This window comes from Vipera berus (assembly GCF_964194415.1).
Source record: "Vipera berus genome assembly, chromosome: 2".
NCBI lineage: Eukaryota > Metazoa > Chordata > Lepidosauria > Squamata > Viperidae > Vipera > Vipera berus.
Window position 1 is genome coordinate 82,094,291 of NC_138203.1, and position 576,716 is coordinate 82,671,006.

General features: G+C 41.3%; 1 protein-coding gene across 1 annotated transcript; it reads left to right on the plus strand.

The window, feature by feature from the left end:
- Positions 1–154,350: 154,350 nt before the first annotated feature.
- On the plus strand, positions 154,351–158,188 carry DMRTA1 (DMRT like family A1; the record flags this gene model as incomplete). Its single annotated transcript, XM_081318893.1, has 2 exons — positions 154,351–154,945; positions 157,332–158,188. The coding sequence occupies 2 exons, from the start codon at positions 154,351–154,353 to the stop codon at positions 158,186–158,188; spliced, it is 1,452 nt and encodes a 483-aa protein (XP_081175019.1).
- Positions 158,189–576,716: the final 418,528 nt, after the last annotated feature.

The following is a 576,716-nucleotide window of genomic DNA, read 5'->3' on the forward strand; positions in this document are numbered from 1 at the left end:
ACTCCTTTGCAGATTAGCAGAACTTTCATGCCTCAAGGTAATATTCCTTTTGAGAAAAGTCTGCATATTGCAGAAAAAGTGTGTGTGTGTGTGTGTGTGTGTGTGTGTGTATGCACGTGCACGGTTTTTTTTTTAAAATACAGTACCAAGGACAGCTCCATTCTATGCAGTCTTAAAATTTAGTGCATCAGAGGAATTTTTCAGCGGGAATCAGCTAAATGAATGGTTACAATGCCTCTTGTTCCTCTGTAGTTTATGGAATGGATGAGGTAATATTTCCTGGACAGGCTGTAAAAATACATTTGAAGGAGAAGAATATTCATCAGTAGCTTGATTCACACGTTAAACCAAAAGGTGCTTGTCGTTTGTAAGCCTGGTTTATGACAGTGCAGCTTTCTTAATCCTGGGTGCTCTCTGGAGATCTGGATGTCAACTCCCACTATTTGTAGTCCAGCCTCAATATTGCTGAGGATTCTGGAGCTGGTTCATACATCTGAAGGATGCCAAGATTAGGGAAGAATGGCATTGTGTTTTGAAAACACCTAGCCAATGGTGTTTATTTATTTATTTAACAAACCGTTGTTAAGTTAAACATGTCTTGGCATTATATCTGATTCCAGGCAATTTGAAAGAATGGAGCAGATTCCAATGTGACACCCTGGACAATTAGATGCTACATTTGGTTGAGTTCAGGTTACTTGTCTGTGTAGCCCAATATTATCTATGCTGGCTTTAGGCAGGTCCTTTCTGGAAATAATGGAGCTAACTGCATGCGATGTTCAGATGTTCCTCTCCAGAGCTACTACTCATTCTGATGTAATGATGACAGGTGAAGATTTTGGAGATTCAGGTTCAAATAACTGCACTGCTACAAAGCTTGCTTGGGAATCTTGAGCCAAGCAGGATCTCTTGGTGTATTTCCTTTAAGGATGGTTATGCAGATAAAACACATTTCTTTGAAAGAGGAATAATGGAATAATAAATATATAATGATGTGTGAAACAAGATGAAATCTAATTTACAAATTGAGTTGAAGGATTTTTTTTGGGGGGGGAGAGGAGGCGTTCTATAGAAGTATACATTTCAGCTGATTGCTGTTTTATCTGAAACAGAGAAGTTGTGAATGTCAAATGTAGCATCACATTATTCTACAGCTGCAATCCAAGGCAGGCCTAAATGGGAACTAGGGCAGTGCAACAATTCTAAGTGAACATGCTTAGATATTTAGTAAATCTGGGTTGATCTGAAAAAAGCTAAATAGGTCAGATATGGCTACTGTTATAATGAAAGATCACCAGGTCACCAAGCTGCCAGGGTTGAAAAACAGCATTGTAGCTCAGATCAAAGGTGCTTAGAAAGGTAAGGAGAGGGTTTTTAACAATGTCTAAATAATATAGAGAGGAGAGCATTTTGATGTGATTAAAAGCCTTCCCCCCATGGGCATAGCACAATAATAATAATAACAATAATAATAAAGTTGGAAGGGACCTCGGAGGTCATCTAGTCCAACCCCCTGCTCAGGCAGGAAACCCTATACCATTTCAGACAAATAGCTGTCCAGTCTCTTCTTAAAAACTTCCAGTGTTGGAGCATTCACCACCTCTGGAAGCAGGTTGTTCCACTGGTTAATTGTATCGACTGTCAGGAAGTTTCTCCTTAGTTCTAGGTTGCTTCTCTCCTTGATTAGTTTCCATCCCTTGCTTCTTGTCCTGCCTTCGGGCGCTTTGGAGAATAGCTTGACTCCATCTTCTTTGTGGCAGCCCCTGAGATATTGGAACACTGCTATCATGTCACCCCTCGCCCTTCTCTTCATTAAACTACACATACCCAATTCCAGCAACCGTTCCCTATATGTTTTAGCCTCCAGTCCCCCAATCATCTTTGTTGCTCTTCTCTGTACTCTTTCTAGATTCTCAACATCTTTTTTACATCGTGGTGACCAAAACTGGATGCAGTATTCCAGGTGTGGCCTTACCAAGGCATTGTAAAGTGGTATTAATACTTCATGTGATCTTGATTCTATCCCTCTGTTAATGCAGCCTAGCACTGTGTTTGCTTTTTTGGCAGCTGCAGCACACTGCTGGCTCATATTTAAGTGATTGTCCACTAGGACTCCGAGATCCCTCTCACAGTTACTACTATTGAGCAAGGTACCACCTATACTATACCTGTGCATTTGGTTTTTCCTGCCTAAATGTAGAACCTTACTTTTTTCACCATTGAATTTCATTTTGTTAGATAGTGCCCAGTGTTCGCGTCTGTCCAGATCCTCCTGTATCTTAAGCCTATCTTCTGGAGTATTGGCTATCCTTGCCAGCTTGGTGTCGTCTGCAAATTTGATGAGTTCCCTATCTATCCCCTCGTCCAAATCGTTAATGAAGATGTTGAAGAGCACTGGGCCCAGAACAGAGCCCTGGGGCACCCCACTACACACTTCCCTCCATGTAGATGCGGTTCCATTGAGGACCACATGCTGAGTACCACACAATGGTAGGCTACCACATAGTGGTAGGCTGAAGTGGAAAATTAATGGGAAAAAACTGAGAATGCTATTTTTTTTTTTCTCTCTCTGGCAAGGCCTAAGTTTCTTCTAAGAGAAAAATCTGGCATGGCAAACAAGGGACCAAAATGTACAAGAAACATTCATATATTTTTCTATTTTCCCTTTCTGGGAAGTGAGAGAGAGAAAGAAGTGATAGAACAGAGTATGATAGAATGAGTTCAGGCCATAAGAAATTAGGTAAAGGTAAAGGTAAAGGACTAGCACGCATGTGCGGGGGAACCTTTACCTTTACCTAAAGGTTCCCCCGCACATGCATGCTAGTCGTTTCCAACTCTAGGGGCCGGTGCTCATCTCCGTTTCAAAGCCGAAGAGCCAGCGCTTGTCCGAGGACGTCTCCGTGGTCATGTGGCCGGCATGACTAGACGCCAAAGGCTCACGGAACGCTGTTACCTTCCCACCATAGTGGTCCCTATTTTTCTACTTGCATTTTTACGTGCTTTCGAAGTGCTAGGTTGGCAGAAGCTGGGACGAGTAACAGGCGCTCACTCTGTTACGCGGCACTCGGGATTCGACCCGCCAAACTGCCGACCATCTGATCGACAAGCTCAGCATCCTAACCCAATGAGCCACCTGTATTCAAAACTGGAACAAGGCTAGGAGCCATTTTTTTCGCCTTTTCAGCTATTGCCAGCAATGAGGCCAAATGTGCTGGACATTGGTTCCTGAATCTTCTTAAACATCACTGTCATATTATCAGAACATTGTCATGCCCCCTCCCCTTTTTTTTCTTCTGTTCAATTGTGTCTGATTCTCAGAGACTGCTTGGACAAGTCCCTGCAGTTTTCTTGGCAAGCTTTTTCAGAAGTGGTTTGCGATTGTCTCCTTCCTAGGGCTGAGAGAAAGTGACTGGCCCAAGGTCACCACCACCCACTCCGGCTTTATGCCTAAGACAAGACTAGAACTCACCGTCTCCCAGTTTCTAGTCTGATGCCTTAACCACTACACCAAACTGACTCTTGTTATGTCCTATTAAGAAAAGAATACAACCATAAAAACACCATGAAGATTGCAGTTCTGCCTTTGGTGTAAATTATTTCTGGGCAACAAACCATATATTAGACAAGGTACCTGCAGTAAGACCTACATGATGAAGAGATGGCACTGCAGCTAACAACACTGTGATGATTAGTGGTGCCCGTCCCCCACCTTTTGCCCCATGCCATACTCATGTAAAGCATAGTGACCCCACTGTGTTTTTTTTAGGAGTAAATTCTGGTACATTCTGTGAATCAGAGATTTGAAAGGCTGCAATTAGACAATCTAATTAGAAAATTAGAGACTGTTGCCCAATTTATCTTTGCATCTGTGCAGTTGCAAACACAGATATCTATAATAATGCAAAGTGCAGAAGAAATGGAGCCCTTAGGGTTATAACTCTTCCTGAAGTCATCACATAATTGATTTTTGATCACTGAGCCTCTGCAGCAGAGGATAATAATATGCATGATAGGGAATCTGCCACTCCTTCTATCCAATAGCAGAAGGATCACTGAGCCTATTTCTGCTGTTCAGACTTGGGGAAAAATTGAGAGTACACGGTGTTATGTATGGGGATAATAAAATATAGCAGCAGCTCAGTGTGACCATCAGGTGGCGCTGTATGGTATCTGGATTGGCTGGTAGCGCTCGGCGGGAAAACCTAAATAAGGGATTGGCTGTCAGTGCACCTGGCCAAGTATATAAGGGGGTACAGGTAACCACTTTGTTCGCTTCGGTACTGCTACCAATAAAAACCTGCCATGCTGGATCCTTTGTCTGTTGTTTGACCATGCGGCCAAGAACCCACTACACAATACACATTAATTCAAGTACTATGCACCAATGTAGTAAAATGCTTCATGGGCCCATAATCCTGCCTCTTCCATGGTTCAACAAGCCTTTTGAATCCACTTCCTCACTTGGCAACCCCGAAGACCTTCTTGTCTGTGCCTTCTAGGATTCGTCCTAGGATTCGTCCTGTTTCCTTGTGTTCCTTTTCAAATTCCCTTCATGTCACCAGCTAAGCCTATTAGGACGGAACAGGAGATGCTGATCGAAGGCACCAGTGCTCATGCTTACATGTCACACTTTTCCAAAAACTTGCTGGTATGTTGTGCAAAGCTTGCTCTAGTGCTTAGTTGATGAACTCTGTGGTTCAAATTTAGAATATTGGTTGGCTTTTATATAAGGAATGATTTGTTTAACTGTGTTAAATGTGCAAACTGAGCCATTGTGAAGTAACAATTCTTGATTGGCAACTGGCCTGAGGAAAAAAAAAACGAAAAGAAAAAAAAAACCCTCCCACCTGGGTGGATTTGTCAACCAGTTCCCTTTATCTTTTAGGCGGTGCCTTCTTGTCATCTGGGAAGTAGGTATTATGTTTTCTGGCAACAGAACTATTACCAAACAAAAAAAAAGAGAGAGACCATTTGTTTAACTATCTGGCATGAGGTACGCAAAAGTGCTGAGTATACCTGGCAGACAGATGCATTCTGGTCTGCATTTCCATCTGAGGGATTTGGTCTCCCTTCCGATTTGTATAAACAGGACTCAACTTGGATTCTGCAAGGGAAAAATCCTGCAGACTATCGGATCAACAGAGAGATAGAATCAAACTTGTGTATCACCCTTTTGTTTATCTGTGCTCTGATTCAAAGCTGTAATTCAGAAAAACAAATAGTAGGTAGCAGCTGGAAGATGAAGTCCCTGAACATTGACACACACCGGTGAGTGTGTGTATTTGTGAGCAATGTGGGAGAAAAAGAGCTTGCTGAATGCTTTCATCTATTGACCAATGATTAAGCTATAATTTCTTGCAGCTCCAGCCAACATAACTAAGAATTGTGCACCAGAAATATCTACAGACCAGGATGTTTGTTCTGCTGCCTGCTTATATAACCCCTCAGTTCTGTGACTATATTCATACCTGCAATCTTAGGAAAGGCAGGTTTACAAAAGAACACTTTGTATAGAATTGACTAGTTTGATTTTTGAATCTGGCTCTTATTGTCTAAGGCAAAAATATTAATGCTTGACTAGCATCTGCAATAGTTGGAGCAATGTTTCCTGTTTGGGGAATTGTGGGAGTTGAAGTTCATACAACTTAAAGTTACCAAAGCTGAGAAACACTGAACTGAAGTCAAGACTTCCCCCCATATGTACACATCTTGAGTGATGATTGTTATTGAATTTGTGTCATAGCATGAGGTAGCAGAGCAGAGAGAGAGAGAGAGAGAGAGAGAGAGAGAGAGAGAGAGAGAGAGAGAGAGAGAGATTTGATAACCTTCATTTTTTACTGTGGGCACAATGGCACACATTAAAAATGAAATTTAGTTGCTTGCTCTCAAAGTGTATACATACATAACACACATTTAAACATACTATATACAACATATGTATAGGTAAAGGTAAAGGTTCCCCCGCACATGCGTGCTAGTCGTTTCCGACTGTAGGGGCCGGTGCTCATCTCCGTTTCAAAGCCGAAGAGCCAGCGCTTGTCCAAGGACGTCTCTGTAGTCATGTGGCCGGCATGACTAGACGCCAAAGGCGCACGAAATGCTGTTACCTTCCCACCATAGTGGTCCCTATTTTTCTACTTGCATTTTTATGTGCTTTCGAACTGCTAGGTTGGCAGAAGCTGGGACGAGTAACAGGCGCTCACTCTGTTACGCGGCACTCGGGATTTGACCTGCCAAACTGCCGACCTTCTGATCGACAAGCTCAGCATCCTAACCCACTGAGCCACATATAACTAACATATAAATATTAATCACTGTCCATCTTGAATACTTAACGGAAGGATGAAGCTTTAGAGTTCGCAAGGTTAATACTGTCTGGCACAAAACTGTGACTGAATCTGGATGTTCTGCTACGGATACTACGGAGCCTCCTCCCAGAAGGTAACAAGGAAAATGGGTCATGAAGAGGCTGTATAGTGTCCCAGACAATCTTACGGACCCTGTTCAAACAACGCTTCTGTGCTATGTCCTGGATGGGAGGGAGGGAACTGCCAATGATCTTTTCAGCCATCCTCACCACTCTCTGCACCGCCTTCCTGTCTGAAGCAGTGATGCTTCCAAACTAGACTGTGATGCTGTATGACGGGATGCTCTCAATCGTCCCCCTGTAGAAAGTGGTCAAGACAAGGGAAGGAAGATGAGCTTTTCTCATGCGACGCAGAAAGTGCAGGTGCTGCTGTGCCCGCTTCACCAGTTTCTCACTGTTGAGCGACCAAGCCAGCCTACTTGTTAGCTGCACACCCAGGAATTTGATGCTGGTAACCATCTTCGTAGGTGAATCATTAATGCACAGAGATGTGTGACTGTTCCCGTCTTTTCTGAAATCAACAGTGATCTCTCTGGTTTTTCCAGTATTTAAAACTAGGCTCTTTTCCTTACATCAAAGTTCACAGATGTGTTTTATACTTCAGTGAATTAAGTATCTTGGCTATAAATACAAGTGAATGCAAATGACATTTCCTAGAAAACTTAATTAAGCTACATTAAAGTAGGTAGCCTGTGGCTTTCTAGGAAAAAATAAATAACTGCGATACTGAGAAATACAGTTCTTAGAATGAATGAATCATTTTCATTCTTAGAAATCTACTTTTCCTTTTGTTTGTGTGCTAGCTACTTAAGTACAAAAGAAATTATTTAATTTCATAAGTTTGAAAATCTAGGCCACTCTTCCCCCAACCTTGCTCATTTGAGACATATTTGAACAACAAATGCCAGAATTTCCCATGCAGCAGAAGAGCCATCAACCCTAACCCCACCCAACCCACAGAGGTTGCCCTCAACTTAACAACAGTTTCTTTAGTGACTGTTCAAAGATACACCACCACTGAAAAAGTGACTTATGACCATTTTACCCACTTACCACCATTGCAGCATCTTCATGGTCACATGATCAAAATTCAGACGCTTGGTAACTGACTCGTATCTATCACGTTGCAATGTCCTGAGGTCATGTGATCAACTTTTGTGGCCTTTTGTCAAGCAAAATCAATGGGGAATCAGATTCACTTAACAGCCATGCTGCTAATTTAAATAGCCTCAGTCGTTCACTTCAGAGTTGTGGTAAGAAAGGCAGCAAAATGGGGCAAAACTCACTTAACAACCATCTTGCTTAGCAACAGAAATTTTGGGCTGAATTGTGGTTGTAAGTCAAGGACTACCTATAGCTTTGGAGTATGTGGATAGAGAACTGCAGTCCCATTTCCTTTTGAGGAGTTGAAAATAAAAGGATAATTGCAATTACAATTTAAATAAGAATGTTATTAAAACTAAAAAAAAGGTAATGATAGCAGTATTCCAGTATCTGAGGGGCTGCCACAAGGCAGAGGGGGCCAGGTTGTTCACCAAAGCACCAGAGGGCAGGACAAGAAACAATGGTTGGAAACTGATGAAAGAGAGAAGCAACTTGGAATTAAGGAGAAACTTCCTGACAGTGAGGACAATTGGCCAGTGGAACAGCTTGCCTTCAGAAATCGTGTGCGCTCCATCACTGGAGGTTTTTAAGCAGAGACTAGACTGAGATGGTGAAGGTCAGTGGTGGCGAACCTATGGCACGCGTGCTAGAGGCGGCACTCAGAGCCCTCTCCGTGGGCATGCATGCTGTCGCCCCAGCCTCCCCTCCCCCTGTGGCCCCCTCCTCCCCAGCAACTCCCCTGGAAGAGAGTCGCCCCTGGGCACGGCCCACGCAGAGCAGCACAGCCAATGACATGGCAGCGGGGCAGTGGGGACAAGACTCTGTCCTCGCACCCCGTCGTGTGCAGATGATGTTGCGGGGCACGGGCGGAGGCCGTGGCCATCATGACGCTGCTGGGCCGCCTGGGTGATCTGCTGTGGCGGGCTGTGGAGGCAGTGGGTGGCCCTATGGGTGGGCGAGGCAGGATGGGGCAAGGCAGTTTTGGGGCCCTCGGTCTCTAAAAGGTTTGCCATCACTGGTATAGGTTCTTCTGCTTAAGCAGGGGCTGGACTAGAAGACCTCCAAGGTCTCTTCCAGCTTCTGTTCTGTTCTGTTCTGTTCCACTCCATTCTGTTCCACTCCATTCCATTCCATTCCATTCTATGTAAAAAAAAATAAGAAAATTAAATGCCCACATAGTGGGAGGGAAACACAATTAGTATCTCAAAAAACATTCTCTTGGGGAGAATGGGCCCAGATCTTCATGGAAGGGAGCTGAAACAGCTTAAGATAGCAGCAAACATATAGACGGGTTAGTACAAAGGACATTAAAATTGCTGATACAGAAAATGGAGGCAAATACTTTGAAGCAGTTAGCAGAAATTTTCCAAACATAGTCCATAAAGGAGACTAGAGGGTCTGAAAATAAATAAATTGAACCCAGATTCTGAACCCAAATTCATCCTTTGTTAAAGAGGAGGGATTAGCTTCATGTACTTGTCCAGCTAGCTAGTCCTGACTACTGTACACCTTGACTCTCCTAGTTTACAGTGGCAATAGAAGATTTAGAATAGGTTCTTTTTAGCTTCTGTTGACTCACAAAAGCAATGTTTCTCAACTTTGGCAACTTTAAGATGTGTGGATTTCAACTTCCAAAATTCCCCAGCCAGCACGCTGGGGAAATACTTCCCTAGAGACTTAATAGATCACGAGTTCATGTTTGTTTTTCATTTTCCTACTGTACTAGGAAATTCAGCTGGTTTGCACCACTTTGGCAGAACCAGTAGCTAATTTTTTATTGCCCAGGCCCAGAATGGACTTCCAGAAGTGGCATCCACACAGAGAACTGGTTGTTCACGTATTTGAATCCCACCACTGCGTATTAGAATTCCAGGCATGCAACTCTGCCCACCTAGAGTTTCTGCTCCATCTTAAACAGACATTATGCTCTGCTTCCTGAAGATTTTCTTGGCTTTTGGCCACAGCCCTTCTCACCTCTCTTGCACTGGAGTTTTGCTTCTACCAGGTTCTTTCTACTTGATCTTTGCTTAGTACTCTGCTTCTCTTGTTTCCAACCTCCATCTTGCTTTTCCAGTTGTCTGGCTTTCTCCTCCTTCCAACTGTTGTTTGTCCTTGGATCTTTTCCAGGTAATTTCCCAGCTGTTCTGTTCCTTTTGCTTTAGCACAAAGGTTTTAATTCTCTCAAGGGTGGGACCAGAAGAAGCTTCTTCTTCTTCTACTTCCCCCACCATCTGGGTTTTTCAATTGACCCAGAATCCTGTTTTCTTCCTTTTTTGGGGTGGGGGGGTTTCCTTCTGCAGGTTTTAAAGTTCTCAGTGAATTCTTCTACCTGAAGACCTGCTTGTATTTGAAGCTGTATTAAATTCTGCTACCTGTTTTCTCAAGCTTCTGGAATATGTGTTTGTCTAGTGAATGAGACCTGTGAATGAGAACTTGCCCACCCACTGCAATCTGAACCTCTGTAGCCTGAGGAAGACTAATTTTCAAGCTTTATTAGTTCAAAATTCCTCCTCCTCCTCCTCCTCCTCCTCCTCCTCGCCATCTGGCTCTGCACATCTGGTTGACAGCAATCAATGAAATTATATTAAAATACAAAACATAAAATATATATACTGTATATAAAAAATGGTAAGCACGATAGATCTGATGGAATGAAGCAAGGGGTTTCACCTCCCTCATAGATAGAACAAGAATTGTGCACTTTTCCTATGTGGCATCCATACACGTAAATGAGAAAGTTACCCATTGCATCTGGCAGTGTTCAGAAGCCACAACTGCTTGAAAGAAGCCTTATATTAGCAATCGGGTTGCTAATATAAAAAACCTCCCACAGTCGTTGAAGGGAAATTACGTTAGGAAGGTTGATTGGAGTAGATGTCACAGAATCTAAGACGAGGTGATGTGTTCGCTAACAAGATATAAGCTGCAAGTAGATCTGTGTAATACTAATGGATTTGACATACAGAGTTGTATCAGTCCTTTGAAGTAGTCAGACAGGAAGCCAAAACCATGAGTACTAACACTAGCTTATTGTAAATTTACAATAACAGAATCTTGCAAGTGGAGCAATTCTCCCTTCCTTTACTTTTATTTCCCAGAAAACTGATCGGGATCCTTTCTGCCATGCTTCATATGCCCCTTTTCCTTTGTGAGCCAAGACTTCTTTTGTTGAGGCTGTGGCTCCTCTTCCTCCTGTCTCCCAATATTATTTTCACAGCCCATGACGTGTTGTGAGATTTTGGTTGTTTAATTTCCAGCATTGCCAGTGGAAGCTGGGTTGAACAAATGGCCCAAGCTTGAAGAAACAGGGTGCTGGGCTGGGGTTCCCAAAACTCAAGAAAGTGGTCACAGCATGGTGTTGAAAACCTCATCCTTTTGTATCTGCATGCAACATTGCCACTTGTAGAAACGGAGTGAGGCTTCAATCACACCAGTATGACTGCTTTCTTTTCTTTCCTGCCTCTCTCCCCATGGCTGCTGCTGAAAAGAAATCCAGATTCACAAGGTAGTCTAAGATAGCAGTCTGAGCTTGACTGGCTGGTGTCACCATTGCGTTTTTCACTGCTAGAGAGAGAGAAGTCATTTTAAAGATGCCCTTATGGAAATGGCATTAGGTAAAGGTAAAGGTTTCCCTCTCCAGTCATGTCCTTGGTGGAGCAGTGGGCGAATGCCTCCTTAAGTAACACCAGCTGCCTGCAATTAGTGCAGGTTCGCATCCCACCAGGCTCAAGGTTGACTCAGCCTTCCATCCTTCCGAGGTAGGTAAAATGAGGACCCAGATTGTTGGGGGCAATTAAGCTGACTTTGTAATAATGCCGCTTAGGGGGTGTGTCAAAGCCCTAATAAGCAGGCATATACATAGAATGAAGGCTACTGCTAAGCTTGTAAGCCACCCTGAGTCTTCGGAGAAGGGCGGGATATAAATGGAATTAAAATAAAAAATAAATAAAATAAATGTCCGAAGACTTTTTCGATAGTCTTGTGGCCAACATAGATATACGTCAAAAGCGCACAGAATGTTGTTACCTTCCCACCCAAGTGGTACATATTAACCTACTCGCATTTGCATGCTTTCGAACTGTTGGACGGGCAAGAACACACAGAGTATTTTCTCAAATGGGTGGACTCTTACAGCCACAGCTAAGAAATAATTGGTCAACGGATCAGTTTCCAGGTACTGAACTACCATGAAGTTTCCACTCTGTATCAGCCTCATCCTTGGATGTGTCACAGAAAGGGAAAGCTGCATTTGCACACCAGATTTCAAAACAGATGTAGATCTGTACATGGACTTTTGTCATTCACGGAGGCATGGAAGTGGAAGGAAGTGATCAGATTGTTCTCGCACACTCAGGATCTTTAATACACATTGATATTTCTGCAGTTATACTGTATATGTCCAAAAGTTGGTTGTCGCATATGAGGTCAGTGCTTTTTCTGGCTTGTGCATCATATAAATATTACATAGCGGGGGAAAAATATTGAAGGTGACAGTTGAATATAGTGGAAGAGTCCACTCAGCTGAAATGGAGGTTTTCTTGAATTGTTTTGTGAAATAGCTAAAAGGAGTAATTTAGTAAAACCCAAATATTCGAAACTTTTCAAATATAGGGAGGGACATGAGGTTTGCTAGGATTGGGTTGAACAGTGTAAGTTTCAGCTCTTACTGGTTTACAAAGTTGACATTACAGTTTACAAAGTTGATATTTCTTCATCAGCTTGCTTCTTGTCCTGGATCCACAGCTCTGGGGGGAAACAATGTGATGCTACTGTGGGTTGCTGTAACAGTAGGATAATAAAGCAATATCCCTTTGACATAGATTTGGACACTTATGACCTATATTAACTGATGGAATTGGAGCACAGAGTAATATGGGACTGCACTTTTTTTTTAAAAAAATGAACTTTTGGTTTAGCAATTTGATTTGCAAACTCAAGCACAACCATATTTCATAAAATGGAAATATTTGAATATTCCATCTGTACCCAAGATAAACCTAGCAGCTGGAAAAATTGCTGAATTACCAGTGATGTACAAATATAGGACTTAGTTTTGATGCACAGATGGGTTCTTCAGCTGTGGTTTTCTTTTCATTGGAAAGGAAGGCCAAACCCCGGATAACAACACAGTTCTCTGGAATAATTGATTCAGTTCCAAAACATTAAGCTTAAGAAGCCATGAAATGGATACAGTAGTACTTATTGTGGCATTTAATCAATGAATTCTCATCTGTATGTGTGAATTACATTTCATTTTTTTGCTTCGCAGGAGATAAAAGTTCCCAGGTTTTCAAGGAAAAAAATAATAGAGGGGGGATTCCTTGTAATTTTCTCAGGATTGATGTGAATATCTGAAAGTAAGCAAATGTGGTGTCTGTTCAGATTTGTTTGCAGACTTGATATTAATGCAAGGAAGTTGTACTGGAAAGCCGGTATGGCTGGAAACGAGAACATGTGCTTCTGTTTTTTTAATCTATATGTAGTTACTTAACTCAATACTGTGAGTTAAGAAGGAGGTGGGTGGAGGAGGAAAGTAGCTGAGCCCCTGCTGATTGGACCTCCATTGCATTTAAACTGCCAGAGGTTGCTGGGAAAAGCTACAATACTGTCAGTTAGGTTTAGGTTTAGGTTTTATTAAATTTTTATACCGCCCTTCTCCCGAAGGACTCAGGGCGGTGAACAGGGCATATCATAAAACTACAAAAATACAAAAGTTAAAAAAGAATTAAATTATTGCCCACAGTAAAAACAATAGAAAATATATATAAATATTAAAACCCTAAGTAACTCCCCATCAGGCCAGGCCAGCTTGTTCAAATAAATGGGTCTTTAACCCGCGCCGGAAGGAGCGGAGATCCGGTGCCATCCGGAGCTCAACCGGCAGCTGATTCCACAAAGCCGGAGCGCCCACAGAGAAGGCCCTCCCCCTGAGGGCCACCAGCCGACATTCTCTGACTGGAGGCACCCTGAGGAGGCCCTCTCTGTGGGAACGCACAGGGCGGAGGGGAGTCGACGCCGGCAGCAGGTGGTCCCCGAGGTATTCCGGACCCATGCCATGTAAGGACTTAAAAACCATCACTAAGACTTTGAACCTCACCCGGAAGACAACTGGTAACCAATGCAGCTCGCGGAGCAAAGGTGTAACATGGGAGTACCGGGAAACTCCCAAGACAACTCTCGCGGCCGCATTCTGTACCAGTTGGAGCCTCCGAGTGGTCTTCAAGGGAAGCCCCATGTAGAGAGCATTGCAATAGTCAAGACGAGAGGTCACGAGCGCATGAGTGACCATACACAGGGCATCCCAGTCTAGATAGGGCCGCAACTGACGCACCAGGCGAACCTGTGCGAAAGCCCCCCTAGTCACGGCTACTACATGATCTTCTAAGGTAAGCCGTGCATCTAGGAGGACTCCCAAGTTGCGAGCCCTATCTACGGGGGGTAAAGACTCACCCCCCATAGAAAGTGATGGAACATTTTGAATGTCCCGGGATGCCGGAATGTACAGCCACTCAGTCTTGTCAGGGTTGAGTTGAAGTCTGTTCCTCCCCATCCAGACCCGAACCGCCTCCAGGCAACGGGACATCACAGCGAGGGCATCACTGGGGTGGTTTGGGGTCGAAATGAAAAGTTGGGTAAAGTTAAGAAGGAGGTGGGTGGAGGAGGGAAGTAGCTGAGCCCCTGCTGATTGGACCTCCATTGCATTTAAACTGCCAGAGGTTGCTGGGAAAAGCTACAATACTGTCAGTTAAGAAGGAGGTGGGTGGAGGAGGGAAGTAGCTGAGCCCCTGCTGATTGGACCTCCATTGCATTTAAACTTCTAGAGGTTGCTGGGAAAAGCTACAATACTGTCAGTTAAGAAGGAGGTGGGTGGAGGAGGAAAGTAGCTGAGCCCCTGCTGATTGGACCTCCATTGCATTTAAACTGCCAGAGGTTGCTGGGAAAAGCTACAATACTGTCAGTTAAGAAGGAGGTGGGTGGAGGAGGGAAGTAGCTGAGCCCCTGCTCATGAAGAGCTTGAGCAAGATGTAGTGGAGACTTCAGTTAATGATTTCAATTATACATCAAAGCATAGTCAAGTAAACATAAACGAATAGCAACATAAAATTCACTGGGATTTCTTGGAGTACTGCTATAATCCTGTGACATACTTCTTTCGTCTGCAATTCCTTCTGAATTTTACAAACAATAGTTCCTTGTATTTTAAATATAAGCAAATATGTCCTCTTTGTAGAACCATTTTATTTGCATAGTTTTATTTACTTGCAGGTCAGTACAGTAAAGAGTCTCAAAGATATAGATGGAAGTCCATTTTATATATAACTTAAAACGTCTCTGTGAAAGTAGGCTATTGTTTTTGTTTGTTTGTGTTTATTTTCTATATTTTATTTTTTTCAGTGTTGTTTTAATTTTTACTTGTAGTGTCATCTATGACTGAAAGGACCAACAAGCCTAAATAGGAAAATAAATAACAATTATGTCACCATACATATAAGTAACCATGTTGTTCTGTTCAGAACTTCTTTTTCAGGTAAAATTATGCTGATTTTACAAGACAGAAATATTAAAAAGCCTGCTAAGTCAGGGACACATCACAATTAATGCTGAAAACATATGATGTTGCCAGTAAATATAACCCAATATTCCTAACCTATACTTTTGGTGTACAAAATTGGTGTACAAAAAAGAGAATATATACACTCTTCTTTTGTACATCATTTTTTTTCTTTTTTTTGTTGTCGTTAGTGCTGGACGTATGTTTTTGTTTTGTTTTGTTTGTTTGCTTTTCTGTTTTGTATTTTACCTTTTATGATAAAACGAAATAAATATACTTAAAGAAATTGAGTTACTTTTAAAAAATTGATGTTGAAATAGAGGTCAATCCTACAGACAAAATACAAACTATGTGATATAATACAGACTTCTCTGTTTGGTCAATCAATTTACATGGGGCTTCCCTTGAAGACCACTCGGAGGCTCCAACTGGTACAGAATGCGGCCGCGAGAGTTGTCTTGGGAGTTTCCCGGTACTCCCATGTTACACCTTTGCTCCGTGAGCTACATTGGTTACCAGTTGTCTTCCGGGTGAGGTTCAAGGTTTTGGTTATGATCTTCAAGTCCTTACATGGCATGGGTCCGGGGTACCTCGAGGACTACCTGCTGCCAGCGTCAACTCCCCTCCGCCCTGTGCGTGCCCACAGAGAGGGCCTCCTCAGGGTGCCTCCGGTCAGGGAATGTCGACTGGTGGCCCCCAGGGGGAGGGCCTTCTCTGTGGGCGCTCCAGCGCTATGGAACCAACTGCCGGTTGAGCTCCGGATGGCACCGGACCTCCGCTCCTTCCGACGCGGTCTGAAGACCCACTTATTTGAATCATCTGGTCTGGCCTGATGGGGAACGTTAGGGTTTTTAATGGGTCTTTTATTGCTATTGTAATTTTTAATTGGGCATTTGTTTAATTCCTTTTTAATTTTTGTATTGTTATTTATATATGCCCTGTTAACCGCCCTGAGTCCTTCGGGAGAAGGGCGGTATACAAATTTAATAAATAGAAATAGAAATAGAAATTATCCTGAAATACATAAAATCACATCATCTAAAGCAGAGAAGTTCAAATATGAGTTTTTCAGAGCCTATCTATTCTCCAAATAGCTGCTAAAGAGCTTGATCTATAGAAGAAAATAATGGGCCTAAAAGGCAAAGGAAAGAACAGGTGGATCGAAGTATTGATTTACAACTTTTCTAGGTTCTAAGTCTTTTTTATTAAAAATTATACCAAAGTGGGAAACTTTGTGACACTAGTATGGAAGTTGTATCAGAACTTCTTTTGAGGGAGGGATCTGTAGATATGTTTAATGGCTTGCACCTTCTCTGAAGCTGTAGAAAAGCATTAACAAGTTTTACATATGTGTAGATAGAAAACAATTTCTGAATGTTGGATTCTCTGTGTTGTATCTAAATTACATAAATGGATGGGCATCACTCTAAAAAAAAGTATTAGCTATCTTGGGGAAAAACAACTAGAAAAACATTTTCAGAGGTTGATGTTTTGTTTTGTTTTTTTAAAAAAAATCAGGATATTTCACTCCCTACCCAATGATGGAGCTGGATCTCAGGGCAGCTCATTGAGAAGTAAGCAGGACTTCCTAGGGCCATTGGCAAAATATAGATACAGATGGTCTTTGACTCACCACCATTTGTTTAGTGACTATTGAAGTTAGAATGGCATTGAAAAAAGTGACTTACAACCAGTCCTTGCGCTTATGACTGTGACAGCATTCCCACATTCTGATGATCAACATTTGGGTGCTTGCAACCAACATGTATTTATGACAGCTGCCTAGTCCCAGGATCATATGATCACCATTTGTGACTTCCCAGCTGGCTTCCAACAAGCAAAGTCAATGGGGAAGCTGGATTTGCTTAATGACTGCATGATTCACTTAACTGCAATGATTCACTTAACAACCAGGGCAATATATATATATATATATATAAGGTAAAGGTAAAGGTTCCCCCGCACATGTGTGCTAGTCGTTTCCGACTCTAGGGGCCGGTGCTCATCTCCGTTTCAAAGCCGAAGAGGACTTGTCTGAGGACATCTCCGTGGTCATGTGGCCGGCATGACTAGACACCAAAGGCGCACGGAACGCTGTTACCTTCCCACCGTAGTGGTCCCTATTTTTCTACTTGCATTTTTTACATGCTTTCGAACTGCTAGGTTGGCAGAAGCTGGGACGAGTAACAGGCGCTCACTCTGTTACGCGGCACTCGGGATTCGACCCGCCAAACTGCCGACCTTCTGATCGACAAGCTCAGCGTCCTAACCCACTGAGCCACCGCGTCCATATATATATATATATATATATATATATATATATATATATATATATATATATATATATATATATATATATATATATATATATATATATATATATATATATATATATATATATATATAATAAAATCGTGCTTAACATTTAATAGCCTTACTTAGCAATGGAAATTCTGGCCCCAATTTTGATCGTAGGTTGAGGTAGACTTCAACTTAGGACCACAGTAAAGAGAGTGGCTAAGAATGGAATGGGATGGACCATTGGAGATATTATAATTTGTTCCATTGTCAGAACAGAACAGACTAACAGAGCTGGAAGGGACCTTGGAGGTCTTCTAGTCCAACCCCCTGCTCAAGCAGGAGACCCTGTACCAGGGGTCTGCAACCTTGACAACTTTAAGACTTGTGGACTTCAGTTCCCAGAATTCCTCAGCCAGCATAGCCTGAAGTCCACAAGTCTTAAAGTTGTGAAGGTTGAAGACCTCTGCCCTATACCATTTCAGACAAATGGTTGTCCAATCTCTTCTTAAAAACTTCCAGTGTTGGAGCGTTCACAGCTTCTGGAGGCAGGTTGTTCCACTGATTAATTGTTCTAACTGTCAGGAAATTTCTCCTTAGTTCTAGATTGCTTCTCTCCTTGACAAGTTTCCATCCATTGCTTCTCGTCCTGCCTTCAGGTGCTTTGGAAAAGAGTTTATTTATTTATTTATTAATTTAATTTGTATACCGCCCTTCTCCCGAAGGACTCAGGGCGGTGAACAGGGCAATACATAATAAAAAACAAGATACAAAAATTAAAAAGTAATTAAACAACAATGCCCGTAATAAATTAATACAGATTAAAAAGTTAAGATCAATTTATAACCCCCCCTCGACTTTGTAGGAGCCCCTCAAATATTGGAACACTGCTATCGTGTCACTCCGAGTCCTTATTTTCTTTAAACTAGACATAACCAATTCCTGCAATCTTTCTTCATATGTTTTAACCTCCAGCCCCCTAATCATCTTTCTTATTCTCCTCTGCACTTTTTCCAGAATCTCAATATCTTTTTATAAAGAACTTCAGTAGCACGTGAACTTCAGTAGCGCGTGGCAGCATTTTTTTAAATCCCATTTTTTAAAAAATCCCATTTATATCCCGCCTTCTCCGAAGACTCAGGGCAGCTTACAATTTAAAGCACAAATCAATGTGCTTAGCAATTTCAAAATGGTTCCGAAATGCTGTATTTTTGGTGGTCTCCCAGAGGCCATGCTAAAGATAAATTCTCACATGCAACATTTATTTTGCTCAGATGTGACTAGAAAAGCTGGTCACAAGGGGTGGGGGTGGGGGGGGGTGAGGCCTGGGGAAAGATCCTGAGGATATCAGCCAGAACAGCAACAATGCTAGCAGGGGAATGACAACATTGGCACGACCATCGGACATTCCCATGGCACGAAAATGCCATGTTTGCTATGTCTAGCAAACAAATGTACTTTGCTAGGACCCCTGGCATACTCAAATGGAATACTGAAGGGTTTTTTTTAATGTTCCCTTTGACACACAGCTGTAGCCAAACATGCATAATATATTCTCTTGCTTTGACTGGCAGGGGTGCAGCTGCTGACCAGGCTAAAGTGGAATGTAACCTTTTCTCTTAAGAATTGGCAGTGACGAGATACATCTCCTACTGCAGTAGTTTAAATTTAGACATGAGTACTTCTCCAGTATTTACAAAATTCCTATGGTCTCCTCGTGAATATTTGTTTCATAGATATACAAACATATTTGTGTGTTTGTTCTCATTGTGTCGAGTGCAATTCCTCACATTCTGTAAAAGCAGATACCATGCACAAGAGTGTTTGGACGGAATTATTCTGCTCTTGGGAAGCCTTCACAATCTTCAGACTGCAAAATGTAACAGAAGCAGAGTCCTAACCCTCCACTCTTTTGCAGGGAGGAATCTCAAAGCATGCTTGATTTCCACCACAAAAAGGAGCCTTGGTGGAGCAGTGGGCTAATGCCTCCTTAAGTAACACCAGCTGCCTGCAATTAGTGCAGGTTCACATCCCACCAGGCTCAAGGTTGACTCAGCCTTCCATCCTTCCGAGGTAGGTAAAATGAGGACCCAGATTGTTGGGGGCAATAAGCTGACTTTGTAATAATGCCGCTGGGGGCGGCGGCGAAAGCCCTAATAAGCAGGCATATACATAGAATGAAGGCTATTGCTAAGCACATTGGTTTGTGCTTAAATTGTAAGCCGCCCTGAGTCTTCGGAGAAGGGCGGGATATAAATGGGATTAAAATAAAAAAATAAATAAAAATAGACTTCCAAACTATGCGGTCTGTACGCCTTGTGTGGGTGGCAGGCAGCAAAAAACGGAAGGTAAGTAACAGAATGGGTTTGCTGGAATGGCAGCTGAGCTTCCAACGTTGCTCAGAAAGAAAGAAAGACATTCTGGCTGTGGTCTAAATCAGTGGCCCCCAACCTTTTGGGCACCAGGGACCAGTTTTGTGGAGACAGGCTTTTCGCAGTCAGCGGGAGCATAGTCCAAGATGCTGCCTGCCTGCCTGCCTGCTTCCCGTGGCTGGACCTTTACCTGTTTGCACGGCAGACCACAGACCTGGGATTGGGATTATTAAACCCAGAACTTTGCACTCAGTAACCTGTCATAGCAAAAGAACCACATGAACCTGTTTTCTTTTCCTGGCTGATCTCGTCAGATAGTCATGAACACGACTGTGCTTTAAACACTTGTCACTTTCAGGCTTTAATTAGCTTTACTTGGTGGAACAATTACGTTTTGTGTGTGTGTGCTGTCTGTTGTGGAGTCTCGTACAATTCTTAAGGTATAGTGATTTAGCCAGAATTTTTGAATAGCCAAGGAGAATACAAATGGGTAAAAAATGGGCACTTTGCATTTTTCCAGCCTGACATGATTTCTAGAAAGCTACTGCCCTCTGCTGAGTCACAGAAAATACGACTGGACAAGGCCTGATCAGACCAGCCTTTTCCTCCAATCAGGCATGATCTTAGCAATCAGCCCAGCTATAGTAGTTACCCTTCCAGACCCATTTGTTCTGCCAGGTAGATAGGTGTGTTAAAATCAGAAATGTGATAGATAGATAGATAGATAGATAGATAGATAGATAGATAGGTAGGTAGGTAGATAGATAGATAGATAGATAGATAGATAGATAGATAGATAGATAGATAGATAGATAGGTTTTATTTTTTTGTAACTTGCTGAAGTTCACTTGCTGAAGTTTTCTTTGTGTGAAAGAACAACGAGTAATACGGTTCACGTTTCTCTCAAAGCGTTCGCTCTTTAAAATTGGTAGAAAATTTAATCCTGGGGACTTTCATATCATCCCTAATTAAAAGTAGATTTTGACAATAGAGCCAGAAAGGAGCAATTTTTTAAAAAAGGCAAAGTTGAAAAATAATGTTGAATTAATATATCTTATGCACATGTGTATAACTTTAAAATTTATGGACTTCAACTCCCAGAATTCCCCAGCCAGCATGGCTGGCTGAGGAATTCTAAAGCCTTAAAGTTGCCAAATTTGGAGACCTCAGGTCAGTGGTGGGATTCAGCCAGTTCGCACCAGTTCAGCAGAACCGGTAGCTACTAATTTTTTGTTGCCCAGGCCCAGAACGGACTTCTGGAAGCGGCATCCCACACAGAGAACCGGTTGTTCACATATTTGAATCCCACCACTGGCCCAGGTATAGAACATTAACCATTTTCATTTTTGTTTATTTTTCTTTTGTTGATTTCCATTCCCTCCTTTTCATTGCTTTGTTAATTTACCATGTCTCCTGCTGCGATCTGCCTGCTGAACAGAAAAAAAGAATACCACAAGAGAACTTCTTGTTACAATCTTAATTCTTTCCCTGAAAATAAACTGCTATCTATTTGACGGTGGTTAATGGCGAGTGGATTTTAATGTGAAGAAATTGTAAGCTTGCAGGAAGAATGTCAAAACAACCACACCCTGTTTTAATGGAACCCACAGAAGAATAAGGGGCATTCATTTCTCTGTACTCTGAAAATCCCCTTATGCTACTGTTGCAGCCACTGCCTATTAAACAAGCCCACCACAGCTGCTGATTGCCACTCAATCCAGTCACAATTATTAATGCTAATTTGCTCAAGAACCTAATTTTTTTTCATTAAAAAATAAGTCTCCTGTTTTTAGTCAAAGGAAGCCTTTTCAGGACTGTTATGTACTGGGCTTGTGGTGATACACCTCGTGCGTTGCTGGAGGAACCAACGGCTCTCCAGCAACTCAGACTGGCTGTTTCCGGTCCTGCAATTGGCTAGCCCCAGGCGGCAAGAGTGGGTTCAAACCCATTGGCTGCCGCCTAGGGGCTAGACTATATATTGTGGCTGGTTGCAGCCCAAGTTTCAGTACAGTTCCAGCAAGAATAAAGTATGAGTTATCCTGTACTCAGCCTCATGTCGTCATTCCTACACCCAAGAGCCCACGACTTAACAAGGACGTTTTCAGTTACTGAAGGTCTAATAAAACAACATAACTAGCTTTATAAACCAACCTATAATTTAAAACTATATTAGCTAATTTGCCCTTTACGGTCTGGAATTTTCACTGGAGATGTTGCATATTTTTAAATGCTAGGTTAGGACATGAGGCACATTCTACATACATATAATACAGCTCACTACAAAGCACTATATATTTATAGCTCATTCACACTCAGTTGAATATGAAAGTCATGAAAAAAATATTTAGGCTTGCACAGGCTCAGCATTATATTTAAAAATTAGGACACTAGAACCAACAAGAATAACATCTTAGATGAGAGTACCAGGCCATCTTCTTTGTCTCTTGATAAACCTATATGCGGGTCAAGAAGCAACAGTGAAAACTGGACATGGAACCACTGATTGGTTCAAAATTGGGAAAGGAGTCCGCCAAGGCTGTATACTGTCGCCCTGCCTGTTTAACTTATATGCAGAGCACATCATGAGAAAGGCAGGGCTAGATGAATTAAAAGTTGGAATTAAGATTGCTGGGAGAAATATCAACAACCTAAGATATGCAGATGATACCACTCTAATGGCAGAAAGTGAAGAGGAACTAAAGAGCCTCTTGTGGCGGGTGAAGAAGGAGAGTGCAAAAGTGGGCTTGAAACTCAACGTTAAGAAAACCAAGATCATGGCATCTGGCCCTCTCAATTCCTGGCAAATAGATGGGGAAGAAATGGAGGTAGTGACAGATTTTATTTGCCTGGGCTCCAAGATCACCGCAGACGGGGACTGCAGCCAAGAAATTAAAAGATGCTTGCTTCTGGGGAGGAAAGCCATAGCAAATCTAGACAGCACACTAAAAAGCAGAGACATCACCCTGCCAACAAAAGTGTGTATAGTTAAGGCCATGGTTTTCCCAGTTGCAATGTATGGCTGTGAAAGCTGGACCATAAGAAAGGCTGAGCGCCAAAGAATTGAGGCCTTTGAACTATGGTGCTGGAGAAGACTCCTGTGAGTCCCTTGGACTGCAAGGCGTTCAAACTGGTCAGTCCTAGAGGAGATCAATCCTGACTGCTCTTTAGAAGGACAGATCCTGAAGTTGAAACTCAAATACTTTGGCCACCTAATTAGAAGGAAGGACTCACTGGAGAAGAGCCTAATGCTGGGAAAGGTTGAGGGCAAGAGAAGAAGGGGATGACAGAGAATGAGGTGGCTGGATGGAGTCACTGAAGCAGTAGGCGTGAGCTTAAATGGACTCCAGAAGATGGTAGAGGACAGGAAGGCCTGGAGGAACGTTGTCCATGGGGTCGCAATGGGTCAGACACAATTTCGCAACTAACAACAAGAAGTTGTAATTTACTTTAAATTACAATACTAACCAATTAACAACAAGAACATCCCAAGTATTTTGAATTCTTAATTATCTGTTTCTTTACTAGTATGAGCATCCATCTGTGGTTAAATGTTTCATTTCTTACTTTACTGTAATTTCCCCCCTCCCAAGGCTTGCACTCTTATCACATTTTGAAATTTAATTTCACAACTTTTTTTTCCTAACCACGAATCATTGCTTTTCTCAAAAATGTTTTGAACCCTGGAACAGAAAGTTGCACTATAAAATAGCCCTCGACTCATGCACACACAACTGAGCCCAAAATTTATGTTGCTAAGTGAGACATTTGTTAAGTGAGTTTAGCCCCCTTTTAACCACCTTTCTTGACAAACGTGTTAAGTGAATGGGTGCAGTTGTTAAGTTAGTAACACAGTTGTTCAGTGAATCTGCCTTCCCCATTGACTTTGCTTGTCAGAAGGTTGCAAAAGCAGATCACATGACCCCACAACACTGCAACCATCATAAACAGGAGTAAGTTGCCAGGTATCTGAATTTTGATCATGTGACCATGGGGCATGCCGCAACAGTCATAAGTCACTTTTTCAGTGCCATTGTAACTTAGAACAGTCACTAAATGAACTGTTGTAAGTCGAGGACTACCTGTATTCTCACCTAATGTGGTGAGAGCATTTCCAGTGACCATTCTAATTCTCATCCCCCATTTTTCCCCCCAGTTGCTTGTGAACTTTTTCTTGCTAATGAGCAGGATCAGTTGTCATTGGGAAGGTTTGCCCAGTAGCTGGCAAATACTATCTCCTGCCTGCTTTGTTTCTGTTTCTAGTCAATTTGAGGAAAGAGAATTTGCCCTACCGAATTTCAGTAACATTCAGTAAAATTCTTTAATTGTGGAGAGTTCAAGAAGCTATTCTCCAAAGCACCTGAAGGCAGGACAAGAAGCAATGGATGGAAACTAACCAAGGAGAGAAGCAATCTAGAACTAAGGAGAAATTTCCTGACAGTGAGAACAATTAACCAGTGGAACAACCTGCCTCCAGAAGTGGTGAATGCCCCAACACTGGAAGTTTTTAAGAGGAGACTGGACAGCCATTTGCCTGAAATGGTGTAGGGTTTCCTGCCTGAACAGGGGGTTGGACTAGATGACCTCCAAGGTCCCATCCAACATTATTATTGTTGTTGTTGTTTTGTTACTACTACTACTACTACTACTACTACTACTACTACTATAAATGGTCTTTCCCACCGGCACTAGCGCCACGCTGAGCATCCCGTCGGTGTTAGCACCGCCGTGCCCCAGAGTATCCCACCGACACTAGTGCCTCCCATAATGTCCCACCAGTGCTAGCACTGCCTCATTTGCAGCACTTGCGCCTGTGCAGTCCTGTTTGCATGTGCTCAATCACTCATGTGCAGCCATTTGTGTGCGTGGGCGCACGGGGCTTATTTTTGCGCATGCATGCAGGTGGCCCATTTTGCACACATGCACGTAGCAGTGCCTGCTTCCCTTTCTGGGCCGCCAAATCAAAAAGGTTGGAGACCTCTGTTCTAAAGGTTACAGAGGATGTGAGCTACTAATGTCCTGACTACACTGGGAATACGTGGAGCCACAATTCTGGCCTGATTCGAGAGGTGTATGTGGATTAGAGCCTTGGTGGAGCAGTGGGCTAATGCCTCCTTAAGTAACACCAGCTGCCTGCAATTAGTGCAGGTTCGAGTCCCACCAGGCTCAAGGTTGACTCAGCCTTCCATCCTTCCGAGGTAGGTAAAATGAGGACCCAGATTGTTGGGGGCAATTAAGCTGGCTTGGGGTGTGTGTGAAAGCCCTAATAAGCAGGCATATACATAGAATGAAGGCTACTGGTAAGCTTGTAAGCCGCCCTGAGTCTTCGGAGAAGGGCGGGATATAAATGGAATTAAAATAAAATAAAAATAAAAAAAATATTGGCCATGGTTTTTACTCTCCTACTAGATAAACCTTAAGAAAGACTGGCTCTAAGCAGCATTCCAGTTATATGTAGATACAAAAACTAAGAGGCAGAATGGTAAGAAAGGAAAGGAAGTAGATTTTTTTTTAAGTTTCTTTTTTGAATTTCTCTTCCCCTCCCCTCTCTCGGCAAGAAACATGCCAGTACTTCTTTCTCCTTCTACCTGCCCCATAACAACTACCCCGTGAAGTGGATTGGGCTGAGAAAGAGTGACTGGTGCAGAGTTACTCAGCTGGCTTTCATACTGGGACTAGAATTCACAGTCGCTTGGTTTCTAGACCAGCACTTTCACCACTACACCAAACTGGCTCTCAATCTTGTTTTATTTTTCCCAAAGAAGGATTTAAGGAAAAAGAAAGGGGAAAAAACTATTTAGAATGTTACCGGCAGCCTATACTCTTAAACTTAATACAGCATTAGAAAAGTGGAATGCAGAAATGTTTATTTTTCCAGTGATATCAGATCTGAAATCGCCCTCCATCTCCAATATTTGAACTTACTCATTCAGGGGAAGACTATTCGCTCCAGTGCTGTCTTCACCCAAATGCAGTATCCACCAATGGAATTCCCATTTTTTGTGGACTGGATTTTGGGGCAGCTTATTGGTCCTCATACACTCAATGATCGCCCTAGGCACTGATTCAAGTTCAACCATGAGTTGGTATCCATTCCCCAGCAATGTAATCATTTTTCCTCCACAGGAAAAAAACAACAACCATCCCAGAACATGGAAGATAAGATGTGAAGGATTTGCAGAACAGTGTTTCCTTCAGGTTTGGACCTGTAATATTCCTACATACAATAAGTGACTGGTGGAATTTGGCTATATATCATAGCACCTGTGTCGCTGGGCCAAGCAATACTACTATTAGGAATTGGTCTCAGGGCAAATATAGCATCCTCACTGCGCAATATTCTCAGCCTCCACTGCAGGATATTGGCAGTATAAAAACAGCAGCCAAAAGAGCATAATTTCTCTGTTCTTTAAACGTCCCTTTAAAAAAAAAAGAATTGTGGAAAAATAGAAGTGGGTATAATGCAAACTGCTACACCAAGTTTGTATGCCAAGATAGGTAACAAAATCATACATAGTACCATATTCCTTTTTCATGGTAGAAAGTACCTATGAGAAAAATGTTTAGAAAAGCAACAAGAACATGGACTTTTGATCTCACCACCTTGAGCAAGGTGCCGCTCACCTGACAGATATTTTTAACGAAACCAGGAAACATACTGGAATAAAAAAAAAAGTTCCGTGACGTTACATGATGTTACATAACATGCAAAAACATCTTTAATTGCTTACTAAAGTGCTTATCTTTTATTACTTACTAGAATTTTGAATGTTTGGGTTTATAACATTCCTGGTGCAAATGTCAAAGTACTTACCTTTGATCCCTCACCTGCAACTCAACTATCCTTAGCCTATTGCCCTGTGTTACACTCCTTCTCTGAGAATTACTAGCCAGCAATTCTGGTGGGTGTTTTAAAAAATGGTTAACCTGCTTGGGCACAAAGCAGAGAGAAAAGAAGGTGTGGTGAATTTTTATCAATCCGATTAACATTTATTTTTGGGTCCTTGCCCACATCCAGGCACATGGAAACACTTCATAACAAAGCACTTGGTCGGACCCAACCACCATTTTGAATTTCACAAAATCAGTTGAATTTATGTATGTAAGTATGTATAATATCTATTACATGATTTAGAAGCTGCTTCCCTCTAAACATCTCTGGGCAGGTTACATTTTAAAAAACAGGAAACAAAACAAATATATACTGTAGATCATATGTCCAGAATACAAACCATGCATAACAAGTAAAACATCCTACAGAGACTCAACTACCACCTTACCCCAGGAATGGGAGAGAAATTTGGTTTTCAATAACTCTTCGAATATAATCAGGGTGGAAGCCATAATCTACCATATGAATTAGAAAGAAAAATAATTTGGCATCATAATTAAGGCAACATGCTAGAAACTGGGAGACTATAAATTCTAACCCTATTTTAGGCTCAAGGTCAACTGGAAAACCACTTCTGAAAATCTTTCCAAGAAAACTGCAGTAGTTCCAGGAGTCAGTGCTGACTGGAAGGCAAACATATCTATGTATCTATATATTTAGATATAATTTTGTCCAGCCCACTCCTCAGTAAGAATCCACTAAATCAGTGTTTCTCAATCTTGGGAACTTTAGGAAGTATGGACTTCAACTCCCAGAATTCCACAACCAGCACAAATACTGAGAATTCTGAGAGGTGAAATCCACATCTTAAAAGTTCCCAAGATTGAGAAACACCACACTCTTTTAATCCAAAGAATGTATGAATTGAACGAGTTATAAGAATGCCTCCAGGATCAGAAGATTTCTTGTATATTCAGAACTCCAGAGGCAGGAGTTTTGCTATCATACTATTATTTGCTATCATACTATTATGGGGGTGGTGCTTGTTGGTGTTAAAAGTCAGGTGGGACCAAAGAATATAGCAGGCTCAAGAAAGATTCTGCAACAGTTGCTATTCATGAACTTAATACTGCCTTTTATGTTCAGTGCACCAATCCATAGTTTTCTTTGATCATTACATGTAATCTCTTTGTGTGGAAGTAATAGGCAGATTAGGTTTCTCAAATCAAAATAAAATCACTTCCAGTGGTTATCTAGAATGATTAAAAAAGCTGACACCCATGCAATCAGACTATCTGACTGAGAGCCATTTTTAGTCTCTATTACTCATCACTTGCTAATTACGGTACCTCTCAGTAGTTCACATGTGTACAAATGCATCATCAAGATTCAGTGAAATTGCCACCATTCTTAATATTGTATTGCCCATTGCCAATGGGAATGCAAAAACTAAATACTATCCTGCATAAAACCTGCTCAGATTAATTGATCGGCAGCAAAACATGGAATATTGTGCTTTTCAGTTGAGCTACTTTAAATAGTCACCTGAGCATTATCAGCTCAAATAATCAGAACAAATCCTGGCCATGCATAAAAATATTTAACATTTGTCTAACCCTTTCCAAGGGTTTCATAACACTATCTAGTGCAGCTGTTATTGTGACGACCCTGGAAGGTAAGGCAATACAGTATAATAATACAATCATTGATTCAATTGATTTTACCTCTGTAAGGCGTGAGGATGCAAGAGATAGTAGGGAGTTGCCTTAGATCAGGCATGTCAAACTGCCGGCCCACGGGCTGGATGCATCATAATAAAACCGCGCCCACCCATTGCCAGCAATGGGGAAAAAGTCACGATACGTTGCGCGACATCACGTGACATCGCGAATTTGACATGCCTGCCTTAGATAATCTATAAAGGTAAAGGTTCCCCCGCACATGCATGCCAGTCGTTTCCGACTCTAGGGTCCGGTGCTCATCTCTGTTTCAAAGCCGAAGAGCCAGCACTTGTCCGAGGACATCTCCGTGGTCATGTGGCCGGCATGACTAGACACCAAAGGCGCACGGAACTCTGTTACCTTCCCACCGTAGTGGTCCCTATTTTTCTACTTGCATTTTTATGTGCTTTCGAACTGCTAGGTTGGCAGAAGCTGGGATGAGTAAAAGGCGCTCACTCTGCTACATGGCACTCAGGATTCGACCCGCCAAACTGCCGACCATCTGGTCGACAAGCTCAGCGTCCTAACCCACTGAGCCATCACATCCCTTAGATAATCTATAGGTAAAGGTTTCCTTGCACATGCGTGCTAGTCGTTTCCGACTCTAGGGGCCGGTGCTCATCAGTGTTTCAAAGCCGAAGAGTCAGCGCTTGTCCAAGGACATCTCCATGGTCATGTGGCCGGCATGACTAGACGCCAAAGGCGCACGGAACGCTGTTACCTTCCCACCGTAGTGGTCCCTATTTTTCTACTTGCATTTTTACGTGCTTTCGAACTGCTAGGTTGGCAGAAGCTGGGACAAGTAACAGGCGCTCACTCTGTTACCCGGCACTGGGGATTCGACCCGCCAAACTGCCGACCATCTGGTCGACAAGCTCAGCATCCTAACCCACTGAGCCATCGCATCTTTTAGATAATCTATAGGTAAAGGTAAAGGTTTCCCTGCACATGCGTGCTAGTCGTTTCCGACTCTAGGGGCCGGTGCTCATCAGTGTTTCAAAGCCGAAGAGCCAGCGCTTGTCCAAGGACGTCTCCGTGGTCATGTGGCCGGCATGACTAGACGCCAAAGGCGCACGGAACGCTGTTACCTTCCCACCGTAGTGGTCCCTATTTTTCTACTTGCATTTTTACGTGCTTTCGAACTGCTAGGTTGGCAGAAGCTGGGACAAGTAACAGGCGCTCACTCTGTTACCCGGCACTGGGGATTCGACCCGCCAAACTGCCAACCTTCTGATCGACAAGCTCAGCGTCCTAACCCACTGAGCCACTGTGTCCCTAGATAATCTATACCTGTATGTTAATTGAATCAGGATGAAATTAAATCACTGCTAAAATTGAGAACAACTAATAAATATCCCTGGGGGTAGAAGGGGGTCTGTTAGCTCCAATAGATAGGCCAGACCAAGAAATCAACTCCACAGAAAGGCTAAAACTATTTTTATTGACTTTGGTATAATAGTATCTTGCAAGCTTGGTTTCAGGGTGCATCCTCTTTCTTGTAGTTCAGTGACTTAAGGAATCTGCCTGAGTCACTTTGCAACATTATCTGGATGTTATGGATGTACAAAATTCTTTATTCCCTTTTGCCTAGATAATTATTTCCACAAGGACAGCTTTCTTACTTCCTAACAGCTCATGGGCTGCCCAATTTCATTTATTAAATGTTTTGATATATTGCAAAGGAAGTTTCTAGTTTCCAGCATTTTTATTTTTACAATATTTGGACCTAACATAAGATCATTAGGACAATAAGTCGGGGTGAAGGAAAGCTATCTATCACCAATGGCAAATGATGTTTGGTCACACCCACCATGGTAGCCATTTTGTGAATTGACCAAGAGCCCCATGGCAGACATTTTGAGAGAGTGTCCACAACATTATAAATAAACACACAAAATGCTGATTATGTTTGCTATGTTCTGTCTGGTAGGTAGGAACAAGAGAGAGAAAAAAACCTTGTCAGTTTCAAGTCACAGGCAAATGTCTTTTTGAACTGAAAAGCAGGATCTTAGTCAGGAGCAGAAGCATATCCTATCACAAAACAGAAAAGGAGAGATAATGTTTATACAATGTTTAGTGTTGGATGAGTTAATCAAACATGTGAACGTTCAAATAAAGCTGATTGTATATCATTATGAAGGTGAATACAGGTAGTCCTCGACTTAAGACCACAATTGAGCTTATATTGCTAAGTGAGAAATTTGTTAAGTGAGTTTTGTCCCATTTTACGACTTTTCTTGCCACATTTGTTAAGTGAATCACTGCAGTTGTTAAATTAGTAACATAGTTATTAAATAAATCTGGCTTCCCCAATTGAGTTTGCCTGTCAGAAGGTTACAAAAGATGGTCACAAGACCCCAGGACACTGCAACCATCATAAATATGAACCAGTTGTCAGGCATCTGAATGTAAATCACATGACCATGGGGATGCTGCAACGGCCATAAGTGTGAGAAATGGTCATAAGTCACTTTTTTCAGTGGTGTTGTAACTTTGAACAATCACAAAGTGAACTGTTGTAAGTCGAGGACTGCCTGCCTATTGGACCAATATTTTCTACCACTAGAAGAAACTTTGTGCTCTCTGACAATCCTAATTAGGGATAAAGACAGTAAAGTCTGGTGTGCTTTACTGTTCACAGTTTTTTTTAAGCTTAATTATGTCGATAACAGGAATGTGGGGGTTTTTGCAAGGTGAAAAAAATAAATTCTCAGATCAGACTGGACACCTCTTTCTTACATTCGTGGGGGCTGAAGAATAATTTGCAGCTTTTGTTTGCCACTAATATCCCAACCCGACTGTCTCAGCAGCAGGTCTGAGTTACTGCAGGTAGAGAAGTTTTGTTTGTTTTTCCACTAGCTTTGCATAACGTGATTATTGCAGGCATCTGCTGAGAAATGGAGGCTTTTTTTTCTCGTTTTGCTTGCAAGAACTCTATCGCTGCTGCTTGGCATGCTCTAAACGTTTTGAAACTTAAAAAAGAAGTGGGGAGTGGAACAATCCTTCATTCAGGGCATACACTGGGAAAAAGTAAATAGAGAGTTCCAGCCACACACACACACTTTTCTTTGCTGGGAAAAATCAGTCTCTATCAGACTTTACAATCAGCGCTTTTTTTGGGAGGGGGGGGGAAAGGTGCCAGAACTCACACACATCATACAACCCGCCTTGCCTACCCTACTAGGTTCCATCCAAAAAAGGTGCCGGAACTCCGTTCTGGGTGTTCTATGACAAAAAAAAAAGCCATGGTTACAATTGTAGTGAATGACATGTGGCAAATTTTCCTAGTTAGTAGTTATTGCATTCAGTATCAGAAGATAGTGTATGTGTTTGGGAAAATGAGATGACTTTGTCAAAACGATTTTGCCTCCAACAGGTAAATTGAGATGGAGGCCTGAATTGGATTGAGAAAGTGCCTGTCAATAGCAGATAAGCCATCTTCTTTAGGAATGTATAGGTATACACACTTCTGTTTTTTTCATGCTAACATTTGGACTATGATCGCAAGAAAAGACTAATCAGATCATTCCCTTCCACCCACACCCACAGTGACCTCTTCGTCATCCATTTACTATCACTTCCTTTTTCACTCCCCATTGGCTTCATTAGCAAAGTGAAATTATGTCAAAATGTCACCTCTTGGGACATCACAATGGAGATCCCGCCTTTATGTATTTCCATCCCAACATCTGATGCAAGCAGTAAATTATAGTCCTTGTGTCATGAGGTATATTTGGTTCTTGTCTCCCATCGATGTCAATTCCTGCAAAATCCCTTCCTTTCAATTGATGCCCCTTCCAAAAGATCACTTCTTTCTAAAAAAAGTGAACACAGTCAATGGAAGAAATTTGTTTAACACACAGGCAAATATTTACATGACTTTTGGCTTCCTGTAGAAGGCCTTTTCTGCTTGCTCATTATGTTCATGTTTCAGGAGCTAGTACATTGTATTATATGGAATTAAAAAAGCTCTTTTATGAAAATTCTCAGAATTGGCGCCCTTCCAGAGAACAATGACATTATGAAGCAGACAGGATACCATGTGGGAATAAGATCACTATTTGAGTAGTGTGTTTGTTCTGTTGGGTGTTACCCATGCATATAGTTGCTGAGTGATCATAATTATAAATTTGTGGTGAACATTGCCTAAATGACTGGAGCCAAATAGACATCAGACAATGCAAAGAGTATTAAATAAATATTCTCATGATCATTTGCTGGACTGGACTATTTGTTGTCTTCTCCAGATATAAAAAATCCGCCCAGGTTTTGGTGGGAGTTGCCTGATACAATATACTCAAGCAGATTTCTTCATGGCACAAAGTCTGTTATTGTTAAGTCGTGAGCTCTTTGGTGCAGGAAGGAAGACACGAGGCTGAGTACAAGATAACTCATTCTTTATTCTTGCTAGAACTGTACTGAAGCTTGGGCTGCAACCAGCCACAATATATAGTCTAGCCCGTAGGCGGCAGCCAATAGGTTTGAACCCACTCTTGCTGCCTGGGGCTAGCCAATTACAGGACCAGAGACAGCTAGTCTAGGTTACTGGGAAGCCGTTAGCCGCTCCAGCAACGCACGTGGTGTAACACCACAAGCCCAGTACATAACACCCCTCCCCCCTTAGATCAGACTATGGCAACCGTGATTTAGTCTTGACAGCTGTCAAGACTTATTAATCAACTCACATACAACTGTAGTGATAATAAAATAATAATAAAAATAATAAATAATAAGTTCACTGTGGCTACAATGAGATTAAACAATGTCTCATCAACAGGCTTACATTGCAGTAATGGCAGTTTCACAATGCACAAGTTTCTGTAGTTAGTGGTACAGTTTTACAACACTATGCATCACTTTATTTTACAATGGAATCTGTGAGGTACGCAGGAGCCTTGTGTGGCCTAGAGGAATGTCTTGGAGTTCCTATCACTTTGTGGTCTACCAGCTTACCCAGTGGGCTGGGTAGACCCATGTCCCTTTGTGCTCCAGTGTCAAGGGGAATCGAAACGCTCTGGCTGGCCTCACCAGGTTGGCCCACCCCAGAGTCAGTTTGTTCTGCAGAGTAGGCACAGCGGTTGCTGAGGTTTGGCTGGCTCGCTTTGTCAGGGGTTCCATGTTGCAGTCCCTTGCTACCCGGTTCTTCCTCAGATTCCATCTCTGCTGAGAAGGAAAAACCCTGGTGGTTCAAGTGAGGGCTGGCTTGGCTGCAAGTTTGAGGACCTTGGGAGGGACTTATGACGCGGTCCTCACTTAGTGGCCATTCTGGAAACCTTTTCCTGAGTTGATCAATGTGTCTTCTGACAACTCGCCCTCCCTCTAACCCCACTTCATAAGATAGGGGTCCGGATGCCTTGGTTATCTGACCAGGAACCCATAAATTCCCTTGACCATAGTTCCTGGCCCAAACCCAATCGCCCATGTGCAGCCCCCTCGGAGGCTTTGGTCGAGAGGCTTCTGCTGCCACTCTGTCTGGATGCAACCTGTCCAGTTTAGTAATCAAACACCTCCCCCAACGTAGTTCTGCAGGACTTTTACCTGTGGCTGTGCAGGGTGTAGAATGCTGGCAGAGTAAAAAATCTGCCAATCTGTGATGCCAGTCATCTGTAACAATGTGCTTGAGTGCCTCCTTCGTTGTCCTCACCATGCATTCAGCTTGACTATTAGAAGATGGATAAAAAGGTGCAGACGTTGCATGTCTGATGAGATTAGCTCTAAGGAAAGCCTGAAATTCAGCAGCAGTGAATTGGGCCCCATTGTCAGAAACTAAGACATCAGGCAATCCATGTGTTGCAAAGAGTTTTCTCAGCACCTGGATGGTCCTAGCAGTGGTCATGTTAGGAACTGGAATTACTTCCAGCCATTTTGAGTGGCTATCCACTACTATCAGGAAAAGCTGCCCCTGAAAAGGCCCAGTGTAGTCTATGTGAATCCTAGACCAGGGAGTGTGCGTTTCCTCCCACCTGTGAACTGGGGCCTGTGGCATTTCAGGCCTCAATTGCTGGCATGTATAACAACCATGGAGTTGACCCTCAATGGCCTTATCAAGGCCAGGCCACCAAAGGTAGCTTCTAGCTAAAGTTTTCATTCTGACAATACCTGGATGGCCTTCATGTAAGGAGTGTAAGACTCTGTCTCTAAGGGAAGTGGGAATTATGACTCTGTTCCCCCATAAAATGCACCCTTTATGTGCAGACAACTCATGTCTCCTGACAAAAAAACTTTGAAATTCAGAGCCTGGACTTTTTTCCAACCAGCGTATACCCATGACAACACTCTACTAAGTATTTTATCTGTGGCAGTTTCAGCAGCAATGTCCCCTGCATGGAGGGGAAACTCAGATATGTCCTGTATGGACAGTATTCTAGCAGCAGGAGCTGGATCTGGATCCATTAGTGGCAGTGGTAGTCTGCTGAGGCCATCAGCATGGCCCATTTCCTTTCCTGGTTTGTGAATTAGTTTAAAATTGTATGCAGACAAGAAAATAGACCATCTCAACATTCTTGGAGATAGTATGCGGGGGGTTTGTTTGTCTGTTGTGAACAGTCCCAATAGAGGTTTGTGGTCAGTGTAGACAGTGAAATCCCTGCCATATAAGTAATCATGAATTTTTTTAATTCCAGCAACTATGGCCAGGGCCTCTTTGTCAATCTGGGCATAGTTGCACTCAGCAGAGGACAAGGTCCTTGAGTAAAATGCTATAGGAACCTGTTTCCCATTTTTTTCTATGTGGCTTGCCCCCACACCATAGGGCAGGGGTCGGCAACCTAAAAAAGGTAAAGAGCCACTGGGAACCGGTTCCATGACACATAAAAGAAAGTGGGAGCCGCATGCGTGCGTCCATGCATGTGCATGCGCAAAAAAACGTTTTGCGCATGTGCAAAACGGGTTTTTCTTGTGCATGCGAGGACGCGCGCGGTTGCCATTTTTTTTAATGTGTGATGGTTTGCTGATGACGGACATGGATGCAGGAGCCGGAGGGAAAGGAATGCAAAATTGCACAGAGGGGCGCAAGGGGTGGAAGATGCCGGGATGGGGAGAGGAAGAGGCAGGGTGAGTGGCTCCGAAGGACTCACGGTCAAGCCGGTGCCCAGCACGATCACGTCGTAGGCCTCGTCCATGGTGCCGGCTACACAGCCGCCTCCCCCCTCCCCGAGAGGAGCCAAGATGGACTGCGGGTTCAAGAATCCTGTTCAAGAATCTCTCCGCTGTGGGGAACCGCCCCAGCTAACTTCGCTTTTCCTATGTATGCCGTAGCAGACGCCAATGGGAGGCGTGGCGGGAGACGAGAAAGACGCGTGCGTTACTTTTCCCAGATTGGTGCCTACGCTTAGAAGCAAGAAAAAGAAGTCCCGAAGCCACTTTCCCGGGGCTGCTCGTTTGGGTGGGGAAGGGGGGGTTGTAAATCGCGAGGGCCCTGCCCCTCCTGCTGTCATGGCAACGGCGGTGGCACCACTGATCCGGTGCTGGAAGTAAATGGATCCGTAATTCTGAATAAAGGAGAAAATAATTCCCAACACCCCAGGTGTAGTTCCTCTCCCCATCCCCACTCTCAAGCCTCTGTCAGAAACATCTTAAAAAGATTTGCTGCTTGCAGCGACTCCCAAGATAACTCCGCCAAGGAAAAGAGATCCGCGATACGGGGTGGGGAGAGGGGGAAGGGCAGTAGTTGCACCCACACTGGTTGCATGTTAATAGTGTCGGGGACTGCAGTTCACGGCGCTTCGGTTACTGGGGAATATTTTTGTCAGTTGCAAAGCTGCTTTCCACGCTCCAGCTGCGTTCCCGCTCGTCGCCAGCCATAAAATGGTTGATAGGGCTTTGGGTCGACTGAGCAATGTAGGACCGCAGCCTTTATGATCTCCTGCTTCCCCTTGATTGCGTTATGGGGTTGAGGGAGCCGAGCTGTCAGCTTTGGACCGGCCTCACCGTCCTGAGGCCGCGTCGGGTTTGTTTGTTTTTTTTTGCCCGCCTCGAACGACTCGTGTGTAATTGCGTCCTGATGATAAAGGATTCACGCAAGAGGGAGGGGAGAGAGCGTCCCCCGATATACTCGGTGAGGCTGAGACCGCTTTAAAGCTGGGCTTGAGGAACGCGTGTCTTTTAAAAGGCAAATCGTTTCAACTTTTTGGGACTTTTTTGGTTTTCTATCCCGTTTTGACGAGGTTCTGATTTGGCTCTGTTTGGTTTCTTTGGCGTGCCCGGGGGAGGGTCGGTGGAAGAAGAGAGATTCAGGGATTTCGAAACGGCGAAGATGAGAATACAGCATGCTTTCTTTCGTCTGCCCTCTCACCGCTTAACAGCGGCGCCGCTGCCCGTTCGCGCGGAGGTCCGCGCGCACCTCTCCAAAGGTTTGGGGAGGTGCGCGCGCACCTCCGCTCGTTTGGAGAGGTGCGCACGCACCTCTCGGAATGGGCAGCGGCGCTGCTTGTTGGGAAAGCTGCCACGGCCCGTTTGCAGAGCTGCCGCTTTCGGCAGCCTGCAAACGGGCCGCGGCAGCTTTCTGAACGAGCGGCACCGCTGCCCGTTCGCGCGGAGGTCCACGCACACCTCTCCAAAGGTTTGGGGAGGTGTGCACGCACCTCCGCCCATTCGGAGAGGTGCGCACGCACCTCTTGGAAAGGGCAGCGGCGCTGCTTGTTGGGAAAGCTGCCACGGCCCGTTTGCAGAGCTGCCGCTTTCGGCAGCCTGCAAACGGGCCGCGGCAGCTTTCCCAACGAGCGGCACCGCTGCCCGTTCGCGCAGAGGTCCGCGCGCACCTCTCCAAAGGTTTGGGGAGGTGCGCGCGCACCTCCGCCCATTTGGAGAGGTGCGCACGCACCTCTCCAAACGGGCGGTGCCACTCTCCATTTGGAGAGGTGCGCGCGCACCACTGCCCGTTCGAAGAGGTGCGCACGCACCAGGCGGCTGGGAGCCGCAGGAGACGGCTCAAAGAGCCGCATGCGGCTCCGGAGCCGCGGGTTGCCGACCCGTGCCATAGGGAGATGCATCACATGCAAGACATACAGGTTTAGACTCTACAGTATGTAATGAGTTACAGTGGAGTTTTCAGACAGTAGTGTTTTTAAGTCCTGGAAACTTTTTTCATGTAAATTAGTCCATTTCCAAGGAGCTTTTTTGTCAAGTAGCCTGTGGAGGGGCTCTGCTATTGCTGCCTTATGCGGTAGGCATGTATGATAAAAATTTAGGAGACCCAAAAATTCTTGAAGCTCTCCTTTTGATTTGGGCCTAGGAGCCATCTTAATGGCCTTCACTTTAGAATCAGTGGGGTGAATGCTGTTAGCATCAATTCGGAACCCCAAGAATTCTGTTGATGAAACCCCAATACTACACTTGTTCTTTTTTAATTTGAGGCCTGCTTCATGAAGCCTCTGCAAAACAGCCCTGAGCCTTCTGGCCAACACTTCTGGGGATTCCCCTGCAATAAGAACATCATCAAAATAAGGGCAGATGCCCTGGATGCCTTTAAGTGTACGTTTCATAATCCCTTGGAAAATACCTAGTGCAACACTCACTCCAAACTGTAAGCATTTAACTTTGAATGTCCCTCTGTGAGTCACGATCGTTTGAGCCACGGCTGTGGCCTCATCAACTGGCAATTGCTGATAGGCCTGTGCTAAATCAAGTTTAGCAAAAATGGTTCCCCCTTGCAAGGAGGCTAAAATATGGTTGACTAAAGGAACCGGGTAAGTGTGTTGCTTGAGGGCCTTATTTAATGTGCATTTATAATCAGCGCAAATGCGAACTTCCCCGTTGGACTTCAGTGGGGTGACAATAGGAGTTTCCCACTCCCCCCCATCGACAGGCTATAACACGCCCTGTTCTACAAGCTTATCGATTTCTGAATCAATTTTGTGTTTTAAGGCAAAGGGGACCCTGCAAAGTTTAACCCTAATTGGAACAACGGTAGGATCTAACTTAAAAGAAATAGGCGGGCCTCTGTATGTCCCCAGGGTTGAATCAAAAACATTCACGTATTCTTCGCACATTGACATGAGGTCTGCAGTTTGTGTCTGCTTTATGCCAGTAATCTGAATACCTAAGGCATCAAACCAATTAAGTCCAATAAGACTCATTCTTGGGCCCCCTACTACTATTACATCCAGGTGCCCCCAAAACCCTTTAAATTTTACCAATAACGTGGCTTCACCCTTAACTTTAACGTGAGCATTCTGAAAATCTGTTAAAATGATATCTGAGGGTCTTAGTTTAGCCCAATTGTTACTGCGCCTACACACGAAGTCAAATGTGTCTTGCGAAATGATTGAGACTGCAGAGCCGGAGTCTAATTCCATCTTACATGGAACTCCTTGTAGCTCTACCAAGAGCTTAAGTTTGGGTTTGAGGGGGTGTCAAGCCCCGGTGTGGCATACGCTTCTATGGCTTCTGCAGAATCCCACACTAACTGGACCCTGGGCCCCAGTACCTCTCCTAGTCGGTTCTCCCGACTGGCGTTTTGGTGGCTGGTCTCTCTGGCGGGCTCTGTAAACCACCGCAATGTGGCCTGTTCTTCCGCAAGCTGTACACGTGGCTGAGCGAAATCTGCAATTGGCCTCCGCATCCCTTACATCTTGGTAAGAGAACTGCCTTGTAACCATCCTCTCGCTGGTGGTTGCTATGGTTTTGTGCATTGGATTGCCTTTGAAGTCTGTTGATCTCGGGTTCTTCTTCTTCTGACGATTCTCCGGCACATTTGGCGACCTCTAGATGGACCGAATCTTCAACTTTTGAAGGTTTGGTAGGCTGAACTGTCTGCACCACGCCCCCAGTGGCTTCATCGGTCATCACCTCGTCCTGTGCCTCAGAAAACGTTAAGTTGGGTCTAGCAAACAGTCTCTGCTGAAGTGTTTTGTCCCGAAGGCCACAGACGAGCCGGTCTCTTAGTCGTTCTTCTAAGCTTGAGAACTTGCAAAGGCGTGCGGTCTGTCTTAGGCCCGCAATGAACTCCGAAGCTGTCTCCCCGGGTAACTGCACTCTTTGGTCAAATTTATATCGCCACACCATCTCCAACGTCTTGGGCTGGAAGTGCCCGGTTAGCTTCTTTTTAAGGTCTGAGTATGAGACTGCTTCGATGGGCGTCAGCGCGAAAAGATTCTCTGCCAGGTCAAAAGTTGCTGGGTCACACACGCAAAGCAACGTGGCGGCCTTCAGGTCTTCATCTGCGATCTGATTTGCTCTCAGATAGTTTTCTACTTGTGAAAGGTAAGATGGCCATTCTTCCGGATGCTTCACATCAAATTCTCTTAATTTGCTGACCTTTGGCATTCTTCCTTCAGCTTCCTGCGATCTTCAAATCCTGCTTCTAGGCTCAGGGAATGCATCTGCTGAGTGCAAGGCCACTAGTGTGGCTTACTAGCCGGCCTAGGGGGGGGAATGCCTCTTTCCTCCGGCGTGTGCTGCTGACCCCTTGTTGGCTTCAGCTCTTAATTGGCGAAGCAGGATCCCACCCTCGTTGCCACTGTTAAGTTGTGAGCTCTTTGGTGCAGGAAGGAAGACACGAGGCTGAGTACAAGATAACTCATTCTTTGTTCTTGCTAGAACTGTACTGAAGCTTGGGCTGCAACCAGCCACAATATATAGTCTAGCCCCTAGGCGGCAGCCAATAGGTTTGAACCCACTCTTGCCGCTTGGGGCTAGCCAATTACAGGACCGGAGACAGCTAGTCTAGGTTACTGGGGAGCCGTTAGCCGCTCCAGCAACGCACGTGGTGTAACACCACAAGCCCAGTACATAACAGTTATTATCTCTTATTTGGCACTTAGCAATTCATAGAAATGAGAATATAATTGGGAAAGATACACCAAAGAAAGTACATTCATATTGGGAACAATGCATGAATTAAAATGGATATTAGAGGCTTGTTGCATGGGCCAGAAGAATTGGATGAACTTTGGGAATGATCCAAAATGTGGACTGAAACTTTCATAGTTATCTTGAACTGGACTGAGATTTATTGTAAAAGAACTTACTTTGTTCCCTTGTTTAGTATGAAAGTTGTACAACTGATATGTTTTGTGATTTGTTTTTTTTTTAGCAGAATTAAATACAATTTGCAGGGAATTAAGTTTTATGTGAGGTTGAGAATTTCATAGCAGCTCATAAAAGAGAGATCTAAGCTGTTATTTTTATGTATTTTTTTAGAAAACAAAATTTTCAGTGACACTAGTAGTTATAATGAGGCACACCTGTGCTAAATTTCAGGGGAGGATTTTTGTGCAAAGGGAAGGAGCATTCATAAGGAATGGCACTAGTTAATTACTGTCTGAGACAGAAGTGTAAGAGATAGTGATTATAGAGCTGTGATCTTGATAGAGGTATCCCCAAAATTTCTTAAGTAGAGCAATGCAGTAAAGTTACTCAACTAAAACCATCTTTTCATAGTAACACCGTGGTTATCTGTAACCAAAAAGCATGTTGAGAGAGAGGGGGGACAGGGAGAGAAGGAAAACAGAATAATGAAAACTTTAATAACAAGAAGAATAAACCCTATATAAACAAAGGAAAAGGAAGAAATAATACTGGCTAATAGTTGGAAGAGAAGATAAGTTCCAAAACAGACTATTCTATGAAGCTTACATCAGTGTGAAAATAATTTGATTTTTGTTGCTGTTGAATTCAAGAGAGGAAATAGTTCAAGGCTCAGAAAGGAAAACTAACTGAAAAGGGAAAAAAAGGTGTATTAAATTGAGGAAAGGAAAGGAAACACATTAGGACTAGGATTGATTGATTAGGGGTCATCAAGTTGACATCATCTCTGAACAACTACATAGAGGGGGATCTATTTCCAACCTGGTTTTACATGCATTGCTGTAATTGACTCCATCTATCTTAGACTCCATCCTGTTCTCTTTCCTTCCACCCATCCCTTCAATAAGGCCTTCTCTAGAAAGCCAGGTTTTCACCTAATATATCCAAAGTAATCTGACTCTGATCTTTTATACTTTGAGTGGGAACTCTGCATTTGACTCTGTATTCATGTGCTTGGTAATGCATGATTTTCTCTAATGCCAAAGTTCAAAAGCATCACTGCTCTTTCTATATTTTTTTCAAACCCTAATGTTGCATGTAAGACCTCATAAATGATGGAATGTTGTGAACAAGAGAAACACCTGAATTTTTCAGAGATTTTATTTAAAATATATATATGAAAAAATAAGTGAAAATCTGTAATACTGATATGATCTTGATATAAAACAATTCTCACATTTCTAGTTCCTTGAACAGTTCTTTTTTCTATTGAAAGTTAGACTGCCCTTTCTTGTAAATGCCATCCTGTTTATTAGCATTTGGATATAACAGTTAATTTGGATAATGGAATGCTTGGGAACATTCTGTGTCATCTATGTTTCAGGAAGTATGAATGGCATTTCAATCTGCATTAAGAGAGAAAGAATATTAGATTTCAAGTTTAAAATCTGAGTTTAGTTTGGTAAATCTTAAAGACAAAGAAACGTTTCTAAATTCATTTTTGTAATTAAACAAAATATGAGATTGCCATTAAAATCTCTATTGCTCTCATTTTTACTCAGTCACAGTTACACACCAGCTACACTATTACATCAGTGTCAAATATTTTTCAACGAGTATAGGCAGAATGGGAAAATAATTTACAAAAAATAAATGTAGGTTGCTATGTGAATGCATTTATGCATGGTCTAGTTTTTGTATTCCAAGCAAGACTTAACACCCACACAAACATTTTTACCTTTTATGGTAAATATGAAACTAGTGTATATGACAAAGATGCTCAGAAAAGGTCAGGTTTAAGCCTAAACAGATATTATCTGGAAGAAGAAATTATTTCTCCTTTAATCTCTAGCAAATAAATGAGCTAAAATGAAGTGCATGTTTTTACTTCCTGAACATTTCAGGATAAGCAAAAAAAAAAAAAGAAAAAAAAAAGAAAAAGAAAAAGAACAGAAGGACACAGATTAAACCAAATGATCTACTGTTATTCTTGTGTCTGTCTCTGGTGCTTCCTTTTGTAATGCAGCTGTTCAGATATTGTCAGCATATGAATTACAGTAATGTATGTAACAGTAGATGGTTGTTACCGATTTTTTTTTAAAGTGGAAATCTGTGGCATCTGGACATCGACGTATCTATTATAGCTCCAAGAATTCTTGGTTAAATCATAGTCCAGATGTTATTGACATTTACATTATGGCTTATAATAAGCGCTTTTGTTCTTTTGTCTTAAGATCTGAAATATTTGCCTTTATTGTGATTACCTTAGCCATCTCTCCCTAATCAGGTTTATTACTGAGGTTGGTCCTTGAACAAAATCTCTGTCTCTTAAAGTTTCATCCTGACAGAAAGAATGTGAACCCACTTAAGATTTGTATGTTTGCTTACTATGACAATTCAAATAATTTTGGAGACCCACAACTGAATGCATATCATTCTACTAATTGTAGCTCAGAGATGCTTCAATAAACATTCTTTAAGGATGTACTTTATTTTCATGGCACAGCTGTGAAAAGATTATGAAGAACATGGCTGAAGGATCTGACCTCTCTTATACAGATTGAGAGTTGGATTGCCTGAGTGTAAAACCAACGTGCTCAATTGGAAGCTCTTAGAGTAGGGATGTCAAACTGCCGGCCCACAGGCCGGATGCATCATGGCGAAACTGCGCCCACCCCATTGCTGGCAATGGGGAAAAAAAGTCATGATACTTTGCGACACATCACGTGACGTTGCGAGTTTGACAACCCTGTCTTAGAGCACAACAACATGCTGTGTGAATATGGAGAGATGCCGAGTCTGGGCCTATCTGCTGTATGTCAGCTACTACCAGAAACATATACCAGTAATGACTTATTTTTGGCCAAAGAGAAAGCCAAGAAAGTGGCTTCGCTCTGGCAATTTAAAGTTTGATCTAGACACCGAAGAAGAAATGCCATGTTTTGGGCAGCAGGGGGAGTTCAGCCACTAGGTGCCTCCATCTCCCTATGCCACAGGTCTGCAACCTACGGCTCCGGAGCCGCATGCGGCTCTTTCAGCCATCTCCTGCGGCTCCCAGTCCTCTGCCATGTGCAGTCCAAAAAAAAAAGTGGGACTAAAAAAGTTCAACCAATCAATTCAAATATGCAGGGTAGGTGCATATCTCGCCTTGGCTCCACTCTTCAGTCAAACCCTGTTCTGCGCATGCACGCATGTACATGCATGTGCACACATTTTTTGCGGCTCCCAGTTTTTCCTTTTGTGAGGGAACCAGTTCCGAGTGGCTCTTTCACTGTTTCAGGGTGCTGACCCCTGCCCTATGCCCATGAGAGAGACACTGCAGATCTATGGGATAGTAAAAGCATCCAGGCATACCTCCTTTATCTGATATACGTATATAGGCTGACTAAGCAGGCTCCTACTTTGCCAGGCAGCCTTTTTCACTTTGCCCCTGTGGATCAGGAAATCTGTGCAGTGAGTAGGGACTTGGCAAGATCGTGGTTTGACAGATGGTCAAGCCCATGAATGTAGCCATCTGTCAAAATTTGCCTACTTCTACAGTCCCAATCCATGTTGCTGTTAATATTTTATTAAAGTTCATTTGCCACCCAACTTCAGTGGACTTTGGGTAGCTCCAATGTACTCTGGGTGGCATTAAATCACAGGAAAGGGCTGAGGGTCAGAGGGAGCTACGAAGGAACTGAGCCAAAACAAGTAAACAATAGAGCGAATTGCATGAAGTTAAAAATAAAATACTTAAAGGATTTAGAAACGGAAGTTGAAACTTTCTTAGGTTTGACTGATCTACTATCATATAAAAGTCTACTATTGGATGTTCATCTGAGTAAAAGGATTGTGTGTAGATAGTGGATCAGTTGTCAGATCAACTAGACTGAATATAGTTGAGTGGCACCAGTCTTTCACTGTCTACATAATCGGGCAAAAGCAAGTCTAAGCACGTATACAGGTAGTCCTCTAATTATGACGGTTCACCTAGTGGCTGTTCAAAGTTACTGAAACAAGGGACTGAGGACCATTTTTCACACTGTTGCAGCATCCCTATTGTCACCTGATAAAAATTCAAACAGTTGGCAACTGACTTCATTTATGAGGATTGCATTGTCCTGGGATCATGTCATCACCTTTTGCTACTTTCTGATAAGCAAAGTCAATGGGTTGACCAGATTCACTTAACAGACATGTGACTAACTTAACAACTGCAACGATTCACTTAAGAGCTGTGTCAAGAAAGGTCATAAAAAGGGGCAAGGCAAATGTCAATCTTAGCAACATAAATTTTGGACTCAGTTGTGATCGTAAGTCAAGGACTTCCTGTGGAGAGCCAGTTTGGTTAGTGGCTAAAGCACCTGTTTAGAAACTGGGAGATGGTGAGTTCTAGTCCTGCCTTAGCCATGGAAAACAGCTGGGTGACCTTGGGCCAGTTACACTCTTTCAGCCTAATTTGTCTCACAGATTTGTTATTGTGGGGAAAATAGGAGGAAAAAGAAGTATTCAGTCCCTTGAACTGGTGAATAAAGATGGTATATAAATAATAAATAAATAAGGTACATGTTAGAGGTGGAAATACCAAATAAGGTAGAGCTAAATTCTGTAAGGTGGAAATACAGATAGTCCTTGAGTTATGACCACAACTGAGCCCAAAATTTATGTTGCTAAGTGAAACATTTGTTAAGTAGGTTTGCCCCATTTTACAACTTTTCTTGCCCCAGTTGTTAAGTGAATCATTGCATTTGTTAAGTTAATAACATGGCTGTTAAGTGAATCTGGATTCCCCGTTGACTTTGCTTGTCAGAAAGTCTCAAAAGCTGATCACGCGGCCCTTGGACACTGCAACCGTCATAAATATGAAGGACTTGCCAAGCATCTGAATTTTGATCGTGTGACCATGGGGATGCTGCGACGGTTGTAAGTGTGAAAAACGGCCATGTCACTTTTTTCCAGTGCCGTTGTAACTTTGAACGGCCACTAAAGGAACTGTTGTAAGTTGGGGGCTACCTGTAGCGTTAAGTGTTAAATCACTTATTTTGCATACAGATGGTCTGTAGCATCCAGGTCAAACCTTCTTCCATATTGTGTGGACTGGTTCCTGAAGTATGTTCTTCCAAATGTGATAAAACCTTTCCTCCTGTCAGACCTAGTTGGTGTGCTCAGCGTGAAAGAGCGTGCAGTCTAATACACAACATCTGAAGGCCTACATTGTTCAACACCTGCACTTAAAAAGCATGTCTAAAAATAGCTTTGCATCCCTCAGTCCTTTTCGTTTGTTTCATGCGTTCTGGAAGTCGGTTAGTGTAATTATCAAAACCATAGCAATATACTAAGAGCTCTCTATGCTGCTCTTTCTAGGCTTGTAGGGAGGACTCGAACTTCCTCCATCTAAAAACCGCTTAAAAGACAATGCTATATGTACGTCTTCAGAGTTCGTTTCCAGAAAGTAGGACTTATTTCCAGAGAAGAGGGATTAGGAATGCTGTTTCATTTCAATTTAAAATCCAGGTCATAAAGAGCAACAAATACCTATGTATCAAACTGGTTTCTGTTCATTGAAATGGGCAATGATTTTTTTTATTTTTATTTAAGGAGGTTTGTTTTGGGGAAAGGAGAGGAACAGTTTCTTTTCTTTTCTTTCAAATGACCTGACTTTTGGAAGACTGGAAAGTATTAGAACTTAATTAATTATCCTTCAATTATAACTGTATGCTGCGATAATTGGAAGACTACGCAGGAGGGAACACAATGTTAAAATGAGGGAGGAACTGGAATTCAAGAATGTTTTGAAGACAAACATGGACAGAAGACGAGGTTCACAGAGGCGCCACACGGTGACTGCCTATTTAGAAGACAGGTTTCAAACAAAGTCTTTCAATCTTCACTTTTAGCTTATACAGTACAACGTGGAAAATTCCTTTGCCTTCTTCATATTACTCAATGTCTTAGAAGACCAAAGTGAGACCTACGGTTAATTATTCTTCAGCAATATCTGAAGTGCTGTTATTCACCGCCTCTGCGTTCTATGAATATCTGACATGTCACTTGTCTTTGAACTAGATGCCAGTCACACTCAATCGGAGAAAATCTACTTTCAATCTTAGAAAGGTCCAATTTTTGAGAACTTTCGAGCAAACCCGCTCCCTTTCAGACTTCTTGAATCCATGCTTTTCTCCCATTTCTTCTTGATTGTGTGTGCACGTTTTCCTTAAAAGAAATTTGTTTCCATTGAAAGCAAGTTGGAGAGAGTTTTTTTTATACAGTAGCTCCAGGACTGATACTGATATCTTTCTTTCTTTCTTTCTTTCTTTCTTTCTTTCTTTCTTTCTTTCTTTCTTTCTTTCTTTCTTTCTTTCTTTCTTTCTTTCTTTCTTTCTTGTGTTCGATTTTGCAAAGTCAGAAGGAAAGAGATGAGTAGATTGGCAGAACAGGTTGATGCTTTTATCCTAGCCTCAGAAGGGGAAATTCAAATAGCTCTGTGCTTCCTGAGACACCCTCCCGAAGACCATTGTAGCTTAATTGTCACAGTCTACCAAAATAACATCATAGTGGGAAAATGAAAATGATCCAAAATAAGTTGCATCAGTAATTCGCATTGTGGAATAAATCAAGATTCTACACAGCAGTGCACAATTCCTATCCTCAAAATCTTGTGGTAGCTGTCTCAAGGTACTGGTATATTGACAAATAACTCATTCATTGTCCACAGAATAACTTCTCATAGGACCACGGAAGTCACTGTCTACGTAAGAAAATGTTTTGATAATATTCCCATGATACTCTGAAGACTTATTTAGCTTACGGCATATCATACATAGACTAACAATATATATTAACATTTGATCTAGCTTGATAAAACACAATAAAATATAAATGTTAAAAAGATCTCTGTTGAAATGTTAATGTCTAGGCCAGGGGTCGGCAACCTCGGCTCTTTTATGACTCATGGACTTCAACTCCCAGAATTCCTGAGTCAGCATAGCTGACTCAGGAATTCTGGGAGTTGAAGTCCATGAGTCATAAAAGAGCCGACGTTGCCTACCCCTGGTCTAGGCCATCTAATCATCGAAGTGCAGCATCGTTTATATTTTTTAAAAAATCACATGCTGTCACACTGAGGAGAGGATACTATGCCCCGTTTATACAAGGAGTCCCCTGCAGATGCTGTGTGAGGTGTGAATCCCAATCCTAATCCCTGAAGAATAACAGAAAGAGACAATCATATTTATGCTTAATGTGTTGTGCAAATTCTGCCCAAGTGGTGAGTTTAATTTAACAGGTCATATGAGCCCAGATAATGAGTTAATTGAATACATCTAGTCAAATATGAGTAAATGTATCATAAGCAGTGTTCTGTGCGCCTTTGGCGTCTAGTCATGCCGGCCACATGACCACGGAGATGTCCTCGGACAAGCGCTGGCTCTTCGGCTTTGAAACGGAGATGAGCACCGGCCCCTAGAGTTGGAAACGACTAGCACGCATGTGTGGGGGAACCTTTACCTTTACCTTTTATCATAAGATACATTTGTCCTTGTCTCTTCACCCCAGTGTTCTTTGCTTTGACTGGCAACAAAACTGTAGTGTTTAAACTACAATCATTTTATGTTATCTGGTACCCTGTCTTATGTATGTTGAATATGAGAATGAAGAGCTGGAAGAAGCGCATGCTAAGAAATGTCCTCGGTTGTTTCTTTTTTCACACTTGAAGATGAATACCTTTTTGAGGAGACTGAAAAATGAGTGAAACAGGGAAATCACGCATTGAATGCTTAAGAAATCTGCTTTTTCTCTTTTTTAAAAAACAAAACAAAACAGCAAGACAACACACCACTGAAAGTTGACAATTTACTACCAAAATTGAGGTTCTGAAACATGGAATCCCACTGGATGATGTATACTCAGTTTACCAGGTATTTTTGGTTTGAAGTTAAATGGCGAATTTTAGAATCTCCTTTAAAAAGGGATGTCATATATTGTTTGTTACAAGTTCATAAATAACTAAAGATATATTGGGAAACATTTTAGATTCCATGTTTATTTACTGGTATTTTTCTAACCAATTGTACTCTTCTAATCTTTTCACATGCTTTTCATTTTTCATAGTTTATATTTTCCAAAATGTATAATAAAAAAATAAAGTCTTTGAAGTCTCTAAAAATGGAACGTCATCTGAACTGTGGCAATGAGATACCTGTTTTCTCTACTGTGGATTATTTTAGTTATATTAATACTATGGATTTACCTCATTATTCAATATTTTAATAATAATTTTCCTCATTTGAAGAATAACACAGTGGCTAATAGCAACCAAAAATATAGACCTAGTTTAATTGATTGGGTCTACAAATTACTTTGCACATTTTAGATTTTTGTAATTTCAAGGACTCAAAGTAAATCCTTGAAGTCAGTAATATATTGAAACATATTTAAATACAATTGTTTTTCCAAACACACTTAATTTGGATAATTAATCTAAATTATTCTGTTATATTTTAGACAATGAGTTTCAATCAGCTAGGGATTTTTATTTTATTGTACATATTTTACATCAATCCTTTTGGAATTCCCTGCTTGAAATCTGGAAGACTTTTAAAATTAGTTTTCACCTCTGACGCATATCTGACCATGGAATGTCACTTATCACTTGGAAATAATCTAATGAATGCAGCACAACTATCCACCCTGTTTACAGATTATTTTAAAAGATGTATTTCTTTGGAATGGAATGTACTAGCCCTTGTACATAATCGTATATTACATTCTGAATTACAGAGATTATTGTTTAGTCTTTGTTGTGTGTTTTATTCTTTCCCCAGGAAGAGAAAAATAACAACCCCCCTTGATCCATGGAAGTAAAAATAAAACTAGGCTAAATTTGAAGCTACAGTTTATATAATTGCCAAGGTGGCTTGTCAAATAAGCTGATTCCCCGACATGCGATGAATTGGTCCTCAATAAGGAACCACTAATATATTGATGGTACTTTATTTTAAGGCAGAGTTACTGTGCACACTGTATCCTGCAGGGGATACAAAAATACACACAGAGTTACTATTCAGTAAAAACAGAGTTACATGCAGTACTGTACAGAGTTACATATAGAGTTACATACAGGCTGTATCCCACAGCCTCTCAAAAACTTAGATATTGCTCCTTACCTGCTCCAAAGCTGATCTAACTGAAATAAGTATGTGGTGTTCATATTGGGATTCAAATAAATTCAGACTGTTAAGCACTATTTTTTGAAAAAAGAGGTGCAGCTGGCTATTTAGTGGCATGTCAAAAGATACACTTCAAACATTACTGGGCCTGGACAAAAATAACCTCTAAATATAGTTGTTTTCCATGTAATTAATAATTTTCTCCTTCTGTTATACATTAGAAAAAATTAAGTGCAAGTTTGGGGCAGGCTGTAGGGACCACATTCAAGTATATTAAAAGCTGCAGTATATGCCATTCTCTGTCTTGAGATAAGTGCACAAAGTCATCTGGGTCGACTTGAGCCAGTCACTCTCTCTCAGCCCTAGGAAAAACGCAATGGCAAGCCACTTCTGAAAAACCCTGCAAAGAAAATTGTAAGGACTAGTCCAGGCAGTTGTCAGGAGTCAACACTGACTCGAGGGGATAAAAAAATGGTAAGGAAAGATCTGACATGAACGTCAGGGTAGATAAACATTTATGGTTATATAGCCACATGCTTAGCATCAGAAATATCAGGCAGTTTCTTTTATTCAATGCACAAATGCAAAGAAATTCAATTTCTAAACTGACATTTAAAAAATCCTAATTCCATCCCAAATGTTTCAATCGATGTCCCGTATAAATGACTTTATAGTGATAGCGGCCTGGGGTAAGAAATTGATATTGAAAGTTGATCTTCTGTGCTTACAGAAGTCATTGCCCACCTACTTTGTTCTCAACTAAAAGGTCTGAAATTGATCCAAATTTATGTATGGAGAAGAGGGGGATTTAACTATGTGAACATGTAAACAGATATTCTGTTATTGAACACTGGAAGTTTTTAAGAAGAGATTGGACAGCCATTTGTCTGAAATGGTATAGGGTTTCCTGCCTGAGCAGGAGTTGGACTAGATGACCTCCAAGGTCCCTTCCAACTTTATTATTATTATTATAAAATACGATGTATAAATACAAAGAAGAGAGAACAAATTGAAATTCTTGGAATGTGACATTGCTGCATCTAGCAGCATATTCTGTTTATCCTGTGCTCCATAAATTGCAAATTCCATCCTGCCCCACTTGCATCTAGCAGCAGCTATGAAACTTAAATAAAATGGGGATTAAATATTTATGTGCCTTTTTCCCCATTAAGCCAAAACACAATAGGGGATGCCATTTATCTATCAGTGCAGTGAATGGGCTAAGGGTGTAATACTCAAGCTGAACTGCATTTTTGTGGTTTCACTTATTGCAGAGAATTTAATCCACTGTATGAAAGCCAAATATAGAGAAGGCCTTCTAGAACTGGTCCAGTTGCAAATGGATTTGCACCCCTAGTTTAAACATGATCCACAGAAGAATTACTTTATTTTTTTTATACCGCTGTTTGAGCATACTGTGCTTAAATTAAAATATTTAATCTAGCCCAGCCCAGAAATGAATTGATCTCATTAATAAATTAAAGGGATATAATATTTGTTGCAGCATGTTTATCTTATTAAACTATTAAACTAGCATGGGCTCCTAAAGATGCTTAATATAAAATCAATAACAAATGGAACATTGTTGTAAAAAACAAGATGCAAATGTGAAAGGGACAGGGAGGGAAAAAGGGATGAAAACTAACACAAGCCCTATTATTTTAAAAGTTGTACAGTTTTTATAATGCCTAAAATGAAGGCACATCAGAATGAAGAGAATGTCTGCCTGTCTGTTTGTCTGCCTGCCTGCCTACCTACCTACCTACCTACCTACCTACCTACCTACCTATCTATCTATCTATCTATCTATCTATCTATCTATCTATCTATCTATCTATCTATCTATCTATCTATCTATCTATCTATCTATCTATCTATCTATCTATCTATCCTCAAGTTATGACCACAATTGAGCTCAGAATTTATTTTGTTAAGTGAGGAATTCGTTAACTGAGTTTTGCCCCATTTTACGATCTTTCTTTGCCACAGTTGTTAAGTGAATCATTGCAGTTGTTCAGTTAATAGCACAGTTGTTAAATGAATCCAGCTTCCCCATTGATTTTGCTTGTCGGAAGGCTGCAAAAGGGGATCGCATGACCCTAGGATGCTGCAACCATCATAAATGTGAACCAGTTGTCAAGCCTCTGAATTTTGATCACTTGACCATGGGGATGCTGCAATGGTCATAAATGTGGAAAACAGTCATAAGTCACTTTTTTCCGTGCTGTTGTATCTTTGAATGGTCACTAAATGAACTGTTGTAAGTCGAGGACTGCCTGTATATCTATATCTAAATAAAGGTAGTCCCTTTAGCCCAACAGATAAAGTGAAGCTGTAATTCCTGCCATCTCAATAGGGTACAGTGGATAGGGGGATGGTGTTCCATTAGTCTCCCAAAATATAGGTAGTCCTCAATTTATGACCACAGTTGGGACTGGAACTTCCGTTGCTAATGATGCAATTGTTAAGTGAGTCATTGAGTGATCATTCCTGATTTTATAATCTTTTTTTGCCATATTTGTTAACTGAATTCGGTTTCCCTGATTCACTTGTTGGAAGCTGCCTGGGACAGTTGCAAAAAGGCAATCCCGTGACTGCAGTAATGCGACGACTGGCTTTATGATACTTTTTTCAGTGTTACCTTAACTTTGAATGATAGCTAAATAAATCGTCATAAGTCAAGGACTACCTTTAATATGTAGCTTAAGATATGAGATTGCAGCTTAATATTCTTTCTTTGGTGTCACCCTGCCTTTTACACTTATTTTGTATACTAACCATTCTGTATTCAGAGCTGGGTCCTCAGGGCAATATAGCAAAATGCCAGGATAAAGTGTATTCTGATGTTTTTAGAGGAGCCTTTCGTAACATAGGTGTCACCAGGTTTTAGCTCTACAACTGCATCAGAGTCTGTCCTGAACTTGGACTCTACTTTTGACTGCAGTTAGGGCATGTTGGAAGGGTTGTGGACATTGACACTTCTGTCCAAAAAAGAACACAGCATTAAAAAGGAAGCTGATTTTTTTTCTTTCTGAGATGCTAATTTTGCATTGCAGAGCACTTTGAATTTATTCAGTTTGAAGGGATATCTTTGGACATAACCCTTTTTGCAGCTAGCAGCTCGAACACCTGAAAACAAAACAAAACAAAAAAAGTCTTTTTTTCTTCTTCTCCTTCTTGGTGCAGAAAAGTTAAATGGATTCTGAAATATAGTAGGTAGAAATAAGACCTCCAGTTTATTTTAGGCCTGATTGAGAAATAATCGTGCTATTGTACTGTTATCTTTCTTGTGAATTTTTCAGAGACATCTGGTTGATTAATGTGGTAACAAAATGCTGAACTGGATTGGTCTTTGTTAAATTTCAGATCTTGTGTTTGGAAAATTACAGCTATGTTTGTTTGAATTAAGAGCTTCTTTGAGTTGTGGTTATGAGTCAAATGTGCAAGAGTTACGCATTTTCTATGGGCTGCCCATGCTTTTGAGAAACTCTGAAGATAAAATGTTCTTCAAAATGTATCTCACAAGCCCTGCAACATAATCAATGCTGGGATGCTAAAATGGGTTTACGGCTAGTCCCAGTTCAATCTACCTTTCAGAGATGTTGAGAAGATGAAACTGGGTAACATATACAGTTAGAACAATTAATCAGTGGAACAACCTGCCTCTGTAAGTTGTGAATGCTCCAATACTGGAAGTTTTTAAGAAGAGACTGGACAACCATTTGTCTAAGCAGGGGGTTGGACGAGAAGATCTCCAAGGTCCCTTCCAACATTATTATTGATCATCACATAGTCAGCCAGATGTTCAGACTTGATTTAGCATTTTTGTCTACCTATCAAGTCTTTACCAAGGACCTGGGATAGGCAGATGTGAATGTTTGATGGTATTACAAATATTGTCACAGGATGAAAGCAGTTCCTAGTAAGGCTGCCTTTTGCAATTGACTAATAGCGAATTTTCAATGCCAATGGTGTTCAGTTGTTTTGGGATTGTTGTTTTGGGATTGTACCCAAGGCGCCTATTACTATTGGTACTTGCTTGCCTTTGCCACAGTCTTTCTATTTCTATTTGTAGGTCTTTGTATTTTGTTATCTTCTCCAGTTCTTTCTTTTCTATTCTGCTGTCTCCACGCACTGCCATGTCCACTATTCAGACTTTTTTGTCTTTCTTATCGACAGTGGTTAAGTCCGGGGTGTTATGTTGCAGGTACTTGTCTGTTTGAATTCTGAAGTCCCAGAGCAGTTTAACTTTATTATTTTCTATGACTTTCTCTATTTTATGATCCCACCAATTCTTGCTTACAGGCAAATGATATTTCTTGCAGATCTTCCAATGCACCATTGTTGCTACTTTGTCATGCCGCTGCATGTAGTCAGTCTGTGTGATCTTCTTTCAGCAGCTTACCAGGTGGTCCACTGTTTCTTCAGCTTCTTTGCATAGGCGGCACTTACTGTCTGTTGCAGTCTTCTCAATTTTGACTTTGTATGCATTTGTCCTTAAGGCTTGGTCTTGTACAGCTAGAATTAGTCCCTCGGTCTCTTTCTTCAACTTTCCTGCTCTTAGCTATTACCAGGTCTTGTTATTATCTGCTTTCCCAGCTATTTTTTTTAAATGTACTGGCCATGTAGTGTTTTGTCTTCCCATGCCTCTATTCTGTTCTTCATTTGGTCTTTCTTGTAGGCCAGTTTGGTCTCTCCAGTAGTCAGTAAGCCTTCCTGATATACTAATTTCAGCGCATCTTCATCATTGTCCTTCAGATATTCTTCCAAAGCCATTTTTTCTTCTTCAACCATCTGATGTACTTGCAGCATTCCATGTCCACCTATTTGCCTTGGTAGATAGAGTCTATCAATGTCACTGCGTGGATGAAGGGCATGATTCATTGTCATTATTTTTCTGGTCTTCCTATCCATTGCTTTTAGTTCTGCTTGAGTCCAGTCCACTATTCCAGCTGTGTATCTAATGACTAGAATTGCCCAGGTGTTGATTGTCTTCACAGTATTTCCTCCATTGAGTTTGGACTTTAAGATCTTCTTCACTCTCTTGATATATTCACCTCTAATCTTTTTCTTGACTTCAGTGTACTTGATGTTGTCAGCTTGAAAGATACCCAAGTATTTGTAGTAATCTTCCTCATCCAGACTCTTAATGTTATTTTCATGGGGCATCTTGATTCCTTCAGTTTTCACTATTTTTCCTTGTTTAAGAGTAAGTGTGGCACAAGCCAAACTCCATTGCAATATCTTGTCTATATATACGGACAGTGTTCAGCAGCGATTCTATTTCAGATGATGTTTTTCCATACAGCTTCAGATCATCCATGTAAAGGAGGTGGGATAGTCTGGCAGATGTTTTTGATGTTTGATAGCCATGTCCTGAGTTATTCAGTATTGTTGACAGAGGAAACAGTGCAATAACAAATAGTAGTGGTGATAATGAATCTCCTTGAAATATTCATCTCTTGATATTAACCTCTCCCAGTCTTTCACCATTGACCTGCAACTGTGTCTTCCATTGTGCCATCGATCTTTGCACAAATTTTCTGATGTTTCTACTGACTCCTGTTATTTCTAGGCACTTGATTATCCAGTCATGTGGCGGAGAGTCAAATGCCTTTTTGTAGTCAATCCATGCCACATTCAGGTTGGTCTTCATTTTCTTGCAGTTTTCCAAGATCATTTTGTCTATTAGGAGTTGAACTTTTGTTCCTCTGCTATTGGGGCGGTTTCCTTTCTGCCCGGAACTAAAGAGATTGGTTTCAACTAGATGCTGTTGTACTGCATCAGCTACCACACCAGTTAGCAATTTGAAAGTTGTTGGTAAGCAGGTAATTATTATTATTATTATTATTATTATTATTATTATTATTATTATTATTATTATTATTATTATTATTATTATTATTATTATTATTATTATTATTTGTATACCGCCCTTCTCCCAGAGGACTCACCTGTAGTTGCCTGGTGTTGCCCCTTTTGCTGGGTTTTTCATTATTAGGTAGGTTTTCCCAGTTGTTAGTCACTTTTCAATTTCTCCACCTTGTAGTATATTGTTGAACTGCTTGGCAATGAGTGGGTATATAACAGTTAGATGTTTCAACCAAAACCCATGCAGTTCATCTTCACCTGGTGCTGACCAATTTTTGATCTTCCTTGCTCTTTTTTCTACCATTTTTGTTGTTATTACTAGTTCTTTCATTTCAACTTCTGTTTTATTTGCATCCACCTCTTTTAACCAAGCCGCATCCTTGTTGTGTTTCTTTGGGTTATCCCATATCTGCTTCCAGAACTGCACTGTTTCTTCCTTGTCAGGTACTGACTGATTTATTGCAGTTTCTCCACTGATGGATTGGTAGAAAGGTTTCTGATTGGATTGAAATTGGAGGTTCTGCCTATAATTTGCAATTTGAGCTTCATATCTACTGATTTTCCTGGCTATAGCTGTTATTTGCTGCTTTATTATTTCCAGTGCTTCCTTGATCTTCCTTGTTTCTAAGTGGTATTTGTTGATTAGATATTCTTTGGTCTTCTTGTTCTTCAGCTTCTTTTCTTTCATCTGTTCTAGCTTGCTTGCATGTGATCTTAACTTGCTGATCTTATTTTCTAGTTTAACCTTCCATTTTTGTGGTGCACTGTTTGTTTGTTTTTCTTCTTTGTTGATTTTGCATCCCAGGTATAACTGCAGCTGTGCTGTACATTAGTTGGTTTGTTTTTTGCAGTGAATTGGTGCTTATACTTGATATTGCAGTATTTGCATCTTTTAATGCTTCTGCTAGCTGTTTCTTTGTAACAAGCTTCAATGTGGGCAGCCTTATTCTGTTGGTTTTGTGCTGTTGTAGATGCTCAATTATTCTTTGTTTCAATTCTTTTATTTCTTTAGTTAGAGGGCTTTGTTCTTCCTGAGGAAGAGGTGCCTGGTTTCCAAATGAGAACAGTTGTATATCTCTGCTGGATTCCTTCACTGCCAACTCCCCCTGGCTTGCCTCTACATTCTGAATTACTTCTGGCAAGGCTTTGATTTCTTTGCCCTGGGTAAACCTTTGCAGTTCGTCTAATTCTGTTTCTGTGAATACTTTATTTCGTATTATAAATTGGCATTGATCTGCTAGTCTCTGTTCTGTTATTTCTGATTCTGGATGTTGTTCTTTCCAGAACTGGTGCGTTCGTTTTAGATACCCTCTTCTTGTTGGACTTGATCTGTAATAACAGATCATTATTTCTTTGTTTTCAATCACTGTGTATTTGCAATAGGTAAACACCTTTTCTTCCAGTAGTTCTGCAGCTGCTGGCCCTGGTTGCTCAGCCAATAGTCCTGAGTCCTGTAACCCATTTTTCACCAGATATCCAGGAACTCTAGTGCGGACTTTGTTAACCCGGGCGACATCCAAGCCGGTATGGCATTCTGAAATTTATGTCTCACCATATTTTTTTATGGGAGAGACACTCTTTGTCTGACTCATCTGATGGGAACTGTCCAGTATGGTTGAACCTCTGGCATAGCTCTCATCTTCCTCAGAGTACACAAGCCCACAACCATGTCAAGGTAGTGCCTCACTGGAGGATTATTATTATTATTATTATTATTATTATTATTATTATTATTATTATTATTATTATTATTATTATTATTATTATTATTTACTGTTTTGAGTTCTCGCTTGAAAGCTAGGGTATATGTACATGCACTCACCATTTACATACTGCATGGAAGTGAGAGATGTACCTTTCAAGAATGAACTTTTAATACATTTTAAATGCTTGGAACATTTTTCATTAAAAACCAAAGAGGTCACAGCAACTTATTCTAGAAGCCAAATTGGCATTATATAACATTACTTGCCTCTTCCTAGAATAAAGTGTTAAGAAGCAATTATTGCAAGCTCTGGTTGACATTCTAAACCACGGCTGCTTTAACCTGAAGTTATGATTAGACATTTTTTTCATGACAACCGATTCCAGTTCAAAAGAAACTTTTCTAGGCCACCCCAAAATCTTTACTGTTACTTTTAGAGCCTACTTTGCTTTTTTTAATGATGTTTGGAATATTGTTTTACGTGCTAGACAAAATTTGGGATGTTAGAGACACAACTGGATGATTATAATGAGAGACTAAACTGCAATGATTTGTGGAGTAGGAGAATGAAACTGTTAGGCAGGGCTGGAGATGAAGAAGGAAGGAAACTGTATGAAACCACAGGTGGAAACCCCCTAGAAAACAATGAGGGAGGTGAGATGATTCATAGGGTGACCAATGAATGAACCAGAAAAAGAGGGGACCATGTATATGTGTTTTGGAAGCGGGGTGTCTGAATAAAATTTATTGTTTGAAGGAATAATCCGCAAAGACAGAAGGAAATGAGTAATTCAAGTAATTGCATCTTGTGTTCTGGGCATATCGGAAAGTTGAATCTTATGGGATGGTTAGATCTTATGTGTCAGGACTGTGCTTTGACCTGCATATTATATTGCCTCCCCTCTCTTGGAAACAGATATGAAATCATGATCATGATCATGATCATGATCACAGAATGACAGAATAACAGAGTTGGAAGGGACCTTGAAGGTTTACTAATCCAATTCTTTGCTCAAGTAGGAAACCCTATACCATTTCAGGCAAATTGTTGTCCAATCTCTTCTTTAAAACCTCCAGTGTTGGAGCACCCATACCTTATGGAGGCAAGCTGTTCCCCTGATTAATTGTTCTAACTATCAGGAAATTTCTCCTTATTTCTAAGATTTCGGAGTTCTCCTTGATTAGTTTCCATCCATGGCTTCTTGTCCCGCCTTCAGGTGCTTTGGAGAATAGCTTGACTCCATCTTCTTTGTGGCAGCCCCTGAGATATTGGAACACTGCTATCATGTTCCTCCAGTCCTTCTTTTCATTAAACTAGACATACCCATTTTCTGCAACCATTCTTCATATGTTTTAGCCTTTAGCCCTAATCATCTTTATTGCTCTTCTCTGCACTCTCTGTAGAGTCTCAACATCTCTTTTATATCATGGCGACCCAAACTGGATGCAGTATTCCAAGTGTGGTCTTACCAAGGCATTATAAAGTAGTACTAACTCTTTATGTGATCTTGATTCTGTCCCTCCGTTAATGCAGCCTAGGGATAGAATCATCATCATCATCATCATTTTGGTAATTGACCAACAGCTAAAACAATTGTGCCAGTAGTTAATCAACATATTATAAGAATAGCTAAATATTTAAATATCTTAAATAAATAAACATAGTCTTAACCCTAAATTTATAAATATGATTAGGATTACAGTCTCTCTCTGTCTTTCCCTCAGCCCTAGGAAGAAGCTAAGGGCAAACCACTTCTGGAAAACCTTGCCAAGAAAACTGAAGGGACTAGTCCAGGTTTCAAGAGACTAGTCCAATCACCAAAAGTCAAAAGCTGACTTGATGACATAAAAAAAGTGATTGGTAAATCTGATTAATTTGGCTCATGGATGCAGACATTCCATTTTATGAAATATGGGGCTTTGCCTGGAGAATTAGGGAAATATGATTCTAATGGAGGTTTTGGCTTTTTCTGTATCTTGGCATTCTAAGTCCTATATAGACAACGCACCTGGTTGGTTTAGCTTCCTTGAGAATGGATGTCCTTGAATTTTTGCCTTGTTCCAGATGTGTTTTTTTTTGGGAATTAAGCGAATCATAAAAATAGATTGAAATGGTAAACATTGTTCCAATTTATTTCTAATATATTCCACTGTTTGTTACAATTTGAAAGTGATAGAACTGTCCTTCTCCGCACATACTTCTAGCCATTTTTTGACAGGAGTGGAGTTTTCCATCAATTGCCAAAAAACAGACAAAGTCACTTATTCACTAGCATATGGGAGAAACTGTCTGGGGAAGATGGCCTTACAGATACCATCTTTAGGATCTCCAATGGTGTACAATTCTGCAGTGAAGTATAGGGTTATTGTCTGATTAGGCACACCTATGATTATGTTATTAAGAATATTACTTAGATAAACTGCCCTGTGCTTCAGGGAAGGCAGTTGTGTGGGTCCTAATGGCTTTTATTTAACAGCTCATTATGTAGGGCAGGATCACTTGGCAAGCGGGTATCCTATTGTCATCTGCAGGGACATTTTATTATACTTTTACGTGTAATTGGAAATTGGAGTAAATAAGAGATAAATTTTCCCTATTGGATAGATCAATTGGATATTTGCAGACAGTGATAAATTATCAGTTGGCAAACATGCAAGCATTTCCCCCCAGAAAATTAGGTTAAAAAGAGAGCTTTCGTTTAATGAAGTCTGGAGAAAAGGAATATTTTCTGAAATTGCTAACAAACAGGATTTTCAAAAACAACAAAGGCAAATGCACATATTTCTTATTGTAGATATTCATCCCCAAGTAAGCAGTTATGCTGAAAAATATCATACCAATTACCTACATTCTCTTAAAAATGAGATGTCCCATGTTTTATATTTTATTTTTCAATAGTTCTCCTGCTTCTAATTTACATTATTTGGCTCATTTGTGCTTCATTAACTTGTTTCCTCTCTTTTTAAATATATGCTGACCTATTTCTTTCTTCCTAGTTTTTTTTTAAATGAAACTTTCCAGAGTTAGAAGTCATAGCCTCATAATAATGAAATGAAGCGGAAGCATCACCCATGTACAGTTACTTGTGGTTAGAGTTACTATATCTGGACTGAATCTTGCATCCTGAATTCTCCTCTAAATCTTCATCTTAGTCAACAGGACTGTTGCAGTGGGGATTTGGGTGACTGTGGCAATGGGTTGATTAAATGTGCACATAATCCATATTGCTAAGATAAGTTTTAAAAAATCAAACATCATATTTAAAATATATGTCTTCAGCCTTCTGGTTTTCATTTTCTTCTGTGTGTTTGTTAATCACATACATTGGGCTAACACATTTTGTTAAGCCATATTAAGTTTACAGGTAGTCCTCAAGTTATGACCACAACTGAGCCCAAAATTTTTGCTTCTAGATAGTTGTTAAGTGAATGTTGTCCCATTTTATGACCTTTCTTGCCATGGTTGTTAAGTGAATCGCTGCAATTGTTCAGTTAGTAACACGGTTGTTAAGTGAATCTGGCTTCCCCATTGACTTTGCTTGTCAGAAGGTCGCAAATAGAGGATCACAAGACCCTGGGACATTGAAACTGTCCTAAATATCGCCAAGTTGCCCAAATTTTGATCACATGATCATGGGGATGCTTCAAAGGTTGTAAGTGTGAAAGTGATAAGTCACTGTTTTTAGTGCCATTGTAACTTCAAATGGTCAGTAAATGAACTGTTGTAAATATACTTGTATTTAACCTTGTTTTAGGATGGTGAATTACAGTTTATTCAAGACTTTCCGCAATCATGCACATGGGTTCACATGTCATGCTAAGCCATGGCTTGTTTAACCAGGGTTTATACCTGTGGTCACAACTTTTTGGAGCTGGTGGACATGTTTGGAATTTTGAGAATGTCATGGGCTGTCATGTAGGAGTAGACAGTTACAAAATCCATTGAAATTGTTTGTCTTAATCTTTTCATGCCTCCCAGGATGAATTACACCTGGTCATATCACCTTTGTCCTCTTTCTGGGCAAATGAGCACACTTTCAGGAAGACACCAGGTATAGCTACCTACTATTTTGTTTCCTAAGAATGCCTCTGAAATTATGTGGGCACTGTTTGGAATAACAATTATGCCTGGGACTGGGACTTTGCTTTGCAATATACTAGCTCCGTCCATCCACCCATCCATCCATCCATCCATCCATCCATCCATCCATCATTTCTCTCTCCATCTGCCAGCTGTGAAATGGAGACTAGCTGGAACCAAGGGAGATAGTGCTGGATACATATGTGCCATGAGCACTATATTGAGAATCCAGTGTTGAACAAATTAAAATTGGCTGGGTTCAGTGTGTTAATCCAAAAGAAATTTGTTATGTGTCTTAAGAATGTTTAAAAAAAATGTTTCCACTTCATATTTATTTCCATTCTCACATCATAAAAAATGGAATTATAAGTGAAAAGTGTACCTTTTGGGAATGCTCATCCATCTTGACCCATGACTTTATTGAAAAACCTTTGATAAGGTTCCAAGGAAATAATTGCCTAATATAGTTCTCAGTTATAGCTTGACATAAGTGGATTTCAATTATGTTGTAGATTCTGAGTAAGCAATACATGGCCCTCCAAAGTTGTTATATCTTTCCAACTGACTTCTTTTCTGACGAAGACAGAATTAGCTTGAATTGGGAGAGCATGAGAAGCAGCCCAAGGCCAATTAAAAGTATGTAATTTCCTATAGAAATGGATAAAGAAAATGGAATCTTCTCAGTAAAAATAAATGGGCTGAATTCTCCAATTAAAAGAAATAAGATTTTTAGGAAATTACGGAAATTTAATTTGGATATAATTTGTTTATAAGAAACACACATAAAAGTACAGCATCATAAATTATTGGAATATCCAAAAATTGGGAAACTTTATTATGCATCAGCACAACAGAAAAAAAAGAGGAGTCACTTTATATATTAAAGAGACAATAGATTCTAAAATGGTATATTCAGATGAAGAAGGAAGAATTTTAATGGTAGAAATTTATCTGCATCAAAAGCAAATATTATTAGTGGCAATTTATGCACCAAATAACAATCAAGAAAATTTTTACAAAAACTTACATAGAAAAATAATAGAAATGGAGTATCAAAATGTTTGCTTACTAGGAGATTTCAACGCAATAATAGATGGAAAAATTGATTATAAAAGTAACAAAACAGGGAAAAATGGAAGAGGAAGATTACCTAAGACATTTTTTGATATGGCGGAGGAAATTGGAATTCAAGATGTTTGGAGGGAAGTGAATCCACAAAAATTGCAATATACTTTTTATTTAAATAGCCAGAAATCCTGGTCAAGGATTGATATTATTTGGATGACTGCCGATCTGAGAATGAATGTACAGGACATTGAAATAGAAACAGGCATATGGACAAATCATAATCCCTTGAAAATGACCTGGAAAGGAATACAAAAAGGGCCAAGATGGCCTTAAAATCGTTCCATATTAAAGGAAAAAGAATTTATAGAGTTAACAAAAAAAGAAATGGAATTCTTCTTCAAAGAAAATAAAAAAGAAGATACTGCAGTACAAAATCTATGGGATACAGCTAAAGCGTATTTTAGAGGTATAGCTATAACGTATAAGGCAAAGAAAAATAAACAGAGAAAACAGCAATATGTATTATTAAAAGAAGAATTTGGAAAGTTAGAATCAGAATTGCAAAGAAATCCACAAAAAAAGACTTTAAAAAGAGAAATGGACATAATAAAACATAAATTAAATTTGTTAGACTCAGAAAAAGTGGCAGAACAGATAAAAAGAGCGAAACAATTTTTTTTTGAAAATGCCAATAAGCCAGGAAGATGGCTAGCTTATAAACTTAAAAAAAGGGAAAAAAAGATACATAATTTACTTGATGGGAAAGGTTATTTACAATATAAAAATGAATAAATAAAAAAGATAGTTAAAGAATTCTATAAGGAATTGTACGATAAAGAGGAGACTTCAAGAGTGAAAACTGTAAAATACTTGGAAGAAAGTAATCTTCCAAAGATTTCAGAGACATTTAAAAATATGTTAGATGAAGGGGTTACAATGATGGAAATAACAGAGGCCATAAAGAGACAAAAAAATGGGAAAACTCCTGGTCCAGATGGACTTCCGGCAGAGTTATATAAGAACTTACAAGAGATATTAAGCGAACCATTGAAAGATGTTTGTAATGGACTTTTATTAGAAGCTAAAATGCCAATGACGTGGATTGAAGCAAATATTACTTTAATACCAAAAGAAGATTCAGTTTTGACTCAGATTAAGAACTATAGACCGATTTCATTGCTAAATGTGGGTTATAAAATTTTTACTTTGATAATGGTGGAGAGATTGAAAAAATACTTGCTTGAATTTATACACCCGGATCAAAATGGCTTTTTACCAAAGAGACAAATTAAAAATAACTTAAGAGTGATAATAGATGTATTGGAATACTATGAGCTACATCCAGGGAAACAAATGGCATTAATATTTTTAGACGCTCAAAAGGCATTTGATAATCTTTCATGGCAATTTATGATTCATCAATTACAAATAATGGACTTTGGACAGAATTTTATAAATATGGTAAAAACAATATATAATAAACAAACAGCCAAAGTGATTGTGAATGGAGATTGTACTGAGAGCTTTGAAATAAGGAAAGGCACAAGGCAAGGATGCCCTCTATCCCCTCTGCTATTCATTTTCACTTTGGAAATTTTAAATCGAAATATAAGACAAGATACAGAAATTAGAGGGCTGGGGATAAAGGGTGAAACATATAAACTACAAGCATTTGCTGATGATTTAGTATTTATTTTGGAAGAACCCTTGGAGATGATCCCAAAATTGTGGGGGAAAATAGAACAATATGGTGAAATAGCGGGACTAAAAATAAATAAAGAAAAAACTAAGAATCTTATGGATAAGCAAAAAAGCCGAATGTTAGAAGTAATAGAGGTACAGATAGTGAAAAAGGTAAAATATTTGGGTATATATTTATCAGCTAAGTGCTCAACAATAAAAGAAGATAATTACACAAGGTTATTGAAACAAATAAAGCTAGACTTTGAAAAGTGGAAAAAATTCAAATTGTCATTATTAGGGAAAATTGCTACAGTTAAAATGAATATATTGCCTATGATTTTATTTTTGTTTCAAACAATTCTGATAAAACTTGTGAATTTTTTTTTCCAAGAGTTGAATTCATTAATTTTGAAGTTTGTATGGCAAAGAAAGAAAGCTAGAATAAAGATGAAAACCTTGCGAGATACTAAGGAAAATGGAGGCTTTGGCCTACCTGAGTGGACTTTGTATTATCAAGCATCTGTATTAACATGGGTGAAAGAATGGATAACGCTTAGGAACAAAAGGTTGTTATACTTAGAGGGACATGACTTACAATTGGGGTGGCACGCTTTTTTGTGGTATGGGAAAAAACAAAATCCATAAGTATTTTCAAAATCACTGTATTAGAAATGCTTTAATAACAGTATGGGAAAAAATTAAAACGAAAATATATGTAAAAATTCCAGGGTGGTTATCAACAATTGAAGCTTTTTCACACACAAATTTGTTAGATTTTGAAAAAACTTGGGCATATAGAGATATTTTAAATACTGATGGGACATTAAAATCGAAACAAGAGCTGGAAAATCAGGGTATCAACATGTCATGGTGGATACGCTTACAAATACAAAATAGATATGAAAAAGATATGAAACTGTATGGATTCTATAAAGAACAAACTGTATTTGATAAGATATTATTAACTTCTGATGAGAAATTAATTAAGAAAATGTATTTTTTTGTTAATTTTAGAGATGGAAAGTGAACAAACTAAAGAGACAATGATAAGGTTGGCTAAAAACTTTGGTTATAGTATAGAATTAGAAAAATGGCAAAAATTATGGGAGAGAAATTATAAATTGACAATGTCAACTGTGTATAAAGAAAGTCTGTATAAAATGTTTTATAGATGGCACTTGCCTCCAGCAAGATTAGCAAAAATGTTTAAAAATGTATCAGGTAAATCTTGGAAATGTAAACATAATTTAGGTACGTATTATCATATCTGGTGGACATGTGACAAAGTAAAGGACTATTAGGGACGCGGTGGCTCAGTGGGTTAGGACGCTGAGCTTGTCGATCAGAAGGTCGGCAGTTTGGCGGGTCGAATCCCGAGTGCCGCGTAACAGAGTGAGCGCCTGTTACTCATCCCAGCTTCTGCCAACCTAGCAGTTCGAAAGCACGTAAAAATGCAAGTAGAAAAATAGGGACCACTACGGTGGGAAGGTAACAGCGTTCCGTGCGCCTTTGGCGTCTAGTCATGCCGGCCACATGACCACGGAGACATCCTCGGACAAGTGCTGGCTCTTCGGCTTTGAAACGGAGATGAGCACCGGCCCCTAGAGTCGGAAACGACTAGCACGCATGTGCGGGGGAACCTTTACCTTTACCTTTTTAAAGGACTATTGGGGAAAAAATACATGCTTGGCTAGAAAAAATATTAGGAGAACATGTAATATTTAGTCCTGATTTTTTTTTAATTAGGTATAGTACCAGAAAAGATTAATAAGGAAAACTTATATTTGGCTTTACATATTATAACCGCAGCAAGAATAAGTTATGCTCAATGCTGGAAGAATGAACGAATACCTTCAGAAGAAGAAGTAATAAAAAAGATACTGGAATGCGCGGAGATGGACAGATTAACTATGAGGCTGAAAGATAAAGAAGAAACAGAATACTACCAAAGCTGGAATCTATTCTACAAATGGCTAGAAGAGAGAATCAAAGAGTAGGACTTGATTATGTATTAGCGTTTTATGAACCCAGATCACACGCTGTTTGAAAAACTAACATATGTATGTAGAGGGGGAAAAACAATAAAAAGCTTATAAAAAATAAAATAAAAGTATGTAATTTCCTAACCTTGTGGTATGAGGAACCTATCTCTGATGCAAACAAGAGTTCTAGATAATTTCTTAGTCCAAGAGATGCTACTGAATGAGATCATGCAGCTGTCCTTTAATGTAAGACTGTAAACAATAGTGGATTCCCTGCACATTAGCTGGCTAGCAACCCTGCTCAGGGTAACGATTTCTTGATGAGGAGGGAAGGTTGCAGTAACATCTTCTGGGCTGTTGTGAGGGTTACTCATGCTATTTGGTTGATAAAGTTTGTCAGGGTATTGTGCAGCCAGTGTCCAAATGGAGTCAGAGATGCTGACACGAACTTGAAGTTTTATATAAAAAATATATTTACAGTAAATAAGATGGGCAAACAGGAGCATGGTCAGGTACGTAAATCAGCACAGCAGGAACATCATGAGGTAAAACACGCACACAGAGGAAAAGGCGGGAAACAAGGAGACTCCCTCTTTTCCCACTCAGAGCAACCAATCACAACTTAGATTGCCTCATGCAATGGTCAGCTCTCTTCTACGAAGTAGCGATAACTGTGTGTTCTTACTCATTGTCCAACCCTTCACTGCTCCAGCTATTAAGTATTAAATATCTTAACAAAAGTTTCTCAGATCTGCTGCGATGTAGACTCCAGCTAGGTAGCTCCAAATGAGATGCTTGGAGGATACTCTTGTGCAATTATCTGAACTGAATTTCTGATTCCTGAGAAAGAGAAAAAGGTCTTCTAAACTGTGAATTGGCTTCCTATTTATTAGTTCCAGGCCTTCACTGGGTTGTGAAGATGGCTTAGGAGATTATCTGGGTCCATGTGATGGTAACTGTAATATATGTTGTTAAAGGCATTTAATAGTTATAACATAATTTCGCAGGTTTGACAGTTCTTTGACAGCTGACAGCTCCACACGCGGCTACCGCTGACAGCTACCGATAACAGCTGTGACCTGACAGCTCCACACGTGGTCTGCAGGGATTGGTCGAGCGAAAGCAGCGGGAGAAGCCCTGAACAGGGATTGGCCAGGAGTCTGCCAGCGGGACTATATAAGGGGGTTTAAAACGCGCTAGGGTTGTTCCTGAGGAGACGAATAAACAGCTGATCTCACTCAAGCCTGCTGTCCTTTTTTCGACCGGGAACCCGCCGCAACAATACAGTAACAGTCCCATCAAGGGAAGGACTGGTTCCTCCAGGCTTAAAAGCCTTCTCAAGGAGCCATAGCTGGATCCAACTTTTTTCCAGCTATCCTCTCTAAAAATTTCAAGGTTGTTGAGAAGGTAGTCAAACAACAGTTCCAGGGGCTCTTAGCAGAAACCAATGATCTGGCCATATTTAAGTCAGGTTTTAAATTAAGACACAGGAGACAACATTGGTTGCAGTTGTCAATGAATTTTGACAGCTTTTCATACTGTCAACCATGATGTTCTTCTGGTCAACTGTGGGGCCTGGGAGTGGGAGGTGGTTGGGGTTGTTTCCCTCCTTTCTCTATGGTTGGTTCCAGTTAGATTAGGGGAGAGAGGGGAGAAGTCATATCCCCTGCCCTTTATTTGTGGATACCTTGGGGTATAACACCCCCACTTGTCCTGTTCAACATTTAAATTGCTGGATGAGGTCATCTATAGATCCTATCCTGATACCCTCAATGGGGAGATGGTATCGAATTGTATACCTTGACTCTTAAGACTCAGGCTGCTATCAATATCCTACCCAAGTCTCTGGGTGCTGTCATTTCTAGATGGGAAGTAACAGATTTAGGTTCAATCCTGCCAAAACGAAGCAGCTATTCCTGTAGATTTTTTCCCCCACCTTTGATCTTGGATGGGGTAACAGTTCCCTATATGAGATTAGTGTACAACTTGAGGGCACTCCTGAACTCACAACACCTGCTCAAAAAGCAGGCGGCAGCTATGGCCACAAAGATTTCGCACAAGTCTACCTTGTGCACCAATTGTGATCATTCCTGACAGTCCCCCATGCATTAATCACCTCATGGCTGGCCTACTGCAACATGGGTAGGCCTTTACATGGGGCACACTTGAAGGTCATCCAGAAGCTACAGCTTCCCCAAAGTGTAGTATCACGGGAAGCGATTGGTGCATCTCACTATGTCTATGTGTCATCAATGCTTCATGAGCTGCTTTGGTTGCCCTTTTGCTACCAGGTTCAATTCAAAGTGCTGGTTGTCACCTAAAACAGGGCTTTTCAACTTTTTCACCCATTATACCACTTTTAGGATATGGCAACATCCAAGTACCACCAGTCGCCTAGCAAAGTGTCAAAAACTTGATGACCAAACAAAAGGAAAAAAGTGATGAAGTACAGGTAGTCCTTGACTTACACCAGTTCACTTAGTGACTGTTCGAAGTTACAATGGCACTGAAAAAAGTGCCCCCCAAGCTATAGCCGAGTAAGACACCTGCCTGCCCGCCCGGTGGTGCTCTTCCTCCTGTCCGAGGTTTTCATTGCTGTGAGCATTTCTGTTGAGGATTGGCAGCGGGGGGGGTGGGGTGGGTGTTTGGTTTTTATTCCCCCCCCCCTCTGCTGGGTGGTTGCAGCAAGGGTTGATCACTTCACATGACCCTGGGACACACTGACCATCATAAATATGAATCCGTTGCCAAACATCTGAATGTAAATCACAAGACCTTGGAGATGCTGCAACATTCCAGCTGATCGATGTTTCTTCTGGGCTCAGAAGTGCCAGGATCAGTGCCGAGCTCCAGCTGGAGCCTGGTGCTGTTCCTGGCACTTCCGCTGAGCCCTGACAGCCCTGCAGCTCCAGCCAACTCTCGCTCCGGCTTGTGCGGTGCTGCCACTGGTTCAGCTCATTCCTCTCCCCTGCTACCACTTTTCTAGGATGGTCACGTACCACCTGCCAGGTGCCAATGTACCACAGGTGGTACCTGTACCACTGGTTGAAAAGCCCTGACCTAAAAAGCTCTTCATGGCATAGAACCTGAACATTTGAGGGATTGCCAGTTTTCAGTGGTTTCTACAAAACCAAGCAGAGTTGGGGTGGGGGGGCTCTAGGTCCTTTCTATCAAGCACGATCCTCTCTACTGCATCACAGAAGCATACATTTTTCTGCCCTCTAGATGTTTGCTCAGCTCCCATCCTACAAGAGTTCTACAAGTTGTGGAAAACATGATTGTGCTCCTAGGCTTGGAGTTGGGTCAGGTTGTTGAGCCCCTAAAGGATGTTTTTGTAATGCAGTGTATGTTTGGTCTGGGCATGCATACTCTTTTCTTTTCATTTTCTCTTTGTAAGCCTCCCAGAATCATTTGGGAGTCGGGTGGCTTTAATTAAAATAAAGTACAATAATCAGTTGGATAAAAAAAATTGCACTTTCATTGTCTAATCCTCTTCCTCTAACTAAGGAAACCCATTAGACCTCATGACATAAAGACAAATGTTACTCATTATTTGATAAAATTACTGTTTTAAAAAGGCTAAAAAATGTATATATATATATTAATGACAGCTGACATTTAGCAGTCTTAACCACTTCAGGCTTAGAAAGATCCAAGAGAGAGAGGGGGATGTAGACTGAATAGACTTAGGTCAAGTTTAAGAACAGTAGTGGGAGTGAATTTAAAATTGTTTAAAGGAGTTTGCTATAAGAAAGCATTGTTTCCTCATTCTACAGCAGCTAAACTTGTAATTTCCTAGTTATTCCTAAAATGCAGGCTTATTTTGTTTCTCTAAAACTCTTTTTAACTGAATAGGTGAAAAATAAACTCAGAGTGCCAATAAATACTGTTTGAAAATATATACACTTTGCTAAAAATAAACAGGGGAAGAAATGCACAGATTGAAAATCTTACAGTAGATTTAGATTTATATCCCAATTTTAGTTCTAAGGTGGTGCATATAATGGTTTTGTCTCCTATTTTCCCCACAACAACAACCCAGTGAGGTGAGCTGGGCTAAGAGAAAGTGACTGACTCAAGGCCACTCAGATAGCTTTTGTGCCTAAGGGAGGCCTAAAATGGCTACAATCCAGTCTTGCGGTTTCTACTCCAGCATCTTCACCACTGCACCAAATGGCTGTCGGTTGTTAATAAACATATACATACACACAGTACACAGACATTGATGCCTATTTATCCCATCCCATCTAATGGCCTTTCCCCATCACTGAAATGAAGTGCTAGCCTCTTATCCTTGAACTGGCAGAAAAACATATCCACATATATTTGCTGTCCCTCTGGTTGACCTGTCCTCTTCTATGGTCTGTTTCAAGCTGTTGGTGATGGGTAACAACCCCTAAAGACATCATAACCCTTCAGGTTTTCATTGGGCTGTGATGGGGAAACATTGTTCTATATTGGTATGGATGTGTGTTCGTACAATGGCTCAGTGGTTTGTCAGCTGGAAAGCTGATGGTCTGGGTTCAAGACCCGAGCGCCATGTAAGAGGGTGAGGGCCCATTATCTGCTCCAGTTCCTGCCAATCTAGCAGTTTGAACGTATGCAAAAGTAAGTAGATAAATAGGTACTACTTTGGTGGGAAAATAATTGCATTCCATGTGCCTCAGTGTATAGTCATGCTGGCCATATGACCACGGAAATGTCTTCAGATAACGCCCTTGGCCAAGACACAGAGATGACCACTGGCTCCTAGAGCCGAACATGACTGCACAGGGGAAACTTTTACCTTTACTTTGCTTATATTTATAGCTCAGTGTCTCATAGTCATGGGAATGGGTATGAGATGAAGGCCACGTCATGAGGGCGTAGCAAAAAAAAAGTGACCTTGGCATGCTTATCCTGTTGAGGTGAAAGGAGGGAAAGCCCCCGAAACTAGTTAAACAAAACAATTCAGATTATAATGTAATTGTAGTATCGAAGAAAGGAATGTCACATGACTCCAAATGAATCACTAAAGGAAGACCAAGTAAGCAAACATCACATTTATACAACTATAACCGTTAACACATTAAAAATTACACAGCAGTTACAGTAATAAAAAGTAAACTACATCCAACCATGATGAAAATAACAGAATCAAAATATTTCTGATATGATTCATTTTGCAGAAACTTTCAAATGTCTCCACAGAGTGTGGACAGTTTTCACATTTTCTGGAATGATTTTTCATTAGGCTTGATAGGAGGGAAGGAAGGAAGGAAGGAAGGAAGGAAGGAAGGAAGGAAGGAAGGAAGGAAGGAAGGAAGGAAGGAAGGAAGGAAGGAAGGAAGGAAGGAAGACTATATTTGTGTTGTGAGTTCCTCTAGGCCTAGAGGCAGACTGGGCCTTTATTTCAGACAGGAAAGTTTTAAGTTTCATCTTATATTTGCAGTCACTAATTTATTCACTCCACAGCCTCCATCTAAAAATTCAGGCTAGTAAAGATAAACCTTCTGGCCAAATTAACTGCTTTCATTTTTATAGTCTACCCCCTCCCATTAATAATCTTTAATAAAAAAATACTGTCCAACAGTTGACTTTAGACTCTATCTGACATACAGCAATACCAAACAAAGCTTATGCATTGCTGCCCAATGCCAACTAAGACCTCTTTAGAGAATTTCCCTATTACTGAATAGTCACTTTGAATAGTCACTAAATGAAGGCTTAAATTGAAGGCTTACCTGCTGCTCTGCTCCCACTCTCCACTGGACTCTAATCTTTTCTCTGGAATAATGGAGTTCACAGACTTCGTGGTGCTCGGTGGTGCCATCAAAGTTAGGGAGGAAAACTCTGTGTTGACACTGATGGTTTAAGGTTCCTTTCCTTCATGGTCTGGGAAGGGGATGAAGGCATAGGAACATGGCAGAAAACAGGGCATTCATCTCTTAAACCATGACGATGGAGGGATTGCAATGCTTTTACAATGCCTTGGTAAGGCCACACCTGGAATACTGCATCCAGTTTTGGTCACCACGATGTAAAAAAGACATCGAGACTCTAGAAAGAGTACAGAGAAGAGCAACAAAGATGATTGGGGAACTGGAGGCTAAAACATATAGGGAACGGTTGCTGGAATTGGGTATGTGTAGTTTAATGAAGAGAAGGGTGAGGGGTGACATGATAGTAGTGTTCCAATATCTCAGGGGCTGCCACAAAGAAGGGGGAGCCAAGCTATTCTCCAAAGCACCTGAAAGCAGGACAAGAAGCAATGGATGGAAACTAGTCAAGGAGAGAAGCAACCTAGAACTAAGGAGAAACTTCCTGACAGTTAGAACAACTAACCAGTGGAACAACCTGCCTCCAGAAGTGGTGAATGCTCCAACACTGGAAGTTTTTAAGAAGAGACTGGACAGCCATTTGCCTGAAATGGTATAGGGTTTCCTGCCTTAGCAGGGGGTTGGACTAGATGACCTCCAAGGTCCCTTCCAACTTATTATTATTATTATTATTATTATTATTATTATTATTATTATTATTATTATTATTATTATTATTATTATTATTATTATTATGCTTTGCTTTCTGTCACCCTCCCATATGGGAAGGGGGTCTTCTGTATTTCTGAATCAGAACCTGGAAAACAGCAGGTCTCAAAGGCAGTGTAGAGGTTAAGGTGTGGGACTGAGGGCAGGGGAGCGTGGAAAGTCACTGGGTGACTTCGGGTTAGCCATGTTCTCTTAGTCTGACCCGTGTTATGGGTGATGGTGGAGGAGGCAGGATTATCACCTTGAGCAGCCCAAGGAGTGGCAAGACTTAAGGAAGGGATACAGAATAACAGAGTTGGAAGAGACTTTGGAGGTCTTCTAGTCCAACCCCCGCTCCCACCCTCTCTCCCTCCCCACCGCTCGAGCAGGAGACCCTATACCAGGGGTAGACAACCTTGGCTTTTTTATGACTCGTGGACTTCAACTCCCAGAATTCCTGAGCCAGCCATGCTGAGGCGACAGGGAGAGGTTTCCAAGCTGAGCCATGCTGGCTCAGGAATTCTGGGAGTTGAAGTCCACGAGTCATAAAAGAGCCAAGGGTGCCTACCCCTGCCCTATACCATTCTGGACACATTTATAAAGAGGCAAAAAAATAATAATAATTCATTGCGTGGTCTCTTTCTCTCCTGATTTTTGCAGCTGAAAGAATACAGGTGGTCCTCAAACCATGATCACCACTGAGTCCACAATTGATGTTGCTAAGTGAGAAATTTGTTAAGTGGGTTTTGCCCCATTTTATGACTTTTCTTGCCTCATTTGTTAAGTGAATCACTGCAGTTGTTAAATTAGTAAGTGAATCTGGCTTCCCCCATTGACTTTGCTTGTCAGAAGGTCACAGAAAATAATCACATGACCCCGGGACACTGCAACCGTCATAAATATGAGCCAGTTGACAAGCATCTGAAGATAAATCACGTGACCATGGGGATGCTGCAATGGCCACAAGTGTGAAATATGGTCATAAGTCACTTTTTTCAGAGCCGTTGTAACTTCAAACGGACACTAAATGAACTGTTGTATGTCAAGGACTACCTGTGTTATGATGGAGGGAGAATTGAGCTAACCTAGTAATCCCATCTCCTCTTATGCGTCTAATACCCATGCTTTCAAAACCTTTTATGTCTTGGTTTTGTAATTCACTTTGGAAAACACAGGGATTAACAAGTGTGGTGGCAGCAGCAAAAAATATTTTGCTTCTGTGTTTGGATAGTTGTCACTGTATATATTGTTATAAGAATCTTTTGTAAAGAATAAGTCCTCAGTCCTTTTGCTGAGTGTTTTGCAAAAAGCACATGGGCTTTACAGGACATCCGGACTCCCATTTAAGTTTATTGCTCTAACGGGGGTGGAAAAGCCATGAATCATTTTGGAATTGATCCAGACTGTAAATATAATAATGCATGTACAAGATAAAAACATAAACCTTTTATTGATTCTAAACTATAAATCTCCAGGCAACACCCATTATTTTCAGCTTTTAATTTTTTTTGAATGTGAGCTCATTGTTATCTCTGCTAGGATATAGTTGAGATTGTCTGGCTGAAGTTTTTCTAACCTCAAAACTTTAAAACGTGTTCTAAATTGAAAATGTTTTGTTCAGAATCCCTGCAAGACAGATATTATAGATGAACTCTCTTAAAACCATTTATACTGTGAAACTGATAGATCAAACCATAGGTGTTGCTGTTCTTAAAGAGATGGGAGTACCAGACCATATATGTAGGTCAAGAAGCAACAGTGAGAACTGGACACAGAACCACTGATTGGTTCAAAATTGGGAAAGGAGTCCGGCAAGGCTATATACTGTCGCCCTACCTGTTTAACTTATATGCAGAGCACATCATGAGAAAGGCAGGGCTAGATGAATCAAAAGTTGGAATTAAGATTGTTGGGAGAAATATCAACAACCTAAGATATGCAGATGATACCACTCTAATGGCAGAAAGTGAAGAAGAACTAAAGAGCCTCTTGTTGCGGGTGAAGAAGGAGAGTGCAAAAGTTGGCTTGAAACTTAACATTAAGAAAACCAAGATCATGGCATCCAGCCCTCTCAATTCCTGGCAAATAGATGGGGAAGAAATGGAGGTACTGACAGATTTTATTTTCCTGGGCTCCAAGATCACCACAGATGGGGACTGCAGCCAAAAATTAAAAGATGCTTGCTCCTGGGGAGGAAAGGCATGGCAAATCTAGACAGCACACTTAAAAGTAGAGACATCTCCCTGTCAACAAAAGTGCATATAGTCAAGGCTATGGTCTTCCTAGTTGCAATGTATGGCAGTGAAATGTGGACCATAAGAAAGGCTGAGCGCCAAAGAATTGAGGCCTTTGAACTATGGTGCTGGAGAAGACTCCTGTTAGTCCCTTGGACTGCAAGGTGATCAAACCGGTCAGTCCTAGAGGAGATCAACCCTGACTGCTCCTTAGAAGGCCAGATCCTGAAGTTGAAACTCAAATACTTTGGCCACCTAATGAGAAGGAAGGACTCACTGGAGAAGAGCCTAATGCTGGGAAAGATTGAAGGCAATAGAAGAAGGGGACGACAGAGAATGAGGTGGCTGGATGGAGTCACTGAAGCAGTAGACGTGAGCCTAAATGGACTCCAGAAGATGGTAGAGGACAGGAAGGCCTGGAGGAACGTTGTCCATGGGGTCGCGATGGGTCGGACACGACTTTGCAGCTAACAACAAGCTTGGATAAGAAAGAGAGGTGGTCTCTTTCTTAATTTGGCAGTTATTGCTGGAGAACTGTAATTATTTCCTCATGGTAAAGAAAAAAACAAACTCCATTTTTTCTGCACATATAGCAGCCCATAACCTGCATGAGTAAAAAGAAATGGCAAACTAGAAATGGTAAACTAGATCTCTCCCTTTTATTCTCTGTATTACTTCCTAAACTGGCAAAGCATTCCATAATGACATTTTGGCAACAGAACTGATTTTGTGAAAACATCAACTACAACTGCAACTGTGGAGAACGATTCTTTCCTACATGTACCTGTCCTTTTTTGGAATACGGAACATGAGCTTTGTGTGTAGGGGATTGTTGTTACTCAATCAATTGTAATATTAATCATTCCCATATTCACAATCTAGTTTGCTCCTACACAATTATGTCAACAGAAAGCTTAACTAAATAGTAGTGGATTTTCACTTCCATCTATCAAAATATGGGAGGTAATCCAGAAATCAGGGGGGGAAAATGTCAATATTAACCACAGGTTTGTTTTTAAGAAAGAAAATACAGTTGGGCAAATTCCTGTTTCCGGAAGAATTATATCCAAGATGTATTTACATCTGCTTGGTATCAGAATTGGCAGGAAGTTTTTCAGAAAAAACCCCTGTGTCCTTCCGTCCTTGGAACATTAAAAACCTCTTTCTAGAATGAGTCACTGGACTCTGTGGTTAGTCTCTTGAACAGAGAAAAGATTTTTCGCAATCACAATGAGATTAAACAACTCTGATATATTCTACTTTGTACCTAACTTCCTGCGGAGGATTTTCTTTTTCTGGGGGGGGGGGAAGGTAAGAATTTTATTTGGATATATTTGTTCCTCTTTCTTTTATATAACTTGTTCTGTCAAGTGGTGTTTTTTAAACAGTAAGCATCCTTTTTTAAAAAAAGTCACCAATTATGCTTGTTCTCTGTATGATATTTTAGAGAAAAGCAATGAGTATTGAAAATGAATTTTCTTGATGAAAAGAACAACCTACATTATAAGAACATGAGCAGGACTCTGGTACGTAGATAGGACCCATGTGTTCTGTACCAGCCTGCTACCGGCCCTGCAGAAAAGGCAGGGACAACCCCTTTTACAAGAAGGCAAGAGGCTGGAATTACGCCTGCCAAATTTATAGCTACAAAAACAAACAAGACACGAACCAAGAAACAGGAGCTTTAAGAAACAGGAACTATCCAAGCGGTTGCCTTCAGCAAACCAGCCCTCCCACACATTCCCCTTAAATACAGTTCAGGGCGTGGCCTCTCTCTGCCTCCTTCCGAGGTGCCCCATTGCCTTCCTCTGTTTACTCCTGATTGACTGCCTCCTGCATCGGGCGTCCTTGAACAGGGCCAGCTGTGGGTCATCTTCATCAACGCTGTCAGGCTTACACAGCTGGGTCTGCATCGTGACCAGATGAGAGGGGCCTTGCTGGGGGCTCTCATCAAGCTGTCCAATCCCCTCAGCAAGCTCTTCAACACCCCCCTCCTCCTCCTCTGAGTCATCCGACCCAACTGCCGAACCCACAGGCTGACCCTGAATCACAGCACCATGGCCCATCTCTCAGCGGTCAACCAGCTGCCTAAAGAAGTCCAGGAGATGGCCTTCAGGGCCAATCACTCTGCTATCAAGGTTCATAACATTGACCGCCCTCCCCCTGATTTCCATGAATTTGTCCTACCCTTTTTTTAAACCAGCCAACCTGGTAACCAGCACCACATCTTGTGGTACGGTAGCAAATTCCAAAGAAATTCCCATTTGTTTTCATAGAATGATATAGTCTGTTTACCAAAGTGGGTAAAGATTTTCTTCGGTTAGTAGGCACATTTTGAGACTATTGTGATTGCCCTTTGCATGGAAAGGATTGAAGGTGATGGGCATGATGGCAAATACAACTCCCAAGGTAGACAGTAGGTCAGAGAAACTGTTTTTTCTCCTCAGCCTCTTGGTCCTCTCCTCAATTGATATCTATTATCAAGATTACACACATCTAATTCTGAGCATGTGGCACACTTTCTACACAGACTAGTTGAAGGCACCCATCTGTAGGAGGTAACCAGAGGGTGGGAGAGGTCAAACGTCAAAGGGGTCCTGATCCCTTTGTATCCACAAGAGATATAAATTCAGCTCCCCTTGAATTTCTTCTACTCTTATCTCCTGCTAAATTCCCTTGGCTGCTACTAGTTCAGATTCTTGTACAGAGCTTAAGTGTACAATAAATTTTTACATGCATTTGAACCATCTGGATCCCCGATTTTCCTGGCATAGAATAGAATAGAATAGAATAGAATAGAATAGAGTAGAGTAGAGTAGAGTAGAGTAGAGTAGAGTAGAGTAGAGTAGAATAGAATAGAATAGAATAGAATAGAATAGAATAGAATAGAATAGAATAGAATAATAGAGTTGGAAGGGACCTTGGAGGTCTTCTACTCCAACCCCCTGCTGAGGCAGGAAACCCTATACCATTTCAGACAAATGGTTGTCCAATCTCTTCTTAAAAACTTCCAGTGTTGGAACATTCACAATTTCAGGAAGCACATTGTTCCACTGATTAATTATTCTAACTGTCAGGAAATTTCTCCTTAGCTCTAAGTTGCTTCTCTCCTTGACTGGTTTCCATCCATTGCTTCTTGTCCTCACCTCAGGTGCTTTGGAGAATAGCTTGACCCCCTCTTCTTTGTGGTAACCCCTGGGATATTGGAGCACTGTTATCATGTCACCCCTAGTCTTTCTTTTCATTAAACTAGACATACCCAATTCCAGCAACTGCTTTTTTTATATGTCACCATCATTGTGACTTTCTAAGAATGGCTTTGAGGCTGCTGGGCTATCAAATATAAATGTGGAAAATTTTGCTGATCATTCCAGCTTCTCATTTATTAATGTCAAACAATTCTTCACCAAAAAGTCAAATCTGGTGTGGTAGGAAGGTATTAGAGAAGGTGTCTTTGGCCGCACTAGTAACCAGAGGCATGAGGTTTAGAGCAACAAATATGGAAATGACCACTAAATGGCTGTCAATAGATCCAGAACTAGTAGACATCTATGGAGATTCTTAGTCACCCAGGTCATAGTTGTCCCAAAGATGCTTTTTCAAAAGCCAACCGGACTTTCTTTGTCTTTTTTCTTTTGAAGACATTTCCTTTCTCATCCAAGAAGCATCTTCAGAACTGAAAGTTCTGAATGTCCAGTTGCCTTTTGAAAAAGCACCTTCGCTGTCAAGTGCCAGGGAAATCAAGAGATTCAGGCAGTTGAAATGAGTATAAAGATTTATGGCAAGCTTAAGCTCTCTACAAAAACCTGAGCTACTAATTGTAAAGGGAAATTTGCGGGAATTAAGAAAGGCATTCAAGGTGGGCTGGACTTAGATTTCTTGTGGGTGCACAGGGACTCATGACTGATGATGCGTTTGACCCTTCCCTTGGGCTCATCCTGGTCATCTCTTACTTTGGGGATCTACAAGTACACCTCATTTAATGATGATAATTGGCACCAGCAACAAAGTTACTAATGATATGACAATGGATGACACTCAATATGTGGTTCTACTGATTTATAATAGCACTTGGGACAGTTCCAGTTGCCATCATTAAATGAATCCTGAGTTGTTGTTAAGCACAATGTCACGTGAGTGCCATTTGCAACCTGCTGCCAGATTCCGCCTTGACTTTGCTTGTGGGATGTCAATGGTGATCATGGGACCGTGGCATACTGTGCCCAAATCATGAACCTGTGATTACAAGGATGGTCAGAACTACAAGGACTGATTGTAAATCTTCTCATTAGAGAGGAACAATTGCTGAATGAATGATCAGTAAGCTAGGACTACCCATAATTCTTTGCTGCACTATAATGGCTGCCTGTATTTTTTATAACATGCTTCCAGTCCATAGTGTGTAAAGATGTGCTGTTCGGTGTCATTATGCTTGGGTGTTTTACTTTGGTCAATATGACCTCTAGCAGAGGCCAATAATATCTAGTAAAAATTGCCTAACACAGTACAATGCAAACAGAGTGACTGGAATTGTGACTACTGGTCTTTGTTTGCACAAGTTCATCTGTGTTCAAAACTCTGTGGTTTATATTGAATTCCTATGCAAAGTCGGCTCTCCAAAGGTTTTACTATCCAGAGGTATTGGTCAATTCCCTTACATTAGACATTCCCTTGTTGTATAACCGCCCATTCTTGTGACTTGGGTGGTATACAAAAATGGTAAAATATATAATACTAGTAGTATTTAGAATTCAAACAGACAAACACCTGCCACATAATACCCCAGGCGTAACAATTGCCGATAAGAAAGACAAAAAAAGTTTGGATAGTGGATGTGGCAGTACCTGGAAACAGCAGGATAAAAGAGAAAAAATCGGAGAAGATAACAAAATGCAAAGACCTGCAAATAGAAGTAGACCAATTGTGGCAAAGAAAGCAGAAATAGTACAAATAGTAATAGGCACTGTGCAATCCCAAAACAAGTGGAGCTGTACTTGAACACCATCAGCACTGGAAAAAAAATCACCATTAGTCAATTGCAAAATATTGTCAAACACCAACAACCGCCTATCCCAGGTTCATGTGAAGTACTCCATACGTGGCTAAAAATGGCAAATCCAGACAAACATCTGGGTGACTCTGTGATGAACCATAATAATGAAGGCAAATCACTTTGGATACTGTAAAGGGATGCGCAAATGTGAAGCAACATTATTTGTGTCAAAGGAAAAAATGAACTCTGGTCTCCGTGATAAGAGAAATTCCCTCAGGAGTGTTTTGTTAGGCAGCACAAGGTCCTCTTTGTCAACCAACCACAGCAGACACTGACTCATCTCTAAAGTCCGGAGCACCTGGAAAGACAAAAACTCAGGTATCGCATGCGCAAGAAGGTGCCTTTCCATTGTGGGAAAAATACATGGAGAGCAGAATCAAACATGAATATAAAGTTGTTTTCTTGCCTCCTCTAGATTTTTGGTCCTTTTGTTTATTCAGTTGCTGAAAGCCTTACTCCTTTGACTGATTTATTGAATACAGGTAGCCCTTGACTTACCACAGTTCATTTACCGACCGTTCAAAATTACAACAGCAGTGAAAAAAGTGACAACCATTTTTCACACTTATGACCATTGCAGCATCCCCATGGTCACATGATCAAAATTCAGACACTTGGCAACTAACTCATATTTATGATGGTTGCATTGTCCCGGGGGTCATGTGATGACAAGCAAAGTCAATGGGGGAAGCCAGATCCACTTAACAACTGTGCTACTAACTTAACAACTGCAGTGATTCACTTAACAACTATGGCAAGAAAGGTCGTAAAATGGGGCAAAATTTACTTAACAGCTGTCTCCCTTAGCAACAGACATTTTGGGCTCAATTGTGATTGTAAGTCAAGGACTACCTGAACTAGTTAATGCTAGTTCTAAAAACTATTACATATTGATAAGAGCTACCTAGTATATGCAGCCATTAGTAAGCCTCAATGAATTCTGTCAGAATTCTATGCAAAAAGAGGAAACTTAAAAAAATATCGCAAGGGGTATGTGTGAGTCTGGCCATGTTTTGCATTTCTTACAATTGTAATTGTACAACCACAGAAAGGAACTATGGTGCTTCTTTAAGGTAAAAATAGCATGTACATTGCTTTCAGCAACAGGCCTGGTATAGCAGTTATGGTGTTGAACTGTGACTAGAAGCACACTGAGGTGGGGTGACTTTGAATCAGTCATTCTTGCAGCCAATGTTTCCTTGTCATTGTGCAGAAAGAAGATCCTTATTTCATGTCCCAAAGATCCTAAGATAGGTGAGATATAGATCCTACTTAGTGAAGAGCTGAAGAATGGGAACTTTTTTATGAAAGAAAGAAAGAAAGAAAGAAAGAAAGAGAGAGAGAGAGAGAGAGAAAGAAAGAAAGAAAGAAAAAAAAGAAAAGAAAGAAAGAAAGAAGAAAGAAAAAAAGTGTTATGTATTGGGCTTGTGGTATCACACCACGTGCGTTGCTGGAGAGCTAATGGCTCCCCAGCTACCTAGACAGGCCGTCTCCGGTCCGGCAATTGGTCAGCCCAGGCGGCAAGTGCAGGTTTAATCCTATTGGCTGTTTCCGTAGGGCTAGGCTATATATATTGTGGCCGGGTGCAGCTCAAGCTCAAGTACAGTTCCAGCGAGAATAAAGAATGAGTTTCTCTGTACTCAGCCTTGTGTCTTCATTCCTGCTCATCAGAGCCCACAACTTAACAGTGGCGACGAAGATGGGATCCTGCTTCACCGTTTAAAAAGGGCTGAAGTCAACGAGGGATCGGCAATACACACTGGAGGGAAGAGACATTTTCCCCTCCCTCTCTAGGCCGGCTAGTAAAGCCACATTAGCGGCCGCGTGCTCAGTGGATGCATTCCCTGAGCCTAAGAAGCAGGATCCAAGAATGCAGGAATCAAGGAAGATGCCGAAAGTCGGCAAACTCAGAGTTCGATATAAAACATCCAGAAGACTGGCTGTCTTACCTCTCGCAAGTGGAGAACTATTTACGAGCAAACCAAATTGCAGAGGAAGGCCTAATAGCTGCCACGTTGCTATGCGTGTGTGGACCAGCAACTTTTGACCTAGCAGAAAACCTTTTTGCGCCAATGCCCATCGAAGCAGTATCGTTTGCAGATCTTAAGAAGAAGCTGATGGGGCATTTTCAACCCAAGATGTCGGAGATGGCGTGGCGTTTTAAATTCGACCAAAGAGTGCAGCTACCCGGAGAGACAGCTTCAGAGTTTATCATGGGCCTAAGGCAGGCCGCACACCTTTGCAAGTTCTCGAACTTAGAGGAACGACTGAGAGACCGGCTTGTCTGTGGCCTTCGAGACAGAACCCTTCACCAAATACTGTTTGCTAGACCCAATCTCACATTCTCCAAGGCACAGGACGAGGTCATGGCCGACGAAACCACCAGGGGTGCAGTGCAGACAGTGCAGCCCACCAAATCTTCAAAAGGTGAAGATTCTGTCCATCTTGAGGTCGCCAAATGCGTCGGTAAATTGTCAGAAGATGAAGAATTCAAAATCAACAAGCTCCAAAGACAACCAAATGCGCAAAACCATGGAAACCATCAACGAGAGAACAATTACAAGGCAGTTCTCTTACCTAGATGTAAGGGGTGCAGAGGCAACCATCTTCGTGCCAATTGCAGATTTTGCTCGGCCACGTGTAGAGCTTGCGGAAGGACCAGCCACATCGCGGTGGTTTGCAGAGTGCGCCAGAGAGACAGACCACCCAAGCACCAGTCGGAGGAACCGACTAGGAGAGGTACTGGGGCCCAGGGTCCAGTTAGTGTGGAGTTCTTCACAAGCTGGAGAAGCGTTTGCCGCACCAGGGCTCGTCGCCCCCTCAAATCTAAACTCAAGCTCGCAGTAGAGCTACAAGGAGTTCCTTGTAAGATGGAGTTGGACTCCAGCTCGACAGTATCGATCATTTCACAAGACACATTCAACTTTGTATGCAGGCGCAGTAATAATTGGGCTAAACTAAGGCCCTCAGATATTATTTTAACAGATTTTCAGAATGCTCATGTTAAAGTTAAGGGGGAAGCCACATTATCGGTAAAAATTAAAGGGTTTTTGGGGCACTTGGATGTAATAGCAGTAGAGGGCCAAAGAATGAGTCTTATTGGACTTGATTGGTTTGATGCTTTAGGCATTCAAATTACAGGCATTAATCGGACACAAACAGCAGACCTCATGACTGTTTGCGAGGAATACGCAGATGTTTTTGAGTCAACCCTGGGGACTTACACTGGCTCACCAATTTCTTTTAAGTTAGATCCCAACGTTGTGCCTATTAGAATTAAGCCTCGCAGGGTTCCTTTTGCCCTAAAGCACAAAATCGATTCTGAAATCGATAAGCTAGTAGAACAGGGCGTATTACAGCCTGTTGATGGGGGGGGGAGTGGGAAACTCCTATTGTCACCCCACTGAAGTCCAATGGGGAAGTTCGCATTTGCGCAGATTACAAGTGCACATTGAATAAGGCCCTAAATCAACATGCTTACCCGGTTCCTGTAATCAGCCATATTTTAGCCTCGTTGCAAGGGGGCACCATTTTTGCTAAACTTGATTTAGTGTAGGCATATCAGCAATTGCCGGTTGACAAGGCTACAGCCGCAGCTCAGACAATAGTAACTCACAGAGGGGCATTCAAAGTCAAACGCTTACAGTTTGGAGTCAGTGTTGCACCAGGTATTTTCCAAGGGATTATGGAAAGTACACTTAAGGGTATTCAGGGTGTCTGCCCCTATTTTAATGATGTTCTTATTGCCGGAGAATCCCCAGAAGTGTTGGCCAATAGGCTCAGGGCTGTTTTGCAGAGGCTCTGCGATGCGGGCCTCAGATTGAAGAAAAACAAATGTAGTATTGGGGTCTCATCAACAGAATTCTTGGGGTTTCGTATCGATGCTAATGGAATTCACCCCGCTGATTCAAAAGTGAAGGCCATCAAAATGGCTCCAAGGCCAAAATCAAAGGGAGAGCTGTAGGCATTTCTGGGCCTCCTAAATTTTTATCACACATTCCTACCTCATAAGGCTGCAATTGCAGACCCCCTCCACAGGCTGCTTGATAAAAAAGCCCCTTGGAAATGGAATAATTTGCACGGAAAAAGTTTCCAGGATCTGAAAGCCCTTATTTCAGAAAAGTCAACAGTAACTCATTACATTGAATCTAAACCTGTATGTCTTGCCTGTGATGCATCTCCTTATGGGGGCAGTTTTAAGCCACATAGAGAAAAATGGGAAACAGGTTCCTATTGCGTTTTATTCTAGGACTTTATCTTCTGCTGAACGCAATTATGCACAGATAGATAAAGAAGCCTTGGCCATAGTGGCTGGAGTCAAGAAATTTCATGATTATTTATATGGCAGGGATTTTACTGTCTACACTGATCACAAACCTCTTTTGGGGTTGTTCACAACAGACGAACGCCTCACATACTTTTCCCCAGAATGCTGAGATGGTCTATATTTTGTCTGCATACAATTTTAGGTTAATCCATAAACCAGGGAAGGAAATGGGCCATGCGGATGGCCTCAGTAGACTACCACTGCCACTAATGGATCCTGACCCTGCTCTTGCTGCTAAAATATTGTCCATTCATGATTTACCTGAGTTTCCCCTCCATGCAGGTGATATTGCTGCTGAAATTGCCACAGATAAAATTCTGAGCAGAGTGTTGTCATGGGTATACACGGGTTGGTTGGAAAAAAGCCCTGGCTCTGAGTTTCAAAGTTATTTTGTCAGGAGACATGAGTTGTCTGCACACAAGGGCTGCATATTATGGGGCAACAGAGTGATAATTCCCACTTCATTGAGGGACAGAGTCTTGCACTGTTTACATGAAGGCCATCCAGGTATTGTATGAATGAAAGCCTTAGCTAGAAGCTACCTTTGGTGGCCTGGCCTGGATAAGGCTGTAGAGGATCAAGTTCATGGTTGCTATACATGCCAGCAATCTAGGCCTGAAATTCCTCAGGCCCCAGTTCACAGGTGAGAAGAAATGCATACCCCCTGGTCCCGGGTTCACATAGATTACACTGGGCCTTTCCAAGGACAGCTTTTTCTGATAGTTGTGGATAGCCACTCAAAATGGCTGGAAGTAGTTCCAGTTCCTAATATGACTACTGCTAGGACCATCCAGGTGCTGAGAAACTTTTCAACACATGGGTTGCCTGACATTTTAGTTTCTGATAATGGGGCTCAATTCACTGCTGCTGAGTTTCAGGATTTTCTGAGGGCTAACCTCATCAGACATGCTATGTCTGCACCGTTTCATCCTTCTTCGAATGGACAAGCCGAATGCATGGTGAGGACAACAAAGAAGGCACTCAAGCGTATTATCACAGGTGACTGGCATCACAGATTGGCAGAATTTTTGCTCTGTCAGCATTCTACGCCCTGCACTGCTACAGGTAAAAGTCCTGCTGAGCTACGTTGGGGAAGACGTTTAATTACTAAACTGGACAGGTTGCATCCAGACAGAGTGGCATCAGAAGCCTCTAGACCAAAACCCCCGAGGGGGCTGCAAACGGGTGATTTGGTTTGGGACAGAAACTATGGGCCAGGGAATTTATGGGTTCCTGGTCAAGTAACCAAAGCATCTGAACCCCTCTCTTATGAAGTGGGGTTGGAGGGAGGGTGACTCGTCAGAAGACACATTGACCAGCTCAGCGGTTTCCAGAACGTTCACTAAGTGAGGACAGTGGCATAAGTCCCTCCTGAGGTCCTCAAACTGGTACCCAAGCCAGCCCACACCAGAACCACCAGGGTTTCTCCTTCTCAGCAGAATTTGATTCCGAGGAAGAACCAGGAAGCTCGGAAGTGCAACATGGGACCCCTGACCAGGCGAGCTAGCTGAATCTCAGCAACCGCTGTGCCTACTTTGCAGAACAGACTGACTCTGGGGTGGGCCAACCTGGTGAGGCCAGCCAGAGTGTTTCAATTCCCCTGGACAATGGAGCACAAGGGGACATGGGTCTACCCAGCCCACAGGGTAAGCTGGTAGACCCCAAAGTGAGGGGAACCCCGAGGCGTTCCTCCAGGCAACACAAACCTCCAGCATATCTCTCAGATTTTATTGTAAAATAAAGTGATGTATAATGTACCACTACCTACAGAAATTGGGAGCATTGTGAAACCGCCTGTACTACTTGTAAGCATGTTCATTGAGACGTTGTTTAATCTCATTGTAGTCCTCACTGCATTGGCAAGCCATTAAGATGTTGTTTAATCTCATTGTAGTTCTTACTGCATTAGCCAGCAATTTAGCCACTGTATAATCTTATTGTAGCCTACTACAATGGCATGTCTGTAAAGGTCACGTAATGTCATTCTAGCCACCTTAAGCTTAAAAGCATTATTACTTATTATTTTGTATTTTTTTGTTATTATGTTATTTTGATTGTTGGAGTGATTCTTAAGTCTTGACTGTTGTCAAATTTATTAAGGGGTTTATAGCCTGATCTTAGGAGGGAGGGGTGTTATGTATTGGGCTTGTGGTATCACACCACATGCGTTGCTGGAGAGCTAACGGCTCCCCAGCTACCTAGATAGGCTGTTTCCAGTCCTGCAATTGGTCAGCCCAGGCGGCAAGCATGGGTTTAATCCTATTGGCTGTTTCCGTAGGGCTAGGCTATATATATTGTGGCCGGGTGCGGCTCAAGCTCAAGTACAGTTCCAGCGAGAATAAAGAATGAGTTTCTCTGTACTCAGCCTTGTATCTTCATTCCTGTTCATCAGAGCCCACGACTTAACAGAAAGAAAGAAAGAAAGAAAGAAAGAAAGAAAGAAAGAAAGAAAGAAAGAAAGAAAGAAAGAAAGAAAGAAAAAAGAAATACATCATAGCGAAACTGCGAGTTTCACACCCTTGATTTATGCTGCGACAGTTACAAAAAATGTTTTAAGCCCAGGAAATGAAAATACATTTTAAAAGAAACTCATACTCAGTCTGCTTTAAGTCATGGGGATTCAAAACACAGTCAGGTTTACAAGATTCAGTTTAGTTTACACCCATGTTTCTCAACCTCAGCAACTTTTAAGACGTGTGGACTTCAATTCCAAAATTCAGTAACCAGCATGCTGAGCCCAAAATAAACTCTGGTTTCTGGTTTAGAAATTCCATAAGGAGTGCTTTGTTATCAGGACAAAGCCTTCTTTGTCAACCAGCCACAGCAGACACTGATTCATCTTTAAAGTCTGGTGCATTTGGAAAGACAAAAACTCAGGTGTCACGTGCACAACAATGTGCACAACTGAGCATGCTGACTGTGGAATTCTGGGAATTGAAGTCCACAGCTTAGAGTTGCTGAAGCTGAGAAACACTGGCCTATGCTATAACAATATAGTACTAAAACACTGTATTAATATAGTACTAATAATTAATATATATTAATTATGGTACTATATTAATATAGTACTAATACACTGTATTAGTACTGCTTTATAAAGTCTTAGTAACACCACATGTGGAATACTGCATCCAGTTTTGGCCACCACAATATAAAAAAGATGGTGAAACTCTGGAAAGAGTGCAGAAAAGAACAACAAAGGGGGCTGGAGGCTAAAACATATGAAGAACGGTTGCAGAAATTGGGAATGTTTAGTCTAGTGAAAAGAAGGACTAGGGGAGACATGATATTTGTGGAGCTGCCAGGAAGATGAGGGGGTCAACCTATTTTCCAAAGCACCAGAAGGCAAGACAAGAAACAACAGATGGAAATTAATCAAGGAGAGAACCAACCTAGAACTAAGAAGAAATTTCCTAACAGTGAGAGCAATTAACCAGAGGTACGGCTTGCCTTCAGAAGTTGTGAATGCCCCATCACTGGAGACTTTTAAGAAGACACTGGATAGCCACTTTTTAAAATGGTTAAGGGTCTCCAACTTGAGCAGGGGACTAGTAGAACCCCAAGTCTCTTCCAACTCTGTTATTCTATATTCTATGTTCTAATAAAGTAGAATTCCAGTATTCAGGTGGAATCTATTTCCTGACTGGTCTACCTTGAAAAGTTGACAGATAGCATATGATGTGATGAAATTCACTCATGCAAAGAGGAAAACTGACTGGAGTTTGAAGGGAAGAAAAACTGTAAATCCTGTGAGGGAAGGAGGATAGATCCTAGAAAATGGTGCAACATCAAGGACTAAGACTGAGAGAGGTATACAGGATGTAGGAGGCATACAACAATGAACTCATAAATAAAGAAAAGAATAGATGAAATCACATGATTCAAGAATTCTGGTATTTCTATAGAAATGCACAGTGTATGGGGAATGATTTGAGTAGCTATAGACCTTACAGTAGCAAAATAATTATTGGCCGGACAGTCAGACGAGACGGTTAACTCATTGGTAGCCTCACATTGCAATGGACATACATTCAATTTCGCAGTTACTAAGATTGTTGGTTGTGCAGGTACAAAGATAGCCAGGGATGATTGAAGCCTGGGAAATGGGCACCTTGTCAGTCAACAGGAGAGCTGAATTTACCACCAGCTTATCAGGTACTTAGAAACTGAGGGCACTGCAGTGATTCACTTAACAACTGTGGCAAGAAAATGGGGCAAAACTCACTTAACAAATGTTTCACTTAGCAACATAAATTGTGGGCTTAATTGTGGTCGTACGTTAAGGACTACCTGTATCTGAAAGGCTGTCTTGAAGAAGAGGCAGAATTCTTCAGGGTTGTCCAAAAGAAGAAACAGTGAACTTAAATTACAAGGAAACAGATTTTAGTTGGATATTAAGGACAACTTCCTAACAGCAAAATTTGTTCCATAATGGAACATCTGCTCTGGTAGATGTTGGGTTGGTTTTTTTTCTCTGGAAGTGCTAAAGGAATGGTCAGGCACGCTATTATAAAAGATTCCTGCTCTGGGTTAGAATAAATCAGTGTTTTTCAAACTTGGCAACTTTAGGACATAAGAGCTTCAACTCTCAAAATTCCATAGCCAGCATGATGGTGGGGGAATTCTGGGACTTGAAGTCCACACAATTGCCAAGTTTGAAAAACACTAAATGTTTGTTAAGATCTTTTCCGAACTTTTATATTCTTTGATTTCATGATAATTCAGGCATTTTTGTAGGTTGTGTAGCTTTTGGGAGCTGAGAACTGTACTTCATAAAGCAGTGGTAGGCTGAAGAAAAACATACATTTATTTCATTTCATTTACATGGAAGTTTAACTTAAATTCAGTCTGATTAACATGACTATTCTGCAGTTAGGTATTTAATGATACCTCTCTTCCATAGATTAAAAACCACAATTTAATAATAACTTTTAGAGATATTTGGGAGATGCAGTCAATACTTCTAGAGACTATATGTTGTTTTGCATCTCTAGATTAATGCATCCAACTCTAAGAATCTACATAATGATTGCTATATTTAACAACTTTTAAAATTGATGTCTTTGAACATAACCAATTTATTTGCTTGTCTAAATCAATACTACTCTAAATTGAAATATCTCCCCCTTTTAATATTTTGTAATTTCTACATATTTATAACGTTATATTCCCTTTTTCCTTTTGTTTTTCAATAATGACACCTAGTGGCAATGTGGAATCTCTTGCAAGGAGTGTAACACAATTATGAGACCGCTTTTTCATTTATTACACAACTTTATTTATTTCACAAGACTGGAAGGGACTTTCCATGAGACATTCACCATGTGACCCGACCATGAAGATGTCATGGTTCCGACAGATGAAACTCTTCAAAAGAACTTCGAGGCATTGTTTACCTTAAAGAATCTTTTATTTGAGAAACAAAGTATCGGCACTACATAGTTAAAGCCAAAAACTGTAAGGTGGCAGGCATGTTTTTTTTTTAAAATGGAATGGCGGGAGGTAGCAGAAAACTGGGGAAGACAGAAAGAGTGGTGAGTAACTGCCAAAGTTGTTGGAAGTCTTTTCAGTGTGTTCAGAGTATAGAGCAAATACTGCACCGTACAGCAAATTATAGGTAGCCCAGATGATTGGGTCATTGTGGGAGTTCCCCAGTCTTCTACAGTGTCTAGGTCTCATTACTGTGTCAGCCGGGTTAATGAGGCAAGGATTAATCCCTTTGTTGGAGATGTAAATGTTCTTATTCTATTACACATAATTGTACTGATAGAAGAGAATATTTGTAGCTCAGGATTGAACTGAGGGGTCTTTGGTGCTCTCTGAGCTGGGTGCTTTTCTTGCAGACATTTCATTATGAAACTAGGAAGCATCATCAGTGCAATATGGGTATATTACACATAATTATGTAATCCACTACACAGCAGACTAAAATAAAGGGGTTTGTTTTCCAAGTTATGCCGTGGTTTGAATTTTTTAAAGAAGTTGCTAGGAGTGCTATGTGCACATATTGTCCACGTGCTTGTAAGAAAAATTTTTTTGCTTATGAAAACAAAGCTCTGAGATTCCTAGAAAATGTATCTCTTTGCCCTGAGCTTTTTTGTCTTCTGGCCTGGACATTTTCTGTTGCTGAGGTTTCCATGGATCTTCTCAGGATTTGAAGTCATACCAGAGGTATTCAGAAGAGATCAAAAATGTCATCCAGCTAAGCCAGATGCCAGAAGAAAAAAGGAATCCTTAATAGTCCCTTTATGTGATTATTTTCAGAAGCCCCATTTCTCTATTAGCATTACATATAGCAATAGCAATAGCATTTAGGATTATATTCCGGTTTTACAGCACTCTCTGAGCAGTTTACAGTGTAGAAGCATTGTTTGCATATTGCCCCCAACAAACAGGGCCCCCATTTTACCGACCTTGGAAGGATAGAAGGCTGAACCAACCTTGAGCTCTGTCAGGATCGACTTCCAAGCTGTGGTCAGAATTTGCCTGCAATACTGCACTTTAACCACTGTACCACCGGGGTCAAAGATGGAAATAGAGATAGGGTTTTGCATTTATGTTACTTACATTATTAATTCTTTAACACATTTATATCGTTCAGGTTTTGCACAAAGTAGAGGCTAAACAGAGTGGCTAATGAATCACACAGAAAATACAGTCAACACAGTCAAACGATCCTTCCTAGCATCCACTCAGCAATACAAATACAAAATGGAACCCATGAAACAGAGCAAAAGAAAATAAGAAAAAAAAATCAAAATGTAAGAGATCAGAGCCACACTTACTTTAACTTATTTATGGCCTAAATCAGCAAAGAGAGTGAGATTGGTGAGTTTCTTGATATTGTACATCCCATAAGATGGACATTCCTTGTGGAATAATACATTATGGCATGGCAAGTTGAACTTGACAGAGAACTAAAAAAACCCCTTTATTTTGCTGCTATCTACTGTGTTAGAGTTAGGGCTTCCCCGAGACATGGACTGGAGGTCACATAACAGAAGACAGGGCTTCAGAAATTATGGCTCCCAAATTATTTTGGGGTTTTAGAATTGATGATTTTTTTTTATTTTAATCCCATTTATATCCCACCCTTCTCCGAAGACTCAGGGCGGCTTACAATTTAAGCACAAACCAATGTGCTTAGCAATAGCCTTCATTCTATGTATATGCCTGCTTTAGGGCTTTCCCCCCCAAGCGGCATTATTACAAAGTCAGCTTATTGCCCCCAACAGTCTGGGTCCTCATTTTACCTACCTCAGAAGGATGAAAGGCTGAGTCAACCTTGAGCCTGGTGGGACTCGAACCTGCACTAATTGCAGGCAGCTGGTGTTACTTAAGGAGGCATTAGCCCACTGCTCCACCAAGGCATGATGAGCATCTTGAACTTGATTTGGACCTAGCAAATCAAGTGTTGATGGAATTGACGTAACATGTTATATAGGATAGCATTACAATTTAAAACAAATACCAAAATATCTGTTTGGAATTCCTTCAGAGCTATAAAGTGTTCATATTACTTGTATTTAAGCAAAACGTTTTGGACTCTCTCAGAACATGTGTAACTATGACAAGATTGGCCTTTTCCAGAAAAGTTCACCCTTAACCGACAAGATGAAGAACTATGTTGCATTATTGATGTTCTTTGATAAGCACACATGGTCTCCCCATTTCTCCTGTCCTGTAATCTGGATGATTACATTCATCTTACTTGGTGCTTTCCTGACATTCTTAAAATACTGTCTGATATTTCATGAGGGAAAGTACCTAGTTTTCCTATTCTTACTTGTCCTCCTCCCTTGAGAGTAAGATGTGGTAATTGAGGTATTTAGAAGTCGTTTCTACCCTTTTGAACTTTTGATTATTTTCATACTTTCTGAATTCAGTCAGGAAGGGAATAAAGATCAAATGGATGAAAGCTACGCCAGAATCTGGTGGTAAGCGTGGTATCTTGGACTGCCCTTTCTGCTTCAAAGAGTTTTGAAAAACTGTACAAGTTTTTTTTTTTTGGTGAACAAAGCCTTTCATAATTTAAATTCCTATATGATTTAAGAGACAGCTTGTTGTTACAAGTGTGTATGATGGAATCTTTTCAGATAATCATGAAGAGCATGCACTTCAATTAAAAGTTTACTAACTTGTTTTTGTAAAGTGACATTGGGAAACTACATAAAAGCAATGCGGAAACGTCAATAAACCCTCTTTTTATTGGGAGAACATAATATCATATGACTTCACACAATAATAACATAGCAAGAAAGAGTGGTCATAGGTTAAAAAAAAGCTGTGTAAAGACTGAGAATATTCTAGCTTGAATTCTTTATAATATTACTACCATGATCTAAAACTCATTGCTGATTTGTATTGTTTTTCTGCTCTGAAAGGGTGTTGGGTTAGAAGAAGGGTTATTTCTTTTATACAACAAAGAAATCGACAGTGTACAGGTAGTCCTCAACTTACAACAGTTCGTTTAGTGACTGAAGTCACAATGTCGCTGAAAAAAGTGACTTATGACCAATTTTCACACTTATGACCATTGCAGCATCTCCATGGTCACGCCATCAAAACTCAGATGCTTGGCAACTGACCCATATTTATGACGGTTGCAGTCTGACAAGCACAGTCAAGGGGGAAGCCAGATTCATTTAACAACCATGTTACTAACTTAACAACTGCAGTGATTCACTTAACAGCTGTGGCAAGAAAGGTCGTAAAATGGGGCAAAATTCACTTGACAAATGTCACACTTAGCAACAGAAATTTTGGGCTCAACTGTGGGCATAGGTCAAGGACTACCTGTATCTATATTCTTTAAAATTACATATGCACATGCTTTGTTAGACTAGAATCCAATAGATGCCTACTGAATGGGACTCTAGCCTATGAAAGTTTAGTTCAAAACAATTCCTGGTTAATTCTACATAAAACACCGTAGCTTTTTCTCCAACAGGTCAATATGGTTACCTTTCTGATAGTTCTTTTAAGGCCAGTTTTTAATCAATGACACAAGGATTACTGAGGAAAACAAGCAATGTACAAAAATACATTATAAACTAATACAATAGTTTAAAAGTTTAAAATAATTCAGATAATAGTAACAGTGATATTAATGCTGAATGCTGAAGCATTACTTTAGCATTTGATTCCAAAATCCTATAATAGTAGGGATCCATCGTCTGAGATATTAGAAAATTCAGCAAAATAGTAGATACTACATAGCACCAGCATGTCGCATGTGCCTGTTGAAGAACTGAAATGAAGCAGAATTGTGATAAAGACATGGAAAGCAAAATGGTTTAGGCCATGTTCGTGTCTTTCAACAACAACACAATAATAGATATGGTGTGGAATTTTTCCCCCATTGACTTCAACAGAAAAACAAATATATAAGTCACATCCACAATTTTTGCCATGATAGAACATAAGATACCCTCATTCGCAAACATATGATCTTTTGTAACTCAGCTTTCCCAGGCTAAGTTGGGATAGGGTGAACTGTAGATGACAAAGTGTTGGTTGGGCATGCTGAATTGTAGATGACACACGTTTAAAGGACCCCCAATTAAGGAAGGATACTGTTATTCACAGTACTTTTTTGTAAAAGAAAAAGGTGCCGGAACTCACACATGCCATACAGCCCGCCTTGCCTACCCTACAAGGTTCCATCCAAAAAAGGTGCCGGAACTCCGTTCTGAGCGTTCTATGAGAAAAAAAGCCCTGGTTATTCAAATACAACATTTGTCTGATTTCTTGCAGGGCAATAGCAATAATTCTAGGTTGCCCTGGTTTAACCTCTATTAAAGAACATGCTTACAGGAGAAGCAGATGACTAGAATAATCTAATGAGCTTCATGACTGAATAGAGATTGAATCTGATTCACCTCAGTCTTGGTCCAAAATTCTAACTAAATCTGACGCAGGCTTGCTACCTTCTATAATCTATAATACAGATGTGGTAAAAACAGAAGCTGAAGGACATGTAGCTTGCCCAAAACTCCTAATAAATTAAAAATTAGTTAAAATTATTATCACTTCCTGTTTCAGAGGTCATAATATAATTCTAACCCTGTTGTCTGCTCAAGAGCAAGTTCAGTAGAGTCCAATGGTGCTTACTCCTAAGTAATACTCTGGAGATTGAAAGGAAGTTACGGCATTTATGGGAATGGTTTCAAAGTAGCCATAGAAAAACATCTGCACTTAGAGTATTTCACTATCTACTTAACAACAATTTCAAAAAGCCAATGCAAATCTTCATTCTGAATGATTCTGGCATAGCTGAAGTTAAAGCGGATTGCAATTTTTTTTGAAAAGGAGCACTAGATGGCGCCAGTGAGCCTTTCAACAAATTTGCAGAAAGGTCTGAAACGACGAGCTTGTCTGACGGGAGTTTTATAAATAATTCTTTTAATTTGAAAATTGCTCCCATATGGTAATCACTTACTTAATTACAATTTTTCTAATTAACAGTATAGTAATATACTGTTCCGTTTGTGAGTGTGTAGACTCTTCTTCTCTTTCTTGTTTTATCCCTACATAAAAATAATCTGGTCAAACTTGATCAAAACTTAAAACGGGTGGGAACCTCTGCCCCACCTTATACTGCTAAATTATGAGGCCCAGTTCTTCTTCTACTTTTGTGGGTTGCTTAGAATAAAACCCAGCCCTAATGCCCCAATTCTAGGTCAGTTCTTCCACACATCCCAAATAGGTGTAGCTGAGCTGCTGAGCTCCTACACCCTTGTCTTGTTATAATCTGAGTGATAATTACAAAACTGTTCAAAAAGGCAATACAACTTTTTTCTCATGACTCCTGCATTGTGGATTATGTAGAAAAGTACCTAGGGTCCAGGATTTAAGACCTCTGGCATCTTATGTATGGTATCTTCTACTACTATGAGTCCTTGAGACTTGTGATTCTATGAAGGTGAAAGTAAAGATTTCCCCTATCCATTGTGTCTTACTCTAGGGAGCATCTCTGTTTCTTAGCTGAGGGAGCCAGCGTTGACTGAAGACGTTTCTGTGGTCATGTGGCCAGCACATTAATACACCGAGGTGGGAAGATACCTTGATTGTATAACAATAGAGAAAACATGTATAAACATACTTAAACATTTATGGAAAGTAGGTGTTGTGTACTGGGTTCTTTGCTGGAAGCAGGAGACAAGGTGAGAGAGTTTATTGAATGCAGGAACTGAACTGAGAACCAAGGCTGCTACGCAGCTATTTATACTCTGGCCACTAGGCGGCGGCCAATAGATTTAAAGGAACCTATTGCCGCCCTAGAGCCAACCAATGGTGGTCCTGGAGACGGTTTGTCTGAGGAGCCAGCGACCGTTACCCAATTCCCTGCTTAAGCAATCTCACAGCAATCAAAACCCACGTGGAACAGTTTAAGCAAACTAGGCCCAATACATTACAGTAGGGAATTGCAGAGAACTCTGTCTTAAGTCACACTGAAAGTAGTCCAGATCTAGAATGACATTCAGGAAAAAAAGGAACTTTATTCTTCCATAGTGTAACATTGGGAAAACAGAAATGGTTTTTTCTCAGCAGAATGAACGAAATTGATATGAAAGCTATTTAAGGGGAAGAAATGTGTTGTATTTCATAGAAATGGACGTATGGGTTTTCACTTACTTTCACTTAAAATTGATTTTTTCAAAATTGCTTATTATATTAAGCTACGACAGATTCAGTGCAGAGTAATAATAATCCCATGTGGTGCAAAACACTTGTAGCAAATTTCAAGCAGGTTAAGGCAGTGGTGGGATGCAAATATGTGAACAACCGGGTCTCTGTGTGGATGCCACTTCCGGAAGTCCATTCTGGGCTTGGGCAACAAAAAATTAGCTACCGGTTCTGCCGAAGTGGTGTGAATGGCTGAATCCCACCACTGGAACACTGGGTTAAGATTCTTATGTACCAGTGTTGCTGATGGTTAGGACTTGAGAAGGAAGTGTAAGAGATGCCCCCTCTCTCCTAAAACGTCTGGTCAGATCTGGTCAGATCTCTGCTTCCCAGGGGAGTAGAGTAAAACAAATTAGATGCATGTAAGATGTCACCACACAAATGTGACTGCATTGATGTCAGAATCCAAGTCGATAGGGTCAGCAAGTGCATAATGCCATCGCTACATGGAAGTCATCACTTTCTGTAGGTCTCAGTTGTCCTCAGTGTATGTACACTGTAAGCTTATGCACTGGGGGCAAATTCCTTGTGTGTCCAACCACACTTGGCCAATAAAGAATTCTGTTTTGTTCTACTCTACTCTACTCTACTCTACTCTACTCTACTCTATTCTATTCTATTCTATTCTATTCTATTCTATTCTATTCTATTCTTTCCGGCAGATGCCACTGAGTCATTCATTCCAGTATAATCACCACTCCCAATTGTGGTGCATTATGGTAATGAAACATAAAATGCTTTTCATTTTGTAACAGTACCAAACAATGTGAAGAAGCAGAAATGGAACACAAAGGGTTCTAGAACCGAAGCAAGCCAGTTCAAATTCTTCCATTTCATCTGGATGAATAAAAATCTGCCCACACCATTTTGCGTTTCAGACTTCAGTCAAAACTATGCCTCCAATCGAAAGCACGTGTTAGCTTCAATCTTTTAAAATAAAAAATATATTTACTTATTACATTTCTTGTCTACTCTTTAATTTCTGAATTCCAATGTTATTTGTAACAAAAATGTACATAAAATGTAACAAATACAAACTTACAAACACAAATAAGCAACTGTGCAGAAAACTCAGCAGTGACATCAAGCGATACAACTTCAAATAGTGTGCCGTTGCTTTAAAAATTGACAATTTTTCTGGTGCCCTCCTCAGAAAAATGCTGATTTTTTAAAATCTGCCAAATCATCCCACAATGACAGTTTTAATTAACAGAATGTGGTTTCTGAGACCTGTGACTATCGCCGTTTTCCTTCCTTGTATTGGGTGGTGTTTAAGTTCTAAAAATGATGTTCAGCCTCATTCTTTTCGTTCAGAAATTTCACCTTTATCAGCTTGATCTGGTGGTTAGAGCACCAGGCTACAAAACAGGAAACCATGAGTTCAAGTTCCACCTTAGCCAAGAAAGCCGGCTGGGTGACTTTAGGCCAGTCATTCTCTCTCTCAGCCCAACTCACCTCACAAGATTGTTGTAAGGAAAATAGGAGGATGAACATATGTTGGATATGTTTGCTGCCTTGAGTTACTTATAAAACTAATAAAGAGGAGATACAAATAAAGAAATAAACATAGAAAAATGATTTGTGGCAATTCAGCAAAAAATGACTCACACGTTCCCCATGTGTACAAGCTAATAGTTTCACACGTTTCACACACATGCCGGAAAAAAAAATCAGTTTCATGAATTTTTTGAAAGATACTGTACAGCCCCATTTTGTTCACAGAGCAACAGCACAATGAGATTAATAAAACAAAAGAATGTTTTGTCCAGTCTTAATGAAACTCATGGCTTACCCATTTATTTCTGGAAAAAAATGTTCCAAAAAACCTGCTTCATTAAACCTTAAACCAAAATTTAACTGGCTATCTGAAGGATCATCTATTCATAGATACCAAAATCTCTGCAATAACTTTTCCACACAACCCTGATTGAGTTGAGGAGAGAGGAAGGGGAGTAAATAGTTCCTCAATTAGTACCTTTTCTACTTTTGATCAATTTCAGATGCCAGAACACCTGATGCCACTATTGTTAATAGCGAAAACAAATCAAGCTTAGTCTTCTTTAATTGCAATTTTGCTGATGGTCTTTAGAAAACTATTTTTAAAGCTGTTTAAAACAGTTCTTTATGCAATGCAAACCTAAATACACTTCCTAGAAAGTCAGCACATTGAACCTGTTCTGTACCAGCCTGCTACCGGCCCTGCAGAAAAAGCAGGGACAACCCCTTTACAAACGGCAAGAGGCTGGAATAAAGCCTGCCAAATTTATTAACATAAAACAGACACCAACCATGAAACAGGAGCTATGAAACAAGAACTATTCAAGCGGTTGCCTTCAGCAAACCAGCCCTCCCACACATTTCCCTTTTATACAGTTCAGGGCGTGGCTTCTCTCTGCCTCCTTCCGAGGTGCACCATTGCCTTCCTCTGTTTACTCCTGATTGACTGCCTCCTGCATCGGGCGTCCTTGAACAGGGCCAGCTGTGGGTCATCCACATCCACACTGTCAGGCTCACACAGCTGGGTCTCTGTCGTGACCAGGTGGGAGGGGCCTGGCTGAGGGCTCTGCGGAGCCTCAAGGCCATCATCAGCAAGCTCTTCAACACCCCCCTCCTCCTCCTCTGAGTCGTCCGACCCAACTGCCGAACCCACAGGCTGACCCTGAATCACAACAGAACCCAGGAGCCTTTAACATCTGTGTAAACTTGCCCAGAATTATACTAAGATGGGCTTTGCACGCTGAGCCCTATCTTACCAGCAAGCTGGTAGATTGGCAGGCAAGTGTGAAATGCAGGAAACCCAGTCCAGTTTTCCTACTTGTCATCACCATGTTTTTTAAGAATGGCTCCAGTGGCTCACTTATTGCTAGTTAAGGTGAACTTAGAAAGAGGAAGCACAAGTTGGTAATAGTAATAACAACAACAACAACACATTTTAATTCTGACACAGAGGTGCGCAAGAGGAACATAGCTTGTTTTCTAATGGCATTATGACTTGTCTGATGTTTTAGCTAGTCTGTCAAATGGTTCTCTTGAATGGTTTTGAAAATGGCCTTGGAAAGTAGCTCTCAGAAATGGTGTTATATAAATATTCCCCATCCAGAAATGAAAGTTACTTTGCTAATTTTCCTCCAGTTGCTTGTTTATATAAATGAATGTAAATAGTTGTCAGTGGAAAATAGAAAAGGCCTGAAAAATAGCTGGGAGTTGGCATAGATTTAGAAACACCATAATTGAAACTGACCAGCAACAGCTAGTGGTTATTGCAAATACTAATTGCCTTACCACCAGCTTATTCAGTTTTGCAATGCCATCCATCTAAAAATGGACTATTTGCTCAAAATAGATTTTTCTGCTTTGCAAAATGAAAGCAGCCTTTTTATAAATGAACTATTTTGAAATATACTTGCTTGTGTGTGCAAGTATTATGGGGCCATTCCAGGGGTAACTTTTTGTTTGGATGTGACAGAGTAGGCCCACAGCTGTATAAATTGAATCATGTGGCCTTTTTATGCTACACTGCTTAATGTTAGAGAAGCAAAGACCAATGTTTCATGCTTAATGAAGCAAAGATCCAAATAAAATAGGGGTGCTAGTTCCTTTGGTTAGGAAGGCTTCTAGAAAAGATACCTGCTTAAGAAAAAAAGAACATAGAACATAGAATAACAGAATTGGGAGGGATCTTGGAGGTCATCTAGTCCAGCTCCCAGCAAGAGTAGAGACAGTATACCATTTCTGACAAATGCCTGTCCAGTCTCTTCTTAAAAGCCTACAGTGGTGAAGCACTCATAACATCTGAAGGCAAGTCGTTCCACCGATCAATTATTCTATCAGGAAATTTCTCTTAGTTCTAGGTTGCTTCTCTCCTTGATTTGTTTCCATCCATTGTTTCTTGTCCTGCCTTCTGGTGCTTTGGAGAATAGCTTGACTCCCTCTTCTTTGTGGCAGCCCCTCAAATACTGGAACACTGCTATCACATCTCTCCTAGTCCTTCTTTTCACTAGACTAGACATATGCCTTAGTGCAGCCTCCTAATCAACTTCGTTGCTCTTTTCTGCATTCTTTCCTTCAAGTCGAAAAAACAGCCCTGTTCCTTTCAATCAAAAAGGGGACACACACAGTGGTGGGATTCAGCTGGTTTGCACCACTTTGGCAGAACCGATAGCTAATTTTTTGTTGCCCAGGCCCAGAACGGATTTCCAGAAGTGGCATCCACACAGAGAACTGGTTGTTCACATATTTGAATCCCACCACTGGACTCACCCATACCCACACTCACCCACACTCATTCAAGATTGCCTCACAAAAAACAAAGAACAAAAAACAAAAAAAACATCTCCTCAATATTTCCTTTGCAGGAAATCAGAGCCCCAAAGGAGTTTTCTATTGCTTCCTAGATATATACTTTGTCCTTTGAATTTACAACAGTCGATTCATTACTTATGGTTTGATCTTTGAAGGTTGGTGTCCACAATTCATAATGAAAATAATAGGCACATAACATAGAATGTGCTCAATTATTTATGCAACATAAAATTTTGCAGTAAACATTTCATATTTAGAAAAACAAATTGGGCTTATAAAATAAAACTTTGCGAACAATAGTTGCTATACACTTTAAAATGAAAGGAGAATCTTAGTAACTTTTTGAGGGCTGCTCACAACTTCATCCAACCATTCAAGGGCTGCCTTGCTTGACAGGCTAGGATAAAGTGTATATGTAGCTTTCATCCAAATTTAAGAGAAATATGAGATATGCTTGTCCCAAACTTGGGTAAATATATCAATTTTCCATCCATGTATGACTGGCAAGGTAAAAGGGCATAATTCAAACTGTAATGTTCAGTTTTGGTCCAAGGATTTCATTTCTGCATTGTCAGTCAATGTTATGCAATGTCATCCATAGACAAAATATGAGATTATGACATGAAATAGAGTTCAGTCTCTAGAAATAAAGTACGGTAGTATTTCATAGCCGTTATTACAGAATGTTCTATAGGTGGTAATATTGCAAGTTTTAGCAAAGAGCCAGTACTTAATATACTTGAAAAGGTTATTTTAAAATTTTATTTGTACATATTTTTGTCACAAAAAAAGCACCAAGTGCATTTTCATACATGAGGTTGGAAACTCTACATTATTCCTGTTAGCATCGGATTATTAATGCTGCAGAAGATCAATAGGATGACCATTTGTAACGCAAATGATGGATTTCTTTGGCTTTGCAGAATAATTCAGAACAATTTGTAAGATAATAATGTCATATCATTGTTATAAAAGGGGATGGTTACTGCAACTGCTAAGGCTAATCTTTGTCAAGTAGGGCAGAAGGTCATCAGAAAACCCCACAAAATCATCCCAAATCTTTGGCAAGATTGTGAGAGCATAGCAATAGCACTTAGAATTAGATACCGCTTCACAGTGCTTTACAGCCCTCTCTAAGCGGAATCAGTTTATTGCCCCCAACAATCTGGGTCCTCCTTTTACTGACCTTGGAAGGATGGAAGGCTGAGTCAACCTTGAGCTGGCAAGATTCAAACTGCCGAACTGCAGGCAGCCGGCAGTCAGCAGAAGTTGCCTGCAGTACTGCATTCTAACCACTGTGCCACCACGGCTCAATGATGATGCAGTAATGTTGGGTTTTAACATCAACACAACACAGAGTTGATGGTTTAGTAAACAGTTATGGACAATGGAGCAAAATGATGGTGCAAAGCTATGCTGTAGATATACAAAATATAGGGCTTGATTAAAAAACACCCCACCCCAAGTCTTCCCATCAGCTCAATTCCTGGCTCCTATTCCCACTGATCTTCTAGGTCTACTGGCTTTGAATTCTGAAAGATCACAGAGTTGCCCTGCCAGAGAATTTAACTACTTCCCAAGAAAACAACTCCTTGGAAAAATAAGAAAATAATTAGCTGATGCTAAACATCTTGATGAGGGTGGGACAGACACTGAAAAAGCAGCCAGACTTCAAACATCTCTTTGAAATGCTGATTGAAAACTAGAATTTCAAGTGCCTCTATGAGCCAAAATCAAGTCCATTCTAATTCATGTTTGCCACAGATGCCTGCAGGATCTAAAGACAGAGAGAAGGACGGCTAGTGACATTTTATCCTAGCTTGCAAGTTTTTCCTAAATCACCTTTTGCTACCACTTGACTTCAAATAAATGCAGAAAGGTGGTGCCTTCAGGAGCCTTGCTTGAAAAAATAAATAAATAAAATAAAAGGAACTTTTAAAAAAATGTCTACGTGTATAGACATTAAAACCAAAGCTAACATTAGAGACTTGATTGCTAATTAATCTGACAATCTCCTATTCATTATTTCACCTAGCAGGGTGCCTTTTGGCTCATCAAGCCTGTAAACTCATTAATGCACATTAATCAGTAGAATGTAATTGCTTGTTGTTGCCTGCAGACTGGATGTGCATTGGATAAATGGAGTGATGTATGCAATTAGCCTTAGGACTGGCTCTTCACTTCTAGCCTAGCCAACGGAAAAATGAGCATTGAAATAACAGAGAAAATGACTGTCTTGGGTCCTGCTGTTAGTGTCCTTGACAATGCTAAGGGAATGCCATACTGCTGCTCCACTTTTAATTTTCTTAAATATACTGCTAGATAAATGGCTATTTGATGTGCCAGGATTTATAACATTAGTGAGAAACTTGGTCATTAGTACAGCATAAACTGGGGTGGGTATATCTGTATTTCCATAGGCATTAGCAATCGGTACTGTGAAGAGGATTAAAACACACTGGAAAGCTCAACGAAAGCTAAATCAAATGTCATTTAAAAAAGACCCCAAGCGTTTAAAATATCTCTGAGTCTAGTTTTTTTTTTGCATTTAAAATAGTCACATCTTTGACATGAAGAAGTATCAGAGCAATTCCTATCTCCAGGAAATATCAGTGACCTCCTGGGTTCACCCATTGGCTGCTTCTTCCCAGATCTAATGAAGGGAAAAGATCAACTGAATGAGATGGAGGGCAATAAATAACAGAGCCTTCTCTGTCATAGTTCCTCAAGTTAGTATGTTTTCTATTTTTGATAGATTTAGGCAGGAAACCCTATACCAGACATGTCAAACACAAGGCCCGGGGGCCGGATCCAGCCCGCGAAGTGGTTTTATGTGGCCCGCGAAGCCATCCTGGAAACAGTGAGGGAACGGCCCCCCACTGCCTTGGCCCTGGTCCAGAGACCCTCCTTCTGCCAGAGACCCTCAGATCTGTCCCACTCCTGCCCAGGCCCCCATAGGCACCCTTGATGCCAACGCTGTAGAGCTGGCCACGCCCACCCAGTAGGCCATACGCACTGTAGCCACGCCCAACCAGTAGGCCACGCCCACCCTGGCCATACCCACCCGGCCCCCTGAGGGCAACCGCAGTGCTGATGCGGCCCTCGATGAAATTGAGTTTGACACCCCTGCCCTATACCATTTCAGACAAATCGTTCTCCAGTCTCTTAAAAACTTCCAGTGTTGGAGCATTCACCGCTTCTGGAGGCAGGTTGTTCCACCGATTAATTGTTCTGTCAGGAAATTTCTCCTTAGTTCCAGGTTGCTTCTCTCCTTGATTAGTTTCCATCTGTTACTTCTTGTCCTTTTTGCTGATGGTCTTTAGAAAGCTATTTTTAAAGCTGTTTAAAACAGTTCTTTATGCAATGCAAACCTAAGTACACTTCCTAGAAAGTGAGCACATTGAATCCAAGAGCCCTTAACCTCTGTGTAAGCTTGCCCAGAATTATACTAAGATGGGCTTTGCTTGCTGAGCCCTATCTTACCAGCAACCTGGTAGATTACTCTGAGTCTAGTCTTTTTTTCTCTATTTAAAACAGTCACATCTTTGACATGAAGAAGTATCAGAACAATTCCTACCACGAGGAGAAGTCAATGACCTCCTGGGTTCACCCATTGGCTGCTTCTCCCCAGATCTAATGAAGGGAAAAGGTCAACTGAATGTGTGGTTGCCAAACTTGCCAAGAGCCTTGTTCTATTTGCATAATCCATCCACAAACTGTTGAAATTCATTCAACAGTACAGAAGCAGGCCATACCTTAGCCACTTCTGAGAAATTTTACTTTCCTCAGTGATAAATGTGAAGTGATGAAAGATAAGCAAATTTGCCCTCAAAATGTTGTACACGCTTGTTTCTGTTGCTAAGGAAGGGTCAACAACATCATCATAAGAGTCAGGTTTTGGAAGACTTCTAATTGCTTGGAAAATACACATTGGGCAATACTGAGACGATGATGGGTTCAAAAGTTTTTTTTTAAATGAACCTTTATTGTCAAAGTACAACTATGTGTACATTGAGATTAGCTGAGCCTCCCTTTGTGCTCCCACCCCCCAACTCACAGTGACAACAAACCCTCCATCTTACTACACCATGTGAACCAACTACATGTAAATGATTACATGGTAATTATTTACAGCAGTGGTTCTCAAACTGTGGCCTATGTCACAGGGGATCCAAGAAGGCTTGAAGAAATGTTATGATTAAATCCTGAGTTAAGTCTTGGGGTTCCGTGACCATGGTCCATGGCCACAAAAGGTATTTAAAGGGGATGCATGCGAAGAAAAGGTTGAGAACCACCAATTTACAGTTAGTTCTATAATAGGTTATTTTAAATATTAGCTGATTATTTAAATAAAACTGTTTGCCAGATTGCTTCAGGGTCCAACTCAAGGTGTTGGTTATCACCTTTAAGGGCCTTCATGGCATGGGTCCAGGGTATCTGAGGAACCAGCTCATCCTGATGGGATAAGCTGAGACGATGGCAGAAGAGGCATGCTACGGATCCTGTTGGTCAAGGAATTTCGTCTGGCAGGGTCCAGGAGCAGAGCCTTTTCTGCAATGGCTCCCTCTTCTGGAACATCCTGATCCTTGAGGTGAGATTTGCACCCACCCTTCTGACTTTCTAAAAGGCCTTGAAGATCTGGCTCTGTCAGCTGGTCTGGGGCCTCAATAAGGTAGTGGCATCTTGGGGGTGGTTAACGGATTAGACAGACCCGACCTCTTCCCTATGTGCACTTTGTTCCCTTTCTTTGCATCATGGTTAATTAAAATTTAAATGTATGGTTCTTATTTATTGCTTCTATATCATATTTTATACGATATTTTCATATCATATTTTAATTATATGACTGTGAACCACCTAGAGCAGACATGTCAAACTTGCGACATCATGTGATGTCGCATGACGTATGGGAGCTTTTTCGCCATTGCCGGCAATGGAGTGGGTGCGGTTTCTTCATGACGCATCCGGCCCATGGGCTGGCAGTTTGACACCCCTGACCTAGAGTGAGTTCAGCAAGATGGACAGCACAGAAGTTGAATAATAAAATAAAAAAAATAAATAAAAATCTGTGCATCCTCTTAGATTTTCTCTATAGGTGGTGTTTGCTGTTTTTGTTGCACAACTTAAATAGGGGGAGTCTTTAAGGACAGTTGAATAATATACTCTAATCATCATCTATCTTCCTCTGATATCAGGTATTTAACTGATGTATCAGCAATAATAACTGAAGAATTATGAGTTGTATTGTTTACAATCTCCAGGAATTTATTTGTAGGATTAAGGTAAACAGGGCTAGTACTGAAACATATTACTATTTTTTTTCTTTTTATGACCCTGTAATCCCTTTTTTGGGGTGGAGTCAGAGCAACTGAATGGAGCTGAGCGTTTATTGGATGGATGCCCTTCCTGACACCTATGCAGAGCTCACAGCAGATATTTTCTCTTTGCATCCTGATAGAAAAACATCTGTTGCTGCCTAGGATTGAACTCACAACCTCATGAGTGGGAGGTGAGTATCTTTACCTCTAGGCCACCACCCTGCTGATTGAAATGTTTTGCTCTAGTACTTTGAAATGAAAACAAATCTAATTCATTAAAATAATTAAATGCTCTAGCATTGTGTCAGGTCAACAAAATGAGAAGAAGGATGTAATATCCACTAGCTCCAAGAAAAACATGTGTTGTGTGATCATGCCTTAGATAGCTTAGATTTTGTTTTGCTTTGCAGGGATGAGGACATGAGACCCCAAGGCTTCATCTCTGCTCCGTAAAATGTTGCCTTTGAATTGAACTTCTTAATGTGATTGATACTGAATACAAATAAACTGTATTTTAAAAATAATAATTTTAAACAAAATTGAATTAAATTTATTTTTTTTCTGGGCCCATCTACTTTTCCCCCCTTTTTTTCTGGCTTCGTTTGCTTTTCCAATGGAGTCCAGATTTATTTTCTTAGAAATAAATGTAGCTTTCAGCATTCCTCCTTTGCTAGCATTAGAAACCAAAACAAATGTTGCCCTCTTCATATATTTGGTTTCCTATGTTTATTTCTTCATTCTATACATGTTCAAGGAAGAATTCAGTCTCTTTTTATGCAATGGTTTTGTCAGTTGTTGTCCAGCAGGTGGAGATACGTTTTAATAAAGAATTTTGTATTGTATTTTAATCCATCACTGGTTTATTTCAAAACATAGCACAGTTAAAGAACCCCAATGCCCTTGTCAAAAACGAGCTAGGAAATCTCATGAGAAATGCATAAGTACAACAGTATTAAGGTTTAGTCCAGCATCTGGAAAATGGCAAACTTAATCATTTCAAATTAAAGATAACTCTGCACTGATGGAGTAGAATAAATAGAATAACAGTATGAGGAACAAAAAAATAATCATATCCAAGAGTACTGTACAGGTAGTCCTCAACTTATGATCACAATTGAGCTCAAAATGTATATTGTTAAGTGAGAAATTTGTTAAGTGAAGTTTTTCCCCCCAAATCACTTGAAAATAAAGTCCTAGTACCGGTAGTCCTCAACTTACAAAAGTTTGTTTAGTGACCGTTCGAAGTTACAATGGCAATGAAAAAAGTGACTTATGATTGTTTTTCACATATACAACTGTTGCAATATCCCTGCTTGGCAGCTGACTCATATTTATGACGGTTGCAATGTCCCTGGGTCATGTGACCACCTTTTGTGACTTTCTGACAAGCAAAATCAATGGGGAAAACAGATCCACAACAATCATCTTACTAAATGAACAACTTTAGTGATTTACTTAACAACCGTGGCAAGAAAAGTCATAAAATGGGGCAAAACTCACTTAACAAATGTCTCACTTAGCAATGGAAGTTTTGTGTAGGAAATGACCATGTTCAGCCCGAGGGAGAGGTCAAGATGTCATAAGTCAAGAATCCCTGCACACCCACAAAAGATCTAAGTCCAGCCCACCTTGAATGTCTGTCTTATCTCCCATTCATTTCCTTTGACAGTTAGTAGCTCAGATTTTTGTAGAGACCTTAAGGTTGGAATAAATCTTTATAGTCATTTGATCTGCCTGAGTCTGCCAAATTTCCCCTGCACTTAACGTTGATTTAAGTTGAGTCATTACAGCAGATATTCTCTTTGTTGGGGAAAGGCCATGACAGAAGATAACAAATAGATGAAGTTCACCAATGAATGCATGCCTGTGTTCTTCCTGGAGAAAACATGGCAATTTAGGGGAAAATTGGGAAAAGGCAACTCTGGAAGAGTGGATAGAGAATATATAATATAGATATTATTTAGATATTGACTCATCTTTCTGGAGTCCGTTGTGATTTTAAATAACACATAAATCTTTGTCTTAAGAAAACAGTTAGTCCTGTAAAGTGCATGTTACAAATTAGATGGAGAAATCGTCATTAATGTTCTTATTAATTGGTGTTGCTAGATATTACAAGCTAAGTCAACTTGGTGGTGTACCAAATCACCTAGGCTAACCAAAGAGTTAGAAATCAAGTGTTTAGCTCTGAGGAACATGATGTCATATTCGATTAGTATCCAAAACTGAGGACTGCAAAAAAGTAACATTTTTTCCCTAAGCCATAATTTTGCAGTCTCCAGTTTTGGATACTACTTGAATATTCCTCCCCCCCTTCAAACAGGATTATAGAACAGAAAAGTATTGAAATTGTTTTATATTTTATAAATGAAGTTTATAAAGTGAAGTTTAAAATGAAGTTTCACTGTAACTCTACAAAAATGAGAGGTCCTGTCTTTTGACAAGGTCAATGTGGAGCCTAGGACAATGACTAAAAATCTGATTATTAGAGTTCTTCCTTATCCTGGAAAAGTAAAAGTAATACTGTATCCTTGAAATTTAGCCAACTGCCTCACTGTCGATGAACTAGAGTTAAGATATTATACACAGGGTAATCAATTTTTGGAAGATTTGCTTCTGAGGCTTAAGGCTCAGAATGAATAGGCTGAATATAACATTTGGAGCTTGTAATCATGTCTTCTTTTCCACATCTGAAATAGCCTTGTAGGCTATATTCTCATTACCATCGCTTAATGATGCTTAGTTTTAGTATCAATAACATAAATTAGTATGTATTACCATTAAGTATATAAATTAGTACTCTGTCAAAGTCCCTAAGTTGTCTTCCTGAACTTAATATCTTTTTCAGCAGAGAGTCATCACAATTTAGCGATTTCTCAACTCCTGCACTTGAGGTAAAAGCTAATTATTATTTTGAGGAAATTGTGACTATTTAATATGCATTCACGCTGCTGAAATGTTTGATTGACACTTTGCGAAAAAATAACATTCTCTTCTATGCTTGAGTATAACAATTGTAGCGTATGAAATGGAAATTTTCAGTCCATGCCTTCCAATAGTTTCATTTGTACTTAAAGGATGTCTTGGGATTGTTTGAATGTAGGAGCTTGTAAATGTGAGTAGTGAAAGGAAGGAGGTGGTCATTATATATCAATATAATTTTACTGAAAGTTCGAAAAGAGTGAAACTTATTGAAATCTAAATGTGCTATAGCCAAGCATTTCCTGAGTTTGCATCCATTCATGATCTGTTTCTGTTTTTCGCTAATCTTTGATATTTTTTTTATTTCTATGACCTGTAATCCTTATTATTGGGGTAGAGTCAGGGAGCATTTACTGCCCAGATGCCCTTCCTGATCCCTATGCAGAGTTCACAGCAGATATTTTCGTTTTATGCCTTGATAGAAAAACGTCTGTCACCACCTAGGATTGGATTTCTGAGTGGGAAGTGAGCATCTTCAACTCTAGACTACCGTGCAGCTAATCTTTGGTAAATATTTTCTCTGGGAAACTTCTTGTCTTATATACATGTTAACAATATTGATGAAATACTTTTTTCTATAGCTACATAATCATAATATTGATTATTACAATATCTCCCTCTTATAATTTCTGTTAGGCATATGGTAATAGCCTACATAGTTGGGTTGAAAATATATAAACTATGATGTTGTGTCTTTAAGATGTTAATTGGCTGATGGGTGTGTAAGTGTTCTCATGGCCATAAGAGGGAGCTAGGAATGTAGCTTCTCTCTCTCTGCTTTCGCTGTTTTTCACTGTTAGTTACTCTGTTACTGCTATTGTTGCTTTACTACTGTGTTAAACCTGAACAACTGTGTTTTTGACCTCTGGACCGGTAAGAAGACTTTGTATTTGGATTACTACTTGGACTGTTACTATTGTGTATGACCTGGACTGTTTATTTTTGACCGTGCTTTGTTTTTCAACCACAAAGTAAAATATTTTTCTGTTTATCACAACTCAGTGTCTCTTGTGGTTACTGTGTGACTATTACTGCTCTCAGTACCCTTCATTGTCTGTGCAACTTCTTGTAGTTCAAGAAGACCTCTACACACTTACTGACAATTTCAATATTATTTCCTTTTTCTTTTTTGTAATTTGTATGCCATTCACTTCCATGGCTTATCTGAAAAACTTTCTGTTTCGCATAATTTATTTTTATTTACATTTCTCTTATGTCAAGCTAGATAATTATTGCTTTAGAAGCTTAATTTGTTCAGAAATATTTTTTTCCTCTGGAAACTTCTTTAATTCCTCTTTTCTTTTTATATTCAAAATAGCTTGTGTTTTCTCTTGCCTCTTATTTTTGAGTTCACTATTATGCTGTATAAAGCAACCTCTTATGAAAGCTTTGCTTGCACCTCAACTTTTCTTATATCTTAGCTTTATTAAGATTTTTTTTATTATTTTCATTATTTCAAAAACTCCTTTAATTTCTTTTACAGTTCACCCCTATTGCTTCTTTCTGAACAGCATTTTGCTTAACCTCCATCAGCAGACTTTTCATTTGAAAATTGAATTCAACATTAGTCAGAGTGGGGATTTGATACCATGGTTGGGGCCATCATCTTGACTTTTGTTTTTACTCCTTTGCTGACACCCCTGCCAGAGGTTTTGCGTGGATTTTGTGTGGATTGCTATTACACATTGCATCAAAACACCCTAAGGCAGAGATGTTGAGGGTTGAGGGTTTGGTGAACTGGTGTAAGGAAAACAGCCTAGATTTAAATACTGGAAAAAACCAAAGAGATCGTTGTCGATTTCAGAAAAGACGGGAACAGTCACACATCTCTGTGCATTAATGATTCACCTACGAAGATGGTTACCAGCATCAAATTCCTGGGTGTACAGTTAATCAGTAGGCTGGCTTGTTCGCTCAACAGCGAGACACTGATGAAGCAGGCACAGCAGCATTTTCTGCGTTGCATGAGAAAAGCTCATCTTCCTTCCCCTCTCCTGACCACTTTCTACAGGGGGACGATCGAGAGCATCACGTCATACAGCATCACAGTCTGGTTTGGAAGCATCACTGCTTCAGACAGGAAGGCGGTGCAGAGAGTGGTGAGGATGGCCAAAAATATCATTGGCAGTTCCCTGCCTCCCATCCAGGACATAGCACAGAAGCGTTGTTTGAACAGGGTCCGTAAGATTGTCTGGGACACTACACAGCCTCTTCATGACCTGTTTTCCTTGTTACCTTCTGGGAGGAGGCTTCGTGGTATCCGTAGCAGAACATCCAGATTCAGTCACAGTTTTTTTTTTATTGAAAAGTTTTATCATACATTTTATCTTTAACAAACCCCCCTACCCCTCCCCTATCCCTCCCTCCTTACCCCTCCCCCCCTCCCCCCCCGACTTCCCAGAGCTAAGTACAAGGTATAAAAAACAAAAAAAAAGAATCATAAACAACCATATGCTAACAACCATAAACTCTAAAATCTATCACTCTCTAGCTCATATAGGATAACTACAAACACTATTACTATTAAATATAAAAAAAAAGAAAAAAGAGAAAAAAGGAAGACTTATTCAAATGCTACATGAAACTTTTTAGTCCCATATTTGTTCTGGATATACTCAATCCATTTTCTCCACTCCATAATATAACGTTCTTGCGAGTGATCTTTCAAATAAGCCGAGATCTTTGCCATCTCTGCCAGGTCAGAAACCTTTAAAGTCCATTCTTCTATAGTCGGCAGTTCCTCCTTCTTCCAATATTGACCTATTAAGAGTCTTGCTGCCGTAATTAAATTCAACATCAACTTAGTGTCCACAACTGTTGCATCTGTAATTATTCCCAACAAAAAAAGTTGCGGACAAAACTTTATCCTCTGTTTAAAAATCTTCTGCATGTTCCACCAGACTTTTATCCAAAAAGCCTTAACCTTTTTACAAGTCCACCATATGTGAAAATATGTTGCGTCTTCGTCACCGCACCTCCAACATTTAGGCTGATAATTCGGATACATACTTGCAAGCTTTTTAGGATCTAAATGCCATCTATAAAACATTTTATAAAAATTCTCTCTTAAATTTTGAGCTTGTGTAAATTTTACGTTCCTCACCCAAATCCTTTCCCACGTATCCATTGTAACAACTTCTTGGATATTTTGGGCCCATTTAATCATACAATCTTTAACAAGCTCTGTTTCTGAGTCAATTTCTATCAATGCAAGATATATCTGTTTGATATGTGCTGGACCCTGATTTCTAATTTGCTTTATCAAATTTTCATCAGTCATTGTAAAACCAATTTTCTGGTCTTCTTTCCACCTGGCTCGTAGCTGAGTATATTGAAACCAATTTTGAACAACCTTCTCTTCTCGCAAGAGGCTATATGATTTCAAACTCCAGACATTTCTTTCCAAGCTCAGAATCTCCTTGTACATAGTCACATCATGTTTGAAACCAGCATGTATATTTTCTATTGCGTGTTTTGGAATTGCCCACAATGGTATCTTACAATCTAGCTTATGTCTATACTTCTTCCAAACTCTCAACAATGCCTGTCTTAGAATATGCACTCTAAACACATTGTCTACCTTCTTGTCATACAACAAATATGCATGCCAGCCAAACAACAAATCGTGGCCTTCAAGATTTAATAATCTCTCTTGTGTCAAATTAATCCAATCACTTATTCCTACTAATGCAGCAGCTTCATAGTATAGTTTAAGATTGGGCATTTTAAGACCACCTCTCTCACGAGTATCCTGCATAATCTTAAGTTTAACTCGTGGCCTTTTCCCTGCCCAAACAAATTTATTGATACCTCGCTGCCATTCCTCCAAATTAGAATCTTTCTTAAGAATCGGTATCATTTGAAATAAAAATAGAAATTTAGGCAGGACGTTCATTTTCACTGCTGCGATCCGTCCCAACAAGGACAATTGCAATTTTTCCCAACTCTCCAATTCTTTTTGAATATTCCCCCATAGTTTCTCATAATTATTTTTATATAACTTTGTATTAGAGGGCGACAAAAGCACCCCCAAATATTTAACCCTTTTAACAATCTCAAATCCAGTTAATCCTTCTAAGAGAGCCTTTTGCGAAACTGTCATATTTTTGGCCAGAATTTTGGTTTTCTGTATATTAACTTTAAATCCAGAAACCTTCCCGTATTGTGTTATTATCTCCATCAGGTCCACAACAGAGTTCTCTGGCTGGGTCACTGTAACAACCAGATCATCTGCGAATGCTCTCAATCTATAATCCTGATCTCTAATTTGTATACCCTTAATTTTTTCCGAATTCCGTATTTTAACCAATAATATCTCTAATGTTAACACAAATAACAAGGGCGATAACGGACACCCTTGCCTTGTGCCCTTCTCAATATTACATACTTCTGTCAGACTATTATTAACTATAATTCGGGCAGTTTGTTTTTGATATAATGCCCTAATCGGTTGTAAAAAATTTTCCCCAAAATCCATTTTATCTAAAACTTTCATCAAAAATTGCCAATTCAATTGATCAAAAGCTTTTTCAGCATCTAGAAAAATTAGCGCCGCAGGGATCTGGTTGTTCCTTTCCAAAAACTCTAACACATCAACTATATGCCTCACATTATTTTTCATTTGCCTACCACTAATAAACCCCGTTTGGTCCCCATGAATCACCTGTTGCAGAACCCTCATCAGCCTATTAGCCAACACCTTAGCAAATATCTTGTAATCTGTATTTAAAAGCGATATCGGTCTATAATTTTTAACTTGAGTAGCATCTTGGTCTTCCTTCGGAATCAAGGAAATAAAAGCTGTTCTCCAAGACGGTGGCACCTTTCCCCCCCTCTGGATTGTCTGGAACAGTTCCTTTAACGGTTTCATCATCTCTAATTGTAAATTTTTATAATAAGCCGCAGACAAACCATCCGTACCTGGTGCTTTATCCATCTTCAATTCCTTAATTGCTGTGAGAATTTCTTCTTCTGTAATTAATTGATTAATCCCCTCTTTTTGTACTTGCGTAAGAACCGGGATGCTAGCATTCTCCAAATATATACTTGACCCCTACCTGGGGCCTCACCCCCTCCTCTTCTCCTGAGGAGGGGGCTTCAAATTCACCCGAACAGCTGATCGGCGCTGTTTCGGGTGAAAATTACTCAGCTGAGCCGCGGGCAGCCCGGGAAGGCTGTCTCCGGCGCCGCGCAGCCACCGGAAGTCCCAAAAAAAGACACAGATTCAGTCACAGTTTTGTGCCAGACAGTATTAACCTTGTGAACTCTAAAGCTTCATCCTTCCGTTAAGTATTCAAGATGGACAGTGATTAATATTTGTATATTAGTTATATGTAAGGGCGTATATAGTACATGTGTTGTATATAGTATGTTTAAATGTGTGTTATGTATGTGTACGCTTTGAGAGCAAGCAACTAAGCTTCATTTTTAATGTGTGCCGTTGTGCCCACAGTAAAAAAATGACAATAAAGGTTATCTATCTCTGAAGGAGAAAGTTCTAGAAGTGCTTCAGGTAGAATAGTGTTTTTCACACTTGGCAACTTTGAGTTGGGCTTCAGCTCCCAGAATTGCATGCTGACTGGGAAATTTTGGGTGTGTGGTGGGTTGGCCTGAGAGAGAGTGACTGGTTCAAAGTCACCCAGCCAGTTTTCATGCCTAAGGTAGAACTAGAACTCACTGTTTCCTGGTTCCCAGCCCGGTGCCTTACAATAAAGGTAGTGTTATTGCATTCATGGGTTTGGTTTCCTGGCTGGACTACAGCTACTCCTTGATTTATTACCTCAATTGAGACCAAAATTTCTATTGGTAACCAACATAGTTGTTAAATGAGTTTTAGCCACCTTTTACGAACTTTCTTATTGAATTATTGAATTTGTTAAGTTAGTAACATGATGGTTAAATGAATCTGGCTTCCCCATTGAGTTTGATTGTCAGAAGATTGTGAAAGCTGATCACATGACTTTGGGACCCTGCAACAATCATAAATACATGCAATTGCCAAGCATCCAAATTTTTATCACATGATCATAGGGATGCTGCAGTGGTCGTTATTTGAAAAACAGTCATAAGTCACTATTTTCAGTGCAGTTGTAATTTTGAACAGTCACTAAATTAACTGTTGTAAGTTGAGGACTATCTGTATATTGATTGATGCTCTACGGACAACTCAGCTATAGTGCCTCTCAATGGAACTGAAATGAACCATGAGATAGAAATAAATGTGATATTTATTTAACCCAAACCCAAACCCTAACCCTAACCCTAACCCTAACCCTAACCCTAACCCTAACCCAACCCTACCCTACCCTACCCCTACCCCTACCCCTACTCCTAATTCTAACCCTAACCCTAACCCTAACCCTAACCCTAACCCTAACCCTAACCTTAACCCTAACCCTAACCCTAACCCTAACCCTAACCCTAACCCTAACCCTAACCCTAACCCTAACCCTAACCCTAACCCTAACCCTAACCCTATCCCAACCCTAACCCTAACTCTATCCCTAACCCAAACACTAACCTAACCCTAATCCTAACCCATACACTCACCCTAACCCTAACCAAATGCTTATGCAAACGCTAACACTAATGCTACCGCTAACCCTAACTCTATCCCAAACCTAACCCTAACTTTATCCCTATCCCTATCCCTATCCCTATCCCTATCCCTATCCCTATCCCTATCCCTATCCCTATCCCTATCCCTATCCCTATCCCTATCCCTATCCCTATCCCTATCCCTATCCCTAACCCAAACCCTAACCCTAACCCTAACCCTAACCCTAACCCTAACCCTAACCCTAACCCAACCCTAACCCTAACCCTAACTTCAACCTTAACCCTAACCCTAACCCTAACCCTAACCAAGCCTAATCCTTAAAATAAAAAGGTAAAGGTAAAGGTTCCCCCGCACATGCGTGCTAGTCGTTTCCGACTCTAGGGGCCGGTGCTCATCTCCGTTTCATAGCCGAAGAGCCAGCGTTTGTCCGAGGACGTCTCCGTGGTCATGTGGCCGGCATGACTAGACGCCAAAGGCGCACGGAACGCTGTTACCTTCCCACCATAGTGGTCCCTATTTTTCTACTTGCATTTTTACGTGCTTTCGAACTGCTAGGTGGGCAGAAGCTGGGACGAGTAACAGGCGCTCACTCTGTTACGCGGCACTTGGGATTCGACCCGCCAAACTGCCGACCTTCTGATCGACAAGCTCAGCGTCCTAACTCACTGAGCCACCGCGTCCCTTAAAATACGCTAACACTAATGCTGACACTAACACTAATGCTAACGCTAACCCTAACCCTAAGACTTACCCAACCCTAACACTAACACTAACCCTGACCCTGACCCTGACCCTAACCCTATCCCTGACCCTAACTCTAACCCTAACCCTAACCCTAACCCTAACCCTAACCCTAACCCTAACCCTGACCCTGACCCTGACCCTGACCCTGACCCTATCCCTATCCCTATCCCTATCCCTATCCCTATCCCTATCCCTATCCCTATCCCTATCCCTATCCCTATCCCTATCCCTATCCCTATCCCTAACCCTAACCCTAACCCTAACCCTAACCTTAACCCAACTCTAACCCTAAACCTAACCCAACCCAACTGTACCCCTACGGCTACCCCTACCCTACGCCTACCCTAACCCTAACCCTAACCTGAATTTAAACTAACCCTAACCCTAACTTGAATTTAAACTAACCCTAACCCTAACCAAACCCTAACCCTAACTATAACCTGAAACCTAAACAAACCCTAACCTTATCCCCGACCCTAACCCTATCCCTATCCCTAACCCAACCCAACCCAACTGTACCCCTACCCCTACCCTACCCCTACCCCTACCCCTACCCTACCCTACCCTACCCTACCCCTACCCCTACCCCTACCCCTAACCATGAGAAGGAAAACACCTTTTAAATGATGCATATTGAAGTTGAGCATGGCAGAAAAGGACAATCACACACACAAAAAGTTGAACTAAAGTCAAATGGGGCAGTGGAAGAAATAAGGGTATAATAATAGGGGGAAAATACTGTGATTCCCCCCTTTCCTTTGTGTCCTAACCATGTGCTTATTTTGCATAATCGTTAATCAAGGACCCTTCCCCATAGCCATGCCTATTTCTGCCAGTTACAAATTATTTCCCTTGTTTGGGTAGGCAAAAAAACCCTGCAGTAATAGACTATTGAAACATCAAAAGTCTGACAAGTAAATTAGTTGTAGCAAAATTATTAAGCCATTAGGAGAGACATCTAGCAATGCTGAGTATCAAATGCAAGCACTATTTACAGTGGAATCAAGCTTCAATTTCTCTTGCCTGCATGGCATAGAAACCTTTTCGGGGGTATGTGTGGAGGGAGGGTAGTGCCCGTTCGAAGTTACAATGGCACTGAAAAAGTGACGACCACTTTCACACCTATGACTTGCAAGATCACATGATCAAAATTTAGACATGTGGCAACTGACTCATATCTATGATGACTGCAGCAGCATGCAATCCCCTTGTCCAAGCTTCTGGACAAAGCAAAGTCAATGGGGGAAGCCAGATTCACTTAACAACCGGGTCACTAACTTAACAACTGCAGTGATTCACTTAACAACTGTGGCAAGAAAGGTCATAGAATGGGGCAACATTCACTTAACACAACAGAAATGTTGGGCTCAACTGTGGTCGTAAGATGAGGACCACCCGTATTAGGCTGATTACCTATGACTATGGGATAAGCTGCCATTACACTAGTACAGTCGGTCCTTTTCTCCAGCCTTATTCAGAGATGTATTTTATGAGTGGGATGGTCTGGAGGAAACTTTTTGGGCGCACCACAGAGCAGGCTCTTGAGGGCTGTGGTTGCTGTGGCTACTGATGAGGTTCTTCCTCTGATTAGTATGGTTTCCTTCCTGACTTGCATGCAGGAAGGAAGTGGAGAGATTTGTGAAAACTTCCTGCTGCTTTGCTGCAGGAAAATGGGGTGGGATGCATCTGTCTTCATTTGGAGCGATAGGCATAAGATGGAATTCTTTGTCTATGATTACAGGAAAAGCTTTTCAAGGACAGATGTGCTCCTGAGGTCTAGCCTACACATATGGAGAAACCCTCCCTAATCATGTAAAAGCTGTGCAAGAGAGAGCAGGTGGATATGAAAGAGGTAAGCAGTAATTCATGATGGCCAAAGTGCTCAAACAGGTGTTTCTACTATAGACAAATTTAGCTCCTGTTGTATGCTCAGGGCACTGTCTACTTATCAATTAGTTTTTCTGAGCAACGAGCTAGGGATCTCTCTCTATGCATAATGATTATTCTTAAACACTCGTAAATGAAAATAATGGCTTAAGCATTGCCACCATCTGTCCATAGTTAAGTGGCAGAAGATCTAATTACTAAGGAAAATATATTCCCCTGCCCAGTAGAAGAGGTGGCACATCTACATTGTATAGAAACTAATTGTAGCAAAGATTTTTTTTAAGCAAACCAAAACAAAAATAAGCCACTTTTGCCCTCTAATTATTAGCTGGGAGAAAATGGATGGAAATAAGAAACTGCAGTAGAAGCAAATGTTGTCATGCTTATAATAATTAAGTATGTTGCCAGAATAATCCATTTTCTGGTATTTAATATCTGATGCATTGTTTAGGAGCATTATTAATTTTTGGTTACCAGAGGGCTTGTAACAGCATTAAAAAGTTACTAAATTTCTTCCAGTAGTCAGTCACTTCAGCTAGCTAGAGATCATTGTGAAATGATGAATAATTTCTGTTCTCAAATACAATATTTGAAACACTATTGAGAAGAGGATTTGTGGTAAACCTAGCAGAAGTAGTTTCTGTAATAGCCTTGTACCATATAGTATCAACCTTGCTAATTCTCAAGAGTGGTTTTTTTTCTGCTATGTATTCAAAATGGCCTGTAATTAATGTATGAACCTTTACCTTTTTTTAATGCACTTACATTTTGCATTCTTTCTAGACTGATTCAAGTAGCTTAGAATAGTTATTAGGTTATTTATTAAGAAAATTTATATGCCCCCCCCAAAAAAAAAATCACTCACAGTGAGTCCCGGAAGCTTACAGAAATAAATCCCCAAACCCAATAAACCCTCATCTCCCTGGAGATAACAATCAAACAAGCTACTTGAAGGGCTCTGTATCATTTTGGGATCCCTCTGTCAAAACCATTGTTTTCACGACCTTTTGAAACATGTCATGGTGGGGTCCAATCTTATCTTGGTGGGGATGATGTTACACAGGGAGGGAGCCAGCACAAAGAAGACCCTTCTTGGTCCCATCAGATGGACCTCCGTAATGCTACATAAAGCAGAGGAGACCAAGAAATGCAAATGGCATGTGTTTGCTTTTCTCCTCTTTGGATTTTATGAAATTTAATTTTACATCCTAGAGCAGTGATGGCGAACTTTTTAGAGACCAAGTGCCCAAACTGCAGCCCCAAAACCACTTACGTATCGTTGGGTGCTGGGTAGGCGTGGCCCATTGGGTGGGCGTGGCTGCGGTGGTAATGGTAGAATGGGTGGGACTAACAAGTTCAATCAATCAATCCCAACTTTGCGAGATCTTTTTTTTTTCTCCACGAGAAGTTGAAATAAATTGACTGATTGGACTTTTTTTTTTGCACATGGCAACAGAGGCCTAAAGTGAAAAGGTTTTATAAAACCCAGCCAAAGACCTAGGATTGGGGTGACAGCGCGTGTGCCCACAGAGAGGGCTCTGTGTGTCACCCATGGCACGCATGCCATAGGTTCGCCACCACAGTCCTAGAGTAATGGCATGTAAAAACAACAATATGAAGTTGGATGGATTACACAGCGAATCTTAGAAAAGCTGGGGGTCGTGGGGGGAGGAAATGATGATGATGGTGAACATGATGGTGAAGATGATGATAGAAGAAACCTATCCCCATTCGTTATTTCTGTGGAAGAACAAATGCTAGCCATCTGCTACCACAGATGTGTCACAGATGTACCATAACAAAGTTCGCAAACATTCTCCTAGCAGTTTTTGTGAATTTTTTTAAAAAAATCCCCAAATCCAATATAAAATTAATAATGCTTAAATCTTTGAACTGCCTATTATTATACACAACATTCCTGACATACTCTTTTAAAGTCATTAAAATCCTTCTGAATTAACTAAAGTAAAACAGTTACATTTGATGTGTCTTTTCAGGAAAAAAGTGGTTTTTAAAATAACATGTTTGAATAAAATTAGAGATTAGTCATTGATTTTGTATACATTTGCATTCTTCTGGAAAAAAAATCCACAGAAAGGCATACAACTCCACATCAAAGCTCAAACGAAAGTTCAAGAGCTGCATTTTAAAAGCTGAAAGTCTATATCAAAAATACTCGGATTGGCCCTTGAAATTTATGTTTGAGACTTAGTTGCTATTTGCAGTAGGAATTACTTTTAATTTGATAAAGAAATAAAACTTGTATGTGCTAAGTCTTTCTAAATAACTGTGTTTTAGGTTCTAAATGTATATAAATGTAACTAACTAACTAAATAAATAAATGTTAATTGGAAACAATCTTAGAAAATATGCCACTTTTCAGTTTATCAAGATGCTAGGTTATGTTTTTTAGTATATCTTATCTTAGTCACCAGGGAGCAAAAATAATTTTAGAATTTTTTTTTTCATTTACTATCAGTGAAAATCATTATGTTTAACATGAGATTCTTGCAACAACTTAACAAGCAGCCTTTCTTTCTTTCTTTCTTTCTTTCTTTCTTTCTTTCTTTCTTTCTTTCTTTCTTTCTTTCTTTCTTTCTTTCTTTCTTTCTTTCTTTCTTTCTTTCTTTCTCTTTTAAGTCTATTCAAGCTGTAGGAAAACACTGAGTGCTTACAGCCCAAAGCATTCAGGTTCAGTCAGCTAGAAAAAATCGAACAGTGAATATGTGCACAAATGATATCACACTGCAATTGCGATGAGTGAACAGCACAAAAGAGGAGGGAAGAAATGAGTGTCCAAGAGACCAAGATCTGTGTTTGAATTCAGTTTTCCAACACCAGCCTCAAAGTTTTCTCCCAAGATTCCTGGGTTTCAAAGTGATCACAATGCTTTTATTGTAAGGAGAGTTACTTGGACAATATGGGGAATGGCAGTCCTTAATTACACTATTGGCTTCTGAGCTTTTGAAAGGTGTAATATTAATCCTGAAATTGTACAAAGAATGTGTTTGGCAGCCCATAATTGCATGGTTTCAAGAAAGCGTTCACCATCAATGCTAATTTGGGGTCTGATACTGTGAGGTGCCAGATGCTTTCCAAGAAGGCCTAATTTCTCTTGCCATTCAAAGATAGAAAAAGAAATTTAGCTTCTCACAGGCATCTCAACATCTTTCAGAACTGGGCTCCCAATATCATTTGGACTGATTGGGCAGTCTGTGCTTTTGGCGGCTGCCCATTGGTTATTTTAGGCAAAGCAGCAAACACTTTTGGGCAGTAGTGAGTTTTGCCATAGTGAGTGGATGGTTAAAATATGCCACGGGCCATACAGATAACAAGGGGCCTAAGATATCCAATCATTCAAGCAAGCAGAAGCGAGAGGGAGAATTTTACACCTCAGCCCTTTATGTAGAAAGGTGCAACAAATGGTCTAAGACATTTTAGGACCTTTCTCTGCATCCCTTCTTTAAGGTAGCCATCTTGGATACTTCAGAAAGAAAAGAAAAGAAAAGAAAAGAAAGGAAAAGCGAGAAATCCATATTGCATTGTTGAAAGAAAAAATCTTCATCAGGGTCTAGTCCAAGCTGGGAATAAACAAAGCGGAGATTGCTTTAGAAAGAAGGTTGTAGTTTATTGAAGAGGAGAGCCAGACAAATAGATGGCTCTGGGAAAGCTGACCACATGTAGTAGAGAGTGGTGGGTTGTTATACCTTCTTGGGCTATTGAGGTTGTTTCCTGTTCCTGTGACATGAACTTTGACCTGGGCTTCAGTGTGCCTTTCTGGTATTCTGATGGTGGTGGGTTAACCCTATTATGTCCAAAGGTCATTTCTTTTAGAGTTTGGGTGGGGTATGTAGATTTTGGCTTCCTACTTTAGCGAAAATAAAGTAGGAAGCCAAAAGATAACCAGAATAACAGGCAAGTTTGGCCTTGGAGTACAAAATGAAGCACGGCACAGGCTGATAGAATTTTGTCAAGAGAATACAATGGTCATAGCAAACACTCTTTTCCAACAACCCAAGAGACGGCTGTACACATGGACATCACCAGACGGTCAACACAGAAATCAGATTGACTATGTGCTCTGCAGCCAAAGATGGAGAAGCTCTATACAGTCAGTAAAAACAAGACCAGGAGCTGACTGTGGCTCAGACCATGAGCTTCTCATTGCAAAGTTTAGGCTTAAACTGAAGTAAGTAGGGAAAAGCACTAGGCTACTCAGGTATGAATTAAATCATATCCCTGTTGAATATACAGTAGAGGTGACAAATAGATTTAAGGAATTAGATCTGATAGACAGAATGCCTGAAGAACTATGGACGGAGGTTCGCAACATTGTACAAGAGGTAGCAACTAAAACCATCCCAAAGAAAAAGAAATGCAAGAAAGCAAAATGGCTCTCTGAGGAGGCTTTGCAAATAGCTGAGGAAAGGAGGGAAGCGAAAGGCAAGGGAGAAAAAGAAAGATACGCCCAACTGAATGCAGAATTCCAGAGAATAGCTAGAAGAGATAAGAATGCCTTCTTAAATGAACAGTGCAAAGAAAGAGAAGAAAACAATATAATAGGGAGGACCAGAGATCTCTTCAAGAAAATTGGAGAGATGAAGAGAACGTTTCATGCAAAAATGGGCATGATAAAAGACCAAAATGGCAGGGACCTAACAGAGGTAGAAGAGATTAAGAAGAGGTGGCAAAATTACACAGAAAAACTATACAAGAATGAGCTTAACGTCCCTGATAACCACGATGAGGTGGTCACTGACCTCAAGCCAGACATCCTAGAAGGTGAAGTGAAGTGGGCCTTAGAAAAACTGAGCAACAACAAAGCTAGTGGAGGTGACAGTATTCCAGCTGAGCTATTCAAAATCTTAAAAGACGATGCAGTAAAAGTGCTACACTCAATTTGCCAGCAAATTTGGAAAACTCAACAGTGGCCACAGGATTGGAAAAGATCAGTTTATATTCCAATTCCAAAGAAAGGCAGTGCAAAAGAATGTTCAAACTATAGCACCATTGCACTCATTTCACATGCTAGTAAAGTTATGCTTAAAATCCTACAAGCTAGACTCCAGCAGTATGTGGATTGAAAACTACCAGAAGTACAGACAGGATTTCAAAGAGGCAGAGGAACAAGAGATCAAATTGCCAACATACGCTGGATCATGGAGAAAGCTAGGGAGTTCCAGAAAAACATCTACTTCTGCTTCATTGACTAAGCTAAAGCCTTTAATTGTGTGGATCACAACAAACTGTGGCAAGTTCTTAAAGAGATGGGATTACCAGATCATCTTATTTGTCTCTTGAGAAACCTATATGTGGGTCAAGAAGCAACAGTGAGAACTGGACATGGAACCACTGATTGGTTCAAAATTGGGAAAGGAGTCCGGTAAGGCTGTATACTGTCGCCCTGCCTATTTAACTTATATGCAGAGCACATCATGAGAAAGGCAGGGCTAGATGAATCAAAAGTTGGAATTAAGATTGCCGGGAGAAATATCAACAACCTAAGATATGCAGATGATACCACTCTAATGGCAGAAAGTGAAGAAGAACTAAAGAGCCTCTTGTTGCGGGTGAACAAGGAGAGTGCAAACGTTGGGTTGAAACTAAACATTAAGAAAACCAAGATCATGGCATCCGGCCCTCTCAATTCCTGGCAAATAGATGGGGAAGAAATGGAGGTAGTGACAGATTTTATTTTCCTGGGCTCCAAGATCACCGCAGATGGGGACTCTAGCCAAGAAATTAAAAGACACTTGCTCCTGGGGAGGAAAGCAATGGCAAATCTAGACAGCACACTAAAAAGCAGAGACATCACCCTGCCAACAAAAGTGCATATAGTCAAGGCTATGGTCTTCCCAGTTGCAATGTATGGCAGTGAAAGTTGGACCATAAGAAAGGCTGAGTGTCAAAGAATTGAGGCCTTTGAATTATGGTGCTGGAGAAGACTCCTGCGAGTCCCTTGGACTGCAAGGTGATCAAACCAGTCAGTCCTAGAGGAGATCAACCCTGACTGCTCTTTAGAAGGCCAGATCCTGAAGTTGAAACTCAAATACTTTGGCCACCTAATGAGAAGGAAGGACTCACTGGAGAAGAGCCTCATGCTGGGAAAGATTGAGGGCAATAGAAGAAGGGGACGACAGAGAATGAGGTGGCTGGATGGAGTCACTGAAGCAGTAGGTGTGAGCTTAAATGGACTCCAGAAGATGGTAGAGGACAGGAAGGCCTGGAGGAACGTTGTCCATGGGGTCGCGATGGGTCGGACATGACTTCGCAGCTAACAACAACAATGTAGATTTTAGGGGTCTTTGTCTTTATAATCTAATCAGCTTCTAGCTTGTGGCTCCAATCTTTCTGACAGGATTATCACATCTGCATTTCTACAGACAGACCTGGTTCTGCTTAGGGCACAGAGACTGGTGTGTGTGTGTGTTCTGCCTAAGATTTTCCATTATTCCTTTGGGGAGGTATAATATTTTGCCTTTTAATAGTCCCCAAAATATTTCTTTCTCGGGGTGTGTGTGTGCTGTCCTCCTACAGCATACTTCCTTTTGTGAGCCATAACAAACATTTATTTATAGCCATATGTTTTAGCAAAATTCATATTAAATTACAACAATCCCTATCTCTATATCCCCTCAATAGATTTTTAAAAAAAACTAGACTGATTCAGTTGGATTAATAAGAGCATAATGAATCTAGCTCTAGGTTCCTGATAAAGTTTGGAATATAATAAGTAATGGGTCAAATCTTCTACCTGTCAGTTATTGCAAATGCATAAATGTATAGTTGCTAATCCTTTATATCTTCCACCCAAATAGGTTGTGGCACTGTTTGAAAGTGAAGTTCTGTAAAAGCTTGTCTTAGGAACTGAGATGTAAGAGATTGTAGATAATGTGACGTTCCTTGTCCATTTTTAGCTTAGTCAGCTTAAGCTTATCTCCCTGCTCTATAGTTTGTCTAAAATCTTTTTAAAAAAATAAGTAGTCCCTCAATATTTTATAACTTGTGTTACTCAGCAATTCCTAATCTAGCAAGAATTGTGAAAGTAATTTAAGACACAAATTCATCCAACTACAGATAATCCTTGCCTTCCAACTGCAACTGGGATCAGAATTTCCACAGCTAAACAAGGTGATTGTTAACTGAGTTGTGGCCAGTTTTATGACCTTTTTTGCCATGCTTATTAAGCAAATCACGGCAGTGGTTAAGTGAATCACATGGTTATTAAGCAAATCCAACTTCTCTCATTGATTTTGCTTGTTGCACGTCAGCTGGACATGTTGCAAGTGGCAATCAGGTAACCTTAAATACATGCGGGTTGTGCCCATTGTTTGAACTGTGACCTTGAGACCCATGGAGATAAGTGCAAGGAGCAGTTGTAAGTGAAGTTTGGTTGTAAGTTGAGGATTACCTGTATTACTGTGAAGCTGTTAGTGGAGGCATTGTTTTGCCCCATAAGTATCGAACATGGTGACAAATTTCCTATAATATAAGATTATTGCTTTCTTTACTCTTATATTTATCAAAACTTTGAAAGGCCTATTTGAAGTTTTATGCTGAAAAACTCCCAATGAAAAAACTCATTGTGGAAACTCACCAGTTCTGCCTGCATACATTTCTCCACCCACTAAAGTTTCCCTTATTCTGGAATTGCTCTTAATCCTCTTCCTGAAGTAATGCATGAACTGCTGTAGATTTTATTTATAAGGCAGTCCTCAATGTATGACCCCAATTGAGCCCAACATTTTTGGTGAGACAGTTGTTAAGTGAGTTTTGCCCCATTTTACGACCTTTCTTGCCACAGCTGTTAAGTGAATCACTGTAGTTGTTACATTCACATCAAGGCTGTTAAATGAAACTGGTTTCCCCATTGACTTTGCTTGTCCAAAGATTACAAAAGGGTCATATGACCCCAGGACACTGCAACTGTCATAAATATGAGTCAGTTGCCAAACATCTGAATTCTGATCACATGAGCACGGGGATGCTTCAGTGGTCCTAATTGTGAAAAACGGTCATAAGTCAATTTTTTCAGTACTGTTGTAACTTCGAACAGCCACTAAATGAACTGTCGTATATCAAGGACTATTTGTACTGACTTATTTTCAAAGTTGAGAGAACAAGCTTGAAATTCAAGCTTTGCTTTGTCTTTTGATAGTGAAGCTACAAATTATTCCCTACTTGAGAGGTGTTTCTTTAATGGTCTCTTGTAAAACCAGATTATATCTTTCCTGAGATGTAGTCTAGTTGATGTGTCCTTCCAAGTTCTCAAAGCACGGCTGACTCAGTCCTCCATCCTTCCGAGGTCAGTAAAATGAGGACCCAGGCTGTTGGGGGCAATATGCTGACTCTGTAAACAGCTTAGAGTGGGCTGTAAAAGATTGTGAAGCGGTATATAAGTCTAAGAACTATTGCTATACTTGTAAAGTATTTTTTTATTGCATGACTGTAAGCTGCCTAAAGTCACCTTGGCAAGACCGGCAGCCTAGAAGTCTCATAAATAAATGAATGAGTAAATAAATAATGCTCTAAGACATCTACGCAGCCTGACTTTTGATAGAGAGAGAATGGCTGCAGCATCTACATATGAAATAATAGATATGGGGTGATTGGCAAGAGCGGGAGGGTGAAAGTCTGTTTTGGAAAAAAAGGACCCAACAATGTGATTAATAAAATGGTTGAATGGCAATAGGGGAAGTATAGAGTACATCTTTGCTGGATCCCTTTACAAGTGGAAATAGTCTGTGTTAGTTCTCTGCTGCTATCACTTTTGACCTGTGTGGCGAAGTCTCAGGGTTAACTATACAATCAATTTGACGAAAAAGCAACCAATTGTTGAAGCTGCTAATTTTCTCCAAAATTTCTCTTGGATTATAGAATCAAATATCACCTTTAGATTTATAAAGGTGAAATAGGGGGCTCCGTTTGAAAGATTATAGTACTTCTCTGCCAAATGGTGCAGGATTATACACTGGTTCACTGTAGAGCGTCCAAACTTAAAACAGCTCTGCTCAGAAACTAAGATATGCTCGGAACACAGCCAGTCCAAAAGATTAGGAAATTTTTTAAAACAGGAATATAATATATTAATTACTGAATGAAGACTAACTGGGTGGTAATTAGTGAGGTCATTTTTATATTTATATCTATATTGAAAAAATAATGGAATTAAGCCCTTCTTTCGTAGAGATACAGAAATATTTGTAGCAAGGAAAAGAGCGCGAACACAAACGCTCATTCGGTTGGATTTAGCTTTAAAAATGCAGGTTAAATCTTTTGCCAGAAGTTTTATTACTTTTTTGTTGATACTTGGATCAGGCACTTCCAAAGTTTGTTTACATCAAGACAATAACACACACACACACACACACACACACACAAATCTTTCTGCCCAAATTATTCGTCTATTAATGACCCCTTCCAGAAAATCTGACAGTATTTCCTTCTGCAGTAAGTTAATTGGTTTTTGGGGGTGGGATGAGATTAAATGTAAAAAATGGCCCAGAAGAATATTAAGATTCAGAACAAGATGTGTGAATATTTTAATAAAATGAGAAAGATTAATTTTAAAATTTAGCAGAAATGTGGTGAAGTAGGCGCCCCATGCAGTGTTTGCTTACAACTGAAATGGCTTCTGCCTTTGTAGGCTCAGCAATTAGTGTGGAAGATTTGCTTATTGTTTATTACACTTTTCAAAATTTTCATCTTTTACAATGAGAATTGCAAAGTGAATTTACATTGTGCGGAAATAGCTGGGGCTGTAATACTGAGATGACAATTTTTCTTTCTCAGGTCAATCAATACCTTTGAGGTCTGACTGAAATCCAAAGATGTAAAATGCAAGTATCAAATCCATAAATGTTCTGTGGCTTGTTGTTGGTAATCACTGAAAATTATGCATTTCAAAATGACTGGCATATTAAAATAGATGTTCATGGAGGGCTGTTCTACTTGGTTTCTTGGCTTATTTCCAAAGCAAACATGTGATCTTACAAAGAAAACCACACAGTTTGAGTTGGTGGAGATTTGGGACTTTTGAAAGCATTCCATGGAAAAGCTTGCAGAAAGGCTGAAATCAGGAAGGTCTCTGTTTAGCTTTAAGACGTGTGGACTTCATCTTGCATAATTCCCCAGTCAGCATGCTGCCAAAGTTGGCAAGGCTGAGAAATATCCTATATGCAAAATAGCTTCCCCTGGGCATGGCTATTGAAAAACACCCATAAAACCAGAGGCCAAACCAATAAGCCAAGGGACCCAAAGACATTTTATTTGAAGTAAGAAGATTGCTGGAGGTTGCCATTCAACCAGCCTCTCTTTTATTATTTTTAATCCAGAGAATCTTATATCTATAGGTGGAAATCTAGCAAGGGGGTTGTGTAGCTCTGATGTGATGGTATTAAAATCTCCTACAGAGATAGAACATGAAATACTTGTAGATTTGAGGGTAATCAGAAATAAATGGAAACTAAGGTTTGATTCTTTCTTTCTTTATTTTTAAAGATAAAAACTAACTAACTTCATTTCCTTGAAATGAAGACAGGGAGAGAGGATAAACAAAGAGTGAAAATGTGAGGAAGAAGTGTGAAGTATTTTCAGTTGTAGTTTTCATATCTGAGAAAAAAACTTGGTTCAAGAATCTTTAAGGGTCCAGAGAAATTATCTTCTATTTCTTTACTGAAGTGTAAGGTCAACTCAGATATTACAGTATGCAAGAAGAGGGGCAAAACCTGTCCCTTGTGCCAATCTTTCTTATGTTGCAAAAATACTGATCCACCCAACTGCATGTGTTTCCAAAAACTCCTTTGGTGCTAATGAATTTAACTGGCGTATACCATTTCTTTTCCCAAAGACAGAAATTGTAAGGTTTGCAAGGAAGTAAGTAACTTTTTCCAAGGTTGTTGTAGTTCTGAACCATCGTTAAATGAAAGGTCGTGAGTCGAGGACTACCTGTAAAGTACACAGCTGGATGGGTAGCACAAAGCCATTGTAGACTGCTCTCACAAAGGTAAACAGATCAGACTTGGAATGGGAAACTACTATAGAGTAACAAATTTGTAGGCTAGATTGTGAGGATAATGGCAAACAATTTCCATACTGTAGTATGTATGTGTATTATTTTTCTTTCAAGTCAAGGTGACACTTCCTTCCTTCCTTCCTTCCTTCCTTCCTTCCTTCCTTCCTTCCTTCCTTCCTTCCTTCCTTCTTTCCTTCCTCACACCAGGAAGGGAGGTGTCAAGTATGAGCAGGAGGCACTCAAAGGAGGTTCTTACAAAATGGAGTTCTTACAAAATGGAGGTTCTTACAAAATGTCTATCAAAGCAAATTTCCAAAGGGAAAAGATTAGTTTTTGCTTTCCCAAGAAAAAAGCAGGGGAGGGGGAATCCATTAATAGGGTGCCATCACAAGTGCAGTCTGACCAAAACAGACCCCTGGTCAATGTGGAGAAATGGGATGAATTTTGGAATGTTTCTTAAGCTGATTTCTTTTCCAGCCTATTTCCATCCAGGAGTCAATCAGCTTAAGGCTACCATGAGGAAAAGCTCTTGGTTAAACTTTTATTCAGCCATGAACTGTAGTGGAAGATTGACCATCTGGAAAAAATAAAACACTCAACAACCATGTAATTTGCCCTTTGTCTGGCTCCTGGCAGTGGATTTTTGTGTGTGTGTGTGTGGATAAGCACTAGGTCAATGCCAAAAAGGAGCTTTCCTTGATGTTGTATTCAGTCTTTGAAAGTGTTGCATCATGTTACTTTTATTTATTTATTCATTAATTCAAGTTCTATAGCCGCCCAACTCATCCAAGTGACTCTGGGCGGTTTATATATTAGGCACAGGTGCAATGCTGTTAAAAGAATTTGTCAACGTTTCTAAGTATGAGCTATTACATTAAAATCCTGCCAAAACGACTTTTGTAAAAAAAAAAAAGATGTCTTTATTGGAAGAAGGGAGAGCATTCTCTCATCAAACATGTTCATTCAAGTTACTGTGAAGAAATAAAAGTGGTTTATGCTATTTTCTATAGACAGTAGCAAATGGAGGTTGTTTGTTTCTTTTTCTTTTTTTCTCTCGGACAATGAAGGTGTTGACATAAGGGATATTTGAGTGTGCCATGCTGGAAGAGATGAAGTGTTTTAACTTTAAAGAGAAAAGGGAAAAGATCACCTTACCAATCATTTGGTGCAATGATAATGTTGTGTCCATAGTTAATGGGAGTGGTTTTCCTAAGGCGGGAAAACCTGGTGCAGTTATTGGTTGTTACATTCTCGGCGGGAGATTCTGGGCCGGGGATTGGTTATGTTTAAAGGCACCTTAGTATATAAGATAGGGTTCCTCGGCTGCTAGCCAGTTGACCCATGTGCATTCAATAAATGTTCTCTTGTTCAACCTCGCTGTCTACGCTCGTCATTCCGGACATAACAGTGGTGACGAGGGTGGGATAGACGGCGGAACAGCGAAGGAGCCGCGGAAGCCAGCAGAGCGAAAAGCGGGAAATTTGAATCGCAGTCAACCGAATTACTGCAGAGTCTAACTCACAGAATGGCGCACGTCGGATCCCTGAAGGAGTTCGACCCGAACTACCCTGAAGACTGGGAGGAGTATGTCGGCCAAGTCGAGGGGTTCATGCTGGTCAACGGGATAACGGAGGACCGGAAGAAAGCGGCGGCCCTTCTCACCATCAGCGGCATGCCGGTTTACCGGGTTGCCGTTGGCCTGTGCCAGCCCTTGCCGGTCTCCAGCGTGTCGTACGCCGACCTGTTGGCCAAGCTAAAGGTCCACTTTACGCCAAAAAGGTCCGAACTGTTTTGGCGAAGGATATTCAAAAAACGGAACCAACGGCCGGGCGAATCCATCACACAGTTTGTGGCAGCAGTCAGAGAAGCGGCCCTGCGGTGCAAATACTGTATGACAACCTCGAGATTTGCATCAGGGACCGAGTAGTTTTGGGGCTGCGAGATGAACACTTGCAAAACCGGATAATCGCAAAGCCCACAGGCACGCTGCAAGAAGTCTTAGACGAGCTACTCACGTACGAGTCTTCAGGCAGACGCGACCCCCCCTACAACAGCATGGCTGCCTCGGCTGAAATAAACCTCGAGAGCCATGTGGACGGTGGGGAGGAGGACTACCAGTGGGAAGCCGACGTTGCAGAGATCGCCCGAAGGTTCGGAAAAATGGCGCCGAGACCTCCACGCTACGACGGACCCGACCAAGGAAGAAGACAGCAGACCCCAGCACCACAACGTCCCCAGAGGGACAACCAATCCAGGCCTCGCGACCCCGAAGCGAGGTGCGGCAGCTGCGGCGGAAACCACCCCCGAGCAACGTGCAGGTTCCGGAATGCGAAATGCCGAGGGTGCGGAAAAACGGGCCACATCCAGGCCATTTGCAGAAGCCGACCGCGCGACAAAGTTAATGGGAGTGGTTTTCCTAAGGTGGGAAAACCTGGTGCAGTTATTGGTTGTTACATTCTCGGCGGGAGATTCTGGGCCGGGGATTGGTTATGTTTAAAGGCACCTTAGTATATAAGATAGGGTTCCTCGGCTGCTAGCCAGTTGACCCATGTGCATTCAATAAACGTTCTCTTGTTCAACCTCGCTGTCTACGCTCGTCATTCCGGACATAACAGTGGTGACGAGGGTGCGGAAAAACGGGCCACATCCAGGCCATTTGCAGAAGCCGACCGCGCGACAACCGCCTTCACGAGATCAACACATGGGCCACAGGTGAGGTAACCCCCGAAGGGGGCGGCGGAGAGACCCCAAGACCTAAGGCACGCACTTCCAACCCTGGGCCGGGGGTGGGGGTCAACCACGTGGGAACCCCTAGAATTAATCATATTCTGAGGCCTAAATTAAAAATTGGAGTCCAACTGCAGGGCATTCCCTGCAAGATGGAAGTGGACTCAGGGGCCTCAGTGTCTATAATTTCTAGCGACACCCTCAAACACATCGAGAGGAAAAGTGGCTGTAGAATTCCCCTAAAACCCACTAAACTACAGTTAGCCGACTTCCAAAAAACCCCCATTGAATTAAAGGGCGAGGCCACGATTAAAGTAAAATATAAGGGGTTTAATGGATTTTTAGACCTCTTAGTCACTGAGGGCCAGAGAACCAGCCTAGTTGGCCTCAATTGGTTCCCGGCCCTGGGAATTTGGGTAGGGGGAATTAACACAATTACTAGCAAGACCCTCAAAACAGTCTGCGATAACTTCGCAGACGTGTTTGATGGGTCGTTAGGGAGGTACAAGGGACCCCCCATTACATTTAATTTAGACCCCGCTGTTAGGCCCATCAGGCTTAAGGCCCGGAGGGTGCCTTTCGCCCTTAAACAAAAAATCGAGGCCAAACTAGATAAACTAGTAGGCCAGGGCGTCCTAGAACCCGTAGAGGGAGGCCTCTGGGAGACACCAATCGTCACACCCCTTAAACCGAATGGGGATGTGAGGATTTGTGCCGACTATAAAGCCACCCTGAACTTAGCAATGAGAAAACATGCTTACCCGGTCCCGACGGTGAAGCAGGTCCTCGCGACGATCCAGGACGGCGCCATTTTTGCCAAGCTCGACTTGGCGCAGGCGTATTTGCAACTCACCGTGTCTAAGGAAGCCACCGAGGCCCAAATGATAGTTACCCACAAGGGGGCGTTCCGCGTTCACAGGCTTCAATTCGGAATAGCAGCAGCTCCAGGCATCTTCCAGGAGGTGATGGAGAGGACCTTAAAGGGCATACCAGGTGTATGCCCTTATTTCGATGATGTCCTAATCGCTGGAAAAACTGAAGACATCTTAGCAGACAGGCTGGAACAGGTACTGGGAAAATTCAGGGATGTAGGGCTTAAACTAAAAAAGGACAAGTGTTGTATAGGGGTAAAATCAACTGAATTCTTAGGATTCAGAATTGATGCCCAGGGTATTCACCCCACTGAGGGAAAAATTAAGGCAATCAAATTGGCACCAGAACCCAAAAATAAGGCGGAACTACAAGCCTTCCTAGGTTTAATCAATTTCTACCACACCTTTGTGCCTCACAAGGCAGCCATTGCTGAACCTTTACACAGGTTGTTAGATAGGCAGACACCTTGGCAGTGGCAGGACAAGCACAGAATCAGTTTCCAAACATTAAAGGACATCTTGTCCAGTAACTCCACAGTCACTCACTTCATTGAAAACAAACCAATCTTCCTAGCATGTGACGCCTCTCCTTATGGAGTAGGGGCAGTCATAAGCCACATGGACGACCAGGGTCAACAGAGACCTATAGCATATTATTCCAGGACCCTGACTAAAGCAGAACGGAATTATGCACAAATCGACAGGGAAGCCTTGGCCATCGTGGCTGGCGTAAAAAAGTTCCACGATTACCTGTATGGTAGGAACTTTACAATTTACACAGACCATAAACCCCTCCTAGGGCTAGTCACCACAGATAAACAGACACCCCAAATCATGTCTCCAAGGATGCTGAGATGGTCAATTTTCCTTTCAGCTTACACATTCTCTATTAAACATAGGCCTGGCAAAGAGATGGGGCACGCAGATGCCCTTAGCAGATTGCCACTAGCAGACACTGGCACTGACCCAGCACCTGTGGGCCAAATCATGTCCCTACAGGAACTCTCAGAATGCCCCCTGACAGCCAAAGACATTGCAGCTGCTACTAGGAAAGACAACATCCTTAGCAGAATAGCAGCGTGGGTACAGGGGGGGGGTGGCCTAACAAGAATCCTGACCCCAAATTCACGCCGTACTTTAGAAGGATGGATGAATTGTCATCACACCTGGGTTGTATACTATGGGGAAATAGGGTTGTCATTCCAGAAGGCCTTAGGAACGCAGTGATGGGGGAATTGCATGAGGGGCATCCAGGGATTGTTCGGATGAAAGCCCTAGCAAGGAGTCATTTATGGTGGCCGGGATTAGACACAGCAATTGAGGACAGAGTAGCCGGGTGCTATCAGTGTCAACGGTCCAGGCCAGAACAAGCGCACATACCTGTACATAAGTGGGAAGTGGCTAGGAACCCTTGGTCTTGCATTCATATTGATTTTGCAGGCCCATTCCAGGGCCTCACATTCCTAGTTGTTGTGGATAGCTATTCCCGGTGGTTGGAGGTCGTGCCTGTAAAGTCCATGACTTCAGCCAAAACCATACAGGTCTTGCGGGGACTCTTTGCCACCCATGGGTTACCTGACGTGATTGTTTCTGACAATGGGCCCCAATTCACATCCAATGAATTTCAGGACTTCCTCAAGGCCAACTGGATTAGGCACGCGACATCGGCACCTTTCCACCCCTCCTCCAACGGACTGGCTGAACGGAACGTCAGGACAACCAAAGACGCCTTAAGAAGAATCATCCAGGGGAATTGGCATCAGAGACTGGCTCAGTTCCTGTTGGCCCAACACACGACACCTTGCACGGCCACAGGGAAAAGCCCAGCTGAAATGAGGTGGGGAAGACGTCTAACTACCAAATTGGACAGGCTTCACCCTGACAGGCTACCTGTGGAACCGGAACTGGACATTCCGACACGTTCCCTAAACATCGGGGACGCAGTCTGGGCAAGGAACTATGGACAGGGGGACAAATGGTCACAAGGGGTAGTCATTGACAAAACGGGACCGTTATCTTACCTAATTGAGGGGGAAGGGAATCAGCTGATCAGGAGACACATCGATCAGCTAAGGAAAAGGTCCCCTGAAATTGTACAGGCCAACAATGACAGAAGCATCACTTCACCAGACAATGCATTCAGTCATGACCAGTTAGGTGCAGCACCAGGGGGTGAGGGGATTGGAATACAAATCAGGGCAGCTGAAGCAACTCCCCAATGTAGCACAGCAGAAAGTGAACCATTTTCCCCGGGCAGCCCAACAAGGTCCCCAGGTCAGTCCATTGAACCCCAACAACACACAAGTGTGGCAGTGCCTGAGTCAGTACCACAAACAACAGGCCCTGAGACAGAAACAAATAGCGGAACAGTAGGCACCCCAGTTGTCAGCACGGCTAGCAGATACCCAGCCAGGAACCATAAGCCACCAAGTTATCTAAAAGACTATGTTAAGTAAATAACTTTTATCTGGGGGGGAAGGGGTGTTGTGTCCATAGTTAATGGGAGTGGTTTTCCTAAGGCGGGAAAACCTGGTGCAGTTATTGGTTGTTACATTCTCGGCAGGAGATTCTGGGCCGGGGATTGGTTATGTTTAAAGGCACCTTAGTATATAAGATAGGGTTCCTCGGCTGCTAGCCAGTTGACCCATGTGCATTCAATAAACGTTCTCTTGTTCAACCTCGCTGTCTACGCTCGTCATTCCGGACATAACAGATAAATTCCTGGATCTAGCACAATTGTCCCAATCTAGTAGCACCTGGGTACAAGTAGTCCTTGACAGTTCATTTAGTGACTGTTCAAAGTTACAAGAGCTCTGAAAAAAAGTGACTTATAACTGTTTTTCACACTTACAACTGTTACAGCATCCCCATGGTCACGTGGTCAGAATTCGGATGCTTGGCAACTGACTCATTTTTATGGTGTTTGCAATGTCCCAGGGACATGTGATCCCCTTCTGACAAGCAAAGTCAATGGGCAAGCCAGATTCATTTAACAGCTGTGCTGCTAATTTAACAAGTGTAGTGATTCAGTTAACAACTGTGGCACAAGGAGTCATAAAATGGGGCAGAACTTACTTAACAAATGTCTCACTTGGCAACAGAAATTTTGGGGCTCAGTTGTGGTTGTAACTTGAGGACTACCTCTCAAGTCTCCATTCTAGAGTGTCTGATACAGGAGGGCTGCCTTGAGTTGAAGACAACACATTTGAGGACATCAGGTCAAATGGTGTCTCCTTCCTTCCTTCCTTCCTTCCTTCCTTCCTTCCTTCCTTCCTTCCTTCCTTCCTTCCTTCCTTCCTTCCAAATCATCAATGAAGGATTAGCAAACATTACTCAGTTGAGCGGATTCTTCACCTGTAAACTGTCCTTGTGGCCTTAAAAATACACCTGCCCCCCTGGTCACTAGAATCCCATTTCTAGTTCATACAAGGAAAGCTGTAGCTAAAGGCACTGATTAGTAGCAAATCAATATCTGTAGCCAATCTCCAGACATAGTTTATTCCCTGGCACTACAATGCTATCTCTGTTCCCCAAGCTGGTGGGAAAAAAGATTGAAAAGTACTGAGTGAGGCTCTGTCATCAAAGACTTCCTCCTTCAATTGCTTTTCTAACATCTGTTCCACAAGCCTTCCTATAATTGGGTGATTCTCCTTATTTATACACTTTTTTTTTAAAAAAAAGGAGGGGAGATCTCCACTAATTCTTTTAAATAGAAGGAGTTTTGCCTTCCTACAAAGGCATTAAGGAGTTTTGCCAGCAGCCCAAGATGTTTTCTTGTTAGCACTTCTTTGGCCACCAGAGAGAAGATTCTAAAACACAGCCAGTGGGCTTCACAAGACCTGGCATCCTTGCTATGCCTTGGGGAAAACACAAACTAAAATAAGGCAAAAATAGTAGGCTATAGATCCAGAAGGAATAAAAAACAGCTGTGCCCAGGCTGGATCTTTGAGAGTAAAGATGTGAACAAAATAATCACAGCAAGTAACAGACAATGCAATATTCAAGAAATGAAAGCAGCAAAGAAGAAAAATCAATACATTGCATTTCATGCTGTTCCCATTTGGTTAAATGCTCCTAAATACAAGCATTACCACATCCACAATATGTCAGCCTGGCAGAGGCACCACTTAAAACCGCATTTAATAAGAGGATTTAAATAAGTTGAAGCAGTGACAAATGCCACTCGGATGCGGCTGAGGTGACAATTAAGGTGAGCCCCAGGCAAAGCTTCCAGAATATATTTTGTGAACTTGCCAGAAATGTATAAGTAGCGAGGATAAAGGTTTTGTTCCTTCTTTTTTTTTCCTCACATAAGGACCTGATTTTCCTTGCCTCTAGGGTTTAAGTTCTGCCAAAACAAATTAGCTGGCAAGACCTATAATTCTGATATTTGTTCTAACATTTGTATCTCTGTTTGATAACCTTCTGGTCACCTGGGGCTAAATCAAGCAAATCTTGAAATAGTTGCCTTTGTATGTTTGGGAAGGTTTTGTTTTGGTCCTCCATTGTTCAGGCACTGAATACAAAATATGATACCTTCCCAGCAACTAATAATCTCTAAGAAAAGAAAAAAAGAAAAGAAAAGAAAAGAAAAGAAAAGAAAAGAAAAGAAAAGAAAAGGTAACTCTAGCAGCTTAATTCTACTGGCTTTGATTGTCAGGTTTAGCTAGCATGACATTCTATCATGGCTTCCTATCAAGATGGTAAAGAAGTGGCATTGTCAGAGAAGCCATTTGCTTCATCAGAACTCCCCAAAAAAGGAGAATATTTCTAGCTCAGGGTTGACATGAGGGGTGCTTGATGCTCTCTGAGCTTGCTTGTTTTCTTGCAGATGTTTCAGCACTCAAACTAGGTAACATCATTAGTTCTAGTAAGGAATCTTACCTACTCCTTATTCCAGGGGTCTTCAAACTCGGCCCTTTTATGACTCATGGACTTCAACTCCCAGAATTCCTCAGCCAGGCATGCTGGCTGAGGAATTCTGGGAGTTGAAGTCCATGAGTCATAAAAGGGCCAAGTTTGAAGACTCCTGCCTTATTCCTTACTCGCACTGATGATGTCACCTATTTTGGGTAATGAAATGTCAGAGAGTGCCAGGGACCCCTCATCAGAAGTCTTCGGCAGGGGTCTTCAAACGTGGCCCTTTTATGACTTGTGGACTTCAACTTCCAGAATTCCTCAGCCAGCATGCCTGGCTGAGGAATTCTGGGAGTTGAAGTCCACAAGTCATAAAAGGGCCACGTTTGAAGACCCCTGGTCTTCGGTGTGTATTTTACTATTTGCATTTTGGAAAGATATCTGAATCAAGTGTTTAGCTTTCTTTGTGGGGCCAATGGTTTTCCTTCAGTGCGCACTTGGAACAAACAATTTAAAAGTTCTGCAGTTCTTCTTGGGTTTGGAGTAGAGGTACAACAGCTTCCATCAGTAGCTTGATAATTGTGATTTAGAAGGTATTTCTTTGCCTTATGGACTCTTAGCGATTGATATGATAGGAAATGCTTGTTTGATGAACTCTTTCAAGAGCTATAGAAAAGTTCTGCAGTGATGACACAAACACCAGTGAAAGCTGGCTAGTGGTTAAATTTCCCCAAAGCAATTAAAAATTGTATTTTTCCAGTTAAAAATGCTTTATTTTATTTGAAATCGTGCCTTTCTTCAATACCAACTCTTCCTTTTGGCATCGCTTCCAGGGTGCCCATTTGATTATGTTCCCAATGAACATTGGTGGCTTTTTGTTTTGTTTTTTAACACAAAAGAATTGTTTACTGGGATTTAAACTGGTGCTCCTACCCATTTTCTCACTTGATTTACTTGGTTAATCTCAAGTTAACAATACTTTAATTTTGAATAAAATTTAGGTTTGAGCTTTTCTATACAATGTATGAGGAGTGGTCATCTCACTCTTACCTAAGCTGAAGGTTGATTCTGTACAGTCAATGTGACATAAGGGAGTCAGCATGCTTTCTTGCCCATTTATTCACAACGCAGTGCAAAGTCTTCCCACTATCTCCCTGCCTTAATAGTAAAGAGGCTAATATGTTATTGTGTTCAAGTTAGAAGAACAGTGTAGATATATACAACTTTTAAAATATAACTTAAAATTTAATACTACTATGACAGTCATGTCAGAAGCATCAAAGCGCTTCTGGGTTGAAAGGATTGAACAGTTATATCACTGTTGACCAGGGGAGGCCCAGTCAGGGGCTCTTTTCTTGTTCCTGTTAAGTTGCCCCCCCCGAGTGGTACCCATTTATCTACTTGTGGTTGCTTGGTTTCGAACTGCTGAGTTGGCAGGAGTTGGAGTGTGTGACAGGAGCTCACCCCATTCCAGCAGCAACTGGGACTTGAATGCAAGCCTGCCAATCCTCAGCCCAGTGCCCTAACCTCGTGAGCTACCTCACTCCTTGCCAGTGGCGTAGCGTGGGGGATGCAGGGGGGGTGGCCGCACCGGGCGCAACATCTGGGGGGGCGCATTAGATGCATTTTACTTTAATTACATCAGTATTTTCACGGGTTAGGGGGCGCAAATTACTTGCCTTGCCCCGGGTGCTGACAACCCACGCTACGCCACTGCTCCTTGCACTTAAAATTTAATAATCATGACAGAAGGAAAGAGAAGAACAAAGGAAAAGAAAGACAGAGGATCATGCTAGAGAACAAAATTGTGACTTGAGAACAAAAATTGACCCTACATCTCAGAAGACATTTTCTTTCCCCTTTTTCAGAAGACAAGCAAACTAAGCACGTTATTTCAAATGTTGGCTATAAAAAATAATCAGAGCTGCAAAACAGGGGCACTTTTCTTTTCCCAATGGTATCGGGTGACATATTTAGCCAATCCCAGTGGTGGGATTCACATATGTGAACAACTGGTTCTCTGTGTGGACGCTGCTTCCGGAAGTCCATCCTGGGCCTGGGCAACAAAAAATTAGCTACCGGTTCTGCTGAACTGATGTGAACTGGCTGAATCCCACCACTGCCTGAATCCTAACAAGAATTCTTCTTTATAATGGATGTTTTTTTTTCTCTTTGAAAGGCTCTCAGAGGACAATTTCTTTAGGAAGGGTGTCCAATTTTAAGCTTGCTTTAAAGATTTACCCTAAAAAAGGAGAGCAGCCATCACATCATTTCAAGGAACTCATGGCATCTATTTGTGGGCTTTCCTGCTTTGAAGATATATATATATATATTTCTATTTAAGTCATTTAAAGATGTACATGTGTACCTTGAGTTATGTAAAGGTTATATAAATCTGCATTCTTTGGTGAGGCAGAAATAGCTACATCATTAACACGGGATAGTGGTGAAAGAATGTAAACTGCCTTTGCTCAAAATGCAGTTTAATAAATCTTGCAAGTATAAGCTAGTCTCCTGGAATTGATAACGTACCTGGGAGTTGAGAGTTCTGCGCAGTATCTTTGCTGTTCCTAGCAATGGGCAGGGAGCTTTGGTGATGTTCCTGGGATCTGTTGGAGTCTCCCTCCCAGCTTAGGAGTCACAGACCAGAGGGCTCCTACCATCACTGGAACCATTTTGGCTTTTACTTTCAACATTCTCTCTAGTTCCTCCTTCAGGCACTGGTATATCTCTTGTTTCTCATACTCCTTTCCCCTGATATTGCTGTCACTTGATACCTCTACATCTATCACCACCACTGTCTTCTGGTACTTTTCTACTGCCATGATATCTGACTGACTGGCCATTGCCTGCCTGGGTATCTGGATCTGGAAGTGCCACATGATGTTAGCCCTCTTATTCTTCATGATTTTCTGTGGAATCTCCCATCTAGATTAGGGAGGGTCTAATCCATAGACCGTGTAGATGTTCCTGTACACTATGTGAGGTATTTGCTTGTGCCATTCAATGCATGCTGCTCCTGCCTGCATCTTACACCCTGCCAGTATGTGTGGGACCTTCTCTGAGGCCTCTCTGCATAGTCTCACTTTGGGTCCTGTTAGTGTGGTAGAGTAGACCTCTGCTATTATGGATTTGGTGCTTACTGGCTGCTGGGATCAGTGCCTGAGTGTTGTCTTTTAGTCGAACCCTTTCCAGCCACTGGTAGGATTTCCCAATGTCTATCCCCCTCAACTATCTGTCAATGGTATATTTCATGCGGGTCTTATCTTGCCATGGCACGCCTGCACACACACACACACACACACACACACACACACACAAACATACATAAATACATACATACATATTTTTTCAGCAGTCAAGGGCCTTAAGGGTGGCATGGGAATATTATATGAGACCAGCAGTTTGACCTATGGCCGAAAGAATTTATTGGATTAGTGAAAACTGCTGATGGATAAACAGTTAGAAAAGAATCATAGAACACATATATATTTGTGATAACTGCAAAAAGATTATTATATAGAAAGGAGGAATGGGCGGTGAAGATTAATCGAACTTGTTAAAATAGCTAAATTGACTTGTTGGATTAGAGAAAAGAAAATCTACATTCATTCGTGACTGGAAAGCCCTTAAGGATTTTTTGCGTAAAAAAGAAAAAAAAAGTATGCTCACCATAATAAATGTATACAATAATATATCATATTACTGAAGAAATACGCTCTGTCGCTACTGCATTTTGGTGTACCAGTCACGACTTGCTTTGAGGACTAGGTATGGCCATAGATTGGGAGCTGCCCGAGTGCTGCAGTGCACTTACTGGATGGCAGTGTTTACCATATCCCAAGAGTAAATTAGGATTGTCAGTTAGTCTTGAAATGTAAATTTTGCACTGTAGGACTCTGCATCTGTGAATCCCCAAAGAAAAGATCCTTTCCTCCTCTGATGGGAATTGTACGTTCTTCTAATAACAGCAAAATACGGTTGGATGATGGCGTCAATTAAATAACTCCACGCAACCTAGAATGCAGGTAACCTGAAGCTTGTTTTCCCCCTGAAGTGTCCTTATTTGAATTAACAGAAATAAAACTGTTTGGCCTTAAAAAAGAAAAAAGAAAAAAAGTTGTAGTAGCCCACCGTATAATGAATGGCCAAAAGGAGGGTGGGAGGAGGCTTTGTCAGGCAGGGAATATTTATGAAAAGCTGACCGTGAATAAGAGAAGTCTAGATCCTGCTTATTTTATAAAGGCGGCAAATGTCCTCCCGTCTAGCTAATTGGTTGCCATAGAGTTGATATCAAGGAAAAGGAGTGTCCTTTCAGCCATTCAAGAGCGGCAGCCTTGTGAATAAAGCCCCTTTTTCTCATTCTCACCTTTCCCTCCCTCCTTTGTTGTATTCAGCAAGTGACAGGAGTAGGAAGCAATGATTTTGTTAGGCTCTGAACTTAGGATGATAGGCACATTGATCTAAAGCTTTTGGCTTTCCTCTCAGCAGGCCACCTTCTCTGTCATTAGCCTTGGTCCCAGAATTAGCGGCATTCTCACCAGCTGACCCGTACGACCCCAGAGGTCACGCCAGAGTATGGATGTTGGTTTTTTTTCTCTTTTTCCCCCCAGGGTTTCTGAGCAGGTGTGAAACTTTCCTCGTTCGTTATTGGTTTATTATTGCACTTCTGTCACAGTGGGATTTCGGGAGAGAAAGCTGTCCCAAAGGGTGCGGAAAGGAAGGCAAGAATCATGGGAGACTCTGTTGAGCAAAAGTTTCATTAACATAAAAATGAGGTAGATGCCCTCACTGGCTGTCACTGTGTGTGTGTGTGTGTGTGTGTATTTTTCAGAGCAACAATTACTTTTCTTTTTAATTTCAGCAGGGAAAATGGAGTTTGATGCTTATTTTTCTGGTTAGATGCTGGAAGGGTTGTCTTGGAAACATATTAGAGCAGGGATTTGGGGAACAGTTATTTATTTATTTGGAGTATTTAATTTAGAGATGCTTTTCAGGCAGAAAATATGAAATAGTCCATGTGAAATTATATCAACAATGACCATAATGAAAATGTATTATTTTCAGAGCTACCCCTTTGTTGGAATGCTTTTTTCTGCTCTGGGCTTTTCAAAGGTGCTGTTAATGTAATCTTATTATCAGTCTTCGTGCATGAGTTTTTCAGCTGCAATTTTTTGGCACAGAAGCATGTGGTTTAACTCTCCGGTGTAACTGAAATTTGTTGATGGTGGCATTCCTTCATTTTGTTTACTTTTGAGTTTAGGATTTGCATACTATTATTGATGTTTTAAGTTCATTTTATATGTGTATGTGTGTGTATATATATATAAAGGTAAAGGTTCCCCCCGCACATGCATGCTAGTCGTTTCCGACTCTAGGGGCCAGTGCTCATCTCTGTTTCAAAGCCGAAGAGCCAGCGCTTGTCCGAGGACGTCTCCGTGGTCATGTGGCCAGCATGACTAGACGCCAAAGGCGCACGGAACACTGTTACCTTCCCACCATAGTGGTCCCTATTTTTCTACTTGCATTTTCATGTGCAAGTAGGTTGGCAGAACCTGGGATGAGTAACAGGCGCTCACTCTGTTACGTGGCACTCGGGATTCGAACCGCCAAACTGCCGACCTTCTGATTGACAACAGCAAAACACTTTTAAAGTTGTAAAAGAAACAAATTCTTTGGTTTACAAAACTTTTCCCCATTGAATAAGACATATAAGCAGTTCTTGTTTAGGCGTGAAATTTGATTGGATCTTATGTTGTATTTTAACTTTAGAAATAAAATAAAAAACTTGTGAAAAAAGAATATCAAACATTTACAACCTAATGTGTAAGTTGGAAGTAAATTGGAAGCCAATCAGCTTTTTCTATCTCTCCATTTCCCCTTTGGGTTGAAGATTGTTCACCATCACTTTCTTCTCACAGTCATCCTGAAAGTGTTGATACACACACACACACACACACACACACACACACACACACACACACATATATATGGATCTTTGGTCATTCGGGTTTTTTCCCCACGTAGAATTGAAGGTGTAAGAGCAATGTTTCGACAAAATCTCATCCGTCATCCTCAGGCTGGTGGCTTCAGCTTCGTTCTTCTGGGAGAAGTGACGGATGAGATTTCATCGAAACGTTGCTCTTATACCTTCAATTCTACGTGGTGAAAAAACCCGAATGACCAAAGATCCACATACAAACACCCGCAAAAACCTCAGAAAACACACACACACACACACACACACACACACATATATTGATTACCTTAACAGATTTGGCAGGCCAATCAGAATGTTCCTCTGAAGGTGTCACCCCATGTCTTGTTTCAGACTCTGTTGGTGGCTTATACCAATTTTCAGCATAGTAATCTTAGGGAGGTGCAGTTTGGGAGCAGTATCCACCCTCCAGCCATTTTCCAGTCAATATTTTTCCTCCCCTTTATGGTAGAAACTCTGCATTCAACATTTGTCAATGCTGGTAATTATTTGGCTTTCTTTATGTGGACCTTGTCATAAGGTCTGTGTCACCACCACCAGCAAGAGTGGATGTAAGTGGTCAAAGACAGTTATTCTTTCTAAGTATTACGAGTGAATAATTGACGGGGAAAAAAAATCTATGTCTGGTCTAGAGGCTGGTTCCAAGCAGTAATAACTGCTTCTTTGAAGGAGGGTGTCTTCCCTGCCACCTTGAAGGAGGCGGTGGTGAGACCCGTCCTCAAAAACCTGTCCTGGACCTGGCTGTTTTAAATAACTAGTCCAGTCTCCAACCTTCGCTTTTTGGCGAAGGTTGTTGAGAGTGTGGTGGCGCATCAGCTTCCTCTGTTCCTGGAGGAAACTGATTATCTGGACCCGTACCAATCGGGTTTCAGGCCCGGATACAGCATGGAGATGGCATTGGTCGTGCTGGTGAATGATCTCTGGCGGGCTCGGGACAGGGGTTGTTCCTCTGTCCTGGTCCTATTAGATCTCTCAGCAGCTTTTGATACCATCGACCATGGTATCCTACTGCGGCGTCTCAGGGGGTTGGGAGTGGGAGGCACTGTTTTATGGTGGTTCTCCTCCTATCTCCTGGGCCGCTCGCAGTCAGTGTTGACGGGAGGGCAGAGATCTACCCCGAGGCCTCTTGTTTGTGGAGTTCCTCAGGGGTCGGTTCTCTCGCCCCTCCTGTTCAACATCTATATGAAGCCGCTGGGAGAGATAATTCGTGGTTTCGGGGTGGGTTATCATCAGTACGCTGATAATACCCAACTTTTTCTTTCCACCCCGAACCAACCCAGCGATGCCCTCGCCGTGATGTCCCATTGCCTGGAGGCGGTTCAGGTCTGGATGGGGAGAAACATGCTTCGTCTCAATCCTGCCAAGTGGCTGTGCATATCGGCATCTTGGGTTAACCAGACCATTCCACCTTTAATGATGGGGGGTGAGGTGTTACCCCCTGTTGATAGGGCTCGCAACTTGGGCGTCCTCCTTGACTCCTGGCTCAACTTTGAAGATCATATAGGAGCCATGACCAAGGGGGCTTTTGCCCAGGTTCGCCTGGTGCGCCAGTTGCGACCCTATCTGGACTGAGATGCCCTATGCACAGTCACTCATGCGCTCGTGACCTCCCGTTTAGACTACTGCAATGCTCTCTACATGGGGCTGCCCTTGAGGACCACTCGGAGGCTTCAGCTGGTGCAGAATGCGGCCGCGTGAGTTGTGATGGGGGTTTCCCGATACTCCCATGTAACACCTCTACTCCACGAGCTGCATTGGCTTCCGGTTGCCCTCCGGGTGAGATTCAAGGTGCTGGTGATGACCTATAAAGCCCTGAATGGCTTGGGTCCGGGATATCTGAGGGAACACCTGCTGCCGGCATCAAGCTCCCTTCGTCCAGTGCGCTCCCACAGGGAGGGTCTTCTCAGGGTGCCGCTGGTAAAAGATTGCCGGCGGATAACACCCAGGGGGAGGGCCTTCTCAGTGGGTGTGCCTGCCCTTTGGAACCAGCTGCCAGTGGAGCTGAGGACTGCCCCCGACCTCCGTTCATTCCGCCGGGACCTGAAGACCTGGCTCTTCGAGCTCTGTGGCCCAGGCTGAGAATTTTAATTTTAATTTTAACTGGGGTTTTTATTTGTTCAGGGATTGATATATATATATTTTTAATTGTTTTTAACTCTTGTATTTTTCATTTTAATCACCCTGTAAACCGCCCTGAGTCCTTCGGGAAAGGGCGGTATATAAATATAATAAAATATATAAATAAATAAATAATATTAAGAGGAAAGAGGAGGCAGGCAGGCAGGCAGCCAACCAACCAATCAATCAATCAATCGTTTACTTAATCAATAACAAGGACTTAATGCTGGCAGCCACAGCTACACAGCAATTGTAAATGTACTTTGCCAGGTGCGTAGGGAAGTGGAAAAGTGAGATTGGGGTGAGAAAGAGGGAAAACAAAATTAGTTGTTGTGCTTGCAACAGCTATGGGATTGGCCTCAGCAGATTGGAAGAGAGAATGAAAAGAACACCTGGGGGATTGATTTTCATTTTGATTTAGTTTTGACCCCACTTGTCTGCTTTTGTGAAGATTCCAGCTGGAGGCAATGCAGCTGGGTATAATAGATTGCCTGGCACCTTGGCAACAGAGTGCATTCTGAAGTGTATTTAGCTGGCAGTGCCCAACAGTTAATACAACAGCTTAAAAACTTGAGAAAATGAGAGCACTTAAAGCCCTACAATGGACATGATCCTCACCTTTGTTTTCTAACACTAGAAAAATGCTTGCTTTCTATATATATATATATATATATATATATATATATATATATATATATATATATATATATATATATATATATATATATATATATATATACAGTATATATATACACAGTATATATATACATACACACACACACACACACATATATATATATAGGTATTCAAAACTAAACTGGGCTTCTGAAGAGATACATAGTTCGGGGAATGATATTACAGAGACAGGTATGAAAGCCACGGTATAAATCTAACAAACAACTAAATACAAGGATTGAATTTGCAAGGGGTCATGAGGGTTGGGCATTCATGTTTTTACTCATTTCAGATTACGCTTAAAAGAAAGGACAGCTGTGAGAAGAGCTATGCCTCTGAAATTAAACTCTGGATAAAACTGTGTGCTTGGAGTCACTGTATGTGAGTTGGGCTATATAAATCTGTCTTATGAATAAACACATAATCTCCTGCATGTTACCTGCTCTTCAGAAAAAGCAAAGACTCTTGCACCTACTAGCTGCTGTAAAAATACTAATATATCATATGTATATGCATACCATCACACTATTCTCCTTAGGACAGAGATCCCCGACCTCCGGCTTGTGGATCGGCACTGGTCCATGGCATGCCCGAAACAAGTGAAGCCCCCAAGCATATCAAACCACGCCCCCTCCGATCCACAGAAAAACCTCTCTCCACGGTACCGGTCCCTGGTGCCCCAAAATTTGGGGGGGCGCTGCCTTAGGAGGTGACTGACCAACAATATTCACTACCAGTAGTCTTCAACATATGACCACAGTTGATCCCAAAATTTCTATTGCTAAGAGACAGTTTTGTTCCACTTTACAACCTTTCTTGCCACAGTTGTTAAGTGGATCACTGCAGTTGTTAAGTTAGTAACATGGCTGTTAAGTGAATCTGGCTTCCCCGTTGACTTTGCTCATCAGTAGGTCGCAAAAGGGACATGATCCTGGGACATTGCAACTCTCATAAATATGAGTCAGTTGCCAAGCATCCAAATTTTGATCATGTGACCGTGGGGATGCAGCAAGGGTCATGTGGAAAATGGTCGTGAGACACCTTTTCATGCCATTGTAACTTTGAATGGTCACTAAACAAGTGGTTATAAATTGAAGGCCACCTGTATACTGTTCATGTTTCCTACCTGGCAAGCCACCCTTGTTTCCACAGCCTTCATGCACCAATTTGCACATTATCTTTTCTCCTTTAAACTTGTCACCTCTCTTTCTTGCAATCTCATTAGTGCTATGCAGCCATGATCTCCTTAGTTTTCCCTTCCTCTTGACCTATTCAATTTCCTTTCATATATTTGTTCAGTGAGTCTGTTCTCATTCATTCTGTCTATATTACCAATTCACTTCAATGCATTTCTTTCATTCTATTCACCCATTTTTGTATTCATTTCACATATATTCAAAACTCATTCATTCTTGACCCTGTTTCTTCTTGTTTTACCACACATTTCTTAAGTATCTATTGTATTCAACTTCATTTTGTTTTTCCTGACATATCCAGCTTCCATTTCCAAATAACAGGCTCATTTTCTTAAATGGATGATTTTGCTTCTTTCAACAAGTATTCACACATCTCTAAGATCAGCCCAAGCCTCTATTTAAGACTCTTAAACTATGGGATATCACATAGTTTTTTTACTATGATTATTTTCTGCTCAATGATGAACCATTCACTAATTTTTTTATTTATTCTCATGGGTCCTTTGCAGACAGCATACACTAATTTTGCTGTATTCAACAACCAATTTTCAAATCCATATTTGGGCAATTTGTTTCATAATTCAAGCCTGTTTCACTTTTATCAAACATTTTCTCTTAAACAGGTTATTCTTTTTTGCGTCATGAATCTGACCCAAACTATAGAAATAAATTCACATAAATAGACGGACATAAAATGTTGCACACAATTTATTTTATTGCACTGGAAAATGATTTGGTTCGTATAGACAGAATATAATTTTTACAAAGGATGTAATTTCTCTCACTTTCACTTTTAATGCAAACATTAATGGACATTTCCTAAACAAACTGAAATAAATCCAAACTGGGCAAATAATATAAAATCTAAACTTTACTTCTTTTCAAAAGTAAATTTTAATGAAGAGACTGTGGTTCTTTAGTTTGAATAAACTGAAATTATGGTGTAGTCCTTGACATGACATATGATTTCTGACAGCCAATTAATTTCAATTTTTCAGACCAAAGGCGACCACTGTTATAAACCATGCTCTAAAGATATGTAATGGTAAACAAAATTAGAATAATTATAGGTTACTTAGCTATATAAGACTAAGATTATATCAAGGAGTTCCAGAAGTCTACAAGACTCCTTGAGTTGAATTAATTTCTATTTTCCTCAAGTCAATAAGTAATCTTTGGCAAAGTCTGAATCACTGATGTTCTCTATGTCAAAAAAGACATGATTACCAATTTGTGTTTCAGTTCTGAAGCAATGTTCAAAAGAATCCTGCAAAGTTTCCATATGTCTGCAAGATTTCTGCTTGCAGAGGAATTGTCAAATCTTTTGTCTTCCTTAATTACAACCTGTAATAAACACTTTATTTAGGACTAGATATTTAGAATAATTCTCTGCTTACAATCTTCTCTTCCAGGGTTGCAGTTTGGCTGAAAATCTCATAAGTTTTTAGCAGCATCTGCAGTGGGCCTGGAAGGGCCTTAACCCACAAAATTTACCTTGGCCAAAAAAATAAAATAATAAAAAAGTATATGTCATGTAAACCAAGCCATGATTTAATTCTTCTGTTTCAAATTGTTCTGAGAGTTGGTTTTCCTTACCTCTTAAAAAAAGGTTGCCCATAAGTTCTGCTTTAAGAGTTGCTCTGTGAAAAGCCTTTGAACTTCTTAGCAAAGATAAAGTTTATATTCTGCTCTAATTTTTTGACATTACCTTTGGATTCAAAGCTCTGCTGATGAAGAAGTGGATGACTTTCAATAAACAAAACACCTTTCAGCATTGTTGGCAGAATCTTTGATGCAAGTGTATGCCGATTAAGACAGCTTAGGCCAGCCACAGTAAGGGCACAAAATACATTTAAGACACAGATATTCTTTTTTTATACAATACTGTAAATATATGCTACTTCTTTGCTTTTCCAACAATGAGCAAACATTTAACAATATCATAAACATATTCTGCATTTTTTTATATTAATCACAATGACACCTCAAAGATATTCAGTATCTGCTTTAAGTTTCAGTAAATCCAATATAAACAAATAATGGTAGATTATTTAATTTTTCTTAATTTCTATCAGTGGGGAATTATTCTATACATTATAACACAGCCACAATGATGTCTGTACAGACCATCACTTTGTGCTTTACAGCCCTCTCTAAGCAGTTTACGGAGTCAGCATATTTCCCCCAACAATCTGGGTCCTCATTTTACCGACCTCGGAAGGATGGAAGGCTGAGTCAACCTTGAGCCGGTGAGACTCGAACTGCCAAACTGCTGTGACCCCAGAATCAGCACAAGTAGCCTGGAGTACTGCATTCTAACCACTGCGCCACCACGGCTCTTGTAAGTGGCAAAATCTCCTCTTTCTTTGGTTCAGCCAGATGACTTGGCAGCTGTCCATGGCCTAGTTGTTAATCTTTTGTCCAGGAAAACTTTTGATCTTCTTTTTCCCCCGCACCATTGTTCGGGTACCTGACTGTGCCATCTGTGGGTATGTCAGGTCCCACACGTTCCTATTTCTCCCCTTCCATGAATTGGGCCATCAAATACTTCGTGGATTTGTAACTACTCACAAACTCACACGCTTTCCAAAGTAAAAATGTTGCCTAATTGTATCAGGATTATAAAATGCTGAACTGAAACTGATAGTCTATCCTCAGGGGTCTCCAAACCTGGCAACTTTTAGACTTGTGGACTTCAGCTCCCAGAATTCTCCTGCCAGTTGATGTCCACAAATCTTAAAGTTGTCAGGTTTGGAGATCCCCTAGTGTATCTTCAACACTGTTCAAATATATTTCGGTCATACAGGTAGCCCTGGACTTACAACAGCTCATTTAGTGACTATTTGAAGTTACAACAACACTGTCTATTTTTCACACCTATGACCATTGAAGCATCCCTATGGCCAGGTGATCAAAATTTGGATGCTAAGCAACTGACTTATATTTATGACCTTTGCAGTGTCCTGGGGTCAAGGGATCACCTTTTGTGACCTTCTGACAAGCAAAGTCAATGGGGAAGGCAGTTTCACTTAACAACCGTGTTACTAACTTAACAACTGCAGTGATTCACTTAACAGTTGTGGCAAGAAAGATCATATAATGAGCTAAAAGTTCACTTAACAACTGTCTCACTTAGCCACAGAAATTTTGGGTTCAATTGTGGTCATAAGTTGAGGACTACCTATATTAGATATTTAAACTGGGTCACTTCAATTTCCAAGCTCTTTTCCTCCTAGGATTTATAAGGTTTTGGTAACTCTACATTGGCTTACTCCTTGGAGCACTATTTCCAGACAGAATCTAACATCAATTCTTAGCTCCTTATCAGAATAATGAGTGGAAACTGTATGGTTTGGGTGTTTTCATGGATACATGATCAGCCAGTGAGAGGCAAGCTCATCACACACTGTCTCATTTCATTTTGCCTGAGGACAATTCATTATAATTGTTCAGGGGATCATTGCTTAGAAATTATTTCAGAGTCAGGTTGTTCAATTAGATGCTTATGCTGTTCTAGTTGTAGGTAAACAGATGTTTGCATGCAGCTAGTTATATAACAATGTGAATAAGGAGGAAGTCAGGAATAGATGGCTCTTTTATGTACCCTTTTCATAACAGGCCTCCAGTTAATGTAATGGAACTACTCTAACTTTAAAAGTACTGCAAATGACCATACATAAAAACTCATCAAATTTGCAGATGACACCAAACTGACAGGAGTAGCCAACACCCCAGAAGACAAACTCAGGATCTAAAAAGATCTTGACAAACTGAAACAATGGGCCCTATCCAACAAAATGAGATTCAATTTGGAGAAAAGCAAAGTCTTACATTTAGGCAGGAAAAACCAAAGCTACAAATACAAACTGGGCGAGATCTGGCTTAAAAACAGTAACTGTGAGAGGGACCTTAGAGTCCTAGTGGACGATCACTTAACCATGAACCAGCAATGTGCAGCAGCAACCAAAAATGCTAATGCAATCCTGGATTGTATAAAAAGAGGCACAGAATCAAGATCACACGAAATATTAGTACTGCTTTATAAAACCCTAGTAAGTCCACACCTGGAATACTGCAGCCAATTTTGGTCACCATATCACAAAAAAGATGTTGAGAGTTTGGAAAAAAATCAGAGAAGAACTAAGATGATCAAAGGCCTGGAGACTAAAATATACGAATAATGGCTATGGGACTTGGGTTTGGCTAGTCTAAAGAAAAGAAGAAATAGGGGAGACATGATAGCAGTGTTCCAGTATCTGAGGGGCTGCCACAAGGCAGAGGGGGCCAGGTTGTTCATCAGAGCACCAGAGGGAAGGACGAGAAACAAAGGTTGGAAACTGATCAAAGAGAGAAGCAACCTGGAATTAAGGAGAAACTTCCTGACAGTGAGAACAATCAACCAGTGGAACAGCTTACCCCCAGAAATCGTGGGCGCTCCATCACTGGAGATTTTCAAGAAAAGACTAGACATTCACCTGTTCTTCTGCTTGAGCAGGGGGCTGGACTAGAAGACCTCCATGGTCCCTTCCAGCTCTATTCTATTCTAAGAGACATGGGGAAAATTTTTAGTCTTATTCCAATAGATACAGAAATATTCATCTCTGGGCTTTATGGAGATAGGAAACAGATATGCTTGTAAAGTTGGTCTGGATCTATTTATTCAAAGCAGGGTGTTGGAAAGGCTATATATTTGTGTATATTTATGTCTGGGGAAGAGGAATCACTAGCAGTGAGACATCTGTGGCCCATCTTCACAAATATTAGCTTTCTACTTGGAAATTCATTGTGATCAAGAAACAAAAGCCCACAAATATTCGGAGTTCCTGTCGGTGCTAATACTCGCAAAGAGTGGCTGTCCGCTGGAACAGTAACAGGTGTGGCCCCTGCCATTGAAAGCTGGGTAAACCACAAGAAAGGAATGTACAGGTAGTCCTAAAACCTACAACCACAACTGAGTTCAGAATTTGTGTTGCTAAGCAAGGCAGTTGTGAAGTCAGTTTTGCCCCATTTTATGATATAATTTTTTGGCCATGTTTGTTAAGTGAATTACATGGTCTTTAAGCTCCCCCCCCTCCCCGACTTTGCTTGATGGAAAGCAGCAGGGATGATTACAATGAAATGTCTTCAGGACAGTGCAACTGTCAATAAATACACGTCAGTTGTCACACACTCAAATTTTAATCATGTGACCATGGGGAATGCCGCAATGGTTGTGCAAAAACTGGACATACGTAAGTCACCTTTTTCAATGCCGTTGTAACTTTGGAATTGTCACTAAGCAAATGGCTAGTGAGTAAGTCAAAAAGACATCAGTCCCATCACCATCAGGGATGATGGGAGAGCAGGCAGTGTGATTATAAATGCTGGGGTGTTGATCATGATTAGGCTGAATCTATTCCACCCTCAGCAGATTCTTCTTTTAGCAATGCAGTCTATTGCATGCTTAAACAGTCATTTCAAGGAAATGGTCAGCCTTGTTTTGAAACTCGATTTCTAACATTGTCTGTGATGGCTCTTAAAACCAAACAGAAGCATTCTCTTGTTATCACATCCTTAATTTTCAGATGTTCTAGGTCAGGGGTGTCAAACTCAATTTCATTGAGGGCCGCATCAGCATTGCAGTTGCCCTCAGGGGGCCGGGTGGGTATGGCCAGGGTGGGCGTGGCCTACTGGGTGGGCGTGGCTAGAGTGCGTATGGCCTACTGGGTGGGCGTGGCCAGCTCTACATGGTTCGCATCAAGGGTGCCTATGGGGGCCTGGGCAGGAGTGGGACAGATCTGAGGGTCTCTGGCAGGAGGAGGGTCTCTGGAGAAGGGCCAAGGCAGTGGGGGCCGTTCCCTCACTGTTTCCAGGATGGCTTCACGGGCCACATGAAACCACTTTGCGTGCCGGATCCGGCCCCCAGGCCTTGTGTTTGACATGTCTGTTCTAGGTTGTTTGAAGTGTGCTGTTTTAAACATAGATATAGAATACAGTGTGGTGGCTTAATGGAAGACAAATGTCTTTACATTCATGCTGGGCAAGAAATAAAATCATGGGTTGACCAAAGTTGGAAACTAGCTATTAGTTTCTTGTGGCCCCACCACTTTTTATTGAAATTAACCCCAAATATGCATATATTTCACCTGCATATATTTCAGAGATTGAAAAGTGGAGTGTGTTTCTTGGTTAACGTTCGTCCTATGTATTGTTTGAATACTGAGACTGTCATAGTTTCGAATTTTTTTAAGACTGAGTTCACTGAGTTCCATATTTAATATTAAATTGTTGATCTTCACATACGGTGAATATTTTACATACAATATTTGCCTTTCAATTTATGGCACATGAAGTGTGAACTTTTATATTTGCTTTGACCTTACATCTTTTTCTAGCGGAAGTGAGTGGAGAACCATTCTTTTCTGCAACTTGCTCAACAGCCACATTATTATCTGGTAGCAATAAATAGGCTAAATATTTAATACGGTTTAATAACTTTATAGATTTTATTAATCTTTAAGGTGCTTTGACATTCTTTGGGGATTAGCTATTCTCTTCTAATAAATCTTGCTTATTCTTAGGAGATAAGGGTGGCAAAACATAATCACAGTGGCAAAGTGAATTTTATCAGATGCTGGAGGGCATGCCAAGTGTCATTCTTCAAATAATCACAAGCCCCCAGCAACAGAAGGTGTGTGGGTAGGAAGCGGGAGCAAAAAGTTGCCAATTGTGCTGGCATGTTTTATCTCCACTGAAGGGACTGTGTGTGTGTGTCTTTATGTATGTATGTTTGTATGTGTACGGTGGGAAGGTAACAGCGTTCCGTGCACCTTTGGCGTCTAGTCATGCCGGCCACATGACCACGGAGACGTCCTGGGACAAGCGCTGGCTCTTCGGCTTTGAAATGGAGATGAGCACCAGCCCCTAGAGTTGGAAATGACTAGCACACATGTGCAGGGGAACCTTTACCTTTACCTTTACCTTTACCTTTACCTTATATATATATATATATATATATATATATATATATATATATATATATATATATATATATATATGTATGTATGTATGTATGTATGTATGTATGTATGTATGTATGTATGTATGTATGTATGTATGTATAAAGGTTGCTTAATGGAAGGCAGTTTGGTGCACCGCTGCTTTTTACTGAGATCTGTGTGCGTCTGCACGCAGGCTCACATCCCTGACATGGGTTGGTGTTGGAAGGCGCGAAAGCAAAAAACAAATAAAAGCGGCAGTTCCCGAATGCTTTCACACATACATGTATTTCCGGGGCTAAAAAGGGGAGGTATTTCTTGGCACCTCTCTTAAGTGTACAGTAGTGGCGGAGCCAACCCATAGATACAGACACACCCTTCCAACTCCTGCGGAGAGTTAGATGCCGGCCACTTCGGTCGTGGTGGGCGGCTCCCTGCTCTCAAGTGGGCGGCCACTCTCGGGGTCTTGCGGGTGCCAGCGCCCGATCCCACTCGCCCAAAGGCTGCCCTTGCCCGAAGACGCGCCTTGGAAGGAGCAACCGAGCGCTGCTCCCGGTCCACGGACTCATGGCGACGAGCAAGCCGCCGCTTCTGCCCCCGCCGGGGCTGTCCGTTTCGATGCCCAGAGCACCGCCGGCAGGGGCGGGGGTCCCCATGCCGCCCACCTTCCTTCGCCCGCCCAGCTTCTTCATGCGCGCCGCGGCCGCCGCAGCTGCAGCCGCCGCGGCCGCCGCCTCCGCCTCCGCGGGAAATCCTCCCAGCTGCTACGCGCGGGCGGCGGCGGCGGCGGCGGCGGGGCTGGAGCGCGGCGTCTGTTACCCGCGCACGCCGAAGTGCGCCCGCTGCCGCAACCACGGCGTGGTGTCGGCGCTGAAGGGCCACAAGCGCTTCTGCCGCTGGCGGGATTGTGCGTGCGGCAAATGTGCGCTCATCGCGGAGCGGCAGCGCGTGATGGCCGCCCAGGTGGCGCTGCGCAGGCAGCAAGCGCAGGAGGAGATCGAGGCGCGGGGCGGAGGCGGCGGCACTCAGCCCGAGCAGCGGCAGAAGCGGACGCCTGCGACGGTCCGCCTGAGCCCGGAGAGACGGGCGGCCGGCGGCGCCAGGGCGGAAAGCGAGCCGGCTCCCCAGAGTTACTGCCCGGAGTTCCAGCGCGGGCGAAGAGGTGGGATTCCCCTTCCTGTGTGGGGTTAATTTCAATAAAAAGTGGCCGGGCCGCAAGAAAACCTCTTAAACTCAATCAACCGTGGCTAATCATTCGAGCTAAGGATTTGCCCGGGTTTTAAGAAAGAGAAGGTGACATTGATGGCGTTTCAGTCAGCGTAGTTCGCAAGTGCTCATTCATGTCTGAATGGGGAATAATCGAGGATGCTGGCAATTATAATTGAACAGCTCTTGGGGCAAAGGGGAACTACTGGTTTCCCCCCCCCTCCGATTTTTAAGTTTTAGATTTCTTCACGGCAGAGATCGGAGGGAGATCAACGGAGAATGGTGATGATGTGTTTTGAGCCTTTGGGGATAGGACTAATTGAATGACGTTTTCTTTTTTGTTCTTAATAATCCTCAGGTCAAATGATAGTAGAGTGTGAGTTACTTTATAGATGAGTGTGCGGCTCAAATCCTTTTTGGATTATGAAGATTATTAATTACTTATTTGTTATTTAATTATAACCAGTAATAGTTTTGTTAGATTGTAAAGTAAAAATCTGCCTGTTCTGTGCTGAAAGAAAGAAGAAAGAAAGAAAAAAGAAGAGAAGAGGAGGGAAGGAGGGAAAGGAAGGAAGGAAGGAAAGAAAGAAAAAGAATCACAGCTCAACATTATATATTGTTGGAACTAAAAAGGAACTGTAGATAGGATCCATTGATCTCTCTGTACAATCCATTTGCCTAAATGAGTTTTGTTGGCATAATAATTTACAATAGAAAGAATATGATCTCTCTTTTTAGGCTCAAAAGATGCTAAAAAGTCTGTTTTAAATAGCATTATAGCTCTTCTTCCATCTCAAACACATCCACGCTGATGAGTATTAGTGACTCTTCCCAGAGCCTTGGTGGAGCAGTGGACTAATGCCTCCTTAAGTAACACCAGCTGCCTGCAATTAGTGCAGGTTCGCATCCCACCAGGCTCAAGGTTGACTCAGCCTTCCATCCTTCCGAGGTAGGTAAAATGAGGACCCAGATTGTTGGGGGCAATAAGCTGACTTTGTAATAATGCCGCTTGGGGGGGGGGGCGAAAGCCCTAATAAGCAGGCATATACATAGAATGAAGGCTATTGCTAAGCACATTGTGCTTTAGATTGTAAGCCGCCCTGAGTCTGGAGAAGGGTGGGATATAAATGGGATTAAAATAAAAAAATAAAATAAAAAATGTGCTAAGATTGTGTCTTTTTATCATGTTCCATAACATGGATTATTGAAGAACTAAAAGAGTTTCATTTTTAATCATAGGTGTGGCAGGTTGGCCATTTGCTTATATTTTAAGGAAAATAATAATGCTTGCAAAAATAGGCAGTGCTTCTGAAAATTATACAAAGGTATTATTAATCTTGCAAGCATTGGGCATTGCATGGATACTACCAAAGTAGGCAAATGAACTAAATCTAGCTGTTCTTTGTATGGGCAATTGTAGTACATAAAGATACAAAACACGGAGAAATTGTCTTGGGAAAGCTCTGTTAAAAGGTAATGAGAATTACAGTTTTCTTTTACTGCTGTCCTTAATTTAAATGATCTTTCTGCAGATCAGCTTGTGCTGTAGGAAATCTGTGGCAGGAGGCAGGGGAACAAGTTGTTTGGGAAAACCATGGCAGTATTATTTTCTTCTTTATGGATGACAAAAAGCATATTATCTAAATACAATTAATCTATTTTCATATTTAGGAGCGACTTCACATATGAAACTATCCTGTGGGGATATTGCTTCCATTTTATGATTTCCATGTTGTACTGTTCCAGTTTTGGGGGAGTAACCCGTGCAGTCAGTATGGCAAGAGTTAGTACATGCCAATGACACTCTGTGCCTAACCAAAAATTTTCATTTTGACTGAAGAAGTTAACTTGGATGAGTAAACAAAACCTCTCAATTTAATAAACTTAGGTCCAGCTGCCATGATTTATAACCTTTTTAGATATTTTTGGCCTGGATGATTGAGTCTTCAGTTACATGTTGCAATGTTTGTACTTTGCAGTAAGTGCATATGTTCGTTTCACATTCTGCACAAGTGAAGAATCCTGCTTGAAAAATTCATAATAGGAACCCCCCCAAAAGAGGATATAGTAACCTGTGACCTGGGCACTTACAGTAACTAGGTGTTGATGGGAAATTCGTTGTAGGTGAAGTAAAAGTAAGAATATCCTGCAGAACACTTTGAGAATTAAGTCAACAAAAGCGATGAATAAGAGTTTTTCAATGCTGCTGAACTGTGTATATAGAATAATAAGAAATGTGATTCCATATCTAGTAATGCAGAGGCCTTAGGATGTTTATATGAGAAAGCAGTAGATATATTGTAATAACTTGAATATTTGGCTGCATTTTTTTCCCCCACTAGAAGAGAAGATTCAGAAGTATGGCTTTTGCTGCAGTGACTCGGGCAGTTCTGTGGTCCGTTTAGTTACACCCTCTCTGACCTCTTCTCCTGAAGTTGTTGGAAGCAATCAACAGAAGCCATCCGGGATGCAGGCTTTAAGTAAAGAGATATCTTTATCGGGTCCTGATGAATCTTTAGAAGGAACTGACAGCCCAGCCTCTCTGTCTTCTTCAGACATGGAATCAGGAAACGAAAGCGAGTGTACCAAGGATTTTGTTCCCTGTAATGCCAGCGTCCCACCTCCTCCTCCTCCTCCTCCTGCTGATGATGGTGCCTTAAAGCGCAGAGACCCACTTAATATTCTGACAAAGGTCTTTCCCAATCACAAACCAAGCAGGTTAGAAAGAGTTCTGCAGCTCTGCAGAGGAGACATAGTCCAAGCTATAGAGCAGATCCTGAATGCCAGCGAACACAGGCAAGGATTCAGAGAGCTTACAATTCCAGTCTTGCCCGAATGCGATGCTTTCCAGAGATCTTCTGATTTTGGCCTCGGAGTAGATGTCGCAGCACTTGGCAATAAATCAGCATTTGCTCCTCTTCAAACCAGCTCGGCCTCTTCCAGAAGAGAGATGAATTTTTATGGCTTAAGTCCCAGACTGGGAATTGGACCTCTAACAGTGACTTATTCCTCTCCAGGAAGAACTTTACCTGGATTGATGGCACCATACCTAAGGACTGGCTTGTTTCCTGCTTTTCCTTTTCATCCAGTACTGGACTCTTCCTTTCCAGGAGTGATCAAAAATGCATCTTATTCACCCAGTGAAGACAGGCTTTTCAGTACCAAGATGCACACTAGGTTAAACGAAGAACGCAAGTAGCATTTTGATCGAAACGTACTTTTGCTTATTCTAATTTGTTCAGTTGGGCGGATAACTCCTTGTGGAGCACGATTCTTAAATGTACATCCAATAAACAGCAAATTAATATTAAATCCTTCATTATAAAAAAAAATAGGCTGCCACAGGATTCTTCCCCGCCCCAAATCAGTTAAAAATGGACATAAAATAATTTGAAAATGGAGAGATTTCTGGAGTGTCAACAGTGAAAAATTATTAGAAGCAAAATTGCTATGGAACATTATATTAACATGTAATTTCATCTCATTTGAATCTTTGGAAGAGAAAAAAGGTGACACTTGGAAACTGGAAGTTGAAAATCTAAGAGTAACGTGAAAAACTCCAGAAAATCAAAGCTGTGGAATTGTCTTTTACATTTTCAAAATATTTGATACACTTCCTTTTTTGACTTGAAATGTAGTTGTTTGAAATCGAGAAATAATTTTCCAAATATAGACTCTTGATATTTTTTTTATGAAACAATTCTTGAAATATGTAGTACATGTCTCTGATCAACCGTTGTAACAAAATTGGTAAAGGATTTTGGATATAAGCAGTCTTTTTAGATTGAAGATATATATTATGCCTTAATTGTGTTTGCATATGGATAGAAGACTTGAAGGAATTGCCTGCTTAAAAAATAATTCTGAATTATGTTTTAGAATAATGTGATTGAGATTCAAGCTCATGTACTTTTCTCTTAACATATATGAATAATAATGAAGATTGGAAAATCTTTTATTTTGCATTACTATTTTGCATTACTGGCAACTGCAGTTGTACTGTGGCTGGGTCATAGTGTGCTCAAACCATGATTTTTAATAGCCTGTAACCTCCAGGTCCACACAATGTGCTAAGTCAAAATGGCTTAGTGCAACATGTGAATCTAGTCCAGGGTTTTTTGTGCTAAACAGTGGCTTATTTAATAATGGTTTATTAAATAACCCACAAATTTATTTGCAATAAGCTTTCACCTAAGACAGTGACAACCAACTTGCCAGCCATGTGGGGCTTGTAGCACCCATTGTGCAAAATATTGCTCTACCAAAATATGGTCAAAATATGATGAGATTTCAATGGTCTAGTCTTTCTGGGTGAGTGGCCTTAAGATTAAGCTCAAGATTAAGAGTGGGCTTAGAAAACTTTCTGCTCACATTCCCACTCATAACCCCCTATAACCGACCCCTAATAATGTTGCAAACAGACCACATTTAAGTTGTTTTGGGAGAGTAGGGTTAAGAGTGGAAATAAGAACATGAGGTATCTATCTGGGAGGCAAATTGCTCATATCTTGAAATTCCCAAGCAATCATACCGAGCCAAACCAAACAAACCACACATTATGGTGTAACAGGGTGTGTGAATACAGCCTGTTACACCATACAGTACGTATAATACTCTGTGTTACATGACAGGAAACAATTTCAGAAACCATAATTTGGAGGGGTTTTTTTTTAGATTAGACATTTTGTTTGTGGAAGGATACTCTCAAGAATCATTACTGGAATATGAAGCCTTCATTTCCGGCTTACCAGCATGTAGGCTGCTGGTTCTGTGTGATCTGTAGGCACATGATGGGCTTCCGATTCTGAAGCTAGAACTGGCCACATGGATGCAAATCAAGGGATGATAGAAGTTTTTGGAGACTAAATGGGTTTCATTTGTAATAATATATGTGGATTAGTAAAATAATGAATTAACTAGTAGGAAGATGATAGCTGTTTTGTAGATTTATGGGCCTTTAAAGTCTTCCAATTCAAATTTCCACACTATAAATGGGTTAAAAGCAAGCTTTTTTTAAAAGCACAAAATGATTTAATAAAACAATAACTCCAGTCTTCCTGACAAAACTGCTACTTTTTGCATTTATAGACAGGTTTTACTAGGGGTGAAGATTTGTCTGTCTTAAGTACACCAAAAGATCTTGTGTTAATGCCCAAAGAAACCCCTTCTTTATATTATCTGAGACTTAGTATACTTCTTAAGATTTGGGAGAGGCGGTTCATCTAGAAAGCTTTTGTTGTTAATTTGGGCTTGTGGCCCAGCCCTAGATAATAAATAATAAAATTATTAAAAATTTATTATTTTATTTAAAATAAAATAATAAAATCTTTGAGAAATTTGTGGATGGGTCTTGCTGTCCTTGCTCCTTCACTTAAATTGCTCAACGTTAATTTTGTCAACTTTTATTTCTAGTGCTCTGAAGATTTCTTCAATGGAATTAGGTTCCAAAGTTACTCATCACCATCTTGTGGCTGCTTGTGATCATTACAGGTTTAACAAACATCCCCCCCCCCATTTATTTTAGCTGTGACTAATCAAACTACGGTATTAAGAGCTATATTTTGCATTCACCGAAATGATAAACAATGATGGATTGCTCAGCCCATAAGCAAGCATTTCATTCTCAAAGAAGGTATGTGGATTTATTTTTTTACTTCAGTTAAATTTTATCTGAAAAGAGTTGGAAAGAGTGCAGAACACCTCCAGCAAAAATTACAAACTTGACCTCTGGATTCCACTGTAGCCCAAAGTTTAATGTACTTTTTGTTAATGCTTAAGGAAATAATTTGGACTCCTGTCTGTGTACACTCATTAATGTCATTCAACTCCATACCAATAAGAGCGATTGATGCATGCAGGCTATGAATGATCTCAAAATAACCCATGACTCTGAATATCATTTAATTGGAAGGAGAAAAGTTGAGTGTCTGTAGATCTTAAGAGTTACCCCAACTTTCTATTCTGGAATGAATTGGAAAATAAAATTTTCATTTCTGATTTCTTTGGTTTCTAACCTACGGAGGAAGCAATAAACAGTGATCTTCTGGAATAAGCAGCACAATCTCCTTGCTCATTCCTTTCTTGCTTCTCGTACTGTATATTGTGTCAACTACTGAAAGCCTATCTCGGCAGAGATAAGGCACGGATTTCACTAAGCACTAGCTGAATTGTCTCAAAACTGAATCCAGAGTCTTGCCTGGTAGGTTTTGTTTTTGATTTTTTTACATCAGAAAACAGAAGCTCTTGCTTCTTGCAGTGAAAAAAAAAACAACTCCTATTTTTCCCCCCCCTCTCTTTCTAAGGGGAATGCACAGCCAGCTCTCAAATTAGGAGTCATTGTAGCCCTCCTGGCCAAAGGAAGGAACAATGGCATCCAAATAACTCCTGCCAGCCTTGCATATTCCTCAATTCTGCGCTGCCTGCTTTAGAATCACATTTTTCCTGGAGGTGTGAAGGCCTCATCAAAGCCAGGCAAGCTGTCAGATAGCTTATTTCTGCCAACATCTTCCCTAATGAGAGAGAGAGGGGAAAAAATGATACATGCAATTGCTCTTTTTAAGATCTGGAGCTGGGGCTTCTCAATCGAACCATAACTTAAAGTCTCAATAAAGTCCTGTGGACGGTCTTCACTTTTAAAGTGGTTTGAATGTACCCATTGTGCTTGATTTACTTAACAAGTTTCTTTCCTAAATGGGCCAGCACTGCAGTAGGACAATTTCCTCCAGGAGCACAAGAAAGGGAACACTGATGGAAGACCTCACAAGAACTTATGTGGTGTAGTACTGAGACCCATGTTCCGTTTCATCCTCAGGGAACTTCACCAGCTGATTTTGGGTGGGTCACACTCTCTTAATCGTGGCACGGTGGCTCAGCGGTTGAGATGCTGGGCTTGTGGGCTGGAAAGCCAGCAGTTCAAGACCTGAGCGCCATGCAATGGGGTGAGCTCCCATCCTTGCCCAGCTCCTGCCAAACTAGCAGTTCGAAAGCTGCAAATGCAAGTAGATAAATAGGTACCACTTCAGTGGGAAGGTAACAACACTCCATGATGTCATGATGGCCACATGACCACAGAAATGTCTTTGGACAACACTGGCTCAATGGCCTTGAAATGGAGATGAGCATCACCCCTTGTAGCCAGCAACCACTAGCAGAGTAAAATCTTTACGTTTATACTCTCTTAACTTATAGGGTGTTTTGGTATGTGTGCTACCTTATGTTGCTGAGTAAAAGTCTGGATAGAAATCTAACAAGTAAACTTCAGCTAGGCTGTATTTATTCTGAGGGAATACAGAATACTGGTAAAAAAAGATGTCATAAAAGGCCTCCAGCAAATAGTAGCATTATGACCTACTAGAGCAGGGGTGTCAAACTCGCAACATCATGTGACGTGCTGCGACGTGTCGCGAACATTTTTTCCATTGCCGGCAATGGGGTAGGCGCAGTTTCGGCATGACGCATCCGGCCTGTCAGCCAGCAGTTTGACACCCCTGTGCTAGAGCTTCATCCAGATTGATGATTAGCTTGCTCTATATACTCAGAAGATGGCGTAGTAAATCCACAGGTAACATGATCACAAGTACCTTTGAATAGCTGAGATCTTGTAGCAAGAAAACGATTCATCTTTTTTTTATCTATCACATTATAAATAAGACCCAATAATGAGCCAACCAGGTGGAAGATACTTATGTGGACCAGATTTTTCTTTCTTTCTTTTTTTTGAAACCACACATTTTCCCCTGCACTTTCTTTTGTGACAATTGCTTTTTAACTACGCCAGTAATCTCTTGGTTTCAGTAGAATCTTTTCTAATCCTTCTACTATGGTTTTGGGCAACTCCAAATGTTATTTAAATATTTGAATCTTATTATTTTCTCTCCCAGGCTCGAATTTCTCCGCTATTTCCCTTTTCTGTTTTAGAATTGGCAGTCGCTCCCTTGGATATGTTTCTAGACAGTTGGTTCATCAAAAGCTACTGCTATAACACTTCCTTTCGTATATTATAGTTTTGGTAATAAAACTGAAAAATAATCAAATCCAAGTACTTCAGTAGATTGACAGCATGTTATATAAGGACATATTTCCTTGGGATAACAAAGAGACACCCAGATTCAGCAAAACTGGTTGTCAACTAAATATGAAAATAGTTCAAGCCATCTTCTTTGGGGTGGCAACATATTCTTTGAAAATGCTAAACAAAAAGTGTAAAAAAAGCAAAGATGCCTTTAAATTATGGATTTGGAAATAATACTGAGAATATCGTAAGACTCTGGTAAGAACCAGTCAGTCATTCCTGCCAGATAAAATAGGAAATAAATATTGTTCCCCTAGGACAGGTCAGCAACTCAGGCTGCATACTTTTGGGCATGAGAAACAAAGAAATGATGGATTTAAAACAGCGTTACACTTGACAAGACTGAGGAAAATGGAAGAAAAGGAAGGCAATGCTTAAGATGGATGGGATGAAATATATCCTGGGATGGGAACATCCTTGGCAGAGCCATAAATTCTTACCAAAATAGGTCCAGACATTGAGCATTTGTCCATGCTGTGGCCAGGAGTCCATCTCCATGCCTCCAAATAATTTGCTATGTAAAGAAACAATTAGGTTGAGAAATCAGCCTAAGCGGTTTTTATCTGCATAACATTACAGGATAAGTGAAGTTTATTATATGTGAATCACTGATATGGGTGAAAGGCAATAGAGAAGTTTAATTCTCTCCCGTTCTTCAAATACTGTACAGGTAGTCCTTGACTTACAACAATTTTGACCCTTCAAAATTACAAGGGCACTGAAAAAAGTGACTTACGACCGTTTTTCTTTTTTACACATATTTTATTAATTTTTCTAATTTTACAATCACGAGTACTTAATAAGGAACGTCTGGGTCTATTAGTAATCCAGTGGTAGAAATTAACTTTCTCAGTCTAGTCCAATACTACACCATCCCGTGCTTCCTTGGTCCTCTCTTCTTCCGGTAGTATCAATTTATAATATCTTTTCTAGCCAAAATATATCTCAATTGCATTCGCGCTTAAAATCCATTTATTCAATCAAGATCCTGTTTTTCCCGCTTTTTAAAATTTTTTAATTTCCCATCAATGTTCAAAATATCTCTTATCACTTAAAATTTTCTCGTAATAAATTGTATCTGGGTAATCGAAAGCTTCCCTTATTCAAACTCTTTTAATACTGTCCTCGACTTATGGCAGTTCGTTTAGTGACTGTTAAAAAATTACAACGGTACTGGAAAATGTGACTTATGACTATTTTTCTACACATATGGCCATTGCAACATCCCTGTGTTCATGTGATTTACGTTTGGGTGCTTGACAGCTGGTTCATATTTATGACGGTTGCAGTGTCGTGGGGGCATGCGATCCCCTTTTGTAAACCTGATTAGTCAATGGGGAAACCCAATTCACTTAACAACCATATTACTAACTTTAAGAAACCCTTACTTTCTTTGGTATTGCCAAGGATTAGACATGGGGGAAATCTTCCCTTCTATTGCAAAAACTTGCATGTGCAGTAGGATAATTTGGATGGAGACCCTTGTTTCGATGATAGAATTGTTGAACTATGGCAAAGGGCTGTATACAATATGAGAGCTATATCAAAATTTCCATCACAGTGCATAGCAAGTAGACATTGATCTGAAGCTTAGGGTTGTTTTTGTGTGTGTGTGGGGGATGGAATAAGGCCATGATAAAATTAAACTGTCTCCTTTGCAGGACTAGATTTAGACAGGGTGAAGCCTTAAGCCAGTCTTTCTCAATTTGGTAACTTTTAAGATGTGTGGACTTCAATTCTCAGAATATTGGCTGTGGAATTCTGGGAGTTGAAGTCCACACATCTTGAAGTTGCTCTGGTTGAGGAGTTGTAGAGCAGGGGTGTCAAACTCGCAACGTCATGTGACGTGTCGTGACGTATCGCGACTTTTCCCCCATTGCCGAAGCTAGGGTGGGCACAGTTTCGGCATGATGCATCCAGCCTGTGGCTCAGCAGTTTAACACCGCTGTTGTAGAGCTTATTATGCTATGGAGAGCTGTGGAGGCACTAAGTGCAAACAGAAAATAAAGCTGTGTAACAACTGTACTTGGCAAAGAATGCTGCTACGGTGCATAACAAGCTAGTGATGTGTCCCTTTTAAACAGAAGATGTGAATGCATATAGAAACAATACTTATCTTAAATCGGTGAGGGGGAGCTATGTGACCCATGGATTGCTTAATTTATGGAGATTTTTATAAAAGCGTAACAAATAAAAGAAATCTGAAATGTTGAGAAACCTGATTAAACTAAGAGGCCCTAAGCCAGAGGTGGGTAACAATGGCTGTTTTATGACTTGTGGACTTCAATTCCCAGAATTCCTAAGCCAGCATGGGTTTTTCAACACCTGTTTGTTGCTAAATTCCAAAGTAGTTACAATCAATGTATCTGGATATACATGTACATATAGGTAGTCCTCAACTTATGATCTATTGCTTAATGACCATCTGAAGTTATGACAGACCTCAGGAATTCTGGGAGTTGAAGTCCACAAGTCATAAAAGGGCCATTGTTCCCCACCCCTGCCCTAAACTGTAGCTTGCTTCGTTTAAGCCAGGGGTCTTCAAACTCGGCCCTTTTATGACTCATGGACTTCAACTCCCAGAATTTCTCAGCCAGGCATGCTGTCTGAGGAATTTTGGGACTTGAAGTCCATGAGTCATAAAAGGGTTGAGTTTGAAGACCCCTGGTTTAAGACAATCCAGCTCGGCTTCTTCTTTTCTAGCAAATGGAGAATGTAATTATATATGTGTAGACAATGAAGTTGGTGAAGGACTTAGTGCTTTTGCAGTTAAACCACTAGTACCAGCAAGAATATTTCTCCCAATGGCCATAGACTAAAAAAAAAAGCAGGGAACTTCTGTAAGTTTTCTCTTTGCTAAAACTGCCAAAAACTAAACATGATTTCCAAGGGGACACTTACTTCATTCTAAATTATTCCTGGAGTGTTGATTATTTTAATTGCTCATTAGGAGTCTTATCTGCTAAACAAACTAAATTATTGTCTTTTGGGGTTGGTATCCTGGGTCTCCCAATTAAAAGTAATCAGAGTGGAGTACCCTTGCTGAGACTGAGTAAAAAGAGAGTTGAAATGTAGCATCTATAAACAAACTGTAAGAGAAATCGGGCTGGCTGTTTTCATTGTTCCTGGACATCAAGAGTTTATGGGGATGTCCAGTGCATCTTCTAGAAAGTTCTAACAAAAGCTTGATATGGAAATATGCTATAAGTGACTTAATTAAATATTGCATTTAAATTGCATTCCATGCTTTAAGGCAAAATCCTCTTGGGTAATAATATTATTTTTAATAAAAAATGATGGAAAAAAATATAAATGCCAATGAACTGGTGTTCTCCTAGCATGGGAGAGTTTGATACTTACAATTTCTGAGTGTGGCTAAGGGTAATGGAATTTGAAGCCTACCACTTTTGGAAGCACTAGGTCCAGAGTAAATTTAGTAATGCAAGCTGGTATACTCAGGAGTATCAATCTGAATGGGATCAAATGAACATTTTGTCTCCGGAATGCTCAGAATCTTGGTTTAGCATCAAGACACAGAAATGTTTGAGCTTAGAATCCTCCCTTCAAAAGTTTGATCAGAAGAAGTTGCCTCATTCATGCACACATTAGGAATTCGTGTTGATTTGGACTTGCCTGTAACTGCCTGTAGCCATCACTGCATACCTACACTGCAAAGGCTAGATGGCTAAGCATAGGTTGCAGATAGCCGTAGAAGGGCCAATGCAAACACCTCCCAAATTCCCAAATGGAGCAAAATTCACTTAACAACTTTTCATTTAACAGAAATTTTGGGCTCAGTTGTGGTGGGAAGGTTGAGGTCTATTTATAGTCTGCAGGGTTGAGTAGACTTCTCTGGCACTGCATGTGAGGGAACATATGGATCTGTCATTCGAAGACGATTGTATAGCTGTTGCATTGATACCTCTGTGAATGTTAACGTTCTGGCTAGGGGACACAGAAAGCAAAGCACAGAACAGGAAGTCGAACTTGCACAATGCAAAGATGCATGTTCTGCATGCTGATTGGTTGATGCGATGAATCGACAAATCATATGCTCACCGATGAAAGGCGATCATATGACCCTGGGACAATGTAACAGTCATAAATATGAATCAGTTGCCAAGCCTCCGAATTTTGATCACGTGACTATGGGGATGCTGCAACGCTCATAAGCGTGAAAAATGGTCATCAGTCACTTTTTCCAGTGCCATTGTAACTTCAAACAGCCACCAAATGAACTCTTTTAAGTCAAGGACTACCTATGTACATCTTGCTGGTTTGACCAAGCAAAATGAAGCCTCTCTTTGGCTGACAATGAAGTTGGCCTTTGATCAGGGCAAGCCAAGGGTGAAGGCATTCTTACTATTCACAGTGAGGGGGGCAGGCAAAGAGGTGAAGAGTAGTTCTTGCAATGATGGCCTTGCTCCCTCATACTGTGAGTGAGGAGAGGCCCCACCTTTGGGGTAGGATGATGGGATCCGCAAACTGGGGGATTCCAAGGGATCTGTCTTGCACAGCCAGAGACTTCTGGGGTTGTACCTAATGGTAAGGAACTGCTCCACACGTGGCCTGAGTCGAAGACCCTTGGACTTATGATTTCCCACCATATTGGCTTCTATTAATAGCAAATTCCTTCAACTCTTGTAGTTTAGCCTACACCATCTGCACCTGAATGAAAGATGACAGCAGGCTCAGGGGGAATTCCAATGTTCGCAGAAATACAAATACGTTTTTATTAAAAGAAACTGGCAGGCTGGGACTGTAATCACACCCAAGGCTGAGCATATGGCGCATAAACAGATTGCTGACTTGTGGAAGATGGACACCATTTTATCTGTGGCCTCAGCTGTTATGCCTAAGAGACCTTCTAGCAAGAAAGCTAATGCGATTCACTGGTGTTTTGAAAACGATGCACCTGTTTAAAATGCCATGTTGCTGGCTTTTACATATAAAATGTCTTACTGGATAACCTCCAGTTCTGTGACGTATCATGCAGCTCTGGCAGAGGCAGCTAAGCCAACCTATTTTCATAATGCAAACAATCCTGAAATAAGGAAAGCCAACTGTCACAGGTAGTTAATTATTGGCTTATGCCTTAAGAGTCACAGCACTGATGTGGATACCTGCATGCCAAAAAAGTGGCCTCAGAGCATCAAGTCATTTCACAGGTATTAGCTAGTTTTTGATTGCTACTTTTTTTTAATCATTACCAAACAGGATTAAATTAGAAACAGGGAAGTGGGTGTAAAACCCATGGTCCATTACAAATCCTTTACGTCAGCAACCCATTCATTTCCCAAGGTTCTTGAATGCAATTTAATTTGGAACTTTTTGGATGCAATTTAATTTGGGACTCTCTTTTTTGACAAAACCAATATTGCTCTTGAGGTTCTGAGTTTTCCTTCCAATACTTGGTGGAGGAAAATAGCCAGCTGCCTATTCATTTATGTTGGATAACACATTGTTTTGGGGTGTCGGGGGTTGGGGATCACTGTTTAATAAATCACAGTATATCTTACTAAAGGAACAGCAAATGGAAATTATATTTTTAGAAAAAAGTGAGAAACTGGTGCTATCCAGATGCATGCAATTCTCATTACAAACATTTCTTTTGAAAAATAAAGGAAGTCTGTATTTCTGCTATGCCACTCAAGTTTAAAACCTGAGGGCCGGTGAAGAATGTTGTTTTTAAATGCAGCCAAATTCCATTTGTAGTGTGCCATTTAAATTCTCTCATTTAAGCTGTTTATTGACATGGTGTCAAGCCCCGTGGGCTCGACATCACGAGGGGAGCAGGGGAAACGCCACGCAAACCGCCCGCCCGAATCTTCCTGCTGGAGCCACCTGGGAACAGCACATCCAGCAGTCAAATGGCCGCCAGCTACCACGGGCAGCTGCACAAGTCCCACGGCCATGCCACCGATGGGCAGCTGTTCCGGGGCTTTCTGGCGTGTCTGCGTCGACGGAGCTGCTGAAGGGACCCACAGGTAGTCAGACCGGCAGCCGCAGCTTGTCCTGGGATTCTCCAGCTGCCTGTTCCTCGGTGGGGGCGTCGGGCAGCTCAGAGGGGGCATCGGGCGGCTTAGAATGCAGTCCGGACAGCGGGGCGTTGTGGGGAGCTGTTAGGGGGGCTGTAACACTGACACGCTGGACGGTGGAGGGGAGCATGGAGGAGGGGTGGGGGAGCACGAAAGGGGGGTTAAGGGCATACACTCACCTGGAGTCTGTGTGGGAGCTCAGGCACAAAGGGCGGGGTGACGTGCGGAGAGCTGGGAAGGGGGCGGGTTTTGAGCAGACTCAGCCGGATGCTGGTTTGCATGGGGAGGGGTGGGGCTAATCACCCCCAATGTATAAAAGACGCATTGGGACGGCTAGCTCCCAATGCTGACTTTGTATCTGCTAGGCTTTTCTGAAGTAAAGAAAACCTCGTCGTCACCCGTACCACGTTGTCGTCGTTCTTTCAGCGTGGACGGCTGTGACACATGGCCAGGATGAGATCCATTTCAGCATTCTTATAAAATCACTGAGTATAAAATGACAACTGGTAAAGGAGTGTTTTACCTCGAGATTTAGACTGAAGCATGCTTTGAAGAACTTCTATTAAATACTGCTGACTTCTAAATTATTTGTCTAAGGCCCTGTTTTGTTTGGTTGATTTTTGCACCTTGTTAGATCATTTTAGCCTGGGCTGTCCAGCTGATTTGATGTTTTTAGCTATTTTTAAAAAGTTTTTTCTAGTTTTTTATTGTTCCACGACCAACAATGTGTGCTCTAGACTTGTTCGAATAATAATAATAATAATAATAATAATAATAATAATAATAATAATAATAATAATAATAATAATAATAATAATAATAATAATAATAATAATATACTGTAGTTATCTCACATTGAGTTGTATCATGGAGAGTTGTCCAGTGGTGAGCTGGCCATGGTGAGTTGTTGGTGGTGAATTGGCCGCAGTGAGTTGGCCCACTTAGATTGGGATTGGATAGCTAATAAATACAATAAAATTATTTTGTTAAAAAAAATCAGAGCAGTCTGTAAATTCCCCTTTGTTCCAACCAACAAATGGGGATTTTGTATAGTCACAAAACCTTCATCATCAAGGCAAAGCAGCTGATCCAAATGGATCAACTTAGGCTCATTACTTTTTGTGAGCTGAAGCACTGTTTGAGGCACAGTATCTCATTGATGTAACATGGTGTTGCTTTGTAAATATCCACACTATAACACCTAAACCCCACTAAGATCAGCCTCTGCATCAAGGGAATAGTGATGCTCATCTAACTGCTTTTTAAAAAGAATCCTGTGGGAGGAAAAATCAGCAAAATTAGCTTAACTTTAATTTAAGCCAGTTGGCTTTTGCTTTGTTAAGGTTACGTGTTTGCCAAAGTACAATCATTTTGGTTTCTTCAAACATCAAGTTTTATTTTATTAACCTTTTAGATTTCTCTGTGGAAATCAGCAACCTGTGAATAGGGTGCATGGTACACAACCCCAGCTCAGTGGAATTTAAAAAACAAAACAAAACCCCTGCTTAGATCAGAAAGATGCTTACTTATACTAGTTCAATGTTGGCAAAGGGGATTAAACATTAGTATCGCTGTATTAAGCCTATGGTAGGCATAATTTACTAACAGAAAAAAAAGGCACTGCCGATCTTCCAGATTGGGGGAGGAGGGAAGCTGAATATCAACTATTTGTGATATCCCACAGTTCCCCTCCTGGCCATTGTAGTAGCCATGGTTTGCTGAGAAGGGGTGTTAAAAGCAACATCTCTTGGGTGCAGAATGATCCCTTCCTTACACAGGAGATAACAGTAGAGTTGGTGAGGCTGAATGTTGAGTGATGGAGAATGAGAAAAAGAATTATTTTTTTCCTGCAACACAAAACTCAGTTATGGAATTTGTTATGGAAATGTCAAGCAATGGCTACCAATTAGGACAGCATTAAAAGAGAAGATTAGGTCCACTCACAGAAGAGAAAATTTTCAGTAGCAGCCAGAAAACAATATATAGATGACTTTTTTCTTTTTTCTTTTTTTTAAATTTCATTTTAATGCACTCTGAAAAAGAGCCTTTCGTCTAAAATGGTCTACATTCATGGAGAACATTTTAAAGCGTCTTGATTTGGTTATTGTCACTCTTCAAAATCTCTTTTGGCAGATGCTTTAGATTTGGGGAGATTTCCCATAGCATGTGTGAGTTTTCCCAGTGACCATCCTGATTGGAGAGTGATGGAAGTCCAACACACCTTATAGGGCCTCAGAATGGAAATTTCTAGCATTACAGTTTGACTCAAATGTCTTTTGCAACAATTCATTGGCTGCATCGTGTGTTCCCCCCGCCACTGGCATTTTTATGCTGAAATAAGGGGCTTCTAAATCTCCTCATAGATATTTTGATTATTAATGATTCAAAACAGCTATTGGCTTGACGTCCCTCAAACACGACTCTTATTTAATTTTAGGTAGAAGAAAAATGAAGGATTTATTGATACTAATCTTTTAAAATGCCGATAGTTGTGTGTCTGTCTTAGAGGACCATAAGCAATTTGGTTTGACCAACTGTTCTGTCTTAATTAAGATATTTAAATGTAAAGTAATCTGTGTAGACAGGATGTATGATGGATTCAGGTCTTTACTTTATGACTGCCCAGTTTTCATCAGCTAATTGCAAGGCCTGTCAGCTGCATCTAAACTGAAACCTCATCTCCATTGCCAGAAATACTTGTCTAGGGTATATATCTGATTGAATAATAGTGGCCTTCACTGAAACTTTTTTACAGTTAGGAATTGCCAAGAACTCCTTGTGCTTGGCTAGGGTCCAAGCCAGAAGGCCATTCTGTTTCCTGAAAATCACACGAAAAGCAGAGTTTTAAATGGTTTTGCTGGATAGCCCTCTCTGGTTTCAGTCCTAGGATTATTTTATTATTTTACATCAGAGAAGTGGAAGCCCTTTTGAAAGCAACTAGGTTTCACTTAGAGGGACAACAGATAACGATACAGGTAGTCCTCAACCAAATTTGAGCCCCAAATTATGACCGCAATTGGGCCCCAAATGTCTCATGCTAAGTGAGTCAATTGTTAAGTGAATTTTGCCCCATTTTATGACCGCTCTTACCACAGTTGTCATGCGAATCACTACAGTTGTTAAGTTAGCAACACGGTTGTTAAATGAACCTGGCTTCCCCACTGACTTTGCTTGTCAGAAGGTCGCAAAAGGGGAACCCATGACCCTGGGATACTCCAACCATCATAAATATGAGTTAGTTGCCCTGTGTCTGAATTTTGTTTATGTGACCATGGAGATGCTGCAATGGTCGTAAGTGTGAAAAATGGTAACAAGTCTCTTTTTTCAGTGCTGTTGTAACTTCGAATGGTCACTAAATGAACTGTGGCAAGTTGACTACCTGTGTGCTACTTCTATTCATAGGCGCCCCAAAGACAGTTGATGACCCCTCTGATAGATATGACATTCATCCCATTTTTTACAAGCATACTAGTTAGAGATTCATGGTGTACCTGAAATTTGGATAAATTATATCCCCAGCTTTACGACTTACCTGATTGCTAAAAGCTGAACAGGATTGGTCTCAAATATCGCTGTTGCGGGTGAAGAAGGAGAGTGCAAAAGTTGGGTTGAAACTAAACATTAAGAAAACGAAGATCATGGCATCCGGCCCTCTCAATTCCTGGCAAATAGATGGGGAAGAAATGGAGGTAGTGACAGATTTTATTTTCCTGGGCTCCAAGATCACTGCAGATGGAGACTGTAGCCAAGAAATTAAAAGACGCTTGCTCCTCGGGAGGAAAGCCATGAGAAATCTAGACAGCACACTAAAAAGCAGAGACATCACCCTGTCAACAAAAGTGCGTATAGTCAAGGCTATGGTCTTCCCAGTTGCAATGTATGGCAGTGAAAGTTGGACCATAAGAAAGGCCGAGCGCCAAAGAATTGAGGCCTTTGAGCTATGGTGCTGGAGAAGACTCCTGCGAGTCCCTTGGACTGCAAGGCGATCAAACCGGTCAGTCCTAGAGGAGATCAACCCTGACTGCTCTTTAGAAGGCCAGATCCTGAAGCTAAAACTCAAATACTTTGGCCACCTAATGAGAAGGAAGGACTCACTGGAGAAGAGCCTAATGCTGGGAAAGATTGAGGGCAAGAGAAGAAGGGGACGACAGAGAATGAGGTGGCTGGATGGAGTCACTGAAGCAGTAGGCGTGAGCTTAAATGGACTCCAGAAGATGGTAGAAGACAGGAAGGCCTGGAGGAACATTGTCCATAGGGTCGCGATGGGTCGGACACGACTTCGCAGCTAACAACAACATCCGCTGTTTACAAAGTTATACTAAATTCTAATAAGCGCTGTGTCATTTTCAAAGAATTTACATATCTATTGCTTTATGAAACATGGAAAATAAATTCATAATAAAATCTTTTGTGTTGGTTTGAAACCATAAAAGTCTGTTCAGCTATATATGTAAAAAAAAGCTAATCTAAATCTTCTGTAGTTTATTGGCAACTCAGCATCGTTCATCATCATGATGTTGCAAGAATTTTATTTCTTAAACCTTAGATCTGCTATTGTGTACCTGGAGGACTGCAATGCCTGGATTTAATCAGGTAAGTCTACTGGTATGAGTTAGTTACACTCAACTCCTTGGGACTTGTCTACACAGGATTGCAGTATTTCTATGCAGGTAGACAACCTCCATGAATGGTGAGGCTTCCGGAAGTTTCAGGAGCTCAAGGTCACCATGGGTTTGTCCCAGGGAACCACAGATCTTACCAAACAGATGGTCATGCATTGGATCTGGTATCTACCTCGAAGCAAGTGATACAAGTTTGGAGACGTAATAGGAGGGCGCAGGCCTCCTGGTTGCTAGGAGACATATTACTGCTGAGAGATGTCTGATGGATCCAGATAGATTCCAGAGGATGCTTGGAGATGTTTCCCACTATTTGATGGCTTCCCTTTGTGTGCCTGATTGATCTTTGACATATAAAAGCTACCACTGAACTCGATACTGTCTTTCTCTGTTTGCAGATCCCAAGGAATATCTTGGTTTACTAAAGAACTTTGGGGGATAAAGTGGCACAAGGGATTTCTGGAGTCCCAATAGAGAAAAATTGGGAGTTAATTCAATTAGACATGAGGAAGAAATGTATGTCTACACAGTGGTAAAAAAGGGCAATAAAATGTGCTTATTTTCCTTGTCTTTTTTCCGGCAGCAAACACAAAGCTTTCTCTAGGGGACAGTGTGAAATCTTAGGGTGCTATTTTGTGGATTATATCATCCAATTTGCTCTGGCCTTGATTGTACTTGAGGAGAGTCTATAGAGACGACTGGAATAGTGTCTTTTGCAATTATCTACAATTAATTTTTGCTTGCTGACTCTGAAGGAATCCAAATGATGACCTATGGGAGGGGGGGTGTCAAGAGTACAATACTTCTCCTACTTTTATGGAATAATTTACTACTGAAAGGTTTCCCTGACAGCCTTTTGAAGGGCAGTTAAGACTGATCTATTCCATAGGACACTTAATGGATGGACAGCAATGAATAGCTCACCAGGCACCAGTTAGGAGTGGATTTATATGTGTCGTTTTCAAAATAGTCTTTATGGTTTTATGCAGCTTTGTAAACCGCAGAAAGTCTTTGCTGAGTTAGCGGTTTAAAAGTGCTTTGAATAAACAAACGAATGAATAAAAATGCAGCAATTGCCGTGTCTTTAAACAAATTTCTTTGGAACAGATGTTTGTAATTGGCTGTTTGAAGCTGCACAGTTTTAAGCTCTTTTTCTAAGCTCTTTCTCCTTCTTTTACTTCTTAATATTGAGTTTTCCTATATCAGAAGAGATGTCAGGAAAATCTTCACTAAATCCTAGGTTCTCAAGCTGTGCAGTGGCAGCCTTCTCCCACAGAGAGGCATTCCTGGATCTCAGTTTCATTGTGTGCCCTCTCTCTGTGCCTAAAAGAGGAAACATTCATGAGAAGAAGAAGAAGAAGAAGAAGAAGAAGAAGAAGAAGAAGAAGAAGAAGAAGAAGAAGAAGAAGAAGAAGAAGAAGAAGTAGTTTGTATTTTGAAAAATGACATTCTATGGCCCTCTGGTTTGTTACACAGCAATGCAAGGCAGAAAACCCTCCCCCAATACTGGGATTGCTTTCAAAAATAGAATCGCTTTTATGGTCAGCATTTTATCATTACCACCTATTTATTTAAGACATTTGGAAGATGCCCATCTTAAAACAATTATGGCAGGCTTACAACTAGTAAAACAATCTAAAACCAACAGCAATAAAACTGAAAACAGGAGAACGTGGGGCCACAACCACACTTCTCCGATGGAACCCACATTCTCATTTCACCCAGATCTCTCTCTGTCCCGACACGTGAGGGAAGAGCTGGGCCTTGAGTGTTGTCTAGAACAGGGGTAGGCAACCCTGGCTTTTTTATGACTCGTGGACTTCAACTCCCAGAATTCTGGGAGTTGAAGTCCATGAGTCATAAAAGAGCCAAGGTTGCCTACCCCTGGTCTAGAAGGATAGAAGGACAGATCGCAAATGGGAGGGCTTTCCATAGGGCAGGGGCTGCAATGGAAAAATCAGTTACGTGCTGAGGAGTGCCAATAAATTATTTCCGCCTCATTTATTTGCATGTGACTCTCTAATAAACACTGAATACAGGGGTTTTGCAGCTGCGGAGTTTTGGGAATTGAAGTCCACAGATCTTAAAGTTGCCAAGGCTGGAATATTGCTACCAGTATATAAGCTTCCCATGAGAGTTTTAGAACTGTCTCAGAGAGATACACAACTATTGCAATATACAAAGAGGTATGCATTCTGATTAATCTAGAACGGGGGTCTTCAAACTTGGTCCTTTTATGACTTGTGGATGTTGACTCCCAGAATTCCTCAGCCAGCGTGCCTGGCTGAGGGATTCTGGGTGTTGACGTCCACAAGTCATAGAAGGGCCAAGTTTGAAGACCTCTGATCTAGAATCTACCAATATCAGGACATTGTGAAGATCTTAATTTACACTAAGGATGAGCTGAGAAAAGGTCTGGTCTTTTTAGGCTTATTGATTTTATAAGCAACAACTAGCATTCTGAATTATTCCATGATCTTATTGGCGATAAGTCTTAATGGGTCGTGATATGGTCCTTTCTACTGTGAACCAGTGGGATGTTTCATTGTGAACTAGCTGAAACTGAGCCACAGAAAGCAAAGTTGAGCACATGGCCATAGTCCAGCCTTGATGTGACAAAGTCTTGAACTAAAACAAGTTTTCTCCTTTTCTAGAAATGCACACTGCTTCCAATAGTTCATTTCCTAATAAAAACTAACCAAGGAGAGAAGCAACCTAGAATTAAAAAATTTCCTAACAGTGAGAATAGTCAAGCAGTGAAATGGCTTGCCTTCAGAATCTGTGGGTGCTCCATCACTGGAGATTGTTAAAAAGAGACTGGACATTCATCTGAAATGGTATAGTGTCTTCTGCTTGAGCAGGGGGCTGGACTAGAAGACCTCCAAGGTCTCTTCCAACTATGTTGATGAAGATTGTGATGTCTACCTGCAAACTACTGAATGGTGTCTTCCCAAATTCTTTGGGATATTGCTTTCCAAAATCTAGTGAGGAAGGCCAATCCATTGATAAATAGATAATACATTCTCTGTTCTTGATATTGATTATTAACAACCAATAAGCTTAAGCCAGCATGTTATTTCAGACTCCTTATAAGGTGGTTTTTTAAAAAGAGTTATCACAGTACCAGTTCTTTGGAAATGTTCTGTACCAGCCTGCTACCGGCCCTGCAGAAAAGGCAGGGACAACCCCTTTTACAAGAAGGCAAGAGGCTGGAATTACGCCTGCCAAAGTTATTGCTACAAAAACAAATAGAACAAGACACGAACCAAGAAACAGGAGCTTTTCAAGCGGTTGCCTTCAGCAAACCAGCCCTCCCACGCATTCCCCCTTAAATACAGTTCAGGGCGTGGCTTCTCTCTGCCTCCTTCCGAGGAGCCCCATTGCCTTCCTCTGTTTACTCCTGATTGACTGCCTCCTGCGTCAGGCATCCTTGAACAGGGCCAGCTGTGGGTCATCTTCATCCACGCTGTCAGGCTCACACAGCTGGGTCTGCGTCGTGACCAGATGAGAGGGGCCTGGCTGAGGGCTCTCATCAAGCTGTCCAATCCCCTCAGCAAGCTCTTCAACACCCCCTCCTCTGAGTCGTCCGACCCAACTGCCGAACCCACAGGCTGACCCTGAATCACAACAGGAAACAATTTTGTTTCCAGCAACTGCTGGTTTTGTGTTTGTATGTCTGTATATGTTTAAACATCAGTACCATCATTAACTGTTGCCTATGGTTACCCACATCTTCAAGCAGCAATTTGTTTGTTTTCGAAAAGACAATTCTGCATTGCCTGAAATGGTTTTCATCGGGACTCAATAATAGAAAAGAAGTTAAGTTCTATTTTCGGCCAGGACTGCATCAATCTCTTAATGAGTCAGAAGTTCTCCCAAAGAGATGTTTAGTACCATCTTCTACTTCTTCACATGGGTTGTTTAACATTTGGCTTTGATGCAATGTAATTGAATGCATGCTAACTAAGTCACAGTCAGCTCAATATGTGAATGTAGAATGTGCTCTTGATCCATTTCTGTTTGGAAGTAAGTCCCATGAAATTCAATAAAGCTTACTGCCAAAGAAATAATATAGAATGTTAATCTTAATGAGATGAGAATGAAAATAAATATCAGAATATTCAGAAGGATTGTTAGTTAATTCTCGCCATTGTGTAGTTGTTTTTTTGAACTTATTTTTTTTCAAAATGTAATATTTATAAGCTTAGTGTTATAAACTAGAAGGAGGGATGGAAAGAGTAGAGAAAGGATATAATAAATAATGAGCCTTGGTGGGCAAGTGATTAGAATGCAATATTGTAGGCTAATTCTGCCGACTGCCAGCAGTTTGATCCTCAATAGCTCAAGGTTGAACTCAATCTTCCATCTTTCTGAGGTCGGTAAAATGAGGACCCAGATTGTTGGGGGACAATATGCTGACTCTGTAAACTGCTTAGAGAGGGCTGAAAAGCACGGTGAAGTAATATATAAGTCTAAGTGCTATTGCTAGTGCTAAAATTAATCAAATATGGCAAAATAGGTAAATTTGAACATAGAAGGTTATAATCTATTTGAAACCAAATACTAATCTGGAGATGGTCCACATGTAGACTGCCCATGAGGTCCATTGGTTTTAATATATTACATTCTATTTTATGTACAAAGCCTGTTATATTGTGAGTTTTATTGGTACGAATCCATGAGGATCTGCATAATTAATGCTACAAAACATTTAGAACATCTACACATCTACAGGACTTTTGCCAATGAGGGAGGAGGAGGAGGAGGAGGAGGAGGAGGAGGAGGAGGAAACTAAAGTGGGTTGAATTTGTACAGAAATCCCCAGATCAATGGTGTAGATGTTCTAAATGTTTTGGCAAAGTCTAATTAAATGAGCCCCCCATAATTGAGTCATACTGTATCTTTGCGTGCATAAGTTATCTCTGAAAAAATTTGAGTGGTAGCATGTTCTGATTGAAAATGAGTAAAAGCAGAAGTGACTCAATGCACAAAGATCAATAGCTAAGGAGTTATTTTTATCACAATTGATTTTTTTAAAAAGCCCAAGTAAGTCAAAAGGAAGGCAGTGAAGGTAGATGCTGGATTATGTTTTGTTTAGAAATTGAAGAAAGTAGAAACTTTATCCAGTGCCCATAATTATAGCTGTCTCTCCCCCACACCCTTGGGCTTGAATTGTATTTTCAGAAATGATTAAGGTGAAATAAATCTTGCTCTGTTTCAATGTTAAAATGTTAGGATGGAGTTTTATGGTCCACAAAACAAAGGCATGTCTGTGTTAGTAAAATATTTCTGCTGATTTATGGTAGAGTCCTGTTAAAGCTTCCTTGTCATAACTACACAATCACAATGCGACCTTACAGCTAATGTTGCAATGAAATGATCCTAATTAAGAAACTACCCAACCCAAGATAAGCCTTTGATACTACCTTGGTGAGCCCCAAACCTCTTTCGGATTGTAATTGTTGAAAATCAGTGCCAGGATTCATTCTGATTTTCAAAACAGAAAACACATGAAGTTTGTTCTATGTATCATTAGAAAGAGTGCAGAGAAGAGCAACAAAGATGATTAGGGGACTGGAGACTAAAACATATAAGGAACGGTTGCTGGAATTGGGTACGTGTAGTTTAATGAAGAGAAGGGTGAGGGGTGACATGATAGCAGTGTTCCAATATCTCAGGGGCTACCACAAAGAAGAGGGAGTCAAGCTATTCTCCAAAGCTCCTGAAGGCAGGACAAGAAGCAACGGATGGAAACTAGTCAAGGAGAGAAGCAACCTAGAATTAACTAGAAATTTCCTGATAGTTAGAACAATTAATCAGTGGAACAACCTGCCTCCAGAAGCTGTGAATGCTCCAACACTGGGAAGTTTTTAAGAAGAGACTGGACAGCCATTTGTCCGAAATGGTATAGGGTTTCCTCCCTGGACTAGATGACCTCCAAGGTCCCTTCTAACTACCACTACTACTACTACTACTACTATTTATTATTATTATTATTATTATTATTATTATTATTATTATTATTATTATTATTATTATTATTATTATTATTATTATTATTATTATTATTATTATTTAAAGTTCATATAGTTAAATGCAAGATATATCTCCAATTCCTCCTAAAATGTAGAAGCTTTCCAACCCAACTTTCTTTGTTCTGCTCATATCTATTGTCAACGCTGTGACAATGGATGTCCACGCTCTGACAACTGAGAATCAGCAACCATTTTACTTTTGCTTTTTATGTGCCTTTTCTGTTCTTTGAGAGTTCAGATGTAGAAAGGGGGATGGGGTAAATACTTGAGGGTTTAGCTAGCCATAACAATGCAGAAGTGTGGGAACTCAAGGACATGGTCTGATAAACTTTTGGTGGGCTGAGGAGCCGGAGAGAAAAGCCGGTGTTTTGCACTAATTGGGGAATGTGACTTATGACAGCTTTTGTGGGGTGGGAATTGCAACTTGTTACTTTGTATCTGGAGGGAGGGAATCTCAGTCTTGGGTTCAACTATGTAAGTGCCAATACTTTGTTTCCTGAATAAAATGTTCTTTGAGGAAGAAACTCGCCTTGAAGTTCTTTTACTGGTTTCATCTAACGGAACCATGACATCTATAATATGGACAGCCAATATACATCACTTCCCTGCCAATTGCAAACCATATTTCTTTTTTTAAAAAAGTGTATCATGGTCTTAACCATCAAATGGCCGATCCCTGATGTTCCTTCCACTCCCATTTTCCTGGTATCCTGTCCTCTTCTCTAACAGGCATTCAGCTGTACAGTATCAATTCATTTGAATCCACACCAGGTGTCTTTGGAGTCCTTCTACCATTTTTCTAAATTTGCAAATTGAATTCTGGTGATGATTCTAACCTAAATAGGACTGGTGCCAATTTGTCTATGTCGGGATCCCTAGTTGGCGAGTAACTCCACTCTGTGGGATCCTTAATATGAGCCATAGAATGGGATGGCATAATCTCACAATGAGACAGATTTAGATGTCTGTGAAGAAAATTCAGATAAAATCATCTCTCCTTTCCCCCCCCCTTTATCCACTTGAAGCATATCTAAATTAAAGGAAACAAGAATGATCTTGCATGATCTTCAGTATATATTATATATTTATATTTATTAAATTTTTATACCGCCCTTCTCCCGAAGGACTCAGGGCAGTGTACAGGGCAATAAATATTAAAAACAAAATACAAAAGTTAAAAAACAATTAAATATTATGCCCGATATATACAGTAATTAAAAACCATGTTAAAACCCCAACCCCTAACCCATCAAACCAGGCCGGATTGCTCAAATAAATACGTTTTTAGATCCTGCCGGAAGGAGCGAAGGTCGGGGGCCATCCGGAGCTCGACCGGCAAGCGGTTCCACAGGTCTGGCGTGCCCACAGAGAACGCCCTCCCCCTAGAGGCCACCAGTCGACATTCTTTGATCGGAGGCACCCTGAGGAGGCCCTTTCTGTGGGAGTGCACTGGATGGAGGGAAGTTGATGCCGGCCGCAGGTGTTGCCGTAGGTAATCCGGACCCATGCCATATAGGGCTTTGTAAGTCATTACCAACAGTATATAACTAAGCTCAAATTCAAATGGCCAGTGAAATCACACATGGCTTATAATTTAGGATTTATTCTAAAACATCTTTTTGTATTTCTTATAGTGTGCCTTGTGTTCTGGTTTTTTTAAAGATTAGGATAAGGGATGGGAATAACATATGCACTTTCGTCTGTAAAATGCATGTCGTGTATCTCTCTTTCTCTCTCTCTCCCTCTACCTATCTTTTCTTTCTTTCTTTCTTTCTTTCTTTCTTTCTTTCTTTCTTTCTTTCTTTCTTTCTTTCTTTCTTTCTTTCTTTCTTCCTTCCTTCCTTCCTTCCTTCCTTCCTTCCTTCCTTCCTTTCTTTCTTTCTTTCTTTCTTTCTTTCTTTCTTTCTTTCTTTCTTTCTTTCTTTCTTTCTTTCTTTCTTTCTTTCTTTCCCCTTCTTTATTATTCTTATAATTTGTAATGAATAATTATAAATACATTTATAATTATTTTATATACATTATATAAATTTATAATAGATTTTTCTAAATAAGAAAGAATTATAAATAAAGTTACAAATGATTAAGATTGTGAACATACCTAGTACTCCTTCTTCGACCTATTTTTTCCATAACAACACCCTGTTAGGTGAGAGAGAATAACTATCTTCCCCCAAAGAAGATATTGACATAAAGAAATTAGTCCCTTCTGCCTTTTCCCCCCTCTAAAAAGAAGAATATTTTGGTACAGTAAAATGTTCATGGGTGGGCAAGATGAATGTGGCTCTTGTCTTTCATGGTCTGCTCTTCTCCTCAGTAGTCTGCGGTCTTCCTGGCTTTCCATGTTTCAGATAAAGTCAAGGGAAGAAATTGTGAGGTAATTCCTCCTGAGCAGCTGCTTCAAACATGAAAGTAGCGGCAGCCATAAAGTTGTAAAGCAGTTATGGAGGTATGAAACAGAGATGACAACAGCAGCAGTAACAGCAGCCGCCATCACTGGCAACATTAACGCTCAAAAGACCTTCGGACAAAATCCTAAAATACTCTGAGAATGAATTAAGAAAACAGGAGCCTCTTTCATAGGGAGATACAAACTTAAGGGCATCCAAGGACAAATGTCTGCCTAGTATCTTTCAGGCAAAAAGAATCAAGATCATCCCTAAGGTTTCAGCATAGATAATTTATTCAAGTCTACACATAAGGATCTGGTCAACTAAAGTTCAACACTAAATTGGAACCAGTTAAGGGACAACAGAATTCAGGAGGAGTTGGACTTGGAACTTGTGAGACTGCCAGGACTCTAAACTCATATCATGCTTAACTCCCTCCCTCAGGTCTGCCTGCTCTTCTTCTACAATAACATTTGAAATTGAACTCACCCATTTTTTTTGAGAACCAGTCCATAATGGGTCCCCACCTGTTACACAAATTAAAGTCATAGGTAGGAACAGGGCTTTTTTCTCATAGAACACTCAGAACGGTGTTCCGACACCTTTGTTTTTTGCAAAAAAAAAATTCCCTCTATTGGCTTTCGAAAGCCTATTGGAGGGGTAAATCTTGGCTCTTTTTTATGACTTGTGGACTTCAACTCCCAGAAATCCTGAGCCAGCCACGTTGAGGGGAAAGAGAGAGGTTTCCAAGCTGAGCCATGCTGGCTCAGGAATTCTGGGAGTTGAAGTCCTTGAGTCACAAAAGAGCCAAGGTTGCCAACCCTGCATTAGAGGAGGACATTAAAATTATTTACAAGGTTACTTCTTTAGGAACTAAACTTTTAGAATCTAAAACAGCTAATTCAAAAAAGCCAACAGGAAAAACCCTCACATTTTTCATCTGCTTCTGTCTTTTGGAAGGTAAAATTAGATAACAAAATAATCTATTTCCTATGTTAATATCTCTGCAATGAAATCAATAAAGGTAACAGGAAAGAAATGAGAAACATTTTTCTCAATGTAATATGTCTAATTTAGCTGATGCTAGAAAAAAAATAGTATCTTTTGTAAATACTCTTGAAAACTATTTTGAATCTATAACCATCTATTACAACTAAACCACTTTAAATTAAACAATTCTTAAGAATGAAATATTCTTAATTTGGACTTTACTTTTACTGTTTGGACTGTTGTGTGTTTTGAAAAATAGATTATTAAGAATCTAGTTATGTTGCACTTCAGTCTTTAAATAATTAACCTACAGTAGTATACTGTATACATAACAATATATGATGGTTTCCATGGTGAGCTTAACATCAATAACAACATTTATTAAAAAGGCTAAAATAATTTCTGGTGGTATTATCTGTACATTAAAATTTTGTTTAGTCACAATCTTTCACTTTTCACATTTTGGACAAGCAATGGTCATGTATCCTAGCAAAAGATGTTACATATGTGCATAAGCGTAGTCAGTAGCATATGCCTTTTTAAAAATATCAAACATGCAAAGAAACAAAAATAAGTCCAAAATATCTATATTACATCCAGAAATGCCAACTTTGCAAACAATATTTCTCATCCATAACTATGGCACCCTAAGGATACCTGCATACATGCAAATGCTTCTCTGGGATCAGTAACGCAGCAGGGATTGCTTTTTCCTTCCAGTAACAGATTGCTGGGAAATACCAAACATGGCATTGAGAATTCCAATGTTTGTTACAAATTTTTCTGGATGTGGTTGGAAAGAGGCCTAGAAATGCCAGCAGAAATACATCACACTTGCTGAACATGCACACTCGTTCACACACTTACTTACTGCCCCGACACTTCCAAATGCCATTTGCTCATTCACTGACTCACTTACTGCCCCATCGCTTCCAAATGCTTCCAAATGCCATTTGCTCGCTCACTCACTTACTGCATTTGGAAGCAACAGGGCAGTAAGTGAACGAGTGCCGGAGGCCATCAGCTGTTTGGCGCCAGAGACCACTGCCACGAGGAACACAGCTCTGGGTCGGGGTTTGGAGCAGCTCCGGGTGGGGGCTCAGCACGGGCCGCGTCATGGCAACTGTGGGGAGGGGCATCCCCACGGCATGTGGCTCTGAGCCGCAGGGGCGGGGGTGCAAAGGACAGGCAGCGACGCCATAGCAAGACACTGGCATCGCTCCCAGTGACAGCACCTCTAAGTTCCGGCACCTTTTTTTTTTTAGAAAAAAAGCACTGGGTAGAAGAGAGGGGAATGTTGCTGGCAGTGGTACTTGTTGCAGAATTCTTGCCCTAACTGGCTTCTGTACAAATGGAGCCTAAAACCTTACAAGTTTGCTTGGCCTTTAACTGAGTTAGGACTTTGAGAGATATCACAGTGAGGACAGCATTGTTCACTCTGACCAGTTAATACCATCCTCATAAATGTTGAATCTTGAAGTAAAGAAAGAGGCAACTTTTTATTTGTTTGAGAGGTGGCTACAATTTAAATAATTAATTCATTGTCTTCAAAGACTCCCTTCAAGGATCATAATGTCACTTCATTCAGTTCTGTCTTTCAGCTCTAATGTATTGCAGAAAAGGAGGAGGTTATTAAGCCTGCATTCACACAAAACCCGAAGCTACAGCTCCCTGATCTGAACTGCTAAACTTCAGACTATGTCTAGGTGGCATCTACAGTATGTCTTTGCTGCCATCTAAAAATTGTTTAGGGTTTTTTTTGTAAATGAAGAATGTTCTTTGTTTGGTTTATAGCTTAGGGTGTTGAGTGAATGAGTCTAATCAATGGTGCCTCAATCACTAAATTATTATAAAGCAAACTATAGTTTAGCCCAGGGGTAGGCAACCTTGGTGTTTTTATGACTCGTGGACTTCAACTCCCAGAATTCCTGAGCCAGCACAGCTCAGCTTGGAAACCTCTCCCTTTCCCCTCAGCATGGCTGGCTCAGGAATTCTGGGAGTTGAATTCCACCAGTTATAAAAGAGCCAAAGTTTCCTACCCCTGACTTAGCCTCTTATGTGATTAGAACCTAGTTGATAAGACACAAAAAATGCTGAGAAAATGTAAAATCTTTTCAGATCCAGCACCAATGAAACAAAACAACAAATAAAGGAAAACGTAAAACGTTCTCACGTGCAGACAAATACCATTTCTTTTACTTCATTCTGATGCCACTTTATTAATTCTGTCAGAAAATAGTCCCACTTGTCGATAAGGACAGACTTTTGAGACATAGACATGTGAGTAATAATTGCCGAAGAAAAGTTTGCAGCAAGGAAAAAAAATGATTTTGATATCATTGTTCTTCCAGGTATAATAATATATCTTCAAATACATCGTCCGTTAGAAACTTCAATCAAAGAACTGTGTGGGATTAGGAATGGGTTGTAATTTAAGAGTGTGCCAGTGGAAGACTGTAGGTAGGAAAACTGATATGCTAATATTTGAATATAGACCTTAATGGTACCTAAGGATTTCAGAGGAAGTGAGAAAGGTATTTTAAAAATCAGTTCCATATGGTGTATAGATAAAAAAGATTCAATCCAATATTGTAAACTATTGAAACGTCTCTCAATTTATATATATAGGGATGGAAGGGACCTTGGAGGTCTTCTAGTCCAACCCCCTGCTCAAGGCATAAGACCTTATATTATCTTGGTCAAATGGCTTCCCAGTCTATTATTGAAAACCTCCAGCGATGGAGCACCCACAACTCAGGGAGGCAAACTGTTTCACTGGTTAATTGTTCTCACTGTTAGAAAATTTCTCCTTAGTTCTAGGCTGGATCTCTCTTTAACAATCTTCCACTTCTTGTCCTTCCCTCTGGTGCTTTGGAGAATTAGTCGGTCCCCTGTTGTCTGTGACAGCCCCTCAAGTGCTGGAAGAGAGCTATGATGTCATCCCTAATTCTTCTCTTTGATAGGCTAGACCAGGGGTAGGCAACCTTGGCTCTTTTATGACTCATGGACTTCAACTCCCAGAATTCCTGAGCCAGCCACGAGTCATAAAAGAGCCACAGTTGCCTACCCTTGAGCTAGACATATCAAACTCCTTCAATTATTCATCATATGATTTAGCCTCCTCCAGACCCCTTATCATCTTTGTTGCTCTTCTCTGCACACTTTCTAGAGTCTCAGCAACTGTTTTGTATCATGGTGACCAGAACTGGATGCAGTACTCTGACAGTGGCCTCACTATTCAGGATTTTATTATTTCACCATTTTACAGTCACCCGTGTGATCTATACTTACAAATGGACACACAAACACACACACAAGTAAGTACTGGAAGATCTACCCACAGAAATGAACATACCGTATGTGGCCATAATTTTCTAAGTGGGAGGATATAGCAGCAGCATATTGCCGTGTGTGTGTGTGTGTGTGTGTGTGTGTGTGTGTGTGTGTGTGTTAATCTGAAGCATGGAGTAAAAATATAAATTTATACTATATAAAGATATGAAACAAACAAATAAAAATGATTTGCTTTCCAAGCCTTTCAGTCATGATTTTCTTAGAGCATAAAATAGGAATGGTTTAAAGCACTATTTTCAACTTTGGCAATTTTTCAGATATGTGGACTTCAACTCCCAGAATTCCTCAGCATGCTTACCTTCCCTAGCTTGCTAGCTAGGGAATTCTGGGAGTTAAAGTCCACACATCTTAAAGTTGCTAAGGTTGAGAAATATTGGCTTAAATGATAAGTACAAAGACAGCTTTAGAAATGTTAGAAATGGCTTATAGTGAGCCAGGTTACTGATACATCTTGTCCAGTACTGTTGACACTGAGTGATAGTGGCTCTCCAGACCTTCATGCAGGTTTCTATACCTTCTTCTAAATCCTACTTTGGAAGAAACCAGGAGCTCTTTGGATATGATGCATATGTCTTCTTGGTGAGTAAAATGACTCAGTTGGCTGAGGTAGTTTAGGAAGAGAGGAAAAAAAATGGCGGAAACTATGTGATGAGTTTCATGGGTAAATATGAGGGATATCACATAGATTTGAATCGAGCTCTGTCTGATATTCATTTTTAACATTCTAAAAGTGATACACTTTCTGGCTTGTGTTTATTACCATTGCATTTCATTTCTAAAAGATAAAGTTTGCCGTGTCAGTTGTGTACAACTCTAGGGCAAGATGCTTATCTCCGTTTCTTGGCCAAGGGAGCCAGTATTGCCCCCAAAATTTCACCTCTCCAGCTGATAAGCTGAGAGTCTTTAACTGCTGAGCCATCGTGCCCCATACTTCAATTTTACCATACTTTTGTTATTTGCAATTTCCATTCTTTTGAATTGGCTGGTTCTATAATGTGTAGAAACCTGATTTTTGCAGTTGTTACTCCATGAGGTTGGAAGTCTCCGTTCCTCTTCTCATTCCAAAATAATTTTATCCTTAGATCATGGGAGTTTCTTTCTAACTTATATTGATTATTATCTAAACCACAACACATTCACTTGAAAGGTACGGCCCCAACTGCATCAAAGCTAAGTCGATCTGACGGGTTGATACCAGCTAGGGAAGCGTAACACTTCTGTATTGACAGAATATCTCTTTTGTGTGAAGAATAGTCACAATCATAGTTGCAGCAATCATACAAACTAATAAGAGCAGGGAAGTGGTGAGAGTATAAGAAATAAATGTGGAGATATAGCCAATCAAAAGTACTACCAGGGTTGCAGTTTGACTGTTCAAAGATAACATTGGATCCCAGTGGCTAGCTGAAAGATTCTAGTTCAACCAGATGTCTACAGGAATCCCACAAGCAAGGAGATAAAAGCAATAGCTTTCTCTTGCTGTTTTCAGAATAACTGATACTCAGCTACATAGAGCCTTTGATCCTCAAGGAAATATATAGAGTTAAGGCGACTGGCAACCCTTCCTCATGTCTATGTGTAATCCGTCTTTTAAATCCTCTAAGATGGTAGCCATGACTACATCTTACAGCAGAGAATTCCATATTTCTATTGTGCATTCTAAACTATGTTTGCTTTTGTTAACAATGGTCAAGTTTGTTCCTGGGAGATTTCTATCAGCATAGAGTTTTGTCATAAATTATAGAAGTAATTTGTTTTTTTCAAATTATGGCTCGCTTTGCCGATTCCCAGCCGTGTTCTGTAGAGATTCTGCAAAAGAGAAGTACTCTAAATTCACAGAAAACAGGGATAAATACACGGTGTGTCTTTAGCAGCCAGAAAATTGTCACCTGCTGATTCTCTGTAGCTATTCCAAAGACCTAAGAACAAATGAGGCCATTCTTTTTGGTTGGCTGGTTCTAGTAAAACAAATAACATCAAAGGCATCTCTACAATTTTTGGAAGGAGGGCGAAAGTGACAATGAGTGAAGGAAACTATAGGAGGGAAAGATGAGAATTGTATTGCAGGTTGTGTTAATGGGAATGTGGTCTCAGGTCATAAAGGTCTGTCTCTTCCTAGGCAGTAAAAATACAAGAATAATACATTGACTAACCCCTTACTGCCCTTTTATGACAAGTCAAAATGGCTGCTTTGCTTTCTCTAATGAGAAGTACGTCTGCCATTCGAAGCTGACCTTTGAGCAAATCATGAGTTTTGAAAGCCATCTCAGCCCCAAACTGTGAATGGATATTAAGTTGACCAATCTCTAATTTTCAGTACTTTCAATTCCCTGATGGTTTTAAATGAGGAAGATTTTTCTCCATCTCATGATGAAGCAAACACTCAGAGTAAAGTTCAAGTTGTTTTTGCACAACTGTACTGACCCACAGCAAAAGCTGCCTGGATTTAAAATGTTCATTTATTAAAGTTCACAGAAACAGATGCTCGATGTGTTTTGGTTCATCATTCAGTCATTGGCTATTAATGCATGTTATTGCTTCCACCCAGCTTCACTATGCTTTCCATTATTTGGCAAATCTGTCAACATAGCTTGGTTGTACTATATGAGGAATTTATTTAATTAGACAATAAAAATATTCCTCCCCCCTTGTTGTGTTATTGTACTACATGAGCTGCATATGCTTCCTGAAATTTCTTCTTTTGCAGCCCTTCTCCAAATTGGTGATCTGCCAATTTGAAGTGAGAAACACATTAGCCCACTTAAGACTTTCTTGAATTAAATTCTTACTTAGCTTATTGCTCTTTATTTTATATTCTTTAAGTTCTTTAAACTGTAATTTAATTTTCCTTCTATGTGGCGGATGAAGTTTTATCCACTAGGCAGTTTTTCAAACTTGTTGCTGGGAAAACCTCTTTTAATTTTGAAATAATTGGAAATGGGAAATATTTGTAGCTTGGGTGTACAGTAGATGTTGGTGGTGGTTTGTTCTCTGAGCTTGTTGTTCAGTTTCTGAACGTTTCGTTACCAGGTTAGGTAACATTGTCAGCAGAACTTTGGTTGAGGTGTCTTACTTTCAGTTTTCTTCTGCTTTTTTTTTAACAACTGAAACAAGACACTTCAACCGAAATTCTGCTGGTGATGTTACCTAGCCTGGTGATGAAACGTTCAGAAACTGAACAACAAGCTCAGAAAACAAACCAGCACCAACACAATTTGAGATACAAATGTGTTTCAAAAGTGAGGTTTGTGAACTTAGTGTTCTTTCAAAACTTTGCTGCAGTTGCTAGCAAGATAGCTGATCCTGTCATCTCCTGGTGCTCAAACCATTGGAAGACTTATGTCCTGCAGTCCCCTCAAAGAGGAGAGCAAGTAGCTGATTTCTTGTCTTTTTCTTAACTGGAGAGGTTTCACTGTATCATGTTCATTGCTGGTCCTTTGGTCTTTGCCAAAAGCATTGTCTCTGCTTCTCTGGAAATGTCTTAATTTGCTATTGTCTCACTCAGAAGTCCCATGGAGATATTTTACAGTTGTAGAACAATGCTGTAATATTCCTGTGAATTGCCTGTTACTGTAGAACAAACGTGGGTGGGAAAACTTCCAAGTAAAATGTTTCAGATATATCCTAGTGCGGGGGTCCACAACCTATGGGTCGTGGCTCAGTACCGGGCTGTGGCTTCTTGGCCAGCGGGCCATGGAAATGGCTGGCCAGTGCATGCCCACGTGCGTGTGCACTCCCTCCCACTCATGCTAGTGCACGTGGCCCCGTTTGTACATGCGCATGGGGGTGAACGGGCCGCTAGCACTGGGTGGGTGTGCACAGCCTGTTTGCGCATGCACGAATGGGGCTGTTAGTGCTGCGAGCCCGGTAGGATTGGCGACCTCTGTCCTAGTGCATGAAATTCAATAAATTAGCCTTACCAACTGGCTGCCGCTTAGATGTGTGGATAATCTGAAAATTTTCAGTCAGCATGACTAACAGCAGTCACATATCTGGAGAATGCTACAGTTATGTGAAAAGTGTGCAGTTTCTCAAAGAATCTCTTTAAGACTCTTCCACACAAAGAAAATTAGAAGAAGAAAAAATCAGCTGCATCCTTATGTACTTTCAGTGAATCTATGAGAACTCTCTCAGTTTCTGAGTAGCTTCTTTGAAAGCAATATTATCTTACTTTCGGGTTAATATGATATTCGATGGCGCTGCAGTGAGGAAATTTTTTTTCTGCAAGGTTCAAATTCTCCCAGGAGCGATCTGTAGGGGCAACCTGATACCAAGATTGAACCAAGGAATGGGTGATCATATGTTCTTCCTTGGAAACTCCATTTTTCTTACTTCCTGGGGAGATGTAGTGATCTGAAGACGATCATGGTAAAGACTTGGAACTTCTCCAGATAAGGAAAGGATGAGAGATTGCTTATATGTGCTCCACAAACAGTAGCTGCTCCTTGCAAGGAGAATGAAGGACAGCCTTTTTCCACAAGTTTGAACAGTGGAGGATGATGGGATCTGCTCTCTTGCTTGGAAAGATGACAGAGCCTTTTAAAGGACACCAAGTTACAAACTTCACTTTCTAATCATATTCAGAAATTGCCTATTAACCATCTATTAATCAGCTATTAGAGAATTTTGGAACGACAAACTTTAAAGTTTCCATCAGGTGAGTTCAACACTGAAGAAAAGAAAAATTAATCATATGCTTAAGAAAATAATGTGAATAAACAGCAAAAAGCTAAGTGAGATTTTGATTTAAGAAAGTTATAAATGGATTAGGGGTCCAGATAAATTTGGAATATTGATTTTTACTGTAAGATTTTGGCATTAATTGTAAGAAATAAATAGCTTCTCATGGGAAATGGACTTACTTTAGTTATCCTGGCTATTACAAGTCATAACAAAGAAAAAATATGATTTTAGAAACAGAACAGTAGAGTGGTTAAATATTTTAAGTGAAAAAAAAATAAGTCAGTTAATATTTAGACTTGCAAGATGACACAAAACATAACATAGTAAATATTAAAGATTTTTGAAATATGGAATCAGAAATTATTAAATGCAATATTAATACTGTAAGTAATGATGTCTACCTCTATGGGTAGACTATGTCTAAAAGTTATTAATGAAGAATGACAGATATGAAACTTTTAACTAACAAGAGAGAGTACCAAAAGTGGAATAGGTCAAAAGAATGATTCGTTGTATATACAAAAAAACCCCAAAACCTGGCTGAAATTTTAGACGTTAAAAGAGCACACATTATAAGCCAAGAGAATGACCAGGAAAAAGGATTTTCTTATTGCATCTACAAAAGAGCTAAATAAAATTCTGTTACTTAGTTTTTTGTCCTTCAAGCTATTTGCCAAGCTCTCTTGAGCAGCCAGCCTTGATTTTTTTTACTTAGGAAAAAAAAAACCCCTTTGGTTTAATAACAAATAATCGTGTGATAAGAATATTCTTCCATCATTTAAATTGAGACTAATGATTCCATTCTATTCCAAGGCAAATATTAGCCTCTCTAAATTGCCACATCCATCCCTTTTCTTAAAGGAAGAAAAAAAAATATGGATTCAGCTTCAGCACCCCATAATTCATGTGCAACACCAGGGAAACAACTGGATGAGTTTTTCTAATTATGTCCTGTTCTAAGGTTTGGTGCTGGAGGCAAGAACCGAGAAACCACAGATGTGAGACGCTGCTTCAGCTCCTAGGGCAAACCCACGAACAGATGGAAGGTCAAAGATTTTAAAAGAGAGTCCTGCTATGCCCGAGACTGGCAGAATATAGAATGACAAGCAGGACCATGGTGAAATGGCTAGATTGATAGACTGAGTGCTTATGGGCATACAAATTGACATGACTATATAGATATCCTGACCAAAACAGATACTATGATGGATGGCTTAACTTGCCTCTTTAAATTATGTTACATCTCTTCAATTCTCCACACACATCCCTTCATTTTTCCCCCCCAGACACTGGTAGATGTCACTGAGTAGTCTGCAGATTTTTCCCCCATCTGTTGTTCTTCAAATGTGTATGGATAAACCTAAATCAGTTGGTGAAGTAGCTAAATCAGTTGGTGAAGGAGATGCAAGAAAGTTTCCAGATGGTAAAAAAAGCAACTGGCTTGGTTGTATTTCATGAGTTCTCTGCTCATTCATGGTCAATAACATAGAACATAGAATATAGAATAATGGATTTGGAAGGGACCTCAGAGGTCTTCTAGCCCACCCCCTGCTCAAGCAGGAGACCCTATACCAGGGGTAGGCAACCTCGGCTCTTTTATGACTCATGCACTTCAACTCCCAGAATTCCTGAGGGAGTTGAACTCCATGAGTCATAAAAGAGCTGAGTTTGCCTACCCCTGCCCTATACCATTCCAGCGATGGAGCACCCACAACTTCTGAAGGCAAGCTGTTCCATTGGTTGATTGCTCTCACCATTAGGAAATTCCTGCTTAGTTCTAGGTTGCATCTCTCCTTGGTTAGTTTCCATCTGTTGTTTCTTGTCTTGTGTTTTGGTGCTTTGGAAAATCGTTTGACACCCCCTCATCTTTGTAGGAGTTCCTCTTATACTGGAACAGTGATATCCTGTCTCCCCTAGTCTTTCTTTTCATTAGACTAGACATACCCATTTCCTGTAACCGTTCTTCGTATGTTTTAGCCTCCACCCCTTAATTATTTTTGTTGCTCTTCTCTGCACTCTTTCCAGAGTCTCAACATCTTTTTTATGTTCTGACCAGAACTGGATGCAGTATTCCAAGGATGGTCTTACTAAGGCTTTGTAAAGTGGTACTAGAACAATCAGCATTTTTATTGTACTTTATGAGCACTTGGTGATAAGCATCCATTATAATACAGGTTACCACTCTTGTGTGATTTTTAGCTCTGAAAAGGTGGCCATGTGGGGGAGGATATTAATCTAAGGTTGATGAGATATGTCTGTGAAGTCATGAAACTCATTGTACGAGGTCTTTCAATGTTGGGATTGTGTCTATTGGAACACCAAACAAATACATAAATTATCAACTAGCTGCTTTTTCATGAACCACCAAATAGCTGCTTGAGGTAGCTGTCTTCTCTCACCTAACAGGGCTGGTACTGCCATATGTAGTTTTTTATTATTATTATTAAGCTACATAAGATGTTGCTGTATAGATGCTCTTGGGGACGTACAGTGGAAAAATGGGCTTTCTGCGCAAATGACCCAGCCTTTTGCCCTAATACAGTCTTTGATTATTTTTTTCCAGAATGGTGCATAGCTTTGAAAGCATGCTTTAATTTCTGGAAAGCTTGAGTGAAGCACCTTTTTGAAGCTATTTTATGAAACCATTTGCCTCCTGTTTCTAAAAGTGGATCAAAACTGCTAATGGGGCTTCAGATTGTGCCATACTGAGCTTCTTGTCCAACAATGTTAGTAACTGGTAATCTTCTGATTCTTCCATCAACTAAAGGAAGTGCTAAGAGCCTATTCTGGTTGCTGAAACTATCCAATGAGAAGCTTGGAGTGAAGCACCATGCAGAGGAAGGCAAGAGGCCGCAATTGCCCCTGCCCTCAAGGCTATATGCAAAGCATCCAGAGATCTTAAATTTAATCTATCAGGGATACCCCTGGATTTGTAGGTGTCAAAATTTATATGGAAAGAAGACAATAGCCTTAAACATTCGAAGAGATTCCTCTTTCAAGTAGATTAGTTTTTTTTATTTCTCTAGAATCCTTTTTGTATCTTAAATGTCACAACGATTCCAGTACAAGCCACTCTAAAGAGAAAAACTATGCAGGGTTCATAGTCCTATCCTAAGAGGGGGTACTTTTTAGACTATAGTGAGCTAGCAAAAAAATAATTTTCCAGTTCTGTTCCAATGGGGGTGACAAAGAGGGATATTTGTTTTAAGAATTGCAGTATTGCAGAAATTGGAGCTAGTATTCTGTTCCCCATCAGCTTCTTTTGAGGTACTGTTGAATTCTTGGAAATTAAAATAGGGTGGCTTCCTGAGGAAGAGAAGTGAAATATTTACCAAAAAGGGACCTACTGAAACAACTTTGTAATATATGAAAAGCTATAGGGAGCCATTTCATGCAATCTTAGTTTTTTCCCCTTTGTCTTGCAAAAACGTGGCTTTATCTGAAAGCAAACTCAAAGGTTTAAAAAGAGACCTGTGTCTATTTTAGAGGGATATGAGATTGGAATTATTGTCATTTATATCAAGCTGATTAATGATTTAATGAAGCCAACCTGTGCGAAGACATATAATGAAATTATTTTTTCTTGAAATACTGCACGGGTTTTCTCCAGTAATTGTGGCTGAATCACTTTTTCCTAGAATAAGTGAATTGGTCTTAAAGAATTGAAATCTGACAGAATGTCCATAAAAATAATTTGTTTATTGCTTTCTACTTTGATTTTTATCTCCCTCTTTCAATTTATAAGAGCTTACATTACAACATATTCTAAATCATTTAAACCTCAATTTAGGGACACTACGAAAAAAAGCAACAAAAGCAACAATATGAAAATGAGAAATTTTCAATTGATTATAGGATGGGAAAGGAAGTGAATTAAAAGCATGGATTTTGATGGATGTAGTAATAAATAATTCTGGGCTCAATAAGGTGTGTGTGTGTGTGTGTGTGTATGTACTGTATATATAAAGTGTTTGTTAAGTATTTTGAATACCTTGCTAGGCCCCAAACACGGGGCAAATCTTATTTCCTGTTTCAGCCTAACCCAAGGCCATCCACAGGCTGTAGTCACAACAGTGACAGCTCATATTTGTGTAAATTTTTTTGGGGATTGCTAACAAAGTATACACATATATAAAAGGCTCTCAGAATCTTAAAATATCTCCTGTACAGCTACCAAAGCCTATCAGATCCAATGATTACCAAAGAACAGCCATACAGGTGGCAGGTTAATTACTCATTAATGCTCAATTAAAAGTAATTATGGAAAACCAGTCCTTTGACCGCTGAATCCATGAGGTAAAATTCTCAGGTGAATGACATCTGTCATTTAGTAGCTGCTCCTGCATTTGTTTTGGCTGGATTTAACCCATACTTTGCAACTGGGAGCAAACATTCCAGAATGGTGTTCTGTTGTTTCACATTGCATGCAAATGTAGAGCTGGCACAAGATAACCACTTTGCTCTTTGAGGAATTTTAACCATTTTATTTAAGAGCTGAACCATACACAGACTCCTGAGAGTAGAAAGTCCTCTTTTCTCAACATGGAAATGGAGAAATCCTGCTTCTTTGTGGAGTTACTGCAGCAGCTCACATCTATCACCCGTTTCCACTGTGGAATATACCAAGTTGCTTTCTAAACATGGCCTCTGTCAGAGCCACATATATTCAGAGGCTCTGAATATTCTATTGTACCTATGTCAATCATTTAAAAACAATATGTCTGCATGTGTTGTCATACAAAAAAGTATTTAGTCAGCCACCAATTGTGCAAGTTCTCCCACTTAAAAAGATGAGAGAGGCCTGTAATTTTCATCATAGGTATACCTCAACTATGAGAGACAAAATGGGGGGAAAGAATCCAGGAAATCACATTGTAGGATTTCTAACGAATTTATTTGCAAATGATGGTGGAAAATAAATATTTGGTCAATAACAAAAGTTCATCTCAATACTTTGTTATATACCCTTTGTTGGCAATGACAGAGGTCAAACGTTTTCTGTAAGTCTTCACAAGGTTTGCACACACTGTTGCTGGTATTTTGGCCCATTCCTCCATGCAGATCTCCTCTAGAGCAGTGATGTTTTGGGGCTGTTGCTGGGCAACACGGACTTTCAATTCCCTCCAAAGGTTTTCTATGGGGTTGAGATCTGGAGACTGGCTAGGCCACTCCAGGACCGTGAAATGCTTCTTACAAAGCCACTTCTTCGTTGCCCGGGCAGTGTGTTTGGGATCATTGTCATGCTGAAAGACCCAGCCACGTTTCATCTTCAATGCCCTTGCTGATGGAAGGAGGTTTTCACTCAAAATCTCACGATACATGGCCCCATTCATTCTTTCCTTTACATGGATCAGTCGTCCTGGTCCCTTTGCAGAAAAAACAGCCCCAAAGCATGATCTTTCCACCCCCATGCTTCACAGTAGGTATGGTGTTCTTTGGATGCAACTCAGCATTCTTTCTCCTCCAAACACGACGAGTTGAGTTTTTACCAAAAAGTTCTACTTTGGTTTTATCTGACCATATGACATTCTCCCAATCCTGTTCTGGATCATCCAAATGCTCTCTAGCAAATTTCAGATGGGCCCGGACATGTACTGGCTTAAGCAGGGGGACACGTCTGGCACTGCAGGATTTGAGTCCCTGGCGGCGTAGTGTGTTACTGATGGTAGCCTTTGTTACTTTGGTCCCGGCTCTCTAAATGTCATTCACTAGGTCCCCCCGTGTGGTTCTGGGATTTTTGCTCACCGTTCTTGTGATCATTTTGACCCCACGGGGTGAGATCTTGCATGGAGCCCCAGAACGAGGGAGATTATCAGTGGTCTTGTATGTCTTCCATTTTCTAATAATTGCTCCCACAGTTGATTTCTTCACACCAAGCTGCTTGCCTATTGCAAATTCAGTCTTCCCAGCATGGTGCAGGTCTACAATTTTGTTTCTGGTGTCCTTCGACAGCTCTTTGGTCTTGGCCATAGTGGAGTTTGGAGTGTGACTGAGGTTGTGGACTGGTGTCTTTTATACTGATAACAAGTTCAACCAGGTGCCATTCATACAGGTAACGAGTGGAGGACAGAGGAGCCTCTTAAAGAAGAAGTTACAGGGCTGTGAGAGCCAGAAATCTTGCTTGTTTGTAGGTGACCAAATACTTATTTTACCAAGGAATGTACGAATTAATTCATTAGAAATCCTACAATGTGATTTCCTGGATTCTTTCCCCCCATTTTGTCTCTCATAGTTGAGGTATACCTATGATGAAAATTACAGGCTTCTCTCATCTTTTTAAGTGGGAGAACTTGCACAATTGGTGGCTGACTAAATACTTTTTTGTCCCACTGTATACAGGCTACCTCAGAGATATTGCTGGTTCGGTTGTAGAACGCCACAATAAAGTAAATATTATAATAAAGCCAGTCATATTTTTTGGTTTCCCAGTGCCTATAAAAGTGATGTTCACACTGTATAGTTGTCTATTAAGTGTCCAAAGCATTAAATCTAACCCCCCCCATAATGTACATACCTTAATTAAAAATACTTTATTGCTAAAAATGCTAATCATCTAAGCCTTCAGCAATTCATAAACGTTTTGCTGGTGGAGAGTATTATTAAAAAATGCAACATCGGCAAAACACAATAAAATGAAGGACAACAAAACCGGTGGAGGTATAAGTAGTCCTTGACTTATGACCATAATTGAGCCTAAAATTTATGTTGCTAAGTGAGACATTTGTTAAGTGAATTTTGCCCCATTTTATGACCTTGCTTGTCACAGTTATTAAATGAATTACTGCAGTTGTTAATTAGTAGCATGGTTGTGAAGTGAATCTGGCTTTCCCATCAACATTGTTTGTCAGAAGGTCGCAAAAGGAGATCACATGACCCTAGGACACTGCAACCGTCATAAATATGAACCACTTGCCAAGCATCCAAATTTTGATCAGGTGACCTCAGGGATGCTGCAACAGTTGTGTGAAAAACTGTCACAAATCACTTTTTTCAGTGCTGTTGTAACTTTGAACGTCACTAAATAAACGGTTGTAAGTCGAGAACTACCTGTATGCCTGTACACTTTTCCTTAATGCGCTTTTCTTGATAAGCAGTATTTTTACCTTGATAAGCTCCTAAATAAAAGGGTTTTTTTAGCATGTTATTTCCCATGGTATACTTTCTTTTAAAAAAAATGGACTACATCTTTTCCAAACAATTTTCAAATCCTGTGAATAAGAACCGATTTAGTCAAATCTATAGACTGAAGCATGAAGCTTCGTAATTGCAGTGGAGCAATGGTGGGACCATGTTAGGAATATAAAAGAGCCATCATTGCTGTACTTTTGATGCCAGGAGGTTTCAGCCTATGAAATGAAAGGATACTAGCATGGTTGTGGTATTATACTGGAGTTTTGACAATAGAATAAAATGGTTCCTGGTATTATGATGAAATGAGGTCTTGGACTGATGCTTATATTTCTCACAGAATTATTTTCTTTGCTTTCCCTTCTCTTACTTTATTTTGAGTAAACACCATCAGCCTTCTCCCCCTCCCCCCATTTTTTCACTGTTAATATGTCTTCTAGCTGAATAAGCTTGTCTCATAATGTGGCTTCTGATAGTGTTTATTCATTATTCTATTCATTCCCACCATCTTTAGAACTGCAGCGACATATCAAGCCATATTTTAATTTAGTCCTTCAGGTGTTTCAGCATATCTGTTTTCATTGTGAAAGACCAGTCCATTTTATCTGAAGGACTTTTTTTATTACTTTAGTCACTGTTCTGTCCTTAACCTGCCTGTCCATCTGTTGAAAATTTTGATAACTTTCAAAAATGCATCTTCTGCTCCAGTACTTCCCATATCTCTCCTAGCTACTTATTTGTATATTAGCATTGTAACTTACTTTAAATTACAATACTAACCTATTAACCAGAACATCCCAAGTATTTTGAATTCTTAATTATTTCTTTCTTAACTAGTATGAGCATCCATCTGTGGTTAAATGCTTCATTTCCTACTTTACCTTAGTTTCCCCCCTCCCAAGGCTTGGACTCTTACCACATTTTGAAATTTAATTTCACACCTCCTGTTTTCAGCAAAATGGATGGTCTTCATTTTTTTCCTAAACACGAATCATTGCTTTTCTCAAAAATTGAACTGTAAGCAATATATATATATTAAATGTCTGCTAAGTATTCAGATTACCTTGCTAGGCCCCAAACATGGGACAAACCTTATTTCCTGTTTCAGCCCAACCCAGGGCCATCCACAGGCAGTGGTCACAATAGTGACAGCTCATATTTGTGTAAATTTTTTGAATTGCTAACAAAGAATTAAAGTGGCCTAGGGGTTAAAACAACTGCTTAAGATGCAGTTGGCCCAGGTTCGAATCTCAGTAAGGGTATGGCTGAGTGATGAGAACAAATAAGTTTGAAATGCATATTAGTCTCCCTTTAATTCTTTGTTAGCAATTCAAAAAATTCACACACACACACACACACACACACAAATTGAAGATTGAAAAGATTGAAAGTATGTTTTAAAGCAAGGGAACCCTGTAACAGAAAGTTGCACTATAAAATAGCCCTCGACTCATGAACACACAACTGAGCCCAAAATTTATGTTGCTAAGTGAGACATTTGTTAAGTGAGTTTAGCCCCCTTTTAACCACCTTTCTTGACAAACGTGTTAAGTGAATGGGTGCAGTTGTTAAGTTAGTAACACAGTTGTTCAGTGAATCTGCCTTCCCCATTGACTTTGCTTGTCAGAAGGTTGCAAAAGGAGATCACATGACCCCACAACACTGCAACCATCATAAATAGGAGTAAGTTGCCAGGTATCTGAATTTTGATCATGTGACCATGGGGCATGCCGCAACAGTCATAAGGGTGAAAAACGATCATAAGTCACTTTTTCAGTGCCATTGTAACTTAGAACAGTCACTAAATGAACTGTTGTAAGTCGAGGACTACCTGTATTCTCACCTAATGTGGTGAGAGCATTTCCAGTGACCATTCTAATTCTCATCCCCCATTTTCCCCCCAGTTGCTTGTGAACTTTTTCTTGCTAATGAGCATGCTCAGTTGTCATTGGGAAGGTTTGCCCAGTAGCTGGCAAATACTATCTCCTGCCTGCTTTGTTTCGGTTTCGAGTCAATTTGAGGAAAGAGAATTTGCCCTACCGAATTTCAGTAACATTCAGTAAAATTCTTTAATTGTGGAGAGTTCAAGAAGCTATTCTCCAAAGCGCCCGAAGGCAGGACAAGAAGCACCTTAGGAATGAAAGCCAGCTGGGTAACTTTGAGCCAGTCGCTCTGTCTCTCAGCCCAACTCACCTCACAGGGTTGTCGTCTTGGGGAAAATAGGAAGAGGAAGGTGTATTAGATATGTTCGCCACCTTGGTTTTTTAAAATAAAAATAATAAAGGTGGTTGCTTAGAGGTGGAGCTCTCGCCTCACAATCAGGAGGCCGTGAGTTTGATTCTAGGTAGTGGCAGATATTTCTCTCCCTGGGTGCAATGAGAAAATATCTGCTGTGAACTCCGCATAGGCATCAGGAAGGGCACCTGGCCAGTAAATGCTTGGCTCCATTTGGTTACCTTGACTCAACCCCGATGCAAGGGATTAAAGAAAAAATAAACAAGGAAGCAAATAAACAAACATGACCATGGGGACTAATGTAAACTTATTGTAAAGTTATAGCACCACAATATTGCAGGTCTGAAAGCAGTGCTCCCCTCCCTCCTTTTATTTTCCAGAGAACTAGGGTGGGTCCTTTCTGAAATGTTTTTCCCCGTTGGCATCCCTCCTTTGGATTTAGATTTCTCTTCTCAGACCATTGCTGCAGCTTTTTCTCCTGCCTCCCAGGGCTATTCCCACAGCCCATTACATCTCGTCATGCCTTATTAAGTAAATGAAATAAGGTAAAAATAAATGTGCTGCCAGTAACCTCTGGGTTTTCTGGATTTTGCTGGCATTCTCTCTCTTTTTGTTTTGCAGTGTCCCTGTATTGCCTCAGTTTCTTCTGTACCTGCTACCCGAATTCAGTATTAGGGAAGAATTGTATTAAGGAAAATTGTACTAGGCTAGGGGTATTTTTAGAAAAGGGGCTAGATGCCTTTCAGTGGGCTACAAGAAAAAAATGAAGTCTCTACTGCCTTTTTCAAAATAGGATTTCTTTTTTAAAAAAAAATTGCTGCCCCAGTTGCTCACCCCCATTCTGCCATAGTAATAATAATCCTTACTGCCTATGTGCGCGCACACACACATGAACACACACACACACACACACACACACACACAAACGAACAAATTTTGTTCAATTGTCTCCTACTCTTGAAGACTCCGGAGAAGTCCCTGCCGTTTTCTTGGCAAGGTTTTCCACTTTCTAAAGAAAGTGATTGGTGCATTTTTCTGATTTCAGGTCCTCTCCTAAGAAACATGGCATACAATGGCTCAGCAGTTAGTTAAAGACGCTGAGCTTGTCAGCTGGAAAGCTGACAGCCTGGGTTCAAGACCTGAGCAATGAGTAAAGGGGTGAGCTCCAGTGATGGGATTCAGCCAGTTCGCACCATTTCGGCAGAATTCCTGGCTGAGGAATTCTGGGAGTTGAAGTCCACAAGTCTTAAAGTTGCCAAGTTTGAAGACCCCTGTGCTAGACGGTATCTGCAGCAAAATTGTGCTGGAAGAAGAGAGGAGAGGTTTTTTTGTTTTTGTTTTTTTTTAAAAAAACTGGGATACTTCTATTTACCGAAAGGAAGATTGACTTGATGCTGCAGATATGTAGCTTTCACTGTTGAAAAAGTTCTGAATTTTTAAATATGTACAGCTTAGGTGAACAGGAAAAGAAAAATCCTATTAAAGTTGTTTTGTGCAACCTTCCCCACCAGTGTCTTTGGGACTACATCTCCCAGAATGCCTGGGGGCTGGCTGGGGGGTTCATAATTCAGGAAGGTGTCAGGTTGGGAAACAAGGATGGCAAACAGAATGGAAAGTGATGGCATTAGCAAAGTTACACTTGCTGGGGATAAGAGGGTAGATGGGTTGGTGTTCCTTCGTAACTTGATAAACTCATTGACCCCTCCCATTTTCGTTGCATGATTATTGGCTGCAGTTTGTAGCTGGAAAAGTTCGCAGAGGGCTTGTGATGGTGTGGTTTAAACTTTATCAATTTTCTTAGGTGCAGCATGTGTGCAACAGGTAGCCCTCAATTTACAACTGTTTGTTTAGTGACTGCTCGTAGTCACAGCGGCACTGAAAGAAGTGACTTACAACCATTTTTCACATGGCCGTTGCAGCATCCCCCATGGTCACATGATCAACATTCAGATACCTGGCAACTGACTCATATTTATGACGGTTCCAATGTCCCGGGTTCATGCGGTCTGCTTTTATAACCTTTTACGACAAGCAAAGTCAGTGGGGGATCCAGCTTCACTTAACGACTGTGTTACTAGCTTAGCGGCCCCAGCGGTTCACTTAAGAGCTGTGGCAAGAAAGGTTGCAAAATGGGGCAAAAATTACTCAACAAGCATCTCACTTAGCAACAGAAATGTTGGGGTCAATTGGGGCCGTAAATCATCCAGATTCAGCCATAGTTTCATTCCATACAGCATTAACCTTGTGAACTCTCAGGCTTCCTCCTTCCGTTATATATTCAAGATGGACAGTATTTAATATTTTATTGTTATGTATATGTACAGGTGTGGGTCTATCCATATGTGTATATAGTATGGTTAGGTGTGTGTCATGTATGTGTTCCACTTTGAGAGCGGGCAACTAAATTTCATTTTTGATGTGTGCCGTTGTGCCCACAGTAAAAAAAATGACAATAAAGGTTATCTTATCTATCTTAGCTACCTGTAGAACATGAGTTTTATGGTTGTGGGTGCTATAGTGACTTTTTTTTAAAAAAACCATGCCCTATGAAAACCCCTGGCGGTAGTTTCCCCCTTCTATGCCAGTTCTTTTTCTGGATATTAACTTGCTTGACCTTCACAGATTAACTGCATGCTTTGCATGCCTGAGGTTTCAATCCCTGTCATCTACAGGGACTGAGAGTTGTTGCTAATATAATAAAAAGTGATCTAGGTGGAATAATGTTCTGATTTAATGTAATATTACTTCCTGTTCCTCTTGCTTGGTGGTATGGATTTAGCTTGTTTGTTGCCCCACTACAGGTGCTACAAATAGAAAGATGGCCAAATTGGAATGGCAGCTTGTGGCTTCATAACATCTAACTTTTGGGCAAAAGAGTTGTAGATACAAACTAAATTCAAGTATACTGAGTTGGTTGAAAAACAGCCTGCTTCTCATTATATTAGAGAGATTGAATTTTATCCTCTGCTAGTAGAGAATGTGGTAATGTAGAAGCCGCTCTGTGCTACAGAAGTGTGTGGGGGGGAAACCCCCCCCACATGCCATCTCTGTTTTGTAAGCAGTATCTTGCAATCTAAAAGAATCTGTCAAATTATGCAGCAGCAAATGGCATCTTTCCACTTCACTAAAGGTAGACTGAACACCTGCATACGAGGCACTGAGTATATCTGAACATTTTTCACAGGTTGCTGAGAATTCCATATTAAACCATCTGTAGCTCTGAAGATCTGGTAGCTCAAAATGATGTCTGGGAACAACCAAGGCAGTGTGACTGATCAGACATGTTCTCTCTCCTCCTTCCTCCCATTTCATTCCTTTTATAATCCACATTTCAAACAAAGACACAATCCTGCTAGGGTGAATAGGTAATATGGAACAATAGAGGGGAGGGCGTCTTGAGAAAAAGAAAGTGTTAAACAGAAGTAGGAAGATTGAAGATGACATGAAACAGAGAATAGAGAAAGAAAAGAATGTGCAAAAAAGAGAAATAAAGGCTCTTTTTTTTGTCTGATTCTTTGGCTATACCTTTCAAGTCATATCATTTTTTCCATTTTTCAGAAGCATAGATTCTTTCAGACTGTGCATATCAGAACTTCATTTCTTTGGCAGTCCCAAAGGTGCTTTTTCAAAAGGCAACTGGACTTCAGTTCAGAACTGAAGAAGCTTCTTGGATGAGAAGCGAAGCCTCTTCAAGCAAAAACAAAGTCCACCTGCTTTTTGGAAAAGCATTTTTGAGGCAACCATGACCTGGATGACAGAGAATCTCCATAAACATTTCTTTGGCAGCTGTGATGGTCACAGCCTTTGGGTCATGGGAAGACCCATGCAAATCTTTCTTGTGTTCCATTCACTGCAAGTGTTTGTGATTCTTCCTTGTCAATTCCCCCACCTACACTTTTCCTTGTGGTGACTGCTGCTGCTTCCTTGAATCTCCCATCCCCATGTGCTTTTCCCCCCAGCACAATCTAAGCAGGACTGGACTGAAGGTGATGTGAGTGAGGTTAAAATTTCCCACCTTCCCACTTTCAACAAACCTGAATAAAAATAAAAGTTTCCTTTCATCCAGAATAGTAGGAAGAAGAACGTGTTTGGAGTATCTTGTATAACCCTAATTATAATTTAGATGGTCAGCCATGAAGTATCCCATCATCTAAGAAAGCGGTTGTATACACGTGGTTGTATACATACTAGAGTGTGCATGGGTTGTCCCTCTGGTTCCCTTAAGTGGAAATCCCTAAACTCTTTAGATAGATAGATAGATAGATAGATAGATAGATAGATAGATAGATAGATAGATAGATAGATAGATAGATAGATAGATAGATGATAGATAGATAGATAGATAAACCGATAGACCGATAGACAGATAACCTTTATTGTCATTTTTTACTGTGGACCCAATGGCACACATTAAAAATGAAATTTAGTTGCTTGCTCTCAAAGTGTACACATATATAACACACATTTAAACATACTATATACAACATATGTATAGACCTACATCCTTACATATAAGTAACATATAAATATTAATATTAATCACTGTCCATCTTGAATACATAACGGAAGGAGGAAGCTTTAGAGGAAGCTTCACCCACAGTCCCTACTGTTGCAAACTCCCACAATCTGTGTGAGATATCGGTCGCAACATTCTGTCTCTTTGAGGCTAGAGACTTATGAAAAGGGTAGTGTAAACCCCAAAATAGGCTTAACATGTTTTTTTAAAAAAGAATTTCCCAGCTGCCCTTAAAAAACTCTCTGGGAAAACAGTAATCTCACCTTCTGCCCTCCATCATGTTGAGCTGCCCACCTACTTTGCAACATGACTTTACGCAAGTCCATCCTCATAAAATGTGAAGATTCAGCAAAAGGCTTTAAGCCTACCTAGGTCTCCAATCTGAGTTAGCTTTATTCGGGAACTAATAAACTATAAGTCAAGGACTACCTGTACATAATTCTTGCCAACAAAAATGAAATTAAACAGCTTTTCCCACTCAATAAGCATCAGGCAATGTGACAAGGAAACCCACTTTCTGCAGCATCTTTTCCTCTTGTTTTTTCCCCCAGATTTGTAGCTGGTGCTCCTAGCAACTTTGGCAGGTTTTTTTTTTATTATTTATGCAAGTCCAAATAACAGATCTTGGGAAGTGGAATTTTTAACACCCCAAATTTTGTTGCGACTGTTTGTGTGGCCTGCACATACAGATTTGTTTAGCTCCTCTATTTGTGTTACTTCATTTTCGCTCCCAGCTGCTAAATTAATTTCAGTTGTATTTTCCCTCGGATTCGGAAGGCGCTTGGAAGAATAGCCAAGTGATCCCTATTTTTGGCTTTCATCCTTGATTGCTTCTGCCAAGAATACCTGAAATTTGGAGGGAGGGACTTAAATGAGGCTGGCATCTTTTAAGATTTATGAATCCCTAAATTTAGAAATGCCACTTTGTTATTGCCAGGGTCTTCTGTGGAACTTGGGTCCACGTGTCTTGATGGCATGCAGGAAAAACAGAAAGGCAGTCACCTGTTCTGAAAGGCTCTTGTGAATGAGCACCACGAAATGGGTTCAATTAATCATGTTGACCACTGGATAAACAATCGTGTAGCCGATGATATGCCTGAATAAGGAAGTCATCTCATAAAACGCCTTCCCGCTGCAGCTCCTCACCCCTCATGAAAAGGGGACAGGAAACCTATTCAAACAAAATATTAAACAGCATCCATTTGTCATTTTCCTGCAAGGGATGAGGCAGCAGCCTGCTGGGACTGGATATATCGTTATGGGGTCATTAAAGAGCTTGCATTGAATTGTTTATTTCTCTTGAAGCCATCTCTTTTGCAATTAGTAATTTCAAGCACTTTGACTTCAAGGAAGTCTCCCCATCCCAATTTTGGAACTGAAATTAGCAGGCGTTTCAGAGTTTATCTAATGAACCTCTCGGGTTGATATACAGGCATGCAAATCATACTCCTCTATTGGTATATAGTTTAAACCCTTGCTGTCAACTTTTGTCATAGTTCTGGAATCTTAATGCCTGTTGCGCCCAGTCAGAAATGTTCAGACAGCCTCGAGTGAACTAGAGAATGTGTGACAGGCTCATTGCTATGACAACCTATGCCCATGATAAAGGATATACTGTATGTATAGAAAAACTCCATTAGCAGTAGAGATGGGTAGCTGTAATAGGAATATTTAGGACGAGGGGGAAACAGTGCATTACCATTTTATGAATCCTTGATTTGAGATGTGTCATTTTTTAAGTTGGATCCTTGATGTAGTTTATTACTACTACCCTCCGGGGATTGATCATATTGGCTAGGGGAGGGCTTTCTCTGGATGTAGAGATCAATGGTGTAAGGAAGGGCTAGCAGGCCAAAGCACAGATCTACAACCCTTCTCCAGAAAGAATGGTGCCATCTGATAGAGGATCAACAGATCCTCCTTGTTCTGGAATGGAACAGCATGGTAACAAGACTTTCATATTATATTTGGGCAGTTTACCCTATGCAGATGGGATGCCATACCACACAAGGCGTATACTAAAGAGGAAAAGATCAGAGAGCATGAGGTAGACCCAGAAGAAGATGGAGAGGTAACACCAAAGACAACTTCAATAACACCAGTTAACAATGTTTAAGGCCACCTGAAGAGCAAGAGCTGGAACTTTGTAGCTCCCTCAACATCTGAAGCAGAAGAAGAAGAGGAAAAGGAAGAAGAAGGAGAAGCATATGAGGAGTGAAGACATTTGGAAAATAAGAAAGTGGAGATTGGGCTGTTTTTTCCCTTTCCTTTTGTTGGTTTTCCTACTTCCTTCTTGCAAACTCCAGAAGCTTGGCTACTGAGAACAAAGAGACAGTCTCCAGTGTCATTTCTAGACTATGGCATATGGGAATCTGGTGCTCTCTGAGCTTGGTTATTTTCTTGGACTGATGATGTTACCTAGTTTGGGTAAGGAAACATCTGCAAGAAAACAAGCAAGCTCAGAGAGCACCAAGGACCCCTCATTTCAACCCCGAGCTACAAATATTCTCCTTCATTGGTACTATAGCATGCACTCTTCAAGGGGGGTTACTGAGCTACCACAATCCCAATCTCTAGGAAGATGGCCAAAACCAATTTATTTTGCCAAACGTTTTAATTGCTGACCATAATGATAGTCAATTTTAGCTTTAGTTTTGATTTTAATCGCATTCAATTTTACTACCATTTTAAGCATTTGAAAAAGCATGAATCCATTGCATGTTCTGGCTCAACATGTTGGGTTTCCTACTTTCAAGGTTAAAAAGTAAGCCCAGTAATTTTTAAATTCACATTTTGCATTACATTCCTCAAATTACAACTGTTCATTTGGTGACCACTCGAAGTTACAATGGCACTGAAAAAAGTGACAAATGACCATTATTCATACTTACGACCATTGCAGCATCCCCATGGTCACATGATCAAAATTCAGATGCTTGGCCACCGGCTCGTATTTATGACTGTTGCAGTGTCCCTGGGATCATGTGATCCTCTTTTGTGACCTTCTGACAAGCAAAGTCAATGGGGAAGCCAGATTCACTTAACAACCGGGATACTAACTTAACAACTGCAGTGATTCACTTAACAACTGTGGCACAACAGGTTGTAAAATGGGAGAAAATTCACTTAATGACTGTCTTTCTTGGCTACAGAAATTTTGGGCTCAATTGTGTTGTGAATGAAGGCTACTGCTAAGCTTGTAAGCCGCCCTGAGTCTTCGGAGAAGGGCGGGATATAAATGGAATTTTAAAAAAACCCTGTATTTCCCATATTCCTAAATAGGATTCCTGTCACCATTTCTGATTTATATTAAAGAGCCAAATCTTCTCTTCTAAAAATGAGCCTAATTTTGCATGATTCCATATTATCTGAAATGTAAAAGTCATTTTCCCCCCAGGTATGCAATGTTCCATAGACTTGCCTATCAAAAGTCCAAATTTGCTTGATCCAATTTCTTCCCAAACCTAGCTATTGTATACTAAGCTGCCATTCCTTTTAATTTTTATATTCTTCCATAGCGCTGATGGGATGCACAAATATCCACAGTTTCACTATCCAGGTTCACCTTTGTGTTGAGCATGCCAATATCACCATAGCCATGGAGGGAATAATCCAGACTGAAGGGCAACACAAGGAGAAGTTTAAAACAAAACAAAGCAAACGCCATCACCTTATGCTTCTTTCTGTCCAGAAACATAAGGAGCTGTTAAGAATTGGGCAGGAGAAAGAAATATTTTTTTTTCTCATCTTGCAGACTCTACTTTAGATCAGGAGTTCTTACAGCAACTTTTATGTTCAATTAGATATCAATAATTTGAAGTTTGCAGTTCAAAGCTAGAGTGAATAGCTCGTGGCATTTGGCCTTTAGAATGTGATTCAGAGGAAGAGGGAGGATGAAATAAAATGTCAGCGTTAAAAAAATGTCCAAACTTGCTCAACTGTGAGAAGTTGCTTGACAGTAAAATGGATAGCATATAAATCAAATAGATAATAGAATAGAATAGAATAATAGAATAGAACAGAATAATAGAACAGAACAGAATAATAACTTTATTGTCACTTTGAATGTACACTAATCGGCATACATTAAAATGAAATTTCATTGCACTCAGCCCTCAAAGGGTCACCATCTCCGATATACACTACATAAATATGACAAAAATAAATAAATAAATAAATACATACAGAATTATGGATATACCCACATATATTATATGACACAGAGAAACAACAGTCTAGCTTTGGTTATGTATACATGTGCATGGCGAGAAAAACGAATGTTGCGAGTTTACCGGACTGGTGGCATAGGGAACAAAGCTATTACAGAATTGGGTAGTCCTGCTAGAAATACTTCGAAACCTCCTCCCAGAGGGGAGCAACAGAAAACAGACCATAAAGTGGATGTGTGGGGTCTCTAACAATGCTTTGAGCTCTAGGTACATAGCGTTTATAAGCAGCATCCTGGATACCAGTGAGCGAGCTAGATAGACAGAGAGACAGAACATTGGTGCTGATTATAAAGCCAAAAGCTGAAACATTTCTTACCTGAAGGGTGCTTCAGTTCTATCTCATTTTTTCGGCTGCTTCTAGTTTTTCCACATTCCTTAATATTCACCAGTGAAGTTACACCAATGTATCTTATTGTGTTTAATGGTTGGCTACACCAGATCAGGGTGATTACCCCTAAGGGACTCTTAGTAAACCTTGTTTTAACAAGCTTAAATCTATACTACTGTCAAGAGCTAATTGGCCCGTTAGGCTCATTTTGCATGGCTGCTGATTACTAAAGGGGGAGTGGTAGCATACAGGAAGAGAAAAGGAATACAACCAGTGGTGGGATTCAGCCAGTTCACACCAGTTTGGCAGAACCGGCAGCTAATTTTTTGTTGCCCAGGCCCAGAGTGGACTTCCGGAAGTGGCATCCACACAGAGAACCAGTTCACATATTTGAATCCCACCACTGAAAACAATTCATGAAAAATCATGCATAGTGAAATAAAGCCACAGGCTGGGGAAAGAATGGGAACTACAGAAAAACAATTCAACCAAAGATCAGAGCTCCGTCATAAATAGAACAGGACCCCAAACTGATACTACTTTTTGTATATCAGCATTTGTTGTAGGCATACAGAACGTATTGCTGTTGCTGTGCTAGGACAGTTGTAACTGTTATGTATTGGGTTAAATGAGAACAGTTGCAACAGCTGCGCAGCCTATACCACCAGGTGGCGCTGTACCGAAACTGCTGTGACAGGGATCAGCTTTCGGCGGGAAATCTGAGGTTTGAAATGATTGGTTGAATGCGTACCTGGCCAGGTATATAAGGGGCACAGGTAACCCTGATTTCTCAGTACAGTTTCTACCATCAATAAAGAGCTGCATGCTGTACTCCTCTGCCTGGCGTCTTTCCTGCGCTCCAGAACCCACTACACAATAGTAACAGCTTTCCTTTATAAGATTTTTGTTTCAACTTGAATGTCTGCAGAGCAGCTAATTGGTCAATGCCTGGTTTGATCTGTCAAGCCAAAATTAAAATGGCCTTCATGTTTAGGAAGTTTAAACACTAGGAACGGTGGTGGCGCAGTGGTTAGAAAGCAGTATTGCAGGCAAAGTCTGCCCATAGCCAAGAATTTGATCCTGACCGGTTCAAGGTTGACACAACCGTCCATCCTTCCATGGTCGGTAAAATGAGGACCCAGATTTTTCGGGGCAATATGCTGACATTGTAAGCTGCCTAGAAAGCACTGTGAAGCCCTATGGGGTAGTATAAAGGTCTAAGTGCTATTGCTATATTTTGATTTTAGGTAGCGCAGTAGTTGAAGTAGCTGAACAACAATTCCCAGTACCTTGAGCTTCCATTGCCAATGGTAAGAAATGTTGGCAGCTGTACTGTAGGATTTCTCCATGTTAGACTTAGAAGTCATCATCCATTTGTGGAACATCTCTTTGCAATCATGGCCAGAAAACAGAGGACTAAAGCAACACACATCCCTTCTTTTGTTTCTAGTAGCATGAATTTCATGTACACCTACTCTGAACACATTCTCTCTCTCTCTCTCTCTCTTTTCCTTTTGTAGCCAAATGAATGACAGATAGTCCTCAACCTACTACCACAACTGGGATCAGAGATCCAAAATGATAGTTAAGTGAGAAGCACCTAGCTGCTTTGCTCAGTGACTGCAATCCCAGCTCTCCAAGTTGTGCTAAGCGATCACACTGGTTGTTAAGTGGAATGCCGGTGGAAAAGTGTATCCCTGCCCCACCACACCTGGGAGGCCCAAGCCCTTTCCTTGTCCCAGCATGGAGGCTCAGACCCCTCCTTGCCTCACCATATACCGGTTCACTTACCTTTGCCTTTTTCTGGAGGCTGGGGGAGGGGCCTCCTTACAATCATTCATTCAAATTGTGTGACTTGGGGAAGGGTGCTTCCAAACTATCACAACAACAACAACAACAACAACAACAACAACAACAACAACAACAACAACAATAATAATAATAATAATAATAATAATAATAATAATAATAATAATAATAATAATAATAATAATAATAATAAAGTTGGAAGGGACCTTGGAGGTCATCTAGTCCAACCCCCTGCTCAGGCAGGAAACCCTATACCATTTCAGGCAAATGGCTGGCCAGTCTCTTCTTAAAAACTTCCAGTGTTGGAGCATTCACCACCTCTGGAGGCAGGTTGTTCCACTGGTTAATTGTTCTAACTGTCAGGAAGTTTCTCCTTAGTTCTAGGTTGCTTCTCTCCTTGATTATTTTCCATCCGTTGCTTCTTGTCCTGCTTTCAGGTGCTTTGGAGAACAATTGCATTTGCTAGCCTTCCTAGCTTTCAGAGGCGTGGTCTGTGCTAGCTTCCCAGCTTTCCTAGGAGTAGAAAGCCGGTTGAGATCATCATTTTGAAGGCTGCAAATCTTTCTAGCTTTCAGAGCAGTGGCGTTTGCTGGAAAGAGGGCTAGAATTCTTTTTAACCTTCAGAACCATGCCCCAAAGGTGCTTTTCCAAAACCAACTGGAGTTCCTTGGTTTTTTTTTCTTTGACAATGTTTGGTTCTGATAGACGAGGACTCAGAGTGGTTTAACAATGAACGAGTTTATTGAATACACAAAGTCAACTGACTAACTGTCAAATGTTGCAACCTTTTATATGAGAAGTGTGTGAACTGTAACCAATCAATGGAGTCTATTTTCCCGCTCCTAGGTTATTGCAACCAATGAATGCACCTTAATTTCCCGCTCTAAACCCTGCTATGCTGCAATCTGTTTGCAATCTGTTAAGTACCTTGTTAATAACTATTTACATACACAACACCCCTTACCCCCCAGTTGATGTTATTTCTTTACAAAATCCTTTAAATATTTTGGTGGCCTATGTATTCTAGAAGGGTATCTGTTATTCTGGCTGCTAGGGACCTCTCTTCCTGATTGATTGCTTGGCTGCATGTCACTCTTGGACCTGGGCTCTGGGTTGCTAGGCTCTGATGTTTCTCTGCTGCTGTTTTGTGTATTAGTTTGTGTTTGAAAATCAGTGGTCACTGGCCTACTTCGCAGGGGTACCTCCCAGTCAATTTGACTAAATTGATGTTGTTGTTGTTGGGAACCAGGGGATGAGATGTTTTGCCATTCCTCAATGTCGTTGTCCAGTCCTGGCCACCACAAGTGACTCCTAGCCAACGCCTTCATCCGTACTATTCCAGGGTGTCCTTCATGTAATTCTAGTAAAATAGCTGATTTGTGAATTCCTGGAATAACCACACGATTTCCCCAGAGTAAGCATCCCAAATGAACTGATAATTCATCCTTCCTTCTAAAATAGGGCCTGTATTTTTCGTCCGGGTTGGCATTTGGCCACCCGCTCATGACCCAGGCCAATACTCTCTTTAAGGTGTGGTCCTTATTTGTTGCCTCAGCTATGTCTTTAGCAGTTAGGGGTAAATCAGGAATATCCTGTAGGGACATTATTTGTCCCACAGGTGCAGGGTCCTCCTCTGTTATGCTTAGGGGCAATCTGCTAAGGGCGTCAGCGTGTCCCATGTCCTTGCCCGGTCTGTATTGGAGGGAAAATGAGTATGCTGAGAGGAAAATGGACCACCTCAGCATTCTGGGCGACATAATTTGGGGAGTCTGTTTATCCGTGGTAAACAGTCCCAACAGGGGTTTGTGGTCAGTCAGTATGGTAAAGTTCCTACCATAAAGGTAGTCGTGGAACTTTTTTACTCCTGCCACTATTGCTAATGCCTCCCTGTCTATCTGGGCATAATTCCGCTCTGCCTTGGTTAGTGTCCGGGAATAATATGCAATGGGTCTTTGTATTCCTTGGTTGTCTAAGTGGCTGATCACAGCCCCTACACCATAAGGCGAAGCATCGCACGCCAGATAAATTGGTTTGTTTTCTATAAAGTGGGTTACAGTTGATTTACTGGAAAGAATGTCTTTTAACGTTTGGAAACTCACTTTGTGTTTGTTCAGCCATTGCCAGGGAGTCTTCTTATCTAAGAGTCTGTGGAGGGGTTCTGCGATGGCAGCCTTGTGTGGCACAAACGTGTGGTAAAAGTTTACCAAGCCAAGGAAGGCCTGTAGTTCCGCCTTGTTCCTTGGTTCTGGGGCCCATTTTATTGCTTTAATTTTGTCAGGGGTAGGGTGGATTCCACTTTTGTCAATCCTGAACCCCAAAAAATCAGTGGATTTAACCCCTATACTACATTTTTCCTTTTTTAGTTTCAATCCAGCCCTCCTAAATCTGCCCAGTACCTGTTCCAGCCGCTCTACTAACATTTCTTCATCTTTTCCAGCTATCAGGACATCATCAAAGTAAGGGCATACACCAGGTATGCCCTTTAAGGTCCTCTCCATCACTTCTTGGAAGATGCCTGGAGCAGCTGCAATACCAAATTGCAGTCTGTGGACCCGGAACGCCCCCTTGTGGGTAACTATCGTCTGTGCTTCTGCAGCCTCTTCAGAAACAGTCAACTGTAAGTACGCATGCGCCAAGTCTAACTTGGCAAACATGGCGCCGTCCTGGATCGTCGCGAGGACCTGCTTCACCGTCGGGACCGGGTAAGCATGCTTTTTCATTCCAATGTTCAGGGTGGCTTTGTAGTCCGCGCAGATTCTCACATCCCCATTGGGTTTTAGGGGTGTGACAATCGGCGTTTCCCACAAACCACCCTCAACAGGTTCTAATACCCCTTGGCCTACAAGCCGGTCGAGCTCGGCCTCGATTTTTCCCTTTAAGGCGAAAGGTACCCTTCGGGCCTTAAGCCTGATTGGTTTTACTGAGGGGTCTAGGTTAAATTTAATTGGGGCCCCTTTGTACTTTCCCAAAGATCCATCGAATACGTCTGCAAATTCATTGCAGACTGATTCGAGGGTCTTCTTCTTAATCACCGAATTTATCCCCCCAATCCAAATGCCCAGGGCAGGGAACCAGTTAAGTCCAATTAAACTAGTCCTATGCCCTTCCGTAACAATTAATTCTAAGACCCCCTTAAATCCCTTAAATTTAACGTTAAGGCTGGTCTTCCCTTTTATTTTTATGGAGCTTTTTTGGAAGTCAGTTAATTGAATATTTGTTGAACTAAGTGGAATTCTTCTTCCACTTATTTGTTCAATCCTCTCGAGGGTTTCAGTGGAAATTATTGACACTGAAGCCCCTGAGTCAATTTCCATTCTGCAAGGGACCCCTTGCAGCTGGACTGTAATTTTTAATTTTCCTATTGGAAAATTGTGACTTTTCCCCTGTCTCCTCCGGTTGACTCGTGCCACCTCCCCTAGATTTGGGACTTTAACCCGGGGTTTAGGGGTCTCCTTGCCACTGAACTTAGGGGTTACCTTACCCTCGGGCCACACATCGACTTCGTGAAGGTGGTTGTCGCGAGTACGGCTCCTACAGATGGCCTGGATGTGGCCGGTCTTGCCGCATGCCCTGCACTTTGCGGTTCGGAATCGGCAAGAGGCGCGGGGATGGTTGCCGCCACAGCTGCCGCACCGGTTCTGGTTGTCGATGTCTCGCGGTTTGGTTGCGGTGTCCCTCCATGGTCGTTGTGCCCCCGTCGCTTGTCTTTGCGGCGTGGCGGTTTGTTGACGGTGGGCAGGTTCAGGCCCTTCGCTTCTGGGTTGTCTTGGCGCCAATTTTCCGAATCGCCTGGAGACTTCAGCGATATCTTCCTCCCACTGCTGGTCCACCTCCCCGCAGTCCACATAGCCCTCTTGGTTGATCTCAGACGTTGCTGCCATGCTGCTGCGGGGGGGGTCGCGATATCCGGTTGACTCGTAAGTTAAAAGTTCGTCGATCACTTCCTGTAAATCGCCGGTGGGTTTGGCGATTATTCTGTTTTGCAGCTGCTCATCACGCAAGCCCAGTACTACTCGGTCCCGAATTCTAATTTCTAAATTATCGTATTTACATCGTACTGCGGCTTCCCTGATGGCAGCGACAAACTTTTGTATGGATTCTCCCGGTCTCTGGTTCCTCTTTTCAAAGATGCGCCGCCAGAAGAGCTCAGATCTCCTGGGTGTAAAGTGGACCTTTAGTTTGGCTAGGAGGTCGGCGTAAGGCACACTTGAGACCGGTTGCGGTTGACACAGTCCGACAGCGATTCGGTAAACCGGTGTGCCACAAATCGTTAGTAAAGCTGCCGCTTTTTTACGGTCGTCTGTGATTCCGTTCACTAACAGGAACCCTTCGACTTGTCCGATGTATTCTTCCCAATCCTCGGGGAAGTTTGGGTCGAATTCCTTCAATGACCCGATTTGCGCCATTCGGAGAATTTTTTTTTTTATTCTGCCGCGGCCGCTCGGTTGACTGTGACTCGTTCTGAATTTGCCGCCTTTGCGCGACAATTCCGCCGATTCTCTGGTCTTCTGTCTATCCCACCTTCGTCGCCAATTGTTTGGTTCTGATAGACGAGGACTCAGAGTGGTTTAACAATGAACGAGTTTATTGAATACACAAAGTCAACTGACTAACTGTCAAATGTTGCAACCTTTTATATGAGAAGTGTGTGAACTGTAACCAATCAATGGAGTCTATTTTCCCGCTCCTAGGTTATTGCAACCAATGAATGCACCTTAATTTCCCGCTCTAAACCCTGCTATGCTGCAATCTGTTTGCAATCTGTTAAGTACCTTGTTAATAACTATTTACATACACAACAGACAACATTTCACTTCTCATCCAAAAAGCTTCTTCAGTTCTGACTGAGCTGTCCAAGAGGCAAAATGTATTAAGGAAAATTTAAGAAGAAAATCCAGTTGCCTTTTGGAAAAACACCTTGAGGACCTGGATGATTGAGAATCTCCATAGATCTTCAAAATGATGGTGTTTGTTAGCTTTCCAGCACCCTTCCATGCACAGAAGAGAAGATCTCAGCCAGGTTGTAGAAGCAGGACTCGGATCGTAGGGATCTGTATGTAATTTTTGCAGCCTGGCAGAGGGGCTCCTCTGTCTTCGGAAGAAAATGTTTTCACTTGGCTGCAGAAATGCGGCTTGAATTTTTGGGATCCAGGCTCTATTTCTGCAGCTTCCAGAGGTGTTGTGCTCCAGTAAGCAGGCAGCTCTTTTAGCTGGTCCCCAGGCACGAGAGGGAGTCCTGTTGGCAGGCAATAGGTGCTTCCAACCTTCACTGCCGTCTTCCCCTTTGACCTTTTGGGGAAGCAGGCAGAAATGATTGCAAATGGAGATCACATGATCGTGGTGTGCTTGGCAGCAGTTGTAAGTGAATGAGTAATGCCAAACACCAGAATATGGTCATGTGATTGCATGGGGGAGGGTAGTGTGACATTTTATAATGGCTGAAAGTGCTTTCCAAGCCTGTCATAGCTTGAACAGTTGTTAAGCCAGGGGTCCCCAACCCCCGGGTCCATGGACTGGTACTGGTCCGTGGCATGCCAGCAACTGGTCTGCACAAACAAGCAAAGCCCCATCTGTGGGAGGCAGCCAGCACATAAACCCACGCACTCTCCGGTCCACGGAAAATTTTTTCTCCATGGAACTGGTCCCTGGTGCCCGAAAGGTTGGAGACCTCTGTGTTAAGCAATTGTACATAGGGTGAGAACTCCATGTAAAATATTAAATGTGTTGTGTTTGTGGCAGTCAAGTCTCTGACATAAAATCTGAGCTGGAGCGATGACACACCAAATGTCCAGACCCCCTTCTGATTGGTTATTGTATATGTGTTGATATGTAGCAGAAGGAAATCACAGGAAAGCTTGCAGATCAGTCCCCTGGAGAGAAAGAGATTGCAAATGGCAGGTTTAATTTTCACAAATGTGCTTCAGATCAGAGTAGCATTATATAGTAAATTCAGGATTGCTAAGAGAAACAAAGTGTAGAACAGAACAAAAACCCAAAGGAAAGACAGCTAAAAGGAGGATTCAGTGAAGGCAATGGAGTGGAAAAAATAAGTCTTGAAAAGGATAAATGAAGAAGAAGAAAACTTGAGAATAAGTGCATGGAAGACAGGGAAATAAAGCAATAAGTAACAAATGACGAATGGTTTGATTACTCATCTCCAGTCATATCTGCACCCTGAAACAACCCATGTTCCACTAGACACAGGATGTATTAGAGAGAGATTGCTCTTCACATGCTGAGAGAATACTGACATTGTACAGCGTACAACAGGGACTTGAATAAAATGCTGTTAGATTAATTACAAAATCTACAGCACCGCTCCAATATTTGACATCTAATACAGAATGGAGAAATTGGGTTAGATTAACCCAATTGATCTTGGACCAGCAGCTGAGTATATCGGAGGAAATAATGAGTTTAGCAGAGAAAATAGAGAACAATGGCGAGAATGCTGCAGTTTTTAAACAAGGGGACAGGAAAGGCTCTACTAGAGATAGTTCTCGACTTACAATCACAATTGAGCTCAGAATTTCTGTTGCTAAGTAAGGCAGTTGTTAAGCGAGTTTCACCCCATTTTATGACCTTTCTTGCCATAGTTAAGCGAATCACTGCGGTTTTTAAGTTAGCAGCTCCGTTGTTAAGTGAATCTGGCTTCTCCATTGACTTCGCTTGTCAGAAGGTCGCCAAAGGTGATCACATCACACACACACACACACACACACACACACACACACACACACACATGGGATATTGCAACCCGTCATAAAGAGGAGTCCATTGCCCAGCATCTGAATTTTGTTCACATGATCCTGGGGATGCCGCAACAGTTGCAAGTGTGAAAAACGGTCATAAGTCACTGTTTTCAGTGCCATTGTAATTCTGAGCGGTCACTAAACAAACTGTTGTAAGTCAAGGACTTACCTGTAGAAGGGAAGGGAGTTCAACGTGCATCCTTTGGCACTGAAGGATTGCAGAAAAAGGTTATAGAAGGAAAATGAAATACTTCCCTTACTGGTAAGCTTCTTTCCCAATCCTTGGTAATTATCCTTCCTGCCCACTCCTTAAATCAACGAGTGATTCCTCCAACTTAGCAATGGGAGGCTGCTAAACTGGCAGCCTTCTTCTTCCCTCTCTGTGGATGACTTTCACAGCCATGCTTATATCCATCGTTGGCCACTGTGTGGAGGGAACGCCAAAACCAGACTATACCAATGACGCTGGAGAATGAGAGAATGGGTGCAAGGGCAGGAAGTGGGGATTCTGGGGTTCAAGAGGTGTGCTCCATTGGAAGCTACTCATCCTACCATCCTAGTGGGGCTGCCTCTGAGCCATGTTATGTTCTTGTGGGGATACAGGAGAGTGGCCTTAGTTTGGTATGGCCCTCATGGTGCAATGGATCGAGGGAAGGAGTAGTGTAACGTATCGCTTTCAAAGATAGGGGGAAATTTCTACACATTTTATGGATCTCAGTTCTGGTTTGAGCTACTAGGTTATCCCTAGCTCAGCTTCAGCCTTAAAGATGCCCTTGTTTCCCGCTCGCCCTGCTCCAGAGTTTGCCTTATTCAGGAACAGTTCTTTGTGCCTTCACATCATCACAACAAACAAGGAAGGAGTCTTTCTTCGGAAGTGGGACTGTTGCACTAGCAACGCATTTTTCTCAATAAAATAAAAATCAGTAACACCAGGCCTACTGGATTTAACTTTCTCTACCATTTAATAATGTCAGATAAGCTTCCAGGAAAAAGCAGTGCCTTCTGCCCTTCATATATATATGTATGTATACTGTATATATGTGTGTGTATATATATATATATGTATGTATGTACATATAAACACCCGCGAAAACCTCAGAATATATATATATATATACAGTATATATATATTACTGCTTCTGAATTATCAATCATATGTGTGTGTGTGTGTGTGTGTGTGTGTGTGTGTGTGTAAATTTTTGGATTGCTAACAAAGAATTAAAGGGAGACTGATATAGCTATTTCAAACTTATTTGTTCTCATCAGTCAGCCATACCCTTCTGAGATTCGAACCTGGGCTGATTGCACATTAGGCAATTGTTCTAACCCTTAGGCCACAGGCTCTTTCTCGCTTTGTTAGCTGAGAAGCAAGGGAAATATGTGTTAAGTGTTTGTTAAGTATTTAGAATACCTTGCTAGGCCCCAAACATACTTAACAAACACATATAACAAACACTTAACACATATCTCCCTTGCTTCTCAGCTAACAAAGCGAGAAAGAGCCTGTGGCCTAAGGGTTAGAACAATTGCCTAATGTGCAATCAGCCCAGGTTTGAATCTCAGAAGGGTATGGCTGACTGATGAGAACAAATAAGTTTGAAATAGCTATATCAGTCTCCCTTTAATTCTTTGTTAGCAATCCAAAAAAAATGTACACAAATATGAACTGTCACTGTCTGGGAAGAACGATGTTCTGTACCAGCCTGCTACCGGCCCTGCAGAAAAGGCAGGGACAACCCCTTTTACAAGAAGGCAAGAGGCTGGAACTAAGCCTGCCAAATTTATTAACATAAAAACATAAACAGAGCAAAGAGAGCAAAGAGAGCAAACACGAACCATGAAACAGGAACTATTCAAACGGTTGCCTTCAGAAAACCAGCCCTCCCACGCATTCCCCTTTTAAACAGTTCAGGGTGTGGCTTCTCTCTGCCTCCTTCCGAGGTGCCCCATTGCCTTCCTCTGTTTACTCCTGATTGACTGCCTCCTGTGTCGGGCGTCCTTGAACAGGGCCAGCTGTGGGTCATCTTCTTCCACGCTGTCAGGCTCACACAGCTGGGTCTGCGTCGTGACCAGGTGGGAGGGGCCTGGCTGAGGGCTCTGTGGAGCCTCAATATTATTCTCAGCAAGCTCTCCAACACCCCCCCTCCTCCTCTGAATCATCCGACCCAACTGCCGAACCCACAGGCTGACCCTGAATCACAACAAACGAAGAAGAATGAAGCTGAAGTCACCAGCCTGAGGATGACAGATGAGATTTTGTCAAAACGTTGCCCTGATACCTCCAATTCTACGTGGGGAAAAACCCGAATGACCAAAGATATATATATATATATATATATATATATATATATATATATATATATATATATATATATATATATATATATATATATATATATATATATATATATATATATATATATATATATATATATATATATATATATATATATATATATATGGAATTAATATAGGACTTTTGCTTTATTTTACTATTTTACTGTTGTAAACTAGCCTGGTGTGGCACAGAGTTCTTAAATAAAATTGCAGCTGAGATTTTTCTGGGCTCATGCCTCTCTTATATATTCAAATCTTTTAAATCCTCACATTTGATGTTCAACTGATATGCAGTTTACTTTTCTGCTCTTGTATGTACTAATAAATAATGTTGTCATGGCCCCAGATTTCAGAAATAGTATTGACCTAAGGAAATGCTGGTGATTGGAGGAAATATTAATGCCAACAGGGAACACAAGACACCCAAGCTCCTTGACCAATCTGGAGACCTAGAGAAGCTACAGAGTTGCCTCAGGATTAAGATATCTGAGATTCTTCTAATTTAAGATCCTGAGAATGGGCAGTGATTATAATCTCCCTGCTGCCATCCATTTCTAAAGGCCTTATACTCCATTAAATTCAGGTACCAAGGCAATATAAACACATGGCCAGGTTTGAGAGTGAGTTCCATCCAGACAAAGAAGTTGCCATTTTAAGGCTGTGTTATGTAAGGGGATAGAACCTAAAATAGGGATTCATTAACCAGGTTCTGGAAGCATAAAAAGGCTCAGCTGAGACTTCTGAGGAAGCAATGGTGAACTAAAGACAGCTGGCTGAGGAGCAGAGCTGATGACTTTGGTGGAAAAAGCTGGTGAATTAATCTGTCCCTTGAACTCCTCTCCGAATGAAGGAGAGGACTTGGGATCACCCACAGCGCTCCATACAGATGCTCCCTGTGATGAGACCTTAAACTTAGTGGTCTCTATCATGTTTCAGAGCTCTGGTCGACTGGAGAGTTAGCTTTGCCAAAACGCATGCAATTTAGATTCTTCAAGGGAGATTGGTTCGCCCACTCCCTTCCTTCTTCAGTTTTACTAGAAATGTAAATTGCTTGTAAATTGCTTCGGAAGAACAAGTTTTTATTGCACTGGGTGATTTTCCTTCAACCCACAGTGAAAGAAGTTTTATGTAAGTTTAAAACTGAAAAAGTTTAGTATTTGGAAATAAACAACAAAAGGGTGATTGGAATGTTGATTTTGGAAGGTTTTTAAATGAACTAAGGGGCCACATTGACTGGAAGTAAGATTTTGAAATAATTACAAAGATTCTTCCTGCAGCTTGTTTAAAATCTTATTAAAATATATAAAGATTTTGAATTTAAGTGTAAGTAATATATTTCTGGGGAAATGTTCTGGATGAGAGAAAAACATGATAAGAGTAGACCTTGAAGATTGGTTACTAGAGGCAACCAGAAAGAATCGAAGATTATAATTAAAGGAGAAGATTCACTGATACAGAATGGAGAAAAGTATTTTAACTTTGGAAGAATTCAAGGAAATTTGGCAACAATGCACCCAGAACTTTCTGTATTTTATAACTTTCTCTTTTTCTACAGTATCTGTCTGATACTTTAAAAATAGCCTTAGAGGAAGAGATAGAAGATATAACTAAAATTCAGGCTGTTTCGAATATGGATTTAAAATTTGCAGGTTATAAGAATGATACGGACAAAGATATTACGCTTGACCTGAAAATGAAACCAGCTGAGGTTTTAACAGTTAAAAAGGACACACACATAATAAACCAAAATTGTTGTGATTCAGGGTCAGCCTGTGGGTTCGGCAGTTGGGTCGGACGACTCAGAGGAGGAGGAGGGGGGTGTTGAAGAGCTTGCTGATGATGGCCTTGAGGCTCCGCAGAGCCCTCAGCCGGGCCCCTTCCACCTGGTCACGACGGAGACCCAGCTGTGTGAGCCTGACAGCGTGGATGAAGATGACCCACAGCTGGCCCTGTTCAAGGACGCCCGACGCAGGAGGCAGTCAATCAGGAGTAAACAGAGGAAGGCAATGGGGCACCTCGGAAGGAGGCAAAGAGAGGCCACGCCCTGAACTGTATTTAAGGGGAATGTGTGGGAGGGCTGGTTTGCTGAAGGCAACCGCTTGGATAGTTCCTGTTTCATAGCTCCTGTTTCATGGTTGGTGTCTTGTCTTGCTCTGTTTTATGTTAATAAATTTGGCAGGCTTTATTCCAGCCTCTTGCCGTTTGTAAAGGGGTTGTCCCTGCTTTTGCTGCAGGGCCGGTAGCAGGCTGGTACAGAACAAAAACAGTGATTTGGATATGTGGATTTTAACTCAGAAAAGTTACTTGGATAATTTTCTTACTTTGTATTTACATAAGAGATGTGTTATAGTTATGAAGGAATTCTTGGGAAAATCAACCAGCTTTTCGGACAGTATTTAAAAGGGAAAAATACGAAAACTATTAAAAGTCAAAAGACAGTTTACAAAGTTGGCTCCATCCAAGGTTAAAATGTATATGATTTTTTCCTAATAGATTTTTAATGGGTTTTCTTGATTAGGGTTGAATTGTGAGACTTTAAAGATTTGTTTAAAGATATGGAAAGAAGAAAGATTCTGTTGCATTTTTAAAGAAAGTAATAAGCTACAAAAACTCCTTTTCCTATATCTTACAAGTCTGAATGTACATCATCTGTTTCTTTTGAATGTACTTGTGCAAATCCAGAGCAACTTTCATAGGTGGCCAAGGCATCTATCAAAACCCAGCCTCTCCATAGCTACATGCCAAGTTAAGAAGAACAACTAGGAGATGCTTTTCCCCCCAGCTCCATCTGGGATGATTACTGGAATGGCAACCTCAGTCAAGGCAATCCACCAACCTCCTCTTTTAACTAGAAGGACAGGACCAATCCTGGCCTTGTTACTGAGGCAGAATAGGACTCACAGCTATGAGCGCAGTGCATGATGGTACATTTTACTGCCAAGTCAAGAACTGGAAGAAAACACTTTAATATGACTGTTAGCCTGGTGCAGTAGTCAAGAAGGTCAACCAGAAGTACTAGTTCTGCCTTTTTGGGAAAGTTGTGGTAAAATAATTGTGCCTGTTTGAAAGTATCTCTCTGGTCCCTCATTTTTACTGTCCGGAAAACTAGGGTGAGTCCCTTCTGAGATGCTTTCACTTCTTTCGGACTCAAATACAGTATCATTTATAAGACCAATATCTGGCCTGTTGCTTTTCTAAGGTCATTTCCATATATCATTATAGCCTGTAAGGAAGAATCCCTCCATTGTGAAGAAGGCAAACTCCTAGGAAAGGGACTGAAAACGAAATTGCCAATATTATAATGCCATTATACAAGGCTACAGTATGTCTACATTGGCATATTGTGTATCTTTCTGGATGCTATATTTGAACTAAATCACTGAAGAATCAGAACAAGTCAACCGACCTACTGAGAAAAGATGAGAAAATTTGAGCCTTTTATCTAAGATAAAAATGGCAAAGAGAGGAAGGCATAATTCCAAGTGTCTGTAGAGGTGCCCAAACGATCTAACACTTGTGTTCAGATGATGAAAACAACATCGTGTCAGTGTCATCAAGCTCTGATGTTTTTGTACATGCAAACAATGTCTTGATATACACATCGAAGAAGTGGAGTTTGCACAGTGAGAATGCAACCCTGTTTTCATCCTCCTCCCAATCCGTGGATCTCTCTGTAAATACGTTTTGTTCACCATGCATAAAACTATTCATAGAAAGTAGAGACTATGAGGGTCGGGAGTCATCTGATGAAGCTGTCTGGAAAAAGACCGAGAGAAGACAAAAGAAAATGCTCCTTCACAGAGAGCATAAACATCCTGTTTTTGATGGCTACTAAGTTTAAAAGGAGACTGCAGAAATTCCTGGGGGCAGCATGTGTGGGAACTGAGACTTTGCAAATGCCAGCTGCTGGGTAATAAGTGGAAGTTTCCATCTCTTCCTTATGAGCATCTAGAAGCATCCGATTGGCCACTAGGAGAAATAAAATGTTGAACTACTTTTTGGATAAACTGCTTGGTGCTCTCTGGACTCTGTCCAGAATCTAGAAAGCCTGCTGGCTTTATATATTATATTATATTATATTATGTTATGTTATGTTATGTTATGTTATGTTATGTTATGTTATGTTATGTTATGTTATGTTATGTTATGTTAATATTGTATTGTATTGTATTATTATATTATATTACATTACATTACATTACATTATTACTATATTTTATTTTATTACTTTATTTTATATTTTATTTATTTTATTTTTTATTTTTTATTACTTTATTTTATTTTATTTTTTTATTACTTTATTTTATTATTCTGTTTATTATTTATAAAATTTATAGTCCACCCAGTTTACCTCAGAGTGACTCTGGGTGGTTTACAATCATGAACCATACTTTCCCACAAACATCCTGAACCCTGCTTGCCATTTCTCTTTGGCTGCCTACACACGTCTTTCTAAACTTCCTATGGCTCATCTAGTGACGGGACATGGCAGACCTGAAGATTAGAGTTTAGGCTGTTGAACATGGGTTACGGAGACTTGAATCTGAACCCCCCCCCCTTTGATTGTGGAGCTCATCAAGTGCTTTGGGCCAGTCAGCCTCTGGCAGCCATCCATCTTGCAAGGTTACTGTAGTGGGGAGAAGAGTAGGGAAACTGGCACATGTAGTGTTTTGAGCTCTCAGTACCAAGTCAAGCTAAATTATATAAATGCCATGCAAAGGCCAAACCATTTCTGAATTCAGAGCCTTTTTTTTTATTTCGCCTATTTTCCAGACAGAAAACTGGGAAAACATGATAAGAATGTCTAGTCTGGAAGATAATCAGTCTGTTGACATAATCAGGGATGCCATGTCAGACAGCTCAAAACATTTTCAAAACAGGCCACTCAAGAAAATGAGGTCTCTGTGCACCACTTGCTGCTTTCTCTCTTCTCCCCCACCCTTCCCTTCTCCCTAGAAACGCATAGCCTCTGTCACTGTGCAATAAAGCCCTTTGGGAGTGGCAATTTTCCTCAGTAAAAACCCTGCTGGATCTCTGCTCTCTCCTGTGCCTGGGTCTTTTGGGAGTCCTGGCTGAACTAAGCTTGGGTGGAATAATGCCTCGCCTGCTGAATGATGATCAGAGACCAAATTTCAGCCAAGATCCTCCAGCTTAGCCTACTTCTAGAGGTACTGGAAAAAAAAACAGGAGCAGGAGCCTTTTGGAGATAAATCACAACATAAATATACCCAATACCAATGTGTGTTCTGCTTGGATGGCTTTGCCCATAATAAGCACGTCACGCTTTGGCACAGCAGATCCCATCTCTTTCCCATTCTTTTTATATAGAAAGTTAAACCTTCCTTTAGTTCAGACATGTCAAACACAAGGCCCGGGGGCCAGATCCAGCCTGTGAAGTGATTTCATGCGGCCCGCAAAGCCATCCTGGAAACAGTGAGGGAACGGCCCCCACTGCCTTTGCCCTGGCCCAGAGACCCTCCTCCTACCAGAGACCCTCAGATCTGTCCCACTCCTGCCCAGGCCCCCATAGGCACCCTTGATGCGAACGCTGTAGAGCTGGCCATGCCCACCCAGTAGGCCATACACACTTTAGCCACGCCCACCCAGTAGGCCACACCCACATCCACCCGGCCCCCTGAGGGCAACCGCAATGCTGATGTGGCCCTCAATGAAATTGAGTTTGACACCCCTGTTTTAGTTGCATTAGCAAGAAGCCAGTTGAAGAGCGAGGCACCGCTTCTAATGTTATTATCCCCCAACTGTATCCAATGAAACAAGTGGGAGCCGCCTCTACTCCTTTATGTTAACCTCTGAAAGGTAGTATGGGCTAATGGGTATCCAGATTTTCATTCTTATTCCTTGAGGTTCAACCAGGGCTGATATAAATTCACACCAGACAATATTTAGCTTTCATCTCTAAGGTTGGTGAAGTGGAAACCAGGCAATTTTCTGTTACTGCTTTGCGGCTTTCTTGACTCTAGGATAGTTCTTGTGGAAAATGGACGTACATAACTGCAGACACATAGTTTTTTTAAAAAAATGTCAAAGAGGAGACTTTGATAATCACACACTATTTGGCATCTTTAGAGTGCTGTATTACTTCAAGACTGTTTTTTATCAAAATCATTGTAGAATCCTGTCTCTGTCTTAGGATGACTAACAATCACTCATGCACACAGATTCTTATAAGGCCATCTGCGTGGGGAAAATACATGATCGTGTATTATTTTTTTTTTGCTGAGAGCCAAACATTTGCACAAACACTTTTTTACCCAGTGATCCGACTACATAAGTGATGGGTTAAACCAGGGATCCCCAACCCCCAGTCCGTGGACTAGTACTGGGCTGCGGCATGCCAGCAACCGGTCTGCACAAACAAGCAAAGCCCCATTCACAGGATGCAGGCAACACACAAAAACACACCCCCTCTGTTCTGTGGAAAAACCTCTCTCCACGTAACCTGTCCCTGGTGCTCAAAAGGTTGGGGACCTCTGGGTTAAACTATGCTTGGGTGGATAACCTTTTCATGGTCGGGTGTTTACATTTAAGATCTATAGCCAGAGAGATTTCCTTCCTTCCTTCCTTCCTTCCTTCCTTCCTTCCTTCCTTCCTTCCTTCCTTCCTTCCTTCCCCTCCCTCCCTCGCTTCCAGACAGACTTGTTTTCCCCCCCCTGCTTTAGAGGGAAAACATAATTTGAAAAAAACAGAAAACAAATGCAACACTATCCCTATTTTAGACATATGCTCCACTTTCCCTGTGTTTTTGGTCTCCACATTTCTGCTCAACAGAACAGCAGAAGATAGAGCAGTGGCTACCCCCTCCCCCAAACGGAGTGGATCCCACAATGGACTTTGTAGGTTATCCAAGGCTGAATAGTATGTTGCTCTAAATACAGTATATAAATAGCATATCTCTTCAGTGAGGAAACCCAACTGAACCTGTGGATGGGAAAGAGATACTTTATAATTTCCTTCCTACTATAGAATTCTACCCCTTCATGGATTACTGCCTTGTCATGGTGAAGGGGCTTGCGTAATTCAATGAAGCTATGAGCTATGCCGTGCAGGGCCACCCAAGACGGAAAGGTCATAGCAGAGAGTTCTGACAAAACGTGATCCACTGGAGAAGGAAATGGCAAACCACTCCAGTATCTTTGCCATGAAAACCCTATGGACAGTACCAAAAGGCAAAACGATATGACGCTGGAAGATGAGCCCCTCAGGTCGGAAGGCGTCCAATATGCTACTGGGGAAGAGCAGAGGGCTAGTACTAGTAGCGCCAGAAAGAATGAAGCAACTGGGCCAAAGCCGAAAGGACGCTCAGCTGTGGATATGTCTGGTAGTGAAAGGAAAGTCCGATGCTGTAAAGATTTTTTCTCCATAGGAACCTGGAATGTAAGATCCATGAATCAAGGAAAGCTGGACGTGGTCAAACAAGAGATGACAAGACTGAACATCGACATCTTAGGTATCAACGAACTAAAATGGACAGGAATGGGTGAATTTAATTCAGATGACCATCAGGTATACTACTGCGGGCAAGAATCCCTCAGAAGAAATGGAGTAGCCTTCATAGTCAATAAAAAAGTAGGAAAAGCAATACTAGGATACAATCCTCAAAATGACAGAATGATCTCAGTTCGAATCCAAGGCAAACCATTCAATATCACAGTAGCCCAAGTCACCGGTGCTGAAGAGGATGAATTGACCAGTTCTATGAAGCTCTACAGCACCTTATAGAACTAACACCCAAAAATGATGTCCTTATCATCATGGGGGATTGGAATGCTAAAGTAGGAAGCCAAAAGATAACTGGAATAACAGGCAAGTTTGGCCTTGGAGTACAAAATGAAGCAGGGCACAGGCTGATAGAATTTTGTCAAGAGAGTACGATGGTCATAGCAAACACTCTTTTCCAACAACCCAAGAGACGGCTTTACACATGGACATCACCAGACGGTCAACACAGAAATCAGATTGACTATATGCTCTGCAGCCAAAGATGGAGAAGCTCTATACAGTCAGTAAAAACAAGACCAGGAGCTGACTGTGGCTCAGACCATGAGCTTCTTGTTGCAAAGTTTAGGCTTAAACTGAAGAAAGTAGGGAAAAGCGCTAGGCCAGTCAGGTATGAATTAAATCATATCCCTGTTCAATATACAGTAGAGGTGACAAATAGATTTAAGGAATTAGATCTGATAGACAGAGTGCCTGAAGAACTATGGACAGAGGTTCGCAACATTGTACAACAGGTAGCAACCAAAACCATCCCAAAGAAAAAGAAATGCAAGAAAGCAAAATGGCTGTCTGAGGAAGCTTTGCAAATAGCTGAGGAAAGGAGGGAAGCGAAAGGCAAGGGAGAAAAAGAAAGATATGCCCAATTAAATGCAGAATTCCAAAGAATAGCTAGAAGAGATAAGAATGTCTTCTTAAATGAACAATGCAAAGAAATAGAAGAAAACAATAGAATAGGGAGGACCAGAGATCTTTTCAAGAAAATTGGAGAGATGAAAGGAACGTTTCATGCAAAAATGGGCATGATAAAGGACCAAAATGGCAGGGACCTAACAGAGGCAGAAGAGATTAAGAAGAGGTGGCAAAATTACACAGAAGAACTATACAAGAATGAGCTTAACGTCCCTGATAATCACAATGAGGTGGTCACTGACCTCGAGCCAGACATCCTAGAATGTGAAGTGAAGTGGGCCTTAGAAAAGCTGAGCAACAACAAAGCTAGTGGAGGTGACAGTATTCCAGCTGAGCTATTCAAAATCTTAAAAGACGATGCAGTAAAAGTGCTACACTCAATTTGCCAGCAAATTTGGAAAACTCAACAGTGGCCACAGGATTGGAAAAGATCAGTTTACATTCCAATTCCAAAGAAAGGCAGTGCCAAAGAATGTTCAAACTATCGCACCATTGCAGTCATTTCTCATGCTAGTAAAGTTATGCTTAAAATTCTACAAGCTAGACTCCAGCAGTATGTGGATCGAGAACTACCAGAAGTACAGGCAGGATTTCGAAGAGGCAGAGGAACAAGAGATCAAATTGCTAACATACGCTGGATCATGGAGAAAGTAAGAGAGTTCCAGAAAAAACATCTACTTCTGCTTCATTGACTATGCTAAAGCCTTTGATTGTGTGGATCATAACAAACTGTGGCAAGTCCTTAAAGAGATGGGCGTACCAGACCATCTTATTTGTCTCTTGAGAAACCTATATGCGGGCCAAGAAGCAACAGTGAGAACTGGACACGGAACCACTGATTGGTTCAAAATTGGGAAAGGAGTCCGGCAAGGCTGTATACTGTCGCCTTGCCTATTTAACTTATATGCAGAACACATCATGAGAAAGGCAGGGCTAGATGAATCAAAAGTTGGAATTAAGATTGCCGGAAGAAACATCAACAACCTAAGATATGCAGATGATACCACTCTAATGGCAGAAAGTGAAGAGGAAGTAAAGAGCCTCTTGTTGCGAGTGAAGAAGGAGAGTGCCAAACGTGGTTTGAAACTAAACATTAAGAAAACCAAGATCATGGCATCCGGCCCTCTCAATTCCTGGCAAATAGATGGGGAAGAAATGGAGGTAGTGACAGATTTTATTTTCCTAGGCTCCAGGTTCACTGCAGATGGGGACTGTAGCCAAGAAATTAAAAGACGCTTGCTCCTTGGGAGGAAAGCCATGTCAAATCTAGACAGCACACTAAAAAGCAGAGACATCACCCTGTCAACAAAAGTCCGTATAGTCAAGGTGATGGTCTTCCCAGTTGCAATGTATGGCAGTGAAAGCTGGACCATAAGAAAGGCTGAGCGCCAAAGAATTGAAGCCTTTGAACTATGGTGCTGGAGAAGACTCCTGCGAGTCCCTTGGACTGCAAGGTGATCAAACCGGTCAGTCCTAGAGGCGATCAACCCTGACTGCTCTTTAGAAGGCCAGATCCTGAAGCTAAAGCTCAAATACTTTGGCCAACTAATGAGAAGGAGGGATTCACTGGAGAAGAGCCTAATGCTGGGAAAGATCGAGGGCAATAGAAGAAGGGGATGACAGAGAATGAGGTGGCTGGATGGAGTCACTGAAGCAGTAGGTGTGAGCTTAAATGGACTCCAGAAGATGGTGGAGGACAGGAAGGCCTGGAGGAACATTGTCCATAGGGTCGCGATGGGTCAGACACGACTTCGCAACTAACAACAACAACAATAGAATTCTGATTCTTAGTGATCATGTCCACACAGCCTTCTCCATGCATAGTTTTTTCACTTACTCCAATTTTCTAGGTTTGTAACATATAATATTAAAACATCAACAAACCGCACAGGCTGTATTTGAACAATATATTACCATAGGCTGTGGTTCAATATGCCATGAGAATACAAGTTGGAGTTTAGTTGGAGTAAAAAACAAGAAAATGTCTTTCCATGCTGAATGAGTGGCTGTATCTGATCAGTCTTATAGTAGCTGCATTTGAACAAGCTGCTTAACAGATTAATAAAAGCATTACTTGTAGGACATGCTAGGCTTGGTTACTGATTTTCTGATTCAGTAAGTTGCTTTACCTAACCATTTGTTTATGTTTCTATGTATTGTAGATATACCCAGAAAAATGGGCTAATTGAGTAATCAAGGTAGACCTAATGTCCAAATTCAGGATACCGTATTTTTATTTGGGAAGGATTAAAACTTGCTATCCTTATGCTAGAGGTATCTCCTGATGAAACTTTATATTCTTTCTTTCAAGTACATTAAAATCAATAATATTCAACTTAACTATAGTTTTTTTTCTGATTCTTCATGGTCTCTCCAACTTCTGGAAATTCAAAAATTAATGCTGGTTCGATCTAAAATGTCTTCCATTTCACACATGTCTTGATTTCTCTTCACTTGATTATCCAACATTGATTTATGTCAATCTGTGTTAAAACATCTTAATGGAAAAGCATAACACATCGGAGTAACACACAATGGACCATTTCCGTTTTTTTTTTTTATTGAAAAGTTTTAACATACAATTTTCCTTTAAAACCCCCCCTCCCCCTCCCTTCTCCCTCCCCCCCTACCTCTCCCCCCTCCCCCCCTCCCCCCCCGACTTCCCAGAGCTAAATACAAGGTATATAAAAAAAAACAATCATAAACAACCATATACTAACAACTATAAACTCTAAAATCCATCACTCTCTAGCTTATATAGGATAAAACAAACCTTAGTAATATTGAATATATATAAAAAAACTAAAAGAAAAAAAGAAAAAAAGAAAGAAGACTTATTCAAATGCTACATAAAACTTCTTAACCCTATACTTGTTCTGGATAAACTCAATCCATTTTCTCCATTCCATAATATAGCGTTCTTGCGAGTGATCTTTCAAATAGGCCGAAATCTTCGCCATTTCTGCCAGGTCGGAAACCTTTAAAGTCCACTCTTCTATGGTCGGCAGTTCTTCTTTCTTCCAATACTGACCTATCAAAAGTCTTGCTGCCGTAATAAAATTCAACATCAACTTAGTGTCCACAACTGTAGCATCTGTAATTATTCCCAACAAAAAAAGTTGCGGACAAAACTTTATCCTCTGTTTAAAAATCTTCTGCATGTTCCACCAGACTTTTATCCAAAAAGCCTTAACCTTTTTACAAGTCCACCATATGTGAAAATATGTTGCGTCTTCATCACCGCACCTCCAACATTTAGGCTGATAATTCGGATACATACTTGCAAGCTTTTTAGGATCTAGATGCCATCTATAAAACATTTTGTAAAAGTTCTCTCTTAGATTTTGAGCTTGTGTGAATTTTACGTTCCTCACCCAAATCTTTTCCCACGTGTCCATTGTGATAACTTCCTGGATGTTTTGGGCCCATTTTATCATACAATCCTTAACAAGTTCTGTTTCCGAATCAATCTCTATCAACGCAAGATATATCCGTTTAATATGTGCGGGTCCCTGATTTCTAATTTGCTTTATCAAATTTTCATCAGTCATTGTAAAACCATTTTTCTGGTCTTCTTTCCACCTGGCCCGTAACTGAGTATATTGAAACCAGTTTTGAACAACCTTCTCTTCTCGCAAGAGGCTATATGATTTCAAACACCAGACATTTCTTTCCAAACTTAGGATCTCCTTGTACGTAGTCACATCATGTTTGAAACCAGCATGTATATTTTCTATTGCGTGTTTTGGAATTGCCCACAGTGGTATCTTGCAATCTAACTTATGTCTATACTTCTTCCAGACTCTCAGCAATGCCTGTCTTAAAATATGCTCTCTAAACACATTGTCTACCTTCTTATCATACAACAAATATGCATGCCAGCCAAATAACAAGTCATGGCCCTCAAGATTTAATAATCTCTCTTGTGTCAAATTAATCCAATCACTTATTCCTACTAATGCAGCAGCTTCATAATATAATTTAAAATTGGGCATTTTAAGCCCACCTCTCTCACGAGTATCCTGCATAATCTTAAGTTTAACTCGTGGCTTTTTCCCTGCCCACACAAATTTATTGATACCTCGCTGCCATTCCTCCAAATTAGAATCTTTCTTAAGAATCGGTATCATTTGAAATAAAAATAAAAATTTAGGCAGGACATTCATTTTCACTGCTGCAATCCGTCCCAACAAAGACAATTGCAATTTTTCCCAACTCTCCAATTCTTTTTGAATTCTCCCCCATAGTTTTTCATAATTATTTTTATATAACTTTGTATTAGAGGGCGACAAAAGCACCCCCAAATATTTAACCCTTTTAACAATCTCAAATCCAGTTAGTCCTTCTAAGAGAGCCTTTTGCGAAACTGTCATATTTCTGGCCAAAATCTTGGTTTTCTGTATATTAACTTTAAATCCAGAAACCTTCCCATATTGTGTTATTATCTCCATCAGGTCCACAACAGAGTTCTCTGGCTGAGTCACTGTAACAACCAGATCATCTGCGAATGCTCTCAATCTATAATCCTGATCTCTAATTTGTATCCCCTTAATTTTTTCCGAATTCCGTATTTTAATCAATAATATCTCTAATGTTAACACAAATAACAAGGGCGATAACGGACACCCTTGCCTTGTGCCCTTCTCAATATTACATGCTTCTGTCAAACTATTATTAACTATAATTCGGGCAGTTTGTTTTTGATATAATGCCCTGATCGGTTGCACAAAATTTTCCCCAAAATGCATTTTGTCTAAAACTTTCAACAAAAATTGCCAATTCAATTGATCAAAAGCTTTTTCAGCATCTAAAAAAATTAGCGCCGCAGAGATCTGGTTGTTCCTTTCCAAAAACTCTAACACATCAACTATATGCCTCACATTATTTTTCATTTGCCTACCACTAATAAATCCTGTTTGGTCCCCATGAATCACCTGTTGCAGAACCCTCATCAGTCTATTAGCCAAAACCTTAGCAAATATCTTGTAATCTGTATTTAAAAGCGATATCGGTCTGTAATTTTTAACTTGAGTAGCATCTTGGTCTTCCTTCGGAATCAAGGAAATAAAAGCTGTTCTCCAAGACGGTGGCACCTTTCCCCCCCTCTGGATTGTCTGGAACAGTTCCTTTAACGGTTTTAATATCTCTAATTGTAAATTTTTGTAATAGGCCGCAGTCAAACCATCCGTACCTGGTGCTTTATCCACCTTCAGTTCCTTAATTGCTGTAAAAATTTCTTCTTCTGTAATCAATTGATTAATCCCCTCTTTTTGTACTTGCGTAAGAACCGGGATGCTAGCATTCTCCAAATATACATCAATGTCTTTTTCGTTAATTTTCTCCTTAGCATATAATTTAGAATAAAAATCCACAAAAGCGTCCTTGATAAGGTCCTGTTGAAACACAACCCTTCCTTTATGCTCAATCTTATCTATATTAGAAGCCCTTTGTTTTTTCCTCAATTTATAAGCTAACCATCTACCTGGTTTATTAGCGTTACAAAAAGTATTATGCCTGGCAAACCGCAGATTGGTTGCCACTTGGTCAGCCATTAATTTATCAAATTGTCCTCTTAACAGTTTAATAGCCTCCTTAGTCTTCACATCCTCTGAGTTCAAAATCAAAGCCTTTTCTTTTTCCTTTATTTCATTCTCCAGTTCTTTCCTCCTAGCTTCCACAGCACGTCTATGTTTATTATTCATATATATTTATTATTCATATATATTTATTATTCATATATATCAACACCCCTCTCATGTAGGCCTTGCTAGCATCCCACACCATATCCATAGAGGTACATCCTTCATCCGCTGTTTGCATTCCTCCACATTTCTCTGATTTCTAAACAAATTCTCATTGACGCGCCACGAGCGCCTATCCCTTTTCTCCTTCTCAATCTCTAACCAAACTGGACTATGATCAGAGATAGTTCTTGTGCAAATCTTCACCTTTTTAGTCCTTAAAAAAAAATCATTAGTCAACAAAATAAAATCAATCCTCGAAAAAGATTGATGTCTATCAGAATAAAAAGTGTAATCCTTTTCCTGCAAGTGTCTCTCACGCCAAATATCTCGCAATTCCAAGTCATCCTTCATTTCAAAAAAAGATTTAGGCAGTCTAGCATGACTTGGAATGCGCTTAAAAGCTCCAGCCTTGTCCATCTGTACATCCAAAACACCATTCCAATCCCCCATAAAAATAAAAGATTTATAATCCAACTGGGTAAGCTTTGTGTGAAGTAAACTAAAAAAGTCAGCTTGTTGTTGATTAGGTGCATATAGTCCAACTAAAAGCGTCTTTTTACCTTCTAACAGCAGCTCTATCATAACGTATCTTCCAAGCTTATCTGCTTCAATTAAGTCTGCTGTTAAGGCACTTTTAACATAAACAACCACTCCATTTTTCTTATTCATTGCAGAAGCGACAAATTGCATACCCAACCTTGAATTCGATAAATACTTTTGATCCAAAACTCTAATATGCGTTTCTTGCAAACATATAACATCTATCTTGAATTGTTTTAAATATTGAAAAACTTTCTTCCTCTTCTGTGGTGAATTTAGTCCATTAACGTTCCAAGTTAAAAATTTAGTTGCCATGCATATCCTCCCAAAGCTCTTGGAGCACTGCTTTGACAAGACTATCTTCTTTAGGCCGTGCTCCTCCCACTGCTTGGCTGTAAGTATGTTGTGAAAGTTCCAAAAACTTTTGCTGGTCTTGTTCTTTTATTTTCTTTGCTTGTTTTAAAGCAGCACGCATTACCCTTTGCTCTCTAGGATCATCCAAAGAAGTTATAGCTTGATCTCCTCCAGCACCGTTTTCCTCTATTTCAACCTCTTGATGTTCTCCTTCTCCAGATCCCTTTGCAGCTTCCAGAAGTGTTAATGGGGTTGCTTTTAAAACGTTATTGTAAAAGTCACGCGCTTGCTTCACAGTAGTCAGCCGATACCTTTTTCCTTCATGCATCACCATCAGCCCCTCTGGAATCTCCCATCTGAACCTTATATCTCGTTGCTTGAGCTCTTGCACAAGAAATATAAAGTCCTTCCTTCTCCTTAAAATCTTTGGAGGAATTTCTTTTAAAACCAAAACTTCTTGATCAGCAATCACAACTTTAGCATCATAGGCAGCTTGTATAACTTCATCTCTAATTTCTCTTTTAGCAAAGTAAACCACCACATCTCTAGGCAACTTTCTCTGTCTAGCAATCCATGAGTTCACACGAAACACTTTATCCATACCTTCTCTTATTTCAGATGCTGACTGATTCAGTAGCACTTCAAGAGCCTCAGAAACCAGCTGCTTTAGATCTTCCTTAGTATTCTCTTTTAAGCCTCTAATTCTAACAGCAAACTGCATCTGGTGATATTGAGCAAGACTTAATTCTCTTTCCATTTTATCTCTTAAATCTTCATTCTCCCGTACTTTTGCTTCTAATATGGCATTCTTTTGGATCAAATCATCCACTTTTTCATCCAAATCTTCCACACATTCCGCCACTTTATGCACTTTGGACAAAATGTCTACCTTCATCACGCTGCACTTCTGTTCCATCCTCTCTTCTATTCTCTCCTCCAGTTTCTCCAATTTCTCCTCCATCTGTGCAAATTTATCACCCATTGATTGGTTAATTGATTCCAAAAGTACCTGGGCATGTTTATCCAGAGCATCACGTAAATCCTTCGGTGTCAATACATCAGGAGGATGCAACGCCTGTAATGATGATTGTTGCACCGGAGAAGATCCACCACTCCGAAGAGTTTTAGGGGGAGGTTTAGTCGCCATCTTTAACTTTCAATTGTGACGCACTTTCACTTAAAGTTTAAAAAGTCCATCAAGCTCGAGAGTAAAATAAAATAATCCTCTTCACCTTTTCCTCTTGTACCGCTCTGCCTGCTCCTTTTAATCCATAGTCCTTTCTTCAGGCAGGGGTGGTCGCAGACGCCTGGCTCTGCTCCAAGAAATCCGGAGCAGAGACGCTGGCCAGCTGGGAGCAACCCAGGCTTCGGGGGAGTTCAATCCTTCAGCCGCCCAAGCTCCAAGCTCAGGCGGCCCCGGAGAACTCAACCCCTACCTGGGGCCTCACCCCCTCCTCTTCTCCCGAGGAGGGGGCTTCAAATTCGCCCGAACAGCTGATCGGCGCTGTTTCGGGCAAAAAAACACTCAGCTGAGCCGCGGGCAGCCCGGGAAGGCTGTCTCCGTCGCCGCGCAGCCACCGGAAGTCCTCGGACCATTTCCGTTTTATGTTAGAATATATATGTAAAAAGGGAAATATGCTAGAAGAATGTGTGTGAATCTCATCATTTTGCTTTGCCAGCTGTGAATTTGGTAATTGAAAGAAATGAGCCCTATATGATAATAATAATAAAGTTGGAAGGGACCTTAGAGGTCATCTAGTCCAACCCCCTGCTCAGGCAGGAAACCCTATACCATTTCAGACAAATGGCTGTCCAGTCTCTTCTTAAAAACTTCTAGTGTTGGAGCATTCACAGCTTCTTGGAGCCAGGTTGTTCCACTGATTAATTGTTCTAACTGTCAGGAAGTTTCTCCTTAGTTCTAGGTTGCTTGATTATTTTCCATCCGTTGCTTCTTGTCCTGCCTTCAGGCGCTTTGGAGAATAGCTTGACTCCCTCTTCTTTGTGGCAGCCCCTGAGATATTGGAACACTTCAGGGATATTCAGGGACCTAGAACTCATAGAATCTTAGGGTTGGAAGATATTTTATTTTTATTTTTATTTTTATTCCATTTATATCCCGCCCTTCTCCGAAGACTCAGGGCGGCTTACAAGCTTAGCAGTAGCCTTCATTCTATGTATATGCCTGCTTATTAGGGCTTTCACAAACACCCCAAGCGGCATTATTACAAAGTCAGCTTAATTGCCCCCAACAATCTGGAGACATTTAGAAACAGGATCCACTACAGCATCTCATGAAGACTACCAAGGATGGACAATTCCGCACTTGTAGCAGATATAGCAGCTTGTTCTTCTGGCTAATAAAACCTATAGTCAAGATATTTCTCCTGACATCTAGACTTCCTCGTAGTTTTAACTTGCTCGTTCAGGTCCTGTTCTCCTTATTCGCAATTGGAGAATGTTCACCCCCTCTTGTATGTGGCAACACTGCAAATATCTGAAGAACATTATCGTATCAAACATATGAAGAATGGTTGCAAGATTTGGGTTTGGCTAGTCTAGAGAAAAGAAAGGATTACGAGGGACATGATAGCAGTATTCCAGTATTTGAGAGGCTGCCACAAAGAGGAGAGGGTCAATTTATTTTTCAAATCACCAGAGGGCAGGACAAGAAACAATGGATGGAAACTAATCAAGGAGAGAAGTGAACCTGGAATTAAGGAGAAACTTCCTGTCAGTTGGGACAATTAACCAGCTTGCCTTCAGATGTTGTGGGTGCTTCATCACTGGAGGTTTTTAAGAAGACACTGGACAGTTACTTGCTTGAAATGGTACAAGATCTCCTGCTTGAGCAGGGGGTTGGACTACAAGACCTCCAAGGTCTCTTCCAGCTTGATTCTGAAGTTATATTTCCTCTAGCTAGCCTAAACACACACATACACTTTATTCCTCATAGTTTCCACAACCTTCATCTATGATGGTAGTCCTCTTCTGAATTCACTTTAATTTGTCCTCATTATCAAGGAGGCTTTTTTTGTTGCTCCTAATACTCTCCAGGATGTATGGAATCAATTATCTGGGCCTTTACAAAAAAAAATGTCTTTTGAGATGCTGAAGGGGAAAATGTGTATCTTAAGTCGGTAGGTGCTTAAGGCACCCATTCTATCCTTAAAAACTCCTGGATCCCTCTCCCCAGGTAAACAACGGCTGAACTCATTCTGGAAGTTCAGTTTCTTCACCTGCCATGCCAAATGTGATCCAGCCCTTAATCAAATGAAGCCACACAGATCTCTGCATGGACTTTTTGAGCATAGATTAGTGCATCTATGGTCAAAAGTGCAGCCAGTGGTATGGGGCTGATCTATGGCTGCAACAGGACTGGGATTTTCTAATGTTAACTGATGCTTTCCTCCCATTGTCGCAGAATACAAGAGGGTTCATGTAAATCTGCCCAAGCTAATAACACCCATTCTATTTTATTGTTAATTCCTATCACACTTGGTGCATTAGCTCTTCCATGCTGAAGTCACCCATACTAAGAGCATAACTCCTGGCTTTTGTTGAGTAGCATTTGTGGATTATCAAAGGCTCATGTTACCCATAATTACATGTGTCTTCTTTTGTTTCTTCTATGTAGTTCCTGCAGTTTGTCCTTTGACAAGCAGTGGTCAAATACGTGAAGCAAAGCCACTGAACCAAACTGTGTTTGGAACCAAGGTAATTTTGCCAACAGTAACATCTGCAGTGTCTCATTCGCACCTTTTGTTCCAGGTAACAAGTGATGTGTGTGCTATTTGCTTCCTTTCAGGCGCCACAATGGGGTTTTATTCACTATATTTTAGACCACTTCCCATCGCCACTTCATCTCTGCCTTTCTCCTAATTTATAGCATCAGAACGTGTCTCTGCAGCTTTCTTTTCCCAGAATAGCACTGGCTTGGCCATTTGTCACACCGAAGCCTCTGATTCTACGCAGTGTGGTCTTTCAGCTGTGAATGGGCTACATTGTTTTGTCTGACATAATGAGGCCAGAGACTCATCGCTGGGCTCTGCCTGCTTGGAACATTCCATGAAAGATCCAAAAAAGAATGAGATTAGAGCATAGAAGCAGCCAGGCCCTACTTTTATTAATGTCTGGCTAATCAGACGCTTGAAGATGTTAAGCTGTGTTTTTAAATCACTAAGCCTGAGGTCTAGGAATTGATAGAGAAGAAGAAGAAGAAGAAGAAGAAGAAGAAGAAGAAGAAGAAGAAGAAGAAGAAGAAGAAGAAGAAGAAGAAGAAGAAGAAGAAGAAGAAGAAGAAGAAGAAGAAGAAGAAGAAGAAGAAGAAGAAGAAGGGGAGGAGGAGGAGGAGGAGGAGGAGGAGGAGGGGGGGAATGGGGGAGGAGGACCTACAACCAAATTTGTGTATTTTTATTATTTATTTGTTACATTTATTTGCCACCCATGTTGCCACGGAGCTACTCTGGGCAGCCCACAACAATGAAATGGGGAAAAAAAGATTTTAAAAAATGTAAAAATAACAATAGTAAAGGAATAAAACAATAAAAATAAACACTGGGAGTACAATAATCTGACATTAAACACATGAGCAGAGGGGGAACTGGAGGTGCAAGGGGGAAGTGGGGTCAGCTAGTTAGCCCAGCAACCACCTCCGGTGATGTACTCCCCTATTATGTTGTCAGGGAAACCAGGAGAGCCAGGCCTTCAAGCCCTTGTGGAAGGATAGGAGAGTGGGGGCAAATCTCACGTGTGTGTGTGTGGGGGGGCAGGATGTTCCAGAAGGCTAGAGCTACAGCAGAGAAGGCTCTTCTCTTGGATCCCATCAGTCAGAGTTCCTTGACCAATGGCGCTTTTCCAAGTGGTTTTTCTTGGGTGTTTTTTTCTTTCTCCTTGAAAACATTTTGTTTTTCATCCAAGAAGCTTCTTCAGTTCAGAACTGAAGATGTTTCTTGGATGAGAAGCAAAACATTTTTAGGAAAAAAACAAAAAATCCTAAGAAAGTCCAGTTTCCTTTTGGAAAAGCACCTTGGGTCAACCATCACCATTGAGAATCTCCATGGACCTTGACTGGTGAGATCCTCAGCAGGCCTCCTCTGCTGGCATGAGTAGGGCAGGCTTGTCTGAGTGGGACGAGACAGTTCATCAAGTAGTCTGGATCCATGCCATGGAAGGCTTTAAAGATCATAACCAACACCCTGAACTGCACCCGGAAGCAAACTAGCAGCCAGTGCAGCTCCTAAAGCAGTAATTTAACTTTTATTAAATAATCATCTCCTCCCCTGTTCCACCCCCCCACCCCCACTGCCCCCACCTGGTCAAGATTGTTTCAGCTTTGGGATTTTTTTTCCTTCCCTTCGCTTATTTCTTACTGATTTTTAACATTTCTTCATGCTGAGTCCATGGAATTCTTTACTTGCAAAAATGGAGTAAGTTTCCCCCCCTCCCTGTGTCTTTCATAGGGTGTAAAACACTTTCTGTAAAAATGATGGAGGAAAGAAAAATCTTGGAGATGACTGATGGGGTTTGCCCTTTCTTTAACTTAAAAAAAAGCCCTTTGAGCTCATTTCTTCACAGCAATCCAGGAGCTGTCTCCATTTAACAGCTGCTGCTTCTTAGAAAAGTCACCTCATCACGAACCATTATGTGATCATCAGGATTGTCCATTTTTCAGTTGGCGTGGTTGAGTTTTCAGATCCAGCACATTTCTGAAATTATTTTTTATAAGTTTGAGGAAAAAAAAGAAATTGCTGTATGAGTGTGTGAGAGAAACAAACATATCATTGTAACTGCTGAAGATTTTTAGTAAGGGGCTAAGGGAAGAATGAACTAGTGCAAGAATACCTGAAGTGACTTGATACTGCCACTTTGGGCTTTAAATGAGGTATGTGTTATATACTGGGTTCGTTGCTTGATTGATAAGACGAGGCAAGTGAGTTCAGCAAGAATCATTCTTTATTTGGTTGCAGGAACTGAACTGGGAAACAGGGCTGCGAATGCAGCTATTTATACCCTGGCCTCCAGGTGGCGACCAATAGGTTTAAAGCAACCTATTGTCTCCCTAGAGGCAGCCAATGGTGGCGCTGGAGACAGGTTGTCTGAGGAGCTGGGAGCTGTTAGCCAGCTTCCCTGCTTAAACAACCTTCCAGTAATTAACCCCACATGATACTGTTTAGTAAGACAAAAAACCAATACATTACAGTATGTAAAATAATTTCTTAGCCCATCTATGATTTTTTCGCCCCTATGGAGTAAGAAGATCCACCAGCTGGTTGTTACTTGTGGCTGGTATTCTGCTCAGATTTCAACATATATCCCAAAATGGGGTCCTGGAGGGAATCTAGGACAAACTATGATTTAATCAAGGAAACAACTGACAATTGAGGTAAGGCTTGCATGCTGTTTTGAGTGCACAGGATGGTGACTTTTGCAAATAATGCCCTCAACCACCTGCAAGGTAAGGCAACTTCTCCATCCTATTCGTTCTTCTGGGGTGCAAGGCATCCCAGATAAACTTAGACAACAGAAATGGGCAACTTTTTGGTGCCTAAGAAATGCAGTAGGCTCGATAAAGCAATGGTAAAAAATTTTTAGAGCCCTGTTTGTCCTGGGGCTTATATACATTTTATTGTTTTTCTTGCTGCCAAACTCAGCAGGAAATTGAACTCCCATTTAATAATGCTTTGCAAGCAAAGTTTGGTGATAGTTTTCAAGAATTTCACATGGGCTCTTATAAAAGAACATTTCCGGACTGCTTTTCCCCCCCACCATTACCTTTGTTTTCTCAGAAAATTCATTTGAAATCTTTAAAGTAGTGGTAGGTAATTTTGGAAGGGTTTGCTAGAACCTTTGAGTTCTATCCTTCTGGAGAAGGTCAGGAGGCCTTCTGCTGACATGACAATGTCACTGCAAGGGAAATACCTGGTTTTCTTTTCTTGTTTGAGAGACAAAATAAGGCCGGGGTGTCATACCCGCAACATCATGGGACGTGTCATGATGCATCGCAACTTTTTTTGCCATTGCCGGCAATGGGGTGGGCGCGGTTTGGCTATGATGCATCCGGCCAGCGGGCCGGCAGTTTGACAGCCCGGAAATAAGGGAATGAAAATGGGAAGCTTCTGAAAAATAAGACATGCCCATTTTCTTATAGTTAATTTCTAGAAAAATATACGGAGGAAAATGAGTCAAAATCAATTCCCTGCACCCCACAAGTTTCTGATCATTCTTTGGGTTTGAGTATTAAGGCTGTGAATGGGAGGCCCTGTTTTATGTGACTGATAGTCCACTCCATTATCCAAGTTTAAGTATTGTTTAGAAGCACAGATTGCTTCCTAGGAATTCTAGAATTAGAATGATCTTCCTGCTGAGGTTTCAAATCCTTCAGACTTCTAACCCCCTTCTTGCTACATTCATGGCCAGGAATATAGCTGCAGCTACAGTAAGCCTTACAAAGGAGACTCACCCTTTAAAAGTTCCCGCACTTGTGCTTCATCTCTCTACCAGTTTGTTTCATTGCATTCAGTTACCTGGGATTTGCTTGAAAACTGCTAGATGGAAGAGGCTACTCAAGGATAATAATGCCAGCCATCTATACTGTTCCTATGTTTCATCAATTAGCAAGTTCACAGGATGGGTCCAGTCAGTGAGATGGGATTCCTGTAGTAGTGTATCATCATGCTCTCTTTCCACGCTAGCACCCTCCTTTTGCATCCAGAAGTAAAACTTGTGGAGCAAATGTTTGGCTAGAAGTTGACAGTGATTAGCTTAGCATTCTAAACTGGGACTTTCAGATCATCCTGATTTCTTCGGTTAGGCTAACATCAGAAAGAAAAGGAGACCAATCACTGTTCTGGCTTCCATCTGCAACAGCCAGATTGCAGCCTTCTGCTACATCTCCTCTGTCGGTTACTATTTGGCATTTTATTCATTGACCTTGTTCTGTGCTGAGCCCACTCTACCTCTCATAGTACCAAGCCATAAGTTGCATGAAGATTCTCAATCGTCCAGGTCATGGTTGTCCTTTATTAGTTCCCCCCCCCGAAAATGTTTCACTTCTCGTCCAACAGGCTCATCCATAAATTAGAATTGAAGAAGCTTCTTGGATAAGAAGCAAAATATTTTCAAGGGGAAACCCCCCCCCCCCCAATAAAGTCTAGTTGCCTTTTGGAAAAACACCTTTGGGACTACCAAGCCATAACATATGACAGTACTTCCCCCATTGCAATCCCAGATTTTCACCAGCATTTGCACATGAAAACAGGTGACCCAACCTAAGGGGCACCCCTAAAATCAAACCCATGGACACCAGTTTTTCTTATATGCCAAAGGAGTAGTTTATACATGAATCTTTACATGAAGACACTCCCCCTTTTTTGGTTCTGTGAAGAGAGTTGGCAGCTGCAGTTGCTATATCTCTCTGTGTTGTGTTATGTAGGACTGCCATCTATAACTTTCCCAGTTGATGCCATAAGTAGATTTACTCATAAAACATTGCTTGAAAATATTCCCTGCTTATATAAAGGTAGAAGATTTTACAATGTTCCTTAAAAATGAGTGTTCAAGGCAAAATGTACGATGGCTAAACTTTATCTTGTTTGTGATGCAAACCTATATTTACACAAAAGTAACTCCCATTGAATGCAACCAGCCTTATCTCGGGGAAGGCATACACCAGATGGCGCTGAAATTGCCATTTTTCACTCTGCTGTTTTGATATGGCTACACTGCCTTGGTATTACTATGAATAGTTGAATGTTTTTATTAGTACTAAACACAAAATCATTGATATGTAAACTCTCAATGTTTGAAGTTTTAAATGAACTGTTGCTCACATGACAATGATATATGACAGTGCAATTTTATTTCTGATAACACTTGTTCTTAAATAGTCTCTTTAAAGTGCCTCAAGCACAATGCATTTCATGAAAAATACAGTTTATTAATGTGTCACTTTTAATGTGGAATATGGATATTATTGGCAAGTCATATAATGTCGCCTTTTTAGTCCTGATGTATGAAGATTTCTTGTTTTTAGAAAAAACCCCTCCATTTCAATGTCAGACTGCTGAGTATGATTAGAAAAAAATGATAAGGCAGCTTTTTAAGGATACTGAAGTTTGAATTAAAAACTTCTAACTACCTGGGTCTCTTTATTGCTGAATTGAATAGTAACATCACTTATAGTTCCTTAAATGTTCCTTTATAAAACAGCAGTAGTAGTAGCAGTACGTTTATTACAGTCAAGAAAATCCCACATGAGAAATGGTCTTTTGTTTGCTTCATAGTTTTTAATAGATTGGGTTTTAATAGCTTATATTCAAATATTAATAATATTCAAAGAAAGAAAGTATAAAATAGGCAAAGGTTTATGTCCAATCATAACAAGAAGACAGAACGATTAAAAGAGTTAGTCCTAGTAGATGAATTTGCATCTCTTTTCATTGCAGAACATAATGTATAGGGTAGACACCTATGCCTGAATAGATATTTATAGAAGAACATCATGCTGAGGAAAAAGGGCTCAGTAGGAATACATGTTTAAACCCTTGGGATAAATTCCAAGGCAACCCTTGTAATTATAGACTTTCCTTTAGGTATATACTACTGGCCAACCAACCAAACAGGGAAGTAGATGAACACTTTGCCAATCAGTTAACTGAGGTGTCCATGAAACATGCCACTAGCAATGGAGGACTTTGACTACCCTGACCATCAACTGGGAAAAATATTCTGCAGCAAGTGGGAGATCAAACAGGTTCCAGATGTTTCCACCTGACAACTTTGCCATAAAACAGGTAGAGGAGAGAACTGGAAGGACAGTTATATTGGGCTTACAGCAATTCTTCCTAAGAGGGACTAACTGGTTGAAGGAGTAGAAGCTATAGGACCTTTGGGGAAGAGGACCATGTCATACTTGTCATACTTGAATTCACCATAATGTAACCACAGGTAACTGAACCAGGTCAACTAGCTTTTTAGACTTTAAGACAGCTGATTTCAACAGACTAAGAAAGAGATTAGGAAGGATTCCATGAAGGGAACTCCTCAAAGGAAAAACGTAGAAAGGGAACTAATCAGATTTGCAGATGACACCAAACTGGGGGAAAATTGCTAACCCTTTGTAAGATAGACTCAAGTTTCAGAAGGATCTTGACAGACTTGAGTATTTGGCCCTATCCAAAAAGATGCAATTTAGTGCTGAGAAAAGGAAGATTTTTCCTGCTCCGGGTTCCTCCCCAAATGCATAGGTATAGAATAGCCCTTACCTGGCTCAACAGCAGTAACTGTGACAGAGATCTAGATATCCTAGTGGCCCACCACTTAAGTGTGAGCCAACAGTGTGCTGGAGCTGCCCCAAAAGCCAATGCAATCCTCATCTGCATCAACAGAGGGATAGCATCAAGATCATGGGAAATGGTATTACCGCTCTATGCTGCACTAGTGAGGCCACACTTGAAATATTGGGTCCAGTTCTGGTCGCTCTGATACAAAAATGATGCTAAGACCCTAGAAAGTGTGCAGAGAAAAGCAACAAAGATGATAAGTGATCTGGAGGCTAAATCATATGGCGAATGGTTAGGGAACTGGATATGTCTAGCTTATTGATGAGAAGGACTTGGGGTGACAAGATGGGAGTCTTGCAGTTCTTGAGGAGCTGTCACAGAGAAGAAAGGATTGACTTATTCTCCAAAGCACTGAGGGCAGGAGAAAACATAATGGATGGAAGCTTGTTAAAGAGAGATCCAGTCACAAACTAAGGAGAAATTAATCAGTTGAATAGCTTGCCTCCTGGAGCTGTGGGTAGTCCATCACTGGTGGTTTTCAAGAATAGATTGGACAGTCATTTGATCAGGACGATATAAAATCTTTTGCCTTGAGCAGAAGGTTGTACTACTAGAAGACCTCTGAGGTCTCTTCGAGTCTTACGATTCTATGTTTTATGAAAACTATGAAAGAGCCTCCCAAGAGTCAGCATTAGGATTAATGCCATTTCACTTGCTTATAAACTACCTGAAGAGTGAGACTGGTATGTTTCTGATGAAACTTAACATATTTAGGATGGCTTAAAACAATACTGGAAAGTACAAAATCCAAACTGATTTCTTTGACTAATGTGGCTTATGAGTAATAAATGATGCCTAGTGGGAGAAGTAGAACTAAATCTAATTTCCTATGTAAATAATAATAATAATAATAATAATAATAATAATAATAATAATAATAATAATAATAATAATAATAATAATAATAATAATAATAATAATAATAAATAATGATGATAATGATAATAATGATAATAATGATAATAATGATATAATAATAATAATTTTATTTATTTATTTTATTTATTTTAATTCCATTTATATCCCGCCCTTCTCCGAAGACTCAGGGCGGCTTACAAGCTTAGCAGTAGCCTTCATTCTATGTATATGCCTGCTTGTTAGGGCTTTCACACACACCCCCAAGCGGCATTATTACAAAGTCAGCTTATTGCCCCCAACAATCTGGGTCCTCATTTTACCTACCTCGGAAGGATGGAAGGCTGAGTCAACCTTGAGCCTGGTGGGACGCGAACCTGCACTAATTGCAGGCAGCCGGTGTTACTTAAGGAGGCATTAGCCCACTGCTCCACCAAGGCTCTTTATTATATTATAATAATAATATAATAATAATAATGATAATAATGAAGAAGAAGAAGAAGAAGAAGAAGAAGAAGAAGAAGAAGAAGAAGAAGAAGAAGAAGAAAAAGAAAAAGAAGAAGAAGAAGAAGAAGAAGAAGAAGAAGAAGAAGAAGAAGAAGAAGAAGAAGAAGAAGAAGAAGAAGAAGAAGAAGAAGAAGAAGAAGAAGAAGAAGAAGAAGAAGAAGAAGAAGAAGTGTTCCAATTCTGCTCAAACCAATTTCCTACCATGAAGTATAGTATTTGGGCAACTGTAAAAGGGAATTAGACAAATTAACTGAAGCTAATCTGTCCATGGATATAAATCAGAATGGCTTTACCTTTTCTTTTGTTTCTGTGGCAATGTAACTTTCACTGCTAATTACTGAGGAACACAACTGGGAATTGTTACTGTGGCCATACCTGCTCAGAAACTTCCATAAATTTCTGCGTGCTCAGCATGGCATCAGAACTTTGGTTGAATTGACTTTTGACCTTTTATATTTGCAAATTGTCTTTGTTTCTCAGATACTCGTGGTTGCAGTCATACAAGTATCTAGGTGTATCTCCGCCTTAGTTCACTGAACTGGTTTCTAGAGAGACAGAATTGGATGGCTACCATCTCTGTCCTGTTTCAGGCCTCAAACTCCCACACAGACACTTGCTAGGTGAGGAAAGCAATTTACTCAAGATTGAGCAGATAACAGCAGACAAGGGGAGATATGTAGAGATAATCCTCACTTACTATTATTCATTCGGTGAGCGTTCCAAATTATGATAAGGCTGAATGAAGGGACATGTGACTCCTTTGACTAATGCAGTGCCCTGGTAGTCATGTGGTAAAAATTTAGGTGCTTGGCATTGTGCCCACCCTTATTACCACGGGCACTAACCCATCTAGAGTGTAAGAACAACTGGATGATCAGGAGTTGGCAGCAAACAATTAGATTTTCTATCTGTTATCCTGATCTGATAATTCCATGCCCATTTAAACTTTGAACATTACTATATTTTATGTTTATATTCTATTCTGTATCCCCTTAGAATGATTTAACTGCTTAGGGAAGGATGGCGTGTGAGAATAAATGCAAAAGATAAGCTGAAATATATATATAATGGGATTCTGCAGAGATGTAAGGATAAAAGTGACAGAATAAGAATAATTTAGTTTGAATAAATTCAGTGAAATTTCTCTTGTCCTTTTTGTGTATGCTGAATATTATGCATACGTGTGTGTGTGTGTGTGTGTGTGTGTGTGTGTGTGTTTGTTTCTTTGTATGTATCTACAGGTATTCCTTGACTTATGACCACAATTGAACCAAGAATATATGCCGCTAAGTGAGAAATTTGTTAAATGAGTTTTGCCCCATTTTACAACTTTTCTTGCCACAGTTGTTAAGTCAATCACTGCAGTTGTTAAATTAGTAACACGATTCTTTAAGTGAATCTGGCTTCCCTATTGACTTGTCAGAAGGTTGCAAAAGATGATCACATGACCATGGGACACTGTAACCGTCATAAATATGAACCAGTTATCAAGCATCCAAATGTAAATCACATGACCATAGGGATGCGGCAGTGGTCATAAGTGTGAAAAAAGGGTCATAAGTCACTTTTTTTCCGTGCCGTTGTAACTTTGAATGTCACTAAACGAGCTGTTTTAAGTCAAGGGCTAGCTGTGTATGCAAGGTTATTTTGCACAATGTTTCCATTGTAGGATAATGAAAATATAATTATGTCACAAAGTAAATTTCTATAATCTCTCAAAATATGAATGTACCAGCATGTGCTCACTCCAACATACTTACACACTAACATGTATATATTTTCAGGCATCAAATCGATCCCCAGTAATCAATTTAACTACTTAGATTCAGATTTTGGCATGCTTAGAGTAGTCCCAGTGAAATCAGAAAGTATGCTTTTAGTTCCAGATCTAGTCGGAATATTCATTTTAAAAAGAATGTAAAGAAACTGGCCAGGACATCAAAAACTCATTTTAATGCAGGATTCCGGTTCTCCAGTCGTGAACCAGATGCCTTTAAAAAGCCCTCAAGGAGAAAGTAAAAAGCATTTTATGGCTGCAGGTTTTCTAAATGTATTACTCTATGCTTACTGGGGAACTAGCATAGTTAGAACTGAAGGCAATCTACTGTCAACTGAAGTTTTACGAAAGAGGCCAGAATTAATTTTTTTAAAAAATCTATGTCTAAATATAGATAGCCTTTATTGGCCCTCTTTTAAAATAGTGCACACATCCCCTCAGAAATCAGATCCACTGAAATAGTCTTGAAAAAGTTCCAAAGACCTCAGGCTTACATTCTTAGATGCTACAAGGAAACTGTGCCAAGAACTGACCTGGAAGATGGATCCATCTGTTAACCACTTTATCAACACCCAGAAAAGTTCTACCCTAATATATTTCATCACAGAAATCTTGCAGAACTTTGCTTTGGTGGGTCCCATGTTTTTAGAGGCGCTCGGGAAATACTGGGTACGATGACCTCTCTTGTATTCTCCACTGTGGAAGGCAAAATCACAGAACTGTGTCTCACTTACAGGGGAATTCACTGAAGAAAGCAAAGAACATGGTGGCTGGATACCATCAAAGCTGACGTCAGCCAGAGCATAGAACAACTCAAAGAAGTAGCGCAAGGTCGAAAAACATGGAGAGACCTGGCTCATAGAATTGCCAAGCACGGTGACATAACTGAATGGGTATCATCATCATCATCATCATCATCATCATCATCATCCACTCTATTAATTCTTTTGCTCTTCCTCTTGTCCAGTGGAAGCCTTTTACTTTCTAAACAGCGTGCATGGCTCTTGAAGCTTTGAAGTTCCATTTTCAAAACACTGGAATCCATTTCAGTCCACACATCAAAAGTTTGCCTTATTTTGCATTGGCAACAGCACACGGGAATGCCAACTCAGAAATTTATGCTCCTAATTACTTCACCAGAAATGCAAATCAGGTAATTACTTGCAACTACAGTTGATTTTATCTGCAGGAGTGTGAGATTGACTGGGCTCTTGAAATACCTTTTACAGAGTTTCACCTTTACAACAAGGTTTTTGAGCAGGATATAACATTGGGCTTGGAACAAATCAAGCTGTAAGGTGATGGTGGAATGTCGATGAATTGAAACACAAGTCTGATTCAATCATGGCAATAATGGATATAAGTCTGATTTTTAAAAGTATATCAGCCCTTCACAGAAAGGGTGTTTTAAACTAAGATTGGGTTGAACCTCTTGAATTTTCCTGTGCATGGAAATTGTGACAGTCCACCTTACTTGAAAATTTATTCAGATTTTCTTTGGGTAGTGTTTTTGAGTTTATTGTTTCAACGAATGGGAATATTGGCATTGTCATTTTTCTTCTTCTTTACTCTGAAACCTTTTAGGCTGCATGTACTTCTTGACCCAGGGTGTGAGAAACAAGAAGGCTGGAAATATGATGTACAATGGGACTGTGTCCCCCATTTCTATGGTAAATAATTCACCAATGAAGTTACACCTACATATTTTTCCCCTCAAGAAAAGAACACAGTATCTAGTCAGTAGAGCTGAGTACGCTTCAAAAATGATATTGACAAGGGACTCTAAACCTTGTGTGAGCTCTGCACCTCTTTGCTATTCATTTGAGCCAGTGCTTTTCAGTTGTATGCTGGCTGGGGAATTCTGGGAGTCGAGGTCCACACATCTGAAAGTTGCCAAGTTTGGAAAACACCGATTTAAGCAGTTATGACTCCTTTTAAGCTTATGGGTTGACCTGGCTGCAGCAAGAGTTGTATTATGAATCAGCTTTTTAAAGCTGTGGAAACTTCTTTGTGTGTTTGTGTGTGGGGGGGGAGGGGAGGTTCTGCTTTAATGAGCAGAGAGGTGGTGTCCTCACATACTTTCTCTGGATCCTCCCTGATTGACAAAGGCTCTCTACAGGATGAAAAAGGCTTAGTTCATAAATGTATTTATTTATTTTACTTATTTAATGCAATGCATATGGCCACCCAACTCATTCTCAGTGAGTTTAACAAAGATAAAAGCCCAAGATAACAAAGAATAAAAAGTAACACCCCCTCCCTCTTGTTTCTAAATAGAGAAAGATGGTAGAATTTAAAGTCAGGTTTCCTGCTGTTTCAACTCTATTCTTGCCGTCTCTGCTTCCACACACAAACTGCTTCTTGTAGGAAAAATACACAGGTAGTCCTTGACTTACAACAGCTAATTTAGTGACCATGCGATTTATTTTACCATTTAGTGACCATTCGAAGTTATAATGTCACTGAAAAAAGTGACTTATGACTGTTTTTCACACTTACACCTGTTGCAGTGTCCCAATGTTCCCATGAAAATTCAGTTGCTTGGCAACTGACTTCATATTTAGGATAGTTACAGTGTCCTGGGATCCCCTTTTGCAACCTTCTGGCAAGCAAAGTCAGTGGGGAAGCCAGATTCACTTAACAACTGTATTACTAACTTAATAACTGCAGTGATTCACTTAACGGCTGTGGCAAGAAAGGCCGTAAAATTGGGCAACATTCACTTAACAACAGTCTTGCTTAGCAACATAAATTTTGGGCTCAGTTGTGGGCGTAAGTCGAGGACTACCCGTAGGAGCTCTTCCTTTCAGATGATCTCCTCTGACACACAGCTTAACCCCTTGCCCAGTCTTGTGGGGTAGTGCATCGTGGCTTAACCATCCCTGAAATGGGACTAAACTCCCATCAAACTCAAACACATCTCAGCTTAGCTCCCTGTTCAATTTTGAGTCAGCCCTCATGGTTATGGTTCACATAAGACTAGCATCAGACAGAACAATTCTCCTAAATAGATTCCAAAACAGAGACGTTGTTAATTGAACCTCCCGGTGAGGTTCAAGGTGTTAGTTATGACTTACAAAGCCCTTCATGGCATGGGTCCGGTTTACCTACGGCAACACCTGCGTCAACTTCCCTCCGTCCAGTGCGCTCCCACAGAGAGGGCCTCCTCAGGGTGCCGCCGATCAAAGAATGCCGATTGGTGACCCCCAGGGGGAGAGCATTCTCTGTGGGTGCGCCAGACCTTTGGAACCGCTTACCGGTTGAGCTCCGGATGGCCCCCGACCTTCGCTCCTTCCGGCGCGATCTCAAAACATTTTTCTTTGAACAAGCTGGCCTGGTCTGACGGGATGGGGTTGGGTTTTTATAACTAGTTTTAACTTTAATATGTATTGATTTTATGGGCATAATGTTTACTGGCTTTTTAATTTTTGTATTCGATTTTTATTGTGTATTGCCCTGTTCACCGCCCTGAGTCCTTCGGGAGAAGGGCGGTATACAAATCAAATTATTATTATTATTATTATTATTATTATTATTATTATTATTATTATTATTATTATTATTAATTGTATACGTAATCCTTCCTTTGCAATATGCTTCCCATTGTTCAAGAAAGCTTAAGGAAGTGGCATAAACAGGAGGGCCACTCAAGACATAAAAGAAGAGTCCATGAAAAGGGGTAGGTCTCTTTGCATCTTTGATCCTAGCCAGGTACTGGTGCAAATATCACTGCAGAATAATCACTGTGAAATGATGATCTTGTGAACTCCACCGACTTCAAAGAGCTACACTGATGTTATGCTAAGAGTTTGCCTGCATTAAGGGAGAAGAAACCTGCTATGGCAATTTGCCTCTAAACTTCATTATCTTGTCAGTGTGATAGCAAAGGCACATTGTCCATATTGTTGACTTCAGTATAATTAAATGGGGAGGATTTTTTTTCAGAAAAAAAAGAAATCAAAGGGGTCTTTTTATTATTTTCTAGTGTATCTTTGCGAGCTAGACATTATATGAAGCGAAGCATACAATTCAATACAGCCGACCTTGACTGCTGTTCAGTTTAGTTTAAGATCTGTTCTGAAAAACTGTTGGTATAGATAGTATATGACAAATCTGAAACTGATGTGAGACGTTTCCATTGGGAAAGCTAAATGATAACCTCCTGCAATAAAACTTAACCACTTTTATTGTGCTATTAGTGTTAAGATAGAAATGTTGCCCGTTATTTTTATTTTTTAAAAAATCCACATACAAATTTACACTGAACTGTATGTTAAAATACACATTCACATCCTCTTCTAAATCTGAATTTCTAGACATATTATTTCCTTTGTGGGAAAGCAATACAAAATAGGATCTCTACAGGTTTATTTTGCTCTCTTGGTGTTAAGAGCTTTGAGAAATACGTATGAAAGCTATTAGCTAACTGAGATCCCATTAGTCTAGAACAGGGGTGTCAAACTCAATTTCATTGAGGGCCGCATCAGCATTGCGGTTGCCCTCAGGGGGCCGGGTGGGAATGGCCAGGGTGGGCATGGCCTACTGGGTAGGCGTGGCCAGATTGCGTATGGCCTACTGGATGGGCGTGGCCAGCTCTACATCGTTCACATCAAGGGTGCCTATGGGGGCCTGGGCAGGAGTGGGACAGATCTGAGGGTCTCTGGCAGAAGGAGGGTCTCTGGGCCAGGGCCAAGGCAGTAGGGAACGTTCCCTCACTGTTTCCAGGATGGCTTCGCGGGCCACATGAAACCACTTCGCGGGCCGGATCCGGCCCCCGGGCCTTGTGTTTGACATGTCTGGTCTAGAAGAATCTTTTCTAATGCTTATACAGGCTGGGATGTTGAGATCTGAGTCCCAGACTATTTGAATCAGGTGAGAAAAAGGAGTTCTAAGGGTATTGTCAAATGTGGTATGGAAATGTTCATCAGTCCCAACCAGCCTAGTAAATCACTGGCCTGATGGACATTTTAATTATGTGTGCTTTTCTAAAAATCCGGTTTGTTTTGCTGCCCCTTTGAAAAGGCAGTTTTCAGATCTAACCCTCTCTCTATAGGATTTATAAAAATTAAAAACAATTTTCAAAGGAGATCAGACTTGCATTTAATTTTTTTTTGCGTGATAGCCAAAGAATCAGTTCCAGCTTAAACATATACCCACAAAAAAGACCACCCTACCTATAAAGCATAGGGCCTAATACTGACATAGACCTTTTGAATATTTTTCCTAAGTGTTCTTTGGAATGAGCATAGGACGTACAATCTCACTGATGGGAAAAAAAAATCAATCTCTCAATCCCTCTGTAGATCTTTTTTGGGGGAAAATGGGGTATCCAGGACAAAGATTATCCAGGATTTGTTAGTCCTGATTCCATCACAAATTCTCAGTTGAAAACTCAAAATCTGTCCCTAGAGGAACGTTACGTTGAATTACGTTACATCCTTAATTGAAAAGCTACTAGTCAGGGAAGGTGAGCCTTATTAAATTTTCCAAACATACATTACCAACTTTTGATAGTCTTTGCCCAGCTTGCTTCCCATATCAAAACTCAGGTGGGGAGAAAAAAGACCCAGGGACGAAATAAACTTCGGCAAATTCAGCTCTGTCCCTTTTTCCCTCTCTTGTTTTATATCTGAGTTGAGCAGATCAGAGTTTAAATGAAAAATTCTGTCCCTTCACACCACCCCTGGCCGCCAGCTTCCTTTCCTCGCTTATACATTATTCTGACAGAGAAAGCATCTAAGGCAACGTTATGTTTATCATGGTTGAAAGCAAGTGGCAAAACAGCGAGGAGCATTGTCCCAGATTGTGGCTTGATCTACTCCATTTTGATTTGCGAGATGTGCAGTGTCAGTCTTGGGAGAGTTGTTCTGGGAGTAAATAACATCTGCTGTACGACAGGCTGGCAGAACCTATTTGTAGTATAATTAAACAGCAATCATTTTGTTGGAGAGTAAACAAGAAGATAAACAGTCCATGAATTAACAAGTACAGCACCAGGGCATTGTTGGTGTGTTGGGTTTTTTCTTTTTTTCCTTCCTTTTCATCAGTACAGAAGATTCTGAAATAAACTTGCCATTTCTTTCTGCAAAGAACTCGGTCCAGTGCCCAATTAGAAGTCATACATCTAGGCCAGGGGTAGGCAACCTTGGCTCTTTTATGACTCGTGGACTTCAACTCCCAGAATTCCTGTGCCAGCATGGAAACCTCTCCCTTTCCCCTCAGCATGGCTGGCTCAGGAATTCTGGGAGTTGAAGTCCACGAGTCATAAAAGAGCCAAGGTTGCCTACCCCTGCTTTAGGCAAAGACATGACTAATTTTGCAATTTTCTCCTGGGATATATCCTTATTCCCCTACAATCCTTCTTCCTTTCTTTCCTGAATGAAGGCAAAGATACCTGTCCCAGGATAATGTTGCAGGATCCAATGTAAATCAGTCATGGGCCAAGGTTTTGTCTTCTGAGCTTGACTTGTGCTGGAGCCCATCCTCAGAAAACAACTCACTGTCCAGAAAGTGTGCACTGCGCTGTTCTATGCCTAGTATTTACGTGGTGCCTGGTTGTGTGTGGCTATTAGTTGTCAATTGGGGTGTTGATAGCCAGTTATTAAGTCATTAGTTGTTTCCTTGTGCTGCAGTGCCCTCCAGCTCCTAAGTAACTGGTAAGCTGATGGTAGATCAACACTCCTGTTGATTGACAAGAGGCCTGTTTCCCAGACTTCAATCAACAGGCCCCTGGTCAGTCAACAGGAGTGCAGATGACAAATATCCTGACAAAAAAATATCTCAAGATATTTAACGAATCAGATACAAAGATTAAATATGAAAATGCTGATTCTTGACAGACCCAAATTTTGCATTAATGTTTTGCCAAATTTCCTTCCGCATCAATTCTGAATATGCTCTTTTTTTTAAAAAAATATCATTTTATTTCATTAGATTTAGATGCCCTCTGACTCCAGGGGCAATTCTGTGTGGTTATTATTATTTTTTTATCCTTTTGGTTTTCCTATGGAAAAAGAAGCGAACAGGTTTCACAAAAGATCTGTACCTTAGCCTTATTTTACTCCATAGCTGAATAATTCAATTTTATGCAGAATCCAACTGTTGCCTCCATCAGCGATAAATGTGGTCATTCTTGAAAGATAGAAGGACAGTCCAAGAGCACAGAATTAACATGCAAAAAAAAAATCCTGGTTGGTTCAATCCCTGTCGGTTCTTGGCCAGGTTGAGAAAAAACTCCTTTCAGAAACCAGATAGCATAGACTGAAGAAGGTCACCCAGAATCTTCCAGATGTTTTAGACTCTATTACTCTCAGCCATTATAGCCAACATTCAGGATTTTTGGAGTTGCCATCATAAACAGCTGGAACATGACATGTGGCATGCTTTAAGTGGGCTCTTACTGAGCTAGGAGTCCACATCTGTTATTTGGTGTCCTTCCTATGGTATATAAGTACTCGTGTATACTGCTGTATTGTTCTACTTTACTCCATAAGCATAATAGTCCTTATTGTAATATAGCAGTCCTTATTGTAATATAACAGATACTCACATACAATGTATGTTATGTGTTATTTCCAAAGCATTTGTACGTAACCTTAAAAGAAAATGGCACTATCTTTGGGTTCTCAACTCATGGGCTGTATGCACACTCTCATAAATATGGATTGTGGTCCAAGAAACTTCCAAAAATTTTGATCAGGTTTTAGTATAATAGCAGTTATTACACCCATAACTGGAGAACAATAATCTCAGCTACATTGTAAATGAAACAAAATCAAATGTAATTTTTATCCCTGTTCCACCAGCTACTTCTTGGCTGATGTTGTGATTCAGGGTCAGCCTGTGGGTTCGGCAGTTGGGTCGGACGACTCAGAGGAGGAGGAGGGGGGTGTTGAAGAGCTTGCTGATGAGAGCCCTCAGCCAGGCCCCTCCCACCTGGTCACGACGGAGACCCAGCTGTGTAAGCCTGACAGCGTGGATGAAGATGACCCACAGCTGGCCCTGTTCAAGGACGCCCGACGCAGGAGGCAGTCAATCAGGAGTAAACAGAGGAAGGCAATGGGGCACCTCGGAAGGAGGCAGAGAGAAGCCATGCCCTAAACTGTATAAAAGGGGAATGCGTGGGAGGGCTGGTTTGCTGAAGGCAACCGCTTGAAAAGCTCCTGTTTCTTGGTTCATGTCTTGTTTGCTTTTGTATCAATAAATTTGGCAGGCTTAATTCCAGCCTCTTGCCTTCTTGTAAAAGGGGTTGTCCCTGCCTTTTCTGCAGGGCCGGTAGCAGGCTGGTACAGAACAGCTGATGCCTTTAATAGGCAGTTTAAATACCAAATTGCACTGGAATATATTGCCTTATGAAATCATTGAATTAAGGGGGAATTGGTTGCTAAAGTGATATATTCAGATTTGCATCCTTTCTGCTGGGTAATAAGTGCAATAAAGTTATTTGATTTGATTTGCATCCTGCCTTTCATCCAGGAGCTCGTGATGTCATACATAGCCCTCTCTCTTTTCATTTGCCTCTTCAACCACAGTTGTGAGGCCAGCTGGACTGAGAGAGAATGACTGGACCAAAATCACGTAGTGAGATATTCAGGGTGAAGATGGACTGTCACCTATGTCTCCCCAGTGTTAGTCCAATATCTTAGTCACCTACATCATACTAGTTCTCAATGTGCAGTTAACCTAATAATTACTTCTTGCCCATTCCATATTTCTCCTTATTATTTCTTTATTATTGTACGTGTAGGTGTAGTGTATGGCAGTGTTACATTAGCCAGGAGATCACAATGCTAAGACAGACAGTAGTTTGGCTGCCCAAGAATGCTAGCCCATTTGGTTCACGCTCACGTGCTTTCCAAGGTGCACCACAGGTGGCAAGCTAGCCCCACACCAGAAAGAAAGGTGAATGGCATCCTGCAGCATCATCCAGGCCCTTCTCCATCCACTGAAGTCACCTCAAAAACAGGTGTCGCATCCAGGAAGATCCAGCATCAGCAGGATTCTGACCATCTGCACGAAGCACTGGCTCCTCTTTCCACTGAAGTGGTACCTATTGATCTACTTGCATATAACGTGCTTTCGACCTGCTAGGTGGGCAGAAGCTGAGGCAAATGAAAGGAGCTGACCCTGCCACACAGTGCTAGGACTCAAACTGCCAGGGCAGAGACCATCTCCAGGGTCACTAAGGCACTGAGCCATCATGCCCCATCGTATTCCTCCTGAACACACACATCTGCAGTTGGATCTAGCCATGTTTCTGCTATTAATGTTTTCTTCTTTGAAACATTCTCTGTCCTGACCCTGGCTTCCTATCTGTCAGGAAACATTGTGGCAGATACTGTCATAAGTTGTGGCACAGCCTGGTCTGCTTGCCTGCCATGCTTATGTTTGTGCCTGACTGAATGAAAGTGGAAGAACGATTATGAGGAATGTTTTCCTTACTTAAAACGTCCCACTGCTCTAGTGGAAGTGTAAGATACAGTTCTATTTGTAAACAACTGAAGCGTAATATCTGCAATATATCATGTAAAGGTATAATCACTGTCAAAATGACAAGGCAGCATCAGAGGAACTGACTGCAGTAATTGACAGAAATGGTGATCAGGCTCCAAAACTGTTTTCTGATTGCATATTCATGATCCTTCCCTATAATATACAGCAGTTACTGTGTGAGTTATTCTAAGTGGCTGTTTTAACATCACTAGACTGACACTTTGTACTCTGAGATTTGCAAGTCTAAATAGGGGTTGCTCTCAAGATGTCTAACTCTTCAAATGAGGACTTAGCTGGGAAGCACATTAGAGAACATACAGGCGTAAGAACAGCTGCTCCACTTCTTCTTTCACTGGTGGATGATGCTGGTTAAAACTCTGCAGGCTTTTTATTTTACTTTCCTTGTGTCCTTGTGACCCTTGCTTGCACCATTCCAAGCCTCAGTTCCAATGAGTCCACAGCTTTGGTTGACCATTTGGTTGACCATTAGGCAGCTGGTTTTGACCTGCCTCACTCTGGACGAAATTGACCAGAATTCGGTGTGATGCTGGAAGAGGTCCCCTTGTTGCGACTGTGGTGCTGATATGCAAACAATGAAACATATTGAGCAAGATTGGTCACAATGTACATTCTCTGGTTCCCTAGATGATCTGCACAAAGCAATGCCAGAGGCTGGATAGCTGAATTGGACATCCTGTTGTGAGGGCACTGCTATACCCCTGTAGAAATTTTGTATATAATTACGTGGATTGTGTGTATATGTTTACTCATCTTCTGTCATGTTCTCATCACACACTAAATAATAATAAATTTTAGGTTAGGTACAAATGGGACTTTTCTCAAGTTCTGGAGGCGTTTACAGAAAGCTGGGGGCTTCTTGATATTTTAGGGTTCAATCACCATGTACCAGCAAGGATAGATTTTATGGTATGTTTTGTCAAACAATGACTCCAGTTGTGGCATTGACTAGTGTCTACTTGTATCAGTATTTAGTTAAAACAAAACCCAAAACTAAGCCATACAATTATATGGAAGTAGCATATAAAGGAAGAAAAATGCTAACATACAACATCCATTTTCTTCTCTTCTGATTTTTCCCTGCATACTCAATCTGCTCTCATTTTCCAGTCACCTGGGAATTGTGCTTGTTTTTTTCCTCTCCCTACTCAACCTGAATGCCCTTTCTCCCCTGTATTTATGCCACATAATTTCTTTTTATCTTATCACCAACCCCTTTATTTCCTTTTCTCTACACTTAGTCTTTCATAATCTTCATATGTCTGGGAAGAGATTTTATTAGTAATAGGTTTCACGCATGACTTGGGAATAAGTTTCACGGAGCTTCGTGGGCCTTCTGAGTAACAAATTTAAAATTAAGTTTAATTAACTGTGAGGTGTTCAAGTTTCCTCTGGTATATAGTCAGACCAAAAGGCAAAGGAACAATCATTTTACCAGCAGGGACCATCTACAGCTTTGAAAACCTTCCTCTGAAACTGTCCCACATTTAGTTGACACCACAGGAAGACTATATAGAAAAAGTCAGGACTTTGTTGCATCTCCCTGGAGTCCCTACTTTATTTCCCAGTTCCATTTACAACATAGAGCATATTTTGTAAGACGAGGGGAGAATATGGGGCTCCAAAGCATAGGCAGCCATATTGTCTTATTGCAATCCTTTTTGCCATAGCATTTTGAAGTCGACAGCATATGCAGAATATATTGCAAGCCCTAAAATAAGCACATTAAAAAAAAACCTAAGATTTTCTTTCAATTTCTTCCCAAGAATGAACTTTTGCGCATATGTTTGATGTGGCTTCACCCAATCTGGGGCCCTCACCACCCCCAATTGTTTGTTCATTCCAAAATAAAAAAGGCCACATTGCCTCTCCTGTGTGCCATCTTTTCCCTGCCACCTCCAGGATGGGCAACCATTTTAGGATCTGTAATACCTGGCTTGGCATATTTTTTTTCTTTACATTTTTTTTGGGGGGAGGGGCGTGTTTTAAATTTAAATTATGCTTATTGCCTTTAGCATGCCCTTCAAAAGTAACACACAGCTCTTGGCTGCTGAAAAGTTATTCAACCTTTTTAAATACAGTATATTTCTACGGCATGGAGAACTTTGAAGAGGCTAACAGTGTCTTATTAGTCTAAAAGGCAATCTGAATCCAAGTGTTCCCCAAACCAATGCATAAAGAGACACGTCGAACAATTTCAGTTGAACATCTCAAAATATATGAATAACCTTGCCCCAGAGCTTTCTTTTTATGGGGACTAAGCATCATTTGTTGGCTCTCATCCAGTTCATGACTGAATGCAACCATATTTCTGCTGCTTATCTGGCATCTGATGAACCAGGGCTTGAAATGGATGGCATCAGCATATATGTAGATATTGCCCTCATCAAGATCCCTAAGTTATTATTTTTCAGAACCAAACATTGGTTTTCATTCAAACGTTATAATTACGGGTGATAAGGTGAAACCTAAAAGGACTTGTAACATCAATGCCTTGGGCTGAGAAGCAATTCTTTTCCCTGTTCACTTCTGGAATAGTGAAATGCACTTGACCGTATCTACGTTTTCCTATTAGAAACTCAATCCAGAAGAAGACCAAACAGCTGCTGAAATGTCCAGCAGAATTAGTACATTTGTAATTTGGCAAATGTGTAGGTCATTCAATATGGTGACTAAGACAATCTCTGTTCCAACATAAGGCTTGAAACCAGATTTTAATATCACCTGAAAAGACCTTTCAGAAGCAGGTGGCCATTGAACAAAGCAGAGGGATAATATTAAATGGAAAAAAATCCTTATGGCAGTCCAAAAAAAGGTAAGATAGTAGTCATAGTAGTATGATCAAAGCCCCGCCCCTCTTCTTGACATTGTACTTGCTTCAAAGGCATGGAGCTTTGATCATGCTGCTGGGACTACCATATTGCCTTTTCCCCTATGGATGCTGGTGTCATGGCCTCAATTCTTCCTCTCAGATTAGCTTCTTTAAAAAAATATGGCTGCTGCTTATATCTTCCCAGCCATTTGTTAGTTTGACCCTCAAAAGTGTTGAGAGCTGCCAGCAAAGCATCTTTGCAACTATAGGAATGGTCAGGTTTTTTTGTCTTTAAAAGTGGAGATATTAGATTTCTCTTCCCATCTTATTTTTAGGCATTTATGATTCAGAAAAGCCTCTCAAAGAGAGACTGAATAGGGCTACATCTCCCTAGTACTGTAAGTACCAATAGTTCTTGACTTACAACCATTCATTTAGTGACAGTTCAAAGGGAAAGAATGGAAACAACGCACACAGGCCAACCATAACTAAAGTCTTATGAATTGATTATTAATACACTAGTGAAACGCCTTCAGACCAACAGTCAAGTAAGCAATACCCCAATCAGGAAACCGCCAAAGAGCCATTAGTAAACAGCCCAACCAAAGAATGCCTAAGACCGCCCCCACCCACCCAAATAGGCAAGACACCAGAATATAAATGGACAGCAAACCCCACGCCTTACTAGCCCTGAGGATGTTGCCTAATTAGGGTAATGAAACATCTGCAAGAAAACAAGCAAGCTCAGAGAGCACCAAGGACCCCTTGCTAGTGAAACGCCTCCAAAACATGCAGGTCTTTCAAACTACATGAGCTGCAGCAAGCCAAAAAGGCAACACAGTACTAATACTCACCCCATCCTCACCCCTAACACACATAACAGATGCAATAGGTTTCAGGAGGAAAGGGAAAACTTATCATTCAAGCGTGAAATAAAATCCAGTCAGTATGGAACTCCCAGTGCAGCATGTTAAAGATCTATTGTAGTTGCGCAACATACAACAAAAACTTCCCAACTTCAAAACTTCTTTCCTCAGTACAGATGGACCTTGACTTATATTTAGTGACCGTTCGAAGTTATGACAGCACTGAAAAAAAAAGTGACTTATGGCCGTTTTTTTTTCACACGACCAAGTTTGGATACTTGTCAACCGACTTCTATTTAAGACGGTTGCAGTGTCCCGGGTTCATGTGACCCCCACCTTCGGATAAGCAAAATCAATGGGAAGCCAGATTCACTTAACAATCATGTTACTACAACCGCAATGATTCACTTAACAATTGTGGCAAGAGAGGTCGTGCAATGGGGCAAAACTCACTCAATAGCTATCGCTCTTACGGACAGAAATGTTGAGCTCAGTTGTAGTCGTAAGACTACAAGACGATCTGTAACTGTAAGATTCCCATGTCCTCAAAAGACCAAGTTGTCAACCTAATTTAGAAATGGCCTACTGTATTTCTTCCTATTGCTTATGTAATAAGGTTTAACAAGACTTTCCCCTGGGACACCAGAATTATTAATTAGTAATCGTTCTCTTCTTGTTGCTGGCACAATTCATGAAAATATCAGAGACTCATAGTTGGCAGGTTCCAATAAATGTATTAGGTTTATCCCATAAGCATCTTACATAAGTGGGAGCTTTGCTTAGGTTTAGTATCTGTTTCTTTTCAAGAGGACATTGAGACTATTCTTATGACCAGTTTTTCAAGACATAATCATTTCATTAGTCCGATCTTTCCTGCACATCTGTGCGTTTACAAGGACGTCTGTCTACTTGCTTCCCTTTTGTAGATGCTAAGCATCACCATAAACCCGTTATCTTCAAGGGTCTTTTACAAGCACGAAAGATCATCCTACAGTATTGGGCAGCCTTTACGAGTAGTACTGGCAAACTGCACAGGACAGTCACCATGTGGTGGCAGTAGTGGGTTGTGTAGGTTTCAATGTGAGGTCTCCAGTAGTGTAAATTCACTGTAAAGAAAAAGAGAGATAGCAGATAAGCTCACAAATGCTAAGAGGATACTACATGTACTGTATGGTAGAAACTCTGTAATTAATTTATAATGGTGCCTCTTCACTAGAGTAGCTCCTGCAGGCTGTCTTTCTTTCTTTCTTTTTCTTTTTAATAATTTGTTTTGGCAGTCCCAAACAGCAATTCAAAAGCATCTGCAGAAGTCAGATTGAAAAGAAGAGGCAATATCTTTGCTTCTGGCAAAACCCTTGGCTTTTTTTTCCTCTCTCACCTACTGGGAATATTTACTTTATTACTGTTTTTTTTAAACCATGAGATAAATATTAAGAATCCAGTTACGTACATACCTACGTACTTGTTAGGATATTCCCTTTTGCTATAAGCAATGATTATTCAGAGGCCAGGAAAGGAGGAGGAAACAGGAAGCCAAAGAAAGGGAATGAAAAAAAAGGAAAAAAAAGAAAAAAAGAAAAGAAAACAAACCTGAAATGAAATGAGAGCAGCATCATTTGCACCTTTTACAAACTGTCCTGTGCATATTGTCCTTCACAATGAGTTCATTTTTCTTGTCAAATCACAGGTACTTTAACGTTTGATATGTTAATTTTTCAGATCCATGCTCCTTGTTGCAGTATACAATCTATCTAATATTTTCTGCAAACCATCTGTGTTCTCAGCTAACGACACAGCATTATCTGCATTGAAAAATACGTACTCATTTCCCAACCAATGCATTTCTAAACATTGCCAAAAGCATTCTTTTTTTTTTACTTCGATTCATAAAATTTTAAATAACTAAGGGACCTGAGGTATCTTTGTCTTACTCCCTACTCAGTGTTGAACCATTTACTTTCTATTTATTCTTGTGGAGGTTTTACTTCTATCATGTAAAAAAGAGCTCCCCAACCTTTTGGGCACCAGGGACCGGTTCTATGGAGAAAGATTTTTCTGCGGACCGGAGGGGGTGTAGTTTTGAATACTGCCTGCATCCCGCAGATGGGGCTTCGCTTGTTTGCGTGGTCTGGTTGCTGGCATGCTGCGGCCTGGTGCCAGTCCATGGACCGGGGGTTGGGGACCCCTGATTTAAAATATATTAAAAAATGGGTTAAAATATAGAAAATAAAATAAATATATTTATTCACAAAGCAACCTCATCTTCATGCAGAATTTTTCATAATTAAAGCCTACGCATGATAGGTTTCTCTTCATCAATGAAAATATACTAAACTTTCTCACAGTGATATATTTCTACTAAAGAGCAAAATTCTGGAGGTCAGAATTCTGTCAAACATCTTCGTTTAGTAATGGACGTCAATAAGCTTAAGAAGCTCACTTAATAAGCTCATCCCCCTCCAGTTTTTGCATTGACTCTTACTTTCTATGGGGGAATAGTACAGGTAGTCCTCAACTTACAACAGTTCATTTAATGACCATTCGAAGTTACAAAGGCACTGAAAAAAGTGACTTATGGCCATTTTTCACACTAGTGGCCATTACAGCATCCCCACGGTCACGTGATTTACATTCGGGATGCTTGACAACTGACTCACATTTATGACGGTTGCAGTGTCCCCGGGATCACATGATCCCCTTTTGCAGAAAGCAAAGTCAATGGGGACATCAGCTTCACGTGACAACCATGTTACTGACTTAAAAACTGCAGTGATTCACTTAACAATGGTGGCAAGAAAAGTTGTAAAATGGGACATAACTGACAAATTTCTCACTTAGTAAGCTAATGACTTGGCTCAGTTGTGGTCGTAAGTCAAGGACTACCTGTAATAGCATGATTCCAATCGTCAGGAACAGATGCAATCTTCACATATGCTAAACACAGCCACAGCATGAATCACACACACCCCTGTTTTAACATTTCCTTAGTTACACCTACTGCCTTGCTACTTTTCTATGTTCTCATAGCGTTTATGACTTCTTTTTTATCATGTTTTTTTTCTTGGGCATCGCATTTATAGCAAACATTTCAGTTCCACTCTTTGATATGCCACTATTATTCTCATATAAATCTCTAAAATGTACTTTGAAGCATTCAGTCACTTCAATTTCACACCAAATTATTTTGCCACCTTTATTTTTAATCCTGTTCACTCTTCTGTGGGCTGCTAGCCTAGCAGTCTTCGCCCACTTCCAAAACAGCTTTCCAGCAAAATCACTTTGATTTTCTCTGCATTTTTTTAATTGAACCATTGCTTTTCAGCAATCTTTTTCCTTCTATAAAGATAGTAAATATGTTTCTCTTATTCTAATCTTTTGCAACAATTATTCTCTTACGTGCCTTGGTTTTCATCCATGGCCTCTTTCGCTTCATCGCTCAGTCAGGCATGCATTTTCATACTCCTTATTAGCATAACAGCTTCTTTGTAACATAATTCTTTTCACTCTGACCCAAGCAATTTGTTTATGTTGACTACCCATTCATTCTGTAGAAGGTTAAATATATTAATACATTTTCATACAGGGTACATACATTCATTCATTTTGCTTTCAATCGCCTTCAGAGGAATCTGCAAGGAGACCGATAAAAAAATTCAATATGACAGCTGCTTCTATGTAGGTTAGATGCATGTAAATAAGAGGCAGAACTTTGATTACATGGTCATGACTGTTATCTTGACTTTTATGACATTTCCTACAAATCCCCTGTAGGAGATGACCAGTCTGAGGCTGAGCGAGGGGTTAAACACATCATCAGTCTCAAGTCCCTTCGTGCCCACAAGGTATTTAAGTCCAGCCCTCCATGAATTCCTTATTCACCACCAAACTGCTTTAACTGTTAGTAGTTCAGATTCTTGTAGAGACCATAAGCTTGCAATAAATCTTTATACCCATTTGAACTGCCTGGATCTCCTGTCTTCCCTGGTGCTTGACAGCCCCATTCACCTCTCTTTCACTTCTTTTCTTCCATATCCATTTTTCCTCATAATTCACCCTTGACACTATTAAAGGTGATCTGTCTTACCTTCAAAGTCACTCCTTATCTTGGTATGTTTACCTAATTATTTCAATCTGATCTCATAACCAATCAAATCAACCATTATTTTAGTTTTGTATTTAGTTTTGTATTTTGTACTTTGCAAAGTGTGTGTGTGTGTGTGTATATATATATATATAAAATCAGCATAAGCCTAGTCGTATCCACACACACACACAAACACACATATATGATTAGACTTATGCTTAAAGATTTATTTAAAACAGTCTCTTTTCCTCGAGTGATATCACTAAATTGTCACTATTCTCACTGGCTCTCTGAACTGTCTAATCAGTTTTTATATACTTTCCCACCAATCATTCCCACCAATCATGATACCTAGCAGGACAGTTCATGTTATTTAGCAGAACAATACTTTTTCACCTGGGTCACATTAATTCAGAATTTTGTACAATTTTTCCTAAACTCATCAATCATTCTTCTATTATCACCATTCAGGGGAATGTAATACACAACTATCACTCACCAATAGATTCCCATTTTCATATACAACTACAGTCACCCAGATGATGCCAATTCATGCTTCCTGATATATGTTTTACCCCTGTTCCTTCATTTCCCTAGATGTGTTCATCACATCTCCGCTGTGTTCTCCGCTGCAATACTGCTCCACCTTCATTCAGAGCTATTACATCATTCTGTTTTCATTTCACTGGCATACCACATCTTGATTTTATCCATCAATTCATCTAGTAATCCTTTAATCCATTTATCTCTTACATTCCAAGTTGTTGTTATGAACTGCTCTGTTTCCTCTGATTCATCGAATTGTCAGCCTTGGTTGCCAATAGGCCATTAAGACCTGCATATCAGTAGGAGCAGGTATGGGAGAAGTCAGGTGAGGAGATGCCAGATGCTGGTGGGGCCCCAACTGAGAAAAAGCCAATTGCTTGGCTCTTTGAGAAGCAAAGATGCCAATGCCCTCAACTAAGCTGCATCATCAGCTGGCTTTCTTAAGAAGCCCTCCCTTCAAATAACAGTGTCAGATTTACAATTCTGTATCCTTGCTTCCTTTGCTGTTCAGGGATTTTTGGATTATGACCCAGACTGGCTCTTGACTCCTGGCATTTGACTGTTGGATTGTTGTGGGTCACATCTGCCTCTCTGTCCCTGCCTGAACCTCTGCTACATTTGTTTTTAATGGCACTGACTCTGGACTGAACTCTGTGCTGCTCACACCATGACCAGCTATCAGATATGATCTCATACTCCTGAACATTTCAAGGGGTGTAGATGCATCTGCTCACCTCACTCTTTGCCTGCCCTGTAATTTGCCTGTACTGCTTTTCAAGATGGACCAGGACATTTGCAATCTTCACTATCTCTTGGTCATTAGTAGAAAGATCCATTCTATCCAACAGACCCTCTCCATGCCCTGTAGGCTTTGGTCAATCAAAACTTTTGTGTTTTCTAAAGAACGAAATTATAGACCAGATTACCAGACTTACAGTAGTCATACCACTATCACGTGCAGTATGATATTAATTAAAATACAATGAAAGAAAGTCCCCTCTGTTCTTTAAAAACCTGCTTTGAATCTTGATTTAATCCAGTGGTGTCCAACCGTGGCAAACTTTAAGACCTATGGACTTCAACTCCTAAAGTTCCATGGCTAGCTGGGGAATTCTGGGAACTGAAGTCCATAAGTCTTATAGTTGCCAAGGTTGGACACCCCTGATTTAATCAAAGAAAGATGGAGATCTCCTCAAGCTTTACACTAGACACTTTCTTCCTTTGACTATTTACTTGAAGAGCTTCAGTCTGATTGGAACATGTCCTTCACAACTACATCATGTCATAGAAAATTATCACTTTTCCCTGCAGGAAAGCAAGAGGAGGAGGAGGAGGAGGAGGAGGAGGAGAAGGAGAAGAAGAAGAAGAAGAAGAAGAAGAAGAAGAAGAAGAAGAAGAAGAAGAAGAAGAAGAAGAAGAAGAAGAAGAAGAAGAAGAAGAAGAAGAAGAAGAAGAAGAAGAAGAAGAAGAAGAAGAAGAAGAAGGACTTCTGCATTTGGAAGCTGTTTCTTTCTACTAAGTTGCACTAATAGTTTAATGAGAGCTGGGTGACTAATTCATAATGAATAATTTAACGGACAAAGTTAGCATTTCCTGCTTACAGAATTTCCTTCTAATGATTCATTATTTAAAAATTATGTAATCAACCATTTTAAAAATAACATTAAAAAACCCCCAGATAAATGACTTGCCAATGACATTTTGCTACCAGCATTTGCTCATGGGAACCTTATTTGGGAGTTGTAAATATCCGGAAAAATGGTCACACTGTGATTCCCCCCCCCCATGACACTTTTGCAAGCTTGGTTGCCTTCTGAAGGAACACATGACTCTGGGAAGCCAAATGTAGTCTCCTATGAATATTCAGGAGGGCATCCAACTTGGAAATTAGGTTTTTGCAAACATTTTTGTCATTGAAATGTAAATGCATGTTTTAAAATGCCAATACATATGCAAGTAGAAACTCAAGACTTCTGAAATCACAGAATGTCTATACTCTATTAGCTAAGACACCAGGAGGCATAAAAACACATCCTTTAGATAGTCCTAGAATAGAGGCAGGTTCTTCAGAGCTTCCATCAAACCTCCTACTGCTAGGAGGTTTGCAGAAAGGCATATCTAGATTCATCTCTCTCTCTCTCTCAGCATCAGTGCCTCATCAATGTTCTAAAGCAGGAACTAAGCACAGTGAGAGGATGTGCAATTAAGAGCTTCTTTTACTTTGTTAATTATTCATTAAAATCACATTTGTTTTGTTAGTCATCTGTTAGACTGGCATTTGTTTCAATACTTATATTTTGTTCTTCCCCTCCTGCCACCCAATTTTGACTCTTGATTTTTCAATGTCTTTTTTGAGACCTGCCATTATGCCTCGGGTATTATTTTGCAAACTCCTGCATCTAACGGCTCCTCTTGTTCCTGACTATCGGTTTTGCCCTAAATATCCTGCAAAAATACTTAGATACTGGGAAAAATAAAGATCAGTTACCTGTGGTGGTCAATAAGACCGGCATTTATTCAAACCATGATCAGCTCTAGATGCTATTAAAACAGATATTCATTTAATTCAAGGTGGATAGATCGAGAAAGGACTAATCAACAGCATCTAAGTAGGGTGTTTCTGCCACAATTGCCTCAGAATTGTAACTTCTAATGTGTAATGATGAAGAATGAGCGCATTCGTAGCTTAGGTTTAAAGTCCCATGACTAAGACATCCACATTCCCATGGATTAGGTATTGCAGGACCTAACCTATGGAAGGTTAGCATTCTCATGGAGATGCCACCTAAAAAAAGTGCTTCTACACAAGTATGCCTCTGCAGAGAAAATGGCTACATTGGTGCCAGTTCTCTGATCCCGTAGACTCAGCCATGGAGTGTGGTGGTGGAGAATCACAGCAAAAGATCTATTTTCCCTCTTTCTCTCTCCTACCCCCCCCCATATCCCTTATAACTTCTACTGCCATAAGTTAGGAAGAGAAGCAGGAAGAAATGGTGTCTTTGTCTTCTGCTCTCCTATGATCACGCCCCGGGATCCAGGAATAGCCAGCAGAAGACTAGTGGGTCTTCTGCTGCCATCTTTCAAAAAGCTCCCGTGTTGCCACATTTTATATTGCACCATTGTTTAAAGCGGATGTGGCAGGAAAGGTGGGTTATAAATATATTATTGAATGCATTCAGATTGATAGCTATAATTAGACTGTAGGTGTATGGATAATTATTGCCTTCAACATTTTAATGAATTACAGCATGAGTCTGGTACCAGTCTGTAGGAAGTAATAAACACATGGTAATTGAAATCCCTTCATCAAGCTGTTTTCTTTTTCATTTCATTTTTGAAACCTGTTTTAATCATTTTTTTCCCCTTCTGTTGTTTTTTCCACCTGGAGGAAAAAATCCCCCCCTCTCAGCTTTCATTAAAAAGGAGAGGTTTTAATTCCATCAAACATTTGCAACTATGCATTCACAGACACACATGTAGAGATAATACAAGGTATATTTTCTATGGATTATATGTCTAAGAACATGGAAGTGACGGAAGTGACCGTACTTTAATATTAAGATAACCTCATGGTTCTGAGATGCTCTCCAGGAATTCTAGAATGCATTTATATTTGCCTTCTGAGACTGGAGAGAAACCTTAAACCTTAATTTAATGTCCCTCTAGGTCCCATATCTTGTCCCATAGAGGCTTAAAATCTTCACTAGTCTTGGAATTTGTGATGGGAGAAAGTTACCTTATTTTAAACCAGCGAACAGGCAAAGATTCAGTTCAGAGGTTTAATTCAATGTGATTTAATAATCCAGGCCATTTGATGATTGAATGCTTTTTGCAAAAATGCATGTTTTTCAAGTTTCAAATATTTTTTTTTCAAAAACCCATGATTTGAACTGAGTTTGTGTTCTGAATCAAACTGCTTGATACTGCGAGCTGAGACCGGGTTTAGAAAATTATTTCGGAGATTCATTTCAATTAATCAAATTGGCGATTTGAATTAGTTTGAGGATGATTCTCAGAGCTTTCTCAGCTTCACCCAGCAATCCAGAAGCAGAGCAGTACAGGTAATCCTCAACTTACAACACTTCATTTAATGACCATTCAAAGTTACAACTGAAAAAAGTGACTTATGGCCGTTTTTTCACAGTTACGACCATTGCAGCATCCCCATAATCATGTGATCAAAATTCAGGCTCTTGGCAACTGGTCCATATTTATGACCACGGCTTTGTCCAAAAGTCGCGTGATCCTCTTTTACGACCTTCTGATAAGCAAAGTCAGTGAGGAAGCTAGATTCACTGAACAACTGGGTTACTAACTTATCAATTACAGTGATTCATTTAACAACTGAGGCAAGAAAGACCATAAAATGGGGGAAACTCACTTAACAAATTTCTCACTTAACAACATAAATGTTGGACTCAATTGTGGACATAAACTGAGGACTACCTGTATTGGGATTATTGGCAATTTGGATATTGGAACCAATGGAGGCAACGCTTTACAAACCACCATCTAGTTAAGAAGCTGATGACATACGTTCAAGGAAACATTGAACAGAGGAATGCATTGCAGGTAAACTTTGCAGTATCTGAAAGTGTGCAAGGAAACGTGCCCATAAAAACTCTTGCTGTTGTCTCTACAGTGTTCCTTTTATTATTATATGTTGTAGTTATTAAATTTGTTCCTTGCACTGATTGATAATTTCAGCTTGGGAGGAAACAGGACCTGCAGCAAGGAAAGGTGGTGTGTGCTGCTTCTTCCTAGCTCTGAAGAAGCAATCCCCTGAGCTGACACAAAGCAACTTCTCCTCTGTGGAGCCAGACAGCTGGGTTGAAGCCAAATGACATACCTGCCCACTTCTCTCTTTCTTAATATGTTCTGTACCAGCCTGCTACCGGCCCTGCAGAAAAAGCAGGGACAACCCCTTTACAAACGGCAAGAGGCTGGAATAAAGCCTGCCAAATTTATTAACATAAAACAGACACCAACCATGAAACAGGAGCTATGAAACAGGAACTATTCAAGCGGTTGCCTTCAGCAAACCAGCCCTCCCACACATTCCCCTTTTATACAGTTCTCTCTGCCTCCTTCTGAGGTGCCCCATTGCCTTCCTCTCTTTACTCCTGATTGACTGCCTCCTGCATCGGGCGTCCTTGAACAGGGCCAGCTGTGGGTCATCTTCATCCACGCTGTCAGGCTCACACAGCTGGGTCTCCGTCGTGACCAGGTGGGAGGGGCCTGGCTGTGGGCTCTGCGGAGCCTCAAGGCCATCATCAGCAAGCTCTTCAACACCCCCCTCCTCCTCCTCTGAGTCGTCCGACCCAACTGCCGAACCCACAGGCTGACCCTGAATCACAACATAATACCAGCAAGGTTGTCAAAGGAGGTGCTGCAGGAACCTAACAACCATTATGTCACTGGTGGCTCATTTATGCACTGGTCCTAGAAGAATATTCACCCAAAGGAACTGCTTCAACAAGGAAACAGAAAAGGCAAGGAAAGGGAAAAGGAAAGGGGAGGAAAAGGAAAGGAAAGGTAAAAGAGCCTTGGTGGAGCAGTGGGCTGATGCCTCCTTAAGTAACACCAGCTGCCTGCAATTAGTGCAGGTTCGCGTCCCACCAGGCTCAAGGTTGACTCAGCCTTCCATCCTTCCGAGGTAGGTAAAATGAGGACCCAGATTGTTGGGGGCAATAAGCTGACTTTGTAATAATGCTGCTTGGGGTATGTGTGAAAGCCCTAACAAGCAGGCATATACATAGAATGAAGGCTACTGCTAAGCTTGTAAGCCGCCCTGAGTCTTCGGAGAAGGGCGGGATATAAATGTAATAAAAATTAATAAATAAATAAAAATAAAATAAAATTGCAATCAAAATTCGGATGCTTGGCAACTGACTCATACTTGATGCTTATATAGTGTCCCGGGGTCATGTGATCACCTTTTGCGACCTTCTGACAAGCAAAGTCAAAGTTAAATGAAGCCACATTCACTTAACAACCCTGTTTCTAACTGAACAATTTCAGTGAGTCACTTCACAAGTGTGGCAAGACAGGTTGTAAAATGGGGCAGAATTCATTTCAGAAACGCCTCACTTAGCGATGGGAATTTTGGGCTCCACTTGTTAACTACCTCTACTGTCGTCACTAAATCTTTTTGAATTGTCTTCACGTTTTCATTTCTCTGCATCTCTTTCCCCAAGCACTTCCCCACATGAGCAGGCTTGTGATGTCGGAGTTTCAGAGTCATCCAAGAGGCCTGTGGAGTTTTATTGGCCCACCTCCTTATGATTTGAGCCCTGCATTTAGTCAATTCCAGTGCCCCTTTTTTTTGTTAGCTGCGAAGTCGTGTCCGACCCATCGCGACCCCATGGACAACATTCCTCCAGGCCTTCCTGTCCTCTACCATCTTCTGGGAGTCCATTTAAGCTCATGCCTACTGCTTCAGTGACTCCATCCAGCCACCTCATTCCCTGTCGTCCCCTTCTTCTCTTGCCCTCGACCTTTCCCAGCATTAGGCTCTTCTCCAGTGAGTCCTTCCTTCTCATTAAGGGGCCAAAGTATTTGCAGTTTTTTTGTTTTGTTTTTTTGTTTTACTGTAAATAAACTGTACACCTCGTTTTGCACCTTTCTACGCATAGCCATGATTTCTACCAAAGCGACATATGTAATTGGTTGACCCAAACATATCTGAAGTTCAAAATAAATAAATAAATAAAAATAAAATAAAATAAGGGGTGAGTCAACTATTTGGTACCTGGAAGAAATTGGTTGCAAACAGCTTATCCAGGCTGTGTCAGGTCACTCATTGGCATTCACCACCACTGCTAGAGCGTGAATGAAAGAAAAGGAAAAAAAAACAACAACACTAGAGATGGCACAGGAAAAATGCTAACAGGTGAGACCAGGAAATTAGTTTTGCTGCAGACTCTTTTCTTTACAGACTTCCAGATAGCTCAAATATCTTTTTTTGGGGGGGTGGGGGGTTGGGGGTGGGTGAGCTTGACAGGGACTAGAGGAAAGAGAGTAGGATGTTTTCCTTGCATGGTTTCTGCAAATGGAATGGCTCTGCACTACAGCATATGCACAATGCCGTGCTTATAGAGATATGCTATTAAAGCAACAGCAAAACATCACAATTTACAGCATCGTTTCAGGTTCCAAAGAGTCTATCAGCCCCTGCAAGATTTTTTTTTATTAATCTTAATTTTTAAGATTAATGTTAAGAAATGTATTACAACGTACAGTATCATGCATAAAAGCTCTAGGCCCTTCGTCTTATAAGTCTGCCATAAGGCGCTTACTTCATCGTTTGGAGATGAGAAGGCATTTTTACATGACAATGTTTTTTTCAGATCAGATCAGAAATGCAATTTAGTACATGGTCAGGGTTGAATCTATCCAGTGGTGGGATCCCTTCAGGTGATCACGTGGCGGGAGAGACTCCTTTACCAAACAGTACCTTGGGTGTGGAAAGCTGCTTGTGAAAAAGGCAATTCAGATAAATTGCTCCGACAGGAAGTATACAAATCTTTAAAAACTAAGAAGGAGGCTTATAAAGTGGCAAGATTTTTTCCCCCAATGCAGATGTGTTGATCCTTTCTCAAAATATTGGGAAGGCAGAAGATTTTGAACTGTTTTAAAGAATGAGCTTTTCCGAAAAAACTAAATTCATTAATTTATGGAACTGTGAACTGCCACAAGGTATAGTGATTTTAAAGTATTTTTACTCCATTCATTGATGACTGCTAATAACCATAAGCTGGTTATTACATGCTTATCTGGGTCATGGGTGACATATGAATGTCTAAAATTAGTTAAGTATGGAATTAGGGGAGCCAGCTTTAATCCCAATGGGCCACAGATGTATTTGGAGTTATATTTCCCTCAGTGAGCCAAATGAGATTTGCAAACCGGTACATGGCTTTACTATTAGCCTTCTAAGAAAAAGATTTGGAAATATATATATATATATATATATATATATATATATATATATATATATATATATATATATAAAGGTAAAGGTAAAGGTAAAGGTTCCCCTGCACATGCGTGCTAGTCGTTTCCGACTCTAGGGGCCGGTGCTCATCTCCGTTTCAAAGCCGAAGAGCCAGCGCTTGTCTGAGGACGTCTCCGTGGTCATGTGGCCAGCATGACTAGACACCAAAGGCGCACGGAACACTGTTACCTTCCCACCGTAGTGGTCCCTATTTTTCTACTTGCATTTTTACGTGCTTTCGAACTGCTAGGTTGGCAGAAGCTGGGACGAGTAACAGGCACTCACTCTGTTACGTGGCACTCGGGATTTGACCCGCCAAACTGCCGACCATTTGATCGACACACACACACACACACACACACACACACACACACACACACACACATATATATATATATATATATATATATATATATATATATATATATATATATATATATATATATATATATATCTGTGTGTGTGTGTGTGTGTGTGACAGCTCATATTTGTGTAAATTTTTTGGATTGCTAACAAAGAATTAAAGGGAGGCTGATATGGCCATTTCAAACTAAGATTTGCCCCGTGTTTGGGGCCTAGCAAGGTATTCAAAATACTTAACAAACACTTAACACATTATCTCCCTTGCCTTGCAGCTAACAAAGCGAGAGAGAGCCTGTGGACTAGGGGTTAAAACAACTGCTTAAGATGCAGTCGGCCCATGTTCAAATCTCAGAAGGGTCTAGCAGACTGATGAGAACAAATGAGTTTGAAATGGCCATATCAGCCTCCCTTTAATTCTTTGTTAGCAATCCAAAAAATTTACATATATATTTTATTTATTTTATTTATTTTATTAAATTTATATACCGCCCGATTCCCGCAGGACTCAGGGCGGTGTACAGGGAGGATTAACACAAACATACAAAAATTAAAATCAGATTAAGACAATTAATTAAATGAAGTCCCCGAAACTTAAAACTAAAACCCAAAAAATTAAAACCCCTCAGCCTGGGCCAGACAGCTCAAAGAGCCAAGTTTTCAGGTCCCTGCGGAATGAGCGAAGGTCGGGGGCAGTCCTAAGTTCCATGGGGAGTTGGTTCCCTAGGGCCGGCACGCCCACAGAGAACGCTCTTCCCCTGGGAATAACCCGCCGGCATTCCTTAACCGGCGGTATCCTGAGAAGGCCCTCCCTGTGGGAGCGCACGGGATGAAGGGAGCTTGATGCAGGTGTTCCCTCAGATAACCCGGACCCAAGCCATTTAGGGCTTTATAGGTCATCACCAGCACCTTGAATCTCACCCGAAGGGCAACCGGAAGCCAATGCAGCTCGTGGAGGTGTTACATGGGAGTATCGGGAAGCCCCCATCACAACTCGCGCGGCCGCATTCTGCACCAGTTGAAGCCTCAACATACATACATACACACACATGTATGTATGTTTAGGATAAAACATAATACAATCACCATGATATAGAGCCATAGAATTGCAATGGGATAGATGTTATAATTCGATATTTAAGGAAACTAACCATCCAACTGCATTTGGTGTGGCTGTAGAGAGATCATCTCAGGCACCTTGAAATTTCCTGAGCAGACCTTCTTCAACTATATGTGTTATAGTTTGTTCCAGAGCACCACAATTGCACTGTGGGCTCTGGTCATTCCCCACTTAAAGAGTTTTGCCTTAATACTGGCATGGCCTGTTCCAATTCTATTCAGGTGCCCCCATATTTTGGGGGGCATCTGCATTCCAGAAAGTGGTCTTGTTGGGTTGATGGTTTGATGGTCAAACTGAAGGAAATTATTCCGTGTCATAAAGCAACAAGCCTTGTGGAGAACATGTTATAAAACCGATATGTCAAGGTCACTGTAGGAGGCACCACTAGGTAATCCTTTTCCATTAAGAATGGCTTGCCACAAGGATCGGTTCTAGCCCCACTACTATTTAATCTATATACTAGTGATTTTCCAGAAACCAACTCTGAAAAATGTTTTAGGTAACATAAGGAAAAATAATTAAGCACAGGATGAACATTTTTTTTAAAATAGCCCTCTCTCCACTTTTGGAGGGTAGACTCTGAAACATAATTCAGATAAGGACTTTGTTGCAAATAACTCCTCACATAATCTGTAAAGGATTTGGTCTTTGGTTTTCATCTTGGTCTGTTTCACCGTTCCGCAAATTGATCTTGCTATGTTTTCCTACTGTAGGAAATTAGAAAATATGATCCATCTGTGCAACTTGATCTAGGAACATGTGTTTTCTCTTGCTCAAAATATAAATTTGCAACACACTTGCCTTCGGTGTGTGTATCCTAATAAAATTATAATAAAAAAGTCATTATAGAAATGCACTTCATTTTTTAATATACAGAGAATGTTTTTTAAAAAAAGTTGTTATGATACAATGATAATAAAGCAAGAATGGAATTCATGCAGAACATAAAAATTCAGTCACTCTGGAATGTCAGAAAATTTTTTGGAAATGTATTCTTACACGTAAAGATTGAATTCTAAATCTTAGAGGGGTTTTTTTTCGAACTTTGTTCATTAAGACTACATTTCTGAGGCTCAGTTTTAGAGGCCTTTTCAGATTAGTAATTTATTATTAACACCAAAGTACTAAAATCAGAATCAAAGCATAATTAATCATCCTTGCTAACAAATCACAGTTTATATTAACTACATTATACCTTCCTTACATATAATGCCAAATGAGAGTGTCAAATGAAGAACTTTATAAATGATAATAAAATCTTGATTTGATGGCTCAGTGTAAAAGGTATCTTAAATCCAAATTTGCATACTCTGTGTCAATTTATGCCATTTGTATCATTCTGAATATAGATAAAATCGCCTCATTTGCAGTAAAGTCTTGATTTAACAGACACCGACAATTTAATGGACATAACATTCAGTACAGAATGCTAGTACTGTATTGTACTGTATTCAATACTAGTACTGGATAAAAAAGTTGCTCAAGCACTATACTAGTATTCTGTACTGAGTGCCATATACAATTGCATGTATTCAACAGGAATAATTGGTTTCCTTATTCTAAACATATCCATTTTGCCTGGATCAAGCTTAAGTTCACCCACATCCATCTTCACAAGTTCAGGAATTCTATGGCTTCTTTGGGATAATATGTATGAAAGGTGAGCGTAATCTGAATGTGAATGAGTTACACTTTGTCAGTTTACATAGGCACAGAGACAAAAGAGGGCATGATGGCTCAGCAGCTAAACACAGCTTGTGTTCTGTACCAGCCTGCTACCGGCCTTGCAGAAAAGGCAACCCCTTTACAGACGGCAAAAGGCTGGAATACGTCTGCCAAATTTATTACACAAACAAAACATGAAACAAGATACCGGAGCTTTGAAACACTATCGGAGCGGTTGCTTTCAGCAAACCAGCCCTCCCCCAAACATTCCCTTTATAAAGAGTTCAGGGCGTGGCCCCTTTTTGCCTCCTTCCGAGAAGTCCCACAGCCTTCCTCTGCTTGCTCCTACTTGACTGCCTCCTGCGTCGGGCGTCCTTGAACAGGGCCAGCTGTGGGTCATCTTCATCCACACTGTCAGGCTCACACAGCTGGGTCTCCACCAGGTAGGAGGGGCCTGGCTGGGGGCTCTGCGGAGCCTCAAAGCCATCATAGTTCTTCAACACCCCCCTCCTCCCCCTCATCTGAGTCATCCGACCCAACTGCCGAACCCACAGGCTGACCCTGAATCACAACAGCTTGTCAGTTGTAAAGCTGACATCCCAAGTTCAAGACCTGAATGCTATGAGACAGGGTGAGCTCCTGTTACATGCCCCAGCTCCTGCCAGCCCTAGCATCTGAAAGCATGCAAATGCAAGTAGATAAACGGGTATCACTTTGGCGGGAAGGTAATAGTATTCCAGGGTATGTTCTGCTGGCCTCATGACCATGGAAATGTTTTTGGACAATGCTGGCTCCCTTAGCTAAGAAATGGAGATGAGAACCATGACTGGAGAGGGGAAACCTTTACCTTTATCTTTAGAGAGACAAGATAACACTTTGCAGAAATAGGCAAAGCTGCAAATAGAACACAATTAGTACTAATTTCTTTTTAGTACAACCTCATTCATTTTAAAGGGACACGTTGGCTCAGTGGGTTAGGACGCTGAGCTTGTCGATCAGAAGGTTGGCAGTTTGGTGGGTTGAATCCTGAGTGCTGCGTAACAGAGTGAGCGCCTGTTACTCGTCCCAGCTTCTGCCAACCTAGCAGTTTGAAAGCACGTAAAAATGCAAGTAGAAAAATAGGGACCGCTACGGTGGCAAGGTAACAGCGTTCTGTGCGCCTTTGGCGTCTAGTCATGCCGGCCACATGACCACGGAGACGTCCTCAGACAAGCGCTGGCTCTTCGGCTTTGAAACGGAGATGAGCACCGGCCCCTAGAGTTGGAAACGACTAGCACGCATGTGCGGGGGAACCTTTACCTTTTTACCATTCATTTTAAAGTACAAAACTAAGAGAAAACGTAACAGTCAAGCGAGAATCAAAGAATCAAAATATAGAGAAAAATAGCAGAGATGAAATAAAATAAAAAAACATAGAAAGATATACAAAAAAGAATGACTTCTGACTTCCTTTAGAGTAGACATAAATAAAAGCTTTCTTTAACTCTTGCTGTGCAATTACAGTGTAACCTCCAGTTTTTAATAATCTAAAACTATTACTCACAGTCAAATCCAATGGTTATAGCTTCATTTTTTTCTGTTTATGTGTAAAAAGTCCAAAAGGGGCTTCCAATTCATATTAAATTTAGCCAATGTCCTTTTTCTAATCAGGTCTGTCAGTTTCACCATCCCATATGGCTCCATTGGCTTTATCAACCTCTTTTCCAATGTAGGAATCCTTCCCGTGTTGGGTACATAGAGGTTATGCTCTCTTTATAAGATACAGTATAAGAACAAAATACTGTGCAACTTTTCCAAACTGTTATCTATCAGCCCTAACAAAAATGTCTCTGGTCTGAATTGTATATTGACCTTCAAAATTTTTAAAATTAATACACGTATTCCAATTTTGTTCAGCTTTATTACAAGTCCACCAAAAGGGGCAAAAAATAATCTTTCTTTGTACTAATCTTTCAGTGTAATCTTAAGGGGGAAAAAAGCCCAACCCTAAAATCACTTCCTTAGATCAGCCAAAATAGAAGGAAACTAAGCTTTATGGGATCAAAAGCAATTAAAATTCCAGAAGAACCAATCAAGCTGCCCTCTGCAATTTATTCTTTAGCTAAAACTGTTCACTAGAAGATGACCAAACCTATTTCCCTCCTACGTTAATTTAAAGAGGCAGTGGATGGTGAACATTAAATTTATAAATAGAACTGCATGTTGAATTTCCTACTCAGTCATGCCTCTTTTCAGAAGATTTTTTTAGTCCCTGCTCAACTGAAATTTCCATGGGACTATTTCCCCCCCCCATTCTTTTAATATTTGTATTAATATTTTTGGTACTTCTGAAAAACTTTAGGTTTTTTTCATGGATAGCACTTGGGGGATCCTTATTTGTAGAAAAATGTTCAATATGTTTGCATTGCATGTATCTTCTGCATATTGCCCATCATTCTGTGATCACTAAAATAGTCAATATCTTTTATTCTGTTTGAAAAATGAACAATCTCTCTCTCCTATCCATCCATCCATCCATCCATCCATCCATCCATCCATCCATCCTCTCCATTTACCAACTTATCCCATCTATCCACCATCCATCCTTCCATCCATCCATCCATCCATCCATCCATCCATCCATCCTCTCCATTTATCAACCTATCCCATCTATCCACCATCCATCCATTCATCCTCTCCATTTATCAACCTATCCCATCTATCCACCATCCATCCATCTAGCCATCCATCCATCCACCCACCCATCCATCCATCTCATTAATTTTAATAAAGAATTGTGATAGGACTTGGGGCTGTGCCATATGCAAATGCAATAGAACAGTTCAATAACCATTTCGATATCAAACTGGAACAAAATGGAAGCTAAATTGTGTTGCTAAATTTATATCTCCTGCCACTTTTCTGTAATCACCAGTTAAATGGATTTCATACAGCAGCTAACAAGGGATGCAGAAAATAGATTGGCTTAACAGTAACCAGAAGGCAATCAAAATATTAGGACTAGTGTGAAGGAATGAGTTGCCCCAATTAACTAGCCTAGTAATAAATTAACTAGCCTGGAATCTGTATGCCAAATTGGGTGAAATACCATACTAAATAGAAGGACTTAAATTATCTATTAGAAAATGGCATTGAATGGACTCTGAACACTATCTGACCAGCCGCAATTTAATATTACTTTCTGAAACAGGGTTCATTTTATTTTTGAAATCTCAGTGGTATTTCAAGTTCATACACTGAGTTGTTGCTGTGTATAGATTAAAAGGTTTATTGAAGTCCATCATAACTACCTCCTAAGAAATAAGTCGGTTCTCTTCCTTCTCAGAGCAGAGGAAAACAAAACAGCCTTCACTGCTCTTGTGTCTTTTCATGTTGTCAAAAATGCAAGAAAAACTATTGACACTTTTCATGGCATAAATAAAAAGATTATGACCTGAGAGGATAAGCACATCAAGTTATAGTGAAATGCTCAACGAGGAAGGCCTGCCAAACAACTGGCAACCCCATATTCCTTGGATAGACATAGTTTTTTTATATATAAAAATAATATGGTTGTTTTTCTTCATATTTTAAACATTTATCTGTATATTTAAAACTTCCCAGATCTCATTTTCTGTTCTCTCTAACAATTAAAGCTTGGAGTTAAAAAGCCACAAAGTGAAAAAAAAATGAAGACATGATGATTTCCCCCCCCCCCCCCAGATCTTGAAATCTGTTGAAAAATCTGGAAAAAGTGGTTTTCCTTCTTCAGGGTCCATGATTTATAAGATCATTAGTGATCTTGGGGTCAGGGGTTTCCTGAAGTTAATGGCTGCCTAGGTTAACAGCCCTCAGTCTTTCAACTTTCCTCGCCCATCATTAGCTGCCAGGAAATGCCTGACTCAGAGGTTATTATTGTTTAAATATTGCCTCTGAAAGCTTTTTATTACCCGCAATAACTTTTCCTTTTGTGCTGCATTAGCAAGACAAAGTATTAATATAATTAGCAATAACAACAAATCAAGGAAAGGAGGGTTTTTTCCCCCAAAGCATACACAGGTCCTAAAGAGGACATTTCTATTCCTGGAGATCCATGCTATTGGATGGCTTCTTGAGGACGGGTGAAGGACACACCAATCAGTACCCTTAAGTACAAATAGTCCTCAATTCACGATCAGAATGGAGCCCCAAATTTCTGTTGATAAATGAGTGCTGAGTGAATTTTGCTCCATTTTACACCCTTTCTTGACAGAGTTGTTAAGTGAATCGTTGCAGTAGTTAAGAGCACCACTTTTAAGGGAATCTGGCTTTCCTATTGACTTTGCTTGTCAGAAGGTAGCAAAAAGTGATCCCATGACACTGCAAGCGTCATAATAGGAGTCAGTTGCCAAGCTTCTGAATTTTGATCATGGGGATGCTGCAATGGTCGTAAGTGTAAAAAAAAAGTCATGTTGTGAGCCGAGGATTACCTTAGTCCAAATTGTTTCTCTTTATGTGATACTTCTCTGCTGTGCAGTTTCATTGCTTTGTGTCACTGCATCTCAAAGGTAATAAATCCATAGAACATGGCACCATATCCATAGCCATTGGGAATCTTAATCTAGGATTTCTTTTCTTATACTAGCTAGCCAGATGCTGGCAAACTGGATATGGAAAGATAACTGTTTCCTGCAACACAATTTACAATTTAGTATACTGCCTCCATCCCAGATATAATAGGATCCAATAGGACTTTTTTTCAAGACTGATAGTCCTTGACAACCTTGTCCTCCATGAAATTACCCTATTCTTCTGAAAGAAATCTAAATTAGTGGCCTTCTTGAGATAATGGGATAAAGAGATCCATAAGTTAATTAAAAGTTGTGCAAAGAAATGCAGAGGAAGAAGAATATTGTAGAATTGGAAAAGGAGCAGGAAAGAACAATCAAGATGATTAAGCTCCTCTATAAGGATGGTCACTGACTTTGGATTTTTTTTAGCCTGGGGAATATGTAGTCCTCAAGTCCACCTCTGCCATGTGGATCTGTTCTGTCCCATTTGTTTGTCTTAAATGAGGACATTAAGAGTTCTCTATATATGTGAAGTAAGAAGAATGTGGGTTTGGCAACAGGGTTCATCTGTGGTGGCCTCACCTTGTGAAACAATTCCCCACAGATGTCTGTTTGGCACCCACCTGGCATCTTTCCAGATGGCCATCCAAGAAGCCTTTGAGATATTATTACTATTACTATGAACTTGGGGAGGAAGTCTAGAGTTCTCATATGCTTAATTTTTTTTATTGATCATTGATTTATCTGATTGGTCTATCTTTGCCATGTGATTGTATTTTAGTCTTATTTGCTTTTAAACCATCATGAGTCAGATGGATTCAGCAGAATAAAAAGACCACTCGGCAGAAAAGAACCACCTTTGGTGATATGAGCAGCAAAGGTTGACAAACAAACACCAAATTAAGGAACTTGCTGCCGTCAAATGTGATGGCCATCATCTTTAAAATGAGCCAACTACTTTTATGAATGGTAGGATTGTAAATGTGTATCCCAAAGGGTGCTTTTTCAAAAGGCAATTGGTCTTGGTTTTTCCTTGAAGACATTTTGTTTCTTATCCAAGAAGTTTCTTCCGTTCTGAAGAACTGAATGGAAGAAGCTTCTTGGATGAGATGTGAAACATCTTCAAAGTAAAACAAAGTCCAGTTGCCTTTTGAGAAAAAAGCATCTTTGAGACAACCATGACCTGGATGACTGAGAATCTCCATAGACATTACAAATGTGTACTTATCTTCAAGAGTCTCATGGTTCTTCCTGAAACACAAGCAACATGTGCTTTTGATAGGGTAGAGTGGTGGAAAGAGGCAATTATCATCCCACCCACGCTTGTGACATTAGCTAACAGTGCATTGATGGAAGTCTTGAAAGACCAGAATAAGGGCAGAACGTCATGGAGAAAAATCTATTAAGGTGATTGCTAAGAGTTGAAAACAACTTGACATCACATAGTGAGTCAGTCTGTCAGTCAGTCAGTCAGTCAATCATGCTTGTTAGCTTCCTAATGGCATCTAGGTGATCTCTGTTTGATATGGAAGACTCTAAGTAGCTCTTTGGCTTGATCCAGCTATGACTTATGCTGGGATTCTGGAGAAGGAAGTTCAGCACAGGTAGAAGGCACTAAATTGAGAAAGTTTAGCCTTGAAATTGTGTCTTTAGAACATTTTATAAGGTTCTGTCATTTCTTTTAGGCTGAGTTCACAACTCTTGGGGGCTATATTGATGGATCAGTAGTGGATGAGAGAGAGAGAGAGAGAGAGAGAGAGAGAGATCAGGACTAGTAGAAAGAACTTTCAAGCATTAATACTAATAGAATATTGAGTTGAGGCAGTGGTTTGTCAAAGGGGGATGTTTCTTATACTCCTTATTCTTTTCTTTAGAGGCACAAAGAGCAAAAGATTCTAACAGATATATTCTTTTTTCTGTTTCTGATGTTTTTCTGTTACTAAAATGGCACTATTGACTCATAAGAGGGAGAAATGAGGGAATCCCATAGTCTGCAAAAATTCAAAAATTGAAAGAGAGAGAGAGAGAGAGAGAGAGAGAGAGAGAGAGAGAGAGAGAGAGAGAGAGAGAGAGAGAGAGAGAGAGAGAGAGAGAGAGAGAGAGAGAGAGAGAGAGAGAGAGAGAATCAGCAGAATTCCTTCTCCTGAAAAAAAGAATGGATTATCCTGGAGGCTACGTAGATGGAAGAATTTAAAAATGAAGAGCAACAGATGCTGAAAGGATTCACTTCTTAATGCTTGCTCATGAGATGCTTATAACTTACTTCTCCTCCATTACCTGTTAGGGAATTCTCTTTTATATGCTTCCTGAATAGAATCACAAACACCCCGACCCCCACCACATTTAGCTTGTGTCTATTAACTTGTTTATTAGATTGTGTCTATAACAATTGCATATCTGGGCTTTTAAGGGAAAACTCTGTAGTCTCTGAAAGAGGAGTCACATTTCCTACGTTTTGAAATTCTTCATTCAGGGCTTTGCAATTTTGTTCTATGTAGCTTTTGTAATATACGGTGTGGTGAGTGATTAGATTCCCCCCCCACCTGAGCTTCCTGAACAGCAAAAGACTGCAGTTTAAAATGTCAGATTGCACCCTCTGGGAATATCAAGTTGTTTGGGGTGGTTCTACCTTGCTACCAGACTCAAATCAATGTCTTTGCATGATGTATATCTTTTACTGCAGAAGTTATTCCCTGAATTTACTGTAATTTCGTGAGCTGCTTATCATAAATTAGTCACATATTCCCCTCTCATTAGAGAAAATATCATATCCAGAGAAATGGATTACATTCTCTGAATTTACTGTAATTTTGTCAGCGGCTTATCATAAATTAGTCACATATTGCCCTCTAGTTAGATAATAAAATATCATATACCAAGAAATGGGTTTCTCCTCCAAGGATGCTTTCTGAAATATCCAAAACATATTAAAAAAAAGTAAAGAAAAATAAAAAAACCTGTTTAGGAGAAGTTTAGGTAAAATAACTATTACTTCTTAGATACATGTCCCTGAGTCCCAAATGGTAGGAAGCAAACCACGAGGCGGCGGGGAAGGGGGGGTGGGGAAGGATATTATTTATTTGTTTATTTTTAATTTTATGTAATACAAGCTTTGCTGTCTCCAAAAAAGAATTGGACTAACTTATGGAAATTATGGAGATCAATGGCTGTTAGCTCTGATGGCAGAGGGACTGCCTCCCAAAGGCACCTATGGGGAGAAGGTGGGCTCTCTTGTGTAACTGGTTAGCCAGTAGATGGGCCAGGGGGGTCTGATCCTGAAGGAAATTTTATTATGTTCTTATCTTCTTAAACTAGGGTGGCACAGTGGTTTAGTGCAGCATTGCAGGCACTCTGCCCACAGCCTGGAGTTTGATCCTGACGGGGCTCAAGGTTGACTCAGTCTTCCATCCTTCCAAGGTTGATAAAATGAAGACCTAGATTGCTGGGGGCAATGTGCTGACATTGTAAACCACTACTAGAGTGCTGTAAAGCAGTATGGGGCGGCATATAAGTCTAAATGCTGTTGCTATTGCTATTAAATACACATGATCATATTTGTTCTTAGCTGCTTATGTACACATTTCCCTGTGCATTTTTTTTTGATGTTCCAGATTGTTCCACTGGCTGATACCTTCTATAGCCAAGAAATTTTCTTAATATGTAGCCTGAATTTACTTCCTGGAGTTTTAACAACCTGAAACTCACCCAATGAATCTAGGTCAACAAACCAGGATAGATGAAAGGATTTTTTTTATACAATAGATAATTCATCTTTGGAATTTACTAGCACAAGATGTGTCACTGGCTACCAGCTTGGCTAGGTTTAAACATAGGGTTGGACTAGTTCATGGAAGTCAGAGGACCAATGGCTATGAGCCTTGATGGCAATGTGACCACCTCTAAAGGCCATCTTCTGGGAGACTAGTGGGGCTCCTTTGCAGTTGGTTTACTACTGTGGGAACAGACTGCTGGACTAGATGGGCCAGGGGTCTAATCTAATGTAGTCTAATCCAGACTTCCCCAACATTTCTGGCTTTGTGGACTGGCAGGGGGGGAAGAGGAGATGGTTCCATGTAAGTGGCTGGTAAGTACGTCCCAGTTTCATTTACACAAGCAGCATACATGCGTGCCTGCTGCTCACTTAAATGGAGTGTTCATGTGCTCAATGCTTCTCATGCAAGGCAGGATGCACATGAATGTGCGCTCACCAGCCATTTTCATGGCCCAGTTGCAAACCCCTCATGGCCCACTAGTGGCTCGTGGCCCAGAAGTTGGGGACCCCTGATCTAATCCACCACAGCATCGTTTATGTCATTGCATTCTTACGTATGCTCATATGCTGTTATTCAATATATTTTAGAGACCGCCTGAGTCCAGATGACTCTGGATGTCTTACATTAAAAAAAAACATTTGACCAATAGAGAAACAGTTTACAGTGTTCAGAAGGCAAACGTACCATAACAACAAAAACATCCTGTAAGGGCTCACCCATCACTTTGTCCAAGGCGTGGGAGAACAATCACATTTTTAATGACTTACTGAAGATCATCAAGGTGGGAGATGTTGCTGCTTTGAAGCTTTGCTGATAAAATGGGCCAACTTTGGAAATGAAGTGGTGGACTAAACAACATGGCTAGAGTTTTAGCTTGATTTGTTTATTGCAGTATTCTGGTTCATCCATCAACAAGTGTGGACTGAAAAATAGACTACAAAAGCAATGCAGTGCAGAATTTAAAAGAAGTACAGAATAAAATCCAGCAATTATTCATATGGGAAATAAAATAATAACCACCAGTCTAGGATATAAACTAGCATATTTTGCTAACATTAGAGGAAAGAAATGAAAGGCCACTCTTTTGAAGACAGCAAAGTCCACATGTTGGATAGAGAGGACCACTGGTTTGAAAGAGGGGTAAAGGAGTCCATATATGTTAGGATTGAACAGCCCTCCCTCAACAGAGAAGGAGGAATAAAACATGACCTATCTCCAGTTTACAAAATGCAGTAGCTCCAAGAAGATTCCACCACCAATTGCACTCTGATTCAGGTGACCTGGAGGGCTCAGAAAATCCCCCAAGTGGCCTCAAGAGCTCTCGGGGAGAGTGCTAACAACCAGATAACTGCAAAGAAATACAATCCTTCCATCCCCTCTGTTGTGTACTGGGTTCTTCGCAAGCAGGAGACGAGGTGAGAGAGTTCAGGCAGGAACATGCTTTATTGAATAACAGGAACTGAACTAGTAACCAAGGCTTCTATGCAGCTATTTATACTGCTGGCCACTAGGCAGCGGCCAATAGGTTTGAAGGAACCTATTGCCGCCCTAGAGCCAACCAATGGTTGTCCCGGAGACTGCCTGTCTGAGGAGCCAGCGACCGTTACCCAACTCCCTGATTAAGCAATCTCAAACAGCATTCAAAGACACGTGGTATAGTTCACGTAAAACAGGCCCAATACATTACACCCTCCACCATTCTATCCGTACTTCTCCTTCCATCCCCCATCATCAGAATTTACGAAGCTTCTTGGATGAGAAGTGAAATGTGTTTTTTTTCTTCTTCCTCAAGGGAAAAAAAACCATCTTTGAGACAACTATGATCTAGATGACTGAGAATCTTCACGGATATCAATGCTTTTTCCCTTCACTCTACATTTTTTCCTTGTTCCCTTCCTCTCCCCTATTCTCCCATTATTTTCATTTTTCTTTGTATTTCTGTATTTTATATTCTGATAAACTAATAAAAAATTTGAAGTTAAAAAAAACCCTAGTCATAGCCAGAGCTTTTCCATTTCAGCTTGGAAAAATTATATAATAAATAGATCTTCTAATCAACTGAGGAAATAGTATTAAAATGTATTCACTTTGCTGGAAGTTACTGGATCTAGGCTGCAAAAATACTGATAAATATGGATTAGAAAGCAGCAAAAAGATACCTACAAATCTAACTCCTTGCTGCCACATAATGATCATTCACATCTTTACAATTAGGATCCGGTAGCCCTAAGGTTATTAGCGAGCTTAGCTAAGGAAAATAAGCCACAGGATGAAATACAATTCATATATCTTATTAGACTGCTTAGTGGTTAGATTTGATGAGATGTATTTCTGACTGTTTGGCCTTCTTTTCCCCTTGCTGGTTCTCAGTAAGGCAACAATCCATTTTAAGTATGTTTGCTTTATCAAATTTTCTTCCATTTTTCATTATAATTGAGCGGGTTAATTATCTGTTCTCCCCCAGGCCATTGATTTCCCTCCCAGTTCATCAGCACATCCACCCTCAATTAATTTACAGAAATGCACTCCCGGTCTGTATTTCATTTCTTCTAGGCTTCCAAAGGCTGCCATGAGCTCCACCTCATCTCAAACGCAAGGAGCTTTTCATATCTTGATAAAAAGGAGTACAAATGAGACAGAGCATTTGTCTTAAGCAAGGTTTCCTGAATTAGATGCTGGAGGTGAGAGAAAAGTTATTGTTAGAAGCTATTATAGAAAAGATTTGAATTTCTTGCCAACTTAAATTAATTGATTGGGATAGAAGAAATCAAGGAAAGCTTTTAGAAAATGAAATCAAAGAATCCAGCTTAAGAAGAAAAAAAACCCACGCTCTGGTAAACAAGCAGTCCGACTATCAAGACTTATTTCCATACATCAGTTAATTTTGAGTGTGTGCTATGCTCCTGGGTACAATTTTCAGCAGAAATTTGGGCTGACATTTTGGCATGATTGCATTCTTCAGCATTATTGGTATATGTACTGCAGCTGCCGAAAAAGCCAACGCAGTGCTAGGCTGCATTAACAGAGGGATAGAATCAAGATCACACGAAGTGTTATTATCACTTTACAATGCCTTGTAAGGCCACACTTGGAATACTGCATCCAGTTTTGGTCACCACGATGTAAAAAAGAAGTTGAGACTCTAGAAAGAGTACAGAGAAGAGGAACAAAGATGATCAAGGGACTGGAGGCTAAAACATAAAGAACAGTTGCTGGATTTGGGTATGTCTAGTTTAAAGAAAAGAAGGACTAGGGATGACATGATAGCAGTGTTCCAATATCTCAGGGGCTGCCACAAAGAAGAGGGAGTCAAACTATTCTCCAAAGCACCTGAAGGCAGGACAAGAAGCAATGGATGGAAACTAATCCAGGAGAGAAGCAACCTAGAATTAACTAGAAATTTCCTGATAGTTAGAACAATTAATCAGTGGAACGACTTGCCTCCAGAAGTTGTCAATGCTCCAACACTGGAAGTTTTTAAGAAGAGATTGGACAACCATTTGTCTGAAATGGTATAGGGTTTCTTGCCTGAGCAGGGGGTTGGACTAGAAGACCTCCAAGGTCCCTTCCAACTCTGTTATTCTGTTATATGCTGTGGAATGTATATAGCTGCATTTACAATGAAAGAATGCCTATGATCCCTCTACAGGTAGTCCTCGACTTACAACAGTGACTGTTCAAAGTTACAACGGCACTGAAAAGAGTGACTTATAGCCAGTCCACGCACATACTGTATGGCTGTTTCAGAATCCCCATGATCATGTGATAAAAATTTTGGCAGTTGGCAATGGGTATGTATTTATGATGGTTGCACCATCCTTGGGGGTGTGTGTCATGTGATCACAATTTACGACTTTCCCTGCCATCTTTCAACAAGCAAAGTCAATGCGGGAAGCCAGATTTTGCTTAATGACCACATCATTCACTTAATTGTAGGGATTCACTTAACCATGGCAAAAAGGGTGTAAAATTGGGTGTAACTCACTTAACAACTGTTTTGCTTAGCAACTGAAATTCTGGTCTCAGCTGTAGTCATATGTAGCACATCTGTACGTCTGTGTGCTACATATGTAGTGATAATTTTTGTGAAGTCTTCTATGTAACTTAGACCTCTCAGTGACAAGTCTTTTTGCTTATGAAATAACCCACTCTTCCCTAACTTGGTGGCCTTTAGCTAGGCTTTTCTCTGGAGAGAGATTGGGAAAAAGCTAGTACTCTTATAAGGACTTTTCATTACCCTCTTTTATTTGAGCAAAATGTCAAAACGAGGTTGTAGTGCAACTGTTTAAATAACCAGTGTGTTACATATTCACACACACTACTAACCCCCTCACATCTATAAGGGATCCCCGGCAGCCGTTGACAGCCGTCAAAAGGCTGCCGCGGCAATCCCCCCCCACACGCGGCTAGCGGCCGATTCTGACAGCTGTCAAACTGCCGCGCATGCGCAGTGCACTGACAGCTGTCAAACCGGCCGACTCTGACAGCTGTCAAAGTGCCGCACATGCGCGGTGCAATGACAGCTGTCAAACTTCAGAAGCCGCGCATGCGCAGCTCGGCCGGAGCTGTCAAAGCTGCCAGCTGGCCCCGGCAACAGCCGCCTCAGCCGCGCCTACCTTTAGCCGGTCTCCCTCTTATTGGGCGTCCTTGTCTGGCGGGAGATTCTTGCTTGTTTATTGGTTCTTGTTGTTGTTGTTCTGTTCGCTGTTCACTATAAATACGAGAGATTCCCGGCATTGTTTCGCCTGGGACCTCTGCCCAAATAAAGCGTTGTTTAAACCGTGCCTGCTGTCTCGCTGTCGTCTCTCAGGACAACACACCTGGCGACGAGGATGGGATGCGGGTCTGCTTGTTAGCTGAAGTCACTAGCTGAAGCCACAAGTGAAGGAGGGAAGCCGTCCCACCAGCTGACACCGCTGAAGTCACTTGCTGGTCGGGAGAGCCCTCCACGCATTCTACCCCAAGCAGACCCGTGGACCTGACAGTATGTCAAATCTTGGGCATGTCCGCGAATTTGATGTCTCCCAGCCCGAGGGCTGGGAATCGCATCTCGGGCAAGTGGAGGGGTACCTCCTCGTCAACAACATTGTCGAGGATCGCCCCAAAGCCACGGCGCTCCTTTGCCTCAGCGGCCCGGCGGTCTATGATGTCGCCGTGGGGCTCTGCGACCCTGCTCCGGTGGCTTCTGTGCCATATGCCGAGCTGGTCGACCGCCTCAATCGTCATTTCGCCCCGAGACGGTCCGAGCTGTACTGGCGATTGTACTTCGCCCGCCAGTACCAACGACCAGGCGAGTCGGCCAAATCATTCATAGCCACGGTCCGACAAGCGGCCCGACGCTGCCGTTTCCCGGACCTCGAGGACCACATAAGGGACCAGGTCATCGTCGGTCTGCGGAACCTGAAGCTCCAGAAGAAGCTCGTTACTAAGCCGACGATGGACCTGGCCGAATTAACTATAGAAATTATGGCATATGAAGACAGCCATCGGGAAGACGCGCTGCCACCTGGAAATCCCTTCACAGGGTCAGTCCACCACGACTGCCCTAGAAGTGCCGACCCAGGAACGACCGAGCAGAAGTCTGAAGTGGACGCCATCCGTCCGAGACCCACCAACCCTCAGACTCGCCGGGAGGGCGACAAGGGGCCAGATCGTCCGGCCGGAGGCCAAAGAGAGACCACCAACTGCTCCAAGTGCGCCAGTTGCGGTGGCAACCATGCCAGGGCATCTTGTAAATTTCGTAACGCCAAGTGCCATGGCTGCGGCAAAACTGGCCACATTCGCTCCGCCTGCCGCAGCACCGGCCGCGAGACCCTTCACGACCTGGAGGCGGCCACAGAAGGTAATATCCCCACCCCCAAATTGCCAGGGAAGGCCCTGCGGTCATCTGTCATGACCACCAACACAGACCAGGGGCCCCTAACCACCAGTTTCATCCGCCCCAAAATTAAAATTCAGGTTAGGATTCAGGGCATCCCCTGCGAAATGGAGGTGGACTCTGGGTCCTCGGTCTCCATTCTGTCCTGGGACACATTACAAGGGATCGCGCGCCAATGCAGGTGCCGGTTTCCTATTACCCCCTCAAAAATTCTGCTAGCAGATTTCCAGGGCGCCCCTATCAAATTAAAAGGAGAAACGAGGCTCTCCATTAGCTATCAACGTTTCCAGGGGGAATTAACAGACCAAATCGCAACTGGTAAACGAGCCAGGCTCATTGGCCTCGACTGGTTCGAACCCCTTGGTATAAAAATCCTGGGCGTGAACCACTTTCAGCCTCACCAATTACAAGCCGTCTGCGAACAATTCGCAGACGTGTTTGACGGGTCGTTGGGGAAATTCAATGGCCCGCCCATCGACCTGAAATTAAACCCAGAAGTCATGCCCATCAGGATCAAGGCGAGGAGAGTCCCCTTCGCGCTCAAATCTAAGATAGAGGCAGAGCTTGACAGGCTAATCGGACTGGGAGTCATAGAACCCACAGAAGGGGGCACTTGGGAGACCCCCATAGTCACCCCTGTTAAGCCCAACGGGGAGGTCCGCCTCTGCGCGGACTATAAAGCCACCCTGAACCGGGCTTTGAACCCCCACGCCTACCCAGTCCCAGCTGTCAGGGACGTGCTTTCCTCTATTCAGGCAGGCACTATATTTGCCAAATTAGACTTAGCCCATGCATTCTTGCAGCTACCAGTCTCAGAACAAACCGCCAATGCCCAAACCATTGTAACCCACCGCGGAGTGTTCAAAGTGAACCGCCTGCAGTTCGGGATAGCAGTTGCACCTGGAATATTCCAGGAGACCATGGAGCGGACTCTTAAGGGAATCCCTGGGGTCTGCCCCTATTTTGATGACGTGCTCATCGCAGGGGAAACGGAAGACACATTAGCTGACAGGCTGCGGGAGGTGCTTCAAAGATTCCGCACCGCCGGCCTCAAATTAAAGAAGGAAAAGTGCTCCATTGGAGTTCCTTCTACGGAATTCCTGGGGTACAAAATTGACGCTAACGGAATCCACCCCACGGATTCTAAAGTCAGAGCTATCAGGGCAGCACCACCCCCCAAAAATAAGGCAGAACTACAAGCCTTTTTGGGGCTCATAAACTTCTATCATGCTTTCCTCCCCCACAAAGCTTCCATAGCAGAGCCGCTCCACAGGCTATTAGACAAAGGAGCCCAGTGGCTCTGGACTCAAGCCCACGAAAACAGTTTTAACCAATTAAAACAACTCCTTTCAGGCAAGTCCACTGTCACCCACTTCAAAGAAAAAATGCCCCTCTGTGTCGCTTGCGACGCTTCCCCCTATGGCATAGGCGCTGTCCTCAGCCACCTCCACAGCGATGGGACTCAGTCACCCATCGCATATTATTCCAGGACCTTGTCCAAAGCTGAGCGCAATTACGCGCAAATTGACAAGGAAGCCCTAGCACTGGTGGCGAGCGTGAAGAAATTTCACGATTACTTATACGGCCGCCACTTTACAATCTTCACTGACCACAAACCCCTGCTAGGGCTCTTCACCTGGGACAAATTGACCCCGCAAATTCTATCCCCTAGAATGCTCCGCTGGACAACATTCCTAGCAGCATACTCCTTCAAAATTGAACATAAACCAGGCAAGGAAATGGGCCACGCAGATGGCCTTAGCAGACTGCCCCTGCTCAACCTCGACCCAGACCCCGCACCCGCCGGCCAAATCCTGGCCATCCAGGAATTGCCGGACCAACCCGTATCAGCCAAAGAAATAGCTGCAGCAACCACCAAGGACAAAATCCTGGGCAGGGTTCTGACCTGGGTCCAAACCGGCTGGCAATCCACATCCCCGGGACCTGAATTTCAGCCCTTTTTCCTAAGGCGCCTGGAACTGTCAGCCCACCTCGGCTGCGTCCTCTGGGGCAGCCGGGTCATAATACCCGCCCCACACAGGCAACAAGTTTTAACCTCCCTTCACGAAGGCCACCCAGGGGTGGTTAAGATGAAATCCCTCGCCCGCAGCTACTTGTGGTGGCCAGGGCTCGATGCAGACATCGAACACTTTGTCGCAACCTGCAACATGTGCCAACACACCAGGCCACCACCCCCTCACGCCCCTGTCCATAAGTGGGAGGTGACAAAAAACCCCTGGTCCCGAATCCATGTCGATTACGCCGGCCCCTTCCAGGGACAAAATTTTCTAATAATTGTAGATAGTTTTTCCAAATGGCTCGAGGTCATCCCGGTCACCAGCACAACCTCAGCAGCCACAATTAGGGGTTTGAGGAGGGTGTTTGCCACCCACGGGTTGCCTGATGTCATCGTATCTGACAACGGCCCCCAATTCACTTCCACTGACTTCCAGGTTTTCATCAAGGCCAACTTGATTAGGCACGCCACCTCCGCGCCTTTTCACCCCTCCTCGAACGGTCTCGCAGAGGCCATGGTGAAGGCGACCAAAGATGCCCTAAGAAAAATCATCTCCGGCGACTGGCACTGCAGACTGGCAAAATACCTCCTGGCCCAGCACTCCACACCATGCACCACTACCGGCAAGTCTCCGGCCGAACTCCGATGGGGGCGCCGCCTAGTCACAAAACTGGACCGTTTGCACCCCGACAGGGCAGCCGCCGAACAAACCAACTCACCGACTGCCAAGGTCTTCCCTCCCAGCCAGCCCGTTTGGGCAAAGAACGGGGTCGGCGACAAGTGGCTGCAAGGCGTGATCTCCGACCAAACTGGCCCAGTCTCCTACCTCGTCGACTTAGGAGACGGAAAGCTCATCCGGAGACACGCTGACCAACTAAGGAACCGCACACCGCAGGACCGCAGTTCCCGAGCCCAGCCGGGCACACTATTTTCCCCACCAGCACCGTCATCGCCACCTAGCCCAGTACCGATCGTTCCTGACGTCGCCGACAACCCCCAACCTACCGACCCAGAAATTCTCCCCACCGTGGAAAGGGAAGACCAGCCCAGCACAAGCCAGCCCAGCCCGAGCCTCCGCCGCTCCACCAGACCGCGGAAGGCTCCCACGTACCTGGCGGAATATGAATGGGCCGGCAGCAGGACTAGTGGAACTGCCCCAGTTGAACTTCCAGGGGCAAGGGGGGAAGGGGTGTTACATATTCACACACACTACTAACCCCCTCACATCTATAAGGGATCCCCGGCAGCCGTTGACAGCCGTCAAAAGGCTGCCGCGGCAATCCCCCCCCACACGCAGCTAGCGGCCGATTCTGACAGCTGTCAAACTGCCGCGCATGCGCAGTGCACTGACAGCTGTCAAACCGGCCGACTCTGACAGCTGTCAAAGTGCCGCGCATGCGCGGTGCAATGACAGCTGTCAAACTTCAGAAGCCGCGCATGCGCAGCTCGGCCGGAGCTGTCAAAGCTGCCAGCTGGCCCCGGCAACAGCCGCCTCAGCCGCGCCTACCTTTAGCTGGTCTCCCTCTTATTGGGCGTCCTTGTCTGGCGGGAGATTCTTGCTTGTTTATTGGTTCTTGTTGTTGTTGTTCTCTTCGCTGTTCACTATAAATACGAGAGATTCCCGGCATTGTTTCGCCCGGGACCTCTGCCCAAATAAAGCGTTGTTTAAACCGTGCCTGCTGTCTCGCTGTCGTCTCTCAGGACAACACACAGTGTACTTTTGTTCCTTCTTTCTGGGCTGAAACAAATTAGGCCTTTAAAAGGATATCTCTCACCACAAATAACTGTTGAACGGCATTCTCTGTGGGATTTGATAAGCCCAGGTTAAGTAATAAACTGAGTAACACATAGCATTTAAACCATATAAGATAAATGTAAGTTCCCAGGCTTAAACCAGGAAGCATTAAGATCTGGGCAGTAATTATTATTATACTGCTGTCATTATTGGCAAGCCATTCATTATATGATATGAGAACACTGAAGAACATAGTTTTGATGTGTAGAAATGGATCTATTGCATGGCTTAGCCTGAGAGGAATTCATTTTGTGGCTCAACCTGAGAGGAAAAAAACAGGTAGGTTTGTTCAATCACTGTTTGCTGATACAATGACATATTCCACCATTTCAGCCAAATTTTGAAATGATCCCATGTCTGGCCATGCAGGCTGAGTCTATTGGTCTCTTTTAAAAGCAAGCCAGCAAGTTTGGTTTAATAGTAGAAGTACATCATTGTTATGTACTCATAATTCGAGATCTTTACTTAGACCAGCTTTTTTCAAATTTGGCAGTGTTAAGACATGTGGACTTCAGCATGCTAGGTGGACAAATCAGGGAGCTGACATTCATACCTCTTAAAGTTACCGGATTTGAAAAAAAACAGTGGTTTAGCACTTACTTAGCTATGTCTAAGTAAGGTCTGGCCAATTTATGTGCTTGTAAGATTAACCCAGTTCTTCAAAATTAAGTTTAGCATAGATACTAACTCAAAAGATATTTTTTTTAGTTCAGATGCCTGTGGTTTGAGGAAAAACCTCACCCTTCTGAATGTTGAGAGATACCTAGATTCCTGTTGTTTGTGACAGATGTAGGAATAACCAGTTTTTGTGGTTTCTTTGAGCAGCCACATTAACCCACTTCAGTTTCTAGGATGCCTGTAAACAATAGTCCAAAAGGCAATAACATGTAAAAACTGCAATAAGTCAACAAACAAAATATAATCTTAGATAACAGTAGATGTAGTGAATTGGTTGTTAATATTTCTTTTACATCTCTTCTCTCTCTCTCTCCTCCCTCCCTCCCTCCCTCCCTCTGTGTGTGTGTGTGTGTGTGTGTGTGTGAAAGAGAAAGAGGGGGGGAGAGTTCTTTCAGATTACAATAATGCATTGTGCATTTGCAGTCTACAAAATCTTATACCACAACTCTCTGTGTCTTTTAAGCACCAGAAGATCCTAGCTGTTTGTGTCTGATACAATGGCATATATTGGCCTGCTGACTTCCATTTTAAAGTGTCCCAAATCCCATTTTGGAATCACATCTGTTACCATGACAACAAGAACCTAATTTTTCTACTGTACTTCTAGCCTGGCTAGTTGTTGAATTTCAGCCATGAGTATCCCATAAAGGGCATCAGAAATCTTTCCTGATTACAGACAAAATATTCAGCAGCATTCAGATATGCCTAGCCTGGTTCAGTCATTCATTCATTCATTCATACTGCCAGTCTGACAGTCTTATTTCTTAGCCAGCTTTAAAGGCCAATTCCTTCCCATGGCAGCTTCTAAAACCACTCTGTTTGTCTTTCCTAATTGAGTGTCATTTTCCCCATTCTCCCCCATGAAACCCACTTGGGAAAACCTATGAGGTGCTATGCGAATTGGATATCAACATTTTCAGTACAGCCAAGCACCAGTTTGGGAAGGACTTAAGCCATGGTTTACTCTTCATCAGCGTGGCAAACATATTAGGATAAATACCTTCCTTTGGTTTTTATTCATCTGCTTCTTAGAATATTAATTAATCTGATTCAACAGGAGTGGGTTGGAATGAGTGATCTTTCCCTTCTTAAGGCTTTTAGTCCTAAACCAGGGGTAGGCAACCTTGGCTCTTTTATGACTCATGGACTTCAACTCCCAGAATTCCTGAGCCAGCATGACTCAGCTTGGAAACCTCTCCCTTTTCCCTCAGCATGGCTGGCTCAGGAATTCTGAGAGTTGAAGTCCATGAGTCATAAAAGAGCCGAGGTTGCCTACCCCTGTCCTAAACAGTTGGACATGACTCCTTTTAATCCCCCCTTTTTCTTATGATGCCTTAAAATATAGCCCAGAGTATGTGGGCTCCAAGCAGCCCTTCTTAATGCAATACCAGTCAGTCAGCCAGTCTGTTTAATTTATATTCCCACCTTTATTATTTATACAAATGAGGCAGAAAATATATTCAACACACCTTCCTCCTACTTTCCTACTTTCCTCACAACAATAAGCCTGTGAGGTGGGATGGGTTGAGAGAGTGTGACTGGCCCAAAGTTACCTAGCTGGCTTTCCTGGGTGAGGTGGGACTTAAACTCACAGTCTTCCTCTTTCTAACCTTGAGCCTTCCCTTAGTGGTTGAGGATGATGGGAATGGTACTGTTATATATTAGGCTTAAAGAGCACCTTTAAGCAGTTACAGAACAGATACCACCAGGTGGCGCTGAACCGAAACTGTTGTGGCCGGTGTCAGTTTTCGGCGGGAAACTGAGGTTCAAACTGATTGGTTGGTAGCATACTTGGCCAGGTATATAAAGGGTACAGGTAACCCCTATTCCCCCAGTACTCCTGTGAATAAAGAGTTGTCATGCTGTACTCATCTGCCTGGCGTCCTTCCTGCGATCCAGAACCCACTACACCTCAGAAGAGGAGAAGATCCTAGAGATTTTAATGGTCTTATATCATTTTCATGGGGAACTAGTTCCAGTGCTGATGGAAGGATTTTCAAGTAAACATTTATTTTAAAGCAAAACAGCTAACTGAATATCTATATAGTTGCTAACAGTTGATGCCAACCACCGACAGCACATTCTCAAATCAAACCAGCTAAATAAAACCAACTTTTAAAGCTATATTTAAAAAACATTCTAATAATCTCAGAGTCCCACACATATGCAACTTTCGTTTTGAGATAAGAAAACTTTACACATTACATTAACAGGGGAAAAAAAAGCTGTTCTAAGTAAGTTCTAAGTATGGTTGAAAGCGTGGCTATTAGATTTGGACTGCAACAATTTAGATTAGTATTTCTCAACCTTTAAGATGTGTGGACCTCAACTCCCAGAAATCCCCAGTCAATTGGGGAACTGGCTGGGGAATTCTGGGAATTGAAGTCCGCACCTGTTAAAGACACTGAGGTTGAGAAACATTGATCTAGAACAGGAGTCAGCAACCTGAAACAGTGAAAGAGCCACTAGGAACCGGTTCCCTCACAAAAGGAAAAACTGGGAGCCGCAAAAAATGTGTGCACATGTGTGTACATACGCGCATGCGCAGAACAGGGTTTGACTGAAGAGTAGAGCCAAGGCGGGATATGCACCTACCCTGCATATTTGAATTGATTGGTTGAACTTTTTTAGTCCCACTTTTTTTTTTGGACTGCACGTGGCAGAGGACTGGGAGCCACAGGAGACAGCTGAAAGAGCCTCATGCGGCTCCGGAGCCGCGGGTTGCAGACCTGTGATCTAGAACAACCCCTGATCCTTTTTCAGCATGCCAGCAATCAGTCTGCACAAACAAGCAAAGCCCCATCCATGGGATGCAGGCAGCACACAAAACCATGCCCCCTCCGGTCTGTGGAAAAATCCTTTCTCCACAGAAACCAGTCCCTGGTGCCCAAAAGGTTGAGGACCTCTGATCCAGAACACCCTTAGATGGTGGACAGGAAGCTCTTTGACTTATTGCTGTCCTCTAATGGTCATCTGGATTGCCTGCAGCCCAGATTTGTTAAATAAGAGTGGCAAATTTCTTAACAGGTGGTAAAGCCTCTGCTTTTCTGAGTATTGAAAACACCATAAATGGGTCAATTTGAATTTTGGAAAGCTTCTGTACAGTACACTTGCCGAGGCCAGCCTTTGAATTCTACTCTTTTTGTATAGCTGCTTTTGAAGCCCTGAGAGCTTTCCCCCATTTGTTCCGATTAGGTCTGCCTTCAGTAGATAAATCTCTCATGTAATTTGAAGCACGGGCTGAAAACAAAGTCCTTTTGATGGTCTGGAGCTTGGAAATGTCTCTTACCCAATTAAATTTCTTCTTCTTCTTCTTCTTCTTCTTCTTCTTCTTCTTCTTCTTCTTCTTCTTCTTCTTCTTCTTCTTCTTCTTCTTCTTCTTCTTCTTCTTCTTCTTCTTCTTCTTCTTCTTCTTCTTCTTCTTCTTCTTCTTCTTTGAATTCCTCCATGTATTCTGTTTTATGTGCCATTTTCTCAGATTTGTGACCCTCAGAGCACTTCCTGGACAATTCCTCCTCCTCCTCCTCCTCCTCCTCCTCCTCCTCCTCCTCCTCCTCCTCCTCCTCCTCCTTTCTTCCTCTGTGCTTGTACAGAGTTGTCTCTCATGTATATAAGTAGCTATGTTTTAAATGTTTTTTTTAAAAAACCAAACTCATGGGCTACATACATAATGGGCTGCTTTCTTTTTCCACATTTCCCCCCATTTTTTCCACTCCCAACATCTCATTTTAACTATGTATTACACTTGGTCTATGGCTGAAAGCTAAGCTGACCTCTAATGCATTACTGGTAGTTCTCGACTTATGACTACAACTGAGTGCAAAATTTCTGTTGTTAAGCAAGACAGTTGTCAAGTAAAGTTTGCCTCATTTTACCATCTTTCTTGCCACAGTCATTAAGTGAATCACCACAGTTGTTAAGTTGTGACACGTTTGTTAAGTGAATCTGGCTTCCCCCTTTGACTTTGCTTGTCAGAAGGTCACAAAAGGGGATAAAGTGACTCTGCAACCGTCATAAATATGAGTCAGTTGTCAAACGTCTGAATTTTGATCACGTAACCATGGGGATGCTGCAATGGTCATTAGCATGAAAAATGGTCATAAGTCACTGCTTTCAGTGCCATTGTAACTTTGAACAGTCACTAACTGAAATGTTGTAAGGTGAGGACTACCTATACATTTCTTAGAATGCATTAGCTTGATTAAAGCTTGAAATATGGATACTGATGAAAGAAGTTTTAAAGTTAGGAAGTTTTTTTCATGTTGCACAGCTACAATAGATTTTAGCATGCTGCACTGGAAATTGCATACTGTCTGAATTTTATTTCACGCTTGAATGATAAATTTTCCCTTTCCTCCTGAAACCTACTGTATCTGTTATGTATGTTAGGGCTGAGGATAAGGTATTGTCTATTAGTATGGTGTTGCCTTTTTGGCTTGCTGCAGCTCATGTAGGTTGAAAGACTTGTATGTGTTGGAGGTGTTTCACTAGTAGTCTTAATAATTAATTCATAAGAAGTTAGTTACGGCTGGCTTGTGTGTGTTGCTTCCGTTCTTTCCCTACAAAGCAGCGACGTCTTTGTGTGCAGAGAATTCCCAGTCTACTTCAAACTCTCATCCTCATTATTTAAAGCCGCGTGATTCTCAGCCTCAGCAACTTTTAAGATGCGTGGACTTCAGCTCCCAGAATTCCCCAGCCAGCAATTGAAGTCCATATATCTTAAAGTTGCTGACGTTGAAAAACACGGATCTAGATAACTAGATGTATATTCCATATACTAAAGATCAACAACTCATGTAAATACTTGGAACAATAAAACCATACCTTTTGTGTGTTTGCCATTTTAAAGACAATATTATTCCAGGAAACCTGACGGACTAGTCTCTTTTGGGGGTAAAATATGTTTATTCCTAGCTTAATTATCCTTTAAAATAGCTTTGGAAAGGCACATACGGTATTTTATTGCTCAAGATGGATTGGTGCTGCCAATCCATCAAATTCATTTTGCAAAAAGGTGAGTAACAGCTTAAGCCAGTTTGATCATGTATTTTGTTTGGTAGCTTACTAGCTAACACAGCTGTCCAGGATGCTACAAGCTTGGCATGTAAAATGAATTCAAAGAGACTTGTAGGAAGACCAGTACGTCTGCCGTTAGATAACCAGGGACCTTTGCATTCCTGGGAGAATCACTATAAGATGCTTCCTTCAGTCTGCTTGCTGATCATCTCCTTTCTGGAGCAAGGAGAGGACTATGAATAGACTATGAGACTTTAAAGTTCAACAGATGAATAAATCTGGACCGAGATGCCCTACGCACAGTCACTCATGCGCTCGTGACCTCCCGGTTAGACTACTACAACGCTCTCTACATGGGGCTGCCCTTGAGGACCACTCGGAGGCTTCAGCTGGTGCAGAATGCGGCCGCACGAGTTGTGATGGGGGTTTCCCGATACTCCCATGTAACACCTCTACTCCGTCAGCTGCATTGGCTTCCGGTTGCCCTCCGGGTGAGATTCAAGGTGCTGGTGATGACCTATAAAGCCCTAAATGGCATGGGTCCAGGATATCTGAGGGAGCACCTGCTGCCAGCATCAAGTTCCCTTCATCCTGTGCGCTCCCACAGGGAGGGTCTTCTCAGGGTATCGCCGGTAAAAGATTGCTGGCGGACAATACCCAGGGGGAGGGCCTTCTCTGTGGATGCGCCAGCCCTTTGGAACCAGCTGCCCGTGGAGCTTAGGACTGCCCCCAACCTTCGCTCATTTCGCCGGGACCAGAAGACCTGGCTCTTTGAGCTTTCTGGCCCAGGCTGAGAGTTTTTAATTGGGGTTTTTATATTTTTTCAGGGATCAAATTTAATTATTTTTAATTGTTTTTAAATTTTTGTATTCTATTGATGTTTTTAAACACCTTGTAAACCGCCCTGAGTCCTATGGGAAAAGGGCGGTATATAAATCTAATAAACTTAAACTTAAACTTAAATGTGTTCATTTATAAATTAGCAGATGGGCATCATCTTGCAGCTCAAAGGTACCATCTTGGATAGTATTATCAGATACATGAATCAATAGAATTTAATATCAGGGGAATTCCACATAAAAACCAGATTCTTATGAAATTGCTGTGCCTCATTTTTGGAATTGTATTGGAGGGCATATTATTTTCCACTTGTAATGTTTCCATTTTCTTCTACTGCTACTTAAAACTTTCTTTTCTTAGCAAGAAATAAACAGATACTAGGAGTGGGTAAATGTGTAGATTTCTGTTTCTCGCTTTTGTGAATTTGTCAAGTTTAGTTTGTCTGTTACTGATGTGAACCTGTCAAATTCAGTTTGTTGAACCTCAAGTTTTTTTTTTAAAAAAAGCAGCACTGAAAATGCATATTTTCCAAGCACATTCTTCACTATTTGTAACTTTGCCTAATACGGACTATATCTTGCATATGATGCATTTTATATGCTACAGGGGTCCAACAGATCAAAGTATGAGAGTTGAAAGGCAAAGTGACACAGCATCCTTTGTCTGTTAGTGTGAGGAGCCATCTTTCAAGAAGCATGTCAAACAAGAATTGGAAATTAGATTAGAAATTAGACCCTGAGCATTATTGGAAGGCACAATTTCCTATGTGAAATTTTCTTGTAGAAAATGTCAAATGACGATCTCCCATGAAAGTTCCATACCTTGGTGCCTCTCAACAGAAGTGCTTTCTCAAAATATCCTACATTCAGAATGTGTTATTGGTATCTATCATAGAATAACATAACAACAGAGTTGGAAGGGACTTTGGAGGTCTTAATCCAACTCCTTGCTCAGGCAGGAAACCCTATACCATTTCATACAAACGGTTGTCCAATTTCTTCTTAAAAACTTCCAGCATTGGAGAATTTACAACTTCTGGAGGCAAGTCGATTAATTGTTCTGACTGTCAGGAAATTCCTCCTTAGTTCTAAGTAGGACCTCTCCTTGATTAGTTTCCATCCGTTGCTTCTTGTCCTGCCTTCAGGTGCTTTGGAAAACAAGTTGACCCCCTCTTCTTTCTGGCAGCACCTTAGCTATTGAAACACTGCTGTCATGTCACCCCTAGTCCTTCTTTTCATTAAACTAGACATACCCAATTCCTGCAACCATTCTTCATATGTTTTGGCCTCCAGTCGAATAAAACGTCTACTTAAAACAAATAAACCAAGAGCTGTTTTTCTTCAAAGATTGCCTAATAGTTTGGTTTTATTTATGAATTCTTGTTTTTTTTGTGTAGAAAAGCATAGAAGAATGGGTGGACACTTTTGGAAAAGTTTCCTACGTCCTAATTAAATTGTCTCTCTTCTAATTAAACAATTCCTGCCCTTGGATCTTTAGAATGTATTTGTTTAAGCTAAGCATCATGATGGGTTCCCTTCTCTAATAAGTAGGTATTGGCAGCCTTTAATTACGTACAAGGACTGTTCACAGTTAATGACCCAGTTGGAGAAGCAGTCAAGATAAGAGAAACTTAGCAATCCTTTTATGCACGTTGAAGATCCTTTCTACAGCTAAAGAAAACTTTGCCAGGAAACATACAAGTCTCACTAAAAGGTTTTGTGGTGAGTAGAATGTAATGGAGCTTGTAACTGCAATGAGATGCTCTTGGCGGGGTGTTAAAAGACTTACTTCCAGCATCACTTCTGGCTTCTTTGGCCTTCTGTGAAGCCGATTAACAATGAAAGACTAATGGATTACATTAACCTAAGATCAGTCCCTATCACTGCTAGAGCTAAACCACAGATGGGAGGATTGTCTTCTGTAATTTGATACCGGGAGAAAAACAATTAACCAGTTTAGGATTGGATTCATTTTTAATCTGGATTTTAGGACTATTAATTGCAACAGAGGGAGACTGTTTTTATGTAAGGTATATAAGTTATCAAAGGAGGTGTCTGTAAGCTCTCCAAAGCACCTATACACACCACAATCTGTACAGGTGGTCCTCAATGTACAGCAGTTCATTTAGGGACTGTTTGAAGTTACAAAAGCACTGGAAAAAGTGGCTTATTGTGACCATTTTTCAAACTTACAACCTTTGCAGCCTCCCCACGGTCACGATTATTGAAATTCAGACGCTTGGCAACTGACTCATATTAATGAAAGTTGCAGTGTCCCGGGGTCATACGATCACCTTTTGCAACCTTCTGACAAGCAAAGTCAATAGGGGAGCCAGATTCACTTAACAACTGTGTCACTAACTTAACAACTGCAATGATTCACTTAACAATTGTGGCACACAAAAAAAAGCTCGTGCAATGGAGCAAAATTCACTTAGCAATTGTCTCACTTAGAAACAGAGATTTTGGGCTCAGTTGTGGTCATAAGCTGAGGATTACCTGTATTTCAGATATAGAATGGGAAATGTATCTTTTTTTTGTTATCTTGGATGGTTTTTCATCCAGCAATGTGAAACAGGTGTCAAATTTGTATTTATTCTGTAATATAATACAAATATGCCATTCTTCCCTTAAGGATTTGATGGTTACGGTGTTAGGGAACCCCCATTGGCCGGTAAGCAGGAACCCTGAACTCAACCCTCAAAAAGAAGGAGATGGAAAATTATCCAGCTGCAATTTCATGTGAACCATTGAAGATCTGAGGAAATTGCAATACTTGCCTTTCCTTTGAAGCATGATTTTTTTGAGCCCTTACATTTATTTTCTGAGCTAGCTCAGGAAATTGCTTACTTTCCACTTTTGATACTGGATTACTGTCTGTTCACCTAACATCAGAAAACTGATGAACCTGTCTTCCCCAACTTTTAGGATTCTACCAGAATTTCAGCAATGCGGAACCACTTCCAAATAAAAGTAATGACTATTCATCTATCAGCAGTCTACCACTTTTGAACGGTACAGCTAATGTTCTGTTTGAGAACTGATTGCTTTGTTATTGGAAGATGTTTTCCCAGAATTTTATGCATACTGCAAGAGTATTCACAAGACCAAATTGTTTCCTTCAGTTGCTTAGGTTCTCTTTTTAGATTTTCACACTAACAATAAAATACTCTAAGCTGTGGGTCATACAGGGAGAATGAGGTGTGGAACTTGTGTACACTCTGGTATAGGTAGTCCTTGACTTGCCACCACAATTCAGCCCAAAATGTCTGTCGTTAAGTGAAACATTCGTTAAGCGAGTTTTGCCCCATTTTACGACCTTTCTCACCACAGTTGTTAAATGAAGCACTGCAGTTACACAGTTGTTAAGTAAATCTGGCTTCCCCAATGATTTCGCTTGTAAAGTTACAAAAGGTAATCACATGACCCCGGGACACTGCAATCGTTATAAATATGAGTCAGTTGCCAACTCTCTGAATTTTGATGACATGACCAAAGTTATGCTTGCATTGGTCGTAAGTGTGAAAAAATTGTCCTAAGTCACCTTTTGCTATGCAGTTGTAACTTCGGTCACTAAATGAACTGTTGTAGGTCAAGGACTATCTGTATCTATTTGTAGCTTCATTCATGGTACTGGGGAAGGGACGCGGTGGCTCAGTGGGTTAGGACGCTGAGCTTGTCGATCAGAAGGTCGGCAGTTTGGCAGGTCGAATCCCGAGTGCCGCGTAGCAGAGTGAGCGCCTGTTACTCGTCCCAGCTTCTGCCAACCTAGCAGTTCGAAAACACGTCAAAATGCAAGTAGAAAAATAGGGACCACTACGGTGGGAAGGTAACAGCGTTCCGTGTGCCTTTGGTGTCTAGTCAGCTTCTGCCAACCTAGCAGTTTGAAAACATGTCAAAATGCAAGTAGAAAAATAGGGACCACTCCGGTGGGAAGGTAACAGCGTTCCGTGCGCCTTTGGCGTCTAGTCATGCTGGCCACAAGACCACGGAGACGTCCTCGGACAAGCGCTGGCTCTTCGGCTTTGAAACGCACCAGCCCCTAGAGTCGGAAACGACTAGCACGCACGTGCGGGGGAACCTTTACCTTTACCTCATGCTACAGGCATTTTTCTAGACATATCCATCCAATAGTAGTAGTAGTAATAATAATAATAATAATAATAATAATAATAATAATAATAATAATAATAATAATAATAATAATAATAAAAAATTTGGAAGGGATCTTGGAGGTCATCTAGGTAGATTTTGATTAAGCTTTAGAAGAAGATTTCCATTTGCTTTGTTGACTTTTCCAAATGAAAACTGTTTGGGTTTTTAGCAGTTTGCTGCAACGTTCAGCACTGCAGTTTCTGGGAACTTTCAATTTCAGAGTCATATGGAGAGTCTAGTAGTAAGATGGGTACAAATTGCCACCTTTGACTTACAAGGAATCTCTTGCTGTGTCATCATTGCATTGGTTAGCATTCAATGAAGTATAGGTAGTTCATCAACTTACAAGCACAATTGAGCCCAAAATTTCTGTTGCTAAGTAAGACACACGTTACGTGAGTTTTGCCTCATTTTACAATCCTTCTTGTCACCGCTGTTAAGTGAATCGTTGCAGTCATTAAGCTAGTAACGTGGTTTTTAAGTGAATCTGACTTCCCCATTGAGTTGGCTTGTCAGAAGGTTTCAAAAGGGGATCCCGTGACCCCAAGATACTGCAACCGTCATAAATGTGAGTCAGCTGTCAAGCGTCCAAAAGTAAATCACATGACCTGGGGAATACTGCAATGGGTTGTAAGTGTGAAAAATGGTCACAAGTCCCTTTTCCAGTGCCATTGTAAACTTTGAATAGTCACTAAACGAACTGTTGTAAGTCGAGGACTACCTGTATTATTCAATAGAGTTGGCAAGTGTATGACCTCTATAGAAAAAGTATGATTTTCAAGAGAACATCAAGTAAGTTGGAATCTGTATGAGAATTAGCAGAAAATAGCTGTTTCTTGTATATAAATAGTTACAGAAAGAGACAATATGCTAGTGCAATCTCACCCAAGTGGTATCTTCAGAAAAAGAGAACAAAAGAGAAGTCACGTGGATCCCCAGGCAAATAAATCTATTCTAACCATATTTAGGACAGAGACTCAGTTTGGTGTAATGTTTAAGGCATCAGGCTAGAAAATGGGAGACCATGAGTTCTAATCCCACTTTAGGCTTGAAGCCAACTCGGTGACTTGGTGCCAGTCTGTTTCCTTCAGCCCTAGGAAGGAGGCAATGGCTATTATGTTTGATCTACTTCCAAAATCTTGCAAAGAATTGTCAAGGCACTCGCCAGGACTTGAAGGGACAAAAAATGTTAGGAGATATGTTTTATCTATTTTATTTAGATGGTTTATTTGGCTTCACAAGTCACAAACAGGGATTCCGGATAGCTTGCCTATGGACAAAATGAGAAAAAACCAGTAACAAAAGGCACAAAACCCTACAAAATAGGAGAACCATACCAGATGGCAAATGTCATTTTAGAATAGGCTCATCTGAATCTTGGGGTTGAAGGGGAAGTACTGTTGTGGAAGGGAAGACACTACAGCAGAGAAAGCACTTGATACTTAGGTGGTCCACGTGGATTTAAATATGTGAATTCACTATCATTTGGGACCTGTTCACGTGATCATGGCAAAGTCTATAATGGCAAAACATTTTTTATATTACAGTACAGGTTCTGCTTAGAGCTAAGTACATACTGAAACCATTTCTCATTTACTCTATGGCATGGTTTCAGAAAAAGGGACGTGGTGGCTCAGTGGGTTAGGACACTGAGCTTGTCGATCGGAAGGTCGGCAGTTTGGCGGGTCGAATCCCGAGTGCTGCGTAACAGAGTGAGCGTCTGTTACTCATCCCAGCTTCTGCCAACCTAGCAGTTCGAAAGCATGTAAAAATGAAAGTAGAAAAATAGGGACCACTACGGTGGGAAGGTAACAGCGTTCTGTGTGCCTTTGGCATCTAGTCATGCCGGCCACATGACCACGGAGACGTCCTCAGACAAGCGCTGGCTCTTCGGCTTTGAAATGGAGATGAGCACCGGCCCCTAGAGTCAGAAACGACTAGCACGCATGTGTGGGGGAACCTTTACCTTTACCTTATGGTTTCAGAGTTTGAAGAGAGACCTTTAGCTTAAAAGTGCTTCATGCATTTATTAATTTGAAAGACTGTATGCACCTATGGGTTAGAGTGTACACAGTGTACATTTGAACAAAATATAGACAACCGATAAAATGTTCTGGTTTTGGCTCTCTGGGTATTGAGTAAAGTGCAGGCCTATGATAATAATGGGCATATGAGGAACCATTAGCTTAGTCAACTTTTCCTTTCTAAAATTAGAAGCAAAACTCTGATCACTGGAGGGAACTCCATTGAAATTTTTTCCTCTTCCTAATCGTGTGGACACATCCTCATTTCTTTGTTTTCCAACATCAGGAAAAAAAAATCAGTGATGCATTTGGACCAGAGGCATTTGGGTCTAAAACTTGCTGACTTTGCGTCTATGTAAACTATTTTCCTTCCATTGTTTATAATAAGAGGCATGCTATGCAATGGTGGGATTCAGCCGGTTCGCACCACTTCGGCAGAACCGGTAGCTAATTTTTTGTTGCCCAGGCCCAGAATAGACTTCCAGAAGTGGCATCCACACAGAGAATTGGTTGTTCACATATTTGAATCCCACCACTGATGCTATGGGTCCCATCTGTTAGGGAAGTTCCCTTGGTGAGTCCCAGGAGGTGGGCCTTTTCTGCCGGGGAACTCACCTTATAGAACACGGGTGTCAAACTTGCCATGTCACGTGACTTGTCACAATGTATTGTGACTTTTTGCATTGCTGGCAATGGGGTGGGCGCGGCTTCGGTATGATGAAACCGGCCCAGGGGCCGGCAGTTTGAGACCCCTGTTCTAGAACATTCTCCTTCCTAAAGTAAGGTTAATATTGTCTTGATTTATTCTCCAGAAGTCCCTCAGATGTGGCTATATCATCAGTCCTAAAGGTCTCAAGTGACAGGTGAGATGTTGAGGGGGCTCCATTATTTTTGTGAACGTTTATTCTATCTTAGCCTTGTGATTCTTTTTCTTTTTAAGATTGTTTTTTAATAATTTTTTTAATGTCAGAACAGATTATTTATAGCTCAGGGTTGAACTGTGGGGTCCTTGGGCTCTCTGAGCTTGGTTGTTTTCTTGCAGATGTTTCATTACCCAACCAAGTAACATCATCAGTGCTAGAGGGAGTGAGGTTTGGTCTCTGTTGATATACAGTGGCTATCCCTGTCAGTACTGGTGGGAGTGTTATTTCTTTTTTCTTGTTAGTTCCTTGATTTGGGTATTCTTTAGCATGATTGTTGGTCTGGTATTAATCTTGGTGTTAATTCTACTTATCTGGGTGTTGATTGCTGATGGGGAGGTGTTTTGGCCTTTTTGTTTCCTTTTGTAACTTCAGTGTGTGTCGCCTAGATATTCTTTTTACAATTTATATACCAAGTTCATGTGACCCAGCGGCCATATAAATTTTATATATAAAGATGCAGTTAATACAATTAACCTCAAATCCCAGAGAGAAATAAGAGAATTCCACCCCTCCCTGGGCTGCTATTTTCATATTAGGTTGGAGTCTTCCAAATCAAGGATAGCATTGCTTTTCATTTAAAACACAAGCAATTTTAATATGGCACCAATATTTGTGGAACAGTGTCTGGCTTTTTTTTTCTTTTTTTTTAGAAGTGGGAGGTTTTCTATAGCTTTTCATATAGCTATGTTGAAAGAAGAATCTTCATCAGGGTCTGCCTTTTTAATATTTCCCAAAATATTTCTTTCTCTGGTTTCTTCCCACAGTTCTAAATGTCTGTTTGTATGTAGAGTGTTTTCATATTAGATTGTGCAAAAAAGTACGAGGGGGGGGAGTATGAAGAAGATTTTAATAACAATGAAATGCAACAAAAGTAATCAGCCATAGGTCAGGATTTTGTTCCTTGATTTTGAAGATATGGGATCATCTGCAACCCCAAATACTTTTCCATTTTTTCCTAAACATTTCATGAACGAAGCTTATTTTGCTAACATAGTAGATGGTAATCCTGAATTTTAAATTATACTCCTCCCACCAATAAATCAGGACCAGTTTACATTACAGTAGTCTATAAACTGTACCTTTAGTTACAATATCTCTGCTTAATTTAATTACTTGAATATATTGTTGCTGTCAGGTATAATTATTAATTCTTTATAACACAGTGTTAACCTATTCATTATGTCATTACCTCAGAGAAAAATCTTCGTGATGTTCAGTTGCCATTGGATGAGTTCTGTGAAAGGTTTTTCTCCCCCTGCCTCTGGTTTTTGTAAATAGATCATTCCCTTTTGCTACTTGCTTTCATAACTATTATGTTTACCTCAAAGGAAGATGAAGATTTAATCCTAAGTAAAATATCTTTATAGTGGGAGGCTGTGCTAGATTAGTTGAGAATACAATAATGGAATCATCCAACTGCTATCTAATCTTGTCATTAAGTCACTAAGCCTGCTTTGATCCATAACTAAAGTTTGCAGGACTCCATCTACTTATTACTGGCTGCTCTTTAGGAGGCCCTGTGATGATTGGTGTTCCAATAATTTTTTAAATGCCAACCATGAAGTAAAGGTTTTCTTCTAATGGTTGTAGACAATGAAACCGAACCATGTTGTGCTACGCTAACAAAAACTCTGAGATCTTGTTTTCCAAGATCATGCATCTTTTCTGCATGAGATATGGACATCTAGATGTGAAATGAGGCACACATAAATTGGTTTCTCTCTTCCCAACTGATCTCAGGAAGTCTATTCATCATCCATAATTGTGTACTGCATTTACTCCAGGCCTTTGTTAGTTTCTGAATTGGGAGTTAGGAAGAGGTTGGTTTTTTTGAAAATGCCATCCTGACTAACCTATTTTTCGTATAATGCCACCACAGGGATATATAAAGAGTTTGTAATTGGTGCTCGAAATTTTAGTACTTAAAAATTGCAACACGTAGACAGTGCAGCTCTTAAATGCAGCAACATGACTGAAGTGGTTCCCAGCTTAATCTGCATCCGTCAGATTTTTCTAGTCTCTAATCCAAGCACTAAGTCTGACCATGTTGACTTCTTCAAAATCAACCTAGATTAGCTGGGTGTTAGCTAAAAAATAAATACGGATGTGTGTGAGGTCAGAAGAATGTTAGTTCTGAAGTCAGGCTGTCCCAAAAGGCAGCTGGACTTTCTTGATTATTTTTTCCTTTGACAACCTTTTGCTTCTCATCCAAGAAGTTTCTTTAGTTCTGAATGATGAAAAGCAAAATGTTTTCAAAGAGAAAAACCCAAGAAAGTGCAGATGCCTTTTGGAAAAGCATCTTTGGGATAACCACGATCTGGAGATTGAGAACTTCCATAGCAATCTGAAATCAAGGTTAATTGAACCTGGTGTGAAGATGTTGGAAAGGGGATTTAAAGTTTTGGAAGGTCTTGCTTCTGAGGAGATAACTGGTTAAAGCAGGGGTCTTCAAACTTGGCCCTTTTATGACTTGTGGACCTCAACTCCCAGAATTCCTCAGCAAGTCATGCTGGCTGGGTTAAAGTGCCCTTCTTATTTTTCAGGGTTTTTAAAATATCCATTATTTAGCCCAAATGTGTCATTTCAACAATATCTTGCTGTCTTTTCCATTATGGAGTGCCTTCTTTTCCCAACAGAGGAAAAACTTTCCCAAAGTTTTCCTTTTGCAATTTTATATTGTCTCCTGGCTTTAAACTCTTGTTATTGTTATTGTGTGTGTATATATATGTATGCATGTATGTATGTATGTATGTATGTATATATGTATGTATGTATGTATGTATGTATGTATGTATGTATGTATGTATGTATGTATATGTATGTAGACCCTGATGAAGATTCTTCTTTCAACAGTACTATATGAAAAGCTATAGAAAACCTCCCACTTCTAAAAAAAGAAAAAAGCCAGACACTGTTCCACAAGTATTGGTGCCATATTAAAATTGCTTGTGTTTTAAATGAAAAGCAATGCTATCCTTGATTTGGAAGACTTCAACCTAATATGAAAATAGCAGCCCAGGGAGGGGTGGAATTCTCTTATTTCTCTCTGGGATTTGAGGTTAATTGTATTAACTGCATCTTTATATATAAAGTTTATATGGCCGCTGGGCCACATGAACTTGGTATATAAATGGTAAAAAGAATATCTAGGCGACACACACTGAAGTTACAAAAGGAAACAAAAAGGCCAAAATACCTCCCCATCAGCAATCAACACCCAGATAAGTAGAATTAACACCAAGATTAATACCAGACCAACAATCATGCTAAAGAATACCCAAATCAAGGAACTAACAAGAAAAAAAAATAACACTCCCACCAGTACTGACAGGGATAGCCACTGTATATCAACAGAGACCAAACCTCACTCCCTCTAGCACTGATGATGTTACTTGGTTGGGTAATGAAACATCTGCAAGAAAACAACCAAGCTCAGAGAGCCCAAGGACCCCACAGTTCAACCCTGAGCTATAAATAATCTGTTCTAACATTAAAAAAAATATTAAAAAACAATCTTAAAAAAAAGAATCACAAGGCTAAGAGAGAATAAATGTTCACAAAAATAATGGAGCTCCCTCAACATCTCACCTGTCACTTGAGACCTTTAGGACTGATGATATAGCCACATCTGAGGGACCTCTGAGCCACTGCATCCCTTATGTATATGTGTGTGTCTGTGTGTGTGTATGTTATTGTGTGTGTACATATATATGTATGTATGTATGTATGTGTATACACAAGGGACGCGGTGGCTCAGTGGGTTAGGACGCTGAGCTTGTCGATCTGAAGGTCGGCAGTTTGGCGGGTTGAATCCCAAGTGCCGTGTAACAGAGTGAGCACCTGTTACGTGTCCCAGCTTCTGCCAACCTAGCAGTTCGAAAGCACGTAAAAATGCAAGTAGAAAAATAGGGACCACTACGGTGGGAAGGTAACAGCGTTCCGTGCGCCTTTGGTGTTTAGTCATGTCGGCCACATGACCACGGAGACGTCCTTGGACAAGCGCTGGCTCTTTGGCTTTGAAACGGAGATGAGCACCGGCCCCTAGAGTTGGAAATGACTAGCACGCATGTGCAGGGGAACCTTTACCTTTATGTGTATACACACACACACACACATACTGTGTATATATATATATATATATATATATATATATATATATATATATATATATATATATATATATATATATATATATATATATATATATATATATATATATATATTCATCTCTCCTTTCTTTAGAGTAAAAGTTTCACAAGGGCAAATTGACTTTCATGGTGAAGATACAATGAGTTTCTATCTTCATTTATTTGAGCTCTGCCAGTCCATGTCTCTTCATTACATTCGGGTCAGCAACTTTATCCCTGATTTTAGAACTGAAATTCCCCTGTAATCAGAAACAACGCAGGGCAAATGTGTTCCCTGGTATAAATTTGATGCAGTCAGAGGACTTACATGAGGGATGAATTTGTCTGAAGCTGTTTTGGCATAGTATCAATCAAAGTTGGCTCTAGCTCTCTTCATTTTCATCACCCTTGGCTGCTCTAGCTGATACAATTGAGTGCTAGTCAGATTTATTGGAGCTTCTTTGAGGGGGTTTAGAATAAAGCTAACACAAGTTGGCTTAGAATAAGCTGAAGAATTGATGCCAGCATGTGCCAGTTCTCCAGTCAAATCTAGTGAAGCCACTCTGGCTGTGACGCACAGGAGTCATTGTAAAGTTCATAGAATTTTGTCTGTTGAAGTTTAAGTAGAGGGCTACTTTAAAAGTCAGTCAAAGACTTGCCTTGTCTCATATCTTGTTTTTCTCTCCCTGTGTGTGTTTTAAAATTTGGTCAAGGCTGGTAAAGACCCACAAACTACCTTACAAAATTGATTCAGGTTCATTTTGGAAGTACATATTCTAGAAGGCTGGAAACTAATCAAGGAGAGAAGCAACCTAGAACTAAGGAGAAATTTCCCAAGGAGATTGTTTCTATGATATGCTTCTCTGAACAATCATATTTAGGAACATTTAGGAACATTTATTTTCAGTGAGCAATGTCATACACGCTCCCAATTTGACCTTCTGCATTTCCCCCTCTTTACCAATAGTCTACGTATATCTTAAAGGTATCATGGAAGAATTACATCTACTCATATACTAATTTTTAATATCAAAAAGATAAAACTTGAAAGTTCATTCTAGAAAAACAAAGCGTGCTTTAAATTATTCTTCTAGGTCAGAGATCCTCAACCTTTCCGGCTTTGTGGACTAGCATGGGGGGCAGGGGGCGTGGAGGAGATGGCTTCACATGAGTGGCAGGCAAGCACACCCACCACTCAAGGAAATGGAGGATGTGTGTACATACTCATCTGCTGCTCATCAGCTGCTTTGGGCAGCCTGGTTTTGAACAGCTTATGGCCCAGTAGTGGGTGAGGGCCTGGGGGCTGGGGACTCCTGTCCTAGATGCTGACAAAAACTACCAGAGGAATCATAGCTCTTTTGGAGCCTCTGTTTTCAGGTAAAGGCCTAAGTTGGATCAGGTAAAATTAAAAAAAAAACTTCCCTTGAAATGCAAGTAATTCTGGGCAAGACAGACCAGTCCCTCAGTGCAAGCCAATTTCTAATGATTTTTGTTAGAAGATGGCTTATCTCCTTGACTTTGTCCAGTACACTTAGGTCTGTGTGAAGTGAATGGAAACTCAGTTTTCTTGTTGAGAAGAAACATCACAGTTCTCTGGACGAAGCCAGTGGTGGGATTCAGCCGGTTCGCACTACTTTGACAGAACCGGTAGCCAATTTGTTGTTGCCCAGACCCAGAATGGCCTTCTGGAAGCAGCATCCACACATAGAACCAGTTGTTCACTTATTTGCTTCATTGACTATGCTAAAGCCTTTGATTGTGTGGATCATGGGGTTGCGATGACTTTGCAACTAACAACAACAACAACAACAACAACACAGCCTTTAATGGCCAGGAGTTATTTACACAAGGGGTTTGTTATCCTTTTAGGCTACACACATACATAGACACACACACACTCACACCCAGAGACGTGAACTGCATACATTCTGCAACAAGAACTAGAAATTGACTGCACACTTGAGCAAAACAAAACAATGCAACAGAATAACAAAGTTGGAAGGGTCTCAAGCAGGAGACCCTATACCATTTCAGACATAAATGTTCTTCCAATTTACATGCAGACATGTATCTTCTCAGTCCTACTGGTTCAACCCTCTATAAAAGTCCTAGTTTCTCATGTGGCCCCTTGGGAAAATTAATTCTTCACCCCTGCATTACACAATAGGGGTAGACATTATCCCTTGCTGTATAGCTACGGGTAATGCTACCTAGAATGGAGCATCACTGGCAGTACAGGTTGTAGGCTGTATGTGGTGTAAGTTACAATAATGACATAAAGCTGTAGGTGGATAGGAAAAAGTGACAAAAGCGAAACATGAGATGAGGCGGAGATTACTAATATTTTATCACCTGGGATATTCTTTGAGTCAAAGCACCTAATTTTTAAAATGAAGCATTAAATCTTGACCATAAGTAATAAAATTGATCATTGTTTCCATTTTGTTGATGAAGAGCCCTTTGAAAAGTAAGGTATCGACACAAATAATTAATCAATGAATGTAAACCAAGAATGGTGTAATCATTCCAGTGTAGAAGAGTAATCTATGTTTGTCATATATTGAGTAATTCTGATTTTGATATGTATTTTAAAATCACATCCGCTTCTTTAAGCCTTATTACTTTTCAAAACAAACTTCTGAATATTAGATTAAATTAGTGCTATAATAGGGCAAATCCATGGGTAAGGCTCCCTTCTGTTACTTTATATTTCCATAGCCGGTCCCTCTTAAAAGCTTCTATGGGATGACAATAAACCTGAAAGAAAATGTTTTTGCTGAATTGGTCTTATTTTAAGTTTATTTATTTCATTCTTTATTCAGTTTACGCCTGCCACAATTGAGAAGATTCTCAATGATTTACAACACATCTATAAACAATGTAGCAAAATTTCTGTGGTATAATAAAGATAAATAAAAATCACAATACAAAGCAATAAAACACCCATAATATACAGATAAAACAAAATTAAGATAAGCAGTCAGTGGATCATAAAATGCATACTTGATATTCTTCTTGACTCTTAATTGCTGCTTTGTCAATATGGAGTGTTCCAATTCTATATTACAAAGGTCTTTCAAATTATATATATATATATATATATATATATATATATATATATATATATATATATATATATAGGGGCCAGTGCTCATCTCCGTTTCAAAGCCGAAGAGAGCCAGCGCTTGTCCGAGGACGTCTCCGTGGTCATGTGGCTAGCATGACTAGACACCAAAGGCGCACGGAACGCTGTTACCTTCCCACCGTAGTGGTCCCTATTTTTCTACTTGCATTTTTACGTGCTTTCGAACTGCTAGGTTGGCAGAAGCTGGGACGAGTAACAGGCGCTCACTCTGTTATGCGGCACTCGGGATTCGACCTGCCAAACTGCCGACCTTCTGATCGACAAGCTCAGCGTCCTAACCCACTGAGCCACCGCGTCCCTTATATATATATGTATGGGTGTTTGTATGTGGATCTTTGGTTATTCGGGTTTTTCCCCGCGTAGAACTAAAGGTGTAGGCGCAACGTTTCGACGGAATCCCATCCGTCATCATCAGGCTGTATGTCCTTGATGTCTTAGTCTACAAGACAAGTCTACAAGAAATCCAACGGCTCCCTAGGACACACTATCTACCATAAAAAAACACACACAAACCGCTATCTGAACGCACTCTCACACCACCACCCAGCACAGATCAACTCCGTAGCCAAGACACTCATCTCCAGAACAAAACACCTAGCTGACGAACAACACCTAAAAACCGAACTACACACTCTCACTAATGTACTAACAGCCAATGGATTCCAAAGAAACACGATTACCAACTTAATCTGAAGAGAGACACCCACAAAAACCCAAGACAGAGAACAAGAAAATGGCAAAGCCCTCCTCCCATACTTAAAAGGGACCACAGACAGAATCAGCAAGGTCCTCCAAAAACACAACATCAAAACAGCATTCTACACAGACAGAAAAATATCCACCATCCTAAGAAACCCCAAGGACATAATTGGCTTAGTAAACCAAGGAGTATACGAAATCCCATGCACCACCTGCCCCACCACATACATCGGACAGACCAACAGAAGAATAAGTGCACGCATTGAAGAGCACAAAAACTCACTCAGAAAGGGAGAACAAACTTCATCCCTGGTCCAACACTTTGAAGCCACGGGACATGAAATTGATTTTAAAAAAACCAAAACTATCGCCAAAATTGAACATTTTAACAACAGAATAATCAGAGAAGCCATTGAGATAGAAAAACGCCCCCACAGCATGAACAAACGAGATGATACCTCTCGCCTACCAGCCATTTGGAAACCCGCCTTGATTGACAGACGAGGCCCAACCACCAAGAATGATACCAGACCCAAACTCATGATAACATCACATGACATCACCACCACACAACCATTCAAAAAGCAAATCCGAACCCACAATGATAACGAGGCACAACCACAAAACAGAAACCTAACTACAGCTGCAACATCAGCCACTTTAAACCCCTCCAAACCACACAATAAGCAAACTGACACCCACTATAAAAACATGGCACCACCACAAACACGAAGCCGAACAAAAGCAGCACAACTCACCAGCTCAGGTCTGGAGCTGGCAGCTGAGACCAGCCCATCCACTCTGAACACACCCCCACCCAATCAGAACACACCCACCATTCAAAACACACTCCCACCCAATCAGAACACACTTGGTCCCCCACCCAATCAGAGCACACCTCCACCCACAGAACACACCCCCTCTGGCAGTTTAAAAAAAAAAAGAGGAACAAACAGCCACATGCTTCTCCCAGTAGAAGGAAGCTAAAGCCACCAGCCTGATGATGACGGATGGGATTCCGTCGAAACGTTGCGCCTACACCTTTAGTTCTACGCGGGGAAAAAACCGAATAACCAAAGATCCATATATATATATATATATATATTTGTTAGTAATTTACACAAATATATATATATATTTGTGTAAATTACTAACAAAGAATTAAAGGGAAACTGAGATGCATTTCTGACTCCTTAGTCGTCATCAGTCAGCTATACCCTTCTGAGATTCGAACCTGGGCTGATTGCATACAAGGCAGTGTTATTTGCCTCTAAGCCACAAGGTCCCGCTCGCTCTGTTAGCTTTTTTTCTGCAAGGGAAGATATGTTTCAAATTTTAACTATTTAGATTACCTTGCTAGGCCCCAAACATGGGGCAAATCTTTATTTCCTGTTTTCAGCCTATCTTGAAGGCTATCAAACAGGCAGTAGTCACACCGGACAATTCATATATTTGTGTTCGAATCTCAGAAGGGTATAGCTGACTGATGACGACTAAAGAGTCAGAAATGCATCTCAGTTTCCCTTTAATTCTTTGTTAGTAATTTACACAATTGTTAGTAATTTACACAAATATATGAATTGTCCGGTGTGACTACTGCCTGTTTGATAGCCTTCAAGATAGGCTGAAAACAGGAAATAAAGATTTGCCCCATGTTTGGGGCCTAGCAAGGTAATCTAAATAGTTAACATTTGAAACATATCTTCCCTTGCAGAAAAAAAGCTAACAGAGCGAGAGGGACCTTGTGGCTTAGAGGCAAATAACACTGCCTTGTATGCAATCAGCCCAGGTTCGAATCTCAGAAGGGTATAGCTGACTGATGACGACTAAAGAGTCAGAAATGCATCTCAGTTTCCCTTTAATTCTTTGTTAGTAATTTACACAAATATATGAATTGTCCGGTGTGACTACTGCCTGTTTGATAGCCTTCAAGATAGGCTGAAAACAGGAAATAAAGATTTGCCCCATGTTTGGGGCCTAGCAAGGTAATCTAAATAGTTAACATTTGAAACATATCTTCCCTTGCAGAAAAAAAGCTAACAGAGCGAGAGGGACCTTGTGGCTTAGAGGCAAATAACACTGCCTTGTATGCAATCAGCCCAGGTTCGAATCTCAGAAGGGTATAGCTGACTGATGACGACTAAGGAGTCAGAAATGCATCTCAGTTTCCCTTTAATTCTTTGTTAGTAATTTACACAAATATATGAATTGTCCGGTGTGACTACTGCCTGTTTGATAGCCTTCAAGATAGGCTGAAAACAGGAAATAAAGATTTGCCCCATGTTTGGGGCCTAGCAAGGTAATCTAAATAGTTAACATTTGAAACATATCTTCCCTTGCAGAAAAAAAGCTAACAGAGCGAGAGGGACCTTGTGGCTTAGAGGCAAATAACACTGCCTTGTATGCAATCAGCCCAGGTTCGAATCTCAGAAGGGTATAGCTGACTGATGACGACTAAAGAGTCAGAAATGCATCTCAGTTTCCCTTTAATTCTTTGTTAGTAATTTACACAAATATATGAATTGTCCGGTGTGACTACTGCCTGTTTGATAGCCTTCAAGATAGGCTGAAAACAGGAAATAAAGATTTGCCCCATGTTTGGGGCCTAGCAAGGTAATCTAAATAGTTAACATTTGAAACATATCTTCCCTTGCAGAAAAAAAGCTAACAGAGCGAGAGGGACCTTGTGGCTTAGAGGCAAATAACACTGCCTTGTATGCAATCAGCCCAGGTTCGAATCTCAGAAGGGTATAGCTGACTGATGACGACTAAGGAGTCAGAAATGCATCTCAGTTTCCCTTTAATTCTTTGTTAGTAATTTACACAAATATATGAATTGTCCGGTGTGACTACTGCCTGTTTGATAGCCTTCAAGATAGGCTGAAAACAGGAAATAAAGATTTGCCCCATGTTTGGGGCCTAGCAAGGTAATCTAAATAGTTAACATTTGAAACATATCTTCCCTTGCAGAAAAAAAGCTAACAGAGCGAGAGGGACCTTGTGGCTTAGAGGCAAATAACACTGCCTTGTATGCAATCAGCCCAGGTTCGAATCTCAGAAGGGTATAGCTGACTGATGACGACTAAAGAGTCAGAAATGCATCTCAGTTTCCCTTTAATTCTTTGTTAGTAATTTACACAAATATATGAATTGTCCGGTGTGACTACTGCCTGTTTGATAGCCTTCAAGATAGGCTGAAAACAGGAAATAAAGATTTGCCCCATGTTTGGGGCCTAGCAAGGTAATCTAAATAGTTAACATTTGAAACATATCTTCCCTTGCAGAAAAAAAGCTAACAGAGCGAGAGGGACCTTGTGGCTTAGAGGCAAATAACACTGCCTTGTATGCAATCAGCCCAGGTTCGAATCTCAGAAGGGTATAGCTGACTGATGACGACTAAAGAGTCAGAAATGCATCTCAGTTTCCCTTTAATTCTTTGTTAGTAATTTACACAAATATATGAATTGTCCGGTGTGACTACTGCCTGTTTGATAGCCTTCAAGATAGGCTGAAAACAGGAAATAAAGATTTGCCCCATGTTTGGGGCCTAGCAAGGTAATCTAAATAGTTAACATTTGAAACATATCTTCCCTTGCAGAAAAAAAGCTAACAGAGCGAGAGGGACCTTGTGGCTTAGAGGCAAATAACACTGCCTTGTATGCAATCAGCCCAGGTTCGAATCTCAGAAGGGTATAGCTGACTGATGACGACTAAGGAGTCAGAAATGCATCTCAGTTTCCCTTTAATTCTTTGTTAGTAATTTACACAAATATATGAATTGTCCGGTGTGACTACTGCCTGTTTGATAGCCTTCAAGATAGGCTGAAAACAGGAAATAAAGATTTGCCCCATGTTTGGGGCCTAGCAAGGTAATCTAAATAGTTAACATTTGAAACATATCTTCCCTTGCAGAAAAAAAGCTAACAGAGCGAGAGGGACCTTGTGGCTTAGAGGCAAATAACACTGCCTTGTATGCAATCAGCCCAGGTTCGAATCTCAGAAGGGTATAGCTGACTGATGACGACTAAAGAGTCAGAAATGCATCTCAGTTTCCCTTTAATTCTTTGTTAGTAATTTACACAAATATATGAATTGTCCGGTGTGACTACTGCCTGTTTGATAGCCTTCAAGATAGGCTGAAAACAGGAAATAAAGATTTGCCCCATGTTTGGGGCCTAGCAAGGTAATCTAAATAGTTAACATTTGAAACATATCTTCCCTTGCAGAAAAAAAGCTAACAGAGCGAGAGGGACCTTGTGGCTTAGAGGCAAATAACACTGCCTTGTATGCAATCAGCCCAGGTTCGAATCTCAGAAGGGTATAGCTGACTGATGATGACTAAGGAGTCAGAAATGCATCTCAGTTTCCCTTTAATTCTTTGTTAGTAATTTACACAAATATATGAATTGTCCGGTGTGACTACTGCCTGTTTGATAGCCTTCAAGATAGGCTGAAAACAGGAAATAAAGATTTGCCCCATGTTTGGGGCCTAGCAAGGTAATCTAAATAGTTAACATTTGAAACATATCTTCCCTTGCAGAAAAAAAGCTAACAGAGCGAGAGGGACCTTGTGGCTTAGAGGCAAATAACACTGCCTTGTATGCAATCAGCCCAGGTTCGAATCTCAGAAGGGTATAGCTGACTGATGATGACTAAGGAGTCAGAAATGCATCTCAGTTTCCCTTTAATTCTTTGTTAGTAATTTACACAAATATATGAATTGTCCGGTGTGACTACTGCCTGTTTGATAGCCTTCAAGATAGGCTGAAAACAGGAAATAAAGATTTGCCCCATGTTTGGGGCCTAGCAAGGTAATCTAAATAGTTAACATTTGAAACATATATATATATATATATATATATATATATATATATATATATATATATATATATATATATATATATATATATATATATATATATATATATATATATATATATATATATATATATATATACACACTTTAAAATATTCATTATTTTTTATTCTTAAAAAAAGTCTTCAATATTGATAATAAGTTAGTAGATACTGCTAATGCATGTGGACCAAACTGAGAAATGAAAAGATATTTTAATTGGGTATATCTACCAACTACACTTTTTAGAAAACTCCTTTGCAACAATTCAGATGGATTAACTGTCTGATTAGTAATTAGTAATTAATTAAACTATATAACTATGAACCCCCACTCCCTGCAAAGAGAGGGAGAGATTTCATCCCAAGCTCCATTTGATATCCCTAGTTTATGAATTAGGATTACAGTGATGCTTATATTCCAGCATTTTCCAAAATACAATGTGCAGTTTTTAATACTGAAAATAGAGTAGAATGTTAACTAAATGAGTAGCCAAGCCTGTTTCATGTTCCCAAAGTGGTTAAAAAAGCCCTTTTTAATTGTGCCCATAATAATTTTGGAGCCAGGCCTCTTGCATCCATAAAGGAAGAAGTTTCAATGGATGTCCAGTGATAAGCTGAAAATCAGAAAGTTTAAAGCCTGCCTTCATACAGAAGCCAGTTGCGGCCCTATTTGGACCGAGATGCCCTACGCACACTCACCCATGCGCTCGTGACCTCCCGGTTAGACTACTGCAACGGTCTCTACATGGGGCTGCCCTTGAGGACCACTCGGTGCAGAATGCGGCCGCGCGAGTTGTGATGGGAGTTCCCTGATACTCCCGTGTAACACCTCTTCTCCGTGAGCTGCATTGGCTTCCGGTTGCCTTCCGAGTGAGATTCAAGGTGCTGGTGATGACCTATAAAGCCCTAAATGGCTTGGGTTATGATTATCTGAGGGAACACCTGCTGCCGGCATCAACTTCCCATCGTTCTGTGCGCTCCCACAGGGAGGGCCTTCTTAGGGTACCGCCGGTGAAGGATTGCTGGCGGGTGACTCCCAGAGAGAGGGCCTTCTCTGTGGGCGCACCTGCTCTCTGGAACCAACTTCCAATGGAACTTAGGTCTGCCTCCGACCTCCGCTCATTCTGCCGGGACCTGAAAACCTGGCTCTTTGAGCTGTCGGGCCTAGACTGAGGGGTTTTAATTGGGTTTTAATATTTTAATTTTTTAAATTTTGGGCTCTAAATTCAATTAATTGTTTTAATTAACTCTTTTAAATCTTCTAATTTTTGTATGGTATGATTTTAACTGCCCTGTAAACCGCCCTGAGTCCTATGGGAATAGGGCGGTATATAAATCTAAATAATAAATAATAAATAAAATAATTCAGATAAAGAGAATCTAGTTGCTTATTGTTATACAAATGCTCTTAACAGCTCATCAGATAGATTAAAATATTTTGAATATGTAAAATAAGAATCGATGTGTGCGTGTGCACGCAAAAAATCATTTTACCGTATTTATCTTTCTCCATATAGAATCATAACATGTAAGGTTGAAAGGAACACTGGAGATCATCTAGTCAACTTCTAGTGCAGTGCATGGGGAATTTCAGGTATCTATTTATATGAATATTGAATTGAGAGAAACACTTTGAAATAGTTACAATTCATTTCTGCTATTCTATGATTTTTTTTAACTTTTTGCTTGCATTCTTTGGAATTCCAAAAATACCCTTGGCAGTTCATTTACCGTAATTTAAGCATTTGTAATAGGGTCCTTATTCTATTAGTCTAAAATTCCATCTTTAACTGAATAAGGCAGATATTAATTGCTGTTAATATTATTACTGACTTTGGAGGTTTAAATTTCCTGATCTTGAAAATCACAGGCAGATTGTTTTAAAACCTGTGAAATTCAACTCTTTCTGAATTAAATCTTAAAAGAAGTATTTGTTTTAGGTATATTGGTCATCTCAGAAAATGTTCCATGGGAGTCATTTACGATAGGCTTGCTACTGTACTGTTAATGCGGAGTCCTAACATGGAAGTGAATGTTGCATTATGTCACAAGGAAAAGAAAAAAAGGGAATGAGTTTTGCTTTGATGGTATGGGTAGTAAAACACAGAGACGGTCCCGAATTAATGGGTCTAATATGGATAGAATATAAATTTGACTAACTAGTGAGAAAGAAGAATGTTGGGGTAGTTTGGTCCTGTAAAGAAATGAGGATCACATTACAAAACGAATGAAAGAGCAGTTTATGTGAAAAGAGGAAGGAGAAAATTCTATGTCTTGGTTGGATGGACTGGACGAGTTCCTGAGATACAAAGTTTGAAGAACAGATAATTATAAAAGGGAGGAAGTGGATGCGAATGGGATCAAACCAAGCATGTTTTGCAAAGATACAAACCTATAGAGAAATATAGTGTTGCTATAAACTAGATTTAGCTATATTTCTTTTTATCCTTTATCTCACAACTTTCATGTTCTTAGCTTACAATTTCTTTCTCCTTTTCTCCACTCCATAATATTATGGATGGCCAGTTTGGTCTAATGGTGAATGTGCTGGCCTAAAAACCACGACACTGTGAATTCTAGACCTGCCTTAGCCATGAAAGCTGGCTGGATGATTTTTGTGCCAGTCATTTGTCTCAGCCCCAGCAACCCCACAGGGTTGTTGTCCTGGGGAAAAGAAGAGGCAGGAGTATTAGGTACGTTCACTGCCTTGAGTTATATATTAAAAAGGTGGGATGAAAATCTAATAATAATTATAATAGTGTCCTCCAGAATGAACGAGAACTATGGCTATGTATGTAAGTTGCACTAGTCCAGGGGTAGGCAACCTTGGCTCTTTTATGACTCGTGGACTTCAACTCCCAGAATTCCTGAGCCAGCATGGCTCAGCTTGGAAACCTCTCTTTTCCCTCAGCATAGTTGACTCAGGAATTCTGGGAGTTGAAGTCCACGAGTCATAAAAGAGCCAAGGATGCCTACCCCTCACTAGTGCAAGGATACACAGACAGACAGACAGACAGGATTTCCTGCCTTTTAAAAAAAATAATAATAATTGAAATCTCAATTTTATTGATAATGGTAATATAGATCATAGGTTCATTGGTATAGTGAATAGCATCTACAAACATTTTACTTTTTGTGGACTACTAAATTTTACTTCCATTATTTTTGCTTGCTTGCTTGCTTGATATTTATTTCCCTTGCCCCCGAACCTCAATATTGTTGCACCACAAAGAATAACTACAGTACATGAACAATCCATTGAGTGCTATCTTATTTCATAACTGTTGCGTGAAACACATTGCAGACTCTTGGAGATATATGACTTACATTTATGGTCACTGATCAGCACCACCCCCTCCACCTCCTGTTGAAACTAATATCCCAAACAAAATTCAATCAACATTATTCTTCAACCAGAGATAACCAGTTTTATATCTGTATAACCATTTTATAAATTGGACAGTTTATGCGACTTTTTCCATTCTCTCTATGGGCATATATCTTCTAAAAGAAAGTACCGTACATGTAAGATTTCTCAGTCCCTCCTGACACCTGAACTAAAATAGGTTCATTCACAATCTAAACATCAATCTACACAGTAAGCACAGCAAATTGCACATGCACAGCAGCACTTTCTACAGCATTACACATGCAGATGCAATTTGAGTATGGAACATGTTGGAATCTTCCAGCTTAAATGGCCAATGGGAGAACATTAAAATGTTCTCACCTAATCTTCTCTTAATTGGATAGCTAATTGCTATCTCCCTTATAATAAATAAACATATATAAATTTGGTTTTCTACCCCCATTTGGTTGTATTTCAGCATTCCTTATTTGTCAATTATTGGCTTTGCCAAATACCATTGGCATAGCTTCAAAGCCTGTTTTAGGGCTTTGGGATATGCACTTCAGTATAAATCCATGGCATCTCACTGTCCATTTTAGTAGAGTGCTATTCTGATCCATCACTTTAAAAAATAAACAATCCATTAAAAATCTATATCTGTTTTCATTTGCAACTTTCTCCAACCTGTGGTGGGCTTAAACACAACTTCCTCTCTAATTTTCTTTTCAACACTACATTTTTTCTGAAGCTATACATTATTACATGTATTTCCCTGATATAGCTTTTTTTAAAAGATTTTTTTGTAGATTCTCCTGTGCCAGTTTTTGACTAAAGAAATACAAATACCAGTGGACTCCTTTCTATGCCATAACAGAGTCTGTTTTGAAAGATTTGGTAATTTTTTCCCAATAGAAATCCGTGGTGCATATATTTTATGTATCTAGATGTAGGTTCTATAATTCGTAAGATGCAAGGTAACCACCAAGGACACATGGAAAATGTGAAGCAGTGCAGTAATATTTTGTAATATCAGCTTTGGAAACAAGAAGGATACAGTAGTTTCTTGTACAGAATGTAAATTCAAATTTGAGTAAACATTCATTACTTTACACGGAGACCAAATTCACCCCCGTTAGGGCTGTGCTAAAATTGGAAGGAATGTTTTACTTATGTAATGCTGCTTCACAAACCAGGATGAGCCCCTGTCCCCATACTTCAGAAGAGTCAACAAAGCTAATATGACATAGAGCAGGGGTGTCAAACTCAATTTCATTGAGGGCCGCATCAGCATTGCAGTTGCCTTCAGGGGGCCGGGTGGGTATGGCCAGGGTGGGCGTGGCCTACTGGGTGGGCGTGGCTAGAGTGCGTATGGCCTACTGGGTGGGCGTGGCCAGCTCTACATCGTTCGCATCAAGGGTGCCTATAGGGGCCTGGGCAGGAGTGAGACAGATCTGAGGGTCTCTGGCAGAAGGAGGGTCTCTGGGCCAGGGCCAAGGCAGTGGGGGCCGTTCCCTCACTGTTTCCAGGATGGCTTTGCGGGCCACATGAAACCACTTCACGGGCCAGATCTGGCCCCCGGGCCTTGTGTTTAACATGTCTGACATAGAGAATCAGAGAAAGGACCTTACAGGAAACTGTTAAGTAAGCAAAGAGAGCTGAAACATTTTGTAAAGCTTAGGAAAGAATATAGAATTTCAGAACCCTCACTGACTCACTGGGATTTCAGAAGGAGGACAATAAAACACAATCAGGCTTGCAAGTTTCCAATATTGCACTCTTCTGTCTCAATAACATATAATTCTAGTCTTCCTTTAGTGATTGTTTGTCAGCCTTGGCAACTTTAAGATGTGTGGACTTCAACTCCCAGGGTTCCTCAACCAGCCATGATGCCTGGGGAATCCTGGGAGATGAAATCCACAGATCTTAAAATTGCCAAGTGGTTAACTGGCAAAGTTGGATAAAAGGCAAAAGCAGGAAGAGAGATTAATAATAGGTATCAATATAGATTATCTGCAGATCAAAAGGACAGGACTTTCCAGAACTACTACAAATAATATACTGAAGTAATTAGCATGGATAGTCCCAAAGGGAGGGAGAGAGAGAGAGAGAGAGAGAGAGAGAGACAGACAGACAGACAGACAGACAGACAGACAGACAGACAGACAGATTATATTATGTTATTTTCTACACTTCCAAGGCTTTACATGAATTCCATATAACCCCTAGAGACCAGGGCGGCGGAGGTGGGTGGGTGGGGAGAATTTCTCTATTTTTACCCAGTATATATTCTATTTGGTGTTTTCAGTTAATGATCAAGATGGGATATACACTATATAAAAATTGGGAATTTAAAGGAAGGTGGACTGTAGAGAGATTCTATTTAATTCTTCATGCAACGTTATTGAGTGCCAAATCTTATATTGTTCCTGGAGCTAATGCACAGTATACAAGGAGTCTTCAGCTTATAAATATTTGTTTAACAACCATTTGAAATGAAAATGGCCCTGAAAAAGACTGGGATCACATTTATAACTGTTGCAGCATTCCTGTGGTGAAAGTTCAGGTGAACCTGAATGCATTTATGATAGTTGCAACACCCTGAGGTCATGGGAGCATTAATGACCATATGCTTCACTCAATTATGTGATTCACTTAATAACCATGGCAAAAAAGGTTGTAAAATTGGGCATGACTCACTTAAGTTCTGCACTACTTAGTGATGAAAATTCTAGTCCCCACTGGGGCTGTAAATCAACAATTACCTGTAGAGTCATCTAAAATGTGAAGGTCCATGAGTTCGAATCCAGGTGAAGATTTTGAATCCCATACAACAAATCTGGCTATAAATGTCTGAAGAGTCCCAAGTAGGATGAAAGAAACCAGGTTCTGCCTCCTGGTGATCTATGTAACTAGTCCCAAAGGAAGTGGCCTTTGGTTGTTCTCGCTTTGATCCTTTTATGAACATAAAAAGGTAAGCTGTGTCTGACTTTAGGGGGCCGTGTTTATCTCCATTTCTTAGCTTCCGTGGTCATGTGGCCAGTATTAGTATACGCCTAGGTCAGGGGTAGGGAACCCTGTTTGTTTTTATGACTTGTGGACTTCAATACCCAGAATTCCTGAACCAGCCATGCTGGCTCAGGAATTCTGGGAGTTGAAGTCCACAAGTCATAAAAGAGCCAAGATTCCCTACCCCTGGCCTAGGCTTATAGAATGCTGTCACTTTCCCACCAAAGTGGTACCTATTTATCTACTTGCATTTGCTTGCTTTCAAACTGCTATGTTGGCAGCAGTTGGGGCAAGTAACAGGAGCTCACCCTGTCGCACAGTGCTTGGGTCTCAAACCCAGACTGTCAGCTTTCCAGCTGACAAGTTCAGCTTCTTTAACCACTGAGCCATCGTGGCCCCATTTTATGAGCGTAGCAATGGAGAGGGGAAAATAGGACACCAGGTAATCTCGTCTTTATTCTGCACCATGAAAGGAAGCATTTGGTGGATCCAATACTTTTTTATTTGTCTCCATTGCCCAAGGTGCACCACATCAAAGCATATTAGAGCCACATTGGACAGCCATACTAAGTTCATAATTACTTGTCTCTGGGGATGGGGGAGGAGGAGAGAAAAGAAACAGATCACAAGCTTAAACTCCTATCTATTCTAATCTATACAATCAACCATCAAGTCCTATTAGCGAGGAAGCAGGTTTTCAGTGTGAATGGCGCATGTGAATTCGCCACTCTTTTTTTCACGTTGCGAGTAAAAACAATGACCTTGTCAAGGAGAATGTGTACTGCCTTCATTTCGTCCATTTGATAAATGCACTTGCATACAAATCTGTAGAAACCAATTTGTAGTTTTGGCATATGCATCACACATCTGACTTTCATACTAACAGCTTTATCCTTTAAAAATAGGTCAGCTTTATACTCTACCTTTTCATGCTGGGGAACAGTGGAAGTTTATTATTTTAGCTAAATTATTAATGCATCTGATGTTCATGCAAAAAGGGTTTTGTTTTAATGTAGTTTTTTGTTTAGTTGTCAGAAACAATGTTCTCTTTTCAAAGATTATTATTTTTTTACCACTTCTCTTTGCTATACAGTAGCTATGTTCTCTAAAGGACTCAAAGCAAAATGATATTCATTTTATCTGCTTTTGATGGAAGATCCACAATCTCTGTCTGTATATGTGTATTTGTGTGATAGGGATCTACCCTTAGGTATCCAGTTAATATTGTGTTTTACGCATACTGTTGTCAAACTATTGTTAACTATAATTCGGGCAGTTTGTTTTTGGTATAATGCCCTAATCGGTTGTAAAAATTTTTCCCCAAAATTTTAAAGAGAATTGCATATAGAGCTCAATACTTTTAAAATAACTAAAATGACCCATCTTTTCTTGGATAAAATGGCAATGAATTTTTTAAAAAAAATAGATTTTAGCCAGTTTTGCCACTGATCAGACTAGATCATATAGTTCAGGGTATCAAACTGCTGGCCCACGGGCCGGTTGCATCATGCAGAGGCTGTGCCCATCCCAACTCTGGCAATGCAAAAAAAGTCCCAGTATGTTGTGACATGTCTCGTGACACGGTGAGTTTGACACCCGTGATATAGATCATAAATTGCTACCAAAAGAACATAGCCTAAATGGCCTTCCTAGGTTTGTTTTGATTTACTATACAGGTAGTCCTTGACTTACAACAGTTGATTTAGTGACCATTCTTAGTTACAACGGCATTGAAAAAAAAGGACTTATGACCATTTTTCACAACTGTTGCAGTATCCCAGTGGTGACATGATCAAAATTCAGATGCTTAGCGACAGCTGCCGGGACTTCCGCTGGCGGCGCGGCGCTGAAGACAGCCTCCCCTGGCTGCCCGCGGCTCAGCTGTTTGTTTTTTTGCCCGAAACAGCGCCGATCAGCTGTTCGGGCGAAATTGAAGCCCCCTCCTCGGGAGAAGAGGAGGGGGTGAGGCCCCAGGTAGGGGTAGAGTTCTCCGAGGCCGCCTGAGCTTTGAGCTTGGGCGGCTGAAGGATTGAACTCCCCCGAAGCCTGGGTTGCTCCCAGCTGGCCGTCGTCTCTGCTCCGAACTTCCTGGAGCAGAGCCAGGCGTCTGCGAACCAGCCCTGCCTGAAGAAAGGACTATGATTTAAAGGAGCAGGCAGAGCGGTACAAGAGGAAAAGGTGAAGAGGACTATTTTACTGTACTCTCTAACTTGTTGGACTTTTTAAACTTTAATTGAAAGTGCGTCATAATTGAGGATTAAAAGATGGCGGCTAAACCTCCCTCTAAAACTCTTCGGAGTGGAGGATCCTCGCCGGTGCAACAATCATCACTACAGGCATTGCACCCTCCTGAAGTGCTGACATCGAAGGATTTGCGAGATGCCTTGGATAAACATGCCCAGGTACTTTTGGAATCAATTAATCAATCAATTGCTGATAAATTTGCACAGATGGAGGAGAAATTGGAGAAATTTGAGGAAAGAATGGAAGAGAGGATGGAACAGAAGTACAGCGTGATGAAGGTAGACATTTTGACTTCAGTGCATAAAGTGGCGGAATGTGTGGAAGATTTAGATGAAAAAGTGGATGATTTGGCTCAAAGGAATGCTATACTAGAAGTAAAAGCACGGGAGAATGAAATTGAAAGAGGCAAGTTGGAAAGGGAGTTAAGCCATGCCCAATATTACCAGATGCAGTTTGCTGTCAGAATTAGAGGCTTAAAAGAGAATGTTAAAGAAGATTTAAAGCAGCTGATCTCTGAGGCTCTCGAAGGGGTATTGAACCAGCCAGCATCTGAAATAAGAGCAGCTATGGATAAAGTGTTTCGGGTGAATTCATGGATTGCCAGACAGAGAAAGTTGCCTAGAGATGTGGTGGTTTATTTTGCAAAAAGAGAAATTAGAGATCAAGTTATACAAGCTGCCTATGATGCTAAGGTTGTGATTGCTGAACAAGAAGTCTTGGTTTTAAAAGAAATTCCTCCAAGGATTTTAAGGGGAAGAAAGGACTATACATTTCTTGTGCAAGAGCTCAAGCAAAGAGATATAAGGTTCAGATGGGAGATTCCAGAGGGGCTGATGGTGATGTATGAAGGTAAAAGGTATAGGCTGACTACTGTGAAACAAGCACGTGATTTCTACAATAATGTCTTAAAAGCAACCCCATTAACGCTCCTGGAAGCTGGAAAGGGATCTGGAGAAGAAGAACAACAAGAGGAGGAAACAGAGGAAAATGGTGCTGGAGGAGATCAAGCTACAATCTCTTTGGATGATCCTAGAGAGCAAAGAGTGACGCGTGCTGCTTTAAAACGAGCAAAGAAAATAAAAGAACAAGATCAGCAAAAGTCTTCAGATTCTTCACATCGCATTCATAGCCAAGCTGTGGGAGGAGCACGGCCTAAAGTAACCAGTCCTATCAAAGCTGTGGTCCAAGAGCTTCTCGAGGATATACATGGCAACTAAATTTTTAACCTGGAATGTTAATGGACTAAACTCACCGCAGAAGAGGAAGAAAGTTTTTCAATATTTAAAACAATTTAAGATAGATGTTATATGCCTGCAAGAAACGCATATTAGAGTTTTGGATCAAAAGTATTTATTGAACTCGAGGCTGGGTACGCAATTTGTTGCTTCTGCAGAGAATAAGAAAAATGGAGTGGTTGTTTATGTTAAAAGTGCCTTAACAGCGGACCTAATTGAAGCAGATAAGCATGGAAGATATGTTATGATCGAGCTGTTGTTTGAAGGTAAAAAGACGCTTTTAGTTGGATTATATGCTCCAAATCAACAACAAGCTGACTTTTTTAGTTTACTTCATACAAAGCTTACCCAGTTGGATTATAAATCCTTTATTTTTATGGGGGACTGGAATGGAGTTATGGATGTACAGTTGGATAAGGCTGGAGCCTTTAAACGCATTCCAAGTCACGCTAGACTGCCTAAATCTTTTTTTGAAATGAAGGATGACCTGGAATTGCGAGATATTTGGCGTGAGAGACATTTGCGGAAGAAGGATTATACATTTTATTCTGATAGACACCAATCTTTTTCAAGGATTGATTTTATTTTGTTGACTAATGATCTTCTTTTGAGAACTAAAAAGGTGAAAATCTGCGCAAGAATTATCTCTGATCACAGTCCAGTGTGGTTGGAGATTGATAAGGAAAGAGGAGATAGACGCTCATGGTGCGTAAATGAGAATTTGTTTAGAAATCAGAGAAATGTGGAAGAATGCAAACAGCGGATGAAGGATTTTTTTGAGATGAATATGAATAAGGGTACCTCTATGGATATGGTTTGGGATGCTAGCAAGGCCTATATGAGAGGGGTGTTGATATATATGAATAATAGACATAGACGTGCAGTGGAAACTAGAAGGAAAGAACTGGAGAATGAAATAAAGGAAAAAGAAAAGGCTTTGATTTTGAACCCAGAGGAGGTGAAGATCAAGGAGGCTATTAGACTGTTACGAGGACAATTTGATAAATTAATGGCTGATCAAGTGGCGACCAATCTGCAGTTTGGTAGGCATAATACTTTTTGCAATGCTAATAAGCCAGGCAGATGGTTGGCTTATAGACTGAGGAAAAAACAAAGGGCATCTAATATAGATAAGATTGAGCATAAAGGAAGGGTTGTGTATCAACAGAATCTTATTAAGGATGCCTTTGTGGATTTTTATTCGAAATTATATACTAAAGAGGACATTAATGCAAAAGATATTGATACGTATTTGGAGAAGGCTAGCATCCCGGTTCTTACGCAAGTACAAAAAGAGGGGATTAACCAACTGATTACAGAAGAAGAAATTTTTACAGCTATTAAGGAACTGAAGGTGGATAAAGCACCAGGCACTGATGGCTTGACTGCGGCCTATTATAAAAACTTACAATTAGAGATGATAAAACCGTTAAAGGAACTGTTCCAGACAATCCAGAGGGGGGGAAAGGTGCCCCCGTCTTGGAGAACAGCTTTTATCTCTTTGATTCCGAAGGAAGACCAGGATGCTACTTTAGTTAAAAATTACAGACCGATATCGCTTTTAAATACAGATTATAAGATATTTGCTAAGGTTTTGGCTAATAGACTGATGAGGGTTCTGCAACAGGTGATTCATGGGGACCAAACGGGGTTTATTAGTGGAAGACAAATGAAAACCAATGTGAGACATATAGTTGATGTGTTAGAGTTTTTGGAAAGGCACAACCAGATCTCTGCTGCGCTAATCTTTTTAGATGCTGAAAAGGCTTTTGATCAATTGAACTGGCAATTTTTGTTGAAAGTTTTAGACAAAATGGATTTTGGGGAAATTTTTTTACAACCGATTAGGGCATTATACCAAAAACAAACTGCCCGAATTATAGTTAACAATAGTTTGACAACAGTATGTAATATTGAGAAGGGCACAAGGCAAGGCTGTCCGCTATCGCCCTTGTTATTTATATTAACATTAGAGATATTATTGGTTAAGATTCGGAATTCGGAAAAAATTAAGGGGATACAAGTTGGAGATCAGGATTACAGATTGAGAGCATTTGCAGATGATCTGGTTGTTACAGTGACCCAGCCAGAGAACTCTGTTGTGGACCTGATGGAGATAATAACACAATATGGGAAGGTTTCTGGATTTAAAGTAAATATACAGAAAACTAAAATTTTGGCTAGAAATATGACAGTTTCGCAGAAGGCTCTCTTAGAAGGATTAACTGGATTTGAGATTGTTAAAAGGGTTAAATATCTGGGGGTGATTTTGTCGCCCTCTAATACAAAGCTATATAAAAATAATTATGAAAAGTTATGGGGGAAAATTCAAAAAGAACTGGAGAGTTGGGAAAAATTGCAATTGTCTTTGTTGGGACGGATTGCAGCAGTGAAAATGAATGTCCTGCCCAAATTTTTATTCTTATTTCAAATGATACCGATTCTTAAGAAAGACTCTAACTTGGAGGAATGGCAGCGTGGTATCAATAAATTTGTGTGGGCAGGGAAAAAGCCACGAGTTAAACTTAAGATTATGCAGGATACTCGTGAGAGAGGTGGCCTTAAAATGCCTAATTTTAAATTATATTATGAAGCTGCTGCACTAGTAGGAATAAGTGATTGGATTAATTTGACACAATCGAGGTTATTAAATCTTGAGGGCCATGATCTGTTGTTTGGCTGGCATGCATATTTGTTGTATGATAAGAAGGTAGATACTGTGTTTAGGATGCATATTTTAAGACAGGCATTGCTGAGAGTTTGGAAGAAGTATAGACATAAGTTAAGCAGCAAGATACCATTGTGGGCAATCCCAAAACACGCAATAGAAAATATACATGCTGGTTTCAAACATGATGAGACTACTTACAAGGAAATTCTAAGTTTGGAAAGGAATATTTGGTGCTTGAAATCATATAGTTTCTTGCGAGAAGAGAAGGTTGTTCAGACTTGGTTTCAATATCTTCAGTTACAGGCCAGGTGGAAAGAAGATCAAAAAAATGGATTTGCAACGACTGATGAAAATTTGATAAAGCAAATTAGAAATCAAGGACCAGCACATATTAAACGGATATATCTTGCATTGATAGAGATCGATTCAGAAACAGAGCTTGTTAAGGATTGTATGATAAAATGGGCCCAAAACATTCAGGAAGTTATTACAATGGACACGTGGGAAAAGATCTGGGTGAGGAATGTAAAATTCACTCAAGCTCAAAGTTTAAGAGAGAACTTTTACAAAATGTTTTATAGATGGCATCTAGATCCTAAAAAGCTTGCAAGTATGTATCCGAATTATCAGCCTAAATGTTGGAGGTGTGGTGATGAAGAGGCAACATATTTTCACATATGGTGGACATGTAAAAAGGTCAAGGCTTTTTGGATAAAAGTCTGGTGGAATATGCAGAAGATTTTTAAACGGAGGATAAAGTTTTGTCCGCAATTTTTTTTGTTGGGAATAATTGTTGACGCTACAGTTGTGGACTCTAAGTTGATGTTGAATTTAGTTACGGCAGCAAGACTTTTGATAGGTCAATATTGGAAGAAAGAGGAACTGCCGACTATACAAGAGTGGATTTTAAAGGTTTCCGACTTGGCAGAGATGGCGAAGATTTCGGCCTATTTGAAAGATTACTCGCAAGAACATTATATTATGGAATGGAGAAAATGGATTGAGTTTATCCAGAATAAGTATAGGGTCAAGAAGTTTTATCTAGCATTTGAATAAGTCTTCTTTCGTTTTCTTTTTTCTTTTTTTATTTTGTCTTCTATATATATTTAATAATGCTAAGTTTTGTTTGATCCTATATAAGTTAGAGAGTGATGGATTTTAGAATTTATAGTTGTTAGTATATGGTTGTTTATGATTGCTTTTTTATATATATATACCTTGTATTTAGCTCTGGGAAGTCCGGGGGGGGGAGGGGGGTTAGGGGGAGGTGGGGGGGGAGGAGGGAGGGGGGGAGGGGGGGAAGGGGGGAGGTAGGGAGGGGAGGAGGGAGGGGGAAGGGGGTTTTTTAAAGGAAAACTGTATTTTTAAAACTTTTCAATAAAAAAAAATTCAGATGCTTAGCAACTGGTTCAAATTTATGATGATTGCGGTGTCCTGGGATCATGTGATCACCTTTTGCAACCTTGTGACAAGCAAGGTTAACGGGGAAGCCAAATTCATTTTGGCTTGTTACTTAACAACTGCAGTGATTCACTAAGCAATTCTGGCAAGAAAGGTCGTAAAATGGAGAAAACTCATTTAACTGTATTATTATTGCCAGCGTCATGATTGCTGTCATGTGGCATATGTGCCTAGCCCTTTGTTTCACTTGTAATTCTTCTGGAGTGACAGTCTATTTTTATTGCTCTATGCAACACTGCTCTATGCATCTAATTTATTTTAAGAGGAAAAGTGGCATATTAAGGTCAAAATCATTTTGCTATTATATCCAATAGCTACAAATTTATTTTTAAATAAATACCATATGCTTTTAGTAAAATACCCAAATAGCACACCAGACTCTGTTAAGGTAGCTTTATGAGCAATAACAAACTGATCAAGAATTCACACTTCTTCTTGAAACCTTGCACTGAACATTTGTTTTGAAGTCAAAGATAAAGTGCTTACTACAGGGGTATCAAACTGCTGGCCTGTGGGCTGGATGCATCATGTGAAAACCGCGCCCACCCCATTGCTGGCAATGGGGAAAAAGTTGCGATATGTCACGACACGTCATGTGAGGTTGCGAGTTTGACACCCCTGGCTTACTACTTCCACTGATCAGCCATTATGATATGAATCACTGATACTCAAGAGAAGACCTCTATCATCTTTCTCCCTCTATTCATTTTAAGAGTTGCCTGTGGCAAGACGGGTGGCAAATTGATTTAATTAATACATAAAAATAAATAAAACGGACTGAAGAAGTCTGCAATGGCCTCTGGCTCATATCGTGGCAACTTGGATTCAAACTTTCCGGGGAAGTATTGATTTCTTGGGAATGCTTCCCTATGCTGAGCTAAAGGGGCTAGGGTTTGTTTGACATTTACAAAGGCCCAGCTTTTAAATGTGGTTAGTCAACACATTTAGTGACTCTGGTTATGATTTATTTATTTAGCATATGACAATGTTAACAATTAGCCAGGAGACTACAATGTAGTACATAGTAGTTATTGGCTGTTGAAGAGTGCTAGTTTAGTTCACACTGACCTGCTTAACCATGGTGCACCACAGGGGTCAACTAGCTCCACACCAGGGAGATAAGCACCATCCTATGGCAACATCCTTCTGTCACCACCAATGTCACTTCACTGTCAGGTGTCACATTCGGACAGGTCCAGCACTGGTAAGGGTCTGACAGTGCGTATGAAATGCCACCACGTTTTCCACCAAAGTGGTACCCATTTATCTACTTGCATGTAGCATACTTTCAAGCTAGTAAGTGAGCAGAAGCTGAGGCAAGTGACAGGCGCTCGCTCCACAACACAGTGCTAGGACTTGAACCGCTGGAGCAGAGACCAATCCAGCGTCTTTAAGCCACCACACCTTTTTCTGTGGTTAGGGTATATTTTTACTTTTACTCATGCTTGCCAATCGTGCAATCACTTCAATCGATAAATAAGAGGTATGTGATTCATTCCAAATTTGATTTGATAAGAGATGTATGTGTGCGCACACATGCACATTCTACAATGATCTTTTAAATGGATTCAACAGTACCCAGTTGATAGTGGATCAATTTTGATACAGATTTGATTGACTGGGATGACTCCAGCTGAATCTTTGAATCCAACCTTCACACAGTCCCAATAAAGAGGAACTAATCTCAGCAAGCACACACGGGGTGAAGTGAGCTGATCTCAGAAAACGAAAGAAGGGAATTCTAATTTTGGCCATAATGAAGGTCATAAAGTTTGAAGGTCAAAAGTGCAGATAAGCAATGGAATGGAAGCATAGGAAGCATTGCACAAGTAGTCCTCAAATTGCAACAGTTCATTTAGTGACTGTGCTGTGTCAACAGCACTGAAAAAAAAGCGACATGAACATTTTTCACACTTGCGACTATTGCAGCATCCCCATGGTTACGGGCTCAAAATTCAGACGCTTGGCAACTGGCAAGTATTTATGACAGTTGCAATGTTCTGGAGTCATAATGTTCTGTACCAGCCTGCTACCGGCCCTGCAGATAAGGCAGGGACAACCCCTTTTACAAGAAGGCAAGAGGCTGGAACTAAGCCTGCCAAATTTATTAACATAAAAACATAAGCAGAGCAAAGAGAGCAAAGAGAGCAAACACGAACCATGAACTATTCAAACGGTTGCCTTCAGCAAACCAGCCCTCCCACGCATTCCCCTTTTATACAGTTCAGGGCATGGCTTCTCTCTGCCTCCTTCCAAGGAGCCCCATTACCTTCCTCTGTTTACTCCTGATTGACTGCCTCCTGCGTTGGGCGTCCTTGAACAGGGCCAGCTGTGGGTCATCTTCATCCACGCTGTCAGGCTCACACAGCTGGGTCTGCATTGTGACCAGGTGGGAGGGGCCTGGCTGAGGGCTCTCATCAGCAAGCTCTCCAACCCCCTCAGCAACCTCTCCAACACCCCCCTCCTTCTCTGAATCATCCGACCCAAATGCCGAACCCACAGGCTGACCCTGAATCACAACACATAGGATCATTTTTTGTGATCTTCCAACAAGCAAAGGACTATCTGTATAGGCAAGAAGGCATTTCCATAGTTTTTTTAGAATTCATGGTATTTTCTGGCTAACATAAAGGATCCAATAAAAGCCTCTTTCTATATTGTTTAGTGTTGCAGATGAACTGGTTGTCAAATCCTGCTCTTCTTGCAACTGAAGCATCAGGCTAACTTAGGAATGTCAGGAGGTTCTATGATATATACAGCTTGCTCATCCTAAAAGGAATTTCCCTCTCCCCAGCACAGGTAGTCCTCAAATTATGACCACAATTGAGCCCAAAATATCTGTTGTTAAGTGAGACATTTGTTAAGTGAGTTTTGCCCCCTTTTACGACCTTTCTTGCCACAGTTGTTAAGTAAATCATTGCAGTTGATAAGTTAATAACCCGGTTGTTAAGTGAATCTGGCTTCCCCATTGACTTTGCTTGTCAGAAAGTTGCAAAAGGGGATCACATGACCTTGGGACACATCAACGGTCATAAATATCAACCGGCTGGCAAGCATCCAAATTTTGATCACATGATCATGGAGATGCTGCAAAGGTCATAACTGTGAAAAACGGTCATAAGTCACAATGTTGTAGGCTTGAGTGGTTACCACACAAACTGTTGTTGAGAACTACCTGTATTTAGTTCTAATACGTCTAATGCTATGCCTGCCTCTTGGTAAAGCCAATGTTAACAAAAGATTTTGACGATCAGCACTGAGATTCCAATTTGGGTTTTCATCAAATACAGATTGAGCTTCAAAATCAGTGGCAAAAGCAAAGTAGGCTGTTTTTCGCATCCCCCAAATAAAAATTTCATGGCTTGCGCATACCTATAGTTTATTCATAGTTTTAAAATAATAATTATAAATGAACTCAGAAACCACGTACAAGATCAAGAGTTGCATACTATAAAAATGCTATTCAGTGGCTCTACTTAGTGAGGCTTGAGAATTTTGTTTGATCCACATTTCAAAGGAAACCAATCTGATGCATGTTTTCTTGGACGTCTATGAAATTCTAAGCACAGCTATCCAGGCAGGGGATTGGTTTGATATCCCAAAATTCATATAAAAATTCATATTTTGGAATAAAATATGGTTGGAAATAATACTTTGAGAAAAAAGGTGCTATTAGAAATGCAAATTGAAAATGAAAATACAAGCCGATACTTAATTTTTTACATGAACAGAATTTTTTGTGCAAATTATTGTTAAATGTTAATATAATTAACATAATTAATAATAATAATTAATAATATTAATTAATAATAATAATTAATAATAATTAATAATAATTAATATGTTAAAATAGTTTGTGGATGTCTTTTAGGTCAAAAACCTTGCAGATTCATGCATAGGAAGGATACAGCTGAAGGAAGGCATGAAAATAAATCAGAAATATATAAATTATCTATTCTATCTTCAGTCTTTCTTGCCATCTTCTTCCATTTTATATCCACGTCAGCTCTTTCTATTGTGGGTTTTCTTCCCTGTTGCTTATTTCCCTTTTCTATTATTTTTCACCCCAGTTTTGTTTCCTCCTTCATGTTCTGTCCTACCATATTTTTTTTTACTTTGTTCTTGTTTTTTCACTCTGCCATTTCTCTTTCTACAACCACCGTTCCTACTCTCTCTGTCCTTTGGCTTTTCATTCTTATTTAGCTTCAGAAATCTTTTGTCCAATTTTGACTGGGAAAAACTGAGTGGCCCCAAGTTCTGTTATTTATGAGGAGCAGAAAAAAACATTAAACATATGCACAATTCTAAGCAAGTGTACTTTGAAGAGTTGGGTTTGCCAACTTTATGGAACATATTTGCATGAATCTCAAGCTTCTCCAGACAAGTTGTGACTCAATTTTGCCTCACAATTGATCAACAAAGGGCCACCTGGACTTACTATTAGCTAACTTTTTTTTTCACGTGAAGTTGAGTGCCAGATGGGAAATTTGACATAAGCCCTCACTCTATATTTTGTCTTGGGGGAAAAAAAGAAATCAGTATTTTGATCCATCTTGCTTTTGCTCAAGACAAGGATGCTGGGCTTTTCATCCAAACAAAAGTTTCAGCACGACTGACAGGAACGAGGTTGTAATGTCTAGCTGTCTCTGCCACCCTCTGAAAGGCACAGATTGGTCTCTTCCCTAGGGATTGCCCTTATCCTTCTCAGACTGTCAAGCAGAATCTGCCTAGTGTCGTCTTTAAATTTAAGAACTATTCCCTTCACTTTGATAGGTGCACATCCCATTAGCTTTTTACCTGCCTGTCAGCCATAGAATGATGGGGACCTCAAATTTCTCATTGTGTTTTTAGGCTCAGAAAAGTTCAACATTGCCTCCAATAAACTTCTGGACAAGAGCATCTCCGTGGCTTCCATCCCCAAAATATTGTACTTCAGAGTATAATCTTATATTTTATACCTATACCTATATCTATATAGATATAGATATAGTACTTCAGAGTATAATCTTATATTTTATATATATATACTATATATATATATATATATATATATATAACATAAGATTATACTCTGAAGTACTATATCTATATCTATATAGATATATACTGCTCAAAAAAATAAAGGGAACACTTAAACAACACAATGTACTGTATTTAATAGTAGGATGTCTTATCTTGTGTTCCCTTTATTTTTTTGAGCAGTATATATCTATATAGATATAGATATAGTACTTCAGAGTATAATCTTATGTTTTATATATATATATATATATATATATATATATATATATATATATATATATATAGTACTTCCGAGTATAATCTTATATTTTATACCTATACCTATATTTTATACCTATATCTATATCTATATAGATATAGATATAGTACTTCAGAGTATAATCTTATATATATATAAAATACATGCCCCACTGAATTTCAAAGGCTATCCTGCCTGGCAAGTATATATGGAATTGAAACCAAAATTTCTGTTGTTAAACAAGATAGCTGTTAAGTGAGTTATGCATCATTTTACAACCTTCCTTGCCACCGTTGTTAAGTGAATCATTGCAGTTGTTAGTAACATGGTTGTTAAGTGAATCTGGCTTCCCCATTGACTTTGCTTGTCAGAAGGTTGTAAAAGGGGATCACATGACCCCGGGACACTGCAACAAACATAAATGTGAGCCAGTTGCCACAGTGGCGTAGCGTGGGTTGTCAGCACCCGGGGCGGGGCAAGGCAACCGGAAGCGGAAATAGAGGGGCGGGCGGGCGGTGACGTCACGGCACTGCTGAAAAGACGCGCCCCGCAGCGGCGTAGACTTTCCAAGAAGAGTCGCGTGCATGCGGGATGCTTCCGGGTCCCTCTCGAGGGCGGCTGGGCGGGGCTCTGACCTGCAAGAGCCACTGCATTCAAGCTCGCACGTGAGCCCTGCTAAATAAAGCCACGCATGCGCACGAAGCTAGGCCGGCCGGCCAGCGGGTCCGTCTTCGCTCGGCCAAACCTGCCAGGGCGCCTGCGGGGCGCTTGCGGTTGGCCTGAGCCTGGGCAGAGAGTTGGCCGCTTCTATTTATTTTATTCAGTTTATGTGGCCGCCCATCTCACCTGCCGGACTCATTTCGCTTTGCAAGAAAGAGCAGCTCGAGAGCGGAGCCAAGCCAACTCTGTGCAGCCCTTGGGGCTCCCTGAGCAGCTCAGTGCGAGCGCGCCCCCCCAGATGTTGCGCCCGGTGCGGCCGGCCCCCCCTGCACCCCCCACACTACGCCACTGAGTTGCCAAGCATCCAAATTTTGATCACATGATCATGGGGATGCTGCAACAGTCATAAAATATGGAAAACGGCCATACGTCCCTTCCTTCAGTACCACTGTAACTTTTAGTGGTCACTAAGGATTATTTGTAATACAAATGACAAGTTTAATTTCAGCCCTCAAAGGAAGTGTATAAGGAAATATGTTTTGGAGTCTCTGGTAATTAGCTCTAGACAAAGTGCGCTAAAAACTCTTGCTTTTATTGTAAAAATAAATATAAAACATTAGTTCTGCCTACAAACTGTGGAGCTTTAATCTTTTAAGGTTCTTCTTCAGTTGCTTTTAACCACAGGCGTGGACACGCCACGACAAGATGTATTTTGTGTGATATCCTCATGTTGTTGCCTTTGTCTCATCCCTAGTCTTTCCTCTCTTACCTTGACGCAACGTTCGGTGTGAATGCAGCTACAGTACTTCACTGATCACTTATAGGGAGTCCTGAACTGAACTCAAATTACCATTACTAAGCAAAACAGTTAGTTTTGCCCCATTTTACAATGTTTTTGCCACAGTTGTTAAGTGAAACACTGCAGTTGTTAATTGAGTTGGGTGGTTGTTAAGCGGATCTGGCTTCCCCCATTGACTTTGCTTGTTGTCAGTTCTCAAAAGGTGATCACCTGACCAGTAATTATGCCAGTGTCATAAGTACATGCCAGTTGGCAAGCAACTAAATTTTGATCACCTGACCCAACATTTCTGTTGCTAAATGAAACAGTAGTTAAGTAAGCTTTACCCCATTTTACAACCTTTCTTGCCACAATGGCTAAGTGAATCACTGCACTTGTTAAATTCGGTTGTTAAGTGAATCTGACTTCCCCATTGACTTTGCTTGTCAGATGGTCATAAAAGGTGAGCACATGACCCCAGGACACGGCGACCATCATAAATATGAGCCAGTTGCCAAGCATCCAAATTTTGATCACATGCCCAAATGCTGCAGCAGTCATAAGCGTGAAAACTGGTCAGAAGTCACTTTTTTCAGTGCCATTGTAACTTTGAATGGCCACTAAAGAAAGGACTATCTTTAATTGCTGACATGGTCTGGGTTGGAATCTAGCCAACCTCTATTTACACTGCTTGTGAGCGTGCCTCTTTTCTTCTAGTCACTGGGCACTATCCCTATGACCAGGGGTAGGCAACCTTGGCTCTTTAATGACTCGTGCTCACGTTTTATGACCATCTGAACAAGCAAAGTCAATGGGGAAGTCAGATTCACTTAACCTAATTTAACAACTGCAGTGATTCACTTAACAATTGTGGCAAGAATGGTTGTAAAATGGGGCAAAGCTTACTTAACTGTTTCATTTAGCAACAGAAATTTTGGGCTCAGTTGTGGTTGTTAAGTTGAGGACTACTTGTATACATATGTAAATCATCACTTTCATCTCTGGAATAAAAACGTCTTTATTTATTTTCCTATTTTTCTGAACAGACACCCAAGCAGCATACTTTATTTATTTTTATTTTAATTCCATTTATATCCCGCCCTTCTCCGAAGACTCAGGGCGGCTTACAAGCTTAGCAGCAGCCTTCATTCTATGTATATGCCTGCTTATTAGGGCTTTCACACACACACTCCAAGCGGCATTATTACAAAGCCAGCTTAATTGCCCCCAACAATCTGGGTCCTCATTTTACCTACCTCGGAAGGATGGAAGGCTGAGTCAACCTTGAGCCTGGTGGGATGTGAACCTGCACTAATTGCAGGCAGCTGGTGTTACTTAAGGAGGCATTAGCCCACTGCTCTACCAAGGCTCTTGGTGCATACAGTAAAGTTTTGAGGGAGAAGTAAGGGCAAACTGACTGAGTTCTCAATTAAAGCCAATAATTTGAATACCCAATGTTCAATTAATATTTACCAGTACATATTAGTATCAAACAATTATTTTGCTTCTCCTTTAAAGGTCTGCTTCTCATGGAAGGATCTTTTTAGTAGAATCTCATTATTTATAAATGTTCTTTCCCCAAACTCATCTTCAACATTTCCTGAGGACCAGTCTTACTGAGTTCCTTAATTCTGGGGTGACAAGATCCCCTTTCTCCTCCTATCCATCAAAGTACCTATAAAACTAAAACAAGAGATTTCTGAGATATACTATTGACCTTCTAGGATGGTAAGCTTTGAGAATAACTGACTAGGTTTCTGGATTTTGGTACTCTAGAGAAAGCTTTGAGGGAAATTTGTGTTTTTTTTTAATGCTCATGTAGCTTTTGGATAACAAATAGTAGAAGTGTCTTGAGAACTCTTGACACTCATGAATGCTTCATAAGAATCCGATCGTAATGCTACCTAGTCCTTTTGAGGTGTAAATGCACAGCCCTAGCACTCAATAGCATTTCAAAGATGACTGATGTTCTTCTCATGTTTTAGTTTATGCCAAGCTGTCAAAGCTGGAGTGTCAAACATGTTCCAGTTTAGAGTTTCTCTTAAAACAACAACAGCTCTCTCCACCAAAACTGTGCAAGAGAATTCCAGTCATCTCCAAATTGAGTGTGTCAGCTCAGGATATGAGAAAACATACAAGGGTGGGTAATACCTTAATACTGAAGCATATTTTCCTTATAGTTTCATTCTCAAATGTAACTTTGAAATGCAAAGTGTGAATTCTAAGATGGAAAATGTGAACAGGTACTTCTGAAGGATTTCTGGGCTGCTGATGTACTGCTGATTTTCAGCCCCCATAGAACCAAAGTTTTCATGTGCCTGACAGAATCTCTGCCCAATTAACTGATTAAAAATCTTTTTAATTTAAAAAAAAAAACAACAACAGCACAACACCAGCCATCATCATCATTTTTACTTCTAAGAATGCCTCTGCCTCTGTATGCATATTTGAAAATTTATAAAAAGTGGTGGTGGAAGAATACAGGCAATGCTTTGCAGAACATCCTGGGAGTAGAAAGAGTGGCAGAGAATTTGTCTTTTGATAAACTGGAAGTTATATGATCTGCTGAGATTACCATATCAGACATTTTATGAGTGGCAGACATTGTGAGAAACAATAGCCTCTCAGCATTCGTCATGTGTACATGTCCAAAACCTGGTTAGTGATCCTTGGGGTATCAGATAATGCAATGATAGCATGTTGAGCTTTGTCAGAACAAAGCAAAGGATTCTAGAGGAATCATGTTTGAAAGATGTATCTGCTTAGTCCTAGACATTTAATTAAAAATAAATAAATAAAGGTATTTCAAAATCATTTATTGTGGTTATTTTTGTACACTATAAAACAACAAAGCAGTGTTAAAATCGCAACCAACTGATTTCCTATGAAGGAGTAGAAATATTTCTACAGCTGAATTCCATGCTTTCAAAAATGGATGTTTGAAGACTGTAGACTGAATGATGCTGAAGTGACATCTTTGAGGGAGAGAAGAATGTTTAAAAATGCTCTTTTTGTACTTTTCTGATACTTAATGGGATTAAGCAAATTAAGAACATTAATGTTGGTTTGGGACTACATTTCAGGGCTGTAAAACAGGGAGCGGTCACAAGAAGAGGGATAGACAGTCACAGATTGCCTTAGCCTGCTATAACCAAAATTATTTATTTGAAAGTTGGTGATAAGAGTTCAGTTGTATTATTTTTATTTTCAGGTTTAGCTGAGCATAAATCTACCTGCTAACTTTTCAACTGTGCCTAATTTCATAAGACTTTGGGCAGCGTACATACAATTAAAGCAGCGGGAATCAAAATATTAAGGAAAAAAAGATGGTGTACTGTATGTCTCAGAAGTAAAGGTTCAGAATAACGTATAAAATCTAAAAAGAGGTGGACCACCCAACTGTAACCCAAGGCCTAAGGAAAAAGCCAGGTTTCCAAAGACTGATGATCAGGACATGGCCATATAGATCTCATGGGGATACTGTTCCACAGGGAAGATGCCATGACAGAGAAAGACCACTTCCTGGGTTTCATTGGGTGACATTGTTTAATCTATAAAGCCCAGAGCAATTGTACTAGGTCTGATCACACAGGATGGGCTGAAACTGTGGGACATATGCAATCTCTTAAACCCTATAACATCTACGTTATATATCTAAAGTAGGCTGAAACTGTATTCTGTGATTTCCAAACAAGATTTATCCCAGAAGAATAAAGAGGGAGACAAAGACAGAATAACATTACACCAAGAAGACGATAATACAGAATGAGATTTAAAAAACAACAACAACCCTGTAATAAAGTAACAAGGCTAATTTTAACTATGGTTCATGAATATGAAAACATATTGAAGAGCTGTGGTGCTGCAGTGGTTAGCATGCAGTATTGCAGGCTAATTCTGCTGACTGCCGACTGCCAGGAGCTCGATGCTTTCAATTTTGACAACTCAAGGTTGATTCAGCCTTCCATCTTTCCGAGGCCAGAAAAATTAGGACTCAGATTATTGGGAGAAATATGCTGACTCTACAGCCTTAGAGAGGGCTGTAAAGCACTGTGAAGCAGTATGCAAGTCTAAGTGCTATTGCTATATTTATTATTTAAAAAAACATTATCAAAAGTTAATCATATGAATTATCCAGTTCATTATAAGCATGCCCATCACATCTCTCTCTTGTTTCTATCATAATCTTTGAGAACTTGGAACCTGAAGATTTATGAGGGCAATGGGCAGGATTGCTCATGCTATGCTTCCCATTAAAAAGCAGTTTGTAATTATAACAATTGATTAAAACAATAAAACCACTCATGAAAAACTTTTTATCAAATGCACAATAAAATAAACTTTTAAGCAATAACAAAACCTGAAAGGAATAGTGTAATGTTAAAAGGTCACCGCAGCAACAGCATATTTGCAACACTGGTGAATATCTGTAGCTCAGGTATAGGAGGAGGTTCGTTCTTCGAGCTTGTGGGTTGGTTTCCAAACATTTCATTACCAGACTAGGTAACATCTTCAGGGGCATCCTCTAAACCAGTGTTTTTCAACCTTTTTTGGGCAAAGGCACACTTGTTTCATGAAAAAAATCACGAGGCACTCCACCGTTTTACGCACCGTTGGACCTCCCCACGGTCGCTACACGAACGGTCGTAAGTCGAGGATGGCCTGTGTTCTCAAGGGGTTGGACTAGAATAGATGACCTCCAAGGTCCCTTCCAACTTATTATTATTATTATTATTATTATTATTATTATTATTATTATTATTATTATTATTATTATTATTATTATTATTAGCCTCTTTATTTTATTTTATTTTGGGTCTTTTGTTTGTTTGTTTTTGCTGTGAAGGAAAAGGAAAGCTTGCATTTCTTTTTAATTTATCTTTCTGTATTTTCTTTTTTCTCTTCTTTTCTTTCTTCCTTCCTTCCTTCCCTCTCTTCCCTCCCTCTCTTTTCTTTCTTTATCTTCCTTCCTTCCTTTCTCTCTCCCACTTTCTTTCCCTCCCTCTCTCAATTTCTTGCTTTCTACTTGTTGTGGAAATTGGAAGCTACTTGCATTTCTTTTTAATTTTTCTTTCTGCATTTTTCTCCTTCATTTATTTTTCTTTCTTTCTCTTTCTTTCTTTCTTTCCTTCTTTCTTTCTTTTCTCTTTCTTTCTCTCTTTCTTTCTCTTTCTTTCTTTCTTTCTTTCTTTCTATCTTCCTTCCTTTCTTTCCTGCCTTTCTCTCTCCCACTTTCTTTCCCTCCCTCTCTCAATTTCTTGCTTTCTACTTGTTGTGGAAACTGGAAGCTACTTGCATTTCTTTTTAATTTTTCTTCCTGCTTTTTTTCCTTCCTTCCTTCCTTCCTCCCTTCCTCTCTCTCTCTTTCTTTTCTATTCTCCTTTTTTTTCTTTCTCCCTCCCTTTTCCCCTTCCCCCTTTTTTCCCTTCCTTTTTTCTTTCTTTCTCACCTTTACCATCGAAAGCACTTCACTCCAGAGCGGGGGGGGGGGGAAACCCCAAAGGTTTTTAATTGCTTTGGTCCAAAGGACATTTTATTACGCAACGTATCAAAAGGACAGGTTAAAAAAAAAATCAGCCATGTAATTTTTCAGACGCAAGCGAAGCCTCCGAGAGCGAAGCAGTCAGATCCCTCTATTTCGAGCTGGGGCGAGGGGTCGCGGCGAGCAAAGAAAGCGGAGCCAGGCAGCCGACCAGGCGGGAGTCTCGCATCCTCAGCCGCGCGGGGAGTAAGGAGTAAGCGGCGCGTGCTGGGGAAGAAGAGCTTTTTCCAACGTTGCAGGCAACCAACCACGCGACAGCTCAGGCGAGCCGGGCTAGCCGCCCGTCCGTCCTCTTCCGATAAGCGAGCCGGTCGCCTCTCCCCAGCTTCTCTCTCTTCAGCAAGAGACCCTCCGAAGCCAGGGAAGGGGGCGGAGCTACGCTGCCGTGGAGCCCTGGTGCCTAGAGAGGTCGAGCCCACTTCTTTTCCCGGGCTTTTGCTTCCAGCGAAGTAGGGCCGTCAGCTTAGCCAAGGCTCCAGTGCCCAGCGCTCCCCGCCAGAGAGTCTTGCAGCGCCACTCCGCCCGCGGCTGTTCCTCCTCCTCCTCCTCCTCCTCCTCCTCCTCCTCCTCCTCCTCCTCCTCCTCTCACCGCTGTCTCCTAGGTCAGTGTTTTTTCAATTTTTCCCACGGCACACCAGGCAACATCTCGCGGCACACTAGTGTGCCGCGGAACAGTGGTTGAAAAACACTGCTCTAAACCAGGGCTAGGCAACCTTGGCTCTTTTATGACTCGTGGACTTCAACTCCCAGAATTCCTGAGCCAGCCATGCTGAGGGGAAAGGGAGAGGTTTCCAAGCTGAGCCATGCTGGCTCAGGAATTCTGGGAGTTGAAGTCCATGAGTCATAAAAGAGCCAAGGTTGCCTATCCCTGCCCTAAACGCTTCTGAAGATGTTACCTAGCCTGGTAACAAAACATTCAGAAACCAACCCACAAGCTTGGAGAACGAACCTTCACCCGCAATAGCATATTATTAAAAGGACAGAAGAATGAGCCTATCTTTGCCCCAAAGCCAACGATGATGATTATCTCAGTAGAACCTTGTTTGGGGCAATCCAAACTTAGAAAGGCTAATGAAAATCCTCCCCACATCTCAGCCTGAGGATGTAGGCCTCTAAAGGTGAACTTCAAGGTAGGTTGAAACACACAAAAGCAGCCTTATTTTAGATACCGTGATGCTAGGCTATGAGTGTGGCTTCAGCAATTGCCATCTTTATTTCCCCAAATGCCACCAGAGACATTTCAGAGTAAGTGTCAGTTGCTGTGCCACTCTGTGCTTCTTCATTTCCTAATGCTGAACTGAACATGTCCAGATTTACCTTCCTTTGAAAGACGGTCCTGAGGACAAAAGGCAAAGGAAAAGAGTGGGATCTCTCCGGAGGAAAGGAAGGATACAAATGTTATAAAAAGAAAAATAAATTTTGAAACCACTGTTATCTCCAGCTTGTGATGGCCACCTATCTATTAAATTAAATATCCATTCCTGAGATATTGTGTCACCTGAAAAAATACATCAGGGCAGGACACAATGCAAAGTTTCTGGTTATATTCCTTCCCTATTATTTTTCTTTCAGTCCATCAAATAAAGGCACCGTTATTTTGTGGCTTTGACTTTGCTTGGTTTTGTCCACACAAAAATTAAGTTCTACTAACCCTGTCCTATCTGATAAACGTGGAAAGGCTAGGAGCAGAGGCAATGAGAAAATGAGCCAAGGGAGCAAGGGGCTAATCTCCCTTTAAATCCACATTTCATATCCCAAGTCCTTAACTTTTGGTCAAGCTGAAATAGGACTTCACAGGGTATCAATAAAGAAGGCTTGAGTAGTAGTCGCTTCAAGGGCAGCTGCAGGGGTGTTGACTTGGATTATGGCTCCTGCTGATCAAATCTGGTGGCTAATGACCTGGTAATTAAATATTTCCTGCTTTTGAACTTCTTCTGGGGTTGCAAGTTTAATATGTTGGTCAACATCTAGGCATGGAATAAAGGGGCTTGTTTTCAGGAATGTAGTAAGGAGGTTCTTTGCTCATTTTAGTTTTAGTTGCCTCAGAGGTACAGTTTCCCAAGATTCCTAGCGGTTGCTTGTTCAGGCAGCTCTGCTGCTCGCGCTGCATATTAATTCCTGTCCAACATGGGAATTCGATTTGTACTGTACATTTCATTTCTTCACAGATTTAGATTTATTTCATGTTCTCTGCTTTTAATTAACTCTCTGGCACAGCTGCTGGACAGGATATAAAAACTCATTGCTCTCCCTGTGTTATGAGCCCACCACCAATCATTTACCACTTAGATGGTGGTGCAGGCGCTATCAGTTTCTATGGCAACCAGAACCGTGGTGATTGATTCGTTGCCAGGATGGCATCACCACAGGGAGCAGAGCTTCTGGTTGTGGATGTGTGTGGATGTGTTTTGTATACTTGCAACATCCATCTAATTAAAATGGGATTAGAGAATCATCCCGGTGTATGTCCAACAACTGAACTGCAATCCGTTTATGTAAATCTTATTACTCCTGAACCACAGCAGTTTGTGAAGAAATGTCTCCTTTGCTTTTGCTGTTTTTTGTGTGTTTGTTTGTGTGTGTGTGTGTGAAAGAGGGAAAGAAAGAAAATGGAGTGGGTAGGGCCAGGCTCACTGCATTTTATTATTATGGCTAAACATGTCCATAGTTTTAAAGTGTCATTGGTGATTGATGATAATTTTTTATGCATAGAATCTCTGGCTTCTGAGGTTGAATAGAAAATACAAAAATAAAAAATGGCAGAGAGATTGCAGCATAGCGGAGACTGCAGCATCTAACCTGTTGGTGTGTGTGTGTGTGTGTGTGTGTGTATGTGGGGAAACATGCACTCAGCCTGACTTCTGAAATTGGTTAATTAATTGAATGCATATGCATTATTTATTTGCCAAAAGCTTTCATAGTTTTCTGTGATTGATTTTGAGTATGGTGTCATCTCCCGAGAGGCAAATGATCTTGGAACTTTCTTTTCTTTCATTTTTTTAAAAAATATGGTCTCCTTTTAATTTTCATACAATATGGAGTAAGTTGTCCAAAAGTTACTTGGGGTTTTGCAAAGTCTTCAGGTCAGATGATAGGTATGCAATGTGCAAGAAAAGTCCAGAGGAAAAGAGAAGCTTCTTAATGGCTAAAAGGAAAATCTGAATTTTATAGGATATAAATGCAAAGAATAAAAGTAGCTGAAGGAGAGGAGAGGAAAACGGTAGGCAACAGATCTGGTAGGATTTCCCACTTACCCTTTCTGTAATCCTTTTTCTTTCTTTCTTTTAGAGCATCCAAAATAATTTCTTAACATGAAAAATGACAGCTCAAGCTACCAAATGGTCTTACGTAGGTGGGCATTTCAGTTTTGCAGTGGAACACTTGGTTGTAAAACCTTCTGCCATTTTATGTATTATATGTGAGCCTGCTGTCCTTGGGATGTTATATAAAATAACACAATACACCGTTGATATCTATCATGTGAGAAATCATCATCATCACACACAAAGGGGAAAAGTAGACTGTTGACATCAACTGTGAAGACTTGGCTCTTCCCCCAGGTACTGTAGTCAGAATGGCAGTATATGGGTTCTTGTATGAGTGTATTGGGGACGCGGTGGCTCAGTGGGTTAGGACGCTGAGCTTGTCGATCAGAAGGTCGGCAGTTTGGCGGGTCGAATCCCGAGTGCCGCGTAACAGAGTAAGCGCCTGTTACTCATCCCAGCTTGTGCCAACCTAGCAGTTCGAAAGCACGTAAAAATGCAAGCAGAAAAATAGGGACCACTACGGTGGGAAGGTAACAGCGTTCCGTGCGCCTTTGGCGTCTAGTCATGCCGGCCACATGACCACGGAGACGTCCTCGGACAAGCGCTGGCTCTTTGGCTTTGAAACGGAGATGAGCACCGGACCCTAGAGTCGGAAACGATTAGCACGCATGTGCGGGGGAACCTTTACCTTTTTATGAGTGTATTAGTGATTTTGTGGATTTACTGAGCTTCCATTTAGTTTTATTAGTTGGCTTTTTTATTTAATGGAATTATTTCTTTGCTGCCTAGAGTTTCTTCGATATACAGGTGGCCATTTATAAATTGGATTAATAAAGACATAAAGCAACATTACTATAATCCTGATTCTGGCTCCAAAATGATCTGGAAAAGAAATTACACTACTGTCCTAAAGAAGGAATTTGATTCCAGTGTATATGATATATCTTTAAGTTCAGAGCCTGACATTTGGTACTGTTAATCCTGAACTATATTGTGCCCACTCTAAATTGGATCGTGTGCATATTGCCATCTATAGGAAGTTTTCTTAATATTAACAGGTGCAGAAATAATTTTGGTATTTGCAAATCACTACATGGCAACATAAATAGGGGTTTGTGGTGTTGGGCCAAAACAGTTTCATTAAGAAAATAATTGCTATAGATTAGGGCAGGCATGTCAAATTGCTGGCCTGTGGGCCGGATGCGTCATGCCAAAACTGCACCTACCCCATTGTTGGCAATGGGAAAAAGTCGCAATATGTCGCGTGACATCACGTGATGTCGTGAATTTGACATGCCTGGACTAGGGCAATGTTTGGCTATCCAAGGAAAACAATCAAACATTTGGTCACGTTACATCAACATTCTTTTATTTTTGAAGTTATATGCAGTACATAACTCTTGTAATCTTCTCTGGAAATGATCCAGAGATATGGATTTAATGCTGGAATTAAGCAGCAATTGGCATTCTATATTGCTTGGATAGAAGACCACCTGAAGCTGCATTGGTTATCTTGCAGCCTACATTTCTAGACCTGATTTGTAAATCATATTGAAAATGATACTTTGAACACATACTATGTGATGTTTGCTTCATAAAGCATCAGATCAGGTCTACCTCTGTACTGGGACTGAAGAATGCAGAAATTTGTGGGTCACAGAATGTTGATGCTGAATTAAAATGTTAACATCCCTGAATTGAGATATAACTGCATAGAAAACAGAAAGCACAGTTTATATGATGAGTTAGCTAGATGCCATCAGATTCCTGGTAATTGCATAAACAAATGCCATCTTGACTTGTCTCTAGCAATAACCTGTAGACTTTCCAAGAATCATGTATCTCCTTCAATCTTACAAAACACAATTATATTTCCAAGTCCATTTTTGACTTGCATCGCATATACAAGTATATGAGTTTCTGTTTGTTGATCATTGCCTCAAGAGAGTAATCTGTCTTTATTTCATCCAGGATTTGCTGATTAGTTCCTCCTGCAGCCCACAATATTCTTAGTAATTGTCTCCACTTCCATGATTTGAAGATGTGATCTTTATTTTTTTTATTTTTGTATTTTTTTATTTCCATTTATATCCCGCCCTTCTCCGAAGACTCAGGGCGGCTTACATTTTTCAATCTCCAGCTTTTACAGTCAGGCGTTAAGGCTAGAAAAAAACTATTATATTAACTAGTCTGATTTTAATAAGGTCCTATGAAAGATTTGACTTGTGTGAGGAAGTATTGTATTCTCTTTCAGCTTCCTTTTTCAATATACATGCGTATTGCTACTTATACATTACAGAGTTTTGTTTCATTTTTGATGACATAAGACTGTTACCATTTTGACTTGCTTCTTTTGCAGCTTTACATAATTCAGTGGGTATTTCACCTAGTCTAGATGCTTTCTGTTTAATAACCATCCTATTATCTGTGATATCTCACTTTTGGGTGGAGTCAATCTGTCAGCATGTTCTGTCTCTCCACACGTTTCTGCCATTCTGTAATTCTATTTTTAAAAAGGCTTCAGTAATATTTTATCTTCGTTTAAACATGTAATTGAGGTTTAGTTACACCATCAGGATTATCCTTGAGAAAACTTAATTGTAATTTTCTTTTCTCTGATTTTCTTAAAAATATCTTTTTCTTCTGTTTGTTGATTGAATCATCTTTCCTTGTCCTGGCTTCATTATTCATTATTGGAAATATTTGTGCAGTCTTCATATATATTCTTGTTGCTCAAAGCATTTACCCTTCATCTGTCTTTAGCTATTGCCAGGGCTTTTTTCCTCATAGAACGCTCAGAACGGAGTTCCGGCACCTTTTTTGGATGAAACCTTGTATGGTAGGCAAGGCAGGTTGTATGACATGTGTGAGTTCCGGCACCTTTTCCTTTTACAAAAAAAGCACTGGCTATTGCAATAATTTGTTCTGAAAAACTATTCAGATCTTTCATTCTTTTGAAAATTTTGGGAATATTTTTTTCGCCACTTCAGTTTTTGATGTCTCTTATCTCCTTCCATAATCCCTCCTGTTCTTTTTATTTTTAGATTAAGCATATTAGATTTGTTTTTTTTAAATATTCTGACTATATAACTTCCACATTAAATCTTGCTAGCACACCTATTCTCTTTGTTTAAATTTAATGATACCACATTTGATACCAATAATTCATAGTTTGTTCCACTGTCTGTATCTGGAAGTATTCTGTAATTTTATTTCCTGTAATTGGGTAATTCCTCATTCCTCCATTTCTCTAACTTTTGACCTTCCTTGTTGTTCCATTTGGCACCTGTATATTTTATCACTGAATCACTCAGTTTGTCTATAATAAATGCACACACATTGTTGTTTACAGGGTTATCTACAAATACTAATAGATAAATGACTCCATCATTTATTGGGTGATAGTTGACCACATGTATACTTTCTGAGTGTCATTGCCACTACATTCCTTAATAAAGCTGACACCTTAACTAATATAGTATGATTAAAAATGGCCGATTCTTAGCTGCCTAATTTCACCAATCCTAAACTATCCTGTTTAGTATGATTCATTTCCATACTGACCATTTTAAGGTTCTTGTGGTTCCCGCTTTTCCCATTCCATATTCCAACCATATGTGTCCTTGTAAAACAAAGAAATCCTCTTTAAATACTGGCTCCCAAAGTAATCAGACTTCCTTATGGCTTGGACCTGACCATTTCTATGTTTACTTATGAGAGTTCTACATTTTTTAAAGTAAACAGGTAAGTACTTTTCAACCTAAGAGATCATACTATCTGGTTCCTGAACTTGTCTAACTATTTCAGTCACATCCAAAAATTATTATTTTCAATTTGGATTCTGATTTTTTTTTCCTAAGCAAGTTTGGCTTTCCTCATACTTGCAGATCTTTATCAGCCTTTAATACCTGTTATGGGTTTTTTTGTATGTTTCCTGATTGTACCAGGAGATGACACTCCTGTCAACATCACTTTTAAGGAAATAAAACCATTGAGTCAAGGTAGTAAACCCTTGAAAAGATTATACACTGAACCCTTGGCAATATTAGCTTATTGATTCTTTTGATTCCAGATGATTTATCTTTTCCTCTTGTTTTGGTAGAACAGGTTTGTTAAACCCAGACTGGGATATAAAATAATATTTAAAGCTATCCCTAATATTTAGAACTCTTTCAGGTATGTAAGCATTAAGCTGAAGCCTGAATAAGGCTATTTCTGAGTGTTTTGTTATAAAACACCTTTTTGATATATTTTTTAAATAAGAACCCCATTAGAAATTGTGTGGATTAAAGGAAATCATGTTTGTTCTGTATGTTCCTGCTAAAAGAACAGCAGGCATCATTCATTTTCCCATCATTTTAGTTCTTCCATGGAAGTTTCACAACTCAGTTGTCCATTATAGTACCAGTATTCCTCGACCTCAAGAACTTTAAGATGGGTGCATTCTAACACCCAGTATTCTCCAGCAAGAATTCTGGGAGTTGAAGTCCACACATCTTAAAGTTGCTGAGGTGGAAAAATACTGTTCTAGGACAAAAGCAGTACAGTTCTCTAGGCCAGTGGTTCTCACCTTGTGGTCCGTGGACTCCTGGGGGCCCAAAGTATCATCAGAGGAGATCTGTGAAGGCTTGAAGCAATGTTATGATTTTGATAAGACCACACTTGGAATACTGCATCCAGTTTTGGTCACCATGATGTAAAAAAGATGTTGAGACTCTAGAAAGAGTGCAGAGAAGAGAACAGAGATGATCAGGGGACTGGAGGCTAAAACATATAAGGAACGGTTGCTGGAATTGGGTATGTCTACTTTAATGAAGAGAAGGAGTAAGGGTGACATGATAGCAGAGTTCCAATATCTCAGGGGTTGCCACAAAGAAGAGGGAGTCAAGCTATTCTCCAAAGCACCTGAAGGCAGAACAAGAAGCAATGGATGGAAACTAGCCAAAGAGAGAGGCAACTTAGAACTAAGGAGAATTTTTCTGACAGTTAGAAGAATTAATCAGTGGAGCAATTTGCCTCCAGAAGTTGTAGATGCTCCAACACTGGAGGTTTTTAAGAAGAGATTGGACAACCATTTCTCTGAAATGGTATAGGGTTTCCTGCCTGAGCATGGGGTTGGACTACAAGGCCTCAACTCTATTATTCTACTCTACTCTACTCTACTCTACTCTAAATCTTGAGTTAGGTCTTCGGGGTCCGTGGCCACAAAAGGTATTTAAAGGGGGTCCATGATGAAGAAAAGGTTGAGAGCCACTGCTCTAGGCTGAATCCTGATTTAGAGAGTGCCCTTTCAATAGCCTTTTGCAGTATTTTCAGTACAGGTGGTCCTCGACTTACAACCTCAATTGAGTCTAAAATTTATGTTGCTAAGTGAAACATTTGTTAAGTGAATGTTGCTCCATTTTACAACCTTTATTGCCACAGTTGTTAAGTGAATCACTGCAGTTATTAAGTTAGTAACACGGTTGCTAAGTGAATCTGGCTTCCCCATTGACTTTGCATTTAAGAAGGTCACAAAAGGTGATCACGTGATCCTGGGACACTGCAACCGTCATAAATAGGTGTCAGTTGCCAAACATCTGAATTTTGATCATGTTACCACAGGGATGCTGCAACGGTTGTAAGTGTGAAAAACGGTCATAAGTCACTTTTTTTCTGTGCTTTTGTAATTTTGAATGGTCACAAAACGAATTATTGTAAGTCGAGGATTACCTGTATTTGCACAGTTTACAATGGGAATATCCAGAACTGACTCGTAAATAAACACTGGGACTCTCCAAACACAGCAAATGCTGAGAAGAACCTGTTGCCCTTGTCAGAACTGCTATCTATACTCAGTGAAAACTGTCTTTTTTCCAAAACCACTTTAACTTTGGGATGATTGTTTTTAAATGATACTTACATACTCTTTCAAGGCAATAGGTCTGACACTGGCTTCTGTGTGACTGCATGCGTCTGTATCCCTGCCTACCATTTTATAGACACCGTCTTTCAGGCCAGAAAGCGAATTCTTCAATGAAAGAGAAGCAAAACAAAAACAAAAGCCCTGAAAAGTAATTTTTCATTCCCAATTCCACCTGTCAGTGGCTTGTGCTGATTGGACCAAGTGCTCATCAATACTTGGGGAGGATTTTAAGCTCTTTGCACTTTCTGCATTTATCATATCCTTGACAGGATGGCTATCATCTTTTCATCATGAATTCCCACCCACTGGCTATTAAAAAAAGCACAGACCCAGGCTTCCCCACCCCCCCGCCCCTATTGTTATGCCTGGCTTTGGATCCAGAGGAGAAAAGGCACTTGGGGTATAGGAACGGTTGCTACACTTGTTGGCACATGCTGAAAGAAGCTGTGTGACTTCAGGAAAATATACATTTGAGGAAGGAAGCACTGATAAGGTGCAACAAGATGCTTCAGAACAAGTGTGGGCATGCTGTTGGCCCCCAAAGCATATTTTCCTGTCACAACATGATGTTAATGTGATCACAAAAAGCTCAGCTTTCTTAAGGAAGTGCTGACAGGTGTGGGGCATATACAGTGGTGGGATTCAAATAGGTGAACAACTGGTTATCTGTGTGGATGCCGCTTCTGGAAGTCCATTCTGGGCCTGGGCAACAAAAAATGAGCTACCGGTTCTGCTGAAGTGGTGCGAACCGGCTGAATCCCACCACTGCTTTAATTCTGAAGCACCGCAGATCTCCACTTTTACTTTATTGAATGGCTTTATAAATACCCCACCCTTGTGGAGCCAAAGCAATGTTTTTGCCTTGATTCTGTTTGGACACAACAGAATTTTTAAAATGTTGTTTGGGAAATGCCTATAAGCAGATTTGGAACATAAAGCACCATCTCGGTTTAGAATATAGCTTGATTAGAGCCCTTCCCCATCCTTTTTCTAAAGTGTTACCAAGATTTCGTTATCTGTATAACTTCAAAAGCAGCTAAGAATGGCCAGTATAACAACAGCCTGGGCATCTCTATGATGATGCTCCCTGTCTGCAACATTGCATCTCCAAAGCACTGGCAATGCTTCAGTGGCAGTGCCAGTAAAAGTACCGTCTATGCCTGTGTTAAGTCGCGTGGTCGCACACAGAGACGGACACTCAACTGGGTATTAACTTCTTTATTGGGGTCAGGAACAAGGCTAGGGAAAAGGGGTTACCTGGCGTCTCTTTATACCTGCCCAGGTGAATACCATCCAATGGATTCAAACCTCGGCTTCCCGCCAGTGCAGGTGACCAATAGATTTAAACCCTGGCTTCCCGCCAGAGCTGATCATGCCTCAGGCTGTCAGGCTTTTGTTCGCACGCAGGCTTTCCCGCCAAAAGCAGTTATAGCCTGGAGCTGTCCAGCCCCTTGCTGTGCTGACATCCTGTGTATGCTTTTAGTCGCATACACTACACCCCTTCCCCCATAGTGAGGGGTTACCCCCTCTCTCCAACTATATACAACTTATTAACTATATACAATTTGTTACCTTCAATTAGTTCTTTGACATTCCCACTTCCTCCCCCCTTAGGAACGCACATAGTCTGAGAGATAGCTTGGAGCCTTGTGGGCCCTGCTTGACCGTCTTAGGACTGTTCCAACTGGTGGTGGTGTGCTGTCACCTGTTCCCCCTGGTTGCTGTGGAGGTGGTGGATTGTTGTGTGTGTGTGTGTGTGTGTGTGTGTGTTGTTCCAGGGGCTTTTGTAATGCTGGGGTTTAGTTGGCTGCTTTGATAGTATTGTTGAGCCCTTCCTTCGTTGGGGTTTGGAGTTTCCCTGTTTCTACTGCTGGTTTCCTGTCTGGCGTAGGGTTGCCCTTGTGACCCTCTGGTAGCACTGCTGGGTGCTTGTGTTGATGCTTCCTCCTCCTCATTGGATCCCAGCGTGTCCTCAAAGACCCTTTCAGGAGCCCTTCTCCTTAGCTGGTCTAGGTGCCTCTTCCACAAGAGTCCTCCCTCCACCCTTACCTTATAGGACAGAGGCCCTGTTTGGGCTAGTATTTCCCCTGGCACCCATGGGTGGCCTGAGCTATAGTTTCTCGCCCAGATGGAATCCCCAGTGTGAAAAACTTTCCTGATGTTTGGGTGTCCGACGTCTGCTGCTACTCTGTCGGGGTGAAGCCTGTCCAGTGTTGTTATCAGACGTCTGCCCCATCTTGAGTTCGGCTGGGCTTTTCCCAGTTGCGGAACAGGGTGTTGAGTGTTGGTGAAGAAGGAAGGTGGCCAGCCGTTGCTTCCATTCCCCCTGAACAATGCGCTTGAGGGCGTTCTTGGTTGTGCGCACAAATCTTTCCGCCAACCCATTACTGGCCGGGTGGAAGGGGGCTGAGGTGGCATGTCTAATTCCCAATGTCCTCAGGAACACCTGAAAATCCAATGACATAAATTGCGTTCCGTTATCTGACACAATTACATCTGGAAGACCATGGGTTGCAAACAGCCCCCTTAATGCCTGAATGGTTCCTGCTGAGGTCATATTGCCTATGGGGACCACGTCCAACCATCTAGAATGGCTATCTACCACTACTAGGAATGTGTGTCCCTGGAAAGGCCCCCCATAGTCTATGTGCACCCTGGACCATGGGGTGTGTGTTTCCTCCCACTTGTGTACTGGTGCATGTGGTTGTTCGAGCCGTGACCTCTGGCACGTGTAGCACCCTGCAACTAACCCTTCTATTTCCTTGTCCAACCCCGGCTACCACAGGTAGCTCCTTGCCAGAGCCTTCATCCTTACCACCCCTGGGTGCCCCTCGTGCAGTGACTGAAGGACTCTTTCCCTTAGCCCTTTGGGTATAATGACTCTGCTTCCCCACAACAGACACCCCTTGTGTGTTGATAGTTCATGCCTTCTGGAAAAGTATGCAATGAACTCTTGCCCTGGTGATTTGTCCTGCCACCCACTGCTCACCCACGATTGCATCCTGCTCAGGATTTTGTCCTTGGGGGTCTCTGTGGCCATGTCCTTAGCGTTGAGAGGGCATTCAGGCAGCTCCTGTATTGCCAGTATTTGGGCAGCAGGTGCGGGGTCAGGCTCAGTGTCCCTTAGGGGCATTCTGCTGAGGCCATCTGCGTGTCCCATCTCTTTGCCTGGCCTGTGTACCAACTTGCATGCATATGCTGACAGAAAAATGGACCAACGTAACATCCTGGGTGACAGAATTTGTGGTGTCTGTTTCTCAGTTGTGAACAATCCTAACAGTGGCTTATGGTCCGTGTATATTAGGAAGTCCCTACCATACAGGTAATCATGGAACGTCTTTACTCCTGCGACCACTGCCAGTGCCTCCTTATCAATCTGTGCGTAATTCCTCTCTGCAGCTGACAATGTCCTGGAGTAGTATGCAATGGGGGCTTGAGTCCCATCCTCCTCTACATGGCTGAGGACTGCCCCAATCCCATAAGGGGATGCATCACACGCAATACAGATTGGCTTGTTCTCCCTGAACTGTGTGACTGTAGCATTGCCTGCTAACAGGGTTTTCTGTGCATTGAATGTGTTCGTGTGTGTGGTAGACCAGACCCAGGGTGATTGCTTGTCAAGCAGCCTGTGTAAAGGCTCCGCTATAGTTGCTTTGTGTGGCAGGAAGGTGTGGTAAAAGTTAAGCAGGCCCAGGAATGCCTGCAACTCTGATTTTTCTGTGGAATTGGGGCTTCTTTGATTGCCCTGACCTTTGATGCTGATGGGTGGATGCCTTGAGCATCAATCCTGAACCCTAGGAACTCTGTTTCAGTCACCCCAATCTTGCACTTGTCCCTCTTGAGTTTCAGTCCTGCAGCCCTAAACCTTTCTAACACAGCTTTCAGACGGTCTGCCAAAACGTCCTCGGAGCTACCTGCAATTAGGACATCATAGAAGTATGGGCAAACCCCAGGTATCCCCTTGAGAGTTTTCTCCATAACCTCTTGAAAAATCCCAGGAGCTACGCTTACCCCGAACTGCAGCTGGTCTACCCGGAACGCCCCCTTGTGTGTGACTATCGTTTGCGCTTTAGCAGCCTCCGGGTCAACCGGTAGTTGCTGATAAGCTTGGGCAAGATCCAGCTTGGCAAACACCGACCCGCCTTGCAGGGACGCGAGGATGCTGCTAACGGCGGGGAGCAGATAGGAATGTGCGCTCAGGGCTCGGTTGATTGTCCCCTTATAGTCGGCGCAAATACGGACCTCGCCATTTGCCTTGAGGGGCGTCACGATGGGGGTCTCCCATTCCGTGCCATTGACTTGAGTTAACACCCCCTGGTCTACCAGCTTGTCCAGTTCCGGCTCTATTTTGTGCTTTAAAGCAAACGGAACTCTTCTAGCCTTCATTCTGATGGGCTGGACCTGGGGGTTTAATTTAAACGAAATTTGGGGGGCCTGTGTACCTCCCTAACTGCGCATCAAACACATCTGCAAACTCTTTGCAGACAGATTCAAGTGAATGGCGGCTCCGCGTCTGGTGAATCCTAGTGATTCCAATGCCCAGCGCTTTGAACCACCCTAACCCCATGAGGCTGGTTCGTTGCCCTTCCACGAGCAATACACTTAATTTGCCTGAGAACTCCCTGTACTGTACCATCAGTGACGCCTCCCCCCGAACATTTATCGGCATATTTTGAAAGTCAGAGAGGGTCAGTCTGGATGACCTCAAGGGAACCTGCTGGCCGCTCCGCTCGCAAATCTCATTAAATGTTCTGGCGGAGATGATCGACATGGCTGACCCCGAGTCCAGTTCCATTGTGCAGGGGATCCCTTGTAGTTTCACCCTTAATTTTATTTTTGGAGTGAGTGTCTGAGGGCCCCCTGTTGAACAAACAGCCGCCCGTCCCTCCATGTGGCTGACTGTCTGTCGCTGCAACCTCTACGTGGTATCTGTGGCAGACTGGAACTCCGCTTCCACTTCCTGCAGGTTGTCCTGTTGTTTGCTCCTGCAGACCAACGCGATGTGTCCGGTCTTCCCACATGCCCGACAGTTCGCTGTTTTGAAATGGCAGGTAGACCGGGGGTGTTGTCCTCTGCAACTCGCGCAGCGGGTAGATCGGGAGCCGTTTGTGCTGCAGCCGGAACACTGGGTAGACCGGGGTTGTCCGCAGCCACCGTGCTGGGTAGACCGGGGGTTGCAGCCACAATGCTGGGTAGACCAGGGCCGGTTCGCACTGTAAACGGAGAGTTAGGTAGACCGGGGGTTGTTTGCCCCGCACCTGCACTCCTGGTACTTCAGGTCTGCCGCGGCCGGTCTTGGCTCCCTCAAGTTGCCTCGGGTGGTGGTGAAGGGACAAGGGGTTCGGTTGATGGCGTCCAATTTGGATGCTGGCTCCTCTGCTCCACTGCAGCCGCTCATCTGGTGGATGGCTCCGCTTTCCCTCGTGTCGGACTCCTTGGCCACGTCCCAGGCTAGGAACTCCTCTTGAACGTCCCTCAGGGTTAGCTTCTGTTTTGCGAACATCTTCTGCCGCAGCTTCCGATCCCACAACCCACAGACGATACGATCCAGTAGCCCGATTTCTAGGTTCTCAAAATTGCAGAGATGGGCTACCTGCCTTAGAGCGGCCATGTATTGTTTAGCGGACTCACCCGGTCGTTGGTCCCGTTTTTCAAAACGATACCTCCACGCGATCTTGGACGTTTCTGGTCTGAAGTGTTCGGTCAGCTTCACCAGCAGTTCGTTGTACCCGATGGCGTTGACGTCAGGTGAGCAGAGTCCGACCGCCAGCTGGTATGTTTCCATCCCACAGCTGCAGAGCAGCATCGCCGCTCGCTGCCGGTCATCCTTAACCCCGTTCGCCCTTAGGTAGCACTCGAGCTGTCCCATGAAGGCTTCCCACTCTTCGGGACGGTTACTCTTAAAAAGGAGATACTGACCCAGCTGTGCCATTCCGCTGTCTTGGGTCGTCCTGCGTCCTGATTCATTTCTGCCAATGGGGTCTCTTCCGCGGCTATCGATGTCCAGGGCAGGATCCCATCCTCATCGCCAGTGTTAAGTCGCGTGGTTGGACTCAGAGACGGACACTCAACTGGGTATTAACTTCTTTATTGGGGTCAGGAACAAGGCTGGGGAAAAGGGGTTACCTGGCGTCTCTTTATACCTGCCCAGGTGAATACCATCCAATGGATTCAAACCTCGGCTTCCCGCCAGTGCAGGTGACCAATAGATTTAAACCCTGGCTTCCCACCAGAGCTGATCATGCCTCGGGCTGTCAGGCTTTTGTTCGCACGCAGGCTTTCCTGCCAAAAGTGGTTATAGCCTGGAGCTGTCCAGCCCCCTGCTGTGCTGACATCCTGTGTATGCTTTTAGTCGCATACACTACAGCCTGCATGCACACATGCAGAGGGAAACTCTTTGAACCGCCCTCCATAAAATACGCAGATCGTTGTTTTAGTTTTTGAGAAGTTTCTTTGCTAGTGCCAGCCCTTTTTCAATGCTCTGAGCAGCTCTAATCAGATATATTAAATAAATAAATAGGGTTTTTTTCTAAAAAAAAAAAAAGTAACAGCAATTGCCAGCCATGTGTAGAATCATATGTGACATCCTTTTTTCTCTTTATCTATTTCAGACACCAACCTCAAGCTCACTCCTGCCTCTTTATGCAAATGTCCTTAATTTTGTAAGATGCATACAGACTGGTGAGTGGGCAGCATACCAATCATTGTAAGTAAATTATCATCAATAAAGTTGCCAAGAAAAGGACATATTGCTTTTGTCATGGGTGAGAATTGATTTCCTAGGGCAGGGGTCGGCAACCTAAAAAAGGAAAAGAGCCACTGGGAACCGGTTCCATCACAAATTAAAAAAAGTGGGAGCCGCGTGCGTGTGTCCATGGACGCGCATGCGCAAAAAATTTTTTGCGCATGCGCAAAATGGTTTTTTGCGCATGCGCGGACGCACGCAGTTGCCATTTTTTTTAAGTGAGATGGAACCGGTTCCCGCTTTCGGCAGCTTTGCAGATGGGCCGTGGCAGCTTCCTTAAAGAGCGGTGCCGCTGCCCGTTCGTGCGGAGGTACGCGCGCACCTCTCCAAAGGTTTGGGGAGGTGCGCGCACACCTCCGGTCGTTCAGAGAGGTGCGCGCGCACCTCTCGGAATGGGCAGGGGTGCCGCTCTTTGAGAAAGCTGCCGCGGTCCGTCTGCAAAGCTGCCGCTTTCGGCAGCTTTGCAGACGGGCCGCGGCAGCTTCCTCAAAGAGCGGCGCCGCTGCCCCTTCGCGCCGAGGTACGCACGCACCTCTCCAAAGTTTTGGGAGGTGCGCGCGCACCTCCGCCCATTCGGGGAGGTGCGCGCGCACCTCTACAAACGGGTGGTGCCACTCTCCATTTGGAGAGCTGCGCGTGCACCACTGCCCGTTCAAAGAGGTGCGCGCGCACCGGGCGGCTGGGAGCCGCAGGAGACGGCTCAAAGAGCCGCATGCGGCTCCAGAGCCGCGGGTTGCCGACCCGTGTCCTAGGGAACTGGTAACACTCACTTGGCTAATGGACACATTAAATCATGTGATCCTAGGATCAGCAATTGCCTGCCCATCATATATTCTTCTGATAAAAAAATAACAAAGGAAAAGCCCCAGACTGAAGGGCATATTCCAACAAGTACTGCGAAAGTAAATGACCTAGAAATGCCCTTAAACAAATCACAATCTTATCAGTTATCTTGACATCCTACCAGTTACGCTGCCCAAAAAACATACCGTAGGGTTAGGGTTAGGTGAAATGCTCCTATCATATAGTTCAGCTTATTCAAGGGCCAAGTCTAGTCAGGTTATTTGGGCTCTGAAAAAGCATACCTTGTAGGAAAAACACCACTTATCAATAGTAAAACCAGAATAATAAAAAATATATAGAGAACCAGTTTGGTGTAGTGGTTAAAAGTATTGGGCTAAAAGCCAGAGTTACTGGTATTGCTAAACATGAACTAGGCATTGAAGCTAGCTGGGTGACCTTGGATCAATCATTCCTGGGAAGACAGCGATGACAAAGCACTTCTGCAAACACGTTCTGCATCATATTAGTCATAAGGTCCAATTTGAAGATATTCAGGTACTGCCACCCATGTCAAACTGCCATGTGCAACTACACAGAGAATCTACTGAATTCCATAAACATTCCAACAACATCAACAGAAAGGAGGTGAGTTTGAGCATCAATAAAGCATAGATGCCAGTTTTATACTATCCGCAGGTTGAACAGCCCTTATCTAATCAAAAAGAATCTGTAGCAGTCTCACCAGAAAAAGCACCAGGAATATCCTGGCTCAAAATTGTCCAATCAGAAATCAGCTCTGTTGGAATTTTCCAAAAGGAATTAATCAGTGTTTCATCTACAAAAGGAACCAGTCAGTATCCTGGCTCAAAGACAGACCAGTCAGGAACCAGTTCTCTTGAAATTTCTTCAAACTGGATCAATTAGATAAGGAACCAATCAGAAACCAGCTTATTTGGACTCCAATGACATAGACCAATCACAGATCTGCTTCTCAGGTTCAAATATAAAGCCCTAAATGGCATGGGTCCGGATTATTTACGGGAGCACCTTCTGTCGGCGTCAACTTCCCATCGTCCTGTGCGCTCCCACAGAGAGGGCCTCCACAGGGTGCCGTCGGCCAGGGAATGCCGAAAGGTGGCCCCCAGGGGGAGAGCATTCTCTGTGGGCGCACCTGCCCTCTGGAACCAGCTCCCTGTTGAGCTCCAGATGGCTCCCGACCTTCGCTCCTTTCGCCGCGACCTGAAAACTTGGTTATTTGAGCTTGCCGGCCTGGACTGAGGATTTGGGATTTTAAATTTTTAGAATGTGATTTACTTGTTGGGGCTAATTTAATTTAATTTATTTTTAAGCTTGTATATTGTGTTTTAACTGCCCTGTACACCGCCCCGAGTCCTTCGGGAGAAGGGCGGTATATAAATCCAATAAAATAAAAATAAAAATAAATAAATAAATACAAGAACTCAGTCAGCCCATTTCAGTTGCCTGTGAGGTGCCTAGAGGTGCAACGCAAAGCAGCTCATATTTCTGAACATGCCAGCCATAGCTACAGGTGAAATGTCAGAACCAAAGAAAATTAGACCATAGTCATTCAACCTGAAAGCTCATAACTGTTTTAGTTCTAAAATAAATATTTGCTAAAGAAAATTGCAGTGACTTGTCCATGTAAGTTGTCAGAAGTCAAGATAGAAAGGTGAGTTGACATGCAAATTATAATAATTCAAAAGCATTTACATGACATTCAAGATCAGGTACCTCAAGATCAGGTACCTTACTCTGTCCAATAGTAGGTCTTTACCCATTACATTTAGCATACTTTTGGTAATATATGTGTATCGATTACTGATACATCTAACAAAAAAAAATGGTTTCAGTTCCCACTTAATGAGAATTACAATTTTATACATTAATAAAATTCAACATCCAAGCTAAAGGAACACCTTTGCCAAGAATGACTAGTCTGGTGCAAACATTTGTGCAATATTTCAAATCCTTCTGATATTCCAAAGATGCTCCAAAATCAAAGGATGGGGAAGAAGTAAGATGTTTTATCTATAAGGCTGCAATTCCATTGGTCTCTAGGTAGAGATTATAAGATTGTATGGTTTTATTTAGAAACATCCTAAATAATCTTGACTTTACTGATACGAAAGCAGTAAAGGTTTTTTTTTTTACTACTCTTTCTGTCAGGCCACAAATCTGTGAGTTAGTCCAGAGCAGGAGACATGTTAAGTACCAGTGACCTTTATGGTGTCAGAGTTTGGAAAAACAACATTTATTTCTAGTTGCTTGGTTTGAAAATGACACTGACTTCACTTGCTACCAATATAATAACATTCAGTGTATAATCCTGTGTGATAAAGTGTTCCAGAGAATTCAAAATTTTGCATACAAATTGTACCATTTAAGTTTGTCCTAATAATAGGGATTTGTGCTATTATGGATATTCTTTTTTCTCTTCCATTTCCCATTTTATGAGACAACTATCTATGCAGCAATACATCCAGTTGTCTACCTATCCAATGTTGCCTAATTTGATAAGACGAATCTGGCAAAAACTGATTTAAAGCATGTTTGATTTCAATTTGTTTTTGAAATTCAGACAGCCAGTTCGATTACATAAATCAGTCTAATGAAGTTCAATAATCTGAACTAAATGGATTGAATATTTTCTGATGTGGGGAAAAATATTTCTGTTCATGCACAAAAATATGAATCAATATAAGAAGTACGTGATTTGAACTGAGTTGCTAAATTCATTCAGAAAATGAATTGAGACTGAAGATTTGATCAGATCACGCTCAACTCAAATCTACATCAAATATATTTGTATATATGAGAACTAGTTTGATGTATTGGTTAAGACAGGGGTCTTCAAACTTGGCTGAGGAATTCTGGGAGTTGAAGTCCACCAGTCATAAAAGGGCCAGGTTTGAAGACCCCTGGGTTAAGACATCAAGCTAGAAACTGGGAGACTGTGAGCTCTAGTCCTGCTTTAGGAACAAAGCCAGCTGGGTGACCCTAGGTTAGTCACTTTTTTCAGCCCCAGGAGCTGAAATGGCAATGGCAAACTACTTCTGAAAGACCTTAGCAAGAAAACGGGAGGGAGATGTACTTTGTGTGTCTGTGTGTGTGTGTGTGTGTGTGTGTGTGTGTGTCTCTCTGTGTGTATATATATCTCTAGTATCTATGTATATATCACTATCTCTATCTATAGCAGGGGTATCAAACTGCTGATGTGCGGGCCGGACGTGTCACAAGGAAATCGCGCCCACCCCATTGCCGGCAATGGGGAAAAAGTTCCAATACTTGGCACGTTGCGAGTTTGACATGTCTGATCTATCTATCTGTCTATCTATCTGTCTGTCTGTCTATCATCTATCTATCTATCTATCTATCTATCTATCTATCTATCTATCTATCTATCTAATTTATATCTATATCTATATATCTATATCTATATATATCTATATCTAACAATATATGTAAAAACAAGCAATATTTTTATTTTATGCAAGATAAATATTTTCTATTTGTTGGACAAATTAACCCTTCTGCCCAAAATTCTCAGAGAATGCTGTGCTATATTAAGAGATGAATTGAAAATAATTTAAAGGGAAAAATAAGAAGATTTCTGCCATGTTCCATAACACAATCTTAGCTATAGAATCATTCCCAACACAATTTAGTTATAGCTTTAAAAAAAAATCTGACTGGGGGTGGGGGAGGGTACTGCATGAACAGCTGTTATCAAATGCATATTCTCCAATGACACAAGAAAGCATATACAGTATCTGTGGCAAATTTATCTTGAATATGATATAACTTTTTCTCAGAAACAGAAACATTTTTGCATATTACATTTACCTTGTGCAACTGAATGTATTATCTGGCAATAGAAAACTGAAAAAGTCCCAGGGGAGCACAAATAGATTTTAGCTGCTTCTCTATTCACCAGTAAGGAAAAAAAACTGCTTTACAGCCTGGGATATAATGATGTTTGTATCTGGAATTTTAAAGCACCAGGATGTTATGAATGATTTTAGATGGATTGTTAGCTCTGTTTCCTCACCCCTCATCTCCATCCCAAGAGCCACTGAACTCAGGCTGTTTAAATTGCATTTGATTTCAGTGGGATTTCAGCTGCTCAATAATGTGGAGGGCTGAAACAAGCAATTTTAATAGACTGTCTTATTAAGACTGGATGTAAGAAGTGGACAGTATCTGTCTAGCCTTAGGGCCATACGTGGTCTATGACTTTATTTCAAATCACTACAAACTTCTTTTAAGAATGATTTATCCTTGAATTGACGCACAATAAAAAGGGTTCAGAAGGGCTGAGCGGAACTGAGAGACACGAACACTGAAGAGAAAAAAAGAGAAATTATGCATTTCTAGCTTTTCACTATTTTTTTTTATTTTTAAAAATTGTTTCCTTGATTATATTTGAAGGCTACCCAACTCTAAACAATTCTCTCTGGTCATCTCACTTTGGCCAGTAGAAAAGAAGAAAATGGGGAAGAAACCTTATTTTTGACCAGGAAAGCAAAAATAAAAATATACATAGCAAACTAAAGAAAAAACAAGAACTCCATAACTGTCCCAAACCAAGGCCTGGGCAAAGAGCCAGGTGTTCAAGTATTTTTGGAAGGAGCCAAATGATTCTGCCAGCATTGCACTATCACAGATTAATTCAAAGGGAAGGTGATCCTTTACACACACACACACACACACACACACCCCGCAGAGATAAGTGTTAATAAGTGTGTTATAATTGGATTTTGTTATTGCTGTTGTTGTTGTATATGAGATTAATGCTCTGCCACACCAGGTAGAATTTAACATTTTTGAAGATTCTCATTCAGTGGGATGGAAAAGAAATTGCTGAAAGAAGAATAGCCTGAAAAGAAATTCTAAATTTATTTTAATAAAGTAGACAAACAGAAGCCTCTTATTATTATTTTTTTGCAAAGTAGAACGCCTAAATGAAAATAACACATTTCAACACCAAATTATGGCACATGAAATCTGAGTCTCTAGTTGCCAAATCTCTTTTTAGAGGAATTATCTAATCAGCAGACATATTCTAGCATTCTGATCCCTACAGTTATTAATCAGATGCCTTGTAGGAAGCTTGCAAATAAAACAATAAGGTAATATTCAGCCGTTCCCCACCAGACCTCTCACCAGCTAATTGATATTCACGTCTTCTGACTACTGAGATTTTATTGAGTCACCAATGGCTAGCAGGCATCTGTGGATTGTTCTAATTTCATTTTAGCCTACTAGCCTTCTTCGAACTTTTATGGCACCAACTTTCATAATTCCTTATCCAACACTTCTTCTGGGAAAATTATTGACCAAATTATTTTTTTAAGAATTCCCATATTTTATCCTCCAACTTCCTTTCACTCCATACAAATGTTTAACTCTTCTATAATAAAATTAGATATGTAACATAATATTGGAGGCCTCAAATTTAGGAGTAATTTTTAAATTTGTGCCTAATGTGAAATGAAATGCAATTTAACATTTTCAAATAAACAAGAAATAGGTCAAACAGAGGAAACTACACGGAAGGAGGCATTGCTTATCCGAGTTGCTCATTAAACGTGTATGCATAATGAATAATATTAACAGATTTTAAAAATTATATTGGCAGACAGACAATTCATGATGAATAATTTAATCACTCCTATTTATCACAAAGAAAATCAAGCACACACTGCACAAGATCAAGCCCTCAATCACATATTTTACATTTCAAATGTTTTACAAATAATAAAGGAATAACTTTCAATATAATATACCAAAAAAGCACTGTTTCCCCATTCTCCCCATTTCTTTGCTCTCAGGTAACTGACCTGGTTGTAATCCAGCATCAAAGTCTTACAAACTGGCTTACAAAACCTGGGTTAGACTACCCCCCTTCCAGTCATCCATGTTATGTGAAGATAGACAAGAAGTTAAAAGGAAGTTACACCACAGTCACAGATATACATGTCTAGACCAGCCCTTTAAAACTGGGCTCCTATAGGAACTTCTCTATGATAATTTTAGGTCTAGTCCCAATTAGGTTTCTACAAATTTCATTCTTCCTTAAAGCATTGAAACAAATCAGAAAGAGATGTCTGCCTGTGCTGTTACATCAGCTATAAAAGTATTATGCAGTGCATAGTTGGTTAATTTTGTCTTATAATGAGTTAGATTTACATAGTTAATTTTCCTCTAGGGATTATCACATTGTGCTGCCATCATGTGGTCATTTTGGGAACTACAATATGTTCTGTTCATGTTAATCTGTTCAGTCAATCCCTCCCATTTTGTGATGTATTTCCTTCTTCTTGTTAATCTTGAATATTGTATCACTTCCTGGACACAATTACATGTGGTCTGCTCTCATGGTAGGACCATTACTGTCTTTGACCTTGAAATACTGTCCATTTCATCATCTACCACATCCTGTTGTCTGCTGTAAACCTCCTGCATGGAATAAAGATCTTTGTGGATGAGAAAATGTATTTTGTGAGTTCAGCTATCTGATCAAGACTGTCAGCAGTGATTATATCTACTTATACAGGCCAGGCACAGGGGTCTCACCAAGGGGATATATCACTATATAATAGTTGGAGTCAGAATAGTCAAAGACAGTAGAATTTCTACAGCCTGCAATCCATATGTGTGTGTCATATCTGCAATCAAACTCAGTGCCATCCGCCATCTTGTGAAACCACATGGTCACACAAGCTTACTGCACATCTCCTGTGTATGCTGAAAACTGTTTCTGTACATTGGAGTATGTTATAAACCCTGTCTAAGCTACAATTCGTCTTCTTAAAGAGACAGTACCCATTTTTTACAAAACGTGAAAAATGTCTAGACAAGGCTCTGAACACTCTTTTATCGCTGAATCAATGCAGATACATCATGCTTCTGACCACACAGATGTACAGGGAGCTGATTCTGCTGAGCAGAGTGTAAAACCCAAACGCACAATAAGACCAACACAGAAACTCAGAGAAAACTATGAGACAACTAGAGATGAATTCTCCAGTAATCTGTCAGACCTATGGGACAGAACTACACACTGCATGTCAGTTTTGCAGTGCTTAATGATAATCCTGCTGAATTAAGAGACTCTATAGATTGCCTATCTGCAGCCTATGAACGTTACCAGCGGCTGTCTGCAAAATACACAGCTTTCTCAAAGGACTCTAATATAGATGACTCTTCAGCAGAACTAACCAAAACTGATGCACTAAACCACCAAAGAGATCTCCTAGTGCAAGATGCAAAGGATAAGGCAGAACTCCTCATTACTCAACTGCAGGAGACTAGATTTCATAAATCCACATCAACTAAACTCACAGCACATTCTTCTAGATCCTTTTGCTCCAGGAGTTCAATATTAAGTGATAAGCTGATAGAGGCCCATGCACATCTAGAAGCAAAGAAAGTGCAAGGTTCCTTTGCCAGAAAGGAAGCTGAAATAGAAGCTCAAAGCTAAACTCTGCAAGCAAAAGCAGAGGCTCAAGGCAAAATCCTTCTAGCAGAGATTGCAGCTCACCAAGCAGAGGCAGAAGCACAGAGCAAAGCCCGCCAACCAGAGGTGGAAGCTCAGAGCAAGGCCCACCAAGCAGAGGCGGAATCCCAAATAAAGATTCTGCAAATAGAAAAGGAAGAAGCAGATGCCCTAGCAAGGCTGAAAGTCTTTGAACAAGCAATGAGAGAAAGTACTAATTCAGATTGTTCTATCCCAACAGAAATGGAAAATCCAGTTGAACGCACCAGTAAATATGTACTAAAGCATAACATTTGCAATGATACAGAGCCATCTTCTGTACCTCCTACTAACAACACTGTTCTGACTCTCAACACAGAGACCCCAAACTTGCAAAGCCTGAGCCTCTTCAACTCCACAACACAAGTGCATTAACACGTCAAACCACATCACCTCCTGCCAATGACAAGGTGACTTCCAGCAACAAGCAACAGTTTAATCAATAGCCAGCACAAGCCTTAGAGACTAAATCACAGCTGAATGCTCTTGCAACATCATTCTATCCTGGTACACCTGACCTTTATTCACCAGAGAACTTTCACACCCAAGGAGTCCCACAAGTTTCTTTGGCACCAAAGAGTGAGAGATCAGACCTCTCTGACTTCTCCAGATACATGATTCGCCGAGAGCTCATCAACATTAGCCTCTAAAGGTTTGATGACTGTCCAGAGAACTACAGATCCTGGAGATCAACCTTCAAAGCTGCTATTGCTGATCTCAACCTTACCACCAAGGAGGAACTTGATTTACTTATAAAGTGGCTGGGGCCAGAATCTGCAGATCGTGTTAAAAGACAGAACAGTACATGTTGACTCTCCAGATGCAGATCTTGCTGCTGCATGGGCAAGACTTGAAGCAATAGAAAATGCTCTATTCAAGAGACTGCAAAACTTTCCAAAAATAGGTAACAAAGATCATCACAAGCTTCAAGAACTAAGTGATCTCCTCATGGAGATAGAATTGGCAAAAACAGACCCACGTCTACCTGGTCTAAGCTACCTGGACACCTCTCATGGTGTGAATCCAGTGGTGTTAAAACTGCCATACAACCTGCAGGAGAAATGGACACAAGGCTCAAAATACAAAAGAGACAAGAAATGATCCCAGCTTCAGCTTCAGTGAATCCAGTGTGCCTGCTTCATCATGATCATCATCATCAAGGTATGATAACACAGCAGCTAAACACAGAGACTTACGTAGAGCTGTGTCTACAAAAAAGACGGACATCTCACCTCCTGTACCATCTCCTGCTCAATGGAGTGGTTTGGATGATAGAGATAAAGATCCTAATCATCAGTGCCCTATTCACAAAAAACCTCACCCTCTTAAGAAATGTTGTGGGCTTAGGGCAAAGACTATACAAGAGCAGAAAGAGGTTCTCCAAAAACTTGGAATATGCTACAGGTGCTGTGCTTCTTATGATCATTTTGTTAAAGACTGTAAAGCCTTTGTCAAGTGCACAGAATGCAGTAGTGACAAGCACATTACAGCTATGCATCCTGCTCCACTTCCAGGCAATCCACAGCAACTACCTGCATCCAACCCTGCTTCAAATAATGGCGGGGAGCAACAAAGTCATGCTCCAGTCACAACAAATGTCTCATCTTCATGTACTGAAGTGTGTGGGAAAGGTTTCAGTCACAAATGCTGTGCCAAAGTATGTCTAGTCAAGATATATCCAGAGGGTAAGCCTGAAAAAGCTACCAGGATGTATGCCATAATAGATGAGCAGAGCAACAGATCCCTGGTCAAACCAAAATTCTTTGATATCTTTGGCATACAGGGACATGCAACACCATGTACTCTCAACACCTGTTCTGGTTGTGTAGAGACCTCTGGCAGAAGAGCTGATGGGTTCATGATCTCTCACATCAAAGCAAAGAAGGGCATATCATTGCCATCACTGGTTGAGTGTTACCAAATACCAGACAACAGGGAAGAGATTCCCACTCCAGAAGCTGCATATCACCATCCCCACTTAAAGCACCTGGCTACTGAGATCCCTCCAATGGACATGGATGTTGACATCTTAGTCTTGCTGGGAAGAGACATTCTCAGAGTTCATAAAGTATGCCAGCAGTGCAATGAACCTGATGATGCCCCATATGCACAAAGACTTGACCTAGGCTGGGTAATAGTGGGAGATGTATGCTTAAATAGAATGTGCACACCATCTGAGATCAACTCCTTCAAAACTCACATGTTAAGGAATGGGTGTGCATCTCACTTCAGACAATGCCCTCACCAGTACGAAGTAAAGGAGAAGCCTCTTGACATCATCCAGGTATCTGATGTTATCCCCATCACCTGTGATGATAACTTAGGCAGCACAGTGTTTTATACTACACGTGATGACAACAAAATAGCCATGTCAGTTGAAGACAGAGAATTCATCAACATAATGTGTAATGTATATGTACAAACGTTATTAACAAGTTAGAACCGTTTATTCCGCTTATTTCTATGAGGTAAACACCACTGACAGGGAAACACGCGGGAACTTTGACAGCTGTCAAAGTTCCCCGCCAGGGCGCAGGCGCAGCCATTTGACAGCTCGCGGCTGTCAAAACACCGAAGCCGGCTCACCATGCGGAAAGAAGAACTGTCAAGACGCGATGGCTGTGATTGGTCCAGCGAGACGCGGCGCCAAAAGAAACGATCCTGATTGGACTACACTGACAGCTGCCGGCTATAAAAGCCGGACAAGTTATTCTGTTCTTTGCCTTGTTCTAAAATAAATCTTAGTTAAGTAACCTGCCGTCCCGAGTGGTCCTTCGGCTACTTCACTGGCGACGAAGGTGGGATAGCTCCGGAGCTGAAGTCACGGCCGAGGAAGGGAATTCCCGGCCAAGAGCTGTCACTGGGAGTTTTAACTTCCGAACGGAGCGAGCCCAGGACCGGACGACATGGCCAACTTCGGGCGTGTGAGGGAATTCGATACCCGCCATCCGGAGAGATGGCAGTCACACATGGGGCAGGTCGAGGGTTTCCTCCTCGTCAGTAAAATTACCGACGACAGAGCAAAGGCCGCCGCCCTCCTGTACATCAGTGGGCCCCCGGTATACGATGACGCCGTCGGGCTGTTCAGCCCGGTGCCCATCACGGAAGTCGCCTACGCGGACCTGGTCGACCAGCTCAACAAACATTACATGCCAGCTCGCTCAGAGCTGTACTGGCGAGTACAATTCGCCCAGAAGAAGCAGCGACCGGACGAGCCCGCAAACGACCTCATCGCTGGGGTCAGGCATGCCGCTCGTAACTGCAGCTTTCCTGACCTGGAAGACTGCATCCGGGACCAAGTGGTAATAGGCTTAAGGGATGAACGTCTCCAGAAAAAACTGACATCAAAGCCCGACATGAGCCTAGCCGAACTTACCCGAGAAATAGTGGCCTATGAATACAACCACAAGAAAAAACCGACCACATCAACACCGGGAAGTCCAGCAACCGTATACCACGAAAACGCAACCTTCAGTGACAGCGACGAGTCAGTAGACTTCACAGACGGAGAGGCCCTACAACGCAGGATGGAGCGGCGACAACAGCAAAGAAACGACACATCAGACCGCCAAAGAGCCAGAAACCCCCCGCCACCACGGCACGATCAGCGGGCTACCTGCGCCAGCTGCGGGGGCAACCATGCCAGGGGAAGCTGCCGGTTCCGAAACGCAAAATGCCACAATTGCGGTAAAACCGGCCACATCAAGCCAGTGTGCCGAAGCCGGCCCCGCGACAACGTGCATGATCTGGAGGCCAACCCCCCAGGTAGGCCAACCGCCCATGTCAACAGGGGAGGAACACCAGGGGGCCTAGTGGAAACGATAGATAAGGTGCACAGCCTAAGCCCGAAAGTAAAGATCAGGGTAAAGATTCAAGGAGTCACCTGCAACATGGAGGTGGACTCCGGGTCAGCAGTCTCCTTAATATCGCTTAAAACATATCAGGAGATCTGCCAACGGTGCAATAGGGAAATTCCCCTTAAAAAAACCCAGGTCCACCTAGCAGACTTCCAAAAAACCCCCATTCCACTAGAAGGGAAGGCTAAGGTCGCAGTAGAATACAAAAAATTCAAGGGACCCCTAGAAGTCTTAGTGACTCCAGGAAACCGCACCAATCTAATCGGGCTGAACTGGTTCAGCCCCCTGGGCATCGCCATTACTGGGGTAAACACAGTGCAAGCCTCAAGCCTCGAAGCCGTCTGCAACAAGTATGCAGACGTCTTTGATGGCACACTGGGGAAATACACCGGCCCTCCCATCTCCTTAAAATTAAACCCAACCATCCAACCCATAAAAATAAGAGCTAGGAGGGTTCCATTCTCTCTCAAAGAAAAAATAGAGAACGAATTAGAACGCCTCGTAAGACCAGGGGTACTGGAACCTACTGAAGGGGGAAGCTGGGAGACACCGATAGTCACCCCAATGAAACCTAACGAGGAAATTAGATTATGTGCAGACTATAAGGCGACCCTTAACCTAGCTCTAAGCCCCCATGCTTACCCGGTGCCAGCGCTGGGGGACGTCCTCGCTTCCATCCGCTCCGGTGCCATTTTCGCAAAACTTGATCTGACGCAGGCGTACTTGCAACTGCCTGTCACAAATGACACCGCGGAAGCTCAAACAATTGTCACGCACCGTGGAGCTTTTAAAGTAAAAAGACTTCAATTCGGCATATCGGCAGCACCGGGTATCTTCCAAGGTGTCATGGAGAAAACAAGGAATACCCGGGGTCTGCCCCTATTTCGACGATGTTCTCATCGCCGGAGAAAACGAAGCAAACTTAGCTGACAGGCTGTCAGCTGTGCTGGGCCGGCTCAGAGAAGCCGGTCTCAAACTAAAACGAGAAAAGTGCTCCATCGGAGTCACTACCACAGACTTCCTAGGGTACAAAATAGACGCCCAGGGCATCCACCCCACCACAGAAAAATTAAAAGCTATTCAAACAGCTCCCAGTCCGAAAAATAAACAAGAACTCCAAGCCTTTTTGGGATTATTAAACTTCTATCATGCCTTCCTTCCCCACAAAGCCACCATAGCCGAACCTCTCCACAGGCTCCTGGACAAGGGCACTGCCTGGTCCTGGACCAAAACGCATGAAAATAGCTTCCAGTCATTAAAAAAAATATTATCTGTAACAGTTCAACTGTCACACTCTTTAGAGAAGACACACCAGTATGCATCGCTTGCGATGCATCTCCCTATGGAATTGGGGCGGTGTTAAGTCACCTATACAAGGATGGCACCCAAAGACCCATAGCCTTTTACTCCCGCACACTTTCAAAAGCTGAAAGAAACTACGCGCAGATCGACAGAGAAGCACTAGCAATAGTCGCAGGGGTAAAAAAGTTCCATGACTATCTCTATGGCAGACCCTTCACTATATTCACGGATCACAAACCCCTGCTAGGGATATTCACCTGGGACAAAACAACCCCACAGATTCTATCACCAAGAATACTGCGCTGGTCCACTTTCTTGTCAGCATATTCATACAAATTAATACACAAACCAGGGAAAGAATTAGGACACGCAGACTGCCTCAGCAGACTGCCTATTCAAAGCAAAGACACTGACCCAGCACCTGCAGGACTCATTCTGGCAATATCACAACTTCCAGACTGCCCCCTTTCCGCTAAAATCATAGCTAAAAATTCAGCTAAGGACATTTTGCGCATGAGCAAAATGGGGGGCACCTGCACGGCGACGGGTCTCCCCTTTGGAGAGGTGCGCGCTGTCCCGTTCGGAGACCTGCCGCGTTCGTCAAACATGGACGAACGCGGCAGCTGTGCAAACGGGACGGCGGCGGTTTGGAGAGTGTGCGCGCACCTCTCCAAGCCGCCACCGTCCCGTCCGGAGACCTGCCGCGTTCGTCAAACATGGACGAATGCGGCAGCTGTGCAAACGGGACGGCGGCGGTTTGGAGAGTGCGCGCGCACCTCTCCAAGCCGCCGCCGTCCCGTCCGGAGACCTGCCGCGTTCGTCAAACATGGACGAATGCGGCAGCTGTGCAAACGGGACGGCGGCGGTTTGGAGAGTGTGTGCGCACCTCTCCAAGCCGCCGCCGTCCCGTCCGGAGACCTGCCGCGTTCGTCAAACATGGACGAACGCGGCAGCTGTGCAAACGGGACGGCGGCGGTTTGGAGAGGTGTGCGCGCACCACTGCCCGTTCGAAGAGGTGCGCGCACACCGGGCGACTGGGAGCCGCAGATTGCTGACCTGTGGTCTAGCCTCTTCTTAAAAATCTCCTGTGATGGAATGCCCACGATTTCTGGAGGCAAGCTTAATTGTCCTCACTGTCAAGAAGTTTCTCCTTAATTCCAGGTTGCTTCTCTCTTTATTCAGTTTCCAACCATTGTTTCTTGTCCTTCCTTCAGGTACTTTGGTGAATAACCTGCCCCCCTCTTTGGGGCAGCCCCTCAAATACTGGAATACTGCTATCATGTCACCCTTAGTTTTTCTTTTCTTTAGACTAGCTAAGCGACTAGCAGCCGTTTGTATGTTTTAGTCTCCAGGCCTTTATAGTGTTATTGCTCTAAAATTAAGTACAGAAGAAGAATTTGGCTTACTCTAGTATGAAAATACACTTCAGGTTTTCTGATGAGTCCTAACTTTGGCTAGAATTTGGCAGCCTAGAATTATGGAGAAATTTCCTGACAATTCTTTGCCTGAAATGTCTCTGTAAGTTAGTTTGTAAGAGAGAAAACCGCTGGGGCCTTGCCTTCAGAAGTTGTGGATGCTCCAACACTGGAGGTCTTAAAGAAGAGATTTGAAAAACATTTGTCTGAAATTTAATTAATTTTAATTTTAATTTATTAATATTTCTATACCGCCCTTCTCCCGAAGGACTCAGGGCGGTGTACAGGGCAAGAGTAAAATACAAAATTACAAAAGTTAAAAGTAATTAAATATATGCCCGTTAAAAGAACAATTAATACATAATAAATAACCCCAATAAAATAATAATAACCCCCCCCCAATCCCCCCTCAGGCCAGGCCGGCTTGTTCGAACAAGTATGTTTTTAGGTCGCGGCGGAAGGAGCGGAGATCGGGCGCCGTCCGGAGCTCAACTGGTAGCTGGTTCCATAATTCTGGGGCGCCCACAGAGAAAGATCTCCCCCTGGGGGCCACCAATCTACATTCTCTGACCGGTGGCACCCTGAGGAGGCCCTCTCTGTGGGAACGCACAGGGCGGAGGGAAGTTGATGCCGGCAGCAGGTGTTCCCTAAGGTACTCCGGACCCCTGCCATGTAGGGCTTTAAACACCATTACTAGTACCTTGAATCTCACCCGGAAGACAACTGGCAACCAATGCAGCTCACGGAGCAGAGGTGTAACGTGGGAGCATCGGGAGACTCCCAACACAACTCTCGCGGCTGCATTCTGTACCAGTTGGAGCCTCCGGGTGGTCCTCAAGGGAAGCCCCATGTAGAGAGCGTTGCAGTAGTCCAGACGAAAGGTCACGAGCGCATGAGTGACCGTGCATAAATCATCCCGGTTTAGATAGGGCCGCAACTGGCGCACCAGGCGAACCTGGGCGAAAGCCCCCCTAGTCACAGCCACCATGTGATCTTCCAAGGTGAGCCGTGAATCTAGGAGGACTCCCAAGTTGCGAGCCCTATCTATGATGTAAGTTTTCCTGCCTGAGCAGGCAGTTGGACTAGAAGATCTCCAAGGTCCCTTCTGACTCTGTTATTCTGTTAGAATTGGCTTTTGATAAGTCTGAGACTTTTGATAAGTCTCACTGTGGGTTTATATTCAGCAACGTAACAGAAGGCCCCAAAGATTTTCTCCTTTACAAACTAACTTATGGAGACATTTCAGGTTAAGAAGAAGACAAACCATATGATGAAACTCATATATTTTACCCTTATGTGGGCGATAGAAATAAATACCTCCAGACATATCATGGCATCATGCACAGTTGGCATACTGAGATAGCCAGGTGTTGGATGTGATAGCAAAACACAGCCTTATTATATGTAATGGACATCCAAGCACCACTAAAATATCCCCTTCAAAAGCAATAAGGGGGCATGAGTTTAAAAATGCCATTTAATTTTTTTGACTGTAGCCAGTGTTTCAAGACAATTTTCTTATAATAACACAGGGTCAGGGAATGCATGTGGCAATAAAGAACTAAGGGAAAAAATAGGTTTTGTAGCAAGGGAAATAAAATACATTAGTCTTTTGAAATTTCTTCCCCTATGTTGCTATTCTAATTTTCTCCTTCTCGGTATTTCTTCCTATTTTAAATTGAAAATGGATGTAGTGCTTGTGAAAGTCAGAGCGTGAAAGATACAAATAGTAGAATTCAGCTTAGTTGCAATGAGTTTGCTCCTGGAGTTGCCTTCTTGTCACTCTGTGGGCAAATGAGTTCTGCATGGCTCTATAGACTTTACTCCATTTATTAATGGTCATGAATAGACCATTAAGGCAATCGTTTTATATATGTGTTGTTATCAGCCTTGTACCTCCAGCTGTGTTGAAGTTGTCAATCCCAGATTTTGGGGAATCTTTAGAGTTCTAGTCCCAATGCATAGGTAGGGCTCCAAGTGGGTAAGATGTTTGTGCATGGAAATATCTTGAAATAGATATTTGGTTAGACAAATTCAGAGATTTCATGGCTCTCTCATTCCCAGGATCTGGCTTCCTCGCTAAGATGCCCTTTGCATTGTTCTTTCAACTGTTAAATACTTAGATTGATTTTTACTTTTGGTATACTACTAGTCCTCGACTTACCACCACAATTGAGCCCAAACTGTATGTTGATAAGCAAGAGAGTTGTTAAATAAGTTTTACCCCATTTTATGACCTTCCTTGCCACAGTCGTTAAGTGAATCACTGCAGTTGTTAAGTTGTAAACACTTCACAGTTATAAAGTGAATTGGCTTCCCCTTTGGCTTTGCTTGTCAGAAGGTCATAAAAGGCCAAATTAAAGGGGATCCTGGGACACCGCAATCATCATAAATATGAGCCAGTTGCCTAGTGTCCAAATTTTGTTCACGTGACCATGGCGATGCCACAATGGTTGTTAAGCGTGAAAAATGGTCATAACTCACTTTTTCAGTGCTGTTGTAACTTCAAATAGTCATCTTCAAGATATCTGCCAGTGTTGTTGTCATCTTCAAGATATCTGCCAGTGTGTTATATTTTTGGGGGCGCCCCTTCTGTGGAATGCTACAAATAGTTGGGATGCATTAGAAATTGATTAAAGACCCATCTCTTCACCCAGAACTTTTTCATGCATGCATTATAGATTATGTTCTCTTGCTTCAGTTCTTTAATGTATGTTTTTTAATCAACTGTATTCAATTGATTGCCATTACATTTGTTGTATTTTGATGTTTTTAATCCACATTGGTGCATATTTTCAAGATGTTTATACAGGAAATGATTTAAAAACATACTACTGGAAAAAAAATCATTAAAACTTTGCCCAAGAGGCTTTTTGCACATAATAGTTGAACTGTAATGGTTTCTAGGATTTGGAGGAATGGTAAGGGGGAAAAACAACATTTTGGTGAGTTTGCTAAACAGTTTGAAATGCTCTCTTGATTATGAAAATATTGACCAAAAAAATAAAATAAAACCTCCCAGAAATTGGCTCTCTGCATCAGTGATTTTTTTTTGCCATGAGATTGTTTTAAGTATAAAAAAGCACATCATTTTCATTTATGATACAGTGTACTGGAGTGAAAGAGATAGTTTGAGGTAGTAAAAGTCAAGAAGCAAAGTGAAGAAAATGGGACAAAAATTAAACAAAAAGAAAACCAAACTAATGACAATCAGCCTTAGAACTGACAATGAAGATAACAAAGTGGTGGATAGCTTCTGCTTTTAGGATCAATTATTAACAGCCTTTATTTATTTAGCGCACAGGCCCCCAACCTTTTGGGCACCAGGGACCAGTTCCATGGAGAAAGGTTTTTCCATGGACCAGAGGGGGTGTGGTTTTGAATACTGCCTGCATCCCGAGGATGGAGCTTTGCCTGTTTGTGCAGACCGGTTGCTGGCATGCTGCGGACCGGTGCTGGTCCACAGACCAGGGGGTTGGGGATCCCTGATTTAGCGTATGGCACACAATGTCAGGGAAATCTACAAATGCTAGATACAATGCAGTCTGATAGCCACAATTGCTTAGTTAATTCTATTCAGCACTTGCATGCCTATCCTTGGTGCATTGCAGAGGGCAGCTGATAGCGGTGCTCGGGTCACTAGCTTTTCTGAGCTCCTCCACCGGTCTCTTGCATTGCCTCCACTCTCCACGAATGCAGCTTGGTTTTTTCCACCAAAGTGGTACCCATTTATCTACTTGTACTAGGGCATGCTTTTGAACTGCTGGCTGGCCAGGAGCCAGGGAGTGAGCAGCAGGAGCTCATCCTATCTCACGGAACTGGGCTCAAACTGCTGGATTGCATTTCTGATGGGCAGTTGGCAGTTCCAGCGTCATTAGCCGCTGAGCCACCGCGTCCCCTATAACAGCCAAAGAATAAGCAGTCAAGAAATACCCTGCAGAATAGCACTTGGTAGAATAGCTGTGAAGGGCTTGGAAAAGATAAAAGTGATGCCAGGATGTCTGACTACCTACAAAGATTAGAATCATGCAAGCTTTGGTATTCCCTCTAACTCAGAAAGTTAAAGTTAGACTTTGAAGGAGCAGGATAGAAAGAGTATTGATTTGTTTGAGCTTTTGTGTCGGAGAAGACCCCTGAACATACCATGGACAATCAAGAAAAAAACAACAACTAATGAATCATGGATCATCAAATCAAAGCGGAGTTCTCAGCCAAGGTACAAATGACCAGGCTCAAATTATCCTTCTTTGGACATATTATGTGAAGATCTATGTCTCTGGGGAAGGCTCTGATTCTGGGAAAGATGGAAGGGAGGAGAAAAAGAGGATGACCAACAGCAAGGTGGATGAACTCTGTTGTGTATTTACTTATTATTATTGTTATATATATGCACACATTAAGTTAAACAGAAGTTAACAAAGCTGAGGTAAAAGCGCGGCAGCTTTTGACAGCTGTCAAAAGCTGCCAGACGAAACTGCGCAAGCGCCAGCAAGTGACAGCTCAACACGCGCTACCGCTGACAGCTCCGAGCTGTCAAAACCGGACGGCCCCGATTGGCGGAAACAACGGCGCGGGAATGAACTCACCCCTGGTTGGTCGACCCGTCGGCAGCTGTCAAGTATAAATAGATGTCTTGTTCTCTTGTTCTTCGCCTGGTTCAGAATAAAAGAAGTTAACTGTTAAACTTGCTGTCTCGCCTGCTTATTAGTCAAAGCACTGGCGACGAAGGTGGGATGCCCGCTTGCTTAAGCTGAAGTCACTACCTAAGGGGAGAAGAGATTTTTTCCCTTAGCCAAGCTGGTCACTTGCTGAAGTCACTGGGAAGCCGAACTTCCATTCAACGCAAGCAGCGGCACCCACAATCACAGACAGCATGACGAACCACGGCCACATTAGAGAATTCGATACCCGCCACCCAGAAGGTTGGGAATCGCATCTGGGCCAGGTAGAAGGATACCTGGTAGTCAAGAAGATTACGGACGACCGGGCCAAGGCAGCCGCCCTCCTGTGGCTCAGCGGCCCCGCCGTATACGATGCCGCTGTGGGGATCTTCACCCCGGAGCCGATCACCACTATCTCTTACGCTGACCTTACCGAGGGGCTGAGCAAATACTTCATGCCCATCAAGTCAGAACTCTACTGGAGAGTGAACTTCGCACGGAAACTTCAGCTACCTGACGAGCCAGCAAACGATTTCATAACCCGGGTCAGACACGCCGCACGTCGGTGCCGGTTCCCGGATTTAGAAGACCGAATCCGGGACCAGATCGTCATAGGGCTCAAAGACGAACGGCTGAGGAAGAAGCTGATCGCCAAGCCCGAAATGACGATGACCGATGTGGCGAGAGAAGTCATCGCATACGAGGACTGCCACGGAGACAACCGACGTGCACCTGACAGCGGACCCAGGGGGTCCGTGCACCAGGAGGACGGCGGGTTCAGCGGTCCCGAAGAGGACGACGGCCCCACAGATATAGATGCGGTACAGCGGCGGTTCGAAAAACTCAGGCTGCAACGCAACTACAGGGGGGGGCCTGCCAACAATCAGAGGGGCGCTAACTTCCCGCCAAACAGAGCAAAGTGTGCAAGCTGCGGCGGGAACCACCCAAGAGCGACGTGCCGGTTCCGCAGTGCCAAATGCCACGGGTGCGGGAAAACCGGTCACCTCAAAGCCGTGTGCCGCAGCCGGAGCCGAGAAAACCTGCATGATCTGGAGGTGACAGCCGAAGGTATGACCCTACACACACCCAGAGCCAGGCACAGTCCCGGAACCTTAGTGCTTAATGTAAGGGGGAGGGCGGAGAAATATACAGTCCACAGTACGCTTAAGCCCAAAGTCAAAGTGGACGTTCGGATTCAAGGAATTCCCTGTGAGATGGAGGTGGACTCTGGGTCCTCCGTCTCACTCATCTCATGGCAAACGTACAGGGACATTTGTAACAGAAGTAGGAAACAGCCCACCCTTCGACCCACCAAACTCCGCCTAGCTGACTTCCAGAAAACGCCCATTAAACTCCGGGGAAAAGCTTCCGTCCCCGTAGAGTTCAAGAAATTTAAAGGATCCCTCCCTATTCTTGTGACCCAAGAAAACAGAATCAGCCTGCTAGGATTAGACTGGTTTGAGGCACTAGGGATCGCGTTGACAGGTGTCAACGCCATTCAGCTGTCAAACTTGGAATCCGTCTGCCTTCAATTCGCGGACGTCTTTGACAGCTCGCTTGGGAAGTACACGGGACCGCCTGTATCCCTTAAACTAAACCCGAACGTAATGCCTGTCAGAATCAAGGCAAGAAGAGTTCCCTTCGCTTTGAGGGAAAAAATAGAAGCGGAGCTTGACAGATTAACAAACTTAGGGGTCCTCGAACCGGTAGAAGGGGCAGAGTGGGAGACACCCATAGTGACCCCGGTGAAGCCAAACGGCCAAATAAGATTATGTGCCGACTATAAGGCGACCCTCAACCTCGCATTGAATGCACATGCCTACCCGGTCCCGGCTGTCAAAGACATCCTCGCGGCCATTAAGTCAGGCGCCATATTTGCCAAGTTAGATTTGGCGCAGGCGTATTTACAGCTGCCTGTCACCCCTGACACCGCTTTGGCTCAAACAATTGTCACCCACAAGGGAGCATTCAAAATTAACCGCCTTCAATTTGGCATCTCTGCAGCCCCGGGAATCTTCCAGGAAATTATGGAGAAAACACTTAAAGGGATTCCCGGGGTCTGCCCATATTTTGACGACGTCCTAATTGCAGGGGAATCAGAAAAAGACCTAGCTGACAAATTAACTAAGGTGCTCCTAAGGTTCAGGAAGGCTGGTCTCAAATTAAAAAGAGAAAAATGCTCCATCGGGGTGCCCTCAACAGAGTTCTTAGGTTTTAAAATAGACGCTAAGGGAATTCACCCCACTGACACAAAAATCAAAGCTATTAAAACAGCACCAACCCCTAAAAATAAACAAGAACTTCAAGCCTTCCTGGGGTTAGTTAACTTTTATCACACCTTCCTGCCTCATAAAGCCTCCATTGCCGAACCCTTACATAGGCTATTAGACAAAGGCAAACCCTGGACTTGGTCCTCTGAGCATGACAAAAGTTTTAATCTATTAAAAAACTTACTCTCCAGCAACACAACAGTAGCCCTGTTTAATGAACAGCTGCCCTTATGTCTAGCTTGCGATGCCTCCCCCTACGGCATCGGAGCGGTCCTAAGCCATTTAACTAAAGAAGGAATACAGACCCCTGTAGCGTTCTATTCCAGAACGCTGTCAAAACCTGAGCGCAATTACGCTCAGATCGACAAAGAGGCTTTAGCTATAGTAGCTAGCGTAAAAAAATTTCATGATTATCTGTACGGCCGACCCTTTACCATCTTTACAGACCATAAACCCCTGTTAGGACTTTTTACAGTAAACAAGCTAACACCACAGATATTATCCCCCCGCATCCTGAGATGGTCCACCTTCCTGTCAGCCTATTCATACAAGCTTGAATACAGGCCAGGGAAAGCTATGGGCCATGCTGATGGCCTAAGCAGACTACCCCAACCAATAGTCGACCCAGACCCAGCACCAGCTGGAAGGATACTGGCTATCTCTGAATTGCCTGAATGCCCATTATCCGTTAAAGATATCTCTGCAGCGACCGCTGCAGACAAGATTTTAGGCAGAGTCTTAGGTTATGTCACGACTGGCTGACAATGCACACCCCCAGACCCAGACTTCCAACCTTATATTTTAAAACAAAGGGAATTATCCACCCATCAAGGATGTTTACTTTGGGGCAGCAGGGTAATCATACCCAACAAACACAGACTCCGGGTGTTAGAGAGCCTCCACGAAGGGCACCCTGGTACCATCAAGATGAAGGCTCTGGCCAGAAGCTATGTCTGGTGGCCAGGATTAGACAAACAGATTGAGACACACGTAGCCGGCTGCTATTCATGCCAACTGGTTAGAGCCGCCCAGCCACAGGCTCCCATACATAGATGGGAAACCACAAAGACACCCTGGTCTTGTATTCACATAGATTACGCAGGTCCATTTCAAGGACAATCATTCTTAATTGTAGTAGACAGCTATTCGAAATGGCTAGAGGTAGCGCCAGTAGCTAGCACAACTTCATCAGCCACAATTCAAGTTTTAAGGGGATTATTCGCAACACATGGGCTCACTGATGTTATAGTTTCCGATAACGGCCCCCAATTTACCTCCTACGAATTCCAGAGTTTCACCACGGCGAACTCTATTAGGCACACCACCACGGCTCCCTTTCACCCATCGGCGAACGGTTTGGCAGAGGTGATGGTGAAATCAACCAAGGAGGCACTGCGGAAAATAATCTCCGGCAACTGGCACCGAAGACTAGCACAATTTCTCTTATCACAACATACCACACCATGCACAACCACTGGGAAGTCCCCAGCAGAGCTTCGTTGGGGCAAAAGATTAACTACCAAATTAGACCGTCTACACCCAGACAGATCCCCTCCAGACCCAGAACCACCCCTCCAACATAGAACTCTTAACACAGGACAAGCCGTCTGGGCAAGGAATTACGGGGGGGGGGCAACAAATGGACACCAGGGGTGGTCATCGAACAAACAGGCCCCCTGTCATACATCATAGACATTGGACAAGATTCACATATCCGCAGACACATAGACCAACTTCGGCGGCGCAGTCCTCAAAACATTGGGGAAAGGGGTAACGACGAATTGCTAACAGAAGCACCGCCACGAAGCCCCGCACGCCAAAATTCCCCCGATCGGAATATACCATTCCAACACCCCGCTCCAAGTGACGCGGAACCTGCGGAGCCAGACCCCCTGCCCCCGGAGCCAACCCTAGAAGCCCCTGAAGAAAGAGAGCAACCAACCGAGACGACCCCCCGGCGCTCCGAAAGAATAAAAAGACCTCCTACCTACCTAAAGGACTTCGAATGGGGAAACCCGAAAAAGAAACAGTTGGGGAAAAATCAACACAATCAGAGGGAGGGGTAAGGGGTGTTGTGTATTTACTTATTATTATTGTTATATATATGCACACATTAAGTTAAACAGAAGTTAACAAAGCTGAGGTAAAAGCGCGGCAGCTTTTGACAGCTGTCAAAAGCTGCCAGACGAAACTGCGCAAGCGCCAGCAAGTGACAGCTCAACACGCGCTACCGCTGACAGCTCCAAGCTGTCAAAACCGGACGGCCCCGATTGGCGGAAACAACGGCGCGGGAATGAACTCACCCCTGGTTGGTCGACCCGTCGGCAGCTGTCAAGTATAAATAGATGTCTTGTTCTCTTGTTCTTCGCCTGGTTCAGAATAAAAGAAGTTAACTGTTAAACGTGCTGTCTCGCCTGCTTATTAGTCAAAGCAAACTCAGTTACAGTAGGGATGAAGACCTAAGGAGCCAGGTTAGGGAAAGATCATTATGGAAAAAATTTATCTATGTGGTTACAAAGAGCCAATAATGTCTTGGTGGCGCATAATCAATTCATTACTCAACCAAATTGAGTTAAAAGGGACCTTGGAAGTCTTCTTGTCCAGTCTCCTGCTCAAGCAGGAAACCCTATGCCATTTCAGACAAATGGTTGTCCAATCTCTTCTTAACAACCTCCAGAATTGGAGCACCCACAACTTCTGGAGGCAAATAGTTCCACTGATTAATTGTTCCAACTGTCAGAAAATTTCTCCTTAGTTCTAGGCTGGTTCTCTCACTGATTAGGACATAAATTATGGACATGAATCATATGCCCCTACAAATGCTCCATTTGTCCCTTCATGATTGCCAAGGAGAAAATCCATAACTCTGGCTCTACATCTAAAGAATTTTTTTCCCCATGTTCCTTATTTCTGATATTATGGATCTTGGAATAAATCTGAAGAAGAGTTAATTCTGTTATCAAGAAAGCCTACCCTTCTGGCAGATGCGCAAAGAATTCTTGGGATATGATCAAATCAACCATTGCAGTAAAGCTGCTGTCTTCAATTCTGTATCTCATAACCGCTTTGAGTTGGTGAGGTAGGAGCTATTTTTAGTGGAGCAGGATATGATTTAGCCAAGTGCATCCTGACTCTTCACAAACACGAGTAGATATGGAGGATTGAGGATGTATACGAATGCAGGATAAATGCAGTGAAAGTGCAAATTAAGCGCGTAAGCAGGGCTGGTAAAACCTCTAATACCTCTGCAGACCTCATGCCAGATACTTTTTCGGAGGGGAAATAGGATGCTCTGGCAAGCCAGAGTAACAGTTGGTATTCCAGACTTTGGGCTGCTAGGAGGCATTTGAGAAATTATTTCTCTCATTCCAAAATAAGCATTGATGGGACATGTAATACAGATCCATATGAATTTCAGATGTCTGAGAAACGTAGTGCAGAAGCACTTTATTCAGGAAAAAAGAAGGCTGTCCAGTGTTTCAGTTGAAAGATGGTTGCTTCTCAATAGCTTCTTCTTGGCCTAATATAAGGAGTTAATACAGCAATTCTGGTTGAATTAAAAAAAATAAAATCCTAGGGTCATCAGTTAACAAGTCGTGCATCTCACAATAATCTATCAAGTGGTTGAGATTGGCAGACGAAGCCTTCTTGATGATGAGCCCACTGCCAGAGGTTATCTGCTTGTACACAGTTAGGTCTCCTGTCTCCTGAATTCCAGCCAAGCTCTAGAATACCGTGCATTTTATCCATGCTGTTAATGTTTAGGAAATCTGTAAAGCTGCATCTCTTTCATTGTGCTCTTAATTATTAATTTGTGTTATTGTGCTTAATATGTATTTTTAATGTTGTGATTTTGTTTAAAAAATTTGCTAGCTGCCTTGAGCTCTTGCCAAAGCAAAAAGACATGGTGTAGATTAACTATTGAAACAATGCTTACTAATATCTACTGTTTCTGTACTTAGATACTCCTTTTCAAAGTGCATAATTTAGAACAGACCTGGGCATTAGGAGCCTTACAGGTGTAGTGGTTAAAGTGCTGTATTGCAGGCAAACTCTGCCCACAGCCTGGAGTTCGATCTTGACGGGACTCAAGCTTGACTTAGCCTTTTATCCTTCCAATGTTGGTAAAATGAGGAGCAAAATTGTTGGGGGCAATATGCAAATTTGTATATTGTATACCACCCAGAAAGTGCTGTAAAGCACTACAAGATGATCTATAAGCCTAAAATGCTATTGCTATGCTATTTTATGGTCCCTGGGCCATATCTGGCCTTTTGGCTGTCCCTGTTTGGACTGCCTGACGCCAATCAGCAATTAGAAATCAAATGTAAATAAGCGAGCTGAGTCAGGTCTGGCTCTGCACAATTGCCATGCACTCCCTCAGTCAGCTGGCAGGTGCTGGAGATCAAGGAGAGAAAAAGCTTGTCCCTCACCTGAAGCATCCTGAGGAGATGAGATGACAGAATTTGAGGGCATCAAATCAGGTTACATTGGTTCAGCCCTCCAGAATAGTCCCAGTTTCTCATGTAGCTCCTTAGGAGAATTAATTGCCCGCCCCTGGTTTAGCACAAGCATTTTTTTCCAACTGAATGTTATCGTTTGTTCTTCTACCTACATTATGTGCAGTTACAATATATTGTTTGTGTGTGTGTGTGTGTGTGTGTGTGTGTAGGGGGGCTTCACGAGGACAAAAAGTTCAGCACTTTTTAATCAATAGGACTTCTACATAATACAAAATAGGTATGTCACTTTTCACTTTAATATGTATCATGTATCAACAGGCATGCATTCTTCATATAAAAAATGAGGAAGCCATTTTTAAAAATTCTTGCAGTGTAAAAAATTAAATTGAAGGCAACTGTTATAACTGCTTAGATTATAACATCAACATTTTAGTTATATGGTGAGTTTAACAAAGTTAACTCCAACCCATACAGTATTATGTTCACTTGAAAAATCTGGCATTTTCTAAATTTCTTAATTGGGTAGGACTTTACAATAGGAATGTAAAGCTTGTGATTGACTAAAATAAATACCACTCATAAAGTGCTTACATTTGTCTGGGATATGTCTGACAGGTTTACTTTATAGTTTTGTAAGCAGCTAAAAAGCACGTTATCTAGTTGGTAACTGGTGACCATGCATATAATTATGATGTTTTTAGTTTGACAGGCCACAAAATAGACTGGCTTATGTTATACGAATATAGGAAGAGAGCGGTTTACATGCTGAACATTAACAGTCCAGCTTTGATAAAGATAATATCTGGTAGCATTGTTACTATTCAGTTCCAGAAATATGACCCAGCTTCTATACTAGAGTGTAACTACTTGACTGTTGCTTGAGTGTGACTATCCCTTCATATTCCATCACTAACACATCTGTTAGAGCTGATGCTATTTGAACAATTGGATGCTGCACTGTCTAATGTTAAATCAGTGTAATAAGGCAACATGGGCCAGAGAGGGGCAGCCAAAGGCAATGTGTCCAGTTCATTAGATATATGGAAGAACAAAGGAGGCAAATCCCCGCCCCATTAATTAAGTCACCCAATTAGTTAATTTTTCAGGTATGTTGTGACTTTTCCTTTTCAATATCCAGTTCTTGTTGGCCTTAGCTGATATCAGCCTTTTCCAACCTAGTATCCTAAAACTATATTGCTCTGTAACAATGTTTTGAATGTTGGCGATTTCTGTATGAATGGACTTCAACTTCTTCTCAGCAATGATTCTTCCAACTGGGGAAATGCTGAGAATTGGAGGTTACATGTAAGGAAGTGCTCAAATTGGGAAACTTTAGTTCAACTCCTAGGATTTTTGGAATTGTAGCCAGATACACCTGGAGGCTTCTGGGATGTTAGTTTGTTCTAAACTTCTTGAAAATATAATTGTTAAATTTTAAGATGAATGTAAGGTTTTCTTCCACCTTTAACACAACTCAACTTTCTTGTTCCAGCTCTTTGAACATGAAGCCCTCCCGATATGATATGGTATCAGTGTCCAGAATTCCCAGCATAGGCAATGATTTCTAGATGTTGCATGCCCAATATATCTGTGGGGTGACAGAAGTCTTGTTTTAACACCTCACAAACAGAAGCAAATTTTAGTAATTCAATTGCTTGATGATAACCAAGCTTGGTGAACAGGCCAAGCTCAGTTGCAAAATTGTCTCTATTTCTAGGCCACCTGATACAACTTTTAAACTACGGTGCCTAGAGAGAAGATGTGATTACATTCCCCTCGTTCCATTTCAAGGCATGTTCTTGAGAATGCTGTTAGGATTTTGATGGGTCAGTTGTTCTAAATGGAGGATCTTAATTGCTTCCAATTGTTTGGATGATAAATGGACCTTGCAGAAAGGTTAACAACTTCTTCAGTGCTCATTGCTTTCTCTTATCTCTAATGCTTGAGGGGGGAAAAATAATCATAGTAGAATGTATATTGATGCTGAGGAAGCTAACAGGAAACACAGAATATATTTCTGCAAGAGAAAAGCTTCAAGGAAGCTTCATGAGCTATGTATGGCATGTAGAGAAGGAACAAACAATATACATGAGAAATAGATGAATATATATTGTATTATTTAGATTTATAAAATTACTCTTAGCCTGGAGGCCTTTTGGTGAATGCAGATAACAGGAACACACAATAAATAATTTAACATGCAAAATGTAAAGGTTAGAAAATCAATAATCGCAGAGATCTGAACTAAAAATGGAGCTGGAACTAATTGGGAAAGAAAACTTGGTACATCAAAGGTTATTACGATTTCTAAATGTGTAGAATTTGGAACTGCACACTCTAAATGTGTAGAATTCTCAGCTCCCTCCAGTAGGTTCCTAGGACTTTATAGATTAGTCATTTATTTATTAAATTTATACTGCATGCTGCCTGTTTTACAATCCATGGACTGGAGAGAGGAGAAATAGGAAGAAGTCTGTTATAGGCTTTCATTTTCTGCCTTTACTTTCTATCACTTGAGGGATGGGAACAGGAGAGGCATGTAAGCTAAAAATGATATACAAATACTGCCCTGCAAATCCATGTTTGCAGAGTCAAGTGTTTGCTTTTAGTAGACAAAGTGCTAGAAATCAAATCACTTATTTCCCCTTCACTGGACATTATTTTACTTTGATTTCCTACTGAGGAATAAGGATCCAAAAGTTATGTTGGACCAGATCAAGGGCATATTTGGTCTAAAAGCCTCCTCTTCTTAACATAACTATCTGATGGTTAAAGGAAGTCCAAAACCAGGATTAAATAGAAGAGATTAATATGCCATTAAGTCAAATACTTAATTTTGTTGTATCCTTGTCCTGAAAATCTTACTGTATCCTGTACGACTCTTTGCTTGCAATTACAAATTTATGTTGAATGCTTATAGGCCCTGCTCACTGTCACTCCTGACCATCTGTCTGGATTACTGCAAAGCGCTCTACATAGGATTGCCCTTGAGGACCATTCAGAAATTTCAATTCCTTCAGAATGCAGCTGCATAAATAGCAAAAATAGTGTCAATTACTCAGCACATGTAAAACTACTACTTTGGGAGCTACACTGGATGGCAATGTGCTTTCAGGTGCAATACAAACTGTTGATGGCCACCTTCAAAGCTCTTCATGTCTTAAGACCAGGCTGTCCCAGGTTGTCTGACTTTTGCCAATGGTTTCTAACTGTCCAATCTGATATGGTAGGATAGGCATGCTCTGGGTCAGGTCAGCCAGGAAATTCTGACTGTTGGGGATCAGGAAGTGTTTTTATTTTATTTATTTATTTATTTATTTATTTATTTATTTATTTATTTATTTAAATTAAATTTGTATACCGCCCTTCTCCCGAAGGACTCAGGGCGGTGAGGAAAGGAACACATCAAGTATCTTGCAAATAAACCAATCAATCAGAATTCAGTTTATCTCATTAATAATAATAATAAAAAAATTAGAACAGCAACCCTATGACAACAAATCAAAACAACCATTTGCTGGAACAGATAAAAAAACAACAGTTAATTGCAGACAATTTGTATAAATAAAAACCAAAATATTTATAATATTTTAAAAATACTCATTAGATCAATTCTTGGATCGCAGCAATCTAAGGAAGTTTTCCTTTCATTTTATTGAATAAATTTTCAATAAAAAGGAGAGCCATCACCATGCCAACAATCAATATAATTAACTTTAAATACCTCCCCCCCCCCCAAAAAAAAAGATGCATTTTATTTTTAGTTTAAGACTTCAGGGCAGTATATACAGTGTTCCCGCCATCTATTTTTCCCCACATAACACTAGGCTGGATAATAAATGAGCCTTAACTTTGCACTCAAAAATACACAGATTTTCTGTCCTTCCACAGAGTCTAGATGAGCCAGAATCCTATTACAAAAAACTCATCTCTTTTGTAAATAAGAAATGTATTTCTCTCAGTGATAAAACTTCAACCTTCTTAGGTGTTGGAGAGATGCATGGGATGGAAATGGGGTCCAACTATTCCTGTAGCTAAGCTGATCTCAACTATTTTTAGGGAAACTATTAGCATCTTGAATTGAGTATCTCGAATTGAGCAAAGCAACCATCTGAGAACTCATGAAACGCCTTCAAATTTATGTCACTTAACAGCAACGATTGGGACCAGCAATTTGATCGCTAAATACCGTGGTTGCTCAGTGGAAAAATCACATGATTGTGATGGACTTCAGATGTTACTTCTCATTTGGAGAACTATTGAGTCACCATAGTAGTTAAGGGCAACATGATGTATCTATGACAGGGTGGGGAACCTTGGCTCTTTTATGACTTGTGGACTTCAACTCCCAGAATTCCTGAGCCAGCCTGGACTGGAATTCCGGGAGTTGAAGTCCACAAGTCATAAAAGAGCCAAGGTTCCCCACCCCTGTCTATAACTTATGAATTTATTTATTTATTTATTTATTTATTTATTTATTTATTTATTTATTTATTTATTTATTTATTTATTAATTATTGGGACTTATATGCCGCCCTATCTCCCGAAGGACTCAGGGCGGCTAACAACAATAACATACAATAAATACAGAAGTTAAGATAAAATTAAAATTAAAGGCCTCTGTACAATAAATTAAAATAAATTAAAAATTAGAGTTAAAAAATTAAAAACATAATTAAAATCCCGGTCAGTCCAGGTCACCCAGGTGGAAAAGGAGTGTTTTGAGGCCGCAGCGAAAGGACTGGAGATCTGGGGCCATCCGAAGCTCAGGGGGGAGCTGGTTCCTCAGGGTTGGCGCTCCCACAGAGAAGGCCCTCCCCCTGGGGGTCACCAGCCAACATTGTCTAGCCGACGGTACCCTGAGGAGGCCTTCTCTGTGTGAGCGTACTGGGCGATGGGAATTCGTTCCCGGCAGCAGATGGTCCTGCAAGTATCCCGGGCCTAAGCCATGTAGGGCTTTAAAGGTAAGTACCAGCACCTTAAATCTTTTACCTCTCCATTAAATCTGCTTATTGCAAGCAGGCTGGGAAGCACAGAAATGGGGATCACATGACTGTGGGTTGCTTAAGGCAGTTGAAAACTTGAAGATTGGTTGCAAAGCTGTTTTTTTATATTGTTGTATCTTTGGTCACTAAATGATACAGTTGGTAAGTGAGGACTAGCCGTAGTCATGGCATCATGACTCTAAATAACAGAATAACAGAGTTGGAAGGGATCTTGGAGGTCTTCTAGTCCAACCCCTTTCTCAGTCAGGACATCCTATAAAATTTCAGACAACTGATCGTCCAATCTCTTCTTAAATGTTGGAACATCTACAACTTCTTGGAGGCAAGTCATTCCACTGATTAATTGTACTGTCAGGAAATTCCTCCTTAGTTCTAGGTTGCTCCTCTCCTTGACTAGTTTTCATCGCTTGCTTCTTGTCCTGCCTTCAGGTGTTTTGGAGAATAGCTTGACTCCCTCTTCTTTGTGGCAGCCCCTGAGATATTGGAACACTGCTATCAAGTCACCCCTCACCCTTCTGTTCATTAAACTAGACATACCCAATTCCTGCGGCCGTTCTTTATATGTTTTAGCCTCCAGTCCCCTGATCATCTTTGTTGCTCTTCTCTGCATTCTTTCTACAGTCCCAATTTTTTTAATATCATGGCAACCAAAATGGGACGCAGTATTGTGTGTGTGTGTGTGTGTGTGTGTGTGTGTGTGTGAGAGAGAGAGAGAGAGAGAGAGAGAGAGAGAGAGAGAGAGAGAGAGAGAGAGAGAGAGAGAGAGAGAGAGAGAGAGAGAGAGAGAGTGTTCTGGGATTTTTGATGGTCAATATTTTAAGTCTATTAATATTTTTAATATTTGGACCTTTTAAAACTAAAAATGACCCTAATTTTTCATGGCACCATTTTTAAGGGCCACAAAAAGTTATAGGAACTGGATAAACCAGGGACAATTTTAGAAGCCAGATTCCATGCTAGTTGATTAATACATGCTAGAATGTAAATGGTATCTATCTAGTATCCTCTTCCAATGAGTTATTTTCATTCCATCTGTCCTCCAGCTGTTGTCATCCATTATCATTATTTTAGCTTTCTTATATAAAAAAGTGATGCTGTTAAAGAAACTCATTTTTAAGACGGGTCAGCTTTTACCAAGTGTTGCAGCTAATTGCCTGAAACGTTGTTGAACAAATGTTACTTAAAACAGAATTATTCCAATTAAGTGATAAAGAGTAAGGTCATAATGACAAAGGAAGCTAATTCCAGCATCCTCCAGAAACATCTAGAAGCTCCATATTTGCAAACAAATCTAAAAGATAATAAACCTTTTTCTTCAATTATAACCCATAATTGTTGTGGCCAAGCAGAATAGTTGTTCCAAGGATATCTTTGACTCTGAAAAAGATACAAATAATTAAAAAAACTTAGACAAATATAACTTTGTTTTTGCAATTTGAAGGAGTCAAAAGTAGCTCATTTTACTAACAGAATTAAAGATCCCTTAACAAATTGATAGTATCTTTGTAAATACATTAGATTAATTGATAATTACAAAAATACAATTCATTTTACACAGCCTTTGAAGATTTTATTGCCCTCTTGTTTGACTTTATTTTTTTTTACTTTGTCTATTTCTGTATTTGTCATGTTCCTACATGCCTTTAATGTTTCCTGAAGCAAAAAGCAGAATAAGAAGTATATAATTTTTAAAGAAAAAAAACACCTTAAAATATACAGGGTGATTGCCACTCTTTTATGTTCCACATTTTCTTTTATGCTATCTTTCCTTCCTTTTTTTTCGATGGAATAGAAACAAGGTCACATGTTGGCAAAATTGCCCAACCTTCCACCATCAGACATTAAAGAATCAGTGGAGCAAGGGGATTAGCTTTTTCACAAATTTGTAACATGATGGGAAAAGAACCAGAAGAGGAAAGAAGGAAGAAAAATCCAAGAACAAGGAGCTGAAGTCCCAAAGAAGTCTCCAGGAAATTGTAGAAAGTGAATCTGGCAAGGGTAGCCAGCAGTGGCGGCATTAGGATTCAGGGGCAGGGTCCACGTAGTCCTCAACTTATGACCACTAAAGGTAAAGGTAAAGGTTCCCCCGCACATGTGTGCTAGTTGTTTCCAACTCTAGGGGCCAGTGCTCATCTCCGTTTCAAAGCCGAAGAGCCAGCGCTTGTCCGAGCACGTCTCCGTGGTCATGTGGCCAGCATGACTAGACGCCAAAGGCGCACGGAACGCTGTTACCTTCCCACCATAGTGGTCCCTATTTTTCTACTTGCATTTTTACGTGCTTTCAAACTGCTAGGTTGGCAGAAGCTGGGACAAGTAACAGGCGCTCACTCTGTTACGCGGCACTCGGGATTCGACCCGCCAAAATGCTGACCTTCTGATCGACAAGCTCAGCGTCCTACTGAGCCCCAAATTGCTAAGAGAGACATTGGCTAAGTGAGTTTTGCCCCATTTTTATTACCCTTCTTGCCACAGTTGTTAAGCGAATCATTGCAATTGTTAAGTTAGTAACATGGTTGTTAAGTGAATTTGGATTCCCCATTGACTTTGCTTGTCAGAAGGTGGCAAAAGGTGATCACATGACCCCGGGACAATGCAACCATCATAAGTTTGAACCCAGTCGCCAAGTGTCCGAATTCTGTACAGGGGGATGCTGCAATGGTTGTAAGTGTGAAAAATGGTCATAAGCGGGATTCAAGTATGTGAACCACTGGTTCTCTATGTGGATGCCATTTCCAGAAGTCCATTCACGGCCTGGGCAACAAAACATTAGCTACTGGTAATGCCGAAGTGGTGCTAACTGGCTGAATCCCACCACTGGTCATAAGCCACTTTTTTGGGGGGTGTCATTGTAACTTTGAATGGTCACTAAATGAATTGTCAAGGACTATGTGTACTTTGCTGGTGGCAGAAGAACATTGTGGAAGACACTCACCATACTCCAGTTGAGTGAGAAGCCTTGAGTGATCTTGGATGAGGCTACACTGAGGCTTAAGACTCTTGGCAGGAGACCCAAAGGTTACCAAATATTTTGAGGAAGCAGAGAAGCACGGCCAGCACAGAAGACCCAGCAGCAGGCCAGGAGTTTAAAATAGGCAAAACATCAAAATCGAGCAAGAAGGCCAAACACCAGACCAAAGGCCCAAGTCCTACAATGCCCCCCTCCCCCATTCTCTGAACTTTGACTGGGATGGATAGAGATGAAACATATATAGGAAGTGGTTGAAAACAGAAAGCTAAGATAAAGTTAAGCAGAACATACCATTAGCTGGGCAGAATTATAAGGTAGGAAATAAAATTATTAGAATAAAGTCTTATGTTCTTGTGGTTCTCAGAAATCTGGCAAAAGGAGAGGTCCTTTTTGCCTTCATGTTCTCAGTCCAACAGGGGCACCCTTAAAATTAAATATTGTCCAGCTTTTTGATTTTTTTTAAAAAAAATTGAACTGTTTTGGGTATTGTGATCTCGTAAATTATCTGCTTCTTTCTTTTGCTCATCTGTTGGCAGACTCAGCAACCTAGATTTATGTTACTTAATGTATTTCCTGATTCTAGCAATCAGCTTCAATCGTTATACATGTCTGTAGTGAAATTTAAAAAGCGTATTGTTGTCTATTCTATCTTATCGCTAGCATACTTTTTGAAAATGAAGATTTGTTGGAAAAAATGTCGCAATTGAAAAATCCAATCTTTCTGATGCTGGAAAAAGTAATTTCATATACACGTAGGCCCTAGTATATTTTTTGACATTTTTCAATGTATTTGTCTTGTGAATGCCAAGAAATTAAAATGTGCATTCCTTTCTCCCCCATTTGTCTTTTTCAATTGTCCATGTTTTTCTTTGCCTGTTCCATATAGCTGGTGACCTAACATTATGTAGATATAAGTAAGATATATCTATCTAAACAAAAGAGGATATGACTTAAATGTTGTTGAAATTAAAAAAATTAAAGAAAGGTGTCTATGGGATTCTCAATTATCCAGGTCTTTCCCAAAGGTGATTTTCAAAAGGTAACCGGACTTTCTGGAATGTCTGGAAGCTTCTTGGATAAGAATCAAGACGTTTTCAAGGAAAAAACCCCCAAGAAATTCCAGTTGCTTTTTGAAAAGCACCTTTGAGTTAAAGTTAGGTGTTTTAATCTAATCTACAAGTGGGAAGTTCTACCTTATTTAAACAACTTTTTCTGGGTGTTCACTCTCAAAATCTCACCAGCCCCAGGCAATATGGATAACACTGAATTGAATTCGCACTGGCCATGGTAGATGTGCAGACACCCTCTATAATTGGGGCAAAATAACATCACTGAATTGTGACTGCAGGGCCAAAATAACACCCCCCCAAAAAAACCTCCAAAAAACAAAACTAACCAACATATAGTCAGAGTGTCAAATTAGAGCCTAAGATGGACATTTTGCTGATATCCTAGCTGTTACAAATGAAGCAAAAATTATATCTGTAATCTAGACAAACACTTATAATATTTTAGTTTTTATATTTCATATCTCATATTTTTATCTCTCGTATTTTTATCGAAATATGATGTGAATGTGCCATATGATAAATAATCAAAGACTCATCTCCACAAAATAGAAAGAGTATCATGGCTTCTACAAAGGAGATTTCTAGGTATCTTCAAAAGCGGTTGCTGAGGCTCCTCAGGCTGAAAAAGTTTACAAAACAATTTCCAAGGAGTTTGTACTCCACCAGACCATTGTCACAGAGATTATGTATAAATAGAAGCAATTCAGCACTGTTTTTGCCTTCTCCAGGAGTGGTCAGCTAATCAAGATCACAAGAACAAGGCATGTAATACTCAGGGAGGTCTCAAATAACCTTAATGAAAAGAAGGAACAGGGGTGACATGTAGCAATGTTCTAATATCTAAGGGGCTGCCATAAGAAAAAGGGAGTCAAACCTGTTAAATAGTGGGTTCTTTGGCGCAGGAATGAAGATGAGGTAACTGAGTACAGGGAAACTCATATTTTATTTGGTGCAGAATCTGTACTGGCAAAGGGCTGCCACTAGCTGCAATATATAGTCTAGCTCCTAGGTGGCAGCCAATAGGTTTGAAGCAACCATTGCTGCCTAGGGATAGCCAATAGTAGCACTGGAGACTTGTAGTCTGGGTTGCGGGAGTGCCGTTAGCTGCTCCAGCAACCCACATGGTATTACTAATGAGCCCAGTACATAACACCCCTCCCCTCTTAGACCAGACAATATTAACACAAATTAGCCTCAATGCAATTATCAAGACTCATTATCAAAACACACTAAAATAAAATAATAGAAAAAAAACAACCCATATAGGTTACAACATTATTAAACAACGTCTGAATGAATAGGCTTCAAGGATAGCATATTTAGACAGTTATAACATAGCACTAGTTTCTGTAGTATAGTGGTAAACAGCAATACAACAATATTATAGCTCTTTATTTTACAACGTAATCAGCGAGATATGAAGGAGGCTTGTGTGCGCTAATGGAACGTCTCGGAGTTCCAATCACTTTGTGGTCTACCAGCTTACCCAGTGGGCTGGGTAGACTTGTGTCCCTTTGTGCTCCTGAGTCAAGGGGATTAGATGCTCTCTGGCTGGCCTCTCCAGGTTGGCCTATCCCAGAGTCAGACTGATCAGCAGAGTAGGCGCAGCGGTTGCTGAAGTTCAGATGGCTTGCTCCTTCAGAGGATCCATGTTGTATTCCAGGACTCCCCACTTCTCCCTCTGGTTCCACCTCAGTTATGAAGGAAAAGTCCAGAGAGTCCATTTGAGGGCTGGTTTGGCCGCAAGTTTGAGGACCTTGGGAGGGACTTATGATGCAGTCCTCACTTAGTGGCCATTCTGGAAACCATTTTCTGAGTTGATCAATGTGGCATCTGACAACTCGCCCTCCCTCCAACCCCACTTCATAAGACAGGGGCCCGGATGCTTTGGTAATATGACCAGGAACCCACAGATTCCCATGACCATAGTTCCTGGCCCAAACCCAATTGCCTATGTGCAGCCCCCTCGGGGGTTTTGGTTGAGAGGCTTTTGCTGCCACTCTATCTGGATGCAACCTGTCCAGTTTAGTGATCAATTGCCTCCCCCAATGTAGTTCTGCAGGACTTTTGCCTGTAGCAGTGCAGGTCATAGAATGCTGGCAGAGTACAAAATCTGCCAATCTGTGATACCAGTGACCTGTGACAATGCGCTTGAGTGATTCCTTTGTTGTCCTCACCATGCATTCAGCTTGACCATTAGAAGACGGATGAAAAGGAGCAGACATTGCATGTCTGATGAGATTAGCTCTAAGGAAGGCCTGAAATTCAACAGCAGTGACTTGGGCCCCATTGTCTGAAACTAAGACATCAGGCAACACATGTGTGGCAAAGAGTTTTCTTAGCACCTGGATGGTCCTAGCAATAGTCATGTTAGGAACTGGAAATACTTCCAGCCATTTGGAGTGGCTATCCACTACTATAAGAAAGAGCTGTCCCTGGAAGGGCCCAGTGTAGTCTATGTGAATCCTAGACCAGGGAGTGTGCGTTTCCTCCCACCTGTGAATTGGAGCCTGTGGCATTTCAGGCCTAGATTGCTGGCATGTATAACAACCATGGACTTGTGCTTCAATGTCCTTATCAAGGCCAGGCCACCAAAGGTAGCTTCTAGCAAAAGCTTTCATTCTGACAATGCTTGGATGGCCTTCATGTAATGACTGTAAAACCCTGTCTCTTAGGGAAGTGGGAATTATGACTCTGTTTCCCCACAAAATGCACCCCTTGTGGGTAGATAACTCATGCCTTCTGACAAAATAGTTTTGAAATTCAGAACCTGGGCTTTTATACAACCAGCCCGTGTAAACCCATGACAATACTCTACTAAGTATTTTATCTGTGGCAGTTTCAGCAGCAATGTCCCCTGCATGGAGGGTAATTTCAGGTATGTCCTGTATGGACAGTATTCTAGCAGCTGGAGCCGGATCTGGTTCCATTAGGGGCAGTGGTAGTCTGCTGAGGCCATCAGCATGGCCCATTTCCTTGCCCGGTTTGTGAATCAATTTAAAAGTGTATGCAGATAGAAAAATAGACCATCTCAGCATTCTTGGAGAAAGTATGTGGGGGGGTTTGTTTGTCTGTTGTGAAAAGTCCCAACAGAGGTTTGTGGTCTGTAAAGACCGTGAAGTCCCTGCCATATAAATAGTCATGGAATTTTTTTATTCCAGCAACGATGGCTAGGGCCTCTTTGTCAATCTGAGACTAAGAATTCTGAATTGTGCTACCAAATTCTACAGGAAAATCTATCCGTCTAGGAAATGAAGCTCAAGAGAGATGGTGCAGCATGACAACAACTCATAACGCACAAGTCTTATGCCCAAAAAATGGTTAAACCAGAAGAAAGTTACTGTTATGGAATGGCCACCTCAAAGTCCTCATCTTAATCTTATAGAATGTGGAAGGATATGAAGCAGGCAATTCATGCAAGGAAGCCCACTAACAAATCCATGGTGATGTGCTGGACTGATCAACGATTGAAGTGCTGCAACAATTTTAAATTTTGATGATGTGGGAATGCTGTGACGATTTTAAGTGCCAGGCCCAGTTGTAAGTCACTTTTTTCAGTGTTGTTGTAACTTCAAACGATCACTAAACAACTGGTTGTTAAGTTGAGAACTACCTGTAAAGATTTTTACTCATTTGTTTAATTGGGTTCTTCTTATATTTATGCAGAAATATTTAAAAAATTCAAAAAGGTGCACAAATTTTTAAGAGGATATCTATCTATAATGTCACCACAAGCCTTTCTAATACATTTACCATCAAATATATTAAAAGTATATATTTTTCTTACATGCTTCCAGGGTTGAACCATTCACTAAAAATTCCATTTATTCTCATGCAGTTTTTACTTCCATCTCATAATACTTACTGCATTCAGCAACTAATCTTCAACATTGCATTTGTGCAAAATGTCATAATTTCACTTTATTAATACATTTTCTTTGATACACTTTATACACACATTAAACATATCCCACAGTCACTCAAAAAACTGCATCCATATTTTAACATTACTCCATTTAACACTGTCTATGCCTGCAGTCTTACTATTTTCCACTATTTTCACAACAATTAGGAGGGGTTTTCCCCCCATCAATTATGAAAAATTAAAATAATCCTTGCCTCTAGAGGTATGGAGCAGCCTCCTCTTTCCTGGCATTTTATAAAGCTGTTAAAACAACACCATTTCACTGTTCCTATAATGAAGATTAAATGTTCCTGGTCACCATCTAGGAGATTTTTATTAATTGTATGTCCTTTTGTTTTTTATTCTGTATGTGTGCTCCTTTGTATACTGAAAGTTATACGACTGAAAAAGTTAAAATCAGTATACTTCTTGGACAAAACTATAGCTTTAATTAAAGTTCCACTCAATATTTTCATATTATTCACACACAGTTCTCTGACATAATTGTTCTAGTATTCCTTCTGTAATGTATTGGGATTTTCCTTGAACTGTGTTCATGTGTCTTTTGAATGCTGCTTAAGGTTGCTCAACTGAGGTGTCTGTGTAACGGTCGCTGACTAGCCAGACATGCAGTCTCCAAGAAGATCATTGGATGATTTGGGGTGGGAATGGGTTCCTTTAAACCTATTGGTCGCCGCCTAGTGGCCAACTGTATAAGTAGCTGCGCAGAAGCCTCTGATTCAGTTCTGTTCCTGTTTGCCTCAATAAAGCAATGTTCCTGTTTGAAACCTCTTGTCTTGCTTCCTGCCTCCAAAGAACTCACTACACAACACCTTCCCTTCAACTTCATCCCTAATAATTTCCTTGCTGTAATTTCTAATCCCCTTTCCTTTATAGGAGGCTCTTGCTTTGGTCCCTTTTCACTCACACCCAAAGTATAAAAGGTAAAGGTAAAGGTTCCCCTGCACATGCGTGCTAGTCGTTTCCACCTCTAGGGGCCGGTGCTCATCTCCGTTTCAAAGCTGAAGAGCCAGCGCTTGTCTGAGGACGTCTCCATGGTCATGTGGCCGGCATGACTAGACGCCAAAGGCGCACAGAGCACTGTTACCTTCCCACCGTAGTGGTCCCTATTTTTCTACTTGCATTTTTACGTGCTTTCGAACTGCTAGGTTGGCAGAAGCTGGGATGAGTAACAGGCGCTCACTCTGTTACGCGGCACTCGGGATTCGACCCACCAAACTGCCAAAGTATAGATCCATAATAAAGGTAAAAACGTTTTTCCCTGTCCAGTTGTGTCTGACTCTTGGGGGTGGCAGTGCTTATTTCTGTTTCTTAGATGAGGGAGTCAGTGTTGTTCAAAGATCCTTTCTGCAGTCATGTGGCTGGCATGATTATATGCTGAAGGCTTATGGAGCACTGTTGCCTTCCCACCAAAGTGGTACCTATTTATCTACTTTCATTTGCATTCTTTCAAAGTGCTAGGTGGGCTGGAGCTGGAGCAAGTAACGTGAACTCACCCCATTGCATGGCTCTCAAGTCTCTTCCTTTTCAGGGCATAAAGAACTACAGAAAAGATGAAACGATAGGTGAAAGAATTTGAAGGTATGAATTAAGGAAAGAAAATGGACATTTATCTAAAATTAGTTTAAGCCAGTGCCATTCTCTATATCTCTCTATTCCTTTTTATCTTTGCAAACCTTCCTTGCTTTTACCACTTCCAAGAAAAGTCTATATCCATAGAAATCAGCCTGCATTTTTAATTTTAATCTTAACTGTCCTATGTTTTCCTTGACCACTTGTAACTTTTGTCTTCTCCATATACATATTTAACTCTGTAATTTATCTCATCTTCATTTTTTTCTCATCCACAGCCTCTTTTACTTCATCGTTGCCCAAGCATGCCTTTTTGTGCTTTCCATTACAGATAGTCCTTGATATACAAACACTATTGAGCCCAAAATTTCTGTGGCTAAGTGAGACAGTTGTTAAGTGAGTTTTGCCCCACTTTACCCCATTTTTGCCCCATTTGTTAATTGAATCACTGCAGTTGTTAAGTTATTAACATGGTTGTTAAGTGAATTTGGCTTCCTCATTGACTTTGCTTGTCAGAAGGTTGCAAAAGATGACCACATGACCCCGGGACACTGCAACTGTCATACATATGAGTCAGTTACCAAGCTTCTGAATTTTGATCATGTGACCAGAGGGATGATACCATGGTTGTAAATATGAAAAACAGTCATAAGTCACTTTTTTCACATGCTCTTGTTACTTCAAACGATCACTAAACAAATTGTTGTAAGTTGAGGATACCTGTATTAGAAATCTTCTCTTTATTATTTTGATTATATGCTATTAAATCACTGTTGACTCTTAGCAACTACATAGATAGATTTCCTCGCTATTGTTCTATCCATAACCTGGTGTACCCATTGCCACTGTATCTGAATCCATCTACTGATCATCCTTGTCATCTGTCTTCTACTTTTACCAGCATTTAAATGGGATGAGACAACTTGCCATAGCCAACTTGCCATGGGGCAATTCAACAATGTAATTATTTAAAATAATTAAAAAATATTTTAATTTTTGTCATTCCTATTTCATTTTGTTCCTCCTTTGGCAACCTTTCTTTAATTATTCTACTCCACCATTTCTTCGATATTAGTGTAACTCTTGTCCTGCGGTGAGTTGTCCCAAGGCGAGTTGGCTGTGGCGAGTTGGCTGTGGTGAGTTGGCTGTGGCAAATTGTTCTAGATCTGCATTAGAGCCTTTTTCAGGGAGCCAAGTCTTTGCATAAGGGGTCCAAAGTAAGATAGTTTGAACTTGGCTGTTTGTGCCTTGAATGAGAACTTTGCTTGATTTGTTCAATGATCCATCAGCTTGTTTTCTTGGTCGCCCACAATATTTTCAGTCTTCTGCAATGCCAAAGTCCAAAGGCATCAATACTGTTCCTATCCTGCTTCTTCAAACTCCAACTTTCACTTTCATAAGGTGCCACAGGGAACACTATAGCTCACAGGATTCTGATTTTTTGCAAGACTTCCAAGGAGCTTCCATTGGGAAGTAAGTTAGCTTAGTTCCAGTCTGAGTCTTACAGACTGTTTCTACCAGTTAATTACTGTCAGTAGATATAAAATAGAAGACACTAAGCTCTTAAGTGCATTGTGTTGGTACACTTTCCCACTTTACAGTCATCTTGTAATTTAGGAAGACTGAAACTTCAAAGAGAGGCTTATGCCTCCATTAATCCATTAAATGTTTTCTTTAACATTTAAAGAGACACATGTGAATGAAAAGCCACCTCCAACTCTGCTGTTTTACAATATCATTTCTTGAGACCTCTTGTACTTACAAATTGTTCACCCAGTGTTTCATCCAAGAAGGTGGTTCTACCGCATACATCATGCCAATTAGAAGGTACGTGTAGTGCAGTTATGCCTGGGGCATGATTAACCAACAGGGGACACTGAATTTGCAGTGAAGAAAGTAGGAGGACAGAAAGGTAAACCATTTCTCCGACCTGTAAATTGTTGCTTACAGAAAGCCAATCTTCACTGGACCTCCGCCATCCCTTCCCTCACAACCAAGCTCAGTCATAGAAAATCCTTACATGAGCACAATACTTTTTCCTTCTTTTCTGTAACTGAGAAATGAAGACAGGGAATAACAGGATATGGTTATTAAATACATCAGTATTGATTGTTAATTGGTTTTGGGAGGTGCAAGGAGTACTAAAAACAAGTACCAAACAAACCACGTGACTAACACGTCACCCTTTGTTTTGGCCACAAAGGGCAGTCTCAAGACAATTGACACATTCCAGCTTGCATGTCGAGTACTAAACAAATGATGAGTACTGGGACAAAATTTTCCTGTCAAAATGCGTCAAGTTTCAAAGTAGTTGAGTACTGAGGTATGACTGTTCTGTAAATTGAAAGTGGTAGGGATTTGGGAAGAGGTTTCTTCTCAACAAAGCAGCTTTTCTGTTGGGTCAGGAATTTCTATATTTGGAAATCATAGTTTTGCAAGTAGAGTTAGCTTTCTAGTTTGTTTAATATTTTATTGAACTACTATTAGGTCCTGACTATCCTTTTTCTTCACAAGGTGACCTCCTGTTTCAGTTTCCAGTGGTGTCTTTCTTCTCCACCCTTAATGTGAGTTAATGCAGCAGCAAGCTTCATTACATCATCACCCTTGACTTTGGAGGGAGTGGTCTAATTTCATATCAATATGTGGGAAGAGTGTCAGGCAACATACATATTGGTTCTGACACAAAAGTGGATTTTGATTGCCATGGTAGCAATTTTCATTTTATTTATGCTACATTTAAGGAAAAAAAGGATGTTCATTAGAAGCATTGTAACTATCTGGTTCTCTGCAGACCTTTGCAGCGGGATGACAAGTCTTGAAAAGTAACTTATGGATGGTCAGCTTTCCCACCTTTTTGCATTGACATGTATGTTCCATTCTGAATTTCCCACAACTGAGTACATCTGCAACAATAAAGTCCCTAATGGTATTTCTAAACCAAGGATTTATCACCCCAGTGCAGCATAAGACCAGAGAGGTCTTCTGCCCCTTATTCCTAAAAGTAGTTGCCACAATTTTCCACCAGTCTGAAATCCTGAAAACTAAAATGCAAGTCTTATACAGCGCACAAGTTTCTGCAGGAAAAAGCCAACGGTGAAATGTGCATGGTGACAACATGGTGCAAATTCCGTGGCTTACATAACTGTGTCAAACTTCAGGATGTAAATATATTATAGTGGCATTTGTATGTGAGTGTCACAATTTTATTGCCATTCACGTTTCCTGCAGATATTCCTGGTCTTATAATAAATATAACATTTAATATGGCTTTGGGAATAACCCCATCAAAAAGTATCTCAAATTGAAAGAGAAAAATAAACTCAATCCACTTTTCATCATCAGCTCACCCACTGTGGCCCTCTGGTTCCCCCCCAAAAAATGTGGTTGCGCAGTCCTGACCTGCGCTGAAACTTTGTAGAGAAGATAAGAAACTCAAGAATTAAATTTAGCTTACAGTAGAAATGAAGGGCACTGGTACTTGGAAATTGGAAATCTATAACATTGGAAGAAAGCACTATTTCTTATAATCCTATATCACACCTTACTGGACAGGAAAAAAAACCTCTTGTGTTTGTCTCAGCAGGTATAGCACCTGACCAACCTTGTTAGGGCTCAGAAACCAGTGGTGGGATTCAAATATGTGAACAACAAGTGTGTGGATGCCACTTCTGGAAGTCCATGTTCTGTCCCAGCCTACGTGAGTTCTTGTTCTTGTTATGCTCACAAGGAGAAACCCCTCTTCCAAGAAACAGGCAGGAACCACAAACAAAACCCAATCCTTTTTATTCTCACAGACCTGAGTCAATGTCCAAGGCAAACAAACACAGTCCACAGAAACTCGATCCTCAACAAGAACGGTTGCACCTCCCACACCTTCCCTTTTATACTTCAGGCAAGGCGTGGCTTCCTAATGCCTTCTCCTTTGCCTTTGGAGCCAGCCCATTGCATTCCTCTGTCCTACTTGCTTCTCTTGCCTGTGCTTTTGTGCATCCTGGATTTGTCCCAACTGTTCTTCATCACTGTCCAAGCACAGCTGTGCTTCAGCCGGAGCACAAGTAGAGGGGCCAGGCTCCTCGTACAACTGTAAGTTTTGGAGCTCCTCAGAACCTTCCTCTGATTTTAATGTCACTCCAGGCCCCTCGTCCTCATCTGATTCCTCAGACTCAGCTGCTGGATCCACTGGCTGGTGAGGAATCACAACAGTCCATTCTGGACCTGGGCAACAAAAAAATAGCTACCATTTCTGTTGAAGTGGTACGAACTGGCTGAATCCCACCACTGTCAAAAATGTAGCAGTAGGGAATCCCTGGGGATAATCGGGTTGTAAACTAGGTGGAGAAGTTGTAAATACAGTTTGGAAAAGGCCAAAGGAAAACCATTGCTAAACTGTTGCCAATAAAATTGGACCCATATGTCCACGTAGTCATCAGAAATAAAGTGCAACTTGAAAGTACTTTTACCAGTGAATTACTGGCAGAGCCTCTACCTCAGGGGTGTCAAACCCGCAACGTCACATGACATATCACAACTTTTTCGTCATTGCCAGCAATGGGGTGGGCCAGTTTCGCTATGATGTATGGTCACGTGATTCAGGCGCTTGGCAACTGACTCATATTTATGATGGTTGAAGTGTCCTGGGGGGGGTCATGTGATCACCTTTTGTGACCTTCTGACAAACAAAGTCAGTGGGAAGCCAGATTCACTTAACAACCATATTACTAAGTTAACCACTGCAGGGATTCACTTACCAATGGTGGCAAGAAAAGTTGTAAAATGGGTCAACATTCACTTAACGAATGTCTCACTTTGCAGCAGAAGTTTTGGGCTCAATTGTGGTCATACACTGAGGACTATCTGTACCTAGTGTATGCTGAGTTTTATATAATTGTACTTCAGCAATCATATACAAGTTACTCTCAAGTTAGGATCACAACTGGGATCGGAATTTCCATCTTAAATCATTGAGGTTGTAAGTTGAGTAAGACCCAATTTTGCAACAGTATTTATGATGGTTGTTAAGAACATCGCGGCGTCTGTTAAGTGAGTCACATAATTGTTAAGCAAATCCATCTTCCCCCAAAAGGGTTCTTTTGCTGGAAATTGGCAAAAAAGGTTGCATATTCCAATCATGTGACTGCAGTAGGCTGCACCTGTTGTGATTGCAACAACTGGTTGCCAAGCAGCAAACCTGTGATTACACAACCTCAAGAGTAGTGTAGCAGTCATAAGAGTGAATGCAGGTCTTAAGTCAATTTTCCAAGATGGTTGCATCTTTATTAGTTATTTATTAAATTTATATGCCGCCCATCTCACTGATAAGGCAACTCTGGGCAGCTTACGAATGTTAAAAACAATGAAAGTTTTAAGTTATGTAAGAACTAAGAAGACCAAGAAGATGGATGGCATGGGAGTGAGGTTTTCTTGTCCTATCAAACCATCTCCTGCAAGAAGCTTCCCCCGTTGGGGCTTCAAGCCAACTGGCAGAAGCATTTTAATGCCCCTCCAGAAGGCCAGGAAGGTGAGAGCAGATTTTACCTTTAATGGTAGAAATGTTCCACAGGACAGGGGCCAAAGCAGAAAAGTCTCTTCTCCTTGACCCCACTAACTGAAATTCCTAAACTGATAGGGTCCACAGTAAGTGTCTTCTGCTGGAGCAAGTGGGGCAGGCTAATTCCATTGGAATGAGATGGTTCCTCAGGTACCCTGGACCCATGCCATAAAGGTCTTTAAAGGTAGTGACCAACACCTTGAATTGGACCTGGAAGCAAACTGGCAATCCATGCAGCTTGTGTAAACAGTGGTGTTAATGTATGGCACCCTAAGGCAGACATGTCAAACACAAGGCCCGGGGGCCGGATCTGGCCCGCGAAGTGGTTTCATGTGGCCCATGAAGCCATCCTGGAAACAGTGAGGGAACGGCCCCCACTCCCTTGGCCCTGGCCCAGAGACCCTCAGATCTGTCCCACTCCTGCCCAGGCCCCCATAGGCACCCTTGATGCGAATGATGTAGAGCTGGCCATGCCCACCCAGTAGGCCATACACACTCTAGCCATGCCCACCCAGTAGGCCACGCCCACCCGGCCCCTTGAGGGCAACCCCAATGCTGATGCGGCCCTCAATGAAATTGAGTTTGACACCCCTGCCCTAAGGCCTCCAGCTACATTCTACATTCTACACCAGCTGTAGCTCCCAAATACTCTTTAAGGGTAGCCTCATGTAGAACTCTGAACCATTGCTAAACAAATGGTGGCAAGTTGAGGGCAACCTAGAAATTCTTCTTGAACTGCACGCTTATGAATGCCAGAGTTGATATACTAAGAGTCAACTCGGGACAGCACATTTTGGTGCTTGAAAATAGGTAACTGTCAAACATACTCAGTATTGAACTGAAGCTTAGCCTAGGCTGGAAAAATTTCTGTGGTTATGTGATTCGCTTCTTATGGTAGGCAATATTGCAAAGTACCTGATACTTCATTCTCCTTGCCCTACAAGAATTGCACACTGAAGCCCATGGATCCTAATGGGCTAAATCTCTTTTTCCTTTGAGTTGCCTCCATTTTCTGTATTTTCTCTCTGAATTGCATTCCATATGTTATCTCTGTAATCTAAACTACAGCAGTAACACGGGTCCCATATTACAGATGGGCTGTAGCTGCAAGAAGGATGAAAAAAGCTTTCTTCTTTGCAGCAACTTGGATGTATTCTTGACTTGCACCAGATTGTCCCCTTGGCTCACCGCTCATTTTCTTAAGCAATAGATGAAAGAGGCTTGCAGTTGTTGAAGGCACAGTCCCATCTAAGTGGATAATGTGCAAAGATTTGCATCGGGACATTACTGAATGTGCAAATGAATGCTAAGGAAAAGTTGTCCCATGCTTTGGGAAAAATTGGCCTAATTCCTTTCCTCAACCAAAAATAAATAAGCCACCAATACTATTATTGATTCCCTAAAAACGTTATTAGCAAATGCTTAATGCCATACCTGTTTTGAATGGCTGTTTTCTTCTTAGATAGGGACGCAGTGGCTCAGTGGGTTAGGACGCTGAGCTTGTTGATCAGAAGGTTGGCAGTTTGGCGGGTCGAATCCCGAGTGCCGCGTAACAGAGTGAGCGCCTGTTACTCATCCCAGCTTCTGCCAACCTAGCAGTTCGAAAGCACGTAAAAATGCAAGTAGAAAAATAGGGACCACTATGGTGGGAAGGTAACAGCGTTCCGTGCGCCTTTGGTGTCTAGTCATGCTGGCCACATGACCACGGAGACGTCCTCAGACAAGCGCTGGCTCTTCGGCTTTGAAACGGAGATGAGCACCGGCCCCTAGAGTTGGAAACGACTAGCACGCATGTGCGGGGAAACCTCTACCTTTTACCTTTCTTCTTAGATTCAATCTCCTTATTAGTCTCTAGAAAGAAGTCTGTCTAAGATTAGAGAACACAAAAGCTTGCGGGTGGTGGGACAGGAGCAGATGTAAATCTTTAAACCCCTCCCCTCACTGGTTCGCATTTATAACCTTGGGAAAGTTTAAATACTTTGGCTTAATTGAACCAAAAGCCATTTGATTGACTTAAATAATATTTTTCCCAGTGCTTACAACAGAAGGAGATTCTTCTTCATCCTTATCTTGGTCTTGAAGAGAGAACACCCAGGGCTTCATCAAATGCTCTAAGTTTACAATGTTCTGGCGATGCTCGTCCCAGCAGATTAAAATGTCGGTGTGCTTGTGTATGTGTGAATGCAAAATCCCCTTCAAGCCATGAACGACACCATCTCTTGGCCTATGCTTCATTCAGGACCATGGGAAAGATTAAACGTACACTTCCCAGAGGCTTTCACATTTCTTATTGGGTGTATGTGCATTTGTATCAATAGTATGATTTATCTGAATTATTGTACTGATTCTTCTGCTTCGCTGGAAGCATCAAAGCCAATTGACTTAATTTAGCTAACTGCTTTCCTTTGATAATAGGAGCTGTGATAGTCATAAGAGCAAGAACTGCTTGTAAGTCACTTTTTTCAATGCCAGGGTAACTTCAAACAGTTGCTAAACTAATGGATATAGGTCGAGGACTACCATACCTAGACCGATGGAGCATAAGATCATGGAAGCTCTTTCTTAGACTGGCTCCAATTTTGCCCATTACAAAAGCATGCATTGGAAATAAATCAAGCAAATTGTATACCTATCTCCTGGAACTTCTTACGCATCACCAAAGAAAATGCCACACCTGCATTGGACTCCAGCTCCCATCATCCTAAGTCAGCTGAGCCAATAGGACTTTGAAACAACGGGAAGTGTCAGATATCTGATCATTGGGGTCAGCTAACGTAGGTTTGTAGATGCTAGCTGGCCTCAGCTTCTCCAAATGTCAGAACGATAAATCTGTTAAGCTGTGCTGTGTTTGTATAATGCCTTGGGAGAGGGAGGTGATTTCCTTTTTTTTTTGAAACAATAAGAACAGATTTTTGGCATCCACAGGTAATTGACCCAAGGGCATCCTGGGTGCCAGTCTAATTGCTAAATTGGGTCTTGGCACAGCTAGCTAGACAACAGAGGCAACGAATCAACACTGCAGTGACAAATATTGTATATTGCCAAAAATGCAATGCATTAAAGCAATTAGCCAGCCTCCATCAGACTGATGAAACTGGACTGCTAGGAGAAAGCTGTTAGTCTAAGCAAAACTGAAAACCGAGGAAGGGTGCCCCCTTTTTTTGTTTTAAGGAGAAAAACCAAGACTCTTACAGCTTCATTGTGCAATGGCAGTGGCTGCCTTCTCACCCCAAGTGCTGCTTTCATAACCTTCCTGAGTATCTCCAAGTGAATAATTCTTGCTATAGGATTAAATGGGGCAGAGGCACATGTTTTTCTAAAGCAGTCTTCCTCGACCCACTGCCATTGATGTGTTGCTAGAGTATCAGGTTGGGAAATCCTGATTTAACTGAAAAAACAACAACCCACCCAAGATAGCTATAAGAAAAATGGAATATAAAAATAAAAATAAAAAGCCTACTTTACCAATATCCCTAGGATAGCTAGATGATTTGTGATCCTGTTCTTGCCTCATCCCAGTTATCTACTGCTGGTTCTTTTCTGTGTCATATTCAAGTTTATAGTCACTTCGTCATGAACAGATGTTAGAGAAGGAAGCTTTGAGGTGCATCTCTGCATCTTTACCTCAACTAGAGAGCCTTGGTGGAGCAGTGGGCTAATGCCTCCTTAAGTAACACCAGCTGCCTGCAATTAGTGCAGGTTGGCATCCCACCAGGCTCAAGGTTGACTCAGCCTTCCATCCTTCCGAGGTAGGTAAAATGAGGACCCAGATTGTTGGGGGCAATTAAGCTGACTTTGTAATAATGCCGCTTGAGGTGTGTGTGTGAAAGCCCTAATAAGCAGGCATATACATAGAATGAAGGCTACTGCTAAGCTTGTAAGCCGCCCTGAGTCTTCGGAGAAGGGCAGGATATAAATGGAATTAAAATAAATAAAAAAACTGGAATATTTAAAGGAATTGGATATATTTCGTGTAGTGAAAAGAAGGACTGGGGCAACATAATAGCATTGTCTGAGGGGTGGCCATGAAAAAGAGGGTGTCAACCTATTTTATCAAGCATGGGAAAGCAAGACAAGAAGCAATGGATGGGAACTAATCAAGGAGAGAAGCAACCTGGAATTAAGGAGAAACTTCCTAACAGTGAGAACAATTAACCAGTGGAGCAGCTTACCTTCACAAGTTGTGGGTGCTCCATCACTGGAGGGTTTTAAGAAGACATTGGGCAGACTTTTGTCTGGAATGGTCTAGGGCAGGGGTAGGCAACCTTGGCTCTTTTATGACTCATGGACTTCAACTCCCAGAATTCCTGAACCAGCCATGCTGAGGGGAGAGGTTTCCATGCTGAGCCATGCTTGCTCAGGAATTCTGGGAGTTGAAGTCCACCAGTCATAAAAGAGCCAAGGTTGCCTACCCCTGGTCTAGGGTTTCCTGCTTGAGCAGTGGTTTCGCATTAGAAGACCTCAAGGTCCCTCTCAATTCTGTTATTCTGAACAATTGTAGGGAGCTGAGATTTTCCTAGCATGGGAATCCTTTTTTCCTGTTAATATTAACCAAAAGAATATCTTGCAGCCACTCACCACAGGAATGCCTGAACTAAACCCTAGTCTGTTGAGCCATGAGTGTTTGTGTGTACGTGGGTCTCTTTCTTTGTGTGCATATGTGTGTGCACTACACAGTTTTGTAAGCCCTACAGAAGGTCATTTTGCTTTAAGTGTACTTCTAGAATTAATAAACAGTAAGCAGCAATAGTATTTATGAATTGTAAGATACTGCAGGTCTTGCAAGTCTTGCTCTGTTGACTTAGAGATGGTTTGCTCTTAAGAGGGTTGAGCAAAAAACTAAAAAATAAGGTGCTGGATGCAGATGATCACATTAGTGACAATGGCAAAGTTATTAATTCATACTCCATGGGAGAAAGCAATGGTGAACCACTCCTGTATTTCATCAAGAAAGACATGTGGATAAGATAAAATAATTGATATGGGGCCAGATGATGGCCCCTTAGGTCAGTTGGTCAATTGCTACAGTATGCTAAAGGATGCTGATGGACAGACAGTAACTTATGCAAAGATCAAATAAAGACTACAGGTAGTTCTTAACTTACAACAGTTCATTTAGCGACCATTCAAAGTTACAACGGCAACTGCAAAAGGTGGCTTATGACTGCTTTTCACAGTTACATCCATTGCAGCCTCCCCATGGTCATGTGATCAGAATTCAGACGCTTGGGAACTGAACTCATATTTATGACGGTTGCTGTGTCTTGGGATCATCAGATCACCTTTTGTGACCTTCTGACAAGCAAAGTCATTTGGGAAGCCAGATTCACTGAACAACATTGTTACTAACTTAACAACCGGTTAAGTGATTCACTTAACAACTGCAGCATCAAAGATCGCAAAATGGGGCAAAATTCACTTAACCACTTTCTCCCTTAGCAACAGAAATGTTGTGCTCAGTTGAGGTTGTAACTCAAGGGCTACCTGTACATTGAAATACTAACTATATGGTAGCAAAGTCAACAGCCAAGGTATGTTAGAAAATATTCCCTACTTATAAGAAACTCTGCTACTAGATGATGAAGTTAAATTAGCACAGCGGTCATTGCCAACTAGGGAGGCTACAGGGACTGATGAGATACCTGCAGAAATATGGCAAGCTATAGAAGTAGAATCAATCAAAGTTCTAACCCAGCTGTGCAGCAAATCTGGAGAGTGTCCAACAGAACCACACTTTATGTAGTAATTCATTTCCAGGCCTCGGAATTAATTTGGAAGTACCAAATTAGAAGTGCATCTCAATTTATTTATTTATTTTTCCCCTGAATCTTTTGGAGATGCCAGCAATGACAAATTTGTGAGAGATTTGTTCTGTTCTCTTTTAATGTGAACTTACGGTTGAACTTTCAAAAATGTGAAAGGAAATTCAGTTTTTCGACAATTTTACAATGTGGTCCTCCGGTCGAAAAGAATGTACAAAAACTTTATATTAATGAAAAACAAATACAAAAAACTCACGGTTAAATAAAATATGGCAAAAATATGCAGTTTTGTTTTTAAAAAAATCTCATACTAATTTAAAAATGAGAATTTAAGCTGAGGCAAAGAAACAGTATTTTAAACTGTCAATTCTCTCTCTCTCTCTCTCTCTCTCTCTCTCTCTCTCTCTCTCTCTCTCTCTCTCTCTCTCTCTCTCTCTCTCTCTCTCTCCCTCCCTCCCTCCCTCCCTCCCTCCCCCCTCCTCTCTTTCTCACTGTGGAACTGAAGAGATAAAGTCTGCATTACTTACTTCCTGAGGCCTTTGAAATTAGGACAAAGAGATATATAAAATGGCCTGAAAACTACCTATACATTTTCTGTCCATTATTGAAGTGAAGTGGGGGAAGAGAAGATCAATTAGTCTCCAAATTGCAGGATGCTTGTGTGAACTTCTCAACATCTCACTAGAGGCAAGAATACTTTTTAGACCACTGCTACACAACACTAAAAGATGCCTATTGGTCTTTACCATGAGCAGCTGTGGGACACTCTGATCATTGTGTGATTCACCTTGTACCTGTTCATGGACAAAGACTTAAAACCATAAAACCAACAATTAAATCAGTGAAGTCTTGGACTGAGGAGGCAAAGCTAAAGCTACAGACTTGCTTTGAGTGCACTGATTGGAAATTTTTCGAAGATACCGCTGCAGACTTGGATGAAGTCACAGATACTGTAACATCATATGTTAGTTTTTGTGAAGACCTATGTGTGCCAACCAGAAACTTGCAAATATACAGTAACAACAAGCCTTGGTTCACAGCTTAAGTCAAGCAGCTACATCGTGCCAAAGAAGAAACCTACAGGAAAAAAAGATAGAATGATGCACAATCAGGCCAGGAATGTATTAAACAAGGGAGATCAGAGCAGCAAAAAGAAGCTACTCTGAAAAGCTAAGGAATCGGTGCTATCTAACAAAATGAAATTCAATGGAGAAAAAAGTAAGGTTCTACATTTAGGCAGGAAAAACCAAATGCACAGGTATAGTATAGGTCAGGGGTAGGCAACCTCGGCTCTTTTATGACTCATGGACTTCAACTCCCAGAATTCCTGAATCAGATATGCTGATTCAGGAATTCTGGGAGTTGAGGTCCATGAGTCATAAAAGAGCCGAGGTTGCCTACCCCTGGTATAGGAGGTACCTTGCTCAATAGTAGTAACTGTGAGAGGGATCTCAAAGTCCTAGTGGACAATCACTTAAATATGAGCCAGCAGTGTGCTGCAACTTCAAAAAAAGCCAACACAGTGCTAGGCTGCATTAACAGAGGGATAGAATCAAGATCACCTGAAGTGTTAATACCACTTTACAATGCCTTGGTAAGGCCACACTTGGAACGCTGCATCCAGTTTTGGTCACCATGACGTAAAAAAAGATGTTGAGACTCTAGAAACAGTACAGAGAAGAGCTACAAAGATGATCAGGGGACTGGAGGCTAAAACATATAAGGAACGGTTGCTGGAATTGGGTATATCTTTTTTAATGAAGAGAAGGATGAGGGAGGACATGATAGCAGTCATGTAGACACCTTCAAGTTTCTAGGGTCTATAATATCAGAAGATTTAAAATGGACACCTAACATCAAAAATGTCATCAAAAAAACACAACAAAGAATGTTCTTCCTGCACCAACTCAGAAAGTTCAGACCGCCCAAGGAGCTGCTGATACAGTTCTACCATTGAGTCTGTCATTTGCACCTCTATAACTGTCTGGTTTGTCAGAGCAACCAAACAAGACAGACATAGACTTCAATGAATTTTTAGAGCTGCAGAAAAAACAATTGCTACCGGTCTGTCTCTTCCATTGAGGACCTGTATACTGCACGAGCAAGAAGGAAGGCTACAGACCCCTCACATCCTGGACATCAACTATTTCAACTTCTTCCCTGAAAACGACACTACAGGGCATTACACACCAGAACAATTAGACAGAAGGACAGTCCCCCACCCCACCATCACTCTGCTTAACAACTAATTCCTACAACACCATCAAACTACTTAGTAAAGCTGTATTACTATTATTCTCCTCATCTTTCCTATTACCTACCCTTATCTTCTTATGACTATAACTTTTTTGCTTGTATCTTACAATTTATATTGTTTTATTTCGTATCCTAGTATAATTTATATTGTTTGCTTAGCTAGTATCCTATGACTATCACTAGTGTTGCATCTTACGATTTATAATGAAGTGTTGTATTTTATGATTTATAATGAATGTATTTTTATGTTATTTATGATCATGATTTATCACTATTACTTGTATGTACACTGAGAGTTTACACATCAGAGACAAATTCCTTCTGTGTCCAACCACACTTGGCCAATAAAGAATTCTATTCTATTCTATTCTATTCTATTCTATTCTATTCTATTCTATTCTATTCTATTCTATTCTATTCTATTCTATTCTATTCTATTCTATTCTATTCTATTCTATTCTATTCTATTCTATTCTATTCTATTCTATTCTCAACCTCAAAATGGCTTTCTTTGTTGAGGTGATCGCCAAGATATATTAATTTACAGTAAATGTAACGAGAGTGGTCTTTTCTCCAAAATAAAACAAAAAATTTAAATTGGAAGCAGAACAAATCTGACATGCTCAATTTTTTCTCCTTTGTTTTTCTTCCTTTTTCTAAAAACCAGATCGCTAAAATGTTTTTTCTGATATGGATGTTCAGCCTTTTAACCTTTTGAATCATGCACCTAATCTTGTTTATTATCATTGATTCACTCACCCCCCCACCCTCCGACACTCAAATTCCTTTAAACAATTGCTTTATTGAGTTGGCCTTTTAAACCTTGTGACCATTGACCATTTATATTCTTATGGAGCGGAACTCATTATAATGCATTTCCACTGTCTAGTTATTTCTTCCAGATTGTGTGTGTTTTACCTGTTTCAGTATACTATATTTTTCATTTTCTTGTTTTGCTTTCTACTCTAGAGAATTGCCAATTTTAGCTTCTTTGATATAGCAGTGAAATTTTACATTTCTGGTAAAATTGGGCAAACTAGGAGGTTTGTATGCCTTAATAAGAGGCTGAGGTACAAATCTATTTACTCATATTTCAATAGGAATGTATCAAAATTGTCTCTTCACAAGCTGACAGATGAGTAAGAATACAATTAATCCTTCAGAATTTCACAATGTACAGATACTCCTTGTCTTACAATCACAATTGAGCCCAAAATTTCTGTTGTTCAGTGAGAAATTGTTAAGTGAATTTTGTTCCATTTTACAACCTTTCTTGCCACTGTTGTTAATCGCTACAGTTGTTAAGTTAATAAGATTGCTAATTTAACCTGGTTTCCCCATTGACTTTGTTTGTCAGAAGATCACAAGAGATGATCATATGACCCCAGGATACTGCAATGGTCATATGATGCCAAGCATCTGAATTTTGATCACATGACCATGGGGATGTTGCAAGTGTGAAAAACAGTCATACATCACATTTTTCAGTGCTGTTGTACCTTCACTAAACGAACTGTTGTAAGCCAAGGACTGCTGCACTGTAGGTTTGCAAAGTAAACAACAACAAAACACAGATATCTAATTGATAAATTTGAAGAAAACAGGTACCCCAATATATTGTATCTGATACCTTGAAGAGATGTATCTCACCGACAATCTTTTGCTACAAAAAAAATAATCAACAGATATTAAGGGTTGATTCACTTCTAAGTCACACAAGAATCCCGAGACTTTCACCAGCATAATTAATGTTGATAAAGACAAGCCTGAGATGTTTTACATATTTAAACTGTTTTAAATGTTTAAATTGTACGGCACACTGGGGCCGTATGACTGAGGGATAATTTTATAAATTATAAATAACCTCTTGAAGCAGGCGCTGTTAGGTATGTATAAATGGCTTCTCAAAATTCTTTTCCTTATATTTGTGGGTAGAAGATGAAGGAGCAAGGAATCTCATTAAATTTTCCATGGTGGAAGAAGAATTCCCTAATAACTTTACGGAGGCGTGGTTGATAGTTTTTCTCCCTCAAAACAGATTTTGGTAGGGTGCCTAGCATTTTTCATCTTCCACAATAGCAAACATAATTCTATTGCTAAAATGCGCAAATCATATACAGGCAGCCTGTGACGTACTGACCCCAATTGAGCTCAAAAATGTCTATTGCTATGTGAGAAAGTAGTTAAGTGAGTTTTGCCCCATTTTACGATTGTAGTTGCCACACTTGTTAAGTGAATCACTGCAGCTGTTAAGTTAGTAACAAGGTTGTTAAGTGAATCTGGCTTCCCCATTGACTTTGCTTGTCAGAAAGTCACAAAAGGAGGTCTGAGGATCCCAAAACATTGCAATTAATGTGATAAATATGAGTCAGTTGCCAAGTGTCTGAATTTTGACCACAGGACCACATGCTGCAATGGACGTAACTGTGAAAAACGGTCATAAGCCACTTTTTTCAGTGCCGCTGTAACTTCGAATAGTCACTAAACGAACTGTTGTAAGTCAAGGACTACCTGTATTGCTAAAGTACAGCCTTCATCAGTAGCCAGGCTAACTGGGATTACTGAAAGTTACAATTCAGAGGGAGAGCTATAGTTTATCTATCCAAACTTCTAGGGACTTTTATATGTCTGTGTGCATATGTGTGTGTGTGTGTGTGTGTGTCTATGTACAAACACACACATACATGAACATATATACATATGTGGAAAGTATCACTATAGCATTTTGTTATTTCAATATATGAAGATGACGAAGGAAATTAGAAAAGGAAAATATGAGTACACAGTGAGGAGTAGAAAATAGCACTAGAGTCAATAAAGAGAAGCTATTCAACAGTAATTACTTTCATAAAGAAGACATAATTAAAGGGGCAATAGTGACAAGTGGGAAACCTTTAATTAATGTTTAAAAACAACTTTCCCAAAAGGCGTTTATTCTGAATAAATAGTATAGAAGCAACTTGCCCAAAGGGAAAAATAATTGCTGGCTCTTCTCTTTTTAATGTCATTTAAAACTGCAGAAAAAACAGTGAAAATAGAAATGGTGACTGCAGGGAGGGAAACTATTGCCATGGGGAAAATTTGAAATTTAGTACAAACAGAAATAATATATAGCAGTGCTGTTTTTCAAACTTGGCAATTTCAAAATACGTGGACTTCCACTCCCAGAATTGCCCACCAATTCCCCAATCAGCATGCTGGCTGTAGAATTCTGGGAACTGAACTCCATAGACCTTCAAGTTGCCTTAAATTTGCAAAGCACTGCTATATAGGAAGATCCTAAATGTTAAAATCCGAGATGGTACCTCAGAAATTAAGGATATATATTTATTTTCCTCAAGAAAAGTGTCACAGATATAGTTGACTCAGTCTCTTTCTGCAGTATAATCTTTTATGTGTTTTTTGAAACTGTAATATTTATTTTATTTTTTTTTTATTTTAATTCCATTTATATCCCGCCCTTCACCGAAGACTCAGGGCGGCTTACAAGCTTAGCAGTAGCCTTCATTCTACTGTATGTATATGCCTGCTTATTAGGGCTTTCACACACCCCCAAGGGCATTATTACAAAGTCAGCTTAATTGCCCCCAACAATCTGGGTCCTCATTTTACCTACCTCGGAAGGATGGAAGGCTGAGTCAACCTTGAGCCTGGTGGGATGCGAACCTGCACTAATTGCAGGCAGCTGGTGTTTGGAGCAAAGCAATAGTATGGAGTAAGTAAGATGATCTTGATGGAGGATACATAGGAACCATTACCTAAGCCAAAAGCGATGAAATATTTTTAAGCCCTGAGGTAACATTCAGAAGCAGCTCCCTAATTCACTGAATTAAAATAACAGAAGGTAAAACACTATCTGGCTTGCAAGATTATGTTACTACAGGTAGTCCTTGACTTATGACAACAGCTGAACCCCAAATTTCTGTTGCTAAGTGAGTTTTGCCCCATTTTACCACCTTTATTGCCACAGCTGATAAGTGAATCACTGTAGCTGTTAATAGGCTTTCCCATTGATTTCACTGGTCAGAAAGTCGCAAAAGGTGACCCCATGACTGTGGGACACGGCAACCATCTTAAATACGTGCTGAGTGTTCAAATTCTGATCACATGACTATGGGGATACTGCAATGATCAGTGTGAAAAACAGTCATAACTTTTTCAGCGCTATTGTAACTTTGAATGGTCACTAAATGAAGTGTTAAAAGTTGAGGATTATCTGTATAGGCCATAGTCAATAAAAGTAGTCTTAGCCTTCCAGTGGAATTGATTCCCTGGTCTGCTATGGACTGGCTGGACAAAGCAAAGAGAAAATAACAAACTATAATTTGTTGCAAATTGCGTGTCTCACGTTGTCATTTTTATGCTCTCGCTGGATTGTAGGATCTACAAACAACATTGCTTATAGAAAAATGTCTATAAAAATGCATACACACGCATATAAAATAGAAACACATGTCAACATGTATCCCTCTTCATGCTGCAGAACCTTTTTACTCACATCAGAATGGTTCAAAAAGGAAGCTAAAACATTTTGATTTTAAATTTTTATGGTTTTTTTGTTGCTTAAAGCACTGTTTAATGTTTTCTAAACTCGCTTTTTTCAGAAATTTCAAGTTATTCTCTCTTCAGGGCCAAAATACATGTACAGCATAAACTGAAATGACAGGAACACTCACTTGTGACTAAAAATCTTATTCAGCTGAGTACCCTTTACTTCAGAATAGACAAGTATAGAATCAGACTGTTAGGTGGCAGCTTTTAGACCTTTTCATTTGGAAATACATGTTATCAAACTCAGTGGGCCTCACTTCCATACCAGATTTGTGGTTGTCCTTCATTTCTGGGTTTGTCTCGATTGTTTTATTTAACGAAATACAATCAGGAGGGTGAGGTCTGCAGCAAAAGAATATTTCCTTATTTTTCCCTCCGCTGTTAAATAAGTAGCCAACTCTTAAAAATAATCTCTCTCTTTTTTTATGTTTCAGAGAAACTATAGGAGTACGTTATCTATGTCTCTTTCTTAGAGCTAAAATGGAAATATTAACTATACAGCCAGCAATGATGTAATGCTTAAGGTTAAGACCAGAGGGAGCCAAGTCCCCATGAAGGCATATATTTAATTATTATACTTCAAATCTCCCATATGGCCCCAGTTCTCTCAGTGGATTACAAATGTATTAAAATATTTAAAAGCAATGACAACAACAACCCAATAAAACTACCCAACCATACTTTAGTATGGTGCAATTAATAAAAAGCACAGAAGGGTTATAGATCAGATCAAAGCCGTAATCCTCATACCAAGCAAGCTCATAAAAATCACCAGACTCTAAGACTGTCAGTGGCAGAGAGCCTAGTGTTGAAAATGCAGTTATTTTAAATAATTAAAATAATAATTATACAAAGACCTACTGAGAAGATCTTCTAGCTCCTAGCTTTACTTGGGACACTTCCACGGGAAGAGATGGGCAGGAAGGGTGCTTTCAAAGGGCCTTTGTAGACCTATGGAATGAAAGAGCTTTTCGAAAACAAGGCCTTAAACTGAGCCAGGAAACAGGCTGGCCGCCAAGTGAGTAACACTCTGCGTGTTTTTTATGTACAAGTAGTCCTCGAGTTCAGTGGTGGGATTCAAATAGGTGAACAACCAGTTCTCTGTGTGGGATGTTGCTTCCGGAAGTCCATTCCAGGTCTGGGCAACAAAAAATTATCTAACGGTTCTGCCGAACTGGTGCGAACCGGCTGAATCCCACCACTGTCAGAAACGTAGCAGTAGGGAATCCCTGTGGACAATCGGGTTGTAAACTATTCCTTTACTGACCATTTGAATTTACAATGGCACTGAAAAGGGTAACTTGTGACTTCTTTTCACACTTAACGATCGTCGCAGCGTCTCCATGGTCACATGATCAAAATCCAGGCTATTGGCAATTGGTATTTTTTTAAAAAAGATGACCGCACTTTCCCAGGGTCATGTGATTGCCATTTGTAACCTTCCCAGCTGGCTTTCGACAAGCAGCGTCAATGGGGGAAGCCGGATTTGCTTTTAAGGACCACACGATCCACTTAACCAACTGCAGTGATCAGTTTAACAATTGTGGCCAAAAAGATTGTAAAATGGGGCAAAGCTCACTTAACATCTGCCTTGCTTAGCAACAGAAATTTGGGGCTCAGCTGTGGTTGTAAGTCAAGAACTCCCTGTATGAATGCACTTGCTTTGGGAACAGCCTTCCATCTTAAAGAGGTCACAGGAGAATATTTGAAAGGGTCCCAACAGATTTTTCCTTTAAAGTTGAGACTGAAGAAAAGTTTGTTGCACTTTCAGGCAACCAATAAGTTCTTCTATTTTTGAATGTGTATCTTCTTGTTGGGATGGCATAATTCTTCATATTCAAAAGACACATATGCAATACTTGTAGCGGGCATAAGGGTGCACAAAAGCAACGATCAGAATTTGAGTGACTATAACATGCAAAAATGTTAAAGCTGTTTATGTGAATATTCATTTTAGGCAAAACTGCAAAGACAACATTCATTAAGCTACAAAAGAGGTCTTAGCAGGTAGTTTGTAGCATTCCTCCTTGAGTTGGACTCTGCTGGCAGTCGGAATCTGGAAAGCTACGGATTCTTTGCTCTTATGAAAGTATTCTTCAGAATTTTATTGCAATTTCTTTCAACAAAAAAATCTAATTGTGTTAATCAAAAATTGAGAAAATGGTAAGGATGAATTTTGCACTCTTTGCACTTGAGTCAGAAGCACTGAGGCGCTTCTGGGTTGAAAGGATTAGCCGGTGACATCACCGTTGCCCTGGGGATGCCGAGTTGGGGGGCTCCTTTCATGTCCCTGAGGGGAGCTGGAGTGAAGGACCAGAGCTCAACCCTGCCCCCATGACAGCTCTCGGGTCTCAAACACAGGCTTGCTAACCTTCTGCCAAACATTCAGGTCGCCATGCTTCTTTTAAGGTGAATTTAAATGGTCAAAATCATCAATCCATCCTTGAATTAGAAGACGGATTGATAAACACATCATCAACAACCACTTTAACCATCTTGTGAACTAGTTAACAATTACTAAATAAGGAATAATTGCATTATTAATTATGATAATAATACAAATGAGACTGCTGGGTGATGTCATTGAGCTTGAAGTACATAGTCTGTACTTATTTGTAATGATATCTTCCTCACTTCCATGGGAATGAAATCTTGTCCACCCCAGATAAGTCGTGGGTCAGGGGAAAGTGGTTTCTACTGGTGGTAATGTAAGCATGTTTACTTAACTTCTAGTACATTCAGCAAGATTTATTTCTGTGAAAATGTGGATAGGATTTCAACCTTATCTTTGACTATTGAGAAGTAAGCCAGGATACCAGACTGCTGCCCGACTGTCACAGTGGGCTAGGGCTATACCTGTGAATTTCTGAGAATCTTATATTACCTGAGAAGCAAATGCAGTAACTCCTGCCTCGCAAGGGGATTTTGGGGAGGATTAGCAAGATAAATCACTAATCATGCTGTATGTCTAAAGTCTCAAGGACATGATAATGACTTCATGCTAAAGATAGATAGAATGCTGAGACAGAGATTAGTAGCTGCGGAAGAAGAAGAAGAAGAAGAAGAAGAAGAAGAAGAAGAAGAAGAAGAAGAAGAAGAAGAAGAAGAAGAAGAAGAAGAAGAAGAAGAAGAAGAAGAAGAAGAAGAAGAAGAAGAAGAAGAAACAACAACAACCAGCCATTTTGGAGAATGATAGCTGCCGTGCAGAGGTGCAGCAAAGATGGAGGCCAGGTGGCTAGGGGGAAATAATAAAGGTACCACGACTGTGCCAGATTCTGTGGATCTAGTATTTTTTTTTTTGAGAAAAAATAAGACATTTCATATATAAAGCCCTAAATGGCTTGGGTCTGGGTTATTTGAGGGAACACCTGCTGCTGGTATTAAGCTCCCTTCATCCTGTGCGCTCCCACAGGGAGGGCCTTCTCAGGATACCGCTGATTAGGGAATGCCGGCGGGTTATTCCCAGAGGAAGAGCGTTCTCTGTGGGTGCGCCGGCCCTATGGAACCAGCTCCCCATGGAACTTAGGACTGCCCCCGACCTTTGCTCATTCCGCAGGGACCTGAAAACTTGGCTCTTTGAGCTGTCTGGCCCAGGCTGAGGGGTTTTAATTTTTTATTGGTTTTAGTTTTAAATTTCAGGGACTTTATTTAATTAATTGTTTTAATCTGATTTTAATTTTTGTATGTTTGTTTTAATCTTCCCTGTACACCGCCCTGAGTCCTCCGGGAATAGGGCGGTATATAAATTTAATAAAATAAAATAAAAAATAAATACTCTTAATATGACTATCCCATCATATTATTTCTTCTTTGGAGTGTGGATAAAGTTCAACCTAGTTTTGTGGGGAAACCAGATGATGGTTGTTGATAATGCTGATGATGGCGATGATTTCCTTTGATGTCTTGGTACATTATTTTTACCTGAAGTTATTTATTTGTCCAAGCTATTGTGTCTCCCTGCAGATAACACACATATGTTATAAAGATATACATTAAATATATCCTCACATTAGAGTGGTGGTATGAAGTAAACACCTAAGATAGGCTGAAAGACCTTTGCAGCAGTGTAGTGTTTTGCCCTACCAGCAGCTCAAGACTAACGATTTAAAGCTAACTTTACTTTATTCAGCCTCTTGTTGTGGGTGAAGAAAGAGAGTGCAAAAGTAGGTTGAAACTCAACGTTAAGAAAACCAAGATCATGGCATCCGGCCCTCTCAATTCCTGACAAATAGATGGGGAAGAAATGGAGGTAGTGACAGATTTTATTTTCCTGGGCTCCAAGATCACTGCAGATGGGGACTGTAACCAAGAAATTAAAAGATGCTTGCTCCTGGGGAGGAAAGCAATGGCAAATCTAGACAGCACACTAAAAAGCAGAGACATCACCCTGTCAACAAAAGTGTGTATAGTCAAGGCTATGGTCTTCCCAGTTGCAATGTATGGCAGTGAAAGTTGGACCATAAGAAAGGCTGAGCGCCAAAGAATTGAGGCCTTTGAACTATGGTGCTGGAGAAGACTCCTGCGAGTCCCTTGGACTGCAAGGCGATCAAACCGGTCAGTCCTAGAGGAGATCAACCCTGACTGCTCTTTAGAAGGCCAGATCCTGAAGTTGAAACTCAAATACTTTGGCCATCTAATGAGAAGGAAGGAGTTACTGGAGAAGAGCCTAATGCTGGGAAAGATTGAGGGCAATAGAAGAAGGGGACGACAGAGAATGAGGTGGCTGGATGGAGTCACTGAAGCAGTAGGCGTGATCTTAAATGGATCCATAAGATGGTAGAGGACAGAAAGACCTGGAGGAACATTGTCCATGGGGTTGCGATAGGTCAGACATGACTTTGCAGCTAACAATAACTACTACTTTATTCAGGCCCCCTACCACGTGTTTTCTTTTTTTTTCCTTCTTGAACACAGAAGTAACTTTAAAATATTGAATATAAAAGTGAACAATTAAGAAAATGTTTTAAAGTCTTAATTTACAATAGGGCAATTTTTTTATTTTGCAAAGGTGTTCAAAGTAGAATTAAATATGGGATTTAGCTTGTTGTGATTCAGCGTCAGCCTGTGGTTTCGGCAGCTGAGTCGGACAATTCTGAAGAGAAGGAGGAGGGGGGGTTTGGAGAGCCTTTGGTTGCAGAGGAAAGTTCTGATGCACCGCAGAGCTCTCAGCCAGGCCCCTCCCATCTTGTTCTTCCTCAGACCCAGCTGTGTGAGCCTGAAAGATTGGAAGAAGACGATCCACAGCTGGCTCTGTTCAGGGACGCTCGAAGCAGGAGGCAGACTAGCAGAAGTGAACAAAGAAAAGCAATGAGGGACCTCGGGAGAAGGCAAAGAGAAGCCACACCTTGAGACTGCTGTTTAAAAGGGGAATGTGTGGGAGGTGCTGGTTGCTGAAGGCAACTGTTTGAAGAGCTTCTGATATAGTCTCGGTCTGTATTTGTTTAACTCTGTTTTGAACTGTTTTGTTTAGTTTTTGCAAATAAATTTGGTTGGCTTAATTCCAGCCTATTGAATATAAAAAAGTGGTTGTCCCTGACATTCCAACAGGGCTGGTCGTAGGCTGGAACAGAACAAGTGACCTAATGCATGTGTTTAATGAAAAATTACAATTGAACTCCATTTTTGATAGGTAGCTTATGCTGTATCAGTTCAAGGAATCCTATGCCATAATTTGTTTATTCTTAATGTCTCCTAAGATGCTGCAATTTTTCCTCAGTAATGAATAATTCTTCAGTATTTGTCATATCCAGGGAGAACTTTTAGGAGGCAATTGTTTGGACTATTTAGTTATTGGCTCAAACATTTTTAACTCCAAAGAATATAATTTTTTATCGCACAGTCAGCCAGATTGGATTTGGCATTTTTATCCACCTATCGAATCCTTTCCAAGGATCTAGATAGACAGATGTTGTTGTTTGATAGTGTTGAAGGTATTGTCACAACATGTAAGCTATTCCAAATGCTGCCTTTTGCACTGATGGAGATTTTGTCAATGTCGATGGTGTTCAAGTGGTGCTCTAGATACCTTGCGATTGCACCCAAGGCACCTATTACTACTCGTACTATCTTTGTTTTCTTTTGCTACTATCATTCTACTTCTGTTCGCAGGTCTTTGTATTTTGTGTTTTTCTGTAGTTCTTTCTCTTATATTCTGCTCTCTCCACATCTACTATGCAGACCGTTTTGTCTTTTTTAATCAAATAATAATATAATTAGTAACATCATGATGATGATGGTGGTGATTTGTTATAGCTGCTCCACTCCAAAAGACTCCAAGTGGCTATAGTCTACATTGTAAGCAGATTGATTGCCATTTATTTGGTGTTTTTTTTTGCCAATTTATGCCTTTAAGCCGCCCTGAGTCTTCGGAGAAGGGCGGGATATAAATGGAATTAAAATAAAAAATAAAATAAATAAAAATAATATTTTCCAATTGTATTGCATCTTTTACTATTTTGCATATTCTCTTGGGCTTCCTTGATGCTGGGGGAACAGCTAATGAAAATTTGAGAAAAACAAAGTTTAATTACATAAAGCAATCTCTTATACTCTGATCTAAACCCATATTCTTTCCAGCTAAAATTCCAGAGGGACTCACTGCCATTCTGCTACAAGGCTTGAGGGAATAGCTAGATTTTCAGCAACCTTTTGAACATCCTCAAGGTGGGAGCCATATGGCTCTCCGGAGAGATGCTGTTCCAGGGGGGATGTGCTACAACTCACAACTAGGTACATTCTTAGGTGCCAATAGATGGCATTGCTTGATTGAGGGGACCTGGAGTGCACCCACTCTGCCTGATATTACACAGGGTTAGTTAAATTTTACCCAGTTCCCCCTTCCTCCACACTGCTGCTATCAACAGCTATTATTTGTGTGAGCAATCATTTGCCTCCAATGCTTATCTTCTGTTTGTACACTGTTAATTATAGAAGCCCTATCAAAGGCATCTGGTTGGCTACTTCAAAACAGAATGCTGGAGTGGATTTTACTGCAAAATACCCACAATGAAACAACACAATTCCCATTTACAAAAGGTTGATTGAGCCTAAACTGGCCCCATTAGTTAAATAGACTGTGGCTTTAAATACATTTTTTTTTGCTTCTGCCCTAGAAAACCAAACTTCTATCCAACTCAGTATAGTTACAGAATATGATACTGCAGGCCAGCCCAGGATTTTTCCCCCCAATACAGATAGTCCTTATTTAACAACTACTCATAGAAAGAAGAGGGGGGTGTCAACCTATTCTCCAAAGCTTGTGAAGGCAGGACCAGAAGCAATGGATGGAAACTAATCAAGGAGAGATCCACCCTAGAACTAAGGAGGAATTTCCTGACAGTGAGAAGAATTTATCAGTGGAATGATTAATGCCTCCACTGAAAGTTTTTAAGAAGAGATTGGACAACCATTTGTCTGAAATGGTATAGGGTTTCCTGCCTGAGCATGGGGTTGGACTAGGTGACCTCCAAGTTCTTTTCCAACTCTGTTATTCTGTATAATAATAATAATAATAATAATAATAATAATAATAATAATAATAATAATAATAATAATAATAAGAAGAAGAAGAAGAAGAAGAAGAAGAAGAAGAAGAAGAAGAAGAAGAAGAAGAAGAAGAAGAAGAAGAAGAAGAAGAAGAAGAAGAAGAAGATGGAAGGGACCTTGGAGGTCATCTAGTCCAACCCCCTGCTTAGGCAGGAAACCCTATACCATTTCAGGCAAATGGCTGTCCAGTCTCTTCTTGAAAACTTCCAGTGTTTGATGGTACAAAGGTGCTGAATGAGTGATACGATCTTCCAGCTGTCCTAGTACCTCCACAGTCATGTGATTCCATTGTGAGCACTTGGCAAATGGCTTGAGCTTATGACCGTTGCAGCATTCCATAGTCATGTGACCATCATTTGCAACTTCCCTGCCAACTTTCCCCAAGAAAAGCTAATGGGAAGCCAGCAAGGAACATTGCAAGTCACTCCAATAGGTTGCTTACACTTTCTCTCACTCACAGCAACGGCTGCACATGTGCCCCACCTCATGGACCATCTCCTCACCCACCCTCTGCCGGGATTTCTATTGGTTAGTGATACAGTCATGTGACATTGCTCAATGATAGTAATTCTGGTCCTAATTACCATCGACAACTGAGCACTACCTGTATATGGTTTCATTTATTCTTCCTCCAAAGCTAATGAACGCGATTTTTTTCCCCTGGTGATTCAAAGAGTTATCCTTCAGTGCTTTAACATTAAGGACAGATGGCCTGTGAATTGGTGATGAGACATGTTGTGCTTGCAGTTTGATGGGTCTGAGCGTCTCTTACGCGAAGAATCCACAAGCATTAAAAACAGGGCATTTAGCAAAGCTGAAATGTGATACATTGCTACAATATACTTTGTCAGTTTATTGTTGTGGTTCTATATTGCTCTGGGAGTGCACAGGCATGCCATTTGGATTTTCTTTCTCTGCTGCCAAATGTCTTCAGACACCAGGAATAAAGTAAAAACATACTGTAAAAGCAACCACCCCGCACACATTTATATCAAATAGCCACCAGAAGTTCATAGGATTATAGAATTTTATATTTTTGGCTCTTGCACAATAAAGATTGGCATCTATTTTTCTTCAGGGAGTCACATTTTATTTTAGATTTTGCAGGTTGCATGTGGACATCCTCAGAAGAGGCAACAAAACCTTTCATGCCCCTTTTTGAAGTTTCAGTGAAATAAGCAAAAATTGGACATAGGAAGTGTTGCAGAGGGGGAGCAGCCCTTCTTCAAAAGTGGGCTCTGAATTTTAATAGCATGGTCTTCAAGAACTCTGGGAACTGTAAAAAGTGGGACTGCAGGCCACCTGGGCTTCCAAAGCTAGATATTTCCTACCAGTGCTGCAATAGGAAGCTCACCCAATAGATATTTTGATTCTGTAACAGCTTTGTTCCTTATGCCACCCGTCTCGTAAATTCGCAGGATTCTTTTTTTTCCGCCATGTATATGTACACATTTGAACTTGGCTGTCATGTTTCTCTGTGTCATATGTGTGTGTGTGGGGGGGGGGGTATATGCATAATGGTATTTTTTTGAGAGCTGGATGCAACGAAATTTCATTTTAAAGTATGCTGATTAGTGTACATTTAAAGACAACAAAGATTCTATTCTATTCTATTCTATTCTATTCTATTCTATTCTATTCTATTCTATTCTATTCTATTCTATTCTATTCTATTCTATTCTATTCTATTCTATTCTATTCTATTCTATTCCTGTTCTGTTCTGTCCCGTCCCATCCCATCCCATCCCATCCTATCCCATCCCATCCCATCCCATCCAATTCCATTCCATTCCATTCCATTTCATTCCATTCCATCCCATCCCATTCCATTCCATTCCATTCTAATTCTATTCAGTTCTGTCCCGTCCCTTCCCATCCCTTCCCATCCCATCCCATCCCATCCCATCCCATCCCATCCCATCCCATCCCATCCCATCCCATCCCATCCCATCCTATTCTATTCTATTCTATTCTATTCTATTCTATTCTATTCTATTCTATTCTATTCTATTCTATTCTATTCTATTCTATTCTATTCTATTCTATTCTATTCTATTCTATTCTATTCTATTCTATTCTATTCTATTCTATTCTATTCCATTCCATTCCATTCTATTCCTGTTCTGTTCTGTCCCGTCCCGTCCCATCCCATTCTATTCCATTCTAATTCTATCCCATCCCATCCCATCCCATCCCATCCCATCCCATCCCATCCCATCCCATCCCATCCCATCCCATCCCATCCCATCCCATCCTATTCTATTCTATTCTATTCTATTCTATTCTATTCTATTCTATTCTATTCTATTCTATTCTATTCTATTCCTGTTCTGTTCCGTCCCATCCCGTCCCGTCCCGTCCCGTCCTGTTCCGTTCCGTTCTGTTCTGTCCCGTCCCGTCCCATCCCATTCTATTCCATTCTAATTCTATCCCATCCCATCCCATCCCATCCCATCCCATCCCATCCCATCCCATCCCATCCCATCCCATCCCATCCCATCCCATTCTATTCTATTCTATTCTATTCTATTCTATTCTATTCTATTCTATTCTATTCTATTCTATTCTATTCTATTCTATTCTATTCTATTCTATTCTATTCTATTCCTGTTCTGTTCCGTCCCGTCCCGTCCCGTCCCGTCCCGTCCTGTTCCGTTCTGTTCTGTTCTGTCCCGTCCCGTCCCATCCCATTCTATTCCATTCTAATTCTATCCCATCCCATCCCATCCCATCCCATCCCATCCCATCCCATCCCATCCCATCCCATCCCATCCTATCCTATCCTATCCTATCCTATCCTATTCTATTCTATTCTATTCTATTCTATTCTATTCTATTCTATTCTATTCTATTCTATTCTATTCTATTCTATTCTATTCTATTCTATTCCATTTTATTCCTGTTCTGTTCTGTCCCATCCCATCCCATCCCATCCCATCCCATCCCATCCCATCCCATCCCATCCCATCCCATCCCATCCCATCCCATCCCATCCTATTCTATTCTATTCTATTCTATTCTATTCTATTCTATTCTATTCTATTCTATTCTATTCTATTCTATTCTATTCTATTCTATTCTATTCTATTCTATTCTATTCTATTCTATTCTATTCTATTCTATTCCTGTTCTGTTCTGTTCTGTCCCGTCCCGTCCCATCCCATCCCATCCCATCCCATCCAATTCCATTCCATTCCATTCCATTCCATTCCATTCCATTTCATTCCATTCCATCCCATCCCATTCCATTCCATTCCATTCTAATTCTATTCTGTTCTTTCCCTCCCATCCCATCCCATCCCATCCCATCCCATCCCATCCCATCCCATCCCATCCCATCCCATCCTATTCTATTCTATTCTATTCTATTCTATTCTATTCTATTCTATTCTATTCTATTCTATTCTATTCTATTCTATTCCATTTTATTCCTGTTCTGTTCTGTCCCGTCCCATCCCATCCCATCCCATCCCATCCCATCCCATCCCATCCCATCCCATCCCATCCTATTCTATTCTATTCTATTCTATTCTATTCTATTCTATTCTATTCTATTCTATTCTATTCTATTCTATTCTATTCTATTCTATTCTATTCTATTCTATTCTATTCTATTCTATTCTATTCTATTCTATTCTATTCTATTCTATCCCAATAAATATTTTCTGTAATGGAAAATATAATAATAAAAGATAGTGTCAGAACTGCCAACTCATGCTTGCACTATGCTATTGCTCAGTGCCAGGCTGCCATGATCTCTGGGGGGGAGGGGAGCTGGTTAGGAGGGGGAAGACTTCACCATTCAGTGTGCCTACCTGAGACACGGCTTCAAGGTCAGACGGCTGGGAGTGCAATGTGGCTACATGCCATCCCATACTTGAAGTAACTGTTCCGAAAACGTCTTCTTTGAATATAATTGGATGATGGGGGGGGGGGACCAGCAATGGGAAAGATCTAAGAAGGGGAATGTTACACTTGGGGAATTTGGCACACGGATTTCAGTTCTGGCATTGCTCTACTGTATTTCACTTGACTTTAAGTAAACCATACCTTTCTCAACAAATGGAGTCAAGGATCATTATTGCCTAAAGGTTCAAGTTGAGGCAGGTTGACAGACAGTTGTAAAAGTCTATATAATGGCATTTCATAGTAATGTGATCTTGAGTTTTCTATTTGGCCTTTAGTCTGTAGCTATTTATGACTATTAGACTTGATGTTAATATCCTAAAGAGTCGTTCCTTTTAGTGGATGTATCTTACGGTAATACCCTAATGAGCAATATCTGACTTCTCTTTCCAGCAGTCACAATCTATTTGAAAAAGTTAAAAGAACATATCCTTTAGTTTGCCTTCCATTTAAATTTCACATTAGAGTTAGGGTTAGGGGTAATACAATAAATAAATTGTGATGAGCATAATATGTATGATAAAATGAAATGGTAAACTGTGATACATTCTATCCACACTGCTAAAAGTCTGTTCTAATTCAAGAAGTCTGATATCATTGAAATATTCAGACTTTATGCAAATGAGAAACCGAAATTTTGAATATGGTACAAATCCATATATCAAATTACACTCTAGAAATAGATTGAAAAACAAGTTGCACTACATTCTGTATCATTTTTATTTTTAAGATATAAAATTAACTAGACATTGAAGCATATTCCGATAACTTTTGATTAGTCATTTTTCCATAGAAGAAATCAAGCAGTTTTTTCAGTAAGAGGTATAAAGTATCCTGCCAGTAGTTAACATGTACAAAGCTAATTTAGTATGCTTCGTGGTAATATATGATTCAATAAAGTAAGTAAAAATATCACAGTTGCAAAGGAAATTCAACTTTTACGAGTTTTTTCATTTTGGTATGAATCATTTGTAAGGATTATTGAGCTTTCATATCTGCCATTATATATGAGAGAATGATCCAAAATGATCTTACATTTCCAGCAAGTTTTAGAAAATGAATGATCCATTTTAATGATCTAGACTAGAGAATGTGAATTTAATATTTGTTCACTAAAATTCCTATAGGAATATAAGTATACTCAGATCTGGAAAAATGTAACAGTGGGCCTTTCAAGATGAGAAAACTGGTTAAGTAGAAATGCAGCGACAAAATGAATATTTTACCAAGACTTAATTTTCTGTTTCTATCTATCATATCTATTACTGCATCTAAATTCTGTATCCATTTCATCATACGGTCTTTAACTTACTGGGTTTCTGACTCATATCTCACCCATAATTTATAAATAAGACCCAGCAGATGCTCCAAGTTGTGCGTTAGATGTTCAAATTCAGTCAAATCTCTAAGTATTCTCTCTGGTTTCCTCAATTCTTTTAGTACCGTACTACTTATTTGAAAATATTGAAACCAATTAGGTGAACTGAACTACTGTGAAGTGAAGGTCTCAAAAGGTTTCATCTGTCTTATTAAAGATTAAAATTGGCGAAAACTGCATGAATTACGACATCATGACTGAGAAAATTTATTTATGCTTTCCTCTTCATGAAAGTAAACTTTTCATAAAGGAGCAAGGGAAGGGATAATCCTCTTTCAATATTTCTCTCAAACTCTCAGTGCATTTCTTATCATTGCAGGATCTCTTATCAATTATTTATTTCTATTTTTAGTGGTCCAAAGTTGTTTGTCTGGACCCTCTGGAACTCTTCCTCCTTCCATAGAGTGGGCACACTGTAAAGAAACACGATGTTAAGCAACAAGCAATTTAATACAATTTGATCAGGTTGTTCTTTCACTTGACCTGCGTAATCTTGAATTTAATTCTCAATTTTTTTTATTGGATCGCATGTAATTTTTTACTTGTTCATACCAATAACAGTATCTTATTTTCAATATGTATCAGAGTTATTAGAAACTGAAAATTGAGGCTTGGCAAAATATTGATTTTGTGGCTGCATTTCTACTTAACCAGTTTTCCCATCTTGAAATGTCCACTGTTATATTTTTCCAGATCTGAGTATACTTATTTTTAAATTTATTTTTTGTCAGACAGGGTTCTAAGTATTTTATGGGTTTTCCAGTAACATTGGACCACATTACTAGGTACAGATGCTCCTATGTTAAATTTAATGTCAGATTTTGAATTTAATCTTTATCTATCCAGAACTTGACTCAGAACCATACTGCTGTCTATATTACATTGATAGTACTAGAGAGCTCTTTGGCTGGATTACTGTAAATACAATATTATCCATGTAAGATTTACATGTATGTGGTTGAGTTGCTACTTTAATTACTGAAATTTGTATTGACAACAATACAAATAAAGGAGGACAAATTTGTCTTGTCCCCTTCAGTCTAAATACACTGTTGTGACAGAGAGCCATTTGCTACTTTCTCAGCTTCTCATCATTTAGAAACACTCTGTATTCATGTGGAAATAATATGGCTATAATTCATCTTTTCCAAAACTGCAAGCATAATAGGCCATTTTAAATTATCAAAAGCTTTCTCTGTGTCAAGAAAATAACCCAGTCACTTTCCTGTTTTTATAATTACTCTTACCAATAATATTCTGGTATTATCTTACATGTAACTCTTTGGAAAGAAACCAGTCTTGTCAATCTGTATCCATTCTTGTTAGTTTATCTAAGAGCTGTGGTGGTGCAGTGGTTAGAATGCAGTATTGGAGGCTAATTCTGCCTACTTCCAGCAGTTCGATTCTCACTGGCTCAAGGTTGACTCAGCCTTCCATCCTTCCAAGGTTGATGAAATGACCCAGATTGTTGGGGAAAATATGCTGACTCTGTAAATTGCTTAGAGAGGGCTGTAAAGCACTGTGAAGTGGTATATAAGTCTAAGAGCTATTGCTATTGTAATCTTTCTATCCTGGAGAATGAGAGAACATGAATTTATCAGATTCATAAAGTGAGAAACCAAGAGGGATCCAAACAACCAATCTTTTATCAAATATGAAGTAGAGCTATTTGACCTATGACTTTAAAGCTGGGATACAAAGATATCCTAGTGTTGAGAAGATCAACTTTCTATCCCAGAAGTGAAATATCTATGGTTTTCCAGATGCTGATGGATTTCTATTCCCATCAGCTCCACCTTACAGGCAATAAATTATGGAATATGGGAATTGGAATTCATCGACATAGGAGTTGTTTCATTGTTGCATCCCTTCTGTCCCTGAAAAAGGGCAGCATTATTAGTGCTCAGACAACTCACAAATTGCAGCGTAGCTGCAAACCAGTGGTACAGAACAGGCAAATGGTTCCAATATCAGTACCAGGAAGAATTGAGAAATACGTCTGTCTGAAACCTTGGAAAGACATGCCATACAGCAAAACAGAACCCAACAGGGCAATGGTTAGATCATGAGTTGTATTTCATCTTTTAGGAGTAAAAGACTGAGAAGGATAGCTCTGGTTGTCAATTACATATACTTCTTTTCAGAACAGTCAGAAAGGACAGGAACCACAATAAGAGATAGGTGTGAACAATTACTCTGCTGAATACAAATATATGCAAATTTCAGTAAGTTTGTATTCTCAGATAGTTGTCAGGTATTGGACAACATATAAATGGGTGGACAGAAGTAATTAGTGAACACATACATTAAATAAATTCAGTGAACACATACATTAAATAAAATAACAAACAAGTTGGGTGGAACAGATTCTTATATCAGTCTTCCCCAGGATCTAAGCTGGATGAGGATGGGCATTGTAGTCCAGCCCACATGGGAAGTGCCTGGTTTTGGAGAGCTTCTTTATTAAGTCTAGCTTCAAAGTTGGTTTGATTTGTTTATGCCTAAAGCTTATAGGAGGGACGCGGTGGCTCAGTGGGTTAGGACGCTGAGCTTGTCGATCGGAAGGTCGGCAGTTTGGCGGGTCGAATCCCAAGTGCCACGTAACAGAGTGAGCACCTGTTACTCGTCCCAGCTTCTGCCAACCTAGCAGTTCGAAAGCACGTAAAAAATGCAAGTAGAAAAATAGGGACCACTCCGGTGGGAAGGTAACAGCGTTCCGTGCAGTGGCGTAGCGTGGGTTGTCAGCACCCGGGGCGGGGCAAAGCAACCAGAAGTGGAAATAGAGGGGCGGGCGGGCGGTGACGTCACGGCACTGCTGAAAAGACGCGCCCCGCAGCGGCGTAGACTTTCCAAGAAGAGTCGCACGCATGCGGGATGCTTCCGGGTCCCTCTCGAAGGCGGCTGGGCGGGGCTCTGACCTGCAAGAGCCGCTGCATTCAAGCTCGCACGTGAGCCCCGCTAAATAAAGCCACGCATGCGCACGAAGCTAGGCCGGCCGGCCAGCGGGTCCGTCTTCGCTCGGCCAAACCTGCCAGGGCGCCTGCGGGGCGCTTGCGGTTGGCCTGAGCCTGGGCGGAGAGTTGGCTGCTTCTATTTATTTTATTCAGTTTATGTGGCCGCCCATCTCACCTGCCGGACTCATTTCGCTTTGCAAGAAAGAGCAGCTCGAGAGCGGAGCCAAGCCAACTCTGTGCAGCCCTTGGGGCTCCCTGAGCACTGCGTTCAGCAACGAACCCACGTTTCGGACTCTTTCCCGCCCCCTTTGCGGAGCTTTGCATCTAGAACTCCTTCTCGGTCCCTGACGAGCCTTTTTCACTGATTTCTCGCCACAGGTAGTCCACGCAGAGTCCCGCGGCGCTCTCCAAGCAGGAAGCGCAGGCGTGAGACCGCGTGCACTTGTTCACTTCGGGTTTTGGGTTTGGACCAGATATTTTCCATCGCCGGCTATCACGGAGCCGAACCGGGTGACTTTTAAGGAAGGCTCTTATTCTGGAGCAGTCCGGTGCGGTGAGAAAGAACGGACCCCAGTTTCTTCCTTCGCGGAACTGGAATCCAAAGTCACCCTGCCGCCGCCCTCCCGCACGCCCGTCCGTCCGTCCACTACCCTTTCTGGCTCGCTCTCCCGGAGCGGATGAAGGAGACACGGGAGGGGGCGGGGGCCGGGAGAGGGGGAGGGCCTATGCAGCAGGGGGCCTCTCCTGGTTGGGCCCGCATGCGCCACCTGTCACTGTGCGGCGTGTATGTCGGCGGCCTGGCCCCGCCCCACCTCTTCGCAGCCCGGGGCGCGGACAGAAATGACATAGAGCCTCGGTGGCTACCGAGCAGCTCAGTGCAAGCGCACCCCCCAGATGTTGCGCCCGGTGCGGCCGGCCCCCCCTGCACCCCCCACGCTACGCCACTGGTTCCGTGCGCCTTTGGCGTCTAGTCATGCCAGCCACATGACCACGGAGATGTCCTCGGACAAGCGCTGGCTCTTCGGCTTTGAAACGGAGATGAGCACCGGCCCCTAGAGTCGGAAACGACTAGCACGCATGTGCGGGGGAACCTTTACCTTTACCTTTACCTAAAGCTTATAGGATAAATATGGTTATATAAACTGATCTGAAAAAATAGAATTGTAGATTGGGAAAAGTGAGATTGAGGGCAGTTTCAAAAAAGAAAACTCTTTCAAGAATGTTTATCAGGCATAATCTTAGCTTAAGGACTTTGTAATTCTGCTTCCTTTTCATAGGTACATTTCCTGCTTCTTAGATTGCCATTTGTGAGATTCTATTAAACCTCTATTTTCCCAGCATTTTCTAATTGCAGCATGCATGATCTATGATGTTTCCATTGCTAGAAATACTGATAAAAATTCAAAAAGCAGAACCAATGATTCAAAAAAAACACAAACAAACCACCCCACAACAACAACCCTCCCTTCTAGGGAAGGAAGGATTTGTCACTGTGGAAACTTGCTCTCTGCTATGCCAAGATAGAAAGAGAGTCAGTCACACATAGGAAGAAAAGTATGCGCAATGGGGATCTTGAATGTAGAAGTAAGCGGGAACCCTGAATGTAATGTTTATATCCAGATATGAATTGACTTGTCTTCTGTTCAATACCTAGTCCTAAAATATCTCTGTTTTTGAACAACACAGATTGTCCTCGACTTACAACATTCATTTAGTGACAGTTCAAAGTTACAATGGCACTGTGTATTTATTGATTGATTTATTAGCCCTTGGGCCATATCAAAGTGCAAAATTTCCAGAAACAAATTATTACTACAATTTGATAAAAGCAATTTAAAATGGAATTAGCTAAAATACAATTTAAAATGAAATGGGGGATAAAACAAAATGAAATTGGAATAAAATACAATAATTTAAAATAGAGATAAAATATGATAAAATTATATTTTAGTGTCACCCCTGCAATCTACCCCAATCAGTCCCACATATGCAGATCTCAACTGAACCATTTTCTTAAGTACTCTGTTGTGTTAAATGTTATTTTCAACGGCACTGAAAAAAAATGACTTATGACCATTTTTCACACTTAAGGACCATTGCAGCATCCTCATAGTCACCTGATCAAAATTCAGCCACTTGGCAAATGGCTCGTATTTATGATGTTTGCAGTGGTCACCTTTTGTGACTTTCTGACAAGCAAAGTCAATGGGGAAGCCAGATTGGCCTAATAACCGTGTTACTAACTTAACAACTGCAGTGATCCACTTAGCAATTCTAGCAAGAAAGGTTGTAAAATGAGACAAAATTAACTTAACAACTGTTTCACTTAGCAACAGAAATTTTGGGCTCAATTGTAAGTTGAGGACTACCTGTACATCTCAAATCGATTGCTTAGCTCATTCACAGAAACGGGGGGAGAGGGGGAAAGGATGCTTTCTTACTGTTTTGGATATCTGCTACACATCTCCAGTTTGTACAATGAGAACTGTCTATTAAAAATAGCAAAAGGTGTCATTTATCACCTCTTCTGCCTCCAATATTTATATTAGGTTAACTTAAGAGGCAGCCCTGATAAAAATTAGTCTCCATTTTCAGCCACTAAGTATCTGTATCAAAATTACTAGTTGTTATTTCTAGCCTGAGAGGAGAGCTAAATGAGAATTTAATTATTAAGAGACTTTCATTTCTAGCCAAAAGGGAAGACAGTGACAAAGAGTAAGCTGGATAGTTTTTTTTCTGACAGATCTTCAAACCTATACCAAATGATAGCAGGGGGGGTTCTTGAAAATTGCTTGAACTATGTACTGCTAAATACCACTGAACATATATTCCAAGAAAGTTGCTATAAAATGCCTCTTTTTCTTGCCCATAGCCTCCATTATCAAGAATGTAAGGAATGGAACTGTAATTCAGAATCACGAAATAACTCTCTCCTGCTATTTAATGGGTGATTTATTAAGTTCCTCTCCAGTGGTTATATCAATCCTATAGATTCAAATCACTTTCTTCTGTGTCACAAAATAGTGTTTAGAACTCAGTTGGAGAAAACAAGGATTCTGTTTTTGCTTCATGCATGTCAATGGCAACTAGGGGGAAAGAGAACAAGATTGAAACTTAAATTTAAGGTACATTTATACTAAGGGCTTTATAAGATTGTTTGAACAGTCAACATCTGGGTTTAAGGTTTAGGTCAGGCCTCTTCTCTCAGATTATCTACTCATTGGTCTTTGGGAACAAATTCATTCCTTGTCTCTCTCTCTTTTTTTTTTAACCATCTCCTCTTTGGTTAAAGGATTCCTACCACATACTGCACAGGTAGTCCTTGACTTACAACAGTTCATTTAGTGATTGTTCAAAGTTACAACGGCACTGAAAAAAGTGATTTGTGACCTTTTTTTCGTACTTACGACCATTGCAGCATGCCCATGGTTACATGATCAAAATTCAGACGCTTGGCAACTTACTCCTATTTTATGATGGTTGCAGTGTCCTGGGGTCATGTGATCACCTTTTTTGCAGCCTTCTGACAAGCAAACCCCATGGGGAAGCCAGATTCACTTAATCACCATGCTACTAACTTAACACCTGCAGTGATTCACTTAAGAAATTGTGGCAAGAAAGGCCGTAAAATGGAGCAAAACTCAGTTAACAAATGTCTTGCTTAGCAACAGAAATGTTGGGCTTGATAGAGGTCGTAAGTCAAGGACTACCTGTAAGTGGATAGGTACTAAGAAACTGCTTTCTGCTTCATTCTTTTTCCTTTGACCTTTCCCCATCATAACCTTTTATGAAGAAATGAAGCCCCTTTGTACAAGAGGATTCCCACCTTACACTTTTACTCATTGCTGTAACAATCACAAATTTTCTAAGTTTATTTGTTGTTGTTTTGCACTCTATCCATTTCACAGGGCCACAGGCAGCTACCTTCACATGTTTATTTACAATGCAGATAACTTATGCATTACTAGAGTGAAGTAGAGAGTTCTGATACAAAATCACCAGGACTAGAGATTTAATCTTCCATGCTGGAGCCCATCTTCAGGGAATTTGTCTACTGAAATACATGCTTTGGGCTATTTTGTGAGTTGTGTTTAATGCGGTGCCTTCCTATTAGCTGATTGGTGTGTTGATGGCTGGTGATTGGCTGTTATTTCCTTGGGCTGCCAAGCCCTTGGCTCCTAAGTATTTGATAAAAAGGTAAAGGTAAAGGTTCCCCCGCACATGCGTGCTAGTCGTTTCCGACTCTAGGGGCCAGTGCTCATCTCCATTTCAAAGCCGAAGAGCCAGCTGGTGGTAATTCAGCACTCCTGTTAAATGACAAGAGGCCCATTTCCCAGGCTTCAATCATTTCCCTGGCTATCTTTGTACCTGCATGGCCAACAATCTTAGTTGCTGTGAAATTGAATGTGTGTCCTTGTTCATTGCAATGTGAGGCTACTAATGAGTTTGCGTCTGCTCATCTGATACAGTTCTATTCTATGGTCAGATGCTACAACTCACCATCCTAAAATTTTCTTTGCTGACAACACTTACAGGGAAATATTTCTCCATTTGCCTTTCAAGACTGTCTTATCAATGGTGTTTCATTAGGGATCAGACTCAAACCCTACTTCCAACTAAGCACCAGCTATGTTCTGCCTTCAGATAACTAACTGTATTTCATATTTTTATTAGCAGGGCATATTTTGAAGTGAGGAAACAGTAACGGAGCAAAGATATGCTAATGTCTGATCCCAGAACCCTCAAAAGCATTAGATGCCAAGCCCCTTCTGACAGATTGGCAGCAGTAAAAAAATAAAAAAAACTTGGGAGAGGGGAGAAGGAACCGCCTCCTTATTGCTCACAATAAAAGATAATATATTTAGACTTGTTCTAAATTATAATACCCTTCACAATAGAAATTATAATGTCCTTCAAAATAGGAAATAATACTGATTGATAGGTGGGAAAAAAACTGGTGTTTTTCTTTAAATTGGACATAATTAATAGGCATGGAAAGAATTAAACAGATCCCTCACTGTTCACCAATTCTGCCTGCTCATATTGATGTGATTTTGCACAGCATCATATTATATCAAATTTATAAGTTCCAAGGCCAGAGTTAAAATAACGGGAATATATACCACGTTAAGAAAAAAACCCCAAACCCCTACTTTCTCCTTTTCCATAGATCATTTCCCACAATCAGCAGTTCCTTCCGAAAAGCAGCTTTTAAAATGGGGCATGAAAGAATACATGGAAGAGATGCCTTCTTTACTTAATAATGATGCAGGTGGCAAATATGAAGGTTATCCAAGTTGATTGCAGTGATGGATCCCATACTCCCACTCAAATATAATCAAGTCAGCTCCCATTATTGCATATACAGAAATGTGGAGAGGAATACCATGTTTTTTTTGGAAAAAAAACACTAAAGACAACGTATAGGCATATTTTTCCCTTTTGCATTTGATTTTTGTCTTGCAAACAATAACCTTGTCTATCCTTTCCTTTTAGGTCAGTTCTTGTCCACTAAGGACTGGTAACATTTATGTTTGTGTATCCTTATAAATAACTTTCAAAGCTTAATTATGCTAAATGGTAATCAAAAGTTCTCTTTCCCCCCTAACGTCTGGGTACAAGGAAACTGTAACTATTGAAAATTAACTGTAAGATTGAGTTGACTTTTAAAGGCTCAACATGAGCTTCTCATTAGCCTTATTATCATTTCTGAATCATAAATATGTAAATGATGAGTTTCACATGAGAGATTTAATTCTGTGCTCTTATTTCTGATTAGCTCGAAATATACTCTGGCTCTGTCAGATAATTGGTAATACCGCACACCAATAAGGTGTCTCCCTATGCTTCATCAGAAGGAGTTGAAATTAGAGGAGGCAGGGCTGTTACAATTTGACAGTTTTGTAACAGCAACTTGTTAAAGTTTTAGCTTGGCCATTAATATTGGCCATAAATTATTAATACAGCTTTTAACGCAAGAATCTTTTAATTAAAAAAAAGGAGCTCTGGGCCCAGAAAAGCACTCATGGGAAAGAGAATTCTTTTGTGCAGGGATGGAAGTATGCATTTGTGCATGCGTCTTTGTGTGTGTCATTCTTCTAAATACACCTAAAACCATTCAACCAAGCAACAACAATAACAAAGCCTCCCTCAAGTTAATTTGAGTTTAATCCAGGGAGTATTACGAGCCAAATGTTGTCCATTTGCTTGAAAATGCAAGTGTAGTCCTCTTGGCAAGAATTTTCTTTTCTTTGAGCAATGAAAATAAATATGTTTGTTTAAATTGGTAGAATAAACACACTTGGGATAAAACTGAATTAAATGAATCAGTACTGTTTACTATTAGCAAGGAAAGCTGATGTAACCTACTCTTCTCCTTTATCTTATTAAAAAAAATTACTATGTAAATCCAGAAACTACTTTGCAAGTCAACATATTCTACAGAAAGTATACTGACAAAAATTAATATTGTCTTTGTACATTAATATTAATGTTTACACATTTACCTTTCCCCATAATGCCAATGGAATTATCAACCATCCATCTATGTTGACTTTTATCTGGAATTTCACTGAAATGTTATATTTCCATCCACAAATGAAGTTTCCTTCAAATATTTTTTTACACAAGAACTAAAGTCTCCACTTTTACAAAATTCCATAAAAATATTGGAGACCATAGGAAGTAGATGAGAATTACCATAATTAATAGAATAATCAAGTAAATTATCCAGTGGTTGCACAATATGACAATATGAATAAATTTTGAGGTAAAAAATAATCTCTAATGGTGTAAATGATAAATGTACTAGAAAAAATGATGAAAAGGAACCTATTAATGTTGTGAGACTGTTGAAAAATACTACAACTGTAGTTGTACCCTAAGAAATATTTAAAAATGTATGTGGTTTGTGATTTGTTCATGGAATAGTTTTCAACTTGTTAGATGTACGTGTAATGGCTGCATCTCTACAGTTTTTGTTCCCATATATCAGACATGTCAAACTCACGATGTCACGTGACATCACGCAACGTATTGGGACAGTTTTGCTATTGCTGGCAATGGGGTGGGCGTAGCTTCCGGATGACGCGTCTGGCCCGTGGGCCGGGGGTTTGACACCTCTGCTATATATGAAGGACATGTTATCATGTGTGAATGAAGTAAACTTAAGGGGATTGGTTTTTTAAAGTTTACTTGGAAAGGTGTGTGTGGAGATTCTCAGTCATCCAGGTCATAGTTATTTCAAAGGAGCTTTTTCAAAAGAAGAAGAAGAAGACGTTTCATTTTGCATCCAGGAAGCTTCAAGAAGCATCTGTTAACTGATGAAGCTTCTTGGATGAGAAGTGAAACGTCTTCTTCCTCAGGGCAAAAACAGTCCAGTTGCCTTTTGAAAAAGCACCTTTGAGGCACTTGAGAAGATGTTTCACAGAAATCTTTCTGCAGGTAAATCAGTCACTGGCATCCTTTAAAATATCAATTCAAAGTTATAAACTCTCCAGTTTGGTGTTGTTTTGGAAGATTTTTCTTGCTTTTCCTTTTTAAAAAATAAAATAAAAATTCTTCTAATAGTTCCCTGAAATGTGTTGTTAATTTTCTCCTGAGATCTTCATCTGGTTTGACTTTGATGTCTATTCTTGGAGTTAATACCTATACTTTCTGACACCCCAGTTTGGTTTCTTCTGTGCCTTGGTCTTGGGCAATCTGTTTTTTATATTCATTCCCTAAAAAAATAACTTAGTTCCTCAATGAGTTTCAGCACTTCAAAATGATCCCTGATGGGATCCTTAAAAATGGTGAGTAGATGCTCAAGAACATATTTTCTTCTGCTTTAGCTTGACTTGGAACCTACACATGAGCAGTTTGTGATTGTCCACATTTAGTCCCTGGTCCCATCTTTGCTGTGATAACTGAGCTATTTTAGTAATAAAGAAATAATTGGATTGGCAGAAGCTTATTAGCCAGTCTCCTGCTTCAATTCTATTCCCGATACTCCCGTGTAACACCTCTTCTCCGTGAGCTGCATTGGCTTCCGGTTGCCCTCCGGGTGAGATTCAAGGTGCTGGTAATGACCTATAAAGCCCTAAATGGCTTGGGTCCGGACTATCTAAGGGAACACCTGCTGCCGGCATCATCTTCCCATCGTCCTGTGCGCCCCCACAGGGAGGGCCTTCTCAGGGTACCTCCGGTTAATGAATGCCGGCGGGTTATTCCTAGGGGAAGGGCGTTCTCTGTGGGTGCGCCTGCCCACAGAACGTAGGACTGCCCCCGACCTTCGCTCATTTCGCCAGGACCTGAAAACATGGTTCTTCAATCTGTTTGGTCCAGACTGTGGGGTTGTTAATTTAACTGGGTTTTAGATTTACTCTTGGGGCTTGAATTTAATTTAATTGTTTTAATTGTTTTTAATTTTTTGTATTCATGGTTTTAACTGCCCTGTAAACCGCCCTGAGTCCTACAGGAATAGGGCGGTATACAAATCCAATAAAATAAATAAATAAATAATTATTATTTCCAATTTTGGCATTCTGGTTCCCAACTACAGATAGCACATCTTGCTTGTCTATTCTCTTGATTCCAGATAAAGGTTTTCAATCTCCATAAAGCCCAACTTTGAATAACTGACATATTACAGAGTTTGCCACAAAGTCTAATTAATATTATTCAGTCACTGACTATGTACAAGTACTGTCTTTGCTATAACAGTATGATCTTCTAACTGAAAAATGTTCAATTCCACTCCTTTTCTATTGGCTGGTGCCTAAGACTTCAATGTGCAGTCAGTCCATTTCATCTTTTTACTATGTGAGCTTTTCCATATTCATGTTTCTTATGTTTCCTGTTTCCATTGTAATTCTCAAATTGTAGCTTTAGATATTTTTTCCTATATGGCAACATCAGCAATTGCATATCCCAAAGACTTTAATCTAGAATTTAATATTCTGAAAGATTCTCAGTTATTCCCCAGCTGTATGTTTAATGCTATCTATGTCATCAATCACATTATTTTATCTATACATTTGATTTCCTTGATAAAATACAGCAATGGTTTAAGAACTGCGATGGCACAGTGGTTAGAATGGAGTACTGCAGACTAATTCTGCTGACTGCCAGCAGTTCATTCCTGACTAGATCATGGTTGACTCAGTCTTCCATCCTTCCGAGGTTGATAAAAGGAGGACCCAGATTACTGGGGCGATATGCTGACTGTAAACCGCTTAGAGAAGGCTGTAAAGCACTACGAAGCAGTATATAAGTCTAAGTGCTATTGTATTTGCTATTATTTTCTCCCAGATAGTATGAAATGATGCTTTTGCTGTTGTCATTAAAGTGATCATCCACCTCTGGCATCTTCCTATAAATGCTCCTGCCCGATATAGGTGCCTACTTGTTTTAACTGGGAAGCTTGGATGACCTTAATCTCTTGGGTAACTTTTCTTTGGGTATATATTCTTAGCCTACACTCCCAGCATCCTTTGCTCCTTCTTTCCAGGAACATCCCCCACCTCTTATGTTGCAGCAGGGCATCTAACGTATTTTACCTAAAGTTGTATTTTAACTCAATTTTTTTCCTTGTGGTCACAGAGATGGCAAAAGGGACTAGTGGACCGTGTAATTTTAAGAACATATCCTTCAAAAAAGCATATTTCTTTTTATATATTCAGCATATTTATACAACAAACCATGAAAAGTTATGTTCATATTGCATCATTTGTTGTTGTTAGTTGTGAAGTCATGTCTGACCCATTGCGACCCCATGGACAACGTTCCTCCAGGCCTTCCTGTCCTCTACCATCTTCTGGAGTCCATTTAAGCTCACTCTTACTGTTTCAGTGACTCCATCCAGCCACCTCATTCTCTGTCATCCCCTTCTTCTATTGCCCTCAATCTTTCCCAGAATTAAGCTCTTTTTCAGTGAGTCCTTCCTTCTCATTAGGTGGCCAAAGCATCTGAGTTTCAACTTCAGGATCTGGCCTTCTAAAGAGCAGTCAGGATTGATCTCCTCTAGGACTGACCAGTTTGAATGCCTTGCAGTCCAAGGGACTCACAGGAGTCTTCTCCAGCACCATAGTTCAAAGGCCTCAATTCTTTGGTGCTCAGCCTTTCTTATGGTCCAACTTTCACAGCCATACATTGCAACTGGGAAAACCATGGCCTCGACTATATGCACTTTTCTCAGAAAATGATGAAGCAATGGGATGTATTCTTTCCTCTCCTCTAATTTCAGCATGCACATTTTCTTCTTTGTAATCAAAGCGAGAGACTCGAACAATCATCTGCTTTTTAAAAAGTCAGGTAAGAAACAAAACCACTTAATGGAAGTTGCCTATCTAGTTTTCAGCAATGCCTCGTAATCCATATTGCTCAATAGAAAGATCAGAGAACATTTTGAAAGGGCTGCCTGCAGCACAAGTGGGCCTCTCAGAATAGATTGCCCAGTGCCTATTTAGCTGAATTAGTAATTCTGCTAAGAATACTTGACTTATTTAGTCATCCCTATTGTAGCATCACTATATTGCTGTCTTCTAGCTGGAACAGGAAGAACGATGACTCAGAGAGAAATGTAAAGAAGAGCTACCCTTTTTGAAAACTGGATGAACAACTCTGAAAAACTGAGCTATTTTGACTCTTGAGAAAATAGCTCCATCTGATTCATCCATCCATGATTGTACAGTTCGACATCAATATCTATCAAACTGAGCATATCTTGTTCTGATCCATCAAGCCGAATTGAGTCAGCCTGCTGAGTGCTGACCAGGTACATTTTTTTCTTCTCACAATGTATCCAGGCCTTTGCTAATTAGTTATTTGGTCATTCCTCAAGAGAACAAATGGTACTCACATGGCCTAATGGAAACAACCATCTTTTCTCTAGGACAGGGATAGGCAACCTTGGCTCTTTTATGAGTCGTGGACTTCAACTCCCAGAATTCCTGAGCCAGCATGGCTCCGTATGGAAACCTCTCCCTTTCCCCTCAGCATGGCTGGCTCAGGAATTCTAGGAGTTGAAGTCCACGACTCATAAAAGAGCCAAGGTTGCCTACCCCTGCTCTAGGACTTTCTCAAATGACACTTCATCTTCATATTTAATTTAATAAATTAAATTTAATAAATAAAATAAATAAATAAATAAAATATTATGTTGCTCTCAGAGACAGCTGCAAAGGCTTGGCAAGAGAAATTAAGCCAGTGTTCTGATTTGTAACTTTACACTGTGAAGAAAGGAAAGGCCTTCAGGTCACCTTGAGAACAAGTGTTACTATCTAAGTGGTCATTCTTCCTCTTTCACGCTCAAGCTTTTTCCCCATCTCCAAATATGTTTTTTTTAAAAGTAATTTTTATCGTAAGATTTTACAAAGATTTTAAAAAATGACCAAAACATAGAAGAAGAAATTGAAAAACATCGTAAAAGGTTAAAAGAAAAAGCAGGAAGAAAGAAAGTTATCCAAAGAAGCAACTTCCAATCTTCTTTGCAGCAGTTACAAACGTAGTAATTGCCATCTCCACACTGTCATATTACATATCATAATTCTCTTCTCCTCATATACACACCTTTAAAGGAATAAATCCTGAAATCGCAGTTTATTTTTATCCATTTTCAGCAAAAAGGCTATAAAAGGTTTCCAGTCTTTTATAAAAGTAATTATAGTTCTCTCCGTGGTCGAACAAGTCATTTTAGCCATTTCTGCAAGCTCAGCTATCTTCACAATCCATTCCTCCATTATTGATGTTTTGGTTGTCTTCCATCTTTGTGCATATGCTGTAGTTACCTTTTCTAGTTAAACGTCCATAAGTCTAAATAAGAAAAGTTCTGGTTTCATCTGAAAGTTAATTTTTAAATCTCTCTGCACCACCTTCTGTATTTGTATCCAGTATCATTTCACTTTTTCAGAAGAGCATCATTCATGATAAAATGCCCCTTCATCTTTTCACATTTCCAATAGTGATTAGAAATACTTTAATACATCTTAGACAATTTCTCTGGCGTCATATACCAACAGTAGATCATTTTTTAATTTTTGTTTTTGTTTCTGAATTTTAAGAAAATGTGAATTTCAGATCTTTTAACCATGGAAGCAAAGAGACCTTCTCTTCCACTGATCCATTTCAACATTAGAACCATTTTTTTTCTTTTGTCCCATTGGCAGTTGGATTTTTGGATGTTGAAATATCTCTTACTAATGCTAAATTTCCTAGGAATTTATAGAAGTTTGCCCATATGATTGTTTCTGTGAGCTTCACTACCAACAATCCATCCAATATTTCAAAGTTAGTTAAGAAGGCCATGCAGCCATGGAAAACTATTTGGAAGAAATACTTCAGCTTTTATGCCATCACAACCTTACAACACATACATTTCTTTTTCCATTTTTCTTGTGAGCCTGAAAAATGCTACTGTTTTAAGGATCTCACTCATCAATGTAACCCTTAAAGCGGCCACAATTTTTTTCCAATCTCACATGGAAATGGGAGAAGCAACCCGTAGCTTTAATGAATAAGAAAGTGGGACTGTGCTTCAACCAAAACACGTCCAAAGAATTTTATAAGTGTCCCAAAGGGGCTTTTCTTTTTTTTTTCCCAAAAGGCAACAGGACTTTCTTGGTTTCTTCTTTTGTTTCTCATCTCAGAAGCTTCTTGAATTCACCAATGTCTAATTTTATCTTCACTAGGCCAGCTCTCTCCACGCAAGGAAGAATCTCTAATCGAGAAAATCACTTGGAAGCCAATTGAAATGATTGAGAAATGGTAGAAAATAAATGCAGGATTTTAGAAACCAGGAGACTCTGAGTTCCAGTCCTGCTTTAGGCATGAAAGTCAGCTGGGTGACTTTGAGGCAATCATTCTTTTTTCAGGCCACACATGTCACAGGATTGTTGCTGTGGGGGAAATAGGAAGAGGGAGTATTAGGTATGTTTGCAAATAAAGGTGGGATAAAAATCCAATCAACGAATAAAATTCATTGCTTGAATATTGTCTAAGGCAAGAAATTGCCTTGAATTCAAAAGTCACTGAACTCATTTTACCAACTCTCTTCCATCTGTCAGTCATAAAGAATTTGTGAGGTTAAAAGTATAATGAAATCAGCTTTAAGTGTAACACTAAAGCAATAAGGTAAAAGGTAAAGGTAAAGGTTCCCCCGAACATGTGTGCTAGTCGTTTCCGACTCTAGGGGCCGGTGCTCATCTCCATTTCAAAGCCAAAGAGCCAGCACTTGTCCAAGGACGTCTCCGTGGTCATGTGGCCGGCATGACTAGACGCCAAAGGCGCACGGAACGCTGTTACCTTCCCACCGTAGTGGTCCCTATTTTTCTACTTGCATTTTTACGTGCTTTCGAACTGCTAGGTGGGCAGAAGCTGGGACGAGTAACAGGCGCTCACTCTGTTACGCGGCACTCGGGATTTGACCCGCCAAACTGCCAATCTTCTGATCGTCAAGCTCAGCGTCCTAATCCACTGAGCCACTGTGTCCCCTAAACTGTAGAATACCTAGTGACGGTATCATAATGATACTAGTAAGCTTTTGGTGGAGACAGGGAAGAATTTTGCCAGTTGTCTGTGATATCTTGTTAACATTACTATACGAAGGAGGAAATCAGTGCTGGGTTTTCTAAATATAGTAAATATTAACACATACCGCATACCATTAAGAAGGAAGGGAAATCCTTATTGCCCTCTCACCTTTTCTTCTCTTCAGTGACCTTATTTGAAAACTTGATTTTGGTGAACACCTCCTAAAGTCAATTCCCAGGGGCAAAATGAGGTAAGGAAGGTAGGTGATTATCCAACTATCTGCCAAATATACCTATCAAATTATTCATTTCTCATACTGCTTAAGGTAATTTAAATTCATAGCTTTTCAAACCACTGACAAGGCTTGCACACTGTGAAGAAAATGAATATTGTTAAGGGTTAAATGGACAGCTTCACACTTTAAATGCATTATAAATTCACTACAGGCTGTCTCTTCATGTGTGCTCTCTCTCCCCCCCCCCCCATTCTTTCTTATTATTTTATTTTTACAATCACAGGTTCTTTGTAATTGTATGTTACAATGACATTTTGCATGACAAGAAGAGAATTCAAACAAAAGTGGTCAAACATAAAAATGGGTACATTCAGGTGTACTACATTCAGGGATTTTTTTCTCATAGAACGCTCAGAACGGAGTTCCGGCACCTTTTTTGGTTGAAACCTTGTAGGGTAGGTAAGGCGGGTTGTATGACATGTGTGAGTTCCGGCACCTTTTTCTTTTACAAAAAAAGCACTGACTACATTAAACACAAACTGAGGGATAAACAGGACATTTTTAGTTTTATAATAGTAGACTGACATAAAAGTTAAAGTGTATGTAAATGAATCTGTAAAGATCTGTATATGATATAATATAGTTGGCAGGATGTGAACAATAGCATGTTTGTTTGCAAGATAGTCTCTATATCACAGAATCCATTTGCACATTGTGAGCATGCATGGGACACAACTGAACTTCCATTGCTTTTGTGGCACACTAGCCAAAATAGGCCACAATTGACCAGTATTGTCCTTATCTATAATACAGAATGCTATATTTTCATGGGTCTGGTAATCTAAATTACTCTTGCTGAATCTAAGCATTATGAGGAAGCTCACTTGAATAAAATTATGGTCAATAATCTGTGGAACCATAGATATGAGGGTGAAGGTTCATTCTCCAAGCTTCTGGGTTGGTTTCTGAATGTTTTGTTACCGTGTTTAGGGGATGTCGGTGTAAGTGTTCTGTTTATACGGGCTTCAGGTGTGGGTGTGTCTAGTGAGGGTCTGTGATGGGTCTTGTGATGGGTTAGGTGTGAGTCATCAGTGAGAGGCTTGTGATGGGTCTTGTGATGGAGAGGTTACATCAGATCAGGGTCATTGGGAGGTGAACTGTTGGTGGGGGGAGTGGAGGCTTGCATGGGTTGGTTGAGGGTCAATGCTGTCTCTGGCTGGCTTTGCAGTTGATTTGGATTCTGAGAGGTTCGTAGGCTGGTTGTAGGTCAATGTGTCTGTTGATGGAATTGCTTGAGGAGTGCCAGGCACTCCACAAGCAATTCCATCAACAGATAGACACATCAACAGACACATCAACCTACAATCAACCTAGGAACCCCCCAGAATCCAATTGAACTGCAAAGCCAGCCAGAGACAGCACTGACCCTCAACCAACCCACGCAAGGCCCCCCTCCCACTAGCAGTGCACTTCCCAATGACCCTGAACTGATGTAACCTTCCTATCTCAAGACCTATCACAAGCCTCTCACTGATGACACATACCTGACCCATCACAAGACCTTCATGTGACACACCCACACTGGAAGCCCTTATCAACAGAACGCTGACACTGACATTCCCTAAACTCTGCTGAAGATGTTACATAGCCTGGTAATGAAACATTCAGAAATCAACCCACAAGAACGAATCTTCACCCTCATCCTACACCCGGGCTAAAGATATTCTCCATTATTGCAAACCACAGATATTGGCAAGATGTTGAATGTTTGTCTAATTTATTAGCCAATTCTAAGTTGGTTAACAACATATAAAAACCCTAACCAAAACAACATCAAAATGATAAGAAACAAAAAAACAAAACAAAACCCCCAGATCCCTGAAGTATAAACCATTCCACCATAAACAGCCACACAATCCTCAACTAATTACCTGACTTCCATGCTCGGTAATATAGGAGGAATAACTGATAAAGACCATGAACGAACGAACGAACGAACGAATGAAATACAAACAAGTATACATGTTATGTGTTTGTGTATATGAAACTAAGAGTAAATGGAAGACATAATAGATCTGAATAAAGGTAGTCCAACCTTGAGGAGTGATGTTGATTAATACATCAAGGAATATGTTTCTCACGTCTGTCATTTCTTTGATGTACTGTTGCTTACTTCTTCTCTGCACTTTGTGTGATGAGAGTTGCTTTCTCCCAAAAGGCATAGAATGATGAGTTCATAAGTATATATAGTAAGTATACAAGAAAAATAAGTGAAATTCTTGGAGTGAATTATGAAGTTCCTGCAATTGCTAAAATGTATGTCAGAAAATATGTGTTGATGTTATTTAGGTTGTTTTGGGTGCCTATGAAAATAGGAATACACAGATTGATGATAGGTCTACTTTACAATTCATTGACTGGTGATAAGTTTATGCTTTAGGAGAAACAGAATAAATGCAGTTCAGGAAGACAAACATATTTTGTGAAAGAATATGGAAAAAAGGACAGTACAGAAAAGGCCATTTGGAGACCCATGAATAAATGAGAATGGTGACTCACTGGTGAATATCTGCTTAGAAAAATATGTCTGCTTCAGATATATGGTTTATGCATAACTTTATTATATATACAAATGGCAATGGAATGACATAAAACTAAAACCATGTTTGATTTGATTGTTCATGAGGAAAGATTGAGAGATTTAGAGAAGAGGAGCAAGATCATAAGAAATTCTAAATAGATTATTTGTATGACCACATTGTTAGAAACAGACATTCTGGTTCCAATTACTGTTGTAAGTAAGGACTGCCTTTAAATGGGTGCTGAATAAACATGGATTGAACATAAAATAAATGGTCAATGTAGAAGTGGTTGTTCATACAAAAGGAACGAATGAGGATGAAGTCTCATAACAATATAGAAGAAGAATGAATATGTCAAATGGAAGGAGAAGACCAAGGTAGTTCTGACTGGATGTGATTTAGAAAAAGAGAAGTTAGAAGTTTAAAGAACAAAAGGCAGTATATAAACCAGGGTATTGACCTGATGGAAGCTTGGATGGTTTGCAAGCAATTAAAGTATGGAAATGCATAATGAATGGTACAGTACTGTTGTAAATTGGCTTTAAATACATTTATTTTGCTTTATGTTTCTCATGTCTTTAATTTCTTTGATGTTCTGTTGGTTCCTCCTTTTCTGCACTTTGCATGGTTGCATGCTCCTAAAGGGCACACAGTTCATAAGTATATATGAAAGCAAGAAAACAAGTGAAATTCTGAGAAGGAATTATGGAGTCTTTACACCTATTTATTTACAGATTGACCAAGCGTTATGCATGTGCGTGATAGTGAATTATTGATCAGTCTGTAGCCTCACTGGTTTCTTATGTTTCAGTACTATCCTAAAAGATATCATGTTGGGCTTTTAAAGGCACGTTGGGAAGTATATGTTCTGTACCAGCCTACTACTGGCCCTGCAGATAAGGCAGGGACAACCCCTTTACAAGAAGGCAAGAGGCTGGAACTAAGCCTGCCAAATTTATGAACACAAAAGCAAACAGAGCAAAACAAGACACGAACCATGAAACAGGAGCTATTCAAATGGTTGCCTTCAGCAAACCAGCCCTCCCACGCATTACCCTTTTAAACAGTTCAGGGCGTGGCTTCCTCTGTTTACTCCTCTTCCCCATTGCCTTCCTCTGTTTACTCCTGATTGACTGCCTCCTGCGTTGGGCGTCCTTGAACAGGGCCAGCTGTGGGTCATCTTCATCCACGCTGTCAGGCTCACACAGCTGGGTCTGCGTCGTAACCAGGTGGGAGGGGCCTGGCTGAGGGCTCTCAACAGCAAGCTCTCCAACCCCTTCAGCAACCTCTCCAACACCCCCCTCCTCCTCCTCTGAATCGTCCGACCCAAATGCTGAACCCACAGGCTGACCCTGAATCACAACAGTATAACAGCCAGAGAGACCTCAAAAATGCTAGAACGAAATATATCAGAAAGCAAAAGAATCAGAAGTTTTCTCTATCCCCTTCAATAGTAAACTAAGCTTAAATGTACAATGAGGAGACATTCAATATAAATCCTCTAACACCCTGAGAATCACAAAGAAAATAGTAGCCTCTTTCACTTTGAAAGAAAATGCTTGAAAAATTGCAAAACAAATTTTGGCTGAAACATATTGTGTCCAGTCCAGATCTATTGAGTATTTGGTGGCTCAAATGTTTGACATTTCTCACTGCACTGAAAATAATATAATGCATGAGTTTTGATTCCAACAAACCTGTATCCCTAAATACCTCAGAAAAATAAAGACTGTTTTGATTTAAAGTCAAAGAAGAGATTAATAACACAATGGCTTGCTGACTCTTGTATACTATATAGTCCAATAAATGCCACTCGGTAAATCATGGCCCAGTGCCTCTGTTTCTTATATCTTTCACCCAAAGGAAGCATGAAGGAAGATTGTGTATGAAATGTGTAGATGGAAATCCAGATTCATTGTTGGGCTTCAGAACACCTTATATGAGCAGTAGCCAATTTCTTTTGAACTTGTTAATGAAGACTGAGGTAAAGAATCCTTTCTGAGGAGAGTTACCAACAGATCAGAATTAGAAATAGGAATATGATTTGTTTAATGCACCACTTTCTGCTTCTCTCTTAAGCCCTAAAGGGATAGAATTAAACAAGACATTAGTAGTGGCCTAACCAAAAACATAAGTATGTATAATGAATGACAGCTAACTGCTTACTAGTTTTCAGACCTTGTCATTTGCTACAATTGGCCATTTTTGCTAAGTTCAAAAAACAACCAATTAAACAGACCCTGAAGGAGTTTTTGAAAAGAAAATATTGCTCTAGATAACAAAAGACCAGGTATAATTCCACTGTGGTTTTAGAAAACAAAATGCTATTGTCAATAAGCTGCTTTTCTCCCTGGAGCAGTACAAAGAGGTTTTTTTTAAAAAAAACACAAGTTAAAATATTACTTATTTCTTAAGAGGTTTTACTGAAATTAATGATTCTTTTTTTTACAAAATACACCTCACACATCCACACAAAAATACCAATGGAGGAAAAATGCATAAAAATGTCCAAAAACAAAACAAGTAGCAAACAACAACAAAGGAACAGATAAAGACAGTGCAGTAAAAGTGCTACACTCAATTTGCCAGCAAATTTGGAAAACTCAACAGTGGCCACAGGATTGGAAAAGATCAGTTTACATTCCAATTCCAAAGAAAGGCAGTGCCAAAGAATGTTCAAACTATCGCACCATTGCACTCATTTCTCATGCTAGTAAAGTCATGCTTAAAATCCTACAAGCTAGACTTCAGCAGTATGTGGATCGAGAACTACCAGAAGTACAGGCAGGATTTCGAAGAGGCAGAGGAACTAGAGATCAAATTGCTAACATACGCTGGATCATGGAGAAAGCTAGGGAGTTCCAGAAAAACATCTACTTCTGCTTCATTGACTATGCTAAAGCCTTTGATTGTGTGGATCATAACAAACTGTGGCAAGTTCTTAAAGAGATGGGAGTACCAGACCATCTTATTTGTCTCTTGAGAAACCTATATGCGGGTCAAGAAGCAACAGTGAGAACTGGACATGGAACCACTGATTGGTTCAAAATTGGGAAAGGAGTCCGGCAAGGCTGTATACTGTCGCCCTGCCTATTTAACTTATATGCAGAGCACATCATGAGAAAGGCAGGGCTAGATGAATCAAAAGTTGGAATTAAGATTGCTGGAAGAAATATCAACAACCTAAGATACGCAGATGATACCACTCTAATGGCAGAAAGTGAAGAAGAACTAAAGAGCCTCTTGTTGCGGGTGAAGAAGGAGAGTGCAAAACTTGGGTTGAAACTTAACATTAAGAAAACCAAGATCATGGCATCTGGCCCTCTCAATTCCTGGCAAATAGATGGGGAAGAAATGGAGGTAGTGACAGATTTTGTTTTCCTGGGCTCCAAGATCACTGCAGATGGGGACTGTAGCCAAGAAATTAAAAGACGCTTGCTCCTGGGAAGGAAAGCCATGGCAAATCTAGACAGCACACTAAAAAGCAGAGACATCACCCTGTCAACAAAAGTGCGTATAGTCAAGGCTATGGTCTTCTCAGTTGCAATGTATGGCAGTGAAAGTTGGACCATAAGAAAGGCTGAGCGCCAAAGAATTGAGGCCTTTGAACTATGGTGCTGGAGAAGACTCCTACGAGATCCTTGGACTGCAAGGCGATCAAACCGGTCAGTCCTAGAGGAGATCAACCCTGACTGCTCTTTAGAAGGCCAGATCCTGAAGCTAAAACTCAAATACTTTGGCCACCTAATGAGAAGGAAGGACTCACTGGAGAAGAGCCTAATGCTGGGAAAGATCGAGGGCAAGAGAAGAAGGGGACGACAGAGAATGAGGTGGCTGGATGGAGTCACTGAAGCAGTAGGCGTGAGCTTAAATGGACTCCAGAAGATGGTAGAAGACAGGAAGGCCTGGAGGAATGTTGTCCATAGGGTCGCGATGGGTCGGACACGACTTCGCAGCTAACAACAACATTCATTGTCTGATGGGAAGGAAAGAAAATGGCCAGTGTAGTGTAGTGTAATGTAGTGTAGTGGTGAAGGGATCAAGCTAGAAACCAGGAGATAGTGAGTTCTAGTCCTGCCTGAAGCACAAAGCCAGCTGGGTGACTTTGGACAGTTTCTCTCTCTCAGGCCTAGGAAGCAGGCAACAGAAAAATCACTTCCCAAAATTGTGCCAGAGCAGCTCCAGGAACTAGTTCAGACAGTTGCCCGAAGTTAAAACTGACCAAACCCACAGATAAAATGAAAAAAAAAAATTAATCAAATCTACTGCACAGTGTCACACTGCAACAGGGTTCTTTTTGAACTGGAGGTGTATTGCTTTGCAAGGGTGGCCTTAGACACAGAAAAACAAGACAGTGGATGTTTTTATATTTTTTACTATATATACAGTAGTAATGTTTTTGTAGCAGGTATTAACAACAGGTATATATAACACAGTACCGGCATTTACTCAGTGTCAGGTTTCCAAGTCTTCTGCTTCCTCCCTGTTGTTCTCCATCTCCCTCCCCCATTTCTGGGCCTGACAAGAGAGAGTGAGAGTGAAAAGAAAGAAAGGGACTGGAATTTACTAGCGTACGGCGCTCAGCGTGACTCGACCTCCTCCTAGAATGGCTCAACTGAACCCCTACTGGCTCTCCATTGGAGGAAGAACCTCTGGGAAGATCAGGGTTTCGTCACTGAGAGGCAATCTCTGTTTTCCCCACTAAGAACTTAGGTGAAGTCATGGCTGTCCCATACCAAATGAGGAACTGGGTGTTCCTCCAGGACCATAATCTCCAACATCTAAGTATATATACCAAGTTGACCAATGGGGCAGCTGCCTTAAAATCTTACCACAACAGCTCTGGTGGTTGAATGTAGTCTGGATTTCCAGAAGAAGGGGTTGCATTCCAGAGGACCAGCAGACAGCAAAATTTAGATAGTTCAGTTAGGAGGAAAAAGGTCAAGATAGCTCCTCCCTAGAAGTTCTCAGAGTATATCTTTAATGATGCAAGAGAGCCAGTTTGGTCTAGTGCAGGGGTAGGCAACCTTGGCTCTTTTATGACTTGTGGACTTCAACTCCCAGAATTCCTGAGCCAGCATGGCTCAGCTTGGAATCCTCTCTTTTCCCTCAGCATGACTGGCTCAGGAATTCTGGGATTTGAAGTCCACGAGTCATAAAAGAACCAAGGTTGCCTATCCCTAGTCTAGTGGGTTAAGATACCAGGCTAGAAAGTGGGAGAGCATGAATTCTAGTCCCACTTTAGCCATGAAAATCAGCCTGGGTGACTTTGGGCCAGTCAGTTTCTCTCAGCAAAACTCACTCACAGGTTTGTTGTTGTGGGGGGGTGGGAATAGGAAGAGAAAGGGGTGTTAGATATGTTTCACCTCCTTGAGTTATTTGTAAAAATAACAAAGGTGGGATACAAATAAATACATAAATAAAATTGCTTTAGTTGGGCACATTTCTGCCTATACATAAGGAAAATAAAGGAAACTGCTTAGAAGTAACTCTGTGTTTCTTTCTTGGTTTGGGAGGCTGTGACAGGTCAGCTCATCAGACCTCATGACAATACAATTCAAGGAGAAAAGTGAACTTATTTTCTTCTTTCCCTTATTCCAGTGGCTGGCTCATGCCAGCAGAATAATAGTTATAAAAGGTAAAGGTAAAGGTTCCCCCGCACATGCGTGCTAGTCGTTTCCGACTCTAGGGGCCGGTGCTCATCTCCGTTTCAAAGCCAAAGAGCCAGCGCTTGTCCAAGGACGTCTCCGTGGTCATGTGGCCAGCATGACTAGACGCCAAAGGCACACGGAACGCTGTTACCTTCCCACCGTAGTGGTCCCTATTTTTCTACTTGCATTTTTACGTGCTTTCGAACTGCTAGGTTGGCAGAAGCTGGGATGAGTAACAGGTGCTCACTCTGCTACACGGCACTCGGGATTCGAGCCACCAAACTGCTGACCTTCTGATCGACAAGCTCAGCATCCTAACGCACTGAGCCACCGCGTCCCTCATAATAATAATAATAGTTATACCAAGCCATTAATACCCGCATATCACAAAGAGCAAACATATTGAGGTTTTTTTAAATCAATAGATAAAATTGCCTTTCACAAATGATTAAGTGATACATCTTTTGAATAGTTTGAAATAGTCCTACTTTTTCAATTTCTCAAAATAATTCTCCTAGAAGCACCCCAAGCCTGATACAAGATTTCAAAAATAGCACATTTCTAAAGTTTGGGTACATAATTTAACATGAAATTGGCACTAAAAATGTTTCCCCATAAACCAATTTTTATATATTACAAAATTATCCTCAAAGAACATCAATGATTCACAAGAACAAATCATATGAACCAATGACACCCACATTTTTACATCACCAACAGAGAAAATTTGATTTCTATGCTTTCAAATATATTCTTTGGCGTATCCAATATACTCAAAATAAGACCTTTGGATACATCAGTTTTAAACTTAAATCTACTGAAGCTAATTTAATATTATTTAAGACCCACAACTTTCATGTTCCATTATTGGCCGTTCCAATTCTTTAATCCATGAACCATTTATCAAAGTTAATTGGTAACATTAACTTTAAAAATGTTACTAAGGATACAGAAAGGATGTAGGCTTAATTTCAAACATTGATTCTATCAACTATATTCATTCCTTTGATTTCTCTAACACAGCCAAAGGACCTAATGTTCACTGATGAGTTAAATCATGCTTGAATTGATTATATTGCCACAGTTGTGAATTAGGGGCACTAAACCATGATTTATGACCTATGACCTACTACTTTCTGTTTTTATGCACACTGTGGGGTTATGCACTGGGGAAAATTCCTTGTGTGTCCAGTCATACGTGGCCAATAAAGAATTCTAATTCTATTCTATTCTATTCTATTCTATTCTATTCTATTCTATTCTATTCTATTCTATTCTATTCTATTCTATTCTATTCTATTCTATTCTATTCTATTCTATTCTATTCTATTCATTTTAAGTCTAGAAATTTTTTTAATATATAGTCAACAATTTATGACTTGTCATTTAATGACCATTTGATGTTACTCAGACTCACTCACCTCCCACCTCCCACCGTCTGGGATAATGTGATTGCATTTTGGGCACTTGGCAATCAGCTCACATTTACTCCCCTTTGCACAATTCCATGGTGATATGATTACAGTTTATAACTCCCCCCCCTATTTCTGGCATTTACTTCCACTTTCTTGCAGAAAACACCTATTGAGGAAAATTGATTTGCTTAATAACCACAGTGTTTATTTAACAACTGTCGAAAAAATGTTGAAAAATCAGATGTGGTGACATAATGTCTCGATTTACTGCTATGACCTATTACTTGCTGTTTTTATGCACACTGTGGGGTTATGCACTGGAGGAAAATTCGTTGTGTGTCCAGTCACACTTGGCCAATAAATTAATGACTGTAATTCTGGGCTTAGTTATGGTCATAAGTGAAGGACTACCTGTAATCATTACAAATAAACTGATTTAAAGTATGTATTTCAGATTCTCACCACAGCTTCCAAAACAATATTTTGTCCCCTGTTTTAAAGTAGAATTTTCCCATAAAGTTAAATATTCATGAACATCAACATCAAAACCGAATATCTCCCTCCCAAATTTTGACCTTCTGGCCCTAAGTAATTCTTACCCCAGCATCAGGAATTTTCTTCTCCTGACACTAGACACGGTTGATTTTTAAAAACAGCAACCATTTTCTAACATGAAATTCAACCCTGAATCTTGTCCCAGCATCTCTACTAGCATTTTGTGTTGAAATTTTTTTTTTGACCTCTTGGCACCCTACAACCCTGACCCCAGCATCTGGACTTTCATTGCCAAACATGGTCAAAAACAGCACCACTTTTCAGCATGAAATCAATCCCAAATCTTGTGCCGGTGTCCACTTTAGCATTTAGGGTGAAAGAAAATTGACCTCCTAGCCCCACTCATCCCTGATCCTGGTATCAGAAATTTTCTTTGCCAGGCATCAGACATGCTCAATTTTTAAAAAAAGCAAGCAGCGCCATTTTTAATCATCAAATTCAATCCCAAATCTCATCCAGGCATCCATTTTAGTATTTGGGTTGAAAAAAGTTTTGGCCTCTTGGGCCTCCACAGCACAGCCCCCCACAAGCCCTGACCTGCATCAGGAATTTTCTTTGTGAGGAAAAATATGGTCATTAAAAAAAAATACAGCCAGCAGCACCAGTTTTAAGTGTGAAATTCCACCTCAGATCAAGTGCTGGGATCCATTTTAGAATTTGGGTTGAAAATTTTTTTGGCCTCCTGGCACCCCATATCCCTAACCTTGGCATGAGGAATTTTCTTTGCTGGAGATAAAATATGCTCGATTTTTAAAAAGAGGAACCAGCACCACTTTTAAATATAAAATCTACCTCAAATCTCATCCTGGTGTCCGTTTTAGCATTTGGGTTGAAAAAAAATATTTCCTCCCTCCCCCATGTCTCTGTCCTTGGCATCAGGAATTTTTTTGGCCAGACACCAGATATGGTTTATTTTTAAAAAGAGCAACCATCACCATTTTTAAGTATGAAATTCCACCCCAAATCTGGTCCCTGCATCTATTTTAGCATTTTGGGTTGAAAAACATTTTGGCTTCCCAGACCCTTGCGTCCCTGATCCCGGCATCAGGAATTTTCTTTGTCAGAGAGCAAATATGGTCAATTTTTGAGAACAGTAACCACCACCATTTTTAGGAATGAAATTCTACCAGGAATCTCATCCCAGCATTCTTTTTATAATTTGAGTGAAAGAAATTCTGGATGTGAATTTCATACAGAAAAATGGTGATGCTTTTTAAAAAGGAGGACAATCTTTTTGCAACCCAAATGCCTAAACGGATGCTGGGATGACATTTGGGGTGGAATCTCATACTTAAAATTGGTGCTGGTTCCTCTTTTTAAAAATTGACCATATCTGGTGTCTAGCCAAAAAAATTCCTGATGCCGGGGTCAGAGACATGGAGGAGGGGGGGCAGGAAACTAAAAAAATATTTCAAGAAAAATGCAAAAATGAACGTTGTGGCAAAATTCAGGGTAGAATTTCATGCTTGAAAAGGGTGCTGGTCTCTGTTTTTAAAAATTGACATTTTACTTGTGTGCAGCAAAGAAAATTCCTGATGCCAGGATCAAGATTGCAGGGGGGCCAGGAGGTCAAAAAAATTTCATCCCAAATGTAAGAGATGTCAGGATAAAATTCAGGATTGAATTTTATATACCTGAAATTGGTGTTGATTGCTTTTTAAAAAAACTGACCATATTTGGTTTCAGGAGAAGAAAATTCCTGATGTTGGGATCAGTGACGTGGGGGACCTGGAGGCCAAGCTTTTTTCAAGCCAAATGCTTGAAAAACACTGGGACGAAATTCGGGGTTGAATTTCATGCTTAAAAATGGTGCTGGTTGCTGTTTTTAAAAGCTGACTATATTTTATCCCCGGTGACACAAATTCCTGATGCCAGGGTCAGGGACACAGGAGGCCACGAGGCCAATTTTTTTTCAATCCAAATGCTAAAACAGATTCTCGGATGACATGCGAGGTGGAATTTCTTCCTTGAAAATGGTGCTGGTTGCTGTTTTAACAAACTGACTATGTCTGGTGCCCAGCAAAAAAAAAATATCCCGATTCTGGGGGCCAGAAGGCCAGTCTTTCCTCCCCCGAATGCCAAAATGCCAGGACAAGATTTGGGGTTGAATTTCATGCTTAAAAATGGTATTGGTTGCTGTTTTTAAAAATCGACCATATTTGGTCTCTGGCACAGAAAATTCCTGACGCTGATGTTAGCGATGTGGGGGGCTGGGAGGTCAATTTTTTTTTCAACCCAGATACTAAAATGGATGCTGGGATGAGATTCTGGGTCGAATTTGATAGTTTAAAATGGTGTTGGTTATTGTTAAAAATAGACCATCTCTGGTGCATGATGAAGAAAATTCATAATTTAAGGGTCAGGGATGCAGAGGGCTGGGAAGATGAAACCTTTTTCAACCAAAATGCAAAACCGAATCCTAGGACAAAATTCGGGGTGGAATTTCATGCTTGAAAATGGTGCTGGCTACTCTTTTTAAAAGTTGACATTTTTCTGGTGCACAATGGAGAAAATTCCTGAGGGTCAGGGTCATAGAAAGCCGGGAGGTCAAAAAGTTTTTTCAACCCAAAGGCTAAGAGATGCCAGAATAAGATTCGGGGTTGAATTTTATGATTGAAAATGGTTTTGGTTACTGTTTTTCCAAATTGACCATATTTGGTTGAAGAAAATTCCTGATGCAAGGTCAGGGTCATAGAGGGCCAGGAGGCCAAAAAATTTTTCAACCCAAATTATAAAAAAGATGCTGGGATGAGATTCTGGGTTGAAACTGATGCTTCAAAATGGTGCTGATTGCTTCTTTTTAAAAATCGACCATATTTAGTTTGAGAAGAAGAAAATTCCTGGGACCAGGATCAGGACTGCAGAGAGCCGGGAGGTCAAATTATTTTTCAACCCAAATGCTAACAGAGGCATAGGGATAAGATTCGGGGTTGAATTTCAGGCCTGAAAATGGTGTTGGTTGCTGTTTTTAAAAATCGACCATATTTACTCACCAGTGAAGAAAATTCCTGATGCCGGAATCAGCAACTTGGAGGTCCAGGAGGACTCGCTACGCTCGACAGGGCGATTCAAGTCCACGTGGAGCAAACATCAAAATTTCAAAAGTTACTTTTAAAACTTGGAAAATCCCTCGAAAAAAGGCACCGGAACTCTGTCCCGGTGCGTTCTATGACAAAAAAGAAAAAAAGCACTGGATATAGCAGCTTTGGAACAGATGTGCTGTTGGGCTGGGACAAGAATTTACCCAGGGTGTTCCTTCTGCTAATTTCTAACCTCCCACATTTTTTCCTTTCTCCTACATAATTTCAGTTTCAGGTTGTCATCCCTCCCTGAAATACTAAGGGCCTTTGTCATTTAAAAAGTTCACTGTAGCTCCTTGTGGGCTTTCATAAGGTGCAGGAACAGCTCTTTCCCTGAGGGCTTTCTGATTCACATATAACATTCCTGTAGAAATTTCTATTGGGGAAAAAACAAAACTGGATTGTACGCAAACAGAATCTGAGAAAATCCTCAAAGGAGCCCCATCAGATTTTCAGGAGAATGCAATTGTCTCAGCATTTCAAGAATGGATATTTCCCTCACTGGCCCCTCCTTCTCTAAGTGCTTTTCAAATGCTTTGAGCTGCCTAAATTATTTAAATCTAATAACTGTTCGTTCTTTTGGCGTCTAAAGGTTTTCAAGCAATACCACAAAGTCAATAATCTTGGTGCCACGTCAGAGCACAAAACAAAAGCCTTGGTGGAGCAGTGGGCTAATGCCTCCTTAAGTAACACCAGCTGCCTGCAATTAGTGCAGGTTCGAGTCCCACCAGGCTCAAGGTTGACTCAGCCTTCCATCCTTCCGAGGTAGGTCAAATGAGGACCCAGATTGTTGGGGGCAATAAGCTGACTTTGTAATAATGCCGCTGGGGGGGGGCGAAAGCCCTAATAAGCAGGCATATACATAGAATGAAGGCTATTGCTAAGCATTGATTTGCGCTTTAGATTGTAAGCCGCCCTGAGTCTTTGGAGAAGGGTGGGATATAAATGGGATTAAAAAAAAAATCATGAGCCACAAATAGCCACCAAAATTCACTCAAGCCCAAAGAAAAGCAGAAATGTACGCAAAGAATAGTAAAGTTAGAATCAGTGTGTACTCTAGCTGCTTACGTTTTTAACAGGAAAACTTTAATTTGCCTATGAAATTCTCAGAGAGAAAAAACCTGAGCAGACATTCATTGAAAGAACAATTAAGTTCAGCTTCAGATCATCAAGTGCAGATAAAAGAAATGATCATATTTTAACAGCAAAAGGACATGTTGAGAAGAGAGCAGGATTTATCTCCTAATAGTTATTTCTCCATGCACTTTTCTTACTACTGAGCATATTTCTGGAATGAAAGTCAAATTAGGAACGAATGCTATTTTGACAACAACATACAGACTGTTGAGCCATGGGAGATGACAGTACACTTCAGGTACTTTATCTATTTCTCTCTTCTTCTTTTTTAAAAAAAATCTTTCTTAAAAATGGCTTCATTCCCAATTTCATACAGGATTGGGTTTAAACAAATTGGCTTGCCACCTTCTCATCTCACTGAACCATAAACTAAAAAGGCTGACAGATATAATAGAATGTTTTCCTATTAAACCAGCAAGGCAGAGCACAGTGTACTAGGAATCCTACACCTGATACTACATTTGCTACACATCCTTGCAGGGTTATCCTTCCCATATTCCTTTTTCCTCTTCTAGTGCAGGGCTTTTCGACCTTTTCACCCATTTGTACCACTTTTAGGATATGGCAACATCCGAGTACTACCAGTCGCCTAGCAAGGTGTCAAAAACTTGACCAAAAAAAAAGTGATGAAGTACAGGTAGTCCTCGACTTACAACAGTTCGCTCAGTGACCGTTAGAAGTTATAATGGCACTGAAAAAAGTGCCCCCCAAGCCACAGCCGAGCAAGACACCTGCCTGCCCGGTGGTGCTCTTCCTCTTGTCCGAGGCTTTCATTGTTGTGAGCATTTCTGTTGAGGATTGGCACCAGGGGTGGGTTGGGGAGGGGAGTTTGGTTTTTATTCCGCCTATCTGCTGGGTAGTTGCAGCAGGTTTTGGTCACTTCACATGAGCCCAGGACACTGTGACCATCATAAATATGAATCAGTTGCCAAGCATCTGAATGTAAATCACAAGACCCCGGAGATGCTGCAACATTCCAGCTGATCGGTGCTTCTTCCGGGCTCAGCAGAAGTGTCAGGATCAGCACTGAGCTCCAGCTGGAGCCTGGCGCTGATCCTGGCACTTCCACTGAGCCCTGACAGCCCTGCAACTCCAGCCATGTCTCGCTCAGGCTTGTGCAGTGCTGCCACCGGTTCAGCTCATTCCCCTCCCCAGCTACCACTTTTCTAGGATGGTTGCGTACCACCTGCTAGGTGCCAATGTACCACAGGTGGTACCCATACCACAGGTTGAAAAGCCCTGTTCTAGTGAATCATCGTTAACTCATATAAGAATCAATTTTCAGCAGGAGTGTCGAACTGCCAGCCTGTGGGCCAGACGTGTCACAAAGAAACTGGCCCCACCCCATTGCCGGCAATGGGAAAAAAGCTCTGATATGTAGCACGACGTCATGTGACGTTGCGAGTTTGACATGTCTGATTTACAGCCTAAAGATGTTGACGGTGATGTCTTTGAACAAAACTGATCTCAAGGGGTAAAAAACTGAAATGAATATCCATATTGAAACAAATTAAATAAAATGCAATAAAACAACATAATAAATGATATATCTTATTGGCTATACAATAAAAAGCTACATTGAAAAAGTATGTGAGTGAAAACCAATCAGATCTCTAGAATGGGCCAACACAGACAGAAAAAAACCCTACCAATTCTTTATAATATTCTCTGAACAAGAACATTATCTGGTTAATGCACGTATCCTTGCACTTGTCATAGCCACTCAGTTTAATTTAACATATTGAATTCATCTGCCAGGGAGAGTGTTGTTGATTCTCCCCTCTCTTTGTGACAACAGCTTCACAATTAGGTATGAGACTTGTCCCTCAAAGAATGGTAACATAGGATACCTCCTCCCAGCTTAAATTCTAGAAGAGAGGTGACTCAGAAGAGAGGGATTGGAAGAACTTAGAAATTCTTCCATTGTCAAACTGATGAGTTTTAGGGGATTGGTTTATTCTCCAAAGCACCAGAAGGCAGGACAAGAAGCAATGGATGGAGGCTTATTAAAGAGAGATCCAACCTAGGAGTAAGGAAAAATTTTCTGACAGTAAGAACAATTAATCAATGGAATAGCTTGCTTCCCAGAATTGTAGGTGCTCCATCGCTGGAGATTTTTAAAAATAGACTGGACAACCATTTGTCTGGCACAGTATAAGGTTTCCTGCCTTGTGCAGAGGATTGGACTAGAAAACCTCTTAGGTCCTTGATTCTATGCTTTAGATTATATTTATTGCCAAGGAAGGTAAGTATTGTGTAGCGGGTTCTTTGGCGCAGGAAGTAAATGAGGTAAATGAGTACAGGAAAACTCATGGTTTATTTCTTGCAGAATCTGAACAGGGGGGAATGGCTGCAACTAGCCACAATATATAGTCTAGCCCCTAGGCGGCACCCAATAGGTTTGAAGCAACCATTGCCGCCTAGGGATAGCCAATAGCAGCACTGGAGATTTGTAGTCTGGGTTGCTGGAGAGCCGTTAGCTGCTCCAGCAACCCATGTGGTATTACTAATGAGCCCAGTACATAACAGTAAGGATTAAAACCAAACATCACACTCAGAGAGCACCAAGGACTCTGCAGTTCATCTCTCTCTTTCTCTCTCTCTCTCTCTCTCTTTTATCTGAAGGATTAGCAGCCTCAGGTTATTTACTAATCCAGTAGACTTTAAATCTATTATTTAATAAAAATACATATATAATTCTAAGTATTGTTTGAAATGTCTATCTGAGGCAGCTCCAGGTCACATGAGGCCTAGAAATTTTGGATGAATCTCTTGCATGGCTTTGCAGCCTCCGAAAAGGGTGAGAAATTATGTATCATTGTCACATGCTTTTTGGAGTCTTCAGAACCAGCATGAGAGTGGGACCCTTTTGTGCAACTTCCATAGGGACCAGATGCTGGGCATATCACCAAAAAGGACATGATGTGTCATCTGTGACACACGTCGTAGGTTCATCATCACTGTGATAGGCAATGGAATGAAAAAAGTCAAGATGGCAATTGTGGCAGCATCTTCAAAATCCTGCCCCCTTGTATGTCCACATGACATCATATACTTCAAACTAGGTGAGATTTTAATAATCTTGTTTTTTTAATCCCTTCCCATGAGCATCAGAGATAGCAGTAGAATGGTTTTCCTCAAAATACACTTTAATATGGGCATTATTTATTCAATATTTTGGTCAGAGTTGCTGTTAACTTTGGTTGCTATTTTTCACCCTTTCTAGAATAATGAATACATTAAGACAATATATCAAAGGAAATAAGTAAGAAATTATCCTAGCCAATCAGGATTTATGCAGTGACAAGAAAACCATTGTACTATATAGATTTGATTATGTCACTGAGGGCAAATAATTTTTCTGAAGGACAATGGAGACCAAATGGCTTAATCCCACCCCCCCCCATCAATGAGTGTTGAAAGAATTAAAGAGAGAGGAGTAAACAGAAAATTTCCCCTCAAATACTTTTGGTTCAGCTCTAAACAGTTTTAAAAATTCAGAAAAAAAAGTGATGTCAAAAGGATTATGAGGAAGATTACCACATTCAAATGACACATCATAGGACTCAAAACAAGGTTAAGAGCACAGATTCTGTTTTTGCATCATGCTCAGTCCTACTTAACTGTGACATATATCAATCTTTGATCTTCAAGAAATTGTGTGATCAAAGTATTCACCATTTTGGATGGCAATCTATACTAAAATCATTTGATTATAGCTCTGGAAGAAAAAGAAATCTGGCATATATGGCTCACTTCAGGTCATCAGTGTACCTCAGATTAATCAGAATTTCTTTGAACTTAATTTCAGTCTTGTTGCATGCTTCTGAACAGCCGTAAGTCTCTAAAAGGCTATCTCAGATCCATTTTCAGTAGTTTGCAAGTAGACTGAAAAACAGAAAGAAAATAGATTTTTTTTAAAAATGGAGAAAGAAAGGAAAAAAATGTTGTTGAGCAAAACCAGTCTTCCCAGGATTCCATAAATTATCTGATAGCCAGTTCTCAGCTTGCTTAACTGGTGATGTGTTTTCCTCACATTGGGAATTTGTAATTACACTTAAATAATATGAACGTAGCTGGAGTAGATAACCATATCCATACACACACATTCACATCAGAAATACCCAGTGTTTAAAGCCCTTTTTATGGTGGGACTGAATTTGATGTAAACCAAGTTTCAAGTGCTAGTAAAAAAGATTGTCCTATAGATTTTCCTCCTTCCAATATTTTAAGACTGGAACTGTAACAAATAGAATAAATAATTGACTATGGGTCTATCGTTTCCTTATTTCCTAAAGAAATACAGTTACTGTATTCAAAAAACCTAATTTGGCATGGCCAGCTTCTCAGACTGAGGTTTGACCTGTCATTCAAAATGCAACTTTTTATACTTTTCCCCTATTTTTGCACTCTTCTTCTAAAAAATACAGAGAGATCCTGTGCAAAAACTGCCCAATCCAGAGTGTATTTGGATATGTAGTGATGACCCCAGTGGTAATTTATCCTAATTTGCTCCCAGTTCCTGAATGTTACTAGGAAATTCTAGTGCTTCATTATCTCATTATTCAGCAGGAAGAAAACGTAACGGTGTGGGCGTGTTAGGAATGGAACCAAATATGCAAAAAACATTAGATAATTATGAGTCAATGAAGCTCCAAATTTCACAGAAACCAGTGCAGGGATTTTCAAACTGTAGAACTGAGATGCTTGAAATCCCCAAAACGTCTTGCTTTCCACCTGAACAGGTGAACCTTATATGAAACCTGGGTTATTAATAGGAAATGAAGTATGCATCATTTCAGATGGTCTATTGCAGGCTTATCCAAATTATACTGTACGTCCCAGATTGGTTAATACTCTGATCTTTTCCAAAATATTTCTGGTAGGGCTGAGCTCCAACTTGGCATCAGGCTCTAACACAGAGTAAAATGGGATAATTTGGAATGGTTAATAATTCACTTGTGGCATATGGAGGCGTTTAATGCATCCTCTTCCTGATTCAAATTCTATGGTGGAGCTTTAGCTCTGGAGTGCAATTCAGGAGCTCAGGAGCATAATAAGAAGAATTTTTAAAATAATTCCTTTCGTGCTTCCTAGCATAATAAATATATTGCTAAGAAGGGAAGATATCATAGTTAGTGACCAAGAAATCTTCCCTTAAATCAAAGTGACTCCTGCTACTAACGGTTGCTCCAATCCTAGCATCTTGGATGCCGAGGGAGAGAAATTGCTGGTGAAGAGAAATGGAGATATTCTTAATTTAACTTTTCACTCACTTCTCTGCTTCCTACATTTTATCCTTAGGAGAAAATGCCTACGTTTCCTATTTAGCTGATTAGTTTCAGGACTAAAATACCTTTGATGGAAAAGAGGAATATGCTAATCCCTTAGTTTCCCCCCCACTCCAGTACATTCCTGAAGGGGACTTTTTTTTTTATTCTTTTGCATCCCACCTCCCTTTGCAATGACCCTGTCTTCCCAGAGACTTCTAAGCAACCATCGGTGTTCCAGTTGTGTTTGCAGCTGGGAGTCAGAGCAAAAAGAAATGTCAGATAAGGGGAAATAGTGTGAGAGTGAGTGAGTGAGAGAGAGAGAATTGACATGCAGCATGTGCCAGCACCAGGAATTTGTGTCCAGAGCAATTACCAAGACCCTCAGTGATGATATACAGATAGTCTTCGACTTATGACCACAATTGAACCCAAAATTTCTGTTGTTGAGTGAGGCATTTGTTAAGTGAGCTTAGCCCCATTTTACAACCTTTTGGGTCACAGCTGTTAAGTGAATCGCTGAAGTTAAGTTAATAAGACGGTTGTTAAGTGAATCTGACTTCCCCACTGAACTTGCTTGTCAGAGGGTTGCAAAGAATGATTACATGACCCTGGGACACTACAACCGTCACAACTGTGAGTCAAGCATCTGAATTTCGACCGTATGGCCATTTGGGATGCTGCAACAGTTGTAAGGGTGAAAAAAGTCCCTTTTTTCCAGTGTCGTTGTAACTTCAAATGGTCACTAAATGAACTGTTGGTAAGTTGAGGACTACCTGTTTATATATGTGCACACAAAGAGATGCAGACACACACATACACACACACTGATAACAAGGAATGATATCGTGAAAGATCAGTAGAATGGATCTGGTATTTCAGTAGGTAGATAGTATAGGACAGTGATGGCGAACCTTTTCGAGACTGAGTGCCCAAACTGCAACCCAAAACCCACTTATGTATCGTCAGATGCCGGGTGGGTGTAGCCCATTGGGTGGGTGTGGCCAATTGGGTAGGCATGGCCCATTGGGTGGGCGTGGCTGTGGTGGTAACGGCATACTGGGTGGGACTAAAATGTTCAATCAATTCCAACTTTGGAAAAAAAAAATTCCCCATGAGAAGTTGAAATTGATCGATTGAACCTTTTGTTTTTTGCACACGGCAGCAGAGGCCTAAAGCGAAAAGGTTTTATAAAACCCAGCTGAAGGCCTAGGAGGCTCTGTGTGCCACCTGTGGCATGCGTGCCATAAGTTCACCACCACGGGTATAGAAATACAGATAGATAAGAATTAGGTAAATCTAAGCTCAAAAATGGACAGTTAAGAGTAGAATGAACTGTCAAGCTAAGGAAATAAACCAATGATAGGCTCTTAATTTAAAAAACAAAACAAAACGCAGGGCATTCAGTAGAGGTTGCCAACCTACTAAACAAAACAAAACATAATTGACTCACAAGGTATTTAGGAACGGGTGAACCTATTTAGTGTTCCATTTTCTCCATGCTCTCCCATAAATTAATTTTGTCTCATTTCCCCCCAGATTTATCTTTTTTTAAAAAAATATTAAAAAGGGCATTTGAAAACCTGGCTTTATGTTTGTTTGTTTTTTTAAAAAATAACCATTTTTCTTCATATATGTTTTCCCAAATTATAGATTCAAAAGTGTATTTTGATAGCTGTCAACTAGAACCCAATGAGAACTTTGTGGAAACTTTTGGGTAAGTAAGGCAAGTGACCTTGCTCTCTCAAATTGTGTGAAAGATGCAGATTAGTGGATGAATGGGTGGTAAAATGAGCAATGAGACTCAAGGTATGTAATGGAAAAGAACTGGCCTGGGGGGTCCAACAGCCTGAAATTAACCTGTCCTAAATGCTCTTAAAATCCTATATTTGTTCCTTGGCATTATGCTAGAATATTCCCACTGCGGGTGAAAAAGATAGACCATACCAATGTACAGGTGGTCCTCGATTTACAACAATTCATTTAGTGATTGTTCAAAGTTACAACAGCTTATGATCCTTTTTCATAGTTACTGTATGACCTTTGCAGCATCCCCATGATCATGTGATCAAAATTCAGATGGTTGGCAACTAATTCATACTGAGTTTTTCCTAAAATAAGACCCTGTCTTATATTTTTTTGCCTCCAAAACAGGCAGTAGGTCTTATTTTCGGGGGATGTCTTACAGTATTTTTTTCCTGACACCTGCCTCGCCTTGCGGCGGTGGCACTAACAGCCCCATCCAGCAGGAGGCCACATGATTGCCACGCCATGCCACTGCCACGAGGTGAGGCAAGTGGAGGATGGGGTGGAGCTGCCCCAAGCACCCCATAGGTGCCCACTTTTCTCTTGAACGGAGATCTGATGCACACTGGAAGCTTGGTCTGCTTACAAAGTGCCCCATTTGCAAGCAGACAGAGCTTCTAGTCTCCGTCAGATCTCTGTTTGGGGGGAAAGTGTTTGGGCGCCTATGGGGTGCTTGGAAATTGAGCAAATTGCTTGGTTCCAAGCGTCCCATAGGTGCCCAAACACTTCCCCACCACATGTATCTCTTCACACAGACTTACCTGCACTGTGCCAAGGGGATGGCGGGCTGTGGCTGCTGCCGGACATTGTCGGCCCCCATGCGCTCGCCACCACATGTCCTGGCCATGCCCCCCCTGGGGCTTATTTTTGGGGTAGGGCTTATATGAGGCCCACCCCAAAAAATCAAGATAGGGCTTATTTTTCGGGTGTGTGTGTGTGTCTTAATTTGGGGAAAACATGGTATCTATAACAGCTGCAGTGTCCCAGGATCATGTGACCTTCTCACAAGCAAAATCAATGGGGAAGTCAGTTTCACTTAACAACCGGGTTACTAACTTATCAACTGATGTTAAGAAAGGCCATAAAATGGGGCAACGCTCACTTAACAAATGTCTCATTTAACAACAGAAATTTTGGGCTCCATTGTGGTTGTAAATCAAGGACTGCCTGTATTACATTCAACTTCCTATCCTTACCTAGGTGCCACAACTTGATCTTGGCCAGATCCACAAAAATATTTTCCGTGTGATACTTTCGATTTCTCAGGCAGAGAATGATTTAAAAAATATCCTACCTTGCCCTCACCAACGCTAACTGCTTGAAGTAGCATTATACAGTCTGGGAATAAATTATACATTTGTGGATGGCATTTCTGCTCTAAATAATTCAGTTACTTTAAATTCTGTCTAAATACTCTTTTCACCTATAATTTATGAAAAAAGGAAAGAAAAGCCCCACCAGAAATAAGCTGAAAAATCAGGAAGATGTGGGGTGTTGTTTTTGAGAGAAAGTGAAGAAGGAAACAGCACCACATGCCAAATGCATTCCTAATTTATTCAGTGTTACAAAATCCTGTCAGCAGAGGTTGAACATTTTGAGATGAATGAGGTACATGATTCATATATTTAATAGCTTGTTTACAAAGTGCTCGTACCCATCTAATTTGCACAACGGGTCCCCTTCCCCCCCTCCCTTCCCCAGCTCCCTCTACGGTTGCAGCTTCTTGACAACTTTGCTGAAAGTGACAGTTGAATATTGCAGGCTTTGGGCAAATAGGCACTTTAATCTGCCTCCATCTTGGCCTTATGTGGAAAAAGATAAAGGCTGGGAGATGGAGACCATTTGTGAATAATAAAACTACAGGGAAATGTCTAGAATCAAAGTCTTGGGCAGTTTCCCCCCACAAATTATTGTGTCTTCCCAACTTTAGTGGCAATTCCACATTCTATATGTTGTCATGTAGAGGGTATGATTTAAGTTGGGAGTGGGCAACAATGGCCCCTTTATGACCTGAGTCAGGAATTCTGGGAGTTGAAGTCTACAAATCGTAAAGGAGCCATAGTTGCCTACCCCCGGTTTAAATTATTTTAAAGTGTATACAGCACTGAGTCTCTCTCTCTCTCTCTCTCTCTCTCTCTCTCTCTCTCTCTCTCTCTCTCTCTCTCTCTCTCTCTCTCTCTCTCTCTCTCTCTCTCTCTCTCTCTCTCTCTTAATTAAGATTAGCAAGATGAGAAGTAACCTAAGCTGTTACAAAAGTTAAAATGATGTCTGTGACTTCAGCACATGTGCCATCCATGCAAAGGACATAAGAAGGATGGAAGCTTTGACTGTGCGGTAACAGCCACTATCATGACTTTTTGGATTCCCCCTACAAACATCTCTGGCCAAGTTGCTATTCGCTTTATGCTCTAATGCTGAAGCCATCTTTTTCCCACATTTTAGGGGAGGGGGGGAGGAGATAGCCTGGCCCAGACAGGCAAGTGAATGGATAAACTATATTTGACTTAATTTAATGAAGATGGAAATTGAGTGAGAGTTAGTTTTAATTAATGAAATACAGTTGATATGATTACTCTTCTCGTGTTTAATAACTTTTCTATCCACAGAGGCATGCACTGTGCTAGAATTCAGGTTGTATGTACTTCTAAAATATCAAAATTGTCAAAGCAGTTGTAGCATGTGAAACGGCGAGTAGTGACTGAAAAAGAAACAATGACCATTTTGGGGCTTCACAACTGAAGCATAAATCTAATTGTTTATAAAGGAGATGATATTAAAACCATTAACTTCAGATTTATTAAGAACACAAACCTATTTTTAATTTAAAAATAGTGCTGGTATAAAACTTCACCAGAGAGTGACACATTAGTAAAATAATAGGCTTAATGATTTGAGATTTAAATAAAGTTTTAGTTTGTAGAGAGATGAAAATACCCCTTTCCCTTGTATTAGTCTTTGGGGAAGAAATGTTATGATTTTAGATGTGTGATCTTATTATTAGTATTGAATAATGGCTCTTATTCTCTTATTTTCTGGCACAAGGAACAAAACTATGCTTGATATAGAATTGTTTAGGGTGCGGATATTTTGTTCCAGGAAAATGCCTAATTAAACTACTTGTGCAAATCTGTGTCTCGTTGTGTTCCTTATAAAATTACAGTTATACAATTTGTGATAGTAGCTATAGCAATGCCAAAACAATGGAGGATTATCATTCTACTTTAAAAACCATAAAAGACCAATTTAAAGTGGCAAAATCAATTGAAGAATATCAGCAGGGTAGTCCAGCAAAAGCAGTAGGCCCTCCAACCCCTGATCCTTGGCAACTGGCATTTAACAAACTACTGCCGTACATATCTGTAGCAGTCAGTGCCAGGTTTATATTTCATAATGCTGTCTTATTGTATTTTAGAATTGATATTGATTTCAGTTAATGCATCATGTGAAGAACTAGTCCATTTTATCCATTAACTTCATTAATGAACCAAGTTTTTGCCATTACAAATGCATGACAGTACATTAACTCCCATACTTCTATTTTCTCTTTCTAAAACTCCTTCCTTCCTTCCTTCCTTCCTTCCTTCCTTCCTTCCTTCCTTCCTTCCTTCCTTCCTTCCTTCCTTCCTTCCTTCCTTCCTTCCTTCCTTCCTTCCTTTCTCATTCTCAGTGTCTTTCCATGCATTTAAAAGATTTCTTGACATACCTGCAGTACCACTATCACCAACAGACCTGATACTCAAGATGTGAAATTACGCTGCAGAGAATTGTGAGCTTGATCTGATACTGGCAGATTTTCTATGGCTTTGTTTTACTTCATTTACCTTTCACATGGATCTTCCAAAGTCTTGACAAACATCCCCTATGCTAAGAATATACAATTATTACCATGAAGTAATCTCCAAATTCTCTCAACTGGGTGTAACCTTTTCCGTTCCCCCCCCCAACTTCCAATGGGATGTCAGCCTGAACATAGGGATCATTGTGATGCCTAAACATAGGGATCTAAATCTAAATTCGTCCTTCAGTAGCTGGACAGTGAGAAATCTTTTGCAGTAGAAATACATTTTCCAGTGGAATCACTGAAGCTAAACCAAATTCTGACTTCTGAAAGAAGCTTATTATCTGATATGAATCATCTTGTGAATCTTGACTGCTTGGTTGATTGGTTGGAAGTTGAACTAGCTGCACAAACTTTTTTTTAATGGTTAAATTCTGTAACCACATAATTCTAGTTGGCCACAATTAACAGACAAACATTCTACTTTGGAAATCAAAGTATACAGTGGGTCTAGGTGAGATCTTTCTTTTGTGTGGGGTTCTCAAAAAAGTTTACAGTAATCTTTGCTGGATGGGAAATTGACATAACCATTAGTCCCATACACCCAGAGGCTCCTATGAGAATCTCAGATGGCCTTCATTCCAGGAAATGAACTTTTCAACCTTAGTGCTGAGGTATTACTTTATGAAGCTAATTATCCATTCCTAAGTGGGCATATTCTATCGGATATTGCTGCTATGATGCATTACCAGCGGTGTGAGACATTTTGGTTTATATAAGTCACCACATTTAAAAATTCTGGGGATATTCATTCTCAGATTATGCAAAATTTCGCAACAGTCAGCTTGGCCTTGTCAAAGCACCTTCTTGAATTTACTTTCTGAAGTAAGAATGGTCCTCACACTTCGAAGACCAAAGTGGTGTCATCATATTGCTTTGTTTTCTTTGGCTTCTGAGCCCCTTTTTCACTCATTGGCCTTCTCCCATTAGGTGGTGATCAATGACAGGAAATGGGTCATTTACTGTACCTTTTAAAATAGGCACAGCAATACTTGGAAGAAGGCCGATAGAATCCTTCTGGCAGTGCTGAGCAACTTCTAAGTTGACCAAGTTTAGTGAAGACAAGCTAGCAGGATTTTAGCCAGCACTGGGAGAAGAGCTAAGATAAGAGCTTTCTCCTTTAGTACTGACCTGAAAAGGTTTAAGTGGCCTCTTTCTTTCAGTAAATGAGATTAGGTCACCTCTAAGGCCCAAGTTATTTTATATAGAGAGCAATAACAATATCACTTACTTATATACTGCTTCACAGTGCTTTACAGCCCTCTCTAATCTGGATCCTCATTTTACTGAGCACGGAAGGATGGATATGTATATATTTTATATTCAGGACCGTATTGTTTGGAAACATGAGGAAGAGATCTTCATCCTGCAGTGGATAGATTATGGCTAAAATGATGAGAATATGTATACAGTGCATTCAGAAAGTATTCAGACCTCCTTCACATTTGTCAATTTGGTAATGCTGCAGCCTACAGTTGTTGAAATTCATTTTTTTTCTCATTAATCTACACTCAGTACTCCATAATGACAACGTGAAAACAGAATTTTAGAAATGTCTGTAAATTTATTAAAAAGGGGGGGAAACCCTGAAATATCACATTGGCATAAGACAGAGGTCTTCAAATGTCTCTTTTATGACTTGTGGACTTCAACTCCCAGAATTCCTCAGCCAGCATGCCTGTCTGAGGAATTCTGGGAGTTGAAGTCCACAAGTCATATAAGGGCCAAGTTTGAAGACCCTTGGCATAAGACAGTCAGACCTCTCACTCAGTACTTTGTTGAAGCACCTTTGGCAGAAATTACAGCCTTGAGTCTTTTTGGGTAGGATGCAACAGTCAGCCAAACCATATTATTATTATGGTTCATCACACAGTCAGCCAGATGTTCAGAGTGGATTTGGCATTTTTATCTACCTATTGAGTACTTCCCAAGAACTTGAGATAGGCAGATGTGGATGTTTGATGGTGTTACAGATATCAATGCAGGATGAAAGATGTTCCAAAGTAAACCCACCTTTTACAATTGACTGATATTGAATTTGTCAAGGCTGATGGTGTTCAAGTGGTGCTCCAGTGTTATTATTATTTTCTCTGTTGTTTTGCAATACATTGAGTGCTTCTGCACCGGAGAAAATTCCTTGTGTGTCTAACCACACTTGGCCAAATAAAGTGTTCTATTGTTCTATTCTATTGTTAAGTTACTTTGTCAGGTTCAGGTTCAGTCAGGGCTTCCTTTGGGGTTGTTGACTTTTCAGACTCCCCCAGTTCTTGGGTGATTTCTATCTTCTGACTTAGCTACATCCTTGCTACTCTTCAGAAAGATGGATTCCATTGTAATCATAGTGGATTTGCCCTCCGAAGAGGTCAAATTCATTGCCTGCCATCAGCAGAAAAATGGAAGGAGGGTAGAAAAGAAAAGAAAAAAGAAAAAAGAAAAGGGAAAAGAAAAGAAAAGGAAAAAGGAAAGGAAAGAACGCAGCTAGCTGCTTATCTTCCAAATTTCTTTCTTCTCTAGGCCAGGGCTTTTCAACCAGTGGTACGGGTACCACCTGTGGTACATTGGCACCTGGCAGGTGGTACATGACCATCCTAGAAAAGTGGTAGCGGGGGAGGGGAATGACCTGAACTGGTGGCAGCACCGCACAAGCCTGAGCGAGAGACGGCTGGAGCTGCAGGGCTATCAGGGATCAGCGGAAGCGCCAGGAACAGCACCAGGCTCCAGCTGGAGCTCGGTGCTGATTCCGGCGCTTTTGCTGAGCCCAGAAGAAGCGCCGATCAGCTGGAATGTTGCAGCATCCCCAGGGTCTTGTGATTTACATTCAGATGCTTGGCAACTGATTCATATTTATAATGGTCACAGTGTCCCAGGGTCATGTGAAGTGACCAAAACCTGCTGCAACCACCCAGCAGACGGGGGGGAATAAAAACCAAACTCCCCCACCCACCCCCACTGCCAATCCTCAACAGAAATGCTCACAGCAATGAAAACCTCGGACAGGAGGAAGAGCACTGCTTGGCTGTGGCTTGGGGGGCACTTTTTTCAGTGCCATTGTAACTTTGAACAGTCACTAAGTGAACTGTTGTAAGTCGAGGACTAACTGTACTTCATCACCTTTTTCTTTTTTTTTTTTGGTCATCATGTTTTTGACACCTTGCTAGTTGACTGGTGGTACTCAGATGTTGCCATATTCTAAAAGTGGTACAATGGGTGAAAAGGTTGAAAAGCCCTGCTCTAGGCTACTGGAGCACTTGATTACATGGTGTGACATACAACTCACAGCATGATTTTTGGCAGATGCTGTTCCAGTCTTTCAGTTCTGGAGCTTCTATGTTCATTTCTCCAACATGACAAACTGATTTCCTTTGACTTGATTTTGACCCTGTTTTTCTTTAACCAACACTTGCTACTCTTTGGCTGTTCTGTCCCCTCCCAATGAATAGCCTTAAAGAGGCTCAAAAGTCCAGCAGAAGCAAAGGCAGGCTTAATAAATGGAAGCTGGTCTTTTAACAGTTAACTCTTTCCCAAGGTTTGAAACATATAGCACTTTTGTAATTACTGGGCGCTGTTCCAAGGTCTTTGGCAGACGGCCAGCAGCTTCAAAGTCCAGATGTAGTGAGGCAGACATGTTACAAATTTCAAGAACAGTTTGTAATTACACAGTACTCAAAATGCCAACAAATTGTTCACCACGCCTTTCCTGTGCAGCCACACCCCTTTTATACTCTGTAGGGTGTGGCCCTACATCTCCCAGCCACGCCTCCTGAGACGTTGCAATAGTTGCTGCTGCTGACGACGACGTATCCTACGTCTTTCTCTTGCATCCAATAGGGGCTCCCCCTCGCTGCTGCCGGCCTCTGCTTGCTGTTCTGTTTCCTCCTCTGTTTGGCTGGGGTCCATAGGCACGTCAGCCACAGTCAGTTCTTGCTGACTCACCAGGGGATTCGGCCCCTCCAGCACGTTGCTCGTGTCAGCTTCCTCCGAGTCATCCTCTGAGTCAGCATGCGAAGATAAAGCACCCTCCGGGGCCGGGGTCACGACATTGGCTCTGACAACCTGGAAGCAGTTTATTATTTTTTCCCATTCATAAGAAGGACATGGCGTCATATTTGGGCCCAGCTTTGTCCTACTGTATCTCTCTTTCATTTTTCGGTGTCTACCTTTAGATACATCTGAAGCATCTAGTAACGACATCAGCATTTTTTCCCTTTTCTGCTTTCCCACCAAGGACCACATGACATGAAAAAACCCCAAAGGCAGAAAACCAATTCTAGTTAAACAGTAAATGAATTCTGGCAGTATTTAAAATGCAAACGTATATACTCATATTTGATTTTTTTTTCTAAAAAAAAATGTAATGAGGTGCAGGTGTTTCTGAGTCAATTTTGTTTATATCTCTCTCTGATTGGCTCCATTAATTTTTGTGCTAAAAAGTGGCAGCATGATGTTTTCTCTAAGAGGGAAAAGCAGGTGGTAGTCATTACTCAGACAGAACATGCTATGTTTTTGTGGTTTGGGCATATTTCTACATTTTCTATTTATTACATATGCTATGTGTGCATTCTAAAGGACCCCTCTGCTTCTTCTTACAAGCCTCAGCTTTTCCTTTACAGAATAACATTGATATCAACCTTGTTTCCACATCATAGAGTGAAAACTATCACCCTCTTAGTCTTAATTTGTGGGTGACATCTAGGCAAAGTTATTATATGAAATATATAAAAGTTTTGAGTCCTTTTCCTGGGATCACTTGAGAAAGACTATGAACATTCACCAACTGCCAGCAGGTGCAGATAGACTCAAAAGAAAGAACGCTTATCACCAGCACAATCAGATGTCATGATGGTATGTTTATTTTAACCAGGAAAGTCCATTGCTGTTATTAAAAGTATCAAGCTTTTCACCTCCCTTCTTCAACATTCAATGCTCCTCCAAGCCAATGCCTACTACTGTTCTTTCAAATGCTGTTGGAGGGAACTTGTGGGGAACAAAGAAATTCTGAGACCCCCATTTGCAATGCAATCTCCCTTGCTTGCTAAAAAGACCATTAGTTTGCTCCGCAGCAGGGAAAGAACATGGCCATTGACAGAGACAAGGATTGCCGTAGTTGCAGAGGTTACCAAGACTAAACCCAGTTTGAGAGGTTCTATGAGGCATTATTCATTATGGTTTGCCAGTTCACGTTTTGGAAACCATTCCTTTCTCATGGACACGTTTAGATTTTAAGGAGAATTTGTAGGTGTCCTATGTTTCCTCCAATCTGATTGGCAGCCTTCTCTTTTGACAGTTGTGCAGCAACATGAAGGACCTGTTTCTTCTAGCAAACAAGGGAGGTAACTGTGAAGTTTAGAGGGCTGCAATCAAATTATTGGAATATGAAGGGAGGTCAAGTTGGGCATCAAATGCCAGTTATGCTTTGATCCATTTCTATGCTTTATGATAAATTTTCAGTTTCAGTAAACTTTTTCATGTATATATGACCACAATATCTTTTTATATATCTGGATGATACTGCCCCAAAATACTGGAAACTAGAAGAATGGTTGGAAAAGATTTTTAATAGTTCAAGAAATATTCTTGACAGATTGAAGAAGAACCTTGGTATCCATTATATTGCAAGTCTTTGGCCCTTCCCCATAATTAAATCTAAAACCTGCAACACTAGTGCAAAAAGTACAATGTGCAAAGTGAATTCTACAAAGCAAAGTCAATATTTCAAATGTGCTTAGTTTCCAAAATGGATTCAGGACACAAAATCTTGCTTTTCTTGATGTCTTTGCTTCTGATGTCATAGATACATGTAGGTAAATGTATGCATATTTCCCTGTGTGATAATGTATGTTGTTTCATGAAAGTTTATGCCATAAGTATTGGACAAGTTTTAAGATGTCCTAGGATCCTTTGCATATTTAGGGATTTCTTCAACTCTGATACCTCACTGAGGTAGGGAAATAATCTGTGTCCAGAAAAAGTTTAAAAAGAAGAAATGTTCAAGACTTGTTCAAAACTAAGCATATCAGCCTGGGCACAACATGCCTGATGCCATCCTCAACACATGTTGGGACCAGCCTGTGACTGTATGTCTTCTAAACTATTGATTGGAAAAATCCATTAAGGTTAAAAAAGTAACTCCTAAATCAATGCCAGAACTATAGGAAAAATTACAGAACTGCGCACTGGATCCCCTTTTGTTCTAAAGCATATACCTTCTTTGCAAGTCATCTTTGATTTGTCTGTGGAGGACACAATACCACACTGCTGCTTCACTTCACATTTAGAAGCTAGGTGTAAAGGGGCTGGGTTGAACCTTTGCTGAAGCAAAAACACCCTTCAAATATATGCACAGCCCGATAATGTTTTATTTTAATTAAGAGCATTAATAATACTAATTATTAAAGGCAATAACTGAAGTAAAGGATTCACTTTCTCAAACATTGCTCCCAGGTTGCTGTGATTGGAGCATCTGATGGTATGGTGCTTGCAAAGGTAGTTGTGATTTCAATGCGGTCATCTCGCAGTCACTGAATCAAATACTGTGCATCCCTGCCAAGCCACTTCAGAATAGCAGGATTATAAATAAATAATCACAAATATAATTTTGGAGAGGTAGTTGCTTTCATTTCTACCCAGCTGTTTATCTTGAGACAGAGCATCCCAGTGGTTTGAATTAGAGACAGTATAAGTGACAGAATCTTTATCTTGTTCTATCTAAACCAAGGCAAAACATAACCCTACTATGCATTACATCTTTGGGGCTCTTATTAAGGAATAACAGATGGCAGGGGAGGGCCATCTTTTGTTGATGATTAGAGCAAATTAGGACCATCATTTCAGTATTATTAATTATTGTTATAATTTCTCTTTCCTAACACCTTCTTTCACTTTATCATGCATATTATATATATTTTTTTCATTTCTTTCCCTACTTTTAGTCAGACTCACTTCCTTCCTCTCACTGAATTTAAGGAAGTGTTTTTATTTTTGTGTCACTGGAGGTAAGAAAATTAGCACCTTGATGGAAGGCACCCCATACAGAGTAGAGTCCCATTACAAAATTAAACACACTTGCTGTTACTGTGGTTACACCTCCACAACCCACAAAGGGCAAGGGCAAACCTTAAAAGAGGTATTGCAATTTTGAGTAATTTTATATCCCTTCCTCCCCTACGGATACCCTTAAATACCTTAAATACATTATCACAGGATGTTTCTTTCTGCATCTGCAAAAGGACATGCTGTGTGAAATTAATATCAATCCTTGTTTATCCTCATCATTCACTGCTTGTGTTTTAAGGTGCTCGCTCCCTTTTTTTAAAAAAAAAACAGGAACCAGGTGGCACGCTGCAAAATAGTACACAAACAGCTCATGGGTGATGTTTTCAAGCAAATTTTTTGACCTCTCAGATTGGTCTTATTAACAGCATGGGATTTGGGCTAAGCTTTGAAATGCGGCCATTCCTGTTTGCCTTTGATTCAAACATTTTTCTTCATCAACTATCTGGCGTAAGAAAGGGGTTCAGATTGGCAGAGGGTTTTAAATGTGAACATTTGGTGTGTCCCCCAAAGTCAGGGACCGTTCAGCAGGAATCAGTCTACTCTGATTTTCATTGAAGCTGTCTGAGTGGCCTCCCATGACAGACAGCTCTTCTTAGTTAACCTATCACAAGCAGAAAACTACCTGAAGCTGCAACCTCCATCTCTTTTCTTCCCCTCACCCTTAAGGCCTTAGAGGTGCCACTGGACAACTTGTGGCCCCACAAACACAGCTTGCATCCAGCCTGCTGTTTTGCAGGCCCGGAGACACTTCCAACTGCGTTATTCATAGTTGCCTGTTTCCACTGATGGAAACTGTTGGTGCTAGAAAATAAGGGAGACAAGCTTGTTGCCTTATTGAGGCCTTAAAAGGGCATCCTTATTGTGTAGTGGGTTCTGGAACGCAGGAAAGATGCCAGGCCGATGAGTACAGCATAGGGGTTCTTTATTGGTGGTAGAAACTGTACTGGGGGAAATAGGGGTTACCTGTACCTTTATATACCTGCCCAGGTACGCCCTCAGCCAATCAGTTTAAACCTTAGTTTCCCGCCGAAAACTAACCAGCCACAGCAGTTTCGGTACAGTGCCACCTGGTGGTATCGGCTTACTGTATCTCTTAAACCCCCATACATAACAATCCTTGCCAAAGACTATTTCAGGGGAAAGAAGTTCTTTGCCAGGTTTTGTTTTCCATATGATAACAAATAGATGCTTTATTTATTGTTCTACTTATTCATTCCTTAGATTTATATCTTAGCTATATTCCAAGATTAGAAGGCAACGTTTGTTAGCATTTCCTCTTCCATTCTTCTCCTCAGTTCTCTGTGGGGTAAATTAGATTAAGAGATAGTAGAATAGAACAGAACAGAACAGAATAGAATAATAACTTTATTCTCACTTTGAATGTACACTAATCGGCATACATTAAAATGAAATTCCACTGCATACAGCTCTCAAAGGGTCACCACCTCCGATGTACACTACATAAATATGACAAAAATAAATAAATACAGAATTATGCATATACCCACATATATTATATGACACAGAGAAAAAACAGTATACATGTGCATGGTAAGAGAAACTAATCTTGTGAGTTTACCAGACGGATGGCATAGCGAACAAAACTATTACAGAATCGGGGAGTCCTGCCAGAATGTAGGTGCCCTGGCATCATATCCTGAGCTTCCTGGATGAAGTTGAGTTGGAACTTAGATCTCTCCAGGCCTAGTATGATATTTTAGTCCAGTGTTTCTCAATCTTGGTAACTTTAAGATAGGTGAATTTCAACTCCCGGAATTCCTCAGCCAGCATGCTGGCTGTGGAATTCTGGGAGTTGAAGTCCACCTATCATAAAGTTGTTAAAGTTGAAACACTGGTTTAGTTAGTACATCATACTGGCTATTGTATGAGTTACTTGCAATCATACTAGCACATTCAAGACAAGAAAAATGTCTGGATTATGTGCCTCCCATATGGGGGAATGAAAGAGGAACTTAGCTTGTTTTCCACTTACTGTTTCACTATTGTAGGAAACAGTCCTTCTTGTGCTTTTAAAATGCAAAAGCCTGCAGGTTTTTATTTGAAAATCACCTTGAGTTGACAACATGAGCAGAGTGGATATAACTGTAGCCTTCAAAGAAAAGAGAAGCAATAATTAGTTTTACTACAATAAGATATTATCTGTCTATCTGTCTGTCTGTCTGCTGGCCTGCCTGCCTATCATCTTATATGGTCCCCATATACTAAAACATTAAGGGTGGCAAACAAAGAAGAACAACAATCACATTCGAAATCAGTAAAAAAAAATAGCATAAAAAAGAAATAGCAACAGCAGTCAAGGCCCCTAAAAACACAAAAATCAAATATAAAGATCTTCACTCACATTCAATCTCCATTAACACCAGGCCTCAGTGACTGGTGGAAAAGCCAGGTCTTTACAGCCCCACACAAGCACAGGAAGGTCTAGGCCAGGGGTCTGCAACCTTGACAACTTTAAGACTTGTGGACTTCAGCTCCCAGAATTCCTCAGCCAGCTATGCTGGCCGAGGAATTCTGGGAGCTGAAGTCCACAAGTCTTAAAGTTGTCAAGGTTGCAAACCCCTGGTCTAGGCTGTCTGAATCTCAGGAGAGAAATTGTTTTCCCAAACAGGTGTCACGACAGAAAAGACACACTTCCAAAAGATATTGCTTTACTAATGGGACTTGCAGCATGCCTAATCAAGCGTGCCAATTGGTTCAGAAATTTGTTACGAACAGTACCTGCAGATGTAACAAAACATCTAAAATTTAAAATCCACTAAGAATGTTCCCTTTCTACTAATACAGGTCGTACTTGTTTAATGACCATTTGTTCAGTGACCATTCAAACACACAACAGCACTGAAAAAGGAGACTTGTCACTGGTCCCCAAAATTGTGGCCATCGCAGCATCCCTGCAATTCATATGATCACCATTTGGGACCTTCACAGCTTGCTTCTGACCAACACTGGGAAAGCCAGCAGGAAGTCACAAATGGTGTTCATATAACATCATGCTCAACACCCACAGTAATTTACTTAATGACTACAGCTGATGTCATAAATTGGCATGCTTAATGACCACCTTACTTAGTGATGCCAGTCGCAACTGTGGACAGAAAGTGAGGACTTGCCTGTACATTGAAGGTTAAAAAATACTCCATGCTATAGCTATAATCACGTCACCACATGGTCTAAGAAGAGCCTGGGTGATCAGATTATGTTTTCATCCAACTTTTCAGGAGGACTGGGAAAAAAAAGAACAGGGAATGCAGATAGAATGAATCACTCTTCAGAAGGGATCAGTGGGAGAGAGATTTTCTTTCTGAAATTTAGTTCTCTAGATGAAGAACTGCTGGCACTGAGGTGGGTTGTACTGTGCAAGGAGTAGTAAAAATGTCTTTGCCTGAAGCCTGGCAAGCTTGATCAGGGAGGCTTTAAAACGAATCCTATGGAGGATGAAGAAGAACGTTCTGAAAATAAAACCCACAGACAGAAACTTGTGCACTATTGAAAAAAGTAGGGGTGTTGTTACAATGGGGACTTTAACACCAAGGCAAATACGGTCCTGTTAATCCATTGTTCCAGCAGAAATTAGCTCAGAACCTGTTTATCACATAGGTTCTTTCACCTTTGATAACCCTCGCGGTGGACATACTTTAAGGAGAAAAGATAGCATTTCGAAATCTTTTACAAAAACGTTTGCTTCTGCCTCTGCCCAGTGATTGTTATACATCTCCAGAATTTGGGGGGATCCCATTAGGTAGTCCTCGATTTACGACTATGGCTTTAGGGACCGTTATAATGAAGTTACAATGGCACTGAAAAATGTGACTCCAACCAGTCCTCACACATACAACCATTGCAGCATCTCCACGCTCACAATTCGGGCACTTGGCAACCGGCATGTATTTGCGACAGTTGCAGCATCCCGGGATCACATGTGATCACCATTTGCAATCTTCCCATTTGGTTTCTTGACAAGCATAGTTAATGGAGGGGGAAGCCGGATTCACTTAACGACCGCATGACATATGGTTCACTTAACAACTGCAGTGATTTGCTTAACAACTCTGGCAAAAAAATGTCACAAGTGCAACTCACTTACCAACCACCTTGCTTATTAATGGAAATTCTGGTCCCAATTGTGGCTGTAAGTCAGGGACTACTTGTACTAGGATTTTCTGTTTATTTCCCTTTGTTTCCTGACAGCATTACATGATGCTCGCCAAGCCAGAAGTAAACCTCCAAGCTCAATGATACTAATCCTTATATAAGACTCTATACCTTTCTTTGCATTCTAAAACTTTGGTGCCGTGAGCCTTCGGTCAACAATTCAAGAGCTTAGAATTAATCATAGTTTCCCCTCTGAAGTCAATTTGGATTGTCCCTTCTGTCTTTCTGGAAAACTTTGAGGCTATGTCTCCAGGAGTGGGAAACTCCCAAAGTGATGCAATGGAAGGTCTCTGCACAGTCATGTCAGACTCTAGGGGGCGATACTCATCTCTGTTTCTTAGCAAAGGATTGTCCAAAGACATTTCCATGGTCATGTGGCCAGCATGACTATATGCCGAGGCCGTTGGTGGGATTCAAATAGGTGAACAACTGGTTCTCTGTGTGGATGCCACTTCTGGAAGTCCATTCTGGGCCTGGGTAAGAAAAAATGAGCTACCAGTTTGGCCAAAGTGGAGCGAACTGGCTGAATCCCACCACTAGCTGAGGTGCATGGAGCACTGTTACTTTACCACCAAAGTGGTACCTATTTTTCTACTCACATTTGCATGCTCTTGAACTACTACCACAGGTGGGCAGGAGCTGGGGCAAGTAACAGACCCCATCGCAGGTCACTTGAGTCTCAAACCTTCTCTGTCAGCTTTCCAGCTGACAAGCTCAGTGTCTTTAACTGGTCTATTGAACCCCTAAATAAGTTGGTTTTCAGAATAACATTTTGGTAGCTACTGCTGTCATTGGAGGACAAGGGGACAGAACACTTACTCTAGTTTCACTTTCACTGAACCGCTCCATGCGATATTGTAGGGTTGCTTTGCCAGCCTGGGGGAAAAAAACCAACCCCTTTTCAATCTTTTTTTTTTTTTGTGGTCTCCCATCCAAAGACAGAAAATTGCATCCCCTTTCAGCAGTTTCTATGGTTTTCACAAGATTAAGCAGTGCTTTCTGCAATTCATAATCAGTTTGCCTTTTTATAAAGGAAGATTAGCAGGGCTACTGTAAAATTACGATGCATTTCGGAGAAAATTGCAACACGTTTAAGCTGATTTCTGGGTGAAAACACACAAACCTTCTTCACGGGAAAATGTAAGCAGATGGCGTTAGAGGCATCCCTTGTTTTCTCATTTATTGGTAAACAAATACTCTAAATTAAAAGCCACAATTGCCCTCTATGACATTTAGAATAAAGAAGTAGGATAATTTGGCAAAAAGGAAAAAGAAATGAAACTTAGATGGGAAATAAATCACAGGGACGTAGGTTTCTCAATCAGATATGACCTAAATACAGACAACATAGGTGGTGGCTGATTTGGGGTCTAGATCGACCTTCAGTCCTCAAAAAATCCTGAACATGATTATGTCTTCTATTATCCCCTGGTATTGCTACATCAATTATCCACACTTTCTTCTTTTCAACCATCTTTAAATCTGTTATGTTATGAGCGAAGACTTTGTCAGTTTGCATTCAGACATCCCACAATAGTTTAACCTGTCTGTAAAATGAGGACCCAGATTGTTGGGGGCAATATGCTCACTCTGTAAAATGCTCAGAGAGGGTGTAAAGCAGGGGTCTTCAAACTTGGCCCTTTTATGACTTGTGGACTTCAACTCCCAGAATTCCTCAGCCAGGCACCGATGAAAGTACCTCACCATAATCAATAGTAATTTCTACCTGGTTAGGAAGGGTTTTTTTAATTTTTTTTTTATTTTGGAGCTGACTGCAATGTTTGATGAAGTGAACTGCAGCTTCTAAAAGTTTATTTATTTTAATAAAATATTTGTGTGTATAATTATGGAAGGATCATAATCACCAATATATATATATATATATATATATATATATATATATATATATATATATATATATATATATATATATATATATATATATGTCTCTCTGTGTGTGTGTGTGTGTGTGTACACATACACATATACATATACATATACATACATACATTCACACACACACACATATTCATTACAGACATTGAATTTAATATATTTCAGAAGAGAAATATATGTTGATTTGTATGGCAATAATCATACTGACCGATTCTGATTTTGTTTTTCATTAAAGGAATAATTAGATAATATGAAGATAGAACACTTTGTAGAATTGAGAGAATATATTTTTTCAAGATTTAAATCAAGGATTATTAATATTGGATAACACAGACTCCTCTAACTGAGAGCCCTCTATCCAAGTTAGGACTACAATTCCAGTGTTCCCAATGAGAATATTATACTGCCTGGGAATTCTAACTCCACACTTATGCATGGCTTTTGATGTAGGGCAGAGAGCTAGTTTGATGTAGTTATTAAGGCACTAGACTAGAAACCAGAAGACTGAGTTCTAATCCTACCATAGGCAGAAAGCAATAGGTGACTTTTTTGCCCATTCAATCTCTTTCAGCCCTAGTACAGAGGCCATGACTGCTGAAATCTTGCAAAGAAAACTGAAGGAGCTAATTCAGGCAGGCACCAAGAGTTAAAGATACAGCGCATCATCATCATCATCTTCATCATCATCATCATCATCATCATCATCATATAGGGCATATTGTTGTGACCTATGAGGGATTATTGTTTGTAATAGCTGGAGAAAGGCTATCTTCCTTCTTGTGTTGCATACAAGATGAACCCTATGAGTGAGCATGTTTAAAAATATGGCATTGCTTTTAGATTTTGCACATTGCACAGATTTGTTTTGCTTTTGTGATAGCACAGTAGGCCTCTGATGAACATTTCTGTAACACATTTAGTTGCACTGACATCTAATGAGTACAGTAAGGCTTTTCTGTCTGGCTTTCATAATACGGTTTAAGGGGCTGATTTATTCTTTTGTTCTTAAATCTCTTTTTGTTAATATAGGTTTGCATTGAGTCATATTTTTCTTCTTTTGCTGTTTGTAAAGCAATAGTTGCAGTGACTAATTCATCCCTTCAGTTGGTTTGGAGGGCAGAAGCAACTGCCCAGTGTTGATGGGACTATTTAAAAAACAACACACAAGATGTCTGATGTGATTGTATGCTCACATCCCCACCCTCACATGTCATTTGCTGCATTCCCAACACACAAGAAAAAATAATGAGGCTTTGATAATATGGTTGCAGTGGCTACTTTGATCTTATTTTACTGTTGAGATAATTGTTACATTCAGTAGTCCATGATCAACTTCTCATAATCTGGCAAGACCTATTGCCAAAGAGCTTCCAGTATACCCGCTTGCTTTGACTATGCCCCTCTTTGTGTATTTATCTCTTGCTTCTCTCTGCTTAAGATCTGCAGGAGAAACCCTTTGAAAATTATCTTGATTTTGGAAGCTCATTTATCAGGCATACACCACTGGGTCTTCTCCCAAGTTTTTGTGGAATGAATTTGCCCAAGGACTTTTTTAGAATAGAATAGGGACCTTGGAGATCTTCTAGCCCAGCCCCTTGCTCAAGCAGGAGGACCTATACCATCTTAGACAAGTGACTGTCCAGTCTCTTCTTAAAAATCTCCAGTGATGGAGCGTCCACGATTTCTGGAGGCAACCTGTTCCACTGGTTAATTGTCAGGAAGTTTCTCCTTAATTCAAGATTGCTTCTCTCTTTCATCAGTTTCCAACCATTGTTTATTGTCCTGCCCTCTGGAGCTTTGGTGAATAACGTGACCCCCTCTTCTTTGCAACCCCCTCTTCTTGGTGACAGCCCCTCTTTCCAGCCTCCCTCTCAATTTTATAAGAGCATTGATCTAAGATGTACACAATAAGGGTTTTGGTTTTAAATTTCGGGCTACTTCTAGTTGTTCTTACATTAAGGCATCCTTAGATTCCAACTAAAAAGAACGCAGCATAACAATGAAATAAGTCAATAAACTGTTATGTTGTAGCTGCCGCATGGACACAAGGAAGAGACAGGGTACACGAACTGTTCTTTTTATTGATTACATAATGGAAGCCCAGTACTACCCTCGTCGACCCCTTATATACTACTGATGCACCGCCAGCTGACCAACCCGATTACTCTATTTTCCCGCCTGTCAGGTAACACCCAACCCAGTGTCGTATATTTCCCACCAGACAGGTTTACCTATCACATCACCTAGGTGATGTCAGTGATGTTAGGTTGGCTCTGCCAGTCAAGCATCCTACATACACGACACCCCTTCCCTCCAACGAGAATAATTACTATCCAATAATAACATCAACAATCTCATCCAGTTATGGTCTCACGTAATCCTTAAGATAGGCTGGAGTTTTGTGGGTTCTGACAGGGTACCTTCCCGACGGCTTCCCGGCCTCTGTATTAGCTGGCTTACTGTCCACAACATTCTTTCCGTGCGAGGACTCTTCCCGCACTGACTGTTTTAAAGTCCCTGTGTGGTCTGTGGCAGATTCCTGATTAGGCTGTCCGGCTGTGACTACTTTGCTGCCAACTTCAGTTGCTTCTTACCTAAGCCGAGGTGCTGTTACATTTGGTACAGAGAAGACCGCCATCGGTACTGGTGGTTGTAGACCCTCCGCCAAGTCCACTTGTGGTTCACTGATTGGCCTTCCTTCCATCTCTGAGTGAACCACTTGTTGTTGAGGTTGTTGAAGTTGCAGACTCTTGGGTACCCGCTGTTCTGAACCAGCCCTCTTCTCGCACCCCTAATCAAAAGAAGAGACTGGAAAGCGTCCAAGGCTAAAAGGCTTCTGCCAAGATTTAATAGTAAACACACAAGAGCTTATCTTCTCAAGCAAAAGAGTTGCTTTCAGCAACCAGCCCCTCCCCAAACACTCCTTTTATAGAGAGCTCAGGGCGTGGTCTCCCTGTGCCTCCTCCCGAGGAGTCCCATAGCCTTCCTTTGTTTGTCCCTGCTCGACTGCCTCCTGCGTCGGGCGTCCTTGAACAGGGTCAGCTGTGGGTCATCATCCTCCGCACTCTCGGGCTCACACAGCTGAGCAGAGGTTCCCGGCTGAGGACTCTGCAAAGTCTCCAAATCATCATCAGCCGGTTCGTTTCCCTCCTCCCCCACATCTGAGTCCTCCGATACATCGGAGCCGGCTGTCGGACCCACAGGCTGACCCTGAGTCACAACACTCGCTTCCTAAGTTGATCGATATGTCTTCTGATCTGCCTTCCCCCTTCCCCCTCAACAACATAAGACAAAGGTCCCGTTTTGTCAACCACCACCCCTTGCATCCACTTGTCACCCAGTCCATAGTTCCTGTACCAAACTAATTCCTCCACAGACAGTTCCCTAGCTGCGTTGGGTTGTTCCGCCTCTGCAGCCACCCTGTCTGGGTGTAGTCTGTCCAATCTTGTGATAAGTCTTCTACCCCAACGCAGCTCAGCTGGGGTCTTACCCATGGCTGTACATGGAGTTGTGTGTTGAGCCAATAGAAATTGTGCCAGTCTCTGATGCCAGTCGCCCACTATAATTTGTCGCAGTGCATCTTTCATTGATCTTACCATTGTCTCTGCCAATCCGTTACTGGAGGGGTGAAAGGGTGCCGATGTTGCGTGTCTAATCGAGTTGGCCCTGATAAAATCCTGAAATTCAGTAGATGTGAATTGAGGGCCATTATCAAAACCAATTATGTCCGGTAACCCATGTGTGGCAAAGAGCCCCCTCAGCACCTGTATGGTCTTTGCAGATGTCATACTTTTTACAGGCACCACCTCTAACCATCTAGAATAACTGTCCACCACTACTAAGAATGTTTGTCCCTGGAAGGGTCCCGCATAATCTATATGTACCCTAGACCACGGGTTGTGCGTTGTCTCTCACCTGTGTACAGGAGCACGTGGTTGTTCAGGTCTGGATCTTTGGCACTGGTAGCAACTTGCCACTTGTTCCTCAATAGCTTTATCCAGACCTGGCCACCATAAGTAACTCCTTGCCAATGCTTTCATACGTACAATTCCCGGGTGATCCTCATGTAAGTCTCTCAAGACCTTTTTTTCTGAATTTTTCTGGTATTACCACTCTATTTCCCCATAATAGGCATCCTTTGTGTAAGGACATCTCATTCCTCCTCACAAAATAAGGCTAAAACTGTGATCCAGGGTTTTTCCCTTGCCAACTGGATTGTACCCACAGTACCACTCTGCTGAGCACTGCATCACTCACTGTACCCGCTGCAATGTCCCTTGCCGTGAGAGGGCATTCAAGGAGTTCTTGTATGGCTAAGATTTGGCTGACTGGAGCAGGATCTGGGTCATTGGACGGTAAAGGCAACCTACTTAATGTGTCAGCATGTCCCATCTCCTTCCCCAGCCTGTAAATCATTTTGAACGTATAGGCAGAAAGGAATATTGACCATCTTAACATCCTTGGGGACATGATTTGGGGTGTTTGTCTGTCTGTTGTGAAAAGTCCCAGCAAGGGTTTGTGGTCTGTGAAAATGGTAAACTCTCTTCCATACAAATAATCATGAAATTTTTTAACACCTGCAACTATTGCTAATGCTTCTTTATCAATTTGGGCATAGTTCCTCTCTGCCCTAGACAACGTTCTGGAATAATAAGCAATGGGTTTCTGCGACCCATTTGCTTCCAAATGGCTTATTACAGCTCCCACTCCATAAGGGGATGCATCACAAGCTAGGCAGATGGGCTTGTTTTCAATGAAATGTGTTACTGTGGAACTACTGGATAGTAACTGTTTAAGGTTCTCAAAACTATTGTTGTAAACCTTATTCCACGTCCAAGGTGTTTTTTTATCTAACAGCCTGTGTAAGGGTTCAGCTATAGCAGCCTTATGTGGAAGGAATGTGTGATAAAAATTAATTAGCCCCAAGAAGGCTTGTAGTTCTGCCTTATTCTTTGGTGCAGGAGCCATTTTTATTGCCTTAATTTTTGATTCAGTAGGGTGTATGCTTTGGGCATCAATTTTATAGCCCAAGAACTCCGTGAATGCTACCCCTATGGAACATTTCTCCCTTTTAAGTTTAAGGCCAGCTGCTCTGAATCTCTCCAAGACAGCTTCTAACCTGCTAGCTAATTTTTCCTCATCCTCCCCAGCAATTAATACATCATCAAAATAGGGACATACCCCAGGAATACCTTTCAATGTTCTCTCCATCACTTCTTGAAAAATACGTGGGGCTGCTGAGATTCCAAATTGTAATCTGTTTACCTTGAACACCCCCTTGTGGGTGACAATGGTTTGGGTGTGCGCAGTTTCCGTAGCTACCAGTAACTTCTGGTAAGCTTGCGTTAAATCTAACTTCGCAAAGATGGCGCCGGACTGCACAGCCAAGAGGACATGCTTCACCGTCGGGACCGGGTAAGCATGCGGATTTATAGTTTTATTTAGAGTTGCCTTATAGTCTGCGCAGATCCTTATCTCCCCATTGGGCTTGAGGGGGGTGACAATGGGGGTTTGCCAGGGCCTTCCTTCTACCGGCTCTAACACCCCTTGGCCTACTAACTTTTCCAGTTTGCTCTCAATTTTGTGTTTGAGAGTGAATGGAACTCTCCTGGCCTTAATCCTAATGGGTAAGACCTCAGGATTTAAATTAAATTTAATGGGGGCGCCCGTGTATTTTCCCAGTGTCCCATTGAATACATCTGCAAATTTTTTGCAGACAGATTCGAGATCCTTTGACTGAATTGAATTTATTCCTCCTAACCAAATTCCTAGTGCCCCAAACCAGTTAAGCGCAATTAAACTAGCTCTTCTCCCCTCAGTTACCAGTAGTTCCAACGGGCCCTTAAACTTTTTGTAACACACTTCTATTGTGGCCATGCCCATTAATTTAATCGGTGCCCATTGGAAATTTGTTAACTGAATGGGAGTGGGTTTAAGGTGGATCCGGTGGCCGCTTTTTTTGCAATTGCAGATAATGTCTCCCAAGAAATTATGGAGACTGCAGCCCCGGAGACAATCTCCATTTTGCAGGGAATTCCCTGCAAGAGGACCTCGACTCTGATCTTTGGGCCTAATAATTGGTGAATGGAATAACGGACCCCGGATGCCACACTTTTCCCTCGGTTACAGGTTAGTGCTTGGGGCCTGAGGGTCTCGGAGCTGCGGTGCAGGGTTTTTGAGTTACCTGGGGCCCATGCTTCTAAGTCGTGAAGGCTGTCATGGACTCGGCTCCGGCAGATGGACTGAATGTGACCCATCTTGCCACATGTGTGACACTTGGCACAGCAGAATTTGAACGATGCCCTGGAGTGGGGTCCCCCGCAGCTGTCACATTTTTGCTCCGCGTCTTGGCGACTGTTGTTTCCATCCCTCGGTGGTCTCGCTTTTGTTGTTGCTGGTCTCCTTTGTCATCCTGCGTTGTCACGGCGATCGCTCCGAATCGGTGTCCTCTCGAACCTCTGTGTTATTTCATCGATCTCAGCTTCGCAATCCAGCTCTCCCACCCCACCTTCCACAATACTTTGTTGATGTATTGATCCTCTCTCAGCATTGCTATTTCAGGGGGGGGGAATCTTGCAACTGGGTGTCCTCATGGGTCATTAATTCCTCCATGACCTGCAGCACAGTTCCGGTGGGCTTTGCGATTACTTTGTTTTGTAACCGCTCGTCCCTCAGTCCAAAGACTATTCTCTCTCGGATCCTGTTCTCCAGGTCTGGGAATGTGCATCTGCAGGCAGCTTCACACACAGCGGCTACAAAATCTGTCAGGGATTTGCCCGGTAGTTGGTTCCGACACACGAATTTCCTTCTCCAGTATAGTTCTGAACGATTAGGTGTAAAGTGCTGGCTCAGTTTCCTTGTTAATTCAGTGTAAGTGACTGATGCCACAGCAGTCGGGTGACACAGTGACCTGGCTATCTTATAGACTGCCGGTCCACTGAGGGATAGTAATGCAGCTGCTTTCTTTTGGTCTTCCGTGATGTTATTGACCATCAAGTATCCCTCCACTTGTCCCACATGGGCTTCTCACTCTTCTGGGTGATGCACGTTGAATTCTCTTACCACCCCAAGGTTCGCCATTCTGTTGTCTTCTTGACAGTATTTTTTTTAACTCCCACTTTGCGCTGCTGCACCTCCGCTCTTTGCACCTCTCTGCTCTTTGTGGAACTTGCTTGTTCCGGCCGCTTTTCCAGTATTTGGCTCACAGTGCTTTCCGGGATCCCACCTTCGTCGCCACTGTTATGTTGTAGCCGCCGTGTGGGCAAAAGGAAGAGATAGGGTACACGAACTGTTCTTTTTATTGATTACATAATGGAAGCCCAGTCCTACCCTCGTCGACCCCTTATATACTACTGATTACCAACCCAATTACTCTATTTTCCCACCTGTCAGGTAACACCCAACCCGGTGTCGTATATTTCCCGCCAGAAAGGTTTACCTATCACATCACCTGGGTGATGTCAGTGATGTTAGGTTGGCTGTGCCAGTCAAGCATCCTACATACACAACATAAACCAACAACTCATTTATGCCTCAGCCTAACTACAGGTACTACATAAGCCAGTTAATGATAGGGCTCACTATTCCAGAAAGCACAATCGCATTAGCCACTTCCCCTTTCTTTCAATTGTGCATTTCTAACTCTGCAACTTCCACGTTAAATCTGCAGCTATTGTTGCCAAGATTGCCTGTTAGATAACCCTGCTCAGATTCCCTATTCTTCAGGCTCCTGGCTGATCATGTCAGTACTTGGAAATGAATTCAGGCCAGTTACACTGTGTGGTACAAAACTGTCTACAATTGTAAGTGTAGGTGTTTCTAGTTCCGTTTTTATCTCATTTGAAATTGAAATATGTTTGCAATGTTTGAATGTGGGAAGATTAATTATCACCTATGTTTCTAGATGAAAAGCAGTAGAAAAATCCATCTCTGTTTTTAAGAGTCACGTTGTCAACAGAAAACCATAAAGGCTTTTCAGCTAAAAAGTAATAAGAAATGAAAAGCAAATTTTATTGCAGGAGGAGGGAGGGAGAGGAAGAAATGGAACAAAGACATCATTTTCTCTGAGCAAGAGTGAGTAAAACCTGTTCTTGAAATTGATGGAACCTTTGGAAAGACCTCTTTGTTATTATAAGCCATCTTTGGAAAGCTTTTTGATGGGCCAACTATTAATGTTGTCAACTGGGTAAATAATGTTGATATCCCAAATGGTGTAATTGTTCTGCGGAAGGAAAGTATGAAATTAGCTCACAAATCTGTCAAATATAGAATACATTTTTCCTCAAAACTCTTTGGAATTCCTTTTCAATTTGATCATCTGTTCCAGAAAAAAAAAATAAACCTTAATTTTTATTTAATTCTACTTTATCTGTCTTATTTATACACCGTTACCCATTCCCTAAGGAATGGAATCAAAATCACTGGAATGTTATAATCAGGGCTTTTTTTTCTCATAGAACACTCAGAACGGAGTTCCGGCACCTTTTTTGGATGGAACCTTGTATGGTAGGCAAGGCGGGTTGTATGACATGTGTGAGTTCCAGCACCTTTTTCTTTTACAAAAAAAGCACTGGTTATAATGAAATCAACACACCAGGTACCCAATTAAAACTTTATTTTAGTAATTAGAATTATGTATAGCAAAAACAAAAAGGATAATTGTGGACAAGTCACAAATATAGTATATCTGATTTATGTAATCTAATATCCCATCATGAGAGCTAATTCACTTAAAAAGTGAATCATGCTGGAAATGATCAGCGGAAAAAGGAGAAGGAGCCACCCTGGTACCTGTTGGATGGACACTATAAAGCAGCGGTCCCCAACCTTTCTGGCTCCTTGGACTGGCGGTAGGTACGTAGGGGATGGGTTTGCGTGCACAACCTAATCCCTTGCATGCTTCACATGCTCACCCACTGCTTGTATGGACCGGTTCTCAATGGAGACCCCTGCTACAAAGGTTGACACTGGATGACCATGGTGTATCTGAAGGAGGTGATGCAAGACAGGGGCATGGAGAAGGCTGATCCATAGAAAGGCAGAGGGTTGGACATGATTGAATGACTGTTAGTGATGGATATCCCAGCTCGGTGTTGGAGGCTTTGGAAAAACAGCCACTCCTCATTGCAGAAGCTATCCTAGAGAATTGATGGTGGGAGCCCACTGCCTAAAGAGAAATGACTAGTGGTGGTGTAATGTATATAAACACATATGTATAAATGTTATTAACAAGTTATAACCGTTTAATACTGTGAGGTAACACCGCTGACAGGAGAACACGCGGGAACTTTGACAGCTGTCAAAGTTCCCCGCCAGGGCGCAGGCGCAGCCATTTGACAGCTCGCGGCTGTCATAATACGGAAGCCGACTTACCACGCGGAGAGAAGAGCTGTCAAGAAGCGACGGCGGTGATTGGACCAACAAGACGCGGCGCCAAAAGAGAAGATCCTGATTGGTCTACACTGACAGCAGCCGGCTATAAAAGCCAAACAAGTTGTACTGTTCTTTGCCTTTGCTCTAATAAAATTCCAGTTAGTTAACCAGTCGTCCCGTGTGGTCCTTCAGCCACTTTACTGGCGACGAGGATGGGATCGCTCTGGAGCTGAAGTCACGGCTGAGGAAGGGAATTCCCGGCCAAAGAGCAGTCACTGGAAGTTTTAACTTCCGAACGGAGCGAGACTAGGACCGGACGACATGGCCAACTTCGGGCGCGTGAGGGAATTTGACACCCGCCATCCAGAGCGGTGGCAGTCACACTTGGGGCAGGTCGAGGGCTTCCTCCTCGTCAGTAAAATTACTGACGACCGAGCAAAGGCCGCAACCCTCCTGTACATCAGCGGGCCCCCGGTATACGACGACGCCGTTGGGCTGTTCAGTCCGGTGCCCATCACCGAAGTCTCCTACGCGGACCTGGTCGACCAGCTCAACAAACATTATATGCCAGCCCGCTCAGAGCTGTATTGGCGAGTTCAATTCGCCCAAAAGAAGCAGCGGCCGGACGAGCCCGCGAACGACTTTATCGCAGGGGTCCGACACGCTGCCCGCAACTGCAGCTTCCCAGATTTGGAAGACCGCATCCGGGACCAAGTGGTAATAGGCTTAAGGGACGAACGCCTTCAGAAAAAACTCACATCGAAGCCCGATAGGAGCCTAGCCGAACTTACCCGAGAAATAATGGCCTACGAATACAACCATAAGAAAAAACCGACCACATCGACACCGGAAAGTCAAGCAACCGTGTACCAGGAAAACGCAACCTTTAGCGACGACGAAGAGTCCGTAGACTTCACCGACGGGGACGCCCTACAACGCAGGATGGAGCGACAACAACACCAAAGGAACGACGCTTCAGACCGCCAAAAAAACAGAAACCCCCTGCCACCACGACTCGAACAACGACCCGCCTGTGCCAGCTGCGGGGGCAACCATGCCAGGGGCAGCTGCCGGTTCAGAAACGCAAAATGCCACAATTGCGGTAAAACCGGCCACATCAAGCCAGTATGCCGAAGCCGTCCCCGCGACAACGTACACGAATTGGAGGCTAACCCCCCAGGTAGGAACACCACCCACGTCAAGAGGGGAGGAACACCGGGGGGCCTAGTGGAAACCATAGACAAGGTGCACAGCTTAAGCCCGAAAGTAAAAATCAGGGTAAAAATAGAACATGGAGGTTGACTCCGGGTCAGCAGTCTCCTTAATATCGTTCAAAACGTATCAGGAGATCTGCCAATGGAGTAATAGGAAAATTCCTCTTAAAAAAACCCAGGTCCACCTAGCAGACTTCCAAAAAAACCCCATTCCACTAGAAGGAAAGGCTAAGGTTGCAGTAGAATACAAAAATTTTAAGGGACCCCTAGAAGTCCTAGTGACTCCAGGGAACCGCACTAATTTAATCGGGCTGAACTGGTTCAGCCCCCTGGGCATTGCCATTACTGGGGTAAACTTAGTGCAAGCCACAAGCCTAGAAGCCGTCTGCAACAAGTATGCAGACGTCTTTGACGGCACACTCGGAAAATACACCGGCCCACCCATCTCCCTAAAATTAAATCCAACCATCCAACCCATTAAGATAAGGGCTAGGAGGGTTCCATTCGCCCTCAAAGAAAAAATTGAGGACGAACTGGAACGCCTCGTAAAACTAGGGGTACTGGAACCTACGGAAGGGGGAAGCTGGGAGACCCCAATAGTCACCCCAGTTAAGCCTAACGGGGAAATTAGATTATGTGCGGACTATAAAGCGACCCTTAAGCCCTTAAGACCTAAGCCCCCACGCTTACCCGGTTCCAGCGGTGAGAGACGTCCTCGCTTCCATCCGCTCCGGCGCCATCTTCGCAAAACTTGATCTCACGCAGGCGTACTTGCAATTGCCTGTCACTAATGAGACCGCGGGTGCTCAAACAATTGTCACGCACCGCGGAGCTTTTAAAGTGAAAAGACTTCAATTCGGCATTTCGGCAGCCCCGGGTATCTTCCAAGGTATCATGGAGAAAACCTTAAAAGGAATACCCGGGGTCTGCCCCTATTTCGACGATGTCCTCATCGCCGGAGAAAATGAAGCAAACTTAGCTGACAGACTGTCAGCTGTGCTGAACCGGCTCAGAGAAGCCGGGCTCAAATTAAAATGAGAAAAGTGCTCCATTGGAGTCACTGCCACAGAATTCCTAGGCTATAAAATAGATGCCCAGGGCATCCATCCCACTACAGAAAAACTAAAAGCTATTCAAACAGCCCCCAGTCCAAAAAATAAACAAGAACTCCAAGCCTTTTTGGGATTGCTAAACTTCTATCATGCCTTCCTCCCCCACAAAGCCACTATAGCAGAACCCCTCCACAGGCTCCTGGACAAGGGCACCGCCTGGTCTTGGACCAGAACGCATGAAAACAGTTTTCAGTCATTGAAAAATATCATTTGTAACAGCTCAACTGTCACACTCTTTAGAGAAGACACACCAGTATGCATCGCTTGCGATGCATCACCCTACGGCATCGGGGCGGTACTAAGTCACCTGTACAAGGATGGCACCCAAAGACCCATAGCCTTCTATTCTCGCACACTTTCAAAAGCTGAAAGAAACTACGCACAGATTGACAGAGAAGCACTAGCAATAGTCGCAGGGGTAAAAAAGTTCCACGACTATCTCTATGGGAGACCCTTTACCATATTCACAGATCACAAGCCCCTGCTAGGAATATTCACCTGGGATAAAACAACCCCCCAAATTCTATCGCCAAGAATATTGCGCTGGTCCACCTTCTTGTCAGCATATTCATACAAATTAATACACAAACCAGGGAAAGAATTAGGACACGCAGACTGCCTCAGCAGACTGCCCATTCAAACTAACGACACAGACCCAGCCCCTGCAGGGCTCATACTGGCAATATCCCAACTTCCAGACTGCCCCCTTTCCGCCAAAATCATAGCAAAAAATTCAGCCAAGGACAAAGTCCTGAGCAGGATTCTCAGGTGGACAACCACGGGATGGCCAGCCAAAAATCCACACCCACAATTCCAGCCATTCTATAACAGACAAAACGAAATGTCATCACACTTGGGATGCCTGCTGTGGGGGAACAGAGTAGTGATACCAGATAAAAACATAGCACAAACCCTAGACACCCTCCACGAAGGACATCCAGGCATAGTTAAAATGAAAGCTCTAGCCAGGAGTTATGTATGGTGGCCAGGCATAGATAAGGATATAGAAAGACATGTAGGAGGATGCTACCCCTGCCAAGTAACAAGAAGCGAACCACCCCAGGCCCCAGTACATAGATGGGAAACAACAAAAAACCCATGGTCACGCATACACCTAGATTTTGCAGGACCAATTCAAGGGCAGAATTTCCTAATAATAGTTGACAGCTACTCAAAATGGCTAGAAGTAACCCCCCTTAGGAAAACCACTTCAGGAGCCACTATACAAGCCCTTAGGAAGGTCTTTGCCACCCATGGCCTCCCAGACACCATAGTTTCAGACAATGGACCACAATTCACTTCTCGTGAATTTCAGATGTTCGCTACGAAGAACTGTATTAGGCTGGTCACTTCAGCACCGTTCCACCCATCGACGAACGGGATGGCTGAAATCATGGTGCGCTCAACTAAAGAAGCGTTAAAAAAGTTTGTAAAAGGGAACTGGCAGCGGCGACTCAGCCAGTTCCTGATGGCACAACACACAACACCCTGCACGGCGACCGGCAAAACACCAGCGGAACTAAGGTGGGGAAGGAGGCTGATAATGAGGCTCGACAGACTGCATCCTGACACTTATACAGCAGAACCGGATCACCCCCCCCCCCCGCACATTTAAACCAGGGCAAATGGTCTGGGCATGATCATACACGTCTAAAAACAAATGGGTCCAAGGGACAGTGTTACAACAAACAGGACCCATTTCCTATTTAGTACATACGACAGCAGAAGGCGACTTACGATGGCACATAGACCAGCTCAGACCAAGGCAACCACAACACCACCCAGACCTTCCCCCACCAGACAGCCAACCCCCACCCCCCCGGACATACCACCTGCACCAGAAAGGGAGGAAGGGGAACAAGAAAACATACCACCCCTGGAACACGAAAACGCACCGCCCCCAAGACGTTCTAACCGGAACAGAAGAGCACCAGCATACTTACAGGACTATGAATGGGCCGGCTCCAACAACCAACAACAAGGGGGTGGAAACAATCCGGGGGAGGGGTAAGGGGTGTAATGTATATAAACACATATGTATAAATGTTATTAACAAGTTATAACCGTTTAATACTGTGAGGTAACACCGCTGACAGGAGAACACGTGGGAACTTTGACAGCTGTCAAAGTTCCCCGCCAGGGCGCAGGCGCAGCCATTTGACAGCTCGCGGCTGTCATAATACGGAAGCTGACTTACCACGCGGAGAGAAGAGCTGTCAAGAAGCGACGGCGGTGATTGGACCAACAAGACGCGGCGCCAAAAGAGAAGATCCTGATTGGTCTACACTGACAGCAGCCAGCTATAAAAGCCGAACAAGTTGTACTGTTCTTTGCCTTTGCTCTAATAAAATTCCAGTTAGTTAACCAGTCGTCCCGTGTGGTCCTTCAGCCACTTTAGGTGGGGGAGTGGCCAGGGACCACATGGGGAGGGAATTGCAGAACAGTGCAGGAACAGATAGGAGCAAAATAAAGTTGTGACTCCTACTTGACATGCCATAATGGCATAACCTAATCCAGCATGGCACATCTTGCATGGCACATTTTGGCCCAGCACAAAAGGAGAATGTCTTCTCAGGCTTTCCCATCTGTGGCAGGATGATGGGGACACATCAATAAAGCTCTGTGAACAAATCTGATATTATAATAATAATAATAATAATAATAATAATAATAATAATAATAATAATAATAATAATAATAATAATAATAATAATAGTAGTAGTAGTAGTAGTAGTAGTAGTAGTAGTGGTGGTGAGTGGTACTCATGAAAGAACAATGAGGTTTTCTTGCCTATCTGAGAAAAAATCCCTCATGCTTAAGACCTGGTTGAATATGTGCATCATGATAGACAAGCTGAGTTTTAATATTTTTAGGCCATTTGTAGATTACCATGTATTAGGTCTGACACATAGATATATTCTACAGCAAATGCTACTATTTATACGTATTCTCTTTAAGAATGGAGTCATATATCTATATCTAGCGATAAGACACACAGAGAAGGATTCCTGATGTTTAAATATAATGCTGGAGTAGCATTCAGTTTGGTTCTGGCCTGAGAGTTTGGACAGCTGTTCCCACAATCCCTTGCCCTTAGCCAAGCTAGATGGTTTAATGGGAGTTGAAAACCAACACATCTGTTCAATTTCAGAGTCCAAGGCAATTTGCTCTGGTCTCAACATTTAGGGCAAGAAGGCAGCTGAGACCTGGAAAGGAAGACAGGGCTGAGATCAAAGCCACTGCAGATAATGAGGTCATTGGCCAAGTCTGCAGAAGGACTGTGTTTCTCCCACCTTGCTATACCCCTGGTCAAGAACTGGTGAGCTATTGAAGAAATTCTTAATCTATTGTTTTGCAATGCCTTGTGTGATCCTAATTAAAGCATTACCAGACGATGGATATATTTCTTTTTTGCATGGACTAACACAAGCATTCTGTGTCACATTCTGTCTTCACAGCCTGGGGAAATTGAAAGAATTTACCTGTCCACAGTTTTGAATAAACCTAATCTAAGATATACTTCAAAGTTCCTGTTCAAGCATATTTCTTTATGCTTGTCTTTTCTTTAGCAATGTCTGCCATTATTGGATTTTAAAATAAGTATTTGTATTTGAGAGATGGGACTGTTTTCCTGCTATCCAAATATTTATGTATGGGCTGGGGAGCGGTACAACCTGACACAACTGTAGCTTAACAGGATTTTATAATTCTGTGCACACCAGCATCTTTTTCATTTGCGCCAGAAAATAAATGGCAATATATCTCAGAATCTTGTGTTTTGTTTTTGTCTTACACACAATATATAGTTAGAAGGAATGCATCATCTACTATCAACCAAACTTCACATACAGTAGGTCATTCTGCTCACAGCTGCCGTTATGAAAACATTTTTCTTTCCTCAGTCCATCTCATTCTTAAAAGTATTTAAAGGATTCTTTCTTAGCCCCTATTCATTCTCTCTTACTCCTGAAGGGTGACAACCCAGGGTGACCCTGTGCTCCCACTTCAGTTGTGAAAAATATACAGTCCCTTCACCTGTAAGGTAAAGGTAAAGGATCCCCCGCACATGCATGCTAGTCGTTTCTGACTCTAGGGGTCGGTGCTCATCTCCGTTTCAAAGCCGAACAGCCAGCGCTTGTCCAAGGACGTCTCCGTGGTCATGTGGCCGGCATGACTAGACGCCAAAGGCGCACGGAACGCTGTTACCTTCCCACCGGAGTGGTCCCTATTTTTCTACTTGCATTTTTTTATGTGCTTTCGAACTGCTAGGTTGGCAGAAGCTGGGATGAGTAACAGGCGCTCACTCTGTTACGCGGCACTCGGGATTCGACCCGCCAAACTTCACCTGTAACATGTGGCAAATACTCTCCTTTCTTAGTTAAAACAGATGTCCCTTGCTTGCCATCAAACAAATCACCCTAAATTCACTGCAACTTACTAAATCGTGGTAGTTCCCTTCCGTCATACCTTTGTTTAGTAGTGACGATCCCTAAGTCCTACACTTAGTCTACTCAAATTCCTTTTGGGATTTGCACAGGGTATGAAAACAGAAAACACCTTTGTGAGTAAAAACGCTTCGCTCCTTTGGCTACAATCGTTCCATTTCCCAGTCTTTTTTTTTCCAGCCACACTGGGCTTTGCAAGGTTAATCCAGATGAAGTCAGAGTCAAGCTGCCTCTCATTAAAAGACATGAAATATCCTGATTTTTATATAATGTTGATTCTGAAACAAAATCTTTGAAACAAAGCAAGAAGAAAACATTTGATGCTCTCTCTCTCTCCACCCCCCTTCCTTCTCTCTGTCCAACTGACCTCACAGGAGTATGGTCGTGAGAAAAAAGGGGGAGAGCTAGAATTAGGTATGTTTGCTACTTGAGTTATTTAAAGTTTGGGTATAAAATAAAATATGTTGTACAAAAATATAAACCTGCCATAACAGTAAGTTGTAATGTTTCAGACCCTATTATCCTATCAGTGCAGAAAAACTTCTGTTTAAAGCAAAAGGAGGAACAGAATAGCTGGTCTTTTTTAAAAAAAAAATACCCACCAGAACCGGAAAACTTACACACAGTTTTAAAAACACTGGGGAATGAGGAAAAAAAGTTATCACTACATGGGCAGAAGCTGCCATCTCATTGCACATCACAGATGGGCAAATAACTCAAGGTAGCAAAACATGCCTTATTCTGGTTCTCCTCCTATTTTCTCATAACAATACACCTGTGTGGTGGGTTGGAGAAGGCGAAGGGAGGGAAAGGGAGAAGAGAAAGGGAAGGAGAGAGAGGAGAAGGGAAAGGGAAGGAGAGAGAGAGAGAGAAGAAAACCAAATGTTTTCTTCTTGCTTTGTGTTGTGTACTGCGTTCGTTGTGCAGGGATGAGGACGAGGTGAGTGAGTTCAGCAAAGATCATGGTTTATTGCTTGCAGGATCTGAACTAGAGAACAGGGCTGCAGCTGCAGCAATTTATACCTTGGCCCCTAGGCGGCAGCCAATAGGTTTGAAGCAACCTATTGCCGCCCTAGGGGCAACCAATAGCAGCGCTGGAGATGGGTTGTCTGAGATGCTGGGAGCCGTTAGCTAGCTCCCTGCTTTAGCAACCTACCAGCCGTTACCACGTGGTGTTAACAAGCAAGCCCAATACATTACGATACGATACGATACGATAATCTTTATTGTCATTGTCCCATACAGAACAACGAAATTGAAAAATCCACATCAACCCCACAGAACCCAACAAAAAACAACAAAATACATATCAAAATACCACCCCACCCCACATATACACATTTAACCCCTAGAAACACTCTAACACTCTAAAAACTAAATACAGAAGTTCTCTCAGAAACTGCATTCTGCTGCATTCAAAGCCAAAACCGCTTTTGGATAAAAACTATTTCTCAAGCGGCTGGTCCTGGTCTTTATGACCCTATACCTCCTTCTAGAAGGCAGAAGCTGAAAGAGATCATTTCCGGGGTGCGTGCAATCCTGCACAATCTCCACAGCTTTCTTATAACACCTGGAGGCATAGATTTGATCTAAAGTAGGAAGAGTACACCCAATTATTCTCTCTGCAGTCTTTACGACCTTGGATAGCATTGTTTTTTCCCTGACTGTACAAGTCCCAAACCACACACACAGACCATAGGTTAACACGCTCTCTATGGTACAGTGGTAGAATGCCAACAACAGGTCCTTTGAGAGATTATGCTTCCTGAGAATTCTCAAGAAGTATAACCTCTGCTGTGCTCTCTTCATCACAACTTTGGTGTTTGCTCCCCATGTCAGATCATCTCTTAACTCCATTCCCAGAAATCGAAACACCGAGACCTGTTCCACACAATTCCCTTCAATAATAAGTGGATGAATGTTCGATTTGCATTTCCTAAAGTCCACAATAATCTCTTTTGGTTTTTTTTTAAATTGAGGAATAAATTATTTTCCCTACACCACTCCGTCAGAAACTCAACCTCCTTCCTATAAGCTGACTCCCCTTCCCCAGCAGTAATCAGACCAACCACCGTTGTGTCATCTGCAAACTTAATGATCTTATTGCTGGGGTAATAGGGAACACAGTCATATGTGTAGAGCGTGTACAAAAGCGGGCTCAACACACACCCCTGCGGCGTCCCCGTATTTATACTGAGATCCGCAGAGACGTGAGAACCCATCCTGACCCGTTGGGAACGATCTGATAGAAAATCTAATATCCACCTGCATAAGCATGGCGGGAGCCCCAGATCTAATAATTTGGGCACCAGTCTATGCGGAAGAATAGTATTAAATGCAGAACTGAAATCTACAAATAGCAATCTTGCATAGTTCCCTTGTTTCTCCAAATGAGTCAGGACAGCATATAAGGCCATGGCCACCACATCCTCCGTGGATCTCTTTCCCTTATATGCAAATTGACAAGAGTCAAATCCAACAGGCAAACAAGCCATAATACGATTTCGCACCAATTTTTCAAAGCATTTCATTATGACAGGTGTAAGTGCCACAGGACGGAAATCGTTCAAACTATATTAGATTTTTTTTGGCAGAGGTACAATAGTAGAGGATTTCAGACAAGGTGGAAGAGTGGCTTGGGCCAGAGACCGATTAAAAATCTTCATAAAGATTTCTGCCAGTTGTTCCGAGCAGACTCTCAGCACCCTACCAGCCACTCCTTACACTTTGTTTCCAAGGTTTTGTTTCAGAATCAACATTATATAAAAACCAGGACATTCCACATTTATAATGTGAGGCAGCTTGACACTGGCTTCAGAGTTGGTTCGACTGGATGAGCTGTGTTATATGTTCAGGAATGGAGAACGGATAATGATATAATAATAATAATAATAATAATAATAATAATAATAATAATAATAATAATAATAATAATAATAATAATAATAATAATAATAATAATAATAATATAAAGTTGGAAGGGACCTTGGAGGTCATCTAGTCCAACCCCCTGCTCAGGCAGGAAACCCTATACCATTTCAGGCAAATGGCTGTCCAGTCTCTTCTTAAAAACCTCCAGTGTTGGAGCATTCACCACCTCTGGAGGCAGGTTGTTCCACTGGTTAATTGTTCTAACTGTCAGGAAGTTTCTCCTTAGTTCTAGGTTGCTTCTCTCCTTAACTAGTTTCCATCCATTGCTTCTTGTCCTGCTTTCAGGTGCTTTGGAGAATAGCTTGACTCCCTCTTCTTTGTGGTAGCCCCTGAGATATTGGAACACTGCTATCATGTCACCCCTCACCCTTCTCTTCATTAAACTACACATACCCAATTCCAGCAACCGTTCCCTATATGTTTTAGCCTCCAGCCCCCTAATCATCTTTGTTGCTCTTCTCTGTACCCTTTCTAGAGTCTCGACATCTTTTTTACATCGTGGTGACCAAAACTGGATGCAGTATTCCAGGTGTGGCCTTACCAAAGCATTGTAAAGTGGTATTAGTACTTCACGCGATCTTGATTCTATGCCTCTGTTAATGCAGCCTAGCACTGTGTTGGCTTTTTTGGCAGCTGCAGCACACTGCTGGCTCATATTGAAGTGATTGTCTACTAAGACTCCGAGATCCCTCTCACAGTTACTACTATTGAGCAAGGTACCACCTATACTATACCTATGCATTTGATTTTTCCTGCCTAAATGTAGAACCTTACTTTTTTCACCATTGAATTTCATTTTGTTAGATAGTGCCCAGTGTTCGAGTCTGTCCAGATCCTTCTGTATCTTAAGGTTATCTTCTGGAGTATTGGCTATTCCTGCCAGCTTGGTGTCGTCTGCAAATTTGATGAGTTCCCCATCTATCCCCTCATCCAAATCATTAATGAAGATATTGAAGAGCACTGGGCCCAGAACAGAGCCCTGGGGCACCCCACTACACACTTCCTTCCATGTAGATGCGGTTCCATTGAGGACCACACGCTGAGTACGGCCTGTCAGCCAGCTACGAATCCATCTGGTGGTAGTGCTATCTAACCCACATTTTTCTATCTTATCAGGTAGTAGGTTGTGATCTACTTTATCAAATGCCTTACTGAAGTCCAAGTAAATTATATCTACAGCATTCCTCTGGTCCACTAATTTTGTCACTTGGTCAAAGAATGTAATAAGATTTGTCTGGCATGATCTGTTTTTGACAAACCCATGTTGACTTTTAGTGATGACTTTGTTTGCATCAAGGTGTTCGCTGATTTGTTGTTTGATTATCTTTTCCAGAATCTTCCCAGGTATTGAGGTCAGGCTGATAGGTCTGTAGTTTCCTGGATCTATTTTTTCCCTTTTTTGAAGATGGGAACTACATCAGCTCTCTTCCAGTCCTCTGGTAGTTCCCCAGTGCTCCAGGATCTTTGAAAAATATAGTTCAGTGGTTCTGAGATCACGTCTGCCAGTTCCTTGAGAACCTTGGGGTGTAATCCATCTGGTCCTGGTGATTTGAACTCGTCTAGGCTGGACAGGTGCTCACTTACCATTTTCTTGCCTATCTTAACTTGCGTTTCTATTCTGTTTTTTATGGCACTGGTTTGGGTAGGTTGGACTGTTTTTTCCCTTTGTGTAAAGACAGATGCAAAAAACGAATTAAATAGTTCTGCTTTCTCCCTATTGCTTGTCACCTTCTTGCCACTTTCCCCCACTAATGGGCCAATCATTTGCTTAACTTTTTTCTTGTTTTTTATATGTTGAAAGAAGCTTTTTTTGTTATTTTTGACTTTGGTCGCAAGCCTTAGTTCATTTTGAGCCTTAGCTTTCCTCACTTCATCTTTGCAGGCACGGGCTATAGCCTTATTGTAGCCTGGGGTTGTTCCTCAACATAATGTAGGGGAAGTGTGTACTGCTTTGTTGCTTAAGAACCAGTCTGAGGCCAAAAATGAAGACCAACCCTCCAAGAGCAGGATCATTTAACTTGGTTCATAGTTGCCATCAAACAATTTTTTTAAAAAAAAAATCTCCTTCACTTTGAAAGTAAACCTGAATTAACCTATAAGTCACAATTATGGAGCCACAATCAAGATTATAAACGATACTTTGCAGAGAGGCCTAGCTTTCAAAGATCTGTTGATCAGCTAGTTTTGCAAAGCTGTCAGCACCAGAAAACAAAGGTAAATTTTTATCCATATTTAACCATGCTGGAGAACTATCTCACGCAGCCTGATTTGACTCCAAAACCAGCTCTTTGTGACTTTAAGTGAACCACTTTCTATTTCTTAAAACATTCCTAGGGGGACATCTCCAGAACATTCAGAGCTTCAAATGAAATGAATAATCCACTGCTGTGCAACCTATTGCCTCTAGCAAATCAAATCAAGCTTCCTTCAATGTCATTTCTACATTGCTGATTTTTGCACAGATGAAGTCTGACCTATATTTTATTTAAAATATGTTCTCCCTTTAACTTCCTTGGGCCAATTTGAAATTCCATTTTTAACCTTGTTCTTTGTTTACTCTTGTTACCTTTTTGAAGCTTTATCTCCTTTACCGTAGGGATACACTGGAGGAATTGAAGAAAAATAAAAATGAAAATTGGCTGATAGGTGGAACTTGGAAACGCACTGTTTGCTTTCCAAGAGCAAACCCCCTTCTCACTCAGGCATGGTATTTAAAATAAAATATAATTTAAAACAATTAAGGAATGACAAAAGAATGGCTCTTACACTCATTTGAAAAGTATTTAAGAGATAGATACAGGGCTTTTTTTCTCATAGAACGCTCAGAACGGAGTTCCGGCACCTTTTTTGGATGGAACCTTGTAGGGTAGGCAAGGTGGGTTGTATGACATGTGTGAGTTCCGGCACCTTTTTCTTTTACAAAAAAAGCACTAGATAGCTTCTTACTTCCACCTACAAGCCAAACTGAGAGTCCATCCCAAAGATACAATTGGAAATTCTGGGGGCTCAAATGTTTGTTCCGTTGCTCTGCCATTTTTTATTTGTTTCTACTTCTCTCCAACCTTTAATAATTTCTCTGTAGAGTTATAAAAGCTGTGAAGGAAAATTGTAAGTTTTTTTTTTACTGTTTTTGTAAAATGTTTGCTTTCGCGACATGTTAAATTCAATAAGTTGTCAATTAATTAATTAATTAAATCTATTTTTAAAATTGCCTTCCATTTAATAGCTGCCTTAATATCAGGATGTAAATCAAGGATTGGCAGCCTTTGCCCCACTGCTTTCCATTGGCTCTTTATCAAGCTCACAGCTCATTCTGTTCCTTAGAAAGCATTCATTTCAAAGTTTTTCTTTAATTACAAGCAATACAGTTGTGAATGGCCTTAGCAGGAGAGGCGTTTCCATGGGGATCTTCCATCCTCAAGGAAAGGATTTATTTATTTAAAAGATTTGTAGGGGTACCCATTTCGTTACCAACCATGCTTGTCTGAAACGTTTATTTCCCCTTCCTCAGGTTCCCCATATCTGTCAGATATTGCCCAGGCTGGTGAGGAAAGAAAAAAAAAAGAGGGCTAAAATTCTGTTTTCACTACTACAGCAAACTCAAACTTGGAAAACTATGCGTATGGAGGTTGTTATGTACTGGGCTTGTGGTAATACACCACGTGCGTACTGGCCGTCTCCGGTCCTGCAATTGGCTAGCCCCAGGCGGCAAGAGTGGATTCAAACCCATTGGCTGCCACCTAGAGGCTAGCCCAGGGGTAGGCAACCTCGGTTCTTTTATGACTCATGGACTTCAACTCCCAGAATTCCTGAGTCAGCATAGCTCAGGAATTCCTGACTCAGGAATTCTGGGAGTTGAAGTCCATGAGTCATAAAAGAGCCGAGGTTGCCTACCCCTGGGCTAGACTATATATTGTGGTTGGTTGCAGCCTAAGTTTCAGTACAGTTCCAGCAAGGATAAAGTATGAGTTATCCTGTGCTCAGCCTCGTGTCATCATTCCTGCACCCAAGAGCCCACGACATAACAGAGGTGGTCTACAGTTTCACCCTATTCACAACCCAGAAGCATTCCCCCCCTGTCATCATTAGGTTTGGAACAAGCTACATATTGCCAAGCCCACTGGCCTGCCAAAAGTGGGCGGAGAGAAAAGTTTTCTCATTAAAAATATTCTTTCTGCACAGAAACTAAGTCAGAAAATATTGTATATCTACTACATGCAGAATGATTTTTGTAATCTTACCTTTGGGAAAGATCTTAATTGGAAAGAAATTGGGAAAAAGGACATCTTTTCTCGCCTGGCTGTAGCTGCTGATGTTTTACATGACAATAGATAGTTCCCCACTGTTGGTGTTCAGAGTATATACAAAAACGTGGTAGAAGCAGATACGTTATGGCCTTCTTAAACTTTGTCATTAAATCTAGCTAGGCTTTTTTTTCTAGTGAAGCAAGGGAAAATTCATTATAGCAGCAGCACATTCATAAATGTAGTGGGCCTTTTCCAATACCTAATCAATCTGCAATTTGATCTAATGATGTGCTCCTATCTTCTTGTTCAAGACTCTAGCCAGCTTACTGTAGGAGGGTTGTGTCAAGCACAGAAATCAGGAAACCCAGGCAGTTCAAATGAATATAAGGATTTATTTCAGGGGTCTTCAAACTTGGCTCTTTTATGACTTGTGGACTTGAACTCCCAGAATTTATTGCAAGCTTAAGCTTTCTACAAGAATCTGAACAACTAACCGTCAAAGTTAATTGGCGGTAGCTAAGAGTCAATGGAATTCAAGGTGGGCTGGACTTGGATCTCTTGTGGGCATGAAGGGAATTGAGATTAATGAGGCATTTGACGCCTCCCTTGGGCTCTGCCTGATCATCTCCTACAGGTTGTGTTAGTAAGTGAAAAATAAGGAGGCATCTGATAGCACCTATTTCAACTAACACATTTTATTAAAATAAATAAACTTTTGGAAGTTGCAGTTCACTTCATCAGACAATGCAGTCAGCTCCAAAATAACAATATTTTTTTTTAAAAAACTTCCTAACTAGGTAGAAGTTAATATTGATTATGGTGAGGTACCTTCATCGGTGAAGCATTTTGATGTTAGGATACTTAATTACAATATACCCTATTTTGAAGGTCCGGGTTGCATAGCCTGAGAGTCAAATTAATCAATTAACTGTTTTTTCAATATTGGTTTCAAATTTTTGTACAGATATTCAGTACCTGAACATGTGTGCTAGAGTAAATCTCAGTAAAGAGTCAAATTTAGGACACAGTATTTATTGATGGGGCATATTCAACTTACACAGCATTTTTAATCAGTATATTTAATTGATATTTAATCACATTAAGATACTGTATGGTTGTAGAACTTGGCTACATGCACACAAATAATTAAAAGACATCTGATTCTTTTTCATATATCGGTTTTATGATGAGAAGATCTACAGACAAAGAAAGGGGGCATATGCTTAGTTCCACCCTCACATTCCCAAAATTTAAGTATTGTTTTATTCATTATTGATTGGCAAGTTCTCCATAATCACTGAAGTAGGAAAAAAATCACTTATGGGGAAAAAGTCTAATCAAATCCATAAATTGCAGGAAAAGCCCCTATCATTAAAGGAAATTCTTCTTAGGAGAAGTTATCTGAATATAGTGATGACAGAAGTATCATGATTATGAGGTCAACATTAGTGATCATGTTAGTACATATACATGACTAATTCATGAAGACAGCTCTTGAAGCCTGATCGTCTGACTTTTTACTGAGCATCAAATTCCAGTGGAATTGGTGGGTCTCCCCTCTCATTAATAAGCATGTATGGCTTCAATGGTATCAAAGTTGTTGAACAGTTATTTATTTCCTTTCAAAGGTGTTGCACTGCAGACTCATTGCTTGTCATGGCTAAAATTCATGAGCAAGAATTTGATTAGAAAGACACTATAACTAAAAGTCACATGACTTATCAGTCTTGCTAAGGTAGCAGATGGATGCTTTTCATCATGGTGGATTTTACTCAGTTTTTTCTTTTTTCAGTTGTGTATTTATTTTAAATTAATTTGGACGTATCTTTCTTTGATCTTTGATGCCTGAATGCACGGACAAAGTGCCTCAATATAGTCATTCAAGAAGCCTCCTTTGCTGAGGACTGTGCACTCCTGACACCCCACAGCAATCTACAGTTGATGCTGAACAAATTTTCAGAAGCTGCTATGCTCCTGACCTGGTTATCAGCATTTACCAGCCTGTGCCAAATACCAAGCTTGTAGAACCAAAAAACCCTGTTGATGACATCGAGCTGACAACTGTAAACAGCTTCAAATATTTGGGACACATCTTCTTGAGTGATAGGTCTTTGGACAAAGTAATTGACTCCAGGATCAACAAGGCCAGCCAGGCAGGCTGCATATTAGAGTACTCAATCAACACAGCATCTATATCTCCACAAAACTAAAAGTCAACAGAGCTGTGGTTATCACTTCTCCTCTATATGAATGTGAATGCTGGGCTCTGTACTGAAGACACGTTTAAAAAAAACTGGAGAAATTTCACATGCATGTTCTCTCCTCCAGTCTTGGCATTCATGGGCAAGACTGGGTTTCCAACCTGGAGGTCTTGGATTGGGTTAGGTCCACCACCGTTGAGTCCCTAATTATCAGAGCTCAGATGAGATGGATAGGATATGACACCAGACTGGATGATTTCCATATGCCTTGCTAGAGGCACTGTAGTGTACCGGAGTCTAGGAAGAGACCTTGAGTTTGACTATACAAATGCTACAAAGGCACTAAGAAACAAACCCCATACCATTCTGACATCTAGCCAAAGAAACCAGAAGCTGCAGCTGCTGATAGAATCTGCTGGCAAGGCCTGTACTATGAAGCCTCCACAAACTTGGAGAAGAGGTGCCACCAAAAATATAGAAAACCACGAGTGGCATAATCAGTGCTTTTTTTGAAAAAGAAAAAAAAAAGGGGGGGGGGGACTCACACATGTCATACAACCCGTCTTGCCTACCCTGCAAGGTTCCATCCAAACAAGGTGCTGAAACTCGGTTCTGGGCGTTCTATGAGAAAAAAAAATGCCCTGGGCATAGTGAATAACAAACACAGGTATGCAACAATGGAATTCCAGTGTCCCCACTGTGCTAGACCTAAACTGAGACTGCAGAGCCATGTCCGTGTCCACTGATGGACTGCACAACAAAGCATCCTCTTTGAACTGAAACGAGTATGCACGCATGTATGTATGTATTCTGCCAAAGTATGTGCGCATGTATGTATGTATTCTGCACGCATGTATGTATGTATTCTGCCAAAGTATACACATTTTGTCTGTTTCTCCCAATAAGTATGCTTTTGTATATTTTTCTCACATTATAGATGTTTTGTATCTTTTCTAAAAAATTGGAAGACATCTTGACAAAATTTGGGGAAGTGTGATATAATAAACATGCTTTTCTGTTCACCATCAGTTTGGGAGGTGTGAATTAGATAAATTTTCATTAGAATGAAGCACTGAATAATTTTCTAACCAACCTCTGCATGCTACCAACTGGAAATTGCACCTTATTTTTAGCAGTCAAGAAGCAGTGGAAGGAGTCGATATTATCCTGTTTTTTTTCCCCTCCCACCCTAACGCTGACTTCCTCCACAAATTTCGAAAGGAAGTGGGACTTCAATTTTGCCCCTGAGAAGGCTGCAAAAGAAATGAGTAATAGGATGGATACAGAAAGGAAAGAAGTGGGAGTTAGTGTTATTATCACCAAAAATACAGCTTTCTAAAGTGACTCTTTCAGATTTCAGGGAACAGAATAGAATAGCATTCTCTGTGAACTTTGTGTTAATGGCAGCTTTTGAGTATCAGAAGCTGGGGAAAACATTTCAGCCATTGGCTTGATGTCATGGATCTCACACCGCTTATATCGTTAACTAGTGTCACCTCTCTTCTTAAGGGTGCTTTGTTCAAAAGGTATCTGGACCCTTCTTTGTTTTGAAGACATTTAGCTTCGCTTCCAAGAAGCTTCATGGGTTCCGTTGCTTTTTCAAAAGGCAACTGGATTTTCTTTCTTCATCGGTTCTTCTTCCAGAACCAATGAAGCTTCTTGGATGAGAAGCGAAATGGCTTCAAGGAAAAACCAAGAAAGTCTAGTTGTCTTTTGAAAAAGCACCTTCAAAACAACCATGTCCCCGATGACTGAGAATTTCCACGGACATTTAGTATCACCTCTCCTTTTCTCAGTTTAATCTTCGGTTATGTTACCAACAGTGGCGTAGCGTGGGGGGTGCAGGGGGGGCCGGCCGCACCGGGTGCAACATCTGGGGGGGGCGCTCGCACTGAGCTTCTCAGGGAGCCCCAAGGGCTGCACAGAGTCGGCTTGGCTCCATTCTCGAGCTGCTCTTTCTTGCAAAGCGAAACGAGTCCGGCAGGTGAGATGGGCGGCCACATAAACTGAATAAAATAAATAGAAGCGCCCAACTCTCCGCCCAGGCTCAGGCCAACTGCAAGCGCCCCGCAGGCGCCCCGGCAGGCTTGGCTGAGCGAAGACGGACCCGCCGGCTGGCTGGCCTAGCTTCATGCGCATGCGTGGCTTTATTTAGCGGGGCTCACGTGCGAGCTTAAATGCAGCGGCTCTTGCAGGTCGGAGCCCCGCCCAGCCGCCCTCGAGACGGACCCGGAAGCATCCCGCATGCGCGCGACTCTTCTTGGAAAATCTACGCCGCTGTGGGGCGCGTCTTTTTGGCGGTGCTGTGACGTCACTTGCCTTGCCCCGGGTGCTGACAACCCACGCTATGCCACTGGTTACCAACAAACAAGTCCCAGAACGACAGAAACACTGAGCATAATTGGTGAAAGGCAGCCTTCCCCAAATCTTCCTTTTAAGGAAAAAATTACTGGATCTCTCCCTCTCAACCTCCTTTTCATCAATGGTGCTGTAAAGGGAGAAATTTGCATATTAGTATTAATTCCTAGCTGCAACGCTACGGAACAAAACATAATTTTTATATTCATTTCACTTCATTTGTAACTCAGCTCTCCCCAGCAGCAGGGTTAAGTAGGGTATGATTGGTTTCTTTTCAACTCGGCTTGGAATAGTTTGCTTGGTGTTTGCATATAATTAGAAAGGTGTTGCTTACGCACAGACAAACTGCATAGTAAGCTGTCGAGGCTTGGAGATTCAAACTGTGAAGTATATGGCTAATGCAGGAACCAATAGGGAAAATCAAACTCTTTCAAAATCTCAACGTTCATAGCTCTCAAAAGGCTCCTTATGCAATTAGTGCGCTAAATAGCGCGTGAAGGCAAAACTCCTCATATCGCGTGGCCATCACCCATTTTACAAAACACGCAACTTTTGCTTGTTGGAAAGTTGTAGGCTGAAATGGAATCTTTGCTATTTGCACTTAGTAGAAGGTAGAGACACTAGTAGGCAGGGAGATTAAGGGGGAAGGGCAAACGACAAAAGTAATATTGCACTGCAAGTGTGTCCCTTTTTATGGATGTTTGAAACATAAACCAGACTTGAACTTTGGAGAGCTGTTGCCAATTCAGACGGTGTACTGCTCAAAGCAGTCGATATGCAGAGCAGAAACCCACCAGGGGCTTCAGGAACGGTGTTTTCAACATGCAGTGGAAACCAATAAAATGAAAGGAACTGGGGACTGAAAAAGAAAAATGGGTGCTTAAACTTTTGGAAAGGATTATTTCAATGAAAACTGAATACCCAAACACCCTGAAAATGCAAGTCATACACTCTCAAATAGCAACTTCTCTGACTCTTGAAAAATAGGGGGGGGGGGAAACCTCTACGATCCCTCTAGTGTTGAAATATTCTTGGCTCTGACAGTCAAGCAATTGACCAACCAACTCTTAAGTAAATATTCTTAGGGTGAGAATGAAGAAGAGGTAAGGGGAAGGCACAGTGGAACAGAGAGCATAACACACCGATTCATTCTGCTTGATCTTCTATTTCCTTTTAATGTCTGTAGATCTGCTGCGCCTTCCCTGATCTATGAATGTTACAACCTCTTTCTCTTTGTTCAGGACGATTTGTAGAGAGGTTATGTTTTTAGCCTAGAGGCAAGCAACAAACCTGTCTGGTTAATAATACAATGGTAGGGTTAGGCCATGATCCTGCTGTCAAACCTGAAATTTTCTTCAACTTTTCTGCAAGATCAGAAAGGAGGACATCAAAATACAGGTAGTCCTTGACTTACAACAATTTATTTAGTGAACATTTGAAATTACAATGGCACTGAAAAAAGGTGACTTATGACAGTTTTTCACACTTACAACTGTTGCAGCATACCCAAGGTCATGTGATCAGAATGTGGATGCCTGGCAACTGACATGTATTATGACAGTTGCAGTATCCTTTTGCGACCCTCTGAAAGTAAAGTTAATGTAGAAGCCAGATTCATTTAACAGTGGTGTGACTAACTTACTCCCAAAAAAAGGCCAACATCCATTGAGGGGAAAAAGAATTTTAGAAATAAACCATTGGCTAAAGGGTTGGTGTTGCCAAGAAAACTTTGGTTTCCTGGATCATGGACTGCATTTCCTATGTGAAGGACTCTTGGCTAGGGATGGGCTGCACCTCATGAAAACAAGGAAAAATGTACTCGGAAAAAGACTGGCCCAACTCATCAGGAGGGCTTTAAACTAAAATCAAGGGGGGAGGGTGACCAATCTCTAGAATCTCTAGAACCCAAAACCAATCACAAATCCCAAGAAAACAAATCAAACAATGAGGTAGGCAGTGATGAGGGGGGGGGGGAACCTCAAACAACAATCAGGAGATGCAGGAAAGATACCCATGGACAGGCATAAAAGTCTTAAATGCTTATATATAAATGCTCAAAGCTTGGGGAACAAACAGGGAGAACTAGAAGCAATAGTACATGAAGGAGGGTATAACATAGTTGGCATTACAGAAATCTGGTGGGATGAAATCCATGAATGGAATAGTCTGATGGATGGATACAAATTGTTCAAAAGAAACAGGTCTACAAAAAGAGGAGGGGGAGTTGCACTGTATGTAAGAGAACACTATATATCTACAGAAATGCACATGATCCAAGATAAAATGTCTCCAGAATGTATATGGGTCAATATAAAAGAGAAAAAAGTGACATTGTTATAGGTGTATATTACAGGCCACCCAACCAATCAGAAGAAATAGATGAACTCTTTGCCAACCAGTTAACAAATGTATGTAGGAAGCATATCACAGTAGTAATGAGAGACTTCAACTATCCAGATATCAACTGGGAGACAAACTCTGCAGTGAGCGGGAGATCAAACAGATTCCTAACTAACGTAGCTGACAACTTTGTCACCCAAAAGATGGAGGTGGGAACTAGCCATAAAGCTATACTGGACTTAATCCTTACTAATAGAGAAGTAGTGATAGAGGGAATTGAAATTGCCATAACCTTGGGTGAAAGTGACCACGTCATAGTGGAATTTAACATAATGAAAACACTAGCAATAGAAAACAATCCAATCAGTGTCTTAAACTTCAAAAGAGCTGACTCTTTTGAGTCAGAGAGAACCTAGGAAAGATCCCATGGATGAAAATCCTAAAGGGGAAAACAACCGAAGAAGCGTGGGAAACTCTGAAAAATGTGATCATAAAAGCCCGTACCAGCGTAATACCACTGAAAAAGAAAAAACAAGAAATTCAAGAATAAACCAGCATGGTTGCACAAAGATCTGTCTGACAAACTGAAAGACAAAAAGGACAAATACAAAAAATGGAAAGAGGGGCACATAACTAAGGCCAATTATTAGCAGAGAGCCAGAACATGTAAAGATGAAGTCAGGAAAGCTAAGGCTCAGAATGAACAAAGACTTGCAACAGAAATCAAGGATAATAAAAAAAAAGTTTCTTCCAATACATTAACAACAAGAAAAAAGTCAAGGAAACTGTAGGTCCACTAAAGAGAGAAGATGGCAAGGAAATAACAGGCAACAGGGAGAAAGCAGAACTGCTTAACTCATACTTTACATCAGTCTTCACACAAAAAGAAACTATAGCCCAACATACCAAAAAAAAAAACCATTGCAGAAGACAAACTAGAAACAAAAATTAAAATAAGCAAGAAAATGGTAAGGGAACACCTATTTGACCTTGACAAGTATAAATCACCGGGACATGACAGATTACAACACAGAGTTCTGAAGGAGCTGGCAGATGTTATCTCAGAACCATTGCATCACATCTTTCAAAAATCCTGGAGCACCGGGGAAGTACCTGAGGATTGGAAAAGGGCTGATGTGGTTCCCATCTTCAAGAAAGGGGGGGGGGAATGGACCCAGGAAACTACAGATCAATCAGTTTAACATCAATACCTGGGAAGATCCTAGAAAAGATAATCAAAAAACAGATCTGCGAACAACTAGAAGCAAACAAATTTATAACTAATAGCCAGCACGGGTTCGTTAAAAACAGATCATGTCATACCAATCTTATTTCATTCTTCGATAAAGTGACTAAACTAGCAAAATGCTGCGGACGTAATATACTTAGATTTCAGTAAGGCATTTGATAAAGTGGACTACAACCTACTCTTTGGTAAGCTAGAAAAAGGTGTAATAGACAACATCACCACCAGATGGATCTGTAGCTGGCTGGCAAACCGAACTCAATGAGTAGTCCTCAATGGCACCACGTCCACATGGAGAGAAGTAAGCAGTGGAAACCACAAGGTTCCGTCTTAGGCCCAGTCTTCTTCAATATCTTCATAAATGACTTAGATGAGGGAATAGAAGGAGAACTCATCAAATCTGCAGATGACACAATAGTGACAGGAGTACCCAACACCCCAGAAGACAAACTCAGGATCCAAAAAGATCTTGACAAACTTGAACAATGAGCCCTATTCAACAAAATTAGTTTCAATGTGGAGAAAAGCAAAGTTTTACATTTATACAGGAAAAATCAAAAGTACAAGCGCAGACTGAGCGAGACCTGGCTCAAAAACAGTAACTGTGAGAGGCACCTTGGAGTCCCAGTGGACAATTACTTGACTATGAGCCAGCAGTGTGCAGCAGCAACCAAAAAAGCTAAGAGACATAGAATCAAGATAACACAAAGTATTAGTACTGCTTTCTAAAACCCTAGTAAGACCACACCTGGAATACTGCAGCCAATTTTGATGAGCATATCACAAAAAAGATGTTGAGAGTTTGAAAAAAATTAGAGAAAAAGCAACTAAGATGATCAAAGGCCTGGAGACTAAAACATACAAAGAACGGCTACAGGACTTGGGTTTGGCTAGTCTAAAGAAAAGAAGAAATAGGGGAGACATGATAGCAGTATTCCAGTATCAGACAGACTGCCACAAAGAGGGGGTCACGTTATTCTCCAAAGCACCAGAGGGCCAGGACGAGAAACAATGGTTGGAAACTGATCAAAGAGAGAAGCAACCTGGAATTAAGGAGAAACTAACAGTGAGGACAAGTAACCAGTGGAACAGCTTGCCCCCAGAAATCATGGGTGCCCCATCACTGGAGGTTTTTAAGAAGAGACTGGACAGTCACTTGTCTGAGATGGTATAGGTCCTCCTGCTTGAGCAGGGGGCTGGACTAGAAGACCTCCAAGGTCCCTTCTATTCTATTCTATTCTATTCTATTCTATTCTATTCTATTCTATTCTATTCTATTCTATTCTATTCTATTCTATTCTATTCTATTCTATTCTATTCTATTCTATTCTATTCTATTCCATTCCATTCCATTCCATTCCATTCCATTCCATTCCATTCTATTCTATTCTATTCTATTCTATTCTATTCTATTCTATTCTATTCTATTCTATTCCCTTTTTTTCTCACAACAGCAACCCTGTGAGGTGGGTTGGGCTGAGAGAGACTGATCAGCCCCAAATTACTTAAGTTGGCTTTCTGTTCTATTCTATTCTATTCTACTCTACTCTACTCTATTCTTAACAATTGCAGTGATTCATTTAAAAATTGTGGCGAATAGGTCGCAAAATGGGGCTTAACTCAGTTAACAACTGTCTTGCTTAGCAACAGAAATGTTGAGCTCAGTTGTGGTTGTAAGCAGAGTGGAGATGCTTGAAAGCCTCATGAGCAATCGGGATTTTAATTTCTGTTCTGAGTGTAAAGGCTTAATTGCTATGAGAATAAACACTGTTATTCTCTGAAGAAGCTTCTTGGATGAGAAGTGAAAGGTCGTCAAAGGAAAACAAAGTCCAGTTGCCTTTTGAAAAAACACCTTTGGCAATGAACAGCCTTCCCTGCACATGTAAAATCTCTGTGCTTTAGGAATCTGGAAAAGGTTTGAACTTGCAATTGCCTCTGAGCTAGTTTTAGTTCAATTTTCAGAAAGAATGCAATGTACTCAGGGCTTTTTTTCTCATAGAACGCTCAGAACGGAGTTCCGGCACCTTTTTTGGATGGAACCTTGTAGGGTAGGCAAGGCAGGTTGTATGACATGGGTGAGTTCCGGCACCTTTTTCTTTTACAAAAAAAAGCACTGAATGTACTTAAAATACAGTCTGAAGCCTGCAAAGTAGCACCTCTAGGTCTTGAGCCTCTCCAAAAAGAGAATGCAAGATAGATAGCGTGAGAAACTTTCAAAATTTTATATGAACCTAGAACCCACTTTGAAGCAAAGATGACTTTGACAGAGATAGGATAATAACTCAGTCTGAGAAATTTAGAAAAAAAAACCCCACAAACAATTCCAAGGACTAAAATTAGGTCTTAAATTTCAGCATGCATCCACATGGATTCTGTGAAATGAACCTGCCATGTTGAATGAAACTGCCTGTGAAATCAAACTGCCATGTTAAATCTGTAAAATTTGAGGACACCTAGCTGGAAGGCATTGCATTTAACAGAAGACTCCTTGGAGAATAAACTATGATCATGATTTAACACTGCAGTGATCCCTCCTAATACATCTGGTTGATCATAGAACTGAACTCAAGGTATGAGAAATTAAAAGTTGGATTAACAGAATAAGAGAGTTGAAAGGGACTTTGGAGCTCTTCTAGTCCACCCCCATCCCCCTCTCAGGCATGGAGCTCTATACCATTTCAGACAAATAGTTGTCCAATATCTTCTTAAAAACCTTCAGTGTTGGAGTACCCACAACTTCTGGAGTCAAGTCGTTCCACTAATTAATTGTTCTAACTATCAAGAAATTTCTTCTTAGTTCTAGGTTGCTTCTCTCCTTGATTAGTTTCCATCCAGTGCTTCTTGCCCTGCCTTAAGGTGTTTTGGAGACTAGGTTGACCCCCTCTTCTTTGTGGCAGCCCCTTAGATATTGGAATTGAATTGAATTGAATTGAATTTATTAAATTTATATGCTGCCCTTCTCCCTAAGGACTCAGGGCGGCTCACAACAATAAAAAGTTAAAAAACATAAAATACAAAATTGAAAAAAGAATTAAACAAAATGTAATAAATACATAACAATTAACCCAACAAAACCAAATTTAAAACTATAGTCACTCCAGGCCCGATTGTTGGAATATCCATGTCTTCAGGTCACGGTGGAAGGACTGAAGGTCAGGGGCCATCCGCAGCTCTGGAGGCAACTCATTCCAGAGGGTCGGTGCGCCCACAGAGAAGGCTCTCCCCCTGGGGGTTGCCAGCCAGCATTGCTTAGCTGACGGAATCCTGAGGAGGCCGACTCTGTGGGAGCGAACTGGGCGATGGGAGGTTGACATTGGCAGCAGGTCGTCTCGCAGGTACCCCGGGCCTAAGCCATGTAGGGCTTTAAAGGTAATTACCAGCACCTTGAATAGCACCCAGAGGGCAACCAGAAGCCAATGCAGCTCGTGCAGGAGAGGTGTAACATGGGAGTATCGAGAAACTCCCATAAGCACCCGCGCAGCTGCATTTTGCACCAGCCTCCGGGTGCACTTCAAGGGCAGCCCCATGTAGAGAGCATTGCAGTAATCCAGGCGAGAAGTGACAAGGACGTGGGTGACCGTGCATAGGGCATCTCGGTCCAAAAAGGGGCACAACTGGCCCACCAGGTGAACCTGTGCGAAGGCTCCCCTGGTCACAGCAGTTAGATGATCCTCCAAGTTAAGCCGTGAATCCAGGAGGACACCCAAGTTGCAGACCCTTTCAGAGGGGGGCAATACCTCCCCCCCATCAAAAGAGATGGAACATGTTGGACAATACGAGATGCTGGTATCCACAACCACTCGGTCTTGGAGGGGGTCAGTCTGAGCCTGTTCCTTCCCATCCAGACCTGCACCACCTCCAGGCACTGGGACATCACATCAAGGGCATCACTGGGTTGGCTCGGGGTAGAGATGGACAACTAGGTATCATCCACATATTGGTGATACCTCACCCCAAAGCCATGGATGATCTCACCCAGTGGCTTCATATAGATGTTAAACAGGAGGGAGAGAGAACCAACCCCTGAGGCATCCCACAAGTGAGGGGCCTTGGGGTAGATCTCTGCCCCCCTGCCAATACAAATGGTGAGCAGCCTGAGAAGTAGGAGGAGAACCACCATAGAACAGTGCCTCCCACTCCTAACCCCTCAAGCCGTCGCAGCAGGATACCATGGTCGATGGTATCAAAAGCCGCTGAGAGGTCAGGTAGGACCAGGACAGAGGAACAACCCCTGTCCTGGGCCCACCAGAGATCATCTACCAGTGCGACCAATGCTGTTTCCGTGCTGTAACCGGGCCTGAAACCAGACTGGTGTGGGTCCAGATAGTCCGCTTCATCCAGGAATTGCGGGAGCTGATGCGCCATAACACTCTCAACAACCTTCGCTACAAAGCGAAGGTTGGAGACAGGATGATAGTTATTCAAGGAGGCTGGGTTCAGGGCAGGCTTCTTGAGAAGGGGCCTCACCACCACCTATTTTAAGGCAGAGGAAAAGACACCCTCCATCAATGAAGCGTTGACAACTGCCTGGAGCCAGCCCCCTGTCACCTCCTCGGTGGCCGAAACCAGCCAGGGGGGACATGGGTCCAATAGACAAGTTGTAGCACTCAGTCTACGCATAATCCTGTCCACATCATCCAAAGACACAGGGTCAAACTCACCCCAAATGGTATAACCAAGACTTGTCCTCTCCACTCCGCCGGATTCCACCCAGTTGGAGTCTGGATCTGAGCGATTTTGTCCTGCAGATACTGTACAAATTCCTCAGCCCTACTCTGCAAGGGGTCATCCCTCGGTCGCTGATTAAGCAGTGAGCGGGTCACTCTAAACAGGGTGGCTGGGCGGTTATCTGTGGACGCAATGAGAGCGGAAAAGTAAACACGCTTTGCCGCTTCCATTGCCACTAGGTAAGACTTAAGATAAGTTCTTAGCTGTGTTCGGTCAGATTCGGATCTGCTGGACCTCCAACAGCTCTCTAGGCATCTTTTCCAGCGCTTCATCTCTCAGAAACCCTCAGTAAACCAGGGGGCCACCCAGGATCTGCACCAGGTCAGAGGCCGCAAAGGCACAACTCAGTCCAAGGCCCCAGCAGTCGACCTCTCCCAGGCTTCTACTAGGGCCTCGGCAGAGTCATGGGCAAGGGAAGCAGGACATGTCCCAAGCTCCATTTAGAACCTCTCAGGGTCCATCAGGTGCCTGGGGTGGAACCACCTGGTTAGTTCCGCCTCCCAGTGGCGGGGGGTGGCATACTGAAAGTCCAGCTGGAGAAGAAAATGATCGGACCATGACAGGGGTTGGATGGTTAAATCCCAGATCATTAATCCACTGTCCAGAGATAAAAACCAGGTCGAGTGTGTGCCCTCCATTATGGGTCGGGTGTTGAATTACTTGAGTCAGGTCCATGGCTGTCATGGAAGCCATGAACTCCCGAGCCAACTCAGACGCCTCACCTATGGAAGGCAGATTGAAATCCCCCAGAACTATAAGCCTGGGGAACTCAATCGCCAACCCGGGCAAGACGTCAAGGAGCTTGGGCAGGACCGATGACACGCAGCTGGGAGACAGGTACGTAATCAATAGGCCCAACTGAACTCCAGGACCTCACTTCAAAAGGAGAGACTCACACCCGCCTATCTGAGGGACAGTGGCCACTCGCGGACAAAGACTCTCCCTAATAATAACCGCCACACCCCCACACCCCTGCCCTGGGCCTGCAGCTGGTGAAGCACCCGGAAGTCCGGTGGGCATAGTTCTGAGAGGGGGACCCTCCCTCTTGGCCCAACCAGGTCTCCGTGATGCAGGCCAGGTCCGCGTTCTCCTCCTCAATAAGATCATGTATGAGGGGAGCCTTGTTCACCACGGACCTGGCATTGAAATAAACAAACCTGAGCCCAGGGTCCTGCAATCCTATGCCCCTAGGGGACCAAGAAGATCCATGAGGGCGGGAACAATGCTATCATGTCACCCCCTAGTCCTTCTTTTCATTAAACTAGAGATACCCAATTTCCTGCAACTGTTCTTCATATGTTTTAGCCTCCAGTCCCCTAATCATCTTTGTTGCTCTTCTCTTCACTCTTTCTAGAGTCTCAACCTGGGGTACACTATTGTGCTATCTCTCATTTTGTCCAAAACAAAGAAAGTTTAAACACTCATGGTATCTACATAGATGGGTATGTATACACCCACACGGTATAGAAACCCAAGATACATCCATCCATTCGTTTTGTTGTTGTTGTTGTTAGCTGCGAAGTCGTGTCCGACCCATCGCGACCCTATGGACAACATTCCTCCAGGCCTTTCTGTCCTCTACCATCTTCTGGAGTCCATTTAAGCTCACGCCTACTGCTTCAGTGACTCCATCCAGCCACCTCATTCTCTGTCGTCCCCTTCTTCTATTGCCCTCGATCTTTCCCAGCATTAGGCTTTTCTCCAGTGAGTCCTTCCTTCTCATTAGGTGGCCAAAGTATTTGAGTTTTAGCTTCAGGATCTGGCCTTCTAAAGAGCAGTCAGGATTGATCTCCTCTAGGACTGACCGGTTTGATCGCCTTGCAGTCCAAGGGACTCGCAGGAGTCTTCTCCAGCACCATAGTTCAAAGGCCTCAATTCTTTGGCGCTCAGCCTTTCTTATGGTCCAACTTTCACTGCCATACATTGAAACTGGGAAGACCATAGCCTTGACTATACGCACTTTTGTTGACAGGGTGATGTCTCTGCTTTTTAGTGTGCTGTCTAGATTTGTCATGGCTTTCCACCCCAGGAGCAAGCGTCTTTTAATTTCTTGGCTACAGTCCCCGTCTGCAGTGATCTTGGAGCCCAGGAAAATAAAATCTGTCACTACCTCCATTTCTTCCCCATCTATTTGCCAGGAATTGAGAGGGCCAGATGCCATGATCTTGGTTTTCTTAATGTTAAGTTTCAACCCAAGTTTTGCACTCTCCTTCTTCACCCGCAACAAGACGCTCTTTAGTTCTTCTTCACTTTCTGCCATTAGAGTGGTATCATCTGCGTATCTTAGGTTGTTGATATTTCTTCCGGCAATCTTAATTCCAACTTTTGATTCATCTAGCCCTGCCTTTCTCATGATGTGCTCTGCATATAAGTTAAATAGGCAGGGCGACAGTATACAGCCTTGCCGGACTCCTTTCCCAATTTTGAACCAATCAGTGGTTCCATGTCCAGTTCTCACTGTTGCTTCTTGACCCGCATATAGGTTTCTCAAGAGACAAATAAGATGGTCTGGTACTCCCATCTCTTTAAGAACTTGCCACAGTTTGTTATGACCCACACAATCAAAGGCTTTAGCATAGTCAATGAAGCAGAAGTAGATGTTTTTCTGGAACTCCCTAGCTTTCTCCATGATCCAGCGTATGTTGGCAATTTGATCTCTAGTTCCTCTGCCTCTTCGAAATCCTGCCTGTACTTCTGGTAGTTCTCGATCCACATACTGCTGAAGTCTAGCTTGTAGGATTTTAAGCATGACTTTACTAGCATGAGAAATGAGTGCAATGGTGCGATAGTTTGAACATTCTTTGGCACTGCGTTTCTTTGGAATTGGAATGTAAACTGATCTTTTCCAATCCTGTGGCCACTGTTGAGTTTTCCAAATTTGCTGGCAAATTGAGTGTAGCACTTTTACTGCACTGTCTTTTAAGATTTTGAATAGCTCAGCTGGAATACTGTCACCTCCACTAGCTTTGTTGTTGCTCAGCTTTTCTAAGGCCCACTTCACTTCACATTCTAGGATGTCTGGCTCGAGGTCAGTGACCACCTCATTGTGATTATCAGGGACATTAAGCTCATTCTTGTATAGTTCTTCTGTGTAATTTTGCCACCTCTTCTTAATCTCTTCTGCCTCTGTTAGGTCCCTGCCATTTTGGTCCTTTATCATGCCCATTTTTGCATTAAACGTTCCCTTCATCTCTCCAATTTTCTTGAAAAGATCTCTGGTCCTCCCTATTCTATTGTTTTCTTCTATTTCTTTGCACTGTTCATTTAAGAAGGCATTCTTATCTCTTCTAGCTATTCTCTGGAATTCTGCATTCAATTGGGCATATCTATGTTTTTCTCCCTTGCCTTTCGCTTCCCTCCTTTCCTTAGCTATTTGCAAAGCTTCCTCAGACAGCCATTTTGCTTTCTTGCATTTCTTTTTCTTTGGGATGGTTTTGGTTGCTACCTGTTGTACAATGTCGCGAACCTCTGTCCATAGTTCTTCAGGCACTCTGTCTATCAGATCTAATTCCTTAAATCTATTTGTCACCTCTACTGTATATTCAACAGGGATATGATTTAATTCATACCTGAGTGGCCTAGTGCTTTTCCCTACTTTCTTCAGTTTAAGCTTAAACTTTGCAAGGAGAAGCTCATGGTCTGAGCCACAGTCAGCTCCTGGTCTTGTTTTTACTGACTGTATAGAGCTTCTCCATCTTTGGCTGCAGAGCATATAGTCAATCTGATTTCTGTGATGACCGTCTGGTGATGTCCATGTGTAGAGCCGTCTCTTGGGTTGTTGGAAAAGAGTGTTTGCTATGACCATCGTATTCTCTTGACAAAATTCTATCAGCCTGTGCCCTGCTTCATTTTGTACTCCAAGGCCAAACTTGCCTGTTATTCCGGTTATCTTTTGGCTTCCTACTTTAGCATTCCAATCCCCCATGATGATAAGGACATCATTTTTTGGTGTTAGTTCTATAAGGTGCTGTAGGGCTTCATAGAACCGGTCAATTTCATCCTCTTCAGCACTGGTGGTTGGGGCATAGACTTGGACTACTGTGATATTGAATGGTTTGTCTTGGATTCGAACTGAGATTCCATTCGTTTATACATACGTAAAACACAAAGACTTAGAGAAGTACACCAGCTAGATCTAGACTAATTCAGCTGACATTCAGTCCCACTGAAGTCAATGGGACTTAATTATGCTGATAAGGTTTTCCTCCATTTTCAACAGTACATTAAGTGGAGAGCACATAGATTGCACAAGAGCAAAGAAGGTCTAAAGCAATCAGATACTCAAAATCTCTTTACAGGCTTAGTGAGATTTGCAAACAAATTTATTTTGGAGAATAGCCAAATGCAGTGCTTGAATGAGCCAGAAAAAAAAGTGTGGCTGCATTTTATTTATTGATTTAATATAAAAATGAAACAGCAAGTTCCTAACACACATACATTATGTATTTAACATGGCAGCTTACATAAGTTTAAAATCCCAAGGTAAAAATATAATAACATAATCAATATTAAAAATCACAATCTGACAATGTTACAACACTTATCAACTCACTCAACAAGAATAGGCATCGTAGGCATATGCTAGTCTGCTTTCTTGACAAATAAAAAAAAAACTTGCTAAAATTCATCAGTGAGCAAAAAGCAATCAAATATGAAGCGTCTTGCAGTCCCGTGCATATTCTAGGTTCAAGCTGTTTAAGGTTTTAAATACCCCAAAACTGAATGTGTGCTTTATAGTTTGGATGATTGGATAGGATAGATTATAGAAAGATGAGTTTTGCCATAAAGTAAGAGTTAAATTTATAACTGCTGTAAAGATGATTGGAAGCCATTTCTTTGTATCTTTTTTCTGTTTCTTTTCTTGGACTTTCTGTTTGATTTCTTTCTTTTTCTTACTTTATATTAGTTTGTATTGGTTACCTTCCTTCTCAGAAAATTGTTTATACATGTACATGTATAAAGGTAAAGGTTCCCCCGCACATGCGTGCTAGTCGTTTCCGACTCTAGGAGCCAGTGCTCATCTCCATTTCAAAGCCGAAGAGCCAGCGCTTGTCTGAGGACGTCTCCGTGGTCATGTGGCCGGCATGACTAGATGCCAAAGGTGCACAGAACACTGTTACCTTCCCACCGTGGTGGTCCCTATTTTTCTACTTGCATTTTTACGTGCTTTCGAACTGCTAGGTGGGCAGAAGCTGGGACGAGTAACAGGTGCTCACTCTGCTACGCAGCACTCGGGATTCGACCTGCCAAACTGCCGACCTTCTGATCGCCAAGCTCAGCGTCCTAACCCACTGAGCCACTACGTCCCTATGTACATGTATACACCCACATTATGGAATTGATTCATTATGGAATTGAATAGAGATGAATGTGTGTGCAGGTAGTCCTCGACTTACGATCACAATTGATCCCAAGCAGCTGCAGAAGAAGTGGGCCCTGTTGGTGCCACTGCTGCAAGGTGAAACAGGGGATAAGACATCCCCACAAAATAAGACCTGGTGCTTCTTTGGGAGGAAAAAAAATAAGACAGGGTCTTATTTTGGGGGAAACACAGTCTGTCTGTATTATATGTATGTATTATATATGGCTACATGCAGTCTAATACATGCAGGGACTAAGCATCAAATACATGCAGAGGACCAGAGGATAACCAAGTTGAGAAAGGATGTTTGTTACATTCACCTCATACCGAAAATTGTACAATCCAGAGTAAGCTTTAATCTAGCAGCATTGCAAATCTAAGCACAAGGACCTGTGAGCCTGCTTTAAAGGTATGCCATCTTTACAGCATTTAATTTCCAAGCTATTTTTTTTTCTTAACATGGTCTATTGGGAACCACACCAGAATCTTCAACATCTCTTTTCTCAGCTAATTATCTGAATTAGTAGAACAATCATGAATGGGAGAAAGTGTCAGGGTTTTTTTTTCTTTCCTGCCATTCAAAATATCAGGTTACTTTCATTTAGCAAAAAAAAAAAGGTATTGAAAAGGGCTGTGCAGGAGAAACCTGCCTGCTTCAAAAATCATTAGGAAACATACCTTGGAACACAGGGAAGCATGAGTGCAGCACTTCATTAAAGCAGCTGCATCTTTTTTAAGGCTTGCATTTAATAGGTCAGTTCATTAAAATTGCAATGTCTTTTTTCAAGTTTGCACAGGAGCTTGAAAAAAAAAGATGCAGCTGATTTAAACATACAGAATACAGAATACCAGAGTTGGAAGGGATGTTGGAGGTCTTTTTGTCCAGCAGGAGCCCTTATACCATTTCAAACCAATGGCTGTCCCATCTCTTCTTTAAAAACTTTCAGAGATGGAGCACTTACAACTTCTGGAGGCAAGCCATTTCATTGGTTAATTGTCACTGTCCTGTCTCCTTATTTCTAGGTTGGATCTTTTCTTGATAAGTTTCCATCCATTACTTCTTTTCCTGCTCTCAGGTGATTTGGAGAATAGGTTGACCCCCTCTTCTTTATGACAGTCCCTCAAACACTGGAAGACTGCTATCATGTCACTCGCCCTTTTCTTTGTTAGACTAGGCATCCCCAATTCCTGCAACCGTTCTCCATATGTTTTTGCTTCCAGCCCCCTAATCATCTTTGCTGCTCTCCTCTGTATTCTTTTTAGGGTTTAACGTCTTCTTTGTATCACGGTGACCAAAACTGGACACAGTATTCCAAGTGTGGTCTTACCAAAGCAGTGTCAAACAGTGCTAAAATATTCCAAAAAAATCTTTTCCAAATCATGATAAAAAAACATACAGCCTCCTTAGTGTCCCTTCCATACTGTGTCATTTGTCTCAATTCATGGCTTTGCAATGTAATTTTTCAAATGGGGGGGGGGGGATTACAACTAGTCAGAGCAAATGCTTTCCCCACTCATTTCTTGGGGAGAATATTCAAAGTTCTTACAATTTAGACTTGGAGGGCATTTCACCTTTTTTTTAAATCTCTCTCTCTCTCTCTCTCTCTCTCTCTCTCTCTCTCTCTCTCTCTCTCTCTCTCTCTCTCTCTCTCTCTCTCTCTCTCTCTCACTCTCACTCTCACTCTCACTCTCACTCTCACTCTCTCTCAATATTTTGCTATATTTTAAACCATTTCCCCCGTTATTTTCCCCGCTTCTTTCTAAGCCATCCATCCTCAGAGTTTAGTATTCAGAAGATGAACTTTACTGTTCAAACATTAAACATATTGTTTAAATATTAAATAGTAATGTTCTTCTTTTGCTGCTTAAGCCTGCTATATAGCAAGGCTTAAATTGGTTTACAAATCTTTGACACCATGCTTCCACGTTAGTGGTGTCACAAATGATGCAGGAGGGTTTTATAAATATAAGCAAACACTGTGAACACCAAGCTGTACCATAACTTAGGAGATAAGACATTTTTTTCATATGGAGGATTTCAGAAGTATGCAATCATATCAAAAAACATTGCTTCAGGGGTGTGTACGTGTAAGTGTGTATGTGTGTGTGTGTGTGTGTGTGTGTGTGTGTGCTGCTTTAAAACTTCCAGTAACATTATTCTATAACAGTTAAAAAAGAGGAAAAAAATCATACAACATGCATCTTTTTAATCATAATCAGTCACCTGGTGATTATTTTATAGAGATGAAAATTCTGAAGTGTTGGAATAGGGATATGAGTGTGCTATTAAAATTTTCATGCAGGCTGTGAGGATACCCACTGAGAGTTTTCTCATCTTGCAGCTTCTTAAAAATTATTCTTCAACATTTAAATGTAGGAAAGCATAGGCTATTTCAAAAGCTTTTTTAAAAAAAGTTTTACAGTGCAGGTTTATCAGAAATTTGAAACCTAGATCAGAATAGTTGGAGGTTTTTTTCATTAATGTTGGGGTATTTTAATTTGATTAGATAATGTATTGAGTTTATATATATATGTGTATGTAGGTGGATGTGTGTAGTGGCCGTGGAGAAGAAGGGAGGGAGGGAGGGAGGGAGGGAGGGAGGGAGGAAGGAAGGAAGGAAGGAAGGAAGGAAGGAAGGAAGGAAGGAAGGAAGGAAGGAAAAAATGGAAATTAACTTAGGTGGGAAGGAAGGAAGGAAGGAAGGAAGGAAGGAAGGAAGGAAGGAAGGAAGGAAGGAAGGAAGGAAGGAAGGAAGGAAGGAAAAAATGGAAATTATCTTAGGTGGGAAGGAAGGAAGGAAGGAAGGAAGGAAGGAAGGAAGGAAGGAAGGAAGGCTTTCTCCTTTGATAAAGTTCCATCTATAGGCTATCCTACTTAATAATAAGGCTGCCAGGAAAATTACAAAGTGGCAAACAGTCCTTTGCTGATTGAAATATTTATTTTTATATTTTTATGCTATTTATTTCCCCCCTCGTCCCCAGGTTAACTTGCAGTGCTAGGGCACAAGCTATGGAAGAAAATGTGAAATGTCAAAGAGGAAAAGGCATGCTTGTAATGCCATCATATAGTTGCTAAAAGTTCTTTGTTGTTTAACCATTCAAATAAATACGAGGTCCCTCAATCCATCTGCCTTCCTCCATCCCACATGCAAATCCATGCCTGGTAAAAGTTCTAGACCAAAAGTAAATTCTTAATAGGTTTGACCAATAAAAGCTGTTCAGGTTTAAAATTAAGCAGCTTGTGTCTTTATCAAAACGTGCATCTTTTCTCCACTAGGACAGTATATTATACGAAATGCTTGATCAGTTCATTTTTGTAACTTGTGCAGACAATAAAGTTCATTTTTGCTGTTTTTACAACACATTTTTTGATGTTTCATTACTGATAGTGTACCACATTGATTCCCAATGTTGTTTCAACACAATTTTTGAAAATCCTGCCTTAATCTTATGTTTAAAAAGTTAGCTTGAAATTTAAGAAGTTTTTAATCAGCCTTATGCCAAATGTTTTCTAAGAATAAAGAATGATAGTTTTCCTTTGCATTATTTATGAAATCTGAGCAAGAACTTAGGAGCTCTTTTTAATGCTTTCCTATGCAGGCCTAAAACTGTGAAGGCAGGCGGTGTACAAATTATACAAGCTTATGTTAAATAAGTAAATATAATAAATGCCTATCTACACATCTACACAATCAAAGACGGGTACCCATCTTCACTTATTTTATTTTATCTCCTCTTCCTGATGCCTGTTTCCAGGGTGTCACAAAAGCAAAATGTGAAGTAGTTAGGTCAAACCAGACCTCACATTAATATGAAGTGTGTGTGTGTGTGTGTGTGTGTGTGTGTGTGTGTGTGTGCGTGCACACACACACACACACATATTTATTAAATGAAAACCTAAGGGGATCTGCAGTAAAACTAAGAGAAGAAAAAGTTCTTTTTTTCTGTTTGACGTGGATCCTCTAAAATTGCTATTATATTTCTAGAGAAGTCCCTGTTGTTCTGCTTATGTATTAACAAAGACATTTTATTCACACAAACTCTTTCTTATTTGATTAATTCCAATCTGTATGGGACGGCATATTCTTTAGGTTTTCCTGAAAGGATTTAATTGCTGTAAGTCTGTCTTTCTTGTATCTTTCATTTCTTATCTACGCCATTTTGAGATACTCTTTTGATATGGGAAGCAGTATATAAATTGATTAAATAAATCTTGTGACGGGGGCTACGTTACTCATAGACCACTCTTCCCTTGTGTCACTTCACAACTAAGGCAAGAGCACCCTCTGGAGCTTATTGTTTGTTTGGACAGACATAAAAACAAAACAACACTCAGCCACAAAATTTCCTTCTTTGTCCTTCACTAAGCCTGAACTTCAACCTCGAGATGGCAATGCTAAAAGAATCATTATTTTCACTGACTTTTAAAGGATACGCTTAATTTGATAAATTCACATTGGCTAAGTTCTCTGTATACCAAGTTAATTTCTTGGCGTCATTTAATCTTTGCCATAGAATGGTTATCTATTTATGCTTCGAGAATCAGATGGGGGGCAAATTACAGCAAGACAATATGAGTGCACAGACTCCATCCATACTTTATTGATATTTCTCAAAGCCTATTTTCTTCTGTTCATCATGACAATAATTAAGCCAGCCCTTCCTTATTTTTCCTTATTTCCATTGGGTGTTTCTATAGTAGCATTGCTATCTTTTAAAAGATCTTCCATGCCTACCAAGAATAAATCACCCAACCCCGTCAAGAATATAGTTCTTCCACTAAATCTTGTGTTATCTTTCAACAATAAGAAATCATTCCCTGATAATAGTGTAATTTGCTTTTTGTTTCTCTCCAACTGGCACTTCCATTAAATGTAGAAGTGCCGCTCATAAAAATTAATCAGCCCATTAAATGTTCCACCTGAATATTTGAAAGACCAGAATAAAGGTTTCTGAACTTTCACAAGAATATTCAGAGCAATTTTCTTCTGTTCATTCCCTCCCCAAGCAGGGGGGGAAAAGGGGCAATCCCCATGAAAAATAACAGGTGTTCATTCAACTCTCCTGAATGAAATGGCAGAAATACCATCATCCAGACTTCTTCTGTCTTCACAGACTCTTCTGCAATCATTCTCTAAACCACAACTTTATTTATTTATTTGTTACATTTATATGTCTCCCATCTATCCCATCTCTGGGCAGCTTACAATATTTTTTTTTTGTATTGTGAAAAATAAAGCTAGCAGGTAATAGAGAAAGATATGAGCATAATCAAGGTGGGCCATGAAATACTATCTCCACATTTAGGTTCTTGTGTCTCTTACTTTCCAGGAAAACTGTAAATGCTGCAGCCTCTCCCTCTAATAATAGTATTATTATATTCACAAGTGGCAAAATTCACTTATCAGAATTTAGATCCAGCAAACTATATCCATTTGACTCAAGTCCTATTATTCATCCAATCACCGAGAATCAGACATTACTGAATGGAAAGCATCATCCTATTATTCCTAGCCTTCTGGATCTCATTTCCTTCCTTTCTTCCTGAAAGTAATATCTTATTTATTAGTTTTTTATGCAGCTTTTATTTTTGGTCACCTCAAAGCAGTGTTCATATCTAATACTCGCCCCCCCCTCCTATTTTCCCCACAACAATAACCGTGTGAGGTGGGTTGGACTGAGAGACGGTGACTGGCCACATGTCACCCAGCCTGTTTTCATTCTGAAGGAAGGACTAGAACTCCCAGACATCTAAATTGTGGTACAGCATTACAACCACCACACTAAACTGGCTCATACTCAGCATTGCTTACTTATATACTACTTTCCATCACAGAAAATTCCAAAGAGGTTCACAATATCATAAAACAGCATTTTAGACTAAACACAAATCAGCGCCAGAGAAGCTTCATTGATAACAGTTACAACCACATATAAATTAAAATAGTTTTGATGTGGAGCATGTTTAAGAAGAAGCACACAGATAATAATAATAATAATAATAATAATAATAATAATAATAATAATAATAATAATAATAATAATAATAATAACAACAACAACAACAATAACAACAACAACAATAATAACAACAACAACAAAGTTGGAAGGGACCTTGGAGCTCATCTAGTCCAACCCCCTGCTTGTTCAAGGACGCCCGACGCAGGAGGCAGTCAAGTAGGAGTAAACAGAGGAAGGCAATGGGGCTTCTCGGAAGGAGGGAGAGAGAAGCCACGCCCTGAACTCTTTATAAAGGACTTGTGTGGGGAGGGCTGGTTTGCTTAAAGCAACCGCTCAGATAGTGTTTCAAAGCTCCGGTATCTTGGTTCGTGTCTTGTTTGTTTTTGTAATAAATTTGGCAGACGTATTCCAGCCTATTGCCGTCTGTAAAGGGGTTGCCTTTTCTGCAAGGCCGGTAGCAGGTTGGTACAGAACACTGCTCAGGCAGGAAAACCTATGTCATTTCGGACAAATGGCTGTCCAGTCTCTTCTTAAAAACTTCCAGTGTTGGAGCATTCCCAGCTTCTGGAGGCAGGTTGTTCCACTGGTTAATTGTTCTGACTGTCAGGAAGTTTCTCCTTAGTTCTAGGTTGCTTCTCTCCTTGATTAGTTTCCATCCATTGCTTCTTGTCTTGCCTTTGGGTGCTTTGGAGAATAGCTTGACTCTCTCTTCTTTGTGGTAGCTCCTGAGATATTGGAACACTGCTATCATGTCACCCCTCGTCCTTCTCTTCATTAAACTAGACATACCCAATTCCAGCAACCGTTCTTTATATGTTTTAGCCTCCAGTCCTCTAATTATCTTTGTTGCTCTTCTCTGTACTCTTTCTAGAGTCTCAACATCTTTTTTTTACATCGTGGTGACCAAAACTGGATGCAGTATTCCAAGCGTGGCCTTACCAAGGCATTGTAAAGTGGTATTAATGCATTCACTGCAATGACACAGTTTAGGAAAAAGGACGTGTAGTGTATGCTGCTAGCATACACAGGAAATGCCAGCGCAGCAGGGGGCTGGACAGCTCCAGGCGATAACCGCTGAGGCGGTAAAAGCCGGACGGAGCAAGTTTGACAGCCCCCGGCATGGTCAGCTCTGGCGGGAAGCCAGGGTTTAAACCTATTGGCCACATGCACTGGCGGGAAGCCCAGGTTCAATTCTATTGGCCATCATTCACCTGGGCAGGTATAAGAAACACCAGGTAAACCCCTTTGTCTCAGATTCATTCCTGATCCGAATAAAAGAAATACTACCCAGCTCAAGTGTCCGTCTCTCTGTGCAACCACGCGACTTTGCACTGGCGACGAAGGTGGGATCCTGCATCGGACAACGCTAGCCGCGGACGGAATCCAATCGGCAGCCCCGGATCCAGACGCAGGACAACCGAGACGACGGGATGACACAACTGGGTCAGTATCCCCTTTTCAATAGCGGCCGCCCCGAGGAGTGGGAAGCCTTCGTGGGGCAGATAGAATGCTACCTGAGGGCGAACGGGGTGAAGGAGGACCGGCAGAGAGCGGTGGTACTGCTCTGCAGCTGCGGCACAGAAACCTACCAGCTGGCGGTCGGTCTCTGCGCACCCGATGACATCCACTCCGTCGGCTACAACGAATTGCTGGCGAAGCTGTCTGAACATTTCAAGCCCGAGATGTCCGAGATCGCCTGGCGGTATCGTTTTGAAAAATGGGATCAGCGACCAGTTGAGTCTGCCAAACAGTATATGGCATCTCTGAGGCTGGCAGCTCACCTCTGCAATTTTGAAAATCTAGAAATTAGGCTGCGGGATCGGCTCGTTTGTGGGGTGAGGGACAGGAAGCTGCACCAGAAACTTTTTGCTAAGCAGAAACTGACCCTGAGGGATGTCCAAGACGAACTCCTAGCCTGGGATGCAGCCGAGGAGCCCGAGACGAGGGAAGGCGGATCCATCCACCAGGTGAGAAGAGGCACCGACGCAGACGGGGCAGAGCTGGAGGTGGATGCCATCAACCGACCTCAGCGATCCTTCAACCCCGACCGAGACAACAGAAAAGAACCGAGACCAGCCACGGCAGGCGAGAGAGACCAGGAGTGCAGATGCGGAGCGAACGGACCCCGGTCTACCCAGCTTCACAGCCACAGCGCGAATCGCCCTCGGTCTACCCAGGAATGCGGCTGCAACTCCCGGTCTACCCAGAACAGCGGCTACGGACAGCCCCGGTCTACCCAGTGCTCCAGCTGCGGCGCGAGCGGCTCCCGGTCTACCTGTTGTGCAAGCTGCGGAGGACAGCATCCCCGGTCTACCTGCCGTTTCAAGTCGGCGAAGTGTCAGTCATGCGGAAAAACGGGGCACATTGCGGCGGTCTGCAGAAGCAAGCAGCGGGACAGCCTACACGAGGTGGAAGCCGAGTTCCAGTATGCCACAGGTACTGGGAAGCGGTCGCTGGGGCTGACTGTGAGTCACACGTCGGGACGGCCGGGCGTTTTCAAAACAGGGGCTCCTGCGGCGGTAGCCCGAAAAATAAATCTGAGGGTGAGGCTGCAAGGGGTCCCCTGCTTGATGGAGCTGGACTCAGGGTCAGCCGTATCCATCATCTCCGCCAGAACATTTTTAGACATTTGCAAGCGGAGCGGCCAACGTGTTCCCTTGAGGACATCCAGACTGACCCTCTCTGACTTTCAAAATTCACCGATCAAAATCCGGGGGGAGGCGTTGTTGTGGGTGCAGTACAAGGGATTCAAGGGTAAATTAAGTGTGTTGGTCGTCGAGGGCCAGCGGACTAGCCTTGTGGGGTTAGGGTGGTTTAACGCCTTGGGCATCAAAATCACAGGGATTAATCAGACACGGAGCCATTTGTCCCTAGAAGCAGTCTGCGAGGAATTTGCGGACGTGTTCGATGGGCAGTTGGGAAAGTACACGGGTCCCCCAATCTCATTTAGACTAGATCCCCAGGTACAACCCATAAGGATGAAGGTGAGGCGTGTTCCATTCGCGTTAAAGCAAAAGATAGAGCGGGAATTGGATAAGCTGGTAGACCAGGGGGTGTTAACACCAGTTGATGGAGCAGATTGGGAAACTCCCATCGTAACTCCAATTAAAGCAAATGGGGAAATTCATATCTGTGCTGATTATAAAGGGACTATAAATCGAGCTTTAAGTGCCCATTCCTATCCGGTCCCTGCAGTCAGCAGCATCTTAGCATCCCTACAAGGCGGGTCGGTGTTCGCTAAATTGGACCTCGCCCAAGCTTATCAGCAATTGCCGGTAGACCCAGGGGCTGCTAGAGCACAAACGATCATCACTCACAAGGGAGCGTTCCGGGTAGACCGGTTGCAGTTTGGGGTTAGCGTAGCCCCGGGGATATTTCAGGAGGTGATGGAAAGGACGCTTAAGGGAATACCAGGGGTTTGCCCTTATTTTGATGACGTCCTGATTGCAGCCAGCTCCCCGGACGTGCTGCCGACCCGTTTAAGGACGGTCCTTGAGAGGTTCAGGGGGGCAGGTCTCAAACTCAAAAGGGAAAAGTGCAGGATTGGGGTCCCAGAGACAGAATTCCTGGGGTTCAGGATAGATGCTCAAGGCATCCACCCATCTGCATCAAAGGTGAGGGCAATCAAAGAAGCCCCTGCTCCCAAAAACAAGCCTGAATTGCAGGCGTTCTTGGGGCTCCTCAATTTCTACCACACATTCCTGCCTCACAAAGCCTCAATTGCAGAACCCCTACATAGGCTACTTGACAAGCAAGCACCTTGGGAATGGACTGACAAACATGCAAAAGCATTCCAAACACTAAAAAACATGTTAGCAAGCGATGCCACTGTCACCCATTTCAGGGAAGATCAGCCAATCTGTCTTGCGTGCGATGCATCCCCTTATGGGATTGGAGCAGTGCTCAGCCATCTCAAGGAGGATGGAACTCAGGCTCCCATCGCCTACTACTCCAGAACCCTGTCAGCTGCAGAGCGGAACTACGCCCAGATAGACAAGGAGGCACTGGCAGTGGTTGCTGGAGTAAAGAAATTTCATGATTACCTGTATGGCAGAGATTTCATAATCTTCACAGACCATAAACCTTTATTAGGACTATTCACAACAGAGAAACAAACACCACAGATTTTGTCACCTAGAATGCTAAGATGGTCAATATTTCTCTCTGCATATTCTTGTAAATTGATACAGAGACCAGGGAAGGAGATGGGGCATGCTGATGGTCTCAGCAGACTGCCCCTAATGGACAGGGAGCCGGACCCAGCACCGGCTGCCCAAATCCTGGCAATCCAAGAACTGCCAGAATGCCCCCTCAACGCGAAGGACATAGCCACAGAGACACCAAAAGACAAGGTTCTGAGCAGGGTTCATTCGTGGGTGAGTAGTGGGTGGCAAGACAAATCACCAGGGCAAGAGTTCACTGCTTACTTCTCAAGAAGGTTTGAACTGTCCACACACAAAGGGTGCCTCTTGTGGGGAAACAGAGTCATAATTCCCACAAGGCTCAGGGAAAGAGTTCTCCAATCACTACATGAAGAACACCCAGGGATAGTAAGAATGAAGGCTCTAGCAAGGAGTTACCTGTGGTGGCCAGGGTTGGACAAGGAGATAGAAGCACAGGTAGCGGGGTGTTACACATGCCAGAGGACACGGCCAGAACAACCACATGCACCAGTCCATAAGTGGGAGGAAACACACTCACCCTGGTCCAGGGTGCACATAGACTACGCTGGCCCATTCCAAGGTCACACATTTCTGGTAGTTGTGGATAGTCATTCAAAATGGCTTGAGGTGGTACCTGTAAGCAGCATGACATCAGCAGGGACCATCCAAGCATTGAGGGGGATATTTGCTACACATGGGTTGCCTGATGTAATCGTGTCAGATAATGGAATGCAATTTACTTCCTCGGATTTCCAGGTGTTCCTGAGGACCTTGGGGATTAGACACGTCACCTCGGCCCCCTTCCACCCTGCCAGTAATGGATTGGCAGAACGATTCGTGAGAACAACAAAAGATGCACTCAAGCGCATAGTACAGGGAGATTGGAAGCAAAGACTAGCCACATTCCTCCTTCACCAACACGCAACACCTTGCACTGCCACAGGCAAAAGCCCAGCGGAACTCAGATGGGGGAGACACCTCATTACAACTTTAGACAGGCTCCATCCAGACAGAGTAGCCACAGACACGGGGAACCCCAACATCAAGACACATTTTACCTCAGGGGACCTCATTTGGGCCAGGAACTACAGTACGGGTTATCCATGGGTGCCAGGGGAAATTATAGAGCAAACAGGGCCCCTTTCCTACAGAGTAAGGGTGGAGGGGGGACTCCTGTGGAAAAGGCATCTGGATCAACTGAGGAAAAGGACTCCTGAAAGGGGGGCAGAGGACACACTGGGGGGTGAGGAGGAAGATCCAACACAAAAGCCAATACAAACACATTCACCAAGGAGGATGGTTGGGGGGGGGGAGCAATGGCAACCCCTGTACAGGCAGGAGTCTGATAGAGAAACCAGGCAGTCACCAGGAATCAGCAAATCACACACACAGACACACAGCAACCTTCCTCAACAGGAGCTTCAGGAAGGAATGAATAGCCACGCCACCATACCTCCGGAAGAACATGTACCAAGAAGGTCAAGTAGGCCACACAAAGCGCCAAGCTACCTCGCTGACTATGTACGTTCATAAGGGGGCAACAGATCAACAAGTGTATCCATTGTAACCATGTTTTGTAAATATGTGTATATAGTTGGAGATGGTATGACAGAGGGAAACCCTCACTATGGGGGAAGGGGTGTAGTGTATGCTGCTAGCATACACAGGAAATGCCAGCGCAGCAGGGGGCTGGACAGCTCCAGGCGATAACCGCTGAGGTGGGAAAAGCCGGACGGAGCAAGTTTGACAGCCCCCGGCATGGTCAGCTCTGGCGGGAAGCCAGGGTTTAAACCTATTGGCCACATGCACTGGCGGGAAGCCCAGGTTCAATTCTATTGGCCATCATTCACCTGGGCAGGTATAAGAAACACCAGGTAAACCCCTTTGTCTCAGATTCATTCCTGATCCGAATAAAAGAAATGCTACCCAGCTCAAGTGTCCGTCTCTCTGTGCGACCACGCGACTTTGCAGGACGGTTGCTTATTATTTTTACAGCTCAAAGTAGGATGCAACTGAAGGATCAGCATTTTGTTCTGCACCGGGGCTTCAGTTGTGAAGGCCTTTTGCTGCTCTTAAATATCTGTCGGCAGCAGAATAACCCTCTGTGCAACTGTGAAGACATAGGATGGGTTATCACATTCATAGCTGACACTGAGAGGAATTAACACTCCCATTCTACCAAAGCTTGACCTATCTGTAGCCTTTTTTGGGGTGGGGGTGGGGGTGGGGAAAGAATGCAGCTCCTGGTGCTGCAAAGGGAAAGTATTAACTCTTCTTTCAAGTCCAAGATCTTATCTGTGACAAAACAGATAACAATGTGGTTAGTACTTGAATGATTAAGTTACACTAAGGAGCTGGGGCTTTCTATATTTAATGAAGCCAGTGAATTTAAACACCTGATTTCTCTGGAAGTGTTTATGCCAATACTGTACTAAGGTTCTTCCTTCTTGTCGAAAATGCCACTGGAACTTTTAAAGCAGAGGTCCCCAACATTTTGGGCACCAGGGACCGGTTCCACGGAGAGAGGTTTTTCCACCGAACGGAGAGGGCGTGGTTTTGTGTGCCGCCTGCATCCCATGGATGGGGCTTTGCTTGTTTGTGCGGACCAGTTGCTGGCATGCCGTGGCCCAGTACTGGTCCACGGACCGGGGGTTGGAGACCCCTGTTTTAACGAGTCTTCTAGCCTTCACAGAGGACTTTATTCCCTTCTGACCAAATATTGAATGAAAGGTTGTCAGCTGCCTTAACCAAGGAAACCTTCCATTAAGATTTTCCAAAAATTAGCAAGGGCAGTGTTGTGTATTTACTTATTGTTATTGTTATGTATTCACACATTGAGTTAAATAGAAAGTTAACAGGGCTGAGGTAAAACCGCGGCAGCTTTTGACAGCTGTCAAAAGCTGCCGGGCGGAACTGCGCAAGCACCAGCGATTGACAGCTCAACACGCGCTACCGATGACAGCTCCGAGCTGTCAAATCCGGACGGCCCCGATTGGCGGAGACAACGGCGCGGGAACGGACTCACCCCTGATTGGGCAAACTGCCGGCAGCTGTCAGTATAAATAGATGTCTTGTTCTCTTGTTTCTTTGCCTGGTTCAGAATAAAAAGTTAAACTGTTAACTTGCTGTCTCGCCTGCTTACTAACTAAAGCACTGGCGACGAAGGTGGGATGCCTGCTTGCCTAAGCTGAAGTCACTACCTAAGGGGAGAAGAGATTTTTTCCCTTAGCCGAGCTGGTCACTTGCTGAAGTCACTGGGAAGCCGAACTCCCATTCAACGCAAGCAGCGGCACCCACAATTACAGACAGCATGACGAACCACGGCCACATTCGAGAATTCGATACCCGCCACCCAGAAGGCTGGGAATCTCATCTGGGCCAGGTAGAAGGATACCTGGTAGTCAAGAAGATTACGGACGACCGGGCCAAGGCAGCCGCCCTCCTCTGGCTCAGCGGGCCCGCCGTATATGATGCCGCTGTGGGGATCTTCACCCCGGAGCCGATCGCAACTATCTCCTACGCCGACCTTACCGAAGGGCTGAGCAAATACTTCATGCCCATCAAGTCAGAACTCTACTGGAGAGTGAACTTCGCACGGAAACTTCAGCTTCCTGACGAGCCAGCAAATGACTTCATAACCCGGGTCAGACACGCCGCACGTCGGTGTCGGTTCCCGGACTTAGAAGACCGAATCCGGGACCAGATCGTCATAGGGCTCAAAGACGAACGGCTGAGGAAGAAGCTGATCGCCAAGCCTGAAATGACGATGACCGATGTGGCGAGGGAAGTCATTGCATACGAGGACTGCCACGGAGACAACCGACGTGCACCTGACAGCGGACCCAGGGGGTCCGTGCACCAGGAGGACGGCGGGTTCAGCGGTCCCGAAGATGACGACGGCCCCACAGACATAGATGCGGTACAGCGGCGGTTCGAAAAGCTCAGGCTGCAACGCAACTACAGGGGGGGGCCTGCCAACAATCAGAAGGGCGCTAACTTCCAGCCAAACAGAGCAAAGTGTGCAAGCTGCGGCGGGAACCACCCGAGAGCGACGTGCCGGTTCCGCAGTGCCAAATGCCATGGGTGCGGGAAGACAGGTCACCTCAAAGCCGTGTGCTGCAGCCGGAGCCGGGAAAACCTGCATGATCTGGAGGTGACAACCGAAGGTATGACCCTACACACACTCAGAGCCAGGCACAGTCCCAGAACCCTAGTGCTTAATGTAAGGGGGAGGGCGGAGAAAAATACAGTCCACAGCACTCTTAAGCCCAAAGTCAAGGTGGACGTTCTGATCCAGGGAATTCCCTGTGAGATGGAAGTGGACTCTGGGTCCTCCGTCTCACTCATCTCATGGCAAACATACAGGGACATTTGCAACCGAAGTAGGAAACGGCCCGCCCTTCGACCCACCAAACTCTGCCTAGCTGACTTCCAGAAAACGCCCATTAAACTCCGGGGAAAAGCTTCCGTCCCCGTAGAGTTCAAGAAATTTAAAGGATCCCTCCCTATTCTTGTGACCCAAGAAAACAGAATCAGCCTGCTAGGATTAGATTGGTTTGAGGCACTAGGGATAGCGTTGACAGGTGTCAACGCCATTCAGCTGTCAAACTTGGAATCCGTCTGCCTTCAATTCGCGGACGTCTTTGACAGCTCGCTAGGGAAGTACACGGGACCGCCCGTATCACTTAAACTAAACCCGAATGTAATGCCTGTCAGAATCAAGGCAAGAAGGGTTCCCTTCGCCTTGAGGGAAAAAATAGAAGCGGAGCTTGACAGATTAACAAACTTAGGGGTCCTCGAACCGGTAGAAGGGGCAGAATGGGAGACACCCATAGTAACTCCAGTTAAGCCGAACGGCCAAATAAGATTATGTGCCGACTATAAAGCGACCCTCAACCTCGCATTGAATGCACATGCCTACCCGGTCCCGGCTGTCAAAGACATCCTCGCGGCCATTAAGTCAGGCGCCATATTTGCCAAGTTAGACTTGGCGCAGGCGTATTTACAGCTGCCTGTCACCCCTGACACCGCTTTGGCTCAAACAATTGTCACCCACAAGGGAGCATTCAAAATTAACCGCCTTCAATTTGGCATCTCTGCAGCCCCGGGAATCTTCCAGGAAATCATGGAAAAAACACTTAAAGGGATTCCCGGGGTCTGCCCATATTTTGACGACATCCTAATTGCAGGGGAATCAGAAAAAGACCTAGCTGACAAATTAACTAAGGTGCTCCTAAGGTTCAGGAAGGCTGGTCTCAAATTAAAAAGAGACAAATGCTCCATCGGGGTGCCCTCAACAGAGTTCTTAGGTTTTAAAATAGACGCTAAGGGAATTCACCCCACTGACACAAAAATTAAAGCTATTAAAACAGCGCCAACCCCTAAAAATAAACAAGAACTTCAAGCCTTCCTGGGGTTAGTTAACTTTTATCACACCTTCCTGCCTCATAAGGCCTCCATTGCTGAACCCTTACATAGGCTACTAGACAAAGGCAAAACCTGGACTTGGTCCTCTGAGCATGACAAAAGTTTTAATCTATTAAAAAACTTACTCTCCAGCAACACAACAGTAGCCCTGTTTAATGAACAGCTGCCCTTATGTCTAGCTTGCGATGCCTTCCCCTACGGCATCGGAGCGGTCCTAAGCCATTTAACTAAAGAAGGAATACAGACCCCTGTAGCGTTCTATTCCAGAACGCTGTCAAAACCTGAGCGTAATTACGCTCAGATCGACAAAGAGGCTTTAGCTATAGTAGCTAGCGTAAAAAAATTTCATGATTACCTGTACGGCCGACCCTTTACCATTTTTACAGACCATAAGCCCCTGTTAGGACTCTTTACAGTAAACAAGCTAACACCTCAGATATTATCCCCCCGCATCCTGAGATGGTCCACCTTTCTGTCAGCCTATTCATACAAGCTAGAATACAGGCCAGGGAAAGCCATGGGCCATGCTGATGGCCTGAGCAGACTACCCCAACCAATAGTTGACCCAGACCCAGCACCAGCTGGAAGGATACTGGCTATCTCAGACCTGCCGGAATGCCCATTATCTGTCAAAGATATCTCTGCAGCTACCGCTGCAGACAAGATCTTAGGCAGAGTCTTAGGATATGTCACGACTGGCTGGCAATGCACACCCCCAGACCCAGAATTCCAACCTTATATTTTAAAGCAAAAGGAATTATCCACCCATCAAGGATGTTTACTATGGGGCAGCAGGGTAATCATACCCAACAAACACAGACTCAGGGTGTTAGAGAGCCTCCACGAGGGTCACCCTGGCACCGTCAAAATGAAGGCTCTGGCCAGAAGTTATGTCTGGTGGCCAGGATTAGATAAACAGATTGAGACACACGTAGCCGGCTGCTATTCCTGCCAACTGGTTAGAGCCGCCCAGCCACAGGCTCCCATACATAGATGGGAAACTACAAAGACACCCTGGTCTCGTATTCATATAGATTATGCAGGTCCATTCCAAGGACAATCATTCTTAATTGTCGTGGACAGCTATTCGAAATGGCTAGAGGTAGCGCCAGTAGCTAGCACAACTTCATCAGCCACAATACAAGTTTTAAGGGGATTATTCGCAACACACGGGCTTCCTGATGTTATAGTCTCCGATAACGGCCCCCAATTTACCTCCTACGAATTCCAGAGTTTCACAACGGCGAACTCTATTAGGCACACCACCACGGCTCCCTTTCACCCATCGACGAACGGCTTGGCAGAGGTGATGGTAAAATCAACCAAGGAGGCACTGCGGAAAATCATCTCTGGCAACTGGCACCGAAGACTGGCACAATTTCTTTTATCTCAACACACCACACCATGCACAACTACTGGGAAGTCCCCAGCAGAGCTTCGCTGGGGCAAAAGATTAACTACCAGACTAGACCGTCTACACCCAGACAGATCCCCTCCAGACCCAGAACCACCCCTCCAACATAGAACCCTCAACACAGGGCAAGCTGTCTGGGCAAGAAATTACGGGGGGGGCAACAAATGGACACAAGGGGTGGTCATCGAACAAACAGGGCCCCTGTCATACATCATAGACATTGGACAGGATATACATATCCGCAGACACATAGACCAACTTTGGCGGCGCAGTCCTCAAAACATAGGGGGAAGGGGTGACGACGAAATACTGACAGAAGCACCGCCACAAAGCCCCGCACGCCAAAATTCCCCCGATCGGAATATACCATTTCAACACCCCGCTCCAAGTGACGCGGAACCTGCGGAGCCAGACCCCCCCGCCCCCGGAGCCAACCCTAGAAGCCCCTGGGGAAAAGGAACAACCAACCGAGACAAACCCCCGGCGCTCCAAAAGAATAAAAAGACCTCCTACCTACCTAAAAGACTTCGAATGGGGAAACCCGAAAAAGAAACAGTCAGGGAAAAATCAACTCAATCAGAGGGAGGGGTAAGGGGTGTTGTGTATTTACTTATTGTTATTGTTATGTATTCACACATTGAGTTAAATAGAAAGTTAACAGGGCTGAGGTAAAACCGCGGCAGCTTTTGACAGCTGTCAAAAGCTGCCGGGCGGAACTGCGCAAGCGCCAGCGATTGACAGCTCAACACGCGCTACCGATGACAGCTCCGAGCTGTCAAATCCGGACGGCCCCGATTGGCGGAGACAACGGCACGGGAACGGACTCACCCCTGATTGGGCAAACTGCCGGCAGCTGTCAGTATAAATAGATGTCTTGTTCTCTTGTTTCTTTGCCTGGTTCAGAATAAAAAGTTAAACTGTTAACTTGCTGTCTCGCCTGCTTACTAACTAAAGCAGGCAGCACATTTAACTCTCCAATTGCTCCCCCAAATTAGTAGGTTTTAAATCCCATAAACATGCAGCCAGTGTGCTTGAGTTCACCCTGATGAACTTTTATCTTACTTCCTAGAAAGGTTTCCAGCTCTTTCTTATTGTTCCGTCATCTGAGGAAGTTATAATTTGAACAAGCAAATTTGATAAACATTTCCTGCCCAATGTGACTGTGGCCAGCAATGTGATTAAAATGTGACTTTCTTGCAGTCTAAAGTCATACCTCCCAAGCCAAAGTAAGATAAGATAGGAAAACATTATTAATGTTGCTCCGCTCCAGAGCATGACCATGGCTCCATGCTGGTTGGTTGATTCCAACTGATTATTATTGGATGATCTGATCCACTGGGGTAATTTTAAACTAATTCAAAGCCATCTGAATCAATTCAATATTTTGATATGACCCTTTGATTGTGTTTAACTGTGGTTCAGAGTTTACATAAAATCTGTTCCAAATTGAATTGAATTGAATTGATTAAATTTATATGCTGCCCTTCTCCCTAAGGACTCAGGGTGGCTCACAACAATAAAAGTTAAAAAACATAAAATACAAAATTTAAAAAAGAATTAAACAAATGTAATAAATACATAACAATTAACCCAATAAAACCAAATTTAAAACTATAGTCAGTCCAGGCCTGATTGTTGGAACATCCATGTCTTCAGGTCACGGCGGAAGGACCGAAGATCAGGGGCTATCCGCAGCTCCGGAGGCAACTCATTCCAGAGGGTCGGTGCGCTCACAGAGAAGGCTCTCCCCCTGGGGGTCGCCAGCCGGCATTGCTTAACCGACGGAACTCTGAGGAGGCCGACTCTGTGGGAGCGAACCGGGCGATGGGAGGTTGACAATGGCAGCAGGTGGTCTCGCAAGTACCCCGGGCCTAAGCCATGTAGGGCTTTAAAAGTAATGAAAATTGAATCTGCAAATCAATATAATGACACAGACATCTTACCTTTGCCATTAAAGGAGGTCCCTGTTGTTAAAAAGGATCTTAAAGACTGTTTTCATCCTCTGGAAAAAATCCAGGAAAATTATCCAATCAGTTTTGATTGATTATGTGCTACTAAGTCACTGTCAACTCTCAACAGCCACATAGACAGACCTTCTCTGGGATGATCTGTCTCCAGCCAGGCCCTTCAGGTCTCCCAGTGTGCATCCACAACCTCTGAAATTGAGTCCATCCACCTTGCTGCTTGCAGTCCTCTTCGTACTTTTCCTTCCACCTTTCCCATTTTTATGGACTTCTCGGGGAAGCTGGGTCTTTGCATAACGGGTCCAAAGAAATACAATTTGGGCTCATTCATTTGTGCCCCAAATCAATGAATCACGGTTTGTCTCTGTGATTCGCTTGTTTTATTGGCTAGCCTCAGAGCCTCAAGTGTCTTCTCCACCAACAAAGTTCAAAAAACCATCCAATTATAATCCCCCCCCACACACACACATACACAGAAATAAAAAAAAATGAAAGGTCCTTTGTGTCCAGCTATAATGCCCATGGAAGGAAGGCTTTGGAGCAGAGAGAACAAATGACTCCAACTCATTTTGTTTCAGAAAAAAAATGAAGGCAGTAAAAAATTTATAGACAAGCACAGACGTATAATGTTGGTTCCAGTTGGTGCAATTTCCTTTTTTTCCTATCTACACAATACAGTCTGAAGGATATCAAGAGTGAGGGAGGGGAAAAAAAGCAAACAATGTCTCATAAATTGTGTGCAATGAGGGAAATAACTAGTGGGAAGTGACTTTAAATTTCTGTTTCAATGAAGGAAAAAAAATGGGGAGGAGAACAAATACTTGTACCTTTTAAAAGACAAGTCAGTTTGGTCTAGCGGTTAAGGCACTAGGTTAAAAACCAGGAGACTGTGAATTCTAGTCCCACCTTAGGCATGAAAGCCAGCTGGTCCAGACTTTTTTTTTTCTCAAGCCTACAATGTTGTGCTCAGGAGACAAGCCAGTCTGTCAATTCCTGTCACAGCTAATGAATCAACACTTAGTTGATCCAGAAATAAAGGAAGTAGACCTTGTATTTTTGGGAAAGGAAAGAAAGAAAGAAAGAAAGAAAGAAAGAAAGAAAGAAAGAAAGAAAGAAAGAAAGAAAGAAAGAAAGAAAGAAAGAAAGAAAGAAAGAAAGAAAGAAAGAAAGAAAGAAAGCTGTGTGGTTTAAAATCCCAGCCCTCCCCCTGCCCTCCTTTAGAGGCTAATTACTTCCACTGGCTATTCAGAGAAGATGTTAAAATGTGGAAGTGGTCCTTGTTCTTTACTGGAGGGGAGGGACACCTTATCTTTATCCTGACAGCACCATCCCACCCATGGGAGTCTTTGGAACAGCTGAAACAATGCATATCTGGGGCTTCTTTAATTATTATGCCCCCATTTTTTCTTTGAGCCTTTAGTTTATGTGCAGCCTTAGAGTACACCTTGGAGGAGGCGCAAATGTGCTGTGGCTGGGTTTAGTGTAATCCCTACGTGCTTCAGAGCACTCAGCAGAGTGGCAGCAGCTGGTCAAACTTGGCTGATCTCAAAAATAGCTAAAGGGGGTCAAGCCCTGCTTACTACTTAGATGGAAGACTACCGACAAATGCTGGGACTTCAGGCTTTCCCAGGGTGTTGAAAAAAGCATATTGGAAGAAGGCAGAGACCAGGGCTGCCAAGGAAGCAACATGAACATCTCCATGCAACCTTGTTGGAAAAATGGGAAGGATGCTATTGGCATCCAAGCATTTGCTTTTAGGAAGAATACTCCCTAGATGCTTGGTATGTCAAGATGGTAACAATTTAGTGCATCATGATGTAGAGAATAAAATCCAAGCTGTGACATGCCTTGGGCTGTTCTCGGTGATCAGGCTTATAACCTGGATAAAAAAAGCTGCACATACAACCCTGTGAAACCATAGTCATGAAATAGCTGAGCTTGTTCCTCTGCCCTCTCCTTGTTAAGCTGGATAAAGCTGACAACAGGGTCATACTCCATTCAAGCTGATCTGCTTGATTTCAGTGGTGATCAAAAACCTTCAGAACTAATACAGGCGCTGTGTGTGTGTGTGTGTGTGTGTGTGTGTATTAAAATTGCATGGTTTCTTATTAACATATATCCCCATTATCATTAACTAAGTCTTTTGTTGGTAGGTTCTGAGTGACAAGCTAGATGTTCCTCAAAATGTACAGGGGTGCAGCATAAAATAGTTGGTGCCAATCTGTCTCCATTCTCTTCCTCCATAACAACTAATAGAAGTGATGGGTCTCAGAGAACATATTAAGGGTTAGTGGGTGAAGATTCATTCTCCGAGTTTGTGGGTTGGTTTCTAAATGTTTCGTTACCAGGCTAGGTAACATCTGCAGCAGAGTTTAGGGGATTACTTGTGTTCTTTTGTTTGTAAGGGCTTCAGGAGTGGGTGTGTCAAGTGAGGGTCTAGGATGGGTCTTGTGATGGGTCAGGTGTGAGTCATCAGTGAGTCTTGTGATGGGGAGGTTACCTCAGGTCAGGGTCGTTGGGAGGTGAACTGTCGGGGGGGGAGAAGGGGGGCTTGCGTGGATTGGTTGAGCGTCAGCGCTCTCTCTGGTTGGCTGTGTGGTTGATTTGGATTCTGAGGGGTTCATAGGTTAGTTGTAGGTCAATGTATCTGTTGATGGAGTTAGCTGTAGCATCTGATAAAATGAGTTAATAGATTCTGGAAGGTTGCAGCAAAATGCGGGAGTTAAGACTGAGGTGCCACGCAGTCTGCCTAGTGACCCTGGGCACCCTTCAACACCTGAAGCCCTTTGTAAACAGAAGAACGCTGACACTGACATCTCCTAAACTCCATGTTACCTAGCCTGGTGATGAAACATTTGGAAACCAACCCACAAGCTCAGAGAACGAATCTTCAGCCTCTGTCTTCCCAACTGTCCCGCTACAAACTCAGATATAATTCAGGGTCAAACAGCAACCCAAAACTGTGATCCTGCTTCTTCAGGTTTAGAATTGCCCCATTTTTGCATTTGAAGGATACATTGGAGGCCATGGGAAAACAAAGGCTAACCACTGCAACTATCAACCTACACAAACAACTTTAAAATTGATTCAGTGAGATGAGGGAATGTTGAGCACAGAAGGATCTTGTTGTCACCTATCCTATCTTTAATATGGTGGGTTTTTTGGGATGGCGTTTCCTCAGCATGCTGTGTTCTCAGGAAAACAAAATCTTGCATATTTTCCTCGTCTTACCAGGAAGAAACAGACATTAATCAGATATGCAGTACAATGCTAGTGATTCTTAGTTTCAGAACAGGCTGAGGAGAAAGAATAATTCTATCTGAACTAGTGTTAAGCTAGAGCCTAGAGTGTTACATTACATATAAATTCTGTCAGGGTCAAGCCAAAACCAAGGCAGCCTAAGTCAACTACATGGCAACCAAATGAGAGGATCTTCACTGCTAATTATTTGATAGCACATCTGGATAGAAAAGCTGAAACAATATCCATTTGAAGCATTATTGGACATCTCATTCTGCAGCAGAATTTTGAAATCAGTTAAATTCTTCTAGGGCAGGGGTGTCAAACTCAATTTCATTGAGGGCCGCATCAGCATGGCGGTTGCCCTCAGGGGGCCGGGTGGGTATGGCCAGGGTGGGCGTGGCCTACTGGGTGGGTGTGGCTAGAGTGCATATGGCCTACTGGGTGGGCGTGGCCAGCTCTACATCGTTCGCATCAAGGGTGCCTATGGGGGCCTGGGCAGGAGTGGGACAGATCTGAGGGTCTCTGGCAGAAGGAGGGTCTCTGGGCCAGGCCAAGGCAGTGGGGGCTGTTCCCTCACTGTTTCCAGGATGGCTTCGCGGGCCACATGAAACCACTTCGCGGGCCGGATCTGGCCCCCGGGCCTTGTGTTTGACATGTCTGTTCTAGGGTAAGCAGTGTAAGAGCCTCATTTTAAAAAATCATTTTAAGGGCCATTTCACATAACATAATGTCAGATTTGTCACTGAGGGTTCACTGCCGCGAATCAAGAGTTCCCAAGCCTGTGTAAATTATATGTTTTAAAGTGTCCCAAAGTCTGTGGCTATGGAAACAGCACCTTACTCTCCAAACTTTTAGTTTTATGTGTCTCTATAAGTGTAGAAAAAGAGAGTGAGAAAGAGCTTAGATGTGAAATTAGGTTCTAAAGATATTCTTTTTTTATAGAGACAAATGGAATCAGCAGCAGCAATTTAACCAAAATGTGCTTTAAATATAAGGCACAAAAAAGGAAATATGAAGAGGGTGGAGGAATATAAGTCTGCTCACCGAGCAAAGAATTAGGTGCCAAAATGGCCATGTAGCCTTCACGGAAAGATTTAATGGAGGTGAATCAAAAGGTAAAGGAGACAGTAAATAAAGTAGATAGACTAAAAGGGAAATAGTTCAATACCTAAGGTGACTTCAAAGAAATTAAAGAAAAGATACTGGCAAATGAAGCAGAACAAAGAGCCAGGGTTTGTGAAGATTAACTATCTGAACTCTCAAACAAATTAGACTCTCAGGAAGTTCCCTGGAACAGCTAAAAAAGTAATGCTAACATTTTCATGGAGAATTATGCCCTTTCCCTTCTCAGAGTTTGCACACTGGAAAGAAGCACAGTTCACATTGAATAAGGACGCTTGGAGAGATAATAGAGAATTGTCCAAAGAATAATTTCCCCTTTCCAAAGGAAATGCACGAGATGACCTTTAACCTTCTTTTATCCTTTCCTTTTTAAACATTATTAAATAATAATAATTTTAAAATAGATTTAAAAATCAAATCTTCCGATTCAAATTACAGGATTATCGACTTAGGGCTAGAACTGAGCCCCAATGTTCTTGCTAAGCAAGGTAGTTGTTAAGTGAATTTTGCCCCATTTTATGACCTTTCTTGCCATGGTTGTTAGGTGAATTGCCACACTGAGCCACCTGGAGGCTTATCTGTGTCCTCAGGGTCACCCGAGTAATGGAAATGGGTGTAGAGCCTTCTTGGAACTGCTGAAAGGACTGTGTTGTAGATTGGAGATAGATGATGTCGGCTCCCTCCCCCTCTGCTGAGAGAGGCCTGCTCAATTTTGACACAGATGGGCTCTTTGACCTCTCTTTCAAACCAGCGGTCCTCTCTGTACAAAATGTAGACTTTGCTGTCTTCCAAAGAGTGACCTTTGTCTTTTAAAGGTAGATGGACTGCTGAATCTTGTGCTGATAGGTTTGTTCCCCTATGTCAGGGGTAGGCAACCTTGGCCCTTTTATGACTCGTGTACGTCAACTCCCAGAATTCCTGAGCCAGCCACGCTGAGGGGAAAGAGAGAGGTTTCCAAGCTGAGCCATGCTGGCTCAGGAATTCTGGGAGTTGAAGTCCACGAGTCATAAAAGAGCCAAGGTTGCCTACCTCTGCCCTATGTTGTGCCATGTGTTTATGAAGTGGTTGTTTTGTTTCCTCAATGTACAGATCTGCACAAGTCTCACTGCATTGTACCGCATATACCATGTTGCTCAGTTTGCTCAGTGGATGAAGTATTTTGTTACATCTGGTTAAGGTTATCTTTAGCATAACATAACAAAGTCAGTCTCAGAATGGTGGCCCTGGAGTCTGTGATATCATGTAAGGGGTATTTCGGGGAAACAAACTGTGTTTAGGTAGTCCTTGACTTACAGCAGTTCGTTTAGTGACCGTTTGAAGTTACAACGGCAGAGAGAAAAGTCACTTATGATCATTTTTCACACTTAGGACTGTTGTAGCATCTCCATGGTCAAGTGATTTACATTCAGATGCCTGATAACTGACTCACATGTATGATGGTGGCAGTGTCCAGGGGTCATGTGATCCCCTTTTGTGACCTTTCCACAAATAAACTCACTAGGGAAACCAGATTCACTTAACAACCAAATTACTAATTTAACAACTGCAGTGATTCGCTTAACAAATGTGGCAAAAAAAGTTGTAAAATGGGGCAAAACTCACTTAGAAAATTCATTTAACAACATAAATTTTCAGCTCAATTGTGGTCATAAGTTGAGGACTTCCTGTATAGATACTATGGATTTTTTTTTCAATGATTGATGGAACTTGTGGATTTAGCATTTATTTATTTTATTTATTTATTTAATTGGATTTGTATACCGCCCTTTCCCGAAGGACTCAGGGCGGTTTACAGGGAATTAAAACAAGAAATACAAAAATTAAAAACAATTAAAAAGATTATAGTAGTTCCTGAGAGAATAAAAACCCCAATTAAAATTAAAATTAAAATTAAAATTCTCAGCCTGGGCCAGAGAGCTCGAAGAGCCAGGTCTTCAGGTCCCGGCGGAATGAATGGAGGTCGGGGGCAGTCCTCAACTCCACGGGCAGCTGGTTCCAGAGGGCAGGCGCACCCACTGAGAAGGCCCTCCCCCTGGGCGTTACCCGCCGGCAATCTTTTACCGGCGGCACCCTGAGAAGACCCTCCCTGTGGGAGCGCACTGGACGAAGGGAACTTGATGCTGGACGAAGGGAACTTGATGCTGGCAGCAGGTGTTCCCTCAGATATTTGCATTCTGGCAGCTTTTATTTAATTCATTTTAACTCACTAATCTAAGATACCAGGATGGTGAATAAAAAAATGAATAAATAAAATGAAATACTGTACATCCTAAATATAACAGAAACCTAAAATTGTTTCAATAAAAGCAAAACAGACACATAAAAGGCAGAAGAGACTATATTCAAAGGGAACATTTGGATGATTTATATTTACTTGCATTTGTTTGCTTGATGCTTTTTTAATGCCATCGATTTGTTTTTACTGTGTTATTTTTTTGTATATTATTATTAAACTGTGGCATATTTTGGCTTTTATTTCTTCTGCATACTGTTCTGATAACTTAGGATAAAAACAGACTGAAGAAATTCTGATTATTAAATTAAACTATTAAATTAAGTTAGACACTAGACAGTCTACTTTCCCCAAATAACTGGGTAATAGACTAAATGCCTCTTTGGAAATCTGGAAATTAGTTAATTTACTGTTTATTTTTCTATGTACAAGGAAAAGTAATCTGATCCAGCAGATTTTCGCAACTATATATATTCAAACAAACAAATGAAGTTCTGAACATTATAAAAATGCAGATGATTTTGCTTTGGGGGATTTTTTTTTTTTTTGGCTACACATTTCTCACGTTACAATATTTTTGATGTCTTTTACAAGGCTTTAAATTTTCTTATGTATGTTCCCCTTAAAACCATAACCACTGCATGAGGGGTTTTGGGGGGGATTTATGTGTACATGTATGTTGCCACCTAATGAGAAGGAAGGACTCACTGGAGAAGAGCCTAATGCTGGGAAAGATTGAGGGCAAGAGAAGAAGGGGTTGACAGAGAATGAGGTGGCTGGATGGAGTCACTGAAGCAGTAGGCATGAGCCTAAATGGACTCCAGAAGATGGTAGAGGATAGGAAGGCCTGGAGGAACATTGTTCATGGGGTCGCAAGGGGTCGGACAAGACTTCACAACTAACAACAAACATGTATGTTTGTGTGTGCACATCTCTGTGTCTGTTCCTGCATTTGTGTGTATGAGTTTTTAAACCAGGGAAAGTAAAAGGCTTGCCAGATATCACTAATATTTGAGCTTGTAGTTCTGCAAAATCTGGTGGGAGCTGCATACAAATTGAAGAGGAAAAATAAGATTACAAATACAAAAGAAATCTGAAATAAGGTTGTTATTTTATTATGTTACTTTTATAACATTATCTAGGGAGGTGTTGCTTTTCAAAGAAGACTGATGTTAGATTATCAATAGGCAGACTTACCCCTTCTTCCCAACTAGCAATTAATTGCACCCATGAGCCTCACTGGAGGCGGTACTAGTTGTCCAACTGTTTTTAATTATCTTCAGAATAGGCTCACTGCAGTTTGAGATATTTTGCAATTTATCAAACAGAAAAATTTATCCCGCAACCAATTAAATAAAAAGTGGCTCATTGATTTCATGGGGAAAGAGAAGCATGTGCTTAATGCCACTCCCAGAATGAGTGTTACTATAACCTAAAAGGGTTTAATCAGTTGTGTCATTATTCTGTTTTTCAACTATTTCTGTGTCACATAACATTAAGGCCAAATATTGGGGAAAATAAGCTGTTGCGCCTGATTTACTTACTAATTACAAGGTACACTTTGTTTATGTTTGTCTCTTAAGAGTGTACCTCATTCTTTATCATTAATATATCTGACTCTTTGACATAAACAAATAACAAATGACGGTTACCACTTATACTAAGGAGTTTGTAACTGGTCATAAAAGATAGCCCTGCAGACAGCGGGAAAAGTGGTCATTGACGGGGTGAGCCAAGCCCTAAAACAAGCAAAAGACAAAGGGGAAAGAGAGAAAATTTGTACAAACTTATTGAAACGATAGAAATGGCATATAGATAGAGTAACCCATAAAAGCCTATAGGAATAAGCAGTGGTGGGATTCAAATACCTGAACAACTGGTTCTCTGCGTGGACGCCACTTCTGGAAGTCCGTTCTGAGCTGGGGAGGCCTCCCAGGCCCAGAACGGCTCACAGGAAGTGTGTGGACGGCACTTCCAGTGGGCTGTTCTGGGCCTGGGAGGCCTCCCCAGCTCAGAACGGACTTCCAGAAGTGGCATCCATGCACTTCTGGCAGTCTGTTCTGGGCGAAAAAGGGCTAGGGCATTAGCTGGTTCACCAAAGTCAACAAAACATTAGCTACCGGTTCTACTAAACTGGTGTGAATTGGACCAATCCCACCACTGGGAATAAGTCATAAGTACATAGAAAGGCATAGTGATCTAAACAGAGAGTCCTCAACTTACAACAATTCGTTTAGTGACCATTGGAAGTCATAATAGCAGTGAAAAAAGTGAGTTATGACCATTTTTCAGTTACGACCGTTGCAGCATCCTCATGGTCATGTGATCAAAATTCAGATGCTTGGCAACTGACTCATATTTATGACGTATCTGGGGTCCTATGATCGCTTTTTGTGACCTTCTGACAAGAAAAGTCAATGGGGAAGCCACATTAAATTAATGACCGTGTTACTAACTTAACTGAAATGATTTACTTAACAACTCTGGCAAGAAAGATCATAAAATGGGGCAAAATCTACTTAACAAATGTTTCACTTAGCAACATAAATTTTGGGTTCAATTGTGGTCATATGTCGAGGACTATCTGTATTGAGTAGGATACCTTTCCTAGATTCCTCTTCTGTGCAGAATGGAACACAATTCCATGTATTTCAAAGGACATTTGTTTTGACTTTCCCAGAATATCCAATATACACTTCCATGGATTATTGTGCACATCTAAGCAGGTTTCTAACTTACATGGTTCTTCAGGGTAACTATAGAAAACTGTGCACTACCAACAACCACTTGTTAGATGTAGTACAAAAAGTCACACCATCCTTCTCTGGGCAAAGAAGTTTAGAAAAAGGACAATGTACCTTAATGGAAACAGGGGAGCTTGAGAAAGTTTCTTTGTCCAGCTGATTTCCTATTTGCTATGGTTTCAAATTCATGTTGCCATCACAGTTGTATCTCTAAGCTTGTCAATATGCAATAGCAGCAGGGAATAGCAGTTGCATGGACATATATGATACAATGGGAGAAAAGGAAGACTTTCTCTTCTTTTACTCAAGTGTCATATCTCCATGGGGAGGGAAAATCATCCTATTGTTTGCTTCAGGTAGCAAAATATCTTGGTTTGGCTCTTACCACATTATCCACCACACCAGAAAGCTAATTTCATTCTAAGAGTACTTTTTCTTTTGTACCTCCAAAACTACCCAGTTTGAGATGGATAGACACTGATTGCCTGCAGTTGAAAGCTCTTAATTCAGGTAATTAGTGCAAGATACCTGTGCTGGGGAAAAGGGAAAAGGCTTAGCAAGATCATGATTTTCATCCCTGTAGTTGCCAGACATTTTCATACTATAACAGAGAATTTGATTTCTTATAAAGCCTTGGCACAGATTTGCAACTCATAAGGCCCGAGGTGAACTAAGACAGAGATGTAATTTTTCGCTGAAACAACCCAAGCAGAATTTGACTGTTTATTCCATGCAAAGTTGGATCCCCATTATGAAAGTGATACCAAGTGTGAAAAAATAATAGCACTTAATTTTCTACAGGAAGCCTAAGCTTGCTGCTACTGGTGAAGTTGTTGTGATAAGGAAAACTTGAGGCATGTTGTATTTAAACATGCCTTAATAATTTCCTTTTCCGCAGCCCCGCACTCAGGGATAAAACTAATAGAACCATAACTCTGGTGCATCTGGGCAAGAGAATATTTGATAACAGTGTGAGAATGCCATATGGTCGTTTTATTGGAAAATTATGGGAGATACACTGTCATATTTAGCATATGTGTTAATTTCTTGCCTCCAAAAGTTTCTCACAATGAAACATTAAAACAACATATGGTATGTATAGGCTACAGGGACAACTAATGCCTGCTTTGTGGAGAGAACTAGGAATGTCTAATGCTTCCCCGCAAGCTGTGATTGCCATATCAGAGCTAACACCAGGGGACAACAAGGAGATTGTACACTTGCACAGTTGGCTTGAAAAATATAAGCCATACATTTATTAAGAGCTGAATAATTTTAATATTGTGGTCCTAAAGCTAATTGGCTTTACCTGAAAAGAAGGAGGTTAGACTGAGCAATACAGATTGAACAGTATTTCCTTCAATTGCTTTCCAGAGATTGCACCTGATTCTTTTTCCTTTCTAACAGTAATTGAAACATTGCTTTAGAGACAGAGGTCCAGGGAGGATTAAGCTTGTTTGAAGAATCTAATCTTTTGCAAAGTTTGCTAAAAAAAACCCTGACCCAATCTAGAATAAAGCACTTAATTGTTTGACAGTTTTCACACTTGCGTTTCATCCCTCGCTCAAAAATGGAGAATAGATTCGCCAAAGTAAGATTTATTTCAGCCACTGGCTAGGAGGATAAAACTTAAAAATCATTCACAACCACAGAGCCATAGAATCGTAGGTTGGGAAAGGGCTATTTAGGCCTTCAAATACAAGCCTTGCTCCATAAGGGAATTTAAATTAAAAGTAACTTGGATAATTGGCTATTCTGCTTTGCTTGAACACATTCAGTGATGATATTTGGAAATGCTATTAAAGAGGGATTTTATTTTAAAGTAGTGATTATATATTAAAGGGACTGTTTTGCTGAGGAACAAAGTTTCATTCACAAATAGGACAGAGTTAACCTATTGATGGACAAATGCGTAAATGGCACAGGCCAGGAAAAAGATCTTTTGTCTGTCAGTCTTTTTAAAAACTATAATCAATTTCAAAATAAACCCTCTTTTGTGAGGAAAAACCCCCAACAACAATAGCAACTTGCCTTTCAGGAAGCACAAGAAGACACACATGTTTTCTACAGAGAGCACAATATGACTGATTTACAGTTCATCTCGTGTGCTACTTATGGTACATATGCTCCATTCATTTGTCTGAAGTATACTGTCTTCAATTTTTGCCAAAACAGCTGTGGGAAGACACCAGTGAACCACAATTAGAATTTCAAATGTGATGGTTTCACTCCAGGAGAAATTTCCAAGATCTAAAAAAAGAATTTTAGCTTTCTTCTGCATAAAATTCAGTTCACCCACTGTCCCTCCATATACAGAAACACCCCCCCCCATAATCATTTACTGAAGACTTGGTACTTAAAATCATAGAATCATGGGGCTGGAAAGAACCTTGGAATGTTCTAGTCCACGGGTGTCAAAGTCGCGACATCACGTGATGTATCGTGACTTTTTTCCCATTGCTGGCAATGGGGTGGGCGTGGTTTTGGCATGATGCATCCGGCCCGCGAGCCGGCAGTTTGACACCCCAACCTAGTCCAACCCCTTGCCGAGGCAGGAGCAATAAAGATGATAATCAGTCTGGGCGCCAAATTCTGTGAAGAAGAGCTAAAGGAAGTAGTTATGTTTAGCTTAATGAAGAGCAGATTGAGGGGAGACATGATAGCAGTCTTCCAATATTTGAAGGACTGACACAGGGAAGAGAATATCAATTTATTCTCCATAGCGCCTGAATACCTGAGGACAAGCAATGGATGGGAGCAAGCTTGTCTATCCTGGAAATAAGGAGGGATTACCTGACAGTAAGAACTATTAAGCCATGGAATAGCTTGCCTCTTGGAGGCAATGGTTGCTCCATTACTGGAGGTTTCGTTCAGGTGTTCTGAGCTATTTCTTTATTTTCTATGTATTGACTCCTCAATCAAACTGGTCCATCCATTTTAATTCCTGTTTCTCAGCACTGCTATCTTTTTCCCCCTGCAGATGCTAATAGCCTAAAGGGTGTTTTTCATCAGCCAATTTATATTTCATCACCCACAGAGAACTTGCTGTGTGTCAACATTCTGGATCTAGTAGCTTGCCCCAAGCAATCTGAACACTAGCAAGCACAACACGACATCATAATAGTGTGCCCAATGTTTCAATTTCCTTTACTATTGCCTAAGATAGGCAAGATTTTGGAATGTTGTATTGAGAAGAAGTCAAAACAGATTTCTTGGTATAAGCTTTTCACTTTCTTTTTGTAGAAAGTGTGGAAATCTGAATTTGACAGGTTCTCAGACCTAGCTTATTCCTATTTCAGAGTGTGAGAGAAAACTCATTCTCATTGTTTTTAAAGATTTAATTCATAATATGAATTAGTTTTTCAGAAGCTTGAATTGCGCTCTGTAATTGCATGCCATTTTGGATGCATTCATGCGAACAATTAAACATTCTGACTTCGTATTCAATTGGCACATTTGCTGAAATATGTCCTTTTTGTGTCTTATATACACCACCAATCCATTTAAAAAAAGCTTTCCATTAATAAACAGAATCTACAATTTGCAAATTTTACAATAACAACCCTTCCCTGCTATGAAACATTTTAAATGGAATGGATGATATTTACATTCTTGATAAGGTCACATCTGTCAGGATAAATTGTTACTTTCTGCCAATTTCCAACCATTTCAACATGCTCTCAGTTATAAAATTCAGATAAGCCCATATAAATAAATCAGAAGTATATCTTAAGTACAATAAAAAAAACTTGACTCCTTATTTTAAGGAACAATACCTTGTTTCAAGCAGAGAATAAAACATTAACTAAATATCAATAATACTTTCTTGTAAGCCGCCCTGAGTCTTCGCAGAAGGGCGGGATATAAATGGAATTAAAAAAATATATATAGCCTTATATCTCGTTGCTTGAGCTCTTGCACAAGAAATGTAAAATCCTTCCTTCTCCTTAAAATCTTTGGAGGAATTTCTTTTAGAACCAGAACTTCTTGATCAGCAATCACGACTTTAGTATCATAGGCAGCTTGTATAACTTCATCTCTAATTTCCCTTTTTACAAAATAAACCACCACATCTCTAGGCAACTTTCTCTGTCTAGCAATCCATGAGTTCACACGAAACACTTTATCCATGCCTCCTTTTATTTCAGATGCTGGCTGATTCAATACCACTTCGAGAGCCTCAGAAACCAGCTGCTTTAGATCTTCCTTAATATTCTCCTTTAAACCTCTGATTCTAATGGCAAACTGCATCTGGAAATATTGAGCAAGACTCAATTCTCTATCCATTTTGTCTCTTAAATCTTCATTCTCCAATACTTTTGCTTCTAATATGGCATTCTTTTGAGTCAAATCTTCCACTTTTTCATCCAGATCTTCCACACATTCAGCCACTTTATACACTGAAGACAAAATGTCTACCTTCATCACCCTGAACTTCTGTTCCATCCTCTCCTCCATTCTCTCCTCCAACTTCTTCAATTTCTCCTCCATCTGTGCAAATTTATCACCCATTGATTTCAAAATTGATTTCAAAATTACCTGGGTATGTTTTTCAAGAGCATCTTGTAAGTCCTTCGATGTCAATACATCAGGAGGATGCAATGCCTGCAATGATGATTGTTGCACCGGAGAAGTTCCAGCACTCCGAAGAGTTTTAGGGGGAGGTTTAGCCGCCATCTTTTACTTTCAATTGTGACACACTTTCACTTTAAGTTTAAAAAGTCCATCAAGCTCGAGAGTAAAATAAAATAATCCTCTTCACCTTTTCCTCTTGTACCGCTCTGCCTGCTCTTTTTATTCCATAGTCCTTCCTTCAGGCAGGGGTGGTCGCAGACGCCTGGCTCTGCTCCATGAAATCAGGAGCAGAGGCGCTGGCCAGCTGGGAGCGACCCAGGCTACGGGGGAGTTCGATCCTTCGGCCGCCCAAGCTACAAGCTCAGGCGGCCCCGGAGAACTCGACCCCTACCTGGGGCCTCACCCCCTCCTCTTCTCCCGAGGAGGGGGCTTCAAATTCGCCCGAACAGCTGATCGGCGCTGTTTCGGGCAAAAATCACTCAGCTGAGCCGCGGGCAGCCCGGGAAGGCTGTCTCCGGCGCCGCGCAGCCACCGGAAGATGGGAGATCCCAGCTGGGTTGATGGTGATGCATGAAGGTAAAAGGTACCGTCTGGTTACTGTGATGCAAGCGCGTGATTTTTACAATAATGTTTTAAAAGCAACCCCATTAACACTTCTGGAAGCTGCAAAGGGATCTGGAGAAGGTGAACATCAAGAGGCTGAAGATGGACAGACAGAGGAGAATGGTGCTGGAGGAGATCAAGTTATAACACCTTTGGATGATCCCAGAGAACAGAGGGTGACGCGTGCTGCTTTAAAACGATCAAAAAAGATAAAAGAACAAGATCAGCAGAAGTCTATGGAACTTTCACAACGTACTTACAGCCAAGTAGTGGGAGGTGGGAAAAGATTTGGGTGAGGAATGTAAAATTTATACAAGTTTGAAATCTAAGAGAGAATTTTTACAAAATGTTTTATAGATGGTATTTAGATTTTAAAAAGCTAAGTATGTATTTGAATTATTAGCCTAAATGTTGGAGGTGCGGTGATGAAGACGTAATATATTTTCATATATGCAGGACTTGTAAAAAGGTTAAGGCTTTTTGGATAAAAGTCTGGTGGAACATACTAAGTTGATGTTGAATTTAATGACGGCAGCAAGACTTTTGATAGGTTAGTACTGAAAGAGGAACTGCCGACCATAGAAGAGTGGACTTTAAAGGTTTCCGACCTGGTTGAAATGGCGAAGATTTCGGCCTATTTGAAAGATTACTTGCAGGAACGCTATATTATGGAAGGGAGAAAATGGCTTGAGTTTATCTAGAATAAGTATAGGGTTAAGAAGTTTTATATTTGAATAAGTCTTCTTTCTTTGTTTCTTTTTCTATATTAGTTTTTCTTTATATATATTTATATTACTAAGGTTTGTTTTATCCTATATAAGCTAGAGAGTGATAGATTTTAGAGTTTATGGTTGTTAGTATATGGTTGTTTATGATTGTTTTTTTTATATATACCTTGTATTTAGCTCTGGGAAGTCGGGGGGGAGGGGGGAGGGGGGAGAGGAAGGGGGGGAGGGAGAAGGGTGGGGGAGGGGGGATTTTTTAAGGGAAAAATTGTATGTTAAAACTTTTCAATAAAAAATATATATAGCAAAATGTTTGCTAGAATCAAATAGCAGTAAATATTGTTGCTTTTATTAGATGGGAGCACAGAATTACATGTCTTGTGGACATTTAGACTTTAATGGATATTGTAGTTGATCTATTGGGTACATTGGATAATTCAGTTTTCAACATCAATACCAAGTTAATACTTAATCAGACTAGGTTACTAAGTTAATACTTATTCGGATTGTCTAGGCTGTATTATTGCTGCTGTTCTTGTTATTATTCTGACCAATTCCACTTAAAGGAAAAGTTCAAAAATATATTCATCTTTTGCTAGTATATGATGGAGATCAACTACAATCATATTAAGTACTCATCAGTTATCTAAATGGGTAAGACCAATTAGTACCCCACAGAAAGCAAAAATAAGTGTTAATGGAGAACTAAAAAAACCTTGAGAGATTAAAAAAGGACAAGGCAAGGATGACCGCTATCTCTACTCTTGTTCATTTTAATTCAAACAGTATTGAATAGAGACTTAAGAAAACATGAGAGAATTGTGGGAGTTAAGATTTAAAAGGAAATGTATAAGTGAAGGGCATTTGTTGATGACCTAGTAATAGATTCAGAGAATCAGTTAGAGTAGAAACATTAATGGGAAAATTATTGGTTATGCAAGCAGCTTTAAGATTAATACTAATAAAATGAAAATATTAACAAAAATATGAAAATAGAAGATCAAATAGAACTGATACAGAAAATTGGTTTTAAGATTGAATTAAAAGTAACATATTTGGGCATTATTATGACTAACATGAATTGTATATTATTTCAAAATAATTATTGTGAAGACATGGAATAAAAATAAGAAGGACGTGTTAAGATGAGAGAAAATAAAATTGCAATTGTTAGGGAATTTCTGTGATAAAATTGTATATTTTGACCTAGAATTATATTTTTGTTTCAGACAATACTTGTTTTGTTAATGGATATACCATTTAAGAAATGGCAAAGAAAAATATATCTAAATTTGTATGCCAAGGGAGAGAAAAAAAGCAAATTAAACACAAAGTGTTACACAATGCAAAATAAAGAAGAGGATTGGTTTTATCAGATTTGAAATTGTTCTTTGCAACTTGTTGCTTGGGTTGGGTGAAATAATAAGTATGATGAGAAACAAAAGACTTTTGGAATTTGAAGCCTGAGGTCTGGATGACATAGATATTTATGATATAAAAAAACTTAATAGGGATTTTAAAAACATTTTTATTAGATGTGCTCTATTGAGAATGTGGAATAAATATAAACTCAGACTGTGTCTGAAAACATCTTTATGGATCTCAGCATAACAGGCAAAGAGAAATGGTTAATGTACGAGGAATTATTGAAAAATCACTAATGGCAGAAAGATATAGTTGCCAATTGCTTTCCCATTTATAGTTACCACAAAGATTTAAAATGCATAAAAAGATTTATGTATGGAACAAAGTAATATACAATATGAAGTGCTGATCAACATGAAATTGTAAAATTTATAAACTGTTGTTGAAATTTGAAGGAGGAATAAGATGGGCAGGAAAAAGAATAGGCATAATATAATAAAGATTAGGACTACGAACAATGGGTAAAGGAAGGAAGGATAGGAGGAGGAACAGAACATAGGAAAAAGTGGATAACTTTATTTTAGTGAAAATGACTAAGGCAGACATGTCAAACACAAGGCCCGGGGGCCGGATCCGGCCCGCAAAGTGGTTTCATGTGGCCCGCTAAGCCATCCTGGAAACAGTGAGGGAACAGCCCCCACTGCCTTGGCCTGGCCCAGAAACCCTCCTTCTGCCAGAGACCCTCAGATCTGTCCCACTCCTGCCCAGGCCCCCATAGGCACCCTTGATGCAAACGGTGTAGAGCTGGCCACGCCCACCCAGTAGGCCATATGCACTCTAGCCACACCCACATAGTAGGCCACACCCACCCAGGCCACACCCACCCAGCCCCTTGAGGGCAACCGCAATGCTGATGCGGCCCTCAATGAAATTGAGTTTGACACCCCTGGACTAAGGCATTATTTTATTCTGCATTGGAAAGACAGTGATTAAGAAAAGCACATAAACAGGCAATGGAAACTGATTGATGAATATATGCTGAGAGAAACTGAATTGAAAGAAAATAAAAAATGGAGGAAGCAACATCAGTACATTATGCTCACCATGCTATTCTAAGAAATGAAAATGCAACTGATTTGTAAGCTCTAATATCAAAAACCAAGGAGCACAGTGGGAAAAATGGAACGAAGATTAAATATAAAGAAGACCAAGTTCATGACAGATAGCAGAATCACCCTTAAAACTGACAATAAAGATATTATTGTGCTATTGGATAGCTATTGCCTTTGTGGACTGACTCTCAACAGTAAAGAAAATAGCAGTCAAGAAATACATCACAAACTATTGTACCACTTGGTAGAGTAGAAATGAAAGCCTTGGGATAAATATTTAGATACCATATGTGTTTATATCAACAAAAAGCATATTCATGCCAGCCATGGTATTCTTTGTCACTTTCTATGGAAGTGAAAGCTGGATTTTGAAGAAGCAAGATAAAAAAGATATTGTTGAGTTTTGGTTTTGGAGAAAACTCTGGAGAATACTTCAGATAATTAAGAAAAGAAACAAAGAGATCTTTGAGAAAATTAACCATGACTCTTACTCTAGGCACAAGTGAACCAGTATCAAATTATATCATACTTTGGACATGATATCTTATGAAAAGACTTACCTAACTGTAGAGGTTTGTAGTTGTTAAAGCTATAAGATAGATATATTAAGAAACTAATGCTGTATAGATCAGAACTACTTTTATTGTAATAGCTGTAGTAACAGAATCTTGCAAACCTAAATGTTATTTCCCCATCCTTCACTTTATCTTTTTCTGAATTTTCTGAATGATACGTTTTCTTAAATTAGTTTCTTGGAACTGGCTCAAGGCCCAGCTTATCTGACCTTGCTTGTTAGCGACTTTTCTTCCTGTCCTTTAAGGCCATTCACTATGCCCTCAATAATAATGCTGGGAAATTTGGAGAGAAAAAGAGGAAGATGATTAGAAGCAAGGCAGGTGGACCCAATTACAATAGCATTGGGCACACTGTTGGAAGACTAGGAACAGATTGCTATGGAAGAAAATCTATGTGGTCACCAAGAATTGACATTGACTTGATAGCACCTAATCCTACAATGTTTTAAAATTCATTTGCCTGAACGGAATACTTTTTTATTTTCTGAAACTCATATATGCTATTTGCGGTTTTTGGTGCTCTCTGAGCTTGATTGTTTTCTTGTAAATGTTTCATTCATGGGTAATGAAATGTCTGCAAGCAAACAGCCAAGCTCAGAGAGCAACAAGGACCCCACAGTTCAACCCTGAGTTACAAATATTCTCTTCTGTTGGTGCTATTCTATTTTCCAGTAACAACAACAACAAACAACAACAGCAGCAATAATAATAATAGAGTTGGAAGGGACCTTGGAGGTCTTCTAGTCCAACCCTGCTCAGGCAGTTGCCCAGCCTGTTCTTAAAAACTTCCAGTGTTAGAGCATTCACAGTTTCCGGAGGGAGGTTGTTCCACTGATTGTTCTAACTGTCAGGAAACAAAAATTCTATTAAATTTATATTTTGACTCTGTGCAGTACTGAAACCAATCATCACGGGAATCTGCAATCAATTAAAAGAGGTAAAAGTATGTCAGGCAAAAGGATACAGAAAAACAATCCTCAAACCCTATTTGCAGTATAAGCATCAGCTATTACTACTCATTTTAAACGGTGTTTCTTATTAGCAATGTTTAAAACAGAGATAAGCTCAAATGTTCTTCTGCAAAAAAAACCTTCCCTTTTTCTTTTTTTGAAATGAAAAACAGAGGACATGAGATAGGGTGATGCGGGCAGGAAGAAAACCTTGAACTTTTTTGTAGTGATGAGACTTAAACCCCCTGATACCATACGAGAAGATGAAATAGCAGTCCAAATGCTGACTTGTTATCACAATTTCCTGTGCTTCCTAAAAGCAGGTTTGGTGGGACACTGCTAGGCTGCAAACTCAGCTCTCTCGCTCTCTCTCAACTGAGGAAATTTGGTTTTAAAAGTAAAGGGCTTAAAGCTGCATCTGCTTATCTCCAAGAACATCTGTTCTCTCCTGATCTCTCTCTCTCTCTCTCTCTCTCTCTCTCTCTCTCTCTCTCTCTCTCTCTCTCTCTCTCTCTCTCTCTCTCTCTCTCTCTCTCTCTCCACACACACACACACACACACACACACACAAAACCTAACTGCATCCCTGGTTTTCCAGCTTGAGGATCTTATATCATACACCATACCATTAATATTGGTTACATGCTGTCACTGTATGAGGTAACCCAATATTTACCTCACTAGTAATGACTGAAGTCTTTCGGCATGTTGTTAACACTCCAGAGGAGGAAAAAAAACACCCACTAATAAGGGAAAATGGCTTTTGGCTACTGTCAGGAACACTTACTATGAAGCTACTCCATTTGTTGGTTTTGGTTCAGACTCCTTGACTAGGAAGAACTCATTTTGAGTATGAACTGCAGGTAGTCCTCGACAGCTGAGACTTGGACTTCTGTCACAAAGTAATTTTTTTTGCTACGGTTAGGTGAATCACATGGTTGTGAGCAAATCTAGCTTCTCCAAATGACTTTGCTTATCAAAACCTGGCTGGAAAGGTCCACAAATTGTGATCACATAGCCCTGGGACTCTGCAACTATTGTAAACACATGCCAATTGCCAAATGGGTCAGCTTTGTTCGTATGATCAATAGGGATGCTGCAATGGTCCTAAGTGTGAAGACTAGTCACTTTTTTCAGCACTGTCATAGCTCTGAAGGGTTGTTAAACAAATGGTCACAACTTGAGGATTATCTATAGACCCATACCCTTCCCCTCCTCATCTGAGCAAGTCCTTGGGTCCTCTAGGTCAGGGGTCTTCAAACTTGGCCCTTTTATGACTTGTGGACTTCAACTCCCAGAATTCTCAGCCAGGCACACTGGCTGAGGAATTCTGGTAGTTGAAGTCCACAAATCATAAAAGGGCCAAGTTTGAAGACCTCTGCTCTAGGTCCTCAGCCCAAATCACAATGTAGTAGTCTCACTGAAGTCTAAGGAATGGTGAGGTTGAGCTTCTTAGAAGAAACAAGAGCCAATTGTGAGCTAATCTTTCATGACCCTACTGGACTTGTCTTCTAATGAGGAGGAGGAGGAGAAAGGAGAAGGTAAAGCCAGAAGTATCTGGTGTTAAGAATTCTGCAAGTGATTGCAGTAGCCTATGACGCCAGTCTGGCTGATGTACGTTCCAGCAAGGTCTCCGGTCTCTGGGCCTATAGTTACTAATAGCCCCACAGAGTCTGAAGTCAAGCTTCCCAGGCCCAAGCAAAGGCATACTTTAAAGCAGGGCTCTCCAAACTTGGCAACTTAAGACTTGTGGACTTCAACTCCCAGAATGCTGGCTGGGGAATTCTGGAGTTGAAGTCCATAAGTCTGGAGTTGAAGTCCAAGTCCAAGTTTGGAGAGCCCTGCTTTAAAGAAACAACAGCAGAGGAATGAGCTCAGAGGTCAGATTGACTGGGCAAAAAGCAGGCCAGCAGGATAGTAGACTTGAACGAGTAAGGTGCCTCAGTTGTGCATCTGGGTGATGACTGTGTTGGCTTATTCATTTCTCTCCCTTCCTTCCTGGGAGAAAAGGCTGAAGGTAACTTTTCAAGCTTCAGCTCTGTTCTATTTACCTTGCTGTAAATTGAACTATGAATTCTATTTCTCCATGTCTCTTGTTTTTTCTTTCTTTCTTCTTGTGGATTTGTGACTTGTTTATTTTATTCCTGATCTCGGCCTGTGCCAAGCCTTTAACTATGTTACAGTTGCTGTCTTTTAGGTATAAGTAAAAAGAGCTCCTTGCTTCTAAAAGTTCTGCCTGAGTTTGCACATTACTGGAGGGTGACAGGCCTCTAGCTTGCTATTTTGTTGGTTGGCTTCCAGCAGGGCTGGCACAGAAAATAATCAGCTCTGGCTGAACTGGAGACAGTCTCAGCTGTGCAATGTGTAAGACCACCACGGAGCATCAGGTAGGCTCATCGAAAACACTGTTAGGGATTGGCCATGTTGTTCTGCACATAATAACCACAACTTTGCTTCAAACTTTTGGATGTGCACCATTGTGCCCACAGTAAAAAAAAATGACAATAAAGATTATCTTATCTTCTTGACTCCCGCTCACCCTGCAGCTGTATCTTCTACCCTTCTGCGTTACTTTGGATCTTAAAATCCTGGAGGGGACGGCATTTTGAGGGACTGGCTGACAGGCCATCCAAAGTTTTTATTTCCCATTTCTTCCTCTGAGTTTGTGGGACAGAATAGCATCCTTTACACTTTCAGAATCTCTACACTTATTTTGAGGCTGATCAAGCCACTACTTGATTATATGCTAATAGTTAGAAGAGCAACTCATAGCCTGTGAACTGTATGCTGTCCTCAGCACAATTTTGTGGCCCCTACATCTTGCTGATAAGATGGCCCAATTTATTTAGACACTTATTTAGCCTGAGTCCATTTTTTTAAATTAAAAAAAACCTGTTAGTTACATATTAAGCTGTTGCTTGTTATTTAGCAAATAGACATAATGAAGAAATGGGGAGGGGGGGAGCTGATGTCAACTTGCATGGAGTTGAACTGCTTTGTTAGACAGATGGCAACACTTTGAGTTAGACTATCTGTCTCTTGCTAAGAATGCCTGACCATTAAAGTGATGGACAAGACCTTGGTGCAAAGTTACTTAGGAATGCTTGTAGTAAGTAGGAATGTTAGTGGTAAGTTAAAAGTCTTAGCCTACCTTGTAACCTTTAACTGAACTATGTTACTATGCCCACTGAAGACGTATGCACGGTGCTGCTCCTAATGATTGGCTAATAATGTTATGTGTCTCCATGATTGGCTCATGACAATGTATGCTTTTCAAAATTGTGTAAAAGGGGTTCCATTCCAAGCAGGGATGTTCCCACTTGGAACTTACTTCTGTGTAACCATTTTATTAGCAAATAAAAGTCCTCTTTTTCTTTCCACCTATCAGGTGTGGTTCATTGGGCTTGCATGCCAAATAAAAGGATAGCTTTCTGGGGCAACATTTCTACCAGCATTTGACTTTAGAAAAGCTAGGCCCTCGTGTTCCCTGATGATAGCGGGGTGAAACTCAAATGATGCCTTCCCTATTAGATAATGATGAATGGACAGAAACTGCTGGAAGAGACAGTTCCACTGATATTCAGGACTTGAGCCTTGAAGGGCTTTTAGAGGTATCAAGTTGCAGCCAATTGGCAGCCAGTATTGTTCTTTCCATGATGATTTTCTCAGCTGAGCCAGGATGTATTTTTAACTATCTGAGTCACTGCATTCTGGACCAGCTGTAGGTTCTGTGCATGTTCTGAAAAGCTTCATTAAACTGTTCTGTGGGTGGTCTAGGCAGATCATGGCTAAGAAGACAACTTGGGGCCTACTAGCCATTTCAGCCCGGTGCAGGTTTACCTGCTCTTCAAGGATCACACACATTGTCCTCCACCGCCATTCTTTTTTCTTTTTCTGCCACTGAGAGGGAACTTTCCACAGCCCACTGAATAGGTACCAGTGGCTGGGGGGAGGGGGGAAATGGTAGAGACCCCGCATGGCTCTGTCCAAATGCAGAATTCAAAAGGGTTGGCCTTTCCACTTCACCATGGTGCACCTCAGCCTTCTCTGAGTAGGTCAGCACTCTTGTCAAGATTTGCACTTTTGAAAGAAGGGGGGGGGGGGAAATATTGCCATCAAAAGAAATCTGCTGGATGGTACCACACCTACAGTATCTGATTGGCCGGTTATCTTCCCAGACACCTCCAGGTGAGATGGGTGGCAAATTAGATAGATAGATAGATAGATAGATAGATAGATAGATAGATAGATAGATAGATAGATAGATAGATAGATAGATAGATAGATAGATAGATAGATAATCTGCAGGCTGTGTGATGAAGAATTAGGTTTTCTTCTGCTTTACCAGGCAACTCTCCCTCCCCTCACACACAGAGATTAGCTTCTAGGTGAATTTCAGGTAGCTCCAGGTGTAATGTATTGGGCCTTTTACTTGAACTGTTTTCACATGTCTTTTGAATGCTGCTTAAGATTGCTTAATTAGGGTGTCTGTGTAATGGTTGCTGGCTGCCCAGACATGCAGTCTCCAGGACAATCATTGGTTGGCTCTGGGGCTGGAATAGGTTCCTTTAAACCTATTGGCCGCCACCTAGTGGCCAACTGTATAAGTAGCTGCGCAGAAGCCTCTGATTCAGTTCTGTTCCTGTTACTACAATAAAGCAATGTTCCTGTTTGAACCCTCTCGTCTCGCCTCCTGCTTCCCAAGAATCCACTGCACAACACCAGGTTTAACAGGTAGCTAGCTAACTCTTTGCAAATGGTTTCCCACCAGCTGGTAACGTTCCAAAAGGGAAAAGCTGGCAGAAAAGCTGGAGGGTTTCACAAATCTCTTTGCATGCCCCAAACATCCCAATCAGAATATTGCCATTCAGCTACAAGCAGGAACGGAGGCGACAGACAGGATATGAATCAAAAGTGAGGACAGCCTATTCTGCTAGCAGCTAGCTGAAGGATGGCTGGATAGCACTTCAACTCAGCGGCAAGGAAATTCCCTAAATGCACATATTTTAACCTTTCAAATCTCCTTATAACTGAATCGGGCTTGCTGTTTCTCAGGATACTGTCAGATCCTTGGCTGAACCCTTTTAAAAGTTTTAAAAATGGAAACGTGGCCACCATACAAAAGAACATTGTCTTCCCTGAGCTAGAAAGATGGAGAAGTTGAGCTTTTTTATTTTTTTCCCCTTCCTTCCTTCCAAAATGCCAGTTTTCTTCTCACGCTGCTGCCATGTTAATGCCGGCTTTGCCTCCACGGTATCTAGCTACATATCAGTGTCTCTTAAATATTTCTGCAATGGCAAGTGGCCACCGGCAACATAAATTTGGTGACGGGTTTGTTTATATCTTCCCAAGCTGCTTGACCTCCAGAAAGGGAAGGATATACTTCCATTCTTTTTATTCTTATTCTGGGCTGACAGCAAATATCAAAACAGCCCGTGATTGCTTTGAGCTGGA